Source organism: Vicugna pacos, chromosome 32 (genome assembly GCF_048564905.1).
Source record: "Vicugna pacos chromosome 32, VicPac4, whole genome shotgun sequence".
In the NCBI taxonomy this organism is placed as follows: domain Eukaryota; kingdom Metazoa; phylum Chordata; class Mammalia; order Artiodactyla; family Camelidae; genus Vicugna; species Vicugna pacos.
Genome location: NC_133018.1, coordinates 19,876,342 through 20,447,546, shown reverse-complemented (window position 1 = coordinate 20,447,546; position 571,205 = coordinate 19,876,342). Strand labels below are relative to the sequence as shown.

At 46.6% G+C, this 571,205-nt stretch overlaps 14 protein-coding genes, 6 long non-coding RNA genes, 2 other non-coding genes and 2 pseudogenes across 58 annotated transcripts; 11 read left to right on the top strand and 13 right to left on the bottom strand.

The window, feature by feature from the left end:
* Positions 1–101,904: 101,904 nt before the first annotated feature.
* On the bottom strand, positions 101,905–140,946 carry ZNF664 (zinc finger protein 664). Of its 7 annotated transcripts, none has more exons than XM_072953398.1 (4): positions 140,807–140,946; positions 139,511–139,647; positions 104,351–104,414; positions 101,905–104,244 (listed from the first exon to the last, which is right to left on the bottom strand). In XM_072953398.1, exon 4 carries the CDS (start codon positions 103,648–103,650, stop codon positions 102,865–102,867), a length of 786 nt encoding a protein of 261 aa, XP_072809499.1. In that variant the 5' UTR covers positions 103,651–104,244; positions 104,351–104,414; positions 139,511–139,647; positions 140,807–140,946; the 3' UTR covers positions 101,905–102,864. The 7 variants fall into 7 exon arrangements, with proteins under 7 accessions (XP_072809499.1, XP_072809501.1, XP_072809498.1 ...); XM_072953400.1 differs by lacking the exon at positions 140,807–140,946 and adding an exon at positions 140,304–140,425; XM_072953397.1 differs by lacking the exon at positions 140,807–140,946 and adding an exon at positions 140,255–140,413.
* On the top strand, positions 140,624–170,238 carry CCDC92 (coiled-coil domain containing 92). Of its 7 annotated transcripts, none has more exons than XM_072953394.1 (5): positions 140,800–141,101; positions 150,324–150,438; positions 166,025–166,171; positions 166,826–166,867; positions 168,824–170,238. In XM_072953394.1, the coding sequence occupies exons 3-5, from the start codon at positions 166,042–166,044 to the stop codon at positions 169,597–169,599; spliced, it is 948 nt and encodes a 315-aa protein (XP_072809495.1). In that variant the 5' UTR covers positions 140,800–141,101; positions 150,324–150,438; positions 166,025–166,041; the 3' UTR covers positions 169,600–170,238. The 7 variants fall into 7 exon arrangements, with proteins under 7 accessions (XP_072809493.1, XP_072809495.1, XP_072809494.1 ...); XM_072953393.1 differs by lacking the exon at positions 150,324–150,438 and adding an exon at positions 141,541–141,704; XM_072953390.1 differs by lacking the exons at positions 140,800–141,101; positions 150,324–150,438 and adding an exon at positions 155,622–155,818 and having other exon boundaries at positions 168,824–169,545; positions 169,719–170,238.
* On the bottom strand, positions 145,913–155,528 carry LOC140690979 (uncharacterized). Its single transcript, XR_012066400.1, has 2 exons — positions 155,335–155,528; positions 145,913–148,033 (listed from the first exon to the last, which is right to left on the bottom strand). It is a non-coding gene; the product is annotated as an uncharacterized lncRNA (long non-coding RNA).
* An 809-nt stretch (positions 170,239–171,047) lies between the features above and the next one.
* On the bottom strand, positions 171,048–294,976 carry DNAH10 (dynein axonemal heavy chain 10). Of its 4 annotated transcripts, none has more exons than XM_072953384.1 (79): positions 294,558–294,976; positions 290,884–290,970; positions 287,525–287,625; positions 286,365–286,473; positions 284,182–284,297; positions 281,424–281,640; positions 280,235–280,392; positions 279,281–279,511; positions 275,697–275,887; positions 274,288–274,486; positions 272,089–272,283; positions 269,844–270,014; positions 268,144–268,320; positions 267,211–267,336; positions 265,961–266,133; positions 265,378–265,529; positions 264,669–264,833; positions 263,864–264,071; positions 261,670–261,826; positions 258,458–258,934; positions 258,186–258,344; positions 256,435–256,551; positions 256,190–256,292; positions 255,529–255,707; positions 252,184–252,395; positions 248,932–249,085; positions 247,546–247,779; positions 244,994–245,116; positions 243,104–243,337; positions 240,911–241,134; positions 235,741–236,010; positions 235,429–235,612; positions 233,887–234,021; positions 233,088–233,240; positions 230,892–231,080; positions 229,206–229,352; positions 228,444–228,635; positions 226,648–226,766; positions 225,083–225,241; positions 221,834–221,969; positions 220,148–220,270; positions 218,752–218,886; positions 218,225–218,441; positions 217,563–217,682; positions 216,246–216,391; positions 214,183–214,335; positions 212,924–213,184; positions 211,308–211,480; positions 210,152–210,245; positions 209,644–209,811; positions 208,894–209,082; positions 206,507–206,678; positions 201,675–201,878; positions 200,939–201,019; positions 198,427–198,624; positions 197,744–197,905; positions 195,546–195,720; positions 190,966–191,147; positions 189,706–189,842; positions 188,592–188,809; positions 187,324–187,545; positions 186,967–187,114; positions 185,074–185,353; positions 184,144–184,373; positions 183,103–183,376; positions 181,271–181,375; positions 180,743–180,897; positions 180,097–180,251; positions 178,603–178,786; positions 177,814–178,014; positions 176,875–177,084; positions 176,663–176,758; positions 175,752–175,923; positions 175,167–175,298; positions 174,781–174,992; positions 174,520–174,687; positions 173,170–173,350; positions 171,940–172,085; positions 171,048–171,455 (listed from the first exon to the last, which is right to left on the bottom strand). In XM_072953384.1, exons 1-79 carry the CDS (start codon positions 294,769–294,771, stop codon positions 171,309–171,311), a joined length of 13,773 nt encoding a protein of 4,590 aa, XP_072809485.1. In that variant the 5' UTR covers positions 294,772–294,976; the 3' UTR covers positions 171,048–171,308. The 4 variants fall into 4 exon arrangements, with proteins under 4 accessions (XP_072809485.1, XP_072809486.1, XP_072809487.1 ...); XM_072953385.1 differs by having other exon boundaries at positions 281,424–281,610; XM_072953386.1 differs by lacking the exon at positions 177,814–178,014.
* On the top strand, positions 275,307–275,378 carry TRNAA-GGC (transfer RNA alanine (anticodon GGC)). Its single transcript has one exon. It is a non-coding gene; the product is annotated as a tRNA-Ala (tRNA).
* Positions 294,977–295,062: 86 nt separating the features above from the next.
* LOC140690978 (uncharacterized) lies at positions 295,063–312,995 on the top strand. 2 transcript variants are annotated; one of them, XR_012066397.1, is made up of 4 exons: positions 295,063–295,163; positions 300,526–300,846; positions 312,120–312,194; positions 312,561–312,995. It is a non-coding gene; the product is annotated as an uncharacterized lncRNA (long non-coding RNA). The 2 variants fall into 2 exon arrangements; XR_012066398.1 differs by lacking the exon at positions 312,120–312,194.
* ATP6V0A2 (ATPase H+ transporting V0 subunit a2) lies at positions 296,286–325,495 on the bottom strand. 2 transcript variants are annotated; one of them, XM_015243773.3, is made up of 20 exons: positions 325,136–325,495; positions 321,518–321,596; positions 319,411–319,508; positions 317,597–317,734; positions 316,816–316,904; positions 315,479–315,605; positions 313,199–313,281; positions 311,578–311,671; positions 310,544–310,756; positions 306,223–306,373; positions 305,817–305,953; positions 305,359–305,546; positions 305,169–305,259; positions 304,761–304,879; positions 303,887–304,097; positions 303,184–303,303; positions 301,716–301,835; positions 300,326–300,443; positions 299,260–299,431; positions 296,286–298,604 (listed from the first exon to the last, which is right to left on the bottom strand). In XM_015243773.3, the coding sequence occupies exons 1-20, from the start codon at positions 325,250–325,252 to the stop codon at positions 298,505–298,507; spliced, it is 2,565 nt and encodes an 854-aa protein (XP_015099259.2). In that variant the 5' UTR covers positions 325,253–325,495; the 3' UTR covers positions 296,286–298,504. The 2 variants fall into 2 exon arrangements, with proteins under 2 accessions (XP_015099259.2, XP_072809489.1); XM_072953388.1 differs by having other exon boundaries at positions 296,286–298,541; positions 325,136–325,471.
* Positions 325,496–325,617: 122 nt separating this feature from the next.
* Positions 325,618–327,186, top strand: LOC140690951 (uncharacterized). The gene is made up of 2 exons (XR_012066364.1): positions 325,618–326,269; positions 327,045–327,186. It is a non-coding gene; the product is annotated as an uncharacterized lncRNA (long non-coding RNA).
* A 2,419-nt stretch (positions 327,187–329,605) lies between these two features.
* On the bottom strand, positions 329,606–353,224 carry TCTN2 (tectonic family member 2). Of its 4 annotated transcripts, none has more exons than XM_072953036.1 (19): positions 353,037–353,224; positions 352,738–352,845; positions 352,335–352,423; positions 351,333–351,528; positions 349,549–349,617; positions 348,130–348,230; positions 345,175–345,365; positions 344,351–344,477; positions 343,386–343,527; positions 342,272–342,337; positions 341,477–341,611; positions 341,154–341,231; positions 338,544–338,624; positions 337,558–337,669; positions 335,175–335,281; positions 332,152–332,308; positions 330,319–330,444; positions 330,080–330,168; positions 329,606–329,833 (listed from the first exon to the last, which is right to left on the bottom strand). In XM_072953036.1, the coding sequence occupies exons 1-19, from the start codon at positions 353,116–353,118 to the stop codon at positions 329,712–329,714; spliced, it is 2,178 nt and encodes a 725-aa protein (XP_072809137.1). In that variant the 5' UTR covers positions 353,119–353,224; the 3' UTR covers positions 329,606–329,711. The 4 variants fall into 4 exon arrangements, with proteins under 4 accessions (XP_072809137.1, XP_072809138.1, XP_015099261.2 ...); XM_072953037.1 differs by having other exon boundaries at positions 352,347–352,423; XM_015243775.3 differs by lacking the exon at positions 349,549–349,617.
* LOC102542145 (large ribosomal subunit protein eL33 pseudogene) lies at positions 336,044–336,559 on the top strand (annotated as a pseudogene).
* Positions 353,225–355,883: 2,659 nt separating the features above from the next.
* On the bottom strand, positions 355,884–374,030 carry GTF2H3 (general transcription factor IIH subunit 3). 2 transcript variants are annotated; one of them, XM_006209477.4, is made up of 13 exons: positions 373,942–374,030; positions 371,196–371,275; positions 368,662–368,768; positions 366,922–367,088; positions 364,648–364,710; positions 363,728–363,757; positions 363,552–363,580; positions 360,991–361,065; positions 360,152–360,205; positions 358,061–358,129; positions 357,681–357,816; positions 357,528–357,564; positions 355,884–357,446 (listed from the first exon to the last, which is right to left on the bottom strand). In XM_006209477.4, exons 1-13 carry the CDS (start codon positions 373,952–373,954, stop codon positions 357,377–357,379), a joined length of 930 nt encoding a protein of 309 aa, XP_006209539.2. In that variant the 5' UTR covers positions 373,955–374,030; the 3' UTR covers positions 355,884–357,376. The 2 variants fall into 2 exon arrangements, with proteins under 2 accessions (XP_006209539.2, XP_072809550.1); XM_072953449.1 differs by lacking the exon at positions 373,942–374,030 and adding an exon at positions 373,661–373,932.
* Positions 374,025–383,281, top strand: EIF2B1 (eukaryotic translation initiation factor 2B subunit alpha). The gene is made up of 9 exons (XM_006209478.4): positions 374,025–374,244; positions 375,115–375,216; positions 376,308–376,444; positions 376,553–376,669; positions 378,377–378,489; positions 379,044–379,112; positions 380,229–380,304; positions 381,533–381,658; positions 382,363–383,281. Exons 1-9 carry the CDS (start codon positions 374,040–374,042, stop codon positions 382,525–382,527), a joined length of 1,110 nt encoding a protein of 369 aa, XP_006209540.4. The 5' UTR covers positions 374,025–374,039; the 3' UTR covers positions 382,528–383,281.
* Positions 382,654–396,635, bottom strand: DDX55 (DEAD-box helicase 55). Of its 3 annotated transcripts, none has more exons than XM_072953446.1 (14): positions 396,480–396,635; positions 394,846–394,896; positions 394,667–394,753; positions 393,410–393,501; positions 393,268–393,330; positions 392,735–392,884; positions 391,957–392,146; positions 389,384–389,466; positions 387,376–387,507; positions 386,423–386,515; positions 385,650–385,764; positions 385,027–385,195; positions 384,403–384,695; positions 382,654–384,147 (listed from the first exon to the last, which is right to left on the bottom strand). In XM_072953446.1, exons 1-14 carry the CDS (start codon positions 396,585–396,587, stop codon positions 383,971–383,973), a joined length of 1,803 nt encoding a protein of 600 aa, XP_072809547.1. In that variant the 5' UTR covers positions 396,588–396,635; the 3' UTR covers positions 382,654–383,970. The 3 variants fall into 3 exon arrangements, with proteins under 3 accessions (XP_072809547.1, XP_072809548.1, XP_072809549.1); XM_072953447.1 differs by having other exon boundaries at positions 396,430–396,559; XM_072953448.1 differs by lacking the exon at positions 382,654–384,147 and having other exon boundaries at positions 384,515–384,679.
* Positions 396,636–398,294: 1,659 nt separating this feature from the next.
* Positions 398,295–407,313, bottom strand: TMED2 (transmembrane p24 trafficking protein 2). The gene is made up of 4 exons (XM_006209480.4): positions 407,017–407,313; positions 405,360–405,552; positions 402,704–402,811; positions 398,295–399,820 (listed from the first exon to the last, which is right to left on the bottom strand). Exons 1-4 carry the CDS (start codon positions 407,194–407,196, stop codon positions 399,696–399,698), a joined length of 606 nt encoding a protein of 201 aa, XP_006209542.1. The 5' UTR covers positions 407,197–407,313; the 3' UTR covers positions 398,295–399,695.
* Positions 407,314–407,351: 38 nt separating this feature from the next.
* LOC140690983 (uncharacterized) lies at positions 407,352–418,449 on the top strand. Of its 2 annotated transcripts, XR_012066407.1 has the most exons (3): positions 407,352–407,699; positions 415,689–415,889; positions 417,692–418,449. It is a non-coding gene; the product is annotated as an uncharacterized lncRNA (long non-coding RNA). The 2 variants fall into 2 exon arrangements; XR_012066406.1 differs by lacking the exon at positions 417,692–418,449 and having other exon boundaries at positions 415,689–415,994.
* On the bottom strand, positions 415,623–421,278 carry LOC140690982 (uncharacterized). 2 transcript variants are annotated; one of them, XR_012066405.1, is made up of 5 exons: positions 420,904–421,278; positions 419,985–420,146; positions 419,214–419,325; positions 417,203–417,360; positions 415,623–416,295 (listed from the first exon to the last, which is right to left on the bottom strand). It is a non-coding gene; the product is annotated as an uncharacterized lncRNA (long non-coding RNA). The 2 variants fall into 2 exon arrangements; XR_012066404.1 differs by having other exon boundaries at positions 419,214–419,300.
* A 236-nt stretch (positions 421,279–421,514) lies between these two features.
* RILPL1 (Rab interacting lysosomal protein like 1) lies at positions 421,515–458,345 on the top strand. 2 transcript variants are annotated; one of them, XM_072953404.1, is made up of 7 exons: positions 421,515–422,476; positions 428,447–428,597; positions 439,792–439,910; positions 440,519–440,740; positions 447,921–448,093; positions 450,168–450,260; positions 455,871–456,361. In XM_072953404.1, the coding sequence occupies exons 1-7, from the start codon at positions 422,168–422,170 to the stop codon at positions 456,178–456,180; spliced, it is 1,377 nt and encodes a 458-aa protein (XP_072809505.1). In that variant the 5' UTR covers positions 421,515–422,167; the 3' UTR covers positions 456,181–456,361. The 2 variants fall into 2 exon arrangements, with proteins under 2 accessions (XP_072809505.1, XP_006209544.1); XM_006209482.4 differs by lacking the exon at positions 455,871–456,361 and adding an exon at positions 457,924–458,345 and having other exon boundaries at positions 421,529–422,476.
* A 2,097-nt stretch (positions 458,346–460,442) lies between these two features.
* Positions 460,443–465,652, bottom strand: SNRNP35 (small nuclear ribonucleoprotein U11/U12 subunit 35). 2 transcript variants are annotated; one of them, XM_006209544.4, is made up of 2 exons: positions 465,547–465,652; positions 460,443–462,202 (listed from the first exon to the last, which is right to left on the bottom strand). In XM_006209544.4, the coding sequence occupies exon 2, from the start codon at positions 462,197–462,199 to the stop codon at positions 461,459–461,461; it is 741 nt and encodes a 246-aa protein (XP_006209606.2). In that variant the 5' UTR covers positions 462,200–462,202; positions 465,547–465,652; the 3' UTR covers positions 460,443–461,458. The 2 variants fall into 2 exon arrangements, with proteins under 2 accessions (XP_006209606.2, XP_072809506.1); XM_072953405.1 differs by having other exon boundaries at positions 465,440–465,575.
* Positions 465,653–471,562: 5,910 nt separating this feature from the next.
* On the top strand, positions 471,563–487,818 carry RILPL2 (Rab interacting lysosomal protein like 2). The gene is made up of 4 exons (XM_006209484.4): positions 471,563–472,224; positions 478,210–478,361; positions 481,899–482,012; positions 487,305–487,818. The coding sequence occupies exons 1-4, from the start codon at positions 471,880–471,882 to the stop codon at positions 487,333–487,335; spliced, it is 642 nt and encodes a 213-aa protein (XP_006209546.2). The 5' UTR covers positions 471,563–471,879; the 3' UTR covers positions 487,336–487,818.
* A 2,228-nt stretch (positions 487,819–490,046) lies between these two features.
* TRNAD-AUC (transfer RNA aspartic acid (anticodon AUC)) lies at positions 490,047–490,120 on the top strand. Its single transcript has one exon. It is a non-coding gene; the product is annotated as a tRNA-Asp (tRNA).
* A 324-nt stretch (positions 490,121–490,444) lies between these two features.
* On the bottom strand, positions 490,445–508,612 carry KMT5A (lysine methyltransferase 5A). 5 transcript variants are annotated; one of them, XR_012066368.1, is made up of 9 exons: positions 508,370–508,500; positions 506,773–507,395; positions 503,704–504,494; positions 502,063–502,219; positions 498,786–499,005; positions 498,304–498,391; positions 494,485–494,544; positions 493,035–493,225; positions 492,094–492,303 (listed from the first exon to the last, which is right to left on the bottom strand). XR_012066368.1 is itself a non-coding variant. In XM_072953269.1 (8 exons), exons 1-8 carry the CDS (start codon positions 508,377–508,379, stop codon positions 492,093–492,095), a joined length of 1,059 nt encoding a protein of 352 aa, XP_072809370.1. In that variant the 5' UTR covers positions 508,380–508,500; the 3' UTR covers positions 490,445–492,092. The 5 variants fall into 5 exon arrangements, 4 of the variants coding, with proteins under 4 accessions (XP_072809370.1, XP_072809367.1, XP_072809371.1 ...); XM_072953269.1 differs by lacking the exons at positions 503,704–504,494; positions 506,773–507,395 and adding an exon at positions 503,314–503,435 and having other exon boundaries at positions 490,445–492,303; XM_072953266.1 differs by lacking the exons at positions 506,773–507,395; positions 508,370–508,500 and adding an exon at positions 503,314–503,435 and having other exon boundaries at positions 490,445–492,303; positions 503,704–504,394.
* A 1,275-nt stretch (positions 508,613–509,887) lies between these two features.
* Positions 509,888–510,355, bottom strand: LOC116276616 (large ribosomal subunit protein eL21-like; annotated as a pseudogene).
* A 7,870-nt stretch (positions 510,356–518,225) lies between these two features.
* LOC140690957 (uncharacterized) lies at positions 518,226–519,059 on the bottom strand. Of its 2 annotated transcripts, none has more exons than XR_012066375.1 (2): positions 518,905–519,059; positions 518,226–518,514 (listed from the first exon to the last, which is right to left on the bottom strand). It is a non-coding gene; the product is annotated as an uncharacterized lncRNA (long non-coding RNA). The 2 variants fall into 2 exon arrangements; XR_012066376.1 differs by having other exon boundaries at positions 518,926–519,057.
* A 150-nt stretch (positions 519,060–519,209) lies between these two features.
* On the top strand, positions 519,210–563,242 carry SBNO1 (strawberry notch homolog 1). Of its 5 annotated transcripts, none has more exons than XM_072953264.1 (32): positions 519,212–519,350; positions 526,380–526,511; positions 527,009–527,113; positions 528,397–528,706; positions 532,392–532,492; positions 535,877–535,970; positions 537,068–537,228; positions 539,467–539,600; positions 539,797–539,887; positions 541,026–541,187; positions 541,986–542,121; positions 542,207–542,312; positions 542,435–542,588; positions 543,254–543,436; positions 543,982–544,079; positions 545,113–545,264; positions 546,669–546,866; positions 547,194–547,361; positions 547,461–547,636; positions 548,111–548,242; positions 549,630–549,765; positions 550,490–550,602; positions 550,692–550,763; positions 551,225–551,324; positions 553,270–553,344; positions 553,981–554,127; positions 554,213–554,307; positions 554,406–554,498; positions 558,584–558,721; positions 559,382–559,458; positions 560,773–560,966; positions 561,716–563,242. In XM_072953264.1, exons 2-32 carry the CDS (start codon positions 526,380–526,382, stop codon positions 561,856–561,858), a joined length of 4,176 nt encoding a protein of 1,391 aa, XP_072809365.1. In that variant the 5' UTR covers positions 519,212–519,350; the 3' UTR covers positions 561,859–563,242. The 5 variants fall into 5 exon arrangements, with proteins under 5 accessions (XP_072809366.1, XP_072809365.1, XP_072809363.1 ...); XM_072953262.1 differs by having other exon boundaries at positions 535,874–535,970; XM_072953263.1 differs by having other exon boundaries at positions 528,394–528,706.
* Positions 563,243–571,205: the final 7,963 nt, after the last annotated feature.

The window sequence follows — 571,205 nt, the reverse complement described above, 5'->3', positions numbered from 1 at the left end:
AACCGTCTCTCCGGCTTCACTCAGCCCGAGAAAACCCAGTCTGCCTCTGGTGTTTATTCTGGAGCAAATGCTGAAGGGACTGTTGTCTGAAACTCTGCAAACATGGGCATTTATCAAACATCTCCTGCGACTCCCTGAATGAGGCTGGGCTGGGAGCAGGGCATGCTGTGCGTTTATGTGGGTAAAGCAATTCGAAGAGAAAACCCCATGAATGTGCCTGGACCGTGGGGACAGGACATTGGGCCCCCTGGACCCTGTTGGGTGGGTGGGAGTGAAGGTAGGTGTGTGGGTGCGGGAGGGGTGGAGAGATCACGTCTCTACTCTTGATCTCTGACATGCCTTCCAGTGAAGGAGCTCGGCTCACGTCCACATATGGCAAATGGTGGTGAGCAGAGCTGACCAGATGGCCCTTTGAGGTTCTGGCGGAGAGAGGCCACAGCGGATACTGGCTGGAGGGGGAGCTGAGGATTCTTGCCTAGATTACAAAGGAGTGAGTGCCATGCAGGGAGCACGGCCGGCTCCTATGTGCAGAGAGGCGCCAAGCACCGGGCAGTAAATCGTTCCATGGCCGTGGATTCTTCCCCTCCCAGCACGCGAGCCCCTCGGCGATGCCTGCGATGTGACTCTGTCCCTGCTCCCTCCCGGGGGCAGTCTGTCTCTCCACGCCCTTGACTCTGGGCTGGGTATGTGACCTGCCTTGCCCAGCGGGATCTGGTGGAGGGGACTCCGTCATACTGGAGCCCAGGCCTTACGAGTCTTGGCAGTTTCCTGTCTTCTTGGAATGCCACCTTAAGAGTGCCATGCAAGGAAGCCAGTTTGGCCAATTGGAAGAGAGGAGGCCACACGGAGGAGACCCGAGGCCAGCACCGGCGACCTGTGAGACCCCAGGAGTGAGGCCGTCTTGGACTTCCTGCCCCAGAAAACTGTTCCACTGACGGCACTTGAAGGAACCCAAGCGAAACCAGCCGGGAACCACTTTGAGGGCCAGCCCCTCAAAGCATGAGAAATTCGTTATTTTGAGCCACTAAGTTTGGGGAGTGGCTTATTACACAGGTATGGCTAACCCACAGAGACGCACAGACCTTCAGCGTGACCCACTTCAGACCAGCACTGTCCAAGAGATACGCAGGGCAAGCCACATTCCTCATTCTCATTTCCTAGTCATCACGTTAAAAAAAAAAGGTAAAAAGAATCAGGTGAAATTCACTGAAATATCTCTTATTTACCCCAATGTATCCAAAATATCATCGCTTCCAATATATGATCAATATAGAAAATACTATTGGGTGTTTTATGTTCTTTTTTTTTCATACAAAATCCAATGTGTGCTTTACACTTACAGCACAACTCAGTTCCAACTAGACCCATTCCAAGTGCTCAGTCGTCACATGTGGCTGGTGGCTGCCACCCTGGAGACACAGCTTCCAATCTGGAAGATGGCTTGGAAGGGAAGAGACCAGAGGCAGGGGGACAAAGCCGGGAGCCCTGAGAGGCTCAGACAGAGACGAGTAGGTCTGGACTGGTGTCCACCGGGGTGGAGAGAAGGTAGCAGGTTCCAGTGACTTTCCAAAGATGGAAGTTGATGGCTGTAGGGGGTTGCATGGTGGCTCCCCCAAAAGATGTGTTCATCAAGAAGCTGTGAGTGTGACCTCATTTGGAAGAAGGGTCTTTGCAGTTGTGATGAAGTTAAGGATCTAGAGATGTGAGGATCCTGAATTACCCGAGTGGGCCCTAAATCCAAAGACATGTGTCCTTTTAAGAAGAGGAAAGAAGGGAGACAGAGGGGGAAGGCCCTGTGCAGACGGAGGCAGAGGTGGGAGTGATGCAGCCACAGCCAGGGAACACCTGGATCCACCAGCCACTGAAGAGGCAACGGAGGATTCTCCCTTGGTGCCTCCCGAGGGAGCACCGCACCGTGGACACCTTGACTTTGGACCTCTGGCCTCCAGAGCTGGGCGAGAAGACATTCCCACTGTTCTAAGCCACCAAGTCTATGGCACACACAGCTAACGTTCAGCAAATCCGGAGTGTGCCAGGCACCATTTTAAAGGCCTTCCTTTTATGAGCTCCACTCCTCCCCTCAACAGCCCTGGAAGGCAGACTCTGCTCTAACTGCCATCCTACAGATGACAAAACTGAGGCCCAGGAAGAGTCCCTGGCACCAGGTCACCCATATTGCAACTGGAGGAGCCTGGATTTGAACCCCAGCTGGGTGACCTCATTTCTGCGGGGGCCCGTGGAGAGGGAGGAGGGAGTGAGGCAGAAACCAGCAGATCCCGGCTCCTCGCCGGGCTGCCCGCGGTCAAGGCCGATTTCATCGACATCCAGGTTCGGATCTTTCAGGTGGATGAACTGTCCGACAATCACGGAATGCCCGAAGTGTCGTGGCGCGCGGCAAGCGTCCCCGGCTCCCGGCAGAAATCGAGCCGGTCAGCCCCAGACTGCGAGCAGGGCTGCATTTTCCATTTCCAAAACACAGCCTGCTCCCCGGCCTGGCTCCCTCCAGGAAATCCTGTTTGTACTATTTTGGGAAAATTGATGGCTTCTTTTTTTTTCTGGGCCTTCCAGAAGCCCGACAGATGGTCCCAGAGTTTTGCACTGTCTCCAGGGTGGTGTGTGAGACACCGTTCTTGATCAGTCTTTCCACTGTCAGGCATTTCAACCCGTCCTTGTTGCTTCAACAAATATTTTTTGAAAGCCCGTGGGATGCAAAGCACTGAGCTAGGTCCTGGGAGATGAATCTAAATGTGGTTATCGCACATGGATTATGTTCTGGGGCATGTGAGGGCCTGCAAGGTTGTCAGGGAGAGCCCGTGCCATTCTGAGGAGGGTGGGGGCCCCCAAACGAAGCACAATTATGTGCTCCAGGCCTGTTACCCCATCATTCACTCACACCTGCAGAACATTTTTCTGTGAGCAAGAGCAGATCAGAAGGAACAAGCATGGAAGCCTTAAAACAGAGAAAAAGTCACAAAGGAGCAAGGAGACCATTTGCCTTTGAGAGAAGGAAGTGTGTTTTCTTTCTAAAGAGGAGTTTCTCAAACTTGCTGGAGACTCAACTCCTTCTCCTGTTCCGGGAGGGGGGTGGGGAGGGGGGAGCGGGGAGCAGGGGGAGGGAGGGGCACCAAACAGGGCAGGCAGGAGCCCGGGCGCGTGGACTGCTTTGTGAAGAAGATTGCTGCTCTGCTCTCAGGGAAACTGTATTGTAAGAAAGTCCACTGAGAGTCCAGTGGAAGCCCAGTGAGCCATAGTCACCCCTCCCCGCCCACCGTGGATTCTGCCATGAAAGCCGAAATGTATTTTTGGCAGGAAGAGGGCTGGTTCGAATCCCACAGGCCAGCTCGCTCAGGTGACTGCCAGCTCCACCTGCGCGGGTGACTTCGCAAACATAAATGCTCTCTCTGGGCTTCAGTTTTCCCATCTGTGAAATGGAGGTGATGATGGCGCCAACCTCACAGGTCGGGGTGGGGCTGAATGCGCTGATGCCGACTCCCTGGCCCGCAGCAAGGTCTTTGTCTGCGTTGAGCCTGAGCTCAGGCAGGTGGAGGCTGGTAAAAGGCAGCCTCCTCCTTCCAGTGAATTCCACCTGGAATCTGACTTCCTGGGGAAGGCCAAACTTCCAAAGCAGAGTGACACTGTAGTCTAAGGAGAGACTTATGGGTACGGAACGGCACATGGAACGGACCACAGCCTGTGTCGAATTTCAACATCCACCAGCATCCTCGCTCACGGCAACCCCGACATTTGGGACGTGTTTATGGGGGTGGGATTGGGAAGCCAGGCCGTGTCCGCAGCCCACTGGCCCCCACGCCCGCTCCGGGTCCCAGCGGTGCCTCCCATCCTCCCTGCCTCAATGCCAGTCTGGAGCCAGGAGCCACTGGAAGGTTCTCTGATCTTGAGGCTCTGCGTTAGAAAACCCCAAAGGATTTTTTTTTATGCAACATGTTAGATTTATTTTTTAACTGTTTTCCCCTCAAAGCATTATTTTTTTTTTTTACTGTGAACCTTTTCAAGCATAGAGAAAACTAGAAATACATCTACTACCCAGAGGCAACAATTGTTAACATTCTCACTGTCTATTCCTTCTCTCTCTCTGGCTAAACCATTTTAAAGTAAGTTACAGATAAATTACATGGCATGTCAACGCAATACTGTGGCGTGTATCGCAGAGAAGAAATAAGGTTTGCCCACATATCTGCGGTTCCTTTATTCTACATAACAATAATTTCCTGGAATCATCTAATATCCAGTCCATATTCAAATTTCCCCAGTCTCTCACAAATTATCTTCCCAAAGGATTCTTAAGTGATGTCCAGGCAAACAGACATGGCAAAAAGGCTTATCAGCCATCGAGGCTGATTCTGGGTCCCGTGTTAGCCTGAGTGGCCAGGAATGGTCCACCGGGGTAGACTCTGCACACCAGTGATGGCCCACGCCACTCCCCGGCGCCTGGAGACTTGGGACAGAAAGGAGAGAATCATTCTGTTTCTCTATGACTTTAGTCCTGGGAAAACCGCATCCCGAGTGGGCCCTGGCTCAGCCCACTGGCTACGAAACTGGACCCGCTGGTTTCTGTTTTGTATTAGGAACATAGCATCGTCCACAGTAAGGGGTGATTTCTTTCCCTGCCCCGTAAGAATCCAAACAAAATTCCTGGGTTATCGACTTTCTTTTCTGTGGCCGAGCTCCCTGGGTCCACCACACCCCTCCTCCTCCACCCCTCCACATGGCCACTCCCCAAGCCAGCGCTACCCAAGCAGCACACTCAGCACACTCAGCACACAGACACACACACACACACACACACGCATGTGTATATACACGGGCACATGCACGCACACAGGAGCGCACTGCATACATGCTCATGCAGTGAGTGCACACACCGAACTCACACGAGTGTGTGTGCACACCTATGCACACACGAGCATACATTCATGCACACACAGGAGTGCACACGAGAGTGCATACACTCGCACCCACAGGCACAATACACTTGAGCAGTGCACACACTGAGCACACACACATACTCGCACACTGAACGCACAGGTCCTTCTGTCCAAGGATGAATGGAAGCTCCAGCTCCCAGAGTGAGCCCTCCCCACCTCCTCCCCCCTTGTCCTCCCCCAACTCCACCACCTCCGTGTCCCCACCCCTCCCCAGCCTTTGATAAGTCCCTTGGCTCCCTCCCACCATAAGGGAGGCTGCAGCCGGCCAACCTGTGCTTGTAAGCGAGCTGACCTGGCACTCCCAGCTGGGCCGGTGGGGGAAGCCAAGGCCAAGAAACAGGAGGGACTTGCCGATTTCCTGGCCCTGGTGGGTTCCCTCCGACCCCCGGGCAGCCCGCTGAAAACGAGAGAGAGGATGTAAGCCTTCAGGTGCAACGAAGGTCCCGTAAAAGAGGACTCACGAGGGCCAACTGCCATGTGGCCCGAGGCAGGCTGCGGGGGGCGGGGGAGGGGGTTAAGAGAGGCCCGGCCGGGCAGGGAGAAACGAAGGGAAAGAAACTTGAGTCTACGCTTTTTAACGGGAATTTGATTCAAAACAGTAAGGATGTTTTTCCAAATCGGCCTGCAGCAAACATTGCGAAGAGTAATTCAGGCGTGAGAGGGCTCTGGCTGCGTAATCACTTCCCTCGTAGGAGGGAAGAGCTCGGGAGCCCCACGGGAAGGAGGGCCGCTCACAGACAGGGAAGGTTCCAGGACATTCCAGAAACCGAGGCACACGCAGGCTTCAATTCTCAACTCCGAGAGGTTTGCCCGGAGAGCATGGGCACCCGTGGGGCCCAAAGGTCCACCCCACAGTCAGTCCCGGGGCCTGCTGAGCACTCGAACTGGGCCCTGGGCTGGGGCACTTGGAAGCAGGAGAAACTGTGCTGCAGGCTTACAGAGAACCTGCAATTCGATTGAGGGCATAAAAGAAACACAGTTGATTCTCCTTATTCCTGGAAGTTCTGTTCTAGAAAGTTGCTGTGAACACTGAATTAGCAAGTACCAAGCCACAGCTCCTAGGGGAAGATACGCGGTTGGGTTCCTGCGAGCCTCTGGTCACGTTTTCATCAGCCGGTCGACGTGTAACATTGTTTTTATGTGTGTTTCTATGTAAAGCTGATTTAATTACTGTACACTGTTGAACCGGTAACCCTGGACTCACAGCCAGCAGCACTGTCCCTCACGCCTGGACAAAGCTTATGCACGGCAGGTGTTCCCACGCCCAGGGTCACAAGACAGAGCTTCAGTGAGTTGCCTGGGGCCACTTTAAACAGCACTGCCGCCAATTTAAAAAAAGCACAAAAATGCAAAAAAAATGTGGCACTATACAGACTGCAGAAAGGACGGTTGTTTACAGCATGGGGACACAAGAAGACAGAATGGCCTGTGTGACCGCTGCTGGAACACACATGTGTCGGGCAACTCTGGGGCGTGTCTGCAAATGACTGAGAAATGGCCACAAATACGGACTTTGGGGTGGGGAATAGATGTTAGCGAGTAGGAGAATTTGCAAATACAGAAACAACAGATGAGGACGGACTGTATTTTAAAAACCGGGACGGAAGATCGACACACTTGGAAGTCCACCACCGCGTGCACGCAGCTTTGCAGGGCTAACAAGAAAAACAGGAGGCGCTGGCCCTGAGCAGAGAGGGCCAGGGCACTTTTGCAAAATGCAGCTCAGGCCATGGGATTCAGGAGCCTGGGGAACAAACACATTTTCTCCAGGTCAGCTCACATGGGCCACTTTCTCTGCTGTTTTGATGAAATCTAAGCTGTGGCCATGAGGACCAGTTTAAGCCGCAGGCCAGTGAGAATCTGCACAATTCTTGACCGTCTGTGGAGCCTCTGTTTCCCCATCTTGTAAATGGGTATAAAGAACATCCCCCAGATCAGTTGTTCCGATTGGCACGGTGCTCGCTAAACGATTGTTGCTTCCAGGCATCTTATCGTGATTACCGCCCGGGCTGCTATTATTATTTTGTGATGATTATTGCGTTCATCATATTTACTGCCCAGCTGGGCATCTGGCCTGTCATCTGTTACTGTCTTTGATGGTAAAAGCAGATCCAGGTTTGGGGGAGTCTGAAATTTATACAACTTCAGAGGACTTCTTTAAAAGGAAAAAAAATACAAAATTAAAAATTAGACCCAGGGTCTTGCCAGGGGCAGGGGTCGGGAGGATGTCTGCGCGAGGAGCCTGACTTCAAGCCCCATTGCCTTCAAAGTAAACCCACCTGTTGGGATCTTAAACTGATACATATACTAAGTTCCTGTTCATGTATTTCTTTCTTAATCAGTTACAATAATTAAATATGTGTTTTTATTTCCTACTCTGTGCCAAGTATAGCAGTGATCAAGACAAAGGCCCTGCAGAGGCCGTCTGGAGGTGGGGGGAGGGGACAGGAAATCAATACACAAACCAATAAATGATATAGGAGAGGGAGAGGTTGGCTGTTGGTAGAGAGCTCAGAGCAGGTTCAGGGCTGAGATTTTTCAGATGAGAGAGATCAAGCCCTATAGAGCTCCAGGGCAAGAACTTCCAGTCCAAGGGAACAGGAAGTGAAGGGACAAGCATTATGTATTCATGGAACATCAAGGCTAGTGGCCTGGAGTGAGTGATGTGAGATAAATTTGAAGAGGTAGGCAGGGACTGATCAGGGAGGGCTTTGGGAACCACAGAAAGGAGTCTGGACTTGGTGCTAAGAGCACAGAAAAGCCAGTGGGAAGTTTTTAACAGGAGGTGATGCAATTTATGTTTCTGAAAGATCATCCTGGCTGCTGTGAGGGGAATGGGTCATGGGGGAACTTGACTGCAGCTTGGGAGGCGGATCGGGTAGGGCTGGGATGCAGGAGTGGAGAAATTCTAAGAGACATCCACCCTCTCCCAGCAGCACATGGGAGTCAGTAGCTGGAACACAGCCCTTGGGTTACTGCTTTGTTCTACCAGGAGCAAAGGAAAGAAAGCATGAGGACGGCTTGGCCGCCTGGGCCCGTGGGAAGGAAGGACGCGGCAGCCGTGCGGAGCGGCGTCAGCACCTATTCCTGGGCCAGGGCTTCCCTGGCGAGGACTCTTTATTACACCGCCTGTTCAGGGGCTTTTGGCAGTGGGAGGCCACTGTCAGGAGCGCTCTAGTCCCACTTAATGGAGTGAGGTGGAGGGAAGAGTTTGCCTCGGTGCGTTTTGCTTTCATTTGGCCAGGCGGCCTTGCGAGGGGCCCAAGGTTGTGGAATTAATTACAGCCAATTACCTTGCATGTAATACTCAGGTTCCGGCTTGTCGAAAGCCTCCAGAGGTGGGAGAAATTCACAGGCTCACAGTCAAGAAAAGGCTGGACCCACCTCCCGGCCCAGCCTCCCGCGTGTGCGCCCTTTAACTCTCACATTCTTTAAATAAACTTGGCCTCTTAGATCACTGTCTGAAATTCCCCCAAAGAAGGGTTATTGCAGTTAAGACATAAAAATAAGAATCAGAGCTGCTTAAGTTTAAACGTTGCTTATATTGACCTGTATGTGCACTTAATTATGAATGACAATTTAAAATCCCCTTAAATATTGACCCAAATCACAAAGATGCATTGCAGCCATCGAATAGCAGAGTAATAATAATAATAAACACTGTCACCTGCAAATAATGACAAATGCGTCTTCCTTTCCATCACTTGATCCCCTTTCTAATATTCATGTCTTATTGCATTGGCTTCCTTGGCTTGTCCAGAACGTTAAATAAGATTTTTCATGGAATGCCTTGCTCCTGATTTTTAATGGGAATGCCTCCATGGCCTCCCCATGTAATACGATGTTGGCTGTTAAGCTTATGATGAATCACTTTTTATCATATTAATAAAAATTTATTTTATTCCAAGTGGATTTTTTTACCCAGTAATTTATTTACTTTTAATTTTTTTAATATGAAAGGGAGCATAGAAGGATATACAGTGAGAAATGACTCCTCTTTCCCTAGTCCCCAGGAACCCGGTCCCCCTCCTCCCAGGGAACCTCTGTTACTGGTTTCTTTTCTCTCTTCCTAGAGATGTTTCATGCAAGTGTACAAGTCTGCTGGGCCACCAAAATAAAACGTCACAGAATGGGTGGCTTAAACAACAGAAAGGTATGCTCTCACACTTCTGGAGGCTGAAGTCTGGGGCCGAGGTGTGGGCAGGCTGGTTCCTCCTGAGGCCTCTCTCCTTGGCTTAAAGACAGCCGTCTTCTCCCCGAGTCCTCACGTGGCCTTCCTCTGCGCTTGTGCCTCTCTGCTGTCTTGCTTTTCTTTTTTTTTTTTTTTGTCTAGTTTTTTTTTCTTCTTTTTAAATAATATCACTTTATTTTAGTTTTATTTTAGTTATTTTTTGGTTGGGGGGAGGTAATTAGGTTTATTTTTTAATGGAGGTACCGGGGGTTGAACCCAGGACCTTGTGCATGCTAGGCACGCAGCCTACCACTGAGCTATGCCCTCCCCCGCCCCCCGTCTTGCTCTTCTTATAAGGACACTAGTCACATTGGATTGGGTCCTATACTCACGATCTGCTTTAACTTTACCGCCTCAAAGGCCCTTTCTCCACCTACAGTCACATTGGGGGGTTAAGGCTTGAACATATGAATTTGGGGTGGGGGGGCACAGTTCAGTCCATAATGACACACATGAATACGTGTGCGTGTTTGGGTTCCTTTTTTCCCCACCTTTTTCACAAATGGCAGTACGCTATTCACATCTTGCTTTTTAAATTTAATACTTTATCCAGGAGACCGATCCACACCAGTATCCAGAAAGTTTTCTAGTTTTTAATGGAGCGTAATTTATGGAACCAGCCCTGTACGAATGGACTTGAAGTTGTTGCCAGTATCCTGCTGTTAGGGATAAACTGCCCTTGTGAAGTCTTGTCTGTCATCATTTCCCGCCGGCGCGTGTCTCTGTGGGATGAAGTCCTAGGAGGGAGGTGTGCGTTTGTCACACCGATGGAGGTTAACAAACCATACCCCTTCCCGCATGTGCTTGCAGCCCCTGACTTTCCTGCCAGCAACGCGGGAGCCTCTCCGCCACCCACCCCGCCAACAGGATGCTCGCTCCCTTCCGATCTCTACCAAACTCACGGTGCGGAAATGGTATCGCAGTCTGCTTCCAGCTTGCCTTCCTCTTCCTCTGAGGGAAGTCCCCGGGCCATTGGAATGGCATTTTTCTGTGGCTTCTGTCTGCGTCCTTTGTCCTTTCCCCAGTGTGTCACTGTCTTCTGTGTAACGGTCTGTCTGAGGCAGGATGTCAGCTTCGGTTTGCAGACTGGGGCCTTTTCTCCGCTTCTATTGCGTCTCTCTGGGGTTTGCTCTGGCTCCTCCCCGAGGACCATCCGTCCCTCATCACGTGACTCACTTTTCTGTCACTCCTGTCCTATCACCTTCTCTGCGTGTGTTCTTCCTTCTGTGCCTTGAACTTATCCTAGATGGTTTTAGTGACAGGGAGTAGGAAATCCGCCGGCAAGTGACTTAAACAATCAGAACATTTTTGGTCGCCTGACCAGACGGTCAGAGGCAGGTGGTTCCAAGATTGGCTAATTCAGTGACACAACAGCTGGAACCAGGTTCTTCCTTTCTTCTTCGGCGGACAGGGGGAGGGTGGAGTTCCAGGCATCACCTGTGGACAACATAAGGTCCAGCAGAAGAGTGGCCTCCTTCCCTCCTCCTCCTACTGCAGAGACCCCTCCCCATCAGCTCCCCGCAGACACCACCCCATGAGACACTGCAGCTGGGTTTCCATGACCAGGCTTAAGACAGTCATTGACTAAAGGCGGAGGGGGAATGACAGCCTTGCAGTTGGCTAGGATCAACCAAGATTCCCTTCCTGGGTCTTGGAGGGGCCAGCACCTGCCCCCTGCCCCCCAGAAGCACCCAGGGCTCCAGGAAGATGAAGTAACAAAGGCTCCGTCTGCGGGGAAGAGGCGGGGACTTCAGTCCTTGGCCGACAACCACCAGACTCCCCCGTGTTCCCGAACATCACAGGTTCAGTTTTCCACCATTTCCATTCTGTCTTCTGCTGCTTCCAGCATCAATGTCCATTCTCTGGGTATATTTTTAGTTCCCTCGTGATCTCTCTAGACACACCCAGCTCCTTTGCCGTTTCTGCCTTCCGCTCCCTTTCATTACAGCCCGGGGCCACATCAGCTCACGTGGAGCTCTTTTTAAGATCATGTTTCCTTGAGTTAGACTGTGAACCCAAGGCAGGTGCCATCTACAGTTCACTTCCGTTTCCCACAGGAAATTTTTTTCCAAAGTCTGTTTTCCTTGGTGGAGGGCAAAGTGCCCCAGCTTACCTATCGCAGGAGGGTTTCAGCAAATATTAGGGTTTCTTTTCTGGAGCTTTCCTTGGCTCAGATGTCTGTTCAGGTCTGGCTTTTGGTGGGCGCTGGTTTTTTGGTCCCCCTCCCAGTCCACCTGGTTGCTATTAGAACCGTCATTTCAGATCCTAAAGACCGAGCCTTGGCTGTTAAGACCCATCCTGGAGCCAAGTTCCCCGCGTCTGGCAGTGATTCCCCTGGAGGGGCTCTGCTGGTTGAGGAGGCATCTCCCATCTCTGCAGCCCGGCTGCCTGACGACCCAAAGGGAAATTTATTCGTAGATAATTTGAAAGAGTCTGAAGTCCTTCCAGTGCCAGAGAGAGTGCATAAAAATCTACGCGCCCCCAAGGGGAGCATTTCCACCACTGTCCTGCCTTCACTCTTCCTTTCTTCAAACTTGACATCCCAGAAATCCATGACCACCTCCCGTCCACGGCTGCCTCGGGCCAGGCTCACTGCTGGGAATTCCAGGGCCGGATCGGGCAGGAAAGGGAGTTACCACTGGAGGAATGAGGTGCAAACTGTCCGCAGTAGTCCCCAGAACACAGCCTCCGTGCAGCTGGGGTGGCTACCCTCTCTGTGGTCAGAAATCGCCCTGAGTCACTGAGATGAGCCTCTGCGATGGGCCGCGCGTCCTGCCTTCCTGCTTGGCCTCACCATCCTGCCTGACAGACGGAGCCATTTACGCCTTTTCCCTTGGGTGTGACGGACAGGAGCCAAATATTCCTCGGGGTCACGACTGCTGAAATTCTTTCTAATTCAGGAGTGAAGGAGGGCGGAGCTGGTCCCTTTACCCTACGTGCATTTTAGTGTTTGTTTCTCAGTAGTGCGCGGAAGCATTTTTTTCCCCTTCTGTTTGTTTGTTTTGCTAACATGCTAGGAGAGAAAACATAGATCACTGGGACCTTTGTTTTTCTCCGAATGACTCTCCAGCTGGTTCCTATTCTGGGATCCCTTTCCTGTCAGCAGAACCAAGTTCTGACAGTTCCACAGGCAAAACTAGTGGGGGTTTTTTTTTTCCATTAAAAGAAAAACGCGAACAGAAGCCCCCACACGGCCGCCCCGCCCGCCGCGCCCGCGCCCCGCCACCCGCAGTCCGCGGGCACGCGGTGCCGGCGTGGCCCTCGGGGGCTCTCAGCGCCCCCCGGAGGACGGCGCGCGCGCACCCACTGCAGCCTGGTGGCAGCTGCGCGCCTCTCGTCTGTTACCGATGCTTCTTGGTGGCGCCCTCCCCGGCCAGCACCATCCTGGGCTCAGCCGGGGCCGGGTTTGTGCCCTCTTCCCCCTTCCTGTTCTCCGCTGGAGGGTTCCCCGGGGCCGCGTGGTCAGGGCGGGCCCACCCCCACCCAGTGACCCCCAGGAGTAGAACTTCCCATTGGAGCTGCTCGCTCCTTTGCACGCTCCTCTGGAACCAGCTGAGGTGAGTAACCACCTCTGGGCCAGCCGACCGGCCGTCTTTTCTCCTTCCTAGCCTCCCGGCCCGGGATCCCCCGGTGAACGTGTGTCTCCGCAGAAGGGAGCGGCTGCTTTTGGGCCAAGGGAGCCCGGCCGCAGAGGCTGAGGCTGGGGGCGTACACGGTGGGGTCTTCATGCTCCCTGAGTGGCTGGTGCCCACGCCAGGCTGCTTCGTGGCTTGTGCACCACCAGCAGACGGATGATGGATGTTTTGGTGGACAGTTAAAAGCAACATGCTTCATTTCCATTCCAGCAAAGATGAATGCTTTTAGAGAATTTATAACGTGTGGGCATCCAGACAGCTTTAGGAACCTGATACTTTCCTTTGCCTTCAATAATGGGCTTTCTATTCTACTTTATTATCCAAAAGTCATTGCCTTATTTTCTTGTAGCCCCTGATGAGTATTATGGGCTGAATGTTTGTGTCCCCCCCCCAGATTCGTATGTGAAAGTCCTAACCGCCCCCACGTGATGGCACTTGGAGGTGGGAGGTGATTAGCGCTGGATGAGGTGGGGCCCTCGTGATGGGATGAGTGGCCTTATAAAAAGAGAAAGATAGAGCAATCCATCTCCCTCTCTGTCTCTTCCCTGGCCCCAAGTGCAGGCCATGTGAGCCTATAGCGAGCAAGCAGCTGTCTGCAAGTCAAGAAACAGGTCCTCACCAGACATGGAATCTGCCAGCACCTTGATCTTGGACTTCCAGCCTCCGGAACTATGAGAGACAAATGTGTGTGGTTCAGTCACCCCATCTGTGGCATTTGTTAGAGCAGCCTGAGCTGAACAAGACAGTCAGGATGACAGTTTGTTCTCATTTTACAGACGGGAAAACTGAGTCCCAGAGAGGTTGATGGCTCATCCAAGAATATGTAGCTGTTTTGCACTAAAGCCAGGATGGAAACATACATTCCCAGTATTTCTAGCAGGACTCACTCTCTCAGGACATCATGACTCAACTCTGGAGACACTCTTCAGAGTAAGGGAAATAGTTCCCCACAGGAGGGAAGGAAGCCAGTACCCACTGGTCACCTTCCATGTCCTAGGAGCATCGATAAGCACTTTCCCAACTGTTTTCATTTTCTACAAATTAGAAGTCACAAGATCAGAGAGGGTAAGTACCTAGTCCAGCGTCACACAGCAAGTAAGCAACAGGGGTGGGACTGAACCCAGGGGTGCCTGGACCAGGTGATGCTTTCTCCCTGAGCCACCTGGGCTCACCAAGGTAGATGGATTTTTGGAGAAAGGAGATGAAAGAAGTGAGTAGAAAAGAAGGCAGTTGAAATAAAGCAGTCACTGAGGTTCAGCTCTTCGCCTGGAGCCGAAACATCATGGCTGCCACTGAGCCAAGTGGAAATTCCCCTCCCAACTTTCCACACCAGTTTTCAAACTGACCCCACACATGCTGAAAATCCATCCTATGCAAGCGCAGTTGTGCAAAGGCAGTCAACGCCACCAGGGGCTAAAAGAAGTCGAGAATTCTTGGGGTTTTCCTTCCAGGGCGGCTCATTCTCAAGGAGGTTTGCTTGTTTCTGTTCTTCTAACTAGAATCTAAAAGGTTGATTATGTCCACGTTTCATCATGAAGCGTGTAACGTAGACCAGTTTTTCCATATCTCCGTGATAATCATTCCTGCTGGTGACATCATGATTGTTACCCACGTGAGGGGCTTTATTATGGTCACACTTCCCACCGTTAATTCACACAAGCACCCGAGAGCGAGCGAGCTTTTCACCCGTGTCTTGGAGCAGCTGAAGTTCAAAGCCATTCTGGTGAATCCACTAAGCGGGGATTCATCCCTTGGTCTCTTAACCTCAGAAGATCCCCGGGGCCTCCTTCTCCAGAAAATGCTACAGGATCTGGGCATAGTCTGCTTTCTCTCTTTGCTCCAGATGCTTTGAAAATGTCCTCAGTTAACAATTCTGTCCCAACAGACAGCTCTCACACTCCCCCAAGAGATGAGGCTGTGGATTGGAACTCGGGACAGGGAAAGGCCCATGTCCCGATGCTGACTGCACTCACCGGCATGTCGCAGCCCCGGGAGGTGGCAAGCATGGTGTGGAAGGCTGAACGACGCCCTTCAAAGATGTCTGCGTCCTAATCCGCAGAACCCGAGACTATGTGACCTGACGCGGCAGAGGGGACTTTGCAGATGTGATTTAGTCAAGGACGCTGAGATGGGCAGATCTCCTGGATTATCGGGGCAGGCCCGAGGTAATCACGGAGGTCCTTACAAGGGGAAAGGACGGGGCCAGAGTCACAGAAGGAGATGTGATGACAGAGCAGAAGCTGGAGTGATGTGGCCACGAGCCAGGGAGTGCAGGCAGCTTCTAGAAGCTGAAGAGTCAAGTCAACCTTAGGGGGTTCCAGAAGGAACAGAAACCCTGCTGACACCTTGGCTCTAGCCCCATAAGGCCCATGTTGGACTTCTCACCTCCAGGACTGAAAGATGATAAATCCATGTTGTTTTAAGCCACTAAGTCTGCGGTAGTTTGTTACAGAAGTGATAGGGAACATGCCCGCCCACGGCATTACAGGTGGAACTCAGCCACATTCTCCCACGCCCCCTGGTTGGGTCTCCACCGCCCAGGCCACTGACCCACGAAAGGGATCGCCAGGGTCGGCTGCATCAGACCACATGACAAGTCCCACTTTGGGGTCTGAATGTTTCCAATTCCCCAGTGGCTTGCTGGTGGAGGTGCGGTGCCCTGCCTTGCAGGCCCAGCCTGGAGGCCAGAAATCAGTCATTTCCCCTCAAGCAGCCATTTCAATCCACTTCACATTCATTCTTACGAGAAAATACTCCCCCCTCAGTTTTTCCACAAATGCGGCAAGGCTTCGGTCCAGGAAACAAAAAATAAAAGTATCACACGATTTCAGAATGCAGGAGAAATTAATTAAAGCCAAATTTTCACAGAACGTTAAAAGCTGAATGCAACTCAAAGCAGATTTGCGATTCAGAGTGGATTTCAAATGCTTTCTGAGGGGGAACAACAATCCCAAAACTCCATTAAAAAAACAAAACAAAACAAAAAAACACCCCAACGACTTTTCTTTAGAAGTTTCCCCCTAAGTGCACGGAAGGGAGCCAGCACTGAACGGACCGCAGAAGCACGTGGGAAGGCGGTGGGGTTTGCAAGGGACGGTAAAACAAAAAAATGTCAAAGTTGCCTCCTGATTCTCAGCAATTCTGGGACGAGGCAGACACCTTTGGGGGAAATGAGTCTCAGGAGACACTGCTTGGGATGGGGAGCCCAGGCAACTTGAAACAGGGGCTGAATTAGGTGGAGGGAAGAGGTAACTGTCATTTGCAAAGTAAAGAAAGACAAGCCGCTTTCACAGCGGGCGCTGGCTGGGAAGAGGCGTCGAAGGCCAGGAGCTGGGGCTTCTCTCTCTGGAAAGGACATCACCAGAGGTTCGTTTTACTTGTAAAGACAAAATGATCATCTCAGAGTGTCTGCTGGGCGTGAAAAGTCTCTCCGGAGAACATTTAACCTCATAAAAAGGATGCCAATAGTAGCCAGCGTTCAGTGGCCATTATATAGCATAAACACTATTGAGCTTGTACTGAGACCGCACCCCGGGTATTACAGCCGCACGCAGTGGTGTGAGGTTCTCAAAGCCGCGGGCTGCTCCGGCTTCCAAACCCACCTGAAGCCCTGGTGGTGAGGAGTGGGACAGGGGCAGTTCTCTGCCTTCATAGGTCCGTGTGACTGAGGTGTCCCATACTGCTTGGAAAGGAAGACTCTGGGAATGCCAGCTGGGACACATGCTAGCTGTGTGTTTCGGGCAAGTTACGCAACCTCTCTGTACCTCTGTTTCCTCGTCTGTGTCATGGGACTGTGCCCTTAACTACATCCTGGGGTTGTCCTGAGGGTTGGATGAACTAAAGCAGGTGAGAGACTGCTCTCACGCCCTGAGGGCTCCAACGTGTCAGCTGTTATTGTCATTAGCCCCCCACCCCCACCTCCGGAGTGGACCCAAACCGACCATCACCAGCAGGGAGCGGCCTCGGTTGGACAGCAGTAACGCACGGGGTCCCTCAGTTCTTGGCTCTATTCTACAAACGTTATGGAGAGCCCATGGCACACCAGGCTGAGGATCCCAGGGAAAGGTGCCTCCCACCGGGGGATAAGGTGCCAAGAGTTAATAGGACAGTGTAGCAAGGGTGACCTGCTGGGGAGGGGGCACGGGGCAGCCCAGGGGTGGTCGGGGAAGGCCAACACCCCCTGCCCCGCCTGCCTCCCTCCTGTCCTCTTCTTCCTCCCTGCCCTCCTTTTTTCTCTTATTTACCACCTACTTACCACATGCCTGGCTGAAGGATGTGGGAAGAAGAAAATTAATGATAAAAAAAGATAATAATACCCCAAATGTACAAGACACCTAGCAATCCCAGGCAATGTTCTACATCCTTTGCAGGTATTAATGCACTTAATCCTGACAAACCCCCTCAAAGGCATTCCTGCTAACACCATCCTTTTACAGACTGAGGCACAGAGAGGTTGAGTAACCTGCCCCGGGTCACACAGCCACAGATGATGGATCCACAGAGGGCTGGGTTCATTCCGGGACACTCCTCTCGACGACAGTGAGACCAAAGCTCGCACGCAGCACAGAGCCAGCACAGGGTTACCCTCCTGGGAAGGCTCTGGAGAGGTGAGAGCCGGGGCAGCGTCCAGAAGGGGTAGTGCATGCTCAGGAGGAGAGGAGGGGGTGTTCTCAGGAGGAGAAGACCCTTGAGCGCAGGGCAGGGGGCATCTGAACACCTGACACCCTGGAGCAAACTCAAGTCCTGCCCTGCAGGGTCGCACCAGGTCCTTTCATGGCTGGGCATCCGCGTGGGCAGAGCGCGGTCTGGGGCCATGTGGTCTCCCCTGTGGGGGACTCACTGCTGCCAGGTTCTGCTCCAGGAACGCATGTGGGTTGGCTTCCTGCAGGGGACGTGCATGACAGGAGGTCTGTTCATAGAAAGATGGGTGAGGGTGTGGCTGCCTGTGGAGGACGGACTAAAGGAGGTAGAAGTGGGGAGCAGGGGCGTGGGGGTGCCACTGCCAGGGCAGAAGCCGGTGGCTGCACCAAGGATGGTGGAGTGGAAACTGGAGTGGTTGGATGTGCGGGGCCAGGGGTGCTGGAAAAGGATCAAGTCTGATGAAAAGATGGATCTTGGAGTCCCTGGGCTTCCCTGGAGCAGAGCAGGGGAGGCTGGTGGGCGGAGGACGGGCAGTCTGGATTTTATCCTGTTGGAGGTGAGCTGAGAGCATCGTGGAAGGAAAATGGCATGAACCGCTCTCTATATTAAAAACATCTCTCTGGAGGAATAAACAGTACCAAAACTGCAGATTTTATATGTACTAGGATCTAGCTCATATAAAAGTTTAATATCCTATAAATATAGCATTACAAATCAACACAGAAAGAAGGAATTAGTCTCTGGTGCTGGGGCAATTGCTTCGTTATTTGGGGAAAAAAATAATGTTGACTCCTCAACACCATAAACTGAAATAAAATCCAGATGGATGAAAGAAGTAAATGCAGAAGAAGAATAATAATGAAGTTCCAAAACAAGCAGGAAAAAAACAGAGGTAAATACTTGTTTGATTTCTGGATGGGACAGAGCTTTTTAGGCACCAAACAATGAAAGAAATCTGAGACTGATAGATTTGACTACATTAAAGCAAAGCAAAACCCCTGAACATCAGATCATGTCACAAATAACATTAAAAAGCAAATGCACTGGGGAGGAATATTTCCAACACTGATGATGGATCAATGATCAACACCCTTCATATATAAAAAGTTCTTAAAAACAAACAAGAAAACAGGCAATCACTCTAATAGAGAATAAGACATTTGTAGAAGGGAAGCACACGTTTAATAAATGTATGAAAAATGTTCACCTGTGTAATTAAAGATAAGCGAAGACATTCAAGTAAAACATTTTTTTGAAGCTTACCAAACTACAAAAATTTTTCTAAATAATAATTTTCAAGAAAACAGTGTAAGTGAGGATGCAGAAAAATAGATAGTCACACTGGTGGAGCTTCTCCACTAGAAAAAAAATCTCATAACAGCAGAAGCCCTAAAAATATTCTCACCCTTTGGTCCAGTAATTCCACCTCTAGAAATCTAGCCTCAGGAAATACTCAGAGACGTAAGCAAAGGTTCCAAAAGGTGAATTATACTGCAACATCGTAATGTTAAAAAAGGAGAAATAAATCAATACCCCCAAGTAAGGCATGGTATGTGCAGGTGTTTGTATATTATACAGCAATTAAAATCAAGAGTCCAGAGAATATTTAAGGACATGAATAAGCCTTAATAAAATAACACTATGTGGAAAAAACTGAATATAATTAAAATTCTCTATGATTCAGCAATTACATATTCTATGGTTATTATATATTACATATAGTATACATAAAATTATATATTTATATAGTATATGTACTATATATAATTATACAGTACATTATGCTAAATATTATATACTATATAAGTTGAACAACACCGGATGGGGCACCAGACTGTCCACGCAGTCCAAAATTTGCATATAACTTGTATTCGGGCCTTCTACCTGCCACTTGGCATCCATGGATTCAACCCACCATGGACCGTGTAGAACCGTGGTATTTACCACTGAAAGAAATCCATGAGGTTCAAACCCACATTGTTCAAGGGTCAACTCTACTATATAATACATACGTTACATGATATGTCATGTGCGTTGTGTGTATTAGTGCTTTAGTCTGTTTGGGCTGCTGTCACGAAATACTGCAGACTGAGTGGCTTGAACAACAGACATATTTCTCACAGTTTTGGGTGCTGGAAAGTCCAAGATCAGGGCACTGGCCAATTCAGTATCTGGGGAGGGTCCACTTCCTGATCTGTCTTCTCGCTGTGTTGTTATTATTATTTTTATCATCGTCATCATTATGATTAAAGCCTCTGAAAGTAGAAGCTCCACAAGCCAGAGAAGCCAACTCTGGGGAAACTGAGCGTGGAGACTCCCTCCTCAAAGATAACCCAACCCAATCCTCACCCAAGAGCCACGCAGGAGAGCGATGGCCCCAGGAGGAAGCCAAGCCCTCCAGGGCTCCACCTGGTGGTGACAGAGGTTATGCCCGAGCACATGCCTAAATGTGCCTCTGATTTGTAATTCAAACTCAGGCACCTCCTTTTCAATCAGCCTCCCTGGCTCTAAAGAACACCCCAAGCACCTGCTGAGGGTGAGTGTTGTGCTGGGCAGATTGCAGGATTTCAGCATTTGCTTAGTAAAAGGAAATTTTGTTCTTAATTTTCTTCTGTAAGAGGCAGCCATGCTACCATAGCATCAAGACATTAAAAAAAAAATACAGGTATTATAGTTCCTGTATTTGGGGTTTTCAGAGGACTTTCCTTTCACAATATTTCCAGTGGACAGGTTTCAGGACCTATGGTACCTGTGGCCACCCTGTAGCCCATTAATGTTTCCTTTGTTAATCCAAACACCCCTTGAGGGAAGGGATGGTGTATATATATTTCTAGAGCCTCAAATTCAATGCGAGGCACATAATGGAAACTCAGTAATCAGGTGGTATGATCATTCATTTATTATATAAACACAGATGCACGATACCTTGTGCCAGGGTGTATTAGCTACCTGTTGCTGTATAACAAATTACCCTGTGACTTAGTAGCTTATAAAACAACAACCAATACTTATTATCTCACAGTTTGGGAGGGTCAGGAATTTAAGAGTGGCTTAGCTCGATGGATCTAGCTCAGGGTTTCTCATGTGACTTCAGTCAAGATGTTGGCCAGGGCTGCGTTCACCTGAAGGCTTGACCAGAGCCAGAGGGCCCCTTTTCAAGCTGTACGCTCATGGGACTGGCACCATACTGCCGGCCATTGGCAGGAGGACTCCGCACCTCACGTTGTGGACTGCCCGGAGGGCTGCGTGAGCGTCCTCCTGACAGAGCAGCTGGGTTTCCCGGAGAAAACGACCCAAGAGAGAACAAGGTGGAAGCTTTATGACCTAGCTGGGGAAGTCACATGCCCACTTTTCTGCACTGAGTACATAGCCCAGTCCTGTTCAGTGTGAGGGGGACACCAGGAGACCAGGATTGCTGGGGCCATACTGGAGGCTGGCTGCCACACAGGACCGTACTGGACACTGTTTCTAATCCTCACAGCCCTGCTACAAGTTGCTTTACTGTCCTCATTGCATAGATGAGAAAACACCCCCCAAATAGTTGTGTCTTGCCCAAGAGCAGAAAGTCCCAAATGATAAATTCTGCCTTTATAGGAGGGACTCCAAAGTCACATCACAAGGGCATGGATTTGGAATGTGAGGAGTGAAGGGGTTCAGATTCCAGCTGGATCGCTCAGTGGTAAAACACTGCTTTTCTCCGGCCAAACCGTTTCCTCCTCCACTGAAAAAAAAAATGCACCAGCTATGTATTAAAACACCCCGAAATCATTATTTTAAACATGCCCCTAGTTAAGAATTTTTTTTATATCCACATCGTAAGTAAAAAAATGCATCTTGACAAAGACATGAACATCCCTAAGCTAGAGGTTGTGCTCTTTGAGAAGTTAAACTTTTATAAAAGTGGATTATTATTCGATTTAGGTATAAATGTTCTGCTGGGTTGGTAAATGTTTTCCAAACTTTAGACAATTGCGTAAATGTATCAAAATAAATTTAACTTAGACGAGTCACTTTAGAAGAAGAACTTCTGGAAGTTAGGATGAAGATGCGGGATACCAAGTTCTGAGGCCCTCTCCCCAGCCAGCCCCACCTCCCCGTCTCTGAAACTGGAGTCAACAACAGTGATGATGGTGATAATGATGATAATAGCGAATTTATCTCATTTCAGTTTCCCCATCACCTCAGACGCCGGAATAATTACATGCCCTTAATTGTACAGTTGAAGGAACTGAGACTCCTGAAAAGCGTCAGCGATTTCTCCGAAGTCACACAGCTCATCTTCGAAGCAGAGTTGCGTTAGGACCTGAGTGTTCTATCTCCCAATCCTGTGATCATGTTTCACTGCTCCCCAAATTTGAAAGCCAGCAAAACAATGAACCAGGGAGTGGGGAGAGTGAAATGAATTCTCAGGGTGTTTTGTGGGTTTCTTGATAGAAAAGCTCAGTTTCTTTCTATTGCTTTTCCATTGTGGGGTTTTTGTGTTTTGTTTATTTCCTGAACTGAACGTGAACCACCTCATTTGGATACACCCACACCTAGCTTCCTGGAACCATGCAGAAAAGCTGCCCCGAAACCCACCGCACTCCCTCCCATCTTTTCTCTCCTTTCTTTCCCAGCTGCAGCCTACAGCCCCCAGAGGCTGCTCTCCAGTGGCTGGAAGCCTCGTCAGAGGGTGCATTTTTGGGAATCCAGCTGGCCAAGGCGCTGCATTATTCTGTCGTCAGCAGGCGTCTTCCCTAAAAGTCCCGCCAAACCTTTGTAGGGCACCCTGACCGTCTAGCGCTGGGCTGGAAGAAACAACTGAACAAGATTAAGACTAACAAAACAGATTCCATCTTAAAAAAAAAAAATTGGCCAAATGCTCCTGAAATGGCAGAGATTGGGAGCACAGAGATTTTGACAGTTGCCTCTTGAAAGAACATAGCACATCATCACTGGAGGACAAGAACTTTCCTGGTACTATCATTGGAAAAGTGGAAACAGTTGTCAAGCCGCAAGCTGGAGGTTAGAAAGAGCAGAACCAGAGGAAGCCAGGAACCCAGGGCCAGCTGCTCGGGGCCACCCAGCCTCCTGCTCCCAAGACGGCGTGCATTCCCAGCACTGCACAGGGCTGCCTGGTTCTGGACTCATCCGTCGGGGGACTGAGCTAGGCGTGCTTGTGGGGACGTCGGCTAACCGCTCTCACAGTCTCTTTCAATAAATAACACCCTCATTCACTTCCTCCGAGCCTCTGTCCGCTGGGCTACCCTGTCCCCTCTGTGCCTCCATGGCATCCTGGGACCCTGCTGGGGGAGGCTGTCAGTTTCCCAGTGCAGGAGGCTAAAGGCATTTGTTAACTGCATCAGTCCCCCGACCGAGTTCAACGGTTATGAGCGAACTCTCCGTTTGGGGGGCTCATGCGGAGGTTAAAAAGGGCTGGCTATTGTTTATTTTCTATGATTTATTTAACCAATATTTGTTGAGCACCTTCTGATTCAGGATCAGGAGGTGTGGTGGACATACAATGTCCCCAGCGATGTCCACAGCCCAGTCCGGAAACCTGTAAACACCAAAGCGAATGGACCTCGTGTGGCAGCAGGGACTTTGCAGGTGTGACGCAGGGAAGGCCCTTGAGATGGGAGGATTATCCGGGTCACCGGGGTGAGCACGGCGTACTGACAAGGGTACCGCGTGTTGATCGGATACACTTGCATATTGCAAAACGATACCACCTCCAGCACGTCACGTAACTGCCATTTATCTTTCATGGGGAGGACATTTGAGATCTACGGTCTTAGCACCATTCAAGTACATAATACAGTCTTTCTGGCTATAATCACCATGCTGTACATTCGATTCCTAGAGCTTATCTGTCTTATGACTGGGAATTTGTACCCTTTGACCAACATCTCTCCAATCCCCCCACCCCTCCAGCCCCTGGTAACCACCATTTGACCCTCTGTTTCATGAACTCAAATAGAGTTCAGCTCTTTAGAGTCTCCGTATAGGGGAGAGCACACAGGGTTTGTCTCTCTCTCTCTCTGACTTCTCACACTTAGCGTAACACCCTCAAGGTCCATTCATGCTGTTGCAAATGACAGGGCTTCCTTTTTCTCATGTGAGTAATATTCCACTGTATGTGGCCACCACACCTTCTCTGTCCACTCATCCCTGGATGGATACTTAGACTGTTCCCATATCCTGGCGATTCTGAACGATGTATCTCCTGTGTTTCCAACGCAGCACCAGACACAGGTTATTACTCTATGTAAAGGAAACAAGCAGCTTCCGGTGGCTTCCCCACCTCCATGATGTTCCAGAAGTTAGTAGAAATAACTGTCCTGCCCCAAAATATCAGGACTGCTGTCACGGTGCCTGAAATTCCACTATTTGACATTAGCTCCTTTAGATACAATCCCCTATGCATTCATTCATTCAACGCCTGCCCTGTTTATTGAATGGCAGTCATGTGCCGGGCACTATTCAGCGTGCTGAGGATTTAGCAATCAACCAAACAGTTGTGTCTGGGGAAGACGATGAGGCTGAGAAGTTGTAACTAGTGCAGCAGAAGGAAAACCCAGAGATTGGAGGCCCAGAAGGCAAGGAAAGAAAGCATTTTAAGGAGGTGTGACAGACAAAAGCCACTTGCTGCTAATCCAGGTAAGGTGAGGACTGAGAATTTACCTTCAGATTTGGTAAGATGGATGTCAGTGGGGTCCTTGACAAGGGCAAGTGCCTGATTAGATTAGGTTCAAAAGAGCCTGGTAGTTAAGGAAGTGGAAGCAGTGAGAATAAACGAGGCCTCCCACATGCAGATAAACAGGTTGTGCACTGCACAACTCAGAGGTGCCCTTAATATAGGCCATGATATGAATGCTGCTTTTTGGAGTTATCCAGCTAGAGTGCCCTGGTACAAATGAATCTTTCCAGAATTTTTGCTATGAAGGGGAGCAGGAAAATGGGACAATAGCTGTAGAAGGATGCGGAATCAAGGTAGAGTCTTTTTTTCTTTAATGATACGAGCTATAATGGTGAGTTTGTCACTAGGCGGAGTGACGTAGCAGGGAATGACAAATTGATTGAAACCAAATATCCCATAAGATGTAACAACTTATCGGCTGGGGGAAAATTACTTGACAGCAAAGTAAAAGCAAACTAAAACTGGGGGAAAGAGACCAAAGCCTGGAAGAAGAGAGCCAAATTCAAAAGTTTCAAAGATGAACTTCATCACTCCCTCTGCTTCTACTTTAACAAGAGTCAATGTGCCCAGAAAGGGCAAGCTTAACACAAACGGATGTGTCCCTAGTTGGTCAATTCCATGCACAGTAGCCTCTGGATAAGGGAGAGAAGATTTGACAGGTAAGTCAACTAGAATACCTTGGGCTACAAATAAGAGAAAACCTGAACTATCAGTGGACTGAACAGGATACAAGTTTATTTCTTCCTCACTTAAAAGAGGTCTGCAAATAGGCAGCCAAAAGCTGGCATTGGTGGCTCCATGATGCCATCAGGGACTCAGGCTCCTTCGATATTTCTGTGTCATTCTCCTAGCACGTAGCTTCCATCCTCCAGGTCATCTCATGGTTCAAGATGGCTGCTGGAGTTCCAGCCATCAAGCCTATCTTCCAGGCAATGGAAAGAAAGAAAGAACACAAGGGGCTCGCCTCTCAGCTGAGTCAGCTCTCTTCAAGAAGACTTCTTGGAAGTGCCATGCCACTGGTCGGAACTCAGGCACATGAACACACTTAGCCACGAGGGAAGCCAAGTAAATCAGTCTGTGGCTGGGCACATTATCCAGGACTCTTTCTGAGGAACAAGGAAAGAATGGCTATTTAGGTAGGCAACTAGATGTCACTGACTCAGAGAGTTTTCCCAGAGTAATTCAAATGATGCCTCATCACCAACACTGTGGTTAACCTCAGACCATCCACTGGTGGAGCAGAACGGGGAGGGATTTGATCTTAAGCTTAGAAAGGACAGAGTATTCACATTTGAGTGTGACAGCTCCGTGTGGGTGGAGACACAGCCACCGCTGAGAATTTGATGACCCTCACAGAGCAGCTGCAAGCTCCCCAGGGCATCCCAGAGCCACATGCTGGACCTGGGTTTTGCAGCATTAACCCTGGGACATCCATGGGGTCCTAGATTTTCAGGGGATGTATTTCCAAGATACAAGCAGAAAATCCAAGCCTCTGGGCCGGCTCTCCTGTCCTGGCTGGTGCGTTTCACCTCACGGCAGCCTCTGGGCTTTGGCAGAGAATGTGAATTCCTTCCTGTTCCCTTTCCTTTCCGGCTCAGGAAATGGTGGAGAGATGTTGGGGTCCCAGAACACGCCTCTTGTGGCCCAGTATTCCTCGTGGCTGCTGACCTGACATCAATTCACAGAATTTTTTTACCACCGGCTTCTCCCTTCCTGTTGCGAAGTTCCCCAGATACAACAACAGAAAGAGACCTACGGGGGTTCAGCCAGGAAGAAAGGGCTGTGGGTAAGGCAGACCTCATGGCTCCTTCGAACACTCAGAGGCAACATTAACCTGGACACTTGGATGAAAGGCCCAGCTCCCCTCGCCAGGCCAGACGCGGCCAGAAAGTACCTCTGGGCGCGCAGACCTACCGTTCCCCTTTGCGGGCAGCGAGCACAGTGCTGGAAGCTTCACGCTGGCCTCGGCAGTCTCGCTGTCTTTCTTTCAGCTACAAATTTAGAAGCAGCGTTTAATAAGAAAGACAGAAGCCACAGGAAGAAGGAGGCCCTGGAAACAATGTATGTTGCAAAAGCCTTTGCATCTCAGCTGCTCCCAATTAGAGGACAACCCGATTGTCTGCAGGGCAGGAACCCAGCGTGGGGCAGGGGACCAGGGATTAAAGATCACTGGCGACCACATCTGAACCCAGCCCCCTTCCCCGCTCCCCGGAATGTTCTCTGCAAAGCAGGGCACGGATGGCCCGTGCACCCGCGGCCTCCTTCCCCCTGACGTCGGCTGCTGTTTCTTCCTCCCCTCCTTTCCTTTTCTTCTCTCCACCTCTTCTCACCCCTGCTCCCTGTCCCATCATCTCTCTCTTCCCCTGTTCAAGTTCATTAGTCCTCACGGAGGACATCCCTCAAGCACTGCAGGCTGACTGTGCAGCACATCAGGCTAAATGCGTCCCTGCTTAAGACCTCGCCTGTCAGGGAAAGGAGAATTGATTTTAACAACAGCCATGCTTCCTGGTGGCTTGTTACGCGCCGGGCGCTCTTTGGTGCACTTAACGATCATTAGCTCGTCTGTTCCCCAGAACCATCTCAGGTAGCAGGCGTTCATGTTACCCCTGCTGAATACAGGAGGCAGGGGGACGAAAGCAGGTGGCATCCAGATGACAAGGTCTGAAAAGAGACGGAGTGACTGCTTCCTGTTTTACTGTTTCTCTGGGGAGCGCCTCTTGAAACTGCCCCCCCAAGGGGTCCTTGTGAAGAAGCTCGTCCCTTCGAGGAGTTGGGTGAAGGTGTGTGCTTGTGACCTGGACGTAAGAAAGGCAGCAGACCTCACGTGACTGGCAGGCAGCAGTGGGGCCGCTAGTAGGGGATCCTACCAGATGCAACTGACCAACCAGTGGGCCCACCTGTTACTCCTTTCCCACAGGATTTGAAGTCACCGCATCAGTTGGAATGCGCTTCTTTGGAAGTAACAGGAAGCCCAAACAAAAGTGTTTCAATGATGAAGACATTGATCATCTCTCCCCACAAGACATCCAGGAGCAGAGCGGGTCCAGGGTTGGTGAGTTCAACAGCTCACCCGTGGCATCGAGCACTCAGGTTCTTTATTTTTCTTACTGTCATCCTCCATTGTCACCCCTCATGGTCTCAAGATGGCTGCCACAGCTCCAGCCAAACATCCACACACAACATCCAGAGGTGGAAAGGGGGTTGTCTCCTCCCTGTGTCCCTCTATAGGAGCTAAGAATCCTTTCCCAGAAGCCCCCAGGAGACTCCTCACACCTCACTGGCCAGGACTGGTCAAATGTCCCTGTCTAAGCCAGAAACGGGCAAAAGGGATGGAGTCACGTGTTTGCTTCAATAGATCGGGATTTACCCACATCTGGGGGTGGAGAGGGGTGGGCACAGCAGAGGCACACAGCTGTTAGGCTGAAAACCACTATGTTTGAGCATCGTCCTAGTGACGTGCTCCCATCTAAACCACCCCCCCCTTACAAAGTTGCCATGTCCGTGACTTCAACATCCAGCTTCTCTGCAGGCTGTGGAAACCACCTGTTCTAAATGCGAAACACGTGAAACTCATCTTTTTCCAATTCTTCTGGTCTTTTGCCTTGACAAGCAGCTTTGCCTTCCCAGTCTGTGACTGATCAAACACCAATAATGACACAGTTAAAACAAAAATGGGCCCACATTGCTGGCTCGACTGGATTCAGAGATAACCACGTACAAACCTGGGTGTTTCTGTAATGGATTTTGAGCCTTGCCTGTGTTTAGAAAAGATTGGTGTCACATATAAGCAACATGGGGTCAGGCAGAGTTCAGGCTGATTCAGCAGTGGGTCTGAAAGAGAGAGGGGGCCTGAGTGAGTCCACGGGAGAGACTGAGATGGACAGATGGACGGCACAGAGAGAAAGATACGGACAGACAGGGTGAGAGCTCGTACTGGTCTTCTGTCTCCTTCCCGTGCAGTGATATGAAAAGACTCCTCCTGAGAAAGGGACAGCTGAACTCTTCAGGCACAGGGCATCTCGTGGAATCCCTAAGTGTGTTCCACAGCATCCCACCATCGGCCCTAAATCCTAGACCACAGAACCACCCGCTCAAAACCTCGCAGCTAGCCACAGAGAGAGCTCAGCATGCTTGGATCCCACCAGCAAACCTGGCACTGTTACAAAATTAAAATAATACAAATAGCCCTGGGGTGATGAGCTTTCGCCACGTGCTGGGCGCTGTCCTCAGTAGCCGGTACCCCGACCTGGTCCGCCCTCCCCAAGAATGCTGGAGATGGGTGTCATCTTCAACGCTCAGTTTTCAGATGCCCACACGGCTTGCCGAGGCTTGAACGTGGCCCCCCGAGGCTCCCCAGCTCGGAAGGGGCACAGCCCGGAGTTTAACCTACATCTGTCCAACGGCAATTGTGCGCTTGTGTTTATACCACGGGCACCACCATAACCATTCCGAGCATCCTACTAGCACTGAACTGCTTTGTTAACGTGGACGGTGGCGGCAAGGTTTATTCTAGAGGCTTGTTGACGGCGTTATTATTATTATTTAGAAAACTTTAATAATCCAGTAAATGGCCATGCGAGGAAGTCACACAGAAGACCGCGTGAAGCCACCAGGGAAAGAGAGCAGCGTGGGAACAGTTCCTCGGGGGGAGAGTGCACTTGCTGGTCCTCTGTCTCAAGAACCACTCACTCCTCAAACAGTGCCATGTACACAAAGGTTCAGAGCAGCTTCATTCAAGTGGCCGGAAAGTGGGAAAAAAACCTCAAATGTCTATCAGTGGATGAACAGATAAATCATGGTCTCTGCATACAGTGGACTATTACTCAGCCATAAAAATGGATGAAATTCTGATACATGCTGCCATGTGGAGGAACCTCAAAAGCATGACGCTGAGGGGAAGAAGCCAGACACAAAAGGTCACATGCTGTACGGCCCCATTTGTATGAAATATCTGAATACAGGCAAATTCAAAGAGCTAGATTGGGGGTGACCAGGGGAGGGGGGCGATGCAGAGTATAAGGTCTTCTTCTGCGGTGACAAAATTGCACCAGAACTAGGTAAAGGTGATGGTTAGACAACATTATGAATGTCCTCAATGTCCCTGAATTATTTGGTTTAAAATGCTTAATTTTACGTTATGGGAATTTCACCTCAATGAAAAAAAACAAGAAGACTCAGGCATCCTGCCCTTGTAATCATGACACTGTCGTCGGAACATCTGGAAAGAACTCAGCCACTCTCCTTCCGACCGGCGGGGCGAGAGCTGACATGCCTAGAGTCGCTGGTGCTGCTGCAACTCGGGCAGCCGGCTGTCCTGATAAAGTCAGACTGCTACGTGCAGAGGAGTCCCGCTGAATCACATAGCTTTTTAAGAAACCAGGATGTGTTGCTGATGGCTGAAGGTCCGCAGGACCAGATCATCCAAGCAGCAAAGCACCACCCCGAGAGGTCTGACCGCACATCTGACTCTGTATCCGCCCCGGGAAACATCTCTGAAATTCGTACATTAGAGAAAATGCAATCTTTAGGTCCGAAATTAAGCTTCATCCTCCAGGAGGAACGAAGATCACTGAGTTGGCAGTGTGCTCGCTCTGACATCGGTTGCCTTTTAGACAAAGCCTCATATGTTCCTGATTTGAAATTTCATTGTGTGGGTAGCTGGGGGGCTGTGGTGCGGGATCTGGTTTCTGTCTGCTTGGGACGGGAGGGGTGGGGGGCAGGTGGAGAAGACAGGGGATCAGGCCGTGGTCACGGAGCTGGCATCGGGAGTTCCCAGCCACAAACATCCACGGCACGTCTTTCCTTGAGACAGAAAAAATTGCAGTGACCCTGAACTTTTCATTTTCAAAAGCTGGGTGACTGTTGAGTGCAGGAAGACGCTGACGTTGCAGTGACAAAGCCGTCCTGGGATACAGGCTCCAGATCTCCTCGGGGGCGGGGTAGACGGCCCTCCTCTCATGGAGGAGGACGGGGAATCCGAGCCCTCCACAAAAGACAAAGAATTTCTGGAAGATATCTGGACCCATCTCTTCTGTAGGACCTACCCTCACCCGGCAGGAGTAGCGGGCGCCTGCGCTGTCCAAGAGGACGGCCAACGGGCTGGCATCACCCCCTCGGAGGTGGTACACAGTGATGTGACAGAAGACAGAGGCCTCCCGACTCCCAGAGATTCCTGCTTCTGTTTGCCCCTTGAGCCAAGATGTCGCTGCCTTACCTTCTACGTCTGGATCAAGCTGGGCTCTCACCCGGTCCTTCCCAAGGTCTTCCACCTGATCCCCCTGCGTCCCACCACTCACAGTAATCTCTCCTCATCTGCGCTAATGTCGCAGGTATGGCCCGATCATTCTTAAAGTCACTTATCGACTTGCTGGCGGTTTCCCCACTCAGTTCCGCTGGCCTCTGCGGACTCACTCTCCCCTCCTTGGAGGCGTCTTCTACCGTCTAGAGCTTCCCCATGTACTGGGACACCCCCTCCTCCAGCTTTAACTCTCACCCACCGTAAACACGTGAGTGTCTTTCCGGTTCGGCACACACACTGAGAATCACTCTTACCCAGGTTATCGAGTGGAGAGCTCTCACATTTGCAGGAGACCGCTGGCCGACTTGGATGAACCAAGTTTCGTCGACACTCTGGAATATCAGGCGGCTGTTTAAAAGAATGGACGAGGGCCGTATGTCGACCTGAAGCGGTAGTTGGTAGATTAAGTTAAAAATGATGGAGGCTAACCTCATCCACACTAGGCTGACCGCAGGTACCGCTGACACGAGATGAGAATTTGCTTCTGTGTTCTTCCTCCCCCAGACCTACCACACCGCCTAAGCAAGAGAAGTGCATCCGACAAAAGCATGTCGAGGGGTGTTCTACCAAATAACTGACCAGTGTTCTTCAAAATGGCCAAGGTCATGAACAACACAGAAAGACTAAGGAACCATCTCAGACTGGGGGAGGCCAAGCAGACCTGAAGACTGAGTGCACTGGGGTGTCCTGGGCGGGGACGTTGTGGGGGAGCCAGTGATGCATGAACGAAGGGCAGAGTTTAGTTAACCGTAATGTATTGGAGTTGGTTTCTTGTCCTTCACAAATGGACGGCAGGGGAAACGGGGTGAGGGCTGCGTGGGAACGCTCTGCAACTCTTCCGTAAATCTAAAACTACTCCAGAATTTAAAGGTTTTAAAAACAACAGGAGTGTGAATGGTATGCTCTCATTTGTTTTTCAAAGTAAAAACCAAAAAGGGATGGATCCAGAGATGATCATACTAAGTGAAGTAAATCAGCTAGAGAAACACAAATACTATATGATGTCACCCATGTGGAATCTAAAAAACATAGCACAAATGAACTTATTTATAAAACAGAAACAGACTCACAGACATAGAGAACAAATTTATTGTTACCAAAGGGGAAGGGGGAGGGATAAATTGGGAGTATGGGACTAACAGATGCACACTACTATATATAAAAATGGGTAAACAACAAGGATCTACTGTAGAGCACGGGGAGCTATATTCTCTATCTTATAATCAACTATAACAGGAAAAAAATTGAAAATAAGAAAATATATACATATACATGTATAACTGAATCACTTTGCTCTACACCTGAAACTAACTCATTCCTGTAAATCAACTATACTTCAATAAAAATTAAAAAATAAAAATCACTAAACACGCCCATATGTATAAACAAGGCACAGAAGGACACACATTAAACTGTTACTGCTTGTTACCAGGGAAGGTGGGGAGCTGATGGGTAAAGGTTAGGGGAGTATCAACATCTTTATATTGCTATGTTACTTAAACAACTGCAGTGAACAACCCGGTTTTATGCTATCTGACCTGTTTCAGAGGGTAAAATGTGCAATTTTTTAAAAATCTAATAAAGTTTGGGGGAAAATGCTTGCTTCCCTATCTCTGAGCACATTGGCAGGAAAGTATTTACTGGAGCTTTAACAAGGAGAGCCAAGTTACACCCTCCCCCAGCCCCTGAAAGAGGTTCTCTCTCTCTCCAGACACACAGTGGTATTTCCACTGGCCCCATTAGGCAGTTAAACTGGATGCCAAGTATGAGAACAATTATTACCCGAAGTTTGGCAGCTTGTAAATAATAGCCCTCAGTCGTATCCCACAAAGAATTTTATATATTAAGAGACGTTTAGGGGGAAACGTCCACTTCATACTACACTAAACCTGAAGATGTTGAATGTGTTTCTCACGCATGGAATGGAGGGGTTCTGGCAGGGGGTGGACAGTCCAGCATGAAGGAGGGGAAGCGAAGAGGGACAAGCTCCAAGAAGAGGTGGAGGGACCTGAAGAGGAGGAACCCACTTACGACTCCTGACAGGAGGGACTGAGCCAAACTGGGAGAGAAAGAGGGGAAGTTTCTTTGGCAGAGAGCCAGCTGAAAAAGTGTTATTAACTAAGACAGTTTGGTAGGGTGGCCAGATACAAGGTGAATATACAAACGCCAGTAACCTTCCTTACATCAGCCTCAATCAAGCACACAATGTCAGGGGCCAAAGGATCTACCCACGTCAACAACGAAAAACAGACAATACCGAGGCATAAAGTTTCAAGAAATGCTCAAGATCTACGTGGTAACACTTATAAACCTCTGCTGGAGAACATGAGTGGACCTCAATAAATGGAAAGACTTATCTTGTTCTTTGGGTAAAAAAGGCTCAACACTGTAAAGATGTTGATTGCACCCCCACTTTAATCCATAACTTCGATGCAATTCCAAGTAAACTCTGAAGGGGGCTATAATATAACTTGAAAGGCTGATTCTAAAATTCACCTAAAATGAAAAGCCATGAAATTGTGTTAAAGAACAGTGATGAGATGATGAAATATACCACAAAGTTGTAATCATCAAAAAGGTGTGGCCTCGGCACATGGAGGTGCAGTTGTTGACTCCTTGCCATCTCAAGCATCAGCCTCCTCTCCCCGCTCCCAAAGAGCACCCTGAATGGCCAGGGCTTAGGTGGGACTGACCTCATCCCCATTTCCACTGTGGGGTCTGATTGGCAGAAGCCAGTCTGTATGTCCCATTCTTCTGCCCCAGTGCTGGGTTCAAATCCGATCAAAGTAGGACAACTTAATCTGATTCTGGAATGTTTGTTCATGGAGATGCTCTCTTGTTCCTGTTGGACATGACCAAGGAAGCATGTAATCTTGGATGTTCCTGGATTCGGACCAAGGTGGCTCCAAGACTAAGAAGGCAGAGCCAACAAATGCAGAGAAAGTAGGTCCTTACTATGTCATCTGGGCTGTGAGATCCTGCCTTACCTGAAGCCCTGGACTTCCCAATTCTGTCAAGAAATTCACTGCATTGGTTTAAACAGTTTCATCTGAGTTTTCACCTAAAAATATCTTCCTTACTTCAATACAGATTGGACACATAGATAAATGGAGAAGCACAGGGTATCCAGAAAAGGAAAGGGGGGGGGTGTGTTTCACACCCCTGGGTGGACATGTGTTTCTGCAAGAGTGCTTCTTAAACCACCCCTTCAGCATCCTTTTGGGGACTCTGGGGGCTTTGGAAATGCAAGCTGCAGGCTAGCAGAATCAGAACAGGGAACCTGCATTTCTAACAAGCTTCCCAGCTACTTCTTAGGTGTGGGGAAGTTTGAGAGCTACTAGAATAGAAAAGTGTTTCAAACTACGGGGTCATGGCCAATTAGTGGGTTGTGAAATCAACTAAGAAGTTCTGGGTCAGCATTTTTTTAATGAAAGAATGGCTTGGAGTGGGATGGAATGGAACAAAACCAAATAAAACACAACACGTCTGAGAGCGTCACAGCAGAAAAGGTAAGTACTGTTTCCGGGAACTTTTGTTTCACTTATACACACGCAAAGCTGAGAGCCAGCTGGCATTCAGCGTTACAAACCTACCTGCTATTAAAGTATCAAAACGCATTTCTACTGGTTGGTAGACAGCAGTTGCCTGCCTGCCCACATACCCTCCTGCTGCCTTGGGACACGCTCTGCCCACAACCTCACTCCGATTCAGCAACAGAAGGGTTAACTTCTGGCACAGCAGGGTGCTTCCAAGACCTGGCTCCACTTTAAGACCAAATTCTGATGGGTCAGCCTCCCGGCCTCACCAGATGTTAAATATTCTGACTCTCACCTCTGTACATGTGTGTAAGTGCAATGGATTGGGATATTAAAACAAACTGCAATTATTGAGAAATTCTGAAAAGCATGTTAAGGGCCAAGGGCGCTGGGAGGCTGGAGAGGGGGCACCGGGTGCATTCGGGTGCCTGCGCCCATCCCAGTCACCTGGCCAGGCTTCCCCAGGCAAAGCAAATGAGGAATGGCCTTTGCTTCCTTCTCACGTATTTGATCAGAAAACAAACAGTGGGAGGTGTGTAAATACACACACTGAACCCAGCACTGGGAGAGCAGGTGGCGAGAACACCAGGTCGAAGGGGACGATGATGACGTCCAGCTCCTGGCCAAGGTCCAGCGGGGATACAGAGAGGCCTGGGTTTGGGAGGAAACGGAGATAAGGTGGAAAAGAAACTCTGCTGCCCCGGTCCACTAGGCCAGCATGATCAAATTCCAGCACCAATGAAAAAATTTAAATATGTCAGCTCCTCGGGCGCTCAATAATAAACAAGCCCTGTGATTTGCAATATGATTCAGCAAAAGCCAGTCACTCCACGAAGTCAGTGTGGCCGGTATCACTCAAGTGTGGGCAAAAGGGAACCTCTGCGAACTGCTGGTGGGCGTGTAAACTGGACGACCCCGAATAAAACCCATTTCCTAAAACGCTGCCCATCTTGTGACTCTCCGTCTTCCTAGTCCACTTGCTCACTTACGTGTGATCCGCCTCTTTATTTAAACGCTGTTCACATATAAGTCCACTCTCGATGAGCCTGGAAATAAGTACACACCCTTGAGACCATCACCACTATCCGTACCATAAACATACCCATTGCCTCCAGAAGGGTCCTCCGGCTCTCATACTGCGGTGTGCGCTAAGAACATTTATAAAATTTACCCTCTCGGCAAAATTGTAAGCATGCAAAATACGGTGCCGTTAACTTACAGGCACTATGGTGTACAGGAGACCTCCAGGACTTACTATGCATCTTGCGTAACCGAAACGTGGTGCCCTTTATTTAATTCCTTCCTGTCCTCCCGTTTCCTCCTCCCTCCAGCCCCCGGCCACCACCGTTCTACTGTCTGCTTCTGAGTCTGATTCTTTTAGATGCATCGTGTAAGTGGCATCACGTAGCATCTGTCCTTCAGCATCTGGCTTATTGCTCTTAGTGTGATGTCCTCCGGGTCCATCCACGTTTTTGAAAATGGCAGGATTTCCTTCTTTCTCATGTGGTATCTTAGGGCCACGCCACATTTTCTTTATCCACTCGTCTGTCAGTGGACGTTTAGGCTGCCTCCGTATCTTGGCTATTGTGAATATCGCTGCATTGAACATACAATGAGAACAATGCGGCATCTCCGAGATCCTGATTACGATTCCTTCGGATGCATACTCAGGAGCGGGTGGGACTGCTGGATTGTACGGTTGTTCGATTTTTAAAATTTTTGAGGAACCGACATACTGTTTTCCATAGTGGCTACACCAATTTATATTCCCACCAGCAGCGCACAAAGGTTCCCTTTTATCCACATCCTCACCAACATTTGTTTTTGGTTTTGTTTTAAGTAATAGACACCCTAACAGGCGTGATGTGGGTTTTCCATTTCAGTTTTAATTTGCCTTTCCTTGATGGTTGGCGATGTTGAGCGTCCCATCATGTACCTGTTGGCCGTTTGTGTATCTTCTTTGGAAAAATGTCAAGTCTTTTGCCTGTTTTTAAATCAGGATATTTGTTTTTTCGCTAATGACCTGCAGGAGTTTGTTAGAGAGTTCAGATAGTAACCCTTTATCAGATGGATGGTTGGCAAATCCCTTCTCCTGTTTTGTAGGCTGTCTTTTCAGTTTGTTGATTGTTCCCTTTGTTGCAAGAATCCAGCTATTGCCAGCACGTTCAAACATGCTCCCCGAGAATGAAGCTCACGGCAGTGCTCAGTTTCCTCCGGTAAATTCCTCCGACCCAGTCTACACTCAGCTAGAGTCTTCTGCCCCTCACTCCTACAGCTAGGGATTTACCCACCAACGTGCTTGAAGTGGTTGGGACCTTTGAGGAGTCTAGGCCAGGACAGGAAAGGACTGCCAGACACAACATGAGATGCCCAGTTAAAACTGCATTGCAGGTCAACAATTTTTTTTTTTAGTATAAGTAAGTCCCATGCAAAATGTGGGACATACTTATGCTAAAAAATATTCATTACTGATCTAAAATTTAACTGGGCATCCTGTACCTTAATTTACTAAATCAGGCAGCCCGAGGGAGGCAGGTCTGCAGGGAGGAGCGGAGGCGTCATTCATTCTCGATGCTGCACTTTTCTGTGCTGTTTGAATTTTCAAGTGTCACAAAATTTAGGTTTTTTTTTTCTTTAATCTCAGCAGGAATTATATGAGACCTGGATCTTTTCTGTGGATTTGCATTCCTCTTAATTCTTTGTAATTTTTACACATTCCTTAATGGTTAAAGACATCTTTTAAGATGAAAAAATTCAGCTCAGTGTAAGTCGAAAAGAACAATAAAGATGCACTTTGCAGATTAACAGGATGGGCGGGGGTGGCGGGGAGAAAGGGTTAAATTTAGTTAAATATGGAAAGTGACCCGAAAATCGAGGGCTGTCTGAACAGTAAATGAACTGAAAGAAAATGACCAGAAATGGAAGCTGAGACCAAACATGGCAAAAAGGTAGCCGTGGAAACAGCGGCGGAGTCAGGGTCAGGTGGCTGCGCAGCAGAATCCTGCTTCTCCTCTTAACCAGGCCTGGACATCCCTGGTGTCGACTTCAGCATTACCCTTACGTGATAAACTGCATGTCTCCCATTCCTGTCCTTCTGGTTTCAACACTCACATTGCACAACCCGTCCGCAGAATGCAGACAATCCTGAATAATTTACACTTCGCTTTCAGGGCTCTGGAATTCACACATTTATGAGTTTAAGATGTTTGCCCCAGGCGGAAAATAAATATTTCTTCTGTCCTTCTTGATAGCATTTCAGTTCCTGTCGGGCAACCGGAAACTTTCCCCTGCAGGTTGGACAACGGTCCTTCCAGTCCCGATGGGGCCTCCAGAGGCAACTGGGAAGGTCGGCTGAAGAGTCTCCGTTCAGTCCTCCTGGAGTATCGTTTATCTTTCTCTGATCTTCCCTGGAAAAATTTCCTCGCAAAAACCGAAGGAAAAAAAAGTCATTTTGTAAACTGTGAAATGTGGCACACACCACACTGCTCAGGAGGAGGCTGGTCTCGCAAGCTAGGAATTCTGGAAAGTTCTGTCGGCCTCTGGCAGGTCGGTTCTGTACACTGGCTCTTGTAGTTGGGAATTCACAGCTGCACAAAAGGAGCTTTCTGGGAGCGAAGAGAAATACCCCAAAGGCTAACAGGTGACACTGATGAAGCCGGAGGCCAAAGTGGCAGGAGGTGCCTGTAACGCGCATGTCGTGAAGGTAGCGCTCAGGGCCCCGTCCCTGGGAGCCCCGGGGTGGGGCGGCCCAGGGAGCTTCCCGGTGAGGTCTGCGTATATCCGGGCCCAGCTTGTCTGCAGCTCTGAGGATGAGGGGCCGGTGGGACGCAGCATGGGCTCCTCACATCCCTTCCAGCTCTGGTTTTCCTTCTTGGTTCAGAAAACGCATCCACTCCATGTCCTGGAACTCAGAGGCTGGCACAGACTAGGATGCTCGTGCCCAGAGGCCTCCAGGGCCCAGAGCCCAGACCCGCCAGGGAGGGGCCGGGGAGGCAGCAGATGGGCCCTGGCTCACCGGCCACGCCGCCTGCAGCCCAGCTCACCTCTGGCCAACTGGCCCTCCGCTTCCATCAGCAAGTGACAGGCACTTGAAAAAGGAAAGAAAATGACCTCGGGGTTGACATTCAAGACATGGAGGGGAAGGTTGCACAGGGTGAACGGCCCAGAACTGGAAGCCAGGCGGCCCGGGTTCAAATCCTGCCCCACCACCCCTGGCCGTGACCCTGAGGAGGGGCTGAGATGTTCAGTGTCTCCATCTGGGAACTGGAGGTGGAGCTAACAGTCCCTGCCTCGGAGGGTGACAGGTTCACTTATGGGAGCGCTCGGAACAACCGCACGCTCCTGGTGGCAGACAAGGACGAGCCGTGGCTACTCTAAAAGTCAAGCAGGGCAACTTCTTTGGCGAACTTTCCCAGAAAAAGTCGGAGGAGAGCCGGATTCGTTTCCACACGGGGCTCAGCAGACCAGCACCTCGGGGCTAGCCAACGCTGCAGCGCGAGGAAACAGGTTACAGCTTACTTCCTTTGACCTGATTATTCACGGCTCCCTGCCTCCCTCTCCTTGGAAGCCGCCCCCGACCCTTGGGAGGTTAATGAGAGAGTGGGGAAAAGACGGTGCTGCCCGTTTTGTGACACGCAGTCAATGGGGAAACAGAACGGCCTCAATGACCTGCATTTGGTTTCCGCTTTTGGCTTCAGCTGGTGCAAGCACTCAAGCACTGAACGGAAGCGTGGGAGAAGCTTGTGAACCAGAAACTGCGTGTTCTCAGGAAGGGGTGTAGGGCAGTTGTACCCACGTATGCTGCATTGCAACACCCCCCCCCCCCCGCCCCAGACACGGTTACAGAAGCAGACCCTGGGTGGCACGGCACGGTGGTTCCCAGCCAAAAGCACCGGGTTCAAACTCCGACTCTCCTGCTTTCTGTGTGACGCTTGGAAAGACATTTATCCTCTCCAACAGCGCTGCCCGGTAGAACTTTCTGGGGGGATGGAAACGGTCTGTCTCCGTGCTGTCCAATGTGGGAGCCACTTGCCACTGGGTGTGGAGCACCTGAGACGCTGGCTAGCCCACACTTTAATTAATTAATGCTCCTTGTAATTTCTTAACTTATTTTCATTCATAGAGCTGTGCTGTTCATTACGGCAGCCTCTAGCCACACGTGACCATTAAAACCAAATTGGCTAATTCTTTTCGATTTCATAAGCCTCTGTTTTCCTTCCTCCATAACACGGGCATAATAAAAATATCCGCCTCAGAATTAAATGAGATAAAGAATGTAATGGGGGCCAAGTTCACGGTAAGCATTTAATAAACGTTAGCTACTGTTTTGGTGAACTTTACTGGGTGAGTCGCAGTCTCTCTCCGCCTGCCCACAGCTGTGTGACTTACTCTGTCTCTGGGAGGCAGAATGATGACCCCCTCCCCAAAGATGATTTCATCCCCCGACTGGTCAATGTGTCAAGTTATGTGGCAAAGAGGAATTAAGGTTACACGTGGAATTAAGGTTGCTAGTCAGCTGACCTTAAAAGAAGGACATTTTAGGGAGGATTATCCGGCAGGGCCCAGCGTAATCACAACAGCCCTTAAAAGATGGAAAAGAGAGGAAGAAGAGACGGTCACAGGGATACAGTGTGAGAAAAACTCGAATGCCCCCACCTTGAAGCGGGGAGGGAGCCATAAGCCAACAAGTGAGGCAGCCTCTCGAAGCTGGAGAAGGCAAGAGACGGAGTCTCCTCTAGAGCTTCCAGCAAGAACCAGCCCTGCAGACACCCCTATTTGAGCTCAGTGAGACCCATTTCTGCTTTCGGACTCGCAGAACCATGAGATAATAAATGTATGCTATTTTAAGCTACAAAGTTCGTGGCAATTTTGTTGCAACAGAAGCAGGAAACAATACAAGCACTGACTTGCTGATTCCGTGAAAACATTGCATCCGCTCTGGATTGAACTGGTCAAGGTCATGGTTAATCACAAACCTATAAATCAACGGGCTGGAACGGGGTGGGGGGATCTGAAAGACCTCTTATTTAAAATATCTTTTCTGCAAGAGAAGAATCTGTGTTCCATTGTAGTTTCAAGGCCCCACGTGTATGTTTCAACTCAGTTCTTCTCTAAATGGCACACATTTTAGTCTCCCCAGTGCACACCCCTTAGAGGACTGTGGGGTTAAAATGAAAATAAATCGCCAATGGGTGTATATTTTTCCTTGCAGTGAAGTAGCTCTTTCTTTGCCAAACCGCTTCTCCATTTCCAATGCACCCTCCAAAGAAACAGGGCCATTTGGGGTACCTTGGATGCTGCAGATGTGGAGGGAAGACAGGGCGGGGGTGGGGGCGGTTTGCAGCCAGCTCCGGGAAATCTGGCCGGACCCTGGGGAGGAGGGAGGGCAAACCCGAGACAACTTACGACTTTTGGATACGGCCCCCTCCAGCTCCCCAACGTCCCCGACCACAAAAGCCTCATGTGGTCATCCACGTTCCTGCTTCTCTCCCCAGAAGCACAACTTGGCTTCCAGGAAACAGGGAAGCAATGTTTTGTACCAGATTCTGCCCTGTCCAACCAGAGATGTTGATGCAAACTTTTCCAGCAAAGGAGGAATCATACTGCCAGCTTCTCGGGGTGAGCCTCCCTTCTAACGTCAGGCCAGAAAGGAGATACAGGCCCACAAACTTGAAATCCACACAGGTCTGAACCCCAAATTTTTCTCCCAACCCATCGGGCAGCAAACCCTGAGTGACTCGCCAAGAGGTGACATGGTCTTTCTGTATCCAGCTTCGTGTGAATATTCCTACAACTTTCTGCAGAAAATAATGTGTAATTGCAGAGTTCTTCCCCAAACCCTGCCATCGGGAGGGGGACAGGCAAGGAAGTCCATTATATGTGGTATGTGTAACGGATTATTTTTCCAAATTCCAAACAAATTCCGATTCCCTAAACACACTTGACTGGGGGTACCAGCGAGGTTTTGGATAATGGATCATGAATGTGCACCGGTTTTGCATGTCTCATTGCAGCATCATTTTCCCACTCTTATTTCTCCTAGGAAACGAAAAAATTTAAAGTATCTTTTCCCTCGATGATACTTCTAGTTTAAAATGAGGTGCAAATTTCAACCTTGAGGAAAGGCGCCAGAGGAGTCTGGGTCAGCTGTTGTTTTTTATCGACGTCCCTGACCCTTTGTAATGAGGTGTTTGACTTAAGTTCTCACCAACTGCCCATGACCTTGCTGGGTTTGGAGGGGGGCGGGGTGCAGCTCTCTGGTCAACCTAACCTGTGTTGATGCACCAAGTTCAACAACACTACGGCGCTTAGCACATTTACTCCCCTCACCAGCCAGGCTTCCTGGAAACCAAAGGTGAAGATGCAGAGGTCTCTGAACATCAGAAACTAGGACTGATTCCAAAATCTCTTACATCCAGGGAGCCTCCAGCCAGGTGCCGAGGTCTTACCACCTCCATTAGCTCCAAAGCCTTCTGTTTTTCAACCACCTAACTGCCTAGCCCCTCTGGTACCCACAACTCCCCATCGGTCTCTGCTGGACAGTCTTAGTTCCTCCAGGAAACAGCCTTAAGCATCCAGCCATGTGGGACCCAGGGCTAGCCGTGGGCAGCCGAACCCGTGCTGCCATCTACCTGTGCAAAACATAGCCCTGTTTCTTTGGAACATTCAGTTGGGTGTCTTCCAAAGGGTCTAAAATATAATCTGTTGTGTTGCATTCATTGGTCACACCAGGAGGGAAGGCTGAGTTAGCTAACCAGGTTACCCAGAGAGGAGAGTGGGCGACTGGGGACTAAGTGGAGCCCAGGGTTGCACGCAGATTCCATCATTCTACCCCAATCGATTTCACCATGCAGCTGCTCAACCAGCCGCAGAGATCCCTGGGGTCACCTCCGTCCCTGCCCCGTCTATTCGGCGGAGAGAAAATGTTTCTTACTGGGAGAGAAGCTTGTCTTCCTTTGGGCTGTCCCAGAAGCCGACCCCGAGTCAGGGTTTGAGAGCAGGGATGCTGTTCGGAAGGTGCAGAATGTGGCACTAGGGAGTGGGAAGTGAAGAAGAGGGGAAAAGAAAGCCAACGAAGGGGCTGCCATTTCAAGCTGCCGCTCTGGGCAACAGAGCTCAACCCCACGAGGAAACCTCCGGGCAGTGGTGCAAAGCACAACCCCAGCTGGAAAGGAACAGCTCTTCCTGAAAGTCACACTCCAGTGAATACCTGTCATACGTTGCATAAAAAGTAGTTACATGAAGAAAATTGAACAATAAATCCACAAATTCCAAGCAATGGATGCTAAAATCACTGGGCCAGAGTTTGAGGAGAAATGGGATATTTGTAAGATCTCCCAGTGTCTCCCCCAGGAGCATCTCTCATTGCAAAGGAAAAACGGGACTATTACAAAGGACCTGAAGCAAGTGATCGAGGTTAACAGCACTGGCAGGAAGGCTCGTGCACAGCACTCGCCCCTGCTCTGATGCCGTCAGCAGAGACCCAGCACCACCCCTGCCGCATGCTCCCGAAAACGTATCATTTCAAAATGTATCTCCTTTTAAAATCTCTAAACTTAAATGGAGATACCTTTTAAATATATTCACATTTAAATGTATCTCCTGTTTAAAACATGGGAAAACATCAGACAAACCCAACTTGAGGGCCATTCTCAGAAACCACTGATCAGAGAGCTCTTCAAAAGTGTCAAGGTCAGGACAGACAAGGAGAGACAGAGGGGCTGTCACAGGTTGGAGGACATCCAAGAGACACAGTAGCTCACGGCACCATGGGATCCCAGAAGGGATCTTGGAACACAAAAAAAGGACATGCGTGGAAAAACTTGTGAAAATCGAATAAGGTTTGCTGTTTAGTTCATCATTTCATACCAACACCAGTTCCCGAGTCCTGATCTTTGTATTATAAATGCGCAAGTTCGCAGCATCAGGGGGAGCTGGATGAAGAGCATGCAGGAACTCTGTGCTATCTGGCAACTTTTCTGGGAGTCTAAAGTTATTCCAAAATAGAAAAGGTTTTTTCTGAAAGAAGAGTTAGGCCACCTGGGGCTTTGTACATCGGCTGCCCAGAGCTGGCGGTGGAGGGCTTCCGGGGTCGGTGGCGATCCCCCAGCACCTCCAGCCCCTGGGTGAGCCGAGGGACCTTGTGGTCCAGGGACGAGGCTCCCGGCAGCAGTGGTTGGAAGCTGAGCAGGGCTAATGAGCATCCGAGAGACATGGGTGGGGCTCCGGTAACAGCAGCTATACGTGTCCACTCTGAGAGGGACGTTTCAGGGGCTTTGAGATTCGATTCCATCTCCTCCTTCCCTGCGGGCAGAGCCTTTCCAAATACATTTCCATAAAACCCGAACAACCACTCAACACCGACCCCTTCCCTTGCTGGAGGGGACCTGGTGATCTACCCTCCACTCAAGTGACACGGTCTTTGTCACCTTTGGGATGTCTAAGTCGATGAGCAGAGAATGGAGTCTTCTTGGTATTTTAGAACAAAACTCAATATGAAGTTCAGTAGATAATGACTGGTAGATTAAAACAAAATGAAGAAACCCACAAAACACAGCCATGTATTCATAACTCCTTCTAAGCATGTAAGTCCGACCTAAATTCAAATGAAATGATCCGTGACAAGGAATCCGTCTTTCTTTCCACTGTGAATCAACGACTGCGTCGTTCACTCCCTTCCAGAATCCACAGAAGGTAAGCACAGTGCGTGGTCAGCGTACCTCAGATACAGCTACAGGCCCCTGGGTCCAAAGTTACAGTCTTTTCTTAGGAAAAGTCACCTCTTCTGTGGATCTGATGGTACATTTACTTTGGAAAAGAGGGGGAGTTCCTTACACACACTCCCAACCTCTGTTTTAAATTACTGCTTCAGGGCTTCCGGCCAAACCTGTCATGTTTAAAGGGACTCACGGCTAAGTGTGTAAATAATTTTTAAAATTCCACTGGTAGTGATTTGGAAATAAGGGGGATTTTTTTTTTCTCTTTTCTTTTTTCTTTCTTTTTTTTTCCCCCCTCCTAGGGTTACTAAGGAATTTAACATTGTTTTAATTTGGAACACAAGTCAAGTCTATTAAAACCTCTTGTGCCCTATATATAAGACTTGCGCTTTATATCACCATAAAGTTTTAGGGTATTAAGTAATTGATTTAATTAAACAAGCAATTTTTTTCTTTTTCTTTTTTTCTTTTTTTAACCTGGAGCCCCACCCTGGATGTGAAAAGGTTTTAGAAATGTCAAAAAAAAAATGTGGAGATATGGGCTAGACCTTATGGACCTAGGAAACCAAGGTCACCACTTGTACAGATGTATCGATGGACAAAGGCCTGGATGTCCCCAGGTTTAGGCAAATCTGAGAGTCCTTAAATATCCTGATTTTATCGTAATAGGATTTGATCCAGCAGGCATCAGCTGTTTTTGCTGCCCAGCGTTCATTCATCTTCTTTTCGGAGGGCTCTCAGATTCCCTCTAGAGAGTCAGTCCCTGACTAACTCAGATAATAATGGGCTCAGCCAAGGTTCCACGCAGGGATCCAGGGCACGAGAACCACAGTGCCTGGCTCAGGAGGGTAGGTGGTCATGTGACTCAGTAGGAACCAATGAGAAACCACTGGGATGCTGATGGGAATTTGGGGACCAAAGAGCTTGCTGTCTTTTCTTTCAAGCCCTAGATCTGGGGCCACCAGCGCGTGCCGGCCAGTGGGGAGCGTGCGGGTGGCCGCCAGGAAGAGCTCAAGAATGGACTCGACAAGGAAAAGATGGAGCCAAGAATCAGAGAGAGAGAGAGCCGGAACCACACCTGATGACATTGTTTAGACCCCTACTTCCAACTGCGCCCAAAGTCAGCAACTGCAGACACAGTAGACAAGAAATAATTGTTAGCGCTTAACCCGGTTGGGGTTTCTGTCACTTGCAACCAAAAGAGACATAAGCCAATCTGTCTGGGAAATGAACAAAGCAGAGCCCTGGCAAGTTTCAAAATCACTCCTGAGAGGTGCTATGCCAGCGAAGGATGGCTGGGGGGCGGGGGCCCCGGGGGCTGCTGCAGGAATGACTTTGGACAGTTACCTCCTCGCTCTGGAACTCAGTTCCTAAGTGAGGAAGTGGACAAGGTGGTCTTTAAAACACCACCTCCAGAATGATCTAGTCTGTGATTTTAGGGACGATGAAGAGAGCTCACAGACCTCATGGTGCCTACACATGTGCACACACACACACACACACACGCATGCATACACACGCAGACACAAACAAAAACACATCGAAGTCTCTTCCCTGATGCACCCCTTGTCCCACAGACTACTCAGTCTTCCTTCGTAGGACTCACTGCTCCCTGGATGCGACAACGGAGCAGGGCAAGTGGGGCACAAAAGCTGAGACACCGCTGGCTTATCGGACCCGCACAAAATCCTTCAACCCCATTTACGGCTCCCCAGTGTGGATACACAGCACGTTCCATACCTGAATTCCTGGGCTGCCGCTGTGCAAAGTTAAAGAAACTTCAAGAAAAAGAGTCCTCCTGCATGAGCAAGGGGATCATCGTAGCAACAGCAGCACGTCACATCCGGGTGATACGCAGCACCTCCCAAAGGGCTGTCTGGTTTTTCTACCTCTGGTCATGTGTGTCGATGCGACTCTAATCCTAATAACTGCTCAGTTTAAAAATCATTGTTACGCATACAATGATCTCAAAAGACGTCAACAGGGCATTAGCCATTAGCAAAACCCAACTCCTGATTCAAATGATTTTTAACCGAGGAAAAGGGAATAGAAGGGCCCTTTCTGAACTACATACACACCCAGCTCACACCCGTACCAGACGTCAGGTGTGCATCGCAGATTCTGCACCGCAAGGGGCCCTCTGCAGGCTCAGACTGAACCCAGCCTGCACATCCAGCCCCACTCACAGTCCCCAGGGGCTGCCTGTTGGCCACCCCTCGGGTCTGGGACCCACACACCAGCAAGGTGGTCTGTCCCAGGCTCAGGCCGTTTGGCGGGGGGATTCTGGGATCCTGGGGCCCAGGGGTTGTCTGGGGCCAGGGCTGGGATGAGGCTGAGGCAGGAGAGGGGCTCCAGAAAGTAAGGCCCAGAGCAGCCCCTGCCTTGGCCAAGCTTTGGGGCATCGGGGACCCCAAGCACCGCCATCCTCCAGCCTAGGACCCTCATAAAACATAGTTTGGAAACCACAGCCGTGAAGAATACTTGTCGACACTTGCCGCCAGAGCACCCCCCGCCCAAACCCCCCGTCCAGGAGCCCTGTTTTTGGTCCCTGAGCAGAAGCAGCCCTCCCTTCCCTCTGCTCCCCCAAACACAGCACCTTCCAGAACTGGGCACTCAGGGCACAGCGGCTTCCTGCTACCTGGAAAAACAGAACCTCAGCTTCCTCGGTCACCGCCAGCTCCAAAGGCACGGGGACAAGTGGCTTTTTCCAGTGTTTCGTGAATCGTCTCAGAGAAGCACTCTAATCTCTTCCATCCTCTTCTGTTTTCAAAGATCTGTTTCTCTAGGCACCTGTGACCACTTTCAGGGGGCGGGGGAGGAGCCCTCCACGCTCTGCTCCCACCTTAGTGCAACTAACAATGGTGTCTCGGGTTTGTGAAATTCTCCCCTTCCCAGGAACATGACACTCACCCTTCTGGTAACCTTATCTCCCTGCACAACAGTCAGCTGAGGGGGCAGGCATTTTTAATAGCCAGACTGGGAGCAGACCCCGAATCTCAGGTCCCATGGGTCTGGCCTGCATCATCACATCCCAAGGGGCAGGACGGCACTGTGTGGGGGTCACAGCAGACACCCCATCCTCCTCTGGCACTTCTTCATGGGTTGTCCTGGGGAAGGCTCAAATTGAGTGAAAGAAGCCATTTTTCTAAGCCGGATATCAAAGTCACTTTTCATGGGACTTAAAGTTGTCCTGTGACAGTGCAGAAGCGGGGAGCAGTGCTTGGGTTGAAAAGGGCTGGGATGAGCAGACACAGGAGGAGACAGAAGCGAAATAATCGGGCACAAAACATTCCAGAGCTTTGGTTCACCATTTTTAAGGGTGCAGACAATTATTTCCACTGGAACCTGGGGAGGACTGAGATTCCCAACTTTCCTATAAGGCAGGAAGGAAACAGACTTTCAGTTCTGGTTCATTCATTTCAGCTCAGAATCACTCCCTGGTCGGAAAACTCCAGTGGCCTTTTCTGGTTGAATTTTTATGCCTCCATTCCTGCCAACTCCCCAGGCATTTAGCTCCAGATCTTTTCTTTTCTTTTCTTTTCTTTTCTTTTCTTTTCTTTTCTTTTCTTTTCTTTTTCTTTTCTTTTCTTTTTTTCTTTTCTTTTCCCTTCCTTCCTTCCTTCCTTCCTTCCTTTCCTTCCTTCCTTCCTTTTACCTTCCGGCTCCGAACTATTGTTGCAAAATTATCCTTCTGTTGGGAATTTAGACCTCTCCACCTTTCAGTGGTCTTCCATCAGATACTTCAGCTGTGAAAAAAGGATTCGTTGTTCCTGGACCTTTGTTACAATTCCTTTGCCACAATTTGTGGACCTAAGAGGTATATGTTCTTACTGAGATGTCCAGGGTACCAGGGACTGGATCCACATTTGTCCCTCAGACTTACGTCAAGGGTGCTGTGTTTTAGGGGAGGAATAAGAAAGGTGATGGCCCTGCAGTGGATCATTACATTTGCCTCAGATCAGCATATATTCCAAACCCTGAGACCACAGACCATCCTCATCCTCCACAAACCTCCAGATACATCCCCTTATGGAAGCTCACAGACCACCAACCACTGGCCCTCGTGGCCCCCGTCACTCACCCACCCAGGGCATCTCAACAAGGAAACGTCTGTGTGACGCATCCTGGCCCCTGCCCAGCAGAGGACAAGTGTATGACGGGAAAGACAGGATTCATCTCATCTTTTCATTTCCTTGTTAAAAATATAAAATAGGAAAGGAGTCGTTTTGGAGGGAGGGGAGGAGGTGGGGATGGGGCAGGTCGGGGTAGAGCCTAGACGTACTGCCAACAATTGCTATTTCCTGGAGCAGAAGTTTGGCCCCGTCACACTGTTCCATATATTTGTCAGACTCAGCCTTCTCCACATCGCACTTCCCTGGCAGCCGCCACCAAGAATACAGTCCTGTCCAGTCTTTGGAAATTTTACTTTAAAACACTCTTGGTGTTCTGCTTAAATGTTACAAAGTCACAGGTTCCCTGGCCTGGAAAGAGAGAGCTATTTTAAAAGATTTGTATTAACCCCCTCCCCAGACACTCAATGCTCCCCACCAGCTATAAAACAAAGCACCTTTGTAGTTTGTTCAGCGACAAAACAATGCACGAAGGAGGTCCCCGCTGCATTTGTTGAAGCGGTTTAACCTGTGTTAATTTCCTCATCTGGAACAATGTGCGTGAATGTGTTGGCCCTGCCAACCCGCAACTGCACTGGGGAGCCAGAGGCCATTTCAGTGACTTCCCTTAAACGACCAGCCTTAACGAGATACTTCTTTGTTACCAGCTGTCACCGTGTTTGCCAGTGAGCTATTGCTGCGTAATGAGTGGGTCCAAAACGGAGTGACTTAAAATAAGAACCATTTTATTATATCTCACAATTCGGCGGGCAGGAATTCAGGCAGGGCATGGTTGGTGGTGCTTCTGCTCTGCGTGGTGTTGACAGAGATCGCTCAGTGGTCCTCAGCCCGCTGAGAGGCTGGCCGAGGGAGTCCCAGGTGGCTTCACGCACACGTCCAGCACCGGAAGGCTAGGCTCAGCTGGACTGTCAGCTGGACAGTCCCGTGAGGTCTCCCCAGCATGGCAGGCACAGCATGATCAGCTCCTCCCGCAGCAGCTCCAGGCTCCCAGCACGAGGGTTCCAGGCAACAAACAAGATGCTTCCTGGCCTTATCTGACCTCGCCTTGGAAGTCATATGGAGCCCATTCCACCCCAGGCTAGGGATCAAAGCAGTCGCGAGGCACCCAGCTTTAAGGGAGGAGAACCTAGACTCATCCATCAATGGGAGGAGTGTCAGAACACGTGCGGGTATGTTTTAAAACTGCCCCCACAGCAGCGTTAACCATCTTCTGTTGCCCATAGTAGGTCAGAAGTTCCGCAGACTAAGAGCTGGTCTTTCTGGAAGATGAGAGAGCTTTACCTAGTACACCATGGCCCAATCTGAATTTTTTTTTTTAACACTTTTCCAGATGGAAGGAGGACATTGTGAGCTGAATTCCTGAAAAACGTGCGTGATGGGTGAGTCAGTTCCTGAGAACAGGCCCAGCCAAGATGGGTAGCAGTCATCCCACACTCAATCTGGGAGCCAACTGCTGGTGTTTAATCCCATCTCTGCGATCGGTCTATCCTATTGACGGCTTTGTATGAAGCTCAAAAAAGAAGCCTGAAACACTGAATGAGGGTTCACGAAAACACAGCATGACTGCTTCACTGGGAAGATCAGGATTTCTGGCATCACAGATAATCATAGTGATGCAACCCTTGTTCCTTTTCCCCTTTCTTTCTTCCCCTCATTCTCTTCTTAAAACTTCTCTATTTCCTTCTCTATTCATTTTCCTCCTTTCACTCAACAATATTTATTAAATAACTGCCAAGTTCTGAGCCCATAGTCTAGAAGAGGTAACAGATAATCACATAATCACTGCAAACCAGGATCAGTGCTCTGAAGCAGGGGTTGGCAAACTTCTGTAAGAAGGGCCAGACAGTAAGTATTTTGGGCAGTGTGGGCCACACAGCCTCTGTTGAGACTACTCGACTCTGCCACGGGAAAACAGCCACAAGCCACGTAGCCAAGACACGGAAACAGCCAAATATGCCTCGATGGAGGAATGGATAAAGATGTGAATATACATAAATGTAAACACGATGGAATATTACTCGGCCTTAAAAAAGAAGGAAATCCTGCTATATGCAACAACACAGACAGACCTGGAGGACACTATGCTAAATGAGATAAGCCAGATGCAGAAAGACAGGTACTGCACGATCTCATGTATATGTGCAATCTTAAAAAAAAAAAAAAAGTCTTAAGTCATAGAGAGCATGGTGGTGTGCACATAAAACTTTATTTACAAAAACAGATGGAGGGCCAGGCTTGGCCCAAAGGCTGTCGTTATTTACCTCTACTCTGGAAGAAAAGAACACTGTTCTCTAAAGATGCACAGGAAGGCAGCTTGATCTACTGTGGGACGGGGACAAGAGAGGAGGGTCCTTCCCTGAAGAAGTGACTTATTAAAGCAGGTGTTAACTGGCTGAAGGGATGCACAGAGGGACGGTGGAGACAAGTCAGAGGAGGGCATCACACACTGGAAGAACTTTAGAAAGGCCCATTGGGACAGAGGGGGAAAGGGGCGAGTGAAATTAGCAAGAACTGAGACTGGGGAGAAGCTGACTGTCGCTAACTCGGGCAGGCTTTCGGCAGTCATGATAAATTGGGGCAGTTCTGATCCCAAAGCAATGGAAAACCAATGAAGGATTTTAAGAGTTAAAAAAAAAAGATTTATACTTCACTTTCCTTTCTGTCAACTAGTCACGCGTTGGCCTACCAGAATGCGTTGAGCTTGCATTTTCTCGCAAAGACTTAATTTGTTAAAGAAGAGAACATGCTGGTAAGGCTAGAGAGCAGGGGTGTCACACTGTGGTGGTCTTTACAACCTTGGAGTAAGGTCTCAAGAATAAAGTCACACATTCCAAGGGATCAAAGTGGATAACGTATGGAAAAGTACTTTCTCAACGAATTAAAATGCTGTTCAAACCTAAGATCTTACTATTCGTCAAGGTTGGTACTCCGGAGGGATTTCTTGAATAATTAACTAATTGGTCTCACATTTCTCACTATGGATTTTAAATTTTCTTTTAAGTGTTTGGCTCCAGCGGGTTTTAAACTGTTCTGTTTCATGGTGTTAATTTTTCCATTGTCTAGACAGCTGGAGAGTCAGACAGGATTATCAGGAGGAAAGAGGCGATTTATGACCAAAAGTCACCCTTCTCAGCCAGTGGAATTTACATATTAATGACCATGGTGGCAGCTGTCATAAGAAACCTTTAAAAACCAAACCTTTTCATGTTTGTGCATTTCTGGAATTTGGCATTGGATAGATATATTTTGCATTTTTAATACACACAAAAGACCTTTTAATAAAACCACAGAAGAAAGAGATTGATGACTGTGTTCTTTCTTGGGGGTGGGGATCTGGGGTAATTTTAAAGGATACACGAAATTTCTGGAGCCTTATAAGGAGTAAGATGAATTCTAACGTCCTTATTAAGATGAAGGGGAGTCATATGGCCCCTTTGCTTTGACAGAAACAAAAGGCAGAAAATGTACCCATCAGAGCTGGGACATAAAACCAAATTCAGGGTAGGAGGAATGTCAGAGGTTACACTATTTTATGCCTGTATCCTGTTGCACATTCCCCCCAAATGAGCGTTCCCTCCCTGTTTGAAGACCTCTGTGGATAGGGAATTCACTGACTTCCTAATTGCAATGACTTCTTTCTACAAACTTCGCATCCTCTTAATGGACGTTTCTATTTGTCGGTGCCAGATCTGGTTCCCGAAGCCCGTGGAAGATGCCCAGCCGCTCAGACAGACCCGTCTTCTGCTTCCCATCGTCACCGGGGAACATCCCTTCAAGGCCACGAAGTGCCTGCTCCACCTCCAGCCTCAAGTCCGCAGTTGCAGCAAAATGAAAAAAAAAAATGAGGAGGAGGAGTGGTACTTATATAAGGAAGACGCAACAATCCTGGAAGTCTCCACTGGATTTCCACTTGGTGCTCATCAGCCAGAGTGAGTCACGGGATCACCCGACATACAGGTCCTCTTTCTCCACGTGGGGTGTTGAGACAGAAATGTGATGGTGTGTGTCAAGAGCTTTTAAAATGTTCTTAACTGTTCTTGGCCGTTTGCTTCCAAGCATCTATCCTGGACAAAACTTTGCGTATAAGGACGTTTGTCCCAACAGAAGAACCTAAATGCCCGTGAAGAATAAAGCTGCTCAGTAAACTGTTAGAACCGACCAATGACACGAGGCAGTGAAAGCTGCTTGTGATTTATCCATTTTATATCTAGCGCTTTGTATCTGCAAATCCCAGACTCCTAATATATCCCTCTCCACCCCCCACCTTCCCCTTTGGTAACCATAAGTTTGTTATCTATGTCTGTGAGTCTGTTTCTGTTTTGTAAGTTCATTTGTGTCATTTTTTTTAGATTCCCCATATAAGTGATATCATATGGTATTTGTCTTTCTCTGTCTGACTGACTTCCCTTAGCATGATAAATCAACTATACTTCCATAGAAAGAGAAAGAAAATTGCCCGTGAGGTTGTTAAAAACAAGAAGTTCTGTAACTAACATCCATCAATAGGAGAACAAATGAATAAACTGTCAACTCACAAAATTTTATATTCATGCTGCTTATTTATTTACTCATAAGCTGAATTGTACTCAGCAATAATAAAGGAAAACTTTGCTGACTCATAGAGCAGCACAGATAAATCTCAAAAAAATGGTGCTGAGGGAAAGATGACAGATAAAAACGAAATCACACTGAATGATTCCATTTATTTGAAGGCCTAGGACTTTAGAACTAACAGAAGTGGAAATCAGAACACTAGGTGCCTACAATGGAAAAAGGGGGAGACTGACTGAAAAAGGGTTCAAGGGACCTTTCTCAAGGGCTGGAAACAGTCAAGATCTTGTCTGGGGTACCAGTTACACAGGCGTGTCCATCTGTAACAGACACAGGTGTATACATCCGTTAAAACCCACCACTCTATACATTTTAAATGGACACATTTTATTATACGTAAATTATAGTACAATAATGTTGATATAAAATAATTTTAAAAAAAACTATGTTACAAAATCAGGGTGCAATATTGGAAACACAGTATAAACTATTAAAATAGGCGGGGGGGTGGGGTGGGGAAAGGCCAGAAGGGACAATATCAAAGAGCTCACAGTGGGGGGTTTTAATTTGGGATGATGAGAATGTTTCGGAGCTCGGTAGAGGTGCTGATCACAAAACACTGAATGCACTAAATGCTGCCGAACTGCTCACTTTACAAGGGTTAATTTTATGCCGTGTAAATTTCATTTCAACTTAAAAAACGGTCATTGTGGTATGTCTATGGGGAGGGTGACAGAGTGATGACTTCTATCTACCCTTTCTATCATCCTTCCCTTCCATCAACCCCTCAGAACTTCCTGCAATGCGCACTCATTAACGTTGTAACCATGAGATGACGGGGCAGTTGCTCATTTAGCGGGGACCTGGGGGAGTTTCAGGCGGTGGAAGCAGGGCCAGCTTTCCTACAGGACCCAGCTCCCGAGGGAGCTCTGGGCACAAAGGAGACAGATTTAGGATTTTCTGCTCTCCTGCAACTTAGAGCCGAGCCCTCTGCCACCCACCCCAGCACTGGAGGGAGGCACGCCTCCTCCTCCCCAGCCCCTAGGCACCTTCTGCCTCACAAAGGCCACCAGAGAATTTTCTGATGGTGCATAAGGTGACATGTACATTTCAGACATTTGCTGTGGAAAACGGAGACGCAATGGCCCAACTCGCTTCCAGGTTAGTGATGACCAGGCTACTTAATGGGGATTGTCCAAGCTGTGTGTGTCATTGGAGGTTTGGGCAGACTTGAGGCCAATGGGGGTGGGGACTCCCAGCTGCAAATTTGGAGATTGGGGACCGTGCCTTGGATGGCCTTCCTGGGGAGAGTCCTTTGTCAGGGGTCTGAGAGCCCCAGCTCAAGGCTCCCCTCTGGACTCAGTCCAGGCAGCTTTCAGTGGCAACTGGCTCAGCGCCGAAACCCCACAGGGACACAGGCACCACCAGCAGCTCCAAATTTGTGATGCTTGAAAGCTCTGGGGTGAGGGGGGCTCTGGCCTCAGTAAGGAACAGCTCAATCTAATAAGCCATTGCCCCGTGGTAAAGTATGAACCCCTACAAAAGGGGCATTGTGTGAGCTACAGGAAGCCTTTCAGGAGGCATCAATCTTGTGTCACCCAGAGATGTTTATCCTGAAGGCAATGCCATGTGGCAAAGAGTGGGGGAGTCTCGGGCAGACAGATTCATCCTGGAGGTGGCGGGGGAGGGGTCAGGAGCACCAGCAGAGGGCCAGCACCCCAAAGAAGCAGGGAGACAAGAACATGAGACAACCTCCTTCGGCCTCATCAGCAAGGACAACACCTGAATCAAGAATCCAGAGGGCGGTGGCAGGAGAAGGGCCTCGGTCTGGCAGAAAATGAGGACTTGGAGCAGAGGGTCAGAGCGCTGAGTGTAACCACATCCATTTCTTCCAGAGAAGCATGGGGTGAAAACTCACACATTATGGGGCGTTCCTGGGACACTCCGAGGGCTTTATTCCTAAGCAAGGTCCTGGCAGATCAGAAAGAACACAGCCTTATCCCTCCTCTAGAGACAAAGACACCAGATTTATCCTCACTTCAGAGAGCCAGGGCCAGGATCTGAAACGCAGAGCCTCGCCACACACAGAGCCAGCAACAGAGGCAGACAAAGCAAACACCAGAAAGGCCACTCGGTAAGTTCTGCCTGTGGACGCCTCTGGGCTAACACCGGAGGACAGCAGTACCGAAATGTAAGTGCAACCACGCGGGGGATCCAGGCCGGAGCATCCGGACCACATTCCACGAGCCAGAGCTTTGGGATGCTCTATCTTCTTCCTCCCTCTCCCATCGGGGAGAGTCCAGGCAGCGCCGGGCTGGTGTGCCCAGGCGCCAGAAGCCCTGAGTTCTAGTGCCACCACTGCCACATACTGTCACGTGGCGCTGGGCGTTAACCCTCTGCTGTCCAGTTTCCTCTGTGTTGGAATTCAACGAACAACAGGGGTCAGAGCCTTTCACAGTCCATCAAGGATCCAAAAGTAGGGGCCCCGCTGTTATGATGTGGCCTTGGCCTTCAGCATCCAGTTGAGGACAAAATCAACCTCCCAGAGAACCATTGGTCTTTGCAAAACGCGTTTCTGCTACTAACGCAAACGCAGCACCTTTCAGCCAGAGAGCAGCCAACAGGCTCGTGTTTTGAGAGCTGGATTTTTCCATTTGGGGGCACCGAGGTTTATTTGGAAAGAGAAGCGTCCTCATTTTACACGCCTGGCTCCAAGTAATATATTGTTTCAGTTTGACGGCTGGTCTTTTCAGCCAAGGCAGACTGAGCCACACCAGCGAGGAGAAAGAACAGTGGGAGAGAGAGAGGGACAGGACGGGTGAGGTATTTCCTGAAACGAAATCCCATCTGATTGAACTTAAAAATAGCAGGAAAATCAACACTTCAGAGACTGCCTTTTTGAAAAAGTCAGGGTGCGGGGGTGGAGGAAGGAAACTTCTCATGTTTGGCCCCCGAAATGCCGAGGTCTTATTTGCCAGAGTGATGGGCCAGAAGCCAGCAAAAGGAACACAGACTGTCTGTCCCGAATTTGGTGGCAACAGGAGAAAGATGGGGTTTGGATTTTGAAGAGCAGAGAGGAAGTAGGGCTGGGGCTTTCCTGTCTTTCTTGGAGAAGAACGAAAAAGGCTCCCAGCTGGGAAGGATTGTTATGTGATGTTAACGGCTGGAAGGCTGGTTCCTCCAATTAAGGAAATGTAAGGGGACTCCACATGGAGCCCGGAGACTGGAAGAGACGTCCCGGGAGGTTTGCACAGTCTCTGATTTATCCCATCAGATAAACCGAGGGACGGAGTAACCCAACCACGCCCCCCCACTCCTTCCAGGTGAGACAGAGATGAAACGCTTTCACAAGGGGCGGACAGGAACGGGTAACAGGGTCAAAAATAAGAATGCAATGGTGGCGACTTTACTAAGCCTCCTGAAACAGTAGGAGAAAAATGGTGATTTCTCACAGCGCGCTGGAAAGATGAGGCAGGAAGTCAGATTTCCAACAGGAGACATGAGTCTTTCTCTGCGTATTTGCTGGAGATGGGACTCTGGTGGTATCGCTCAACCCTGATGTGGGAATTGACAATTTGCAATGGAGGCTCCAGCCCCAAAAGATTTGGGAGGGGGAGAATTAGGAGAATACAAGGCCTTTCTGGCTCGGTAGGAGCAAACGCTGGAAAAATAGGTGGAAGAGGATCGGGGAGCAAAACATGCCTGATTTTGTCCTTGGTTTTGCATTTCTTTGGAATCTGGGTTGCAGTTACCTTATCTCCTTATTTGGGGCCTTTCAAAGTGCAGCCCCAGGTGGCCTGTGCTCTGTCTGCACTCCGCTCCTTGGTCTGCGGTCTGCAAGACTGCATTCATTGGCTCTAATTTTCCCTCCACAGCGGTACTTTCTCCTCTTCCTGACTTCCAACGGGACCTGTTGGCTGTTTCATCCCGTGGCGCACCCAATTCTCTTTCATTTGCACTGTGGAGCACAGTTTGGATAAGTGCATGAATTGTTTATTTCTCACCTGTTCGCCCTCTCCTGGCCACGCCAACGTTCCCTCCTTTCCAGCTCTTGGATCTTCCCCCCTCCCTGGGTGAGCGCTCCATCAGCTCACCCTCTCTCCCGTCCGTCTGATCTCTCCCTCTACGTTTGTTCCTGCTCCTTGGATTGTAAATTACCAGGTCTCTGGGAGAGCACGGACGATGACCCTGAGCCCTCCCCTGGCTTGTACTGTCAACCTTTGCAGGAACAGTTTTGACCTTGGTTTCCTTACGCCTCTTCTGGGCCCTCGCCCCTTGCAATGTACCGTCTGCTAAAATGGTCAGTCCCAGCTCTGCTTTCCAGTGACCTGCTGGCTGCAAGACCCCAGGATGCCCAAAACAGACCTTGGAGGTCACCTGGTTGTACAAACAAGGAGACAGAAACCCACAGGGGCCGAAAGCCTTGCCCAAGGCCACACTCATATTTGGTGGCACCGTCCGGCATGGCGTTAGTGCAAGCCAGAGATGCAGTTTTTAATTGTCTAGCAGCTACATTAAAAAGCGAAAAGAGACAGATGAGATTAATTTAACAAACAGGTGTCATTTTCAATATATCGAGAATCTTTCCATCTCAACACGGAATCAACATGCATACGAATGAGGTTGTCTGCACTCTTTTTGGGTCCTGAGTGTCTGAAACCCAGCATGAGCGCGGTTTGGGTTTGCAGCCCATCCAGATTGGGACCGTCCCATCCCCCGTGCTCCAGGGCCACGGGTGGCTGGTGGCTGCCAGGTGGGACCACCCAGCTCGAGAGCCCCGGTGCCAGGCTCCCAGTCCAGGGCTCTCTCCCCAGCACCCAGCTGGGCGAGGCCACTGGGATCTCCGCTGCCACGCCTCCCACACCGCGTGACTCTAGGCATCACCACCATCTGCTCTCACCTGCGGTGCTCCTGAGCCTGCATCCTTTGGGTTTTCACGTGCGTCCCTCTGCCCGCTCTGGCTCTCCCTTCCTCCTCACACTCCAAACGTGGGCATTCCCTTGAGATAAGTCTGTTGAGGTCGATAACAGCAGTGACGGCCTCCTCCATGGTCATCTCCTCAACCTGAGTGTCATCCCCAGTGTTCTGCTGAACCGTGCTCTGCTCTAAGCGTTTTCCACGTCAGAATTCATCCAATACTCACAGCCGCCCCAAGAGGCAGGTTCTATGATTGTCCCCCATGTATTTAGTTTTCCTTTTGCTGCTGTAACAAATGATCACAAACTCAGCGGCTTAAAACAGCAGGATGTGTTATCTTGTAGTCCTGGAGTCAGGTCCGGGCTGAAATCACGGTGTCAGCGGGGTGCCTTCCCTCCCAGAACCTCTGGGAGAGAATTCATAGCCTTGCTTTTCCAGCTTCTAGAGGCCACCTGCCTTCTCCGGCTCAGGGCCCCGGGTCTTGTCTTCACAGCCAGCAGCAGCGGCTGGCTTCCTTTCCCCATCGGATCGCTTCAGCCTCCTCTCCTGCATCCCTCTTCTTTGGCTCCACCCCGTCTTCAAACCAGCTGCAGTCTTAGTTCCCCTTTGCCATGTAACCTAACACAGTCACAGCTCCCAGGGATTAGGACGTGGGCATCTTTATCCTGCCTCCAACACCCCTCTTTGTGGATGAGGAAAGAGAGGGCTTAAGTAGCTCACACAAGGTCACCCAGCTGTAGCTCCTGCTGACTCTGGTGCTTTGCCATCTTTCAGACCCAGCCTTTCCCCGGCTCGCCCACTGCTGACATCCTGTTGTGGGACCTCTGACCTCACACTCAAGGGGGTGCCGATGCACCTGCCAAAGCCTTTCCTTCCGCAGCCCAGGCACGTTACAGCTGTCATTTCCTGGGTGCCTTCGGCAGTGTTACTTAAAACTGATGGCTTAATTCAGAAAGTGTAAAGAAGGATGGATTCTCTGAAGAGTCATCCCACTGAATAGAGTCCTTTGCAAAAATTCAGATGCGCGGTCACGCTCTCCCCGGGCGCCGCACACAGGGGGCTGAGGCGGTTGTCATAATGCAGGCAGGGGGCTGGGGCCCATCTCCTCACCTTCCCCTCCACCGCCCCCGGACAAGGGCAGCCTTAATTGAAATGTGCCTCAGAGAGGCCAGTTCCAATCAAGGTGGCCATTCTCACCCAGCCAAGAAAAACATGGGTGCTTGTTTTCAGATCATTAAGCACTGTCTCCCCAGTAGCCTGGTCTCCTCCGTTTTTATACACGGACTGTTCAGGAGGAGAGCGAAAACCTCAAATCCATTCACCCACTGCAGCCGAATGTTCCAGAAAGGTCGATTTGGGACAAATCAGCTGCAGGCTTCTCCAGTCCCTGTGGCTCCTCCCTCGGTTCAGAAGCTCCCCGCCCCCCCACCCCCAGCCCCATGGAGATGGGGAATGATGCGTCCCTCCCCCAGCTCGCCGCCTCCCCCCAACTCTGGCTGACTCCCAGGAAGGACGCACGGAAGGAGCGGAAAGCGAGCCCCGAGCAGCCGCAGCACCTTCCCCAAACCCACCTGACTGGTCAGGTCTGCTCCTCAGTCTCCTTACAGACACCCCACGCCTTACCCAAAGATGAAGGTCACTGTTAGAGGCTGAAGGAGCCAGGAGCTGCACTGGCTCAAATTCCTCAGAACTCACAGACCCACCTTCCACTCACCAGAGCGTATAAAAAAGTAGGTTCGATCTCGTGATAGTGTGACTTCTACGGAGAAATATGTTTTTGATCTTTGTCCCTGTTCCTAGGACAAAACTCCTAAAATCCTTGGAATTTCCTAAGTGATAAGGGAGAGAAAGGCGTGTTTTGCTATCCTTAACAAGCCCCTTTCGACCACTGTTTATGTTAATGAGGTGACTTCTGGAGATCCCCGAAGGATGGGGACTGGTTGTCAGGGGAACCAACCAAGTACTTAGAGGGCTGGACCGTTCACTCCCACCTCCTGACCTCCGACCTCCGACCTCCAAGAAGGTGAAACGGGCTGAAGGTTGCACTGATCGCCAGTGGCCAGTGATTTCATCAATCGTGCCTGTGTAATGGAGCCTCCAGAAAAACCCCAAAAGGACGGGGTTCAGGGAGCTTCCGGGTTTGGTGAGCACGTGGAGGCGCCAGGAGGGTGGTGCGTCTGGGAGGGCGTGGGCGCTCCGAGTCCCCTCCCACATACCTGCCCTCGGTGTCCCCTCCATCTGGCTGTTCCTGAGTTATATCCTTTTATAATAACCAGCAGCCTAGTAAGTAAACTGTCTTCCTGAAGTTCTGTGAACCAGTCTAGCAATAATCGACCTTGAGGAGGGGTTTGTGGAAACCTTCGATTTACGGCCAGTCGGTCAGAAGCACAGGTGACAACCTGGACTTGTGATGAGCATCTGAAGCTGGAGGAGGGGGCGGTTTCATGGGACTGAGCCCTGAACCTGCGGGATCAGACACTGTCTCTGGGTAGACAGGGTGAGGATTTGCGTTCAGCTGTAGGACACCCAGCCGGTGTCAGAGAGCTGGAGAACTGCCTGGTGGGGGGGGGACCCCCACCCACACCTGGTTTGATAAGTGTGAGTGCTGGCAGTCCGCATCTGGGTCCCGGTGCCCCAGCACAGTCCCAGGGCCAGGCTGAGTGTCCCCTCAGCACCTGCAGGCCCTCGCCTGCAACTACCCATGTCACGGGAGGCTGCTCATCTGACAGACGCGTGCAGGTGGCCCACGAAATTCATCTCAGGCCACGGTCTGCACGGCTTTCTCGTCAAATCTGCTATCAGAGCCCCTCACCAGGAGCGACGTGGGCCTGTTTCAATCTCATCTCCTCTCACTTATTAAATGAAAATAAATGGAGACCGAAGGAGACAAGTTACGTGACAGCACTTCCAAAGGCGCCCAGCAGGATCAGGAACTCAGGCTCCGAATTCTCGCCTGCTCTGGGCACGCCCTGCAGGAGGGCCCAGGCCCTGTGGGACGCCCAGAAAGTGAGCCAATGAGAAAGGACAGCGCCCCCTCTCCGGAAGAACATCAATGTTAGATGCGTGCTCTGCGAGCAAAAGTCCTGAAAATGGAATCAACGGACACGAAAAAGTGAGCGTTAAAAGACAAAGGGGCTCAGCGACACGGAAATGGACACAGACGTGGTACCCAAGTGGAGGTCCTGGTTTGGATACTGTGCTATTGTTACAGAAGATACAACTATTGGGGGAGGCAGAGCAGAGGGGACAGGGGATGGTCTGTACCATTTTTGCAACTTTCTGCAGAGTCTGTCATTATGGCAACACAAAAAGTTGTGGGGTTTTTTTTTTTTTTTTGAAAGGAAAGGGCTTGTAGCTGAAAAAGAGGGGAAGGTGGGAGGGAGGGAGGGAGGGAGATAGGAGGGCTGGAGAGAGGGGGAGAGGCAGAGCTGGAAGACAGAGAGAGAGCCCTGTACACTGTCGCTGGGTGACAGAGGTGGAGCTCAGGGAGGGTGTCCGGGGACGCTTACGGGGGCAACTCCACTGCCGTCGGTTTGGACAGGCCCGGCTCCACTCTGCTTCCAACTGGTCCGAATTAAAAGCTATCTCAAGAAGTGCTTGGAGGGGCAGATTTCTCCTTATTATTTATCCTGGACCCATACCCAGTGGAAAAAAACGCCTTCGAAGGCATTCGCTTAGCTCTGGGGCCTGTTTTATTTGGAGAACAATTGGAAATGATGAGCAGCATTAAATGCAAATTCTACTTGGCAGCTCCCTCCGGAGGCAGGACAGGATGCGTTTCCCATATGTGGGCCCACATGCGGGTGGAATCTTAAGTGCAGGCCCGGGCTCCCGGCACCAGCAAGGCCACCAGGCTACTGGGCTTCTCTGTTATTTCCCTCCGAGGAACCAGCGTTTTTTCCAACCGCGAGGTGGGCTATTCCGATGGCTCCCGGCCTGACTTCCAGCAATGCTGATCCTGGAAGATTAGTTCCAAATTCTGCAGCCTAAGGTGAAATATTCGAATGTTCTCAGCAGAAACTAGTTTTATTTGACTTAAAAGGACACAGACCGTGGTGACGGGGGCTGGGAGGTGGGGGGCGCTTGTCATGAGCGGTGGAAAATTTATTCCAAATCTCCACTTCGCATTTTTAAAAAAATTTTTTTAGCCAGAGATACATATTTTCCTGACAACATGGAACAGAAACAGGCAGCAGTTCCCCAGCGTTAACTTTCAGATCATATCCACAAGGTAAATAAAGCATAAATTAACCAATTACAATAAAATACCGGATAAATGCCTTTGACAACTCTGAATTTCCCAGGAAAACACTTCCAGCTGTGACCCCTGACTTGCGATGCCGGGGCTGAACGAGGCCTGAGTTCATTTATAAAGGATGGAGCTGTGTCTCCGTCTTCACGCTCCAAGGGCCTTCTGCCTTTCACCTGAACTGAACCAAAGAGAAGCAAAGGGTTTTAAAAGTCACTGGCAAGCAGAGATAAGCCTAGACACTTGCAGGGCATCCTACCACGACACATCCATCAGAAATCCGCTTTTCATAGATTAGAAATAGACGCCTAAGGATGGAGCAGAAAGAATGCCAAAGTTAGCAGCCTTGATCTGGTGAAAGTAATGGTTATCAGACAGAGGATGGGGGGCAAAATGAGGTCTAGAGGGCTGGAGGGCCCTCAGCTTGTTTTTGTAAATAAAGTTTTATTGGCACATGCCCATGCTCCTTCATTTACTGATTGCCTATGCCTGGTCTCTTGTTATAAAGGCAGAGTTCAGCTGTGACAGAGAACACATGGCCCGCAAGGCTGAAGATGTCTGCAGTTCACAGAATGGGGAGCTGAGATGACACTGTGGTGGCTGGAATAAGAAAAGAACATGGCAGAGTGGCCAGCAGAGGGACCAAGGCAGCAAGAGGCTGGCTGGCAAAAGGCACAGGGCTGATGAGGGTGGTGAGACAGTGCTCAGTCCTCACACCGCCTGCCACTAGCTGTATTAGCCATCCGTGCTGAGTAACAGACCTGTCACAAGCTCAGTGGCTCCAAACAGCGCTTATAAGCTCCCAGCTCTGCAGGTCGGCAGCCTGGTGCGGTGGGCTGGGTTCTCTGCTCAGCGTCCTCACCTGGCTCAGATCAGAACTGCACTGTTGTCAGAAGCTTGAGGTCCTCTCCCAAGGTCGCGTGGCTGCATCAGAATTCAGTTCCCGGGCTTGTAGGACTGAGGTCCTCATGTCCCTAGTGGCTGGCTCGCAGCTCCCTGAGGCCACCCCAAGCTCCTTGCCACACGGCCCCCTTGGAGAGCACCAAATCCCTCTCGTCCCTCGAATCTTTGACTTCCTCTGTCACTGACCTCTAGACCCAGGTGTAAGAGGCCCCTGTGATTAGGCCAGGCCCACCTGGCCAGCTCCCTGTCATAAAGTCAATTGATTTGGGACCTTAATTACATCAGTTGCACCCAGAATAGTTTTTGAATAACTGAGAGAACACCAGGAGCTGGAATCCTGGGGCCATGCGTTATAATTCTGCCTGCTCCATCACCTCACACCACCCTGCACAGCAGGAGGGCAGTAGGTAATGCCTGAAGTCAGTAAACCCAAAATAAACCACAAGAGCCTGTCACTCACAGGCGCGGGAGCACCCAGAGAGCTAAAGCCCGAAACGGCTCGGCAGAGGTATGTTCTGGGGCTGGGAGCTGTCACTCACCACTAGCACACCATTCTAGACCATTTGATTTGAAAATTTTGTGCATATATTACTTTGATAGTGATTGTTTTTAACAGAGGGTAAAGAAAAGAAATCAACCCCACTGGATTTCTTCCCCTGGAAGTTCTCACCTCCGCTTTCTCGTCTTCAAGTTACCGGCACCTGCAACCATCTTACTTGCTCTTCTCCAACCCCGAGGGTCCGTTCTCCTCAAGGGCAACTCGCCCACCTGTGCCCTTGACCCCAAGCCTTTCTCGGCCTCTCCTGCGACCTCGCTCCATCCGATGAGCCTCATCCACCCACCGTCTGCAAACCCTCCTTCTCATTTGGGCTCCCCTAGAAGCAGACTCTGAGGCCAGCAGGTGAATGCAAGTTTTTCATTTGGGAGGTGACCCCCTGGAAGCACCAGATGGGGGGCAGCCCATTAAGGGTTTCCAAGCGGGTCACTGCTGGGGAATCCCAGGAGGCCACATAGAGCACACCTCAGTGACCCCAACCAAGGCGCGAGGAAGCCAGCACATTTATCCACCAAACCCCATCTGTTCTAGTTGAGGCTGTGGCCGGGGCACCAGCCAGGAATGCCACGTGCACCATGGTGGCTCACGTTCCCAAAGGTGGAAGAGGAAGCTCTCGAGCAGAGCGTCACAGCTGCCCTTGGTCAAGTGCCTTCTGTGCGTGGATGCGAGGGCCCAAGGGATACAGGCAGCACCTGCGACACCCATCGCCTCTCCCTCTTCCCTCCAACAATGGTGGCTTAATCTTCATGCAGCACTGCATGGCTTCCTAGGGCTGCTGTTAACAAATGACCACAAACTAGGAGGCTTAACACAACAGACACGTGTTCTCTCACGGTTCTGGAGGCTAGAGGTCCGAAATCAAGGTGTCCGCAGGGCTGGGCTCCCTCTGAAGGCTCTAGCATCAGTCTGTCCCGTGCCTCTCGCCCAGCTTCTGGTGGTTGCCAGTGGTCCTCGCTGTTCCTGGACTTGCAAACACATCGCTTCAATCTCTGCCTCCGTCTTCCCGTGGCCTCCTCCCTTGCGTGTCTGTGTCCACATTTCCTGCTTCTCATCAGGACACCAGGCACTGGATTAGAGCCCACCTTCATCCAGCAGGACCTCATCTTAACTCCATCACATCTACAAAGACCCTATTTCCAAGTGGGGTCACATTCACAGGTCCCAGGGGTTAGGACATGGACGTACCTTCAGGGGACAGTTCACACCCTACAGCAAACATTCACGACGGGCCAAGCTCTGTGTTAAGCATTTTACACGTTGAGGTCTCACATGACACTTCTGAGGTCGGCACTATGCTGATCCCCGTTTTACAAGGGAAGCCCAGAGGGGTTAAGTAATTTGCCCAGGCTCACACAGCTAGTCAGTGGCTGAGCCAAAAATTCAAAGCCCACTGTCAGACCCCCGTTCTAGCCAGTGTGCAGACTGCCTCCGGTTTCTCCCACCAGCCCCTTTCCGTGACTTTAAGTCCTCTGTTAACTGTGCTTTCATCTTCCTCCTTTTCTCATCCAAACTTTTCAGTCCATCAGCATGCACTGTTGATCGTCTTCTAGGTGCCAGGTCCTGGACAAGATGCTGGGGACACACTGAGCAAAAACAGGCACCTGCATGTCTATCCAGCTGTGTTGTATGTCTCCCTCGAAACTGCCTCACACCGCTCTGGGGAACGGCGCACACTGTCTGGGGGCAGAAGAGATGCTAACCAGATCCTCGCCCAGGCAAGTGGAAAATTGAGAGGGTGACAAGGCTGTGAGGCCAAGAGGAAGCTGGCCCAGTCAGGGCGGTCAGAGACGCCAGCAGGTGAGGACTGGGTTTGGGAGGGGAAGGGGGAGGGCCCTCCAGGCAGAGGGAACAGCAGGTGCGAACAGGACAGGACCTTAACCTGCTCCTGTCCCAGAAAGAGAGGCCACCGGGCTAGTAAGAGAGATCCTCGGGGAAAGACCTGGTCCAGGGCCGCGGTCAGCAAACGTTTTCTGTAAAGGGGCCAGATCACAAAAAGGCCTCGTAAACCAGGCAATCGGTTTCAAAAAGACTCGTCTCTGCTGCCACTTAGGGCAAAGCAGACGATACGTAAATGAGGGACGTGGGTGGTGCTGATAAAACTTAATTCACGGACACAGATTTGAATTTCATGTAATTTTCATGTGTTATAAAAACATTATGTTACTTTCGACCCCCCCCCATCATTTTTAGTTGGCAGACTCGTTCGAAAACAGGTTGGGGGCCAGACTCGCCCCACGGGCCTTAGTCAGCCAAGGGCTCCTGAGAGGGTTCCCAAGCTGGGGTGTCTGTTGTGCGCTGCAGCTCCTGTCTGTCACCCCCAGAGCTGCAGTTAAGTCGTGTTACAAATTACCACCTGGTCCTGGCAATGCTCTGGGGCATTTAGAGATGGGTCTGCTGGTCCGACTGGCCACAAGACGGCAGAAGCAACCTGTTAAAGAACAGAGCCCCAGTTTGGAGAGAACCACCAAGTCTGCAGCATTCCTTGAGAAACCCCAGAAAGAGGAAGAATGAGAAGCTTAGTAAAAGACCAGATTTCCTGGGTGAAGCGAATGGGAACTCAAACTGGAGGCATGCAAGAGAAACACGCCAGGGGCGTCCTCCCTCTCTGCTCCCCTCCCTTCTCTTGTTTTCTTTCCTGCCTTGTTCTGAAAGGGATCTGAGGCAGCTTACGGGGCAAAGTACAATTCACCGCAGTGGATTGTGAGGTAAGAAATAAAAGAAGCCGGGTCCAAGAATGAGGCTCCTTCAAGACCGTCGCCCACGTTGCCCTGCACACTTGAACTAGCAGGTGCACGGAACTTGACGGGGAGTTTTCTAGAAGCCGCAGTAGGAACAAAAATCTGGTCATACAGCCAAACTCAGTGTCCCTAACAAAGGATGGGGTGACTGCTCAGTGCTGTCAGGTGTTCTCAAAGAGAACAGCCCAAAACGTCAGGGTGGACATCCCCCAAACCCTGTAAGTTTGGACACAAGGGTGACTCTGGTAAGACAGCTTCTCCAACAACCCCACCACCGTCCAGTGCGTGCCGCTCCCTGCAATTCAGTCAAGGCACTAATTACAGGTGAACACATAGTAATCCCACACCAGGTCACGTGAGTCGGTTAATTCTCCAGCGGCTGGCACACCGCAGTCTCCGGACATCACTGGGCTGGTTGCCTTCACCCATCCACTGTTAGATTTTAGACTGTCTAGAACAGAGGCCTGCAAACTACAGTCACAGGGCCAAACCCAGCTCACAGCCCGTTTCTGTAAATAAAGCTTTACTGGCACACAGCCACGCCCACTCCTTACTGGACTGTCTGTGGCCGCCTCTGAGCTACGACGGCAGAGCTGGGTGTTGCAACAGAGTATCTGGCTCGAATATCATAAAATTAGCACCAGGCCCTTAAGAGCAAAAGCGTGCAACCCCTGGTCTGGAGGAACGGAAGGACCACACACCCTTCAGGTCAGCCCTCCATGAAGACTGTTCCAGCCAAGCTCCTGACAGGTGTGAAGCAGCAGTGAGTTCAACGTTACACCTCCTGGCAAGTACCTGGCGGGGACTTCTCAACGCTGACAGTTATAAATGGGGCCGCACACCTGAGCCAACACTGTGGGTTGACCTTCAGAATCCTGACAAGGACAGGTGCCTGCATAGGAACCTGTCGACTCCTGCTCAGCAGGGAGAGAAGAGAATGTCCATGCGCCAAGTTTACCTTTAGAAGCAACTTTGCATCTCCACCCATGCACAGATCAAGGAGCTCTCCAAAGTCCCATTACTGTTTCACCGAGTACAGAAAAGCTAATTTTAGGCCAGAAATTTCTTAGGGCCACACACCCAATCCAAAGCTCAGGTGGGCAGCTTAGCACTAAGGTAGGTTTTTCCCTGTGAAGGGTCTCAGCCCCCTTGAGACTCTGCCTGCAGCCCCTCAGCCCACCTGAGTTTACCTGCAGATGCGGTGAGCATTTCCGGTGCAGGCAGACAGCCCCTCTCTCCGAATGCCTGCCTCTCCCCTCCCCCCCCCCCCCGCCCCATGGCTTACTCTGGGGGACGCTCAGTCTGTCCCCACTGAAGCCTGGAAGAGCTAAGGATTTAACGCCTCCAGGGCAAACCCAACTAATAAGGAATGAGAGTCAGTGGATAAACAGCCCAGGCGACCTGCCCTCGGTGGCTTCTAAGGCTGGTCCATGCAGTTCTAAAGGGGACCCTGATGGGACTGAGCCTCAGTCACCACAGTGGTAACCAGCTCCTTAACGCATCCATTTTTGGAGTTTTCTCCCTTCCCAGTTCCCTCTTCTGTGCTTCCCAGAATCACTTACTGGATAAGCTACCTGCCCCCAAGTGCTGTCTCAGCACCTGTGTTTGGGGTACCCAAACGAGAGCCACGGAACCTCCAAAGACAGAGTGTGTGCAAAGCATACAATGAATTCGTTCACTCGCATGACCCACTCCGGAGGATTGCTATTCATTAGCCTGTTAAAAGTTGGAAAACATCCACCAAAGTTAATAACATGGGCTTAAAAACAAAAAAGTTGAAATGCTACCCTCGTTTGTTCTGGAAAGAATTAGAGAGAGGGGCCAACTGCCTGTTAAGACTCAAAGATGGTAAAGATACCATAACCTGTATACTAAAAGAAAAAAAATCTTCTACGTGCGATCCCTGTGATGGCCCACGTTGACCGTGTGACAGTTTTCTGAACATGTGTCTGTCTCCCCTGCCGTGTTGTGAGTTGTAGGAGGAGACTCAGGAGGCACACCTCTATTACAGGATTAACAGGCATCCAACAGATTCACCTTCTAAAATGTTTGCTCTTGTTTTGCATGTTTGGTGGGGGGAAGCTTCATAAACAAAAAAGGGAAACCAGGCTAAGATAGCTCTGTGAGCTCCCTCAGAGTGTTGGACACCAGTGAGGCTGGAGTTCAAGGTCCACACTGAGCCTCTGGGCTCAGCCATGTGACTTGCTTTGGCCAAAGAGACATTAGCAGACTCAATACACTTAGAAGCTTGGAAAAGCCCTTGGTATTTCCCCTTGCCTCTTACACCTCCTCCAAGCCCACGCCTGGGCTAGCCAGATGAAGGACAAAAAAAAAAAAAAGAAAAGAAAAAGAAAGCCAAGCAGTGTCCGAAGCATCCCAGCCAGTGCCCTCCTAGATGGGCCAATAGTTAGCCAATCCTCAGGCAACTGTGTGAGCCCAGCCGAGACCAGAAGAACCACCTCACTGACCTGTAGACCCATGAGCTAGATAAGTGCTCTTGTCTTAAGCCACCGGGGGTTTCGGGCTGTTTGTTACACAGCATTATGGTGGCAATAAATAACTGATACATCTTTCTTGTCTGAAAATCACACTTAGAGACAGGTTTCCTGTGCCACTGCCACAGACAGTGGCACATTGGGGCATGACAAAGTGAAGACAGAACACCTCTTCTGTGAAAGCTAAACCTCCGTGGAGGTACTTCCTAAATAGTTCTAACAACATCAGAAAGAAACGCAATTTTGGAGCCCCTGAGGCATCAGAAAAGGTTGCTGTCAACATGCTCCCTGCCAGAGGCCAGTCCCCTTCGATGGCTGGTTTCATCTGCTTAATCCATTTTGCTACAAGCATTTACAGCGTCTTCTGACAAAACCCAGGTGAGTAGGACTAAGCTGGGAGAAGCGTAGACAGTGAGTGCGTGTCAGAATCCAATGCAATATGGCCAGGACATAAAACAGGGATGAAGGGGGAATGGGAGGAGGGGAGGGATAAATTAGGAGTTTAGGATTTGCAGATACACACTAGTACATATAAAATAGATAAACATGTTTCTATTGTAGAGCACAGGGAACTATATTTAATATCTCGTAACAGCCTATAATGAGAGAGAATGTGAAAAGGAATACATATATATATAGAGAGAGAATTGAATCATGATGCTGTGCACCAGAAATGAACATAACATTGTGAGCAGACTATACTTCGATTAAAAAAAAGAAAAAGAAACAAGCCAGCAAAAAACAGGGGTGAAAAAAGACCAAGGGCCACAAAGGAAGGAGTCTCCAAGTGGGAGGCAACTCAGGACAGTTCTCAGAACGGGTGACAGTGGAGCTGGGACTTAAACAGCTACTTTCAACGATTAGAGAGTAGGTTTCAAGGAGAGATTCTGCTGGTGGGTTGGGGGGTGGGGTGGAGCAGAGTGAGAGGCCAAAAACACTGAATGCCCAATACAGTGCGAAGGCGGTGAGGGGACACTGGGGCACCACAGCCATCTGCTTCCACGTGAGCACACCTCTTTACTGCAGAGTCCCGCAGGCAGGGGTATATTGGAGGAGGAGGACACTTGGTTATCCTGAACGCTTTCCAGATTCAGTCTAGAAGAAGAATAAGGAAAATGATGGCGGGAGGGAGGGGTGGTGTAGAGGTTGGAAACGTCTCCTGGCTTTTCTGACTTGCTGGGATACTTCTCCCAAGAGTGGCCCTGGGGGACCGTGCAGTGAGCTGTCAACCAGAAAGCCAAATGCTCAACACACAAAAGACCTTTGCAGGGGACGTGACCCACGCACTCTCCCAGGGCCATGTTTTCAGCAAGATCTACACCTTCTCCACCTCTTTGGATGTCAACCTAGTTTGAAATATCCATAAATCCATTTTCCTCCATCCTCCAAGGTTTAACGTAATTCTTTCTTTCTGCTTCCCCCAAACTGTCTCCCCCCGCAATCCTTGTTTCTCTTGATTTTAAATCATTTTTTAAAGGATGAAAGTCATGGTGTTGGTGAAAGAAAACAGAGACTTGTCGAAAAGTGCACGGAAGAAATGAAAACTGCCCGTTTAGTCCAATCACCATTACCAGGTTGGTGGAATTCCTTGCAGTCTCCTGGCGGTGTATCTTGGAGGCTGTGGGGGATTCCTTTATCTTATGTGATCATGCTACGGGGATCTAGCTCCTGGCCCTTATTATTACCTCTTTTAGATTAAGTTTTATGGTCAGGGTGACTAGCGTGCAGTCTGAAGTCACAGAAGGCACAAGTCTGCACTTCTTACCCCATCAAATTTCATCAAAACTTTTTTTGTGGTACTTAATATCTAGCCAGCAAAAACACCTTTTTAAATGACAACAAAATAATCCATGGAATAGAAACCTTGATAAATGATGCTTCTACGAACATACGTGTGCATGGTCATCTTTATTTAGAAATACTTCCTTGAGCTAGACGCCCAGAAGTGAAATTTGGAGGCCCAGGGCATAAACATTCTTCTAGGTAGCTCATGACGTACAGGCTTTGCATCTCTGCCTGGATTCAAATCCCACCTCCGATGCTAACGGGGTGACCTTGCAACAAAGTTACTCTGTGTCTCAGCTACAAAATGGGAGTGATGATAACAGGTCCACCCATGGGATTGTTCCGTTGTGGGGATTAAATGAGATAACATTTATAAAATGCTACAAAGAGTAGAACAGGCGCTCAGCAACTGTGAACTCTTCTGATGAGGATTGCTACCGTCACTACTACTGCGGTTGTCCCCGGCACTGCTCTGATACCTACTGCTAGACTGTTTCCAAAGTTTAGACCAAAAACACACTCCCACCGGAAGCCCGTTCACTGCAACAGCACGGCAGGATGTTTTATTTTCTACTCTACTGAGTGGATCAGAGGAAATGTGACTTTAACCTGCATTTCTGACTCCAGTTTAGCTTGACTTTTTTTTTTTTTTAATTGACCCGTGCAGTCAGTTTACAATGTTGCATCAATTTCTGGCATACAGCACGATGCTTCAGTCATACACGAATATACATATATTCACCGTAAGCTATTACAGTCATACACGAATATACATATTTCACCATAAGCTATTACAAGATATCAAATATAGTTCCCTGTGCTGCACAGTATAAACTTGTTTATGTATTTCAGTATCTGCAAATCTCAAACTCCCAATTTATCCTTTCCCACCCCCTTCCCCCTGGTAACCATAAGTTTGTTTTCTGTCTGTGAGTCTGTTTCTGTTTTATATATAAGTTCATTTGTCTTTTTTTTTTTTTTTAGATTCCACATATGAGTGATATTATATGGTATTTTTCTTCCTCCTTTTGGCTTACTTCACTTAGAATGACATTCTCCAGGGCCATCCATGTTGCTGCAAATGGCATTATTTTATTATTTTTTATGGCTGAGCAGTATTCCATTGTATAAATATACCTAATTAAACTTACAAGCTTTTGCACAGCAAAGGAAATCATAGGTTGACATTTTTAAAAGGTGTTGTCCATGATTTATATCTGTTTGTCAGTTGTCTGTCCATATCCTCGGCTCGCTTACACAGAGAGAGTTTGGTGCATTTCTTCCTCCTCCCTCATTTGCACGTTCACTAAAACATGCCTGATGTGAACACACCTGATCTTTGCCTGGTGGAGGGGGCCCCAGGGATAGATGAAGACAAGGGAGGCAGCGGGGTGTCTGCACCCCCCAGAGCTTCCAGATGGGAGAGAGAAACCGCTGTTCAATGGTAACCTGCCAGGGGTGGTGGGGGGCCTCAAGAGCAGCCATCAGGGAGACGCCCTAGTCTAGCGGATGGCGCAAGGCTGCCTTGGAAAGCGGATGCTGACCTGAGAGATGTGAAGGAGGGGAGATGGAGCGAGAGGCGTGAGAGGGGACAGCCCAAGCCAGAAAATCGGGGCTATTTTTTTAATAAAGAGTAAAATCTTGTTACTAATCACAGAAATGTAGGTTCTGATATGAAATATGTAGGAGTGCTTCAGATTCCTGGACGGCTGGGCACGCTACAGAAATACCACCACCACCACTGTCATCGTCACCGCGGTCTGGCTCTCTCTGAGCCACGCACGACCTCACATGAAGACAAGTGCTCCCGGAGAGATGTGGCCATAGGCAGCACCCTCACCCACACTCTGCTCCGCTTTCTCTCCATTCCTCTTTCAGTCAACAGAGATTCCTTGTGCTCCCAACATTCCCAGAAGCACAGGTTTTCACTTCCACGTGACACCCAACAATCTACTTTAAGCTCGCCCCCATGGCTGGAGACCAGCTCACTCTGGGACTCCTAGGAAAGCTTTACTAGTGGCCGTGAGGAAACACAAGGGCTGTCAGCTCCGCACCCCAAGCCAGAAGCTCCTGTGCTCCTCCGTTCCTCCGTGCTCAGAGCACCGGGCAGAAATCTGACTATAAGGCTAAAGGCTTTCTTGCAAATCCGCAATGGTAACTCTGTGTGTTATAATGTTCCAAACAAACGACGTCGGATGTGCCCCTCTGTGCACCAGCCCCCCAGACGTGCAAGGTTCCCTCCTGAGACCATTTCCACGTCTCCTGGGATGTCCCAAATAACACAGGAGGAGAATCCAAAGTTTCTTCCAGCCGAGTAAACGCAATGACCGAAGGCGGACAGGGTGATAGCAAAGAGGTGGGCGCTGGGGCAGGAAGTCCCAAACTCTCCTGTCCTGGCGGCTTCTCTTTCCAAACAGACCCAAGTTCATTACCTCTGCAAAATCCCTCCAAAAGGGAGGAGGGAGGTAGAAGCCCTCGTCCTAAAAACGGTGTTGAATTTCCAATTCAGAATACTGAGTGACTCCAAGGAACACGGATGAGAGAGGGTCCAGAGCAGAGGGAGGGTGTTTCCCTGGGTCAGTGTGCATGTGTGCGTGTCCACACACATGTCCACGGACAGCAGACTCACACGTATGTATATATGTGTGTATACATATACATATCTGTCGATATGTGTGTGTTTATATATTGACAGTTTTCCTGGCTAGAAACAGAATTTTATAAGCACATATGTAGATAGATAGATAGATAGATAGATCGATAGATAGATAGATAGATAAATTTGTATATAAGCATACATAGCTATGCATGCATCTACCCCTGTGTTTGTGGCTACACACTTGTACACACGTATATACCTACATGTCTACATAGACAGATAATGTGTGCACTTGTAAAATTCTGTCTCCAGCAAGGAAAACTATTAATAACATCTCGTACGAGGCCCCCATCAGGGGTCGTGTTATACAGGTTCTTGCAAAGTCTATGTGCTCAGGCTGACCGTGTGTGAGACGTCAGCCCAGTCAATTTTTTTTCCTCAGGGAAAGAGAAGGTCTGTTGCTAAGGATGCATGGCAACAAGAACTTCAACCCAGGCCTGGGTATTTTTAAGCATCTTCACATACATACATTATTTCATGTAGGTCGGGGGTTGGCAAACTTTCTGTGAAGGGACAGGTGGTAGGTGGCTCTGTGAGCCGGACAGTCTCCGTCACAATGGTTCAGTCCTGTCCTAGACGCTGGTGAATGGATGCACCTGGCTGTGTGTCAGTTACCCTGCCTTCACACAGCGGGGGGCAGGCTGGACCTGGCCCTGGGGACCGTGGTTGGTCAGCCCCTGAGTCAGATGCTCTCAGTGATGGGCAGAGAGTGCTCTATCCCCATTTTACAGATGAGGACAGCAAAGCTTGGTGAGGTTGATACTGTTCACCCGGTTAAGTCAGCATCAAACCCAGATGCTCAGGCCCCAAAGTGCATGTTCTGTTTCTACTGTATCATGTTTCAACATCTGTGTCTTAAAATTAACAGATGAAAGATGAAGGGAGGAGGGGGCCTGTGTTTCAGGAGGAGACAAGAGGCTCTCAGCATAATCACATTTGTTCTGAGCTACCAGTCTTTCCTGAGGATGGCTGCGGCTCCTAGTATGGCTGCCAATGGAAGGAAATCATAGATACGCTTCTCTCATGGGCCACAGCTATTAAAGGATGAGAAATCCGGTCCTTTGAAAACTGTCCGGAGTCAGGAGAGGTGAGAAAGCCCCGGGGTGAAAAGTAAATAAATTAATGAATTAACAGGCTTCCAACTTCAAAACTAGCATAAGAACTGGCATGCATTTTGACTTTTAAATGTTTTCATTCAACATTTAGATTTTTGAGACCACGAAGAAGAAATAATGCATAGTGCCCCCTTTCCGGGTGTTCCCCCAGGGTAATTGCCTGCAAACTGTAGTACAACATCACAACCACGAGTTGAGATACAGAGTCTGTCCCCCACACGAGGCCCCTCCCGGTGCCCTTTCATAACCACCATCTCTTCCCTTCCACCCTGAGCCCTCCTTAACACCTGGCCACCACTGATCCCTTCCCCATTTGTATATGCTTCTGCCATTTCCCTCACATCACACGAAGGGGATCACAGGGCAAGTAAACTTTGGGGACTGGCTTTTTCCACACAACACAGTCCTCTGGAGGTTCCCCCAGGTTGTTTCAAGCGTCAGTGTTTGCTCCTTTTTTTATTACAGTTTCTCCAATTGCTCACACGTTGAAACGCAAGGTTGCCTCCTGTCGGCTTCCTTCCGCACAACTCTCTTTACAACGTCAGCACCGCTCTGTCCGTTGGGGACCACACTGAGTCCCTCCCTTTTCCCTTCGACTTCTCCTGACCTGCCGGTTTCTTTCCTCAGCCTGAGAACACCCTCAGATCCTCCCCATCCGGAAGGCACATCTCGGGACCCGTGTCCTTTCTGGCGAGCGGCCCAGCACAGGGCTCCCCTGCAGGGCCTGGAAGTACGTCCTGGGGGAAGTGACTCCCTTTTGAACTGCGGACAAGCTGTACCAGTCCACGCCCCCTGCCCTTCACAAGCAACCCCCAGGGAGCTGTTTTCTTCAAAAATATCATTTTCCATGTGCCATCTACTGTTCTATTCTTGGCTGGACCCCAGTTTATATAACCAAATCCCAGACATTAGACGTTTTATCTGTTTCCCAATTTTTTGACACTACGAGGAACGTCATAACAACACCCTTTGTGCTCAAATCTTTGACCACATCTCTAGTTCCTAAGAATAAACAGCTGGAAGCCAGTGACCCCCCAGATGGGCTCCGAAAAGTGGATTCTTGGATCAAAGACGCCTCTCCTCTCTGGTGTGAAACTCTCCCTGTGGCAGGTATACACGTAGACACCCGTGCAGCCTCCCAGCTCTGCATCTTCTTAACCTTCGTTCATTTAGTAAGTTAAAACGTGTGGTCTCACGCCGTTCACCTGCATTTCTTTTGTTATTGCTGAGGTTGGCCATTTGTTCGGTTTTTCATTTGCAGTTACAGGTGGCCCTCTGTATCTGCGATTCCACATCTATGGACTCAACCGACTGCACAGATGGAAAATAGTTTTTAAAACTCCAGAAAGCCAAACTTGAATTAGGCATATGCGAGCAACTATCTCCATAGCATTTACACTGTGTGAGGTATTGTAAGCAATCCAGCGATGACTTCAAGTATACGGGAGAATGTGTGCAGGTTCTGTGCAAATTCTAGGGCATTTTATATAAGGGACTTGAGCATCCATGGATCTGGGTAGTCACGGGAGGTCCTCGAACCAATCCCCCTGTGGACACCAAGGGGGTATTTATCATCCAGTTACATTTCCTCTTCCATGAACTGTCCACTCATAGTCTTTGCTCCTGTTTCTTTTAGGATCCTAGTCTTCTCATTAGTTTGAGAACTTTGTGCATTTAAGGATATGACTCTAATATATTTGAACAAACATATTTTCACAGTTCATCTTTGGCTTTTCATTTTCTATAGGAAAAGGTATGTGTATGTATATATAAATTTTTTTAAATTAAAGTGGTCAATCATTAATTTCTTTTCTTAGGGATTTCTTTGTTTTTATACTTGGGAAGAAAAAACTTTCTTACTCAGAGGGCATCTAAACTTCATCACCCATATTTTCTTCCAGTGTAAACTTGATTTTATTTATATATGTATTTCCTTGATGCAATTAAAATTGATTTGGGATATAAGTTTAGGTGAGACTCAACTGATTTTTTTTCCCAAAGAGACCATTCTCCCCAAAACTGCCTATTAACTGTTTATTAACCAAGCTATCTCCCCCACCCCATTGTTTTCTGTAATGCAATGAAACATATCAAGTATTCTGTTTTTGAGTTCTCTATTCTGTCCCTTGATCTGTGTGTTTATTCTTGGTTTAATACCATTCTCTTTCACTCCTGTAGCTTTATAATAGGTTTACTGTTTGGTAGGGTAGATCTCCCCTCCACTACTTTCATCAAAAATTCCCAGTTCCCTCGCCTTTATTCTTCCCAGGAAGCCCCAAAAACATTGTGTCAAGTTACTAAAGCTCTAATAGGTTAATTTGTTCAACTGATCCTGTTACTGAACCAAACCTGGGGCTGCTCACTCAACGAGCAGCGAAGTCAGTCTGCTGACACTGGGCTGTGGCGAAGGAAAGTACAGCATTTCTCGCAGGCGCCCGCCAAGGAGAGCAGGCTTCATGCTCAGAAGACCCCACTCCCTGACGCCCTTCGGGGAAGGGTTTTAAAGGCCACATCAGTGGTGAGCGCTGTAGGGTGCCTGATCAGCTCGTGCACAACTCTCTGGTTGGTGGGGAGGTATCAGGGTGACATGTGGGGAATCCCAGTCATCAACCTTCTGGTTTCAGCCAGTCTGGGGTCTCTCCGTGCTGGAGGCCAGCGTGCAGTTAACTTCCTCCACCTGGTGGGGGGGGGGGTTCAGTCTCTGCAGAACAGCTCCTGGATATGACTCAGGGTATTACCTACAGCCCTTGAGGAGGAGCTAAAGGTCCTTGACTTTGTTTTATGGCTAAACTATTATTATTCTGTCTTGCTTGACTGCTTTCCTTTATTCCTTCATTCGCTCACTTCTCTGAGTAAATTTACTCTTTGGAACTCAGGGAGGGCCTAGGAGGCTAAAGCTTTCCTACAAACAAGAGGCAGGGAACACGGGGCAAGGGGGGGGGGGGCGGGGTTGTCCCTGGGAAGGCCTCTCAAGGTCCTGCGAAGTTTCAATTCCACCTCCCCGACATCTTTTCTATCCATTCATTTATGTTTGTTTCCACTGTTATTCTCTTCGTCTGGCTGTTGCTTTCCTGGTAAATAATTGCTTTTTCTCCTCGTGGACTTGTCAGTTGGTTTACTTAGGACATCTGGAGGCCCCTGTTAAGGAAATCAGCTGGCAGTCACAACAGCAGGTTACCCTCCACAATCTACACAATCAGGGCCCCCGATGCACCAACGGCGCAAGCTATGCTCTTGTTCCAAGGTGTGTGTGGTCCCTCCCTCCCCGAGGGAGGGCTGTGCTTTCTTCCCTTGGTCACACAAGTTGCTTTGGCCAATGAAATATATGTGAAAGCGACACGTGTCATTTCTGAACTAACTTGACGAGGCATCTCCTGACCTCCTACAGAACGTCTTAACACTTGGCGTGCACTTTCCTGGTGACTGGGACGTGCTTAACTTTCCGTTACAGCTGCGTGTGAGCTCTTGGCTCCTCCCCAATCGGATGGAAACCTCCTGACAGCACAGACTGTGTCTGAGTCACCCTGTGGCATCTGCCACACTCATCCCCGGCAGATGACTGACATATGTCACTGTCGAATTGAGGACGGCAAAATACCTCTAGTCTGAACTGTAAAGTAAACGTTGGGATGGTCTTTTTTCCATTCCTCCTCCCTGGCCACCCTGAGACCCATCCGAATTCTAAAACTAATCACGATGGTTTGTAAGGGGAGATTTCCACGTGCCTATAAAACACCGCCATCGACATTTATACCCATGTCCCACTTCTTTCCACAATTCATTCTATTTTTCCACTCGTTACTCCCAGCCAATGGAAAATGGGTTTAAAAATAGGCCAGTGTATTACAGGAAGCTTCTTGATCCGAGAGAAAAAAACAGAGAGGGATGCTTCAAAGGAAGTGGACGGCGGGGCTCGCCTGCCTGCTCAAGGATGAAGGCTCCTGTGTCGTGTGTGTGTGTGTGTGTGTGTGTGTGTGTGTGTGTGTGTGTGTGTTGTGCTTGGCTGCCCCCTTGCTGACGCTCTCCGTGGCAATGTCACCAGGCTCGTCCCAGTCTAGCTGAGGGGGAGGGCAGGAGGATGGCTTTGAAGAAAGAACCTTCCCAGGAAATGTCTCCTGCAGCTGTCTGCACAGGAAATGTGCACAAAGGGAGGAGGCGGAGAAAGCACCGTGGAACGGGTCTAGTTTATTCTCAGCCGATGTGTCACGGGGAACACTTTCTATCGTATTTCCTTGTCCAGAGGAGGAGGGGGGTGTTTCCCCTTCCCTCCTTCTTCTGTGACCTGCCTTTATTTTTCTGAGAGAAGGCTTTATTGCTCACTTCCACTCTCTCACCATTCAGCGCTCCCTCCCTCCTGGAAGCCAAAGGCTAGTTTCCATGCTGCCTCCTAGAGTTACACGGAGACATTGACTTCTAGAGCCAGGAAGGGGCGAGCCCAGAGTTTATAGGGCTTCCTCGTTTTCTGGAGGGCGGGCGTCCCAGCAACTCCCCTCCTTTTATATTTCAGATCTTCCATGAAGGATTGTCCATCAAGAAGCAGGACTGCAGAATCTAATTCACGAAAAGGCCTCCAACCAGAGCCCTGAGAGAGGGGTTTCTGGGCTGGGAGTGTGCTTTCTAAGCTTGAGGCAGAATCTACCTGATCAAGGACGCCTCAGAAACAGCGGGGTGTCTCTAGGGCCCAGGACATTGGGACATGATGCTTGGGGGCCCCTCACATGCATTTCATGATGCCCTTTACGTTTCACGCTGCACATCTCACTCCTCCCACACCATCAATAAGGGAGGGCGAATATTTTTTCACTTAAAAAAAATAGCTGAATCCATGGGAGGTGAAATAATTTGCCAAAGGCTGTCCATCACTTCAGTGCAGGGCTGGGATTCAGCTCTCCACATGTGCATTCGGGGTCTCCGCCCTTGCTCCTGGCACACAGCTCCTAAAACCTTTGGAATTTCCTAAGTGTTGAGAGCCTTAAAGGTGTCTTTTGTTATGTTAATGAGGTGACTTATGGAAAGCACCTGAGGGTGGGGGCTGGTTGCCAGGGGAACGAATCACGTGATTGGGGGTTGGAAATTTCAGCCCCACTCCATCCCACGTCCAGCCAGGGAAGGGAAGTAGGGGCTAGAGGTTGAATCAACCCACCAGTGGCCAGTAATTTAATCAATCACACCTACGTAATGAAGCCTCCATACAAAGCCAAAAGGACAGGGTTCAGGGTTCTGGGAGCTCCCAGGTTGGGGAACACGGGGAGATGCCGGGAGAGGGGGCATGCTCAGAGAACACGGAAGATCCCCCACCCCACCCCGCTCCTTCCCCAGACCTTGTCGTGTGCATTTCTTCAACCTGGTTGGTCCTGAGTTATACCCTTTGTGATGCACTGCTAATTAGGTAAGTGAAATGTTCCTTGAGTTCTTCGAGCTGCTCCAGCAGATTAAACCCCAAGCCAAGGAGGGGGTCATCGGAATCTCCAGTCCATAGCCAGTGGGTCAGAAGCACAGGTGACAGCCTGGATTGTGACTAGCTGTGTGTGCTGGGGGTGAGGCGGGGTGGGGAGCAGTCTTGTGGGGCTGAACCCTTAACCTGATGCTCTCTCCAGGTAGACAGTGCCAAAACTCAGTTGAATTGTTGGACACCCACCTGGTGTTGGAGAGTTGCTTGGTGGTACGAGGAACCCCACCCCCACCCCCCAACACACAAACACATTGGATTTGGTGTCAGAATTGATAGGCAGTGTCATTGAACTCTACTCTGAACAGTGAGAAAATTAACTTAAAATTTCTCCCATTTTCCTTCCTCCAGCCTCTAACTGATAGTTGTATATTTTTTAGCTTTGTCAAGATTTATAAATATTTTCAAAATAATCATTATGCACCCCCTCCCCCAAATCTCTTATTCAAGTGGATGGGTCCATGCTCACCACTATTTGTATATTTTCTCCAGTCCTGAGTTCTTTAACTTATTTCTTCGTTGGTTTGATTTCAGTAAGAATATCCCCTGCTTGAGAACACTGTTGTTGCCTTTATAACCTAAGGACAGTGTGGCTGGGTATAAAATGATGCAGTCACAGTTCCTCTCTTCCGAGTTTTGTAAACATTGCTCCACTGTGTTCCTGCACTGATGTTTTATTCATCTTTTTGCTACAATGTTTCCATTTTGCATTGGTTGGGTTTTATCTTCAAATAACTTCTTCCAAAAGCAAAACAAACAAGCAAACAAAACCTCATGAACCCTGGATTTCTCTAATATTTGAAAAAGAAGGCTACTGCCTTTCCATACCAACGCAGGGAGAATTCACAGCCAGAAGTCATCACATAGACAAAGCATGTTAGGTGGTGATAAACGCGATGGAGAATAAAGCGGGCAGGATGGTGAGGGGAAACTTCATAGGTGAGATGATCTTTAACCAGAGAGTTAAGTGAAATGAGGGATCAAACCATGCAGATACCTAGGAGAAAGAGCCCTCTGGGCAGGAGGTGTAGCAAGTTCAAATCACTGAGGCAGGAACATGCTAAGAATGTTCCAGGACAAGGGTACCAGTGTGGCTGGAGCAGAATGAGAAGGGGAGGGTGGTGATGAGACAAAATCAGAAGACAGCAGGTGGCTGGATCAGGGAGGGCTTTATACACCTCGGGTTTCACTCTGAGTTATACAGGAAGCCACTGTCCATCCACATGCCAGCCAGAATGATCCTCTCAAAACCTAAACACCTGAGTCACATCATGATGCTTACGTGACATCTTGGCTGGGTATAAAAGCCCTGGGTCATACATCCTTTTCCTCGGAATTTTACAGGCATGCCTCCTCTGTTTTCGAGCCCTGGATTTTAATGTGGAGGAGGCTAAGGTCCTATTCTCCCTCCTAGCTAGTACTTGCCTTTCCTGCCCAAATACCTGGAAAATTCATTCCCCTCAATGCTCATTTTACTAAGCTTCAAGCTCATTAATTGAACCCAAGAAGTTCTAGTATCAATCCAACTATCTAAATGATTCCAGGAACACAATGTACTCTCCTGAGCTGAAATTCACTACTTCCTTCATCTGCAGGAAAGGGTCTTCCAACTCTGAATACTTCTTGGTTCCATGTATTGATTTCTAGACTCGTCCTTATGTTGGCTCGTCTTTGCCCTCCACATTCTCTTTAATTGCTTTACACTCTTTATTCTATTTCCTCTGGACCAGAGATGAATTAGGATGGACTGCCAATTCTTTGCAGGTCAAGAACAGTCAAAAATCAGCAACTCACATGGTTCAACCTAGTCTGGGATCCATTTGTGCTTCAAAGGAAAATCACCCCCGTAAACTCCCATCAGAAATTTCCTTATGTCTCATTGGCTAAGACTGGGTCACACACCCACCCCAGCGACCAATCACTGTCAAGGGAACAGCATGGACTTACGGAAGTAACTCAGTCATGGTTCAGCCTATCTTTGGGCTGGACGCTGGTCACCAAAACAAAATCAGGATTTGGGGTGAGCCAGGATGAAGGGAGAATGGCCGTTAGGGAAGCGACTTGGACAGAGGAGTGGGTGTAGGTGACAGTATAGTGTTAGGGGTCAGTTTTCTGGGAGACTCAGACCAACATCCCAGGGTGAGGGGATGATGCTTAAGTAAACGTCTGGCTCTTCGGAGGAGGCTGATCAATGTCACGGATGAAAGTGATGAGGTCAAGGGCTCACAAGGCACAGAAGGTTCAGAAGTAACACAAAGGGGCTGCATCCTTGCATTCTCGGGAGAATGCTAAGAGGAAGGGCCTGGAAGTCTGGCTCTACTGACCTTTTAACTGGCCTTATATGAACTTCTTAAACAACAGATGAAGAGCAGAGAATTTTTCTTTAAGGAAAAGAAATTCAGGGGCCGAGTTAGGAAGGACACTTATTTCAAAAATCTTTTTCCAGGGCAGCTGGCACCTTGCACAAGTTTGCAAACGCACAGAGCAGACTGAGGCTCTGCCGTAGAGGCGGGCAAGCTGCTGCCGGTGGGAAATGGAAAGACAAACAGGCGCTTTCTCCTCTGCCTCCTGACATCCTTCTGGGGACCCTGGCCTACAAAAAAAAAAAAAAAAAAAAAAAAAGATAATTTACTTTGGAAACAGGCCAGCCTACTCTTGTGTTCACTAAACTCCCCGAGCCTGCATCCCGAGGCAATCTCCCTGTCTCCTGGTCTGTAAAATGCCAAGTTAGCAAAATCTCCAAGCTGTAGGGTTTTGTATCTGGAAAGCGGGGGTGAATGCATCCCCTCCCACCCTACCTGGTATGTGATAGAGAACAAATGAGGTCACATCTGAGCCAGGAGCTGCTCTCGATGCCCTCCCTCCCCTCAAAACTTTCCACAGCGCCCTCTCCAATGGGAGCCCCACATTTTTTTTAATCGCGTGTCCCTAGAAGGAAACCATGTGAGCATTGTGTCTGTCGATCGATTGGGTCCTTTGGGAAGTGGATGCTGAGATGGACTTACTGGGGGTGATGCCTGTGAAAGACCAAGGGGAGAGGAAGCAGGAGGCTGGCGCACAGCCCCCCCTAAGCAGATCTGAGGGTCTCAGCCAACCCCTCCGGGGCTTGGAGCAAAGCCTGTCCATTAGAGGGGTCCCGCGTGGGGCAGAAATTCTTCCCTGCCCCACTCGCTTGCGCATTGCCTGAGGGCTGCCACTGCTTAAAAGCAGAGATGGGGCCTAAATGCATATGGAACAGCTGGAGGCTGTCAGGTAACTGTGGTCCTGCAGCAGGACAAGATCCTTTGCGAAGGGCGATCTGAGCGGGCACCTCCACAGCTGCCGAGCACTGCCGAGCACGTGTGTGTGTGTGTGTGTGTGTGTGTGTGTGTGCACGACACTGGGCTGCGCAGGGAAACAGACGCCCGTGCACACAGCTCTGGTGAGCAGCAGCTGATCCTTCCTCAGACCCCTGAGCTGCGGGGCCAGGAGGAGGGACCCAGAAGGGGAGGGGCGCTTATCTTTGCCTTCCCTTGTTGAAGACTGGAGATGCAGCGTTAAAACCCCATTGCTTCAGTTTTTATGACATAAATTCCCAACGGTCCATGCCAAACTTAACCACATGCAGACCCTGCCCTTCTCTTAGTCCTAGAGTGAAGGAGACAAGACCCCTCAGGTCCTAAAAGGGGGGGGGGGAATCGATACTTTGCACAACTGTCTCCAATCTGGTTCCACAATTACTTCCTTCGCCCACATGCTGGGAATCCCCAGCGTGCAATCCGTTCCGGGGGGGCGTGCCAAGGGTCGCTCACTCAGCCTCCGAGGGAAGCTCACACACAACTTCCGGACCTGGTGGCCGCAGAGGGACACACAGCAGCTCCAGCTCCTCAGGTGCGGGTGCTCCCGGGACCAAAGGACCCGCAGGTGCTCGCCCGGCTCAGCGCTGGGCTTGGCTCCTCTCTGCAAACTTAGGATGTGAAGCCAAGGAGAGGAGAGAGGAGGGAGCGTGGGTGCAAAAGCCCGGAAGAAGAGCCCAACAGTCTGATAGCAGCGGCCCAGTAACTTTGTAACATTATACACAGCACCACGCTCATCACGGCTGGAGGACAAGGCCCCCGAGAGCAGATCTCTGTCTCTTTTGTTCTTTTCAGAGAAAATGCAGCAGAGGCCTGACTTCAAATGGTGCTTGAATTAATTCTGCTCTTCTCCTAATATTTTAGTTTCACAGAGGAGCTGAGGCAGCTACAAAAAAATATGTGAATTAAGGAACATGGGGAGCTGTTCTTTTTCCTTCTCTTGTGCTTTAGGGAGCCTGGGTCCTTTGTTTCTAGGGCAGGGCTGTCATCCACAGCGACCTGGTAATGTATTTGATCGGCCTCTCCTGTCCCTTGGTAAAGAGTGGGCAGCGAAGGCGGAGAGAAATCAGGACTTGTGCTGACGAGCAGAGAAGTTCTTCCAGATGCCTGATGCACACAGACACCCGGTCCCTCTCCAGGATTTAGGACTGAATCCTAATCATGGCTCAAGCAGTGGTTCTCAACCAGCGGCATTCTGCCCTGCCCCTCACCTCCACCCCCTCAGGGCCATGCCTGGAGACCTTGCTGGTCACAACTGGGAGAGGATGCTTCTGGCATCTCATGGGGGGAGGCCAAGGATGCTGCTCACCCTCCTACAGTGCCCAGGACCGCCCAGAGCAAGGACGTGAGCACCCCAAAGGTCAGTAGCACTGAGGCTGAGAAACCCTGGCCTAAAGTAACCCAGTACACTGGCAGCTTCTTATGTTTTTGTATGGTTGCCTTCTCTGACTTAAGGATGCAAAAAACCAAAAACCAAAACATGCACACCGAAAGGGAAAGCCTCTCGGTTGGCCCACAGGCCTGTGGCATTTCAGGACGCCCGTGCCCAGTGATGGGAAAAGCAAGGTTGGGGCTGACCTTTCCGTGAGGCACCTGGGCTGCTTCCTGGATCACCTGGGAGGCTGGCTACAAGCTCACACAGAGGTGACTGAAATGCTGATTTTTCAGGAGCCAAGGTCCTTTTATCCCACACGCGGCGGCTCTGTAGGGCAGGAAAGTGTGTTTGCAGGCAGCCGGCTGCCCGCCTCCCTGGAAAATGACCGCGTGGTTCCTGCTCCCCGCACAGTGGGAACAGGCACTGCTCTTCTGATCGATCGGCCGCACAGGGCGCCGGGCGCCGGGCGGAGGGCCGGGAGGGAGGCTGGAGGGCAGTCCCTGACTTGTCCCTGGCTCTGTGGCTTCTGCCAGCTTAGGATGCACGGGGAAGCGGGGCTGGTACCACAGTCAGACTTAGGGATGCGGGAACCCCCCCTGCACAGCTGCGGGCCCGGGAAGAAGACGTGCCCGAGAGAAAACAAACACTAAGTGTCAGCGTTTCCGTCAAAAGAGCTCCGATGAGGCCAGGACGGGTGGTTCTGGAACACCCACCAGGAAAGACAGCCTTGTCTGGGTTGCCTTGAGAGTCCTCGCTGGGGAAAGACCCAGTCCAATCTGAATCCTTCAATTCTCTGTTCACCCTGCGCTCACTGATGAGTGAGAAGACAGTAAGAGACGCAGAAGACAGCTGAGATGAACGGTGTTCCATCACCATGGCTAACTTTTAGTTTTACACCAACGGAGCCGCGGTGACCTCCCCACGGCGATGAGGCCGTACGTTAGGGAAAAGCCCTTTTTGACTGTCAAGCATCCAAGCGCCCCTCCTACTGGGGGGGCCCCATTTCGTGGGTCTTGCCTCAAGGTGGGGCCCACCTGTGTTAACCAAGGTGGAGGCGCACTCTTCCTGCTCCCCGGCAGGCAAGGTGCTGGCACGTGTGACCACCTGGATGCCATGCTGGGGTGACAGTGTCCCCCCCAAACTCATGTCCACTGTGAACCTGTGAATGGGACCTTATGTGAATTGTGGGAGCCACCAGACACTGATACAGACGCTCCTGCCTGGGACCCTGGCCCCTGAGGGTGTGACACGGAGCCCAGGTCAGAGGACCGGCTGCTCAGGTAAAAAGATGTGAACTTTTGGTTCTTACATCCTTTTCCTGCCCTACCAGGTGCAAACAAGGTCGGGCTGGTCTCCTCCATTTCCTTTTTCCATTCTTTCCGAGTTCTGATCCCTCCGATAAACCATTCCACGGGTGAGAATGTTTTCCAAACAGAGGATCAGGCGTTTGACCCTGCTGTGAACTCACCCAGGGCCCAGTCACAGGGCCGCTGACCTGGTAACGCGGAGAAACGAACCGGAGCTGATCGCTGCTGACCGCGGCCTCCGGGGCCAGGTTCCCGGCCGCTTCAGAGTTAATTCTCTCTCCTCAAGCCTCGTGTTGAAGGCGGATCTTATGTCCTCGTTTTAGACACCCTGGATCTGTGTTTAACATCTGTGGGGTGTTTCTCCCTTAAAGGGAGAAATGGATTTTTAAAGTTAGGCGATCCCACGGAAAAGTGAGCGCTGATAACTCGTGCTTAACCGCATAACACGAGAAGTTGAGAGGCACACCAAACTTCATGGGCAAGGTGGAAAAATGATTTCCCATCTGATCCACAGAGCAGAGTAATTGGCTGGACTTCCAGCTTACACCAAACTTGAGTCAAAGACCATCTCAACCCGAAACTGAGCTGTGCCTGAGCGGATGCGAGGAACTGTGCTGGCCCTGCCTCGCTCCTGAGAGGCTGCACTATTATTACCCCATTTTACAGTCAGGCAAACTAAAGCCATGTGGCCCGTGTGAGATGGTGCTGGAGTCCAGTCCAGAACCCACACGCCTGGCTGCCCCTTAGTGACGAAAAGGGGAGTTTAAGGGAGAATGGGGACAAGAAAAAAAAGAAAAATATAAATTTTCATGGAACCGTTTATATTTTATAAACATCGCAAGGTGTGTGAGGGAGAGGATTGATAGCCATGTAAATCAGCGTGCGTGTCTACAAATCAGCCTGGTAACTGGGGATCTAGTCATGACCAAAGACACCGCCTTATTTCAATGGACCAAAAGCAGTTTATATTTTTGTTTTATTTTATACATCTATTTTAACTCACTAATACCATCTCTTCCAGCAAAAGTGTAAACAAAAGATCACTTCAATCCTTTATCTGCTGCTTCATTTGTTTTTGTAAATCAAACTGACTTCTCCCACTGACGTATAGCATCAAGAAAGCTTTATAGTTGTACAAAAATGATTTAGGGTTACATCTTGATTAAAATAGATGTATTTATCCATTTCACCACTATCACGCTTCTATTTAAGTAAGACAAATACCTTCCACTTAAAAACATATAGACTTTGCAGATACTAACTACTATATACAAAGTAGATACACAAGTTTATACTGTGGAGCAGAGGGAACTCTATTTAGTACCTTGTAGTTACCAATAATGGAAAAGAATATGGAAACAAATGTATGTATGTATATGTACGACTGAACTATTATGCTGTGCACCAGAAATTGACACAACGTTGTGAACTGACTACACTTCAATCAAATGTGTATACACAGACTCCCCACTTTAGAAATACTTCCCACCTCACATATTGAAACCTGCCTTTGTGAAGGATGCGGTCATTGCCAGGGGCCGGACACAGAGTCCCTCCTTCTCCAAACCTCAGTCGGGCTGCTCTGAGCCCTGCTTTCCCCAGGCCTCATCCCTGGGCCCTGTCCTCACCCGCTGGTCCGGAAGAGGCAAGAGTCCCGCTGAGTCCGTGTAGAAAGGCTCCCCGACCCTTGCCGTCTGATCCCCTCGCCCTGTGCAGCGAGAATGCTGCTGGGGCGGTTTAGCAAGGACCCCTACCCTTGACTTCCCTCTTGGGGGTTTCCCGGCCGCTGCCCCGCCCCGCGGTTGACTGTAAGTCCCCAGTGTCTCTGCCTCTTCAGCGCTGAGCCCCCCGCTCACCGGCAGTGAGGTAGTTTGGTCCCAAATAAAGTCTTCCATACCATTTCAACAAGTGTCAGGATTACCTTTTTTTTTTTTAAACAGGTGGACCATCTCACCACTGTCCCTCCGTGAAAGCAGTGGAGGAGTATTAATACAACGCGAGGAATTTGACTTCAACACACCAACGCCCGAAGTAAGAGCGTTCCGAGGGCACTCCTGAACACGCCTTCTTCCTCTGCCCTCCCAGGTGGCCTCGGCGGCTGCCGCGGAGTTCAGAGGCGCCCCCCAGCCCCTGTCCCCACGTGCTCCCAGTGCAGGTCCCATCAGCCCAGCCACGCCAGTCCAGCCAGTTCCCGGGCCCAGTCACGCCGCCCACCCCTCTCCAACCCACCGCCTCCCAGCCGGCCCGGGAAGACACCCGCAGGGCACTCGGAGCAGTGGACGCGCTCCAAACGTCCCCGCTCCGGCCGCCGCATCTCTCCCAGCCTCTGCGAACGCGCCCCAGTTCCGGAACCTCGCGGCCGCTCCGCCCCGCCTCCCCGGCGCCCCTCGGCCTGGGGCGCGCGCGCCTTCCCCGCCCGGGTGGGGGCGACACCAGCCGGGAGAATGTCTCGTTTCTTTGCTGCCCACAGTGGCAAATGGATCAGACGTGGTGGGTATTCGGTAAGTGCTCATTGAGCAATTGAGCAAATGTCACCGTTGGACTTAACGGAATGGAAAACACCGAGGGAACGATCTTAAAAAGATTGCTCACCGCTGCCTGGCCTGGAATTCAAACCATTCACAGCGAGCGAGCGCCCTCTTGCGGCCGCAGGCTGGCAGTGCGTCATCCCCCAGGAAAGCGGCCACTTGGCAGGGGGCGGGGTGCGCGCAGATTTCCTGCCTGGAGGGTGTCCCCCTCCGGGCCAGAGGCCGGGGCGCAACCAAACCGTTCCAGCCGTGAACTTAAAATCCACGCAAGGGGCTCAGGAGCTGTCACCTGGGGAACTGAGCTCCTCCTCATGCCAACCAGGTAACAGGGCTGTGGGCACATCACGGAATCTGATCCCTCCCACGTGAGATTGAAAAGAGACCTAAAAGCTCAGCAACTAATTGCAACGTGGGGACCTTGACTGGGTCAAGGTTAAAACGAACCGGCAGTAAGAGACATTTGGGAGAATCAACAGCAAGAACACAAAAATAACCCTGCACACAAACGTTCTCTGCAGCGTTGGTCAAAAAAAAAAAAAAGAAACAGCGCGAGGGTCCACCAATGAGTAAGGGTCGGATACCCACGGGACGGGGTTCCGTCCAGCAATAAAACGGAGGGAACCAGCGAGACGCACCCAACACGATGAGCATCAGACGCTGCGCTGTGTCAGGGCGGCCTCGCGCAGAGCACACCGCCTGTGAGTCTGTTCACGGGAAGTTCCGGAAGACGCAGTGGTAGGAAAACTCAGAGCAGGGGCTGCCTGTGGGTGGGGAGCTGGGGGTGGGGAAGGGACCTGCGGGAACTGTTGGGGTGAGGATAATGCTCCGCAGCTTGACAGGGCTTTGGGTTACACGGGTGTCTGCATTTGTCTTGACTCCTCCAATAGGACACTGAAAACTGTGTCATATGTACATTTCACCCCAAAGGGGAAGAAAAACAGTAACAACAACTATTGAACTCTTGATAACGATGCCTGTGCTGATGTGTCTGGGAGAGGAACGCTGAGCGTCTGCATCGTGCTTTGAAGAGCACTGAAAAACGAAGATGGATAGATGGACGAACAGGAGGACGGACAGATGGATAGTACATGATAGAGCAAACAGCAAAATGTTGACCACAGAACTAAGCGGTGGGTATGTATACAGATGTTCACCATAAAATTCTTTCAATTGATCTGACGTTTCGAAAAAAATTATAAAATCTTGGTGGGGGACATTGGGGGGCATTTGAATATAGACTGAATATTAGATTTGTTCACCTTTTATGTATGACGGTGCTGCTGCGATTGACAGGAAAATGTATTTCCAGAGATACATACACAACTATTTAGAAGTGAAGTATCATAATGTCTGAAATACACTTTAAAACATCTTAAAATACACTTTAAAATACTTGGCAAGGAGATGAAGCTAAAACTGCAAAATGTTAATAATTGTCACATGGACATATGGGTGTCAAGTATTCCATTTTCTCTCCAAAATTTTTCAGAATAAAAAGAGGACACGCTGTCTCAAGGAGCTTGGATTCCAACAGTGACTTCAAGTTCTGCCCTTTTCCCTTGTCTGCCTGCATCATTATATTTTTCTTTTTAAGAACTAAGCCCATGATGAGGATGAAGAAAATCTTGTTAAGAATTTGTAACCTGGTGGTGAACATCACATCAGAAGGGAAATGTAAAGGAGTGAGGGAATGAGAAAGCAAGAGACAAAGTGAACCAGGAAGCAAGTCATGAACGGGGAGAGGGCAGAGGACAGGCACCTGTGGGATGGAGGGAGTTTATCTGCCCAAAATTCTGGACAGAATATTTGCAGACATGTCCCACCCCCTGCACTTCCTGTCTTGGTCGCTGGTATCGCCTGGTATCAATCTCCAAAGTCAAAGACCTTAATGCTGTTCGCCCAACTCTGCTCAGCCACCAGGTCAGAGGCTCTCTGCCTCCTACCCCTCTCTCTCCAATCAGCTAACCTCGTGCTCCATGATGACCTCGTCTGTCAAGCAGGCAAGATGACACCCACCTCCTGAGTTGTTGGCAGGACGGTTGCAGCAGAGGGGGCCTCTGTGGCTGCAGTACACAACTGTGTGTTTCTTTATTTCCCGTGCCCGCACCTCCCCGGCACTTATGGCCTCTCCCGAGCTCTTTCAACATAGCGTTCAGACACTTCGAATTCCAGCCATGCCAGGCTTACTTACAGTTCCCCGAACACATGCTCTAACTTCATGCTCCAGTTCTTCGTGTAAGTCGGCAGCTCTCAAAGGGTGGTCCCTGGGGCAACCGCATCGGCACCAGCATCCCCTGGGAACTTGACAGAGACAAAAATTCTCAGGCACCACCCACACCCAGTGAATCAGAGAGTCAGGGTGAGGCTCAGTGATTTGTTTCCATGAGCCCTCCAGGTAATTCTGAAGCACGCTGAGTTTTGAGAACAACTGGTGTCTACCATCTCTGCTTGGAGGGTACTTTCTCATTCTGCCTGTCAAGCAAACTCCTCTACATCCCTTAAAACCCTCCCATAGGTAACCCTCTGCTGGCTCCATGGCCCTAGATGGGGTCATTCACGCCCACCTCTGCACTAACACTGTACCTTGAACATACTTCTGCAGGTAATCTACAACTCTGTACTGTAATTATTTGTTTGGAAGTTTTTCTCTCCTACTAGGCTAAACACGTGTAGTAAGGAGCACATCTGATACCATCCTCTGTATTTTCAGCCGTTAACAAGGTGCCTTTCACTTAGGCAGACGCTCAGTGGAAGTTCACCTGCTTGAGCTCACGGGCGGCTCAGCTGCTGGTCCAGAGGAAGGAGGTAACTCCCTAACTGTCAGAGCACCGGTTTGAGGTTCAGGATACGCGGTGGCCGTGTTTTCTTTAAGTGCACTTTTATTTTATTTTATTTGAAAATCACATGTATCTTTCCTTTAATTTCACTTATAAGAAGAGTATCGACAATGTTGTGACACCTTTAAGTTCCTTAAATGCATTTTCTGATCATCTTTAAACTGCAATGATTTCCTTCCAAAGGCAGGAGCACTTTGCTTTCAGTTCAATCCAACAAATGATGTGCGCCGTGCACACCCTGATGGGGACTGGCCCTGGAGCCAGACAGACACGCCTTTCGCATGAGGCGCTGTTACTGACTAGAAGCGAGTCCTTGGCCAGGAGAGTAATGGCGGCCAGTCTCGGCTGCAGCTCCCTCTGGGCAAGGTCTTGTGTTCTTCTTTCAGCTTTACAAGAGCCACAGGCAGCAGGTACAATCTTATTCCCATTTTACAGATGAAGAGTTGGAGGCACAGGGAGGTCAAGCACCTGGCTCAAAACTCACAGCTAAGAAACAGGGGACCAGGATCAAAGCCAGGACATGTGCCTTCAGAATACACGCCCAGTGCGATTTTTTTTTTTGGACTCTACATCCTAAATATTCCTCCAAGAAGCCTCTTTCCTTCTTCTTGTCACTTTTTTCACCGTGGTGAAATGGACATGTTTACCATTTTAGCCTTTTTTTTAAGTGTACAGTTCAGTGGCATGAGGTATATTCACATGGTTGTGCAGCCAGCCCCACCATCCATCCCCTGGACTTTTTCATCATCCCCCAAACAAACCTTGTCCCCATTCAACACGAACTCCCCAGCCCCGGCAACCACGCTCCCACTTCCTGTCCCTGAAGCAGACCACTTCAGGGGCCTCATATAGGTGGACTCCTATAGCGCGTGTATGACACTCAGCGTGGTGTCCTCCAAGTTCAAGCACGTGGTAGCGTGTGCCAGGACCTCCTCCCTTTCTAAGGCTGACTAATACCCCATAGTGCGGACAGACCCCATTTCGCCTACTGGTTCACCTGTCAGTGGATAAGGGTCGGTTCCACCTTCCGGCTATCGCGAGCAGTGCCGCCGTGGACATGAGCGTATGAACGTTTGCTGGGGTCCCTACTTTCAAATCTTCCGGGTGTGTACCCAGAAGTGGGATTGCTGGATCATACGGTAATTCCAGGATACCTGGTGTTTTGGTTAGCTTTGCCCCCTCATTTTTGCAAGTCACAGAACGCTCTTTCCAGTGTCTCGTGCATAAAATGGAAATGGAATATCTTTTTCCCTTTGAATCACTGTGACCATTACAATGATCAGCATGTTAGGATAGAAGGGCCAACGTCTAAACTATAAAGGTGCTTTGTAAGCTCCACACATCATTGCCCGGAGGGGAGGAAAAGGAGGCAGAGGACAAGGGGTATTTTTTAACCCCCCATGAGCTCATAAGCTTTTCTGGTCTCTAAAATCTGCTCTCCTGTGCTGCTGGGCCATCTCCCCATCTTTTCAGCATTCTTAACATTTTCAGCAGAACTTTCTTTGGTCAGATAGTGGTCACTGCTGAGCCTCACCAGAAAGGAGAAGTGGAGATAACATTAATCTACTGACACACGTGCTGGAGATTTTTAGAGCCAAAAGAATTGCTTTCTCAATAGGCTGTCTGATCGGAGACAATTCTTGGCACGCTTCACTAAGCAGTTTTTAAAACAACAACAACAACAAACCATTGTCATTTGTTGTATGATTTACATGCAATGGTCTGAGTCCTTGAAAGGAAATCTATTTTTTCAATCCACAGCACAAATGAAGTAGTGGTTTGTAACTTAATGATGGATACGCTAGACCATCAATTTTTCACTTGATCCTATTCCAGAGGAATTGCCTGATGAAAGCACATCATGCTTCCGTTTTTTTATACAATACTATCTCTTGCACAAACGAAAACACCGAGTCTCAGCATTACTAATTTTTTGTTTTAAGTGATTGAACGACCAGCCTAGTTATAGTTAATAGTTCTTAGAAAGAATTAACAAAGAACTTAAATACATGAAACAAAGTAAACGGAGTGAAGGCATGAGGCTCACCGTTTAAATCAGATAAGAACAGCATAGATGGGAGCAAGAACCGGTTAAACTGAAGTTTTACAACATTTCATAGTGGCTGCTTTCACAGCATTTGGGGTGCGCCAGAAAGATGTTTTATGGACAAAAAAAAATATCTTTTAAAAGTAATTCAGAGAACAAGTAGAGAATGGCAGTTTTGCGTCCCCTCCATCCAACGTGGGAAAAAATGTTCAGAAAATTGTATGGAAATTGGGGACCCAGATGGATAATTACAAAGAACCCAGATTATAGCCCCTGACCTGCCCCCTTTGACCACTAGAGGGGGCTATCCGCGCATTTCAAGCCACATCACTGCTTCATTTCCCCAAGCGAAATGACTCCGTTTTAACTTGCTGGACCCAAAGTAACCAAGGACTTAATTTTCAGCCTCTCTAGTCACGCAACACAGAACTGTCAGGTTTTTAATTCTCAGCAGCTCTTACTTCCTTGTGTAAAATAACTTCAGCATTTGGCTCGGCAATGCCAATAAAATGTGTGTAGGTGGTTTTGTTTTATTTAGTTTTGTTCCAAAATGTGTCAACTCTAGAAACAAGGGAGGGAGATTCAGAGGTACAAACTTTGAGTTTACAAAATAAATGAGCCAAGGGGGGTGAAATGTCCATCGTGAGGGAACCTATTCAATAATATTGCAAGAACTTTGTACGCAGGCTGCCAAAAGGTAGCTAGATTTATCCTGGTGATCACTTCGTAACTAACAGCGCTGAAGGGCAGTGATACCTCAGAGACAGCCAGCGAGACAGGTGTGTTAACGCTAATAAAAAATGAAGCCCAGGCCTGCCTTTTTCCACCAAACGGTTGGCTCTTTCCCAAACACCTGCCTAGCTCGCGTTTGCGCAAGGAATGTCAGCTCATTTGATTGTATTATTCAAAACTAAATCATGAAGGCAAATGAAATATAATTAATTCCAAAGCAACACATCTCTCTGATTATTCCATACGCGCGGGGATTTTCCGAGCGGTTAATCAGTCTGCACGTTAAACCTGTGTCAGTGCTCAGAGGTGAGGTGTCAGAGGGGCCGGAGGGCTCTGGGCGCTTGGACGTTATCCTGTGCGTGTTCTCTGCGAGGGTGAGGGAGAGAAGACAGGAGAGACGCCGGCTGAGGCTTGGGCTGACGAGGACCGCGAGCCGTTTCGCTGTGGGCCCCTGACGACAGGGGCCTCGCCCGCCTCCCGGGATGTCCGGCGCTGGGCACATGAGGCTGGCGACTGTCTGCACTCCCCGCATCCCGCGGCCCAGGACCTCTTGAGGGTCTAGGTTAGCACTTCCGTCGAGATGGAAAGGCTTCCCACTGGCAAGAATGATCCACACGTCTTCCTGCCGCTTGGTCTGAGGAGGGCAAACGGCTTGGCCAAAGTGAGGTCAGGGCACAGGGGAAATCACAGGCGGCTGACTAGCGGGTGCCCTGGACTTGTGGTGGAAGACGGAGGTCACGGGCTCTTCTTTCTGTTTCTTTCCTTTGAACGATGATTCTATCAACTTTAGTTTTGTTTGTTCACATGGGGCAGAAATTTCACTGGGCCAGGCCTTGCCTCATACTGGCCCTAACTAGATCTCTGAAGGCGCGTGGTTGGTCTGGATTGCCCTGGGATCTGGTCAGGAGGTCCACGCTTTAGAGGGCCCCTCTCAGACCCTCTGAGGGGCCACGGGGATGTGCTGACCTGGATCTCCGCCTCTACACCCTGCCCCAAACCGCCGTTCCTCCCCAAACGGCACAGTGTGACCCTTTCTCCCCGTGCACCACCCCCAACGAGCAGGGGGGCAGCTGGTGATGACCCGGCCCAAGGACCCACAAAGGGCAGCTGCGGGGTGGGGCGGTGGCAGGACTTGGACTGGGGTGTCCACCCTCCTGGACCACCGTGACCAGCATGGAACTCTCAAGAGTCACTCTCAAGCCAAGCGGCCTTCCTGTAGGAGACTAGAACATGTTTTACTGGACACTTTGTTAGCTTGATTCATAACTTTCAAAGGTGCAAACACATGGGATGTGGGTCTCCATTTGTATCCCGGCCCCAAGCCCCAAACATATTGAGGGCTGCAACCGTGAAGGCTCTCCAGAGAACCAGAACCAACGGATTAGAGACATGCAGAGAAAGAGACTCACTGCAGGGAGGAGAGGCTCCGGTCATCACGGAGGCCAAGCAGTCCCACGACCTGCTGTCTGCAACCTGGGGGCCCAGGAGAGCTGGTGCAGTTCCAGTCTGAGTCCACAAGCCCCAGGACCAGGCGGGCTGGAGCTCCCTTCGCTGGGTGCCTCTGGTTTCTGCCAAACCGCACAGCCACCACCCTCGCTTCCAGGCCCAACTGAGGGCGCCATGCCCTGCACTGTCTGGGCCAGTCCTTTCTGCAAGATCCGAACAGCACTGGGGACCGCTGCCCCTTCCTAGGGCGGGGCGGGACTGGAGGGGCTATCTGGCAGTCGCTGCCCCTTCCTAGGGCGGGGCGGGACTGGAGGGGCTATCTGGCAGTCACAACATCTAAGACATGGGGACACCCATGCTGTGCTGGGTGCCGAGCGGAGCACTGCACACATTAAAGCTCGTTTCAGCCTGGCGACCATCCTGTGAGGTCCCTACGCTCATTCCTTTGTTGTTTTACAGATGAAGAGACTGAGGCTCGGAGAGGGATAAACCTGCTCAAGGTCACAGCTGGACACGGTGGAAGGACTCTGCGTCCAGAAGCCTGGGTCCCCATCACCACACGTCCACCTCTGCAGTGTTCGGGTACCACCAGCCTCAGGCCCCACTGACTCTTCTCACTTACGCAGCCTGAGCACATCCGAGACGGTCAGTGTTTTGTGGTAAATGACCAAACCCTAAGGTGTGAGCTGTATCAACTGAGCATCCATGGGCAGATAAAGTCTAGTATCTCCCTCTTAGGATTTCCATCTCTTTCAGCTTCCAATTATTCCAGAACGCTACAACTTAGAGACTCCTGAAGACCCCAGAACGTGCTGGGAGCCTGCCACCCTCATTGCGTCCCATCACCTCCGGGCAGCCCCTGGACAAGAGCCGACCTTGGCGTGGATGCCTGGCCAAGAGTCGGCCCAGGTCTGTGTGTTGACCCTGGGGAAGGAGGACTGCCTGGCCCAAGGTGGCCCTAACTTCAGTTCCCAGGCCCCACGGAGCCTTCCCCCAAGATCCAGGTGTCCAGATGCCGAGGTGCCCAGGAGTCCTGGATCTGATTTGTCCTCGTGAACCCGGAGCATGCACTAGGGGCGTGCAGCCTCTCTTGACTGTAGAAATCAGAAAGGTCTCCCCACCCCACGACAGCTGCCCAGGGTCTCCTGCACTCTCCTACGACACCCCTTTCCTGAACACGGGAGCCCCTCCCCAGCCTTCCCTCAGCCACGGGTGCCAGGTTTGGTGAATGAAAATGCAGGGCAGCTGGTCAGGTGTGAACTTCGGATTAGCAGTGGGTAAACAATGAATCATTTTTTGTGTCAGTAGGTCAAATACGTGAGATTCAAATGTATCTGGACATTCTGCATTTCATCTGGCAAACCTAAGGGTGGCCCCTCAGGACCCCGGTGGTCCCTCCTCTGCCTGCACTGACTGCCTGAGCTGGGTTGGTGGCGGCGGGGGGGGGGGTGCGGCGCATTATATGTTGTCCTTATTTTTCAAAATGACTCAGCACAGTGACAGCTGAGAGGAACAGAACGCCTGAGCTCAATGAAGGCCCTCAGCTTGTAAATTCAACGGCTTGGTTCAGCTTTAATATTTACCTAATACATCAATTTAAGGCTATAAAGCCTTTTACGCACTTTGGTTCCATCCAGCGAGGTATGTCATGTGATGCCATCCCTGCCATTCACTCGTCTGTGAACTGTCTGTGCTTGTCTTCATTTCCTCTTTAAAGTCAACTTGGAGGGGAAGGAGATATTCTATTTTGCTTGGTTGTTTTTTTTTTTTTTGAGGTTTTTTTGGTTTTTTAATTTTCAAGTCGATAGGATCTTTGGCTCCTTCTCAGCAACTTTGATTTTTATTGTTACAGGCAGAGAACGTGTGGCCTGTGAGATTCCTACGTTTTGGAATCTGGTGAGAGTTTCTTTCTGGCATAAAATGCGGTCAGTTCTTATAAACGTTCCAAGAGGGGTTTTTGGCACAAAGTTCACGGGCGGCTGATAGATCAGGTTTGTTAAGGTTGCTGGCTGAACAGTTCCATCTTTCTCTGCATCGTTGATTTGCAGATTCTAAGACAGGAGGATTCACACATCCTGCTGCAGTCGGGAATGAATTACTCATTGTACTTCTAGCAACATAAACTGTATCATTCAGAGCTGTGTTTTGAGCCGAATAAAGGTACAGAACTATTTGTCTTGACAAACTGCTCCTTCCATAAACGGACGCTTTTCACCGTGCATCCTATCAGGACTGGCTTCCTTTCTGCAGGCATTTTCCTGGGGTGTCTTTCCACTCCCTTAGTTTCAACCTTTGGTCACCTCTTTGTCTTAGGTGGCCTCCTGTAATCAACACATTGGTGGTGAACTTGACCGTTCAACTTGAAATGTACACACAGCAGAATTTAACCCGTTCACATTTAGTATGGTGAATGCTATGTTTAAAGGTACTCCTGCCATCTTATTTTGCATTTCCTTGTTGTTCATTTCTTCTCCTGATGGTCACTGGATTGAGTGAGCTGTCTTGGTGTGCAACACGCAGAGAATTCAGGCCTCTCCAACACTACGTGTTGTCAACAGTGACACGGGAAACATGGCCTGCTGGGATACCAGCCAAAACCTCCTGCTCCTTCTCCACGGGGTGTTAGAGGCAGGACTTGCCTTCTCGACTAAGCCCCTGCGGGGCCTGAGCTTTCCCCAGAGAGGGAGGAGCGGGGCGTGCAGGGGGAGAGGAGCGCCGGGGTGAACAGGGCATTTGGGGGGACAGACAGGGTGAAGGCTCAAGGTGATTGATTTAATTGTTAAAAAGGCACTATTTCCTCAATTTTGTACTCCAGGCAGGAGAAGTGGGACACAGAAAAACACCACACCAGGCCATACGAACAGGTTTATTTGAGAATCTAAATACAACCCACACCAGCGCTGGGGGCCTCGCTGCAATGTTACAGCAGGAATTGCCTCCCCTGCAACCAAGAGGCAGACCGGGTTGCGGCTCCAGGGTCTTCCCCTCAGGAGCCAGCTCTTCCCACTTCCGGCCGGGCCCTCCGGACGGCCCAGCTGTTCTCACCTACACAAACGCTCACATGTTGTTCACAGGACTCTTCTCTTGAGCACATGATGTTACACCGCAACGCAGCTTTGCGTTAACACCGCGTGCGTACAGAGCTTTCGTTTTATGCCAACGTCCTTTTCTTTCCTCACAACACAGCACGGTGTTACTTTTCTTCCTCATTACACCATCGCTTTCTGTTCGTTCCCAGGACCCACCCCGGTTCTGACCTCGCAGGTGCCCCAGGGCCCAAGGTCCTGGCACAATGAAGAACTGTGTGGCTCAATCAGATGGTTCCCCCCCCACCGTCAGCGCTCCTTATCTGTTACAGTCACAAGTGAAGCCCGCCTTCCTAGAAGAATGCATATACACACATCCACAAAACTCTGCATGCAATTTAAGAAGGTTTTGGACCTCTTTGAAGCCCGCCTACAGATCCCAGGTTTAAAAACTCTCCAAACACGACACTCCCACCTTAATTCGTGACGCAGAGAAGACCTGGGCCAGGCCAGCCTTACAGAGGAGAAGGGGAAAGTCTCTGAGTGAGCCTATCTTCAGAAGCAGGACTGAGGAAGTTACCGGCAAGGTACACACAAAACAGTCTATAAAATGTATAAATTCACCTGCAACCCACCCATGCTATTATTTTACTCTAAAAATGTATTTTATTTGCATATGGGTGCATCCCAACTTTAAAAGCGCTTTGGTTTAACAGTCACCTTCCACTGAGATCTGAGTTCCCGCTGACGCGTGGCACACACACAAGGCCTTGGAATCTCCGCATTTGCTTGTGTGCCTAAATATAACATGATGATGATAAAAATGTTCCCGGGTCCCTCTCTGTGACCTCAGAGTCACCCCACCTTACGCACACCAGCAGTGGGAACGGAGGGGGCCTCCCTGCCCCGCAGGGTTTGGGTGGCCGAGGCCCACAGAGGCTGCAAGCTCTCCCAAAGATCTCTGTGCCTTCTTCGCAGCGTGTGTCTTGCGGCCACCCTCTTCTGGCCCCAGCGTTTGTTTACGTGTGACACTCAGGTTCTGCCCCACTTCAGCTTGGACCCAGTACCTGGCCCTTCCACCGGTTTCCATAAGAAGCCCACTCAGACCAGCATCTCCAGACTTCAGGGAGGGCCGCTGTGGTCACCAGGGTTCATAAGGGAAAGCAGGCAACCCTACACCACCCCACTCCGCTGGGTCCTTCTCTTTGACCCCCTTTCCAATTCGACTCTGTATTTTCTGTCTTAGACTATCCTGGAAGACTCAAGCTCTTTGCTTTCTTATCATGGGGAGCAATCCAGCCCTCTCCAGGCCCCACCCCACATGACTCATCTGAATAGGCAACTGGGAGCAGCGACAATTTTTCTGCTGCATCACTAAGGTTACTGAAGGCTAGGCACTTAATACGTGTTTAGTTCTCTCAAATACCACATGAGTTGGGTATTTTCAAAACCATTCCACAGATGAGAAACCTGAGGCTTAGAGAAGTTAAGAAACTGCGTAAGGTCGCAGAGGAAGGGCCGAGTCACCTTCACATTTCCCCCTCCTTACCCCAGTCCACGTGTCCTGACTCGGCAGTGCGACTTACACTCATGTCTCCCCCCCATCCCAGTCCACGTGTCCTGACTCGGCAGTGCGACTTGCACTCACATCTCCCCCTCCCCCTTTATCCCAGTCCACGTGTCCTGACTCAGCAGTGCGACTTACACTTGGCATCGGCCTTTCTCATCTCTTCTTAGGGGTTTGATTTTATATTGTGTGCTTTTTCCATCTGCTTCTGATATTTGCTTTCACCTATTTTTTCCCCCAAATTCCTGAGGATAACAGCAGGTTGTACAGAAAAAAACTGCTTAATAATTTTTTAAAAATTTAGGATAACAGAACCAAGAATTGGAAGGCCCCTTGGAAGGCATCCTGACCAAGCTCGCACACCACCAGACTCCCCTACGGCCTCCCCCAGGTGGCCCGCAACGGGCCTGGGCGTCACGTCTCTACAGCAGCCGCCGCGTGCTACTGGGCTGATGTGAAAGAGCGCCTCCTTCAGGTAAGAGACCTGGAAGACACAGTTCGCCATCTGCTCAGGCTCCCCTTAGAAACTGTGACGCCAGTCTTGACCTCTCTCACACCCTAAAATCTTAGCAGGCACAGGCGTGACCCAGGGGTGACCTTGGGCCCACATGTGACCTCTCTTCCCACCCCACTCACATCAACAGGGCCGTTTGGACGGCTTCTGCGTCAGTGGTGGAATGCAGACCGGGCACTAGAAGCAGGCGGACACCTGGCCCACAGTCAGGACCGCTGCGGGGGCCGCGGGCAACCCCTGCTTCAGCTACGGGTGCCGGGCCTCCCCACTTTGGGTCCGTTGGCCTCATTTATAAGCATTAACAGCTCCCCACCCCCCAAACTCTATTATATGGTTGCCCCAGACATGTTAAAGTGCAAGCCAACCCCCCACACACACAATGACCACCAAATGCACACAACTGTATGTCAAGCACAGAACCCTGTTATAAAGTGATTTTATTAAATTGATTTGGACATACTGTAGGTCAAATAATATTTTCTGAAGATAACAATTATGGACTTTAAAGCTCGACATAAAATTAGTAGCTTCAAAAGTGTTAGTCATATTCCCCAGCAACAGCATGATAAAATAATTCAACTATGTAGAAATATAGAACTCTAGGACTAGCTGGAAACTCGGAAATCATTTAGCCTAATGTCCTCATTGTGTACGTGAGAAAACTAGACTCAGAGATCAAGCGATTTGCCCAAGCTCACATACCTAATAGTAACAAAGCTAGAAATCAAACCAACTTTTCCTAAAACTAAAAGTCTATCAGTGATATTTCAGCTGGCTCTCTATCAACTAAAAGTCTAGGCTTTTCTCTAAAGCTCCACGCTGCTGTGACATGAAAGAGTGTTAAGACACCACAGTACATCATAGTCGAGGATTCAGGCCTGGAAGGGGCTTTATCCAATAACTAAGCCAGCCCTCTCTTTGCAAAAAGGAGGAGCCGCATGAGCAGTGACTCCCCAAAGGTGTGCTGAGACGTCTGGGTTAAACCTCAGACAGTAACAAACGCACCCCCAGACCCCATCTCTAGTTCGCGGCTCACCCACTAAGTTACGTGCTCCTTTTAACCCCCTTTATGCGTTGAGGTTTTAGTTATAGAAAAACCCCTTCCAGTCCAACAGAAAAAATCAATTCAAATATGAAGAGAAAAATCACACTTCGTTTTAGTACTTCGATGACTATTTTGGGTAGTTCATTTTCCAACCTCTCAGACAGTGGACAGACACTGCTAACGTGATCACCCACTTTAGAGCCTCAAAGAGCCTTAATTTTCCCCAAAGACTTCCTGAGCAGAAGGACTACATGTGGGAAATCAATGAAAACAGGAATGAGAAGAGAAACAAAGTTAAAAATTAGTTGCTTTTTGTTCTTGTCATTGGGGACTTTTGGTCTTCTAAACATTCCTTGAGTTCCTCCACATGAGCTTTTAACATCAATCTAGCCGGAAAAAAAAAGGCCTAAAAATGTCAGGATACTGAGCCGCTCAGTACCTCGCCCCCTCCCCACTGCTCACTACGCTCGGCTGGCCGCCGGAACTCCCGCTCCGCGCCCGCGGGCAGGGCCGCCCCCGCCCGGCCCCGCAGCGCCCGCGCCCGCCGCCCCCGGAAGGCCTCCCGGACCGCTACTAACGCCCCCCGCCCCCACCCCCCACCGCGCTAAGTCGTCACCCTAGTTTATGTTCCTCATAGCACTTAATCACTATCTCAGACTACGTTATTGTTCGCTCATCATCCGTCTCCTCCAGCAGAAGCAGCTCCACGAGAGGAGGGCCCTTGTCTGTCTTCCTCCGCGCTGCTCCCAGCACCCAGCGCAGCGCCCGGCACGCAGGCGGCGTTCCGTCACTACGTGTTGAATGGATGAAGAAAAGGAGAGACTAACAGAAACACTCACGCCTGAACGGGAACTGGTACACCCTCCTCAGTGAAGGGGTGTCGAGGACTCCGACACCTCATCGCCCAAAATTACAGAAACAGAGACTAGTTAGCGACGCCTCCTGCCTCCCACGGCCTCCCCGAGCTGGGGAGGAGCCCCGCGCGTCGCCAGAGGAGCCCAGGAGGGCGATTCTGGATGGAGAAAAGTTCTAACTTTGCTTGCTTCTTCCTCCCTATTTACATTCAGCTATTTCCAAAAAAAAAAAAAAAAAAAAATTCAAGTTAAAAATATGTGATGTAGCCACTAGAAAATTAAGTCTGACTAAACAGAGACACAGTGATTAGCAGAATTCACAAAATTAAGAAAAGAGTTCAAGGAAGGTTCAAGGGCATGTATGTCTGCCAATTTCTCTGACAGGCAAAGTGAATGGAAATTATGAGTCGCCTGAAATCTAAAATGGAATTTAATGCCATCTAGGAAGGGGTGGGTATCTATGGGTGTTTTGAGAACACACAGGTAATGTGAGTTCAGAAATAATGGGATATATGGACAGACATGTAGAGGCTGGATCAAGTGTTAACCTCAGAAATACCAGGACACTACTCAGTGGGAGCTGGCCGTTCCCAAACGCGTTCACCAGTATGCTCGAGGCAAGAGAAGGAAGGTCTTGAGCTCCCGAAACGGGGGTGGGGGGTGTACCTGGGGCAACTGTTAGGGAAAGCGTAGGTGACCCAGGAGGCTGGGCAGTGATCACAGGTTCCCGGGTAGTATTTCAGCTACTGGAGCATCGTGCCAGAACCCCAGGAAACGCACGTCCACACCTGGGGCCTCACAGCCTGTCCTGGGCAGGTGCTCGGAGGGACCCCAGCTTCAAAGTCAAGCTGCGGAACACACTTGGCCTGAATCCCCAAAATCAAGCTCACACATGCCTCCTCGAAAACAGTGTTCTGCTGGGGCTTGCTGTAAAGATTTCTTGGGTCAATGTAGGTATTTACAGGGTTTCCTTCCTAGTGGCACTTATGGGTTTTAAGATTTTTAACTCTTAGCGAAACACTTTATATAACTGATATTTTGAGATGGTTTCTCTCCTTTGTGTGCACTCTCTGGTGGATGCAGAGGCTGGTGCTCTGACTGAAGGCCTTCCCACACTCATCACATTTAAAAGGCTTCTCGCCGGTATGCACCCTCTGGTGGATGCAGAGGCTGGAGCTCTGGCTGAAGGCCTTCCCACACCCACAGCACCTGTAGGGCTTCTCGCCGGTGTGCACCCTCTGGTGGATGCAGAGGCTCGAGCTCTGGCTGAAGGCCTTCCCACACTCGTAACACTTGTAGGGCTTCTCTCCTGTGTGCACCCTTTGATGCATGCAGAGGCTGGAAGTGTGCCTGAAGGCCTTCCCACACTCTTCACATTTAAAGGGCTTCTCTCCGGTGTGGACTCTCTGATGCATGCAAAGGTTTGAACTATTGCTAAAGCCTCTTCCGCACTCACTACAGACATAGGGTTTCTCACCTGTATGAACTCTCATGTGAATTTGAAGATGTGAGCTCCAATTGAAGGCTTTGCCACACTCGTAACATTTATAGGGCTTCTCCACCGTGTGGATTTTCTTATGTCTGTTAAGTTTCGTTGTAGTACTAAAATCCTTACCGCAGTCGTCACACTTATAGACCTTCTCTCCTGTGTGGTCCCTCCAGTGAATGTGGAGCTCTGATATGTGAAAGAAGCCCTTATCACACTTGTCGCATTTGTGGGGCTTCTCAGCAGTGTGGACTTTCTGATGCATAAAAAGATCTGCTCTCTCAGAGAAGAATTCCCTACACATGGGGCACTTGTAGATCATTTTTCCTATTTGGTATCGTGATTTAGAGGGGAAAACTTCCTTACAACTGCTCTAGCTACAGGACTGCTACTGTGCAGAGTCTCTCACTCGGCCATGTTGGCGCTTATCCCAGGCTCGCTCTGCTCGGTAGGTTTAAGGTCAGCCTCAGCTTCACCCTGCCTGCCTTCCTACGGAAGGTTTCTTCCTGCATAGTGTTCCTCACTCAGTACTGTTATTGGTTATAAAGTGACATTTACGTCCACATGAACTCTGTAACTCATTGACACAGCACTTTCTTTTAGATCCTGAGTTGTCAACATTCCAAGGGGCTCCCAAGGTGCAAGCCTCTGCGTTTCTAAGCCCCCGGACTCTTCCTCTTGGAGAACAGCCTGGTACTTCTCACTTGTAGGAAAAGGACTGCACAGCGCCCCTCGTGGCAGAGGGTGAGACACTGCGTGCTGCTCTCGGTCCCCTGGGGCCTCCCCTCGCAGAGTCACTGTGACATTCTGCCTCCTGCGCATCAGACAGGAGCCCTCGCAGGAAGCCAGCTCCTCGGGTCCAGGTACGCCAGTCCTTCCTTGTGAAGGCTCCCCACACAGGTATCACTCCAGCCGCCTGTAACAGAAATGTAAACACAAATATTGAAAAGGGATTTTTTTGTCCAGAAAGTTGCAACTGATTCCATAATTGATTTCATATAAACATGACAGCAGTAACAGACCTTTTCTGGTCTTGAGGAAGGAGCTCTTATCTTCCAGACAGATGTGTCTCTTGGAGTTGCAGGTCTGAAGAAGAGAATTTGTAGACATCACGCTCCGTTCACAGCCCAAGTACATAATCCAACTACAACCACTCACTGTAATTATCCGAGCAACATCAATGGAATATCATTGAAAAAGAAAAGAAGTCCTCAGAAGACCTGCGTGTGAGCATGAGAAGCAGCCGCCCTGCGTCACGGAGCAGGCAGGAAAACTCACCGCACTTGGAGCTTCAGAAGGGGTGATGTTGCTGCTTCTGGAGCTAAAGCATAACACTGAGCGGCCTTCCGATCCAGTGGAGAATAAGCGTGCGATGTATCAGCATCAGACGCCACTCCCTTACTTAACTGTCCTCAATTAAGGTTTCCTGATGTACTTAAAATCCAAATCCTTAACCTAAAACCCAAGGTCCTGCGTGGCCGGCCCCCACCTTCCCCCACCTCATACGTGGCTGGCGGTGTCAGCTGCCTCTCCCCTACATACAGAAGCCCTGGCTGAGATTCTATCTCAATCTCTTATTCGATTCCTTCAAAGCATAGATAACTCGTAATTTTCTTGCTGTTCCTTGCTTTCTGATCTGTCTCCTGTACTAGAATATAAATGCCAGGAGGGAGGAACTCTGTGTGCTGCTCACTGTTACATTCTGGCAGAGCGGAGGTGTTCAATTACCATCTGTTGAAGGCACCTACAGAGGACTTTATGACGTCCCTGCGCCCCGCAGACACATCCTGCTTCACTCTGCTACAGCAGGTCCAGGTGCATTTCCCAGGGCCTTAACACCCAACTTTCGATGACCAACATGGGACAAAATATACATCAAATAGAAGATCCCAAAATATTCAATTTAAAATCTTCTGAGGTTTAGGACGCCTTAGCCACCTTTTCTTGTCCTGTATTCTATACTCAGTAAGTGATACTTCAATTAATTAATTAATGAAAGTAATAGATCATAACACTTTCAATAACATGCTCCATACAAAGGCAGGGTACATGAGGGACTGAGCCGATTTCTTTAACATTAAAATTGCAAAATAAATTTTCTAGGTGAAAGTGTTAGGATAATGAAATTCAACTGCATAACCAAAATTTCAGCAAAAAAAACCCCGTCAGTATCTGAAAAGTTATATACACATCTACCCTTTGATCTAGAGATCCATCCCGAGATTCACTGGCAAAAACAGGAGACGACCAACATCCCAGTTTACTCATTGAGGCAGCATCTGTTACGGCAAAGCTGCAGGGAACCCAAGGCCCATTCACACGGCAGAGGCTGCACCGACTGCGGCATTTCCTCATGATGAGAGCCTGCTCAGCCAGCGGGAAGGGGATGAGCAGAGCAGTGTGCACCGACACAAAGCACATGCTTGGGCGGTGACTCAGAAAACGACACTCTCTCCTGTGCAAAAAGGAGGGGCATGTGCGTCTATTTAGGTATTTCCTTAAATGATGCACAGAAGTAAACATGGAGAAGGATGATACAGAACGAACTTAAATGGTCACCTAGGGGGGAGGAAGGAGAAAAGGATGAGGTAAAACTTCTCTGAATGTAACATGGTACGTAGCTTTGACTTTGGAAACATCTCAGTGTTTATATACTTGGAAAACTAAATAAATGAGAAAAGCAATCTCTAAATTTTCAAAACAAAATGAAGAAAATGAACCTTAATTTTCAAGTTGGTTACATATCCACAAGTGACTTCTGAGTACAGTAGACTGACTGTACATATTTAGAGGGACATTCTATTGACAAACAAAGCTGCAGAGAAATCAAACTTCTTTCAATAGTTTGTCAGGTATAATAGCATTGGTGTTTTTATAAGTTAAGATAATCAAGTAAGTCATTATGTTAATATTGTTAGGGACCAAGATTCAAGGTAAAAGAAATGAGACACAAATATAAAGTCTAAGTTGAGGGAAAAAATCGCATAACATAAAATTTGATTTACAAAAAAAATTTTTTGATTTAGAAATATCAGTGTAAATTCATGTCCTTTTTTTTTTTTTTAAACTCTGTCACCAAAAAGGCCAGGAAGCAATGACAGCTGACAGCAGTGGTCCCTTTCCGTATGCACCCTGTTCCACCAAATGGCACAGGAATCCTTGCAGAACGGCTGGTTTCAAGGCCAGAGCAGCACTTTACAAAATGAGCCTGGGGACATCTCGTTATGCCAGAACGCAAGAGAGTCGTGCCAAAGGAACACAGATGCCAGTTTATGAAGAGACTCCCATTGGCCAAAAATGGGACAACTGAGCATCAGAAAGAATAATGAGTGCAATCCTTTGAAATGCACTAAATATACCAAACCCCGTGAGTTCACAATGATTACAAGGGGTGGGGAGGAGTGGAGAAAGAAAGAGAGGAACATACAGGCAGAGAAACAGACTCCAACTTTTACCTTTGAAACTCAGAATTAAAAGGAAAGACTGATGCATCCATCCTACCCTTCTCTATGGACTATCTTCCATGAAAAGCAACAATCCAGCGAGTAAGTGTGCAACCCTAATGAAACGCCTGATTCAGACCACAGTAAGAAATGGGTGAAGACAGCAAGCGAAAGGCTGATCACGAACTTCTAACGTCTCCGGGATCAGGCTGATCAGGCTGTCAACCCCTGAACCTGCAGGTCAACATGAGCGTAACTCCAAGGAGGAACCACCAGACCTGCACCTCCTGGCATGATGCCACCTGAAACATCCTCGCCAAACACGCCTCACGGACTCATTTTTACTGGAAGGAACTGGGGGGGGGATGGAGGAACAACCTGGTTATAAGCAGAGAAACATCCAAATGTGAGCCAGCCCACAGGACAACTGCCTGTTTCTGCAGCCAGTAAATGGCAAGGGAAAAGGCTGGGGGGCGGGGCTGCCCCAGGTTAGACAGACCTGAGAGGTAACAATCAACGGGGCAGTTAGGGAAACCGGACTAGGGACCGGGTTTCAGATTACGCGAGGAGCACTGCTAACCCTGCCGGGTGTGATAATAATGCCTCTGCAGTTGTGTAAACAAATGTCTGTATTTTTAGAGGACAATGGAGTTTGTAAGAATGAAACGACACGATGTCTGAGATGTGTCTTAAAATGCTTTGGCCAAAATAAAAAGGAAGGAAAAAGCCAACGTGGGAGAACTGTTGTAACTGCGGCACCAGGTGACGGGTAAACGGCAGCTTCAACATTCTCCCTTCCCGTGTGTATGTCTGCGATCTTCCATGATGACAGAATTGGTTAATGCTGGGAAGGCATTCCTCTTCTGCTCCTCTTGCAATGACAAACTGATCCCAGAGCCAAGCAAAATGCACAGAGTGAAACTGAACTAAACAGATACAATCCCCCCAATGGCTGTGAATTCCCCGGTCAACCCTGAGCACGTGGGAACGTGTGCAGCACAGACGTCACTGAGAGCAGAGGGAGGGCGGCGGTGACAGGCACAGACGTGGGAAGACCACTACTCCTCTGGCCCTCGTGCGCTAAGCAGGGTGCGCGGGGCCCTCCCAGCGCCCCTTCTCGGGAAGGAAGCAGGCAGCGTCAGGGTGTCCGTCGGACTGGCTGAGGGAGAGGCTGACGACGCCAGACTCAGCGACGTGCAGTTCCTGCAGTCGTCTGTCATCAACTCCAGCCAGAGTTCCTCTGGAGGGGGAATCGGGGGCTGCCCTTCCTTCCAGGTAAACGCCTGGACACATCGGTGAGTCTTACTACACGAGGGTAAGTAAGCTACACTCTGCAGAAAACAGATAAAGCAAAAGGACCTCCAGCAAATCCATCATATGACCAACCAAAGAACAAAGGAAGGACAACCACCACCAAGGATCCCCAGCGCAGCCTTTCCTAGAACAGCAGCGGCCTCGCCGCTCCGGACACGTAAAGGAGACTGCAAACGCAGCAGCAGACGGGAGCTACGAAACTGTGCAGATCCCAAAGGCTCGATGTTTGCATGATTCTCTCACTCAAGACATGTCTCATGCCCAGTGTCCCATCAAGGCTTTCCAGGGGACACCTGTGTGACTACAAGACCACCTGTGAGACCCGAGGAGGGCAGAGCCCCGCACGGGGCCACCTGACACTGCCAAGGGCAAGGGGCAGCCTCTCAGGGGCATCCCTCCACAGTCTACGGATTCAACCTGTATTTGAGGAGAACTTCTCAAACAGGAACCTTAGGCTTCTGTTGAGAAGTGAGAGGAAAAAAGCTTAAATTAGCCCATCTGCCTCAAATCCTCATCTTTCATGAAAAGAAAACAAACAAACAAAAGCCCTGCTGCTCTTCCTGTAGCTAGTCCATTGGAATTTTGCCTCATCTAAACTTTGTGATACCAAAGAATGCCTGAATCAGTGCTGATCTCCCAGCACAGTTAGAAGTGAGGGATCACAGCAATCCCACTCTTGGAAATCCAGAGAAAAACTCTAATTCAAAACTCAAATCCAGAGAAAACTTTAATTCAAAAAGACACACGCACCCCAATGTTCACAGCAGCACTATTTACAATAGCCAAGACATGGAAGCAACCAGCACGTCCACTGACAGACGACTGGATCAATAAGATGCAGTATATGTACACAATGGAATACTACTCAGCCATAAAAAAGAATGAAATAATGCCATTTATAGCAACACAGATGGACCTAGAGATTATCATACTATGTGAAGTAATAAATCAGAGATAGACAAGTATCAATATGGTATCACTTAAACGTGAATGCTAAAAAAACTGATACAAATGAACTTATTTACAGACCCAAAATAGACTCACACAGGAAACAAATTTACAGTTACCAAAGGAGAAAGGGAGGGGAGGGATAAATTTAGAATTTGGGATTAACAGATACACACTACTATATACAAAATAGATAAACGAGGACCTACTATATAGCAGGGAGCTATATTCAGTATCTTGCAATAACCTATAGTAAAAAAGAATCTGAAAAAGAATAAATACGCATGTATGTGTAACTGAATCATTTCACTGTACACCTGAAATGCTATAAATCAGCTCTACTTCAATATAAAAGTCAAAAACTAAAAACAAAAGTGAAAGATCAATAAACAACTGAGGCTTAAATATGAGGAAGTTAAAAAAATGAGCCCTAAGTACAGGGAGACCACGTCCTGATAGAATGAAAGCTCCGGGCCCTGGCACTGGAAAGGGTTGTCTGGAGACAGAGATGCAGGATTAGCGGGCTGGCAGAATGCAGCTGTAGCCCTTTGAGGGCTGATTGGGCCACATGCTCCCAGTTCTAGACACAGATTCGACCACCTTTGTAACCAGGAGGTGACACCAGCACGGAACTGCGGTCTGCGGCCCCGTGTCTGCTGCAGGGGCCATGATTTTCCTTGCAGGCAGTTATGCTTGTGGGGAGAGAAGCCCACGCCGGTCAGACCTGCAGGGGGACAAAAGTCAAGAGGAAGGTACAAGAGTGGGGACACAGATTTCCTCTCCAAACTTCAGCCTGAATCTGCTGCAGAAGAACTTGAAGGTAACAGTGCCTCTGCCCCGGGAAGAAGCTCACGACGCTGTGCTCGGGAGGGAGGACGGTGGGTTCTGAAATGGGATTACAAAACATACTTCGGTAGACGCCTTTACACATGACTCTTTCACACAGCTGTCCCCAAAGTACGATTCTGCATAGGAAAAAAAAGGTCAACTAGCTTTTCATGGATTTTATTATTAAAATGACCCAATGGTTGCAAACCAGTAACTCAAAATGGAAGGACCCAATCTCCACAGGGCAGCGGCTGGGGAAGAGAGGAGTAGGTGAGCAGGTCACACGGAGTCACTGTCCCACAAGGACACCGGACAACAGGCCTGGGGTGGGGGCTGGGAAGGGAAGGCCTGATGTGGGCACAGGACAGTGATGCCTTGGGAAAGGCCAGGGAATGGAAGACGGAGGGCAGGTGTGGCAGGAGCAAAGTTGAACCAACAACAGAGCGGGAATGGAAGGGAGTTAAACACATAGTCCCACTTAGGGGCGATCACTCAGGACCTCAGGGAGTTCCCACTCAGGGAGCAACAGGCAAGCACGTCACCCGACACGATTCCGCATCCGTTTCCCTTGTCTGCAATCGAGGTGACGCCACCAGTCAGTCACCATGCGAGGGAGCGTGCTTTGGAAACTCAAGGATAGACGTTTGTGTTGTGGAATTATTTCCTTTCTGAAATGCTGTGCTCACATTACTGCAAGACTGCTAACAACCACAGGACCTGGAATCATCCACAAAACCTAACACCAGTAATAAACTGGCGTCTCACGCGAACCAGAAACTTTCACAAGGTGGGGGCACATTTTTGTTTCTTCCTTTGAGTTAATCTGAAATTCTCCATAACAAAAGGAAAGAGAACCAGTAAGTCTTTGCTCACAAGAGCCCTGTAACGAAGATCCTGAGCTGAAAGAACGCTACACAGCAGCACTCCAAGTCACAGGGCCAAACGAGGCCCAGCTCCACCGGCACCACTGCACCGCGCACGCCCGGCCCGTCACCAGCCGCACCGCAAGGAGCTGGTCAGCAATTCATGTATCTTCAGTGAAACTACCCTTTGACCAAAACGTCCTGTTCTTCCAGCTTTCTGACTCCATTAATCCAGCTGAACCCTCTCTCTGCTCCCACAGGACCTCCAGCCTCCTTCTGACCTTCTTTTGCTGCACTAGTGAGACGCGGTCGGTCCTTGCCTCCTTGCCTGGCTCAGACTCCTCGGCCTGCCCTTCACTCTTCTCCGGGCCACTCTCCTGGCCCACCACCACTCGCATGGTCACACCTGGGCTTGGTCATGACCAACAACTGTGCCACCATCTCCGAAGTCTGGTCAAGCAAGCCATTTTTGGACCACCTCACGCCTCCTCCCCTTGCAGCTAAGCTGATTGGCTGCAGCCTCCCAGCCACTGACCTTACCACCTGCCCCGTCGTCCCGCGCCCCTCGTCCGTCCATCGTGACAACTTCTCTCTTGTTTTGCTGTTACACTCTCGTCTCTTTCTTGGTCAAGCTATTCTAGCAACACACGAACTTATTTAAACCCAGGTGTGCACTGTCCACGCAGGCACCCAAGCAGCTGAGTGAGCCAGGCTTGACTGAATTCAGGATCACACAGCTCAGGTGGGCACCAGGCCCACCACGAATTCTCCTCAAAGTCTTCAGCACACACACTCTCCCAGTATTCTCGGTTACTACTTCATCCCCCTCCTTCCTCCCCACATCTCCTATATTCCCTCCACCTCCCTCACTTGTGGCCCCAAACCTGCCAAGACAATTTATTCAGAAAAGACGAGCAGCCCGATGGCGACCTCCTCACTCTCCCCGGCCATCGTGGCCCGTGGGCACTGCCCTCGTTTGTGTGACCCTGCGGCGCACTTTCTCCACGTGGCTTGCCTGGTGCCCCCTCGCCAGCTGTCCTCCCACCTTGACAGCCACTCAGTTCTTCTACTGGAGGCTCCTCCTCCTCAGCTCCATTTCTAAATGTTGGGGTGCTCCAGGGCTCCGGTTGGGGACCCCCTTCTTTTCCAAGTCTATACCCCTCTCCAAGTAACCTCACCCCCTTGCATGGCCTAAAATACCACCCTGATGTTGGCTCCCAAGTTTCACCTCCGGCCCCAGACGGCTGCAGTTTCTGCTACAGGTGCCATAAACATTTCCAAACCCACATCCCAGCTCCAGCTGCTCTGTCCTCATTCTTCCCCATCTCACTAAACAGCACCAACACCCTCCAGATGAGCTGGCCTTACTTCCTACCCCCTCCACCCGCACTTATCCAAACCATCAGCAAATGCTGCCTCCTCTCCGCCAGATACCCCCACCTGGCCCGCATCTGTCTATCTGCTGCCACGGCAACCACCCTGGTCATGGCCATCTCTCTGCTTCATTCCTGCTCCTCCACAACCCAACCCCACAAGCAGTCAACTCAACTTCCTGAAAACAAAAATAAAAGAACGCCACTCCCCTGCTTAAACTTCCCTTCGCTCTTTAAAACGCACACTCCTTTCACCTGGGCCCAGGCTGGACATGCACTGGCCGCGGGCTCCACCCAATTCCCCCCACTACACTCTCTTGCACACCCCCCACTCCTCTCCTCTCTAGTCTGCAAACTCGCCAGGCGTGTTTCCCCTCAACACCCCCAGCGACCCCCCGGCCGCACTGCACACGATGCACCGCCGACGGCCAGAATCATTCTGCATGTTTATGTTCATGCTTCCTTGCGTGTTGTTGCCTCTCCCTGCTTCCTGAGTGTAAGCTCCTCCACCAGCAGGAACTGCAGAGAACGACTGAACTCGGTGAGTACCTAAAACTCCTTCATCTCGTCTTCTGCAGGTTATCCAAGCAACAAGGGTTTATCGAGTGTCTGCGTCAGCCTCGGTGCCCTCAGCCGTGGGGAGACATGTATCTCGTCCCTTCCCCATGGAAGTTACAGTCTAGCGGGGACGCAGACATTCAAAGTGGTCCACAAAGGAACGCAGAACCAGACTACGGGAAGTGCTACGAGGCCGCCCTGGGTGATGGTCTGGGGGCCTACGGCTGGCATGGAAGTGGGGGCTGACTGAGTCGGGGGCCAGGGAGGACCGCTGTGAAAAGCGAGAGGCAGGCCCATGTTGTGGAGGAGGGTGAAAGGAGACGTGCGACCTGTGGAGAGAGGCAGCCAGGTGGGTACGCGGAGCGAAAAGGGCCAGGGAGGCTGGAGAATAGGGAGCCCCGAGGAGCCCTGAGAAGGATGAGGGTGGAGAGGTCAGCACAGGAGTGAAGGTTCTTTGTCCTAAGAGCAACGGAAGCCACTGAAGCGGCTAGTTTTTGTTTTTGAGTGGGAAGGGCAGGCTCGCATTTTTAGTAGAAGAATGGAGCTGAAGCACAGGTAACACGTGGGCAGAGAGCAGGAGTCCTGGGTAAGCAGGTCAGGGGTTGCCTTAGCGGGCTGGGTCAGGAAGGACGGCAACCTAGACTAGAGCGGTGGTGGTGGCGAGAAGAAAGGAACGGTTTGAAGGCAGCTTTAGGAGAGAACAATCTCGGACTTGCTGCTGGGCTAAATACAACGGGAGAGAGAAGGACATGCCGAGGACGGCACCGAGGTTTTCTGTTTGAATAACTGGATGGACATGGAGTCGTTCAGGCAGGAAACTCTGGGAAACACCAAGGTTTGGGGATTAAGACCGTGATTTCCATTTCAGACGTCTGTGACATCCAAAAGCAGATGCCAAGGACACCAGCTGACAAGAGGAACTGGTGCTCAGAGGAGACGTCAGGCCTTTCTGAGGTACAGATCTGAGCCAGGCACACTGAGATGGCAGCTGAAGGGCGAGGGCACGAGGTCACCCCGGGAGAGAAGCAAAGAGAACGCGGGACTAGGCCTGTGGAAATCCAGCACTTAACGAACTGAGTCTGAAAGATGCCAACACAAGGGAACATGCTGTATGGTTCCATTTATATGACGTCAAAAAAAAGGCAAAACTAATTTACACTCTTACAGACAGAGGCGCCAAGACTGGAAGGGGCATGAAGGAGGGTTTTGGGGGTCCTGGTCACGTGGTTTCTGAAGCTGGGCACTGGTCCACACAGGTGTGTCTCTTTCACAGCTATTAACATTCATCAAGCTGTACCCCTGTGATGTGTCAATCTGCCTGTATGTTATTCTTCAAGGAAAAATTCAGGAAAGAAAAATGGGTGAGGGTGACCCCAGTTTTGTCCCCAGCTGCAGCGTGGGGAAGGCAGACGGCTGTGCTCCTGCAGGACTGAGGTTCTGCCAAATGGGAATGCTCAAAGGACAAGGGGCCATCCACCTGGAAGAAGTCATTACTCTAACCCAAGTGTCAGCCTTTGCCTGCTGACAGAGAAAACCGTAAAACGGCCAAGGTTTTCGTGGTCCCCACTTCAACCTGAACTTCCAGGCCGCCAGGAAAGCCTGAGTGCCTCCTTCCTCCCTTCCCCACCTCCACTCTGCCTGACCCCGTGCCTCCCCCTCACCCCCAGTAGGAGGTCACTAGAGAAAGTCCTCAGGAGTGAGCAGAGCTGCACAGAACCCCGCGGTACCCACCACACCCCAGACACTGCCACGCCCACCCCTGCTTCCCTCCTCCCACAACGGACGACATGTCCGTGATCCTGCACCATCGTCTCCAGATGTCTCAGCTGAGGTTGTCTTTTTATCTTAATATATTATCTGAATTTTGGACTGCTGGCTCAGAAAACCTAGTCATTTGAAAAGAACTACACAATTACTTGTCATAAAAGTCAACTGAAAATGACCGCTTTTCTTATTTTTGAGAAAATAACAACTGCTCTTAATGTAAGAAACATAAAACATTGCAGGCCTTCCCACAGTGTTACGGTTCTGGGGCTTCCTGTAAAGCATTAAGTACAGATAATCCCGCTCTAAGTAACAGACTCTTTAATATGTCAGTTAAATCTAAGTCAACAGAGATCAAACTAACTTTCCATCCAGAACCAGGTCTGTCAGAACACGTGGTTTATAGTTTTGTCACTCAAAGGGATGTGGGCACACTTTCTGGAAAAGATGAAAGTGAAAAAGAATAGGGAAGAAGACAGGTCTATGCTTCCAGCCTCGACCAAAAACCCCCACCCCCAAGTGCAATGCGTTGAATGGCCACGTGATTTGTCTTCCCCACCTATGCAGAGCGGGCAACTGTGTCACGGGGCCTGGAGAAGGTTCTCAGAGACAATCAAAGTGCCTTGGCTCAGACGGTGATGCACTAGACTGTCACTACGAAATATAAAGACTCCAAACCTAGGTCCCTTAATTACTGGGAAGTGTCTTATAGGAAGATCCGTGTTCCAAGCTGCCCTGACACATGTTGGTTCACTCACACTGCTTAGCGTGTGATACATAAGTGATCCCTAGAGAATCCAGCCCGCCCAGAAGCAGGCCAGAAGAACGGTGTTACTGATGCCACAGGCCTGGAAACTGACCGAAGACGCAGGGTCAGCACGCGCACGCGCACAGGCATACGTTCCACGGACACCCAGCACCCCGTGCTGTCAGGCGGCGGGCTAAGCTCTAGAGGACCCTATGATGAACCAAACAGACGGGGCTTCTGTATTCACTAGGTCGACAGTCTAGGAGGTGGGGAGACAGGTCCAGCATCACGTGAGTGGTGCTGCGGTAGAGCAGGCATCTGGGGACACGGCTGCATGAGCGGGAGGCACCCTAACCAGGCATGGCAAGGAACACTCCTGGCAGACTCCACTTTTAAACTGGAACCAAGAGGATAAACCAAGTTGCTGTGACAGGTAGGAGGGCAGACGGTCTGGGCCTCGGGAACGGCAGTGCCAAGAGATAACCAGGATGACAAACCCTGGGAGGTGAACGTTCAGCCCGCAGACAGAATTAGGCGGGGCTCTGCACCTCTCTTAGCCCCACCAAATATGGTTTTGTGTATGACAGGAAAGGACACTTCCTGAGAAGAAAACTCTAAGGTTTGAAATCAAAGGGGAGTGGGCAGCAATGGCAAAGAAAGTTCCATCTGGAAATGACATAAAGTTTAGTCGGGGAGGCTTTCTTTCTGATGCGTGGCTTCTGCTGTAGCCACGGGCCTCAGGAATCTCCGGTCAGAGCCTGGCCGGTGAGGGGATGTGGCTCGTCCCTGCAGGACCAAGACAAAGCCTGCCTGTCATCACAGCCTGGAACCGGCTGGGTGCCACATCGTATGCACATGGAACTCCATTCACTCATCCCTGCCACTTCCCTTTCCATAGCAGCCGTGATTCCAGCATCTCCCTAAACATCATAAACTCCGTCAAAGAACCACCTGCTAGAGAAGTCTTAAGACTACATCCCCTCCAGTCGGAGAGTATGAAAAAGCTCCAGCCTCACACAGAAGTCCCCACTGCCAGAAAGTATCCCAAAAAGAAAAGATTCCATTGTTCCCCTACACACACCAGAGCTTGTGGAAACCTACCATCACTCCAACAGCCTGTTCCTGAGAGCGTGCTATCTCCAAAAGCCTGAATCTCCACGGCCCCAGCTCTGTGTCCACGTCCTCCCCAGCTCCCCCTCCTCCCAGCGCTCGGCCGACTCCCAGCCGCCTCTCATGAGCAGCAGCAGCTCCCATCTACCCTGTCATCCTGTGAAACACACACTGTGCCTCGCTGCTGCTTACTAACAGTGTGACTTTAAGCAGGTCGTGGAAGCCTGAGATCAATCTCCTCAAATGCAAAAGGAAAATGACACTTACACCTCTGCCTCTCAGGGCTGTTATGAAAGTGAAACGAGGCCACGTACAAAGCCCAGGCTCCATAAACACTCCCTCCGTTCCTTCCCTGACCTGCCTGCCGCCGCGTGTCAGGACACACCTGTCCACGGGAGGGTGGCCGCGGAGCCTGCGGGGCACGGCGGCCGTCCCACCGCCTCCCAGCTTCCGTTCCCTTTCCTCTACACGCTCAAGTCCTGTTTGGGGGTCACCTCTCCCTCCCTACGCATCACTGATGGGCCAGTAAACCAGGGTGCCCTATGCTCCCCAGTGAAGTCCCCACATCTCTGCTCACTCCCCAGCAGTCAGGGGTAAGGAGCAGACCTACGCTCAGCCCATCAGACTCTCCTGGTGCCCTGAAGAGTGAGAAGAGAGACCCCCTCAATGACACAGGAGTTGAGTGCCTCCACTCGCTCAGCGACAGCCCCCAGAGCAGACGTCCAAGCAGCTCCCACCACGCCGACCCCCTCGGGCTCCTCCTCCTTCCCTCCGGTCCTGTGACTCCTTCTGACCTTCCGCTGGCCACAGCCCTTCTCTGCTGCTGGTTACCAAGCAACCCTAACTGACAGGGATTTTAAACAGCCCCCGCCAATGCTCACCCACACCAGCTCTCCCTCTCCAAGGCTTGAAGGAACTGGGATTAGCATTCACCCCACGTGTTAAGGGCGTGTGGAAAAGGAAAGCTGGCTCTGAAACCTTGATTTCAAAAAGTGATCCACATGACTACACTCCAATGAAAGAGAAAGAAAAGGAAAAAGAAAAAGTGATCCACAGGCCAGTATTTATCTCCCTCACCTGGGAGCTGGTCAGGCATGCAAAACCTCAGGCCCCACCAGACCTACTCAATCAGAAACTGCATTTTACCCAGATCCCCAGGGGATTCTAACCTGAGCTCGACCACACAGCAAAGTCTGTGTGGGTAAGTGTGTTTCTTGGCAAGAGCCTGATTGTGTCTCATACCTCATGTGAAAATTTCTTTGTTTGTAAACTATAAAAATAAGTAAACAAAAACACCCTGCATGTAACTCCCTCAGCAGAGGACAGGGCTCGGCAGTGTAACGCACTGTTTAAACCCTCAGCGGGCCCACAGATCGCTGCTCAAACCCCACGCCTACCTGAACGCCAGCTGCCCGTCTGTAAAATGGCCTGTACTACCTACCCCCTCGGGTCCCTACGCAAGTAGTGCACTTCCGCCTGCGCCGTCGCCACAACAGACATTCCTCATCACTCCAGTTACACTCCCAGGTGAAGCAATTCCTGAATCAATGAGGTGAGGACCCTCTGATCTAGATCCTTCCTCTCAACATGCTTCTCACCATTTGTGGTAATAACCTCTGCTGACCGATGTCCACGTAGACACATGCTCCATGAAGGCAGGAAGTGGGCCCTTTTTGCTCACCACCGAGTCACTCACACATAATGTGGTGCTGGTCTCACAGGCTGCACACAGTGTTTTTGAGATAATGAACAACCCAGGTAGGTGGCCTATTAAATGGTTTCAGGTTTTATTTACACCTTTTTTTGAGTTGGGGAAAATGCAAAGAATAAATATTGGCTACAGAATGGAAAAGAAATTCTTTTCCCTAAGAAACTGCTCTTTTAGCCAGCTTCCTGGCTCAGAAGAAGCTGGGTTTGAAGTGGTATCATCTCTCTCCTTCTTCCTTTGCCTCTGTCCCTGCCATCCTTTCTCCCATGCACAGAACCTGTAAAGGTGTGCTCTGAAACCTGTTTACCCACCACGTCCTCCCCACTTCTCCCTCGCTCCAGGCTTAAGGCTCCTCATACAACACGCTAAGCCAAGAGCCTGACACTCGGCCTGCTTCATCTTAAAACCATGCTCCAGCACGGGGTGTGAAGTGAGACGCCTTCAGGAGTCGGGCAGGGAATAACAGCGTGTGCACTTGTCTGGTTTAAGACATCAGGGACTAGTGGACCCTTAAAGGCATTCATTCCTACAAATAAAAGACCAGCAGGCTGAAATCAGCCCAACAGCCACAAGCTGAGTCTCCTGCAAAAACAAAAAGCAAAGAGCCTAACTTGTGAGCATGGGATACTGAACTCCTTGTCCAACCTCTAGAATAAATAAGCTTAGTTCTTTCCAGGTACTCTCCCAGACCAGCGGTTCTCAAAACCTAATCTGAAGATTCATGGGGATTCCAAAACCCTTATAAAACAAGATCAAAATGATTTTCAAAATAAACTAAGGTGGTGTTTGCTTTCTGCACCATGCTGACACTTGCATGGAGGAGCAGAGGTGCTGGCTGGTAAGGCTGCCGACTCCTTAGGCTCCTCCCACAAAACCCCGACTGGGGCACCAAATGATACCAGGAGTCAACGTCTTTGCCTCCATGCACTCACAGTTACAAAAAAGTTTCACTGAAGAATATCCTTGAAGAAACAATAAAAAATCACTTATTTTATTAAATCTAGAGCCTTTTATTATGTTGTCATATTTATATTTATTACATTTATGCTAAATATATTGTTTCTTATGTATTACATTGATATCAAATACACAGAAATCTATTTTTATGTGTATTTATCAGACTCTGTGTTAAAATGGGAAGCATAGCAGGTCACCCCCCCCCCAAATGCAACAGCTGCCTCAAGGACGAGCACTTGTGTAAATAAGCTGCAAGCTCAACTAGCCTCTTCTTTTTGACAGAACATCATTTTTACTTGAGTGACTGACACTCAAGTTACGCAGGCTTGGGTACCTGGCAGACATCTCAGATGACAGGAAACTGATGGTATTTGCTGCCAACAGTCAAGCCTGTGCTTTCAAGTGACAACTGGGATTCTGGAAGACTCTGTCTGCCATCATGAGCTCTACAGCCTCCCGACACTTGGAGACTTTTCTGACGAGACGGACAGTGATACTGACATCCACGAATTGTTTTGATGTTACATATAATGAAACGTGTGAAAATCTGCAGGATCTGCAAACTCAGTGAACCAACGTTGTCCAAGCAACCGATGGGTGAGGTGATAAATCACTGCGGGTAGAAGACCTAACCAAAGTGCAACAGAGACCGGTGGCTTTAACATGCCCCAGCACTGCAAGTACAAGAAGTTCACCGACAGGATTTCAGATGGCACGATTCAACTAACCCGTAGGAGCCTACCACTCGGCGAATTCTGGGGTCGTGGCACAAGTGAACTCACGGGTATCTGAAAAGGCGACTACAACCCCCTTCCAGCTCCGTTTTCTGGGAGGCCAGATGTCTTCATCTACTTCAACCAAAACAACGCACTGCAAGACTCTGAACACAGAAGCAGACGTCTTTTACTTAAGCCTCGTGTATTTAAAGACATTTGCCAAAATGTAAATATTGCCAGTCTTCCCACTAAATGTCTTTTGTTTTAGAAAATAGCTGTTTTTCATTATGATTTGTGTTCATGTGTAATGGGTTCACCATTATTTTTAAATAAATTAGTAAGTATTTCTACTTTAGTCCTCATTTCTATCATAAGGATTGATGCCCGTAACCCATATAAACAGAAAGCTCTTTGAGGTCCTAACTTACACTTTTTAAAGAGTAAAAGTATCTAAAGACCATAAAGGGACTGTGATTCCATCTTAAACCAACTTTTTTTAAAAGCTGAAAGTATGGGAACAAACTGTAGGATGAACTTACTTATAGTTGGTCATTTCCATCACCAGCCATCATTATTCTGGATGTAAGAAAAATGCCCCCCCAATCCTCCAAAATAATTCCAAAGTCGAGTTTTGTATGTTAGATGAACACCATAAGAAATAACTCTCTACCCAGAGACATTTCACAAAGGATTCAGAAATTATCCCATTAGGCAGCAGTCCACTAACACATTCTTGCAAGACCCTGATTTCTGGTCCACAGCCATGCAAGTCTGCCTCACACTGTCCCGCTGGACGCAGCGGATGCCCCTGTGCACAGGGAGGGAACATGAACTTGTTCCCAGCCCGGCTAAGAGCTCCTCCTCCTGACAGACCATCAAGAAGCCCCAGAAATCAACTCAATCAGATGCTCATTTGGCAGCAGGACCACTCACTCCAAGGTCCCCTTTTCTACAGGCCTTGGCAACAAAAAATAAATGGAAAGGCTGTTTAGGTCCCTGGTGTCTGCATGTTGCCAAGGAACAGGGCCAGAAAGTTCAAGGCCAGCACTCCCACGTGCCTCAGGGACCTGGGCACACAGCAAGGCAGTGTCTGCCTCCCTCACTAATCTGACTACACCTTCAGAAAACTCTAATCGAAGCTTCACACAACAAGGTACAGGAAGACCAAGGTGCCCAAGCTCCGTAGGCCTGGCCCACTTCATCTCTGCTCAGCTGTCTGTCTCAGAATAACTTAATTACAGCAGTCGCTTGTAACTCATTGATCCTGACTGTGGAGTGTCAAAGCCATTCTAATTTGCTTCTAACCATCACCATTGGTCCTGGAACAGAAGATACGAGCGGCCTGGAAGACACCCATTCTGGCCGCCCAGGGCAGGCTCATGTCCCAGCCAGGCCCTTCCTATTTCCCACACTTTTCCAGGACCTCACTCTTCAAGACACCAGGGCGGCTTTTCCTCATTACAGTCCCTCTGCATGTGCCCGGGGCGGCCTCGATGGTAACAGGTCACAGGGAAGCCCCACCTTGTAAGGTCCCAGAGCGCTCACCTTGGTGGCTGACTGTCAGAAGCCTCTGAGGGACCCACGTGGCTCCCCCCACCACGCTAAAGCAGCCACGACGGCCTCCAGCTTGTCCACATCCCCACTTCTTCACCTGCCCTCGCCGACAACCCCCAAAGGCCCATCCACCATTCCTGTGATTCTCACTCAGAGAGGTGAACGCAGGCTTCCTCTTCTTCCCGGGCCAACTTCGGTAACGGAAGCCGGACGCTGTCAAACCTGACAAGGGACTTGCACTTACAGTGCCTCAAGCGTGCATCTCTCTCTCCTGGGTCCAAACCTCTGTGGCCAAACCCCTCTGCACTAGAACGCCAGCCTCAGAACACAGCCCAGGCTTCCATCCACCCAGGGGCCCGTCCAGGCCCTCAGGCACGGCTGTACCTGGCCACTGGAGCACCAAGTGCTTCTGGAAGCCAGAACGACCTCGAAGCAGGACTCCTGAGAGTCCATCAGTCACTGGCCACTGGGGGCCACTGGTGCAGCCTCTTGGCAACGTGCCGAACCCGTATCCCAGTGCTCCCCGACCTGGCGCTCAAGCAGCGGGCAGCACTTCCTGAATGTACTACTGATAATCATTTGCCCCAGTAATTTGCAGGGACAATTTCCCTGAGGGTACTGAGATCAGCTTTTTAGGTTGGTCAAAGGGAGTTCTGACTGTGAGCAGGATTCTCCAGCTAACTCAGGACGTCAGCCCGGGACTGCTCTTCCCCTTTCCGGAGTGAGGTCTTATGTCATTAAGGAAAACGTCAATGACAAGAGTGGATTTCATGCCACTTTTGACACCTTCCTCTCTGCTCCCCTGCCGCCAGCTGGCTAGAAAACACTCCAGTGCAGTGCGACTCCCAAGAGCTAGAAGAGAGCCCCTGGCGACGGCGCCTTCAGCCACTCACCCAGCGTCTTCCAGGGAGGCCACCTGGTCCCTCCTCTCGTCCACTAGGTTGCCTGACCTCTCCCCTAACAAAGTTCAGTGGCTAAGGATCTGGGCTGTGGGTTTTAACAAGCTGTAGGGGAGAGAGCTGCTGAGCTGCTTTCATTTTGTCTCCGGGTAACTGCTCTTTGTGTGACTTGGCCTAATGACTCCTAATGGAGAAGAGATAAAAGACCAAAAAAGCCATGCCTGATTTTTCTTTAACTAGAAATTACCTTAAAGGCTATGAAATTAGGTCCAGAGGAGAGCAGCAAAAAGCATGGAGGGAGTAATGCCAAGTTCTCTTCTGAGTCTGAGAAGGACAAGTGCATGTTACTCAAGTAACAAAGGATGACGCAGGTGTACACCCAGCCTCCCTCCAGCCAGTCCTCCCACGGAAATGGCCTATGGGATGACACAGCAGGGCAGGGGCCTCGGCTCTGCGACTTGTTGTGTGACCCTGGCTGACCTCAGACCAATCTGTAAAAATATGGATAATAATGTCTACAATGCTTTGCTGTGATAATTAAAGAAGATAATAAATGTGAAAGGACTTATCAGACAGCCCACAGCATAGCTGAAGCCAAAAAAATGTGTTTCCTGATTTTCCTTATTTTAATTAGTGCATGACACATTCATTCACTTGCCAAGAACATCATCTCACAGGCAGAGGCTTCCCGAGACCCGAGGAGTTGCGTCCCTGTAATCAGGGCTCTGCGTCTGCTCAAACGCTGCCCTCACACCCTGGTGTCTGCCTCCTGCGCCCCCGCTCCACCCAGCAGTCTTCCCCTCTTGACCCCTAGTCACAGGACTGTTCACACTCTGGACGCCACAGCTACCCTTCTCCTGCTCTTGGACACTGTACACGGAAACGCCCGAGTAATGGGATGGAATGTGACTTGCATCAGCGATGGTCCTACGTGAGTGCCGTGAATGAGGCCCAAGTTTATCTTATCCATCTAGTAAATATTCTAGTAACATTCACCTACATTAAGAATCATAATAATCTGGTGGGTAGAACACTGGGCTTGCAATAAGAAGTCCTAAGTTCAAGTCCTTGACCGGACACCACACAGCTGTGCGGCCACAGGTCGTTCCCTCTCAGCCTCAGTTCACTCAGCCACGAGACGGATGGTAAGACGTCCTGTCAGTCACGCAGATGCCCGCCCAGACTCGCAGCACGGGGCTCAAAGGCCTCAGGCTCATTCTGTCCCCAGGAAGGAGGAGCACTGATGAGGGGGCTGAAAACAGAATCTTTTCAGGACATAATCAGGACACTCAGAGAGCCAGTGCACTTTAAGTACAACAGAACATGAGACACTGCACCCTTCCCTGCATAACCTGCCTTTCCCCGCCCCCTCCCTTTGGCTGATTCCACTGGCTCTGTCTTCCTCAAGGGACCAGGCTCTCACAAGTGGGCCAGGCAAGCGAGAGCGGGGCAGGGGCAGGCGTGGGAGCCTGAGCACAGCAGGCTTAGGTCAGATGAGCTCTGACGCGCAGTGGGAATGACTCTTGTCTACTGAACTTGCTTCCTCCTCGCACTGTTGGAGTAGTAAGTCCTAAAGGGACAAAATCCACATTCAGGCCTGGGAGACAAAGGACTGCAAAGGAAACCCTCAGGGAGAAGCAGAAGAAATGCCTGAAGGTCGCCCGGGGCCAGCCTGGCTAGCTAAAGGAAGGGAAAGGGGGCCCCGGGCGGAAGGCTACGGCACCAGCGACGCTGGGGTGGGGAGTATCACAGCAGCTGGCAGGGCCAAAAGTTAGAGATGTGGGGATTGTTTTTTAATGCTTTTTCAATTGTGGTCAGAAACATAAAATGCACCATCATAACCATTTTTCAGTGTATAGCTCAGCAGTGCTCTGTTCACATTATTATGAAACATCTCCAGAATGTTTTCACCTTGCAGAACTCAAACTTTGTACCCACTGAGCAATCCCCCCTTACATTCTATGAATTTGATCACTTTAAACATCTCAGATTCTGGCTATTTTTATACCTAGGTCACAACTCATAACCTGTTTGGCACTTAAAATAAGCATGCATGAGAGAGACAGACTTGTGGAGCAAGCTCACTCAGGAAGCACAAAGTACAAGAGCAGCTGACTTCTTACAGCCAAAGAATCATACAGAGAGAACCATAATTCTAAAACTGGGTAAGATCTGGCGGTCATAATTCAGGATTAGCGTGGACAGAAATGCATCACCACCCCAGTCTCAAAAAGGGCCAGGGAATGGTTACAACAGACAGTGCAGAACTTCACCGTCAGGCTTTTGACCTGGTAGCACCAGTACTGGAGGGTGAGCAGAGTTATTCTGGGCAACGTATGCTATTCAGGACTACTATCAAATCCGGCCAGCGGCCTCAGCAGACACTCCTCACTTCCAGGTACTCTAGGTGAAACTGCGCACAGCACTGAGCTGGAAACACACACATATGAACACTTCATCGTTAGCTAGGCTAGTGAATCAATCCCATTCCTGACAGAGCATCCCACAAGCCGGGCTAGATCACACAGAGAACTCCTTTTCTCTCTCCTGCTGGTAACCTTGAGCCTGAGACCACAGTACCATGGGCAGAATTCATAAAATACAAGACCTATATCTTAGACCCATAATAAAGAAGGCTGGCTGAGGGGACACAATCAGCACCGGACAGAATGGAGCCAGAAACAGACAGAGAAGACAGAAAGATGATTCATTTGCAGCCATGCCAAGGCAAATACTTGCCCCGGGTTTCCAAAGAGGACAGTCACCTGGAAATCACTCCAGCACACGGAAAAGAGGGAAAAGAGAGAACTAACCAGGAGCAGCCCCAGGTTCACCACTCTGGCCACACAGGGTCAGGAAGAGGAAAGAGACCACACCTCCCCATGGGCTGCACCTTCTAACTGGGCACAGGAACTAGACCCCCAGGACAGAGGCCACCGAAACGTCCTTTATCTCACCGCATCAGTTCTCGTGCGATGGGGAAATGAACTCAGGGGAGGGAGAGGCCTAGAGCTGAGAACTCAACCTCTGGCAGTGAGGGGGAAAGACAAGAAGCCACTTGCCCCCAGGCCAACAGCTACTGAGACAGGGCCCTTCTCCTGCTTCCCAGCTACGTGTGGAAAGAACGTCAATTTTTATCATGAGTGTCAAAGACAGCGATCTAGACTGCATGTTCAACTGGAATATCCTGGATTTCAGCAATGACCAGATAAAGGGAAATAAATAGCTGTCCTACAGAAGATATATGTTGCCTTTTTGAATTGAGCTGAAGAAGGGAAAAAATATATTTCAAAATGATCCCAAATCCAAAGGCTCAAAAAAAAAAAAAAAAAAGAGAAGAAAAAAAATGCTTGTGCCAGAAACATGGCAGCTCTCAGGATCAAGTTTGCACAGAGACTGATAGTAACACCACAGTCCTCAGGTAAGGAGACTTTCAGGAACTCACATTTAACAAGGAAGCTGTTGTTGGGGGGAAAAAACATCAGAAACGTACAGAGTAACAAACTCAGTTTAAAAACAGGTTTTGATATCTCAGTGAAGATAGGAACAACGGGAAAGAAAAAGGAGGGCGTAAGTCCAAGAAGCCGGGTTCTGGTCCAGAAGGCCTTCCAGGTAGCAGAGGAAAATGGGACAGGCAGGGAGAAGCTTCAATGGCCACTGGCTTACAAGACAGTAAGAAACTCCTACCGCAGAGGTACAAAGAGGCGCTCCAAATGGGACTGAGGCGCCTCTGCTGTCTTCAGAGCTAAGGTTCTCTAAGGCCTAGAGAGCGCAAAGCCACATACAGGTCAGAGTTTAAAAAGAACCATGAGGTAGAGAGATTTTCTTCCTGAGCCCCAAAGGGAACATGCTTAGGAAAAAAAAAAACAACCCAGAGACAGTTTCGGCTTAGAAATAGTTGAGGGGGATTCTCCATCTAGGAAACATGGTGAAACACGGGGAACACTTACCAAGTGACAGAAGCCAAAACCCCCAAGACATTGCAGAAGAAGAGGCAGAGGCAGGGCCCACAGTGGCTGAAGGGCAACAAAAGCCTTAGGATCCTGCTGGGTTAGATACATGCAGAGAGAGAAGGAGAAGGTTTGTATTATGGAGAATTGAGGATCACAAAGTCTTCCAAGGACTGACTATTACAAATTTGGGGTCCCAGCTAGGAGACAGGTAGACCCACTTATATTTAGGATTTATATAAAAATATGGAATTCAAGGCACGTAGGGCCAGACGATGCGAAACCCTGACAAGTCTCACAACTTCACCCCAAGATACAGGAATCTTAGTATCACAACGATCCCCTTGATGGGAACTGAGCTCCAGGTTCACAGGCACTGGATACCAGATAACTGACTAGGACTGGCTGGAATCCTAGAGAGTCTACAATCAGTACTGTTTTGGGCCCTTATTTGCCAGCTGAGAGGGTGCAGAGACTAGAGGCAGGTTGAACGGGTTCACATCCTGGTCTTACTACACACTAGCTGTGCAACCTCCACCTACGAGGTTAAGAATGAGGTTAATAGAGACAATAAAGGCACCTGACCTTGTAAGGCGGCCTTATAAGGTAGTTTAAGGATTAAATAAGGTAATGCATGACAAGTATTTAAAACAGTGCCCAGAAAATGTTAAGGGCTCAACAAAGATTAGCTATCATTATTATTTTATTTATTCCACCTACCTCTTCTCCCTCTGCTATATTCTAGAACTGCTAAGAGCAGTTTCGGTATAGATTTCAAGATCTACTTTTACACTTGAGGAATACCACTTTTCTTTGCGAACTCTGATGACATATTAAGGGAGTTAGGTATCAAACTGCCGCGGTGTTCATGTTTACATGGGATGTTCAGTTGTTCTAAATCTGGGGAATCTGGAGATGGTGCTGAGTTACTATACGTAGAGCCCCCCAGAACGTTGAGGGAGAGGAGATGTGCGGATTACAAGAGGCTGGAACCGCCCAGCTCCGCTGCAGCTATCTGGAGGAGATCCACCATCTCAGCCGGAGTCACCACCAGAAGAAATGGGGCCCTACAGATGGCCTTGAGTGACCTGCAATGTCTGGGACAGAATGAAACAGGGAGAACAGGGAAAAGTGAAAATGCTTTCAATATATTTGAGGATTTTAGTTTCTCTGTGAGAACAAAGGGTTGACTTAGAATGATGGCTGTTAATAGGATATACTTTAAAGGGTAGGAATTTCAAGTGGTTTTGACAGTGAGCCAGGTTTTTTCTTCCTGACTGAACTACACATCCTGCTAGCCTGCAAATCCTACCAACAGGAGCCGCCTCAGCTTTCAGGGTGGGCCCAGCTGCTGAGGGCCACGTGACTGCTCCATCTCACCTCACCGCAGTGTCTTAGGCCGAGTGTAGACACCTGAGCCCAGAGCTTAACAGTGATCTCTGCTCTGGGCCTGGAACAATAGTAAAAGCTGCAACAAAGTCATGTTCCAAATCTCCCTCTCTCAGGGATCTAAACACCACTGAGAATGAGGTGATTAGCCATGAGGCATGAAGCTGAAAGCTTACGATGTGCAAGAACTGGAGAGGTCATGAGCAGTCACAGCAGACGACAATCATGAGGAAGTGGAAACCTCTAAGTAAGGTAGCTAAAGGAAAGACGGGGCAGGGAAAAACAGTAAACCAGGTGTCAGCAAGAGGAACAAGGCAAAGACAGAAGAGCTGCCTGGAGTCCTCACTGTCGGTGTGAAAGACTGGCCTGTCTCTGAGCTGCCTTAGTTAACAACGGCTTTCTGGTCCAGGCGCATCCTTACACCATATCCCATTTCCTAAAATGGAATGGATTTCTGCTCCTTGCAACAAAAAGTGCTAACTAAAACAGTTACTTCAGCTCCCGGAGGATGAAGTTTTCCCAGAGGGCAGCTCAGTGCCTCCAACAGATATAGATTCCTGGCAAGTTCGCCTCAGACAGACGTGCCCAGACGTCCCAGGGAACAGGGGCGTCTCGCCCCCAGGCGCCCTCGGCGCAGGCCTTAGGGCTTATAGGCATCTCAAGGGCCTATGAAAATGTTTGAAATATGAAAAAAATGTTTACTGGGTGTAAAATACAAAAGGAAAATCATAAAATCAAGTTAATAAGTGTTTAATTTCTAAAACTAGTCAACTGAAGCTTAACTCAGTTTGTATAAGCTAATCTCCTATGGGATATGGGTGTGCTTTTTAATATGCCTGATGTGTGAGACCATAAAGGCCGCCAGAGATAAGAATGCCGAGGCCTTCTAAGGCCTCCACTCCAGGCTCGCGGGAGCGGACACGCCTGGGCGCAAGCTGAAGCTCGCCTGCCCCACCGTCTGCCATATTAAAGTTCACACTTTAAAGATTCTGCCTTACCACTCAAGCTAACCAGTATGAAGGCAGAGATCAAGCCCACCTCCCAAATTTAAACATAGTATTTTAGCACTCCTGATATCAGGAGTCTATTCTCTTTTCTTAATGAAAATTATTTTACAAAAATTACGCCACACAACATCTATTAGCCATCCTATTAGTTTTACCAGAAAGAAAAAAATGTTATTCATGACTGCAAGTGGTCCTGTAGATTTAAAGGACATCTGTTAGAACAATAAATCAAAAATTGGCCACTTCTCCCCTCTCTTTCCTTGTGCAAGAGCCCCCTTGAATGTCGTGAATAGACCTATACATTCTTTTCCATTTGGCCAGATTTCCAATCTCAGAAAAATAGAGAACGTAGCACAGAAGTTATAAGGAATTTAAATCTTATACCTATAAAAGCAAAAGACCAAATACAATTCTTTTCTGTGGTCGCTGCTGTTGAGGACTCTGACTCGGTAAGCACGGACAAACTCTCCGTCGGTTCCAGCCACAGCCAACGCGTCTGACCCACTTTCATTGCCGGGCAGTCCCGCGAACCCCTACACCTGCTGTTTCTACCACTAACACGCCCAGCCCTCTCCCACGCTCCCACCCACTGCGACGCCACTTCTGCAAAACTGCTCTCCAAGTCATGATTCCTTCCTCCTCATCAAATCTCAAGGCCATTGCCCATGTTTCACTCCGACTCTAGTTCATACAAGTCTGCTCGGTCCCCAGTTCCCTGAATTTTCTCACCTCCCCTCAGGCTGTGCCGAGGGCACTGGCCATTTCTTTTACTCCTACTTCCCAAACACAAGTGTCCGCTAAAGGTATGTTCTGACTCCCTTTTTTTTTTTTTAAAGCTCAACTACCTATCTGCTTGGCTTGAATGAGGACCATTTCCATGATGACAATTCCATACTCTCTCGTAACAGGAATATTTCCTTATCATCCTAAAATAAACTGAAAATCATTAATTTGCCATATTCTAAGTCCCTATAAAAGGCCAGGAACTTAAAAGCCAGCTCTCTCCCCCTCCCCACCCTACACATCTTTCCACTTCTTTTCCTCTCTGCTCGTTTCCTCCTCTCAGCATTTAAACCTACGCGAAGTCTCTTCTATCCTAAGGAAACCAGCATTTAATCCTATGCCTTCTCTAGCTGCCACATATTCTCTCTCTCCGTTTCCCCGTCCAGGCTTCTTAAGACTTATTTTTCTACTTTCCATCGCCTCATTTCCCAATCATTCCTCAAACCACCGCTGCAATACTGAAGTTCCTCTTGGCCAAGCCCAAAGGCCCTTATCATCCTTTACCCTGCATGACACTCCCTCTTGTGACTCCACGGCCTCCGTGTTCTACTCTGGCTGCATGAACCCTTATTCTCAGCCTGCGTGGAGACGCCTGCTCTTCCCTGGATACTAGCATTCCCAAGGGTTCCATCCTGGCTCTTCTCTGCTCCCCATTTACATCCCCACCAGCTCAACTATCTAGTCCACTGGTTCTCAACTCTGGCTGTTAAATAAAACTTCTTAAGGAATTTGTTTTAGCTGTTTATAATGCCTCCAGAGGGCACTCAAGCACTTGCTCAGGAAACTTTATAGATACTTACACTAAGGCATTGTAACTTGAGCCGCACTTCACAGTGGGTCACTACCGCTAACTAGCTGCTAAGAACCATGACGATTTGTACAACCTGCTTTTTTCAGGTTCTCTGATTCTAGTTGTGAGTTTTGGGGGCTTATTACAAAGTCCTAATCTTACAATAATATACAGATACGGTAGTAAGTTACTGAACACTAGTTAACTGAAAATCTGACTGATGTTTGCTGGCTGATGCCAAATACTTTGAATCAGTGAAACAGTCTTAAATCCTACACGTTTGAAATGCACGTCTAAAAACAACTCTGAAAGCCAGACAGACGTAATGGGCTTTACTCCGAAGAAAAGGGGTTAGATTATTCTTATGACCTGTTTTACCATTTACCTAAGGGGCGGGATATATCATCTTTGGGACAGAGGTTTGCTCTGGCTGTAAGAAGGGCTTCCTCACAAGATCTGTCACGATGCCATGGAAGGCGCAGCAAAATAAGATGTGGAAATAAGCAATGATTATTTCATGAATTTGCAGGGTATGAAACATAAATGAGCTCTAGAACAGCTTTACTGAATTTCTTGTATCAGGTGGCACAAGACACCACATATTCTAGAGTTAGAATAAAGGCGGAGACATGCTTTACTGTTAGAAAACAATACAAATTACTGCTTTTTAAAAATTAAATTCTGAATTTTTCTGATGCAACTCCAAAGGTAAATTTCATTTTTTTAAAAATGTCTCTTCTCCCAACTTCTGTACAAATGAGTATCTACCACAGCCACTGGTTACCCATCCTGCAATTCTTCTAATTTGGGTTAGCTGTGCAAATGACTTCAACTTGCCAAATCTAGTTTCACTCCTTATTCCTTCATCGCAGCTCTGAACCGTGTAAAACTACTGCCCCTCCCAGTCCTTGGACCGCCCTCCTCTGCTGCCAGGGTACGGCCCTCTCCTGTGTACCCTCCTCCGCACCCACGGCCTGGCCCGGCCGCCAGGCTAGGCACACACTAGCTGAATCTGCTCCTGCGGGCCCTGCAACAGTGAGCCCAATCAGCTGAGCTGGACCAACCAGATTCTCCTCCCTGAGAGCCGAGAATGGGAAGTGGGAAGTCTGGGTCTGTAAAGTAAACGGGCAGGGACAGTGACTCAGGACAAAGGCAGAGAGAGCAGCTCCACTGACTCCTGCCGACTCTGCGGACACAAGTGGGCCTCAGCCTAGAACCACCTCGGACGCCGTGGCAGCCTCCTCAGAAACCCCCTCTTCACTTAAGCCATTTCAAGTGCATTTTCTTTCTTTCGACCAAAAGCTCTCTGATTAAGACTTCTCTGCAGTGAGTTCTTTTGCAGGCACGGTCTCCCCAGCCTGTCCTGTGACGCACCACGCCCCCTGCCCCGCTCGGAGCTTGGTCCACTCTCCACACCCTCACCCATCCGTGGCCACGGCTTCCACACCAGCTGCAGATGATTCGTAAACTCCGTGCATGCTTCTGCTACAGACTGAATGTCTGTGTCCCCTCCAAATTCACATATTGAAACCTAAACCCCAGTGTGATGGTGTGAGGAAGTCGGGCTCTTAGGAGGTGATTAGGTCATGAGGGTGGAGCCCTTACCAGCGGATTAGTGTCCTTACAGAAGAGGCCCCGGGGGCTCCCTCCCCCTCTGGCATGTGAGAACACAACAGGAAGAGGGCATCTGTGGGCCAGGAAGCAGGCCCTCACCAGACACTGACCCTGCCGGCACCGTGACCTCAGACTTCCAGCCCCCAGAACTGTGAGGAACAAGTGTCTGTCGTTTTAGCTCCTCGGTCTGTCATATCTTTTTGCAGCAGCTGGATGGATGGGGGCGACTGCTAGCGGCCAAGCAGGCACCTGCAGGTGCATGCGGACCCAGGATGCCACTCTGCCTGCATCCTGGCCTGCCTCTGTATGGAATGGACCAGTTTGGAAACAACAGAAATCCCTCCAAGTCAGCAGTAGGGACAACAGGATGGCTGACTGTAGGACCTCCACCTGCTCAGAGAGGCAGGGACTAGCCCAAAAGACAACCACAGCATTACCCAAAGTCATGGTCACGCAGTCTTAAATAACTCCTTATGAAAGATGTCAACAGTCCAGTCTAAGCTAGACAGAAATGCCCCCACACTTAAGTCACAGACATGTAATTATATTCTAAGAAAAATTTACACACAGAAACTCTGATTTTAATAATGGATTTATGCACAGCACCCAGTCAATCATATAGCAAAGCATATATCTGCAGCATAAAATCACTCTGCAAATTCTCGCAGGAAGAACGTACATGTCCTACAAGCCCTGCCCATTCAGCATGTCCCAAACTCAATCCGTCACCTCCTCCCCAAAGCCAACTCGACTCACAAAGTTAGTCCCTCAGCTGCCTAAGCCAGAAGCGGGGTTGTCATTCACCCTCCTCCCTCTCACAAAGGCCTGTCCTCTCTATCTCCTAAATGTCTCCTGAACTTACCCACCCACACCACCTACACCAGCTGTCACTCAGGCCACCACCATCTTCTCCCCAAACACTACAAAGCCTCCAGTCTTGCCTTCCTCTAATCCACTATCCACTGTAATGCAATCTAAAATGCAAAATGGGTTATTACCCTGCTTAAAAGTTTTCAGTGGGTTCCATTAACTCTCAGTGTAATTTCCAATTTATTCATATGGCTTTCAAACTCTCATCCGTGTTAGCTACAGTTTCCCTCTCCCGGTTCATCTCTCACCACCGCCTACTCTTGATTCTAGCTCCAGCCAAACCAAACTTCCTAGGCCTCAGCCACCCCCACTACCCCTGCCCGTGCTCCTTTCACCTCCTGGCCCTCCGTTTACCTTCGGGTCTCACCTTAGACATCACTTTCTGCAGAAAGCCTTCCCTGACTTGCACCCCTACCCTCAAATTTCGTCTATGTATGATGTCTTCTTACCTCCCAGAGCCCTCACAAGTCCGCAACATTTTCTCCACCGTCACACTTACTTGGCTTTGTCCTTTGCTAAACTGCACGCCACCACAGGTCCAGTGTAACACTTGGCAAGGGAACAAATCCACATGCCTTCATGAGAACTCCTTCAGCCTCACCTACACTGCATGCCCCGAGGCACCCTGAGCTCCACTCTGCCCCCTCGCTGGCAGGCCCTGCATAGTAACCACACTCTCGTGCTTCTGCCCTTGGCCCAGCTGGCCAAGCCCTACTCATTCTGACTCAAGCAAACGCAACTTGCTCTATGACTGGATCCGTGTGTTGGAAACACAGAGAGTTAACAAAAGTCAAACTAGGAAATCCCATGGCCCATGTTTAAGTTTCTGCACTCATTCTACAGTTATAAATGAGAAATGAGAACTATTATTGTTTTGTATATTGCTAAGAAGTAATTTTCCTTCAAATACTGGAAGCAACAAAATTCACTGAAACTTAATCCAAATGCATCACTCAAAAAATGTTTAGATACTAGCTTTTAGAGTACATTTTAGAGGATACTTTAAAATGAAAAGGCAAATCTGTTTTTAAAAGTATCTACCAACCATGCAGCTAATACATGTCCTAGATAAACTTTTTAAAAATTAATGTATCATTATAAAGGAAAGAACATAAATTATAGATGTAGTAACATATAATCCTGGAAAGTAAGAAGAGCAAAAATTTTTTAATCATCCAACATCCTTCTACCCGAAGTCCACAGTTTTTAAGATTTTTACCTAATTTCTTCTAGACATTTGTCCATTATACGTTTTTGTGGAGGATTGTTGGGATTTTTGTTTAAGAGTTTTAATCATATAATGCATGCAATTTTGTATCCTGATTTTCCTCCCCTTAATATTGTCATAAGCATTTTAACACATTTTCTTCATAAACATTTTAATGGCCAATAATATATTATCCAGTGGATGGACCATAACTTAACCTAACCATTCTGTAAATGCACCCTTAAAAATAATTTTACAATACACATCTGTTGTAGGTATTTAAAAATACTTACTCCTATGATGGCTGCTAGGTGGTTGCCATATCAAGGAACATAATACTTTTAAGGCTCCTGATACATATGGGCCAGTATAACATAAGAGTGTGACATTTTTGCTACATCCTTGTAAATAACAGATATTAAAATTTTTTAGTCTAAATTTAGACCTTCATTAAGTGAGAAACAGTAACATCTTCATTACAAAAGTAAATGTTCATTGTTAAAAAAACACAGTGAAACAGTCAAAAACATGTGAAATAAATATAAAATCAGTCCCAGAAATAAAAATTCAGTCTCCCCCATTCTTTTCTCCTCAGAAGTCACAATTAAATGTTTTCTCTGTTTTTATTCAGAACACACAGAGACAACCACATATATAATTATTTTGTTTTGTATCTTACAAAAAAATGGAATTAAACTTGCTCAATAATATTTTATAGACATCTATCCAGGCCATGTCAATACATACAAATCTTTTTTAAAAGCTTCATAGCATTCCATAGTGTAGACGTATCAAAAGTTATTCAGCTTCTCCTCATTATAAATGATGCTGCAGCAGACTTTATTCATACTAACTTCTACCCTCTCATTAGCGTATCAGTGATTCCCTGAAGCATACCTGCTAGATCAAAGCACATTGAGTGTTTTTAAAATTTTGATAGGTTCAACCAAATCGCCATCTGAACAGGTCGTACCAATTCTATGTTCCCAACAATGGATGAGGTACCTTTTTCTCTATATCCATGGATAGCTTTTTAACTTTGGCCTACTAGCCATCCCCACCAAAAAAAAAACAAAAAACAAAATACAAAAAAAACAAAAACAAAAACCACCTCACTGTTTTAATTTCCATTTCCCTAATCACAAGTGAGGTTGAACTATGTCATCGCTTTGGCACGTTCATTTCTCTTTCTGAGAACTATTCATGTCCTCCATTCATTTAATTGTGTCAATCCTAGTATCCTTTATCTGTTTATACATGTTACAGAAACTTTTTCTCCAGTCTGTTACCTTGTAATGCTTGTTTTTTGTCACACAGAAATAGTATCAACTTGGATAACAGTTGAAACCTGTCTATCTTTTCTTCGTGATTTTGGGCCTTGGTCTTACCTAAATAGTATACCAAAAAACTTGTTTTCCAATGTAATCTATCCTCCAACATAACAAATTCTATTTCTTCTAATACTTTTACAGGCATTTTTATATTTGAGTTAGTTCTTTAATCCAAATAAAGGTCATTTTGAACATGGGGAAGTAGAATCTTTCTTTTCAAATAAAGAGTCATTTATCCCTAGTGTATCAAACAATCATTTCAACTGTTTCAAAATGCCAACTTAATTATACAATGAGTTCCCATATATAAGTGGGTCTGTTACTGGACACTACTTCGCTCCATGTACCAATTTGTCTATTCCTGTGTTCGCCACTTATATTACTGCACTGTTACAGCATGTTTTGATATCTGGCATAGCAAATCCTCCGTCACTATTTTTCCATTTGAAAAATCTCTTGGCCAGTGTAGCATGTTTAGTCCCCTAGATGAATTTTTAAGGCAATTTATCACGTGTCCAAAAATAAGTCTCACTGGGATTTCAACTGGAGTTATGCAGAAATTAGTTTAATTTGCAGAGTATTACAATTTTTACAAAGATGCCCTCGCTTCCAGAAACACGTAATGTCTGCCCATTTATTTAGGTTGGCTTTTAAATTCTTCAGGTAAAGGTGTTTACTTTTTTCATAAAGCTTTTGTACATTTGTGTTTTATTTTTAAATGTCTTCTGGTTTTGTCCCTATTGAGAATACTTTTCTACAGGAGTAACTACGAAGTAATTATTCATGAGGCGACACATCTTTCCACATGTTGAGCAAACTACATCTCTGCCCAGTAAACTGTCTATCCACATCCTGCAACCACGCATAGACATTTCCATTGTTCTCCTCACTGATTTGTGGGAGGTCTTTCCACGTCAAAGATACTAACTCTTCACTTACGTTTGTCACAAGTATTTTCCTACTTTGTGGTTTGGCTTTTGATCCCAGGGTTTTCCCTTTCTTCTTAAAGAAGCTTTTAAATGTTTACGTAGTCTAATACAATGATTTTAACTAACAGATTTGAGTGCCCCATAGGTGCCAGGACCTGTGTCTCTTTTTCTCATGACATCTGCACAGCAGATACTGTTTTCCACACTAAAGATATTCCAGTTCAAGAATGTCTGACTGCAAAGCCTGCATCTGTTCTCCTCAGCATGCACAACTCCCTTGTCCCGATGTTTAATATTTACTTCCATATCTTCTTTCTGACTTCGGGGGCATTCATGATGGTCTGTCATACGTATTTCCCATATACAGTTTATTTTAGGGGTGCTGAACAGGTGCCAGTGACTTGTACAGTTACTCCAAAGCCTGTTTAAATCAATGTGGCTCTACAATATGTTTAAACAATCAGACAGGGTTTGTCCCAACCTCATTACTCATTATTCTGTCCAGCTCACCAAAAGAGGAGTATCTATTATGTTTAAACATCACATCCAGGAACATGGCCTGTCCTTCCACTTAGGACATTCTTTCGTATCTTTCAGGATATTTTCTGGTCTCCTCCAGGCAGATCAAACTTGTCTCCATGAGGCTGTGCTTAAATCTGTTTCATGTTTTTTGTTGAACTGTGATCAGAGCCTGCTTTTTTGTTTGTTTTTCCATTTTAGTTTCTGCTAGGTTATTCTTAGTATTCAGAGAGCCATGAATTTTATATATGCATTGTGTACACAGTCACTTCCTCAATTTGTCTAATAGTTTTTCTGTTAGTCTCATTTTTTTAGTCAAAAGCATCTAAAAATATATCCTTTCTTTTCATTTGAAAGCCTCACTCTTATTTCATGTATTCCTGCTTCGACAAAACTTACAAAAGACATGCTGAATATACCAATTTTTAATTTGACTCTGATACTCTTCTGTTAAGCCCAGTATGAATAATTGGTTTAACATATGTGTACTTTTTGCATTAAAAAGTGCTCTTTTGCCTATTTTTTAAAACTAAGGTATGATTTTTAAAAATCAAATATATTTGCACCTTAGTTTAGTTGGTAGTTCAATGTCAGTGTGAACTCGAAGGGGAAGAACACCTTTCTCAGGCCTCTGGAATGGTCCACCTGGTCCTCTCCCCAACTTTGACGCCCCACTTCCACCACACCCCCACATTCTGCGTGTAGCAGCTGGAGTGACTGTTCAAAAATGCAAATCTGATTATGTCATTCCCCTGCTTAAAACCCTACGCTTCTAATGGTTTCTTGTTTCACTCACAATAAAATAAAACATCCTTAACCTGCCCTACAAGACCCTACACGATCTGGCCCCCTGCCTAGCCACACTTCCCCCTCACCCACCATAATCTGTCCACAAGTCATTCTTTCAGTTCCTGGAATGGGCAAAGTTTTTCCCCCTTCTGGGCCTTCCCACATGCCGTTCCCCTGCCTGGAAAATTATCCCCCACTTCACTCTACACTGACGCCTACTCATCCTTCAGATCTCAGCTCAAATCTAATTTTTGCAAAAAGGTCTTTCCTGGGCCCTCTCTATGTAGTCTAAAATTTGGTCTCCTTTTTATACTCTCTCACAGCCAATGCTACTTAACTTTCATAGCAGACACCCATTTGTGATTACACATGCAGCTGTGAGATTGTGTTTAATTACTTATCCCCTCTGCCCCCACAGATAAACTCCAAGAAAACAGAGGCAAGTTGATTTTGCTGGCCACACTACAAGCATTCATATATATCTGAAGGAAAGAAAAATATCTACAAAGCCCCCAATTGTACCTTACATCTTAAAATGATACCCATCACATTATTCAGTCAATACTTAAACTGCTAAAACTGATACTGCCTGCAAATTCAGTAAGAATCCATTTTACCCAAAGAACATAAAAGCTAACCTGAATCTGCTACTGCTACAGAAAAACACACATACAAACGTACTTCACTAGGAAGTAAGTTTTGTTTAAATATTATGAGTTTTATTGTATGTAGTGCTCCATTTGCTGATCCTTTACTCACAGCTGACCAATTTATATGCTTTATTTTTTAAGGCAGGAAAAACACTATGAAAAGTGTGCCTGGTAAAATACTCTTTAAGAAGTCTAATGTATTAACAGTACTTGATTAAAATAAAGCAAAATCAGAAAACTGAACAGGACTCAAAGTGGGCTGTCTGTAGTATTCTGTACTATGCACATCTGGTCAAAAAAGAAAATATAAATTATGTTGCAAATAATTTGAAAAAGCCTTTTGGATCACAAAGGCTAATAAATTCAACATTTACATGCCGCTTCACACTCTACAAAGCACTTTAACATACATCATATCACTGAACTTGGTGGAGTAGATACAGCACGTTATTACCATCATTTATAGAAAAGAAAACTAAGGCTTAGAGTGATTAAGTGTCCTCCCCAAGGTCACAGGACTTTAAAGTGGTAGAGTCATAATTACAAGAGGGGAGGGGTGGAGGCTCCCACACATAAATTTCTTAACCAAAGAGACCTTCCATCATAAACGCTTAGTCTCTATAATTAGCGTAGATTTGAGCTCCCTTCACTAAAATTTCATTTCACCAGAGGACAAAAACCCCAAAAAGCTGTTTTAAATGTAAAGTTAAAACTTAAACTGCCACCCAACCAGGAAACAGCTAAATAAACTCTCGTAATATTCAAACTACGGAACATGATGCAGCAGTTCTGCAAAGTGAGTGAACGCACGATGCGCTAAGATTGAAAGAGTACACAAGCACTCATTGAAACAAAGATAATATGAGTACACACTCATGTAAAAACATTTTTAAAGATCTAGAAGGATATACGCCAGACATACAATAGCTGTTATCTCTGGAGACAGAGGGTGGTAGTCAAAGACTTTAGCCGTCTCTGTGATGTTTTAATTTTCACAAAGAAAATATTTTCCTTTGCTAACTGAAAACTAATTTTTAAAATTGAAATGAACCTGTGAGTTCAACACGAAAGTCATTTTTCCGTTCAAAAAAGCTGTGTTATCTATAAAGGAAGGAAGGGCCCCCTCTTTAAAAAAAAAAAAAGACAAAATACATAAACAAAAAACAGTTCGATCCTATTAAAACAATAAACTATCACAAAACGTTCCTTTCAAAAAGCAGTAGCTTAGAATTTTTAAAAATATCTAGTCTCCTTTGTGGGAATAAGACAACCAATAAACTATCAACCAGAAGAGAGCAGAACAGGCTGGCCCTAGAGAGAATGAGTTGTTAGAGCTCGGCAAGGAAGGTTTCACAAAGGAGCTGAGTTTTGAGGAAAATGAGAGGTGACTTGGCAGAGAGATGCGAGAGAAGATTAAGCCAGATGGGGAAATGTCTGGGAGGTGGATATACTGAGTTAATCAGAAGCAGGGCCCAGGAAGAAAACTAGAGTAAAGTCCTGAAAGAGGAGAGGAGGATTCCTTTGGATGTGGGAGGTGAGAGGGAGCTGGACTGCGCGGCCATCCAGTTTACCTGGGTGAGAATCCGGCCCTTGTTGTGGTCAAACAATGGAGGCGTCCAGCGGCAGCAGCGCTGTGCGCTGGGTGCGCGAAGGGTTCCTCATCACCTGAGTGGGATGCTCGTCTGGCTCTTCTGGGACGCGAGGCGCTCTAAAAAAAACACACAACATCACACCATGCAGGGAGGCTTCTCCGCCGCACAACCCGGCTCCCTGATCCCACGGCGCGGCCATTACCGCCTCTCCGGGGACCCGCCTGGAAAGGCTCCAAGGCGCGGCTTCACGGGTTGCTAAAGCTGTTTTGCTCCCCCTTCCCTCGGCTCCAACAACAATGGAGCCCGGCTCGGGAGTCCGGCTCCCGCGGGGCCTCCGCCCGGCCTCGCCCCTACCGCTGCCCATCCGTCGCCGCGCACCCGGCCGCCATCTGTGACCCCCGCTCCCCGCTCCCCGCTCCCCGCTCCCCGGCACCGCGGGCCCACGCCGGCTCGCCGAGGCCCGAGGCCGGGCTGTCCTTCCCGGGGTCGGCCCGGGGCCGCCAGGCCGCCCGGCTGCGCGGGGCCGCTCTGACCTTTCCCACCAAAGCCCACGGGCCGGCCCCGGCCCGAGGCCCATCCGAAGTGATGGGTTGTTCTTCTTTTCTTTAATCCACTCATCCTCCTTCCGACCCCGAGCCCGCTCCCCGGCGCCCCCCCCCACCGCCCCCTCTTTGATCCAGAATTGCAATAAAGAGACTGCAGCCTGGCCGCCCGAGAACTCACTCCAAGTGAGGGGTTGAAGCGCCCCAGGCCGCGGACTCCGCGCACCCACCCTCCCTGTCCTCAAGGGACACCTCACAGGTGCGTCTCCGAGCCGCGCGCGCGCGCTCCGCACACCCAGACGCCTCCGGGGGACAGCGCGCGTGCGCACGCACGAGGCCGGCGAACCCCCGGGGGAGCGGGGGCCGCACGCATGCGCGCCGCCCGGCCCTCGCCCCTTCCCCCCGCCTCTGCTCCCGCCCCCGTCGGCCGCCGCGCGTGCCCTACCCCCAATCCCAGGCTGGTGCCGGGTACCCCCCTACCCCCACCGCCCAGCGCGCGCGCGCTCCCGCTCGCCCGCCTCGCTCCTCCTTCCCCCGCCCCGCCCGGGCCCGCGTTACCCTAGGCAACCGCAGTGCGGCCGCACCTGAGCTGTGCGCCTGCGTCCCACCGGCCAGACCCTCCCTTCCCCCGGTGCGTCCCCTAGACCCGCACAGCTGCGGGAGGGGGGCGTCGCCCCCTCCCCGCGACGTGAGTATCGATCGGCCCCTGCCGCCCCTCCCCGCAGATACAGACCCGCCGCCGCGCCGGCGCCTCGGCCGCCCGTCTGGTCAGCGCCGCCAGGCCTCGCCGCCCCGGCCCCCGCTCCCAGCGTGCACCGCGGCGAGCGCTCGGGTGGGAGCCGGCGAGATGCGCTCGGCGGGCGGTGCCCACTGACCTCCCTTGGCGGCCCGGCCGGGGCAGGGCCGGAGCCGGGAGCCAGCCCCGCCCGCCGCCCCGCCCATGGGCCGCGGGCCCCGGCTGCCGCCCGTCCGGAGGACCGCGCCGAGGGGGGGAGCAGCTTGAAGGACCACGACGGCCGCGCCCGTAGGTGAGGCGGGGCCCGAGGTGTGACCGAGTCCAGCCCCGCTCACCTGGCGGTACCTGCGGGGAGGCTCTGCGGGCGCCGGCGAGGGGCGGGGGCGCTCGTCGGGGCAGGAACTCATTTAGATAATTTTTAAAGCCCTCACTGCAAGGGGAGGGGGTCCTCCCATCCCACCCCCATGGTTCAGGGATGAGGAAAGGTGTCCGCTTGCGGAGACAGCTGGGGGGGGGTACGAAGAGATGGAAAGGAGGGCAAAAGTGAGGCGCAGCGACCCCCGCGCCGGCTGCCTCGGGGTCTTCCAGCCCGTTATGGGGAGGGGGATGCCAGGCTGCGGTCCGTCCGCACCGCGCACCCAAGCCAATCCGAAGTGGGAGGAGAGGCCAGCCCAGGGGCCCCTCTGGCCAGCCCCGGGGTGGGATTGTAGGGTGAGAGATCCGCATTGCAGGTGCACAAGGAGCGCCCGAGGGCCTGGCCCTGCTTTGTCTGGGATGCTGTAGGGAGGAGGCCGTCTGAATCCACATCGCCTTTTTAAATACGTTTTACCACCCCGTGGATATTAGAGACCCTCCCAGATAAGTTGCATTGTCTTCTGTCCTGATAACCTTTTACGTAAGTATTCTACCTTTACAGCCCTTCTCCGAAGCTTTGACGTGGGCTTTAGTTTGCCCTAAATAACGATTCAGGAAGCTGAGCCTAATGCAAATATGCAGCAGAGCTCTAGGCTCGGCTACAGAGCCGCCGTCTGCTAACGGCGAGTTACTCTAGTTGAGCTAACTTGCGTTTTCATGCTGACCTGTATTTTAATTTCAAGCTTTGATGTTAAGTAGTATGATCTATTCCAATAATGAAAATGAGGTGGCCTAGGAGGAAGTATGATCGTGGTCTAGTAATTTAGGTTGTAGTCATCGGTCTTGTTACAAGCTGCCAGGCAGAATACTTTAATACATTACGCATTTCCAGAAACCTACCTGTAAGAGTGTTAATGCTAGAATTGCCATTTTAAGACTTTTAAGTTAGAAAATTACTAAAAGAGCATTGTTATTGTTTTATTAAATGATTCTTTTATTTGTTTTGTACAGCCAAGAATTCCCCTGCATTTTCTTGCCATTGAATTGTAAGGGGAAAATGCTAACATTTAAAGTGACTTTTACCTCCAAAGATGTTTTTGAATGTATGTATTTTTTTGGCTAAATATTCATCATATGTGAAATATTTTTGGAAGAAGGTTTTAAGGCTCATAATATATGTATATATGTATGTCTTTATATATACATATACACTACTGGAAAACCTTAAAATAGTTTTTATTATTCCTCTGCATCATGTTATAATTACTCAGTAAATTTAGTTTAGCTATATTTAAAATCTTAAATACTGACAATAATTTGTGAGTATCAGATTTTTACTGTGTAGCACGTGTAAATATATCAGTCTAACAAACTGGTTCCTTGGAAATTAGATATTTTTATTGTTAGTTCTTTTTTTAAAAAAAAGAATCGGGGGGAGGGCATAGCTCAACTGGGAGAGCGCATGCTTAGCATGCTTGAGGTCCTGGGTTCGATTCCTAGTACCTCCATTAGAAGAATAAATAAACCTAATTACCTTCCCCCTTGAAAAAAGTAAATAAAATAAAAATAAATAAATATATTTTAAAAAAAGAATCATAAAAATATTAATCCTTTCACTTATGACAGGGAATCATTCATGTGGGTCCTTAACTCTTTCATCTGTCGTTCGTTGGATAAAATCATTTTAACGTCATTACTTAATTGGCAGAGTGCATTTGCAGCAATACTGATGTTAATAACAGCGTTGAGATTCTTAAGGAATACTTATTTTTAGTTTATATACATTTCCTTATATTTCTGTAAGGAAAGACATCTGCCTTCTTTTAGCTCGAACAAGGTCAACCATAAAAAGTTCTTAAGACATAGTGGGCACACTCTGTTTATTAACTAAGGCTAATTATATCTACTGAATTGGGTATCCGTAGAGGGCAGAGACTGGGCGCCTTTATATGCTTCACATGCCATGGATGCAATAACTGTCTGAGTCAGATTGACATTCCGGACCAGTTGGGTAGGTGCTAGCGTAATGACACCAATTTTCACATCTCCAGCTTTGATGTTTAAGTCTGCAGGAAGGTTGGGCAGGAAAGTGAATGTGTCCTAATTGTCTTCAAACATTCAAGATCTGTCATGCTGCAAAGGGGTTTTATGTATTTAGAGTATTTTTCGAGCTCCAAAGAGGACAAGCAGTGCTTACAGGTAGACAGATTTCACTTTGACTGCTTATGAGTAGACCCTCCCGTGGAAAAGAAGGGGCTGCTCTTTCCGTGTGGAGTTTCGTGATGAGCTGGTGCCCACTGGGCAGGGGTGGCTACCAGGAGGTACCACAGCGGGAGTGGGAGAGGCCTTCTGAGGGCACCATGGGGCTCTAGTGGCAACTGGATTGGAGGACATTGTGGTTCTTTTTTATTTCTTACCGTGGCTTTGGCAGTTTGTAGGCATAACGACATCTCAGACACCTACTTCGATCCTTGGGAGATGTTTACTGGGGCAGAGGCCAGCCGGGTATCAGAGGTGATTCTAATCCTACTTTGCATTGGTGTGGGGCTGTACAGGTAATAAAGCACTCTGACATTCAATGATTTATTTTAAAAAGACTCTTCTTAATTATATGTGCTTTGTATTTCTTCTTTTGGCTTTTATTTTCTATAATAAACATTTAATTGAGAGGAAAATTACCTTTTTCTATGAAGGCAAGCAGAGGAGTCTTTTTTTTTAAGCTCTTAAAATAGAATGATGTCAGTCATTCTTTTGAGAGTCAGCAGGTTGTGAAGGTGAATAGATTTTTTTTCTTAGCTGAAATTATTTTTTAAAGATACTGATTAAAAGGGCTGATTCTTGTGCTTGCTCTGCATTTCAGTTTCTGTTTATTTCATTACTCAAACATGACTCAAATTTCACAGCAAAAAGTCCAGTCATAGCCACCTACAGTAAGTTGCATTGGACTTTTTTTCAGTATGTCTGCCTTGTTTTTAAATATATGTTGGCAGATAAAACACAGCCAAGAAGAAGCAGAATTACAGTGGACTGAAAAGATTAGGTGAATTGGACCTTTGTGTTTGAAGAAGAAAAAGACGTGTCCTATCTGTACTAAGCCAAACCTGGGAATGGTAATTTGTCAGCAATAGGAATGGCGATCTATCTGTTATAACAAGAATTAGGCTGTTGACTGTCAACCACAATACATGTATTAAGTGGGTCAGTGGGGTTAGGGTTCTGTCTGTGGCCAAGGAGCAGAGCAGAGCTTCCTGTTAACAGCAGAGGACCCAATAAACGCTGTCTGCACAAGAATTTAAGTGGAGCACGTTGGTAATGAGGCCAGTTGAGTTAAACCAGATTCTGACCTCTCCCATTTAGGAATAAGTTAGAGGAAAGAGTTCTGAATTAATATATACATGGACTTAATTTTTAAAAACTTGAAAAAAAACAGTTGCCCTCTTTTGTTCTTTAGCAGATAAGTTTGTCCCATGCTTTTGGGCCTTTTACCCACCAGCTGAATTTGGACGGGATCATTTAAATAAGACAAAGATTTTAAAAGGTGCATCATTTATACTTCATGCATGAAAGGAAAAGGGAAGACAATCAAGTTCTTCTGGTCAACCCAAAAATGAAATAAGAAAACCTAACAAGTATTTATTCCTTCAGGGAAAAAAAAACCACAGATGCTGCTTTAAATATTATGACCAGGACAATAAATTATCAAGTAAGGCGACCAGTTAGAAAGCAGCCTTTCTAGAGGTGAAAGGTTACATTTTATAGCTCCTCACCATACTCTCTGAAGGCATCTCACAGATGTCTTAAAAGACTTCTTTGTTAATCAGGAAATAGGAGGTTATGTTTTTCTGTGAGTTTCCACACTGGGGAGCAGACAGAAATGGATATTTTTGTGATTACCCCGGTTTACCACTTTATCCGAAATTACTGTATGAAACAAGAAGAAGGCTCTACGCCTCTGGAGCCATAAGGGAAGAGGAAATAGGTGTTCTCTTTTCGAGATTCTTCCTGCCAGCCAGATCCTCAGGGCTGAGCAGTAAAATTCCATCGGTTAGCACAAAAGAGCAAGCCAGAGATGCTTAAAGCTTACAATAAAAGAGAGAAAAAAGGACATGTTGAATAAATGGAATTTGAGGCACAGAATACTCTGCTGCTACAGTTTTTCTCTGTTACCTCTTTGACAACACATAAGAGGTTAAATTGAGATCCGAGTAGGATGCATAATCTTTTACTTTTCTGATTTCCTTCCCACCCCATTTCTAAATGTACCTTGGACCCTGGTTGTTTACTACGTAGGTAAGAGGGTTTTTGAGGCATTTCTTATGTGACATTGCTCACACATTGCTACCACATACAAATTCTAATTCCCAGTATTATTACAATGCTGTTTTTCTTAAAAGTTGCACATTCCACCTAGAAATGAGTGGCATCATTCTCTGAAAGGGCCATGTTTGCTGTAACGTCAATGCACAAACACTGGCTCCCCGAGATGCAGTTCCATCACTGTCATAGCTTAATAATCCAGGGATCGCCATACTTTTCTAGTGGTTTCTAAGCTCATTTTTCTAATCATGAATGAGTGTAGGAGGTTAGCTTCCTGCCAGACCCCAAACCCTGAAGGAGGCTTTTTTTATCCCCTCTCTCTCCAACTGTCACACGTCCCAGCCCGGGTGAAGGGCACTGGTGGCTGCGGCATGGGGGAGCAGAGCCAGATTTTAGAAATGCTTGTCTTGCACATTGATGAGCGAGATGAGGAAGGGTTGTTGTTTTGTTTTTTAATTTTATGTTCCCACAGATAAGAACGTAGCAGGGTTGTTGGGTACGGCCTATCCTTTTCAAGGCGGGGTCAGTCTTAGACTGTGACAGTGACTCATCTTTCTCTCTTGGTTGAGTCCGGTGACTGGACCAGAAAATCCTGGCGGGACACAGCAGCCGCTGAGGTGCCTGCTCACCGACCGGCCCTGTCGCGGTGGGTCAGGGGAGGGGGGAACGCAGTCTTTTATGACAGAGAGGATATGTAACCCTCCCCGGCCACTGCATGGTGAGATGGGTTTCAAGTGAGGAAGTAGTTCCCATCAAGGAAGTGCTGGAGTCAGTTTTTGACTGAAAGAGGTTTATGAGTCTAGTGAGGCTGCGGTGCTAGGACCTGGTTCAGAGACGAGCGAAGCGCAGCCTTATTGTTTGAGGGCAAAGGCAGGTTTTTTGAGGGGAGAAGACACAGTAAACATCTAAGTTGAAAATAATAAGGCCAGCGGTGACACCTTCCCGGAGACGGTCACGTCGAGTGCTGTCTGTTTGGGGGTGTTCTCGGGTCTCATCCATAGTTGTGGGATGGAGCTCAGAGCAGTTTTGGACGATCATTGACTTAAGTCTAGATGCTGCATTAAATGCTGCCCACCAGCAGGCCATGGCTGCAGAAGACTGCCTTTCCAGGTAGGCTCAGAGCGCCACCAGGACTTCCCAGTATCACCACGAGTCTGAAACTCACACGGGAAGCAGATTATCCACCCCTGAGCCTCAGAGGAAAACCAAGTGAAGTTAGAGATTGTTAAGCAGTTGGGGCCAGCGTCTTCCTAGCAGAGAGCTGTGAGTTTCAGAGCATTGGTATCAGAGGTCCGCAGAACTGTAAATCCCGGCAGGAGGGTGGAAGTGACAGTGTAGACGGTCAAACCCTAACGGGCACCTCGTCACCCGCGCTCCTTGCACCTGTGGATGGAACGCACGATGCTGCCTGTGGTGTAACACAGCTTCATCCAGCACAGATTTCGTCTTTGGGGAGCAACCAGAAATCTCTTAAGTCTACTCTGTTTTTTAGATGAAGGTCCCAGTTTTTTGTTTGTTAAGAACTCTCCTGTTCACAGTCTACAGGTGGGGCATCTGGCTGCTTCCTTCCAGTTTCTGCAAAATCCTGCCAGGTTATTTTTTTACAATTTCATCTTCACATTTAACCACCTCTTCTGATTCTGGATGATACAGTGACTGTGTAGGGCCTTACAGCTTTATTTCCAATCTGACCTGTAAATTCGTGGGCTCCAGTTCTAAACAGACACATTTAATGTGCCAAATCCAGAAATAAAATATTTCAGAAGTCTTTCTGATGGTCATTGTGTCGGCCGATGAACATGAGTGTCTTCTACATCTGGTGAAGTTACCAAACAGTCACATGAAAATCACTTTCCTTGTTTGAACAAAACATTTGAATATATTTACAAATGCCGTCCCCCGAAGGGAAGAGCTGAGCTGCTCTCTGTCTGCATGCCCCCCGGCGAGTAACGCAGCTCATTGGTACTGTTGAGCCGCGCCAGGGAGAGGGGGGCACACCAGTCGGGTCGAAGCCTCCCTAGCACCGCTTCCCGTGCGCGGGCACAGGGCCGCGGGCGAGGGAGCCAGGCGAGGAAGCTCAGTCCCTCGGAGCCGCCGAGCGGCTGTCTGGGGAACGCTGACTGTGGTCCGGTTACAAGGAACCCCTACCAGCCTCCAGAGGCCCTTGTAGCGTGGCAGGGGGCAGGGGGCTGATCTGGGACAGGCACGTCTTGGGGATGAGCTGCCAGAGGGGCCTGGTCCGTCTGACAGGGATGCCTGGCCACGGACAGCCTTGACCATGGTTTTCTCCAAAGGGAGAGTGTTTCTAAAATGGCCCCCACATCAGGTGACATGAGGACCATGAGAAACATGAGTTCCTCCACGAGTGAGGCACCCTCACTGTTTTCACAATTGACCATAGTCAGAATAAGAGTCAGAAAAAAAGAGTAAGAGGATCACATGTTGCAGGGAGGGCGACGCGTCTTGTCTTCCGGGCAGGCTGTGCGGAGGCGAGACGAATAAAAATCCTTCTTTGTTGAGAACAGTTCGCATCCCAGAGGCTGATTTTCTTTTCTGTGGTGTATAATCGAGTCTGTTTTTAGTGATTTCCTTTTAATATACCTTAATTCACACATACACACACACACATATGTGCTTCCAAATAGTATATTTTAATACCAATATATTATTTAGAGATTTTAAACTATGGTTGTAAAACGTTATCAGATATATCAGATGCCTGTAAAATATCCATTGATTTCACCGTCTGAATTTGAGCTTTAAGGAGAAGTGTTCAGAAGTACTTAGCAGATGAACTGCAGGGATCGTGAGGTGGTAAGGTGTGTTTTTCCTTGTTTAAATTTTCATTTCTTCACGAGTCTTTAGGTAAATATAGATTATTAACTTACCACCTCACTAGCAGTCCAAAGAGAATTGGGGGGTTTTAAATAATACATAAAATTATATTAAAGGATAATGCAATTGTTGCTACTAAGAATTTGTCAGAGAAATACAGCATCTTAGAGCATTACTCAGCTGGCAGGAGTAAAGTAGCTTTATAGGTTAATGTAATGTAATGTTGTCTGAGATTTTTAAAAAGTAAATTGTAAAGTTACTCGTTTCTTAAGCTATAGCTCATTTTAGTTGTCTGCTCAGGTTTACCTACTCTTAAATAATGATCTATGAGGAATCTAGGGAGAGCAATTCAGTTTAGTCTTTTTGCAGAAAGCCCGCTTCTTTGTACGGATTACTGTGTGCGGGGTTGCCTGTCCCTCCCCGGTAGGAACATAAGCTCCACGGCGGTGGGTTCTCCCCTGTCCTGTTTGTCGCCGTATCCCAGCTGTCCTCCGTGCAGCCTTGCTCGGAGGTGCTCAGAGAAAGGTGTTTTCTTTATTGAGAGAGTGAGCTCTGACACTCTGTATGCCCCCACAGAGGGAAACAGAACCTCGCTTTACAGAGTCACCAAGCAACGTACAAATGAAAGGATTTGCCTCAAGAATATTTTAATAATTTCTTCATGCAGTCTTCCATGTTCTATTGGAGATCCTTCTTTCTTGTTCTTAACACAGAAGCTTTCTTTAGAAAAAGATAAATAGCTTTTCAGCTTGCACCTGCATCTTTACATTTTGTTTCTAAACTGGGATTTTATAACCTGAGTAATTGTTTTTACTTTGGAAGAGACCTCTTCCAAGTAGAAAGCCATTTCTTAAATTACCAGCGTGACACTCACTTCTTTAGCTTCTCCAGTATGTTTGTGCCAATTACAAAGTTAAATTATGGCTCTTTTTTGACAAACAGGGCTTCCTGGTGGCCATGGAGCCTGTACTTTCATTTCTCCCAGCTTGGAAACCTTTTCTTAAAGTGCCAGTACATGTAAAATATTCAGAGTTTTGGCATTAGTTCATAAATTTCTTGGGAGTCTTCAGAATCCTAAGATTTATGTAAGCGTTTAGTGGTCTCCTTAAAAACAGGAATTTCTTTGCATTCAAGACGTGTTAAAGAGCCTTTAACCATGAGCATTTCCTAGAGATCCCCCAGTGTAGATTGGAGTGCTCCTGTTCAAAGCGTACATTAGGTTGACTTCGATATATCCACTTAATGTCTGCAGAAAATGGCTTTATAACCATAATACTGTGGCCCTATTTGGGGCGCTTGCATTCACCCTCTCCAGTCCTCAGTTCCCTTAAGCATTTCATACAGGAAAAACAAAATCTCATACTGTCCAAAAAACGGGAGGAAAATTATTATATCCTTAGGCAAATTAGAGTTTATGTGCAGCCCCTTCCTTCGGAGCGAAAGAAAGGAGACGCGTGTATCCTGACCCAGCAATGAAGCGGGCAAGGCGGTGCCTCCCCGCGCGCCTGCGTCCCCGGAGCTGGAGAAGTGGGGAAGAGCCTCCCTCAGACAGGACCCCTGGTCGCCTCTCACTGGCCGTTGCCTGTCCTCCAAGGTCAGTTAGAGGAAGGAGGCTGCAGGTGGCTGGGACTTGTCCCCCCTGAGAGCCCCATCACTCACAGTTTGCTAGCCATCCAGGAAACCCAAGGAGCACAGAGTGAACCTTGAGTCAAAAGGGGGAAAATGCCCGCCTCAGATTAGACGGGCTAACCCACCATCTCAACCGCAACACTGTGGCATTCGGGGCCGGGTTGTCCAGCGCTGTGGGGGCTGCCCCGCAGATGGCGGGCTGTTGAGCAGCCCCCCCTGCCCCACCCACCCAATGCCAGAAGTGCTCCTTCCCCGATGTGACAACCACAGCGTCCCCAGGCCCTGCCTGTCTCCCCTGGGCACCGCCACCTGGCTCGATCTGACTCATAGACGGGGCTCAGCTCTCTCCTCCTGACCGCCTGCACTTGTCTCCACTCAGGACATTTACACATCAATTCCATGTCGTCTTTGGATCAAAACAACCAACTGTCCCTTGCATCAGCTGTAAAACAATGACTGTGCAGATAACCTTACCTGGAGGACGTTCCGAGCAGGTTAGTCAGGCCAGCCCCTCACCAGGACCGGGGGCATTACTATTACCACTCTCTACCGGGTCATCTTCCTCCCTTCCATCCTCCCCTCGCTCCTCCCCACGCTGGCGAGCCATCCCAGTCACCCCCGTCGATTTGAGGACAGAAGGCATGAGTGTCTGTGTTGAATTCAACGTTCTGTACGAAGAGAGTACCACATCCCTCCTTTAACTAACCAGGAAGCCTGAAAGCATCTGTATCTTCAAAAAAGAGTTACCTCTTTTGCATTACTCAGATGATACATCGTCAAGTAAGGCAACCAATTAGAAAAGCAAACTTTTGGAAGTTAAAAGTTACATTTTGAAACGAGTCAGCAACAATCTCTAAAGTGCAGATGTCTTAAAATCCTTGTTTCTTAACAGAACAGGGGTGTACACTTTTACACGTGTTTCCACACTGAATAGCACAGTAAGCGTGTGGCTCTTTAACAGAACTAGCTTGTTAGCCCAGAATAGTGCCTGCTTTTCTGCAGCTTTAGCAGTGAAGAAACATGTTCTCTTATTCTGAGAGGCCTTTTCACAAGCAGCATCCTCAAGAATAAGCACCGAAATTCTTCTGGTTTAGCACGGAGCCCAAGAGAGTAGGCTGGAGAAGCTTAAAACTTAAAATATGGGAAAAGGAAAGAGTGGAAGAAGGGTTTTAACAAGTGGATTATGGGGCAGACGATGCTCTGTGTCTGTGGGGCACGCCAGCCTTTCATCTTCTTCTGGGGAGAAGAGTCGCGTTCATGGCGTGGCCTTGGAGTCAGCCTGGTTTGGGATGAAGCCCTGCCGGTCGCTTGCTAGCTGTGACTTTAAGGAAGTCATTTGGCCCCTTCAGCCTGTGTGTTACTGTGTGGGATGGGATCAGAGTATCTAGTCCTCGGAGCGTTTACACCGCGTCGCTTGGTGCTCGGCACGTGAGCACTGAGTCAGGACCAGGCGGTCCTTTTCACGCCGATCCCCTCCGAGCTCCCTGGTCTGTTGCTGCCGCCCTTCCCTTCCTTCCATCCCGCATCATCCCCACCAGACTCAGTTCCCTTTGGGAGAACTTTTGCCTCTACTGAGTAAAAGCTCAGCTTTTCCCCATTTCCTGTCTCTTCCACCTTAACTTTTCTGAGCAACCTTTAATAAGCAACTCAAACCCAGCCCAAGCTTTTCTATGTAACTTTCTTTTCCACCACTCCCCAGAATGTTCTCTCTGTGGTCTCACTGACTTCTAAAGCTCCATTCACACTTAACCTCCTCCTGTGTAAACCAGCCCCCGACCCCCCATCTCAAAGGATCAGCTCCAGTCCCAGCCTCCTCAGGACAGGACCGTCCGGGTCACTGCAGCCCTTAGCTACTCAACATTTATTATCCCTCCACGTGCCTGGCAACGTGGGTGGCAGGGGAACGCTAAAGTGGTTGGGATGCAGTCCCCGCCTGCCAGGGACCTGTGGCCTCACGCGGGAGGCGAGCAGGTACATGAGACAGAGCTTCAGGTGCAGCAGTGGGTTACCCTTCCCCTGGCCCCTGTGCTTGGCGTGTGCCTCATGAGGGCTGAATTATACTTTTTCTTTGTACTTCGGTGGCTGAGTCTCATATCCCCAGTGAACTGAAGGCACAGGGCCGAGGACGCAGTGAGCACTTTTGAACCTATGCTGGCTTGATCTTTAACCTCAAGGTGCACATTTAGGAGGAGGACTGGTTGCTTCGCCTGTTCTAATGGGCCTTGTCAACTTGAGAAGATAAATTAGAAAACAAAATCGCTGAGGTCACCATAACCTGCTGGTGCCTCGAGTGGTTTCCAGGCCTGTAGAGCTCGTGGAGCAGTGTATTTTTTAATTGGGAAGTTCTAAAATGGAAATAAAGACTGATCCTTTGAACTGAATAAAGTTAGCTTGATGAAAAACTCGCTGCATCGTCCTCTTTTTTTTTTTGTTCCGTCACGGACCAGGAAAAGCATCATCGAAGCTCAGCATGTGCGTTTCCTGAGTGTCTGAGTTCCTGCCCCCACTGGAAAGTGGAGGACTGAGCCCGGTTCACACAGGCCGAGCCACCCCTCTGGCGTGGTGCTGTGTGAGCCCCGGGAATCCACACAGCCAGCCCCTGACAGTAGTCACCGTCCAGGTGTAAGTAAGGGGCACCTGACGAGATCCTGTATGTCACACACTCTGCATTTCCCTCTGAAATGAAACTTTATTTCATTTTTATGTGGCTTGATGGTTTTTTGGCCTTTTTGTTTGCAAGCTTCCCCAAAAGCATGCAGGAGCCAGCTGTCCTTCCTCCTCTGCCTTATTTGCATGCCAGTTGGAAAAGGGTTTCAAGTCCTCTCATGTCACCAGTACAAAAAAAACTACCTTGAGTATGGGGGTGGGTGGATGTCAGACCAGAGACTAGCTGAGATTACCACTAATTCTCAATCAGAGAGAATGCTTTCTAAAAAGGGTCAGCTCGGATTACTGGAGGGAGGCACTCCCTGCTCTGGGCACTGGTGTTACAGCAGGGAACAGGCAGAAAGCCCTTGTTCTCGTGGACCTGACATTCCGGTTCATAAAGATCAATAAATGACCTAATTTTAGGTAGTGATAAATGCTGTGAAGACCTGAGATGGGATGGGATGATAATGGAAGTTAGAATAAAACTGTTAAATTGCTCTTTCAGTGCAAGGTGAGAACAGGCCACGACAGACTCCACACAGTGTATCTGGGAGCCAAGGAAAGCCACTTGGATGGCCCTCTGTGGGGAGCAATGACAGTAGCCATCACACAGTTCTAGGCACAGTCGTAATTGCTTTAAATCTGCGCTATCCAATATGGTCAGCCGTAGCCACATGGGATGATTTCAATTTGAGTTGATTCAAATCAAAATAAATAAAATGAAAAATTCCATGTCTCAGACACACCAGCTACGTGTCATGGGCTCAATGTGGCAGGTGCTCATGTGGCTGGTGGCTGCGCTAGTGGACAGCGGAGAAGAGAGTATTTCCAGCACCGCCGGAAGTTCTATTGGATAGTGGCCTCTTTAGATCAACTCATTTGATCTTCACAACAATCCTAATAAAGTATGTGCCATTTGCCCATTTTGCAGATAAGGAAAGTAAGGCACGGAGAGTTATACATAACTCACCTAAAGGCACAGAGTGAATAAGCGGCAGGGCTAGGATTCAGACAGCGGCAATCCGGCACTGGCTCCAGAGCCTGGGGGTTAACTCCTGCCCTGCCACGCTGCTGTGGCTCACACCGGAGCACGGCCCATCTCTGCAGCCCAGTGTCAAGCGGACTGCAGCTGGCAGGGGAGGCCACACCTCAGTAAAATCTTGTCACTGGATGCGTTAAGATTCAGCTAAAAGAAATTTTGAGCCAAGGGTTAGCTCTCTCTTGATTAAAAATGTAGACCTATGTTAAATTAAGCACAATTTCTCCATCCTTGAAAAGAAAAGGGAAGAGGAGCCACAGAGCACCAGGAAAGTACCGAGTCTGTGTGTGATTTCAATCAGGCAGATAAATAAGCTGAGAGCCGTCTGCCTCAGCTCCCAGTACGCAGGGCTGGGAAGACAGCAAGCACCTCTCCCAGAGCCCTTGGGAGGGTCTGAGGAGATAAGGCACGGAAAGCACCCAGCCCAGCACCCAGCACACAGTACGCTAGGGCAGGTGGCAGCTTCCCTGTCACTGTCAGCATCGTCACCGCCGCTCCATCCTGTGCTGGCCGTTCCACAGGGAGCAACCAGGACTGGCAGCTCCTCCCAGAGCTGCCATGAGACCTTCTGGTTCCAAACTCCACACTTTTGGAGGCAGAGAAGGTGCCAGCCTTTGAAAACAGATTTGCATTTAGCTCACATGCTTTGTGTTTGTAAACTTAGGCAAGGGTCTCACTCCTCTGAGCCTTAGTTCCTTAAAAAATGCGTATCATACCTACGTTGTGTGATTGTTTCAAGAATTAAGTGATTATCTTATCTGTGAACCTGGCACATTGACACTTGGTAAATAACAGCCATAGTCATTATTTTTATGGACGATTTTCACCTTTTGGTGACTGAAAAATAACCTTTGAGTATTTTCTTCCCCGGGGCCTTAGACTGACCCCGAGGCTGGGTTAGGGCAGAGCTGGGAGAGATGGGAGAGATGGAAGGGACCATCACCCAACACTGGGACCATTAGCAAGCTCACTTTAAATTGCAGAGGTCACACCCTAGAAAAGCAGGGCAAAGCCAGCTGGAAAGCGTCACAGGCCGCGCACGTAGCAGCTGTTTCGCTGAGATGGAAGCTGCTTCACGCCCTCCCACAACCAGCAAGAAAAGTGCCCCCTGTGATCTGAGGTGACTGTCCTGCCCATTATGAAAAATGGGAGGAAAAACAAGTTCCCCGGGCTCCCAACTGACCCGCAGACTCCAGCAGAATTGGATCAACCAGAAGAAGCCGAAACACCCAACCTAAGAATGTTGGACTTGAAATGGAGAATTTGGGCACCCTAGACCAAAATGGCCAAGTTCCAAAACTATGGCTGCATTCATTGTATGCTTATTATTAAAAGCATCTTTATAAAAGTGGGCCCTGAAGGAGTCTCACGAACCAAGGATTATAATTAATCCCACTGTGGGAGCACGAGGTCAAATACAAGAGGAAAGCAAGACAAAGGCCACCGTACAAATGGAAAAAGTGACAAAAGTACAAAAGAAAAAGTATCAAGGTCAAGGACAGTACGAATGAGAAACAACTGAATTGCATCCCCTTCCCTGAAAAATGGAAATGAGTTTGAGATGCAGTGATTGTTTTCTTTCCCCCAAGTTGCTCTCCTCCCACAGTTGACAGTCTCTGCCGTACAGCTGCCCGGCCTCGTTTCCTTCCTTTACTTCTTTTCAGTTATTTCTCCTGGGGTCGTGCACTAATGGCTCATTTACCTAATAGGATCCAAATTTGGTTGCAGTGACAAATCCTAAACTGCATGCACGGCACCTGCGCACCTCGCCTCTTTCTCACGCTCATCAGCTCCATCTGGATCTCAGCATCGTGGCTTGCTTGTTTCAGATGCCAGACCTTCTTAGGGGACCGGTGTTTTGTGGGGCTTTCCCCTCCTCCCCCGGAACTTACTGCACGACTTAGTAAAGCACTGGAATCTGGGAGTCTGGGAATTCTCCGGTTCTCTGACACAATAAAGAATCATTGTGAGTAGAAAGAACTTTCTGGGAGTCAGCCTGCAATGTCATCAGCAAATGTGCCTCATTTCTTCTGCACAGCCCAGGAAGCTCACAGAAAGGAAACTTTTAAAGAAGCAAATATCCTGTGTCGGGTCTGTCAGATCAGTAGATGGGAAATCAAGAGGTCCAACAGCCTTAGGTGGACACGCTGAAGCTGTCAAAAATGTTACGGCAGATGAAGATCTAGGTAAAAGCCTTTTTAAAACGATGTTTATCTTCTTTTTAAAATACTTGTAACTCAAGCTGTTATTCCATAGAAAAAATTCCCATAGAAATACTTTATCGGTGATCCCCAGAGGAAATGTAATTACTAAAATCAAATGCTTGGTCTTGGTGACTTTCATCACTGACTGTTGTCGGACTGTTGTTAGTAATCCAAAGATCTCCACTAACCTCCCTGTTTAAACTCTTCTGAAACAACTCGTGTGGACCCGTTTTGTAGAGGGTCAAGTCAGAGGAGGCGCCTTGTCTTTGCTCGATTGCCTCGCTAACTGGTAACGCTGTCCACGAGGCCACGGCTGAGACTGGGCAGAGCCTTCTTGGTACCTCACAAGGATGAAGTCTCTTTTCTGTATAAGGGATCATCTTCCTAGTTGCCCAGGCAGGGTTTAGCTAATAAATATGTTCTCTTAGTGCTAATGAAACAATTGACTACTCTACTTTATTGTAAGTAATAAAGGAAAAGGACGGCTAAGTTAAAGTGTATAGAGCTTCAGTTAATAATACCTTTTCTTTCCTAAAAACCTGTACTGTAATCAGGCAGGCCCACAAACCACCTAAAAGAAGGCCTATCAGTTAAATCAGTTGAAATGGTTCATCTGTTTGGCAAACCACACGGAGATTTTTAACTTAAGTCTTCTCAGTCTCGGAAGTGCGACTTAGAACAGTGATCATCAGGCACTAAGAGGTAAGACGCCTCTCCTGCTTCATCCGTGTGAAGACACTGTGGCACTTGGGTCACCATACTTTTTAGTTACCAACCAGCAGACAATTAAAATCTGCAGTAATCGCAATCAGATAAGGAAACGGAAACACTGATCAGATATGGCCTGCCTGCTAATTTTCCTTTCCATCTAGAGGGAAGTGTCACTGGGTAGAGCTATTTGTGGGGTAAGTTGTGAGATTTCTATGTCCCCAGATTGTTGGCTCAGGATCATCCCAGTAAGTGACAAGCTTGTTAGAAACTCACAAATGGCATCCCCGTTTAGCTGCAAATGTTTTCTGCTCTGGCTTATGAGGTGCGGCCATCCGGGTGATCCCAGAGGGCAGTCATCTGGAGGCTGCCCAGGGAGGAGAGACGGAGGATGCAGGGAGAGCAGGAAGGGCCAGGCAGAGCCACCACAGCCCCACCAGCCACTTGGCCACCTCCTTCCCTCGAAGCAACTCCCTGACACAGGAAGTGCTGAGCCGACCATGTACTGGCGTTACACCAGGACGGCAACCCCTCGCAGCCGAGAGATGGGGTGCTGGTGCTCCTGCCTCCTGGGGTGGGGCCTGCCACAGGGTGTGGGCATTCTGGCCATGAAGTCACTGCATTTTCCGGGAGGCCCTGGGCACTCCCAGAAGGTACCGTGTGATTGCAGACTGTGGGAGCTCCTGCATTTGTCCACCTCGGCCTGCACAGCCCACAGAGCCTGAAACTGACTCACTTTCTCCCTGAAACGTTTTCACACGTAGGGACCGAGCCCCTGCCAGTGTGCAGACGCCTGACATGGTCTTTAAATAGAAGCCAAATAGAATCTCTTGAAGTATGAGATGATCAGACTGCAGAGAAACGCGGTTAATAAATCCACCACGTAGGTCCCCAGTGGCTGCAGGCTTCCCAGACAAGCTCGTATCGTATTTCCACGTCTGACTGCCGATCCTTCTAATCACATCCATTACGACTTTCACGTTGGGCCGTCCGTTCTTTCCGAAGGAAATGGCTGTCAGCGTCTAAAGAATTGTTGATGAGCCTTACATTTTATGATGGATAATGTCAGAGAATTACAGGAATGTGCAGCGCGCAGGGGTGGGGACGTCCTCAAGTGCTCATCATGGTCGTGTTCTGCATATCTCAGGGACACTGAATTGTTGCTTTTATAAAAACTGCCTCCCTGTTAATTCTTCTTGGTTCTGGTAAAGCAACCCACGCCTACCCTGGAACAACGTAACCAAAACACGTGCTACCACTTCACTAGCGGGTAGTTAGTGGTTATCTTTTCTAAGAGAAATTGCTTTATAGTTTTTTTTCTGACTATAAAGTAATGTATGTTCCATATTAAAGAAGCTTTAGGCAGTACAAAAATAGAATTCTTTAGAAGTAAAAATCAGCCACAAACTACTATATATAAAATAAGCAAGGTTGTACTGCACAGCTCAGGGAACTATATTCAACAGCTTGTAATAACCTATAATGAAGAAGAATTTGTATAACCACTGTGCTGTGCACCAGAAACTAACACACATCGTAAATCAACTGTGCTTCAGTTAAAAAAAAGTAAAAATCACCCACAGTCCACCATCTAGGGATAAATGCTTTTAATGCTTCGTTGTATGTCTAGATTTTTATCTCTTATATCTACAAATGTATGATACGTACAGCTTTTAATATGCTTTTTTGACTTAACCTATTATAGGCATATTTCCTTGTCAATAAGCATAGATCTACACTGTCATTGGTAATGACTGCATAGTTTACATGTGCCGTGCTTGACCCCTGATCGGCAGACATTCAGATTACTTTGTGAGGTGATTATCTTGAAAAAGATGCTTTTCTTCTTTTGGTTTCTACTGGAGTTCCCCGCTTTTAGCTTTTATAGACAGTCTTTTAAGACCCAATGTGCACTGCCTACCCAGACAGAGAACAGGACCCCAGAAAAACATTTCCATCCAAAGTTTGTATATTTGGATGAGTGCAAAAGTGGTAAAATTACCACCTTATCACAGTAGACCAGACATATGCTTAATGTTTTATTGGAGACACCTGATTTTATCCCCCCAATCACTAGGTACTATTATTGTTCCTCACGTTATGGAGGGAAAGGTAAGGGCACAGAGAGGCTGCGGCTTGAACTTGGCCACGACCGAATCGAAGCCCAAGATTCTCGCCCCTGCACCCAGCTCTTGACCCATCTGTTAATCTTTAAAAAAAAATCCTGGTTCTTTAAGAATGATTCATAAACAAGATTTTTTTGTCACTAAAAAAAAACAATTGCACCTTTTGCTTTCAAAAACTTTTTTTTGCTTCCACTTTTTAGTGGTGTTCATTCTTTTTACCGAAACATTCTGGAGTGTTGAGTGCTTACGCATCCTTGAAGTGATGTCATTTTTCTTGGTGCCCTCGCCCTTAGGGATTCTCCAGTAACTTACCCATTGAGTTTCATAAACACATGTGCAAGTAGAAATGGCAGGGTCCTACAACCGAAAACAGTTTCTTTATCCAGGACTGCTATGAATTCAGAATGTCAGGATTCATTTTTTGGAGTCGGTTAAGGTTCCTTTTTTCATTAAAGCAGGTATTTTGAATTGAGAGTTGATGGCCTAATTAGCCTTCGACCTTTTCTTAGCTTCTTGTCGAGTACTGCAGGTGGTTTCAAAGCAGGAAGTAGGTTTGACTGTCCCTCAGGGTGCCTGGCTCTGCCTGACTCTCTTTATTCCCTTCCCCGCACGGCCCCTCTCCAGTGAGAATGGAAGATAAAGACCAGCAGAAAATGCTTCTGTTTGTTTTTATGTTTCCCTCTTTGGAAGTAACTGGAATCCTTTGCTGGCTTGTTTCCACACTTAGATGATATTCAGGAAATACCCTAGCGTGGGACTAAGCAAACAGCATGGAGGTGTATATATATATATTGACCAATATTTACATAAAAGTAATACAGCTAACATTTGTTGAGCACTTAACCATACGCCAGGCACCGTGAGTGAGCGCGCTTAGCACCGAAGGACAGGAACAAGATACTACACTGGCTTAGGTGACAAGATAGCGTTCCAGTTTAACCCCAGACACCGTCCAGCCCCGCAAGACCTTGTCCCTTCTGCTCTCTCTCGTCCCACTGTGCTAAGCAAGTCTCCTTTGGGCCGCAAGTGCTTAATCTTGAAGTAACGAGGTGTTGGAATAGTTGACTTCGGAGGTCTCCCACCCTCAGCATTTCCCGAGTCTGTGAATCTATTCAGGACCCCGCCTCCCAGCTAGAATCATCTGTTCTCCCACACTTAACCACGATACTTGCTGCCTTTGTCCTCTGGCCAGCCCTTGCCTTCTCTGTGACAGTGCTCCAGCCGCAGGACGCCAGAGCAGCACAGAAAGTGCCCACGAACAGGCCACAGAGGTGCTTGAGCGCAGAACACCTAGGCGCCAGGCGGCGCCCACCGCGTCCCCCGGGGTCCCGGGCCCTGCAGAGCACCGGCCGAGGGGGCAGCGGGGCTCCCGCTGCCCGATCCTCATGGCATGAGACCCAGATGTGAATGGGTCATAACTTATTCATGGCGAGAATCTAAGATAGCTTGTTATAACTAATTCACCACAACCGCGTGAGCGCTGGTGCGCTATTTTTTCCCCCAGATTCTAAAATTATTACCCTATTTCCACCAGCTTTGTGTTGAGCAAAAAGCTAAGCCTACTTCTGATTTCCCAGGAACAAAGGAATTTCCTGTTTTCACATGGTGAGACCTTTTCCTATCAAAGATACACCATTTCTTCTTCATCTCAGAAATGTGGTCCAGGGACACTGTAAAATATTGCTCCCGGCGCCGGAGCAGATTACGGGGCGAGGCCGTGTTCAGTCAGTGCTGCTGCTGCGCCTTCTGGTTAATGCCGTGTGGTTCTTGTCGAGACCTCCACTCGGCCCCAGCAGGAAGCCAGATAAAAGTATCTGAAGCCCACACGTAGTGTGTGAGTTCAGACGCGAGGGGAGACTGGGAGTTGATGGTGTGCAGAGGCCCCGTGCTGGGAGGGGTGCGAGGCAGCAGTGTAGACCATCGGGGGCAAGGCAGGGCCTCTGGGAACCTGGGGCTTGACCCCCAGGAGCACCCGAGGGCTGCGACATGATGGGGGCTGTGTGTGGAGGCAGAATGTAGGCAAGGTCTGTGTGAGCTTGGGAGAGGTGTCAGGAAAAGAGAAAGATGTGTGTCTCAAGGGGGAAGAGATGAGTCTGGCTTCGGTTCCTCTCCACTGTAACAGCAGAGCTGCTTCTGGCCGCTGGTGGCCGAGCTGAGGCGCTGCTCTTGGCCCGAGCAAAGCCTTCGCACTGACTCAGCCCCCCGAGGGCTCAGGTCAGCCTGGCCTTGGAGAGGAAGAGCGCGCATGTGGCCCTGGTTCTCTGGCTGGGCACCCACCGGGGGTCCCGAGGATCAAGATACACATGCAGTGCGGCGGTACCTCGTCCTTTCTTCCTGAGCTGGCCCTGGCTAGGCCCAGGATGCCCTCAGCCAGCCTCCTGGAAGACTTTGCCGGTAGTGAAAGCCAGGCTCGTTGGGGAGTCTCTCTGCCGTTCAGGCTGGGCAGCAGGGCCTTCTCGGCTGCTGACTCTCCGAGCTGGCGCGTGCGAGCCATGGGTCCTGCCTCTGAGCGGGCCTGTTCCAGGCTCTACTGGGGAAGCGTCATGCCTCCCCGGGCCAGCAGGCTCCCACCCTGGACTGCGCTGACGTCCCCCTCGGGTTCAGAGCGTTAGAGATGCGATGTGTACTTTTGGGAAAGCATCTGAACTTCGGCATTTGAGATTCTGAATTTCAAACCCACCCCTGCCTTCAAGATTCTCACCCACAGGACCCAAGGGCCAGGAGACGCCGCCAGGCCGAGATGCAGCATTTCCTGATTTATGTGTTCGCTTCTGGGCAGGATGTGTTCCTGTTCTCCCTTGGAGGGCTGTCGTGAGAACAAACGACATGAGTGATGGGAAAGCGCTCTGCTTGGGAAAGCGCTCTGCTTGTGCAAGCGGAGATGTCCATAAATAAAATCTCCATGTCGTCATTTATACGTTAATGCCCTGAAAGAGAGGGAAGGGCGCTCCTTTTGAATTGGGGTGAGAACTGGACGTGAGCTCCTGACAGCCATCGTCCTCACGCCGATGCAGAGCAGACCCAGTGAGGTCGGGGTCCAGCCCGTCATGTTGGCACGTCACCACTCCGGGAGGACGTTAGTCTCTCTCCCCGCTCCAGGACGTCGTCTTGGCCAGGTGCCCGTCTCTGTAGAATCTGGCCCTTTCCAAGGGCTAACTCTCTTGACAGTACAGAGTGAGCAGTAGATTCACAGAGAGTTAATTCCTGGTGAACTTGCCACAGGAGAAACGTTTGCATGGCCTAACCTGGGAGAGACGCTCCAGGGAGCCTCTCCTGCAGGCGGTCTCGCTCTGTGACGCCGTGCCCTTGGCTTCTGCTGGGGTTCTGTGGGGAGAGCACAGGCAGAGCGGGCAGCTTCGCTGGGGAGGGGCCTGCCCCTGGCTGCCACTGTGGCCGGGCCCTGGAAACAGCGGCCACTTGGAACCCCGTCCTCCACGTGAGGCTGCGTCTCCGAGGGCAGAAGAGGGCCCACGTCCAGGCCATGCTGCCTTTGACCGATGGCTCGTCGTAACGCTTAGAACAAAATTGGATTGCCTCTAGACAGAAAGCTGCAGTACAGAGCCCACCACGTGTAGCAGGTGCCCTTCTGACACGGAAAGGGCAGTGTTTTGCCAGCCATGCTTTGTGAACATCGCCCTCCATTACCAGTTGACACGCAGCTGAGATGGGCCAAGTGCCTTTGCCCAAGCAGGATGCATTATTCATCCGTAGCAGACGGTCGCATTTCACCTTCATCACACTGATCCTTTTAGGGTCGGGTCCTCAGTGCTGCTCCATGTCCCTGACCCCCAGAGTATCTTAGAGATTCTGAATTAAGCCTCCCAGGCCCAATTCCATCCCCTCCTCCAGATTATCTTCATCTCTCAGCTACATCTCCTTGGCCTGGATGCTCCTGCAGCTTCCTTCAGGTCAACATCTGGGAAGGATTAAGTCTTAACAGTGATTCCAGGTCACCAGTAGCTAAGGCTAAGAAATTAAAGCATCACCTTCTTTTAAATAGCAGCAACTCTGTCCTCAGGACATCCGGGCTACTGTTTATCCTTCTGAGCTGATGAGAAAATAATTTAATAACCTGGATGCCACTTGGAGATGCGACTTGTTTCCTCGGACCTGAGCGGACGTGTCTTGTTCATGTACATCCAGCAACCGGAGACTGCCCCGCACAGATGGCCTCCCCTCGCCCGGGCCTCTCAGGTCAGCACAGAGTATGGGAGAGGGGAGGCCACCATCCAAATGGAACATCTCACGCTGTAAAATCCTCGTCCCGTGACTGTCAGAGCTCCAGACGGAGCCGTCGGAGCTCCCTCGCTGGCTTCGCACGTAATAATAATCAGACTCATCCGTTCACCTTGTGTTCCTTCTTCCCGAGACTGCCTGCCCGTGGTGATGAGAAGCTCCAAGGGCACACTTTGATCTCTGTAGTTAGGACGGTGAATTTATGAATTACAGATTTAGTACAGTTCAAGTCGCTGACTCACCAAGGCAGAGAGAATGCAAACACTTACTTAAGTCATATTACATTTGTTATAAACAAAATTTCATGCCACACTGTGATGGGAAGGGAGTACCCGCTGAGGCCACATTTCCACTCCTCTCCCTGCCCCCTGGGTAGATCACAGAAGCAAATATTTATTTCCAGGTTTGGGCACACTTCATTTTGTACTGTCAGTGCTGAACAAAACTGTTTTGCAATTTTAGTATATCATGCTTTCTTTGAGCAAGGCATGCCTGGAAATTAAGTCAGAAGCTCTTAGAAACAAAGGCTCTTCAGCCCTGAAGGCCTGGAGCTCCCCTGGTGCCCCAGCCACACTCCACAGCCTGGCACTGTGGCCCACTGGCTTAGCTAGTGCTGACCGCAGGCCCCCTGGGTGCCAGGCACCGTGCAAGGACTTGGGATCCAGCCATGAACAAGCCTGCAGTCTGTGCGCAGAGGTGGGAGACAGACAACTAGAATTCTGGGCAGGCCATGACGTGCGGCAGTGCGTGACCCTGCCCAGTCTGGGGGCCAGGGCTTCCAGGAGGAAGTGGACTTATGCCAGGAAGTGAAGGACACACAGATGGGAAAGGTGGGCCGAAGGGAGGAGCGTTCTGCGCAGAGGAGCCATGGCAAGGCCCCCAGTGGGAAGAACGAGGCCCCGCAGAGGACCTGGAGGCAGGCTGAGCCCCCGGGACACTAAGACCCCGAGGGCCAGTCACAGGGTCGCATGGACAGCCCGACTCAGCCCGGTGGGAACCGTCGAAGGTTCTGTGGAAGTTGTGCTCTGCTACCACGTGGAGATGGACGGAATCGAGGAGGCAAGAGAGGATGAGGGAGGGCTCTGCAGTGATTTGGGTGAGGGGTGATATGGCTTAGGTGTGGAGGCCGAGAAAAGCAAGTGGACTTGAGGATCACCAAGGCGAGACGGCGGATGCTCAAGGCAGCCCCGCGGCTGGGCAGTGAGTGCGCCTGCTGGGAGGGGCAACGCTCTGCCCAGGTCCGTTCTTCACCCTCCTAAACCCACCGAGCCCCGGATCAAATGTAAATAGTTCTTTCTCGTCGACGGCAAGCCCCTAAGAGGAGCGCAGATTTCGGTCTATGCTTTTAAAGTAAATGGCAAGGCGTCTCCTCTAGAGCTGCCCCTTGCAAACCCCGTCGTAGGCCCCAGGGATCCATGTTCCCGGTGAGACGACAGAACCGATGCCGGAGTGACCAACTCACGGTTGCTGAGCGGAAGTAACGTGGGCATCTCCACCCAAAGCCCCAGAAGCCGTCCCAGGTTCCCCTCCCTCTGATGTCGAGGCTGCTCGGCTTGCAGCCCTTCGCGGCTCACCGGCCGGACTGGCCTTGCTCGGAGCTGGCTCCGTTGTTAGGCCAGTGTCCTTCTCCCCAGGCCGCGTGCTGACCACACAGCATCAGGGTCTCAGGACCGCGGGGTTCCAGCCAGCATTAGTGTCTGGTCCAGCGGCCTCGTACAAGGAGCTGGTGGCTGCAGCAGAGACGCTTCCAGGGGCGGGAACCTTCCTTGTTCCCGAGGAAAGGCCATTTTCAGCTCCCTCCAGGGAAGCTCCGGTTGATGGAAACTCAACTCTGGCATCGTCTGCAGCCAGGCTTTAGGTAGAGTTCAAGGCCTGGGGAAATCCAATCTTCCTTCCATAGAAATGAGCCTGTATTGATTCAACCAATTGCTTCTTACTGGGTTTCGAGTTTGTTTCCAGTCTTTTCCGACTGTAAACTGCACTTACAGTGCAGCTACATCTTCTCACACAGAGGCAGTTAATTCCCTCCAGTGGATTCCCAGAAATGGAATTGCCGAGTCAGAGGGAAGAGACATTCTCAGGCTCCAGACGCACGTTGCCAGCCTGCTTCCCGCCGTAAGGAACAGCGCGCATCCCTACCGAGCACCGCACGTCCTGTTTCCTCTCGTCGGCTTCTCTCCCAGCGGGAGCGTCCTTCCCAGGACAAGTCGGCGTGCACCCTTCTTGGGCTCTGACTGTCGCATCCTGCGTCCTCCTCTGCATTTCTTCACTTTCCTTTGGAAGAGCTTTCTCTTGGGAATGAAATCCTGTGTACTGGGTTCCAGGGACGCACCGTTCTCAGCTCCAGGGCTGGGGCAGACTTACAAAGAGGGAGTGGGGTCCCAGCGCGGTGACCGTGCCTGGCTGTCACCTCCGAGGGTCCCTCATGCCATCCTGGCACATACCCACCAGAAGCCCTCTGAGAAGTGGTGTTTCCTCGGGGGCGCTCTTTGGCCTTTTTAAAGGATTATTTAGGCAGTTAGGGAAAAGGCATGCGGAAGCTCTATAGTCACAAGAGTAATTTATAGGCAAATAATCCACATTTCATTCGTAGCAGTTTTCAGTGCCGTGTAAGGCATCTGGAATTACTCCGGTAGCTTTTCCAGAAAGGCTGATTGACTTCACATGTCTCGGGTTTCAGTCAAGGCAGGGAATCGGGTGCCCTGAGCGAGCGGCTGAGGACCCATGAGGGACTGATGGGGTGGGGGCGGGGCCCCAGGCTCCTGCAGCCACCACATGGCCCCGTGAGACAGTCCTCAGGAAACTCCCAAGGAAAGGATTTGGGGGCTTCCCTCTGAAATCCCACCCACATCCTCCTGCTGCTCCCGGCCTGGCCAGCTCTAGAGGCCACTTCCCAGGAGCCAGGTCTTCCTGAGAGGAGGCAGCCGGCGCTTTACCTCCTCAGGGAGCTCCTTCGAGAGAGCTCCTGGGCTCAGTCTGTTGAAGCCGGGTAGCCTGTGGAGAGGCTGGGATTTGGAATCAGGGAGCCCTGGACTTGATGTCTTCCCTCTGCGTTCAGGGCCAGGCCATCTTGGGACCCTCCCTGTCCCAGACAGCCACCAGGGTCTGTCTCCCGCAGGTCATCTGGATGTCAGCATGGCAGCCACAAACCTGGAGAACCAGCTGCAGAGTGCTCAGAAGAACCTCCTGTTCCTCCAGCGGGAGCACGCCAGCACACTCAAGGGGCTGCACGCCGAGATCCGGCGCCTGCAGCAGCACTGCACAGGTACCCGGCCGGCACTCGGGGTGGGGGGGCGGGGGCAGCCGACGGCTGCGGAGCAGAATGGAACCTGTCCTCACAACGGCTTCAGGCTGGCTGGCTCAGAAGCCGCGCCAGGCTCGCTCACCAGTGAGTGGGAAGGGGCTTTACTCTTCTCGCTTCTCTCTGGTTAACCGCATCATCGCTGGAGCCCCTCTGAGCGCTTTGCCTCATCCACACGCCCCAAGCATAACGCTGTGAAGCCAGTTCTCGGTTCTTACCAAAGACTTGAAAGATCAAAATGCAGTGGTTAGAATTGCAGTACATTTTGGAACCAATGACCAAAGTGCAATACACAGAGCAGGCTGCTTGCCAATTGTGGATGTTGGGGTGTATACTAGGGAAAAGAGGGGTCGCCGCTGAACTCGAGTGAGGACAGTGGCTGCTGAGTTTCTATTGTTCTCACACTTGCCTCTAATGCTGCCAACTCGGCTCTGTCTGGGCAGGACTCACGGGCTGATTGTGGGAATTGGTTCTGCGTTTTCAGAGCTGATGAAGCTTTTGAAATAGACTGCAGTCTTACAAAATTAATGTATATGGCCTCCTTTTAATTTTTTTATTTGCTTTTAAATTTTTTTAATTTTTTAAATAGCTTTTAATTATTTATGGTCTCCTTTTCAGATTTAACGTATGAGCTGACAGTCAAAAGTTCGGATCAGACAGGTAAGAACTCCCTCCCCGAAAGCTGATGATACCGTTTCCTGCTGGGGCGCGTGTTGGTGCCAGCTATTTTCACTAGGTACACACGTGGAAGAAAACACATTTGCTGTGAAGAGTTGCACCTGTGAGCTCTCCAAGTAAAGGCGGGAGGGCAGTCCTGGGGACTAGGGGACCAAGCATATATTTGGAATGCCCAGTATATGCTTTTCTGGGTTCTTCTGATTTTTTACGGTGAATGTGTGTTCCTTCTGTAATCAAGAAATAGATACGATTTAAACCAGAATGAAAGAGGAGCGGGAGCAGGGTCCTGCCTCCTCTGTGTCCATCGAGCTCAGCACAGGACCTGGCACAAAGTGTGTGCTCCCTACGTGCATGGCTGAGTGGGGGGTCCAGTTCCTGGACAGCCCCCAAAGGATCGCTGAACATCCTTCTCCAGACTCTAGTCCCACAAATGCTCCTCTGACACCAGAATCGTCAGGGACCCCCAGAGATCTCAGCCTGGTGGCAGCCGGGGCTGGGGAGACAGAAATGGGGCCTCTGTGGCCTGTCCCAAATAGCTCACTCCCCAGAACAGGGTGGGGATTTTAAAAGTGCAGAAACCACATTTGAGTCAAGATGACTCTTTCTACAGGCTTCGCACTGGCAGTTACTATTCGTGAGTGTGTCTAGTTCCTTGTGAAACACGCCGCCCGTTTCCCTGAGTCTGAGTGTGTTAGCCAGCACTGGTTTCCCTCTGGTGTTACTCACATCACAGTCTCCTGAGTGCGCCTTCAGGAGCCAGGACACCTTCCCCTGTGTGTGGTAGAGGAGGGGCCTGGGGGCAGGGGGCGGATGCCAGGCGCACCCTCCGCAGCGCCTGGGCCACTGGGCATTCAGGAGGACAGGGTGTCCACCTCCAGCTGGGGACCCCAGCCAGCATCCCTGCCATCCATGTCACCGAAATCAGGCTGTCCTCACTTCCTGTCCCCTCTGGGCCCAGGCTAATCTGAAGAGCCACAGTTCTTGCTCCATACCCTCGCCACACGTGGTTCTCAGCCCTCTGTCCCACGGCCACCCACCCACCAAGCCGACCCCCCGTCAGCCGGGGCGCTGACAGCGCCTCGTGCGGAGACACTGCAAACCTCCCAGGTGGGCCTGGTGGGCCCCTCCCGCCCCAGCAGCGGAAGCCCCTGCTTTACAGCAGCACACGCAGCCCGGTCTCAGAGGAGTTGTCTGGCCAGTCCTCGAACATCTCTGAACCTGCATCCTCGTCTGAGAGGTACCCACAAATGCCAGTTCTGGCCTGACCACCAGGGTCTGTCTTCATGGGCCACCTGCCCCATTCAGCTGCCCTGCGTCGGCACTAACACGGCCCAGGGAGGGTCTTGCTTGTGACCGCCACGTGGGGCCCGCAGAACCTGGCACGGCCTGTGTGATGTTAGGGGCGGGGCCGGGTGGAGCCTGCGCACAGGCCCAGGATGCCACTCTGAGAGGGGACCCACGTCGGGCAAAGGGGGCAGCCTGTCAGCCTGTCTCCTCTGCAGCTTCAGAGCTTCTGTGCTTTAGACGTGGAGAAAGTCTACATTTGTCTTTCCAAACTGTGCTTTGCATGGAACAGACAGATGGCTCTGCTAACAGTTTAACCCTAAGCCTTTGGAGAGATTTAGTTCTCTGAAACTGCCCGCTTTAACTAAAGCAGTTTTAAAATTTGGAGACATTCTTTTATGTGGTAGGTGGGGGAAGTAAGAGCTGAGTGGGGCCTCGAAGACCACCTGAACTCCCAGCCTTTCCTGAGGGGGGAGGGCAGGGAGGAGGCGTGGTGGGGCCGGGTGGGCCCAAGCCGCTGGCCGCACTGAGGGAGCAGGACCCCAGTCCGTGGCCCTGCCTGGCAACATGGTGGGGGGATGCGGGCAGAGACAGACCCCCTCCGCTGTCCCCTGGGGCCTGTCCTTACTCCGCTCCCCTCGCTGGCCCTTCTAGGAGACAGCGCCTCGAGAAGCAGCGAGCTAAAGAAACGGTGCGAAGACCTGGAGGCCCAGCTGAAAGTGAAGGAGGCTGAGAACAACGAGCTGCGGAGGGAGCTGGAGCAGAAGAACGCGCTGATCGCCGTGCTGGAGAACACCATCAAGGAGCGCGAGAAGAAGTACCTGGAGGAGCTGAAGGTCAAGAGCCACAAGCTGGGCATGCTGTCCAGTGAGCTGGAGCAGCGCGCCAGCACCATCGCCTACCTGACCTCCCAGCTGCACGCCACCAAGAGGAAGCTCCTGAGCTCCAGCGGGACCTCGGACGGCAGCGCGGCCGGCAGCCCCGGGCTGGCCAGCTACAAGCCGGCCCCGCCCAAGGACAAGCTGCCGGAGACGCCGCGCCGCCGCATGAAGAAGAGCCTCTCGGCCCCGCTGCACCCGGAGTTCGAGGAGGTCTACAGATTCGGGGCCGAGAGCCGGAAACTCCTCTTGCGGGAACCGGTGGACGCCATGCCCGACCCCACCCCGTTCCTGCTGGCCAGGGAGTCGGCCGAGGTCCACCTCATCAAGGAGCGGCCCCTGGTCATCCCCCCCATCGCCTCGGACCGCAGCGCCGGCGAGCATCCCAGCCCCGCCCGCGAGAAGCCGCACAAGGCGCACGTGGGGGTGGCGCACCGCATCCACCACGCGGCCCCGCCGCAGGCCCAGCCCGAGGTGGAGACGCTGGCGGTGGACCAGGTGAACGGAGGCAAGGTGGTGAGGAAGCACTCAGGGACGGACAGAACTGTGTGACGGCCCCGCCACCCTCACCCGCTGTCGAGGCACTGTGATCACTACTAGGAAAAACTCATCCACCCCTTTTCTTTCTCTTTTTTGTTTTAATTCCCATGCATGCCGATTTTTTTTTCCAGACTTGTCAACAGATTCTTCTCCTCCTGCTCCTCTTGCCCCCTTAACTGACACCAAAGTAGCACCGTGTCCCGCCGCAGAACCCGTATTTACTCATCGCTGTGGCCAAACACCTGTGGGCCGCCTGGCTTGCTTGCAGCCCCACGCCGTGTAATCTCAGTGCGCGCGCCCGCCCGCGGACGAAGCACAGGCCCCGGCTGCGTTACTGCTCGACGTTCACGAAATCAGATAGTCACACGCCTAATTATAAAGTCAGAGCAACACGTATCGACCTTGACCTCATGCCTCCGGTTTCCAGGGCGGCCGGTCCGGAGCAGCCCTGCGCCCTCCTGGAGACCCCGTAACCACCCGACACACCCTTCCTGGGGCGGCACCGGTAACCGAGCAGCTGTATGTTGTATCACAGGAACTAAATGAGATGACGTTACTCCTCATGTCACCACGACCTGAATGTGTTCATATTTTTTGTTAGTTTTATCCAAAATGTTCAAGATCCCAACAAACTTTATTTTCTAAACCTGCCTTCTTTCTGCTTCGTGTCTTTTATTAAAACACCCGAGGGCGGGTCCTGGGGGGAGTCAGTGGGAAGGAGAGAAATAGTCGCTTGCCGTCCCCCCGCCCCCGCCACTGCTGGCCAGACAGTGGACTCACCCAGGGGTACCTCCTGGGGTGGGGTTCGCTTCCAGAAGGAGGCACCCCATCATCTCACTGCTCAGTTATCCCTTACAGTGTTCTGCCTTTCTGAGGTTCTGACAAAAGCCACTTTTCCAGTGACTGGCCCCTGCCCTGTGTCCTCCTCAGCTCAGCCCTGTCCCTCCCTCCCAGGGTAAAGCTGCTCCTTACCTCCAGCCTGGCCTGGCCAGGGCTTCAGACTAGACCCACATGCACAGAAGGGACGCCCAGTAGCCGCTGGCCCTGGAGGTTCTGAGGCTGCACCCAACCTCACACAGACCCAGGCAGGTCGGGGGTAGGAGTTCATGCCGCAATTAGACACCAGGCTCCAGGTCTTCAGCCACACCTGGCAGGCCAGCGCCAGGGGGTTCTGGAAGGGGGAGGCTGTGGGAGACTCTGGCCACCTCCCCTAGCACCCCACATCAGCAGCCCAGGGAAGGGGGGCCCTGCCTGACGCCCTCAGCAGCGTCGGCCTTCCACCCCACACCTCGGCCCGCAGCCCTACCCGAAAGAGGCATCTCCTGAAGCAAACCCGTTATCATCAATAAACCACCTGTGCCAATTTAAGTTATAATTCTCACGTGTGCCCGTGACATTCCAGGCAATTTTGCTTAAGTGTTTCCTCTGAGAAGGAAAAGAAAATTCGACACATCTTAAAATACTGTTTTAACTTACTTTTTTAATGCACAGAATCCTTTTAAAAAAATAGTTTAAAAGGACAAAACCATTCAGGTTAACTTAATATGGAAAGAGATTAAAATGGCTGATTTCAGATGAAGGGAAAAAAGAATGTGAATCCCCCTCCTGCCTCGAGAGGCCCCAGGAAGTGACGGCAGATGGTTAGTCTTCACGAATTCCCAGCACATCCATCGCCCACCGCACACTTAGAATCCGTCGGGCCTTTTCCTTCACCCAGAGGGTTAATCAGAGTTCAGGGTGAGGCACACCCCTTGCAGGACCCAGTGAGAAATGTGCTTCGTGGTAAAGAGATCGGCTTCAAAAACCAAGCCGACCCCCATGGCGTTCCTTCTGGTGGAGGTGGTGTAGACAGGCGTCCGGAAGGTGTTCTGCACAGGAAAGGGGTGTGAGTGCCCGCGCGGGCAGAGGGGAGCGCGCGGCCCGGGCGGGCGCAGGCTCCATCTAAGCGCTAAGGGTGCGGAGGGGCCCCTGCGAGGCGCGGCCGCTGCGCCGCGAGGGCACCCCCTCCGCCTTCCGCAGACGCTCACGAGAAGTGGGTCAGCCGGAGCAGGAGGCGCCTGCCGTCCACACCGGATGTAACTCCAGTCTTATTCAAGCAATGCCCGCAGACCTTCCCCCCAGGAAGGGAGGAGCCACTCCTGAAGCTGGTCTGGACCACAGCCGCCAACGGGGAACCCGCGCGGACGCTGAAGGCTGTGCATCCACGCATGCGCGCGCGTGCATTTCCCCGGGAAGTGGCTCCAAGACTTCCCCCACCCCGGAAAGGTTAAGGGCACCTGTGCTGAAAGGTCAAGGCTATTTGAAACCCCCTGGTGTATATCTCCAGTGAGAGGGGAAGATGGGAAATTTCACCTGCAGTTTGAGGCGATGGGCTTCGATGGGGATGATCTTCAGGATCGGCAGGTCAACAACCAGCACCTTGGGTTTGCTCTTGATAAGACATCCTCTTTCTATATCCCAGTCAGCGCCTTCTAGATACAGTCCTGAGACAAAGCATCCTAGAGGCACCAGGAAGAGAGCGGAATTTACGCGGAAGCATCGGTAATCCTGCTGTAACGCGGCTCTCTCTTCTGTGCATATCGGGCAAATAAAGAGGCAGCTGATTCGCCTTCCCCAGACACAGCCCATGCCTTTTCCCCAAAGAGGTGGCCATCAAATCTGTCCTGTCCACCTTCCCTCTGTAGAGGAACAGCCCATATGGGACATCCTGCAGAATCCATGGCCCTCCCTATGGCCACAGCAATGTGAATGAGGGGTAGTCACCTCTGCCCTACAATTTGGCATCAAGGCCCACAGACTTAATGGCCTTGGGCCCCCAGGCTACAAAGATGAAAACATCAGAGTCAGCTGGCACCATGGCAACCCCAAGTCCCCTAGAGCCAAAGTAACCGGGGAGCAGGGAGTCGGAAGCCTCGCAGAGAAAGTCCGGGGGTTGGGTGGTGGGGGAGGAGGACAGCACAGACCTGCCCGGGAGCAGAGGGGAGCACCGCCATTCCCCTGGGGCTGAGTGTTCCTGAATGGTCACCAGAAGTCCCCACTCCCTAAGCTAGCTCGAGAGGGCTTCTGGAGCTTGCAGTTAAATGTCCTCTGGCTGAGACAACATAACCCCGGGGAAACAGCGGTTTCCAACCACAGTCTGCACACATAGTAACGAATCTCTAAGGGACTTGAAGTTAGTGTACAATTGAATGGTTCCTCCCTAGTCCCTCCTGCTCTCTGGCTCCCATGCCGCTAGGCCCTCACGGTTTCCCGGGAAGCCACCTGGTGATCCGGGTGTTTAAAAGATCTAATTCTAACCGAGGAGCCCATTTCTCACAGACGAGCAGGGTGAACATGGTTCAGCCCTCCTATGACATCAACCTGCATCTCAGTGGAGAAACTGGACGAGAAACATCTGTCCTCACCCTCAGAGACTCCAAGACGTGGAAGGCGCACAAACACAGCCAATATTTGCAGCAGTCTGCCTTTCAACCATGGCCTGGCCCGTTTGGGCCCACACCGTGCTCACCCCTTCAGATGGGGGATGGCTCAGGAGGGAGACCCCACATGAGAGGCTGTGAATCCACAGGAAGCTGGACGTACCTTGTCCTGCCCGCTCATTCACTTCGTCTGCATCTTGGAACTTGGTCACCTGGGTGAACAAGGTGGAGCGGTCCAGCGGCCAGCTGTTCTTCCGGCAGGTGGCCTGCACCAGGGCCGTGAGGTAGGATTCCGGGATGTGCAGCCCCGAGAGCCACATCACGCTGGGCTCGCTCTCAGTGACCTGGAGAGAGGGGAGGGCAGCTGGTAGGAGCCTGGGGCCACCATCCAATGCCAGGGTCAAAGCTGACCGGAAGTTGAACTCAGGGCGAACGATACAGTTCGCCTTAGTGGCGGAAAGAGGGTGTTGGGACAACTGGCAGCCCACTGGGAAAAATAAGCCGAACAGCCAAGTTCAAGATGGAGCCGAGATTTTTTTATATAAAATAAAACCACAAAAGGACCAAACCAAGCCTCCAAAGCATGTTTTCAGAAGCTGTAAAAGAAAAGTCTGATCTATTTGACTACATTAAAATATTAAACTTTCCTTTGGAAAAAATACCACAAAAATCAAAAAAACTCTTGACAAGCTGGGGAAATGTCTGCAACACCAGCAGACAAAGGGGTTAATCTCCTTGATGTACAAGGAGTTCTTAAAAATCCATTTTAAAAGATGGAGAACTTGATAAAAATGAAATCAAGATGCAAAAAGACAATTCACAGAAAACCACGAAACACCTATAAATTTGTAAGATGCACTCAGCCTCACCATAATTAAAGAAATGTACATCAGAAATATTTGGTGTTATTTTTTTACCTACCAAGGAGACAAAGGTTCAAACTATTAAGAACACACCATGTTGCAGAGAGGTGAGGGAATAATCATGCTCATATACCGTGGTCTCAACTTCTCTAAAAAAATCATCCGACAAGAGCTGTCAGAATTTAACACGCTCTGATTCAGCTTTTCCATTGCAGGCACTTACTGATGGAGTAGACTCTTATGAGTCTCCAAAGGCACGTGCCCCAGAATGTTGTTTGTACAAGCAAAACAAAAAACAAAAAGCAAACAAAAAACCTCCAGTGGTAACCGCCTGAATGTCCATCAGGAGAAAGGATATGGGAAGTCTGTGAGATGGACCAGCCTAGAAAGGATGAGTTCTAGGTGTACTTCAATGAAACCACTGCCAAGAGAGACTCTTAGATGAATAAATCATGCTGTGCACAGTACACTTCAAAGTCTTAAAAAGAAAAGAAAAGGAAAAAAACAAATACAAGTCTGCTTGTAGAGTCACAGCCCATCTCCAGAGCACCTGACAGAGGTACCACTGGGGACGGGAGGAGTCGGGAGGTGGGGTGAGGGGGCCCAGGCCGAGCCCTGAGCCGGCGAGCAGCCTGCCGCCTCTCACTTACCCACGTTGTGTACTGGCTGAACCTCCGCAGGAAGTAGAGCATCCAGTTCCCCAGGGACTTTAGGGTGTCAGGGGCAAGCTTTCTCCAGATGTTTGGGATTTGCCCGAGAAAGAGAGACCTGGCTACATCGTCTAATTCGTTGCTCATCCCGACTTCTCCAGCCAAGGCCTGTTTACAGAATCAAGAGCAGTTGGGCAAGACAATGAGAAGACCAGGGGTTACACCGGGAGGCAGGAATGCACACTTTGGGAACAGGCTTACCCGCTGGAGTTCAGCCAGAGACCTGGACATCCGCATGACAAGCTTGTTGAAGCGCTCCAGCTCCTGCAGGAGCACCACCGAAGTCGGGGAGATGCTTATCCCGAGGTGCTTCCTGACCTGGTCCAAGTCAAAGACTTTGGGCATCTTGTTTTCGATGTCCTTGGCCACATGGCCAATGTAATCGTCTCGGCTGATGCCACTGCTGGATTCCCCTGAAACCAGGACACTTTTTAGAGAGAGCCAGGCATCCAAGTGTGGGACCGGGGTGTCCTGCGCCTCCAGAAAGGCAGCAGCCACGTGGAAACTCTCAGAACCCAAAGCAGCACGTTGCTTCAGTGCCCTTTGTCCCCAGTCAAATTAACACCATCCTCTGCAGTGGACTTTACCCGTCTGAGGCTGCAGCTCCAGCAGGTGAGCCCACATGTCTCGAGCTGCCTGAGTATAATAGCCAATCTCAGCGTTGGAGTGAAGACCAAACACTTCGGGCGTGTTGGCCAGCGGGAGGGCCTCAATGGCTTCTGTGGTCGTACAGAACAAACAGGTTACACCTCCCACGCCACCGCCGATTTCTGAGGGCCCGCAGCCCCCTCAACATCCACAGGCACGTTAGACTTCTTCCCATTTCTTAGAGGGTGACAAGGTTTTGATAAGAATTCCACACCACCTCTCGGTTTAACTTTTACGAAAATGGCTCAGTGAGCCTCCCTGGGCCACTCTGTCCTTCGAGGGAGAATCTGACATGTGTACCATCATTCCAGGACAGGAAGTCTGACCTGACTCCATCAGCTCTGGGGCCAGGAAGAGCCCACTGGGCCCCCCACCAAAGGCATAAGCAAACACCCCCGACCAGCCAAGGGCCCCCACCCGGAGAGGGGTCAGAAGGGCAACCACAGAACACAGAACGGCTGGAATGTACGGGACCCCTTAGAAAAAAGCTTTTAAAATACTTTCCGATGTCTGAGAAATCTCACCAACAAATCTTTCCTTGACATCACCCGAGGGGATTTTGTAGTCCACCTCCCTGTTCCGGAAGAAGTGGAATGGCTGGAAAGTATCGAAAAGGAAGTCCCCCAAGTATTCGTCCATGTAGATGGTCAGGATGCGCCGGTCGAAGCTGTCAATGACCCGTCCTCCATACATGACCTGCAGTTACAGGGAGTGAGGGCAGGCCGGGACCCAGAACCTACCAGGTGGACCCTGAGGCCCTGGGCCCGGCGGACGGCCCAGGGTCAAAACCAGATGCACCCTCAGTGAGACCTCTGCCGCCTGGCCACCATGTAGCTCAAACAGTGATGATTTGCACAGGCCACTTTCCCCAAAAGGTTTGTGTGCAAGCTTAGAGAGCCCGCAGCGATAAGCAGCTCTTGTGAAATGCTGGGAGCCAGGGTGCAATTGGCAAACACCCCAAAACATAGTGAACAAACAAATGAAACAAAACAACCCATGAAGCCAGCAGCCACTTGTGTCTTTGGAATGGTGATGTCGCTCTTTGAGCCATGCACAGGCCACTGGGGTAAGCTGTCCTGTGAGCTCTGTATAAGGTCATGGTCTCCACAGTAGACCTCCGGGCCTGCTGCACAGGAGCACAGCTCCAGCCACATGCCTAAGGCATCCTAGGCGGGGAACTGCCAGCTCCTGGAGAAGGCGAGTCCCCAGGGCGATGAGTCCAGAGCCCCCAGGTGAAGGTCACTCACTTAGGACAAAGAATAACAGGGTGATGAGCTGGGGGTACTTCACAGAGACCCAGGCGTCTTTGGCTGAGGGGCAGCAGGAGCAGAAGAGGGGGGTCGCAGAGTGCTCAGGGGCCATGTACAGGGGGCACCAGGCTACAGCCCAGCTGGCCCCGGGAGGCGGCCGCACAGGGTCCCTGGGACACTCCTACCTCCCCAATTAGGTACTTGAGGCTGCCCCACGGGATCCGAGGGTCATGCTGCTGGAAGGCTTTTGTTAGGTACGTGTTCAGTATTTCCATGCAGACCTTAAAAGAGGAGGAACAAACCCGTAAAAGCATTTGCGCTCTGACTTTTCTGAAAACGTGGGCAGGAGCGACGAAGGAAGAAGTCCGGGCCGGGAGAGGAGCCGCCGCGTGCTCACCTGGAAGTCAGACTCGTTGAAGTCGTAGTACACGTTCCACCCGATCTTCCCGAACTTCCTCCTCTCCTGCACCACAGCGTGGAGGAACGCCAGCACGTAGACCAGGGACTTGAAAGCAGGGTGTGGGCACTGGTCCAGCATTTCGTGCGAGATCTTGAAGTATGTTGCTCTCATGTTGAGTTTCAGCCCGTTGGGCGGCTCGGTGACAACCTATCGAAAAAGGAGGCAGCAGATGGTGACGGAAACCCCAGGCCCACCGGCAGGGCTCCGAAGTGGGTGCAAAGTGCAGACGCCTTGGCCTTCCCTCCATCCCTACAGAGCCATCTCCCCAAACAGCAGAGGTCAAGGGCCCAGGCAAATGAGTCCAAAAACTAGATGTTCCAGCTCTGTCCTTCCTCAGCAAACGACCCCAGGAAGGCTCTTGAACCTCTCTCTGAGCCACGGGACCCTCACATGTAAAACAAAAGGAGCTAAGTACTCCCTCTTCCTGTAACCGAGACAGAGAGATGACAGAACGCTTCCAAAACTGGATCTGGAGGCTGAATTAAACAGGGCTTGTAATCCCCTCCCAACTTCCGCACACGAGCACCCGAGTCCTGCAGGCTGTGGGTGGGCCGGTCATTAGAGATAAAAAGGAGTTTTCATAGACGTGAAGTCCATGAAAACTAAACTAACCCAGAAATTGTTTTGGGTGCACGCAGAGGTGATAAAGACAGGCCTGGGAGGCATCCCTGTCACCCGAAAATTGTCACCCTATTCATGACAGTGCTAATCTCTGAAGGGAGATGAAGAGATGGGGAAGGGGGCGTCCACGGGGTTCCAGCGGTATCCTAGGGTTATTTCTAAACACACACACAGACGCACACCCACACACAGCAAAATGGCAGTGAGCTGAGGAACTGGGCTGTGGGTCTGTCGGTGTCTGTCTGGCAGCCAGACCTTCAAGGACTTCTGTAGAATCCCAATGGGGAAGCCCTGGGTGGGGTCCGTGGTGAGCCACAGGCGGAAGTCGGGGTGGGGCTTGGAGATCCTCTCCAGGGACTTCTCCAGATCCTTCAGCCACTTAACCAGGAGATGACAGTTCTGCAGCATCAGCCACTGCCCGCGAGCCACCGCCGTCTCCAGCAGCTGCAGGGCCAGCTGCACCGGTGGGAAGAGATGGGCAGAGTCGGTGTCCCGAAGCCACAGCACCCACGTGCTCTCCCACAGACCCACTCCACGTCCCCAGAAAACTAACAGCGCTGCGGTGGTCCAGGAGCCACAGAGGGAGCCTTGGAAGAAACAATCCTTTGGAATTCCTCCAGGGCCACCCAGGGCTGCCGGGCTGCAGTCGCTGGCCTCCCTCGGCCCCCAGTGCACCAGCTTCTCGGACACAGTGGCACCTGCACCCTGACCGGCCCCTTGGCCTCGCCATGGGGGCAATGACAGCCCAGATCCACTGGGGCTGTTGCAGGGACTGAGGGAGGTGACGACTGTATGTGAAAGAGCTTTGAAAAGAGCAGAACACAATGACTGCACTGGGTTGGGCAATCGCAGAAGGGCAGCCCTAGAGCGACACCACCGTGGACACTGTCGTCACTGCACGTGAGACACTGCTCCGCAGAATGGGTGCGCGCTGAGCTCGCGTGTAGGGCAGTGCTCATGGCTGAACTCCAGGCATTAACTTGTGCCTAAGAGGGACGGGACCTCACCCACATTTAGAGCTTGTTCCTTCCAACAACAACATACCTTCTCTTGACCTTGACCCATGGCAAGGAATTTGAGGCGGTTCCCTCCAAAACCACTGCGCTCGGCCAGCTTCATTAGGTCACTGGCAGGGTCAGAGCCGGGACTCAGGATAAACACGATGGGTGAGTTCGGAGTGCTCTGCTCAAAGATGGCTTCAAAGCTGATCATCGGGGGCTGCACGTACCTGGCGAAAGAAACTCACCTGGAAAACTCTCCCCAGAGAACAGCGCCAGGCAGGGGCCGGCCAGTCCAACCAGTGCTGTGCCTCCCAGTACCCAGAACCTTCTGACTGCTCCTCTGGCATCTCTGCGCAGTCTTCCTTGTTTCAGAATCCAGCTTTTATGCACATCGTGCACGCTGGTCGGGAAGCTTCTGAGTGATGGGGACCTCTCTGCACAGCCCAGTGCATCCGAGTTGGGTTCAGTAGGTCTGCGCTGAGCTGGGTGCCTCCTGATGGGGGCCCCTCGGCCGGCCTTCCAGGTGGACGTGCCCTCAGCACTGAGCCCAGAGATCCCACACCGGCAGCTCCAGAGGTGTGTCCCGATTGGTCCACATCCCAAGATTTTTATAAATTAGTTGCCAATCCATGCGGATTAGCAGTTTTTGTATAGAAACCCAAATTTCTAGCTTCCTTTGAAAAGTCAGAGGATCTGGGTCCCCACTGCCACCTGGAGGTATCAGCAAAGAGTTAAGGGGCTGCTGACCAGGTCTTGACAAACCTCCTGTTTGCCACAGGCCCCGCCCGGCCTCATTCACTCATTTGCATCACCTGCCAGCCAAGGAGATGAATCTGAGCTTCTAACCCCAAGTTATCCACCTGGCTTTGCGTTCAATTCTAGAGCTACCAATATGGTAGCCCCCAGACACACGTGGCTACTGAGCACTTGAAGTGTGGCTAGTCCAAATCGAGATGCGCCGTGTGAATTCAACAGCATTAGTATTATTATTTGGGGGGGAGGAATTAGGTTTATTTATTAATTTATTTATTTTAATTAATTTATTTTAATGGAGGTACTGGGGATTGAACCCAGGACCTTGTATCTGCTAAGTATGTGCTCTACCACTGAGCTATATCCTCTCCCCTCCCATAGCATTATTATTAAAGCCTTAACAAAAAAAATATGCAAAATATCCCAATTATTTACATGCCAAAATAATATTTTAATATACTGAGTTAAATACAATCATTTATTGTTAGTTATTAATGTGTTATATGTTGTTATATATGAATATATTTTATGTACTGATAATCACTGTTATTAAAATTAATTCCACCTGTTTCTTTTTGAACGTGGCTACTAGAAAACTTGAAATTACGTACATCGCTCATACTGCGTTTCTCTTGAATAGCGTTACTCTACTGCGGCTACCAAATCCTGCTCAGACAGTCCTCTCCGGAGCTGGCCAACCACTTCCATCTGTGAGTCCAGGAGCAGGTGACATGAGACATTCTATCCGCAAAAAGGGCCAGGCAGACACGAGCCACACACTTACTTCTCTCCCATCGTTACAGTCACGTAGTCAGTCACCGCGCGGTACACCCGATCCACGCGGAAACAGCGCAAGATGAGCAACTTCTGGAAAGGGGTGACGTTGTTATCATAGTCCAGGGGCAATGGAAACTGCTCAGGTGAGTCCAGGTCACACCACTGGGAAAAGCAGAGAACATGCACGGCAGCGTCAACTTGGAAATGACGTGGGCCCCCATTTTTACGGGACGGTCCCCAAAGCCACCGTAAAAGGATGAAATCTATAGGCCACTTCTGCTCGGATCTGTCATTTTCTACCCCCAGAAAACTACGAACTCCAGGAGCGGAGGGACTGAGCGTTATTCACTGTTGTGCCCCTAGTGCCCATCAAGGGACATGGTCCATCCCCAGATGCTCAACAAATTTCCTGGATGGGTGGTGGACAGATGGATAGACAGATGGACAGAGAGATGGATGGTTCTCCCATAAAACTAGCTGAGCTAGATAAAGGAGAATTCCAAACAGGGAGCTAGAGGGTGTTCACTCTACTCTGAATGGTCCCTCGGAGGAGTGTCTTCTCACGTGTAAGGAGTCAGGCTGTAGCTGTAGTTAAGTGTGGCAACTACTGACATGCGGGGAAGGGAAGGAGGCCGCAGGGAACGTGAGCTCACCTCCTGCCAGACAGCCAGGTGCTTCTCAATGTCATCAGGAAGGTTCCCAAAGCTGTCTGGAAACATTTCTGATAGAAGAATAATGTCTTCCCATCCCTGGTCGGACAACCAAGCGCAGGGCTTTTTTCGTTCGCTCTTCTCCAGGGAAATGTTTCCTGGTCACAACAGAGGAAGAGAGGTCAAACAGTCAACACCAGCACGTCGGGAAGGGCCAGCAGCTCCGGCTGTGGGCTTCTGTCACCTTGGGAGGAAATCCACTCCCACCCCCCCCCCCGTCACTGCCCACGACTGCAGCCAGGCAGCTCTGTGTGGCTTCCGGCCGCGGAGCAGTCTTAGGGCAGAGACTGGTTGCTCTAAGTCAACAAGAACCATCTCGGAGGCTGGAACCATCAGTTGAAATATGTCATAAAGCAGTGTTATTGCAAGTCATATTTTAAGGAGAATTTTTGTTGTTGTTTGTTTTCAGCAAACAAACATGCAGCGTGAGTCCAGGGAGCTGGGGAGAAGGAAACGAGGCAAAGTCATTACCTTTCAAGAAGAAATCTAATTCTTCCTGGGGCACCCTCCCTTCTGCTTGTTCAATCTTGATTGTCATGTTGAAAGAAAAGAGTAACTTGTGCCTCTCAAACAACCCTGAAGAGAAGCAACAGAAGGGTCTGGATAAAATAAGTGCATTTAAACAGGGGGGTTTCTCAATTTGCAGAGAAATAAAATGAAGCGCCTAGGCTGCGTGGTTGCCACGAGGGCCCTTTGCATTTGGTGTCTGTGAATATCTGAGCGCAAAACACCTGAGCTCAGTTTACATGGCCTGCCCCAAAGTGCCCCTCGCTCGCACGCATCTGAAATGGCCACTTCTCCGGGAAGAGGACAAGCAGGTGCGGACAGTATGACAGAGGTACAAAGCCACCTTCCTGACCAAGTGCTGGTCCGCTCGCTGCCTGACTCAAAGCCAAAGTTGGTACGGTCTAGAAGGGATATTTGCAAACTTTCTATAAAGAGCCAGAGAGTAAATAGTTTCGGCTTTGCAGACCAGAGAGTCTTGGTCCTAACTACTCAGCTCTGCCGCGGTGCCGTGAAAGACAGTGTGTGTAGCACCGGGCGTGGCTGTGTGCCAACAAAGCATGATTCACAAAAGCGGGCAGCGGGCCAGATCTTGCCAATCTTGATTGTACAGTAAGCATATTCAACCAACAGACTCTATTGCTAGGAAGATGCAAAATACTAGAGTCCTTTTTTTTTTTTTAACAGAAGAAACATGTTCTTGGGAAAAAAAAGTGCAAAGTCAAAATTTGTGATTTGAATTCGACTTTATATGTGTTAGAAGGGTTGGCTCCATGAACGATAAATGCTGGAGAGGGTGTGGAGAAAAGGGAACCTCCTACACTGCTGGTGGGAATGTAGTTTGGTGCAGCCACTATGGAAAACAGGATGGAGATTCTTCAAAGGACTAAAAATAGACCTACCATATGATCCAGCAATCCCATTTCTGGGTATATACCTGGAGGGAACTCTAATTTGAAAAGATACATGCACCCAGTGTTCATAGCAGACATGGAAGCAACCTGAATGTCATCAACAGATGACTGGATAAAGAAGCTGTGGTATATTTATACAATGGAATACTACTCAGCCATAAAAAGGAATAAAATAATGCCATTTGCAGCAACAACAATCTCCAACCTGGAGATTGTCATTCTAAGTGAAGTAAGCCAGAAAGAGAAAAAAAAATACCATATGATATCACTTATATTTGGAATCTTAAAAAAAAAAAAACAAGACACTATGAACTCATCTGCAAAACAGAAACAGAATCTGTGGTTACTGGGGAAAGGGAGGGAGGGATAAATTTGGAAGTTTGAGATTTGCAAATGTTAGCCACTATACATAAAAATAGATTTTTTTCTAGTTTCTTCTGTACAGCACAGGGAGCTATGTTCAATATCTTGTAATAACCTTTAATGAAAAAATATGAAAACAAATAGATGTATGTATATGCATGACTGGGACACTGTGCTGCACACAAGAAATTGACACATTGTAATTGACTGTATACTTCAATTAAATAAATAAATAAATAAAGACGGGTTGGCTAGTTAAGTGAGCCTAGTCCTTGACCTTTCTCCTGCTCAGCTGGTATGGGAGACTTGTGTCCCCCTGACCCCAAATCCGTATGTTGAAGCCCTAATCCCAACTGGAGACTGGCCTCCAGGAGGTGCTGAAGGCAAAATGAGGCTCTTAGGGTGGGCCCTCATCCAATCAGACTGGCATCCTTATAAGAGGAGGAAATCTGGACACACAGACAGACAGCAGGGTGCACATACGGAGTGCACTGGCCCTGATCCGTGCAAAGAGGTGCTCACCTGTGCAGCCATAATTATAGATGTTGAAGGTCAGCGTGTCCATAATGTTCCTCAGTCGCTTCATGAGGATGGAATCAGGCAGCGACTTCTTGAGCGACAAGCCAAAGACTTCCAGGAAGGCGGTCAGCGAGTACTGGTACATGGAGTTCACCAGGGCCATCTCCGACAGCACGAAGAACAGGATGGCTCCCCTCCGGGCAGCTGGCCGGTAGCCATCCCGCAGCCTGTCAATGTCCAAGGCTGTCTTCTCCGCCAGCTTGAGCTTCTCGGACACCTAAAGCAAAGGTGCACGTTGCCACTGACAGCCATAACCAGGAAGACTTACGAAAGGGGCAAGAAAGTAAAAAGGCAGAAGGTGCAGGGAGGGGCGGGTGGCAAAGAAATCCATGCAGTTCTCACAGGGGCTGGAAGGGCATCCACCCTCTTGCAAGATGTGGTAGGTATTTGTGGCCTGAATGCCCTGCACTCGGGCCCCCTTCTTCTAACAACAGTCCCTGAGCTTTATTTGGACACTTACAATTTCCTCCCTTTGTTCATATGTGGGGCTCTACCCCAGTTCCAGGAGAGGAGCGGGTGACTCAGCCAAACTAATCCACATGTGGCATCCCCAGGCCGTGGGAGTGGTTGGGGGTGGACACGGGATGTAAGTGACTCTCAGGACCTTCATGATAGGGGCAGAAAAAGATTCTTCCTCTTCCCTTTGGACTTGAACCTCAGGGGACACGAGGTCAGACCCACCTTGTGACCATGAGGCAGAGAATAAAGCCAACACAGCAGCAGGTCTAGTCCAGAAATGGAAAGAAACTGAGTCCTAATGATATTTTTGGAGTCCTGGATCCAGCCCTACCTGAAGCCAACCTTGGCCTTTTCTGTTTTCTAAGCCAATAAATCCCTTTTGGACTTATAACCCCAAGTAGGGCTGAGTTTTCTCTTGCTCTCAACAGAAAGAGACCTGATGCACAGGGTCCCTGGGAAGGCCTCTGGGACCCCATGGCTAAGATCCCCACTCCTGACTTGATGCATTTGCCCTGCAGTTCATACCTCTGTGGCTTTGGATTTGGTCTCCTCCAGGGTCTGCACCAGCTCCACGTTGTCCAGCATGTTCCCCGTGGAGGTGGCCAGTTCCCGGAGGAGGGAGTCCTCCAGATCCTTCAGCAGGTTCTTATTCTCGCTCGTCTCCTGGATGAGGTGCTCCCTCTGCTCCTCCAGCTCCCGCCTCTCGTAGGCCACCAGCACGCTCAGCAGCTGGTCCTCCAGGCCTTTCAGGGTAACTGTGGGGGACAAGGGAGACCCTCACTGCCGTGCTCCCCATCAGGCTGGTCGCCGTGTCTTCTCCATAGCCAGCGGTGCCTGGGGAGTGGAGGGCGGGCCCAGCATTTCGGGAACATGGGAACTCACTCTCCCACCAAAACCACTCCAAAGCCCCAGGTGAAAAATGCCTGGCAGAAGGCAACAGGTGCTGCTACCCAGAGAAGAGGACATGAGAGTGAGGATGCCCCAAAATCAAATCCAGGGCCCCCACATCTCGGGGCACCCTCGCTGAAAACATCCCCAAACTCAATTAACCCATTTAGGGACCTGGATAACCACTCCGGAAAACGTGAGAAGTGGCATTTAATTCTTCACAGGATTCAGTTGAGAGGAAGGGGCTAAAATCCAAAATCCCAAAATCATGCCACGTATTTAAATACACAAATACAGAATAACCCCCTGGCCTAGCAGAAAGGGGTCTCACCTTGCTGAGTGTGAACGCCTGAGCCCCATGGTCCAGGCTCAGCACGCCTCAAGACACATAACTCATGGCCTTCTAAAGGGCCCCCAGACCTTCCAGGTGTTGCTCCATCACTAAGAACTGATCAGTTAAGATGTGATCATGAGAATGATTCACTGAATGAAATGGTGTCCCATGAGAGCCGTGAGCTCAGATTGTGAGCGCACCTAAATTGGCCACTGAGGTCTGCATGCTCTTACCAGTGTAATTGATCACCATGGCTTTCCCGAACACGGAGGGGCTATATCTGGGGTTGGACAGCTTGGTGTTCAGATACAGCCTGAAATTCGAGTCGTAGTCTACTTCCTTGTCTCCCAGGATGATAAACTGCCGTCCCTGGGAGACCTTTATGTTTTTTTCTAAGACGTTATCAATCACAGGATCGATGTACTCATCCACATCATGGAACAGGAAGGGGGTCCCGTACTTTATGGACATCTCCAGCTGCTTGAGGAAGTCGGGGTCATTAAAGGAAGCCACCTGGAAGGGAGGGGAGGCGGATGCTGAAGATCAGCTCCCTCGTCAAAGACAAAGAGAGAAAGCCTTGCAGGGGGGAGTGGATGTGTCAGCACCTTGAAGGGAGGCAGCGGGGGGTAAAGAACAGGGAGAGAAGCGGGACATGTAACCCGTATAAACCCAGAAATCCACGAGGTCTAGGCTCCGAGCAGCCTCCATGCACACAGCACAGTTCAGCAGCTAAGGTCACCAGGAGGGAATGTCATTGCATCTCTCAGAGGACCTCGCTTTTACTCACTTCCCTCCAAACCTCACCATTGCTTTCATTATCTCTTTCCTCCAAACATCTGTACAAACTCTTCCTGTCCTTCCAGCCCCTGGGGCCCCCTCTTCCCTTCCTCTCCACCGTCCTTTGTTACATTGATGTACTTAGCCTCTCACCCCATAAGCTGAACCCTCCGTCTTTAAGCGATAGGATGGCAGTAGCAGTAGGATTGGGGCCAGGAGAGGGCTGGCAATGTGAGAACTCTCTGGCAGGTGAGAACTCTGGCAGGCTCAGGGAAGAGGGACACCAGGGACATGCCTACATTCATGGCATTTGTCCCACCACGGCTATATGTGAATTTTAGGGGCGGATGTTCCCCTGACCTTGGGGCGCTTCCCCCAACAGCACGTACATAACCGGGAAGCAAGGACCAGAAAACATAAGGAAAAAGTGAAAACGGATAAGCATGAATTTGCTAATTATTTCAGCAAAAAGTAATCGAGCCCCAGCAATCTTACCCAAGAAAACTGAAAACACATGCCCACCAAAAACTCGCACATGAATGTTCACAGCAACGCCATTCACAAGAGCTAAAAAAGTAGAAACAACTCAAATGTCCATCAACTGAGGACCGACTAAGACTGTGGTCCATCCATGCAATGGACTCTTATTCAGCCATCAAAAAGATGAAGTACAGACTACACTATGGATGAATTTTGAAAACATTTTGCGAAGTGAAAGCAGCCAGTCGCAACTTGCTTCCTATGATCCCACTCATATGAAATGTCCAGAATAGGCGCATCTATAGAGACAGAAAATATATTAGTGGTTGCCAGAGGCTGGTGGTGAGGGGATGGCAGGGGAAATGGAAGTTTTGGGGGTGGTGATAGCGAAAGGATAAAGCATTTGGCTGGGGGGTGGTGATAAAAATTGACCCTGGTGATTGTTACGCAGCTCCGTGTGTAATCTACTAAAAACCACTGAACTGTATGCTCAAATGGGTGAATTGTATGGCATGTGAATTGTATTTCACTCAAGCCCCTTCCCCTCCCCCTAAAAGGAAATGCTTGAACATCCAAGGCCGCCTGGCCCTGCTCTACGTACGGGGGACGCAGGGAGGAATAAAGCACCGTCTTCGCCTTTAAGATGCTCACAGCCTAAGAGGCAACGCACGGCCAAAGAGCAGAGTCAAATCTGAGGTGGTTCCAGCTGCCCTTTGAAGACTCATGGAGGTGGGGGAGCAGGGAAGGAGAGGGCTGGGCATGGGGGCCCAGGGTGGTGGTTTGGTGGCATTTCAGCCTCGTGCTGCCAGGGAGGGGAGGTGGGAGAGCCGGGGTGGACCCCGAGGACATGGAGAGGGAGCCGGCCGTACCCGTAGGTTGTTTTTTTCCTCTTTTCTCTTTATCCAGTTGAGGGCCTGCTGCTGGGGGTCGATGCAGAGGGGGAAGCGGCTGGCCCGGGTGGTGAGAATGCCGTTCTGAACCGAGAGCTCGTCGGGGGGCAGTCCCTGGGAGCCCCACCTGGAGGGGACAGTGGCAGGGGAAATGGGCACTTTTCCAGCCAAGTTGTGAACCAGCGGGGAGCCTCAGAGTCTGAGGAGCTGGGTGTGCAGCCTCCCTGCCACCTCCCTGCTGGCAGGTCGGCCACAGCCCTGGTTGTGCGCCCCATCTCAAGACTCCCCAGCCCCCTGATCCCCTGACCCCGTCCTCCCGGCTCAGGGCCCCCTCACCTGCTGATCTCAACGTCATCCGTAAGCAGGCTTTCCAGTCGGAAGGGCTGGCTCAGGGGGATGTCCCGCCCCAGGATGTCACTCTGCCAGACCTGACTGACCATCTCATCCCGGAACTCCCACGTGAAGGCGCCCTCGTAGCTCAGGAAAGCTGCACAGAGCAGGCAATCGCCCAATAACTTCATGCGCCGGTGCCTCAGCTCGTCCAAGTCGTTCAGCCACCTGCGGTGGGAATGGGGAAAGGCTGCTGCCGTAAGCCATCACCTTGCGGCACACTCCAAAGGAACATTCTAGAAGGCCCAGCCTGACACATGGCTGGGGAGGGAGGCTAGGCAGAAGGAAACATTTTCTGAAATATTCTTTTCTGGAAGAGAACAGAGATCACCAGCAACGTGTGAATGCCATTTCCCTGCCCAGCAAACCCAGCGTTTTCAAAGACTTTGTCCAACACACGCCAGGGCTCAGCAGACCAGCATCTAACGGGGCCTTGATAAAGGTTTGTGGGACGCATTCTGTCTCAGAGGTACGTATAAGGCAGTGACCATGTTGTCTCCAAAGGCCTAACCACTAGCTTACAAACACGCCCAGCAGAGCATGAGCCCTGGTCCTGCTTGGGGACAAAAATTCTACCCAAGAGAAAAGAAAGCTGATGTTTCATTTGGCCTCTTCTGGTTAATGGCCAAGGTCTCCTAGGTTTTAGAAATATTGAAAATGGTTTGTTTCCCACAAGAAAATAGTATTTTCCAGTGTTTTCCGCACCATTTTTTGCAGGTGTCGGGTTAGAAACTGCTGTGACATCCAGCGGACCAGCTATGGCCAGACAGTCCTCCTGCCCATAACCGTCCAACAGCCCCACCTACTCAACACCAAAGCTCAGGACGGAACCAGCCACAAGGATTCAGCGACAGAGGTGGGCTCCTCCTCCGGACCCGTCCAGAAGGGGCTTGGGATCGAAGGTCACCAAGAAGCGAACAACCCAGGACCTGGGGCACCTTGCCAGAGGCCCCTGGCTCCTCCCAGTCCCCACAGCTGCATTGCTTCCCGTTAAATAGCACTCCACACCTAATTTTAAAAATCTATCAAATGGCCATTAACCACCTTAAACAGGATCACAGGAAAGCCAGAACATTTCCACATGGTTTTCAGATCAAAACACAGTGTGGAATGAAGACACCACTCGGAGAGAAATTCTGCCGATGGTGCTCACTCCCAAGCGCCAGAGTCTGGCTCAGAGCCGCCCATCAGGAGGGCTGGTCAACCCGGCTGACCTGACGTTCTCGGACCCCAGCCCGGAGATGAGCTTGTCGGCCGCGATCAGCCGTCTCTCCATGATCTCGGCCTCCTCCTGCAGCTTCTGCTTCTCCAGGATGGCCGCCTCGTATTTGGCCCCTAGAGCCTCCAGCTCCCTCTGGATCGCTGCCAGCTCATTCTGGATCTTCTCCAGCTCCCGTTGGGTGAGGTGAAAATTCCGCTCCAGCCTGGCCACCTAGGTGAAGACAGTTGGCAGCAGGGTGAGGCGGGGAGAAGGTCGTCACACACCCGGGCTCGTGTCCACCTGCATTTCTGATGCTGTCCCTGCCCTCTGGGGCCCCATACATCATAGCAAGGCACACGGCTTCTTTTCTTAGTTACGTCTTCAACGGCTTGATGCAAAAGCCCTACATCCCACTAGGAAAAGATGTCCTGCATCCGAGTTAGCAGATGACTTAACTTCCATTGTGTACTAAGGTCCCATTGAGATGACGCTGTGGTTCTAAGTCAAAAATTCAAAAGGATGCATGGAAGGTAATATCGATCCTACTATTGGGTTCTACGTTTTCTGATGGATACAATTCTGAGTTGTAAAGCAATGTCAAAATACGTCTCAAAACGGTGGAATCAACCTTATAATTCTCTTTGTACATGTTACTTTGCCCCAGTGATTCTCAACAGGGAAGATTTTGGCCCCCAAGGGACATATTGATGACAACGTCTGGAGACATTTCTAGTTGCTGAAACATGGGGGTAGGGACAACGGCATTTAGTGGGTAGAGGCCTAGATGCTGTGAAACATCCTACCACACCCAGGACAGCCGCCTGAAATAAAGAACAAGTCAACCCAAAATGTCAATAGCACCCAGGTCGAGAAACCCTGCTTTAGCCCCCGAGAATGATTTCCACCCTCTTTCATTTGAAAATCTTTCAGACTCTGGTTCTGTAAGGTCACATGACATTTACATAAGAGTTGTAACTCGGGGTTATCATTCATTGGGGGGAAAATGTTTAGAGGGTTTAAAATCTCAACCCTGCCAAAATTTTTCCAGCAAGGGTTAGACGTGAATCCTGACTCCAAAATGATCTCTCGGCAGAAGCGTGAAGGTCTCCCAGGTGCGCGGTAAATACCTTGTCTCTTTTGGGCTTGATTTCTCTGAAAACATCGCAGTAGCCCATCACAGCCTCAACAAACTTCAGCATCCCCAAGCCAGCTTTGCTCACAGCTTCCATTTCCTCCGTTGTGGTGTTGAGAGTCTTCAAGAGACCTAAAAAGGTCAAAGATGTCATGATTTTGATGAGCAGCGAGCTTCGTCTTGGGAAACTAAAATGGGAAATAAACTGCCAACTGACAAAATAAGCATAATTGGGTCCTCACTCCAGGATCCGGACAGCCCTCCCACCAACCAGAGGTGAGTCCAACCCCGAATGAGTTTTGGGTAAGTGGATGTTCAAGATGTGAGTGAGGGGCACAGGTTCCCGCCACTCAGGACGTCCTAAGATCCAGGCACCTCTGTTTGACACCCAGCAGCCCCCCGGGGGACCCAGTGGGAACCCCCAACTGGGCACCAAGGTGGATCAGAGCTGGCTGCTAACTGGAATTCATAGGTCATTATGGGGCACCAACTCTTCCACCCACACCCCCACCCTGGGAGTAACTTCACATAAGTGGAAAGCCATCCCACCCATATTCGGGTAAAGAAAGTCCTTTGGGTTTTTCTGTAGTTGTTGTTATCCTTTGTGTTTCATTTTGCTTTGTTTTTAAGTGGCTGAGAAAAAGCACTAGTGATAAAGTTTGGAGTAAACCATCAAGATAAACAGCGACACAAGGAACTTGTATTGCGCTTGGCAAAGACTAGCACCATTCCCACGGCTAAGCTCCGGGCCAGGTCAGGAACCAGGCTCAGAGGGCACGCAGGCATCTGTTACTGGAGCTGGGGGGTGGCCATGGGTGGTGCTGGCTCCTCCTCCTCCCTCATCCCCCAGGGACCTCGTACTGGCAAGAGGAACAAGGGGAGAAGGCAAGTTAGACCAATTCTTGGCTCCACTGTGCCCATCAGACTGAATGCACAGAAGACAAGGCGGGGCTGGGATTCAGAAGACGGTCGTGTTTCCCACTAGGAAGAACCACAGCCGCTGTTGAATCAGACATTCCTGGGGCACCACTGCCACCGCCCACCCAGCAACCACCCTCCCTGTTTCACAAGACTGTGCTGCCATCTTCCCCTGGGAACAATCATTTCGCCTCTTCCATCGGCAGAGCCTTGGCGACACCTCCAATGGGAGGGCCTGCCTGCAACAAGCCCCCTCCTCGCTCTCCATCTCTGCCCCAGACACTGAGGCACCAGGTTGAGAACCAGCCTGGCTATTCCCACACTTGTCTCTGCTCACCTCTGATATGCTTAACTTGGCTCTGGGTAATCGAGTCGAAATCGATCTCCATCAGAGACCTCAGGAAGTTGGGGTCGGACATCATGCCCTTGGCAGTTTTCCAGTTGAGTTCCTTGTACCCCTTCATGATGAGGATGCATTCACAGACCGTCTGCACCTGCTTCGGGGGCTTGGCAAAGGACCTGGAGGGGAAATGGAAACACGCGTGGATTGGATGTGGCCAGGGTCTGGACTGAATGAGGGTTCTGGGGAAAAAGCTCAACCCGGAGCTGTTTCCTGGAGGTGATACTGCATGGGACCAAAGGAAGCCACAGCCCAAGCCCGATGTGGGCCCCTGCAGGTGGGCTTCTCCGAGGACAGGGACTGGGTCTCCTCTGTCAGGGGCCAGACCAGGCTCCTGGAGCCTGATGGGGCAGCAGGAACACAGCAGGGTGTCATTAAACACAAGCCCAGGCCACCGCTGTACGTCTGAATCAGTAGGTCAGGGTGGAGCCTCAGACTCTGAGTTTTTAATTACATCCCGCAGTGATTCTCAGCCTCTAAGTGGCAGCCGCCGTCATTATTGTCATTATCACCATCATCGTCATCCTGTTTTCTGTTTACGGGATGATGAAACAGGGCTCAAGTTCTTGGATGGCCTGCCCGTGTGCGCACAGCGTGTGGGGTCTGGGGTCCCCGCACCCTGGGCTCCTTCAGGCAATGGAAATCAATTTCTCTGTCTTTGGTGAAGCTAGACCATCACTCTGCTGCGCCAATACTCCAGCATCCTCGACCCTCCACGGAACTGGGGACCCAAAAGGAACAGGAGAAGGGACAGCCGCATTGGCACAAAGACCCAAGAAGGGATGGGTCTCACGGAGACTGTGCCCAGTGGGACCACTAGGCTGCCCGGCTGCTCGGCAATGCCTGTAAGAGCCACACGAGTCAGACACCAAAGCTGTGCGGAGAGACAGAAGCAGAGGGAAAGCGATGAAGAAAAGGCAACAAAAGGAAAGGAGGAGAGAAGAGCAGGGGTGACAGAGCCCCCCAAGGGCACGGAGCAGCCTGGGGAGAGGCCAGGGTGCCCCCGAGGAGGGGGAGGGAGGGAGGGAGACAGAGATGCGGAGGGAACAACCTGACCCGCCCAGCAGCGGGAGTCTCTCTGAACCCAGCAAACCCCCGCCCCTCCTGGCCCCAGACCCCCACCCCCGCGCCTGCAGACAGGGAGCCACTCAGAGTAAGGACAAGCCAGGGCGGTGACTCCAGCACAAAGCCCAACAATTAATGTAATGGCCCTGAGTCACCAGGGAAAGGTTCAATTACAACGGCGTGGGCGCTTAGGAAAGCGGGCAAGGCTGTCAACTGTTTTTAAAAGGTTTCCTTCGGGGTTGATAAAGGCCAGGCCCAGGCCACTGCTCTCTGAATAATCAGAGGAGGGGAGAAGCAGTGAGATGTTTTCAGACACAAGACAGAAAGAGCCTGGGGGCAGGGTCCCCAGCCCACGGGCAAGTTAGGAATGGTCCCGGGGGTCCTCAGCTTTCCCGGCTACAAAATGGGGGCGCGGAACCGGAGCCTGCCAGGGACTCCCACGTCCTTTCAGTCCATGAAAGTGAAGTTCTCTGTTCCCAGTTTACAAGCCTTTCCCAGGAACCACGTTTCTCCAGAACACGGCATTGTAGTGCCAGATAACTGAGCTGTTCAAAACACTAAGGCTACAAGTCTGAGAAGTGAAAGTGTTTCTGTTTCATTTGAATCCTTTCTCCTAACCCTAAAGAAACTCAGGGGAGAGACAGACAGACAGACAGAGAGACAGATGATGACATGCTGCTTTCGTGGAGGAGAAAAACCAGGACAAGCCCCACTCTGCACTCCCCGTCCCTCCGCCCCAACCCCCGGGCTGTCTCTGCTTTTCCCTTGAGCCGAGCTCCTTCCAGCCCTGCTCCAGCCTCTACCCCACATCTCAGTTTAAATGCCACTCCCTGGGGGACACCCACCCCCAAGACTAGGTCAGGTCCCTTGCTGCCTGCAGTCATAGCAACAAAGACCCTCCCCTCCTAACCTTGCCCTGGGTAATTTTACTGCACCCGTGGGACTCCCCCGTGAACACCTGTTCCTCCCCCAGACGGTTGGCTCCACGCGGCAAAGACCTGCCCCCCAGCCCCAGTGCCAGTGCTGGGGGGCGGGTGGGAGGCACTGGACCACCACTGTATGAAGGAAGGAAGAAAAACAAGCTCGAAGGCCAGTGACAAACCGAGTCTTTTCTCTTTGGAGAAACATCCAGCAGTAATCTGCACTACACTTAATCTTCCTGCCTTGACACTTAATGATTTCTGCAAAGGGGACGGAGCATTATGGCAAGGAGGTGCTATTTAAGGAATTAAAGGATCATGAAATTGTCAAGATGTAAGTGCTGGCTCATCGCCCTTAACACCCAAATAGCCTCAGCAAAGCCAGGCTGCTGTCATCTGGATCCGAACTCGCATTGGGCCCAAGGGGTGATCCCAAAGAGGCCAAAGGTTTAAGTGTGAACAATCAAACCGTAAAAGTATCGGGAGAAACCATGGGGAAATTATTCTACAGTCTTCCAGCTGCAAAGCCTTTCAAGTATGAGGTCATATCCAAAAGCCACAAAATAGAAAATATTGCTAAAAATCTGCCACAGGAAAAATAAAATCTCACACACGACAAACACAGACACACACACAAACCTCCTCAACAAAGTCAAGTGGCTGATGACAAGCCGGGAGAGATATCGGCAGCTTGCAGCACAGATAGAGGCTAGTCTCCCTGTTACATGAAAAGCCTCTGGACACGGGTAAGAGAGACAACAGAAAGCAGCAGTAACGGCAGTCCAACACATAAATGGGCAAAGCGCAGAAACGGTTCCCAGGAAATTACACGCATTTTCACGTAAGACAAAACGGCCAGCCTCACTCATCATAAGGGAATAAATGCACATGGAAATGATACAAATGCCATTTTTCAGCTATAAAATAAGCAAACATCCAAGTGTTTAGTAGTGCCCTCTGTTGGTGAGGCTACAAAAAAACAGGCACTCCGTAGGGGTGCACATGCCACAGACATTCCAAACGCACACACCCTCGGACCCAGCAATCCCGCTTCTGGAAACGCATCCTTCCACTGGCCTTGCCCAGGCGTGCAGTGACCTATCCTCAGGGTTACTCTTTTCCACAGTTTGTAAAGGCAGAAAGATTGGAAATAAGCCAAGGATTCATAAACTGGGGCTGATTAAACACATGATGGCACAGCCACCCAATGGAGTGTGATGGGCTATTTTTAAATATTGGGGCAGTTCATCATATATCAGCATGCAAAAGAGCTGCGCAAGGTACCCTGAAGTGGAAAAACCAAGTCGCAGAAAAAAATGGATAGTGTGTGTTACCAATTACATGAAAAGAAAGAAAGGAAAAAAGAATACACAGGTATCCTTTGTTCTGCAAACCCTTAGAATCCAGCATCGGAAGCTGAAGAGACGCTGGAGTTTCTGGTTGCCTTGAACATGCACAAACATTCTCTGCATGGATATATGAGAAATACATAAAAGATACATGGTAACCGCACAACGGTTATCTGTGGTGTAGGGGGAGGGGAACTAAGCTGATGGCGGACAGGTAGGACGGCGCTTTTCGTGGCATGTCATTTTGATGTTGGAACCGTGACCCTAGCTAATGTTTACATGGCACTGATCCAGTGGCTCAACCCAGTTCTGAGAGCTCCTTACGTAAAAGCTCATTTGATCCTCAGAACAACCCTCATGAGGACAGTTATCCACATTTTACAAATGAGTGCACTGCGGCACAGAGAGGTTAGGTGACTTGCTGAAGGTCACACAGCCAGGAAGAAGCAAAGCCGTGCACGAACAATGGGGAGTGAGGAGAGAGCTGAGGTTCCTAAATCAGGGACACGGATGTGGGGCCAGGCAGCACGAGGACAGGGGGCTGGCAGACAGGACACTGTTTCTTCCTGGCTTCACTCGTGGTGCTGAATTTACCAGCGAGACCTCTTAATGGTGCCCTAGGGCGACCACGTCACATGGGGGGAGAAAGTTCGCCAGTGCACCCCACACCAGGCCCCCCTTCCTTAGAGCGAACGAGCCCTCTGGCTGTGCAGGATGGAGTCATTTTATGGATTGGTTTGCAATAAAGACCCACCCTCTCCACCTGTCAAAGGCCCATCTGGCTGGAAATGGCATAGAGCATCTCCCACCCGCACTCGGCCTGTGCACACCTCACCTGCATCAAGGGCCCTGCCTCTTTCAGGATGGACACTTGTGTCAAGTGCCCGTGGAGAGGCTTCACTTGCCAGGCCCCCCTGCCCCGAGCAGCCCGTCCTGGGACCCAGTCTCCTCCTGTGAGTCGACCTGGCGTCAAGGCCAGTCGGCCATGCTGCCTGCTGGCTGGGACCTCACCTCCCTGGGCCCTACGTCCCTCCCCTGCAAACAAAGATAATAACAAATCCCCACCATGGAGAGGGCCCGGCACTCGGGGTGGCTGCGTAAATGCCGCGCCGCCACGGTTCCCATGATTACTGTCAGGAGATAGGCCGGGGGCCGAGCGCGCTTGGAGACGGCCACCCGTTACCTAATCTCGGTCACATCTGATTTGTCCAGCTTCTGCAGCTCCAGCTTGGCGGCCTCCAGGATGGGCATGACCTCGGCCAGGGCCGTCTCGGCCTCAGTCTTCTCCACCGCGATGATCTTGTTCTGCTCCTCGATCTCCATGGCTTTCTCTTCCGCCAGCTTCTTCTTTTCCTCCGCTGTGGAGGAGGAGGCAGTCAGTGAAGCTACCGGGTGGGGAGCGTGGGGACCACTGCTCCAAGCCGGAGCAGCACACGGCCCTCAGCGGTGGTGCTGGGCCGAGGGGGCCCAGTGGCCCATACGGCAGTCTTGGGGTTCCCACTGGCACAGACGTCCTGACAGCACGTGGGGTCTCCCACACCAGGACGGCTGCTGTGACCCTGACCCTCCTTGACTGGCCCCCCTGTGTCCCACCCACTCGACCCAAGGGGCCAATGCTAGCTGAGGACACCAGGGCCACCCTCCCTGTTCCTCTGTTTCACTGAAATCTCGCTGTCTCTTCACTACATTTTTCCGTGTTCATTTAGGTCCAGCTCAAAAGCCACCCTCCCCCAGGGTGGCGTGCCCCCTTCCCGACACGAATCGCAATCCGAAATTTCGTCTGATTATTGGCTCACTGATTGGCCCCACTCACTAGAATGCAAGCATCTCCCCGAGGGCTGTAACCCCCGCGTTTAGAACACAGCATGCCTCATAGCAGGTGTTCTGGGTTGAATGGTGCTCCCCACCCCAAATTCACGGCCACCCAGAACCTCAGAATGTCACTTTATTTGGAAAGTGAGTCTTTGTAGATGTCATTAGTTAACACGAGGTCATACTGGGTTAGGGTAGGTCCTGAATCCAATGACTGTGTCCTTATAAGAAGGCCGTGTGAAGACAACAAGACAGAGGGAACACGGCCATGCAATGGTGGAGGCATGCATCTACCAGCCAAAGAACGGCCAGGACGCGGGCTGCCAGCAGCCGGAAAGGCAAGGAAGGCGTCTCCCCTAGAGCCTTCGGAGGGAGCGCGGCCCAGCTAAGACCTCACTTCAGACCTCTAACCTCCAGAACTGGGAGAGAATAAATAGCTGTCTGTTGTTTTACGGCACCCGGTGTGCGGTGCTTTGCTACGGTGGCCCCAGGAAATGAACACAGTAGGAATTTAATAAATGTACATTGAATTCACCAGTATCCCCCTGGTGGGGCTTTCTCTTGGGGCTCACCCTCACGGCCAACAAGCAAGCCTTCAGGTCGGCCGGTTCAAAGTGGGAACCCCAGGAGAAGGTCTAACTGATCCAGCCAGGGCTGGAACGACCCCACCCCGATGGCACGGGCTGGGAGCTGGGGAGAGGCGGGTGCCAAAGCCGAGCTGGGGTGCCGTAATCAGAGTAATGAAAAATGGGTCCTGTGGGTCGGGCCTGGTGTGATGAGGCTGGAACTGAACTGAACCAAGACCATACGTGGAAGCAACACACACACGGACTAGAACGAGGATAAAGAGGCGGGAAGGTTGAGCAGCCTCTGCAGATACCTGAGAATGAGCTGAGAAAGACGCGCATCAGAACACAGGGTCCTGGGGGGGAGGGTAGAGCTCAGTGGCAGAGCATGTGCTTAGCATGCAGGAGTCCTGGGTTCGACTCCCAGTACCTCCATTAAAAGAAAAAAACCACAGGATTCTAAGAGATGACAGAAACAGGAGATCTAGACAGAAGGGTGAGAGGTCAGGGGCAGAGATGCAGCTTAGGAGCTGTCCCGTGTGAGAGGTGTGTAAAGAAAGCCAATTCCTCAGACAGTTCTTGTCAGGAACCAGGACGAGAGCCGCTGCCCGGCCGGGAAGATCAGGCGGGCCCAAGAAGGAACCTGGAAACAGGTTCAAGAACAAACCAAGAAAGCGCCAAGTAAATGATGCTCAGGCTGGGGTCACTGAAACCGACCCAGTTCACTAGCTCACTGAGGGTAAAGGGCTGACCTCTCCATACCCTGTCAAGTCCCCAGGCACCCAGCTGTGGGAGCTGCTCGCACACGGTAGGGTCTCAGCGCCTATGATGGGGGCTTGATGCTATCAGTTTAAAATAGCAACGGAAGGGTCAGAAGATGTCAGTTCCTACAAGGGGCTTCTCAGGGATGTCCCGCAGTGGAGCCCTGTCCTGTCAGGGTTTTTTTCCCCCAGAGGGTGAGTAGGGAGGGTGTCCCTGTCCCTAGAGCGGGTCGTGCACCCACCAATCGCTGTGTTGGTGGCGATCTCCTCCAGCAGGGCCTCGCAGGCAGCCGACTTCTCTGCCAGCACGATCTTCTGCTCAGCCAGCTTCTGGTTCAGCTCGTCCAGCTGGATGGTGGCCTCCTTCAGCTTGTCCAGACCCCCCTCCAGACGCTTGCACTGAGCTGAGGGCGGGAACACCGGTTCTCACCATCAGGGGGCGCTGTTCCCAACACGCCCGGACAAGCGTTCCAGGGCAATTCCTCCAACTCGGGCTCACAGGGAAAGAAAATCATTTTCCTGAGATCTTTAGTCAAGCATCTTTTAGTACGTACGCTGACGGGTTGTGATGGCATCTTCCAAAATGAATATATTTCTGAAAACAGCCCTTCGTTTGGCCAACAGCCAGAGCCAGAGTATTTTTAAAAAGGATTTTCCAATACGGCACGTTGCTCTATGCACTGAAAATTTAGAGCTAAGAAAGTGCACGGCCCAAGCCAGAAAAATAAAAATAAAAGCACGCCAGGGCCCTGCCCACACAGGCAAATCACAGTGCAATGGGAAATGCAAAATGTGCTTTGCTTTGCCGCAATGCTGAGTACGCCTGACCTTGCCGAGAAACGTCTGCTTAGGGAACGTTGGGCACTTGGGTCCTGACTGATAAGTAATGACGATTTCTGTTCACCATCCCACTCCCAAGTCTTACCTATGTTATACTGAGTTTTCTCGTCCAGTAATTTTGAATACGTGTTAATAAAATCAAGGTAGTTCTTGGGAGTTACGTAGTTGCTGCGTCTCAGTTTCTGTAGAAACTGTTTGCTGAATTCACCCACCGATTCGTGGACCAAAACAACATGTTCCACCAGGTCTTCTATATTTTCTGCTGGGATCATCAGATTGGCCCCTGAAGAGGAAGGGACGGAAAAGGTGGCTCTTAAAGGGAAGAAAAGAGCGGCTCCTCCAGAAATTAAATGTGGAATCCCTGTGTGACCCAACAGTGCCCCTCCTGGGTATGTACCCAAAAGAACCAAAAAACAAAAACGAAAACAAAACACGGACTCAAGTAGATTCTCGGGCGCCAGTGTTCATAGCAGCACTATTCACAGTAGCCAAAAGTGGAAACAACAGTGAGATGGATGGGTAAACACAATGTGGTCTATCCAAAATGAAATATTATTCCACCTTAAAGAAGGAATTTCTGACACATGCCATAATATAAGTGAATCTGGAAAACATGCTGAATTAAAGAAGCCAGACACGGAAGAGCAAATGTTGTATGATTTGACTTACATGAAATATCTAAAAATTGGCAAATTCATGGAGACAAAGTATATTAGAGGTTACCAGGGGCTGGGGATGGGCATGGAGGAATAAGGAGTTAATGTTTAATGGGGACGGTCCTTCAGTTTTAAAGATGAAAGAGGTACTAGAGATGGACTGTGGTGGGGGGTACACAACGCTGTGAATGTAATTAATGTTCTGCTAACTGCACACTGAAAGTGGTTAAAAATGCTTCAAATGGCAATTTTTATATTATATATATTTTACCACAATAAAAACTGTATAGAAATGTTTTAACAAAAAAGAAAGGAAAAGATCAGCTGTCACTTGTCAGTGGCTTTCCCGGACCACAGTGCAGACCCGTCTGCTCTGGCAATTTCTCTGAGCGTACAGAAAGCCAGTTCTCTTTCCCTCCTGGTAGGAAGGTCTGTCTCCTTAAAGGCGCAAACACTGAGGTGGGGAGGGCTTGAGATTCCAGGAGAGAAATTCTCTCAGTGCCCCTGCCATAGCCCCCTGTATGCAACACATACTGGGCACAAGGTAGGTATTCCTGTGAGTCTGCTGGAAGAATTAATAATTGCTCCCAGTGCTAAAATCACATTACTTGAATTATCTCAGACTGCAAAATACTTTCACCTCAAAGGAGAAAAATGAAGGAAGGAAAGATGGACCGAAAGTATGCATTGATCCAGATTCTGCATATTTGATCCTGAATTACACCAAAAGTCAGCAAACCACAGCCCACAAGCCAATTTTCCGGCATGCATGAAAAGCTTTGCTGCACAAAGATCCATGCTTATGGGCACACGTATCCCAATTCCAGGAATATATCCTAAGGGAAAAAATTCTAAGCAAATCCTATGCAACATTATTTATGATCTGAGTCACTGAACACTGAAAGCAAACCTAGGTGCTAATGCACAGAGATGCCTATGACAGCCAAGGCACCCCTACGTCAGGGTTGGCCACCTACAGCCCGCAGGACAAATCCGGCCCACCGCCTGTTTGTGTAAATAAAGTTTTATTGTCACATGGCCTCGCCCATTCATTTACATGTTGTCTATGACTGCTGTCATGATGCAGTGGTAGAACTGAATAGTTCCAACAGAGACCACATGACCCGCAAGCTGAAAGTATTAATCACCTGCTACAGAAACAGTTTGCTGATCCCTGAGGGACACCATCAGGAAAGATTCATTCTCTTAGCCCCCCGCCCCCCCAAAACTGTAACCTGCCTGTAAAGCAGGAGTAATTATTTATTTATTGAACATGTATTTATAAGATTGACACTATTTACAAGGTCACCCAGCGTCATAAATCTGCTCGTTAGGTCCAGATAAAAAGTTTCTCCCTGAGGGTAAACTGTTGCTTTCTTATTTTGAAGATTGAAATGAATATGGAAGGCCTTAGGGGGTTTGAAACTTTAGAGCAAAATTCAGCACTGATGGATAGTCAGTCTCCTGGAAGGTCCTTCAGGCATCCTTTGGGTCAATGGATCAGCAGACTTTTTCTATAAAGAGCCAAACAGTAAATATTTAGGCTGTGTGGGTCTCTGTGGCAACTGCTCAACCTTGGAACTGTAGCATAAAAGCGTCCCTAGACAGTATGTATGTTTATTAACTGTCTCCCAATAAAACTTCATTTACCAAAGCAAGTAGTGGGTTGAATTTGACTCACAGGCCATGGTTTGCTGATCCCCACCTTGGATGGTACCTAAGCAATTTTTAATCCTGCATTGTCCTTGTAAATTCCCTGAAATCTCTTTAGACTAAAACAGAATATTAACCCCAACCATGCTGACAAACTAAAACACCATTCATGGCCGTGGTGGGTGAAGGGTGAAGGAATCTACTGGACCCAAATTCAAAGTCAGAAAAAAGGATAACAAATTGCTTTGGTCTGTCATTCACATGGTCCCCATGTCAGCTGCCACTTACCTAAAAATGACTTAGCGACCGCATGCAGGGCTTGGGAAGGCCAGGGCATGAACCAGTCAATACCAGTGTTATTCACTAGACCTTGAAAAGAGAGATGAAAAAGACGCTCACTCTGCGAACCCAGGATGCTCAAGAACTTGCACACTGTCTTCGGTACGCAGCAAACTGGAGAGCAAGCTGGACGTGTCCAAACATAATTTTCAAAAACAGGAATTATCTCACCCTCAGCACTGCTGACACTTGGCCAGGTAATCCTTTGCGATGGGGCTGCCGGTGCCTTGTAGGATGTTTAGCAGCAACCCCCTCCCCGGTGTCTATCAACTAGATGCCAGCTGTATACTCCCAACCCCCGAGTTGTGACAACCAAAAATGTCTCCAGGCATTGACAAACATCCCCTGGAGGAGCAAAACTGCCCCCCAACTGAGACCCCCTGTTCTAGGGGTGGGTACTGCACCTTGCATGAGGCCAGCAGAATTTTCCCAAATGGAAGGGAGCAGAGAGCTGCCCTGCACTCACTATGGGCCTTGTACCTGGGACCATGAGCATTTCCTCGTGCCCGAAGGACACCAGCCATCCTGGGGGCTCATCCTGCACGGCCTACAACCAAATTTCAACCTAATGCCCATGTCGTGTTGGCCTTTGCCGGTGGAACCTCAGAACATGCGTCTCTCCCTCCCCAAGGCACACGCCCGGCTGAAGGGGGAATGCAGATTTGCAGGGTCCACTCAGGGGCACCTGGGAAATTTCTGCAGCGGGTCCTCAGGGTGTCCCCCACCGGCGACATGCCCAGGACGATGTGCAGGTTGTTTGCACTCTTGTTGATGAAGTACTGCCACACGGACTCCTTGGCGGGGCCCGTCCCTTGCTTCAGAGCTTCCTGTTCAATCTGACTGAAGATAGACTCCTTTTCCTCTTCTGGGAAGAGAGCGGGGACGATTCCTAGAAAACAAAGACACATTAGGGTTTTTTTTACGTCTCAGGGTTACTATGTCTCGAGGCAATGACCGGCAGAAGCAGAGCACCACAGAGCAGTAGATGCAGAGTCCAAAGGGCGGGGCTTGGGTCTGGACTCCGGGACCCAAGACTCACTCACCGTGTGTAAATCCCTTTGAGCCTCAATCTCCTCATCTGTGAAATGGGAATAACAAATGCCTCCTGCTTACCTAGGAGGGCTATCATGAGCATCAAAGCAGGAGTCCTCAACTGGGGACAATGTTGCCCTCCAAAGAGACATTTGGCAATGTCTGGACACATTCCTGGTTGTTCCAACCTGTGTGTGTGGGGTGGGTGCCAATGGATGCTGCTAAACATCCACAGTGTGCAGAACAGCCTGCACAACAGAGAATGACCCCGCCCCTAATGTCATTAGGGCCGAGGATGAGACGCAATGGCTTTATGCTGCACCAAAGCACAAGGGCTTCAGAGGTAAGCGACTGCAATCATTTGGGGCACTAGTAAATGGGCCCACCAGCGCCCTCTGAGTCTTCACAGAAAATGCACCCGAGCCCTGCAGTGGGGTTTACAGACAGAGAAGGGGGCTGTTTACATCCCCACTTACAAGTTTGTGGCTCATGTCTGAAAACTCCACTGCCAACCCAAGGCCACGTGTGCTAAATGCCACATAAGTAGCCTGGATTGTAGGGTGGCCCAGGCATTCAGGACACAGGAGACTGCCACGGTTGAGGAGGCTTTTGGAGAAAGGAGACCCTACATGGCACTGGAGCTAAAATTGGGGGGAAGGTTCCTTGGCACCCGACTAGAAAGTGGAGTTTAGTTGTTCATGCCCCTGGCCCTCTTCCATCCCCCACTTCCTTGTCTTAGGTCCCTCTTTTCCTCTGGAGAATCACTTTTCATTCATCCTAAGTCTGGATGTAGTTTTGGGTGGCCCTGACATGCCCCCCAGGCCTGACCAATCAGAACCCTGCATCTCCCTGGCCAGTGTGATTGGCTCAGGGATGGGTATGTGATCTGAGCCAGCCAATGAGAGCCCTATCGGGCACTTTGGCCACACCTCCTGGGAAGGATGAACCCTCATTCATGGACCTAAGCAAGAAGAATGCAAGTCTGCAGCTACTAATGCCATTAAAAAAAAATTGTTTTGGGAGAACCCAAAAATGCAGGAAAAGGAGAAAACCAGTAAAGCCAAGAGCAAGAGAGAGACCAGTTCGTGATGATACCATTTGAGCACCTGAATCCAACCTAGAGTTTTTCAGTTTCATGAATCAATACCATCTCCTTGATTTCTCCTAAATTTCACATAAGCCAGTATGAGCTGAGTTTCTGCCACTTGCAACTGTGGAGGCTGATAGAGGGAGAAGGAGAGCGTGCCAGGCCTGGACGAGACACAGAGGCAGGATGCAAAGATTGCACCTGGGAAATAAGATGAGAAAGGCATCCAGGCTGCAGAGCCAGGGGAGGTCAGTCTGCAGAGAATGGAGCAAAGAAGGCTTCGGAGGAGAAAAAAAACAAGTGATCTGTGCAGAGAGCGCTATCTTAGGAAGCAGGAAGAGATGTCTGCAAAAGTCAAGTTCAGACACCAAGAGGGTCTGGCTTAGAAGGTAAAGGGAACACGAGAGAAGGGACAGGCTTCAGAGACAAAAAAGCATTTGCAAATGTGGGAGAGGTTAGGAGTCAACACACTCCCAGGTTTAGGCCTGATGAGAGTTACGGAATAAATAAATAAATGGCGATGTGAAAGGGACAGCCCCCCAAGACAAGAAAGAGCCGGATGCTGGCTAGTCGCGCTTTCTGTTTTGTTGTTGTTTTAAATTAGTACAAAATATTTGTATTAACTATCAGATGGGTTCCCTGCAGAAAGAGTTAACCCAGCCAGGTCTGAGACTGCTCTCCCTACAAAAGCCTGCTGACGGTGCTGGCCCTTGGCTGGCATCTGGGAACTGAGACTCCAGGAGGGTTCCTACCACCATGCGTCAATCACAGGGGCTCACCATGCTTCAACTCTCTGTACAAACTGTGGTTCATGCCGACCACCTGCTTTCCCTCTGGAAATCTAAAATTTGCCATGTGCCAGGCAGAAGGTGCCTGCAGGACCTGCCCGCAGTAAACGCCCTGGGCGCCGAGTCTCTACGGGGCGTCCCTGGTTGAGGACGCCTCCACGGGTTGTCACAACTCGTCATTAGCAGAACGAAGTGTGTCCTGTGTGACTCTCCTGGGAGAGGGCTCTGGAAGCCTGCGCCTGGTTCTCCCAGACGTCAGCCGGCTCACTTTTCCCTTTGCCGACTGTGCTGTGTGTCCTGCTGCTGTAATAACACAGCCGAGCAGCGTGCAAGAGAGAGAGGAGCTCGCTCCTGGCTCTCCTACGCCTTCCCTCGCTCTGGCTCATTCCTCCTCTTCTCCCTGAATCCAGTCCTGGACTCGCTTTGCTTCTTACACCCTCCCCCAGGATGATGCCATCCACTCCCAAGGTTTTACCAATCACACGTCAGTGACTCTGAAATTGACATCTCCACCTTAAGCCCTTCTTCTGAGACCAGACTCCTATATACAACAGCCTGTCTGTTATGGGTTAAATTGTGTTCCCCTAAAAAAGACATGTTGACGTCCCCCAGGACCTAAGAATGTCGTCTTTGAGGGCGCTTGAAAATGCAGTCTTTACAGAAGTACTCAACTTAAAATGAAGTCATCAATGTAGGTCCTAATCCAATATGCCTGGTGTCTTTATAAAAAGGGGACATTTGCCCCTCTGTCCATTTAGGTATCCTCCCTCCCTCCTGCGCAGTGTGAATCTGCATTTCACATGACCCACAGCAATCCCACTCCTGGGCATGTATTTAAAGGGAACTCTAATTTGAAAAGATACATGTACCCCAATGTGCATAGCAGCACTATATACAATAGCCAAGACACGGAAGCAGCCTAAATGTCTGTGGACAGATGACTGGATAAAAAGTTGCAGTATATTTATACAATGGAATACTACTCAGCCATAAAAAGGAGAAAATAATGCCGTTTGCAGCTACATTGATGGAACTAGAGATTGTCATTCTAAGTGAAGTAAGCCAGAAAGAGAAAAATACCATGATATCACTTATATGTGGAATCTTAAAAAAAAAAAAAGGACACTATGAACTCATCTACAAAACAGAAACAGACCTGCAGACATAGTAAACAATCTTATGGTTACCAGGGACAGGGGGTGGGAAGGGATAAATTTGGGAGTTTGAGATTTGCAAATGTTAGCCACTATATATAAAAATAGATTTAAAGAACAAATTTCTTCTCCATAGCACAGGGAATTATATTCAACATCTTGTAATAACCTTTAGTGAAAAAGAATATGAAAACAAATATATGTGTGTATATGCATGACTGGGACACTGTGCTGTGCACTAGGAAAGGATACTGTATAACTGACTGTATTTCAATAAAAACAAACAAACCAAAGGCACATTTGGACAATGAGACAGATACACACAGAGAACAACGCGAGAACATGAAGGCAGAGATGGGGGTGACACACCCACAAGGTAAGGAATGTCAAAGGTTGGCAGCAAGCTACCAGAAGTCAGGAGAGATTCTCCCCCAAAGACCTCAGAAGGAACCACCCCTGATCTCAGACTCCTGGCCTCCAGAACTGTGAGCCAATACATTTCTGCTGTCTCAGCCGCCCATTCTGTGGTACCGCTACAGCAGCCTCGAAAACTAGTAACTCTAACAGCCTGTAAGTGTAGCAGGCTCCACGTGCCCCACACGGCACGGGCCCGATCTGGTCTTTCCTTCCTGGTAAATGGTACCGCTCATCACTCACTCAAGCCAGGACCCTGGGAACCATGCTCAACACTCTCTTCCTTACCTCATCAGGAGCATCCAAGTCCCACTGGCTCTACCTCCAAAATATCTCAAGGCTCTTATCTACTCACTTCTGTTCCCACTGTGCCCCACCCAAGGCACCATCATCTCCCACCTGCACCTGGGTGGTAGCTCCAAGCCAGTCACCCTCTCTGTCTCTAACCTAGTCCCCACAGGGCAGCCAGAGGGCTCTTCTAAAAATGTAAATCTGGTTGGGAGGGGTGGGGAGTAGCTCAGTGGTAGAGCACATGCTTAGCATGCACGAGGTCCTGGGTTCAATCCCCAGCATCTCCATTAAAATAAATAAATAAAATTAAAATGTAAGCCTGGACCGTATCATTGTACGGAAAATAAAATCTAATCTCCTTTAAATGACCCACAAGGCCCTATGTGGTGTGGCCCCTCCACCTGGTTTGCATCCCTTCCACCAGCTCACCACACCCCACCACACACACCGGACTCTTGGCCTGCGATGCTCCGGCCAGCACAGTTCACCTGCCGGTTCCTACCCATCTGTGGTAGCCTGAGAAATGCCCCCTCTGTAGGTAGTAAGTGCTTTAAAAAGGTAACGCTTAGCGGGGAGGGTATAGCTCAGTAGTAGAGTGTGTGTCTAGTTCAAGCCCCAGTATCTCCATTAAATAAATAAATAAACCTAATTACGCACCCTCCCCTCCAAAAAAACCAAAGGTAATGCTTATCGGATGAACCCGGCGGAAAGATGAGCAGCCAGCCCGGCGTGTGCGCCGCCCCCTGGGTACCTGAAGTCAGCATGTTGTTAATGAGCTCCAGGAAGCCCTCCTCGGCCACGTGGGCGTCCGTGAACAGGAAGATCATCATCTTGTTCTCAACGCCGAGCTTCAGGTAGAGGTTCTTCAGGTCTTCCCGGAAATTGTTCTCAGAGTAGCCTCGGCTCAGAAGGATCTCAAACACCTGCCGGTGCGGAGCACAGCACTCCCGTGAGCCCAGGGCCCGAGGTCGGGGGTGGGGGTGGGGTCCCTGCAGAGGGACAGACGGCTCCGAGCGGCACAGGTCGGAGCTTGTGAACACCGTCGGGCTGTGCAACTGTAAAGAGGGACCAGCGACAGCAGGTGACCTGGGCTGTTTTCACAGACTATGGTGGAGTGAGGAACACAGGATGCAGAGAAGGACCATGACATCGCTTTTCATCAAACCCTGATGGGACACTCTGGGGGTCGGAAAGAAAATGATTCTACGGGAAAAGCTGACCATTGTGCAAAGACACACGAAAAAGAGCGTGCATCACTGCGCTGCGTGTAACAGTGAAGCAAGAGAAAGGCGAACCGTCCACCAACAGAGAGGGCTGGTGGGCGGCAGGTCCAGGTAAGGGGACGCCGCGCCGTGTTTCAAAGGAAAATGCAAATATCTAAAGTTACTGACTGGAAAAGATGTCAGTGATACAGAGTTAAGTAGACTCAAAAACAGATTATAAAAGCTACATATAGCATTAACCCATTGCTGGTAATAAGTTAATATATTTGTATAGTCACAGGAAACTTCTTGAAGGAAGTACACCAAAATGTTACAAGGAACTAACAGTGGTAATCATCAGGTGATGAGATTGCGGATGAACTTCATTTTCTTTAGATGTTTCTGCGTTTTTCCAAACTGTTGCAATGAGGACATATTATGTTTATACAGAGACCAGTGGTTCCAGGAACAAGAGTGATCACTCTGGGATGATGGTAATGATGTGGCATTCAGTCTGATTCCAGAAGACAGTTTGTGCAGAAGAACACCTTTTACTTGCTGGTGGAAAGATTCTCGAAACCCAGCGGGAAATGTCCCCTCCCAGGGGACAGGTCAAAGGGACGCAAGGCAGGCACCTGGATTTCACGTTAGAAAGGTTGGACCAGAAGTGCCTGGAAACGAATGACTAAGGCTGAAAAAAGACCTCGTTCTGCACCGCGGGCCAGTTTTCAGTAAAAACAGAGACATCGAGGATAATGGAAGACCCTAATGATGAACGAAATCAGATACTAGAGAACTAAGGAGGGTGTGGGGAAGGTGAGTTTTGGGGACAGATCCTCTTCGAAATTTAGTCTCATTGCACAGTGCACGTCTCCAGCCTGAGAGGGGCCTGCTGGAGAGTTACCCGTGGGCACTGCGGGAGCTATCTGTGACAGTCTAAGGAGGGTGTAGGGAAACAGGGCCCCTCCCACGGTGCTGACGGAAACGTAAAATGGTACGGCTCCTTTGGAAAACAACGTGACAGTTTCTCAAATGATTACACGGAGAATTGCCACATGACTCCAGAGAAATAAAAACATATGTCAACACAGACTCTTGTACAAGAATGCTTATAGCAGCATTACTCACAATAGCCAAACACAACATGGTCCAGCCAAACAGCGGCACAGGATTCAGCCACAAAAAGGAATGAAGTTCTGACGCATGGATGAAGCTTGAACACATGATGTGAGGTGAAAGAAGCCGTCACAAGAGACCACATACTCTGTGATTCTATTCACAGGGAAATCCAGAATCGGAAAGTCAATAGAGACATAAAGTAGATTAGTGGTTTCTTAGGGCTGGGAGGGTTGGAAGGACAGGAAGACAGAGGGTGATCGCTCAAGGGGCAGGGGGTTCCTTTTTGGGATGAAGAAAACGTTCTACAATTGAACACCGTGCTGATGTCACGCCTTTTCAACATATTAAAAAACCATTGAATTGTACACCTCAAATGGATGAATTGTATCATCTGTGAGTTGTATCTCAATAAAGCTGTTTATTTTTTTAAGATTCTAATAACAGCCCAGGACTATGCGTGCTGGTTGTGCAGGTGCAGCAGCCAGCAGATCGCTGACCCTGAACACGATTCACGGAGATTTGGGCCAAGCCTCCTCTACATGAGCACACGTCACGGGTCACAGGACTCGCTCATATTTGACTTTCCAACTGGATTCAACATATTTGCCATTCCAAAAGCAATACAATATTCAGTTAATTCAGCTTCAAATATTCAGTTAAAATAATGTCAAACCCCGCCCCCCCAAAAAAAACCCATTTTATACTCTATAAAAACATGGCGCTATGATCGGTTATAGATTGTTCCAATATTTGCAGGAAATGCCAACTGCAGAAATTGGCACATGAAACCCATTTCTGGGAGGGGAGGTCAGCTCACCTCATAGCCGGCAGTGAAGGCAGCCAGCCTGGCCAGAGACTGCTTCCCCGAGCCCCCGACGCCGACCAGCAGGGCGTGGCCGCGGTCCATTCGAATGATGCGGTGCACGCGGGTCAGGTGCTCCAGAGCATCGTCAAACAGAACCAAGTTCATTTTGGTGTTACTTTCATTATATTCTTCAAGAATTTCCTGAATTAAAATTTAAAAAAAAATTTTTTTTTTAAGGATCGCTGGCTTTTAAGAGACAGACTCTCTCCTTTTGTGCAGGAGAGACTGAGAACAGAGGAGAGAGTTTTCTGAACGTCTATACTGGTTGAAACAATTAAATCCTTTGAGTTTATGAGACAAGCTTTCACCCTCAAGATTTCCAGCTGCTGGTCTGTGATTGGCCAGCTGCGAGCCAAAGCTGGTTACAGGGCTCAACTCATGAACGAAGATGAAAATGAATATTAGCAGGTTGTCTGAGTGTTTCCCAAAGCTGGCTGTGCATCAGAACCCGGGACCCTCCACGGACTTGATGAAGAGAATCGCATGAGGATGGGTCCCAGGGGTCTGTGTGCTTAAACAAATTCCCTGGGTCACTCCCATGCGCCACTGGACGACGAAATCACCGAATCAGATACAAGCCCACATTTCGAACCCAGAGATGGCGGTGTGGGTGTTCTTCCCATCTCCACCTCCTGGCCACCCCTGCAGTGAACGTGCTGCTGGGAGAGGTAAGCCCACGGAGAAGGGGAGCCCCGTCCGCACCTGGAACAGAGCTTTGGCTGCCTCATAATCCTGGATGTCCTCATAGATGCGCGTCTCCTCTTCATGCAGAGCCGTCCGGAAGTCTCCAAACAGGATGGGATCCCTCATCACCACCTCCACGTCATCGTTAAAATGTTCCGCGACCAAGCTTCCTATGTGGCCTTGGACCTTACAATATAAGACGACTTCAGGACCCAAACTCAGTACCATAAATGTGCTAAGACTTGTCAGAGAAAGAGCACACGCCACGATTATCTGAAGTCACTTCTGTTCGATTTTCTTTTTTCCCATTTGCTGCCAGGCACTTAACAACCCTCCCGCCTTTATCTGTTGACTTTCATTGTTAGTCTCTCTTTTTCTGCAGGGTTCTATATAAAAAATACATCGGTTTTTTGGGTTTTTTTATACATTTCTTTTTCACCCAAAGAAGAATTTTGTGGTTAGCTTTTGGGGTTTTTTGGGTTTTTTTTTTTTTTTGCATTTGCTGGTACATTTTCAATGTACTGACCAGCTGCTTGTCTGTTTCATTGATTAACCGGTCGTGGAAGACTCTCAGACACTCGTTCCTCCAGACTCTCACCATCTGGGTCACGGTCTGGAACCTATGTGGTGGAAAGGGCAGAATCAGCCACAAAACCATACAGAGAAAAGCAGGCTGAATAGTATTCTCAGATGGTTAAACAGGGTGCAAAAAAATGACATTTTTATGGTCTTCCCCCACTCCCTGGTCTCACATTAATGAAATTTAAAGGAAGCTAACAGTTTAAGTGCAAAGACTGTAAAGTTGCCATTCATAACTAATCCTACTACAGGGAAGAAAAAGGACATTATCTATAAGGGACATGAGAACCTGACACAACTCTCATTTGCTGGAACATACAAGCTTAAAATCAGCATCACGAACACTGGCAGCTCCTTTTTCTAAGAACCAGCTCCGTGTGGCCCCAGTGCTGGATCTTTCTCTGGCTTCTGGCAAAGAGCCCTCACTCCCCCCGAAGTAGCTAGGGCTGCCCTCTCCTGAGCTGCCTTCCAGGGCACCCGGGAGTCACTTTGGGTACGTGGAAAGTTCCTAATTCATTTCCCAACATTTAGTGGATTCATAATGTGAATCCACAAAACTGGACTATCCCTGCACATCTACGTAGGTTAAAGTATATATGTATATGTATATATAATATTATATATATTATATATGTATAATGTAAATACACAAATAAGTCTGGTTTTAATGAGTAAATTTCTACACCCAGACTTAAATCCCTTTGTCCTCTGTGCTTCCTTCTCCCAAAGACACATCTATAATAACCAATTGGCAACTGGAAACCATTCATTCGTATGAATGAAAGGCTCCACATGGGCAGATTCCAACGTTAGAACCGAGAATCACTGGCCAGCACAGCCATCCCACTGAGGGGTTGGAGACACCTGTCCACACGTCCACACACCTGCCTCTCTTTTTCCCACCTGGCTCCAACTCAAGGGCTTACAAGGCATCAGACTGGAATCAAGCATTTAAATCTGTTCTCCATTTAACAGAAACAAAAGACACTGGGTAATTAATTGACACACTGACTCATCACATTCACTGATAGGTCCTCTGTCTTAAAAGGATAAGAGAAACCACCATAAACGGGGCGCATTTTAGTGAGACAAAACAAACTCACCGCTCCGGGTTAGTCAGGACAAGACCATTGAAAATCCGTGAGAGATCGCGAAGGTTGAAGATGTAGTGGAACTTGGATGGGGTGGGGGGCAGATCCTGAATGATGTCCTTGTAAAGTGCCAACGTGCAGAATGTCAGCTTGTCACTCACGGCCATGATGCTCTCATGAAACACCTGAAAAATGAAGACACCCCACATACACTCACAAAAGCATCTATCAGTGGATGAACGGATAAGCCAAATGTGGTCCAACTGTACAATGGAATATGATTTGGCCTCAAAGAAGCTAAGCACAGATACAGGCTACCACACGGATGGACCGTGAAAGCATGATAATCAGTGAAAGAAGCCAGACACGGAAGACCACACAGCACATGATTCCATTTCGATGAAATATCCAGATTAGGAAAATCTAGAAACAGGACGCAGACTGGTGGTTGCCGGGGGCTGAAGGATGGTTGGAGCAACTGCTTTGGGGGTGATAAAAATATTCTGGTACTAGACAGTGGTGGTGGTTACACAACATTGTGAATGTACTAAAATGCCACTGAGCTGTATATTTTAAATGGTTTTTAATAATTAATCTTATGTTACATGAATTTTACTATAGTTTTTTAAGAGGAGATAAATCCAAAAAAAATGAAAAGACCAGAGAAACTCATCATTGGGTCTGCTTCTGTTTCCCTAGATTTTTTTTAATTGCATATTATTTATTTTATCCCTAGATTTTCACATTAACTGGCAAGTCAACGTGATATAAAACCAAAGCCCCAAACCAGCCCTCAGTCTGAGATTTATTTGCCTGGCACAGACCTCACAGATTTTTGGAAGCGACTGGCTTCAGGTAGGGCATGAACACTCCGCCAGGCACAGCCGGCCATCTCACGCCTTCACCTCTCCTGCCTGGCCCTTCCGGCCTGCTTTAGAAGGGAAGGGCCAGGACCAGAAGGTCGTTATTTAAATGAGCGGCTTCCATTTGTGGGGGCCAAGTAAATCACCACAAGGACAGCGGGGACGGGTGGCTAACGAGTGCCTGCTGTGTGCTGGGCACCGAGCCACGCATTTTCGTGCGTTTTTCTCCTTTCGTTCTCCCCAAAGCCTCAGTGAGGTGGGTACCAGCATTACCTCCCTCTTCCAGATGAGGAGGGGGCCTGGGAGAGCGCCTGGCACTCGCCCCAGTTGCAGAGCGGGGATGGACTCCAGAGCCCAAGTCCCCTTGTTGGTTCAGTGCTGTCACTCAAGGTGGCCCATGGAACTCAGGGCCCCATTACAACCTCTGTGGGCCCAAGGCACGTACGCCTTCAGGGGCCCCTTCTCCCGTAAAAAATGTATTATTTACATATTATTTGAATATATAAATTAAAATCTGTTTCGATATTATTTCATTATTTCCTTATAATTAAATATTTTATATATATTATGAGTGCATTGGTATAAAGAGGAATGTAATTCAGGCTGAATTATATTGATTTCTCCCTCTGGTCTCGCAAGAAATTAAAGCCTGTTGGCGGGTCCCTGAAAGCACTGTGGGCTGCAGGCACTGGGTCCTGCGCCGAAAGCCTGTGTCTCCACCACATTTCCTTGCAACACAAAGACTTCTAGTTAAAATCAAGTTACCGAGGTATGGCCCTTGAGGATGGAGGAATAAATTAAATGCAAGGACTCCTCTGAAGGAAACGGAATATTGAAGACACTGAAGAGTGAAATGAATCTCGGGTCGACTTCGTTGCGGCCTCCTCCAGCTTTGCCCATCGCAGCAATAAAGCCAAGGTCCCGGATGCTTTTACAGTTCAGCTCCTTCCCCCGGTCGTACAAGTAGCCTTTTTCCAACAGCAGTTTCAGCAAGGCGATTGGCTGCTGCGTCCCGTATTCGTCCACCTTGTTTTTTGTTTTTTTTTTTTAAGAAAAGGAAGAAGAACAGTATCAGAAAGCAGAACTTGGCGATGCCTCTGCTGACCGGCTAAACGAAGTCTTATCTCTCCGCTTTTAGTCTCACAGAGCTTCCTCAAAGTTGGCAATTCTGTATATTCATTCAAAAATTCATGTAATTTTTAAAAAATCTGTGTCCCTCTTTAGATTATAAGCTCCAGGAGGGCAGGAACTGCACACATTTTGCTCATCACTTCACAGCACAGTCCCGTAAGAGGTGCCCAGTTAATATTAATTGGATGGATGGACAGAGGTGGATGGATGGACAGATAAACAGGTGTGTGCATGGCTGGCTGGATACATGGATGGATGGATGGATGAGTGGATGCATGGATGGATGGATACATGCATGGATGGTAGGTGCGTGCATTGGATGGATAGATGGATATATGCATGGATAACAGAAGTGTGGATGGATGGATTCTGGCTTTGCAAACAGTCCATCTGGAAGATAGATTTTAGGGGAAAAAAACGGTTCTGCAGAAATGATACAAATTTAAATCCTAGTACTAAGAAAACCCCACAGCTCTCAGGCCCTGGCCCCAGAAACACACTCATCATGCAGACTCAAGTTCCCTTTCCTTGTAACTCCAGAGGAATTCTTAGGACGTGCCTGCCCTTCTGCTTCCCATGCACATGGGGCTGAGAACAGTACTACTGTCTAAAGCACAGCTCATTTGGAAACCACTTAAATGTACTCTGAATATAGCTGAGGCCATCTGCTGCCTGCTTCACTCCCTGAAGAAACTAAGGAACACAGTCAGTAAGGAAAGAGTCCCTCTCTTTAAGAAGACCATTCCAGGCACATTGTCCCCTAAGCTGGCTCCCCGTAACCCGGGCCCTGGTGACACTGTGCAGTGTGAAGACACACGTTCTCACATTTACTCACTCCACGCACACAGACGCAGCACGCTGCCCCGCCCCTCCGCGGCCCGACCTCACCCTACCTTTGGCATGTTCATGTCATCCATGAACACCAGGAGGCGTTTCCCCATGGGTGGGCCGTGAGTGTCTTTGGTTCGTTTTTCCACATTAGCTTCTAAGTTCCTTTGGATATCCATGGACGTGGTGCGGGAGGAGAAATTGATGACTAACACAATCTGGAACAGAACGAGATTATTCCAAAAGGTGGTCTTTTTTCACGGTACCAGCAGCGCACGTGTTTGAGCATAAGCTAGCATCTATTTTGCAGATTGGTTGGTATCAGAACTCACTCTTTTGCAGCCCACTGTGAGCCTGTACTTCATTATTTTTTTGGTGCTAAAGCAAGAATTTCTCCTTCCTTTGGGCAGGGCGTATGAGGCATTAACTAGTTGCCAAGTGGGACAATGTGGCCTGGGGAACAGTGCGGGGAGCTCTGCACAGTTCTAGCCGCGTGAGCTCGGAACAATCGCTTAACCTTTCAAGCCTCATCTTTCTCATCTGGAAGGTGATTTCGATGCCATCCACTTGGACTACTTCAAAGAGTGATTTTATCAAGTGAGATAAAATACACCAAGGTGTTTTCAAGATGACAAAGCCGCATCCAAACATAAGCTCCTCTCACGCCTGCTACGTCTTAATAAATAGGTCAAAGAGAGCACAAATGATCCCTGGTTAATCCTTGGAAGCAACTGCTGAGAAAGAGATGAGGGAGGGCCCCCGATTCCTGTGCAGCGGGGTGCACAGCCTCACGCACACACACTTGGGGCTTCTCCCCGCCCTTCTCAGGGCGGCTGGTGAGAGTTCACCGACCAGCGGCTCCCACACTTAATTATGCCTCAGAATCACTGGGAGGGCTGAGTTTCCCATTTAGTGGGTCCTGGTAGTTTAAGCACATTTTCAGGTAATGCTCATGCTTCTGGTGCAGAGGCCATGCTTTAAGAACCGCTGCCTTAGATGCCACCCTTCTCCTGAGGTGCCAGTGTGTGCAGGTGCACCTGAGCTGAGCATCTCAAGATGAATGTGCATCTCTTTGCAGTGAACGTGTTTGGATGGGTCTTGTTGGGCTGATAAGCACCAGCCGCCAAGTCCCGCTGGCGAAGAGCCTGGGAGGGTGGGGCTTCTGAACTCAGTTTCTCTTTTCTGACTCCATAAACTTGTAGGTCCCTCCGGCTATAAACATCCCTGTGCGCCCTCCACAGTGGCATCCTGAAAGCTAAATAAACCACGTTTGCAGGTGCTGGTACGTGAGGGAGCCTCACCCTTCATCCACGGGCAGTCCAGCCATTCCTGCCCACATCCCTTACAGTGCCCGTCGCAAAGCTGGGCCACCACTCCCCGCCTCAGAGAGCCACGTGGCTTCCTGGAGCCCCTGTGCTCCCGGAGGCGCAAGCCTAAGGAAGAGTTAGAGAGGAAAGCAGTGGGAAACTTTCTTCCCTCTCAGGTTCCAGAAGGCCAAAACAGGAATGTGGAACTTAGACGATGGACGACACTAACAGAGAACTGAGTCAGTGTGGGGACTAGGGGGCAAGTCTACAACAGCGGGACAGCCTGAAAATCATGGACGGTTTCTTGTAGGAGATATGAGTCTTCACTGGGTTATAAAACATGAAATAAACATTGTTTAAAGCCAGGAGAGTTGACATGGTGAGCAGGTGGGCTGTGTAGGACAACTCTGAGTATAGATAGGAGAAATGCCAGAAGTGGTGGTGTGGAGTTTCCTGGGTCATACAAGGCACTGTAGCATCTGCTTTGCTATCTTGGACATTCATTCTGCAGGAAGCCAGCTGCCATGACAAGAGGACCCTCGACAACATTTGGAGAGGTCCACGTGGTGGGGAACTGAGGCTGATCAGCTTAGAAGAAGGTTCTCCAGCCCATGGTCAAGCCCTCAGATGACTACAGCTCTGGTGACCACGTGACTGCCATCTCCTGAGACACCCTGTGCTAAAACTACCCAGTGAAACCACTCCCAGACCCGTGACCTGCAGAAACTGTGAGGTAGTGTTCGCTGCCCTGCATATGAGCTGCTTTGTTTTGGGACAATTTGTTACACAGCAACAGATAACAAATACAAATAATGACTTACATTAGTTTCTTCGTTCAGACTCTTGAGGAAGTTCTGGGTAGTGGCTGTTTTGGAGGTGCCAGACTCACCAACCAAAAGAACTGGCTGCCTAATCTTAACCATCTGTTCCAGCGTCCAGGTAGTACGGGTTGTATCCACTGTATGAACTAAAGAATATGTGAAGAATGGGAGCATCACAGAAATACCAACAAGGTGAGCATTTGGCAACTCAGCGTTTCACAGGATCCCATAAATCCTATAAGAAGCATCAGCGAAAACCCAAGACATGATCTTGAAAATGCATCTATGGGGGAAATCTTCTTAGGAGAACCTCATTACCTGAGTCATTGTTTTTATTTTATTCTATATTTTGGGTTTTTTTCCTTTTTCTAACTTTTTATTTATTTATTTATTTATTTTCTCTTCTTTATTTTTTTCTCTCTTTTTCTTCCCCCAATCATTGTTTTTAATAGTTTTATGGAGGTGTAACTTACACATCATAAAAGTCACTCCAATTTTAAGTGTATAATTTGATACATTTCTATATGTGTCATCATCACCACAGTCTAGGTGTAGAATTCTCAGACTGTTTTAATATCTAATTCTTATTTATATCTGCATATCCAATTTTGATTCCAGGTTCTCCTTCCCTTATGTCACTCACTTATTTGCAGGATTTGGTTTCCTGACCAGCAACTTCCTCTGAAGACCTCAAAGTCAGGTCTGTCTCACTCCCACACTGGCAGTTTTTAATCCTGATTGGTTTATGAGAAAGTAAGTACACCTCACTCTATCAGAATGCTGTAAGAGCCAAAATCGGATGTTCGTTTTGTGAAATTCTTCAGCCTCTCTGTTATCCAAATAGCCAGAGGTGTGCGTTTTAAATATGGCCCAATACACAACGTCCACAGTACACAACTTCTCAAGGCAGCATCTTTTACAAAACGCCGTCTTGTTGATTCCTCCTTCACTCCTTTCTTCATTCCTCCCCACGCCTAGCCAGCCCTACGGGCAGAAAGGAGCCTGTGCAAAGTGAGGGGAAGCAGACCAGCACCCCTCCGACCCCACCTCCCGCCCCCACCTGTCAGGATCGGCCTGCCTAGGGAGAGAGCTCAGAGGCATCTGAGAGAGCGTCTGAAGATGCTCACAGCCAGCAGCACATAGAAGGAATCAAAAGTGCCACCTTCTTGGCAAAGCCCATGGCTCATGTTTCTCAGCTTCTCTCAACCAGCACTCCAAGTGGGACTCAGAGCACGACAAGGGGATCTTTCTCCCTTCCTCACGGAACAAGAACCACCCGTTCGTAAGCCGAGGAACAGGGGTTTGGTTCTCACTTACCCAGGATGTCAATAAATTTCCTCTCATGGGAATGAACATACTCTGGCACTAATTTATTCCATGGTATCCATTTCTTCTGTGTGGGATCGAAATGAAAGTCATACAAGGTTGGAAGTTGACCTGTAATACACAGGGGTCTGTTTCACTTCGACCTTGGACATGGAAATACAGCATCAGCTCTGGCACATGCTTGCAATGAACTAATGCTATTTGTTCCCTATGAATGATCTATAGGTCCGCACGTGATTGTCTACTGTGCAAATACTCAGGCAGATCGCAGATGAATTAAGTTGGGGGACTTCAGAGAGGGGGTTCAAAAAACAGATAGAGAATCCCAAAGGAGAAGAAATTCAAAGACAGATAAAATGTGAAAATTTTAAAGAGCTTAAACAGAGTGAAGGAAGCCAGTGCCTAAGCCAGGGCAGGAAATGTTTCGACTCATCAAGAAAGGCCATCCGGAGGAGATGGGCTTCTGCTGTAGCAGTCCGTGCATTTGAACTTGTCCTGAGGGTACCGCCGGGTGCACTGACCATTGCATGTTTCTCTACAGAAACAAGGTGGGAAACCCATACAGGCACACATATGGAAAGTCAAGGTCACATCCTCTAAAAACCTAACCAAAAGCATTCTGAGAAGGAAAACAGGTTACATTTGGTTCCTACCTGGCAGTTCCCCGGGTCTGGCCCAAACTCCTTCCATATCAGCAGTAGGCAAAGAAGCAATGCGTTTAATACAGTCATCAAATTTAGCCCTTCCATCCTCGAGCAGGGAAGCGCCCAGGGAGCAGTACAGAGCCTCTAAGAAGTAGCACTCCAGAAGATCGGGGTCCTCGATTTCTCCTTCTAGTAACGCATCCAACATCTTGGTTAACTGAGTTACCTGGTTCACAGGAAAATGCCTGGGTCAGCCCATATACTCCACACACCCCAACCAGGGTCAGTTCTGGTCATAAATTCTGGGGTCCCAGATCCCAGAGCGATGGGAACTACATGATCCACCATATTGGTTCAGACATGTGGGGCCCAGTATCTTGCCTTGCACAGGGTCACAAAAGGACGTGTTATGTCTTCCTTGTCAGTAGCTGGTGATTTAGAGCTTACCCATCTGGCATCTTTGCTTCCCTTGAAAGCCCACCATGAGTCCATCTTTAGGGAAAAATTTCTTTTTGCTAACAAAGATGGTTTCTTACCATATTTAGATCTGTCTGAGGAATTATTGTCTTCAGCTTCTCTCCTTGTCTTCCATCCACTATTCCTTCCACTATCACATCCATGAGATAGGGCACATATTTCCCAAACAGATTCTGTAAATCACCTTGCTCCACCTATAAAAGAGCAGAATTCTAAAGCCTTTCCCAGGGTTCCTTTATCTAAATGGAAGTTAGTGGGAGGCTTTTCTTGCAAAGAGAGGAGGTGAGAAATGAAACATTTTCTGATGCATGAGAAATTCGGCAGGTGAGTACACACTGATAAGCGTGCCTTACATTTGTAGAGAAATCTGCCCTTTGTAATACACTTTCATTTCATCGTGTAGCATTTAATTTCATGGCCATAGAGTCTACCCCACCACCTGGCAGGGAAGTGAGATAAACAGTCCCATTTGACAGAAAAAGGGCTGACTATCTTAGCGTTCAAGTGACATGGCCACCGTCATCGAGCAAAGACTGCAAATCAGTGGGAAGTCCCTCTCCCCACCAAGGCACTGATGACCACCAGGAACTGCAGGGGTGTCATTCACCATATGACAGTGGGCCTCAAATGGTCCTACCATGTTTCCCTAGGTCTTCTTTTCTCTAGGGTAATTACGTCCTGGTTTCCAATTCAACCATCAGCCTAGTGGTCCTTCTAGAGACACATGCTATATCCCTTGTCATGGTGTCCTGGGTGTGGTCAAGCCACAACCTTCACATGACTGTTACATCTATCTATGCCCCTTTCAATGCAGCCTGTCACTAAGGCAACACACATTTCTGAGCAGCCATGTGACACATCACATGGTTCGAGGTCAACTGAAACCATCAGATCTCAATTCCATGACAAACTAGGTCCTGCATACATTGCATTCATCTAACTGAGCAAAAGGGGAGGAGTTGGGTACCTCCTAGAGACAAGTCTCTCTACATCTGCACTTGGTTGGACAAGGGGTTGTCAACTATGACCCATAAGCCAAATCTGGCCCGCCACCTGTTTTTGTAAATAAAGTTTTATTGGTACATAGCTATGTCCATTCATGTACTGAGGCTGCTTTCATTCCACAAAGGCAGGGTTGAGGAGTAATAAAAGAAACCATATGGCTCACAAAGCCTAAAATATTTACTCTCTACCCTTTCACAGAAAAGATTTGTCAACTCCTAGTCTAGACTATCAAAGTCATTACCTATCCCACCAGTGGTGAATTATCTGGAAATCTAATAAGAGTGCCTTCCATGTTTTCATTCAACTTATCAATAACATTAGGTGCTCAAGATCATGGGAAGGTCAAGGTCAAGGTTATAGTCTTCAACTATAAACATCCCTCTGAGTGATGTTTACCCAACTAGCCACCAATACTCATAACTTTAAGTTCATTTTGGAAATCATTTTCACCTTGTTTTGTATTTGATTAACCCATTTTTTCCAGTATGGTTGATATTTCAAGTTTTTAGGATCCACATAGACCATTCCACATCGAGACACAGTCGCAGGGGAGGCAGACTGTAAATCTCCAACCTGGAGAAATAAACAAAGTCAGTGTTTTCTACAGCTATAAACAACTAGAATGCATGTTTAAAAGTCTTTGCTTATACAAAGTTTTTACAACTGCATAAAACCCAAGTCATACTCAGATTAACATAGCTTTTATGAGGCTTCTAATTAAACACTTGGAACAAAAACAAAGCATAAATACAGGACAGAAATAGACTCAGACAGAGAATACAGACTTGTGGTTGCCAGGGGGGTGGAGGGTGGGAAGGGATAGACTGGGATTTCAAAATTATAGAATAGATAAACAAGATTACACTGTATAGCACAGGGAAATATACACAAAATGTTATGATAACTCACAGAGAAAAAAAGTGACAATGAGTGTGTATATGTCCATGAATGACTGAAAAATTGTGCTGAACACTGGAATTTGACACAACATTGTAAAATTATAAATCAATAAAAAATGTTTAAAAAAATAAATAAAACTGCTATATAATTAAAAAAATAAATAAACACTTGGGTTTATCATGGGAAGATTATGCGTCTCTGATGTAGCACTTCTTAAGTTTATTTTTTACTAAAAAATTAATGGGAAAAATTAACATGCTATAAAACATCTGACAAAAATCAAAAAGTATAAAGAAAATAAGTTATCCAAATCCCACCACCAAGAAACATTGTTTTGAATTGTTTCCCTTTCAGTTTTTTTCTTTAATTTTTTAACATAACTGAGATCAGATAATATGAAACTTAATAAGTATGCCTCTAATAGCAATAGTAACACACCCATATCTCTTTCTTTGAAAAAATAAAAGGCACAGTTCAGCCAATAAGATAATGATATGCATAAATACACATACATCAGCAAATTTTGCAGGCCAAGTTACAAATGGCATTAACATTAAGCTAGAGTGAAAGCAAGTCTCAGGGCCACAGCTATGAAACAGGTCCAGAGGATATGATAGAAAGTTTGGAAAAACAAATGAAGATAAAGGCAAATAATGTGAAAGAAAAAGAAAAGCAACTACAAACACCCGGTCAAAAACAAAATGTCTCTAAAAGAAAGTAAACATATCACAGTTCCTGGATTTCTCGTTTCTCCAGCAAGTATATCACAGAATACTAGTTGGCTCTATAGTAAAAATTTCTTTATTCATAATGATGTAAATATGTTTACTAGTTTAACTGATTTAGCAATATAGTCTAAGGAGGAGAGGTGGACTGATGGTATAAAAGATGAACCCTCACTTTTCACTTTCACTGATGGTATAAAAGATGAACCCTCACTTTCAGTCAACAGATAATGTGTAAACTTGATAAGGGAAGAAATAGCATGTTAAGCGTGTCACTTTTAGATACTGTGGTAACCATCAGAAGAAGCAACTCAAGAGTGAAAAGTAGTTATCTCTGGGATACAGTAAGAAGAGATGAGGGCAGTAGGTAGGGAACAAAGAGTTGTACTCATCCATAAATGCTTCTGCATTGCTTGGGTTTTCTTTAGCCATCTCTAACTACTATAATAAACTTTTATAAATGTTAATTAAAAGAAGGACATGTTCCAAGTTACTTTTCATCACGACTTACCTCAAAGAGCAGAGCACAGTGTGCTTGAAGCCGAATACGCTCCCCGTTGGCCAACGTCAACAGCCTGTTGTCATCCATCACAGAATTCATGTTTTCCACCCACAGAGCATCCACATCACCATCAAATAAAATATACCTGCAGCAACCAGAGAAAAGTGAGCCCTGGATCCTAGATGGCTTCCAATGACGGAACTTGGTGTGACCTTCCAATTTATGTTAAACATCTTTCCCAGGGATTTATAACCAGGACCCTACTTGGTCCGGAGGTTTGACCCAATAAAATAATAATAATAGTAATAATTATATATAATATACACACACATATATATATATATATGCATGTTAGTCACTAACATTTAAGAATCAGGACATTTCACAACAATCTGGATTTCTCGCTTCTCTGGCATCCCAGAAGGTCTGACAGTACAGACCTGCGTTCCTACATGGGAACAGTCTGCTGTTGCTGGAAGTAGCTGCCCATGAAGACAGAAAGTGTCACAGGCCACCTCACTCTTTTCTTAAATGTGAGACTGAGCATCAGCTGCTATTCACCACTGGTTTTGACACCTAGCTCTCTTATGGTAAAGTTAAGAGAAAAGGGAAGTGTTTCACATACCCATGTGTACTGGATCGAAGGGCAGACCCCCCAAAAGGTATGCCCATCCAGAATCTGTGAGTGTGAACTTATTTGGGGAAAAAAGGTCTTTGAAGATGTAATTAAGTTAAAGATCTTGAGATGAGGTCATCCTGGACCATCGGGGAAGACTAAGCCAACAGCAAGTACCCTTACATGGGGGAAGGCCACGTGGAGATGGAGGTAGAGATCGGAGTGACACAGACACAAGCCAAGGAACACCTGGAGTCACTAGAAGCTGTCAAAGGCAAGGGAGGACTTTCCCCTAGAGCCTCCAGAGGCAGTGCGGTCCCATCTTTACTTTAGACTTCTGGCTTCCAGAGCTGGTCAAGGATAACTTTCTGTTGTTTTTGCCACCCAGTTTATGGTCATGTTACGGCAGCCCTGAAGAAGCTAGTACACCATGTAACTTGGCCCATTTCACTCCTTTATGCTACCTGCTGGGCCCCTGGGTGCCCCTGCATTTGCAAACCCTGGTTTACACATCATATGTCCTGGCAGCAAAGAAGACTGGTGTGCAAGCCACGTTCAAGACACTTCAATTCTGTGGCTACAATGGTTTATGTCACAACAAAGCCCATCTCCAAAGGAGACCGTGTTGCACTGTGATCTGATATTGCTTCCACTGAATTCACTGATATGAGTAGCTGGATTTCTTGCAGCTTTCACCTCTCAGTTTCTTTTCTTCCAGTGTTTTTAAAAACTTTTTATTTTAAATAATTTCAAACTTACAGACTTACAAGAGTGGAATAGTACAAAGAACTCCCATAGGCCCTTCGACCAGATTCTCCACCTGTTAATTTTTTGCCACATTTGTGCTCTTTTGCTCTCCCTCTGTTTTCCCGAATCATTTGAGAGTAAGTTGCAGACATGACGCCCTTTGTTCCTACACGCTTAAGCATGTGCTTTCAAAGAACAAACACTTTCTTTTACATGACCACATTACAATGATCAAAATCAGGAAATTTAGCATCAGTAGAATACTGTTATCTAATATACAATCCATATTCAAACTTCACCAACTGTCCCAATAGAAAGTCTCCATTCTACTGTCATCATAAGAAGGCTAGATTCAGGCCACCATCAATAGAGCTGAAACCATCAGGTGAAGGTTTGATGAGAAAGAGGGTATTTACACAGTCTCCCCACAGCTTGCATATCAATTACAGGAGGGAAAATGGCAGATGCCACCTTAACCTGATGATCAAAGTAAAAATCACTAAGGAAGCAAACCAGCATCAAATGCTTCCCAAGACTCGCTGAGAAGGACACAACGTTGCTCCTGCAAGATTCCTGCAAAGATGCACATCCGGCATCCAGTTACAAGGAAGCAATGGACGAAGCCACAATGAGGGCATTCAGTACAGCAGCCGGCCTAGAACCTTCCAGAACATCAAGGCCATAAAAGATAAAGAAGAGTGGAATATTACTCAGCCATAAAAAAGCATAAAATAATGCCATTTGCAGTAACATGGATGGACCTAGAGATCATCATTCTAAGTGAAGTAACCAGAAAGAAAAAGAAAAATACCATATGATATCACTCATATGTGGAATCTAAAAAAAAAAAAAGGACACTATGAACTCATCTACAAAACAGGAACAGACTTGCAGACATAGTAAACAATTTTATGGTTACCAGGGAAAGGGGGTGGGAAGGCATAAATTTGGGAGTTTGAGATTTATAAATGTTAGCCACTATATATAAGAATAGTTTTTTTTAAGTTTCTTCTGTATAGTACAGGGAACTATATTCACTATCTTGTAATAACCTTTAATAAAAAAGAATATGAAGATGAATATATGCATGTATATGCATGACGGGGACATTGTGCTGCATACCAGAAAGTGATACATTGTAACTTATGGTACTTCAATTGAAAAAAAAAGAAAAAAGAAAGCCTGAGGAACTGCTCGGAGTTAGAAGATGTCAGAGAGACAGGACGACTGTGCACGGTGTGAAATCCTGGGTTGGTCCAGAGTCGGGAGGGGTACTGCTAAGAAGAGGCTGTTTCAAAAGTCATCAGTTGAGACTTCAGACGAATGATTTAGTTATTTAAAGGTTACTTTAATTACTGGGATTGGGCTAGGAGATACAATCAGGACTGTCCCTGCGTTCACCTGAGAGGTGTCAGGAGAATAGCCAACACTGGGGGAAGCTTTTCACCCAATGTTCCCACGGGGCGCCTGCCTTCCGGCCTCACTAGACCATCACCACAGTGTGCGCGACTCGCGCAGGGCAGGCGTCCTCAACCAAGCCTGCCGGTGAGAAAGCGCAGCTCTGACGGGTGTTCCAGCACCTCCCACGAGGCTTTGCTGTCTTTCCTTGATTCACCTTGCTTCAAATCCCTGGCCTTGGGGCAAGCTCTTCCCTTCCCTGGACCTCAGCCTCCTCCACGGTTCAGGGGACAATCACAGCTGAGGAGAGTGGTTAAGAAACACATCAACAGCCCTGAGCAGGTACCTGGCCCTTCCCGGGCAGAGCCTCCAGCGTCTGACTCTGTTTGCCTCCAGACGTGAAACTATGATACCGTACGTCGTTTGTTTATTTGTGCCGTTTTGGCTAATTCACTACGAACCAACCCAGGCTCTCCCCTCCTTACAAAGACACTCACTTTCGCTCCTTCTTATCCGTCGGCTTGTTGATCTCCCTGAAGATGCTGGACAGCACCCCGTCTGTCCAGTCTCGGGTGGTGGGGTCCAGGATGCCGTAAAGCTCGATGACGCTCATAGCTTTGGGGTTTAGGACGTACAACTTCGTCACCAGCCCAAGCCTAAATCAAAGGAGAGGCTTCAGCCATGGCTCTGGCAGACTAAAAGCATTAGGAAAACCCATGTGGGGATTCAGTGTGCTGGATCCAATCAAAAATTTAAAACGCAATCCATCCAAACTCTGCACTGGGCTTCCCGCTCCCCATTCATGGCTTATACTAAATGCAAGGGAGCCACCTTTCACCAGAAACATGGCGCCAACACAAGCAAGGTCTGAGCTGATAACACAGCTTTGACCTTTGAGGGCAACAGACGCTAACCTCCACGTATATTGCACATTCACATAGTTACATATTCATGCACACGGCATATTTATGTAAATATTTCACAACTAGTGTATAGGAGATGAGAGTTATCAGAATGTAAAAGCTCTGAACTCCTGACGTTCAAACCCTCGGATTTACAGAACAGCATCTGCTCTGCGTTGCTGACTTTATAAATAAATCGCGGGGACAGGGCAGTTCCCACTGTCATGCCTGCGAATTCCCGCAACGCTACGGGATCAATTCATCCACAGAAAACAAACGTTCACACAAACCATAGTTCATAATTAACAAAACAAACAAGCCAAGGTAATAGCGGCAAACATAAACTCACATATCTGTATGTGCTGGTTCTATAAAATATCTCACAGCGAATTAAAAAATGAAATACAGCAGGACTATGGAATAACCATATTAAAATCAGTAAGCCGCTGTCCACTGATTTTTCCCATGAGAACCATAAGAAATAAGAAGAAATGACAGTCACTCAATTAGATTTTATAGACTATCTAGAAATGGTAAAGTCTCAAAGATTACAAGGCTTGACTTAGATTTTTTGCTGGAATGTCAGCATGCATTGAAACCTGTCTGGAATGTAGTTATTGCTTAAGAGAAAGCGCAGAAGTCAGAAAACCCATTTTCAGCATAAGCGTATCAACTCACTACAGGTCTTGAATGATATTCTATTTTAGGAGCGTGAGATCACAGTTCTCCTTCACGCTGCATTGCTCCTGCAGGGCTGCTGATGATACAGCATTTGTAGGGGTGACACTCTCTTTCTGGCCACTCTGATACCATAACATAACGATGGGGGCTCAGACTGACTTTAAAGGAGCAGTCTGAATACCAAGAAAATACAGCTTGAGTTAATTTTCAAAACACCCTTGTAAGATACTTTGTGAGACACTCCTTGCACGAATAAACCTATTTGCAGTCTGATGCACAAAAGGCTCACTGCTTTTACCTTCTAAAACATGTCAACTAAATCAGCAATGAAAAGTTAAGATGCTCTAGGTTTAAAGGGGTGTCCAGGACACATTTAACCTCCCAGGAAATCAGAGAGCAAAGTGGGACCAGGTAATACCGCCAACCTAACCGTGAAGCCACCCTGGGAACCAAGCCCCACCCTCAGAGGGCATACTCACTTGGTCTGGGCCTGGCACAGAGCGTTAATGACCACGGACTTGCCCCCTCCCGTGGGCCCCACCACCATCGTCGTGTGGCGGGTTAACATGGTCTCGAACATCTGCACCACTTTATCCACCTGTGGGACGAACATTAGCAGCTGGGTTAAAACACACCTTTTTTAAAAAATAGCTATATTGAGCTAGAATTCACAGGCATACGATTCACCCATTTAAAGTATTTCATTTCAATAATTCAGTGGTTTGCAGTATATCCAAAAGGTCGTGAAACCACTACCATATTCAATTTTAAAATATTTTCGTCATCCCTCCCCAGCTTCAAAACCCCCACACTGTGCTCATTAGTTGTGTCTCCCAAGCCCACCCCAGCCCCCAGCCCCTGGCATCCACGAATCTACTTTCTGTCTCCGTGGATTTGCCCATTCTCAACAGATAAATGGAATTGTGTGATACATCGTCCTATGTGTCTGGCTTCTTTCACTTAGCATGATGGTTTCAAGGACCATCCATAAATGTAGTAGGTGCCAGCACCTTATTCTTTTCTATGGCCGAGTAATATTCCACCAGATGGATAGACCACATTTTGTTTATCTATTCATCCATTGATGGACACTTGTATTACTTCCACTTGTTGGCACTTATGAACCTTGCTGCTATGAACATTCATGTACAAGTTTTCATTTCATTTGTGCTCAAATTTTCAAGATTCCTTCATGTACAAGTTTTCATATGTTCTCATTTCTCTCAGGCATACGCCTAGGAATGGAATTTCTGGGTCCGATGGTATCCAGATGGTACTTTTTGAGAAACTGCCAGACTGTTTTCCAAAGCGGCTACACCATTTTTACACTTCCACCCAAAAACACATCTTTCTACCACCACCTCCAGAGGAAGCCATCAGGACCAGGAAAGATGCAGAGAGCTCTCTCACCTGTGGCCAGTACCTGCTGCCCCAGCCTAAGGCCTCACTCAGGGTAGCCTGATGCTCCAAGGTTTGCCCATCCAGAGGCAGCCACCCTAAGCCTGCAGCTTTAGGCATTCACACCCTCAGCAGAACATTCTGGCAATAATCTATGGCTTACTGACAACACACACAACCTCACAGGCTTCAGATGATCAAATTTCTACCTGCAATATCTCATTTAAATTTTCTTTTGTAAGTCTGACTCTGGTGGGAGAAAAAGGTGGGTTGGGAAGAGAACATTAGATGTTTGGGCCCCAAAACAAAATACTTAATTTATCTGATCACACTGTGCCAAAAAACAATTGGAAGGTAGTATATACATACTATGGAATATTACTCAGCCTTAAAAAGGAAGAGAATTCTGACACAGGATACAACATGGGTGAACCCTGAGGACATGATGCCAAGTGAAATAAGCCAGACACAAAAGGACAAGCACTGTGTGATGCCACTCGTATGAGGCACCTGGAGGAGTCAAATTCATACAGACAGAAAGCAGAGCTCAAGGTTACTGAGAGCTGAGGGAGGGAAGTTGAGAGAAGTTATTGTTTAATGGGGTCAGAGTTCCAGGTTTGCAAGATGAAAGAGTTCTGGATCTATTTCACAACAGTGTGACTATACTTAACATGACTCAACTGTACTAAAAAATGGGTAAGACAGTAAATTTTATGTGATATGTACTTTACCACAATAAAAAAAAATGGAGGGGAGAGGTGGGGAGTGGTTAAGATGCTAAATGTTATGTGTATTTTACCACAATCTTTTTAATGAAAAAAAAAATAGGAAGGACCCAGAAAAAGTCAGCAAACTCTCGTCTTCAGCACCGTTTCACCTGGACAGGTAAGACGACGTAGCCATTTTCCTGGAGCACCTGTTCCACGGCATCGTTGAAATCGGGGTAGCGAACCCGCGGGCAGTCCAGCCCAGGAAACAGATCGGAAATCAAACCCAGGAAAAGAGGAACGTCTTCAAACACGAACTTGGGCAGATTCATGTCTCGAAGGGCTCTCATCAGCACCACGTCCTGGACGGGACGAAACACAGACGTCTTCAAAGATGTTTCCAGAAGCCCCCGGGCCTAGTCTAGAACCCTCTTATGAAATAGAAAATGCAATTGTATGTGAAACGTAAAACATAAAGCATTTCAAGGACAGTCTCCAGGGAAACACGCGAGCCTGTTGCCCACAGAGTGGCACTCTGTCTTGGAGGAAGTCCCACCTGAAAGAAACGTGCTCACCCCTCTGGCTTTCATTGTAAAGAGGGAAAAACTCATGCTTGTGCTTTCTCGAGAATTTTGTTTATCCCACCCCCTCCCCACCCCACCATCCTGCCATCACAGACTGATTATTATCATCGAAGCATCGCAAACAGCACCGTGACGACACACCTTGACCTTAGGGTAGTAAGTCAAATCGGAAGGAAACAGCACGATGGGTAAGACCAAACGGAAGCCAGACAACCAAATGAGGTGACAGCTAAGAATAAAACTTTCCCTTGAGAACGGTACTCCCCGCCCGTCACCTCCACCCTAGCGTTTCCCAGATACACGTGAACCGAATGGAAACCCAGAGGACTTAGTGTGCGTGGCCCCTACCTCCCTCAGGTCAGAAGAACCTCTCTTCAGCTCACCAGCCATCACCAGCACCGACTTCAGGGCTCGGAGTCCAAAATCATAATGATGCTGCTTGGAGAGCTGTTCCCGGGCCAGCTTGTACAGAACGGTCATCTTTTTGGCCAGAGTCTTTTGTGATAAAGGACAATACAAAATAAGTGAAGAAAATGACCTGAAAGCACCAGAGCATCCTTACGCAAAGCGAACTGACATAAAGATGTTCAGCTGAAGCCACTGGACAAACAAGCAAATCTTGCCTCTAACAAACACCAGGATGGGTCCTCTGTTGTTAACACTGACAAATTAGGGACTAATTTGAAAGAACGCCAGCCCTTACCAAAATTGGATGACAGTCCTTGAAAGTTGAGGAAAATCTTAAGCACCTTAAATAACAGAATTCATCCAACTTTTTAAAATCATAGCGATCACAGCCCAGAAATTTGCGTCTTGTTTATTTTGACCTCATCATGTTATTAAAGTTCTCCTGTAACCGTTTTTGAGGACAAGTCAGCCACCTGGTCTACAAAAAGGATTCAAGATCTTCTGGTTCCTACGGATGGCATGGGAATTTTGCTCATGAAAACTAAGAACCAGAGGTCTCTCCACTCTGGCTCAAAATCTACATAGGAGGATTGGCCTTTACCAAAAAATTTCAGAGAAGCAACATAACAACATTATGTTAAAAGTATTCACTATTTCATACTTTTTCCAGAACGTTCTGGGAAAGCATATGTGCATAATCTTTGTATACATATTTTAAGAGATAATAAAGGAGTTATGTGGGCATTTTTTTATTTTTATGAAGTCCAATTTATCTATTCTTTTCTTTTGTTGTCTTTTGATATCATATTAAAGAAATCTTTGCCAAGTCCTATGTCATGAAAAATTTCCTCTGTGTTTACTTCTCAGCGTTTTATAGTTTTAGGTCTTACATTTAGGTCTTTGATCCATTTTGAGTTATTTTTGTATGTGGCATTAAGTAAGGTCCAACTTCTTTCTTTTTTTTCTCAATGGAAGTGGTACTGGGGATTGACTCGGGACCTTGTGCATGCAAAGCACATGCTCTACCACTGAGCTATCCTCTCCCCCCAGATACATTTTTAAAGCCACATATTCTCAAGGGCACTGAGTGAAAGAAGCCCATCTCAAAGGGTTACACATTATAGGATTCCGTGAATAGAACATTCTAGAAGTGACATAATTATAGTGATAGAGAATGATTGGTGGCTGTGAGGAGTTAGAGTCGGAGGCAGGCTGTGACTGTTAAAGGGTGACACGAGGGAGTTTCTCTGTGTTGATGGGACAGTCTTGTATCTGGATTGTGGCACCAGTTACACCACAGGTGTGATAAAATGCCACAGAAAGATACACACACACCAGAGAGAGAGAAGGTGAAACCTGGTGGAATTCAGATACAGTCTGTGAGCGGCACTGCGGCCACATCAGTTTCCTGGTTGTGATGTTATCACTGGGGGAAGCCAGGAGAGGGGCACCTGTTGAGTCATGTGATGCCAAAATAAAAGCTGTAATTTTAAAAAGCGAGAAAGGGAGGGAGAGAGACAAAGCGAAACAATTTGAAAAGCCGCCCAGAAGGAAGCTCCCAGAGCCCCGGCCTGCAAGCAGACCCAGCGGGGAGCTCTGGGGCGCCCGGCGCTGGCGCGGCCTCACCTTGGCCCCGAGGAAGCCCTCGGAGAAGAGCATGATCTCGCAGATCTGCTGCAGGTCCGGCACGATCACCACCACGGGCCGGAAGAGGGCCTTCACCGACTCGGGCAGCTCCGTGCGGCCCGCGTAGCCGGGGTTCATGGTGATGAAGATGCCCATTCTCGAGTCCAGGGAGATCTCCTGCCCTTCAAACTGGAGAACGAGGGGAAGGAAGGAGGGGTACACTGCCGGCCAGCCCGCCAAGGGGAAAGGAGGACTGCATACGAGGCCAACACCACCATGTGTCTCCTGCCCTTTCCTGGTGACAAATGCAGAGTCCTTGTGTTTGTGACCCAGGTGTTCTGGGGGCACAAGCCTCAGTTGACCCCCAAACTCAGATCTGAATCAAGGGTCTGTCCACTTGAGAAGTCGCTGATGTTGGCAAAGGGTGCAGCCTGGGGTTGATCTGAGGTGCTGTGTGACCCCCGACAGGTCACTTACCCTCTCTGAGTCTAAGTTTCCTTTTCTGCGAGCTCGTGGCAATTAAACGAGACAACATATTCAGGAGCACCCAGCCCGCTGCTTCACACAAAGTGGATTTTCATTCATGTCAGCTGTCATTTCTCTCCGCATTCCCACCCTCACCTCCGTCTCAGTGCCTGGACGTCACGTGGACCCTTCCTACAGAATCCCTCCTCAGCATCCCTCAAGAAACCAGTCTTTGTCCTCCAGGTGCCCGTGTACCAACCAAATGCAGAAATCTCTAAGTTTTGAGTCTCATTAGCCTACAGTTGAATTTCAAGTATCTTAACATTCCTCCTTACTAAGATTTTACCATTTCATTTCTTCTAATGGTCCACCAGAGAGAAGACAGAATGCTCTATCTTTATGAGGCACAGGCTGTTTCAGTGACAAGAGGGCCACCCAGCAGATAGCTGATGTTCCCCAAAAACGGAGGCCACTGTCTTATCTTACTGGTCTGCACTGAGATCACCCTCACCCAGTCCTCAGTGTCCCACGTGAGTCCCAGATCACCCTCTGGAGCAACAGACAGGGCTGCTCTTGAAAACACAGCTTTGAGAAACCCAAATGCATTAGGTTAAATTTGCTTCCCATGGGAGCAGTAAGCTCAGCCCTAAAATATTTCAGAAGAGCTAATTAATAGAAATCCACCCAGAAGCTTTACTGGACTCCTCAAATGTTTAACAGTGTCTCTTGACAATGAGCCTTGACATTGCGGGAAAAAGCAGGTTGGGTGCCAGGGCCACAGAGGTGCCCAGAATGGAATCCTCACCAACCCAGGCTGAATCTGGGTCCTGAACCTCCCGGTGAGGTTCTGGGGAGGCCCAGAGGATGTAGCAGAATTTTCAGGTAAAGGAGAAGAAAGGACAATTTCGGACAGACAGGGTTGCATATGGCGTCCCAGGGCCTGGGATGTCTGCGGAGCAAGGGACATGAGGTGATGAGAGTGCAGGGCTCGCAGAGTCAAGAACTTTGGCCAGAGGAGCAGCAGAGCCACCTGGGACCACAGAGGACCCCAGCTCGGGGAAATGGCCTGGCCACTCTGGTCCTTACTGTCAGAGAACCCACACTGGGCTACCTAAATTCCATAAGATCATGTGTCTCCACCTTCCGATCCAGCTTAATCTGACGTAGTTTAACACAGACTTCCCAAACTCGAGTCTGCAAATGTATTCTCAGATGGGGAGAGATTGGTGAATTCTCAAAAAAAAAAAATTTAATTTGCCTCCTCACTTGGATAACAACCTTTAAAATCCCATTCATTACAATGTTCTAACTTTACCAGGTAGGAAGGCAAAATTTCTTCTTCATGGTGATAATTTCAAAATGAAGACATTTTGACTGGTTTTTTTAAGTCATTTTTTTCTTAGACTTGGGAAGTCACTAACAATATATTTTGTCCTTAAAACGGTGCTTTACAACATCACTTATTTAAGAATACTGCCCTCCCTACAGCCATTCGTCACAGGTCTGGAATTACTTTGAAGTTCTTAGAATATTACACCCCATAATTGTCAAAGATGCTGGTAATCTGGGGAAACCCAACGGTCTCAATTTGAAAACAAAAGTCCGGCAAATCTTCATCTACGGGGAGCCTGATCTGGACAGACAACTGCCCACCACCTCACGTTTCAGAGCTAACACAGCACGTGTCCACCTTGGGGACGTGATCCAGGTGGGCTTCGCACTTATCCTCACCTGGAACGTGGTTAACTGATGAATCAGAGCATTTCGGATCGTCTGAATCTGAGACGAGATGACCGAGAGCACGGAGGCGTCGATGCGGTTAAACTCATCAAAGCAGCCCCAAGCCCCACACTGAGCCAGGCCCGAGAAAATCTTCCCAACGGCCTAGGACGAAAGGAATGGCAGGACCAGGGCAACTTTCACCTTTAAAACTGCATGCAACCCGTTCACGGATATAGTTTTCTAAATTCAAGGCAAACAACAAGCACCACGCTGGCCGAGAAGCAGTCAGCCTGCCACGCCACTGATGGCTCTTTCAGGCAAGACTTCCAAGGCCTCTCGTGGGCCAGCTCCCACTCAAAGGATGTCACAAATTAAGGATTTTAATGTAAAAACCCAGATTTCTGGCTTCTCTAGAGATGCTGGAAAATCTAGCAACACGAGGTCCACTTTTCCGAGGGGCAACCATTAACCTAAGCTGAACAGTGGCTCCTCCTTTAGCTGGAGCATTGCTCTCCAGTTGGCCACAGTCCCCACCACTCTCTATTGCCTCTGTCTGCTGCTTTACGTATTTACATTACCTATCTGACTCTGGTGGGCATTTAGTTTGGAACTCTTGCTCTACATGCTGCCAGCAAAGCAGACACATCTAAGTTCTGAGACTATGAAGGTGAAAGTTTTCTACTCAATTCCTGCAGCTTTCACCATGTCATTTCACAGAAGCATAGGAGACGAAATGCCTTTCCATCTGTGTCCCATTTTTAGCTCTCTGCTTAATAAGACACTACCAGAGGAGGCACCAGGGCCTTACTTTGTAATCCATGCCTTCGCCGCAGTTGGTTACAACACAGAGTAAACCCAAGGCTTTGGCCAGGTCCTTGGTGGTCTCGGTTTTGCCAGTACCTGCTGGGCCAGCAGGGGCCCCGCCCAGATACATGGACAGCGCCTGTTAGAAGCCAAATGCAAAACACATGTTGTCTGATTCGCATAAGGAAACAGGTGTCAATTCCCAGTGGGGAATATATAAATGGCAATGAGCAAGTTCGCACCTTTCCGGACAATCACCATCTTTAACATTTCTGTGTTTCTCCACTGACTTCCATGGACCACCCGCTTCCCCACATTACACAGGGACCCACGCACCAGGAACCGAGCACCGTGCTGGAATCTGTACCCACCCTGAGGACAATGCCCAGCAGTTCCCACAGTCGGGGCTCATGGACACGTGTACATCTTACCCAAAGAAAGGGCCAGATCCTAGGAGCTGGAACGTCCTGCCTGAGAAGAGGGTCCTTGTTTATCTGGGGACTTTGAGCCCCGCTGGACAATCTAACAATGTGATTATGGTGGGAGCCTTGGGCCACGTGGTATCAGGTCGACTTTTGGAGGGTCTGGAGACTAAGGTCAACCATTTGTGTGGTCAGTCGTGTCTGCAGAACCAGCCCCCAGTTAAAACCCTGGCCACCGAGGCTCAGGCGAGCGTCCCTGGGTGGCATACTTCACGCACGTGGTCACACAGAGTTGCTGGAAGAAATAATGCTGTCCTCATGCTGTCTGCACAGCGGCACTGGGGAGCAAAGTATAGCTTCAAGCCTGGTCTCTCCTGGACCCTGTCCTATGCCTTCTCCCATTGCTGATTTTGATCTGTATTCACTGGCTGTAAAAACTATAACCATGACTCTAATGGCTTTACTGAATTCTGTAACTCCCTTTAGCAAACTACTGAATCTGAGGGTGGTGTTAGAGGCCGCCTGAACTTGCAACAGCCCGATCCCAAAAGGTGGCAACTAGGCCATATTCCAAACTTAGACTCTTTTACAGAATTTTTTAAGAATGACATCCCTTACCAAGAGCACTCGTTTCCTGGGGCCGCCATAACAAAGTACCACAAACGGGGTGGCTTAAAACAACAGAAGTGTGTTCTTGCACAGTTCTGGAAGCTACGAGTCTGAAGTCAAGATGCAGGCAGGGCCATGCTCCCTCCAAAAGCTCTAGGGAGGGTCCTTCCTGGCGGCTCCCGGCGGTCCCTGCTTGTGGCCTCACCCCTCCCATCTCTGCCTCCATCCTCACATCACCTCCCCTGTGTCTCTGTGTTCTCTCCTCTTTTACGAGGACACCAGTCGTTGGCATTAGGGCCCTAATCCAGGATGTCCTCACCCCCAGTCCTTAACTAAATCCCTCAAGACCCTATTTCTCAATAAGAGCATATTCCGAGGTTCTGAGCAGACATGAATTTGGGGCAGGGTACACAGGTCAACCCAGCACACATACATCACAATGAGCACAGTCACCCCGCGAGAGAAACACATAACCCCGGGTGAGCGATAACGGCGAGAGCCAGGGCGCCGCGCACCTGAGTGAGAGTCAGGTAAATCCGGTCCGTGAGGGGCGTGATGACCAGCCTCCCGTTCAAGCCCATGTACTCGTATCCGTAGCCGAAGGTCCCCGTGCACTGACGGATGTTCAGCTCATCCGGTTCTCGGTCCCAGTAAAACCGCAGCTGACTCTCCCATTCAAACTCCCGGGCCTCGAGAATGCTGGAAGATGGGCGACGGGGGACAAGGTTAGAGGGAGACAGATGCAGTGGAAGAGATGGTGGCCGAGGAGGAGGAAGGAGAGCGGCTGAGAGAGGCCGGAGACGCCAGTGCCCCGGGAAGGTCCCCACCTGCACCGGATGAAAGAGTCGACTATGTCGCGGGCGTGCACGTCGATGATCAGGACGGTGTTGTATTTCTTCCTGTCGTTTCTGCTTAGGGACGTGGTGATCCGCGTGACCAGCTGGTTGATCTGCCAGTGCATCTTCTGGCCGTAGTTCTTCATGGCCTGCTTCTCCCCTTGCTGCACTTTGCGGAAGACATCTTCCACCTCCCAGGTCCACCACACCTGGCTGGCGGCCAGCACCACCATCCCTTGGTACAGGAGCATCCAGTCGACCCTAAAGGAAAAGCACATCTTTATGAGATTTTTTTCCCAGGGATTGGTACCGAAAACGGTGCCATTAAGAATCTATTTCTTTCATACAAAGGGCCAAGAGGCATGTGAAAAGATGCTCAACTTCACTAATTATTAGAGAAATGCAAATCAAAGCCATAATGAGGTATCACCTCACACGGGTCAGAATGGCCATCACCAGAAAGTCTACAAATAATAAATGCTGGAGAGGGTGTGGAGAAAAGGGAACCCTCTTACACTGTTGGTGGGTTGAATGCAAATTGGTGCAGCCACTACGAGAACAGTATGGAGATTCCTTAAAAAACTAAAAATATATTTACCATATAATCCAGCAATCCCACTCCCAGGTATATATCTGGAGAAAATTATTTTGAAAAGATACATGCACCCCAATGTTCATAGCAGCACTATTTACAATAGCCAGGACAGGGACGTAACTTAATATAATGGAATATTACTCAACCATAAAAAGGAATGAAATATTGTCATTCATGGCAACATGGATAGACCTAGAGATCATCATACTGAGTTTAGTCAAAGATAAACATCATAAGATATCATTTATATGTGGAATCTAAACAAATGACACAAATGAACTTATTTACAAAACAGAAACAGACTCACAGACATAGAAAACAAACTTACGGTGACCAAAGGGGAAAGCAGGGGAGGGATAAATCAGGAGTTTGGGATTAGCATATAAGATAGATAAACAATAAGGATAGGGGAACCCTCCTACACTGCTGGTGGGAATGCAGTTTGGTGCAGCCACTATGGAAAACAGTGTGGCGATTCCTCAAAAGACTAGGAATAGACTTACCATATGACCCAGGAATCCCACTCCTGGGCTTGTACCCAGAAGGAAATCTACTTCAGGATGACACCTGCACCCCAATGTTCATAGCAGCACTATTTACAATAGCCAAAACATGGAAACAACCTAAATGTCCATCAACAGGTGACTGGATAAAGAAGATGTGGTATATTTATACGATGGAATACTACTCAGCCATAAAAACCGACAACATAATGCCATTTGCAGCAACATGGATGCTCCTAGAGAATGTCATTCTAAGTGAAGTAAGCCAGAAAGAGAAAGAAAAATACCATATGAGATCGCTCATATGTGGAATCTAAAAAACAAAAACAAACAAACAAACAAAAACAAAGCATAAATACAGGACAGAAATGGACTCATGGACAGAGAATACAGACTTGTGGTTACCGGGGGGGGGGCGGGGTAGAGGGTGGGAAGGGATAGACTGGGATTTCAAAATTGTAGAACAGATAAACAAGATTACACTGTATAGCACAGGGAAATATACACAAAATGTTATGATAAATCACAGAGAAAAAAATGTGACAATGAGTGTGTATATGTCCATGTATGACTGAAAAATTGTACTGAACACTGGAATTTGACACAACACTGTAAAATGATTATGAATCAATAAAAATGTAAAAAAAAAAAAAAACAATAAGGATTTACTGTATAGTGGGACCGATACCACTGTCTTGTATAACTTATAATGGAAAAGAATCTTAAATATATATATATTTAAATATATGTATATATGTTTTATATATGCACAACTGGGAAAAAAAGCAATGAATGAGGAAACTTTGGATTAAAAGAGATTGAAGAGGCATATCAGACAAAAAAAAAAGAATTTCTTTCTCTGGAACAGGGAAGGCAAAGTAAGAGGGGCAGGGAGACAGGAGTGTAAGACCCTTCTGGCTGGATAGCAAAACCCCAGGCCCACAGACATACGCACATGAAAAAGTTACAGGTGCAGGACAGTGTAGAAAGATGCCAGATCACTTTAAAGATGTGGCTTTATAGATTTTTTTAAAACTTACTTACTATTATGGGCATATTGTAAGAACTTAAAATTTTTTAACAATTCCAACCAAAAAATTCATTGTCTTTGACCACACTCCCCGTGTTTTTTGCTTCTTGAGTGTCACTTGACACTTTTCCATTCTCATACCAACCTGCTCAAAGTTAAAGACACACTTACGGGGAGGAGGGGCTGGGAGGGCTGTTTCTCCAAAGTCAGCGTTGCGGTTTTTTTCGCTTACTGGTCCTAACGCGCATGCGCCCAGGTCGCCGGCCCCGGGTCTCACCCAGTCCTTGCAGGAGCGGCGCGGTATTTCAGAGCATGAAAGTTACCGCGATTTACTCAAGACGTTTCCCTACTGCTGTCTATTCAGGTTGCTTCCAGTCCTTTTGCCAATGCAAGCAATGCTGTGTTAAACATCCTTCCACATCGCGGCACCGTCTGGAGACAGCTCTGGCTGTCACAACTGGGGGAAGGGGTATTACTGGCACCTACTGGGTGCTAGAGACCAGGGATGATGCTAAACACCCTAAAATGGACGGGACAGTCTCCCACAGCAAAGAATTATCCAGCCCCAGATGTCAGAAGAGCTGAGGGCGAGAAACCCGGCTTTACACACACGCTGGTGAGTCAGAGCGGCTTCAGGGTTACAGACCAGAATCCCAAACGCAGGGTGACCAGGACAAAGTACAAAAGCACTTTTCTGGTAGTTTATTTTTATAGAAATGGCCAAAGTACCTCAGAAGGTTGTAGCAATCCGTGCCCCCCACCAGCCACGCACAGTGCTGCCCTCACCACACCCTTTCCAGCACTATGATATTCTTTTGTGTTTTTTGCCAATCTGAAAGGTTAAAAAAAAAATCAATTATGTCATTCTGCCTTAATTTGCAGATTGCTGATGACTAGCGAAGTCTCTCCTCTTTCTGTACATTTATTGGACACTTGGATTTCCTCTGCTGAGATACCTATTTCCAAAGCTGGTAAGCACCTTGAAAAACATGTAGGGAAAACTTATTTGCTAAATCGTACTTTAAAAAAAATAATGGACACAGAGCTATAAGTTCCAATCCAGTAAAAGTGACTGTGAATTACTAGTCATTCTTTTCATGAGGTACAATCAAGAGCAAAATACATTTAAAATAATATTTAAAACAACAAAAAGTTTAAAAAGCTAAAGCGCTAATCTGTTCTTAGAAACAATGATCAGTACATATATGTGAACCGAAAACAATGTGCAGTCTACTGTATGTATGTGTTTACATGCAATATAATGTCTATGTGCCGTCAAACTGTAATAATTCTACCCAATAAAACTGAAAAAGGAAAAAAAAGCAAAAAAATAAAATAAAACAATAAAAAGCATTTGGCATTACTGTCTTGTTTTAAAATGATGCAGTGCCTCTAAAACCTAATAGACGTCCAGGCATGATCCCTACACCCAAGAGAGATGTAACGAAGGAGCTGGGGGTCCAGAGAATGGCCCGGAAGTGGTGAACAAACGTGAACCTTACCAAAGACAGCAAGCCTCAGGAAGTCGGAAATCGGGAGAGGTGTGATCAGAGAAAACAGTGACTCGGGGCAGAGCGAAGATGAACAGGACAGTATCTGTACGTACGCCTGGGCCTGTCTTCTCAGTGACACTGAAATACGTCCGCTCAAATGAATCAACGTTATCATTTCAACTGCTCACCTCCTTCTTTAGAAGCAACAAGTTCACCTTAGAGGGGTATTTGGGGGAGGAAAGGGGTGGCTCGGACATTTCTTTCCCAGTTAATCAGGCTGCAGTCACTTACTCTCGCTTCCACCAACCACTCGCTGTCACGCAGAGCAATGCCCCCGGCAAAGCAGAGGTTATGATGCAGAGAAAACAAACACGTGCAGACACAAAATGCATGTGATTCGGGAGCACCGAAGAGATTTAAAAATACTCGGCGATCTCCACTTCTGGAGGACACTGGTTTCTGTCTAGTTCGGTTTTGAAATAGCATTAAGCACAGTGATCAGCCCACAGCAGGAAGCCAATAAGTGTAGTTAAATGAGTGGATGCAGCCTGTGATGTGCCCAGGCCACCTCCACGAGAGCTACGTGTCAAATATCTAGAAATGTTGCAAGCGGGGTGTTAACCGTCTTACCATTATTCCATTTAGCTTTCAAATCAGCCATCTGGGAATATTTACACCATGGGAATCGGCAAACGCTCTAAATCAAAGCTTTTTTGTTCTGTTTTGCAGAGAGCTAGGAGTTTTACCAGGACACCACTGAAGGTGTCTGTCTACACCTGATCACATAAAGATGCAAACCAGTTTTCTACAAGGGACATTGTCTAAGGAAAAGCAAGACCCTACTCATACAGAAACTATGCTCTGTTCTGGTCATTTACTTAAACAGACATCTTCAGTTTGCAAAGTCAAGAGGGTCGTGCTCTCATAATAATACAGAATTTAAGTCTGCGTGAAGGCCCCACCCAATACGCCACAACGACAACTCTCCTGGGAAGCTATCCAAAGACGCTTTACGTGCTTTGACTTCAGCTGCACGTTAAAGTCAGCCCTCTTAGCAACTGGATCAGGTGTGGTGCAGCTCAGTGCCTGGAAGTTTCTCAGGCCACAAAAATCAGAGTGATTGAAATTCATCAACAATTTCAGAAACGACTTTACACATTAACCTACATACAGAATCCATCTTAGTGAACACCTGGTTTCATCAGGTCACTAGGTTATCACACTTGAGCTCAGAATCCCCTGCAATCCTGTGAAAATCCAGATCCCCAGAGTGTCTGGTGGGGGAGGTTTGGGGTGGGGCCCAGGAATACGCATTTTAATAGGTTCCCAGGGGCCCTAACACTGCCAGTCCAGGGTTGACGGTTTGAGAAGGGCAGTACCAGCTGATCCTTTAAGGACAGATGTGTGTCAGCTAATTTAGCTACAGCAGGAAAAGAAACCCTCATTTGAAATGTCAGTTGATCTACTCCAAACCCTAAAAATTGATCCATTATGACCAATAATATGATAAGGTAACACATAGTCACATTTATAATCCTACCTGGTTCTGTCTTCACAGTATTTGAAAATAGCCTCTTTGGTAATTAGCCGGTTAGTTCTTCGCATTTCATTCAAAACTGCCGTCATCCAGTCCTCCACACGCCCCTCAGCCCTGATGATCTTCCGGAACTCCATGACCTCTCCTTCTGCTGAAATCATGGCAGACACCAGTTTTTCTCCACTGTCCCCGTCGTTAAACCTCAGCAGTGCTATGTTGTCGTACATCTGCAATACAGTGGTAGAAGCCACCCTGGAATACCTTCATTAGCAAAGAACAGCCCAGGGTGCCACATCACACACCAGAGCTGCCAGGGTGCCAGCAACAGCAACAGAGACCACATGCTAAATAGATGTCCATTTACCCAATGACAAACGTTCATTGGGCACATTCGTTTATTCTGGGTTAAACAAAAAGAAAGAGAAGACAGACTCCCTCCCCACACTTGAGATTCTAGGGCATATGCTGGGATGGAGAGGTACCTGGACGTGGGGACCAGCTGAACACAGGAGAAGAGGAATAACCTGATGATTAAATACCCTAGGGCTGTGAAATTAGAGACCAGTCATTGAATTCCCCCACTGCCCAAATGGGTGACGCTGAGAAAGTTGCTTCTCCTCTCTCAGCCTAGAATAAACCTAATTATGACACCAAGATGAGGTCAAAGGATCAAATCAAGAAACGTGCATGAAATGCCAGCTCATTATATACTTGGCATTCACTGGCTATTGTCATTGTTATCCATCAGAACTATATTCAGGAAAATGAGTCTTTGAGGGCCCGATAGCTAAGTCAAGGCACTCTGCAGATCAGAGAGGAAGAGAGAAAGGCTACAGGTTTTAAAGAATAAAATCAGAGGTGTGCAGAAGGGGCTACCAGTAAATGAAGTACTTCTAACAACACAGTTGTCTACAACAGTAAAATATTGGCTTATGAAAGTAGAAACAGAATATAAGCCTCCCCTTTGAGAAAGGAAAACATGCAATCAGGACTATGACTCTTCCTTGAAGAAGGAAATCAGCATTAATTAAAGGAAAAGTATGGCAGTAAGTACTTGATCCTCAGTGCTTTGTTTATTTGGAGTAAAGGAATTGCTCTACAATGCTGGTTCTCCTCCACGGAGGACTTTGCCCCCAGGGGACACTGAGCATTGTCTGGAGACTTTCTGGTTGTCATGGCTGGAGAGGGATGTTCCTGGCATCCAGTGGGTAGAAGCCAGAGACGGTGCTGAACATCCTACAGTACACAGGACAGTCCCCTGCTCCCACCCCGACACACATATACAAACGCACAGAAAAGAATTATCTGGCCCACGATGTTGACAGTGCCAAGGCTGAGAAACCTCGCTCTGGACTGATGCTAAATAGAGAGCTTTGATTACTGAACAAAGATTACTTCTGGCCATGCTCTCGTTCTCTATCACCAGAGACATTCTGTCTGCTGCATTTCCGGAAATTCCATATTGCTCACGGAGACACATCCGTTTATATTAATGCATGAAAACACGGGCTGGAAGGAATTAACAACAGAGCCATGATAGTGGCTGCCTCTTGAGAGCAGAGGAAGAAGTGTGGACAGGAACGAGGGACAAACAGTGTGTCAATTTTATCTCTAAAACTTTATTTTAAAAAAGAGAAAGACAAAGCAAAAGTTGACTAAATGGTAACAACTGTCAATTCTGGGTAGGAGATAAGGTGATTTAGTGAACATTGTAAGGCAGGCACTATTCTAAGTCCTTTAAAAATATTTACTCATTTAATCTTTATAACAACCCCACTGAAGCAGATAACTACTAGAGTTATCTGCATCTACAGATAAGGAAATGGTTGCCCAGAGAGGTTAAGTCACTTGCCAAAGGTCACACAGCAAATCCACGCAGAGCCAGGATTTGAATCCAGAAAGCTCGCGCCACAGTCCGTGTGCTAAACCACTCTCCTGTATTACCTCTCTGCTTCCTATATTAGTCTGTGTACTTCTGTATTGTTTTAATTTCTCTAAAAACATGTTGCTCGGAGGACCATGGAAACAGAGCAACAAATAGCAGCTGAGTGCTGGTGTAACTTCAGACTACGGTGGATTTGGTCAGACTTATGCTTCTAGCGAAAACCCCAGTGGCATTTCACACTCTTAAGCCTGTGGGTTGAACAGAACCGTGTAGAGAGCCCGGAGGAGCTGAGTGACAGAGCTTACGCAGACCTTGATGATGTGCTCCTGGACGCAGAGGGGGTCGCTGTTCCCCAGGATGCTCAGCAGCTCGTCGTCAGAAATGAAGAAGAACCTGGGGAAGGCGTTCCTCTTGGAGTCCAGGTAGTCGTTCAGGCTCTTCTGGCACTTCTCCAGGCCCTCACTGACGTTCTGCAGGTCGCTGAGGCGGTTCGGGGCCTCGCAGCATCTCTTGATCACGGGGTCTTTCAAGGTCTCGCTCATGATCTGGACAAGGTCGAGAGGACAGCCGTCAAGCTGCGGAAGCAGGAAGCCTGCTCTTGCCCCAGGCGGGCATCTCCTGGGGCCCCGACGGGGCAGAGTAAGACTGACGACCCACAACTGTGGCCCTCGGGGAGGCCAAGTGGGCAAGGGCCATTCGTTAAGTGTTTAAATAAGCACCTTCTCACGTAGAAATAAGCAAACTACATGTAGTTTGCTTATTTCTGATTTTTTTTCCTTCTTCCTGCTAGAAGGTCAGCTGGCCTGGGTAGGGATTTTTCTGTCTTTTGCTCACTGTGTCCCAAGGTGCCTACAACAGTGTCTGCACACAGCAGGCCCCCCACCAACATTTGCTGGATGACAGAAGCCAGCAGTTCCACTCTGAGCAATTTATTCACCAGAACATTCTCTGCAGTGCTCTTTATAATGGCAAAAAAAAAAAAGAAAAGCAAATAGCTTAAATGTTTAACAAGAGGGAGTTAGGGCAATAATTCACTGTGACGATTTAGATGTTTATTTATTAAAATATATGACAAGGATGTTAAATTTTTAAGAGATCATATTGGTAAGAATGATCCAATTTCAAAGAATAATTATATATTTATAGATATGTTTACATAGGAATAAACAAATTCTAGAAAGATACATGCTGAACTATTAAATGTTATCTTGGGCAATGGGAGTATGGGCATTTTTTTCTTTTCTTTTTTCTGCCTTTTTTTTTTTTTTTGCTTTTTTATAATATCTAAATCCTATACTGAATAGGTATCTGTTCTGTAATTTTTTACATTTAAAAAAAAGCTTCTGTGGATGGGTAAGAAAAAAAAACATGAACTCTAGTGGATAAAGGGGACCGAAACATGAACTGGCTGCCTGTGACTGAAAAACACAACAGCATCACTGAGCAGCAGCAGAGCCCCCGGGTTTTGAGGTCAGGTGGGCTGGGTTAAAATCCCGCCCCCCTCAATCATTAGCAGCCGCGACCACTGGTACAACCCTTTCTGGAAAGGACTTTAAAATGAGCATAGTCTTTCATGGGTAATTCACTTTCTAACAATCTATCGTAAGATATTCATCCTAAATACAGAAAAAGCTTTAGGCACAAACCTGCAAATTAATTATGAAAGCAAAGAACTTCCCTTCAAACAAGATGTCCAGTTACTAGACAATAATCCACTAAACTATGTCAAGCCGCTCACTGGAACATTACATAAAGACACTAAAATATTTCATCAGATGGTTTCATAATGCGAACTATGTTTCTCCCAATATTAAGAGAAAATTATAAGATGAAATTATGCAAAATAGCATTACAATTGTTTTTAAACCCATATCATAGAAAAAAACATAAAAGAAATGAATGACATATTAAAGGTGATGGAACTATGGTAGATACATTTTTTTCCTGCTTTTCTACCTTTTGCCAAGCTTTATAAACAAGTACTATTTTTATAATATAAAATAAAGATTAAAAAGTTTCAGTGCCATATGCCAGTGGCTTAAGATCAAAGGGAAATTTTTACTGAACAGATTCAGGTCGTATATAATGACAGACAAATTCAGAAGCTATCATCAGGTGAAACACTACACACAAATACGCAAGTAAAAGTGTGTCAAATCAGCACCCTTCTTCCAGGACTAAAGTAGAAGCCAGTCACTTGCCCTTTTAAATACTCTGTCGATGTTGTCAAACTTCTTTGCCTCATCTGGAAGTTGCGATCTGATGTCTCCACCGATAAAGATACTCTCCAGATACATCCATTTTCTCTGAACCAGCATCCAAATCTGTCAACGCACAGTGTTATGGTCAACACAGTTATCTCAAGGTGAGTGTGGCAAAACCCCACCCTAACATGGGACAGATTTAAATCAATTCAGGTCAAAAGACTTTCCAGGCAAGACAGAGCACATACGCTCCTTTCCAAATATACAGGAATGGTGGAGGAGGCCTAGGGAAACACTCCAAAACACACCGCCACACTTAAAAGCAAAAGAAAACGCTCCACACCAGCCCAGGACAGGAAGGAAGCTTCTAGATATAAGCAGGGGTGGGAGCCCTGTGACCCAGAGGAACCAAGGTCAGACTGCGCAGAAACCCACGCAAAAACAGATCCAAATACCATGTGACCCACAATTCCACTCCTAGACATAGACCCAAAAGAACTGAAAACAGGGACCCAAAAATCAGTTGTGCACAAGTGCTCAGAGCAGCACTGCTCACAGTCACCAAAAGGTGGAAACAACCCGACTGTCCATCAACAGGTGACTGGATGCACAAAACGGGTGGTCCATCCATATGATAGAACATGATTCAGCCCTAAAAAGGAGGGAAGCCCTGATACAGGCTACAACGTGGATGAACCTTGAAAACAAGATGCTGAGTGAAAGATGCCAGACACAAAAGGCCACACGTTGGGAATGTAATTTGGTGCAGCCACTATGGAAAACAGTATGGAAACTCCTTAAAAAACTAAATAGAGTTACCATGTGGATCCAGCAATCCCTCTCCTGAGCATATATCCAGAGAAAACTCCAATTTGAAAAGATACATGCACCTCGATGTTCACTGCAGCACTATTTACAAAAGCCAAGACATTGAAGTAATCTAAATATCCATCAACAGAGGAATGGAAAAAGAAAATGTAGTGTATACATACAATGGAAAGTTACTCAGCTATAAAAAAAAAAAAGAATGAAATAATGCCAACTGCAGCAACATGGATGGACCCAGAGATTTTCATACTAAGTGAAGTCAGTCAAAGACAAATATCATGCTATCACTTATACGTGGAATGTTAAAAAATGACACAAATGAACTTATTTACAAAACAGGAACAGACTCACAGACATAGAAAACTAACTTATGATGACCAAAGCGGAAAGGGGGGGAGGGATAAATTGGGAGTTTGGGATCAGCAGATACAAACTACTATACACAGAACAGATAAATAAGAAGGTCCTGCTGGATACCACAGGGAACTATATTCAATAGGTTGTAATAACCTAACACGAAAAAAAGAATATATAAATGTATAACTGAATCACTGTGCTGTACACAAGAAACTAATACAACATTGTAAACCAACTATACGTCAATAAAAATGCCACATATGACATGATCCCATTTATATGAACTATCCAAAATAGGAAAACTCATAGAGACAGAAAATAGACTAGTGGTTGCCAGAGGCTGGAGGGAGGGGAAGTAGGAAGTAACTGGCTTTTAATGGGTACGGGAATTTCTTTTGAGATGCTGAAAAGGTTGTGGAACTAGATAGAGGTGGTGGTTGCACAACACTGTGAGTGTGCTAAATGCCACTGAACTGTGCACTTTTAAACGGGTAATTTCATGTTATGCAAATTTCACATCAATTTTTTTAAATGGTTGTTAACAAAGAAAACAAGCAGTACTATATCCTAGCTAATGGCTTCCACTAATAAAAAAATAAGAAACAAAAAACAAACTTAAAAAAGCAAGTGAAGGAAGACCATGCACGATGGAGGTGCAGGCCTGGACCACTCTCCTGGCCAGTGAACCAGGCCTGGCATCATCCCACCCCATGCTCAGGGTGTGGCCAGGAACAAGGCACTTGCCTGGGGTCTAGGGAGGGACACAAGACAGCCACACAAAACTGGTAGAATGAGCCTGGGTTGCTCACAGAGGTCTGGACACAAAGGAAGAAAGCCCCAAACTACCTAATGTAAGACATGCTGCCCAACGTGACAGCCAGGTTGGAGAAACAGTGAAGCAAGCACAGACAAAAAAAAAAATTTATGTTAAAATGAACTTTAAAAAAACCAAAATCACACAGACAAAAACTCACTACCATGACAGTCACACAAAAAAGGGTGGGGAGTGGAATTCTGGCCTCAGAAAATAAAAAGTAGAGTGAAATCATAAAAAGGCCTTAAATATGTTTAGATTCTTCCATGAGATACAGGAGGTGAGAGTATTCTTGCAACAAGAACAGAACAGTATTAAACAAGAATATGGACATATGAAAAAGCACCAATTAGAAATCTTGGAAGTTAAACATGAATTCATTGAAATAAAAACTCAGATTGGCTCCTCTAATCATGCACCCATCCTCCCCACCAAATAAATCAAAGACAGAAAAAGTATAAAAGACTTTCTGAGCACAAAATATTCTCAGAGGAAGGTTCTTTCCCACTGAGAACCAGTTCTTCTCCATCTTTTGTGTGTTTTTCCTCACCTCAATGACCTCCCCTATTAGAGAAAGTGTTTTTTCCCATTTGTGAACAGTCTGCAGAAAAGGCCCCACAAATCTGCTTCCTGAGATGCTCTGCAGGTTGACAGTGTTGTCATCCAGGCACTGGATAATGTCGTCAACAGACCCCAAGATGTAGCCTCGCTCCTGGGTGCCTTTGTAATACTTGACTACGGTAAATTTCATATTTTCCCACGTGTCCAGGATTTCCTTCACAGCCTGATCGGGAACATGAAAAGAATGGTTCGGGCACGCGAACTGAAAAAACAGAACACCAACCCAACAACCCAACAAACGTCCTGAGTTTGCCACGGATCATCTCTTCAACCCGGAGTCCTGGGTCAGTGTTCCGAATAAGCAGATTCTGTCCTGGTAAAACTAGTCATCATTTGCCAAGCACTGCTACGTGCCAGGCAAGGACCCGCCGGCCATGATCTCCCTTAGTCCTCAAAGCACCCCAGTGAGGGAGGGGTTATCATTACCCACAACTTACAGAGGCGGGAAGGGGGGGTCAAAGAGGGGCTCAGCTTGCCAAGTGCACTCAGCTGCTGAGCGCCAGAACCAGGGTCTAAATTCTGTGATCTGCCTCCAATGTGCATATTCATGAGATCCTAGCCCTGTGTTTACTGTTAAGCAAGAAAATCAAATTTTACAAGTTAATATGCCTGTTTTGATTACATTTTCGAAAAACACCCTGTCACTATTAATGTGTATGTGTGTATATATGTGTCTATGTGTGCATATCTGCATGTGTATATGTGTGCATGTGCACATATGCGTGTGTGATATATGTATGTGGGTACATTATGTGTGTGCATGTATGTGTATATGTGTGGGCATGTATGTGGGCATAATATTCATGAATGGGTGTGTCCATGTGTGTATTTTATACGTTTGTGTGTTATGTATACATGTGTGGATATATGTGTATGTGCGTACAGATGTGTATACACGTGTGCGTGCATTTTAAAGTGTTAAAAGACATACACTAAAATGTTAATAACTTATCTTCCAGGGGTGGAATTACGAACGATTTGTTTATTTTCTCACTTCTCAACCACGAACACCCCTTATTTCTTTAACAACTAAGTCAAAAGTGAAACTATAATTAAGAACAACCAAAACATTTAACTGAGGCAGAAAGTCTATTTCTAGAACAACCAATTCTTTATTGCTCAACCATCGCAGGTACCGGAGCAAACAGGCTTTCTCTTTGAATAAAAAAAGAAAATTCTCGGGGTGGGGGGCTCACGGGTAGAGCGCGGGTCTGGTGTGCACAAGGTCCTGGGTTCAGTCCTAAGTGCCTGTGTTAAGGAGGAACAAAATTCTTTTATTTTTTTCACACTGGTTCATAACTGAAAACAGCCCTACCTTCTCGATGGCTATCTCCTTGATGGCCGATGTGACGATCTCACTGAGAACATCCGTGTGTTTATGCAGCTCCATAGCAAACATGTTTTCCAAGGTGAACGTCTCGGTCATTTCAAAAACCACGCCTGTTTTCTCCATGAGCTCTTTCCAATGCCTGAAGGTGCGTCCACATTAAAATCTTTATATCTACAGAGTTTAGTGATGGATTTAACAATTCTCCCTACCACCCCCAGGACAAATCCCATTATAAACACTCCTCATAATGGGATACTAAAATACGAGGAAATATTATTTCCAAAGTTTTCCAAAATCCCATTGGCTGGAGCATTAAGCCCAGAAAACATCCGGCAAGATATTTTCTTAGATGGCTGGTCCCTGCTACCATCTGAGAAGATGCACAGCTCTTCATTCTTCAGTCACTGCTTCTGTCACCGTCTCCACTGGCTCGCTCAGCCTGCTTGGGACCCTGGTGTAAATTATGAGTGCCGGTGTGTCAGATAAATATTCAGCAAGTGCTAACTCTGTGCAGGCAGGGGGCTGGCTGCTGGGGGTTCAGGGTGACTCAAAGGCAAGGCCCCTGGTTCCTGCCCTCGGGAACACTACCAACTACTTGGGGAGACAGTCAGTGACTGATACAGCAAACCTATAAATTAAATAACCGCAAATTGTCCCGAGTCCTATGGGAAAAAACCACAGAGGGATAAAGTAAGAAGGGGGCTCCTGTAGGCAGGAGGATCAGGACAGACGCAGCATCACGCAGCTCTGCTCTCGGCCCAGTCTAGCCTCCCCTGAAGGCTCACAATAAGGAATGAATATCATAAGGCAGCTAAACGTGGCGCCGGACCAGCAGAAGGCCAGGTGCCCAGCATACAAGCAGTCAGCGCAAAAGCTCTGGGTTTTGTTGGGCACACGCAGAAACGGCCAGAAAGGAGAATCTACTGTTTTCTTCTCTCTCTAGTCCCAAGTCTAGCCCAGGAGCCGAGATGAAGTACAGGAATCATGACCCCCGTGGGGGGTTCAGGGCCCACAGGTGACACAGCGTCCAGGGACAGAGTCGCCAGGGAGACAGATTCCTCTGCAGCCCCCGCCCACCCCTCCGGATGACACCAGCGAGAGTCTGAGCCCGGCGCTGCGGGGCCTTTAGCACCTCCGCCTCGCCATTCCCCTGCCTCCCAGCACAGGCCCCTCCCTGGCTCCAGCAATAGTTTTAAGCTAAAAAAAAAGTTTTTATAATGATTTTTCATGTATAGCAAGAGCTTTTTGGGTTTCCATTTATGCTGTTGGTTTAAGCTTCTTTTTATAGTACATTCACTTAAGAAAGAAAGAAAGGAGCCAACAGGAAAATATATATAAAGTAATGACAGCATAGGTGATGCTGGGGGACAGCACAGAAATGGTAAGAAATGACCCAAGTTTGGGATCCTAAAACAGGGACTTCTACCATCAACAGATGGGCAGATAAAGAAGATGCAGTGTGCTCCTATGCGCGCGTGCGCATGCGCACACAAACACACACACACACACACACACACACACACACACACACACACACACACACAAATGGAGTACTACTCAGCCATAAAAAAGAATGAATTCTTGCCATTTGCAGCAACACAGAGGGACTTGGAGGGCATTTTGCTAAGTGAAACAAGTCAGACAGAGAAAGACAAATACTGTTAAAATATCACTTGCATGTGGAATCTAAAAAATACAACAAACTAGTGAATATAACAGAAAAGAAGCAGACTCACAGACATAGAGGACAAACTAGTGGTTACAGGGTGGGGAGCACTGTAGAGGAGGAGGAGTGGGAGGTATGAACTACTGGGTGTAATTTTTTATAGGTTACAAGGATGTATCGTACAATATGGAGAAGACAGCTGATATTTCATAAAAACTATGAGTGAAAAATAACCTTTAGAAATTATATTTTAAAAATTTGGTGGGGGGGAGGTAATTTGTTTTACTTATCTATTTATTTATTTTTAGAGGAAGTGCTGGGGATTGAACCCAGGACTATCGTGCATGCTAAGCACATGCTCTACCACTTGAGCTATACCCTCCCCCTATATAAAAAAATTTTCAAGAGAAAAATAAATACTAAAAAAATAAAAATAAAGATGACTAAGGGGGACTAAAAAATAAAGTAAATAAAAAATAAATACAACAGGGACCTTTAGCTGGAAGATGCTTCCTTCTAGCCAGCTGACCTTCGAGCTAGCTGAAGAATGGAGGGGTAAAGCGGGGTGTCCCAGGTACCCGGTCCCACAGAGACAAGATGGGCTCAGAACCCAGGTCACCGGGGCCCCAGGGCTGCCGGCACTTTGTTGAAAGATTACAGGTGTAGAAAGGTGCCAAGGATAGACCAGCACCTGAGAGAGGCTTTCTCGCTGATGTCATCAGAATTGGAAGGGAACTGAAACGGGGGTGGCTTTCTCACTAAGTGGAATGAAGCCGTGATGCCACCATACGGATCTGCCCTCCCTTTGGGAATTGTGATGGAGGAACAGGGAAACAGGTCAGGGAGACTATAAGTCACAATCCCTGTCCGTGTGGCAAAGGATCACAGGCAAACGGGAGGCAAATGTCCTCCACGCCACCTCCCAGGACTGGCTATTCCATTAAAAACGAGCGAGACCTGCTCTGTCCAGGACGGCAGCTGCAGGTCCCGTGTGGCTACCGGGCATCTGAAACGTGGCGAGTCCAATCTGAAATGTGCCGTAAGCGTAAAACACACGCCAGACTGCAACAGTTTGGGGTTTTGAGGGGTTTGAGTGTGTGTGTGATGTATTTTTTTAAGAAGAATGTAAAGTACCTTGTGAATAATGTTTTATATTGATTAATGTTGAAATGATAATGTTTCGTAGATAATGGGTTGATTGAAATATACTCTCACCATGCATTCCACCTGTTTTCTTTTCCTTTTCCAATGCAGCCGCTAGAAATGTTTAAACTACATAGATGGGTTGCATATTTCTGCTGGATGGCGCAGATCTAGACCCCTTGCTGTTTTTGTTTTGTTTTTTTAACCTTCAAATAAAGCAACTGCAAATGCCGCTTTACACCTGGCAGGTTTTTTTGTTTTTTTTTAAATAGAAGAACCCTTGTGGCTGGTAATTTTATGGAAACTTTACATAGAAGCGATATTATAGAAACGTTCCCTGCATATTCCCAGCCCTGTATTGCTACTGAAACCTTTCATTGCATCGTCAGAGCTAAGCAAAGATGCATATGAAAGCGCCTCCCACAGACCTGTCTCTCAGAGCCTCGTGCTTCAGGTCAAGAAGTAAAGGAATCGAGTCTTTGAAGGCCTTCATTTTGGCTTCCAAATGGTAGGCCACTGATAAGTTTCGGACCTGCCGGGGCAGCTTTCTGAGCGCCTTGAGAAAACCTTCAATTCCTTCCTGGAGAAACTGAACATTCAGGTTGATCCAGAGAGTCTGAGACCACTCCTCCTTTGCAACCTGGAAATGGGTGAGAAAGAACCCTTTCAGCAAGGTGCCCGTGGGAACTTGGAGGTGGCTTGACCAGGAGAGCAAGTCCTTAACCCCTGGTCACGCTCACTTCTTTCCAAACACCATCACCCATCTCCTCACAACCACCTCTGATTCACAAAGGATCGATTCCAAGGCTCTGAAACACAAGCAAAAGCATTCCAACTTTTTTAAGCCCTCGCAAAAACAGTGCTGTCTCCGAGGATGTGTGGGATCCAAAAACATGTCTTCCTTTCCTTCAGGGAAAAGGGAGACGTAAGAAACCAGAAACAGAAGTTTTCATTTATTTTTTATACATTTTCTAATTTCTTATACAATTTCTAAAGGTTACGTTCCATTCACAGTTATCACAAAATATTGGCTATGTTCCCCATGCTGTACAACACATCCCTGAGTTTACCTGATAGCCAGTAATACCCAGCAGTCTGGACCCCTCCCCCACCTCTGTGCCCCTCCCCCCTGCCCTCTCCCCACTGGTCACCACTAGTTCATTCTCTGTACCTGCGAGTCTGCTTCTTTTGTTATATTCACTAGTTTGTTGAATTTTCTGAGATTCCATATATAAATTTTGATAGCATATGATATTTGTCTTTCTCTGTCTGAATTACTTCACTTAATATGATAATTTCTAGGTCCATCCATGTTACTGCAAATGTCATTATTTCATTCTTTTTTATGGCTGAGTAGTATTCCACTGTGTGTGTGTGTGTGTGTGTGTGTGTGTGTGTATACACACACCACAACTTGTGATCCCAGCCTTTCCCACCTTCTCAAGCTCAGACATCACTCAAGCAAGTCTCCCCTCTCTCTCCTACCACCAGCGTCTCCTCCTTACTGGGCCATTCCTATCAGTATCCAAACCCATGTTGTAATTTCTCCCATTTTAAAAAAAGAATCATCCTGACCCTGTGTCCCCTGCACCTACGACTCCCCATTTCTCTGCTTCCCTTTATAACATCAGAAAAGTCGTCTATACTTGGTGTCTCTAATTTCTCTCTCCCCATTCTGTTTTCCTGGAACTTTACGGAGGATTAACTGGTATACAACAAACCGTTCACAGTTCAAGTGCGCAGTTTGGTTAAGTTTTGGCATATGTGCACGCCTGTGAAACCACACCGCAATCGATGTGTCGCCGTCACCCTCGATGGTCTCCTCCTCCTCTCTTGTCATCACCCTCTCCCATCCCTCTCCTTCCATCAGCTGACCACTATAAATTCGTCTGCGTGTTCTGGAATTTTATGTAAGTGGAATAATACAGCAAGCACAATTTTGTATCTCAGCACAACAAGTTGTTTTTCTCTGGTTGCTGGGTGGGTGGACCAAGAGTTGATCCTTTTCATTGCCGAGTCCACAGTGTCATTTACCTACCCACTCACTTGCTGACGGACATCTGGGTTGTTTGCAGTCTTGGGTGATCACAAATAAAGTTGCTATGAATATTCAGGTGGAAGTCTTTGCAGGGAGCTACGCTTTCTTTTCTCTTGGGTAATGCCTAGAACCCACTCCAATCAGGCGTCCACGGCCATCAGAACGCTCTTTCCAAGGTGGTGGATGGCCTCTGTGATGTGAAATCTCCGGTCCCTCCTCACTCCTCTGCTTACTCCATCTCTCAGCAGCATTTGATGCACCTGACAGTCCCAACCCCTCAAAATGCCTTCCTTACTTGGCGTCCGAGACATCGTCCCTTTGTCCTCCTGCTGCCTGGGCCGCTGCTCATTCTCCCTTCCTTTTGGGGTCTTTCTCTCACGGTATTTGATGTTGGAGCACCCCAGGCTCCGTCCTCATTCTCCTGCTCTGTGCTCCCCAGTCCCGGGCCCAGTTGTGTCCCCCGTAATTCACGTCCACCCAGAACCTCAGGATGTGACCACATTTGGAGATAAGGTCTTTGCAGGTGGAATTAGTTAAGATGAGATCAGGCTCATGAGCTGGGTGGGTCCTAAACCCCATGACTGCACCAGGGAAAAAAAACCTGCTCCTGATTCAGAGCCTTGCTCAAACGCCACCTCCCTGGGCCACCTCCTGCCTGCTCTGGGCTCTGTCCACCTTATTTCTATCACATATCAGAGCAGTATGGTGATTTGCCCGTGTGCCAGCGTGATGGTTAGATTTATGCGTCGACTGGGCAACGGGCTGCCCAGCTGCCTGGTTCAGCGTTACCCTGGGTGTGTCTGCGAGGACGTTCGGGATGAGATTTCCGCTTGCATCCATAGCCTGAGTAAAGCAGGGGGCCCTCCCCGCTGTGCAGGGCCCCGCCCAACCCGCTGAAGGCCTGGAGAGAACAAAGCTGAGTAAGAGAGGATTCACTCTCTCTGCCAGACCGCCGCGGGGCTGGGACGGGGCTTCGCCTGCCTCCTAGCTCAGACTTGGACTGGAACAGCCCCATCCCTTCTCCCGGGTCTCCAGCTTGCCTGCTGCCCTGCTTGGGACTTCTCAGCCTCCCAGACTGCACGAGCCGGTTCCTTCTCGTAAATCTGCCCGGTTCCTATTGGTTCCGTTGCTCTGGAGAAAACACACTAACACAGTCCATCTCTCCTGAGGGTTCCAGGGACCGAACGGGAGATGCGTGTCCTCTCTGGACCTTGCTTTCCAACCAGCACAGCGCTGGGCTTGAAAGAACTAACTGAACAGGTGGAGGAATGAATGAATGAGTGAGTGAGTGAATGAATGAATTTGCACGGGGCACCCAAGTGACATAATATTTGCCACTTTTCATTGCAACTTCCAACTAAACTGTTCCCCTCACACCTTAACCAAGCCCGGACCTCCAAAGGGAGAGTCTTCTTTCTCGCTATTGTGGTAAAATACACAAAACATAGCATTTATCACTTTCACCATTTAAAAATGTACAATTTAGTGGCGTCCAGTACATTCACAACGAACATTAGGCAACCGTCATCCCTGTCGAGTTCCCGAACTTTCTCAACACCCCAAAGGAAACCCCGGACCCATTAACGAGCACTCACGCCCCATTACCTCGTCCCAAGAGCCAGACTTTCCAGGAACTCCGCCCCCAGGCTCTCTGCCATTGTGGCCCCAAAGGCCGCGGGCTTAAGCGGCTCTTGCCCGCCCTTCAGTGAGACCCAGCCTGCGGGGGGACACTGACCTTGAGTCCTGCATACAGCTCGTAAATCGTCTTCAGGCCGCTCATTTCCTTCTGCACTTTAAGCAGCTCTGGGTACATTGTAATTGGAAGGTCGAAGAGCTTCTCCGCGTTAGCCAGCTCCTGACGGTTCTTCTCGTGTTTCATCATCTCTTTTTCGAATGTGGCTAAGAGTTCCACACCTGGGAAGCACGTAAACGCGTAGACAAATGAATGCGTGCCATTTTAAGGGATACGAAACTGAATACGAAATCCTGAACGATGTGCAAAACCTATCATTTCATCCACAGAAGCCAAGCCAGCTGGGAAGACAAGAGCAGAATTAACAGACTCGTGTCTCGCTGTCATTCTAACTACAACCAGTTCCACCTGTGAGCTCCTCCCACTAGAAAATTCTGTCTCTTGCGTGTTCTTCCTCTAAGTGGTCTCAACCTGGGCTGCGTGTTAGAATCCCCACGGGGGCTTTTTAAAACTCTTCATGTGCAGGCCGGTGGAGTCAGAGCATTTGGATCTGGCCCCCAGGTAGCCGTGGTTTCTGGAGATCCCCACGGTGAACACAGGGTACAGGCAAGGTTAAGGACCACAGCTCCGCTCTTTCTTCCCATAAAATTCTTAAGCAGAACATATTCAGATACCTCAGTAAGACCCACAGGTATCGTCTTACCTGTATCAAGGTCTTCACCAACCGAACCAGGGCCTTGACGATAAAAACGTTTTGCGAAATCCTCTATCTGTTGCCTGTAGTTTAATATTTCGCCTCGAGTGATCTGAGAAAAGCAGAGTTGCGTTCATTTAGCCCAGTGAAACCGACACATTGTAACTGACTGAACTTTAATTAAAAAAAAAAAATTTTAGCCCAGTGGATGTCTTTCAATACCCTTACTCAGAAAGTGAGACATTTAAAGGTACCTCCGTGAAAGTTCTCTTTATGCCCCCCAGAGCATGCTCCACATTCACCGAATCATTAAACAGATTCAACCATATGCTCTCAATCTTGTCAACCAGTTCTTTCTCGGCATCGGGAGGCTAATAAAAGAAAAAAAAAACAGAACAAATAATAAAGGATCAACAATTTGGAACTGAAATTTCTGGTCAAAGATACTGCCCCGGGGACTTCTTGCTTCTGTTAACCAAATGCTAGGCCATTTGAACCCACAGAGGGAAATACAAAAAAAAAAAGCTGGTTGAATTATACAAATTGGATTTTCATAATTAAAATAAAATCAGGAGAAAATAAGTTTTAAAAATAGGTAACATAGAGAAAGAAATGACCTAGAGAGACAAGCCGTTCATAAAGTAGAGCCCAGCTTCAAATCAACTTAACCTCTGATGAAAATAAAGTTATCTTGACTTGCTAACACACCCAGTTGTGCTGTCAGAAGCAAAAGTAAATTTCCTCTGATGAAATGTAACATCATCTGAAGCCTCCGATTCTCTCTACAATTTGTCCTACACGATGTCCAGAACTCAATCAGAAATAACAGGAAGATAAGGATACAAATTACTTGAAGGAAACCAAGAGATACAGACAAGATAAGCAGACAGCAATGGAGTTCTAAGACACAGAAGTTTAAGTAATTTTACTGAACAGAATAAAGAAAACCAAAGACGAAACTGAAATTTTTGACTTTAATTATAAAAATATAAATTTTGCATACTGTGCATTTTTCTCTTTCTTTTCTTTTTTTTTTTTCCACCTTTGGAGGATGCTAGGAAACCAGTTTATTATTCTGAAAACATGTAAATACAAGCAAGAATCCAAGATTGAACCTGCCCTTGTTCTATAAACTGTATCACAGGGTAAACACATAGTTTTTAAGGAAAGGAACAGTTTCTCTTCTTTTTTGTTTTTTCCTTGCTGTAAGTATGACTGACCTACGATACTATATTAGTTCCAAGTGCACAACCTCGTGACTTGCTATTTCTATACATTACAAAATGATCGCCATGGCTGTGCCCTTCTCTGAAGAGACGATCTCTAGCGTTCAGCCAAGGCTCCTGCTCAGTGAAGGTGTGGGAGCCCTCAAGCAATGTAAGTGCTGAAATGCACATTTTATGCAATACACATTTATGGCTTGTAACAGCTGCGTGTTTCTCCCTTCTAGCTTGTTTCTCCGGTTGATTCTTTTTGTGAGTTATGTGATGCACAGCACACAAAATTTTGCATACACTTTCAGGGAGATCCCAGATGCCCTCAAACTCACCCCCGGACTTCTAGAGGTCCTTAAAACCCACATTTAACTGCCCTAAATAAAGGTAATTGATGTATTATCTGCTACCAGTTTCTTTTATGTCTTATTCCTCTCCCCGACCCATCTCTCCCTTTATCATTTTGCAATAGCCTTCTATTTATTAAAGAAAACTAGCATCAAAAAAAGAAAGGAAGAAAGAAAAGAGGCAAAATCAAACCAAAATGAGGTGCAGATACAGACCAGTCTACAAAAAAAAAAAATTTAAAAAAATACTATTTGAGCCGTGCAAGATCAAGCAATAATCCCTAAGTTTTTAGGATTTTAAATAACCGTAGGGTTGCTTTACTTCCACATTTTTTTACTCAAAATCATAAACAAATCCATGGCAGTCCACTTCAGAAGGATTTCTGAAAAGGGTCTTAGAATTCAACCCAACCGTAAAATGCTCAAGAAAAAGGGCTGGCTTACAAAGCAGTTGTACATCATCATGGTGCGGTACCGCTCCTGCACATCCCGATACCTTAGCTCCATGACTAAGGATTTACTTCTAATTTCTGCGATGGTTGCAAGGACAGACTTGAGATCTTCAAGGGTACTGGGGCTCTTCTTCAGGTTTTTGGCCAAGAACTGTAAAAAGAAAAGTTCTGCTAAATAAACCCAGGGGGGAACAAAACCCAGCACCAAATGAAGCCCCTGACAATCATGGAAAGGGGTTTTAACGAAGCCCAGCGGCCCACTACCTCCATCTCTTCATGCAGGTTATGCAGCTCCTCTTTGGCCGACTCGTTGAGGAGTCTCCCCAGGGAAAACACCCAGGACCTGGCGCTTTCCTGGACTGTGTGCGCCAGGGGGCCCAGCTGCAGCCGGACGCAGTGCTCATCCTTGATCAGAGGGTGGCGCAGCACTTCGGAGGCGATCCTGGTATAGAACTGCAGCTTCTCATCATAAGCCACGCAGGGAGGTTTCTTGGCGGCAAATCTCTCCATCACGATGGCTTTGTCCAATTTCCAGAGCGGTCGATACCGCTTCCATTTTTGCAGGTACTTCATAAGGTTGACCAGAATCCTGTGGACATTTTGGGGGATCATAACGGCTTGCTCAATTATCTGAGGGTCCTGCGAAATGTCACTGTAAAAGCTGATGATGACAAGTTCTTCTTCCTCGCCCTTCTGAGGGGGGCATTCTATGCAGCTGCCGTTCATCCAGCGCACAAAATTCTGGCAAAATAAGAATCGGGGGAAAGACAGTCCTTTGTTACTGATTTTTGCTTCCTATGTTTATATCATATTCAGTAATAAGTCTTGCTAGTAAAGGATATCACTTAATTATTAATAAATGGTGCTACATGGCAAAAAATTACCACTGTCCTTTGTTCCTCCCATTAAGAGACTTTTGCCCACTGATAAACTTGTCTATTGTGGGGACCTATTTCCCTGCCCTGGGCTAGCTGGGACTTAACGAACAGATGGGTGAAGTGGCATTGTGAAGGTCCAAGCCCAGGGCTCAAGCAGCCCAGTAGCTTCCACTCTCATGTTCTTGAAACCTTGCAACCACCAGATGAACGAGCCCGAGCCAGCCAACCAGATGAGGAAAAGCCGTGCCCAGGAGAGCCAAGGCGCCCAGCCAACAGCCAGCCAATCGTCTGACATGGGATTGAGCACAGCTAAGTCTGGATGCATAAAACAACATTAGTTTCCGTATTTGCAGATGAAAAAACATACAGTCAAGCAAAGTGACTCCCCAGGGTCCCAGAGCAAATCTGTTCATTGGACACCTCCCTGCCGCATGGTCAAGAGCCTCTGATCTTTTAAGTGTGCTTCATAAGCAATCGATGGGTGGTTACACGTAATATCTCCGGGTGGTTACACGTAACATCCCTGAACTGCAATGTGGCCATCTGAAGAGTGGGAATAACACCAGCTACTAATCCTATACTCACTGTAGTACTAACACCAATGTCAATAACATTTATTTAGAGCTACTGAGTGCCAAGCACTGTGTGATGCTCTCTACACGTTACCTCATTTAATCCTCCCAACAGCTCTAGAACACAGATTGTATTACCATGTCCACCTAATGATGAGATCATTAGATCCTGGTTAAAAACATGTTCTTTGTTTCCAGTCATGAAAGATGGACCCTGAAGCTCAAATAGTGTCATTAAGCATCTTAAGTCACTGAGACATAATTTTTTTCTTGCAGAAAGTTTGGTTAATGAGCTACATTTCCAACATCTTCTAAGAAGATAGGTGAGTATTTTTTTCGCTTCAAAGAAAGCATTTATGAAGATAAAATAACAGTCTTCACCAAAAAGCCTCAAACCCACCTACGAAGGGGTGGGGGGGGGCAATGACTCGGCATGAAATATTACGGTTAACATCCATAATGCTTCACAGAGAATCTTTCCTATATATTTACCCCTTGGAAATTATTTTGTTGTCCAGTTACAAGGCTCGGTAATGTAACACCTACAAGTGAAGAGAATTTATATGACAGACGCTTACTACATAACTTATTTGCACAAATTACTAAATACGAGCAAACTATTGATTAATTTCCAAGTACAGTGAAATGAAATTCCCTACTTGTAACATATACACTTAGTTTTATGCTAAAAAAAAATGCCTGAAACATATTTGACTTCCTGAACCAAGTAAAGAGAAAGACATTAGTGTCCTGAGGGGTTGTGACATCTCTTATCCACAATGATGGCCCTGCTTTCCCAGTGTTGGTCAGACATAAACTTTGGGTTATTTGCCAACAGACATTCACTCGACAAGCATTGGCTGAGAGACAAATACGGGCTAAATGCTGCTCGAGGTGCTGGGGATTCAAAAGTGAGCAGACGCTCCAAGTCTGCAGCCTGCATTCTAGTGGCATGAGATGGTCAAAAGATAAATGAGCCAGTATACATATAAGAAAAGGTCAGGTAGTGCAACGGACCAGGAGCAAGAGGGAGCAGGGTTAGATGGTAGAGAAGGACCAGAAGGAGCCAGCACGTAAAGGTCTGGAGGCGGAAGGTTCCAGGCAGGGGGAAGAGTTGGCGTCACCACTCCGGGGAGGAGCTGCTGTTCCCTGCTGGAGGGGCGTTCGGCTGGAGCACAGCAGGGCGGGTAGAGGCCGGAACCGATCAGAAAGGGAGGCAGGTGCCAGATTATGGTGGGGGCCTCCCAGCCCAGAGGAGGAGTTTGGCTTGTGTTCTAAGTGCCATGTGAGGTCCCCAGGGGCTTTTACACAAGGGATGAGACGAAATGATTCAAATTTTTCACGGATAATCCTGAACACCTGTGGCGGGGAATGGCTTGGAGAAACATCACTGCAACGTCCAGGTGAGGGATGAGGACCTCGGGATGGTCTGGTACCGTGGAAAAGGAGAGAAGAGCACTGACCGGAGGCATGGTTGGGAAGCGAGTCAACCAGACTTACCGATGGGCTGGATGCGGGTGGACGGGAGGAAAGCGGAATCGGGGATGGCTCCCAGGTTTTAGGCGCAAGCACCTCGGTTGAAGCTGGTGCCGTTGCCTGAAGCAGGGAAACCGGAGCAGGACCAGGTTGCAAGGCAGGAAACCAAGAAATCCCATCTTGGGCACGCCAAGTCTAAGGTCCAAGGGAAGACAGCCAGAAGGCAACTGACTAGAAAAGCGTGCTGTGTAGGAGAGGGGTCTGCGCTGGAGACGGAAATGGGGCGATCGTCTCCAGAGGGGTGCTATTAACAGCCCTGGGACTGGCCACGAGTATGCAGGAAGCAGAAGAGAGGAGAAAGGGGAGCCAGCATCAAGCCTTGGGGCCCTCCAAATTTTCGAGATTCACAGAAGAGGAGCCAGGAAGAGACTAAGACCATCCGGACGAAGGACAGAGTGGGTCCCGTGCTCTTGACCTCCTGGGTGGCTCGCCGTCCACGGCCAGCGGGCCCAGCCCTCCGGGACGCGAGCACACACATCTCAGCCCTTACCTTGGTGATCTCCACACAGTTTCGGACGCAGTGGACGCACATTTTGTCGATCTCATTTGCGTTGGGATGCAGAATGATCTCGGGCGCCGTCAAAATGGTTTCCGTTTGGAACAAAGGGACGTTTCCAAGGATTAAAGAATTAAAAGACTGAAGGTTCCTAGGAGGGGTTAATAAAACCAGACTCAGTCCTCACCAGAGTGAAATATACCAGACAATGGATGAAAATGGCTAGAATCGCGGATGTTATGTGTAAAAAGCCTACGACGTGGACTACACATCCTAGGGTTGTGATGGACAGTCTGGGGTGAGTTTCACCACAGATCCTTTTGTTTTGGCCAACATTTTACAAAGAGTTCACTTCTACTTTGGGGAAGTGAATACACATTAGTTGGAAGATACCAAAGCTGCTGGACTCTGGTGCAGGAAAAATGAACACGCACATCCCCGCTCTGTCCTTTCCAACATCAAGTCAGGGGTGACGCTCTGGGATGGAACACTTCGTTAGCCCGCAAGCCGGCCTCCCTGATCCCCCATCCCCACCCCGATTCAGTACTCCCTGCACAAGAGAGAGTGTTTACAACATGTAACTCCTCTCTGTCTCTCCCTCTCCCTCCCTCTCTCTCTCTCTCTCCCTCTCTCAATGCCTCCCATGGCTCTCAGAATAAAGTGCAAGCTCCTTCCAGGCTCCTTGTCTGGCCCCGTCTGCTTCCTCAGCTTCCTCTCCTGCCCTCTCCCTCCACCCTCCTTGCTCCCTTCTTCTGTTCCTCCCACGGGGCCTCTGAGGCTTCACACCGGCCTTTGTCTGCCCCAGAAAGCGCCTCCCCTTCTAGCCTGCGCCTTATCTCCAGAGCTCAGTTAAAACGTGGCCTCTCTGGGGCCTTTCTTGACCCCTCCAGTTACAACAGCCCCGCCATTCTCTCCCCGGAACATTATTCTGCTTTATTTCTGTAAGACAGAAAACATCTTGGTTATGTGTGTTTCCTTGAGTCTTGCCACTCTCTCTCCCCTACGAGGATGGAGAAACTCCAGAAAAACAGGCGTTTTGTCTGGTCCAGTGCCTGGCACGTGGCAGGCTCTAACGAACCTCTGAATGAATGAACAAGTGGATGGATGAATGGATAAATGGATGGATGGATGGATGGATGGATGGATAGATAATGGATGGAGGGATAAATGGATGGATGGATGGATCCAGGGCAAACATAGCATATTAGAAAGGGAAACACTTGGGAGGAGCTGCTTTAAGAGTCTAAGTTATAGGAAACATTAAAAAAAATTAATGAAATACGTAGAGAACAGATTTGTTTAAAGGATCAACTCAGCGAAGTTTGTAAAACTGCATCTGGGGAACAAGAAGACCAAGGATTTTATTTTTAGGTATTATTTATTTATTAATGCATTATTACAAAGTGGATTCTAGCAGGTCACAAGGACACTCTAACTGCAGTAAGAAACCCTAAAATCACTGTGGGATAAAATAAGAAAAGAAGAAAACACTAATCAGAAGCAGTTTGGCAGTGATACTGGCCCACGTTCACATCTTCTTCTTCCTACTAGATGTGTGGCCTTAGTAGGCAAGTTACTTAACCTCCCGATAGTCTGTGTCTTCATCTATAAAACGAGGATGAGAACTATTAAAGAGCGTAATATGAGCCTGGTGCAGGGTAAGCTTTCATACGAGTAAACTTTAAAAATAGAGAATCAAGAATGAGACTGAAAATATAAATCATAAATGCCTATGTACTTGCTGCTTTAGGCTACAAACTTGGTTCTAAGCTTCCTAGTGGCCACAGAGAAAAGGGAAAGTGATGGAGTCAATAATTCATAGCGTCCGTACCATTTCGAAGCAAAACAACAAAAAAAATGAAAGAGAAAAAAGAAAAAGAAAAATATTTCCTCAGGAGGCTAAGATCAGGAGAGAAATCAGAGAAATTTCCTCCAGAATTCTTCAGAAAGATGTGTGATGAAATGAACACCGCCCTCAACAATGGCAACAGTGATGGATTTCAAAGGCTGGTTTCTTAGGATGACCCTAAGCATATGTGATGTGGCACCCTTTGGCCAGAAAGCAGACCTACTGTCTAGCTGACTTTTTATTCTGTACCTCGTGGCCCCTCTTTAACTATTCATGTGTGTAAAATATTTTAATCTACGCATGCTGTCTTTAAAACATACCACATGAAGATGAACTTACTTCAGGATGAGCTTTGTCAAGACCTCATAAATTCTGTTTTCCCAGTACTCGTAGTAGGAGGCCAGCTTGCGGGCCTTGCCCGTGTTGGTGTGGACGATCAGCCCCTCGACTCTGGTCAGTAGAGGCCCGACGGCAAGATACCATCTGACCATGTGGTCCACATCTTTGGCCCTTTCTCGTTCAATGTACTCAAAGAATTCCTTCACACCTGTAGTGAGAGACATGTGTCACAGTCCTTCATAGGAAAAGACATTACTCAAAAAGCAACCCAAACAGTAGCTGTATATTTTGGAAATACAAAAGCAGCCTCTAACCTTGACCGAAAGCAGAAAACAAGTCAACATCACCCATAGCAAGACGCATCCTAAAGCAAACACTACGTGACAACATGGAAACTAATGTCAAGTGGGCACGTTATGTCTTTGGGCAATCTGGCTGGTCTTGTGTTGCTTGCTGCCAAGTCCCGAATTCCTCGCTGACTAGTCAAAGACCGCTGAAAACATCCTGCTTGAACAAGTAAATGTGAGCCCACAGAAGCACAGCTCACCTGACTGTTACAAAGCTATGGACAAAAATCCTACTGACTTTTGCAGACTCAGGAATCTGTAAATCCAAGCAACACATAAAACACGACAAAAAATACAAATCACCCATGATCTCTTCAAATAAAGGCCTGAGATTGTTAGGCATGGTTTTGCTCCATTCCAGGAATGTGTGAGTGTGTGTGTGTGTGTGTATACACAATCATGACCAAAAGGCTTTTTTCACTCCTTCCATAAGCAAAGATACAAGAAGTGAGATCTACCTGGGAGTTCCTCCTCACTTTTAGGTGCTGGGTATTTAAAGAGATTTATGGACTCTATTAAGGTAAGTCTGGAAGAAATGTCATCTGCGTTCTTATGAATCTGGTGGACAAGAGACTCGAATTTCCCAATGGCCCGTTTGCACCGAGTGATGTAGTCAGCAATACCTTCAGAAAAAAAAAAAAAGAAAGATACTTAGCTTTCAACTCTTCCTTTCCATTCCCCTCCCACCAACATCTGCAATGCTAGTGCTGGCTTCCTTCCACAGCAAGGACCTGCTCATTGCATCCCCTTGGGTCTTTGAGGTGACAAAGATACACCTGGTCCCCAAGGACTGGAACAAGCAGCCCTGTGCTCAGAACCAACCAGGCGATATATTTCTTCTGTCAGATTCCAGCATAATCACATCTGAAGCACCATGGGGCGAAAAAGGAGGTCCCACTCTCTTGTCTTCTCATTGCCATGGCAACCTGAACCCTCCACTCTATGCCACCCTGTCTACCGTCTCCTTTGTCCTGCTGCTGAGAAAAGTAAACTGGAGCCTTGAGATGAATTCCAAGTTCCCACACAGCGTACTTGACTGATGACCAAAGTGTATTTGCTAACCATGGCTATGTACATACAAAAAATGATAATTCAATGAAAACAATTCAAAAGAATGATTTTTGCATCCTGAAGTCTAAAACGTAACAGATAGATGAATTATATTACCTAGCGAGTTCCAGTTTAACCTCTTATATCCAGACCTAAACACTCTCACTAATTCCTGGGAGTGGTCGTCAAGGAGAAGAGACTCTGCCTCATTTAACGTTCCCATGAGCCTGTGATAATGGTCCAACATACGCTGTATCCCATCCGTGTACCTGCACGTGATGGGAAAGCAATCGACGTGAGAGAAGTACCATAGAGCTCATAAAAAGCTTGACGATCTTATGTAAAGTTTACAAAAGACCATGACCCAGCCTGAAAATGTAAAACAATGCCACTCTTCCTACTAACTTCCTTTTTTCTTTGGAAAATATTGGTTACTTTTTACTTTAAAAAATGTTATGTAGGCTACCATGTAATACATTTGGCATTGCTATTTTTAGATGAATGAATAAGTACATATTTTAAACATTTCTTAGTTTTCGTTTCTAATGTGGCAAATATGAGGAGTTATAAAATCCCCCAAAATGAAAGCTTCGGCGTGCGTAGGGGGGCGGTGGGGGGAGGGTCTCCATAATTTGAAAGTGTGTAAATAGACCCCAAGACCAAAAAGGTTACCACTGATTTCAGAGAAAAATCTTTTTACCTAAGAAATTTGTCCTCCTGGAGGGCGACGTTCCTTGCTAATTCGGGGACAGGGAATCCCAGCTGTTCCAAGTACTTTGCTTCGTTGATAATCTCCCTGAGAACCGGTGAAAAGTTGATTACAAAAACAGCCCCCTTGTCAGAGTTCAGGGCATCCTCGGCACCGGAAGAAGTCTGGGGAAGAAACGGTATTTCATAAGCATGGGAGGGGCGTCCGAGAAGCAATCAGATCAACACAACTCAAGTTAAATGTGTATTTGAAAAAGACCAGCGGGGTGGGGGGTTGGGTTACAGCTCAGTGGTGGAACCCATGCCTAGCATGCACAAGGTCCTGGGTTCAATCCCCAGCACCTCCATCAGAAAGTAAACAAACCAACCTAATTACCTACCCCCCCAAAAAAACAAACAAAAAAAATTAGTTTAAAAAATAACAACTTTAAAAATTTCTTTGAAAAAGGAAAAAAAAGACCATCGGAGGGTCCCTGATGCCCTGACAGACTGGGGAGCTGGCCAGAACTAGCTAGCATCCGCATTTTGTCTGGTGAGCAGAATTTTTAAAGAATTTGATTTAGTCACCCAAGTTTTTGAAAACGGGGCGAACTGCACATAAAAATCCAGAATTCTGGTTTCCCTCGAAAAGTTGGCAAAGCTGACAATAAATGGCAAGACAAGACTGGAGCTGGGGAGCGGCTTTCCCTCTCCACAGGGCTGAGCCGTCCGGTTCCCCGTGGGCCCCACTGGGCCACTTCACTCACTTTGGTACCTACTTTGCCACTTCAGAGACGGAAGACCCAGAACCACAAGGCCCGGGTCCTGCCTCCCCCACAGCTGGTATGTATTTACTGAGCACTTGCTCTGTACCAGGAAGAAGCACGTGAAATGGCATTTCTCTGTAGGTTAAAAACGGTCCACGGTCAGCTGTTTCACATGTGCTTCACCTAATATTTTGCCTGTTTATGTCAACTGATCTCACTCAATTTACAAACACGGTCACTGAGGCTGAGAGTTAAGCCACTCGCCCGAGGAGTCAGAAGGACGGCCTGATGCCAGTCTGTTTCTGGATCATGACACCCTCCATCTCTTCCCTCTCTGCCTCTCTCCTCTCCCTGGTCAACCTCTGCCCTTCTTGGTCTTTAATCGTGGAAACCTCTCTCAAGTGCTCAAGTGTCAACGCATCAAACCTCAAGGGAACAGCAGACACCATCGTCTTACGTGGCCGCCGTCGCGTGGGACAAGATCTGGGAGACGCACCTTAGTAAGCAGACTCTTCTTCATCAGAGTCGGCAGGACCTGCTCTGTGGTCTCTCTCCACTGCTCATACTTTTTATTTTCGTAGTCTTTCATCGTCCGACCCACTTCCAAATATTTTTGTTTTACCTATCAAAGAATTCAGGCAACTGTCATTTTGTCCTTGGAAATAACATTTTATCCTCTCTCTTTTAAAAAAAAAAAACTATCTGTTAACACAGTTTGCAAAAGGAAAGAGGCAAACATGCACAAATGTTGGAGGGTTTGTCTGCTGCGGATGCGGCTTGAAATTTAAGCTGATTATCATTTGGTGCCGCCCAGGAGCTGCGAACGAAGGAACTCAGAAAGAAAGATGATGCTTCGTGACATGTGAAAAACACAAGAAATTCCCATTTCAGCTTCCATAAAGAGAGCTTTGTCCTGGAACACAGCCACGCCTGTTCATTTACATGTTACCTGTGGCCACTTTCTTGCTACAATGGCAGAGTTAAGTAGTTGCAGTGGAGATCGTGTGACTCACAAATGCATCAAATATTTACTCTCTGGACCTTTAAAGAAAAGGTTTGCCCTCCCTTGTGATATAACAGCCAGAAATCCATGGGTGGGGAAGGGTCTGCGTTATCAGAAAGCTGGTGGCCACCCTCTGGAGAGGCTGAAGACCAAGGTCAGGGGGAAGATAGCACAGGTATGGAAACGCCAAAGAGAAAGGACACAAAAAGTAGTCTTGAATCACGGAGCCCTGAATCAGGGACCACAGGAAAGACCTTCTAAGTTGCAGACGTGGGTTTGAAATCGAGCTGCTTCTCTACATAACCCGCTCCATGCCGGCAGCCACCTGGACGTCAGGACCCTCCCGGGACACTGTCAGTGAGCCCTGCCCACCTAGAATCAAACCGCAAAATACAAAAGGGGACATTTCCAGCGGAAGCAACACACTTCTCTTCCTCGATCGCTGTCCAGTATCTCCTCTACTTCTTGAAATCTGAGGATGGTGTGCTTGATCCGGAAGAACAGGGACCGTTCCCAGTAGATTGCACCTGCTACCGGCGGGTGGTTCTTGTACAGCGGTGGGTTGTCAAGGTTCTGAACAAAGATCTTGTTAATGATGTCAATCTGCAAAGCAACCAAACGTATTCCGTAAGCCGTAAGCGCCAGCGTGCGAGCCAAGAAAGGCTGGACCTGAGATTTGTATCTTTAAAGAAATGGACATGGACTGTCAAGAGATATTCTCAGGGACAGAACAGTGCTTTTCTGACTGACTATTTACTACTTTTTCTTACACTCTGCAGTAATTATTTGTTTGGTTTTAACATATGCAATGATCCAAACTGCCTTATAATTACAGACTATGTACAATCATTTGACTGACTTACTGAAAATTCGGAAATGTTCCAGACATGACTGATGGTCAGGCCTGCATTGTGTGTGTGTGTTGCGTGCGCGTACATGGGCCACTGAGATTTTATAATTATTTGTTAAAATATTTCTTAAATTGTGGTAAAATCTGCATGGCATAAAATCTACCATCTTAACCACTTTTCAGGTGGTACATTTCAGTGGCATTAAGTACATTCACACTGTTGTGCAACCATCACCACCATCCAGCTCCAGAACTCTTTTTTCATCTTGTAAAGTTGAAACCCTGTCCCTATTAGACACAATAACTCCCCATTTCTCCCCTCCCCCAGCCCCTAGGAACCACCATTCTACTTTTCTGTCTCCATGACTTTGACTGCTCTAAGCACCTCACATAAGTAGACGCACAGAGTATTAGTCTTTTTATGACTGGCTTATTTCAATTAACATAAAGCCCTCAAAGTTCATCCATGCTGTAGCACATGTCAGAGCTTCCTTCCTCCTTAAAGCAGAATAATATTCCGTTTTATGGATTGACCACATTTTGTTTATCCATCTGTCTATCAGCAGACACTTGGGTTATTTCCAGCTTTAGACTGTTGTTAATGGTGCTGCTATGAACACTGATGTTTAGATAGCTCTTCGAAATTCTGTTTTCAGTTCTTTTAGGTATATACCCAGACTGGAACTGCTGGATCATGTTGCCTGGGCCTGCATTTTAAAATAAGCATTTCACACTCTCATGTGTGTTAGGTGTCAGGGGCAAAATAATGCCTCCCCAGTAACGGTCCTGATCCCCAGAACCTATGACTGGGTTATGTTACATGACAAAGAGGAATTAGGCAGCAGAGGGAGTGAAGGTCACCAATCAGCTGACCTTAAAGTAAGGAGATTATCCTGAATCATCTGGGTGGGTCCAATCTATAACAAAGGTCCTTACAAACGGATGGGACACAGACACACACATAACCTTTGCACACGGTTAGCGATGACTCCTGTTACAGTGTTACCAGGGTTATCGCCACCACTAACTCACACAGGGCCCATCACAACGTGAGGCATGTCATACTGTACTTGATCAATTCTTACGGAACTTCTCTGCTAAACAAACAAAGCCACTTCCTTCTGGTTTTCTGTCTTGGTTACGTGACATGCTTACTTGGGAACAATTCCAGTTTCTCTGAATTTAGATGAGAAAGACAGATAGCAGTGTGACCCATTTGTTAACAAGTTGCCAAGTGTGTTTTCACTGCTACAGTGGCCATAGATCTTTCAGTTACCTCTTTACAATACTGTGCAAGGATATCGTTAAATTTCATCATCATTTGTCGGTTAATAGCCTCCCGTGAACGAATATGCTTAAACTTTAAAAGCATGTCAAATGCTGCTTCAGCGGATCGAAGCGTCTTAAAAGATTCATCAATAAAATTTTTTGCTTCTTTCTCAATAACCTGCACAAAAAAAAAGGCAAGAACAAAAAGCTCTTAGGACCCTGTAATTTTCCTGCAAGAAACAAAATAGTAAGAAATAAGCAAAAAAATAAAATCAGTGCCTTAAGAAGGGTCTCCCCTTTGCTGTAGTGGAAGCTAGCGTCCAGTTAAAAAGGGCCGGCCACACTGGTTTTCTGCTCTTTCCTCCACCAGTTCAAAATGATAGGAAAGGAATTTTTTTTAAGTATTAACTCATGTTGACAAGCAAACGGGAGAGGAAAAAACGGCAGAGGAGACAGTTCAGGAATTTTTAGAAGGAGGGTAACTAACTTTATAGAAGGCAGGGAATTACAACTAACCCTTGCAAGAGGTGGGGGCGCCTGTCTGTTCCCATGGAAACCTCTGGGAGGCTGAGCATTTGGGGGCACCAGGAAGGAGAGGGGCAAACAGAGGACCCCTTTGGGACCCTGCACAGCCAGGCTACCCACTGTGCATCTTCTATATCTCCATCCCCACCCCACTCCATATAGAGTGCAAGGTTAGTTCTAGAAAAATTAAATCAGAATGGCATCAGACATCTTATAACACTAGAAGCTAGAAAGCAATGAAGAACATCTTCAAATGTCTGATGAAAAGGAATTTTCAATTTTGAATTCTATACCTATTATTTCAGAATTCACACATACAAGACTCAAAAAAATGTATGTCCTATGAAACCTTTCTCAGGAAAGCAACTAGAAAATGTGCGTCAGCCAAACAAAGGAGCAAACAAGGAAAGAGGAAGCTGTGAACTCTAGAAGACAGGATCCAACACAGATGAGACAAGATAGGAAAGTCCTAGGGCAACTGCTTCGCAACAGGTCTGAGGAGCAAACAAGCTAAACTTGAGCAGAAAAACAGTGAGCTCTAGGAGAAAGACCTCCAGGAAAATAATAGCGCTGAAACGTCCAAGCGGATGGGATCCACTGTTGATTGATGTGTGGAAGAGATGTTAGAGCAGCTGGAAAAATTAACAATGCATATGTAACCAACCAGGCAAATGAAAATGAAAGCAATGACTAACTCCAGGAAAAACGAAGGGCTGGATAAGAAAGGTGGCATGGTTATGATAGGCTTCTTGACTCAGCAGTGAAAATATCTGCATAGTGATTACATCTGATAAATCAATAAATAACCATATTGGCATGTTCTTTAGGACATATGGAGGTAAACAACAAAAGAAACTTCTAGAATTGTGAAAAATGACCCCAAGAGTGGGGATGGAGAGAGGTCAAGCATGGAGATACTTTTTCTTATCATGAGCCTTTTACTAGTACTTGATTAAGTGACTTCAATGAAAAGCTCAATTTAAAAACAAACAACATAAAATAAAGTAGAAGCTGAGAATAAACTGAATACAATCAAAATGGGGATGTTTATATAACCCAAGTAGAACTGTCTAAGGTTGTCCATATAAAAGATGCTCTGGGGTCATCAAAAAACTTACTGAAAACATAAAATGGGGACTCTATTGAGAGTGCTTCCCACAAAAGGCTAAAAAGGTGAGTGTGGTGGATTACCCCATTCACGCTCATATTCTCAGCTATACCTTATCTGTGACTGGCCCTGCCTCCCTCACATCTTAGGCCACAACCTCATAGATCATCTCCCCACCTCCTGCCATTCCCTAGCCCAGATCAGCCTACCCTGTGGCCAGAAAAACCTTCCTTGGGTATAACTCTGATTATGTCACTCCCTTGGTCAACAACCTTCAGTGGCTCCCTACTGTTTACTAAATTAAGCCCCATTCTTCACCCTGGCCCTCCTACATCCTCTCCAATTATACACCCAATCCACCTTTGCAGACATGCTACTGTGTCTAGCTTGATTTAAACTTATCCCGCCTGGGGAACAGGAGAGGGGACAAAGGAAAACAGGAATGTTCACTTAGACCACATGCTCTTCTGTATTGTTTGCATTTTTTCACTAAAAAGTAGGTATCCTTTTTTATGATTAAAAGAAAAAAACCTAAGCATAACTAAATAACCCAGCAGATTTAACATGGGGGAAACATGGTGTCCACTTCCAAGCTCAAATTGAAGGATGTGTTACTTGCCAGGACTTCAATCTTGAAATCATCCATCACGTACTTCCAGTACTTGGAGGACTTGATGCTGAAGGGGTCAAAGGTCAGGTTTTCCATGGGAGTGACCAGACCGTCCACCCTGCACAGGACATCGTCGATGCGCTTGGGGTCCCCCGTCACTGCTTTTAGCTCTGGACCGAATATGTTGTAAAATTCCTCCATAACCTGTGCAGTCAAACAACACAATGAGGAGGTGACCACTGGGTTTTCTCCTGATGCTCCTCATGACAGGTGGGTTGCATATCTAGGTTTGCCGGAGGGCGAGAATCACGTCACACAGGTAACCTTCTCCCAGTCTGAGCCCTTTGGTACTATGCCCACTGTGCAAAGGACAAGTCGCCCATGCCCTGACACAGCTGATGAAGTTTGCATGTTCAGGCCCCTCCCTGCCCCTCTCATCTCTTCCCATACAGCTCCCCACCTCTGCCACCTTGCAGCCACTCAGGCCTCTTCCAGTTCCTTTCTGTCTCAGGGCCTTTGCACTTACAGTCTGCAGTGCCTAGGCAGCTACCACTCACCATGAAATACCAGTTCATTGTGTCTGGCCCTTTAGGACAGGTCAGGCCCCAACACACACCTGCAGAGCTCCTTGGACTGTTCTCTCCTAACACTCGTCTCAGCTATGGCTACAGCTTTGTGTGATCAGTATGTCTACCATCTTTCCCTTCTACCAGACTGTAAAGCTCCATGAGCCACAGAGGGTGTGGGACTTCCTGGGTGTGGGACTCAGGCAGGTGCACAGGGTGCCAGACAGCGAAGGGCCCCAGGCTGGGTTTCAGGCTGTGCTATTACCATCTTGAAATTCTTCACCATTTTATCTATGAACTTGCGTTTTGTAAATGAAGTCTCAGGGAACAGTCACGCGTGCGTGTGAGCAGAGGAGATGAGTGAAATCTGCATGTGTGCTGTCCCACGACATCACCGTGTGAGGCCCCATGAGCAGAGAACTCCGGTGGACCCACGATGCTCGGGAGTCTGGAGAGACTCAGAGCCAGGACAGGTAAGCGTGTCACCTCTATGGCATGTAAACAAGGACACTGAAAGCTCAGAGAGGCCGCATCCTCCCTTCAAAACAGAGCTTGCTTCCAATGAGAAAGACTAAGACACACCTGACCAGGCACCTGACCTATGTATTGCTTCTCGCCGCTGTTGCTTCCCTGCACTAGCCAACTACTCCGGCTGAAAATGATGACACAGACGGAACGCGGGGACAGGAAAACGTCGCTCTTTTCCCTCCCAGCCCTTCCTTCCTCACCAGCAAGTCAACACAGAGAACGCTGCTCGAATGCGCATGAAAAGTGAACCGAGAGGGAGGGTGTGGCTCAGTGGTGGAGCGCGTGCTTAGCCTTTAAAAAGAATGAGATTTTGCCACCTGCAACAACATGGGTGGACGTGGAGGGCATTATACTAAAGGACATAGGTCAGACAGAGAGAGACAAATACTGTATAATGCCATTTATATGTGGAATTTTAAAAGTATAAAAAACTAGTGAATATAACAAAAGAGAAACAGACTCACAGATTAGAGCACAAATTACTGGCTCCCAGTGGGGAGCGGGAGGGGGCAGGCACAGAAGAGGGGCCGGGGACGAAGAGACACAAACTATTCTGCATAAAATAAGCTACAAGGATATACTGTACAACGTGGGGAATGTGGCCAGCGTTTACTAGTTACTATAAATGGAGTATAACCTTTAAAAATTGTGAATCACCAAACTGTACACCTGTTAACTTATACAGTATTGTCCATCAACGATACTTCAATTTAAAAAATTTTTTTTTTTAAAAACCAGAGCAGGGAGGGTATAGCTCGGTGGCAGAGCGCATGCTTAGCGTGCACGAGGTCCTGGGTTCAATCCTCGGTGCCTCCACTAAAACAAATAAAAAAGCAAACAAACCTGCTTACCTCCCCACACCAAAAAGAAAGACAGAAAACCAGAAGTAGGGGGAGACGGAGGGGTGTCACAAAGCTCCAGGGAAGCCGCGAGGCCCCGGTGTGCTCTGGTGCACCCTGGCACGTGTCGTTTGCTCCTTCAGGTGTTTCTCGCGCCCGACTCCCTCTGTCTCCCGGCTCCTGCCGGCCACACGAGGCCCCGTCAAAGGGCCGGACGGCCTCCCGCGGCCAAAGCCGCCTCCGCGCGCCCCGGGAAGCGCGCCCCGCCCGCCCACCTGCAGGATGTCGCAGAGGTCCTGGCAGATGGCGGCCATGTAATCCGTTCTCTCGAACAGCCGCTTCCGATCGAACTCCCACCGAGCTTCCCTCCCCGAAGCCTCGATCTTGGCCCTGGTGTCAAAATAAGCCTTCTTCCACGTGTGCAGGGTGTTGCGGGCCTCCAAGGTCTTGTGCTGGGCGCTCGCTCGATTTTCTCTGCGAAGCAAAGGGAGGCTGTGATGGGCGAGGGGGCGGAGCTGCCGGGGGTCCGAGCCACGTCCCCCGGTGGGGTTGGGGGGCCGGGTTCCTGAGGGGAGAAGTCTAACCAAGGAGCAGGGCCTCTCTGGTGTCACGGCCTCGTCGCAGAAAGCTTCCGCAGGGGTGCGATCTGCAAGGGTGCGGGCAGGAATTCTAAGCCGAGGCCCACTCTGACCCTCCCTGCAGCCGCGCACACCGTGTGCAGAGCTGTGGTCCACCCGGTAAGCTTTCTGGTTGAGCTGGGAGGGGAGCGAGTGGCCTTGGGTCCACTGTGGGGCTGCACCACGGGAGCAAAGCCATACGACCGAGATTTGGGTACCCATTTCACTTATAGAGATTGTTTTTTAAGAAAGTGAAGAAAGTTGGGGAGGGGATAGCTCAGTGGTAGAGCACATGCTTAGCATGCACAAGGTCCTGGGTTCAATCCCCAGGACCTTCACAAAATAAATCAATAAATTAATAAATCAATAAACTTAATTACCTCCCCACCCTCCAAAAAAATTTAAAAAGAAAATGAAGAAAGATCTGTGTGTCCTTCTATATCAGATGCTCAGAGGCTGTTCTACCTGTGGGGTCTGGGGTCCAGGGCTGATGTTCCCTCGGACCATCTGCCTTGGTCTAAGACCGCAAAGAAGATGGTCCCAATTAATCCACATCATTGAGTATAATTTGGCCATAAAAAGGAAGGAAGCTCTGACACAAGCTACAACCTGGACGAACCTTGAAAACAGGATGCTGAGTGAGAGGAGCCAGTCATAAAAGACCACATGTGGTGGCGGGGAGTGTAGCTCAGTGGCAGAGTGCGTGCTTGGCATGCACGAGGTCCTGGGTTCAATCCCCAGAACCTCCATCAAAAATAAATAAACAAACCTAATTATCTCCCTTCCCCCTCAAAAAGACCACGTGTTATATGAGTCCATTCCATGATCAGTGGTTGCCCAGGGCTGGCGGGTACTTGGGAGGGGGACTGGGGAGGGTGGGAGTGCAGAGTTTCTTTCAGGGAGGAAGAAAATATTCTAAAATCGATGATGGCCATGGATGTCTGAGTCTGTGATTATGCTAAAAGCATTAAACTGGACATTTCAAATGGGTGACTTGGATGGTGTGTGAATTACATTTCGAAAAAGCTGTTTAAGATCGTAAGGGAAACAGTGCCGCGATGCCTTACTTGAACAGAGTCCGCAGATTCACCACCCTGCAGACCCGCTCGGCGATCTCCCAGGCGATGCGCTCCAGGAGCGGAATCATCCTCTCGTCTTTGTTGTAGTGTCGGGAGATGATCCACACCATCCTCAGGGCGCTCATCATGGAGGGGATCGTTTCCAAGACGACGTGGAAGCTGGACCCGTGCGTTATGTTCTGATCCGACAGACACGTGTGAAAGAGAGAGCAAGGCAAGCAACTTAGCTTCGGGGTCAAATACTGTAGTAAAGCAGTAAGCATGCAGAAGCTTTCACTCTTCTTAATTTACACACAAAAGAAGTCCTTAGTATGGGAGACAGTGTTTAACAAACAGAAGAGGTTTGAAATAGGTCTGTGTGCGCTGACATGGAAAGAGAGAGAAAATTGAAGTAAATAAAGTTAGCCAAGACATGGAAGCAACCTGAATGTCCATCAAAGGCTGACTGGATAAAGAAGTTGTGGTATGTATATACAATGGAATACTACTCAGCCATCAAAAAGAATGAAATAATGCCATTTGCAGCAACATGGATGGACCTAGAGATGATCACACTAAATGAAGTCAGTCAGAGAGAGAAAGACAAATATCATACAATATCATTTACATGTGGAGTCTAAAAAAATGACACAAATGAACTTCTTTACAAAACAGGAACAGACTCACAGACATAGAGAACAAACTTATGGTTACCAAAGGGGAAAGGACGGGGTGGATAAATTGGGACTTTGGGATCAGCAGATACAAACTACTATGTATAAAATAAACAACAAGGTCCTACTGTATAGCAGTAAAAACCTATAATGAAAAAATATATATATGTATAACTGAATCACTACACTGTACACCAGAAACTAACACAACATTGTAAATCAACTATACTTCAATAAAAGCAATAAATAATAAAGCAAATAAAGCAATTTGCAGACAAGTATATGAAGCAGGTGTGTGTGTACATATTATACACATATAAAATTATATTATATTTAGTGGCAAGAGTGCCACTAAATGAATAGAAGCTGGCACTCTAGAGGTGACCGTAGCCAGCGCAGTGTTTTCCAGGGTATGCATCCCCCGGCAGGAAGTGAGATGATTCTGACAGTGTTCAAGACTTTTTAAAAATATGTTTACTTCAACGCATATTAGAAAAACATACATAACTGGTATATCAAACCCATGACTGCACAGGTATTATTATTTAAGATGAGGCTAAATCACACACACACACACACACACACACACACACACACACACACACATCTATGAATGAATTTAAAGTCATTTAAAGAAAAGTAAGTTTCAGGTGCACAAAGGGGAGGCAAAAATCACAGAAGCAGTACTTTTGTACTGCTTTTGAGCGATGGAAGCTTGGCTCTCTCTGATCTTTGCAAACTCTCATTTTGCAGAGGCGATAAAGAAACCCCAGAAAAGGAAAGGATGTTGACACTAACATCAGCAACTCAGTGGCGGATTCCACTTGGCCCTCAAGCCCCCAGACTTGATCAGTCATTGTATCACTTATACAGAACCGTATGTAACCTTATCTGTGTACCACACATACAGTTGTTGTATCGTTGTTGTACATGTACAGCTGTTGTACTTCTACAGTTGTTGGGCCACTTGTACAGTTGTCCAACGTGTACAGTTGTCCATGTACAGTTACACTTGCACAGTTGTTGGACACGCACAGTTGTTGCACCCCTTGTACAGCTGTCATGTGGGTACAGTTCTACATGTACAGTTAATTGCACAGTTGTTGGACATGTACAGCTACTGTACTTATACAGTTGCACCTGTACCATTTGTATGGTTGTTGGACATGTATAATTGTACTTCTATAGCTGTTGGACCACTTGTACAGTTGTCATTTGTGTACAGTTGTCCATGTACAGTTACACTTGCAGTTGTTGGACATATACAATTGTTGGACCACTTGTACAGCTGTCATATATGTACAGTTGTACATGAACAGTTACAGTTGCACAGTTGTGGGACACGTACAGTTGTACTTCTACAGTTGTTGGACCACTTGTACAGCTGTCATATGTGTACAGTTGTCCATATACAGTTACAGTTGCACAGTTGTGGGACACATACAGTTGTACTTCTACAGTTGTTGGACCACTCATACAGCTGTCATACGGGTACAGTTGTACATGTACAGTTATACTTGCACCGCTGTTGGATATGTACAGTTACTGTACTTATACAGTTGCACCTGTACCACGTGTATGGTTGTTGGACACGTACAGTTGTACTTCTACAGTTGTTGGACCACTCGTACAGCGGTCATATGTGTACAGTTGTCCATGTGCAGTTACACTTGCACAGTTGCCACACTTGTCCCACATGCACACCTGTACTCATACAATTGTTGAACATGTACAGTTGTACCAGTTGCTTCCCTGATGCTACTGGGTTTTTTTAATATCAGAATTTTTTATTTTTAAAATAAAAATGAATTTATTATCATATTACTTTTATTTTTAATGGTCAAAGTAATACATAGTAATACTGGACACCTGATGCTACTTTTGATCTGCTAAGTGCTTTGCATGCATAAATTCATTTGAATCTTCCAGCAACTATATGAGGTAGGTTCTCTCATTATCCTAGTTTTCCAGAGACAGAAACAGGCTCAGAGAGGTCGCATACGCAGAGCTAGGGTATCGGGACCTGGGCCCGCACCTCGACAGTGCTTTTCCACACACACATATGCCCTCAGCCACACAAACAGGACTTTCACTGACCCCATTATTTTATTGAGACAAGAATAATGACTCCTGGCCTTGTAATACTGTACTGCACATGCTAAATCAGAGGGGAGAGGAATCTCAAACAAGGAAATTGCATTTGTGTACTGCTTGTAGGAATGTAAAATGGTGCATCACTGTGGAAAACAGTCTGGTGGTACCGCAGACAGGTAAACACAGAATTATCTATCATATCATAGCATTTCTCCTCCTGGATGTGCACTCAAACAAATTGAAAGCAGGGATTCAGTCAGATACCTGCACAGCCATATTGATAGCAGCCTTAGTCACAATAGCCAAAAGGTGGAGACAACCAATATCCAGCAACAGACGAAGGGACAAACAAAATGTAGCTTATACGTACAATGGGATATCATTGAACCTTAAAAAGGAAAGAGATTCTGACATATACTACAACACTGATGAATGTTGAAAACATTATGTTGAGTGAAGTAAAACAGACGCAGAGGACAAATACTGTATGATTCCATTTATATGAAATGCCTAGAATAGGCAAATTCATAGAGACACAAATTAGAATAGAGGTTGCCAGGGGCTGGAGGAAGTCCAAGTTGTTGCTGAAGGGACAGAGTTTATGCTGGGGTTGGTGGAAAAGGTTTGCACGTTGACAGTGATGAAGGATGGCCAGCACTGGGTATGTATTTAATGCTACCGAATTCTTACAAGTGGTTAAAATAATATCATGTTACATCTATTTTACTATGATTTTTAAAATGCTGAATAAACGAAAGGAAGTTAAATCCACATGAGATCTAGTTTACAGAGCTGGCTTTTCAAAGTGCAGCGCACCCAGCGTACCTTGAAATGACGTTCCACCGTGGAAAGAAACCGCACGTTGTCCGAGGCCTCCATGTGGAGCTTGAATAATTCAGTTAAGACAGGCTGCAGGTTGGCCACAAGCATAGAATCCGATTCCTTGATGACATCCAAGACTTTTCTGACTACTGGAAGCTTTGTTTGTTCATGGAGTGCACTTAAGGTTGCATTTCTTTCCCGCCAGAATTCAATTTCAGCCAGAGGACCATTCCCCTGAGAGGTGACATGATCACACAAACAGCGTCATCATTAGTGGGGAGTGAGCGCTTGTGGGTGTTCCTCCGGCATCCACGCTTCTCTTCCCAAATGCTCCATTTAGGGGCCAACCCATACAAGGACTTCAGGGGTGGGGCCTTGACCTAGGATGGTCCAATAAGAGTGAATCTCAGGACTCCAGCCAGGAATGCTAGTCAAAGACACTCATCTTTCTCTGGACAATGTGGTATGGGGATGTGGGGCCAGAAACTGCTACAGGTTACCTCCATGGAAGAAACCCACCCGAGGAGGAAGCCCCCTCAGAGAGGAGATTGGAACCAAGAGAGTCACAGAGAAACACAGCTAGAGTCCAGAGTCTTGATCAAACCATACCTGAAACCAGCACTGCCTCTGGACTTTTTAGTTATGTGAGCCAACAAATCCTCTTTCTTATTTACACCAGCTGAGTTGGGTTTCCTGGTTTGTGTGCTTATTTTTCAGCCCAGGCATCCTGACCGATACACAGTATCATCTTTATGAGTCCAGGGAGTAACCTGGTAGTACACTAACATCAGAAAGCCCAAGAAAGATATCCCGGGTATGTTTACTTTGATTTTTTAAGGAGGTCACAAAACAGTAAGAAGAGAGGCCAGATCACACAGATCCCTAGGCTCCTGGCTCTTTCTCAGGACGGCAAGCAGGAACTGGATTGGGGATCTTCAAAAGCACTGCACAAGTTACCTGAGGCGTCTTTTTCATCTGGCCCTCAAGAGCTGCAGAAATCTGATTCAACCAGTTTATCACACATTGCTCCAAAATTTCAACGGCGTCCGGGTCAGCTGCCAGGTCGGACACCTCTCTGTCTACACTGATGCTTGGCGTTTCTAACTTGATCTCACCTAGCAGAAGAAAAATGGTCGGTCATCCACTAGTTTTGGGAAAATGATTGCAGACAATGATGTTCAAGTTAATCAGCTGGCTCTTCATTCCAGACATCAGCGTACAGTCTGGTATATCCCCTGTCCTCGTCTGTCTACATCCCAGTCTCTCCCATTAGAATGTCACTGAAACATTTCAGATGATTAATCATTGTTCCAGTGTTAAGCTCTATCAAAATGGTTGTTATTTAAGATGTTCCTTAGCAGCACTGTTTACAACTAAGACGTGGAAACAACCTAAATGTCCATCAACAGACGGCTGGATAAAGAAGGTATGGTATATTCATACAATGGAATACTCCTCAGCCATAAGAAAAAAAAAAGAGTGAAATAATGCCATTTGCAGCAACATGGATGGACCTGGAGATTGTCATTCTAAGTGAAATAAGCCAAAAAGATAAAGACAAATACCATATTATATCGCCTATATGTGGAATCTAAAAAAAAAAAAGACAAATGAACTTGTCTACAAAACAGAAACAGACTCACAGGCATAGAAGACAAACTTTTGGTTACCAGGAGGGGGAAAGGGATGGGAAGGGATAAACTGGGAGTTCGAGATTTGCAGATACTAACTACTATTTATAAAATAGATGAACAACAAGTTCATACTGTACAGCACAGGGAACTATATTCAGTATCTTGTAGTAACTCATGGTTAAAGAGAATATGAAAATAAATATATGTATTTATATGTATGACTGAACTATTATGCTATACACCATAAACTGACTATACTTCAATAAAAAATTATTTAGTCATTTAAGATGTTCCTGAATCGACAACTTAGTGACTTCAATTTAAAAACTGAACAGGGGGAGAGTACATGCTTAGCATGCACGAGGTTCTGGATTTAATCTCCAGTACCTCCATTAAAATAAGTAAATTAAATAAACCTAATTACCTCCCCACACCAAAACAAATGAACAAAAAGTTGCCCAGTAAATTTTTAAAATATTGTAAATGAAAACATGAAAAAAATGAAGCCTTACCTTCAAGTTGCTGCATTGTTCTTTGAATGCTACTTGCAAATTTCTGCATGTTCATTAAGAACTCATCCCGTATTAGCTGAATGCTGTGATATTCTACGGCTTCCCCAGGCATGGTTGGTAGGTCTATGTCATACTCAAAAGAGTCAACGACTTCTCCAGACGTGTGTCCCAGGCTTGCGTCCTTGTGCTGATTGAAGGACAAGGCCGGCATGAACACCTGAAACGCCAGGTTGAAGAAGCTAATCACACAGTGTCAGGTCCAATAACTCATGCAATCAAGTTGCCTCTGGCTTTGAGTATGTTACAGCAGGAAGTACAACTATAATGACCAAGTGAACTGCTCCAGCCCAGAGCACAGATCTAAAGAAAGAGAAATCATGTTTGACTTAAAATGGCCCGAGGGTAACAAATCTGCTCCAAGCCTGAGGTGACCACCCAGGGGATAATACTGTGTTTCCTTGGCTGCCGCCAGCCACAGGGCAAGCTGAGTTAGAAACTACGGCGCAGGGAAGTGAGAATTGTGTATCAACCCATCAGCTCAGCTCCAAGTTTGTGCCAAGGTTAAAATAACAGAGACACTGAGGACAAGGTCTTTGGGAAACGGAGTTGAGGACAGAAGCATGCATTTATGAATTCACTTGAAGACAATTACAAAACTTACCCCCTGCTCGGAAAGTGACGTGCAAATGCCCGTGGGTTGATTGGATGGTTGGTTGGGTTGGTTAGTTGGGTTTTGATTTTTAGTTTTGCCCATTTTTGTTAAAATCGGATACATCTGTAAGACTATTTTAATCTACATGTCCTTCTACTTTATTATAGAAGCCAGAATATCTGAGGTTCCCAGCCTGGGTTTTGCTGACTGCACACCCACATGGAATTCAACACGCTCCTCTTGTATTTCCTGCAAATTGGCAGCTGGATCCAGAGACTGGATCAGAATTCCCTTTGCCAAGATTACTGGTGTTTCTTCTATCATGAGACAAGTAATGCTTGGTATTCTCTCTTTTTTTTTGCCGTTAGCATCCACTGATGTTCAACGCCTAGATCCCCAAATCCACTGGGAGGTGCACAGTTGAAATATTCTCGCTCTAAAATTCCTTTTTTAAATACCTGAAATGCTTCTATGAAGAGACACTTCTCTCATCTAGTATTTGATTAACTGGTGAATTTCGTTAGAGAAGGCAGGAACCAAACGTTTGGGTCCTTCCCTTTATTTGATCACTTTTCAAAATATTAAGTTGGTTCCCTATCATTCTGCCCCCAGCTTTCCTCTCATCTCCACCTCCTCCTTCTATGTTCTGTCCCTTGGTTGTTTCATCCAGTCCCTTGGCTTGACGCCATCCCCATGCCAGGGCTCCCATTTTTTAAAGTGTCTCTCTGGCTGGCATGTGGAGACTAGTACGGGGTTAAGAGGGGAGGCTGGGGGGCCGATCAGGAGCCAACTGCAACAGTCCCAGCAAAAGACAATCCGAGGTCTTCCCGGTCACCCCAGCCCTACCCTGACCACCTGCCAACACCTCTAACCCCCTGCCTGGCTTCACCTTTCTCCTTCACTCCTGTCATTGCCTGTATATTTTCTCACGGATGTTCTTTCATGTAGAGGCAGAGAACTTAACTATGGTCGTCACCGCTATGGCATACAGTAGGAGCTCAATGAATAGTTGCTGGAGGAACCCCTTGAGTTCTCCCCTGAGCTCCAGGCTTATGCATCCTGCTTCACACTTCAACTTGGATGTCTAGGACGCGCGCCAAGCTCAACATGTGCAGAATAGAGTTCTGGGATTTTTCTCCAGGTCCCTCCAGCCCCCCATCTCAGTAATGACCCCAGCATCCTCCCAGCTGCCCAAACCCAAACCCCAGGAGGCATTCCTGATGCTCTCTCTTCCTAAACCTCCATATCCAAGTCCTCAGCAAGTCCTGTTGGTTCCATCCTCCACGTATTCTTGACACTGTCTGCTTCCCACTCCCTCCCCAATTGAACTCTGGAGCCTAAATAACCATCCGCCACCTGGATGCTTCCATAGCCCGCTATTAGGTCTACTTGTCCCGCAAGCCCCTGCAATATGTTTTTCACACAACAGCCAGAAGGAAAATGCAGACCAGGTCATCTGATTCCCCTGTTTCAAAAACCTACCTTCCTTTCTAACCTTCCCTCACTACCGTCCAGTTGCACTGGTCCGCCTTCTGTTTCTGGACCAAGATAAGTGAGTTCCTGCCTCAGGACTTTGCATGTGCTGCTTTCTCTGCCCAGGGTGCTCTTGCTCCAAATCTTCACAGGTCTGAGGCCTTCAGCTCATTCACCTCTCAACTCAATGCCACTTCCTCAGAGGGGAACTTCCTGGCCACCTCTGTCCCTCCCTATTACATATCCCTAACAACTTAGCAGTAGTGAATTAGCCAGTTTATGAGCTTTTTTTTAACTGGTTGTCTCTAAAGAAAGCTCAGATATCACCTGCTCAGTAAGGTCATTTCTTACCACCACCACCTACACACACACAAACCACTTCTGTCACATGGCTAGGGTTTATTTTCTTCATGTCACTTGTCACCACCTGACATTTTCTTGTTTATGTGTTGATGTTTCATGTCTTTCCCCCAGTTCATGCTCAGGATGTCACCTGTCCTGATCACTGCTCTGCCCCAGGACCCCCAGCAGCACCCGAACCGAGGAGCTGCCCACCCCCTCTTTGTCGAAACAGCGAACCAGGTGGCCCTACTCATGGAAAGTGCTGAGATTCCTTCTTCTGTCCACATTCACCTGACAGACGATGTCCTTGAGGAAACCGAGCACGTTCGCGTTTATAATTCCGTACTCCAGCGTCTCGGGCATAACTTCCATGGCTTCCTTCATGTCGGTGGCCTCGGAGATGGTCTCTAAACAGGAGCAGACGTGGGGTGTAAGGTGAGTGGAGAAATGACAGCTAACGTTTCCAAGTGCCCAGGGACCAGCTCCTTCTTCCCCAGCAGGGGATGCGCCAGGCACAGACTCGGAGCACGCGCTCATTTCTACCATCTCGGTGCCGATGAGAAAGTGACGTAAACACTGACTGTCACGCTGGGGCTCATGGGGTCGCACAGGCAGCGCCCACGGGCCGCACAGATGAGCCGATCTGGCTGCTGTGTCTCCAGGTGGACAAGTATACGAACAACTGGGTTTTCTAGAAATGTTCGCTGGGCTCCTTGCTTGGTCTGTCTCCCACTCCCAGCAACACCCCCCAACGCACCACCGGCGCAGCCTTCGAGTCCTGGGGGTTTGAAAGCCATATTTGGGAAGAGTCTACCCCTCGGCCAGGTTTTACTGCACATACATCACATCCCCCTGACCAAAAGTCAACCAGCACCAATGCCATTCTAAGTGAAGTCAGCCAGCAAGAGAAAGAAAAATACCATAGGAGAGTGCTCATATATGGAATCTAAAAAAACCCCAAAATGAACATAAATACAAAACAGAAACAGACTCACAGACATAGAATACGAATCTGTGGTTGCCAAGGGGGTGGGGGGTGGGAAGGGACAGACTGCGATTTCCAAATGTGTAGATACTGACAGGCATACGCAGAACAGATAAGCAAGACTGTACTGTGTAGCACAGGGAAGTATATACAACATCTTGTGGTGGCTCACAGCGAAAAAGAATGTGACAAAGAATATATATATGTTCGTGTATAACTGATAAATTGTGCTCTACACCGGAATTGGACACCACATTGCAAAATGACTATAACTCAATAAAAAAATGTAAAAGAAAAACAAAAAAGTCAACCAGCACCAATCAGCGCGGTAGACACTTTAAAGGTCCCTTGGGCGCCTCCCTCAATCCAATTGGGAAGCAAAAACAGAAGCACCGCAGACATGTCAACTGAGGCAGCTCCGCCCGTCCACCCGTCCCCGCGCCGGTGCCCGCGTGCACTGTTCTCTGCCTAATACGTTCCTTTCCACCAAATGCTTCTTTCCTGAAATAAATCTATTTCAAAGGGAAACTAGGTGAAAAATCCAATGTGAAAAAGAAGGACGGGGGGAGGGTACACAGCTCAGGGGCAAAGCACACGCGTGCTGAGCAGGCACGAGGTCCTGGGCTCCATCCCCAGTGCCCCCATTTAAAAACCAATTTTTTTCTAAAGAGATACAATTTTTTCTAAAAGAAAAAATATTTTGTAATGAGGAAAACTTGATATCAGTGAAAAATAACTGTTAAAAAATATTAAAAAGCTATTTTTAAAAAATTTTATCTGAAAATGTCTTGTTTTTATTTAAGGATGAAACTTGAGATGTAATGTATATATTTGTACATGGAGGAAAAAATACCAGGAAGGAGTTTACAGAAACTTGGTCATCGCTATTATCATAATTCAGCGGCCCCAGGGCTGTGTGGCCCGGAGGCCTGAGGGCCGCCTCTGGGAAGGTCCCAGGCCCCAGAGGCCTGAGGTTGGCCAGCTTTTTGAGAAGTCCCTCAGCCCACACATCCACTCCTGTCCCCTCTAGAGGACAGGATACAGAGTTTAACTGCACCTGCTTCGTCTATTTAATAGTTTGTCCTTTTCTATTTGAGAACTACTCCATGGTACGGATGTACCAGAATTGGTTTATCCACGCATCAGCTGATGCACACCTGGATTGCTTCAACTTTTTGATTATTATGAATAAAGTCTCTAGCAACATTCATGTACAAAAAAATAAATCAATAAAAATTTAAAAGGTGGTGAGAGTAAACAGTAACAACATTGGGGTAGATGCCATTGCTACCTGGTATATGTCCTGACATGACCAGGAAGCATCAAAAGTGTGGACTGGGGGTTGCAAACATTTCAGGTGAGTGGGTGACTCTGCAAACATGGAATCCATGAATAATGAGGATTGACTGACTAATAAAAAAGCGATACTCGCAAGAGTGTGTGAAAATGAAGATACTCAGTCATGTACACACACACACAGGAGAGGTACCTTTTGTATTTCTGAGGAAAAACACCACATTCTGGTCCAGAAATTCCTCGGGAACAGGAGTACAAAGCACGTGGAGATACGTCTTTTCCACAATGTGCTTAACAGTTTTCTGAAACACCGGGGACAAGAATGTCACACTGAGATGCCCCCGTTCCCCTGAACAGCCTGCTCTTCAGAGACACCTGAGCCGGCCCCTGAATGCAGCAGCAGGGCTCGGCCCCAGCGGCACTAGCGGACCGCACACGGGAGCAGCCAGGCTCTGAACTCTAAGCCCGACTCCTCCATTAATCGGCCAACACAGCTACTCTTGAATCAACTGACCTGAGAAATGCCCAGATAGAGCTTTTCTGGGCTACAAATTGCAACAAACCAGTCCTGAATTTGTTTTTTTGGGGGGGGGAGGTATATTCATGGAGCAGTTAAATGTAATTTCACTGAGCACAGGTCAGGCCAAACACTAACCTCTTAGCTTTATGCTTCATCCCTGGGGCTTATGCAGAAAAGGCTTAACTCAGCAGGCCTGGGTTGTCCAAACCCCGCACATTCCGAAGGTGCTCAAGATTGGCCCTGAACCAGCTCCTGGGTGACAGCCTCTAAGCTTTTGGAACATCCTGGCTGACGTGGGTGTCTTTGTATACACAGGGCCTGGGTCATGCTGGACACTTTACACTAACAAGGTGATTGATGGTGAACGCCTGCTTTTGTTCGCCTGGGGCCCTGGGTCACGCTGTGTCAGACTCACTGCAGACACCTCATGCCTACATGACTGAGCCCCCATAAAAACCGTGGACATCAAGGCATGCTTGAGCTTCCCTGGTTGGTGCAACGGCCTGCGTTGTCACGCATGGCTGCCGGGGAATTAGAGCTGTCCTCGCAACCCACCGGAAGAGGGCAGGTGGCAGCTAGGACCTGCTTCCCCTGGGCCGGGCCCTCTGTGCCTTTTCCTCTGTTGATGCTAATCTGCATCTCTTCACAATAACCGTGAGAATAAAAGCTTTTCTGGGACCAGTGAGTGGTCTTGGGGCCCCCCCTATGCAGGATTCTGTCGTCTCCTTTCCCACCCAACACATTCCCTGTATGAACGGTGTCAGTTACCCAGGCTCACCCGAGAGCGTGGGACCCCCATCACCCCACCCAAGAGGACAGAGAGCCCTGCGCACCTTGGCGGGGACGTTTTCTACCCTCTCTTGGTCCGTTTCTTCACCCTCCAAGCTGATGGAAGGCTGATTTGTGGAACTCGTCCTCAGCTGAGAAGACCTCGCTGCAAAACACATTCAACGTGCAAGATGAAATACTTGGAAACATAGGTTTCCGACCGTCAAGACCAGACGTCCATCTTGTATGAGAGCGTATTTCATTCAACAGGCATGTTATTGAAAAACCGTATGCTTGTTTTTCACAAATAAATCCTACTGTGGCCTGGACGTGCATTATAATTGGGAGAGTTGTGCTGCAGTTTTGATGGGTCCTCAGTTGGAAATTTAACATCTGTGCTCATTTGTGTATGTATGTACACGTGCTCCAGCTACAGCGTCCAATGCGGGACTCCTCTGAGATTTTTGCCTAAAAAGGGGTTTTAGCCTTCGGACTAGAATTATAGCTAACATGTTAGCATTTGCTCCTTTTTCACTATAAAATGTGAAACTTGTAGGGAATGAAAAGTCATCTTAATAAAATGAACGTATACCTCTTAAGTCTAGCTGTTACTGGTGGGGATCTGGAAACCTCGTGGCCCGCCAGTCACAGCCCTGAGAGCTTCCGACGAGTCCACTGACTGAAGAGAAGGGAGCACTTTCCCCCCAAGGTTCTGCTCTTCCTTTGAAAGGCGATGGACAAAGTCAGTGCGGCTCTGGGGTCTGAGTCCTCTCTGCTGTGGGGTTTCTCAACCATAAAATGGGACAGTAACATCCACTGGTCACACTGGGGAGAACTCAATTAGAGCTGGCTCTCAGAGGAAACAGCCCACAGCCGCCAGAACCAGCTTCATCAGAGCGCAAGCAACAGCCTGCAGCCAAACAGGCACTGAGGCCACCGAGCTGTACACTTGACCACTGTAAGTGGTTAAAATGGTAAGTTTTACAGTATGGAGGGTCCTTTAAAAATCAAAAATAGAGTAGTTCCCATATGACCCAGCGATCGCATTCCTGGGCATATATCTGGAGAGAACTCCAATTCAAAAAAGACACCTGCTCCCCAATGTTTAGAGCAGCACTGTTTACAACAGCCAAGACATGGAAACAGCCTAAATGTCCATGGACAGAAGCAGTGGTATACATACACAGTGGAAAACTACTCAGCCACAAAAATGAATGAAATAATGCCACTTGCAGGAGGGACCTAGAGATTATCACACTAAGTGAAGTAAGTCAGACACAAAAAGACATATCACGTGATATCACTGATAGGTGGAATCTGAAAAAACGACACAAATGAGCTTATTTACAAGCCAGAAACAGACTCACAGACATAGAAAACAAACTTTTGGTCACCACAGGAGGAAGAGGGGGAGGTAAATTGTGAGTTTGGGATTAGCAGATACAAATCACTATATACAGAATAAACAACAAGGTCCTACTGTACAGCACAGGGAACAATATTCAATAGCTTGCAATAGCCTATAATGAAAAAGAGTATGTGTGTGTATGTATATAGAACTGAATCACTATGCTGTGCACCAAAAACTAACATAACATTGTAAATCAACTATAGTTCAACTAAAAAAAAAAAAGCTAGTATGCAGTTTTTTAAAATAGGTTAACTTTTATGTATGTTTTAGCACGATAAAAAGAAAAGAAAAAAATACACTTAAATACCAACTTGGAAGGAATGTTAATTTGCTTTGTTGAAGACTTTCCTGACCTTCTTCTCCAAGGTCTCAACCCTAACCCTCCTAAGACATCCCTGATCACGATTTACTGGCGTCAAAGTAGAAGTGAATATAGCTGCAGACCTCATGATCACCATTTTGTCAAAATCCCACCTAGACAAGTCTTACCAAGAACAGACAGTCTGGATTTCTAAACTAGCATTCCTCCCGGCCCTCCAGTCTTTACTAGGGAAGGGATTATGTTTTGGTTAAAAATAAATTTTTCTAGTGGGGGAGGATATAGCTCAAGTGGTAGAGCGCATGCTTAGCATGCACGAGGTCCTGGGTTCCATCCCCAGTACTTCCTTTAAAAATAAAAATAAGAAAAAACTTAATTACTCACCCCCTGCCAAAAATAAAAATTAAATAGATAAGTAAATAAATGAATAAATTCTCCTGAAAAAAATTAAGATGACTAGAGGAAACCTTGCCCATCACCCAAATCCTTCATCACCTCTGATTTTCAAATCCTCCGTATCTTGGTAAAGTGTTGTGTGTAACCTACAGCTTCTGCAGGTGTAAGGGAAGGGGAGTTACGGGAATAATGGGGGAACAGGGGGCCTGCTTAGCTCTGCTGGCGACCTGGATGGTCTGAAGCAGCGTATCAAGCTCGGCGCTCCTGGTGCTTAGGTTCCATCATTCTTTGCTGTGGGGCCAGACCTGCGCATTGCAGATCAGCAGCGTCCCGGCCCTCAAAACCACTGGATGCCAAGCGCCCCCGCCCTCCAGCTGTGACAACCAAAAATGACTCCAGACATCACCAAATGCCCCCTGGGGGCCAAGATCGCCCCCCCTGCCCCGGTTGAGAACCACTACATAGAGAACTGGGTCAGAACGAGTAATTACGGCCACTTCATCAAGACAGAACAGCAACTCAAAGCCGGCAAAGGACCGGAGTGTCACAGCAACCTCTCTGGTTTAGACAATTCGATTCATTAACAGCAAAAGCCTTGACTCAGGCCTCAGATCCGCCAAAAGACATGGCATCGGTCGTTTGCACAACGGAAGCCTTCCCTACACACTGTTCTCGGTTGAGCTGTCTGAGACACTGCCTGTACCAGACTGGCTGTCTTGCTGTCACGGCTGTACCGGGTGGAGTACTGCTCCCCCTCCCCAGGTCATGCCCACCCAGAACCTCAGAATGTGACCGTATTTGGAAGTAGTTAGCTAGGACGAGGTCATGCTGGAGAGGGTGGTCCCTGAATCCAATGTCTTTATAACAGAAAGGAGGAGGTTCAGACACACACACACAAAGACAGCCACGTGCCGACAGAGGCAGAGACTGGAGGGATGTGTCTACAAGTGAAAGAACGTCAAGGACTGCTGGCAAACACCTGAAGCTGGGAGAGGCCTGGAAGGATCCCCCCACCAGGGCTTTCGGAGGGGACACAGCCCTGCTGACACCTTGATTTTGGGTGTCACCCTCCAGAACTGTGGGAGAAGACACCGCTGTGGTTCTAAGCTACTCAGCCTGTGGTCTTTGGTGATGGGAGCTCCAGGTAACTCACAACAAGCCTATTCACACCCAGCACCTTCTCCTTGTCCTTCTTAAAAGGAAAAAGGAGAAACTGACTGTCGTCGGGGCAAGCGGACCCCGCCTCCGGGGGAACGCCCCCAGCTCCGCTCGCCCCCAGCGCCGCGCCCAGGCCCCACCTGATGCTCTATCCGCCCTCTCTGTTCTTCGAGGTTCAGTCTCTTCTTCCTCCTCTTCCTCCTCTGACCAGGCAGGAATCTCGCCGTCTGCAGAGCCACATAAAAAGAAAGAAAAAAATAGAGCATAATTGTTTCCTGGCCTGACACGCGGGACATCCCTGCTCACCTTGGCGCTGGGGGTCGGGACGTGGCCCGGGAGAGTCGCGCATATTTCGGGCTGTTGGAGGAGGTCATGGAGAGGACGTGCCCGCTGGCTGCCCCTCGAGGTGCTCCCCTCGCCCCTGCCCTGTCCTTGGGAAGTCTCCCTGCCCTCCTGCCCACTGTGGGAGCCATCGCACGGACACACCTGGAGAGAGCAGGTGTGGTTGAGCCCTCCGACGGTGTGGGTGCCTGCACCCCACGAAGGCTGCTTTGCAAACGAAGATGGCGGTGGGCGGGCGGGTGGGGACCGCGCCCCACGGCGCCCAAGACAGGCCTTGATGCAAATTCCCTGCCTGTTAAAAGCGCCACCTACCGATCTGGAGTGGCCGCCCCTGTGCTCTGTCCCTCCTCGCCCTTCGTGTACTGGGGCGGCTTGCGAACCAACACGCAGTCACACAGGTGTCACCGGAGACATCCTTGCACACACCCACTCAACCCGCTGTTCCACTTTTATAAATCTATTCCACAGAAATACAGAAAGTGTACAAAGGTAGATGCACATTGTTACGTTGTTTGTAAAATAAAATTCTGTGGAAGGATAAATGTCCATTCATTAGAAAGTGGATAAATAAAACATGGTACATCTATAGACTTAAAATCTACAAAGTTATGTAGATCTGTATGATGATGATGATAGACACATAGACAGACCGACAGATAGAAGACAGATAGACAGATAGATAGATAGATAGGTAGGTAGATAGACAGATAGATAAACAGATCAATTGATTTTGAAAAAGACTTGGCAGGATATACACCAAACCACCAACAGCGGCTACAAGTAGGAGCAGGGCTTAGGGGAGAGTGAAGAATTGCTTTCTCACTTTTTACTGAATTCTATATTATGTGAACTTTTAAGAGAACATCTCCCAATAATACTTCCTGGAAATATTGATGTCTTAATATTGTGTAATTTTTTAACTACTGTGTGATTTTGCAATTTTTAAAAAAATCACTGTGTAAAAATGTAAGCAAGTTATTAAGTGATATATACAGTGTGATTCCATTTTGTTATTTCAAGAAACAACACGTGCTTACATTCCAGAACAGCACCTGTTCTGGCTACAGCTAGTCTGGACACCGCTCTTTCCTCGCAACCATCCTCCCTATTTGTCTCCATCTGTGTCATTTTTAACCGGAGCAGAGAGAAGTCTTTACCAGCAGAGGGGCAGAAATAGGAAAGAGGGATAAAGGAACATGCATTGGCCCCACTCCAGGTCCCTTGGACACACCAGAGACCCCAACAAGGATCCAGTAAAACTGTCCAAGTGTCCTCGTGAGCCTTACTGAGCAGACGGTAAGTGACAATGTGACACACGGAGCTGGGGAGGAGGTCCCCTCTCCCCACCTCTGTTCAGAACCCAACACCCAACCTCATTCTGGTGCCTCCAGGATCGGCAGCTTTGAGTTTCCAGGGACAGCATCCTTAGCAAGGAATACGTTGGCATCCTCCTGGTGCGGTGACAGTGAGAAGAGCCAGAAAAGGAGGGAAGAATCGGGGGAGGAGGGTGTAGGGACAGACCTGAACCAGACACAGCCCTCGGGGGATTTCCAAGCTCGCTTTGGAGGAATTAAGTGAAACTATTGGGCTACACACGTGTTAGTATACACAGCACAGAAAACAGCCACCGAACTGCTAAGGGAAGCCTTCAGAGGTCGCAAGAAGTCCAAGCCACATCCATTCTTAGGGCCTTGGTATATATATATATATATTTTTTTTTTAAGTATACAAAACCAGGGTTACTGAAGTTTGGTACGTGTAAAATAGTCAATCCTGTTAGTGTCTTTGTACCCACAATTTCACTTGGCAATAATGAAAGAGTCTAAATTCAAGGTCCTATTGTTAGGGGGAGGGTATAGCTCAAGTGGTAGAGCCAATGCTTAGCATGCATGAGGTCCTGAGTTCAATCCCCAGTACCTCCTCTAAGAATAAATAACTATTAAATAATCCTAATTACCTCCCACCACCAAAAAATTAATTAATTAAATAAATAAACTTTTAAAAAAATTCAAGATCCTATTGTAATGTAACTTCTGAGTCCAAAGGTCTGTCAGAGGGGAAACCATAAGAAAACTAGAGGGGGTTGGAGGGTATAACTCAGTGGAAGAGCACGTGCTTGGCATGTAGGAGGTCTGGGTTCAATCCCCAATACCTCTGTATTTTGTTTTTCTTTTAATTTATTTATTTGGGGGGGGGAAGATAATCAGGTTTATTTATTAATGGAGTTAGTGGGGATTGAACCCAGGACCTCCTGCATGCTAGAAATATACTCTACCACTGAGCTATACCCTTCCCCGCCTAGTGCATCCGTTAAGGGAAAAAAGCGGGGGGGGGGGGGAGAAAAAACTAGAATGCTAGAGTTCAAGATGATATGAGGGTCATCTCTCTGGGTGTCATTTGCAATTTGTTATTGTTATTTGTGGGTTTGTATTGTTTTACAATGAACATGTGTATTATTTTGTGCCAAGGATGTGTATTTAAAATAAATGAATGTGCCTACTACTTGTTAAGGAAAACAAGAAGTTCTGCCTGGCACCACCATCCCACCCCGTGAAAGGCCCTAGGGGATCCGGAAGCCTCATGAAGATGCCGCGAGACTAGCACCGGGGGCTGATACTGACGGCTCACACCACACAAACGCCTTCCCAGACAACTGTGCTGACCCAGTGCTCCTGCTGGGAGAGAACTGGCCTGTTTCCCGGACTCCTTCCCCAACAGGCACCTTTCTGAGTGTCCCTGCACCCTGTCCTGTCTTCCCACCTGCACCCCAGGCCCTCTCTGTATCCCTGGGCTGGACTAGCCACCTCCACTGAGGGTCCTGAGCATCCAGTCACTGTCATTTTTATCTGAAATGCTAAAATGTTCAACGTAAACATTTAAAATCCACTGTGATATTTTAAACCTTTGTTTTGGCGTTACTTGACAATACCATGTCGTCAGGGGCCTGGAAAGTCAGGAAGAGGTGCTCTTCTCCACCCGGAGAGACCCTGCCACCATCAGGGAGAGTGAGGATGAAGTGTCCCTCTCAGACCCGGAGCCATTTCTCTGTCCGTCTCTTGCACTTCATTGGACAGTGACGCAGACTCTTCCGAGTCTTTACTGACTATGTGACCCTTGCGGGTGAGCCATTTAACCCTCTCTGTGTCAGTTTGCTCATCTGTAAAATGGGGGTAACAATAGATCCACTTCATGGGATTAACAAGTTGATGTAAGCGTTTGGAACTGTACCTGGTACAGAGTAAGAGCTAATTGTTTGCTGTGATTATTTATTCAAGGTCGGACTTTCCAAGTGGGCTGTGAGCGCCTGCCCAGTTCACCCAGTGCCTGGACAGTGCCTGCACGCGGTGGGCGACGATAAACACTTCCGGACTGCACCGGAGGCCAAGGTTGGCGGGTGGGCTGGGGTCTGCGTTCCCCGCGCGGAGGGAACAGGACAGGAGGGGCGCGGCGGAAGGGCGGCCGCGGAGCTCACCGATCTCCACCTCCACCTCCTCGGGCACCACCTTGCGGTAGAAGAAGAGAGTCGAGGCGCCCTCCTCGTCGCTGCTCTGGTTGAGGAAGTGCAGGATGAGTTCCTCGACCTCGCCGTCGTTGCGGTTCAGCAGCTCCTCGAAGAGCTGAGGGTCCCTGAGGCCGAAGGCGTTGTAGACGCGGTCGCGCATCCACAGGACCCGCAGGTCGTCCATGGCGCGGCAGGGCGGGCAGCGCCGGGCTCAGGGGGCCGAGCGCCGGGCGGGCGTCCGTGGCGACGGCGCCCCTAGCAACGGGCGCCCCGGCAACGGCCGCCGCAGGCGCGGGGCGCATCGTCCCCTGCGCGCCTGCCCCCGGGCCCCGCGCCCGCAGCCGCGCGAACCCGCGGGTGGCGCGGAGCCCCTGGGGAGGGCCCGGGGCGCCCCAGCCTGCGCGCCGAGTGGGGCCGGGGCTCTTTTCCCCCGAGGGCGCCCCCTTCCTCCTGGGAGGACCAAGGTAATCAGGGCGACCTCACGCAAGCCCCCAGGACGGGGACAAAGGCGTGCGGGTCTCAGATGCCTTGACCCAGGGCGGCCTACAGCTGACCTCATGGTGCGCCAGGAGCCCTGTAAGTGCTGGGTGCGCAAGACCTCCTGTGATTCCCACCACCACCCTATCTGGGAGCGTCCTGCCCGTTTTGTCGATAAGGAAAGTGGCAAAGAGGGGTGACAAGGTCACGGTATCTGGGAGGTGGTAGAGGCAAGTTGAACGCGAGGAAGGGCTATAGTCTGAGCCCTCGGTCACTATGGATCAAGGGGCGTCAGAAAAGGCATTGGAAGATTTCCAAGTAGGGGCAAGTTCCTTCTGGTGTACCAGAATCGGGGCGGGGGGAGCCCCAAGAAGGGACACTGGTGTGCAGGATCAGAGAAGGAGCCCAGCGCTTCGGCTTTCTGGCCACGCCAAGGTATAATAAAACAAAACGCCCACGTTTCAAAAATAGAGATGTATTTATTTCTCATTAGTAAAAGGAAGTTCAATACTGATAGGAAGATGCAGGTTTGTCCTTTCATGCATTTGTGGATCTTTAACTTGTTCACTGTTGTTTCCCTCAGTTGAGCCCCTGGATTACTAGGCTGATCCTAAGAACCCAGCCTTCTTATTGGATTTCCCCAACAAGGAACAAGTGGAATGTTCTACATGTTTCTCAAAATTCTAAACCAAATTTCAGCATCAATGGCCTGGCTCTTGCAAATTATTACTCCAAAATGTCTTGATTTTCATCAGCTTGAATTAGGATTTCTTAGTAACTTTGCTGGAGATACACCAGATGGCATGCAAGCAAACCTGGCTTTATATTTTTAATAAAGAAAGTTGCTTTTAAAAGCAGACTGTAGAAGAGTTGTAGAAGTTATTTTTTGTTTCTGTTTTCTAAAATGAATCAGGCCCTAAAATATCTGAATATTTAATTCTTTAATTTGAAAACATAAGAGTTACCTATGCTGTATTTGGTCTACGCCTTATTAAACTACTGCAGAAGGAAAACTGAGACCATAATGTTGTTATAAAACACACACTCCAGAAATGAGGACAGAGTGACATTCAGTGAAAGGTGAGTCTCCTCCAAGTTCATGAGAGGCCAGTCCTCTGGCTCCGTGCGAGCCTATGAAACACCCTCTGCACTCCTTAACTGAGCACCGTCACATCACCAGAAGGACCTTCATCGCCCTTGTGGGGTGAAATCAAACTCTACTTTACTGAAGAAATTCCTTGGATTTTTATTTGAGGCTGAACACGTGAATGAAAACTGGGAAACGTGACAATTGTGACATTTTGAGTTAGGAAAATAAAGATATTTAGCATTATCCAGACAACTGACCATTAATTTTCCCTCTGGATATTTGCTATCAAGGGAATGAGGTTATATCTTAAAAGCTGAATGTACAACAGTTCTACCAAACAGCTTACAAACAAAACAGAGCAACTGCTCTGGTAACATGACCTCGGAACCAGGAGCTTTATAGAGAAATAAAATTCACCCTGGTGCCTAAAAGATACCATCAAACTATAATTCTAGAGAATTCTTTCACTAAAGTCAAGGCTAATAATTCGTTTTTTATGTCATTACATCCTACATAACCACTACATAGTTTTCAATTGAAAAATGACCCTTCACTCTGTTCTATACCCTGATGGAGGCATTCACTGGAATTAAAAAGTGTCCCCCGTGACAATTTCCAGCAGGGGCAGTAAAAAATTCTAGCAGATACTGTATGCCTCTTGTTTACTAGCCAGTTAGCAGTGAGATTATGGGTTTCCTAGGGATAAATTAGTTACCATTTTATTACAACAGACCCTTGGAGTAAAGTAATAAAAATAGGAAATTATGAGGGACAAGTTTGCCCGGAAGGCATTATTCACCCAACAAAAGCATCCAACATTACACCTTTCTGGGGAAACTTAACTCTGAGGGCAGAATCGTTTTCAAGAGTTTCACCAGCATTGTTTTATGCTTGAAATTTTAACACAAAGGACAAAACCCAGTAATCCCAAACGGGCTTTGGGTTCACATCTCATGGAGAAGTAGCATGGAGTCTTTACTACAATTAAAAAGGTTTAATGTCAGAGTCACAGTTATGTCATGATGTTGAGTTCACGCCTCTCAGCAAATAGGCCTTGAAATTACCTGAAAAGACAAGCTTAAATTCAGGGCCACATGATCTTAGCCTGTAATGAAAACCCTAACCCCCTACCACCAGCCAGGGTGAAGCAGTAGGGGGACAAGCGGCCTTTTCATGTGTGTTACTCAAAATTGTCAGGAAAGTAAAAATAATTTCTTTTTAAAAATAATTATCTAAAACCAATTATAGTAAAATATGAAAAATGAACATAATTTATCAGAACAGAGAATAGGTCAAAATGTTCAGTAAGATTGACTCAAGTGAAAAGATGAATTTAAACTAAAGGTTATAAATTAATGGCTTAGTAAGAATTGGTTTTCAACTGAACTAAAGTTTTTAAAAGTTCAAATGCCTTTATGAGACTTTTATTTAGAATTAGTCTGAAAGGGAAATCATATAATTATACTGTTCTCAAGGACAGGTGCAATCTCTTCATGGTAAAATATCTTAATTTACATTTTATTATAAAAATATACAAAATACTACTTTTTTTTAACCTCTCCTTCACTCAGTATAAACCCCTTTTGGTTCAGTAACACTAGCCAAGCTGGTCACTAAGTTCAAATCATATCCATATTATATGTTGTACAGTAACACTGGGTTTTAAGGCTCAGTACACAGTTTATCTTCCCAAACATACAATTATAATTGGTTTTATGTCAGTATAACAGGGTAAGGGTCTTTAAAAAAATATGCAAGTGGGATAACCATTTGTTCTATGTTATTTTATCCCATTTTCTCCAATTATTAAAACAAGACAAAACTGTAGAAACAATTCTACTTGTAATTCTAGATAGCATACAATGTAAAAAGTCTGCATACTTTTAGTCAGGCAAAATAGATGTGAATCTTTTTGATTATCCACCATCAAATTTTTTAAAAAAACTACTTAATTTCAGCTATTGGAAAATATTTCTCTGACAACTTCAGGTGACAGACTAACTGTTTTTTTTTTAATAATGTGAAAAGGAATCAAGTATCTAAGACCATCTTCAATTAGCCATTCCAAATTGGCTTCTCTCCCCGAAGCCTGTATTTTTAAAAATAACTTTTAACGTAACTTTTGGCATTAACTTACATTTGCTCATCATAAAAACTGAAAGAAATTTATGTATCTGAAACTGACAAACTTCACAAAATCTCTCACGTAAGAGGAAGAGGTATATCTCACAGAATTGTCTGGCTAGCTCATAAGGCAATCAATGAAGATGGAGTTCTTCCTACTGTCAATTTAACAGAAGTGAAATTCTGCAACATGACATCTGAAAGCTTGCTGGATACAGAAATCTGATTATGCCACGTCGTCACTGAACTTCAAAGACAGTAATCTGAATGAGAAAGGAACAAATTTGGTGCCTGCACCAACGTAGAACTTGTTCTGAAATTCTACCCTAAAAAAAAAGGAGAAAAAAAATCCCATGTATTAATAACAGGTTATGAATAACATGTCCCATATTTCTTAAAACAACATTTAGAAGTTTAAAAAAAAGTTCTTGTGCTTCTGAATTTCCTTCATTCCGTATGTGCTCTTGGCACAAATACTTTTACATAGATAAAATCCACACCCATGCCCGGCCCTGTGGTGGCTTCCTCATGAGGGAAACAGCGACACCCCACCCCACCTCCCAGGCTGCGGACATACACACAAGCGTCAGGAGCCTCTCCCCGTCTCAGTAACTGGATACACAGACAAGTAATCTGATGGATACTGTGAAACACTAAGAAATATGAAGGAAGGATTCTACAATAAGGGAAAACAATGTCAGAACCAAAGTGAGTCGAAAGTATGACATACACAAAATTACCCGGCGAGCATAAACTTGCTTTTACATGTCAGTGACAACAGTTCAGAACCAAATTCAATTTTAACTCAGGGGATCTGCATACAGACTCCAATACTGGGAAGGGAAGAACTAGCCTAAATTATATATGTATCATTATTATACATACACATATAAAGCTTTTGGAACTATTCTATGTATATATACATGGGGAAGGGTTGGATTTTTTTTAAATAGCAGTTCCAAAGCTGAACTCCGAACTCACCAGTGGAGGCGTACGGCGTGAAGAAATGCAGAAAGTCCTTCCATCAGCAAAAGGATGAAAATTGTCAAAACTGCAAAGAGGGCCACCATCGGGAGCAGCAGCAAGACCCCGTAAGTTGTGTCTACTCGGAGGCCGACACGCATCAGCATGGTCCACAGGACATCAGATAACTCTGCAAGGGAATCACTCTGCAGAGGTGACTCCTGCTTACATTCAATGAGTCAGCTCAACCAGCTAGTGAGGGGGTTTCCTTCTGACAATTCTGAATTGTTCTCCCTAAAATAAATACACACCCACATAATATAGATGTAATCTGCTTCTCGTGTGAAAGTTACTATCAATGACTTGATGGCTTCAAACACTGAGGAAGACCTGACATTTCAGAGGAATCAGAGGCCTGGCTTGCCGAGAGAGAGCCGGACCCCAGTGGGGGTCCAGGTGGTTCTGCCCCAGGGCAGCACCGGGCCAGGCAGCAGGAAGCTGGGCGGCAGTCCCGACTCTGCCACTGACTGCCTGAGTGGGTGACCCCGCGTCAGCACCGACCCTCACTGGGCTTTGTACCCCGACGCACAGTTGTGTACTGTCATAGCTGAAATGCCAACTGCGTGCTGGGGGACTGGTGCTACTTAACTAAACCATGGTGACTGAAATTCGTGCAACATCAGAACCATGCAAAAGGAAGAATGCCTGCCATCAAAATTAAGAATCAGTATTGTTTTAGGACTTGCCGAACATAATTAGACAGTCATACTTCGTAAGGCAGGGTGGGACAAAATAACAGTGACGGTCAGAGCAGAGGGTGTGAAATGCCCACGCCAGGTGCTCCCAAGCCTCCTCAGTCCCAGTGAGATTTCTCATAGCACCCCAGAGCCAAGAGAAATGCCCAGATCAGTGCATTAGGTAGTTAAGTCCAAACAACTTAATAGTCCCAGTTCACACAGTATCTGAAAGACAGCGCTATCTCCCTCCTAAATTTAAGATGCCCCATGGTGCCCCCATGGTTGACCAAGGTGCTATGGGGCATCTCGGCAGAGTTGGGGAAATGCAGGTCGAAGCAAACACTTACGTGCGTGAGCCAGACTGAGAGCCCAGAGCCTCAGGTACGAAGCGGTGTTGGAGATGCAGCCCAGACAGTACTCGATGGAATGAATGACTTGGGTCATTAATATTTCTCCAAAGTTAAACTGAGAGAGATCACATGACATGCGTTAGAACCCGCAGGTGACACACATACATCCACAAGTTAAAAGTCTGCTCCACTTTCAGGATTAGAGAAAGAACTGGCTTCTGGTATCCCAGTGAGAATGTGCTGGAGTGTGAGGAAAAGGGAATCACAAGATCCGAGTTCTCCCCACAGCTCTGCCACTGACCAGCCCCACAGCCGACAGAGCTCCTGCCCTTCGTCCCCAGGCCGCGGTGTCTCACATGCAAACCAAGGGCGCTGGATCGCAGCTGTGACACCACGACCCTCAGACAGATCGACAAGGTTCCTGAGCTGCTCTCCGCAATCACAAAGCATCTGTGAAGAAACAGACATCCACCAAGCCCGAGAGGAGGAGGCCGTGAGTGTGTGTGAGCGTCTAACAGGTAAGAGCATTCCTAACACACGTCTGCCGGGGAAGCTGGGGTCCCTGCCGGGGGAGAGGCTGCGGGACATGGGGCAAGATGCTCATGCTCTTCCCAGCTCTGCTTTTTGTCTTCCTATGATCTTAAAAGTTAATTATTAACTGTCCCAAACTAAAACACTAAAGTACCTAATAATTACAGAAGGTTGACTCTAAGAAATTTTGTTTAGTCCTCATTGAAGAGGCAAAAAAGTTTCCAAGAAGATAAAGCAGACCAGACAGGCAGAGCTGCTCTGCTCCGTCTGCCCAGGACTGTGCTTCCTTCAGCGGGGGGACCGCTGCTTCTCCCATCTGACCCTGAATCCCTGGCCACGGCCCTGAGGGCTGACCTGTGCACCCCCAAAATCCATACACTGAAGCCCTAACCCTTGGTGTGACCGTGTTTAGAGACAAAGCCTTTAAGGAGGTCATTAAAGTGAAATGAGGTCATAAGGACGGGGCCTGTCCCAATATGACCGGTGTCCTTGGAAGAGGAGGAAGAGACACCAGACACGCAAACACAGCGAACAGGCCACATGAGGACACGGCAAGGAGGCGGCCGTCCACAAGGCAAGGAGAGAGGCCCCGGGAGAAACCAACCCTCCAGCACGGGGACCCTGGGCCTCCAGCCTCCAGAGCTGTGAGAAACACTGAGAGCAACCAAGTGTTGCCCCCAAATCCTTCATTATGATGACACCGTATGACCAGAATGGCACCTGAAAAGCTTAAGAGTAATAGTTTTGTAGCTTTGGGTCTTTTTCTTAAGACTATTATCATCACTCCCATCATGACGATTACCTCGATGAGAGCCTGGCTCCTTGTCCTACGTCATCGACAGTAACGGAAACTTACCTCTTCGCACGTCACTTCTCTATACCCATCTTCCATCTGGTTGCTTCCCCCTTCTATGTCTTGGCTTCCCAACAGAGAAACTTCTTCCTCGCTGTCTTTCCTTACAAGCGTGTAACCACTCTAAAAACAGCCAACAGGACACAGAGTCGGTGCCTGCACAGTCACAGGCCGTGACAAAGTCACAGTCAGAGCCCCTTCATTTCTCTTAATGATTCAGCCCTTTAGGAATAAAAAAGTTCTTTACAAGAAAATGAGCATATCATACCCATGAGGATGGCTACACACACACACACACACACACACACACACACACACACAAAGTAAGTGTGGCTTAGGGTGTGAAGAAACTGGAATTCTTGTGCATTGCTGACGGGAGTATTAAAATGGTGCAGCCACTGAGGAATGATGCAATTTGGTGCTTCCCCAAAAAATTAAACGTAGAGTTACCATTGGATCCAGCAATTCCATTTCTGGGATACACCCAAAAGAAAGGAAAACAAAGACTTCAACAGATATCTATACACCCATGTTCACAGCAGCATTATTCACAACAGCCAAAAGGCAGAAACAACCCAAGTGCCCATTCATGGATGAACTGATAAGCAAAATGTGGTCTATCCATACAATGGAATATTACTCAGCCTTGAAAAGGAAGGAAATTCTGACACATGCTACAACATGGATGAACCCTGAAGACATTATGCTAAGTCAAATAAGCCAGTTACAAAAGGACAGATATGATTCCACTTATATATATGAGGTACCTAGAGTCAAATTCATAGAGACAGGAAGTAGAAGGGTGGGTGCCAAGGCTGAGTGGGGAGGAAATGGGGAGTTCGTGTTTAACAGGTGAAGAGTCTCAGTTTGAGGAGATGAAGAAGTTCTGGAGATGGATGGTGGGGATGGTTTCAACAATGTGAATGTACTTAATGCCAGTAAACTGTGCACTGAAAAATGGTTAAAATGGAAAGTTTATGTTATGTATATTTTATAATTTTTTTAAATAAAAGAGATAAAATAAACTAGATACACAGGAAAACAGTCTGGAAAGAAACATAACAAATAGTTAACACTGGTTATAACTGGGTAGGAGAACTTAAGGGCACTTTATTCTATATTTTCCATGTTTCCCATAATTTAGTTATATTATTTAAATTTAAAAAAAAAACACTTTTAAAAAATCAAGAAGCAAGAAGAAGGAACAAAAACGCTTTAATTATGACCAGCCGTACTGAAGGACTCACTAGTTCAGTGTTCCCAGGGCACCTGCTGCCGGGGCCCACACACGGCAGGCGCCTTGCATCAAGCTTCCGCAGAACAGGCGACACCAAAGGCTTCAATAAAGGAGGCTTTGGCTTTTAGAGCAGAGCCCAGGATCGTCTGGAAGGCGTTTTCTTTACAAAACCTTTCATCGCTACCAACAGATTCTGCTCACCATCTACAAACATGCCTCCAAACTCGCACTCACCCTGCTGACCCCAAAGCAACTGCACCCGTTGTGAAGCCACAGCAAGAAGAGTGGTTTTCCCAAGAAAAGCACGGGGACGGACAGAGCGGTGACGACCAGCAGCAGCCTCTGGACGTGCTCCTGTCGGGGCGGGAGGGGAGGGAGTCGGTCAACGTGCAAAGGCGTGCTGACGGCGTCACGGGCGCACTTACACTAGTGAAAATCCAGCATCATGTCTCTTTGTTTATTAGCAAGGAACATAAAGTAAAGGCAAGCTAACTTGTATTTGCCCAGGGAGGGGGGCTCTTTTCATTTCCTAAACCCACAGCCGACGTAGGTGGCATCACACAAACGTGCGACTGCAGAGAAGCCATTTTCGGAGAGGGCTGGTGCCGGGGGCCAGTTCTCCGATGACCTGCCTTGGTCAGACTGATTTTAGAGAAACGGGAACAATGCGGGGATGGACCGCCCTCGGGAACCCTCCAGGAACATTCTCTTCCCACCATTTTGACGGCTACTCAGTGGCAGTGTGTTGGGACTGTTCAGCCTGCCCAGAGCCCCTAGAGCAGCATTCTGCCCCGCGGTAACTAACACACAGAGAAACAGAAAGCCCTGTGGGTGCGGAGGCCTGAGGCAGGCACCTTTCATCAGCCCACAGATCAAAACAAAGGGCCACCAGGAGAAGGCCTTCTTCATTCCTAGGAGCGCAAAAACACTTACTCACCTGCCCTGGGTAAAGACCATCTGTTTCACTGGCCGGGAATAAAAACATGTTAATAAATTCAATCAGAATGCTAGGAGCAACTCTGGAGGTTTCTGCTGAAAAAACCAGCCATTTATAGACAATCATAAATATAAGGTATCCAAAGATGCAGAGCATGAAGAGAAGTTCTGGGATGGAAACCAAGTAAATACTGAACTTCTTCCTGAAATGCCTAGGGGGAAACAAAAGAAGAAGAATCAACCAACCCATGAACAAGACTAGACTCAGACACAAAGTAGAGTAAATTAATCTTAAATTCTTTGTGACAAAGCGTATCTCAGTAGAAGATCATCTGTCTCAGTATATAACTCATACTAGTGATTCAGACAGACCCACGAAGAAGAGAGATGTAAGGACAAAAAAAATGACTCGTGTTTCACGATCAGATCCAGTTAGACAAAAAACATACAGTTTCTTCCCCTTAATATGCTAGCTCTAAGAAGCAAACAAAAAGTCCTCTGATTTATAAAATGAAAAAGAATACGACAAAAATCACCCTTGGAAATAAAGATAAATTTATGTGTTGCACATCTCCCTCACTTGAATGTAAACTCCACGTGGGCAAAACTCTTTTCTGTTCTCCTCACAGCTCAATCCCTAGTGCCTAGAATAGTGCCAGGCACATACTATGTGCTCAACAAGTACTTCTGAATAAATGATTCAAGGTACCTGCCAAAAAACTTATTACCAAAACAGAATCACATAATATAATACACCACCATACTAGCTGCCTTTAAGACCTATATAGTCTACCATCAAGAAGCGAAAAAAAAAAAGAAAAAACACCAAACTTGGCATACAATTATAGGTTTAAATAAAAAAAATCTATACTTACAAGTGGTTAAATATTCCCAGAATTACGCCAAAAGTCATGTGAATAATTCCTAAAATCACAGACATTTTCATTTTGAAAGAGTTTAGAAAAGTGAGACGATTTGTGGCCAAGTTCCAAACCTACAGATAAAATGAGACAGAAAAGAGAAATCTTTTCGCTAGCGTGCAACAGGTCAGGAAATAGGATAGAGTGGAACCCCGACTCTCTGCAGAACACCAGCACTAGATTCCCAAATGGACAGCTCAGCCTGACTCGGAATGACAGGGAGCCACTGGCATCCAGGCAGAAACGCCCAGAGCAACAGCCCCCTCGTGGACGACCACCTGAACAAATGTGAGACGCCGCTGTGACAGTTAAACCTAGGTGGCATCACAGAGGAACCTGAGATGATGTGGGGGGGACACTCACAGGATCGATGCCAAGAGGATACGGGCCTTGGAACACTCCAGGAATACTTGGATCCAGCTGCAAAACCCTGTTGTGCCTGATGACGCTGTCACTGTAACAGAAGGCAGAGTGAGAGGACTTCCGGGGCGGGAGGGAGCTTCGGAGAAACGCTTTTCCCACCTAAACCACCGCGTGGCTGGAGGACACTCACTTCCAAAGCACCATCTTCCTCCGCTCCTCCGGGCTGTGGCTGGAGCTGTACATGGCGGACACGTTCCACCTGGAGCCGAAGAGGTTGACACACTTGGAAAAGCAGTCGTTGTAAATGAGGCCCGTGTACACTGAGAACAGCCCCATCAGAAGCAGGATGTAGCGGCCGTTGAAAAACATCCGCATGATCTGTGAGGAGCAAAGCGCAGTGAGCGAAGCAGGGCCACCGGGAAAGGCGCTCCTCCCAGGGCCCTGACAGCTGGCTCACGGAGCGGACGTCCCCAACTCACAGATGACAGACCCACCCCCACCCGGCCACGTCTCAGTCAGGTGGGTTAACGGCTATTGCCAAAAACTAAACGTTTTAAAATGTCTCTTCTTTTAGTCAAACAGAAGATAATCACTGCTGATGCTGCCAAGCCAGATGCGCTGTTTGCATTGGAGGGTTTCTGTTTTTACCTCTTGTGACTGATTTAGTCTGGGATGATTTTCATTTAACACCAACAAGAGGGCAAATAAGAACATCACAAAGCCATGTCCAAGGTCTCCAAACATCACGGCAAATAAGAAGGGGAAAGTGATGATGGTGAAGAGAGCTGCAAGAAAAGCAAGAGATTTCTGATTTGCAGCCAAGGCAGAAAATTCTAGTTAATTCAAACACAACCATGTACAAGGATCTTGACTTTCTCCCAAATCCTCAGGAGAGAATTGGCAGGTTAAAACTAACACGCTATACTAAATAACAAAACAGTAACAGTGAGCCCATTTTTCCAAACATCTATCGTATTCTTTCTTACACGGAAAAAAAAAAAAAAAGCAGCAGTGAGGTATAAAATACAAAGGTGCGCAAATTCAGGCTTCCAACCTGGGTTCACTTCTCGGTAGCTCCCAACTCCGTAGGCATCCACGATGTTCTGAAACCCCTCGGTGAATTTGTTGGTGCGGATCAGGGTCGGGGGTGTTTCTTTTGTGGGGATGGTGTTCATGAACGAGGGGAGAGCAGCACCGCTCTCTCTCTTCCACATGAAAAGAAAAGAGAGAGAGAAAGAGAGAAAAAGGAAAACAAAAAATTACTACTCAAGAGCTCTTTCAGCAAATCCTGGCTGCTGCTCCGGCAAGGCTCTGCACAGGACCATGAGGGGACGTACCCCTCACCCTCCGAGAGGTCCAAGTACAGCAGGAGGGTCAGGAGGAAACAGGGCCCCAGGCGGGAAGAGCGCCGCACGGCTGATGGGCGGGAACCTGACAGAGGGGCTGGAGTGACAGGTGTGAGTCTACAAAAGTCGTCCCAGGATCACCAACATACAACTGGCATTTAGCAGTTTATCTCTTTAAATTTTCCAAAAGGAATTTAGAGATAGCTACAATATTACCTGATAAAACCAAAAAACAGACATAATAAACCATGACATCGACATTAGCCATTAGCGTGGCAAAATCATGTACATAACTTCTTCAGTTTACAATTCTTCTGAAACACAGTATACTGACTTACAGCGGGGGAAAACAAAATAAAACACAACAGGTTATTACCAGAAAAAGAGATTATCCAATCAAATTATATTTCTGAAAGCACACAAAGGTAAGGGGGTTCTGGGGCATGGTTCTGAATCTCCTCAAACCCCACCAAAGGAGACAGGGCAGCTAGATAGAGAAACCAAAACCCCCCGGACAACATTTGTAACAAAACTCTGTCCCCACAGATCACAAATACAAACAGGTGGGGACAAACCCTGAACACTACAAGACCTGCCTGATAACAGCCTCCAGACCCGAGGAAGCAGAGGAAGCAAGATGGCCTTTGAGAGGCCTGAGGACAAGAGACCCCAAAGCAGCCAGGAAGCACTCCCTGGAAGTGCGCGGGGCCGACCCCGAAGAGCAGCCAAAGCTGGGAGGGGCTTTCTCCAGTCCAAGGGTGGGTGAGCCCAAGGGGTCCGTGGAGGTGAGGTCTGAAAGGGCCACAGCCATCCAGCCCCCTGAACCCACACGACAGACCAGCCAGGGTCCCCATATGGAGCCCCACACTGAGGAGAGACCATGAAGAAAATAATCAAAACTGAGCAGGACAGAAACAAAGAAAAAAAGGGAGAGAGGAGGTCTCGATGAAAGAGGCAGAGAAAGTCACAGGCCCAGGAGCTAACATATTTTTGATCGGTGCTCAGAAATATTAAAAGAAAAAAACTCTGAAGTTAGGAAAGCAATGCTGAACCTGCTTCGTTCTAAAAGTTTCTTGAATATCTTAGAAATGTTCTATAAAACTAATTTCATATAAATATATGATGTACTTACATTATATGTGATATAGAATTTCCTTGAGATTTTAAATATATATTCATATATGTGAAAATACATTATGTATGAAACAGAATTGCCTTGAATAGGTAGAATATGTTTTAGAAAACTAATTTCATTTAAAAGTGATCAAAAGAAGGATGGAGGTCAAATCTCACATAAAGATACAATAAGAAAAAAAGACTCAGTAGAATAATATCCCTGCGGAAAATGAGGTGAGAAAATGTGAGAAAGACATGCCCACAAAAATTGAAGAAACTTTACCTTGCTATTTCAAGGCGAGCTACAAGAATTAGGAAATTTTTACATGATATGAAAAAGCACCACAAATTGGAATTAGAGTGAGGAATGAGATAAAAGAGCCAGGAAGGAGAAAAGAAAAAAATTATCTCAGAAATGAGGCAAAACCAGAAGGAAATCAAAAGTGAAAAAACTTTCCAAATAATGCACTAAGAGAAATAGAAGGTGAAAAGAAAGGAAATTTTTACAAATCAAAAAGAAGTGAAGAAAGACAAAAAGGATTCAAGGAAAAGTTGCAAACACTGAAGACAAGCAAAGAAAGTTCAGTTTAAAGATAACAGGAGATCCTCAAGGAGAAAATCAGAACAAGAAACAGAACAAGTACTAAAAACTAGAATTCAGGAGAACTTTCCAGAAATTTAAAAAAAAAACCTATATATTGAAAGAACATACTATGTATCTGATAATACCTTCCCAGAACGGCCACATCAAGACATATTCTAGTAAAATTATTGATCTTTAAAGAAAAAATTCTTTGAGGACCTAGGCAAAAAATTTTAATTTCTTTTTAAAAACATGATTTATAAAGAAAATTCAATTAATGTCAGGCTTTTTGTCAGACACTATGCCAAAACAAAATGGAATAAAATGTTCAAGATACCCATGGAAAACAAAAGCAAAAGTTAAAAAAAAAAAGAGCCAAGGATTTTACTTTCAGAAAAACTACCTTTCAATTACAAAGGCAGGAGACACATACTATTATCAACGCAGAACTCAGGGCCCACTGTTCCCATGAGCCCCAGTGAGGACTCCAGAGAATGGCCAAAATGACCAGAGATGCTGGCGTCAGTCTGGTGGTCTGCAGGCGGGCAGCTCCCACGTGCTCGCCCACTGGGAGCCCCAATCAAGTTCAACCTCACAGCATCGTCCAGACTTCAGCCAACCTGCAGGTAACTCGTGATGCAGGGGGACTAGCTGGTTTCCACCAACCCCAGAAAATGTTTCAATTGGCTGCTTATGTCTACGAAAGTCAGCCCTTTTTCAAGAAAACTAAAAATCCAGGGAGAAATGGAAGGCCACAGGAGAGACAAGAAAGAAGAAAGACAGAAGAACGTGGGCGACAGCACACAGTGAACTGAGCAGCAGGGGCGCAGCTCCCTCAACAAGGGAGAAGCTGCCAGAAGCTGAGACGGGGCAGAGGCCAGCCGTGCGGAGGACAAACGCCACTGACGCCTCGAGTACGCTGGGGGAGGGCGCCCAGGGCGCACGTGGGCACAGGGGAGCAGCAGCAACTAGGACCACAGCTGAACTGAACGCAGAGAACTCAAAGGTTAAAAACCACACACGCGCGCACACATACACACAAGAGAATTCCTCAGTCCCTCAAAACTGATGTTACCTCAATAATGAACCGTCTAGATCTTTAACACGGATGTTCTGCGCTCCAAAATACCTAATCATGTTTCCGTATTTCCGTTTTTCTCAGCAGCACTGGGTAGTTTACGTTTGCACTATGACAGAATTACGTAATGAGGCAAAGTGATTAACAAAAAACAGCCATGTGAAAACTGTCACTGGAAGGATGTAAACCTGTTATTTCCAGTAAAATGTTAATAAGTTTTGATACAGAAAAAAAAAAAACCCTCACTGGAATGTGGGAACCTGACCCCAAGCCCTGGAGTGGGAAGAACCTATTATTCCAAGTTCAGAAGCTGTAGAGCAGATGGGTTCAACTATGTTTAACAAAAACTTCTGCATGACCAAAGCAAACAAACACCAAGAGACAAATTGGGGAAATACTTTTTTCTCACATCACAGACAAAGAGCCAATGGAAATTAGGAAGAAAAAGACCAACAGCCCAGGAGAAAACGGGCAAAGTACAGGAACAGAGTTTAATTTACCCCCAAAACAATGAAAATTCAAAGGCTCTTAAATACACAAAAAGACAGTCAACCTCACTCAAAATAAGAGAAACGCAATCCCTAGCAATATCTGTCAAAACTGGTCCCGCAAGTCCAGGTCCGGGAATTTACCCAGAGACAGACCTGTGCACGTGTGAGCCGTCCCGGATCAAGGGTTAGTCACTGCACGGCACTCATAAAAGTGGAAACCACCTAAATGACCAGGGAACCGGCTCAATAACCCCTGGTACATCCATTCAGGGGGCTATTAAATAGTTATTTAAAAAAAACAGGGAAGTTTTAGGTGAAAAGAACACTATGACTAGCATGCAATCTTTTGTGAAAAAAAGGAAAGAGAAGTATCTACTTCTGTCTGCTTATATAAGAAACTCAAAGACATAAAAAAAAAACTAAAACAAGGGTGAGCTTTGAGCAGGGAACTGGACAAATGAGGTCACGGGGTAGGAGGGGGTCACTTCACTGTGTCTTTTATATTTTTTAGGGTTTTTTTCTTTTTTACTTTTAAACCACATGACTGAATGACTCAAAAGAGCAAATTAAAAACACACGTGCACACGCACAGCCTCGAGGGACTGACTCTCCGTAATTTCAGTCAAAGAGAAGAATCTGTGCGGTGCCCTCTGAGCCTCTATTTTACTTCCACAGAGGGGCCGGGTCTCAGGCTGGGGTCTCAGACAGGAGGGAGGGGGCGGGGCGGTGACGGGAAGGGGACGGAGGGCCGCCTGCCTCACCGAGCCCTCCTCCAGCGCCCGGCGCAGCTGGTGCAGCTCGGCCTCGGGACACCAGACCTCCGCGATGAGGCACTTGTTGGTCACGTCGAAGCTGCACATGTTCAGCATGTGGTAAATGGCTTTCATCTTCTTCACCTGGATGACGCGGCTGTAGACCGACTCGGCGGCTTTACACAGTACTTGCCTTAAATAGTCCTCGGTTTTGTGAAGCACCTGGGAAAGGACAAACCGGCTCTCAGCCTAGGGGCCGCTCGTCATTCTCTGTCTGCCAGGCATCTGCCCTCCTTTAGCGGAACTTCTCCTCAGTGATGGAGGGTGCTTGTAGGGAGGGACCGGTAAGGCCCGGGAGCTGCCTCTCCAGGACAGGACGCCAGGGCCCAGGAAATGGTTACAAGTCACGGGTCACCGTGCAGCATGACGGCCTGGAGCAGTACAGAGAGTTCCCAGCTCTCCCCTCGCCCAGCCTTCGCCCAGTTCCCTGTCAACCCTGTGAGCCACCAACTCCCATCCCATCCCATCCCATCCTATCCTGCCAAGAAATTCCCTTCTGCTTAAGTGGGTCAGAGTCTGCTTTTTGCCCCCAGGAGCCCTAACTGACCCACAGAAACCGGAATTAAAATAGTGCAGAGGGGGAGGGTATAGCTCAGTAGAGCACATGCTTAGCATGCATGCGGTCATGGGTTCGATCCCCAGTACCTCTGTTGGATAAAAAAATAATAATAAGTAAAGTAGTGCAGGTAAAATTATAGCCACCACTTTCAACAGGGCTTGCCTGTCCTCTCTGATGAAGAATTACAGTCCGACATATCAAAGACAACCAGAAAGTTGTTTTTAAAGTCTCATCATTTAGAAACCACCTAGGTTTCTGACAAGCTGCTAAAATAAAACTCCCATGAAGGCGAGAGAGGTGACACTCCAGTCTCCCGAAAACATCTTGATTTGTTCTAACCAAAATTTTCCGTATTAAAAAAGCACATGGATTAGTAAGTACATTACAGCCCTCAGCTAAGGAGGCGGGCTCCTGGCTTACTCACAGTGTAGAGATCTTGAATCCGGGTGCTGAGCCCCTCCTGGATCTCCCTCCGCTCCTCAGCAGTATTTGGATAGGGGTACACGTGGCAGTGGTAACTGCAAGACAGAAGCCAACACGGGGCCACATCTGTGAGAACTGGAAGACGCTGTATCAAAAACCAGAACTAAATTCAGTCCACCACCTGGGCGTACTTCCTTCCAAAACAGCATACAAGCAGCCCTGGGCAGATGGTGCAGACACGGGACCCGGCCACTCAACAATGTCTACTGAATTCCACAAATTTAGCAAACTCTCTGTTGGCTGCAAATTCCACTCCTGCCCTGGATGATTCCCCAAAGCTCATGCCCACTTCTAACTTTCTGAAATTCATCACCAGCCTTGGGCTGGGAACCATTAAGCAAATGTAAATCACAGATCAAAGGCCAAGAACACACAACAGTAATTACTTACAAGAAAGGAGAAAATAAAGGGAGAAAAAAAAGCTCTGGATTCTGAGCAGGTGCCTTTGACATGTGCTGCAGTGAACCTCTCCTTCACTTCCAGGGGCCGACGTCCCCTGTGGGGCCGGGTGACACCCAGGACACACTGCACAGGCAGAGCCAAGCCTCCTGAACTCAGGTACTGCCACGCTGCCTTCATGTTTTAACGCCATCCTTTACATTTCTCTTTAGGTTCTGACTATTAAAATTAAATTCTTAATCTCGCCTCATCCTAAGCAACGGTACCTGTGAAGTCATGGGTTTGCGTGCTAATTACAGTTTTTCTAATCTACACTTTTTCTGTATCTATTAAAGCAACAACAGGTTTGGCCATGTAACTGCTAAAATTACTTCCTGTAACCCCAGTAATTGAGTATCAAACTCTGGTGAACATTAATCCAAAGGAAATACCCAAACGCCACCCTTACCCCAGGGGTATAAAAAAACAAAAGGGCATTCTTTTGAGTTTTTGCGTGGCTTTGCTTATTTTCCCATCGGTGACAAGACTAATCACAGACCCACTCTTGCCGTGATGCGCTCCACGTTTACCAAAGGCTCACGTGGCACCGGAGCCCTGCACTCGCACCGTCTCGAGCGGTGCTGACGGCCGAACACGAGAAAGGAGCTGCCGCCCTGTGTACAGATGAGGACTCTCAGACTTGCCGACTTGCCCGTGCTCCCCCCGTGAGAGCCAAAGCCAGGCTCGGAACGCAGGCTGGCCACGCAGAGACCACCCTGGCCCCCCCTCGCCACGCCCCCTTCCCCAGGGCACAAAGAAGGTCAGTCAGTGAGCCGCGTGCTCAACCACGCCAGATAAGCCCACGTGGAGCTAAGAGCCACAGAAAGCCTCCAGATATTAAAACTGGATTCCTTCTCCAATTGATCTTGAGCCATAACTCCCCAGGGGGGAAAAATAAACCAAATCTGGGAATGTTATTAACATGGTGTCTACTTTTAAATTATTTTAAGTATTACGCTAGCAAGACAAATTAAATGTCTAAAAGCGGTATTACAGCAAAGAAATCATGTAGCAAAACCCAGCAGCCTTTGCACCCACTCTACTTCTCTTCCAACAGAGATGTTTAAGGAAAATTAGAGGTTACAGCGGATAAAGAAATGAAATGAAATGTTTCTTTTTCTTACCAATCACATATCTTCTTAACCTTGTGACCAATCTGCTCTCCCCAAAAGGATATTAAAAACACGTACCATTTTATGACTTCTCCCTACAAAGAATGAAGATAATTGTTAGTTTTGTGTCTAGAATTTTGAAAACTCTGGCTGCTCACACTGTCAGTCAGTTCATTCATTCAACAAATACCGTCCATCCACGTTAGCTGCAGATTCCATAACTGCAAATTCACCCCAGAAATCATTCATAACCCCAAAATCAATACTCGCAGCACTTTTTTCTGTCATTTGCAGACATGCAGAGCGACAGAAATTTTGAGTCATCCAACGTGCATGTTCCCAGCTGGCATCAAACAAGGTGACCCTCTGCCGCCTTGTTTCAGCTCGTACTGTAAACAAGCGGCCTTTTTGTGGTCACATTTTCCCACTTGTGTGCTTTCTGTTGGCCATTTCACTGTCTGACATGGTCCTGGGGGTGGTGCTGGAGCGCTGCCCAGTGCTCCTGAGCGCAAGGAGGCTGTGACGCGCCTCATGAGCATCGCAGAAGCTTTGCTCAGACGTGAGTGACAGCGCTGCTGGCCGTGAGTTCCACGTTAATGAATCAACTGTATATGTTAAATAAGGTGTCTTTCAATAGAAACACATATAATACAAGGTTACGTACTGACCGTCTGACAAAAATGCTGTGACCGACGGCTCGCAGGAACCTGACCCTGTGTCTCCCCTGGGAGCAGTGGTTCAGTGCTCATGGAGACTACACAGCGTAGTCACTATGAGGCAGGGGAACTGGCTGTACTTAGGAAAATTCTACAAATAAGACTGAGTAGGTTTTGGCCTTTTTTTCCCAGGTGTTGGGGTATAACGGACAGTGATCCCTGGCCCAGGAGGGAGGGAAGCTTATATTCAACTTGGCCGTGAGAGACACAAAGTACCCAGTATGCTGACTGGAGAGAAGGGCTATAAAGAAAGCAAAGCTGGAAGCGGCGACAGGGAGAAAGGGCCAGCGGTTGCAATTTTAAAGAGGACAATCAGGAAGGCCTCCCTGAGAAGGGGACGTCTGAGCCTGCAGGAGTGAGGGGGTGAGGGAAGAAGCCTGTGGACACTGGGAAAAGCCTTCGGAGCCAACCACACGGAGGCAGGATGAGGAAGGGCGAGGCCGGCACGGCTGAGGAGAGATGGCCCGACCGAAGGTCAGAGATGGGGCCAGATGTGACCCTGTAAGGCTCTGAGCTTTTCGCCTCAAGAGATGTGAAGCCACAGGAGGGTTTTAAGTGGAGGAGTAGAAAGCTCTGACTAGTTTTATAGGGATCATCCTGGATGCTGGGAGGAAAGAGAGCCAAACGGAGCAGAGGCAAGAGCAGGAGCTCAGGTCGGAGGTTCCTGCAAAAGGGAGATGCTTCAGGAGTGGATGCTCATCTCCTGGCGGGGCTGGGTTGTGAGAAGCCGGATTCTCTTCCTATTTAGGAAACAGGGCCACCCGCTGATGAACTAGATTGGAGGCATGAGGAAAAAGAGGCAAATCAAGAATGACCGTGAGGTTTTTCGGCCTGAGCAGTCAGAAGGATGGAAGTGCCACTTACTGAGATGGGAGAGCCTGGAAGGACAAGTTTGAGGGGGAAGATCAGGAGGTCAGTTTTAGGCATCAGATGGAAATATCTTCCAGAAACTTCAAAGATATGGACTAGCCAGTTAAACAGAAGTCTGGTATTCGGGGGAGAGGTTGAAGCTAGATATATACATTTGGGGGATGGCATTTAAAGCCATGAAATTACATGGGATCCCTAAGGGCAAAGAGGAGAGAAGCAGTCCAAGAACTGAGCCCTGGGGCAGAGGGGACCGGAAAACAGGGTGGGGAGCCTCGGGCCAAGTCCTGAAGGGAAGGACACAAGGTGGCAGGGAGCAGGGGAGACCACGAGGCGGCAGGCAGAGGAGACGGCTGATGTGGTTGGGAGGCTGGTTACATTGACTAAATAAAGTAAATTAACTCAGCAATTCATGCACTGCTTGACATCAGCACGACCAGGTGGACACGACGTGCCTCCTGGGGGGAGGTGCTGAGAGGACCAGAGCATCGTGCCCACGGTGTTCCTACCGAGAATGTGTGATCCGAGTCTGGTCATGAGGAAGCACTGAATGACCCAGAGGGAGGGTCATCCCACAGAATGGGATGCCTATCCCGAATGCAACCCACAGTCCCAGGTAGGGCACTGGACCAGAAAGGAAACAAGGCAAACTGTTGGGAGTTTGGGCCAAGTCTGTCATTGTTAAAAGGTGAGGGTGACATTTACTCACTGTTTCAGGGTCTTCGAGGGGTTCCTCCAGCTCTGCATAGGTCACAATGGTGTACCCTTTACAGACCCTCCACAACATTTTTTCGAATGCTTCAACTTTTCCTTGGTTAATTAGGCCAGATACAAATCTATAAGACAATAAAGGCTGCAGTCAAGCAAAAGCAACGAATATTACCAAACTGCATGAAAAGGATGATGACGACTTTCGTTTCTGGCAAACTGGTGAAGATCTCCCGAAAGTCCTCCAGCTGAAAAACATCTATAATGCTAGACAAAACGTTTTTGAAACATCCTCTTCAACGTATAGCTGAGCCCATAATTTAGACAAATTCTTAGAATCAAAAAAAAAAGAAAAGAAAAGAAAAGAAAAATAGGACCTCGCAGCTAAATCCTGACATATTCTACTGATCCAGGATCTCAAGGCCGTGAGTTTCGTTGCCAGCACGGGAGACAGGGGATGGGCACTGGGTCTACATCAGGCGAGGAGATGAACTGAATCCCCTAAGCCACCCAAAGCTGGGACTCTCAGCCCCAACAAAGGGCCACACCTGAAGTGAACGAGTGGACTGGGGAAAAAAAACCCACCTTCAAAGGAGCCTACAAGCAAACTTGTTTCTTTCAGTTTTGGTTCTGGAGAGAAGGGGCAGTGTGTTCCTTGAGAATTTAAGGCCACAGGTTAGAATTTACTCAGAAGTGTGGATGAAATTCACATTACGTGCATATGTGACAGCAAACAGGAAAAAAAAAAGCTCAAGCTGAGAAATTAACATAAAATGACTCCAGGTTAGTAGAGTGCTCCCAGGTACCTGACATATGTGAAAGTAAGTTCTCTCTGAAGGAATACATGCTCAAACTAAACATCACTGAACTCCTACGGATAAGGAACAGAGGCTCATAATAAAGAAATCACAAATCACATGAGGAAAAAAGCCACCATTTGTTCAAGTAAATAGAAAGCATAAACAGCAGAAAGAGACCCTTAAAATACAATTAATAAATTAACCAATTCAGTTTAGCGCCTCTGTTTCCACCAAACAGAAGAGGACTTGACACTCTAGTGACCAATTATTTCAGGCTTATGGAGAACCAATGAATGGTACAAATGTTCCTTCTTTCCAGCTTATTATACCAAAGAAACGCCTATCATATTTAGCGAAAAAGTCAATACAGCTGAGTGTTCAACTCAACAAATACAGGAGAACAGTGTTTCCTTAAACAAACATTCATTTTCTTTCATTCCATCTCAGGCTTTCAAATGGTGCCCGTTCACCCTCTCTCTAGAGCTCATCTCCCACTGACAAGGACAGGATGAAACTCGACACACCAGCTGTCACCTACCCCAGTTTTGCTCCCAGCCTCTGCATACAGCTGTAGTCCAACAAAGAATCATTCTCCAAGGGAGGGAATTCTTCATAAGTGGGTTCAAACTACAAAGAGATATGAAACCAAGTGTGTCTCATTCAAAGTGACACTTTAGTTCTCAAGTCACGTTTCCAGACAAGTTTGCAGGACATCAGAGCTACTCAGATCTGGGTGGCAAGGCCCCAAGACAACTTAGACGTGTAACTCAGCTCTGATAGATAAAGAGGTTAACTTCCCCTTCCCATAGTTATGTATGTCTTCACTTTAATCCAAGACAGTGTAACGCTACCACAGGACGCCGCTACAGGCAGTGAAACTGAGTCCGGAAGGGATGTGCTTCTCCCCGCTCTGGTACTCAGCTGAGCACAGCACTCCTGCATGGACTGTTCTGTATTGTTATTATTATTTTTTTTACTTCCTCTATTCTTAGCAATTTGGAAAAAAAAAAACCACTAAATTTTAGAGTCAGAGTCCACTGTTCACTTTTTTCTCATGATCATACAAGGATTTTTTTCAACTGCAAATGAAGGCATTTTACAAACAGAAAGCAGTTATTGCTAAAACCAACCAACACAGGAAAATACTTCAGGCTTCTTCTAAATGTCTTATAGTCCAACTGAAAAATAAAGCTAAGATCAAACTGTATCTCTTTTTTAAAAAAGCAACGCGTCTACAGGAATTGATAACGAAACCCGAAGCCTTACGGGAATGAGATTTTTACAAAAGAAATGCGCTTCCTCCCGGGTGCCGCCAGTACCTCCACGGTGCGTCTGACGAAGGTTTTGGTCACTCTCAGCATGTGGGTGTACTCGATCAGCTCAAGCAGGTTCTTCCTCAGTTTCTCTTTGTTCTTAGTGACTTCTCGCAATTCAACCTCCAGCTTTTGCAACTGCTCCTAAAACAAAACCGCAGTTGGACTAGTTCCAAATCTGGTTCTAATACTCTTCTCACGGTAGAAGCAGAGGCACTGCCAGGACCTGGGGAGGCTTTAAACAGCCACAGTGTGCGGCTGCGTGGTGGAGGCACGACAACGTGCGCGGATTTCGAAAGCCCATCACTCGCTGCTGCATGTTAACTCAGGAGACCCACGAGGCTCGTGCCGCGCAGGACGGACAGCTTTCCCGATGCGATGAGGGCTCAGAGTGCCCTGCAGCTGGACTTCGGCTCTATTCTCAGGTCCTACCATTTCTTTCCGTTTTCCTTCATCTCTTACCCATTATCACACACCAAAGGGTCTTCCTCTTTCAAGACGACATTTCCTTTTATTTGCAACACAGAAAAATTTTAGATACTATCTTTCCCAAACATATCTGTTCCTAATCTCTAGGCTTGTGAGTTTCTATGGGGTTACACTTACACGATTAGTTAGGCGTAAAAAATCCTTGATACTACATATAAAATAGATAAACAATGAGTTTCTACTGTATAGGACAGGGAACTATATTCAGTATCTTGTAATAATCTATAATGAAAAAGAATATGAAAACAAATACACGTATGTACATGTATGAACTGTTATGCCCTACACCAGAAACTGACACATTGCAAACTGACTATACTTCAATTAAAAAAAACAGAAATCCTTAAGAACAAATCCTGTCTATTAGTTACATATCAAGCCTCTTTAACAATGCTTAAGTATCGAAACAACAGAAGCAGAAATCCGTGCTGCAGCTCATCGACTCGGTGAAAACTTGTACTTGAACCGAACACTTGACACACTACATGTATTACCTGTGCTCTGCTTTATAAAAACTATAAATAGTCCGTAATCACTACATTTGTAATTACATCATAACCAACACACCAAACAGGCCAAACCAGATGACTGCTCTCACCAGATTGTATAATTCTCTCTAGAGTCCATTCTTATACCAACTGCTGAATGACTTCCGCCCAGAAAAACAGAGCAGCCAGCCTGCAGTGGAATGGCCCTAGTTATATAGAACTGATTGTTTTAGAAGAGCTGGAAAGAGCTCTAGTCTATTTCCCGGTGTGATGAGCTATCAGATGATTAGACCAAAACCCCAACAGAAAATTGGTGGCAGGTGGCAGGGAGGCTAAGGAACGAGACAAGCCAGTGCTCTCACAGGGGGACAGGGCATCCCCAACACCCGAGACACTGAACTCAGAGGGGAGAAATCCTGACTGCTGTCCACGGGGAAGAACCTACGGCCTTCACGCTAGCCTGAGTGAGGGCAGGTCAGAGTGACTTTGGGAACGGTATAAACAGCACCGGACCGGAGCCTCGTGGCTTGCACGAGAGACACGCCAAGGCCTGGGTAAGCCCAGACGACCTTCCAAAAACACTGCGTGACTAAGAAACAGATTTCACGACCTAATTCTCTGAAGCCTCTGTTCAATACCACCTGTCTTCATTTCAAAAGAAAACGGAATTACAGTTAGAACTTCTCACAGATAACCTATTACTGAGAGTTAGCCATAATAGGGTTCTTTAATTTTCATTCTATGGTTTTGAGAAGAAAGGCTGAAAAGCACTAGACAACAGTTAAGTAAATACGCGGGATCTGAGATCAGTGACCGAAAGCCGCTTCTTCGGAAACAAGTTACCTGCATTTCGAGAACTTGTTTAAGAGGCGGTGCAGGAGGACTGGTCTCTCCCTCAGGAAGGGGAATATGCGCTCTATTGATTTCCTGCACCAAATATGCTGTAGAAATAAAAGTTAAACAAATTAGACTCAAAAACTTAACCACGGGACATTTCGGTCACACCACTTTACATCCCAACCTTTCCCAGGTCTTCTAAAAGTTAACCTCTACATGCACAAAAATCTTGCTTGTCCCAATTGACCAACAAGATGCTTTTTGCAACCTTGTTTCCAAAGATGTGCAAAATAATTCTGCCAGAGAGATCAGCATGCAGCAACAAAAAAAAACAGTAACCCGGATAAACACTTTCTGAAACTCCCCACGTCCTTCATTTCTAAAACTTTAGCTAAAGATCTGTGGAGCCACGGCTGCCTCTACACCTGTAGATGAAGACCAGGTTAAGGACACACTTGGAAGTGCAGGAATAACCCCATGATGGACCTGTAATCGTCCCCACCAGAGACATCAGTGCAACTTCCCTGCCGACGCCTTCAGGAGGAAATACGCATCCATCAACAAAATCACCATCTCTAACAGCACAAGGAGCCTAAGCGACACGGGGCAGAGAGCCAGGTGCTCCTGAGAGTCCCCAGTTAGCTGTGATGTTTTCACTTAGGACAACCCGTACTGCCTTCCCTACTTAGGTTAAAAACTAGATCCATGGAACTGAGAGAACCAGCCAAAGTTAACTTAATTTCTTTAGTTTACATTTTCAATTCCATGAGGCATCCTTTTCCTTAGGATAAAAATCACAACAGCAGATAAAGTCATTACCAGATACGGTATTTTGGAGAAGTGTCACTAGTTATTCTATTAGAAGGAAAGAAAGGGGGGAGGGAGGAAGGGAGAGGGACAGAGAGGACAGAAGGAGGGAAGGGGAAAGGGAGGGAGGAAGAAAAGAGAGGATGTTTCACCAACAGGATAGCAAAGGAGGCACTGGGCTTAAGAAGTTTCTGGAAATGCGTGTAAATTTTTTTAACCTAATTATACCTGAATTTACTTGAGAATTCATTTTCTTTGAGTCTGCATTCTTTTTGCAATAGTTTAAGTTACAGGAAGTCCTGGACATGTCTCACACGTGTCACTCCTGCCCTGCCTTGGAAAACTCACCCTGAATATCCAACCTGTCAAATGACTCATGTATGTTGCAAAGATGGGACTATGATGTCAGTCTGCCCTACATGACCCACACAGCCAGGACCTCAAACAATATGTGAAGGACTAGATTTCAGACGACTAAAAGGGTTTTGAGCTTAAAAATCCCCAATTAAAAAATACAAAAGCCACAATAATTACCCACAATTAGAAATCTTTCCAAAAGCCATCTTCTCTCCCCTCCTCAACTCTCTCATCCCCAGGTTTTTCTGTTCATCCTTCAAAAACCAAATTTGGTACTTCAGACAATTACTGGGATCATTCCCCTCTCTCTACGTCAGTCAGAACTTCAAGATTTGAATTAATAAAGACTATTTCATTTTACGCTGAGATGTCAAAGGTTTTACAGATAAAGGAGGTAGCCTTGAGCTACTGAGTTTTTTAATGTTTAACCGTCAGAGAACAGTGATCCAACACCTTTGAAAGGAAGCCCTGAGAAAAAGGAGATGATCAGCCACCTGTCTGCCATTTCCTACCTCCCGTGTCCCCTGATAGCATTTTAAGTAATATATTAATAGGTATACAATGCTTTTATGTTACAATAAACTATAAGAGGTTAGTTAAATAAACTACACCACATTAAACACCAACAAAATACTATGCAGCCATTAAAAACAATGATGGATCAACCTGTTTACTGACATGAAAAGATGTTACAATAAGTATCATTAAGTCAGAAACAAAGCTAATACAACAACCTGACCATTTTGTATGTAAACCCTTACTTTTACAGACGAATAGTAAAATGTGTTGGAAGAACAACATAAACCCACACAGCAGTGATCACCTGAATGGGGAGAACGTGGATGGCTCCTTTTTTCCTTTCTGCGTGTTTAGGTTTTCTAATTTTACTGAAGTGAACAATGTTTGTTTATACAAAAGTAGCTATTTAAGTTATTAAAAATAAACTTACCCAATATTCGCTCTAGTTCTTCACACCTCTTCACCTCACCAACAAATTTTCTTTGGAAAGAACTCACATTCTGGTTGAGCTGAGAAAAAGATGAAAATTTTGCTTTGAATTTTCTAAAATTTAAAAGTCGGTTCTATTTTTAAAGTGAAATATTACTGTCAAGGGTTTCGGCGGAAAACACATCCTCATACACTAAGTACTGAATGGGAGTGTGAACTGACAACACAGCTTTTCTGGAAAGCGATTTGGCAACTGTTATAAAAAAAAAAAAACTGAAAAACATCCTCTGGCCCAGAAACAGCTCGTGAAGAAACTTAACCTAAGGAAAAGCTAACGGATATGGACAAAAATGTATCTAGAAGAGCGTCATCCTCAGGGATAGGGAAAAAATGATTAACAATAGAAAGCTGGTTAAAGAAACCATGGAACACTATGCAGCAGCAAAAAGGAACTACGGACACCCAACACCACAGAGGACACTCAGAATTATACAGAAATACACATGTATGCACATTTTGAAATATAATTAGAAAAATAATATTTGATTGGTCAATATGAACCAGCAAGGCCAAGTGTTTGTTTCTAGGTAACAGGATCAAGGAAGTTCTTATCTTTTGTTTTCCAAATTTTCCACAATGGACAAGAATTTTATCCTGACTCCATCCAGAAAACAGAACTAGAAACAGCTGAGCACAAAACTGCTTGGGCAGCCTAAGGATGTCTACCCTGAAGGCCCAGTGCTCGTTCAGTTTTCCAAATTTTTGTAAAGAATTAACCAGAAGATAAAAATTTGAATTTCGCTTCTGTTTGTGGCACTTGGATTCATTTCTGGAAGTCCTAAGCAGTAACCACTTTCAAGTTCCTAATGATTCAGACACAGTCTCTCTATAGACTAAGAATGTGATGAGGAAGCCACACACCAAAAGCCATCTATAAATGACACAACTTCTCGGTTTCAATTTTTTTTTTCAACATCAAACACTAGTTAACTCAATTTGGACACCATGGTTCCACAAAGAGTAGAATCTTCATGAAGAGGCAAATTTCTGTGGCAATGACCCAAACATGATTGGATCTGACATACCATCACCATCTTACAGTTTATTGTCTTTCTCTGTTGCGTGGTTTCTTTTATAAAGTTTTGTTTCTGTTTTCTTTTTAGGGGGGCAACATTGCCCTAATTTCAGGCTAATGAAGTGTATTTTATTTTATTTCATTTTTAATTTTTTTTTAGTGAAGGTAATGGGGATTGAATCCAGGACCTCGCACATGCTAAGCATGCAATCTACCACTGAGCTATACCCTGCCCTCTGAAGCACATTTTAATGTAGATTCATTTTAAGACTAACATTTAGCCTGGAAAAACCGGCAGAGGATGCCTGGTGCCGTGGTACCCACACCAGTGATCTTCCCACTCCAGCAGCTAATAGACTAAATGTGAAACACCGTTCTTAGACTGCAGACCCTTACAACAGTTTCCCTTCAGTGAGTCCTACAGTGAGCTGAATAACCTTTCTTTTCCAGGTCTTCTCTTTGGCTATCACTACAGGAAACCCTTGCCCTACCTCCTTTCCCTTACAAGAATTACTAAAAGGGAAGGGGGAAACTGTCCAGCCCGTGCAGGCCAGAAAAGACTGACGTCAGTGATCCTATCTGGTGAGCGCCAAGTCAGGAAGGAGCTCCAGAAAAGAGCAGAAAAAGTCCAGTGTGATGCAGCCTTCTGCACTAGAACGCATGCTGCTTGACAGTCACCCCAAAGACAGAAACAGAAACAGAGAAGACAGACAGACAGACACACACACACACACACAAACACACACACAAGCTCTGAAAACCTAACACCACAAAGGAAGAGTTCATTTAGCATTTTAGTTCTATCTTTCTTCTGGAAAAAAAAGATGAACTGCATCTTCTTTTTCTTTCCTCGATTTGAGGTTCAAAAGAATCCCAAGTACCCTCTACCACCTAATGTCATGTCTCTCGGTGAAACTTGAATCTTTGCAGTAATTAAGTAATTTGCTCAAACCTTTAAAATGTAAGCTGGATTTAGGTCTCTCGGCCTGAGTAGTAACAGGATGGGAGAAATCCACCTGTTATCAAGAAGGGAGCCTGTTTTTCTCTCAGCCGTTTACTGAATCTTTCGAGGACGACTCACAGCTCAACACAGCACCAGCCAGGAAAGTGGGCACTACGTGCTAAAGCCCAAGTGGCTCCAGGAACCAGGAAGAGCTGGGCCTTCCCTGCAGCCTCGCCTGTCACGCAGGAGTTCCTCTCTGACCTTGCAATTGCCTTGTGGAGCCAACCCAAGGATCAATAATATCAGATCTTGGGTAAGGATGTTCCCTCTTAAAATTATGGGGCCCTCAGAAAGAGGAAGGGAAACCACCAAGGGTGTAAAGTTGTGGCCCAGGAAATAAAATGTTCACTCAAGTGACTTCCAGTTCAAATAGCGAGTATTAGGTATTAGGTCCCACTTTAAAATCTCTCTTTCACACCGTTCATTCCCTTCAGGGCACTTATCACAGTTCATAATCAGAGTTTGTTTCCGTCTCCTCCCAGACTGTCAGCAACAAGAACACAAGGACCTTGTCCACTCTGCTCACCCGAGTCCCCAGCACCAAAAACAGGGTCTGCAACAGAGCAAGCAATAAAAGCTTGTTCACTCATTCAACAAACGCCAATTAATGCCCACAAAGAGAGGGACTGTGCCAAGGAATCAGGAGCGAAGGAGGCAGGAAAGGCCTTTACCCCAGGGGGTTGACAGTTCATGGTGGAGACAAACAGTAAACAAGTAACCAGATACATAAACAAGTGTTTACTACTACGCGCTGGGGAGACAGCTCCCACTCATCGAATTCTGACCGGGCTCCTCCTTCTCACTAGGCAGTGGTATGTACATCACCGGGTATCAGTGAACAAAAACAACAGAAATCTCGCCCCTCAAGAGCTTCTACCAAGTTCATTCCCACTTCAGGCTCCCCGCTCTTCCTGTTTCCTCCACCTGGGATCCTGTTCCCCCAGACCTTCCCAGGGTCAGCTCCTTCCCTTTCAGATCTCAGTCCAAAAGACACCTCCTCAGAGAGGCCTCCCTGACCACCCCGACCTAAGTCACCATTTCACACCCCATTATATTTTCTCTTTATTTTCTATTTTCTTTTTTTTCTATTTTCTATTTTTTATTTTCTATTTATTTTTATTTTCTCTTTAGCAAACATACTCCTGTTGTATTCAGTTGCTTAAGATTTCTCTTCTGCCACCCCCGTAAGTTCCAGAAGGGCTCCAAAAGGCCTTATCAGATTTGTTCTCCCGCTTAGCCCGGTGCCTGGCAGAGGGTCGGTGCCCCGAAGCACCAGGCGGCACCACCCGAGCTGATGAGGACGCGGAGCGTTCCTAACTAACCCGTCCGAGGCAGCCGCGGACCAGTTATCCGGCGACCCTGGGCTCGGGCCCCGCTCTGCGGAAGCTCTGGCCGGAAAGTGGGCCTCAGCTTCCCCGTCTGGGAAATGGGGGTGGCGGCGCGCCCCTGCCCAGGAGCCCGCGGAAAAGCGGCCCAAGCGAAAGGCGCGATGCGGCCGCTTCGCGGGCAGCTGCGGCCCGCGTCTCCCGGGCGACACTCACGTCTCGGAACTGGACCAGGCCCTTCTCGCCCAGCGCGCTGAGGCACTCGTAGGCCGTGCCCGACTGCAGGAAGAGCTGCGCCAGGCACATGGTCTCGCTCCGGAACAGGGACCCCATGGCGGGCCGACCCGCGCCCCCGCGGGGCCCGAGGGGCGGCGGCGGCGGCTCCGGGACGCGCGGACCCGCGCTCAGCCGGGGCGGGCCGCGGCTCGGGTTCCTCCTGCGGCCTGGCCGCGGCCCCGCACCATGGGGCTCCGGACTGCACCAGTCACCCCGGGTCCTGCCACCGCGGCCGCTGCTCCTACCGCCACCACAGCCGCCCGCGAGGCCCCGCCCCCCAGCTACACCGGTTCCGGTTCCGCCCCCCGCGCGCTCCCGCCCCCCCTCCGCCGGCCAACCAATGGCGCCCGGAGTTGCTGCCGGCGGCGGCGGTGACGGGGCCAACCAGTGCGAACCCGGCGAGAAGGCCGAGGCGCGTGGCGTTCAGTGGGACCCCGACGGATAGCAGCCCCTCGCTCGGCTGTTCAGAGCTTTTTAAAAGGAGTTAATTTGAGTTTGCGTGCCATAAAGTTCACCCGACTAGAGTATACAATTTTGTGATTTTTAGTAAAGTTACAGAGTTGTGCAGCCATCGTCACGATCAATTTCAGAACATTTCCATCAACCCCAGGATTCCTGCTCAGCTGCAGTCGATGCCCTTCCCAGCCCCAGGCTCCCGGCTACCACTGAACAACTTTGTCGCTACAGATCTGCCTGCTAGGACGTTTCGTCTATCAACGGAATCACACCCGGTGTGGTGCCTGCGGCTGGCTCCTGCCGCTGACTTTTCTCTCGGGTCCTGGCCCCTGTGCGCCCAGAAAGCACGGTCGGATGCCCGGCGCTGGAATCCAGCCGGCTGCGCTTGCCTTCTGCGGCCCTGCACACAGCAGCCACAGTGATCTCTGAGAGGCCGAAAATCGACGTGAGCCTACTTTAAATCCTCTGGCTTCTCCCACTGCGTTCCCAATAAAATCCAGACTTCTTACCACGGCCAGCAAGACCCCACGGGGTCTGGCCTCTACCTTCCCCAAGCCCTCGTCTGCGCCCACCTGTCCTGCGTTTGCTTCCCCGCACCTGCCTTCTTTCTCTTTCCAGGTCGGTGCACTCGAACTTGCTGAACCTTCCCGGCCCTCTGCCTAAAACAACCTTCTCCTAGATCTTCTCACAATTAACTCAAAAGTCCCTGCCTCTGAGGGACATCTGACCCCTAGCGAAAGTAGCCTTACCACCCCAACCCACCCGACTCCTATTTTATTATCTTCATAGCGCCTCCCACTGTCTGAAATTGTCTTGTCTGTGTTTACTGCCAGTTTCCCTCCACTAGAATGAAAGCTCTGTGGACCCACCAAAAAAAAAAAAAAGTTGCCTGTCATTTGGGCAAACAAAGGATGTTGCAGCCATCAAGCCCCAACAGTTCGCCCTGAGGGGAATTCAGGATGAAGAAAAAACAGAATTTTTTCTAGATAGTTAAGATGCATATCAAAGGAATAACTTCCATCTTCCCACACACAGGAAAGCACTAGCACCATTAACTTGTGATGCCTGTTTTTTGTGATTAGGAGTAATCCATCAAGCCATCACCACTATCCCCCACCCCGCCCCAAAGGGTGAGCTGGAGGGAACTCAGAATGGAGACCTGCAGGCTGCCCGCTGGCCATCAGCCACTGCAGCTGCCCCCAGCAGTGCCCCCTGAGGGTACTCAAGATGGGAAAGCACAGGACACTGGCCCTGGAGAGCCAAGGTGCAGATCACAGGGATGATTTCAATGGGCCCAGACTCTTGCATCTTCCCCATACATACCAAAGTGCTAAATTTATTAACTTGAGATATGTGGTTTTCTTTAATTAACAGTAATCTTTTCATGTTCCAGCTATCCGATCTTTGTTGCAAAAACTCCTGTATATCCTGGCTCCTCCCCTACCTCTTCCGAGCAGTCCCTCAGAGTGATCTGAGAGGCTGCCTCCGGGACTTAAAGTCCTCAGAAAGTCCACCGAATAAAACATAGATCTCAACTTTTAGGTTGTGCGTTTTTTTCAGTACACAGTTGTGTGTGCTGTTTTCAGTTAACAGCTCCACCGGACAAGGGACATTGTCTTGGTGTCTCCAAGGCCCAGTGCATAGTAGCCACTCAATAAACATTTGTCAAATGCATATACTGTTATGGAAATGACAGGCCAGCCAAGACACAAGCACCACTCGGAGGGTTGGAGTACTCAGATTTATTACGCCGGCGGGCTCAGAGGGGCTTCTGCTCCGAAGCTCTGAGCACCTCCAAGACATGCGCATGGGGTTTTATAGGGTTAATTACAAGCTTGGGGCTATTAGCCAATAAGGCTCAAACAGCAAAACCAAGAAATCAGTACACTGGAGCTTATCTATTAGGAACAGATCACGTTACTGACACTTGTTGAGCTTGGATTTACGAGTTAGCTTGTTAGCCCAGAAAGCTGACACTAAACTTCAGATTTATGAGTGAGCCCAGCAGAACTTCGATTCGGTAAACCATCACTTACTACACTTAGATTTATGAGTTATCTTGTTAGCCCAGCCCTGCTTTTTCTTCACAATACAAGTGCATAAACTCAGAAAAGTTCAAACCATATCGTGTGCCCCTCCCATCCCATTCTACTGCCAAAGTGAGTTTTCCCTTCTTAAGTACAGAAATCATCCTAACGAAGCCCTCAGAATCAGGCTGAATTCCCTGTCATTTGGAAATTTCAAATTAACTTTCCAGAGCTAGTTATACTAACTGCTCTAAAAAGACTTTCTGAATCTACTACAATTAATCAGTCAGTCGGGTATTTCCTTCCTTTGACAAAAGAAAATTTTCGACTCCTGTAGGGTGTAATCACTTCAACCTTTGAGACCCAAAGAAGAAGAAAGGCCGAGGGGGAAGAAATTCAGTGTAATACGAACAGTGGTGCTTGAGGGGGAAGTTTCCTCTGTCATTCGTTACATGTTTAATACGAATTAGGAGAAATTAGGACTAGATCTATAGATTTAGAGTGCAAGAAAGATCTGAAACTCCCCTGGCGGGAACACAACACATTGTACGTAGCACCAGGACTTCAGGAGGCACTAGGAAGTCAAACAAAAAGTGTGAGAAGGAACCCTTTTAAAATTCACCTTATCCACAGTGCACAAAGCCTATCTGATACAATGACTAAATCTGTCTGGTGCACAGAGAAGCCTCCCTGGAGTGGCTACGTGGCCGCTCCAGGGCTATGGTTGAAGACGTCCGTTCTCCCCCAATATCCTCCAATGCACCATGCACCGTGCTGTCTGTCCCCTTATAAGGGGCCCCAGGAGGAATTTCTCTCAAGCCTTAAGTAGGAAAACCTGTCCTTTATTGAAAGCCAACCTATTTTTTAACCCGCGGACCCCATGATTCCTGTAGCTAATCATATTTGTTTGTTTTGTTTTGTTTTGTTCCTGAACTGAAAGCTAAATGAGGGGCCAGCCTTTGCTAAGTGCAAGGTTTCGGGCATGCTTTCCTGGGCTTGCATTCACTCCTGGTTTTATTTTACTTACCTCCTCTATTATTTCCTTCCCCCAGACCCCCCCTCTTTCCTCACACTTTTTTTTGGTAATTTTGTACTATATACACTATCTTATACACTGTACTAAAAAATGCACAACCTAAAAGCTGAGAGCTTTAATCGGCGGACTTTCTGACGCCTTGAGCTGGGTGGTGGCCTCTCAGATCGCTCTAAGAGGCTGCTCTAAAGGGGCAGAGGAGGAGCCAGGATACACGAGTTTTGTAGCAAAGAACAGGGAGTCACACATCAAAAGATTACTGTTAACTAAAGAAAACCGGATATCCCAAGTTTGGAAATTTAGCACTTCTCTGTGTATGGGAAGATGCAAAGTTCTGGGCCCACGGAAATCACTCCTCTGATCTGCACCTTGGCAGTCAGGGCCAGTGTCCTGTGCTTTTCCATCCTGAGTCTCCTCAGGGGGCACTGCTGGGGGCGGTGGCAGAGGGCTTGGCGGCGGCAGGCAGCCTGCGGGTCTCCATCCTGAGTTCCCCCTGGTTCACTGTCGCGGGTAGTGGTAGTGGCTGATGACTGATGCCCACAGCATCCTATGTTTACTGACAAGGCAGGCAATACCTTTCATTCACTACACTTTTTAAGGCTTTCATGCATTTTTAATCCTTTCTTTGGAACAGTGGAAATTCATTAATTCAACAGAAATATATTTTTTTAAAAAATCAAAAGAGTGACTACCTATCATGTGAATCCCATGCGGACCAAAACTCCTATGGCTTTAATAATTTCTGATAAATTGAAGTTCCTAATAACACTTATTCACTCGGTTGACCCTTTCAGGCATTTTGCTGAGGCTGGTGAGGGGGTGAGGAGGCCTATTCTGCGATGCTTTGAATGTCTGGACAGCTACACACGTGGACTAACTTTGCAGAGCACTTAGTGAAATTTTCTATAAAAATAAAACATTTCATTTATTAAGATTTTACAGAGAGGCACACGGGAGGACAACAAATCCCTGAAGTAAAAGGTGATGATCTCTTAAGAAGTCAGATGGGAGCTGAATTCCGAGCTTTGCGTGTTCTGGTGCAGGGGTCACTGAGGACCACGGCTAACACGAAGAAGGTCAGCAACAGGAAGCCCTTGGCCACGCACTGAGGGTAAGGCTCCCCTGCAAGACAATGTCGAATTAAGCAACGTTCTTATTTCTTAACTTTTTGGGTAATTATTTAGGTAGAAGAAATAAACCAAAACATAAATAGTGATCATTTCTAAGTGGCAACCTGATCAATAAATCTTTGTTTTTTTAAAACTTTTCTGTATGTTTTAAGTTTTCTGTGACATTTACGCTTTTGAAAAAAGTTTTTTAGTTGCCGTAATACAACGGTAACCACTCCAGGAACGTGCTTTACTCTACCTTGATAATCCTGGGTCAGTGGATACAGAAGTTGCGGCCAGCACACCTCATTTCTGTTACAGTCGTACTCTGTAAAATTGATCTGGAATCTACAAAACATTTTAGAAGATTACAATTTCTACAGCAAAGCATGCTTTTGATGAGAAGCATCAACCCCTGGTTAAAGAAATACACTTCTTATTTTTTGACTGTATTTTTTTGCTTCCTAATTATGTCAGTTAGGCCAGCAACTGGGTTACCTTGTACGTGGACGGGGTAACTGTGCAGGAATCTTAATAAACTGGACCGATGCACTGAGCGGGAAAAAGCCGGCCCCATCCTCACACGTCAGCCCACACTGGAACAGCCAGTTCACGGAGGAGAACCTGGGAGGGAAAGGTCATGCAGGCAACACACATCCACCGCTCACTTCCAGTCTGTTAAGAACGTCAGATGACAGCCACAGCGACAGTACGAGCTGGGGTTCTCTTAGAGAGGTTTCTCATTCTGCTGGTGCTTTCCCCCCGCCCTGCCTTTGTGTTGCGCCAATTTTCAAATGCACACACAGAGAAAGCTGTGTAATGGTCCCTCGTGGACCTATACCACGGGCTACAGCAATTACCAGCATTTTGCCAATTCTGTTTCGTCTCTTCTGCCCCATCATCTCATTTTATATAGGTGTTTCTAAAGCTCATTTGTTTTATCACTTGTTTATCTCAAACAATATAATAATAATAAAAAGCAACAGCATGCGGGAGGGGGTAGCTCAATGGTAGAGTGCATGCTTAGCATGCCTGAGGTTATGAGTTTAATCCTCAGTAACTCCATTAAATAAAAAATAGTAAATAAATAAACCTACCCCCCCACACAAAAAATAACAACAACAGCAGGTAATGATTTTTGAGGGCTTTCCATGTTATTTCTGCCCACCCAGCATCCCTTTGCCTTTCTTCTAGTAACTGCAATCACCCAATTTCCCCTGGGGGAACTACCCCTCCCCACTCTCAGTTGGACCAAAGGGACCCACCCGAACCTAGGGGGTGGGCCCATCACCTGTGCCCAGGCAATCAGAGCTGTCTACTGCCCTGGCCACAGTGATTGGCTCAGAAGGGAGCACGTGATGGGAACTGAGCCAATAGAAGTCTTCCCATATCATTTTTGAGAAAGGTGGGGACTCCACTGGACTTGCTAAACGGACGTAAGTCTGGAATTGCTGGAGTTCACCTTTACCACCTCTTGAGGTAATTGAGGAAAACCTCCCTAGGAATGAAGCCCACCTAAAGGAAAGAGGAGTCAAGAGATAACAGGGAAAGTGAGAGGGGAAAAATAAAGAAAGAAAACACACACACACACACACACACACACACACACACACACACACACAGAGATAAACAGGGAAAGACCCTTGGCCACGTGGGAGCCATGAACCATGACCTTGCTGTGCGTGGACTTTCCATAACTTGAACCAACAGTATAAAGTGGAAACCCTGTCACTTCAGACTGATAGAGGTCTGACACATAAAAGGTATTGTCACCATTTCACAGATGAGGAAACCGCAGTTGAGAAGGGAGTAAGGAACTGCCCAGGGTCACACAGCTCACAGCACAAGAGCCATGATTTGAACCCTCCTCTCTGCTGCCAGAATCTCCAACCACTGCGCAATATTCCCTGAGAGGTATGCCAATTATATCCATGAATTTCATAGTATGTTCTGCACTACGCAGCCCCCTACTCTTCTTTGTGCCCCTAAAATACCTTGTACATAGCTTTATAAATACTTGGGAGTGAAAATGAGCTTCCATTGCATAGTTTACATGTAATCCATTTAGACATCTAATCACTGCAATTTGGAAATAAACCATTCAGATTCTAAATTAGCATTTCCCTATTCTATGGAGGGCCCTCAACTTTACTGATTCTCTTTATTTTTAAGTTTCTTTTTTTTTTTTTTTTTTTTACTTTTTTAATGGAGGTACTGGGGATTGAAGCCACGACCTCGTACATACTAAGCACGCACTGTACCTCTGAGCTATTGCCTCCCCCTCCTTTACTGACTGTCTTTAAACTATGCTCATCCAAGATGTGATCATACCTTGTCTCTACGCCAAGTATCTCCTGCTGAGTAATCCCCTCCACGGTGCCAGCATCCGAGAAGAGGATGCGGACGCTCAGCTGAGCAGGGACATCCAGGCAGACACCATTCGTGCTGCTGTTGGGTGAGTCTGCACCTGTATCAGGGGCATCTGCACCTGGGGAAATGTTAAGTTGTGCATTTTGGAAAGAATAATTTAGTAATAGTTTTCCTACAATGCCATGACGCCCCCTAAAGTGGGAAATATGATTAGACAGGAAGAACCTTCACCAGGCTTTCGTCTCTAACAGGCTCTACTGCCCGTCACTCCAGAACAGCATCATCCCTGGTGTTCAAAACGTCTCCTTGCAAGTGAAGGCAATCACTGGAACTTTAAAAATCCCCAATCCACATAATAAAACCATAAATTATGATTCAGTTCCCAAGTTCCTCATTGAAATCCACCCAGGTTTTTAACAGAAGCACCGTTTAACAGCAGTACAATGCCATGAGACTTATCCATGCGGCCACTTCTAGTAAGAGCTGTGTAAGGCATTTAAAATCCATACTAGCAACGTGAGTTAATATGGATTAAATCATTCAAAAGCAATTTCCTGATGTGTTGTCACAGCAGGAATACAAATGGCAGAGAATAAAACTGAATAAGAGACTAATTTTCATTCATCTTGAAAATTGGCACTTAAGAGGAAGAAACAGGAAGGTCGATTACAGGACACGGATGGCAAGTTCTGTGGTGAACTCTGGAGGCGATTTCTTTGTTCCTTTGGGGATTTTTTTTTTCTTTAAGCTTTTTTTAAAGGAGGGGGCAATAATTAGGTTTGTTTGTTTGTTTGTTTATTTAAATGGAGGTACTGGGGATTGAACCAGAACCCTGTGGATGTCAAGCATGTGCTCTACCCCTGAGCTATACCCTCCCTCCCCAGGGATTTTTTTTTTTTAAATTGAAGCATAGTCGATTTACAATGTTGCGTTAGTTTCTGGTGTACAGCACAGTGATTCAGTTACACACATACATATATATTCCTTTTCATATTCTTTTTCAATATAGGCTGTTACATGGTATTGAATATAGTTCCCTGTGCTGTATGGTAGGACCTTGCTGTTTATCTGTTTTATATACAGTGGTGTGTATCTGCAAACCCTGAACTTCGGGGGGTTTGAAGGTCAGCAACACTGCTTCTTCATGATGTCCAGTTTCTTCCTCCTTGATACATGTGTTAAACATCACTTCTCTTCTGTTTATTAACCAGGATGGAGGTCGACTTTCAGCTTAGACATGAAGTAGAAGCTAACAGCTTCCACCTCAAAGGCAACAAAATGCCATCACCTCTGACTTTTCACCAAAGCAACTCAGGTTCTCTACCTTGAAATTCCGCAGACTTTTCACTTCTCAGGTGCTTTACTGACCCCTCCCCTCCACCCCGCAGGCACTTCCACAGCCCACCTAGCTGGCCTGGGTGGCAAAGCCCAGGGGTTGACAAACCCCGACCTCTGGGTTCTGTTTCCAAATGGGGATCTAACTCTGGGCCTAGTGACCTGAGCAGAGGCTGGACTGGCACACCGTGGCCAGCAGGACCCCCTGCCCGAGTCAGAGAGTGGTCAGGGGCACCTGAGCACACAGACATATAAAGCGATCCCAGGCCACCCAGGGGGCAGGGGAGAGGGGGTCGTAATGAGCCAGACCCCAATCAAGTGCAGGCACGTGTCTGGATGGTCCGTTGTGCAAACTCCTGCCTAATGAGCTGAGGTGACCTCGGAGGGCGTGGAAAGGGTGAGGACAGGATGTAGGGAGCTGCTCCCCCACCAGCCAGGCAGAGGCGAGGGCCGCAGTAGCGGCTGCAGGGACAGGAGGGGACTTGGCAAAGCAGACACTGCAGAGTCACTCAGTTCTTTCAGGCCCCAAAAGGCAAGGCCAGTAATGAGAGCAATAGGAGAAGCTTTCCTTCTGTTCAGTGATTTACACACTCAAGACTCCCCAAGAAATCGGAAAGATGTCACCTGACTTCCTAGCTGGGAAGAGAGGAAGGAGACGGGAACCCTGGGTCAGTTAGCTCTGCCGCAACTAACTGTGACTTCAGACAACCCGAGCGAGCTGGAGCTCAGTGACCGGACGGACATTTTAGATTCGGAGGTGAGATCGGGGCTGTCGTGGCTAAGTCCGGTTCCCGTCTGCTCCACGTGCCACATGTGGTCTATCTCCTCCTCCTCCCACACCATCCCCCTGGGAACCCAAGGCTGACAGCAAACACCGGTCGCCTGTGCCCAAAGGCACTGGACTGTCAAGTCTTTCTGTCTGGCCTTGGTGACCCTGCTTCATTAGATCTGCTGCACCTTAATTTCCTTCTTTCCTTTTTAACAGCTTTACTGAGATATACCATATAATTCGTCTATTTAAGTATACAATTCAACCGTCTTTAGTTATTTTCACAGAGTTGTGCTACCAGCAGCAGGTTCACTTTTAGAACACTTTTCATCACCCCAAAAAGAGACCCTCATTTCCTTCCAGCCGCCCCAGCCAGGTGGCCGTTTCACACACACGGAGTCGTACCGCGTGCGGTCCCCTGGGCCCAGCTCCTTTCCCCTAGCAGAGAGCTTTCTATCACCTTATTTCCCTCCCCGTTAACAAGACTGCTTTTGTAAATTACAAAGCCAGTTCTCAGTTGCCCATATTCCTGGCCATCAAAAACATCCACGCAAACTGACATGCACTGAAAATCCTCAAACCTCGTCTAGACGTCCTTTGCCAGAGACCATTAGCTTGTAAAACAACCAGGCAATTTGAAATTCCTGTAGATTTCCTCTTAAAAAACAAACAAACAAACAAACAAAAAGATGTCATGAATAAGAGGTAAAAGATGTGAAGAGCCTGCTGCCTGGAGAGCTAACCACTAAACAAATGTCAGTTGGGCCGCAGCAGGGAAACCTGTCGGGTTGGGTGGGACTCTAACGCCTAACCCGCAGCTGACACTGTGTAGTCATAGCAACCGAAGTAAACATTTCACACACGTGCAGCTTTGACTTACGTATTATTTCAAGCCAGCCGTCGCTGAGATCATTGTAATCGGAGTTGCCTCTCATTGCAACGTGAGTTGCTGGTATTAATGAATCAAGGAGTTCAATAGCATTCTCCCTGCAAGAGAGTAAGACATTTCTCAGTTTGTGGCCAGCAAGTCTCGTCCTGAAGTCCTTTCAGAGAGTGTCCAGGTTGTGCGTGCTGGATTCCTACACAAAAATCTGCCAGGGGAACTGGCTGGGAGTCTCGGATAGCACTCCTTGGATGGATCTTTGCAGCTAGAGGAGGACAGACAGAAGCAATCTTTCACTTCAGACATAAAACGTTAGTAACTTACGTTGGTACCATGTGGTTTACAGGCTCCTTTGAGTGTCACAAAACTTGGGAGGTGGGCGGATCACACATCAGGTTACCGGGATTAATTCAGGGGCCAGAGGGATCCAACAACAAAAGGAACCTAAATATTTAGCCAGAATGTTGAGCTATAAAATTGAGTGGATATTAAGAATTGGAACTTAGCATCTCTCCTTTCCAGTAACGTCACTGGAGGGTACAAATCTTATGAGCCATAAGGGAGAGACTCTGACTGTGGACTCGGGCGTTGCACCCTGCGATCAGGAGCTGCTGTGGGTAACCTGTACCCAAAGTTTTTCTTCCCTTCTCAAGTCTCCCCTATCTTTTCCCTGCTCCCCAAAGAACTAAGCCACTTAGATATGTTACAGATGAAATGGGTGTACAAATACATGGGATCAAAACCACAAGGAGACACCACTTCACACCTACTAGGATGGCTATTATCCAAAAAAATGGAAAACAACAAGTGTTGGTGAGGATGTGGAGAAATTGGACCCCTTTTTACGTTGTTGGTGGGAATGTAAGATGGCGCAGCCACTGTGGGGAAACAATATGGCGGTTCCTCAAAAAATTAAAAAAGGAAATACCACATAACCCAACAATTCTATTCCTGTATTTTTGCCCCAAAGAGAAATCAGGTGTTCACTCTTCCAGCTGCCTGGGAGACTGTGGAGGCCTGATGGGAACAGGGCTTCTAAAACAATAAGTACTTCTGGAAGGCTGTGGTCCATGGCCATTTTTGCCGGCTATAGGAGGGGCCTCCGCAACCAGAGGGGGCACACAGCTCTTCTTAAAATTGAAGGTGTTTATGCTCGAGATGAGACTGAATTCTATCTAGGCAAGAGATGTGTTTATGTGTACAAAGCAAAGAACAACACAGTGACTCCTGGTGGAAAACTGACCAAAACCGCAGTAATCTGGGGAAAGGTAATTCGTGCTCATGGAAACAGTGGCAAAGTTTGTGCCAAATTCCAAAGCAAGCTTCCTGCTAAGGCTATTGGACACAGAATCTGGGTAATGCTGTACCCCTCAAGGATTTAAACTTATTAAAATAAATAAAAGTGTGGATTTGTTCTCTTGTTAAAAACAAAAAACAAAAAACAGGTGTTCAAACAAAAACCGATACCCAAATGTTCATAGCACTATCCACAATAGCCAAAAGGTGGAAGCACCCCAAATGTCCATAACTAATGAACGGTGAAACAAAATGTAGTCTAACCATACAATGGAATACGATTTAGCCATGAAAAAGAGTCAAGTATTGACACAGGCTACGGAAGTGGAGGAACCACAGAAATAGGATGTTGAGACTTAAAAAGTCAGACTTAAAAAGATAGATTTTATGCCATACATAAAAAGTCACAATGTGTATGATTCCATTTATATGAAATATTCAGAAAAGGTAAGTCCATAGAGACAGAGGCAGACTGATTGCTGCCAGAGCTGAGGGGAGGAAGGACTAGGGAGTGACTGCTAAAAGGTACAGGTTTCATTTTGCAGAGATGAAAATGTTTTGGAACTAGATAGAGGTGTGGTTGCACAGCATTATGAATGTAGTAAATGCCACCGAACCGTTCACTTTAAAATGATTATGTTGTATGAATTTCACCTCCATTAAAAAAAAAGAATGCATATCCATAAATTTTCCAAACGTCACCCAGACAATAAAGTGGAAAATTCTTTATACATCATGTAACAGGGCTTGAGAATTCTTTAAATGTTAATCACCAATTATACTTTGCTCCAGCCTTTTTCTAATTCTAGGAGCATGGGGTTTCAACGATGTGAACAAACTTCACAGAGAAATCTTTCGCAAAAATATGGATGAAAACAGTTTTAGTCCCTAGAAAGTCTGTTATCACTTACACTGATGTTTGAATCAATTCTAAATTATATTGGAAGTTTGTATTCATTACTATGACTTTTACATTAAGTTTTTATTCAGAATGTAATTTTTCACATCCATGTTCTCTTTTAGTATTCATGGATGAATTAAATTTAAGCAAGCCACTCAAAATGCAGATAAATGAGACACTCACCTGAGCTGAGCACAGTTTTCATTCATTGCAACTTCTAAAAGGCACCCAGATAGTGCATTTTCTCCAAATAAAACGGGTTTGAAAGTTGCTGATGTACACAGACCCCTTCCAGCTATAAAATAAAGAGATTATCCTCTTACTATTTTTGCAAAATAAAAGATTTGCTTCAAAGTTTTTTCTTGAAAAACAGAGAGAAAATAATGAACAGAAATAAAGTGTCCAGCTTTTGAGAACGGAGGTCATCGTTACTCTAATCCTTTGAAAGCTGAACAAAGGCATCCTTCTGTGTCAAAATACCTGGACGGGGATCAATGGTTTACTCTAAATAGGAAAGTTAATGCCTTCTGGCAGATGTGAGTAATTACCAATGAGCCAGAGATTTTTTTCCATAGTTTGGAATGAAACTATTCTGTCTCTGATTAGCACCACCTTAGGCTAATCCATGACCACAGTGACAGTGGGCTCTCGAGCCAATTTCACACTTAAGTCTCTCTTACCTAATAACCAGCACTACAAGTGCAAGCAATGTTAATATTTTTTACCAAAAAAGAAAGAAAGGAAGGAAGGAAAAGACAGAAAGAGAAAGAGAGAGGGAGAGGAAAGGAAGGAAAGAAGAAAAGAAAGGAAAGAAGGAAAGAAGGAAAGAAGGAAGGAAGGAAGGAAGGAAAGAAGGAAAGAAAGAAAGAAAGAAAGAAAGAAAGAAAGAAAGAAAGAAAGAAAGAAAGAAAGAAAGAAAGAAAGAAAGAAAGAAAGAAAGGAAGGAAGGAAGGAAGGAAGGAAGGAAGGAAAGAAAGAAAGAAAGAAAGAAAGAAAGAAAGAAGGAAGGAAGGAGGAAGAAAGCTGTAGAGGCATGGAAAACCACCACCCCGAGGCTAAATAAACAAATTGGGCTTTAAAATAATCAATGACTTTGTCAGATTCAAAATACAGTAATAGTTACAATTATAGTTCACTGGAGAGTTAATCATACCACTAAACCAGCTTACCTGATTGCCAAAGGTGTAAAGTCGTGGCGTTACTCATCTGGTTGGTACTCAGAGCGCGAACGGGCTTGCCAAGCTGGTAACCTAGACAAACGTGACCCGGGAGAGTGAGCGTCTTTCCTTCAGAAGTTGTTCTAACGCAGCCGCAGGTCCTGTCCTAGCTCATCAATTACTACACAGGAGGAACCCACAATGAAAGGAAGTGCACAGCAAGGCTTTTGCAGAATACCCTTGACAGAAGGACATCACCTTCATTCGTTTCATTTTGTTTTGTTTTTAAAACAAAGATGTCCGTGTGATTTTCTTTTTTTAGTACGCTTTTTAAGTGAAATCTGAAAAGTGACGAGCAGGCAGGAGTCGGTCTTGGACCTCTCTCCCGGAGAACATAAGCTGCCAGGCAGGCCGGTTCATGAAGACCTGCTGAGTGATTCACACCGCTTATCACAGGGGCTCGAAAGGGAAGCTGAAACCGAAGTAGCCTCCCAGTGGAACCCTTCTCCAGTAACGCGGTTCAACCCCAAGGTCTGCTTTATGTCCTGTTCCCATCCATCTATTCATCCAGCTTATTGTTTCCTCCTTTTTAATATGAAAAAGTTCCCAAGTACAGAGAAGTTTAAAGTAATACCGTGAACCTCAGTACAGCCACCACCTAAAATCAGCAACTGTAACAGTCAGCCGTACTTGTCTTATCTGTATGGTATAAGCATATATATTTCGGGGGAGGGGCAGGGCGGTTTGAACATAAGCTGTAGACGTCAGGACACTTTACTCCGAAAAGCTCCATCATACATCTCCCAATATTAAAGCTATTCCCCTACATAACCAGGATGCCAATGTTTCTCCTAAGAAAATTAACAGTAATCCTTTATAGTCATATCATATCCTGGTCACACTCCTGTTTCCTCCTACACTCCCCGTCAAAAATGGGTTTTGGAGCTGTTTTTACACACCGGGGTACAATCGAGGTTTGCACATGGTGTCTGTGTTTCCAGCGTTAGGTCCCACCATTCCTGACCAGGTCGGGGGGCTCCCCTGTGGGGGCTGGTCCCACCCTGCCCGGGTCTGCTTCCTGCTCATGCCTGCCTCCCACCAGGTTAGTCCTGCTCCGTCCCTCTCCCAGGGCCCTTTCTAGTCCTCGCTCTTGAAAGCGCAGTCTCCTCCACACCGTCCTGAGTGGAGACTCCCGCCAAGGGCAGGGCTCCAAACAGACACGTACATGTATAACTGAGTCACTGTGCCGTACACGGGAAACTAACACAACATTGTAAATTAACTGTACTTCAGTTTTAAAAAATGGTAAAAAGATGATAATAAAAATAAAATATATAAAAAATGAATCATGTATGATTAAGTCAGTATATATAAATATTGAAGATCACACAAAATAAAAAGTTATTTAAAAGTAAAAAGGTTGTTCCTTCATGATTAATTACTGCCTGATGAAGAATAGTAAAAGGAAACAAGGACCTACTGTACAGCACAGGGAACTATATTCAATTTCTTGTAATGAAATAAAGTGGAAAAGAATCTGAAAATATGTGTGTATATGTATATCTGAATTGCTTTGCTGTACACCTGAAACTAACATTGCAAATCAACTACATCTCAAGAAAAAAAAAAAAGGATAGTAAAAGGAGGGGGAAATTTTTTAAGAAACAGTGAGCTAGGTTTAGCCAACAAATATTTACTGAACGCCTCCTATGGTCTAAGCCAGTGCTGACCAACAGAAATATAATGCAAACCTCATATTTGATTTTAGAATAATACATATTTTTAGAATGTTTTTAAATTAAAAAAATTTTTTTCTAGTAGCCTCATTAAAAAAAGAGAAAAAGAAATAACTGAAATAAATTTGAGTGACATATTTTATTCGACTCAATATATCTAAACTATCATTTTCCACATAAGACACTGGCCGCATTTCAAGCGCCCAGCAGCTGCAGGGGGCTGGTGGCCAGCACAGTGGACGCTGCGGTCCGTGGACCGCTCTAGGCCCTGCGGAGGCAGCGGTGAAGGGAAGAAACAAGCAAGGACACGGCAAACTGGGTGGAGATGTATTTGCACATAAATACAAAATGCACAACATGATTGGGCGCTCACAGTCCTCGGGGAGTCTCTCCACGGATTCTGGGTTAGGAATCCATCATCTGGAGTTTATTTCTTATTTATCTCTTTATTTTTCAGTTGAAGGATAGTCAGTTTACAATGTTATGTCGATTTCTGGTGTACAGCACAATACATCAGTCACATAGGAACATACGTGTATTCGTTTTCATATTCTTTTTCACTGTAGGTTACTACAAGATACTGAATATGGTTCCCTGTGCTTGGTGTTCTTCAAAAGCTAACTTTACTGACACTTGAAATGCCTTCTCTCTTCAAAAGAGAGCTAAAGAATGTTTCCAGTTTACAACAACTTCTTACAATATACAACACTGTATGTAAAAAAAAAAAACTAAGTTGTTATCAGAAAAAGAACACAGTATCACAAAAGGAAAGGACAGCGTCACAAACTAAAATTGGAGAGTTACTTAGACAATCACCATTACAGCATGGGGTTGTTGAACTAAAATATGTTTGTAAGGCCGGTGACTGATGCATGTGCTACCTCACCTGGATTTCCAGATGATTCCTTTTCATTACCACTGTTATAGCTTAAAAATTTCACTGTAAATTTCTGTGTCATGATTCCTAGAAATAAAATAAAAATATGTCAGCATTTCACTGGGAAAAGTAATTATCCCCCAGAGTTATTTTCTTTACCTTATTAATTGCATTTTGACGTGCAAAAAAAAAAAAGGTTTTGATTAGATCATAAATACAAGTAAGGAAAAAAACGGTCTGAATTAGTTTACATGTTATAATTATGAGAATCATGAAAAGAGGAAAAAAATACTTAAAAACTGAAAGCATTCTCGCTGCCTCTACAAAGCTACCTTTCTGCTGGGCATTAACTTCTGCCCTAATAATTCTGACGTTTATTTCACTGATTGTATTATTATTCCATCTGAAAATATAATGTTCTTCCACATTCACGTTCCTGGGGGCTGGTCCGCGGCTCAAAAGTGTTTCTGCAAATAAAAGGATACTTTTGTAAATTAGAGACCCTCTTTGGACTCCAGGCTGTTACTGGTGGTTCTCTCCGCCTGGGTGGCCCTCCCCCCAGGCCCCACCCCCCGCCCTGCCTACCCAGCTCCTAACACAGCAGGGTCGTGACTTCCTCAGGAGGCCTTCCCCAGTTGTCATTAGCTGCCTCCTCTGTTCCACCCCAATACCCTGGGTGAGGTCTGGTGTTTTATTTCTGCACACCTGGTGCCCGACTCATAGCCCGATGCGGAGCACGTGCTTGGAAGATTGGCCGAACTCTGTGTACTTTGGCCACATTACAATCACAAAGTTTAATGATCAAAAAAAGAAAAGAAAAGGAAAGCAAGTACGAAATGAAAATGCAGGGTCCCAAAGAATTCTTTAACTATCTGAAAAACATGTCAGAAAAGGTCCGTAGACCCTGGGGATGAGAATCCAGGAGGGTCTGGCTCGAGGTCACAGGTGTTACTCCAAAGTAAGGCAAGACGGAACGGGGAACAAAATGCCAGTGGGATATCCTCTGAACAGTTGTGAACTTCGTAAAATTCTTAATAAAAATGAATTTTACTCTGGGACTATGTATTACTTGTAAGAAATGACATATATCCTCATAGAGATGATATAAAAGTGTAACATTATAATACCTGTGTTGGTGATGAACTTGTCCAGGTCGGTTGCTTCCTCATAGATAACTTTTGGTGTAAGTATGCCTGAAAAGATACGTAAGTGACCTTCATTGGACGAGCGTGATCATGTTTACCCACACACATGAAAGCTTACCAAGCAAATATGGTAACTGTGCCTGCCCCGTATGCCGAGTACTGAACTCTCCCTGTCTCCCCAGCACCATCAAATGGGAACTGAACAACTCTTGGCATCTAAGTAGAGCTGGGGAGAAGACTCTCAAAAGTCAGTGATAATCCAGAGAGTCATTTTCACGTAAGAACCAACATGCAGCATGCAGCTGGTGGGGATGTAAAATGGTGCAGTTGCTTTGGAAAACAGCTTGGCCGTTCCTCCAAAAGTTAAATTACTGTATGACTTGGCAATTCCACTGCCAGGCATCCACCCAAGAGAGATTACATGTGTCCACACAGACACCTGTACACGAGCGTTCACAGCAGCGCTGTTCACAAGACCCCCAAAGCTGGAGGAAACCCAAATGTCTACCAACTAATGAACAGACAACAAAGTGCGGTGTATTTATACGGTAGAATACGATCTGGATGTAAAAATGAATGAGGCTCTGATCCACGCTATAGTGTGGATGAACCTCAAAAACATGATGCTGAGTGAAAGAAGCCAGTCACAAAAGACCATGCATCGTATGATCCCATTTATGTGACGGTCCAGAGCTGGCCAGTCCATAGAGTGGCTGCCAGGGGTCAGGGTGAAGGGAGCAAGGGGAGAGGTTTAACGGGTGCAGGGTCTCCCTTTGGGGGTGATGAGAATGCTTTGGAAGTAGACAGAGCTGACGGCTGTACAACACTGTGCGTGTACCAAATGCCACTGGGCTGTACCTTTTAAGATGGCTAATTTTATGTTACGTGAATGTGACCCTAAATTTTTTTTAAAAAGCAGAGATATGCAACGTGCTGTCTCGTAGAAGTGAACTTCTTCCAAAGAAAACACCTTCCTCAATCGGCAGCTGAAATACTGTTCTGTGCTGACCCAGGAGAAGTGCTTTCTACTCTCATGAGATCAGAGCTTATCTCAACACACAGGTCTGTGTTCTTTTTTCAAATGAATGGAACGTACCTCCTACCACACCATTCTTTATCTTCACGTTGGCAGCACCGTCTTGTTCCTGGTACGTGTCCAGCTCAGTGACGCACTGAACGTCAAAATTCTGCAGGAAAGCCACGGGGGCGTTCCGCAGGCACCGCCCAGCCAGGGACACCTGAGGGTCGGGGGAAATTCCGACATAGATTTATGACCAGCTTTCTAATCACAAAAAAGAGATCACTGTCTTGTAAGTGCTCAGCCTGCACCTGCTGCTGCTGCCGGGTTAGCTCCCACGATGGCCAGGCCAGCGCATTGACTAGCAGAGCAACTTGAGTAAAATGCCTCGTTGACTTGCTAATCAAAGTCTGGAAGCCACTGGCTGAGGAGTCACAGTTCAGTACAGTCGCTAAAGAATGGTCCCTGCCCAGCATCATTTACTTTGCAGAAACATAACTATATTTAACTTCATTTTTCTCTCCCTCATTACAGCCAGGTCTTTGTAAAAGCATAAAAATGGATTCATGTGGGTAGTAAAGAGAAATGGTTTAGCCTCCCATTTTTCCTTCCCATAAATATTTTTTCCTCATAATTTTGAACTTAAAAAAAAATAAAGATTTCACATAAAACTCTAGAGTCCAAATATTTTTCAAAATTCTGCAGTATTACATTAAATATTTATAGCTTATTAGAAATTGGCTATTCAACTAACAGAAGTGAAGAAAGATCAGTCATATCCATGGAAACTGCTAGAAAGTCTTTTAGTTTTATTTAGTAAGTTCACTCTGAGAGCTAGCAAGGACAGATTAATTTAAGAGTGACCATGAAAAAGAGAAAGAAAAAAAAATACAGAAACCATAAACAGTTGAGTGCCTGGAAAGTCCAGAGGAGAAAAATAATAACTTAGGAAGAGATTTTTTTTTTGAGCAATATGAGTTAAATTAACAAGAAGACAAGAAAAAAGAGGAAAGGCTCTAGCATACCAAAACTGAAATTATTACCTGCGGGATGGTAAAATACTCCTTCTCTGCAGTCATAACTGGATCTCCCTGTTTGTAACCAAAGTCTGAAAAGTCTTTTAGGTCAGCATGCAAATACACTTCAGGGGAAGCGCTTTGCCCAGAGGAACTGCAAATCCAGGAGAAAAACCATCACTAATCCTTTCAGCTATTGTGTGCTAAAAATAATTCTTCTTTTCATTTTTTTACTTTGTTTGTTGGGGGGGAGGTAATTAGGTTTATTTATTTATTTTTAGAGGAGGTACTGGGGATTGAACCCAGGACTTCACTCATGTTAAGCATGCGCTCTACAACTTGAGCTACACATACCCTCCGCCCTTACTTTTTTAATTATTACAAAAAAAAATTTGTACTAAATGCCATTGAACTATACACTTGAACATGGTTAATGGTTAATGTTATAGTATATGAATTTTACAATAATAATAATAATAATAATAATAATAATAATAATAATAATAATAATAAAAAAACTGTTGTAAAATTTCAACAATACAGAAACATAAAAGACAGAAAGAAGCTGAAGTTCCCTCATGAGCCCATTACTCACCCCCTCACTACCCAGATCGTCACTATTAACTATTTGTGGTATCAATCAGTTTCTTTTCAGTGAGGCCCCACTCTTTCAAATACTTAACACAAAATAAACTTACTAACTGAAATCTAGCACTGAATCTAGCACAGAGGAATTGAGGCATGGAGCCTCTGGGGAGGTTCTGAGAAAAACGGGCCCCCATGCTAGGGCCCCGCGCCTAGATGACACTGGAGGCCGGGCTGTCGCCAGGGCAGGGCAGTGGCTGACTCACACGGATCCGAGGTAGAAGAGTCCCAGGAAGGGCGAGTTGTCCAGCTGCACGCACAGGAACGGAAACCAGTCGGGGACTCCGTGCGCCGTCTGAACGGAGCAGAGCTGATCAAAGGGAGGATTGACGTCTCCTCCAAAAACGCCGGGGAAACAGGAGTCCCTGAACAGTGCTGTTAAATTTGATGAACACTCCTGGAAAGAAAATGTAAAGCTGCAGTGGCAAGACTCAAGCTCCCTGTGCCCGCCGTCAGGATGTCCTGGCCTGTGTGACGAACACGCTCTTTAAGGCCGGCAGGTCACCACCCAGGCAGTGAGGGACAAGCACGACCTCCACCCAGGCTAAGAGAGCTCTATGCTCACAGAAGGTAAAATTGGCTAGAATGTCGTCAGCTCCCTTATGAGCCTCCAAGTCAGGAACTTCAAACCTTCAAGGGAATCACAACTTGACTGGTGGACATAAGACACACCCACAAAAAAGCAACGTGAAGAGAAGAAAAGATAATATGGAAGGGACTCCAGATGGAGAATAAAACTGAGAAACTTCCCTTTTAATTGTCATCATCATTCAAATCCCTAGGCCAGAGAAACCTAAGGGCATTTAGAGTGAGGGCAAAACAGTCCATATTCCACAAGAATCCTCGAAGCCCTGTTATTATAACACAACCCAACTAATACCATCGAGAAGTCACTTTATTCACGCTTTCATTTATTCATCTGTATTCATCCTTGATTCACAAAGGACCAAGAGAGCTAAACGTTAAGTATGTCTTAAATCCCTTGTTTACTGAAGATAGAAGAGCAAATGATCTATTATTATAAACAAGGACAATTCAAATTAAGAATTGCTCCTGTCTAAAGTGGTAAGTTGCAGCTATCTGAAGATGTCACCAATTCAGGATCCTAAACATGCCAGTAGTTGGTGCCTATACATATATATGAATATATACACCATATATAACAGACACTAAGGAAGTTAGAAACAGGGCACAGTGATGCAGCCTGCAAGAAAGAAGGAGAGAACACCACTTGACATTTCTGTTGATACCTGAACAGACTTATGATCGGCTGTACTTTTGAAATGAAATATAAGGAGGAGGGTACAGCTCAGTGGTAGAGCACATGCTTAGCATGCATGAGGTCTTGGGTTCAATCCCCAGCACCTGCATTTAAAAGTATTTGAAACTAAATATAGTTTTTATTATAAATATAACTGTTAGTGTGGGAATCACAGTATAAATGAAGACCCTACGCTTTCCTTTTCTGTTTTGTAAAACCGTGACTTAACGGCACTCATCCAAACGTGGGAGTGATTGGGGTCCTGGGACATGTGTCTCTTTTGCATCTTATTCCCATTTGACCTAAAACAGGGATTAAAAATGTGTTTTGGACCTGGCATTGCACAACGATTTATTTGATTTGACACCAGGAGCGCAAGCAACAAAAGAAAAAAAAATGGATCAACTGGACTTCATCAGATTAAAAACCTTTGAGGCTTCAAAGGACACCAACAGGAAAAATGGACAAACTATACAATGGGAGAAGGTTTTTGCAAATCATATCTCAGATAAGAAACTAGCATCCAGAGAATATTATGAGCTCTTATCACTTAACAACAAAAAGAAAACCCAACTGAAAAGGGGCAAAAGGCCTAAACAGACATTTCTTCCAAGAAGATATTCAAACAGCCAATGAGCCCATGGGGAGATGTTCAACGTCATTTGCCACTAGAGAAATACAAATCAAAATCGGAATGAAGTACCACCTCACACCCACCTGGATGGCTAGAATCAAGATTACTGTAACGCTCTTTGGTGAGGATACAGAAAGCTGCGACCCTTATACACCGCTGATGGGAATGCGAAATGGCGCTGCCGCTCTGGGAAAAGTCCCTCAAAAGGTCACACACGCAGTTATCGTATGACAGAGCGATTCCACGCCTCGGTAACACATCCAAGAGAAATGGAAACACACATCCAGACAAAAACCTGCATACAGATGTTCACAGAAGCATTATTCATCATAGCCCCAAAGTGAACAACCCAAATGTCCATCAACTGATACACGGATAAGCGTGAGGTGAGACATCCGTCCGAGGGAATGTGGTTCAGCCACACAAAGGAATGGAGATTGACACGTGCCACCTCACAGACGACCCTTGAAAGCATGATGCTAAGTTAAAGAAGTCAGACAACGGGTGGGAAAGGATAAATTCGGGAGTTTGAGATTTGCAAATGATAACCACTATATATATATATAAACAATAATACATAAAAACAAATTTATTTTGTACAGTACAGGAAACTATATTCAATATCTTGTAATGATCTTTAATGAAAAAGAATATGAAAACAAATAGATGTATGTATATGCATGACCGGGACACTGTGCTATACGCCAGAAATTGACACGTTGTAACTGACTATACTTCAAAGAAAGAAAGAAAGAAGCCAGACAGAAAAGGCCACATAGTGTAGGATTCCACCAACACGCAATATCCAGACTAGACAAATCCTTAGGGACATGAAGTAGATTAAAAGTGGCCCCGAGGATGAGGGGCAGGAATGGCAGTGATTGCAAATGTACACAAGAGCCTTTTGGGGGGGATGATGGAAATGTTCTAAAATTAGAAGGTTGTGGTGGCTGTATAACTCCATCAAGTTACTACAAATCATTGAAAAATGTATTTTTTTGCCTTTTTATATTTTTAAAGGCTTCTATGTGAGACACCAAAACCTTCCTCCCAGGATAATCATCCCAATCAGGATTTTATCCAAAGAGATACATTTCTTTCATCCATAAACTCTTAAGAAAATACTCAATGTGAAAACAATTTGTGACACGAAATACAATCTCAGTTCTGAAAGAGCATCCATGCAAAAGCTGTTGGTGGGAAACTGCTGGCGCTCCTCACACTGGGTACCGCGGCTTCTGTGCCCCGCTGTTGGGAAGAGCATACCTGGTCGCAGCAGCAGCGAACGTCACAGGCCCCGGCTGTTAAGTTGCAAGGACAGGGACCGAGCGGCTGATACACCTGGTTGGGAATAACAGTCACGTTCTCTGCAAAGTACAGACAACAGAGAAGTTCAGCTGCAGAACAGGCTGGCAAAGCACTGCCACACTTCTGACCTTCAAAGAAAGCAGAATCACTACCTTATGGATCCCCATGACCAATATTCCACAGCAAGGAATCCCTGAAATGAGTTGCGCATAAAACATATCTGAGAATTTGACACAACATTGTAAAATGATTATAACTCAATAAAAAATGTTAAAAAAAACCATTTCTGAGGTCTGAATCAACTCCTCCAACAAACACCCAAATATAAGAAAATACATTAGTTTTACAAACCAAAGAAGTCACAGAGCCTTGGATATAAATAAGCCACTCAGATTTACAAGTTAGGGTAAATGCAATGCATTGATTTTACTTTCCCATACACTGGACAATCCTTTTCATAACACAGACTGAGATGTAGCATTTACTCCTTCAAGTTCATTTCCTTTTTCAGCAGATAAAACTGAAGCCTTGGTGACTCTCAGGTATGGAGAGCAAGCTTGTGGTTACCAGGGGGAGAAGGGAGTGGGAAGGAATAAATTGGGAGTTCGAGATTTGCAGATACTAACTACTATATATAAAACAGATAAACAACAAGTTCATGCTGTATAGCACAGGGAACTCTATTCAATATCTTACAGTAACTTATGGAGAAAAAGAATATGAAAACGAATATATATACACGCATGTATGACTGAAGCATTGTGCTGTGCACCAGAAATTGACAACATTGTAAACCAACTATACTTCAATAAAAATATATATATTAAAAAAAAAAAACCTGAAGCCACAGTGACACTTCAGACCGCTTGTCTGGAACTCATCTGACCACAAGGTCACATTTAATTTTGTTACACACTCAACCTCAAATCCAAATCTTCACATCCTGATTCTGGCTCAAGGGTGGGAGAAATAAGTCATTTTTTGCATTGACTGGAAAAGGACTGTTATATTACATTTCAGCCTCCTAACTCAGGATGCAGAGACTAATAGTTCGAAGACTATATAGCAATGATTTGTTTAAACTCTATGTAACGGTTAACGTCAAAGACAGCAGAAGCATCTAAAGAACAACTAGTATACATTCCATGTTACAATATAGTAGAACCCTAGTTCGTCGGGGGATCAGGAGTAAGAGGGTGAAGCATCAGACCACGTTCCAAAGGTAAGAGTCCAACTCTCCGTATAATCAAACCCGTGCGACATAAGCAAGGCATGTGGAGTAGGGTTTTACTATGTGCTATAGATAGACGTTTGTGTGTCTATCTATATGTCGCCTACGTCATTTGCTAGCTTGTTGTCACTAGGCATGCCACATACCTCCTGTCTGTCCTTCCATCCTTTTTCTTGTCCTGATCTCTGTCTGACTGGGTGCAACATTTTTCATACCTTCACGGGGTCAGAGTGGACATCCCATAATTACTGATATACAAAGACTGATTTTCCTGAGTTTGGATAATTGTACAAAGACATTCTGAAATATTATCTAAACATAGTCAAGCAAATTAGAAAAAAAAAAGTCACTGCTTTGAACAGTATAGTTACCATTAGTCCCTCCATTTGTTTAATCATCCACTGAATGTTTTTTTTTGGTTTGTTTTGAATTTTAAGCATTTGAAAATGCTTTTTCTTCTAAGAACAAAACTTCAAGGAGGGAGGGTGCAGCTCGGTGGTAGAGTGCAGTGTTTAGCATGCACGAGGTCCTGGGTTCAATCTGCAGCACCTCCATTAAAAAATAAAATAGATTCACCTAATTACCTCCCCACCTCAACAAGATGTTAATAAAATTAAAATAAATTTAAAAACTTCAAACCTTTCGATACGTAAGAGAGTCACATGGTTCAAAAAAATCAAAAGGATACAAAAACAGGTACACAATGAATGCCCTCACTCTTGGCCCTTTCCTGTTCCCACATCACCCCCAAACCTGTAGCACATCGCTAGCTTCTCGGAGAGCCCTCCTGAATTTCTTTATGCAAATATAAATATATATTCTTATCTCATGCTATATGCACCTATCTGCACCAGCCTTTTGCACTTAGCAATGTATCTTGGAGATCTTTCCACACAAATATACTAAGGGCAGAGTAGCCCACTGAATGGTATTATCATAACTTATCCTCCAAAACTTCTAAAGCCAAAAGCGTGGAGGACCACAGTTAGGGGATGTGATGTGGGAAGAGGCACCATGGGAGTCTCAAAATGCCAGACTTCCGCTACTGAAGAGGGACACTTCTCCCTACATCTTAGGTGACTGTAAAGGCGAGAGATGTTAGAGGTTGTTGCAGGGGACAGGGAACATGCTGGTGGCACGTATCGAAGTGGATCCCTCAACATTAGCACGTCTTCTGTTCCTAGGACACTGCCACAATGTGAAAGGGAGAATACTACAAAACCACTTTCTCACGTCCAAAGATGCGTGTGCACACTACTGTTTGTTGTAGCACTGGTTTCAGTGTATCAAAAGTTGGAAGACTAAGAGACTAGTTAAATAACAGTATATCCACACAATGGACTACTATGTAGCTATTAAAAAGAATATAAGAATTATATTAAAAAGAATACGAAAAGAAAGAGGTGACCCTATGTGTAATTGTATGAAACAATTTCTAAGTTATACAATTTTTTGAAAGGTAAAGAACAGCAAATTGTGTGTTATTATTCATGTGTTCTTAAGGGAATACGTGCTTCCATAAGCATAATTTAGCAATTCCTCTGGGAGAGGAAGCTGGCAGTTAAAAGCGTTCACTTAAAATCTGTTTTTCTATAAACTCATTCAATAGTCTTTGCTTTGTTTTAAGATGGAGTCATAGGAATCAACACAAAGAAATAATCTTTACTTTCTCCCAAACTGGATTTAAGGCGGCTTACAGAGAGAGACAACCAGATGGATACAATAAATCTTAAGTAAAATAGAACAAAGTGGAAACTTTCAAATGAAAGTTTTCCTACACAAAAGGAAAATCAGTGGAAAGCAAGACGGACTCACCAGTGGAGTACACAAGTTGCATGGCCTACACTTAAAATCAAACAGATAATGTTTATTTTCTTTTTTTCAGCTAATATTTAAAGAAAACCTCTTGATAGTCAAAGACTTTACTTGCCTGATGCATTATGGGCCAGGGAAGAGTTGGCGTAAATTTCCACTTGAATGAGAAGGTGTGCTAAACAGGACGAATTGCGAGCCGCTGAAACCACAAGAGTTTGGACAACACACGGGGACTCAGAGAAGTAATCTGTCTCATTAGAGAAACAGGACTGCAGACTCCTCTTCAACCTCACTGTCACTTCCAACGAATTCTGCAAGGAAAATATTGCTATACTTTTTCTAGTGACTCAAAACAGTGTCTATAATTATAAGAACACAGAATGGCAAGTGCAATCAGCCTCCGTTCATTTCACTAAAGGAGATATGTTCACAAGGATGACATCATTCTTTTCAGTTCTACCCTGTAAACCTATGGCAAGACGCAAGCCCTGATTCCTAATCCTCACTTTAACATAAAAGCAAGCAACCTGTGGATACTTAGAGAAAGCTGAACATAGGTCTGATAAGTTTACTCAGTTTGTTTAGCATCTTTATCATCCTACCAGCAGAAGATTAAATACACACCAAAAAGTCCATGAAAACAGTTCCCAGTTTCTAGGATGCAGGCAAGATCTGTCTTTCTCATCCTTTATCTGCAGAGTTGATGCTCTGCACATACTGGGCACTCAATAAAACACTTATTAAGTGGAAAATATTTAATCTCTCCAGACTTCAGTGTTCTTACACATAAGCTCAGAGCTGTGGGGCAATCAGTGGTTTACAAAGCTTTTTTTGAGTCACAGATCTATTTGGTAATCTGATGGAGCTGGCAACCCTCTCATCAGAAAAAAAATGCGTGCACACACACAGTTTTACACACAATTTCAGAGAGTTCACAGACTACTTGAAACTCACCTGAGGACCCCTAAGAACCTCTGGGCTGGATGAGTGTCTATGAGATCTGACAGCCCACAGTTTTATGATCTAAGCATTGAGAAAGCTCTGTCTTGTCCAATCAAGAGAGCCCTGCAGGAACACTAGCCTGGGCCTCTGCAGATGCTCCCGAAGAGGTTTTTACCTCTGGCCTTACCACATTGGGGGTGACAGTCAAACTCCAGTCTCCTGTCTCATTGTCCTGCACTCCACAATATGGAACTGGCGATAATCCTACGGCAGAGAAGATAAGAATGCAAGGCGGTATTGCCCAGCAGCCAAGGGGGTGCACTCTTGAGTCAGGCTTTCTAGGATGGAATCCCTTTCCAAGCCTACGATTGGACCCTTTGCAAACTGTGACGTTGGACAAGTGTACGGTTTCAAGCTTTCTTTTACTGAACCTGTCCGTCGGTCCTCTGGGCCCCGGCACCCTGACTTTGCAGGAGGCATTGGTAAGGGACCCAGGGGATGCCACCTGGCCAGGCTTCCTGGGCGGCCCAGGCCTAGCCGACCCTCCTCCCTCCCCACAGGAAGGCTGGACTCTTTACCCATCTCGTCCTGCAGCAGGGCCAGGGAAACGGTCACATTCTCCGTGCCTCCGACCAGGGACGCGCTGACCGCAGGGCCGGACATGCGGATGACAGGAGGGATGAACACTAGGCGGGGAGAGGCACAGGGGGGAGTTAACAGCTGCAGAGTCCCTGCCACGCGGGGTGGTGGCTTTCTTTGGCGGTGCCTTCCGGAGCTCCCGGAGGAGGCCCCAGTCCCCAGTCTGGCCTCAAAATCCTCGTCCCCTCCCCGCCTCAGCCCAGGTCCCGCAGGCCCCTGCCCCGCCGCGCACACACACCCAGGTCCCCCCGCAGCGGCCTCCAGACGCCCTGCAGAAGGAGGAGCCCCCCCAGCAGAGGGAGCGGCGGCGGCAAGCGCATGCCTGCGGTCTCGCCGGGTGGCACGACAGGACCGGGCCCGTCTTAGCAGCCTGGAAGCAGGGGGACGACAAAACGCGGCCACCGCGTCCCGGCCGCCATCGACTTGTCAAGCGAACCCCCGGAGCTATGGCAACCGCCAATCCGCCGCCGACCTGGCTGCGCGGCGCACCGTGATTGGACCAGCTGCAGAGAGAGCCCGCCCCCAAACCCGGCCGCAGCATCGCGGCCCCGCCCACAGGCCGTCAGGCCGCCCTGCTCCTTCACGGCACAAAAAAGTAAGAGTCCGCGTCCAGTTTAAAAACTGGAATATGAAAACGGATACATGTACATTCATGTATGTAAATTCATCAAGCATTGTGCTGTACACCAGAAATCGACACAACATTGTGAACTGACTATACTTTAATAAAAAACAAAAATTTTTTTTTAAGTAAAAGCTGGAGTTCCCTCACCGAGTCAATTCAATCACACTACAAGAGCGAGCCTGCAGGCACTGGCTTCCAAACAGGCGCCTTAATAAACTTGATTTTTATGGGGATTTGCGGGGAGGGACAAAAAGAGGGTGAGGCTTCAGTGCTGTAATTGTGTTGATTTGTTTCATTTTTCTCCCAGTTTCTGGAAGGTTTTGTTTGTTTATTTGTACCAGAGAGCTCTCAGCACTCCGAAAGCAGGTCTTACCAAAGAACACACGAAAGATTTCGCGTAGCATTACGACAGATGCAAAAGTATCAATTCTACCTGGAAAAAAAAAATTCGTTTTTCTTATGTCAACAGCCACAAAGCATCTCAGGCGTTGTTACAATTCGGTGACTAAGTGCAGGCTCTGAGGTCCCACTGCCTGGTTTGGGTTTCACCTTCCTTCCATGCTAAATGACCTGGGAAAGTCACTTCACCTCTCTAAGATTGGGTTTCCTCATCTGTAAGAGGTTAACAGTCTCTTCCAAATAGGATTGAGTGAGAATTAAGTGAGGTAATGTATTTAATGAGCTTCACCAGTTTACCAATGCCTGGCACGTAGCAATCACTCCAAAAAGTGGAGGGAGCATGCTTTACGTCTCTGCTTTTAGTGGCATTAAGCTATTCAGCCAAAAGGGAAATGTACTATGGAATTCTAGGGCATTACAGTCAAAAGGAAGTTTCAAAAGTGAAAAACAATAGTCTTGAAGTCAATGATATTATTAAAACTCAATTACCATTGAGAATTTAATCTTAAAATTCTTTGTGATAATTTCTATTTATAAAATCAAAACTACAATGAGGTATCACCTCACACCAGTCAGAATGGCCGTCATTCAAAAATCCAAAAATGACAAATGCTGGAGAGGCTGTGGAGAAAGGGGAACCCTCCTACACTGCTGGTGGGAATGCAGTTTGGTGCAGCCACTATGGAAAACAGTGTGGAGATTCCTCAAAAGACTAGGAATAGACTTACCATATGACCCAGGAATCCCACTCCTGGGCTTGTATCCAGAAGGAAATCTACTTCAGGATGACACCTGCACCCCAATGTTCATAGCAGCACTATTTACAATAGCCAAAACATGGAAACAACCTAAATGTCCATCAACAGGTGACTGGATAAAGAAGATGTGGTATATTTATACAATGGAATACTACTCAGCCATAAAAACCGACAACATAATGCCATTTGCAGCAACATGGATGATCCTAGAGAATGTCATTCTAAGTGAAGTAAGCCAGAAAGAGAAAGAAAAATACCATATGTGATCGCTCATATGTGGAATCTAAAAAACAAAAACAAACAAAAACAAAGCATAAATACAGGACAGAAATAGACTCATGGACAGAGAATACAGACTTGTGGTTACTGGAGGCGGGGGTGGGTAGAGGGTGGGAAGGGATAGACTGGGATTTCAAAATTGTAGAATAGATAAACAAGATTACACTGTATAGCACGGGGAAATATACACAAAATGTTATGATAAATCACAGAGAAAAAAATGTGACAATGAGTGTGTATATGTCCATGAATGACTGAAAAATTGTGCTGAACACTGGAATTTGACACAACACTGTAAAATGATTATGAATCAATAAAAAATGTAAAAAAATTTTCTATTTATATAAAATGTAGGCATAAAGTTTCAATTCAGCCATCAGTGCAAAGCCCTGATTTTTGAATACTGTACGTCTCAGTCATTGGTCCATCTACTCTCCTCTTCATTACCGCTGGAAGCATCCCATGCTCTTTCAGGAATTCACAAATCATGTTTGGATTACTTGAAATACACAAAATAAGCTTAAAAACAAGCAACAAAGCAGTAATCCTTTTGTAGGTGAAGCCCAAGGGACTGCCTTTAGCGTAGCAGAGTGGATAGGTACAACTCTTCCACTGTAACAGAAATAATTTCATATTTTTAAAAGGAACTATTATAAGGTAATAAAGTGTCCTACTTTCCTGACATCAAAACACACTTAAAACCAGCCTGCCTTATCCAATGAAAATACCAAATAATTGAAATTTTGCTAATCTTGCTCCCAAAATAAAATCACAAGCAAACATCAGATCTCTAATACTTTCATACGTAGAAAGCTTGTATTGAAAACGTCTTGTCAGTCTACAATCGAAGTGTTGCTAACAATATTTTCATGTATGGTTTTGACAAGATTTGAAATTAAAGTTCTTCAGAGTTGAATAAAAAATTGTCTGACATTTGATCAAATCTAGTTTAAAAAGTACACACTTGAAGATGAACTGAATGAGCATGAAATAAATGAGAAAGAGGAAATAACTCAAGCAAATATGAAAATTTAAATTATTTTATTATAAAAACTTATACAAATGAACCATAAACACAAAGGTAAAAATAAAATTTAAACAGAATTAAGCCAGTACATAAAACATTTCAAATGCAAAAGTAATAATAAAAACCTTATCAGCTTGTTTGAAATTATTCATCTTTTAGATACATGATGCTTTATTCCTTAGACTTAAAATAGTGATCTCCATTACACTCAGGCTATGAAATACTGAATACCATTTAAAAAGACAAATAGATTCCCAAATTCAACGATTAACAAATTACTTGCAAACTGATCACCAAAATCTTTGTACATTTGTTCACCAAAATCGTAAATCCAAACTACAAAATCTACCTTAAATAATCTAACCAAACACCAAATTACTTAAATGAGACTCAGTTTCTGAGATGGTATCAAGAGAAAATTAAAATCCTACTTATATACAAGGTTGTGCACACAAATGGATTTTTGTCAATATACTTTTAAAAACAAACCAAACCAGCGACCATTCCTGAAAACCCTTCCTATACCGGGATGGAATTTTAAAGGGCTTTTAATAACTTCAAGATTACATAGAAAAATGTTTATTGTTGAAATTACAAGTAATTTTTCTTTGGAACTTACAGACGGGTTCAGTATTATGTCCAAAGCGTCTAGAGAACAGTTCTTTAATATTAATGCTTTTTCCCTCCCCTCATTAAAAAGGGGATGAATTCCACCTGGGGGGCAACACTTAACTGTAAAGAATCCATTCTCCGCAAGAAATTTCCCCTCAGAACCCAGATAGCAGCTTTCACAAGTAAGTTCTCCATACAACTGTTTTTAAAGAAAAAGTTGCTACCAGCCTACTGCACTCACTTCCCTACTCACTTAAAATCAGATTTTAGAGTTATTCAGTGACAAACTATCACTTGGATAACTTTGTCCAAACTTGTGCCGACATCAGACAAAAGAATAAATACCCGTTCATATCTGGAGCTACATCTCAATCAAGACAAAAGGATTTTATTTACACAATTATTGTCTAAGTCAACTGCTGACTCGAGTAAGACGGTCTACCTGGGTCAGTGCCATTACTCCATAAATAGTCACTTTTTCCAAAACTGTGCTCAGATTTCACGTTGTACATTTCACAGAGAACCTAGACTTGGGTGACAGGTTCTGACGCCCATAATCAGTCAGGGCAGACTGACTTTGACAAATGATCATCTCATTTGAAAAAAAAAATAGTCGCAAATTTGTGCTTTCTTCCTCCTCTCTGGACAAAAACCCATCAGAAAAGATTTTAGGGTATACTGCACGGAATGACTCCCTGCAGTAAATCGGCCCCCCAGAAGCACAGGATGAGGGTGACGCTTGACAAATATTTCCTGTAAGGAAGTTCATTAAAAATTATCTTCCACGTATCTCTATTTTCTTCAGAGCCTTCCTAACAAAGATTCTGCCATGCAATTTCTGTTAACAGCTCTAAATGATGGGGAAAAAATTTTTACTATCATGCAGACATTTTCAGTTTCTTTTTCTTGGCCTTCAGTACAGGAGGTAGCGAAATCTTAAAGGCTGTCCTGAAATGATAGAAGAAAATACTTTTTAATGCTCTAAGTCTCTAAAGGACGAGCCAGCCATACAATCTCAAAGGTACTTACTCGCAGGTAGTGCAGATAGGACTGAAATTGCAGAATACTGTAAATTAAAAAAAAAAAATCAAACTGAGTGGTTTGAAAACTACACAGTTCAGATATTCTCTGCACACTCCCTCCAAAATAGAAAAAAAAGAAAAACTCAGCACATAAACTTACTTGACAAGCACACAGAACAGACGTAGCCAATTTCAATGAGATTTCGGTGACAGAAGCAAGCAGCCCGGTAGTCAACGTGAACCGGGGGTGGGAGGATTAACTGAGATCGCTGATCTTGATCAGGAAGAAAAACCCACTGTATTAAAAAAAAAAAAAAAAGCAAGGAAATTGTGTGAAGTCACACAACAAACACTCTGCATACAGCTTACAGGCTCCAAAGATGCCCTGAAACCCACCCTTCTCAGCTCAAATCCCCTGGGTCACCCATCTATTCCTGTCTTCCAGTTACTGGCGTCAGCTGTCTTGCTCCTATTCATTCCCCAGGAAACAGGGGTCTCACTCGACTCAAGGTGCTGGGTTCACCGCTGCTGTTTCCTTACCAGTAAATACTGCAGGAGGGAGGGCATCTGAGGCACCTTCAAGTACAGTCCCCCCGTGATGTCACAAGCCTGCAAGACACACAAAGGGCTCTCTGCCAAACAAGCACTTGCTTAGCTTTTCCAGAGGAAGATCTAACACAGCAAATTGAAAGGGTACGTTTTCCCAGAGTGAGTGAGGACCAGAAGCTTGTAGCTACCTCTCAAGATGTTCAAGTATCTTGTTTTTCCCCCTTGGCTCAAACCCTTTCAACCCTTTGAAGACTACAGTATAAGACAGTATATGACTTTTTTCCTGTTTGTTTGCTACTGATAAAATTTTTATTCTTGCCATTACATTTTTAAATAACAACTCTTGAGATATAATTCACATGCTGTAAAATTCACTCTTTTAAAGTATACAAACTCCTAGCTTTTAGGATATTCACAGAGTTGGGCAACTGTCAGCACTCTCTAGTTGCAGAATGTCTTCATAAACCCCAAACAGAAATCCCTGCTCATCAATGTCACTCTCCATCCCCTGCTTCCCCAGACCCTGGCAACCACTAATCTGACTTCTGTCTCTACAGACTTGCCTGTTCTGGGCATTTCATATCAATGGAATCAGACAACATGACTGGCTTCTTTCACTTTGGATAATGTTCTCAAGGCACATCTAAACTGTAGCATGAATTAATACTTCATTCCTTTTTATGGGCAAGTAATATTCCACTGTATGGACAGACCACAGTTTGTTTAACCATTCATCTGCTGATGCGCATTCTGAGTTGTTTTCACCTCTGGGCTATTAGGAATAGCACAGCTATGAATATTCATGTTTAACTTTTTTTTCGTGGACACATATTTTCATTTTTCTTGAATATATATCTAAGAATAGAATTGTTGACTCACCTGGTAATTCTAGGTTTAACTTTCTGAGGAAGTTTCAGACTGTTTTCCAAAATGGCTGTACCATTTCACATTCCCAACAGACACCACACGCCTACCATCAAGCTTAAGAAATAAGACCATCCCAGAGCCTTTGCGGTTGGTGTACTTTCTGATTCTGTCTCCCCTTCCCCAATCCTCATCTCCAGCAGTAACCTGAAGTTTTCTACAATTTCATGCTTTTAACTGATCTTTTAGTAAATATTTCTTATGGTCAAAAACATTTGTCAAGAGTTTGGTAATTTCTTCAGTATAATTTCTGGGTTTTTTCCCTTTTTGGTTAAAGTAAAATTCAGTTTCATTCATACTTTTGATTAAAAGCAATGTCTAGATGTTATCCAACAGAAATATGACACCAGCAACATATATAATTTTTAATTTTCTAGCCACATGAAAAAGGAAAAATAGGCGGAGATTATAACTCAGTGGTAGAGTACCTGCTTAGCATGCACGAGGTCCTGGGTTCAATTTCCAGTACCTCCACCAAGAAATAAATAGAATAAATAAACCTAGTTACTGCCCCCCCATCCAAAAAAAGGAACTATTAAGAGATAAAATCAATTTTAACAGCATATTTTATTTAACTCAATATATCCAAAATAATATCATTTTAACATGTAACCAGTATAAGAATCATTAATGAGATTTTTTACATTGTTTTTCATATTATGTCTTTGAAATTCAGTGCGTATACATACACACATCTCAATTCAGACCACACTGATTTCAAGAGCTCAACAGCCATACGGTACCAAAAAGGACAGTACAGATCTAGAGTATGATCCTATTTTTATAAAACTCTTTGCTTAGTGATCTATTCTTCCAACTATACACACAGAGAGATCTGTCATGCTGTTCACCTGATATTAACAACAGAGACATTTGGATGACAGGATTTGAAGATTTTTTTTTTACCCTTTTTAAAAATACTTTTCTGTGTCGCTTGAATTCATTTTAATGCATGAATTACTTTTGCAAAGTCAATCAAGTTTGAAATTTTGAAAAAATTTCAAAGGGAGCAGAGAGATGCTGGGGCTCTAATCTGAAAGCATCACCCAGGCTAGCCCCTAGAAATGTGTGAAGACTGGTGAAAGGCATTTAACAACAGGTAACAGCACACACCACGCATTCAATACCGCCAACACCGAGCACTCATTTAAAATGTACCTGTTGGAGGAGTCCTGAATCAGAGTCTAAGACGCAGGCATCAATCAAAATATTCTGAAATGAACATTTCAAAAAATGTTATAGGAATAATAATGACAACCTTATAGTGAAAACCTACTATGTGCCAGACTCTATTCTTAAAACAGCTTATTTAACACACACAGTAACCCTACAAGGTAGATATCTGACTTGCATTTTACAGCTGCAGCGGCCAGGCCTTGGCTGGGCAGTGGTCATAGAGCTGGGGGGGGGTGCGCAGTGCTGCCACCCCCAGTCTACCTGTCCCCAGAGTTCATGGTCTTTTCACTCTATCATGCTGCCACCCCAAGATGGAGAACATTATACAGGCTACAGCAGCATTTTTACTTTAAAACTGAAGTTTTAAGAAAGCTTTTTTTTAAACATATCAGAGAAGAAAACGTGTTAATGATAATTTATCTGAACACTTCAGTTATCTGCAAAGTGAAAACATCAGATCTTTATCAGCTCTCCCTAAAGCAAAGAGACAGAGCCATTGAGTCAAGGTATGCAGCAAATTGTAAAACCCAGGATTCTTAGCCTGGGGTCCAAGGATGGACTAAACAGGGCTCTAGCCACACAAACCAGGAAACTACACGCAAAACTGCGTTTGAGTGCATGTTTTTCTGGGGACCCAGCAGATTCTCAAGGGTCCAGGACCCAAAATAGAGAAATGACTAGGACAAAACATAGATTCCAGATTCCCAATCCATCATTCAGTCAGACTACCTCTCTAAATTGGTGATTCAAACAATAAAATTAATTCCTTCACTATGAAACTAATATTCTTTAAAAAAAAAAAAAGGCGGCGCTCGATTCACCTGCTTCTGTGCTGCGAAGATGACATTCATGAAGTTCATATATTGCAATGCACTGTCTTCCGCAGCCTTAATCACCTAAAAATCACATCCACGTTAATATCTTCCAGCCACATCCTGGCACTCTCACTCAGGTGTCACCACAGTATACTATGCACTACAACCAATATCATTTTTCTAATTTGCCTTGGTAGTTATTATTAAATAACATCTAAAAGTGTAAAGATGGCTGTAAAAATCTCCCCTAAATCCTACCACTCAAGAGACAATACTTGCTAATGGTTTCAAAAGAGCATCTATGTGGCCATGTCTATACACTCACACCCAAAACACACACCAGGATGATACTCTATCTAGTGTTTTAGAACCTGCTTTTTCAGTCTACAGTATCGGGGCGTGGGGGGAGGAATCTTATGTCAAAAAGCAGATTTAGATGGATCCCATCCTTCATGCTGAGCTCCAAGATTTCCACTGTTTAACCAACTGACTTTAAAGATATTCAAGCCATTTCCAAGCCTCGGTTTCCGATAGCACTCTGATGAACACCCTCATCTACCCTTTGCACAACTCTGATTACGCCTGCAGTAGTCGATGAGACGGGTGAAGTGTCTGCACATTTCATTTCGATACAGATGACCAAACTGCCTCCCAGAAAACCTGTGCCAGTGCATCCTCCCATAACTAACCCCAACTGCTGCCAACCCCAGATTTTTCCATTTGCGCTGAGCAAGAAGCCAATGGTGAAAACCCACTATCTGATTTGACACTGACGTTTCTTTGCTCACCAGTAGGGCTGACCGTATTTCTAGATGCTAACTGCTTCTTCTGCAAACTGCTCACGTTTCCGACCTGTTTCTTAGAGTGAACTTTGACATTTTTCTTTTCAATTGAAGTATAGTTGATTTACAATGTTGTGTTAAACCCTGACTTTTAAAAATTAATTTATGAGAGCGCTTTTTTATTTTAGAAATATTACGTTAATCTTGTCAGGCAGCCATGCTAAAAATACTTTTCCCTAACAGTTTTTTCTTTTTTTTTGTCCTTGTTTTGGGGACATTTTTTCAAGATCTTAAGCTTCTTTTCATAGTTCCACATAATGCTTAGCAAGATACTCACCAACCCAAGAGTATGAACAGATATTTTCTTCTAGTGTTTTTATGACTTGAATATTTACACTGAAATGTTTGATCTTTACTAGAATGTGTTTAGGTATAAGCAAGTGAGATCTAGCTTTGTTTTCTTCCAACTGGCCAACCAGCTGGCCCAGCACTTTTTACTGCATAATCCACTTCCTCCCAACTAATTTGAAGTGCTTCGTTTATCACATGTGAAACTCCCCTGTGTAACTGGTTTCTGGACTCCACAGACTTTTCCATTACCTGTTTGCTTACCACTGCACCAGAACCACACTGTCACTGTAGCTTTATAAAGTGTTTTAATGCCTAAAGGAGCACGAACAAAGGATAACAAAGAGCACTGCTCGCCACCCAGTTCTATAAGGATTAAGTGGGGACCGAGTGCAGTCGCCCACCGAGTAGCACCCTGAAAGGAACTCAGGATGAAAAGCAGGACGGAGCCCTCTGTGCTCTGGATAAACAGGCCCTAGACAGATGTGCGCCTCAGGAAGAACTTCGGTGACCCCAGATTCTTGCCTCTCCCCATACACAGAAAAGCACTAAAACCACTAGCTCCAGACATCTAGTCTCTGTGATTAGCGATAGTCGTTTACCAAGATGTACGCCTGACTGCACGAATTTCCTAGCCAAAAAAAATCATAATAAACTGGCTCCTCCCCTACCTCTCTGGGGCAGCTTCCTCACAGCTGAGTGGCTGTCTCCTGGGCTTTAATCCTCAGTAAGACCCTGAGTAGAACTGAAACTCACAACTCACGTTGTGTGTCTTTAAGTTGACAGGAGCAAGTTCCTACCTATTATTCTCTGTTAGAAAGCTCCCGGCTTTCTCATTGATTTACCCGTTCAGACAAACTGTTGACTTTCTTAAATCCCCACTCTGCCAGGGGGGAAAAAATCTGATTAAGATTCTGAGATTGCATTGAATTTACAGTTTAATGTTGGAAAACTTAAACATCCAAGAATAAAATAATGGCTTTCCACAAACTAGTGGGGCGAGGGAAGGGGGAGAGGAGTAAGAGGCACAGACCGTTAGGTATAAAGTAGGCTACAAGGATATATTGCACAACACGGGGAATATAGCCAACATTTTATAATAATTACAAATAGAGTATAGCCTAAAGTATAACCTAAATTTAAAAAAAAATTGTGAAGCCTTGCACTGTACATCTGTAACATATAATACTGTATATCAACTATACTTCAATTAAGAAAAATAATAAAAATTAAAAAATATAGCTCTCCATTTATGCAATTCTTTTATGTCTCTCAGAATTTGTTTTTTCTCATAATCAATTTTACACATTGCTTGTTAATTAATTCTGGACACTTAATATTTATTGCTTCTATTATAAATGAGTCTTATTTCCCATCATGTTTTCTAATTGGCTATAGTTGGTATATAAACATAGCATTGATTTCTTTCAATCTTACCAATATTCTTGATTTCATTTCCTGATTATCTGTAAAGAAATAAAAACAGATTACAATTTAACTGAATCTTACTAAACATACTACATACAAGATTTTCTACCAATTTTTAAACAGTCCCTCCGAGTTACAGTAGGGAAACAAGTATCACAGTCTCATAGAAGAGCACAGGCTCCTACCTTTAACCTCCTTGTTTATTCTATGAATGTCTTATTTTCTTAGCATTAAGGAATTAAAAATTTTATTTTATAAATACTCATAGCAAACAGAAAAATAACCTCAAATCTTAGTTAAGTAAGTCGAGCATCCACCGGTCGGGAGAAAGGGAACGCTCCCTTGCCCACGACACACACACAACGGGAGTGACTGGGAGCTTCCAGTTACCACCTCTGCAGTCCAGCGGGCTTTGTAACTTGACCAAAACATGATCTTTGTCCCAGAAAATTTAAAGTATCAAAGGTTTGGCTGTTCTGTGATTACCCACCAGGTCCTAGATGTGAATACTGGGACCACAGGTAAATCAACAAGCCAATCCAATGAGACAATGAACCTGAAAACCACACACAGAGGATGAGACAACCCCAAACAAAGTCTGGGAGAGAAGCATCGCTCAATTCTGTACAAAACAAACGCAGCAAATTACACAAGACTGAGAAAACATCCCACAAACAGAGGTGATCAAAATGCGTACGAAGGTGGGCAGAGTAACCCAGCCACCTGGAGAAGCAGCCACTCAGCTAATAAGCCCCAGAGTCAATAAACTGCTTTTAAAAGCAAAACACTGCTTCCAACATAAGAGAGACGAAAATAATTTTTTTTAATTTGTCTAGATAAGAAACAAAGAAGCATCCTGAAGAGTAACTCGTCGTGAGCAAGACATACTGGAGAATCTAGACTTTTCTTTCTTCCCATTTCAAGTTTTCACAGCTTGTCTTAAAAACATTTCAAAGCCAAGCCAAACTATTGTTTGATTATCTACCACTTTAGAATACTCACACCTTCCATTAACATAGGCAGCCAAGGTTCTAAGAAATATCACAAGTGAAAATATCTTTATTACAAAAATACACCCTCTGAATGATTAAAACACCAAGGATACAGCAAAGAGCTTTGGCGAGGGATCCTGCCAACAGAGTTTCTGTATGTTGACCCTTTATGTCACCTGTAAATAACAAAAAAAAACATAAAAAGGAAATTTTAGGTATTTTCTTCAATTAAAATCATTTTCAAGCCAAAGCATTCTTCTTCATGAATGAAACCAGATATTTTCAAACTGGGTTTAAGAAACATAGATAAGTAATTTTAAAGCATTTCCTCAATTTAAAATATCCTGGTGGTCAGGGGCTGAAGGGGGGAAATGAGTTGTTTAATGTAAAGCTTCCATTTGGGAGATGAAACAGCTCTGGAATGGACAGGGGTGATATCTGCACAACAATGGGAACGTACTTAATGCCACTGAACTGTACGCTTAGAAATAGTTAAAATGGTGAGTTTTACAGTATGTGTATTTTACCACAGCAAAAAACAAGTAATAAAAAACATCCTGGTGTTATTTGGAACGGTTCTGGCTTCTCAATGATCTGAGTGGTACACAAGGTCATGGGTAACTGTAAGCAGCTGGACAGTGGCTCCTGGCCAGCTTCTGAGCCCTTCCCCCTGCTTCCTCCTCCCTGTCAGCCCCCGCAAAAGCAGGCCCCGTGAGAAGAGGACTGGAGAAACTGCCCAGGCTGTGGCAAGCAGGGACGAAGTTTATAACTTGTTCAGAGACTTGGGTGCAAAAGAGTCACTCTTATAAAAATCAAAATTCTAAACCTTCAGCTCAAGAAGGTGGGGAGCCCAGGCTGACACCCCGTGTGAGCAGGGCCTGCAACTGGTCCAGGAGCACTGACACCCCACGGGGAGGTCAGACCAGGAGCAGTGGGGAGTCAGGACTTTATTCTGGAGGCCGGTGGTTTTCAAAATGTGTTTCTACAACGGGCTGTAGGAACACCACAAGGGAACCCAGCAGAAATACAAATTCTTGGGGCCTCCCGAGACCCACTGAATCAGGAACTATGGAGTGGGGCTCAGTGTTTTGTCTTAATAAAGCCTCCAGGTGACTGTTAACAGTTTTTATTGGGGTATAACTTACAGATCACAAAGTTCACTCTCTTTAAGCACACAAGTCAATGATTTTTAGTAAATTTATGAAGTTGTAAATCTTCGCCCCAATCCAATTTTAGAACATTTCCATCACCCCAAAAGATCACTTAGGCTCGTTCCTGGGCACTTCCCTGCTCCTCCCCAGCCCCAGGAAACCACTAACCGACTTCCTGTCTCTAGAGTTGCCTTTCCCTACAGGTTATTTGGACACAACCACCACCCACGAGCAACAGGGAACCAGTGAAGTCCTCCAAGCTAGGGAACAGCAGCTCTGACTTTTAGGATGACAGCTCTAGAGGCTGAGTGGAAAGACCTGAACCGGGAGAGACAGGAGTCAGTTAAGAAGTTGCTACAATGATCTAGAGCAAAGGCTCTCAGCCTGGGCAACCGCGCCCCACGGGGGACATGTGGTTGTCACGACCGGGGGATATTATGGCATCCAGCGGGCTAAGGCCAGGGATGCTGATCGGTACCCTCCAAAGCACAGGAAACCACCTCAACAAAGAACTGTCCAGCCCAAAGTGCCAGCAGTGCCAAGGCTGAGCTGGATGTCAGGTAATAAAGGTCAGACTCTGGAGGCATTTCCGAGGCCAAGCTAACAGGATTTCACAGCTGATTAGATGTTGGATGAGAGAAGGAAGGAGTCAAAAATGAAAGCTTTTGGAAAAGCAAGTGGATGGGGTTGAAGAAATAGGAATTGGAAATGGTGGTGTAACTGAGGGAAAAGATAATGAAACTGGTCTGAGGTGTGTTAATGAGACTGTGGACACCAAAGCAGAGACACCTGCAGCCTGAAAGAAAGGTGGATTAGAAGTGAAGACTGGGAAGTATTCAGACATAGATGATAATTAATGACAAGGGCGGATGAGAACACACAGAGGAAGAAAATAATCCTACAGAATAAAAAATAAGTATTTTTTTAAGAAACAAGATGAAGGAAAAGTCAGAAATGGAAGAAAGGATAGTCCAAAAAAGAAACACAGGTTAACAGGACATCTTTAGAAACCAGAGTGTGTGAGGAAGTTGAGGATGTGACCAGTGTCAAATGATGTGGACACAGGAGAATAAGGCACAGGCTCTGATGAAGGTAATGCTTCAAAAGAGAAGAGAGAATGAAGCAGGTAACGTCAAGAACCTCAAATTTGTGGACTCAAAGCCTCAAGGACCTCCACAGTCCACTCCACTTGCAAATAGCAATGACGGAAGTAAAAAAGAAGCTGAAAGCGGTTACTCTTGGTCATTAGATCTTTGATCTCTTCAACAATAACTTCATTTGCTGCTGTTAGCAACTCATATTTTCCATCTTTACTTCCTGAGGGATTAAATTCAGAAGAAGGGTTGCCAGGGTCTCCAAAGAAGTCTCCAAGTCTGCCATTCTTTCCAGGATATAAGAATCGACTGAAACAACAGGGGGAAGGAAAAAAAAAACCCTAGTTACACCAGGACTCAATGCTCTCAGTAAACATCGGAATGAAACTCAGCAGAGACAACAAAACCACACCAATTCCAGACTCTCAAGATTCCATAGTAAATTTCAGTTTTTAAAAATTTATAAAATTGGCAGACATGAGTCTACCACCACAGAAGGTTCGATGATTACACTGTCTTCTAATAAAAAAAAAAAAAGGTACTGGCTTATAGTCTCTTGAAATGCTTTAGGGTGGCTCTCACTCTGCCTTATCAGATGACCAGTGAAAGAGACTCATTCCAAATTCTTATTCACTACTCGTTTATCATTTGAGATCCATTGATCTACTCCAGTAATATCTGGCCCAGGGGTCCCTGAAAAGCTCCGCCTCGGGCTCCATGACTTTGACAGTTATCATATAAAACATTCCTGATTTTTTGAAAAAATGAAAACTCTGCCTGTCACAGCTTCTACTAATATCGTAACCAAATTAGCATTGTCTTTTTCACTCAGTTCTGAGAAAAATGTACAATCATGACGGGAGCAGGAGCGCTCACCTGTCGGCCCGTGGGCTCTTTTAACACAGAGTGGGAAAAGCTGAGAAGTAGACACTAGCCTCAGCTGAAATCTGTTGGTAAACAAGAGTCACTCCTACCGTGATGCGACATTTAACTGAGACACAGTGGAGCTGTATCTTCCATGAGGATTAGATTCTACAGCGTATAACATGACAAGTAAATATGGTTATTCTTCATGAAAATCTTTACTGCATGCGTGGCCATATTTGCAAATCAGCTGCAGTCTGATGCACCATCTTGCAGTGACTCCAGCACAGCCAGCTTTTACACCGGTGTTAGAAAAGGTCACTGTTTCTTCAGCCAAGCAGCAGATGGAGTAGTTGGCTTGGGTTTAGGAGCCAATGTTATGAGCAAAATCCTTATTTATAAACCCTAAGTCCCACACAGAGCAGTGAAATATTCATAACAAGAGAGGTACGCAGAAGCCAAGAACTGGCTGCAGGGAAAGGAATCGCGTCTCATCTCACCCGCTCCCTGGGGCAGACCCAGGAGCAAAGCAGGATGGGAGCTGCCCACCCCATTTGATAATTCTCTTTTTTGCCTGGAGAACACAGGTGAATCCGCTTGAGTTAAACGTGTACATGATGCAACTCTACCATACATCAGCTGATGAGTTTTCAATATTTGCACCTATGAAAATACACATGTACTGAATCTTTTTTTTTTTTGAAGTTTAGCTCACTTTTTTTTTATTGTTTTTATTTTCTTTTGTTTTGGTGGGGGGAGGTAATTAGGTTTATTTATTTATTTATTAACAGCAGTATGGGGGACTGAACCCAGGAGCTCAGGCATGCTAAGCACATGCTCTACCACTGAGCTATACTCCTCTCCCCACCATGTACTGATTCTTGATGCTGTAAGTATTGTTGGCTAGTACAGAAAAAAATCTTTTTGCAATACAGAGTAGGAATATTACATGCCAGCTGGCATAAAAATCTCACGGATGTTAAGCACTCAACAGGAAGAATGGTCATAGTTGTCATACCTTTCTTGAATGTGACTCGCTATCACAGCAAGTTTGTTGGAACGATTCATGAATAAATGAGAATTTCCTAGCACCATCACCGCATCTATGCATTTTGATAAAGTAAACTGTTGAAAAACAGAAGGCAAAAGGAAGATAAATTAGCTACCCAAATGACTATGTCCGTTCTTGACATAATTAAGATTTCATTAAAATTTTACAGTTATTCACTGCTAAAAGTCTGCTCTGGAGCTCCCTCCTCCGAAGCCGTAAGAAAAAGCACTTGAAAACTACAGTTGTCTAATTTCACTTGTATGAGAGCATTTCTGCATCTGTACAATACTCCACAAATGTTTTCTGCATAACATTCAGGGAATAGCAAACATGTCACATCTTCAGTGATAAAATTACCAGCAAATTATTGCTACACATGGAATGGATAATGAATACATACTGATTAACCTGGTGATTTGTAAAATTTTTCAATTCATTCATTCACTAAGTATGCTGAGCACTTATTATGTGCCAGGGGAAGATTCCTTCCTTCATAGAATTTACATCCTCACAATTACTAATATTACTAAAATACATAGGTGGATATTTTTATAATCGTGGAATAAAGCATGTTTCTGTTAAAGAAATACTTCAAGCAGAAAATAAAACTCTCATAAATTTCACTCACTGTTTTTTAAAAATATAAAACAAACCTAGTAACATTTCTGTAGAGCAAAAAACTAACTAAACAAAAGTAAGAGGCAAATTACAAACTGGAAAAAGTAACTGCAACATGTGACAGTGAGTTAAACTTTTAATATAAAGTGTCCACAAATCGTAAGAAAAAAAAAAAGGAACACTCAAAAAGAAAAATGGGCAATGCCCCAAAGGAGAAATACAAAGGGCCATTAAATACTTGGCAGCAAACTGAGATAACTTTTTTTGGTATATCATATCAGCAAAAGATAAAATAAGGAAACAAAGAATCTTGTGTTGGTACAAAAAAAAGAAAAAGGAATGCTCATATACCGCTTATGAGAGCTCAAAATAAGACAGTCTTTCTCCAGAGTGACAGGGTAACATGCTGGTCTAGCCACACAACAGAATCCTGTTCAGCAATAAGAAGGAATGAACTACTGATGCATGTAACAAGGACAAATCTCAAAATAATTATGCTGAGTAAAGTATCCAGACCAAACAAACAAAAAAACACAAAATCCCACTATATATACTATTTCAGTCCATATATACAAATATCTGAAAAATGCAAACTAAGCTATAGTGACAGAAAGCAGATCAGTGGTTGCCTCGGGGTGGGCACAGGCAGAGAGGTGGGTGGGATAAATTACAAAGGGATATGAAGAAACTTTTGAGAGTAATGGATCTATATGTTCATTATTTTGATTGTGGTGATATTTTCATCAATGTATCCATACCATATGTGAAATGTAACATAACAAATTAAGCACTTTAAATATGTGAAGTCTGGGGGAGGGAATAGCTCAGTGGTCGAGTGTGTGCCCAGCATGCACAAGGTCCTGGGTTCAATCCCCAGTACTTCCACTAAAAATAAATACATAAAAATCTAATTACCTCCCCTCCCCCCCAAAAAAACCTAAAGCAAACAAGAAAGAATAAAGCAAATGCAGTACTTCAAAAAAACAAAAACTTAAAAAAAATGTTAAGTTCACTGTACGCCACCTATAGCTTGATAAAGCTATTTTTAAAAAAGACATCACTAAGAACATGAAAAGAAGGGAGGGGAGTGGGAGGGGATGAGGACAATAGGTGAAAGGGATTAAGAGGTACAAACAACCAATTATAAAATAATTAAGTCACAGGGATGTAAAGAACAACACAAGGAATACAGTGATACTGTAGTAACTGTGTACTGTGTGTAATGTATAAAAATACAGAATCACCATGGTGTTCACCTAAAACTGTCAACTATACTTCAGTAGGAAAAAAAATGCAAAGACAAGCCACAAAGCTGTAGACAAGGAGGAAACATTTGAAAATCATATATCTGACAAAAGATTTGTATCTAGAATATATAAATAACTCTTACAATTCAATAACAAGAAAATAAACAATTCAATTTAAAAATTGGACATAACATCTGAATACAAATTTCACCAAAGAAATACATGAATGGCTAATAAGCCCAAGAAAAAAGGACTCAGCATCATCAGCCATTAGGGAAATGCAAATTAAAACCATAATGAGATATTACTACCTACAACAGAATGCCTAGAATCAAAAAGACAAACGAGTGTTGGCAAGGATGTGAAGAAAAAACTGGAGCCCTCATACACTGCTGATGGGAATGGAAACGGTGCACCCACTTTTGAAAAGTTTGGCAATGTCTTAAAAAGTTCAATCTAAACTTACCATATGATCCAGCCATTCAACTCATAGGTATCTACTCAAGAGGAATGCAAATACATGCTTATACACACACTTGCTTTTATAGTATGTAAACTATACCTTAATTAAAAAGCAACGTAAACATATACTTGGTCAAACCAGAATTATCCAAAAGCCCTCTCAAGCACTCTTACCTGAGATTCCTTTAACGCTTGCTTTCCCCACCAGATTGGGTTGGTATCAACTATGATAACCAGAAGATTCAGTTCATCTTCTGAAAATATGACAAAAAACTTAAAAACATTAGCCTCATAAAAGTGTGACAAAACTTAACATTTTCAATCTGTAAATTAAATCCAGAGCAAGCACCACTACGTCTTTACATGGCTACCATCCTCCAATCATGAGATTAACATAAGGCCAAGTTCCTTTACAGATTTAGAGCCCTGGAGGCCCTCAGCAAGCTCTTGCTGGCCTTCTGCACATCTACACCTTTCATGCACTAGAATGTAAGCTCTGTGAGGGGGGATCCTGTCAGTTTTGTCACTGCTCATCCTCTGCTCCTAGCACATTGCCTAGCACGTGGTGGATGCTCAAAAAATATCTATTATATGAACCCAAAGATATTTGCATTTTAAATGGCTAGTGAAGGACAGAAGAAACTGATTAATCAGTAGTAAGAAACACTAGCAGTAGAATTGCGGGCATGGGGTAGGGTTTTTAAATGGAGACACAAATCAGTCTGGCTCCAAGTCACCTAGCAGCAAGGCCAATTAAAGGTGCAAATCAAAGTGAAAAGCAATTGCTATGTACAGATTTTACTGTGAAAAGAATTAGGCTACTCTCTCCAAAATGACAGACATGACTAAACAGGCTAACTTAACACAGTAATTCATTCAACAAACGTTAACACTAAGTACCAGTGTTAGGTGTTGGCGATACTGAGTCCAAGCCCTCAAAGAGCCTACATTCTAACTGTGACAGACATATGGACCCGTAAGCACACACTGTTATGAAAAACCCAGGATGCTCATTTAATAGCAAAAAGCAACAATGCCTATCTTGACCCCATACCTTTCTTCCTCCACTTCCCATCTCCTGTATCAAGATACTCCCACCTCATCTTTGATTTCTGCTTACCTACCCAAATCCTATATACTCTCCAGGGCCCCAAATCAATGCTACCTCTTTCTTCAAAAGCCCTCGCCAGGTTTTCCAACAGGTCCTGGCTCCCCCATCTCAGGAGGGTGGAAATATCAGCCCCTGTGCATCAGGCCCTGGCACACGTGATCCTACAGTCCCATCCCATGCTGACAATAACACAGCAAGAGACTTCTTTTGCTATCTTTCACCAATTGTAAGATGTACTCCCTCTTTTTTTTTTTTAACATTGGACAGTTGCTGAAATCAGGATGGTATCTTAACATTATGACTGACTGACAGTATTATATTTTCTCTTAGCGGTACTAAATAAAAGCACATTTCATAATCAATATTGTCTTAGATTAGATGAAATAAGCTGTTCCTACTTTGCAAAAGAAAATAACCTGCTCTAAGTCACATGGCCTGTAGCAAGTAGCAAAGCCAATACCCAGCTTTGAAGACAGATCTGCTTGACTCTAAAGACTGGCTTTTTAGTGCCCCAGTGCCTCCTTCTGACCACACACAGCATTGCCCCTCTCCTAATGACAGTACTCACTACCTCATTTGACGGTTAGCTATGTTTCTGATCTCTCTTCCCATCTCTGCCCATTAAACCATGGACTCCTTAAAGAATGAGAAATGAGTAATGTAGTATCAAGCACAAAAGCAGCACTTAATAACTGTGTCTCCCACAGGCCCTCACTCCTCTACCCATAGCCTTTAGCCTTATTCTCCAACAGGCCCCACCCCATAATTCTCAAGGCCATAAAGTTCTTCCTACTACCAAGCTCGAGAAAAATGCAGTGTTGCCTGTCAGGAGAGGAGTGTATCCATACACATGGAACATCCCTGTGAATTTTCTTCTTTGTGTCTCTAACTCTTCATTTGTTGCCAGGGGCCATACCAGATCTGCCTCCCTCACAGGGTTGTGATAATTATTAAAACAAATAAAGGATGTCCGGACACTTGTTACTGCCTCCAAAAAAATCTGTATCTATTCCTGCCCTCCATAATCCATTTCCCACACAGCAGCCAAAGCAATCTTTTAAAATCATAAAACAGACAGTAACACTTCTTTGATTAAAACCCTAAAATGGCTTTGTATTACGCTTAAAAAATAAATCTCAAGCTCTTTATCATGGCCCACAAGGGCCCTGCACCTGGCTGGCTCACTCGTCCCTCTAGCTCACCTTGCTCCTGCCACCCTGACCTCTTTTTTCTCCTTTTACAATATCAGGCCGTGTAACTAGCAGTTTAATGTATGAAAGAAAGGCTCTCCACCTTCCTCTACCCCTATATGCCCCCTATCCGCCTTCCCATTGTAACAGACTGACTCAACTTGCCACGGGGCCTTCACAAAGTCATTCGAGTCTGAGTTTCAATACCACCGGTCTTCCCTGGACCCCTATCTAAAATAGCTCCTCGTCCTCATCTCCTAATCACAATCGACAACATCATCACATCATGTTATCTTCACAGCTCTTGTCACGCTTCGAAATTATTTTTATTTACTTGCCTATTGTCTGCCTCGCTCACCAGACTGTAACCTCCACGAGTGTGTCACGTTCTCTACTGTATTTCCCAGGGCATAAAATAACGCCTGGCACACTAGGCGCGATCCAAAAATATCTACTGAATGAATGAATACATCAGCCACTCCTCCAAGCACCAAACAGTTTCCACCCAGTCCCTAAAATATACTCCATCCGGCCGGCGCTGGCCGGACAAAGTCTGCCGAGCCCCGGGGTCCGAGTCCTCGGGCCCTCACCGCCTAAGACCCGCGGGAGCGGCCCTCACCGTCTGAGACCATGGCGGCCCGGATCTCTCAGCGCACAGCCAGCTGCGGTCAGGCAGGCCTCCCGGAAACTGTTAATCCTGACTTCCGGCGCTGCCAAATGACGTGTGAGGCGGCTTTGCTCAGGCCGCGCGCCGTACCCACGGCCCAGCCTCCAAAGCGCCGGAAGTGGAATGCAGAGTGGCGCCGCGCGCTGTCAGTCTCTGTGGCTCGGAGCCCGCGCGGTTGCGGGACCCATCCTGGCAACGAGGGCAGCTCTGGACCCCTTGGGCTCCACGGTCCGGAGGGCACGATGGACTCCAAGGGTAAGGCGGGATGTGACGGGCCTGCTGGGCCTAAAGCGGAGCCGCGCAGGGTTCCCTCCACCTCGCAAAAACGCCCCGACTGGGCTCCGGGAGAGGTCCCTTTCCGAGCTCAGGCTGTTTGGCTGGATGTGGTTCCTCGAGTCACGACTAAAACTCTTTCGCTGCTCCTGTAGCCAGGGAATGGGTCCTGGGGGTATCCCCATACAACCCCTCTCCCCACGCTTTCCAGTGTCTTCTTCCAAAAAGTGAGACTTAGGACGAAGTGTGCAGGTCTTCGCAGTCTTGATTTCCTCGTATGTGAAGTATGAGTAAGACTCTGCCCTGTTGGATTTGGTACTTAAAAGAAAGGGCGTATTTGATGTGCTCATCTAGTGTGCTTATCAAGGTGTTTTATTAACTGAAGGACAAGGGCAAACTAATATATATTGTACCTTTCGTGTAAAACATAATAGCGGGGTGGACCTCTACATACACATACGTGTATATGTTTATGTCGGTGAATAGGCTTAACTTGGCATAGACTGTCTGGAGGGGTGCAGGAGAAGTCGGTAAGGTGGATGACTCTGGGATTCTTTCAGGACTTGGGGTTAAGGATAAAGAGGAGAATGACCTTTCACTGTCATTTGATAGAGCTTAAATTTTATGCCATTGTACATGGATAGCTTTTTCAAAATGGGAAAGAGCTTGCAAATAGTGATGTGATGTCATCCCTGTTCCCATAAACATTTATGGTACCCCTGAAGCCAAACACCCTGCAAAGTTAATATTTTAAAAATTTGTCTGCTTCTTAAGGTCTGCAGTCATTGATAAGCTCTCTGATCGTCCATCCTGCTAAATGAATTTGATGAATCACTTTTTTTCCCTTTCCAGAGTTAATTGAATATTTTAAGTCTCAGATGAAAGAAGATCCTGACATGGCCTCAGCAGTAGCTGCCATCCGGACTTTGCTGGAGTATTTGAGGAGAGACAAAGGTAAAGAGGGTCCCCCCCAAGCACTCGGGGTGTTAGGAAAGCCAGCTCATAACTCAGAAGTGTAGAAAGTGAGAGACACCCGTGTGCCTGCAGAAGGTAATGCAGCCCCAAGCTCTGCTTCTCCCTGCATTTCAGTCCTCCTTTTGACTTCAAGAGAGCCCTCAAGTCATCATCAAAAGGGTCCCCCTTCACAAATGAAATATACTCTGAATCAAGAATGACCATTTTTATATCAGGTTAACTATGAAGCTTAAATTATAGCCATAGTTCGGCTTCACAAGTGTTTATTGAGCTTCTGTCCTGTGGAAGATTCTTTATAGTTGCTATAGAGACTATTCCACTATAAACTCTGGTATTAATGTCATCATTGTGATCACTACTAATTCAGACATCCTAAATGTAAGCATCTGGGTATAAGCGTAATAATAGTAACAACAACAAAGCCTTCTTTAACTTAAAGGGCTGGCCTAGAGGTGCGTGGCTCTGAGACAGCCTCCAGTGTCTTCCCATTGTACTTACAATAACATCCGAACACCTGAGCCTTATGCTCAACACACCGCAGACCTCTTCTGTGTCTGCTACTTAACTTCCTTCCCTGCTGTCCCTCACTGAACTGTGCTTCACTCTGGCCTCTCTTTGTTTCTCTTACCAACTTTGTTTCCATCTCGAGGCCTTTGTGCTGTTACAGTCTGCATCTGGAACTTTTCCCACTGGATCTTTATGCGGCCGGATCCTTTCTTACTCACATCTCTGTTTAAATGGCCCTCACTCTGAGAGGCCGTCCTTGTTAATTCTCTTCAAGGAGCTCTACCTTTTTCATCATTCTTTTTTCTGTCTTCATGTCATTCTGTGATTACCTTGATTGTTCCTTTGTGTGCTTGTTTACTGTCTGCCTCTCCAACTGGAAGGGGGTTCCATCAGAGCAGGGATCCTGTCTGTCATGTTCATTGATGTATCTCTGCCATCTTCAGTAGTGCCTGGCATACAGCCTACACCCAGTAAGCATTGCTTGAATGAATGAATGAATCACAGACGCATCCAGGGGATGTGATACTAAAATGAACATCACCTTCCTCGTGTGCTTATCCCAGGGGAGACAATCCAGGGCCTGAGAGCGAACCTCACCAGCGCCATCGAAACCCTGTGCGGCGTGGACTCCTCTGTGGCCGTGTCCTCAGGCGGGGAGCTCTTCCTGCGCTTCATCAGCCTCACCTCCCTGGAATACTCCGTGAGCCCCTGCCCGCCCTCCTTTACCCTCTGCTTCTCTGTTTGGCCACAAATATTCTCAGCTTACCTGGATCCTTTCTTTCCCTTCATTTTGCTGTCTTCTTCCTAGGATTACTCCAAATGTAAAAAGATCATGATTGAGCGGGGAGAGATTTTTCTGCAGAGAATATCACTGTCGAGAAATAAAATCGCAGATCTGTGCCATACTTTCATCAAAGATGGGGCAGTGAGTAGATCTTGGTCATGTGCGGTAATCGGGAACAAGGACTTCGGAGCTGGACTCCTGGGATAAAATCCTGCCTCTGCCACTTACTTGCTGTGTTACCTTGGACAAGTTACTTAGCCTCTCTGGGTTGCAGTTTTCTCATCTGTTAAATAAGGGTGATAATAGTAGCTAGCTCATAGGGCTGTTGTGAGGATTAACGGGATGGCATGTGTGAGGACTCTGCACTGTGCCCAGCACAGAGTAGGCCCTGTGTAAATGCAGCCATTACTGTCGTGGACGGTTGTCATCTTAAACAGGCAGAGAAAGCCCCTGGGACAGCAGGGATGATTCTTGATTTAATAAGGTGTCTTACTAAAGCGGTATTTGTTATTATTGCATATGTACTAAATTAATCTGAATTAGATCAACACAGAACAGCTTTTGTCACGAGTTAATACCATCTTCCTGCTGAACGTTAGCACTAGATTAAGATTTTCATCTTCACTCCAGATGTGGTTACAGAGGTGCAAAGCTGCCCAGTGTTTATAAGCTAAGACAGGAGCTGCAGGTTAAGTCAGGCTCCCAGCCAAGGGGTAATTACACTTGTGTGACGTCTCTCCCACCAGCTAAGCCTCCACCGGCCATAAAAGTATTTACTTGCATCTGGACTCTGAAATCATGTCCTGTTTTATTACCCTCTTCCCAACTTTGAAATGTGTTATTAAGTATATGGCGCGTAGGGGGATCTTGTACAAAAGCCAGTGGCAAACAGCTGTTCTGGGGCCAAGCGGAGGCAAGGTTGTGACCACTTGTTGCCGAGGCCTTCTCCTGCAGACGCACTGCGCCGTCAGCGTCCTGCAGGGTTCATTAGTTCTACCGTAGTTGAATGTGTAGGAACCACCTGCATCAGTGCTATTTTGGCTAAATTTCGAGCAGAGCTGCTCCAGTTTGAACATGCGGATGAACCACATGGGGATCTTATAAATGCAGGTTCTGATTCAGTCAGTCTGGGGGTCCTGAGAACCTGCATTTATAACAAGCTCTCGGGTGAGGTTCAGAAAGGAGCTCGGGAGCCGCGTCCACCCGTCTTACGTGACACAGTCCTCTGCGCTGCTCCTTAGAACGGAGATTACATCTACGTGTCTGCAGAGTGTACCCAGTCTACAGATGGATTGTGTGTTTACTCCCAAACAGTATTTGTAAATTTTTAAAAATTAGTTAGCCAACATTGAAATATTAGATTTTTAGCTCCTCTGGAAAAATCTGATGATCTGGCAACAGTGGGCCCACGTGACAACAGCTGGAGCTCAGCCTTGTTGCTTTGCTGCTGGCCCCAGTGGCCCGCTGCACTTCTTTATGCTGCCTGCCTGGTGCCTGTCGGCCCAAGGGTGCAAACCATGTCTCAGAATTAGGGAAACCAACCCAAAGGAACCTAATGGAGCCTCCAAATAGAAGAGCTTGCATATCTGGGAATAACACCACGTGGAGATCCTACTTCTGCACTTGCTATGGGTAGAGGAGACTCATATTCCTCCAGCAGAAAACATTTTCAGCTTGCCTATGGGCCTCAAACTCAGTGTACTCTCAGGGAGTGCCTTTCTGGTCACAGGTGATTTGTAGGAGAGCACACGGAGAAGCTTCAGGGTACCAGGAACATGCACTAGGCAGCAGAGAGGATTGGGGAGCACCAGAAGTTTGCCCTTTTGACAGAGCGTTCTCTGTCCACAGAGAATATTAACTCACGCCTACTCCAGAGTGGTCCTGAGGGTCTTGGAAGCAGCCGTGGTGGCCAAGAAGCGTTTCAGTGTGTACATTACGGAGTCGCAGCCTGATCTATCGGGGCAAGTATCTTTCCATTTGGTTATGTGCCCAGCTATCCTTTTCAAGAGCAAACTGAGGATTAGAATCCATTGTAAGAGGAGCCAGAGCGTGCCCCCTCCCTTACCCCATTTGCCAGCCAGTCAGCATTGCCCTCGGCAGTGCCCGTTCCTGCCCCTGGAAGAAAAATCACCGTGAACTTGAAGTAGGTCACAGTACAGGGGTCTTATTTAGTACTGAAATCAGAGGGACAGCAATTGATAGATTTTTATCAAAGAATAAATAATGCTTACCTCTTATCCACAACATAAAAGAAAACTCCCTTTTTTCCCCCTGAATTTGCATCTCTTACCTGGAGTCCCCAAGTGTATAGTTTTCCGGAAACACATACTTCCTTCTAAAGACCCCAAATTCTTGTTTCCTTAGTCCAAAGTCTTGGGATCCACCCCTTAACCCATTAATATTAACTGAGCTTCAAGCTAATGTGCTTTATCATCATCCAACGTAAGTGACTCACCATACACCACTGTGGGACTCTCTTGGAGTTTTTCTAATGTTCTCAAAATGTTATTTTCAGTAAGAAAATGGCCAAAGCACTCTGCCACCTCAACGTCCCTGTCACTGTGGTCCTGGATGCTGCTGTGGGGTAAGCACCTAGCTTCCCCTGCCCCAGGTTTCCTCACTTCCTCCCAGGGTTGGCTTGGAGCAGGGTTTCAGATGGAAGGTTTGAGTCCCATTCATAAAACTGGACTGGGTAGCATCCCACCTCTTAATTGACAGCTGTGTTAAACCAGCAAGCTCATTATAAGGTCTTGGTAGCGTACACCGAAGACGGGGCTGTAGAATGCTGGGGAGACTGAGAGTCACTTACGTAGTATCATGGTGCATTTTAAGAGCAAGATGCAAAGGTCAGCTTAGGGTCAGCACACATGATCCATGATCCCGCTTCATCTGAAGACACAGGCTGTCTTTGGTGTCACTCCGGGATTCTGTGTCACCTGTGGAACTTTGCTTCTAAAACCGAAGCGGCACGCTCCATGGATCGTCAGCGTGCCTTGCAAGAGAAAACAGGAGTAATAACCCCCTGGAAGGAAAAGACATAAGGAGATGATTAAGGAAATTAGGAAGGTGTTCAACCAGTTTAGGGAGAGGGGATAGCGCAGTGGTAGAGGGCATGCCTAACATACACGAGGTCCTAGCTCCACTCCCCAGTACCTAAGACAAACAAACAAACAAGTAAACCTAATTACCCACCCCCACAACAAAAAAAAATTTTTAAGTAAGCATTTTTTAGAATCCTACTAATTGCTCATATTAAAAGGTAAATTGGCCTTCCCTTACCTGCAAGATTCTTGAATTATATAACACATTTTTCCAACTTCAGATCATTTCAGGTTTTTTAAGTTTTGTTTTGTTTGTATTGAAGCAGAACCAAAAAATAGAGTGTGCCACATGTAGTAAGGACAGATACCGGCTCATGCAGTTCCTACTTCAGTTACACACATACGTGTGCACGTACTGGGTGGCAGCGTGAGTTATACGTCTTTTTACGGTGTCGTGATCAAAACGGGTGTTAGTGGTCCTGGAGCAGAGCTGGTAATGGTGCCGGGGGCTGTCTCAGGAGCTCGGTGCTCTTTGGGAGAAAGGTAGTTAGGAGAGGAACTTACCCTGCTGAAAATGGGAGTATTCATCTTGGAAGTGATGATGCTACTAGTAAGAGCAGAGCAAAGAGAGCATAAAAACTTGTTCTTAATTTCCTCAGCTACATCATGGAGAAGGTGGATCTTGTTATAGTTGGTGCCGAAGGCGTTGTTGAAAACGGAGGAATTATTAACAAGGTAGGAGCACCCGTGCTCCAAGGGCGTGGGGGCGCGCGCCCGGCGCTGTGTGGGAGCGCTGCTCCTCTGACCTGCCTGGCTTGCGGGTCCCAGTTCCCGTGAGCCACTGCAGTGGTCAGATTGTGGTCAGATTTCTGTCCGCTTTTGAGATTGATCTGTGTAAGTTGGAATATAATTTGTATTTTCACAAAGTATGCTCTGATGGAATTGGGCTTTTTGGTTGGGTTTTCTTTTTAATGGAGTGATGACATCAATATAATGTCTTAAAATTTCTCTATTGCTTAACATGGGAAGATTTCAGGATAGTTTGTGTGTGTTTGGTAAAATAAATATAACATAAAATTTGCCATTTTAATCATTTTTAAGTGTATGATTGAGTGGCATTCATTGCACTCATATTGTTGTTCAACCATTACCATTGTCTGTTTTCAAAACTTTTCTATCACCCCAAACAGAAACTGTCACCACTAAGCAAAACTCCATTTTTCTCTCTCCCATCCCCCAATCCTTCTGCCTCCGTGATTTTTGCCTATTCGAGGCACCTTATTTAAGTGGAATCATACAGTATCTGTCCTTTTGAGTTGGGTTTATTTCACTTAGCATGAGGTTTTCAAAGCTCGTCTGTATTGGAGCCTGTGTCAGGACCTCATGCTTTGATGCCTGCATAATGTCCCACTGCATGGAAACACCTTTGCTTATCCATTCATCGGGTTGATGGATACTTGAATTGTTTCTGCCTTTTGACTGTTGTGATTAATGCTGCTGTGAATTTGAGTGTACAATTATCTGAGTTCCTGTTTTCAGTTCTTCGGGAGTACACACCTAAACACGGGATTGCTGGGTCATATGGTATTTCTGAGTTTAGCTTTTTGAGGATCTGCCAAACTGTTTTCCATCTTACATTCCCACCAGCAACCTACGAGAATTCCAATTTCTCTACACCCTTGCCAACACTTGTGTTTTTAATTATAGCCCTCCCAGTAGGTATGAAGTAGTATCTGTTGTGGTTTTGACTTGTGTTTTTCTAATGACTAAGAATCTTGAGCATCTCTTTGTGTGTTTATTGGCCATTTGTATATTCTTGGAGCAACGTCTATTGTTTTCTTTTTTAAAAGGTCCTCTTTAATTCCAGAGCCAGAGTTACACATGTTACGTCCATCATACACTTTGTTGCCTCCCCTGCAGCTGTGCTAGAAGATCTCATCCTTCTCCATTTCTGACTTCCCAGATTGGAACCAACCAGATGGCCGTGTGCGCCAAAGCACAGAACAAGCCTTTTTATGTTGTTGCAGAAAGTTTCAAGTTCGTACGGCTCTTCCCACTAAACCAGCAAGATGTCCCGGATAAGTTTAAGGCAAGTTTTACATATTTGAAGGGGCATTTGAGTCTAAACTGAAGCCTTTGAAAAAACGCAGTGCTAAGGATGTTCTAGGAACTTACTCACTTCCCATTGCTATTTTTTCCAGTACTCAGGATACAAAGATAAATTGGTGGTTGTTAAACTTAGTCTAATTTGTCCCCAGAATTTCAGTCTTTCCCTCATTCACTGACACGCTAGGTATGGGTCAAGGAGGCAGGGACAGCTGGTGGGTAATGGTCGAAGTTTGGGGGTCAAGTGTCTGGGCCCTCCTGCCATCCCCGCCACTTACTAACCACGTGACCTTGGGCAAGTCCTTCATTTTAAGCTCTGTGAACTTTGGTCACGTGCGCAGTGGGGTGATAGCACTATCAGAGTTGTGATGATTGACATAACCACGGGAAGAGCTCAGCGTGGTGCCCGGCACATAGTAAGCGCTCCACAGATGCTCCAGTGGTCTCGAGAGGCCTTGAGGAGTTAACCCAGCACACCAATGGAACACGTGAGGCTTTTCTTTAACCAGCTGGCTCACCCACGCCATGCCCGGCCCTCCACACCAGTGCGCTGCACAGCCAGCTGCTCCCCGTTTCCCGGGGTGCCTTCAGGCAGCAGCACACTGATTGCCCAGGCCCAGGTCTCCCCAGCTCAGAGCCCTCAACACGCTGGGCAAGCAGACTAACGAGTGCTTCCTGTCTCCTCAGTACAAGGCAGATACTCTGAAGTCTGCACAGACTGGACAGGATCTCAGAGAGGAACACCCGTGGGTCGACTACACCTCCCCTTCCCTAATCACCCTGCTGTTCACAGACCTGGGGGTGCTGACACCCTCGGCAGTCAGCGACGAACTCATCAAGCTGTACCTGTAACCGCCGGGTCCTCTCCTGCGGGCTTGCGGCTGAGGAATTGGGAAGCCTCTTGACCCCTCGGTGAGCCAGGCCAAAACTGAGTTGTTTTTTATGACATTTTATAGACTAAGGACTTGGAATCATAAGTCATGGAGAATTTTTTAATTCATTTCAGTTCCATCTAAAATATGTTCACGGTTCCCATAAAACCCAACCTAGATTGTGCTTGTAGTTTCCAGACACTTTCATCCATTTCCAGTTTCCAGAAATACAAGTTGGATTGTTGGCTACTTGACCAACTAAAGAAGATGTGCCTGCCCCCCTCCCTCCAGCTCCCCGCATTCCAGACTGATTTGCCAAGAGCATCAATGAGACACGAAGGCCTAAGAGAGCCAGGTGCCCCTCAGCAGCTGAGCAGCGGCCACCCCGGATGCAGGCTGCATGCAGTGTGGGATGAGAAGGACAGGAAGCGCTCAGGAATGTGTGTCAGGCTTCCAGCGGTGAACTCGAGCTTTGGGCTGCCACCTCTGCAACAGGATCCGGATCCACAGAGGAAACCACCACGAGAGCCCAAGGCAGGCGGGGGCGGCGTCTCTGGCAGCAGCATCCTGCACGGCTCACCATTTACAAAGACGCCTTCCAGAACATTTGTAAACTTAAATTCTCTATCTGTGAAAGATGTGAATTTAAACATGTTTGGATCCTGAACAGCTTTTTACAATTGTTCTTGGGAACAAATTCAGCATCTTTTCAAATAAATTATATGAAAGATTTTGCTATGGCGTTGCATCAGTGCTGCAAGCTGACCCCAGACCCAAACGCTCCGTCCATCTTGGTGGAGACACTGGGCAGCCCCCTGCACACGCTAAAGGCACAGTCAGTTAGAAGGAAATAGAGTTTATTCAACAGAAGGCATTGTAATTTCCTTTCCCAGAATGACTTGCTTTCTCTGTTTTTTAGATCCCCGCCAATAAAACGGAGCTGGGGCTGTGGGGGGGTTCTGTGCGGTACATCAGAGAGATTAAAGCTAAAGCCTGGGGCTAAGGACGCCAGGGAGGCCAGGCGTCTGGAAACACTGAGGAACTTCAAGAGATCTAAAATCAAGCCTACTTCAGTATCTTTATGTTAAAAAAAGGTATAAAAAAGTCACCCAAAAAATGAGCTCTTTAATTCTAAGTGACCCATCAAAATAAATACTGACATCTATTATTTACACCCAAAGAATCCCACTTTCTCTTCTGCCAGGCTTCTTCAAAGCCAGTGCATTTTTAGTAAAACACGAGTGTGCAGCCCTCATACCTCCCCAGTCTGAAGCGACAGCTTTCGGAGAGGCGATTCTTCTCGGGAGTCTCCTGAAGTTTTGATTTTCAGAGACAGCAAACGCCGGCCGGCCGCGACGGTGGGGCCCGCTCTCTGTCCCCCTCGTGTCCCCCGCCCCCCAGCCTGTCACCTGAGGGGCGGGAGTCAGCCGTCATCCTCCGCATCTGACGTCCCCAAATCTGCTGTCTTGACTGATCTTTTGCCACTTGTCAACAGCCCCTTCTCAAATTCTTCTTCAGTAATTTTGCCTTTTTTAAACTTTTTCAAGAGCCTTGTGTCATTAAGCAGTTCCTCCATGTCCTCATCTTCAATGTCAGAACCCTAAGGGCAGAAGAGACCGACAAACTGCTGCATTCCTCAGCCACAGCGTGCTAGCTGAGACCACCCATTTCTAACCAGGAACCACATGTGCTCAAATCAGCTTCCACAAACGGCCCGTTCCCTGCCCGAGCCACCCGTGGAACAGAAATCTGAGAGTCCTATGTGACTCCTATTAGAAGACAACATCACCTGCTACAGTGAATTTTATTCAGAATTCTATGTTGAGTATTTAAATAATAAAACTGCAAACTTTACCTCTTCCTTTTTCCTTTTTTCATTCATTTTCTTCTTCTTTTCCTTTTTGGCCTTCTGCTTTGACCAAGCTTTATTTTTTATGAACTTTTTCCTCCCTTCATTTTCTGTTTTCTCTTTTCTTTGTTGCTCCAGTAGCTTCTGCCTCTGCTTTTCTCTGATTTTATCTTTAAATGGAATGGTGTCTGTATTGACATCCACGGGCACGAAATCTGGAAACTGCTTTCCTCTCAGCTCTGGCATCTTGGGCATCCTCAGCAGGGCAAAACCTCGAGCAAGACTAGCAAAATCAAGATCTGATTAAACCAAAACACCGGCGTTAGCGCACCCAGAGTAGGATTACAAGCATCAACCCTTGGAGTACTCCCGGCAATGTAATTTTTTCTAACCAAACGATCTAACGTTCTTTTTACTTGGAATTATTTCATTTCAACTAAAAAGGAATACTCAACTGCCAGTGTATTCTCTGTCTACTCAAACCAAGGAAGGCTTTCTTCTAAATGTTTTACAAAACATGAACCCTGACTCAGGACTCACATTTTTATAAGACAAAATGGCTTCATACTTGTAATACTTATAAAACCATCAGGTGTTTCAGATGGAGACACAATTAAGAGAACAACGCACCCTTTAATCTGAAGATGAGGCTACATTCGTGCTTCACATAAGCCTGGACGTATGACACAAAAGCTTTCATGCCCTTTTCAAACACAGCTCTGTCAGCCAGGGCCATGGACTTGAGCTTTGGAAGGAGGTCCGCTGTGTTTTTCTGGAGTTTCATCTCCTGCAGGGGGCACTGCACAGGGACCACATTGTCACCCTCTGGCTGTAATCACTTCATCCCCAAGGCTACCCCATCAGAGCCAGAGCCAATAAAACTAAAGGCAAAACAATCCATTTTATTCTTAAAGCCCAAATCCAACCCAAGTATTTAACTTGATCCAGAAAGTATTTTAAATTTTTTAAAGAAAAGTATGTAACAACAATTATGTAACAATCGTGATTTCTAGTTGGAAAATATGGCAACACTACGTCCGTGTCCCCAGGTAGTGACACTCAGCTGGGGCCGGGCAGTGGCTGCCACCCTGGAGCCTCTCCACAGACATAAAGCCAGCAGGTTCCCCACTGACATCACCTGCCTGGCCCCTGTGAGTTTGCAACCTCTAATCTAAGTTCTGGACCACCCGCTGGAAAAGAAGTCCAACCACCCCGGCACTGGGCGTTCTGTATGGAAAAGGAAGACGGCTTACTTTCTGGTTAATGGCAAGGAAGCTGACGTACGACTCTTCCATGGGCAGGAGGAACACTAGCGCACTGCCGCCGTGGCCGATGCGGGCTGTGCGGCCACAGCGATGCACAAAGGCGCTGCGAACAACATGGGACGGGGCCATGGTTACACGCGATGGTGGCTGAGCAGAGCCCAGGCAGGTCTGCAGCCGCGCAGAGGATGCATCTAAAGTGACACAAGGAGCTGCCAGAATCCACGGCTCAACCCCAGCCCTGCCACTTACTGGTGTTAGAAGAGCTGCTGATTAAAATACACACTGCAAGCCAGGTAAGAGTGTCACACATCTACTGTGAACTATAAAACTTAAATTTCTGCCGCTCTGATGATACAGGTGGGAGGACATGGTCCCAGCAGAAAACTTGGGAAACAATGAAACATATAAAAAAGAAAACGCAAGTGACCTGTGAGCCCCCACCAGGAAGTAACAGCTGTCTGCGTAGGAGTCTGTGTTTACAGGCCCTCTCTCCTGTTTTGCGGCTTCCATTAGGAGCGCAGGCTTGCCTTCGGAGAATGACTGGAATTTTCACATACGGTGTACATACTGTCTTCCTTTAAACGTTCTATTGTGCATTTCTGCAAGAACTTTAAAAAGTATTTGAAAATACCTCACTCATCGGTTCGCCTATTTTTGCTATTTCAGAGAATGTTTTAACAACCGTCACTAAGTGTATCTGACTCAGGGTTCACTTCGTTAGGCGGGACTCCTGGACAGAGGGGACATCTGTCACGCGGTACCTTGCACTGCTGGGAGGGTCGTACTGCAGCACCCAGTTGACTTCGGGAATGTCTATTCCCCGGGCCATCACGTCAGTGCACACCAAGATCCCACTGGAAAACAGGAAAAAAGCACTCGAATGAGGAGGCTTGCCACTTCCACCACCAGCCAGAGCAGCCTGTTCTGATCTTGGTGATGACAACAGCGATACTCAGGCTGCAGAACCTCTCACAGAAGCAAATTTTTAGTAATAGTAACATTCTGATTTTTCTTCCTCCTAAGCATCTCCAGGACTTGAGAAATTCCCCGTGAAAACAGGAGGTGGGGAGGAGACACGGAGAGTTTTTAAAACAGCGTATTTCCATTTGGTGGGGAAGGAAACTGCGTTTAATCTAATCACTGGCAGCCATTGAAAAACATAAAATTTTCCCTCCCAGCCTGAGGTGATTAGCGGTCAGGTCTTTGCCTAAAAGATTGCTTATAACAGCCAGAATGCTCAATGATTAAGAAAAACAGAAAGGTATCTCTGTGCACAAACAGAATCAAGTTACGGTCAGTAGAAACACCAGTTCCCTACAGTGTAGCCTTCAACGGACTTTCTATCCGCTCTGTCCACCCACTGAACACACAGCTGTCCAAACCCCCACTGGCTGGCCCCAAGCCAGACACTGGGGGAGCCAGGAGCGAGCACAACACACAGGTTCCTGATCTTACGGAGCCTGAAGTCTAGCAGGAAAGCTGACAGGCAAGTAAGGAAGTCAGTGTAGCCAAGTGTCATGGGGTCAGGGCGGAGGGAGGGGGTCAGGGCGGAGGGAGGGGATCTGGGCAGCTTCACAGAGAAGATGCGATAACCAGCTTCGAGGAGGAAGAAGGCTCCAGGCAGGACCACAACACATGCAGGTTTCGAGGCACAGCGACCCGGCGAAAGAGCAGAGTGGCTGGAGATCTCCACCTCCAAGGGAGGCGGACCCACCTCTGCAGTTTGCGGAACTCCATGAAGATCTTGTTGCGCTTGTATTTCATCTTTCCGTGAATGCACATTATCTTCACGCCCTTCACCAGGGCCTCCAGGGCCTTTCCATAGTACTCCACACAGGCGCACGTGCTGCAAGAGGGGCGAGAGGGCTTAGAGCCATTGGCTGTCTTGGTCCTTCTGCGACTGAGGGGAGGGGGGCCGCGAGCACCGGATGCAGTGGAATGACCCAGTCCTCTTGAGGAGGAGGGCCGTAGAGATCACCCACAGCTGAGCTCTCGGCCAGCGAGAGGCTCATCTTTTGACAAAACCCCCTGAGCAGGAGTTAAAACCCCAATGATGTACTCCCATCCCGGGCCCCCCGAGAAACTAACTACAGTGACGTCGTCCTTCACAACGAAAACCATGACATCTGAGTACAAACATTTCGCTCCTTTTCCTTTGGGGAACTGCTGCTTCCCCAGTCAGTGACTCCCAAGGGCGCAGATAACCCAAGTTAGACCAATCAGATCCTTCCCCTACATATTTGGACCTTAGTCGAGGACAAAAAGGGGCTGGAGCAGCATCATCCCAGTGAGGCCGTGCCCTAGAGAAAGCCACAGAGCTCTCTGGGCCCCCAGATCCTGTCCTCCCTAGGGGCTGGGCACCCAACTTCTCCTGAGGGAGTCTGTGAGCTCCCTGCGCACCACCCTTCTAATACAGTTCACCCCAAGCCCCTCATCCCTCTTTTTATTTGAGAGATTCCAAAGTGACGTCACATCCTTTTGCAGATGAGGAAACTGAAGCTACAGAGGAAATACGGGTGAGTGGCAGACCCAGGACCAGAAGGAAGGTTTGATTCCATCTCCAGCGTTCTTCCCACTATCCCAGGCTCAGGAGTCCAATTTGGGCCAACTCTTGTCTAGGTACTTCTGTCTTAAATACTGTTCTCAGTGACTGCTACCAGACTGCTAGCTGTTTCCACCACAAGTCACATCAGTGCGTGATAAAGCAGTTTTACATACTGACGGTCACAGTCCACAGGTCCTGAAAGCAATCTGGTGGGTCCTGAAATTAATTTAGTGAGTCTGGACCAGCATTTTTTCTTTTTTAATTAGAACAAAATAAAAAGCATCAGAATGTGTCCCACCCAGGCAAGTGCAGCTTTGTGAAATCTGTTTGTTTTGTGTGTGTGTGTGTGTACACACCAGGCTGTATTTCTAACTGTGGGTCAGTACAGCTAATGCACTTTATTGGTAAAATGATGGATGGAAAAAATAAAGTTCTTTTGGTATAGGGAAGGGGAGGGGAGAAAGGAAGAAAGACCACAGGTATATTTAGAGGAGAAAAAGCAGTCCAAAGCATGCACACATCTGTTCCTCTCTTGCATTCTGACAACAGGACAAAACCTCCTGTGTGGCAGACCCCAGACTGGCTGATTAAACGCCATCCCAACCACTTCCTCCTTTCATCTCCCTCTCCTCCAGAGGCTGGGACAGCTTCCCACTCATTTTCCCCACCTCTTGGAGTGAGAGGCGCCCGGGTGACCCACCTTTGGCCCATATAATGAAAGCAAAGTCAGCTGGGGAGGGGTTGGTTCTGAGAAAGCCTTCTGCATTTCTGATGAAAAGGGTCGGATATAGCCAACACTGCCCTTCCTCCCCCCTTGGCCTTTCCTCCTTAATCTGCTTTCAGTGCAGAGGTGACAGTGGGTGTTACAGTGGTCATCTTAAAACTAGGAGGTGGCCAACAAGAAGGAATGGCCAAGACAGTGGCAGAAACACTGGCCTTGATGTTGCTGGGACAGAAACCAATGTTAGGACCTGCCTACCTCCAGACTCTTTAAAGAGGAGAAAAATGAACCCCTCCGCTTGAGCTGCAGAAGTCAGGTTTTCAGTTAGTAGCAGCCAAACGCATTCCTAACAGAGAAGCAACTTAAAGGGAATCCCAGAGCTGAAGGGCACACACACACGCACACTCTGACTGTGGCTGAAGCCCGGACTCTGCTACCACAGTCCAGAAGGGTTACCTGAAGAAGACCAGGTGTTTTTCCCGCTTGTGATTTCGAAGAAAGTGTACCAGCTGATTAAATTTCTCATCTGCCTTGCACACCTGCAAAACAAAAAGGAAAGCCAGTAAAATAAAAACAAATTTGCTGACAACAATAACCCCATAGCTACTTTCAGTTTCAACCTTAAATTCTAAGGAATCTAATTTCCTCCAGGAAAAGGACAGACGTTGGTCAGAATGTTACTCCATCTGCCGGGCAGTCTACAGGTGAAGGTCAGCCGTGCAGCTGACACACCTAAGTTACAAAATCATGTAACTGCGGCCTGGGGGTCACCTGTGCAGTGAGCAGTTCCCAAATCCCAGCATGCAGACAGTACCACGCACCACAGCGCCGTCTCCAGGGTAGGTCTTTACAAGGCAAATTCTCGGACGCAGCATACAGATCAAGACAAGGTGGGTCTGGAACTGGACCTGTGTCATTTACAAGCTCCCAGGAAGTTCTGAGGCACAGCCAGGTTCAGAAATCACTGCTCTAAGGTGAACACAGGTTTCCACAGAAGAATGTACAGAACCGTTGCACAGACCTCCATGGAAGCAGACTCCAGACAACCAAGCGCTCCACTCAGGCCCCTAAACTGGGGGCCTCTATATCCCCCTGAATGCCTTCCCCCATTTTCACCAAAACCAAATCCTCAGTTTGGAATTTCTGTCTCACACACTCAGACATCTCTAAACATAGTCACTTAAATGAATGCAGAAGAGCAGGATCAACACCAGCCACAGTGGGCTCCGAAGCTAATTTATTAGTGCTTACCGCGGACCAAGCACCGGCCTGCAAGCCTTCATCTGCATTAGCAAACCAGTCCTCACAGCAAGGCTGTAAAGACGGTGCAACTCGAGCCCCCACATCCCAGGTGAGGAACTGGGAAGCTCCCCTAGTTCAGTTAGGAAGGGCCAGATCCCGGATGTGCACCTGGGCGCCCTCATTCACCCCTGCACTCCCACCACGCCCTCCCTCCCCAGGGAAGAGCCAGCCTCCTGGCTTTAGCAGACCTGGCCTCGGGCAGAAACAACGTGGACTGATTGCGAAAATACCCTCCAGGCAGCGGCACCAGATGTAGTTTCCTGACTTGCAAACTGTTCTACCTGCAATTCCCGCACGAACTGGCACAAAGGCCAGCAGCCTTCTCCCTTACCCCTCACAGTCCACAGCAACAGGGACACTGGTGTGGAAAGAGCCCACTGCTTTGTGAACATGTCACCGTGTTCAGGAGCTGAGGGGCCCCTCTCAGCCAAAAGTAAAGCCGGGTCCCCTGGCCGGGGATGCACGATTTAGATGTGCCTTGTCCAGCAGTGACACTGGCCTGTGGTTCTCCCAGTTCCCAAATGGCGCTGCCACCCTGGCTGACCATCCTCTCTAGATGCTTCTTGGCCCGACCCAGTGATGGGAGAGAATTGAAGACGGGCGGCCTCGTTGCTAACAATCACTTTTCCAAAAGCCCTCCCACTGCCTTGTGAGGAAACTACAAGTAAGGATTTACTGCTGCAAATTCAGCAATTCCCAGTTGCAAATCCAAAATATCTAACATTTAGGTTACAGAGCAGAACACTGTCGCCCAACAAAGCCTCCTTCAGATAGTCTAGCGTTTGATTTTGTGTTTCACCTGCATGTCTGGCGGTGCCGTCCACCAACTCAGGCTCATACTAACGGGCTGGGAGCCCAGGTTCCCCGCGCCTGCACCCAGCACGCCCACGCACGTGTAGAGATCGAAAACGTATGATCACTTGCGGGTAGAAGGCCCATACACACCGTCCTTGGAGACTGTGCTTAAAACACAGTCACGCCGACGTTAACTTATTCACTTACTTGCTCAATGACAAGTATCATCACACACACCAGGTGTCCGAGCTCTGACCCCAAATGCATTTTAATATATGCCACAGGGTATCATTTTATAGATTTAGTTTCCTAGCAAATTGAAAGCCAATCCCTAGGGCACTCATTATTATTTGCTTGTTTATTTGTTTTAGTTGCTAAGAGTTAACATACATTAGTGGGAACATGAATGTATACATATTGATAAAACATACAGGCAGTAAAAGTTTAAAAAAATTAAATCATTTTTCAAGTAAATAGAAACACAAAAATCTAGTAAGTTGTTAAAACATTACAGTTGATCATTTAAAAAGAAAAACCAGAACTAAGCTTACTGAAAGCAGTTCAAGTAAAAGAAAATTAGTAATTCTGTCAGTAAATCGCTTTAGCTTATAATACTTTTTCCTCAGCTTTACCAAGATATAATTGGCAAAAAAAAATTATATATACTTAGGCATGTATATATTGAAGGTGCACAATGTGGTGGCTTCATGTACGTGTACACTGTGAGATGATTATGGACTCGAGTTAATTAACAGCTCCACTGCTTCAGCTAGTTTCCTTTTCTGTTTTCTGGTGAGAACCCTTAAGACCTGCTCTTACTGAATTTCAAGTACACAGTACGGTCCTGTACCCACAGTCACCACGCTGAACCTCAGAGCCCAGTCCGCGTCACCACTGAACTGCAGGAACCAGCGAGAACGCCCCATGCTCACCATGTAGTAGTTCTCTAGGCGGGAAGGGGTTTTCTGGGTGCTGCTGGCCGCGGCGCCCTTCTCCTTCACCGAGATGCGCACGGGGTTCCGCAGGCCTGCTCTCACCAGGTTCTCCACCTCCTGCGTCTGAGTGGCCGAGAAAAGGCCCGTTCTCCTCTGCTTTGGCAAAAACTCCAGGATGGTGTTTATACTTTAAAAAAAAAAAAAAAAAAAAAAGAGGGCTCCTCTTAACCACTCCTTTATCAGCATAATCAACAAATGGTGCTTTATGATACTAAACAGGTGTTTTAAAAGACTGGAAACCATCACAATATTTATAGTAGCTACTACTGGGAGGAGCGATTATGGGCAATCTTTATGTCTTCTTCATACTCTGGTTTTCCCAAGGTTTCTCCTATATTAAGGATATAATTATGCTTTTATAATAGAGTGCAATTAAAAGAGTGAAATTAAGAATTAACTTTTTGAGACTAAAAACTACTGAACTGTATAGTTTATATGGGTGAACTATGTAATAGGAATCATATCCCAATAAAGCTATTTATTTGTTAAAAAACACAAAAACTGTTAAAGAAACCATGAAGGAAAACGCATCTTAAGAACATCAAAGATAAAAGAACTGGAATTCAGTGTGGTAGAATCTGAAGGATCAAGCCACCTGATGATTTGAAATGCAAATGTGGCTGAGAGAGGTAGTCATGGAGTGACAGAAGAACTCCATTCTGGTCTCCTTTTCGTCCTCTGCCACCCAAAGCCCATGAAGTCCAAAATCCAGTACCTGGCCTCAAACCCCATGTCCAGAAGTCTGTCCGCTTCATCCAACACCAGGACGTCCAGGGACCTGACGCAGCTGGCCAGGTCCAGGCCCTCGGCCTTCCTTCGGAACATGTCCTCCAGGCGGCCGGGGGTCGCCACAATGATGTTTCCACTGTGCAAACAAAGTTCACACTGACCAAACTCCCTGGATCTGGGGATCTTTGGGATTCCAGACACCAAGCTTTGTATCCCTCCGCCCAGAGTGAGAAGAGCAAGGGCCCGAAGCCCCATACGCTCTGTCAGGGAAGAGCGGGACCCACACTCCAACCCCCTTCTCCCCTGCAGAGGTGAGACTCCGGAGGGGGGATGTTCATCAGGACCACGTGGGAAGGAACCCACAAGCAAAATGGGAGGCTGGCCTGAAGAAAATCCTTTTTTTGTGGGGAGAGGGTTGCTGAAGGTGAGAGGTTCCGATTAGGCCCCGATTCTGCATCAATTCCTCTTGGGTTCAGTGCAAGAGCAAACAAAGAAATGAGTAAGAGAAAGCAATCTTACCCGTGCTCCTTAAACCTCGCAACATCCTCTCCAGGATTCCTGCCTCCAATCCAGAGGATCTGGCTAAACAAGAAACGGGTCTTTGAGCAGGTCAGGAAAAAATCACAGCCCGCGGCTAACAGGGACCCTGCGTCCACTTTACCTGAACTGTGGGAAAGCCTTCGTGAAGTGGGACAGGACCTCGTCTATCTGAATAGCCAGCTCCCGCGTGGGTGTGATGATTATGGCGCCGACCTGCCCATGTCGGGGGAAAGGACAGGATCAGCAGTGCTCGGGGCTCAGAGCCAAACTCACACGAGGTCACCCGCGCCCTCCAGCTCAAGGAGCAAAGTTCCCAGAGAAGCAGCACTTCCGGGGCTTTTTCAGCAGCATCTGGTCACAGTGCGTATCAGACAGTTGACCCTCGAATGATGCGGGGGTTAGCGGCGCCAAGCCTCTGCAGTCGTTAATCTGCCTATTATTTATAGTCGGCCCTCCGTATAACCAGTCTGGTTCCTCCGTATCCCCATTCCGCATCTGAGGATCACACCAACCTCGGATTGTGTAGACCTGCGTTCACTACTGGAAAACTCCACGTGCAAGTGGACCTGCCCAGTCCAACAACCTGCGTTGTTCAAGGGTCAACTGTAGTTTGAATTACTCCGTTCTCACTACTCAAAGCAGTCCTGTTCAACAGAGTGGCGACAAACGCTAACTGGCAATGGTCCAGCAGATACTGGGCCATTGCTCCTGGGGAAACAGGGTTAGGTTCCTGTGAGCCTCTGGTCACATTTCTGTCACCCTGTCAATACATAAGCTGATTTTGAGTATACTTCTGTTTAAAGACACCTTATTTTGTAAGTCAACTATACTTCAATCAAATAAGCAGACACCTTATTTACTATATACTGTTGATTCATCAACGCTGAACTCATGGCCAACAGCACTGTTACCACGCCTGGACGAAGCTTAGCAACACGTGGATTTTCTCCCTGAGGCACATCACAGCCTCCTCGCGTTCAGGAACACTTGACAGTGCTTCACCACTGTGTCTGCGAGTCATTTTATACAGTGAAATCATGCCCCCCACCAAATAAAAAAAAACAAGCAGTAAGTAGACTGCGAAAAAGACATTTGTATGCAGCCTGAGGGCTGGAAGGAGAGGGCAGAGGTTCACCCTGTTCAGACTCAGATGGGAACATGCCAACAGGTGACTTCAATTTGTCACTGCCCCACACAAGTCCACACAGGAGCACGAAAGCACAGCGAGCGCTGCTTCTGGGAGCTACAAATAAGTTTTAAGGAGGAGGCAAATTCATAAATACAGACTCCGCAAGTAATGGGGACAGGCTGTATTTTATTTTCTTATTTTTTTCAAGCTTTTGACCAGTGAACTCTCCGATGACTCAGCTCTCCTCACCTGACTCTTTTTTAACTTCTCTTCCCTCCTCAGGAGAATTTCCAGGATGGGGATGACGAAAGCGAGTGTTTTGCCACTACCTGTGACCTGAAAAGGGGGGAAGTTTTGGTTTGCTTTTCCTCACAGGTCATTCTGGAGGGAAAACAGGAGGATGGGCTGCATTTACACAAGGTACTCACCGCTTCCGCGGCAACGTCTTTGTTTTTCATGAACAAAGGGATGGTTGCAGACTGAAGAGAGAGATGGCAAAGCCCTGGTTAGAGGATGCCGTGACTCCAGAGATGAAGCCCCAAGCCTGAGGAATGCAGTGCTGACCTTGGTCACACTGGACCCCACCATAAAGTGGACTCTCAGCAGAGTCTGCAGAGGCACCCTTTGAGAGGGGCTGGCTCACAGGTAACACAGCAGTGGTGTCTACACAGCCGGCGTGGAGCGGAAGTGAGCTGGGCTGGCATCTGGGACTCTTGATTTTCCCTTTGAAACCTGTCCCTTCTGCCCCACCCCCACCCCAGCCTTCCTCATCTTGTTAAATGATGCCACCACCCACTCAGTCGCTAAGGACAAAAACCTCAGGATCCTTCTACATTCCTCTTGCGTGCCCCCATGCCTGGCCCCTCAGCAACCCTCAAGCTATCTCGGAATTGACTTCTCAGTATCCACTGCTTCTTCTCTACTCCAAGCCACCATCACCTCTAACTTGACAATGGCCTAACTGACCTTGCTTCTTCTCTTGACTCCTCGCAAGTCCATCCTCTACACAGCGGTCACATCCCTTCCCTTCCTGCAGCTTCCCCTGGAAGCTGGCTTCCCACTGCATTTGGAAGAAAGTACAAACTCCTACAAGACAGACCCTGTGCAGTCGAGCATCCAGGTTGCTTGTCTTTTACACTTCTCATGATGCTCCAGCTACAAAGGCCTTCTTGCTGTCCCTCCGAGATCACTTCCAGCCCCAGAGTATTTGCACTGGTATTTCTCTCTGCTGGAACATCCTGTCCCCAGTAACCCCACAGTGGCTCCTTCTCAGTCATTCAGGTATCAGTTTAATGCCACCGCCTCAGAGGGGCCTTCCCTGACGCCCCGTCTTACTCCCTATCCTGTATCTTCTCGTCACTGTCTCCTCCATAACGCTCAGCAGCAGCAGCCGAAATTACCTCATTCCTTTACACCCTTCTCTCTCTGCTGCTTCAGAAAACAAGGCCCAGGAGTGGGAACCAACACTGCAAAATCCCCAGAGCCTAGGAAAGAGTACCTGATACACTTCTGTCCAGAATAAATTACTTGGATAAATGAACAGATCAGGGCAGGACGCTTCACTTAGCCCCCAAAATAATGATGACAACAGATAATGTTTATCGAGCGCCCATAACGTGTCCAACATTGTTTTATGTAACCTCACAACAACCCTCTGAGTCGGGTAACACTACTGTCGTCATTTCACAGAGAAAGGAAATGAACACAGAGAGGTTAAATCATTTGCCCGAGGTCTCACAGCTAGAGTGGGCAGGGCCAGGATATGTACCGGGCACTTATGCCCGAGCACCCAAGGGCGGGGGGTGGGCAGTGTTGTGACGACCCTGGCACAGGCGCGCCGCCGCCTGCCGCCTCTGCCTGCCGATCACTAATCATCCCTCGAGCCTGGGCAGCAGGAAGACGTGGCGAAAGTCCTAGCCTGGGCGAAAACTCCAGGATGCGAGTCCTAATTCTAACACCTACCGGCCGTGTTAAGCGGCTGCCTGGCCCACCCTGAGCCTCCGTTTCCTCACCTGCCCCCTGCGCACGGAGGGCCCGCCTCCCCCCGGCCCGCGCCGGGTACCTGCACCGGCGTCATGTACGGGAAACCCAGCTCCCGCAGCGCACCCAGCACCCGCGGGTGCAGCGGCACAGGCAGCGACTCCCAGGAACCCTCCGTCACGTGCTCCATGGCGCGCTCCGCCGCCGCTGCAGCCACCACCCGGGCGCCGCCAGCAAGCACTTCCGCTTCCGGTCGCCAACAGGGCCGACGGGGAACAGCACGCTCCAGCTGCGAAGTTCCGGAGGGCGGGGAAAGGCGCCCTCGCGGCGGGAGAGTGGGAAGCCGAGAGCTGGCTGATGAAAGCGGCCGGCGGGAGCCAGGCCGGAGCAGCACCATCGGTCCCGCGCAGCCGCCTCGGCTCGGGGCGTCCTTCCACACCGAGCAGGCATTTGGGCGGGAGAGATTTTGCCCAGACTCTCTCACGTTCCCCGCCAGTTGGAGGCAGGTGGCAGCACAACACCGCGTCCCGGCTAAAGGACAGTGGGACTGGAGAGTGGAGAGAAAGGCACCGCAGCCCGGGAGCCCCAGGTTAACAGTCGTGCAAAACAGGCCGACGACGGGGAGCCACTGCCTGGTACAGTCACCCTTGGCTTTCTTCCGAGGACGCTGGGTCAGAACCTAAGCACGAACACTGTATCTTCTCACTCCTGTGCTCACCACTGGATTGATTTGTCCACGTGCACATTCACTCAGCAAACTTTTACTGACCAGCTATTACGTGCTGGGACCGTATTTTCAGCTTGAGTTGCTCGCTGACATCCGTCAGGACTTTTCAAATGTCGTTTCAGATGACACCTTCTGTTCGTAATCACTATAACCGCTCATCCTGCTTTATTTTTCCTCCATAGCACTTACTATTAGTAAGCCATATAATTTATGTATTTATTAGGTTGATCTCCCCCACTAAAAAGTAAATCCCACGACCCTGGGGATTTTTCTCTATTTTCCTTACCTCAGGGGCCACAACTGGTAGCATACAGCAGTCACCCAAACATTTTGGGGGTGAGTAAAACGGAAATGGCCCTCATGCAAACTCCTGCCATGTCAAACTAGACGAAATGGAAAGGAAAAGCCTGAGACATTTTTACTTTAATGTTACCATCACAACCTCGAAACGGCTTTGACAACTGTTTTGTAAAATAGGACTTCCAGGCAGGTCTAAAAGCAAAGACCGAGAGAAAGCATAGCTGCATTTGCATCTGGTGGTCCTTCTTCTCTGGAAACCGTTTCTAAGCCTGTCTCTTATTTCCAAAATAAGGATTATATAATGTGTGTTTGGCAGTTCTGAGGAGTAAATGACACAGACCATTAAGGCACTTAGCAACGTGCCAGGACATTACACATTACATTGGATAGATCCTTTTATTACCAGCTAGATTCTTTTATTCTTTTATTACTAGGTAGTTTCTTTTATTATTAGCAGGTCCTTAGTGTAATAGAGGAAGAGGAACCGTTTCTAAAGGCAGAGATCTAGATTCTGGTCCCATCAATCACTCGTCATCTGGGAGCCTTGGGCAAGTCATTTCATCCTTTTTAAACTTATTTCTCACATCCATAAACCAGGTGGTTGAGTGAAAATAACTCAAACTTTTTTTTTTCCAAATAAAAAAGTATTTAAGATGTTAACACTGACCCATCAGAGAAATAACACAGGACAACCTAAAAATTGGTTCCTATTCACTATCCTCTAGTTTACAGACATAAAATCTAACAGGTATTTATAACAGGCATCATTACTGAGAAAACTGAACACATCTCATTTCAAATATGATTAGAAAGGTGATATTTAACAAATGTGAATTAAACATTAATATATAAAACACAGACTACCAAGACTGTTTTTAAAAAGAATTGTTTATTTACTGAACCTGGGGCAGATTAGATACACAACCAATTTTAAATTTACATCTTTTAATTCAATTTTGAAGTGTTTTCACACACACATACACAAATTGGCGTGCCAACAGTTGTCCTAAGGTAAAACAGTCACCTTAAACTGTTGCAAGTATTTTCACCCAAGGTTGAAAAATTGTTTATCCTGAACATGAAAACCTGTAACAAATTTAAATTAATTATATAAAACTCGTTACTTGTAGTTTTCCCCTTGCAAAGATCCAAAAAAAATGTACAAGTAACTAATATACATCAGTCACAACATAATCCTGGATCAACCCCACACCAAAACCAGATGCTCCTTTAATTTCAAACCCATCATCAGAGACCAAGAGAAAGTCATTTTGTTTTATACAAAACAAAATTCACATGTGCCAAAAAAGAAAGACCCAAGAAAAACAAAAACAAAACCCTAGTACTGACAGTGATGTTCAGTACCCTAATTACAGTGGCCAAAATGCCACTGATCAAAAATAAAATAGTGGCTGTATATCACTGCAAATAAACCCAAGAGGCTTCAACCCTTTGGCATCAGAAATCCAGATTTTTCCAATTACGTGAACGCATACCTCCCACATGCCAAGAGTGGAGAAAGCAGATGTGCCAGCATAGAAAGAAAAAGCTACCATTCACTGAAACACTCAGAGAATTGGCTTTAATAGAGCTTCTTCTTACAAGGTTAGGCAGAAACCAAAAAATGGTTATTAGCTGTTTGTGTCAATAATTTTAAGTGGAGGTGATTGAGTTCTAAGGTTCTAAAACTTTAGGGGGGAAAAGGTTGTTGGATTAAAGTCTTATCTTTAAAGCAAAAACAAGATAGACAAAGTATAAAAGTACCAACCTGGTAGCAAACTCTCAAGTCACAGAGCTGTGCCATAGGGCTGGATAAAAAAATGTCAAGATTCAGGCTGTTGTTTCTCATAAGGACGCAACAAAATGAATCTTTAATGACTTGAACTGCAGGATAAGGGATCCAAAAAATGCAATCAGTTTAGTAAAGTACTATCAGTAAGTACTATCCTGAACAAACTGCATTTTATTATGAAAACAAAAGGAAGGTATAGTAAGAACTATACACCTATATCTCACTTACAGTGTTTGAGTTCTGGAAGGACCTGTATACCGGAGGTGGAACTCGAATATGAAATTATGCCAATCAAATGTCAAATTCTCACTGTAACTTCCCTAAAAAGGTGTTTTCCCCCAATATCTATTAATCGTAAAGAAACATAAGCTGTGAATGTACAGTTCAGAAAATAAAAACATAGAAACTAATGACATTATTATGACCAAGATGTTTGGTAAACAGTGAATCATGTGCTCGGGATCATCAGGAAAAGGCTTTTAAACAACCCTCCGGACTTCAAAAAATCTCTTCAGGTAGTAGATCTGTCCCAATGTCATGGCAACTAGAACAAGAGCTTCAAAGAAGGACCAAAGGACCACTCTGCTGTTTGTGTTGTCATTGACTGTTGAGGACAAACAAACAAAATTTAACAACCCAAAAACCAAACAAACAAAAAACAGGCATCATAAATTACCCTCTAGTCTGTGTACAGGAACATTCTGCACAACATTCATAGTACTCTGAATACCTTTGTCTTTTGTCCCCAAGCAACTCAACATACTTAGGAGCAGAAAATTTTAGATTTAAATGAGAAAGACCTTAAAGACTCATGGAGTATGGTGAAGCCCACTCTGCTCATGTACAGGAATAGAGAGGAAAAGTGAATTGCCCAAGGTCACATTCTAGGGTTAAAACCCAACCCACCCTTCTCCCTCACACTGAAATGTCCCTGCGTAACAATCCTTTTTGCTGAATCAGAAAACTGAGTTTAAAAACCAAGAGATTATTTTGAGATCACAGTTACCCACAAAGCACCACCTACCAAGTCAAAACGTGTCAGTCTAAGCGACTTCTTTAACATTTGTTCAATAAACATTTACTGAGCACCCACCATGTACCTGGCATTTGTTCTAGATGGGGACGTTTCTCAGTTTTATGGACCAACACTGGCAGCTACCACCAGACAAACTGGGAACAGTCTCATGATTAACCCCGTTTTTAAGTTAAGAATTTGATCATCAAAGAAAACAGTTACAGCTATATTAATTTATTCTGCTCAATTTATGTCACATTCTCTCAAGTTTCTGATCAAATTCCCTAACTTTTAAAAATGACTGAGTAGTTTCTCATTCTTCTACAAAGGGCCAATATTAAAAAGTCATAACTAGCAATGCAGTCGTACAGCTGAATAAGTGACTGCCACATTTTTAGATGTATGGTTACCATTTATAAAAAAATTTACTAGAACTGCAACAACTATTGGACTGATGATCACTCAAAAAGTGGTAAAAAGCAGTTAAATGTTTCCAAAAAGGTAACCTCTAGTTTCTCAAGAAAAAAAAGTGGTGTTTTTTTCCCAGAGTAAGAATAAACACATGTTCAAGAACATTAACTAGAACTCTGAAAACTATCAACACTGAAATTTTAGTGCTAATTCCATGGCATGAAATTTACTTCTACTGTAAACTTAGTAACCAATTCTAGCATAAATGAATGACTAGCATCTTAAAACTTTGTCTAAAAGAGAAATGGCTGAGTGAATACTTCAAAATATTAAGCGACCACGTAGAAAGAAGTATTTATTTCTCCCTTCACTTATTGAAAATGCACCTTTAAGTTTAAATAGAACACACTGAAGCAAAATAACAGAGGAAAGTATCCATCTAGGAAAATATGTGTCTATTAAGATACTGTTCTCATGCCAGTCACATATTACTCTGATCCAGAAGCAACACAGTATTATTGCGACACTGTAGTTTAAAAAAAAAAGCCTCATTATATCCATCTCTGAGGAGTGACTGCTATCGGAAGATGAACAAAAAACAAACAACCCTGTGGGAACTATTTGATTTGCAAAAGTAAACTGAATGCCTGTTATTCTATGTTGTTTTGTGAATCAAATACAGGATAATCTCTACTTAAGGGTGGGCGAATAAGGTCAAATGACCCCAGAGACTGGGACAGGTGCCTCCTCTGGCTGCTGTGTTCCCAAGAAGCAACCATGCCCTTAAAGCCATCTGGGCTGAACTAGTTACACTGCAAAGCCGCGCAAGCTCCGAGCCCTCACACTTTGTTCACTGCCCCTGTCATCCTAGAGAGGGCCAGCCCCCACCTGGGAGCAAAGTAACAAACAAATAGGTCCCTGTCAGGTGAGGCGCAGAAGGTGGGGATCCCAGGGGGGAGGAGATTAAGACTGCAGGCGAGAAGGAGTCATGGAAGAGGCAAGAGTGTATGTGTACGAGCTATGGTCCATCTTATGCCCCACTCGGTGCCCTCAAAATGAGAACAGAGGCACTTCTCCAGGTTGTCATATTTACTCACTATTCTCTCAAGAAAAGGTGAAGTCTATGCTCCAGGTCCTTTCCATCAGCGGCAAGAATAGATGTAAGAGGGTGGGAAGAACAGAAACCACATCTTGAAGAAATTCAACCTGTTGTCATCCGTTTGAGTCACTCCTCTCTCACTCCCCACCCCGATTTTAGAACAAAGACTGCAGACATAAGTCACTTTGCATGTACAGACAAGCTTGCTCCCAGGGAGGTCTACCCCTGAGAACGACCTGGAGGATGAAGACACTGAATGGGTGTGGACCTGGATCTAAAATACAGTTACCTGGTCTGTGTGTCAATATAGTACTTCTCATTTTTAACTGCAAATGCATCACACTTAGTGCTACATTATGGGCTAAAGAAATAGGCTTTTGCAACCTAAGATGGGATTCCAATCATCAATGTTTCCGAAAACAAACACATTCTCAGTTCCCAGCTTATAAACTTGGGAACCCAAACTGATCCTCAGCTGGTGAGTATCTCTATTTATGTTTTAGTGCTTTCTACTTTAAGTCTGCTAAACCTTAGGCTTTAGAAAAACAGCCCAGCCTCAGCATGTAATATTAATCACACTAGCACAAAAGTGTCAGACATGTGATTTAAAATCAACACAATACCCACTTTACAAAGTTGTTCCTTTCTACTTTATGAAAACTATTAGCTTACTCCCTAGCCGACCATACATTTTTTGAGACTCTTAAAAGATTGTGCTGAATCTTAACAGCATTTCCGGGTTTAGAATGAAAGTCCCTATATTAAGCTGGTCTAGTACAAAGCTCTACAAACACATACACTCAAAAAATATCTTTGCAGGAGTGCTTTTCTAAGTCAATACTTCAGTATGTTTATGTTTGTAAAATTTCCAAATGAGCAACGTACAAGGAAGCTTTTGAGTAATACACCTTCACCAGCTCATGGCCCCCAGGCCCTGCTGCAAAGTCAAAGCATCAACTTACTGGCTCTGTGTATTCTCTCCCGGACTTCCATGTATTCCTGTTCATGCTTCACAGCTGTCATCGCCACTGCTAGCTCATTAATCATTTCTTCTAGTTTGTTCTGGTGAGCTACAGAAGGATGTAAAAACATATTAGCACATATTTGCTGATCTCTGTTTGAAAAATACTTATAAAGCAGTAAAAAGAAAAAAAAAATCCTCAGAGAAGGCATACAAAAGAAGATATTTTTAAGAAATGGCTCAGACATCATTTTGGACCACTGATGACAATGTAATTCCTAAAGCATTTTTTAAACCATTCCCAGTAGAGAAATTTCTTTTATGACAGGAAACAAACTATACAATGTTTACTAACTAAAGGAAAACAAATTAACCCTAAGAAATGTCTTCTAATGAATTGCTAAGTGAAGTTCATTACACTCACTGCTAACCATAGTAGAGGGAAAAAAGACTGAGGTGGGGAAGAGAGAGAGAGAACACACAAAATAAATCTAAAGCAAACAAAACTCTAATAATAACACTTATAATAATGCTATTATAGTAACAATCTTTAAACTAAAATCAAAGTCTACTCTTAAAAATGATGTAACTCTAACATTAATTTAGGAGCAGTAGCAAAGATGACTTTTAACATTTATGACACTGAGCAGAGGAAAACAAGAAGACATCTGAGGAAAATCCACACCAACTCAACATTCTTCTAGTCAAAGCAGTAATTTCATTAGAGTGGGAAATAGCAGGCATTGGAAGCAAAGAAACAAGCTCTCAGGTGCTTATCGTTTAAAACCAGGTATTCTCTATAGCAAAAAATGAACACAAGGTAAACTAACAGTTCTGAAGAGTAAGTATACACTTCTAGGGAGTGCTGTATTATGACACTGAACAAACGGGCCAGAAAAAATACACCACAAGGGAAGACTGCCATCAGAGGGGTCTCCTAGTGACTGCCCAAGATTGGCCCTCATCTGGAATTTCAAATTGCCACAGATTATCCTAAATTTCTTAAAAAAAGCCAAGAGCCTCCATCATTTTAAGGCAGTTGGGCTGGAATCACAAATGATCCCTCACCAGCTTCACTTCAGCAGCCCATGCGCTGGGTGGAACCTTCAGAGCAGGGTTTCTCAGGAGAAGCCCTGTGGACGTTTTGGATCACTATTCTTTGTTGTGGAAAGCTGTCCACTAACGCTATAGGACCACCAACCCAGCCAAGAGAATCAAAAATGTCTCCAGGCATTGCTGAGTGTCCCCTGAGGGCAAAAATCATCCTAACCTGAGAACCACTGCTTTAGAGGAAAGCTTGATTGACAGCTACCATTCACTGATAGAAACAAGCACAAGCGAGAATATCATGTTAAAAGATTATTTAAGAATTATATTCACATTCATCAGCCAACGTTTTCTAACCATTTAGAAAGAACTAACTTTCAGAAAATGAACAACAAAGCCCTCTGAAACCCCTAACTGTCCTTGAGAATAAGCCAAGTCCTGAACTGCAAATGGCCCTAAAAAGCAAGCACAGAAATTTCTTAGGAGTATGAATTCTACAGATTTCAAAACCTATGAACACTTCATGTGAATACTCTACTAATTGCTCAATTAATACTATGAAGTGTGTTGAACTTAGTTTCCAAAAATCCTGAAATGCACTATGGGAAAAAACAAAAATCCATATTTGCTGGCTCCTGGTAAGGAATTTACCCAGCAGAATCAACTTGGGGTTCACTGCTGATCAGTTGGGGAATAAAAATTAATCTCATTGCAACATACGGCTGACAGAGCTTTTGCCACCTATCCAGACATGGCTCCTAGAAAATGCTAATGACAGTAAAAACAAGCCTTCAAAATACTTTCTACAAAATCAACAGCAACATTTGCTATTAGCTATGTTTAACTAAGACTTTTACTTGTTCAGTGATGGTTCAATCTTTTCACTTATCAATATTCATCTAACAGAAAGTACGATGCTACTACTTACTCAACTACTGTGTTCCCAGTGCTAGTAATTTAAAATGATCTAACCTTTACCTCCTGGAGCCAAATGAAAAAGCACCAAAAAACAATCTCTCCAAAACTTTAATTAGTTGTAGGATTTTTTTTTAATTAAGAAAAAAAAAACACTCTCATGCTAGCAAACTGAGGTTAGAAAGAAGGAAAGCAGAAATTAGACAGTAGCAAACAAAAATATGCAGAAAGACAGGATGCTGTCAAAGAGCAATCCACATACCATCCCAGGTATCTCCACCACCTAGAGTAGAGTGTAGGACATAAACATACACACACAAAAACAAAAAGTTTAGCCAAACTAATCATGTATAACAGATGAGCAAATAAAGATGTGTATACCAGAATCAGCAAATTAACAGAACAAACCAAAGACACATGTAACCTACATGCTTACAAGAGCACAAGGTGATGAAGAAAACCTTCCAGAAAGGGCAACTGTACAGAACTAAAATATAAACATGAACTTCCAGTAACTTCTTTTTGTAAAACAGATTTGGATAAATAAAAAGTGTACTTCACAAAACGTTTTGGTTGTAAAGATAGTGAATGAGTCTAGAGTAAGAAATCAAAATAAATATTCAGGTGGATAAAATGCACAGCACTAATTAAGAAGTCTTGGAATGTGATATAAATCTTCTGAATGTTCATCTCACCTTCTGTTTCCATGTCTTGTCCTTTTGGAGCCTCCCCAATATCAATGGTGAACACCACTACCTTTGGAGTCATGGTGGACATCCTATTGCTAAAACAAAACTTGTATGTTCCATCCATGTGAGCAGCAAATGTGTATTTCCCACTGGACTCCCGGTCTCCTTTATAAATTCCTTTATTGTCAGGCCCTGTAATCTGGAGGCAGGAGAGGAATGCATGAGACAACATGAAGACTTAGAATAATAAACTTCGTTAAGTGACATCTGTTGGCACTATGATATTCGCTCAAAAAATGTAATCTGCGCTTGGCTCCACTTCAGTTAGTGACAGTAACCTCTTCAGGCTGCAGTTCTCCCACTTAAGGAACAAGGCTCGCGAAACACCTTTCAACTCTGACTACATCTGTCTGTCCAACTTAAATGTAAACCTGCACCCCGCAGAAAGAGAAACCACACCTTGTCTTCAAGTGGCCCAACACCATCAACAAACATGCAAACATGTAGCAGTTAGTATCAAAACAAAACAAACCTCTTTAAAACTAAAAACTTTGAGCAAGCTACATTTCTAGGTTTTCCTGATTGATTACTGCCAACCAGTAAAGGAATCTGTTTTATCAGACATGCTTGAAGGCTTAAAGGAAAGGACTAGACCGGAAATTTGGAGACCCAAGTTCTCATCCCAGTCTGCGATAAATCAGCTGTTAAGCCTTGCTCTAGTCAGTTCCTCTTATAAAGTCCATACCATCTGTAAATCCTGCAGACTGCAATAGCTGATGTCTTAAGATCTGACTTAATTTTAACAGTCACTCCTTCCATTATCTCATCATTTCTGGACTTCACTTGTTTTGTGTAATGTATGCCCAACTCTGCGGATGGTCACTGTCAAATGGAAAATCCTTCAGCCCAACTAATCATGCTAACATGATTATGAATTTATGTATTAGTTACAACTGGTTTCCTAAAATAAAGTTGGAAGCGAATCATTCTTCTGGCTTAAAAAAAAAACACAGGTAGGAAATTTAACAAATGCTGGTTTCTTAAAATAACTTTCCGTTTTCTCCAGATACTTCACTGCAATCATGACTTCTAACATGCGTGACCCAACTTCATTCTCTGAGTCAGGGATGGCTAAACGAGGTATCTGGAGATTTGGGTAAAACGGGTAAGTCGGATCGTTTCTATGAAAAATAAAGGAAAACACAACGTGAACTTCTGCCCAGCATTCCTAAACAGCTTTCGATTTACTTTTTCAAAAGTTTCCATGCCACGTTTCAACTTCAATTCGGACTAAGGAGGAAAGCAGCTGCTGACCGGACCGAGACGTGCTACGAGCTAAACAAGACTGAAGCGCCTCCTGGGCCTGGAGCTGACACGCGGCGCCTGGTCAAAGCTCGGCGAGAGATTCCAAGGGGAACCTGCCGTTCAAGCTGAGAATTCAAAGCAACCAAGTAACGGCTCCTTATCCCGAGAGGAGCCCGGAATCCGGGCGGGTGCGGGGAAATGGGCCGTTAGGGGGTCGCCGGGTGGCGGCCCGGGCCCCTCCCAGGATTCGGACAGCGGCCTCCGTGTCCCGCTCCCCCGCGAGCCCAGCACGGGCCCGGGGCGCCAACCCCCGAGCGGCCGCGCGACCCCGCCTCGGCCGCGGGCAGAGTGCCCGCACCTCCACGTCGATGTCCAGGAAGCCGCCCTCGGCCACCTCGAAGATGAGGCCCATCTTGGTCCCCGAGGTGACCCGCTCGAAGAAGCACTCCTCGGCATGCGCGTCGATGCTGACGAAGTAGCCCGAGGCCGTGGCCAGGAGGGCGGCCAGGAGCACGAGCAGCTCAGCGAGCGTCACCATGGTGGGGCTGGGGCCGAAGCCAGGACCGAGACTGCGGCCTCCAGAGCCGCCGTCGTCGCCGCCACCGCTGGCTTTCCAGCCGCCGCCGCCTCAGCTCCGCCCCTTCCGGCTGCGCCGCCCGAGGGGGCTGATGCGGGCGCCGTGGATTGGCGGGCGCCGGGAGCTGCCACGTAACGGACGCACGGCGGCCGCCGAGGGACAAGGCGAATCCGCGCGGACTGAGCCTGGACGGTGGCTCCGAAGGACCAGAAACCATCGTCTCCATCCCTCTCCCCGTTCGCGTACAACCTGAATTTCACGTGGACCACACTAGGAAGTGATGGTATCAAGAAACCTCCTCCGCCCTGTGCAGTACCCTCTTAGGATTGTCCATAAAGATGGCGAAAGATTTGGAAGCAGCAACAGGAGTGGAAGAAGGAGATGGGGCTGAAGCCAAGGGCTTTGCGATTTTTTGTTAGCCTCCCCTCACCTCACAAAAACCGACAGGAGGACGATGGAGACAGGTACAGACTGGGAAGGGACAGGAGGGAACCTCCTAAGATGTTGGGGGGAAAATTTTTTTTTGGAAACGTTTTATATCGTCATCTAAATGATGGGTACACGAGTGTTTGTATATTTTTTTTAAACTCTAGAAGCTGTATACTTAAGACTAATACACCTTATTTGTATGTATATAATACAATAACATAACACAAAACTTTACATTGTCTACATCCTCCAAAATTAGGATTCTCTCACCTCCCCAAAGTCTTCCTGACAACCCACACTCCTTTAGCTCTTGCCAGCTAATGGGACAATTTTCTCCAACCCTTTGTGTCCTATGCATCCCTCAAAACCCAACTCAAATGTCACCTCTTCTCTTCTTGAAATGTTCCTAGATGTTCTTCTGCCAAATACTAGCCCCTTCCTTTGCGCTTACAAGGCAGGTTTGTGCTTACTGAATTATAGTTATTTACCAGTCTGTGTCACTCATAAGGCACTAGTCTTGGCATATGTATGCTACCGTAGGTCCACAAAAGACTTCACTCATGATGTGTTTGTTGACATGTCAAGCTCTCTAAACTGGCCTGGGGATGAGGAGACCTGCGTTGTTACTCCATATGTGCAATTAAGCTGTGTGACCTTAACTATGTTCCACCACCTCTCTGAACTTCAACTTCCTTATCTGTGAAAAGGGGAGTGACACCACATTCTTCACTTATCTGTTAAAGTTATCATGAGGACCAGATGACACGATGTGTGTGAATGTGCTGTGCAAGTTTGAGGGATTATTTCTTCAAAGCCTATCAAGCAACAGGGGGCAGTAGTGACCCAATATCCAGTTTCACGCTCAGGTGTCAAGAAACAGGTGCGGCTACAGTGATGGAAAGTTCCTGGGTATGACAATGTGTTACTGAACTCAGAGTTCTAGTAATGGCCCCCTGATTCCCCACCTTGCAAACTGAGGCAAAGGCCCTGCTTCTCCTGGCAAGTCAGTTCTGTAGTGTTATCCTGGGAGCCATCACTGGAGGGAGGCTCAGCTGAAAGCCTGCTCCTCTGGTCTCACCAACTCATTTATGAGCTTCTATTTCCCAGTAGTAAACATCTTTCTGCTTGTAATACCTTCAGAGGTTTCCTATTAAACTGAAGTAAACTGATGAATACAGCCTTTTAAACTCCCTAAGCAACTTAACTCTCTAGGAAAGTGTCAAGAACCATTCTATTATTTAGGCATTAAATGTTGATTTTCATTTTCAGACTGATTAAATAACATTATAACTCCATTTGTCAGGGATTTAAAATGTGGACATTTAGCATCTCAATAGACCACAGTGAGTTCTATGTTGTGGGAGTTTATATTATGTAAGTGATAGGATCCTAATTCAAATGTCTTCAAGGATCAGGCAGTTTATAAGAATGAGAAATGGCACAAGCTTAAGACAATAGGGAGTAGGGAGGACTGTGGCAAACTGGAGCATAGATGCTGTATCTAAACACATTCAGCTCTAATTTTTGAAGACATGGTGGTGGCCAAAGCAAAGATGCAGCCAGTGTCATCTGTAAATTTATATTTTGTATCATAAAAGCAACTGTGCTATGTAAAAACTGGAAAAGAGACAAAAGTAGCCCTAATCACAATACTATAAAATAATCTATCAACTACTTGCTATATTTTCTTCTTTGCACAGATCTTTGTTTCATCATGCTTGTCATAATTATTCATCAGGTGTCTTTCGACAATGTTTCAGGATCTAAAGACAAATTAATTCAAAGAGCAACGAGCTCTCAGGACTTGCCAGGTCACCCACAGAGTTGTTCAGCTGTCACCACTGTCTGACTCCAAAACATCTCATCACCCCAGACAGAAGCCCTGACCCATTAGCAGTCACTCCCCATTCCCACTGCCCCCTGCTCCAGGCAACCACTAAGCTACTTTCCGTCTCTAGGGATTTGGAATGGACTCAACCAACACGTGACCTTTTGTGACCAGCTGCTTTCACCTAGCATAATGTTTTCAAGGTTCATCCATGTTGTAGCATGTGGCAGTAGTCCATTCTTTTTTATGGCAGAATAATACTGTATTATGTGAATACACCACATTTTGTTTATCCATTCACCCATTGATGGATACTGAGTTGCTTCCACTTTTTGCCTATTTTTAGGAATGCTGCTATGAACATTCCTGTACATATTCTTGTATTGGGTATATACCTAGAGTGGGCATGATAAATTATTTCTTCTTGAAATCAGAAGCTGGTTGTGGCAGGGACTAGGAAATCAGGCTAGAAATTGATGTGGGATTTGTATTAGTTGCATGGTCAGTTCTCAAATGCTGACAAGTTTTAAAGAGAGTAACAAAAGGCTGTGTCCACAGAAAGGCCAGATCAGCTTTCTGCTGTCTGGGTGTTAATGTTCCCCTCCCCTTCTCGTCTCATAGAGGTCTTTTTTAAAATTTGGAAAGAGTAAAGGAGACTGGGGGATTTTCTTTTTCTTTTTCTTTTTTCATTTTTAGTTTTAAAATGTTGCTTCCTAGTCGCAAACTAAATACTGATTTTTTTCCTTTGTCTGTTCAACATCCATTCTCCCCTCTGTAAGAGCACCTTGCTTGTCCGGTGAGGAGTCCCCTCCCTCCTATCTTATCCCATGCCACTCTGGCGGACTGCCCCCACCCTCTAGCTCTAAGCCTGAACAACCAGCAACACCCATGTGCCTAAGTTCATTGACTGGTTCAGGGGTGGGCATGTGTCCCAAGCTGAGCCAGTGATACACAATGAAAACCCATGGAATATTTCTGAAGTTATTGAATGGGTAGGATGCAACTCCAGAGGTCCTGGATGCCATCTTGGCCACCATGTGTGGAGAGCCTGCATGAGAGTGACATCAACATCTTGCAAACCTGAAGCTGAGGGGTGAAGAACAACAGAGGTCAGATATCATTGCTGATCCTCTGGATCCAGCTGTGCCTGAAGTCCACATCCTGGATTTTTTATTTATGTAACTTTTTTGCTTAAGCCATTTTGAGCTGTGGAAGAGTTTTGACAAACTGGAAATCCCAAACAAGAGGCATTACAGCTACAGAGACTTCCCCCATGTCTGTCTGGAGATGCTTGTGATAAGCAGGTTTGATGCTATAAAGGGTTTTAAATAACGTAGGTCAATTAATTGGTGGCTTAGACATTTTGACAGAGCATAAGGAGAGACTATGTCTTCAAAAACTAGGTCTTGGGGTCGAAAGTACTAGTCATTGTAATTTTCAATCCTGCCATTCATTTAAATACTCATACTCAATTCCTTTCTTGGAGGGTCTTTAGTTCCTCACCTATGAAGTGGAGTATTATCTCCTCAGGAAGGCTGCTTGCCTTCCCCCCTCCACTGACTGAGTGAGCTGCTCTTATTTTGGGTTTCAATCAAATCCTGTATTTGGTTCTGCTGTAGTCTTTTATCTTGTTATTGTTTTATCTTGTTATTTTACTTTTTTATTACTCAGGTGTAATTTACATACCACACAATGCACCCATTTTAACGTGTACAATTCAGTGGTTTTTGCTGTGTTCACAGAGTTGTGCAACTGTTGCCACAGTTGATTTTTTAAAATTCTTAAAGATTATCAGTTCATGCAGCTGAAAATCCTGAAGGTAGGAAACACTCAGGCACAGCTTGATCCAGCTGCTCAAATGACATCCTGAGACGTGGTTTGTTCCCCCATCCCTTGGCCCTGCTTTCCTACCTGTTGTCAGGTGGGCTCTCCCCAGGATTTCAGCCTATTTTCTCAGCAACCCAGTAGGAAAAAAACAACCAACCAGAGCAAAAATTTGCTTTTTTAAGAAGTCCAGTAACCGTGTCAGGGAATCTCCTTAGACTGTCTGAGGTCAGTGCCCATCCAAGTGAACTGCTGTCCCCACAGGTCAGATGATGCTGATGGGTCAGGATCTTGTTTCTCCTTCCCAGGAATCAAAGAGCAAGGGCAGAGTGGTTCCCCTGAGGAAAGTCAGAAAAATAGGGTGGATCCTAGCAGGCAAAACAACAGATGTCCCCTTTCCACTCACTGGACTGTGAGCTCCTTGGGGCAGGGACTTGCACTTCGGAGCCCCACCTGGCACCCGAAAGGGACTCAGTCAGTGCCGATGAGCTTCCCTGGTGGATCAAGCTCTTTCCTCTTTTACTTTCCCACTCTCTTCTGGAGCCTGCTTCATTTCCCAGAAACAAGGAGTTCTTTGAGGAGGTAAATTTTCCTACAGAATAACTCGAGCTTCCAGAAGGAAAGTGTTATTTTTACCAAGGCAAACAACAGGGAAAGTCCATTGAACACAAAAATCTGTTCATGGATGAAATGGATAAAACAAAATGTGGTCCATCCCTGCGATGGAATATTATCCAGCCATAAAAAGGAAATACGTACTGATTCATGTTAATAGCATAGGTGGGCCTTGAAGACACTCAGCTCAGTGAAAGAAGCCAGTCACAAAAGGCTACATATTGTATGATTCTATTTACATGAAATGTCCAAAAGAGACAAACCCATCGAGACAGAGAGCAGAATCATGGTTTCCTCGGGCTGTGGTGGGAGTTAGGAGGAAATGGGAGTGGCTGCTGCTGGGGTTTTTATGCAGATATTCTGGGACTAGACAGTAGTGATGGTTGCATGTATCTGAACATACAAAGAGCCACTGAATTGTATCCCTTAAATGTGTGGATTTTACAGCCTATGAACTATATCTCAATGAAGCTGTTTAAAACAAACCAACAAGGAAGAGTTTTCAGCCATCCAAGGTGTGGTCTGGAAAGGAGAGCCAGGAGGGGCTGTGCCTTTGAGATGTGATCACATTCCAAAGCTGGTCAGGGTTGAGTTTTGTTCTTTCCTAGACCCTATTTCCACCTTGCCGATCAAACAACCTTCCTGGCTTTAAGGAAGAGGAGAGCAGGGCCTGCTGTCCGCTTGCTGGCCTGGCACGGTCAGCTGGCCCCACTGTTCTCCCGTAGAGATAATGTCACAGAACTGCAACGTCAGACAAGGTCACCCTGTGATGGCGATGGAACGAGGCAAAACATGAACATGGTCCAGGCCACAAAATGCCAGACATTGCCCTCTCTTGGCTGCTTCTGGACTGGTTGCAGCCTTAGTCTCACCCTAGGTTGTCCTCCTTATAAATAAGATTTATTCAGAGACCCAATCTTAGAATCATCCCTGCTTTTTTTTTTTCCTGCGTGGTGGGTAGGTAATCAAGTGTATTTATTTAATTATTTTTTATATGGAGGTGCTGGGAATTGAACCCAGGACCTTGTGCATGCTAAGCACGTGCTCTACCACTTAATTATATCCTCCTCACCATCCCTGCTTTCTGACGGCACTCACTCTAGAGCAAACTCCCAGACCTTTAAACTCTCCCCAGAACCACTCAACCAAAGCCCAAATCCTGTAGTAGTTTCTTCCTAACACCCTAACTTTCTTACCAAGACGCCCTGCAGCTCCCCAGGCTGCGCGTTCTCCCTGGCTGCGACGAGTTAGAAGCAACTGGCTTAACTACCAGTGGGTTCTTGATGGTCTGTGGCTGGAGGACAGTGACAGCTTCCAAACACCCACTTTTTATTTATTTATTTGACGCCAAAGCCAGCTCAAAGAGAGCACAGAGGTCAACAACACACTCTCCAGCCTTGGACAGACCTGGGTTGAATGTCAGCTCAGTCACTTACTGTGTGACCTGGGGCAAGTTAACTCACCTCTCTGAGCCTCCATTTCCTCGGTGATGAAATCACGTCATGCTTCTGCTCAGAACCCCAGTAGTGGCTCCCAAGCTCATTCAGAGTCAAGTTCGTATTGCTGACCCTTCCCTGGGGGCCATACACGACCTGGTCTCACTCTCCTCTCTGCCTCTTCTCACACTTCCCTTCTCAGCTCCGCTCAAGCCCCAAGGACCCCCTGGCTGGGCCTCCGCCACACCAGGCACAGACCTGATGCAAGGCTCTGCATTTCCTGTTCCCTCTGCCTGTGACCGTCTCCCCGCAAGCTTCCTCATCCCTCACTCTCTCACTTTACCCAGGCCTCTGCTCCTACGTCACTTCCTAAAGGAAAGGCCCACCAATTCCACCACCCTCTAAGTCAGTGGTTCTCAAACGTGGGTGAGCAACAGAATCACTGAGGGACATTGGTAAAACGGCAAATGCCCAGGTCCTTCTTCATCACTGCTGGTGGGAACATAAAATGGCCCAAAAGGAAAGCATGTATCCATGCAAAGACTTGTACATAAATGTAAACGTATTTGAATTAGGCAAAAACTGGACATGACCCAAATGTGCATCCACGGATGAGTGGGTAAATACATTGTGGTATAGCCATACAGTGGAATATTACTCAGCAATGAAAAGGAATGAGCTATCTAGACACATAATAATTTAAAGAATCTTAAAATCATTATACGGACTGAGAAAAGCCAGAACCAAAAAAAGGACATTCAGCTTTTTTTCTGTTTTGGATGATTTTGAGAAAAGCTGCTATAGACGTTCTTTTCTCATTACTGTGGTTATAAAGCTAGGCGTGGAATTGCTGGGCCATGGGATAGGTGTATGTTTAGATTTAGTGGATGCTACCTGTTTCCCAAAATGATTTTATGAGTTATACTCCTAACAGCACTGTAGGATGGTTCTGACCTTGGCAAGCTGGCAAAGTGAAAAAAAAGCTCATGTGGTTGAAATGTGCAAAATAAAAAAGGGTTAGATCCAGCCCCACCCCAGCCCCACAAGAGCAATGAAAATTACAGAAAGGATTTAAGTCAGAAAATGGCAGAAAGATGCAGGGCTGCAGGCTGGAGGTGCCCCCACCCCACACAGCCCCTTCCCCTCCCCACACAGCCTGGGCTGCCATCTGCAGTGATGCGCTGTGGTCTGCACCCTTGTCCTTAGTGCTTCGTCTGTAGGCAGGAATGGAGGCGCTGGGCAGAGGAGGATGTAACAATCTTGTTTAAAATAGCCCAAACCAGCAAATAGCGTGATTGTCTATCAGGGGAGAAATAATCAGGTAAATTACAGTGCATACACAAAACAGAAAACTATACAATCATTTAAAAGAATGAGTCAGGGATTATCTATTAAAAAAGAGAAAGGACAAGGTAGATATGTATATGCTGAGCTGGAGAGATGATTATAGGGTAACATCAAGTGAGAAAAGCAGATTGCGTACTAATGTGTATGTCATGCTTCCATTTGAGACATAAATGTGTATTTATATATATATATGTATATTCTCAGGAAAAAAGTCAGGAAGAGCGTGGATTAAACTGTGAACAGTAGTTACCCAGGAGTGTAAATGGGATGGGAGGAATTCTACTAAATACATAATCTTGTAAATGGTCAGATTATGGGACGGCAGACCCAGATCTGCTGGTCCCACCTGTACCCTCCCCACCCCCCGCCACCTGGGATGCTTGCCTTCTTCCTGGCATGAACACCACCAGCCACAGCTTATGCTGTCCCCATGGCTGCAGAGCCCTGTGCGGTGCCCCGGCCAACTCAGCTCCTAGCAGTTCTGATGGTCTCAAAGGACCACAGGGGCAAAGGCTGCAGCCGCCTCAGCACCCAGGATCACCCCAACTGGAGGGGATCTGCCTGGAGATGGGGGGAGGTTAATGTCCTATGGGGAGGACGAATGAGAGACATAAAGGAGCGGGCGGGTGAATTGCTCATCTTCCACCAGCTCCCCTCACCCCCCTCCATACCCTGGTCCATGCTGTCGGTCCGTTCTGAGGTTCAGGGGTTTCACATATTCTCCCTGGAGACATCCCATTAGATTAAGCTGTTCTTGCACAGCTGGGCCAACTTCAGTAACATTCCACCTTGAATTTGCTCTCTTTCCTTTCCGGCCTCACTTCCTTTCTTCCCTGACTCTTGCTTCCCTGATATAATACCTGCCAATAAAGCGTTAGCTCCTAAGCTTTTTAAGGAATCCATACAAAGACAATGGGTGATTTTTTATTTTATGTTTTAAATATTTTTCTTTATAAATATTCTTTTTAATTAAGAGCCCAACCATTTGAGTGGATGAGACCCTCAAAGCAGGGAAGCACTACCAAATGGATGTAGCTGTGATGGAAAATCTACACAGACCCAGCGTTTACAAGTGACCTCTCTTCAGGTGGAAACAGACATTGACATTCAGAGAGCGTGCCCCATGCACTTAGAAGAATCTAGTTGCTAAGGTTTGATCTTCCTGTTTTTCCAAGGTGGGTTTTGGAAGCCTGTTCATATCTTCCACACAATGTCCTTGAGTCGGCAGGGTGGGGCGTGGGGGTGACTATCAAGCAGAATCAATGCGGAACAGACTGTGAGTCTTGTGTGACATTTCTGGTGCTTAAAGATGCAATGACATCAAAATTGTTCATGACCATCTCCAGTCTATCAAATTAAAAAAAGAGGAGGAGAAAGGGGATAAGGACAGGAAACAAGAATCCAGAACAGCAACCATGGGAATCAGGAGTGTCATCAGTGGAAGAGTGGGTGCGAGGCTATTTCTGGTTGTGAGCCCTTGGGATCAAGCCCAAAGGACAGGACAAGTAAAGCAGAAGGCTCCTCAGACTCCTGAAGAGTGGGGGTCCTCACAAAACAGCCAGTCTTAGTCATCTGGGGCTGCTGTAACAACAACAACAAAAACAGACATGCAGGTGTTAGCTAATGCTGTGGTGGTAATCATATGGCAACACACAAATGTATCAAGTCAACACATTGTATACCTTAAACTTATACAGTGTTATGTAACAATGTGTGTTGACTCTATCTCAAATTTTTTTTAAAAGGCAAAAAAATGTACCATAGACTGGGTGGTTCATAAACAACAGAAATTTATTCCTCACAGTTCTGGAGGCTGGAAGCCCAAGATTACCAGCAGATTTGCTGTCTGGTGAGCACGCTTCCTGGTTCATAGACCTCTGTCTTTTCATATGGTGGGAGGAGCAGAGAGTTTCTGCCATTTCTTTTATAAGAGCACTAATCCCATGATGAGGGCTCCATCCTCATAATCTCATCACCTCCCAGAGGCCCTTTCACCTAACAGCATCGCATTGCAGGGTTAGGATTTCAACACGTGAATTTGAGGGGCACAGACATTCAGTCCATTAGACAGTCTTTGGCAACAGTAGTGGGGAGCAAACAAGTTCATACTGTCTAGCACAGGGAACTCTGTTCAATATCTTGTAGTAACTAATGGTGAAAAAGAATATGAAAACAAATATATGTAAGTTCCTATATGACTGAAGCATTGTGTTATACGCCAGAAATTGACACAACATTGTAAACTGACTATACTTCAATGAAAATATATTTTTAAAAAAACAGTACAGGGGAGCTACACTTCAGTGCCCCGAAGTTCCCTCTCAAGTCCTAGTGTGGTTTCTCAGGCCACAGTGGCCTGACTTTCCAGGAAGCAGTAACTTCTCCTTGCATACAATCACTGCTTCTCTCTGCCACGTGCCCAGCCCAACTGGCTTATGGAGTGAGGAACCATCTGTCCCCTGCCCACAGCTCTTCCTCCTCCTCCTACCTATGGGAGCTCCCGGCACCCACTCATCCTTTCTCCCCACTTCAGATCTCCTGTTCCTGTTGGTGGCATCAAATCTCTCTTCTTTTACTCATGGCTGAAGCAAGATTCAGGGTCATCCGAGGAAAGCTAACATTTTGCCACTCCTCCAAGCTCATAGTCTGCATTAATTTTAAAAAAAAAGTTTTTGATTAAAAATTTTCTACCGTTACAGAAGAAGGGAAGATGGTATAATGAAGTTCCATGTACCATCACCCAGCTTCAACAATTACTAGCAAAAAGGCCAGTCTTCACTTCATCCATATTCCCAACCATCCCACCCTCCCAGTGGGTTATTTTAAAGCAATTCACAGACACTGTATCATTTCATTTGTAAATATTTCAGCAAGCCCATAGTCTTTAAATATTTGTTCCGTGTTATTGAGAGAGATTGAGTGTTGTGTGCAGAGTGGATGGAGAAAGACCTTTAACCCCCTTTCTATTGTTTCCCAGCAATTCAGCTCTGGCCTAAATTTGCATGCCTTCCTCAAGAAGTTATGTGTTGTGTCCTGCTCAGCATCTGAACTCCCTTTCTAAGTTTGGGCTGTCCATCGTATGTGATTCTTGATGAAAGCAGAGTTTTAGTTCTTCTATGGAAGCTGAAAAAGTTAAACTTTGCTTCCTCTGATCCCAGGGCACAAGCTATAACCCAAGCTCAGCTATTTGGACGTTCTCGCCGGGGATCTGAGTGTGGAATAGATAAACCATGGCACCTAGACGGCCTAAAGGAATGGCAGGGTGGGTGGTGCTTGGAGAGTGAGGTGCTTTGGTGTAAGATGGAGACGGAGGGGTAAACCAGATGAGGCTCTGAAAGTCACAGCAGCCACAGTAAGGACTTCGGGTTTATTGTAACTTGGCATTGACACCTGGCACGATAAAATGTGTGTATCAAGATTACCCACTGCTGTGTAGAAGATGGATTAGAAGGAAGAAGAGATGAAGCAGCCATCTCAGCCTGCTGTAACCTTCCAAGAGGAGAAATAATATTAAGTGGGGTCAGGGTGGTAGCAGGGATGTGATGAAAAGGGAAAGAATTCGAGAGAGATTTTGGAGGTAACAATTGACGGGACCTGGTTGCCCTAATCGCTAATTCCTCTAATAGCGCCTCACACCACAGTCACACAAGAGTTGTTGATTCTATGATGTCCCTGTTTTGAATAAAGTGTGTGTGGGGGGGTTATAGCTCAGTGGTAGTTTCAACATGTGTTAGAAACACGTATTAAAATATTTATAAGTGAAAAAATACCGTGTCTGGGACTTTTTTTGCAACTGAATTGTGCTAGCACACCTGGTGACTGTGACGCACTAATTTCTTGACTTCCCTTTCTCAACCCTCTCTTGTTCTGTATGAAATTAGTTTTTTGGTTTTACATGTTAACTGTCTGTTTCCCACAAGTGCAGTAATCCTGTCTCTTGTACATTGCCACAGCCCACAGGCTTAGCAGAGAACCTGGCAATATATTAAGAGCTAAATATTTATTGAATGAGTGAACATCATTATACATCTTATCGCATCTACTTCTCTAGTTCTGAGTTCCACATCCACGTTTTTGCCTGTCAACTGGACATATGTCCACACCCGAACCGGATATCTCTTCCAGGTTTCTTTGCTAAGAAGGAGGAGGAGGAGCAGTAGATAACTCTTCTATAGCACTTTGTATGGCCCAACACAAATGTTGATTTGTTCAATAATCACAGTTACCCTCTGTGACCCCATTTTACAGAGCAGGAAGCTGAGGCCCCAAGGGGTCATGTGACTTGCCCAAGGTCACACACCTGGTCAGTGACTGCCCCACTGTTAGAACGCAGCGAGGTCTGAAAGCTAAACCACCAGGATCAACTGCCTCTCCCTACTTTTCTTAAGTTTGTAAACATTCTCTAGGCTCATCCTTTGGAGGTCATCTTGGACTCCTGTCTCCTCTTTCCCTCCCTAAAGTCATTTCCATCCCCCCGACTCTCCCATCCCTTTCCTGACCTGGCCTGGAGATTCAGGCTGCAGGCTGGTGCTGTGGCTTCTCCATCCTTGTCCCTTCCCAGCAGACTCTCAGTCCTTCTTTGCTACCTTGAGGACAAAATCGCATCCCAATCTGGGCATTCATTATTTAGTCCTTAGTTCACCACGGGCACCCACCCGGTTCAGCTCCACCTCTCCCAGCTATGGGACCTTAGACAAGTTACCTAATCTCCTGTAGTGGGTTGAATGATGGCACCCCTCCTGAGCCCCCTGCCAAAAAAAAGTATGTTCATGTCCTAATCCCCAGAACCTGTGAATATGACCATATTTGAAGAAGGTGTCAGTGCAGACATGAGATAGGATCTTGAGAGGAGATCATTCTGGATTGTGCAGGTGGGCCCTAAATCTAATGACAATCGAATGTCCTTACAAGATACACAGAGAAGACAGAGATCCAGAGGACAAGGTCATGTGAGAAAAAAAGCAGAGATCAGAGTCACACTGCCATGAGCCACGGAAGCCAGTAGCTGGAAGAGGCAGGAAGGATCCTCCCCTAAAACAATCAGAGGGACACGGCTCTGCCAACACCTTGATTTCCGATTTCTGGTCTTCAGAACTGTTAGAGAATAAGTTTCTATTGTTTTAAGTCACCGAGTTTGTGGCAATTTGTTACAGTAGCTACAGGAAGCTGGTGCCCCTCCCTCTTCCTCGCTGTCCTTAATTCAGGATGAAGATTATCCTATGGTCTACTTTATTGCTGTGCACGGATCTAACCCCGGTCTCAGCACTTACTGGCCTGGCCTTGGGCAAGTTGTTTGACTTCTTTGTACCTCAATTTCCTCTTGTGTAAATAGAGTTAATAATGCTTCTTAGGATGTTGTAAGGCAGCAGTTCTTGAACTTTTTGCTCTCAGGGACCTTTTTCTGAGGGCACACTTAAAAACCATGGAAGACCCTAAAGAGATTTTGTTAGATACATAATATCTATTGATATCTACTGTAACTAGAAATTTAAACTGATGGTTCTTGAAACTACCGACTAACTTTAAAAACAGACACATGACGTGTTAATATGAATATTTTTAAATAAAAAATAGCTATGCTCCAAAACAAACAAACACAAAAGTACTAAGGACAGTGGCATTGTTTCATATTTTGGCAAATCTCTTTAATGTGTAGCTCATTATCAGGGAGAGCTGGAGCCTCAAATCTGCATCTGCATATTCAGTCTATCATGATGAGCTATTGTGTGTTATGTATGTGAAGAACATCTAGCCTCTCATTGATACATGGCCAGCAAAAGGGACCTTATAGAGACTGACTGCATATTGGGGAATCCCAGGGGACCTCAGGCCACACTTTGGGAAGTGTGAAGTAAATGAGGAAATATTTGTAAAGCACCTAGAATAATGCATGGCACATGATAAACGCTATATATGCTTAAAGCAAATACAAAGCAAAAGAAAAGAACAAATGTCCAATAGATTTTAAACTTTAAAAAGTTTTCGTTTTAATCAATACGTGCTTGGTTGGGGTAGGCTTTATAGCTACAAGGGCGTTCGGGTTTGTTTGTTTGTTTTTCAGCCTTCAAGGCCCTCACAGTGATGGGGGAGGCCTTTCAGTGTAACCACGGCGGAAACTCACTATGCTAAGAGCAGTTTTATGGGAGTAGGTGGCCGGCTGTGGGGATGCAGAGGAGGGTCCCTACTTACCCACGCGTGGGGGCGGGAAGGGTGGGGCTGTAGGTTCAGGAAAGGCTCTCCTGGGCGGGGAGGGGTGGTCTGATGGACTAGATGATTTAGCCAGGTCAAAGGACAGAGGTTTGAGACAAGAAAACTGAGATCCAAATCCCGGCCTCACCTCCTCTGTGAAGTGGTGTTTATGTCACAAGGAGCCGCTAATGGACGTGGCTCTGCGGGCGGGGCAGCCTGGCGGCTTAGGAAGCAGAGAACCCCTCGACCCTTCTGCCCCTCTCCGGGGCGCCTCTCCTGGAGCGCAGGGCCCGGCGCCGCCAGGTCCCCCTGGTGACCGGATCGGCCGGGAGGGTCTGAGAGCCGGGGGGTCTTTGACTCCTCCCCAGGATGGGCCCCATTTCGGAGTCCACCTCCTGAGCCCTCCACTCCTCCCCAACGCAGGGCCGCCCCCCACCCCGACGCTGTGAATCGTCCAGAGAGACCAGCGACCGCCACCACCATCGCCCCCTCTCCTCGGGGCTAGTCTCGGCCCCTCCGGGGCGGGAGCGGGAGAGGAGGAGCCAGGACCGGGCGGGAGGAGGGGGCTGCGCGTCCGGACGCGCTGGGGGCGCCGGCTGGAGCGGGGAAGGAGGGTCTGGCGAGTGAAGCAGGGGGCGGGGGCCTGCGGAGTCGGCGGGTGGGGGTGCCGCGGCCGCGGGGACCCCAGGGCGCCCTCGGGCGGCGGAAGCCGGGCGCGCCCCTCTCCAGGCCGGGATCGGGGCGGGGCGCGCGGCATCCCCGCGGGGGGAGTCGATCACCCGGCCTCGCCGCCGCCGCCAAAGTTTCCCGGAGGAGCCGCGGCCGCCCTTCCTTCCCAGGCCCCGGGCGTGGGGGCGAGCCTGCGGCGAGGACCGTTTCCGAGGGCAACGGGGTCCCCTCTCCAGCCAGACCCCGCGCCTCCATTGCGCCCAACTCGGATTCCCAACTTGGGAGGCGCCGCGGGCCTGCGCACGCGCGCGCCTTCCTCGCCTCCTCCTCCTCCTCCTCCTCCCGCTGGGGAGCAGGCTCCGGGCCGAGCCGGCACCTAGACCCGCACCCCGCGCGCTGACCCCCGGCTCCCGGCCCGCCGCCTCCGCCCATGCCGACGCCCGCCTCCCGCCCGGTGCGCCCTCGCCCGAGGGCCAGCTAAGTGCGGGCCGGCGGCGGCGGCGCGAGGTGGGCCCGGCCCGGCGCTGCCCTCGACAGCGGCAAGTTTGGGAGTTGCACTAGTTTGCGGGGTGGGGGAGAGGACGGACGGGGGGCCATGGAGGAGGACCGGGGGTCGTCGCTGGCGGCCGAGTCGGCGCTGGAGAAGAACGTGGCGGAGCTGACCGTCATGGACGTGTACGACATCGCGTCGCTCGTGGGCCACGAGTTCGAGCGGGTCATCGACCAGCACGGCTGCGAGGCCATCGCGCGCCTCATGCCCAAGGTCGTGCGCGTCCTGGAGATCCTGGAGGTGCTGGTCAGCCGCCACCACGTCGCTCCCGAGCTGGACGAGCTGCGCCTCGAGCTGGACCGTCTGCGCCTGGAGAGGATGGATCGCATCGAGAAGGAGCGCAAGCATCAGAAGGTGGGCGGTAGCCTCAGTCTGCCCATCCGGGCTATGGGGCCGCCGGGACCTGAGGGCCCTTGAGCATTGAGCATGCGTAGGTGCACGCGTGTGTGTGTGTGTGTGTGTGTGTGTGTGTGTGTACACTGAGTAGACTAGAGGAGACCCGATTAGATGAGGGAGAGAGGGGTGCCCTTGGCCCTCTTCTGCCCAGCCAAGGGCCACTGGCATATACGACCCCAGAGATAAGGGGTAGTTCCTTGGAGTCAGACCTGAGTTCCATTCCCACCTTTACTATCGAATAGCTGTGTGACCTTGAGTAAGTTACTTAAACCCTCTGTGCTTTATTTCCTCACATATCAAACGGTGATACTAACAGGACCCATCTTATAAGAATTAAATAGGATAGTATCTAAAGTGCTTAAATAATACCATTCTTTTCCAGAAATAAAATAAGCCCCCCTGCCCGGCAGTGTTACAGTGAGAGGATGTGACACCAGCCCCGTATCTTCATCCCCGTCCAGAACCCCCAGAGCCAAGGGGATGTGACCTCCAGCCACTGAGCTCATTGACCCTCAGTCTCTGGGTTCTAATTTGCAAACGACTTTCTAGGGTTCCTTCTGTTTATTAACCGGAGGTGGTTGCCCTTCCTTTATTTTCTCTTTAATCCTCGCAGAACTCTGTGAGGTAGGGGTTATTATCTTCATTTTACAGAAGAAGAAACTGACGATCTCATCCCAAGTTAGTGCTGAGAGAGTCCCAGCCCCGGTGGGGATAATTCTAGTGCCTCTTCCCCACCCTCTTTGAATTGGGGGAAGGTGATTTGGGGCAGCTTTAAGGCTAAGCCTCTGCCTCGTGAACACAGATCCCCCTGCGCTTGTGAATCAGGGACTCCTCACTGGGCTGGGTCAGGGGAGTCCAGACAAGGTGCCTGGGGAAAAGGAAGTGGCAGACGTGTGGTTTCCTGCCCCAGCCTCAGCCCCGGGAAACTCTTGTCAGACCCTTCAGACTGAGAATGGGAGGAAACATTTTTCCTTGGGGAATTTGGGTGTCTGAGGGGACTCTGACTTGCTGTGTGGCCTTAGGACATAGTCTTTGGCCTCTCTGAACCTCTCTGACTAGCTGTGACCTGTTGTGTACTTTGAGATCTGTGTCTTTTCAAGGGAAACATCCCAGGCTATTTGTCGACAGTCTTAACCTGAGGGCAGATCCTTTGGGACAGAGCACTAGTGCTTTGGAGGTTTGATTGTGTTTGTCCTCAAAGGTCCCTACACCCTGGGGTCAGGTAAGAGATCCAAGCTCCCAAGCCTTAGGCAGCATTTCCAAGATCACACTGGGAGCTTGAAAATGCCCCAGCCTGTAATTAATGTCAAGATTCCGAGGAGCAGGAGCTTTGGAGCTAGATAGCCTGGTTTCAAAGCCTGTCACTCCCGGGCTGTGTGATCGTGGGCAAGTCACCTCACCTCTCTGTGCCTCAGTTTCCTCAGCTGTAAAATGGGAAGAATAATAGTGCCCATCTCATCAGGTTGTGGTGAGAATTAAAGAGTTCAGGACAAAACCCGGCCCACTTGGAGGGCCTTAACGTGTGTTAACTATTGTTCCTAGGCCGGGAGAGGCTTTCACTGGGTGTTCTTAGGCTGATACTGGAGGCTCCACCCCCACTCCGGGTACCCCTGCTCCTCCCCTGGGTCCCTCCTCTCCCAGAGAGTCAGGGAAGGAAGGGACCTTGAGATCCCCTCATGCAACTGCCTCTTATTGACAGGGACTAAGGGACTTAGCCCAGGTCACACAATAAGGCCTGGCACCTTTGTCCCCACCCCTAGCATTTTAGTTCTGCTGCAGCCGGACTGGGAGCCACCCCTGGGAGCCATCAGAGGCCACTAGGCCTGGAGTCCCAGCCAGCTGCACTTGTCACCTCTGGAACGCTCGCTCTCAGCCAGGAAGTAAACACCAGTGTGTTCACCGCCAGGGCTCGTTTGTAAACACCGAAGATGGTCTTTTCCAATTTGGAGGACAGAATCCCTTGTTTTCCCATCCCAACTCCAGTCCCCATCGTATTCTTGGGATCAAGAGACTTGTCTGATTTTTTTTCCTCCTCATAAACCTCAAAGGCTCTTCAGGGTATCATTTCCACAAAAATCTTCTTAGTATGTCCTTGATCTTACCTGTCTGTTCTTCTCTCCCTCATTCGCTTTGCTCCCTTCCTTCCTTCTATTTCTGTTTCAACAAATCTGGCTCTAGTAAGGCTTGAACCCTGTCTTACTCAGTTCTGTTCATCACTCAGACCTAGGCCACAGTCTTGTCATATTTTACCTGGTGGCTCAGTGTGCAAACCAGTCAACTGACCACAGCTTGCAAAGTGCCCCCCTAGGTGACGTGATGGATGCAGAGGAAAGGAAAACCAGTTCCTCATGTCAGGCAGCGAGTGGGTAACAGGGAAGACAGGAAGAACACACAAATAGACTTTAGAAAGCAGTGGCTTTGCAGATACAGTTGCATATAATGTAAACAGTATACATTGTTCATTTAATCAGTCAACAAATACATTAATTGAGTACCTACTATGCACCAGGCACTGTTTTGGGAGACATTGGTGAGCACAACTGATAAAGTCTTTGCTTTCAAGGACCTGACATTCCAGTGCAGTGCTGTCCCATAGAAATACAATGTGGTGTGTCACATTAATAAAAAAGACACAGATGAAGTTAATTTTAATAACATTTTGTTAAACCTAGTCTATCTGAAATATTATTCCAACATGCAGTCAATGTAAAAAAATATTTTTGTTGAGGTATAATTGACATACAACATTGTATTAGTTTTAGATTTACAACATTATTTACATTATATTTACAACATGATGCACGTATATATTATAAAACTAAACACAGTACATTTAGTTAACATCTATCACCACACATAGTTACAAGAAAGTTATTAGTGAGATATTTTGCATTCTTTTTTTCCTGTGTCTTTGAAATTCAGTGCATGTTTAACCCTTACTGCATGTTTCAGTTTAGACCAGTCAAATTTCAGGTGCTCAGCAGAGACATGTGGCTTGTGGCTACTCTGTGGAAGGATGTGATTCTAGAGTAAAGAGAAAGATTTTTTTTTAAGTTTTTAAAAATTTCAACTTATGATAAGTGCCATGAAGAAGATAAAACAGGAAAAGAGATTGGCCAGGGCTGGGGTCTGGTAGATGGGACAGTCAGGAAGGCTTCCCTGAGGAGGTGACATCTGAGCTGAGATCTGAATGAAGTGTAGGTGCCACCCATAGAGAGATCTGGCATTTTAGGCAACAGGCACAGCAAGTGCAAAGGCCCTGAGGTAGGAATGAGCTTGGTGTGTTCGAGAAACACAAAGAAGGCTAGTGTGTCTGGAGCAGAGCAAGTGAGGAAGAAGGAGAGGAGCTGAAGTGAGGGAGGTACTGGGGCCCTCTGTGTGTTCAGCCTGTGCCAGGTGGGAGCAGAGGGGACCAGGGCAGGAAGAGCCTGACTCTGCTTCCAGCCTGCCCTGCATGTGGGAATGTCCCATGCCCACTCCATCATTCCACCATCACTTCCGCCCTCCGGCCCCACCCGTCACCTCCCCTGGTGACCTTGAATCAGCTGTGCGAATACTTACTACCTCTCATTTCCCCAGTGCAGCAGGCTTCCTGACAAAGGAGATGGGATTTAGGAACTTATTTAAGAGATGAATGGAGGCGATGCTGGACATCCGGCCATCTGGGCCGGCTTGTGATGGGCTGTAGGAGGACCAGGAATCAGCAAACATCTTTAGCACTTTCTGGGTGCTGGGCACTACTCCAGGCATTTACATATATTAACCATTTAATCCTCATGACAACCCGCAGGGGTAGATACTACACTATTTTTCTCATTTCAGGCACCTGAAGGTTGAATAACTTATCCAAGATCAGCTAATAAGTGGCAGAAACAGAATTCAGACTCAGGCCATCGGGCCTCAGTATCCATGCTTTAAACCAGCATTCTATACAGGCAACAGTGATGAAACTTTGTTTAGTTTATGGTTTTACAAAATACCTTTTTTTAAATACCTTTGGTTTTTTGGGGGGGAGGGGAAACAGTTTTAATGAATATAATTCACAAAGCTTACAATTCACCCATTTCAAGCATACAATGCAATAGTTTTTAGTTTATTCACAGAGTTGTGCAGCCATTACTGCAGTCAATTTTAGAACATTTTCATTACGCCTAAAAGAAAACCCAGACCCATCAGTATAGTCATTCCTCATTCCCCACCAATCCTTCTGCCGCCAGGTAGCTGCCAGCCTGCTTTCTGTCTCTATGGATTTACCTGTTGTGGACATTTCTCATGAATGAATCGTACACTGTGTGACCTTTGGTGACTGGCTACTTGCCCTGAGCATCGTGTTTTCAAGGTCCATCCAAGTTGTAGCACATGTCCTTGCTTCATTTCTTTTTGTCTGAATAATATCCCATTGTGTGGAAACACCACATTTTATTTACTCATTCATCAACTGATGGGCATTTGGGTTGTGTCTACCTTTTGGCTGTTAAGAATAGTGCTGCTATGAACATTTATGTACATATTTTCATTTCTCTTGAGCAGATCCTACAAGTGGAATTGATGGGTCACATGGTAACTATGCTTAACTTACCAAGGAACTGCCAGGCTGTTTCCCACAGCGGCTGCACCCTTTTGCATTCTCACCAGAAATGCAAGAGGGTTCCGATTTCTTCATATCGTTGTCAACACTTGTTATCGTCTGTTTCTCTGATTACAGCCATCGTTAAAATAATTTTAATAGACTGATCTTTTTTATTCTCACAACAATCCTGTGAGCCTTTTTTTTTAATTGAAATGTAGTTAACACACAATATTGTATTAGTCTCAGGTGTGCTACACAGTGATTTGACACTCACATTATAATATAATCATCATAAGTCTAGTAACCTTCTGACCCCATACAGATTTACTGCAATAATACTGACTATATTTTTTGTTATATATTACACCCTGTGGCTTGTTTATTTTATAACTGGAGGTTTGTACCTCTTAATCTCCTTTGCCTATTTTACCCCTCAAGCCCGTCTGGCAACCACCTATTTGTTCTCTGCATCCTTGAGTCTGTTTTCATTATTTTGTGTTTGTTTTGTTTTTTAGATTCCACAAATAAGTGAGATTATATGGTATTTGTCTTTTTCTGTCTGACTGATTTCACTTAGTATAATGTTCTCTAGATCCATCCATGTTGTCACAAATGGCAAAGTTTCATACTTTTATGGCTGAGTAATATTCCACTGGGTATGTATACCTCATCTTCTTTATGCATTCAGCTATCAGTGGACACTCAGATTGCTTCCATAGCTTGGCTGTTGTAAATAATGCTGCTGTGAACATTAGGGTGCATATATCTTTTTAAATTAATGTCCTGGTTTTCTTTGCTGTGAGCTCTTATATTAGGGCTCCCTGACTAAGGGAAACTGAGGCTCAGAGTTGTAAAGGGAGTTGCCCTAGGCCACTTGGAAAGATGCCTGTTTCAGGTACACAAGGAACTCGGGGGCCAGGTGGCATCCCCAGGGTCTTTGCAGCCTCTTGCTCCCTTGGAGAGAAGCTTGTCCTGATGGAGGGTCTGTCTGAAGATCAGGGACATGACCTCCCCAGAGCGGTTAGGAATGTTCTGGTCCCCATAGCCTGGGGCGGCCCCTCCTCGCTCTCCTGTCTAGATAGTTAAAAGGTCCAGTTCCAGTTCCGTGGTTGTCCTCGGGGCAGTTCTAGCCTGGCCAGGTCCTAACAGTATAAATGCAGGCCTCGCCCAGAGGAAGGTGTTTTTCACAAAGTTGCCCTGTGGGCTAGTGATGGCTTTGTCGGCTTACCTGGCGGCTGGCTTTCGTGACGAATGGGACAGCCCAGAGCCCCGGCATCCCGGAGCGGCTCCCGAGGGTCCGGGGGGTGAGGCCGCTGCCCCGAGCAGGCGGTGACCCGCGCTGGCCCCTCCCCCGGCAGGAGCTGGAGCTGGTGGAGGACGTGTGGCGCGGGGAAGCACAAGACCTCCTTTCCCAGATCGCGCAGCTGCAGGAGGAGAACAAGCAGCTCATGACCAACCTCTCCCACAAGGACGTCAGCTTCTCTGAGGAGGAATTCCAGAAGCATGAAGGTAAGAGGAGGGGCCTGCAGGGGAGGTGGGGGGAGGTTCCCACTGCCAGCCCCGGCATCGTCGGTCACAGTCATGAGCGTGGTCCCGGAGCAGCCGTGACTCGTGTCACGTGGACTCACACCATCACTCTGTCTGAGAAATAGTTTGGCCTGCTTTACAGATGATGAAACTGAGAGGTTCATCTGACAAATTGTTGGATTCCTCACTTTTCCAGACTTCCCTAGGCACTGGGGATGCACGTGGGATAAGATAAAGCCCCTACGCTCGTGAAGCTTATGTTCTAGTGCAGAGGAGATAGGTGATAAGTATGTAAACAACTAGATGTCACAGTTCTGAACAGATGCTGACCAGAGTTGTGGAAGAGCTAAAACGAGGGGGATATGATAGAGGCAACTTGGTAGGGAGCTTCTTTAGATATGGGGATCAAGGAGGACCTCTCTGATGAGGTGACATTTGAGCCCTAATGAAGTCATGGAGTGAGCCATGTGAATATGTTGGGGAGGGGCAGGTGCAAAGGCCCTGGGGCACGACTGTATGGAAAACCAAGAAGGCTAGTGTCACTAGTGCTGCAGAAGATGATTGAAGCCAAGGGCATTAACGATGAGGTCAGAGGGGTCAGCAGGGGTCAGCTCACAGCCCATTAGAGGCCAAGGTTTGGGTTTTATTCTGAGTGTTTGGGAAGAAATTTGAGGTGCTTGTCACTGGCACAGGTTTAATAATGAGCAACCCAGGATGGCCACCCAGATCTGAATGCTGCTGGATGCATCAGCTCGGCTCCCGGGCAGCCTCCTTCCTATTCAGAGGCTGCCTCTGATCCTGAGGAATCTCAGACCCATCTCTTTGGTTAAACTCCTCAGGTCCCTACACAAGCCCCCTCCTCATGTTTGTTGGGAAGGGGGATGGACTTTCGTGGAGGGCCTCAAGTTCAGAACTCGTGGTTACAACTCTAGGAGTAAAGTAAGGTGCTGTATGAGGACTGTAGGGACCAGGGAAAAAGGAAGTGTTTGAGCCAGGAGCCGGCATTCTCTCTTCCTTAGGCTTCCCTTGTGCAGGTGTGAGTACTGCAGTGCAAGCAAGCCTGAGTGGTGTTGAGCGTTGGCTGTAGAGCCAGACCGCCCAGTGTGAATCCTAACCAGATACTTACCTGTTAAGTGACCTTGACCTTCGTGTGCTTAAGCGCCCCATGTAAAAATGGGGGAAATAACCATATCTCCCTCAAGATTGTTGTGAGGCTTAAGTGAATTAATACATGGAAACTGCTTAGAATCGTACCTGGTGCCTACACTGAGCGAGTGTTCACTCTTGTTACTGTGAGCTGTTGTTATCCTGTCCAACCTCTTTTTTTTTAATTGAGGTATATTTGGCTTACAATGTGGTGTTAGTTTCTGGTGTACAGCATAGTGATCCAGTTATACATAGATACTCTTTTTCATTATAATTTATTACAAGGTACTGAATACAGTTCCCTGTGCACTACAGTAAGACCTTGTTGTTTATCTATTTTATATGTAGTGCTTTGTATCTGCTGATCCCAGACTCCTAGTTTATCCCTCCTCGCCGCTTTCCTCTTTCGTCACCATAAGTTTATTTTCTATGTCTGTCAGTCTGTTTCTCTTTTGTAAATAAGTTCATTTGTATCATTTTTTAAGATTCCACATAAAAGTGGTATCACATGGTGTTTGTCTTTCTCCTTCTGACTTATTTCACTTGGTGTGATAACCAACCTCCTTTTTGAACAGATGAGGAGAACAGGCTGAGAGGGTCCATGCCTTTCTCTGGCTTAGTAATATTCCATGGTATGTTTAGACTTGGTCTTGTTTATCCATTTATCCACTGATGGACGTTGGGTTGTTTCCCACTTTTGGCTAATGAGAATAGTACCACTATGAACATTCCAGTACACGTTTTTGTGTGGACCTATGTTTTCAGTGCTTTGAGGTTTACACCCAGGAGTGGAGTTGCTGGGTTACCCGGTAGCTGTGTGAGCTTAGTGATGCACCCAGAGCCATCTTTTTGTCTGTGACATTGCTGCGGGGCATCCGGAGGCCTCCAGGTCTGATCTGAGGACCTTCCACCAGCCCCAGGGACCTCCTGGAGATCTCAGGGCCCCCAGGGCCCCCAGGCATGGGCCTGAACACCCTGAGCCGCTTCCCTGGCGCTCTGCTGCATCTGCGTGCCCACGGTACCCTCCGTGTGGGAGAGCATCACCGCGGCTTCTCAAATCCCTGCCGGGCTTGCCGTGCAACAGCCCACACGGGTGCCATTGGAGACGCATTTAGTTGGCATCTTGCGTGGGTCCAGCTCCTGGGCGGTGAGCTCGGGGAGGCTCGGCTGTTCTGCGCGGCAGCAGCCCCCACCCGAGTGCAGAGACTGGGCAGCCGCCAGGCGTGCCTCTCGCGGTTATTTTTATTTTGCATGGGAAACCATGGGAACACAGCAGGGACAAGAGCATTGCTCCCACCTGTGACAGGAGCAGACCTCGGGCGGAGGGCCCCTGGGAGGAGGTGCCGCCCGTGAAGTTAGACCGTGGATCCCGCGCTGCTTTGAGCAGTGGGGCAAGGCTTGGGGGCCGACTGTGGATTTAGGGGTGCCATTGCCTAAGCTGGTGTCGGGGTGAAAGGGGACGGAGAGCCTGCACGGAGCAGCGCTGCTTTCTCAGCCACTCACACTGGCCCTGCGCTCAGAGCACCCGGGCAGCCTCCCGTCTCCCCCTCCCTGGAAGTCTCCAGACTAACGAGCACTTTCCTGCCTCTTGTATTTGGAAATCCTCATGTCAGCACTCGGAAACTACTGGTTTGCCTGTGCGGAAATGAATTACAGATTATCGAAGCCGTTGGACTTGGGAGATGGGGTTGCAAAAATAGGCTCAAGGGTCTGGAAAAAAAATCTTAGGCTCTGGACAAACAACTCCGTCACCAGGAGAGGAAGAAAACTGATCACATAGCCATTTTCTGAAGGGCAGCTGAGAAAAGCACTGTCCAAAAAAATGTCAGACAATGCTGTGGTTTCTCTTCAGATGGTATAAATCTTTGGCCTTTTACGAAAAAATGTAAGGCAAGCCACACATGTGATTACAATTTTTCCAGTTGGGCATTAAAAAAAGTAAAAAGGGCAGGTGAAAGTAATTTCAACATATTCTTATTTAACCCAGTAGATCCAAGATTACCAATCCTCTCAACATGTAATCAGTTTAAAAATTAGCGTAGGGTATTTTGCATTCTATTTTTTTTCATATTAAGCCTTTGAAATCTGGTGGGTTATATATTTATATATAATATAACATATTATATGTGTGTTTTATTGGGGTTAATACACATCAAATTTACCATGTTAATCGTTTCTAAGTGTACAGTTCAGTAGTGTTAAGTACATCCACATCGTTGGGAAGCCCATCTCCAGAACGCTTTTAGTCTTGCAGATGAAACTCTAAAACTCTGTCCCCGTTAAACAGCAATCCCTCATTCCCCCGCCCCCAGCCCCTGGCATCTGACATTCTACTTCCTGTCTCTAGCAGTTTGACTACTCTGGGTACCTCGCATACGTGGAATCATACAATATTTGTCCGTTTGTGACTGGCTTATTTCACTTAATCTCCTCAACTTTCATCCCTGTTGGAGCTTGGGTCAGAATTTCCTTCCTTTTTAAGGCGGAGTAATATTCCATTGTATGAATCCACCAAATTTTGTTTATCCATCCGTTGATGATAAGTGTGTACTTTACATTAATGCAGCACATGACCATTTGGACGTGCCCTATTCCAGGTGCTCCGTTGTCACTAGCGGCGGCTGAGCTGGACACACGGAGCTAGAATGTGTTCGCGGAGGCTGCTGGGTGAAGTCCATTGTGAAAAGAATGGGCTACAGAGGCAGGTGGACCTGAGTTCAAAGCCCAGCCCCACCCTTACCAATGGGTCACGCTGGGAAGAGTCCTTCCTGTTCCCATCCTCAGGGGCCTCACCTGTAAGATGGGCATGGCAACTCCTGACCCCCGGGATTGTTGAGAAAAAGTATGTGCAGCATCGAGCATAGAGTGGTCCCGGAAAAGACGACCCCGAGAGCCGTTATGCCGATTTTTGTCCTTCTAGCTGAAGCTTGTGTGGGAACCAAGAGTGTCTGGTATGAGTTTCAGCTCAATAAAAATAGTCCATGCACCGTCTCTGGGACTTTCTCCGTGTGCTTGCTCTTCCGTTTCCTGGGGCCACTGTAACAAATGACCACAAACCGGGAGGTGTGAAACAGCGAAAATGCACTCTCATAGATCTGGGGGCTGGGGGTCCAAAGGCAAGGTGTCAGCACGGCTGTGCTCCCTCCGAAGGCTCTATCAGAAGAGCCTCCTGCCTCTTCCAGCTTCTGGTGGTGGCCGGCCATCCTTGGCTTGTGGCTGTGTCCCTCCAAGCTCTGCCTCTGTTGTCACGTGGCCGTCTCTGTGTTTTGTGTGTGTGTGTGTCTGAATCTCCCCTCTCCTTTCTCTTATAAGGACACCAGTCATCGGATTTAGGGCCCACCCTCATTCAGCATGACCTCATCTTAACTACTTACATCTGCAAAGACATATTTTCAAGTAAAGTCACATCCTGAGCTTCCAGGCGGAGGTGACGTTTGGGAGGGACGCTATTCTCTCCACTCCGCTTGCTGACAACGTAAGGAGCTTGGGCTGTGAGACTTAGAGAGGGAGTATAGTGGTTGCAGGAGTGTGGACTCTGGAGCCGGACTGCCTGAGTTTGAATCCTGGCAGTGCCACTAACGAGCTGTGTGGCCTTGTGTGAGTTAACTAGCTACTGTGCACCTGAGTTTCCTCGGCTAGCCAACAGGGGCAACAGGAGTCTTGCTTCATAAACTATTCTAAGGATAAAATGAGTTAAGGACTGTTTATATCCGTTTCTTCTGGAAGGAGACCCCGAGACGATTTTCTTGTGCAGGTAGTTTATTAAGGAAGCACCCCCAGGAGGTGGGGTTGTGGCGGGAGCAGGGCAGCCAGCGCTGGAGTGGGAGTTACCTGCCAGAGTGTGGGCGCGGGGGCTGCACTTCCTTACGGAGCCTGCCAGCCTACTTGGTGCCCAAGGTGCCCGGTTAGTAGCAAAAGCACATTGAAGGGGTGCGGGGGGTGAACACAGGGTCTCCGAGGGGCTCTGAGCACCGCCTCATCCGTGGTAAGCGCTGAGCCCAGTGGCTGGTGACGGCAGGTGCTCGGTAAATGTGTGTGATCACCACCGTCCTGTATCAAAGGCGCCTTTCTGGCTCTGGGGAGTGACAAATGTCTTGGTCTGGTATTGGGAGACCCGGATTACAGTCCAGAATGGCCGCCAACTAGCAGAGTTGGGGCAAGCATCTCAACCTTCTCAGGGCATTTTCTTTTCATACGGATTGAGGGGGGCGGACCGTAGGGGTTTGTGAATGGTAGCGGTTGTTTGGGTCTTTAAAAAAAAAAGATCTATTACCTGTGTTCTTCCATATGTAAAAGACTAAAGCAAAACAAAAAAAAAAAGCACGAGAATTCTCTTGCCTTCTCACTGCACTGTAAAACCATTCCTTTCCATGCATTGACACACATGTTCCACGTGTGTGGTTTTTAAATAAGCAAAAGCTCCTATAGTGCTAACATTGATGTTGCAGGGAACAATGTATTTCATTTTTTAAAGAAAAGAAATGGTGCTGTATAGATTGGCACTTGCCTTTTAAAAAAAATCATGTATTTACTGTTTGGATTGCCTTTTTTAAAAAAAGTGACATGAAATTCATATATCATAAAATTAACAGTTGAAAAGTGTAAAATTCAGTAGCATATGGTGCATAATTTATTTATAATGTTGTGTGACCATCACCTCTATTTAGCTCCAAAATATTTTTTCTTCCGGGTAGGGGAAGGGAATTAGGTTTATTTATTGAATTATTATTTTTTTAGAAGAGGTACTGGGAATCGAACCGAGGACCTTTTGCATGCTAAGTATGCGCTCTACCTCTTGAGCTCTACCCTCCCCAACAAAATATTTTCACCATCCCCAAAGGGGACCCCGCACCCATTAGCAGTCACTTCCCAAACCCCCCTGCCCTCAGCCTTGGGCAACTGCTAATCTCTCTGTCTCTATGGATTCACCTATTCTGGACATTTTGTGCAAATGGAATCAGAATATATAGCCCTTTATGTCTGGCTTCTTTGGCCCAGCATCGGGTTTTGAAGGTTCATCACACTGTAGCACGTGTGAGAGCATGATTCCATTTTAAGCCAAGTGATATTCCATCATATGGACTTTCTTTAATCCATTAGCCTGCTGACAGGCATTTGGACTGCTCCCTCCGTTCAGCCGTTGTGAATAGTGCTGCTATGATTTTATCACTTGCCTTTTTCTTGTGACCAGCCACATAGTGTCACACCGTGTGGAAGGTACTTGTTTAACCGTCTCCTTGCCGGTGGGTGTTTAGCTCATTTCCAGTTTTCACTCCTACAAACTTGGCTCCTGGGACTGACCTTGGACTTGCTTCTCCATGCACTTGCCCGAATGTCTCTTCAGTCTAGATCCCAGGATCCTGAATTGCTGAGTGACTAAACAATTGCTCAGAACTCCTCCAACTTTTACCTGTCTGTGAGTCTGTTAAAAACGCTTAACCTTTTAGTTTTCCGAAGCACTGGTGTGACCACTATTGGACTTTATCGTAGCAGCAGCCTTTGGAGCAAGGAGGATTGGTATTTCTATTTTGTGGATAAAATGCCAGCTGACACTTAGAGACTCTTACTCGTGCCGGGCCTCTTGTGAGCACTTCAGGTAGATTAACACATGCAACCTCACAAGAGCCCCGAGGTGGAGCCTCCCCATGATCCCCACTTGCAAGTGAGAAAACAGGCATGAGGTGCACTGCAGGGACAGCCGAAGAGCCGGGAAGGAGCCCCAGAAATCTAGCTCCAGGCTCCAAGCCCTTAATCGATTTGTTCCCTGGCCTCTTGGTCCTGCAGCCACTGATACCCATAAAAGGTGACGGATGTAGCTGGGTCCCAGCTCCAGGCTTCCTTTCTCTGGACTCATGCTCCCCCTTCACCCACTTAGCTGTCCTGCTCACCTGATGTCTCCAGGAGTGGAATCTTCCCCCAACAAGGGTTAAATTAAATGAACTAGGCCCTTAATGCCCAGCCCAGAGCCCTGGTGAGAGAGGTGCTCAGAGAGGCAATAATGACCGCTTTTGTGGCTTTTTCACAGACTCTGCCTACACCTGACTTCAGCCCCCTTCCCCACTCAGATGCACATACACACACACTCGCTCACACTGTCTGAGAAGCTCTTTTTCAGGAGACATGAGGAGTATCCACTTGTCCCACTAGCCAAGGCCCTGGCCCCACCTTGCAGCAGTGGCCTAGAAGTTTTGGGAGGGGATACCTGGTACCCAAGACCCTCAGATGGCCCTGTGATTGCCCATTGGAAGTCTGGAGGCCCTCCAGCTCAGAACTTTGGTTGGAGAGCATCTTTTGAGAAGTCAGGAGGTGGCCAGGAAGGCACCAGGGCTGCACCTGAGGGAGGAGGAAAGCTGGAGTGTCTAGAGAAATAACTGACTTTATAAACTCCCAAGTGGAGAGCAGAATTGTTCTTTTTCACTGCTGTGTAATATTCCATTGCCTGTTAATATCCAAGTTTATCCATTCATTCTACTATTGATGGGCTTTTTGTCTATTTCCAGTTTGGGGGCTATTACAAATAAAACTTCTGTGAACATGTTTGCACCTCTTGTACTGTACAGATTGTCACTTACTGTTTCACTCTCTAGTATGTCTCAGTCTTTTAAATAGCCACATAGTATCTGATTGTACTACAGATTATTGAACCCTCCACCTACTGATGAACATGTGCACACATGCCTGTTGGGGATATACCAGGATGCAGCTGCTGGTTCACAGAGGATGTACGTCAGCTGTAGTAGGTAATGCCAAGTGGGTTTCCAAAGTAGCACCCCCAGCAGCTCTGCTGAGCACTCTTGTTGCTCCACCTTCTCTCCAGCACTTGGTATTGACGGTCCTGTTCATGTTCGTCACCTGTTAAGGATGCTCGCCCCTTCCATCCATGCCTGCCTTCCCACTCCAGCGAGGGCTGGCATCTCTCAGGGGCTTTGCAGCTTCTCAGTCTCTCTCAGCCTCATAGTTTGGTGTACGGCCCAAGGGGGCCCAAGCTGAGTGGTCTCAGGGGCTGAACTGATGCCCCCAGGCCCACCAGTAGGAAAGGATCCTATTTCATGACCTTGTCTGATTTCCTACTGTACAATGTTGTCAGAGAGGTGGAGTCAAGGGGTACCCATTTTGCAGGGGAGGAAGTGGAAGCTCAGAGAGGTTATGTCACTTCACAAGTCAAAAGCCATAGGCTGTGATAGAGCCTGCACGTTCAAGCTCATCTTTCTCTCTTGCCCTCCCAGTCCCTCGAGCCATCAGCATTTCTCATTACAGTTCCTTCCCTCCAGCTCGTCTCACTTGCAGACACAGACACCCCTGCCCTCCTGTGCATCTTTCCTCTCTGGCTGTCCCTTCCTGGCCTCCTTGGCCTCCCCCTCCAGCTCTGGGCAGGCTCTGCATGTTGAGAATCTGAGGTTCTTGTTGCCCCTTTAGAGAAAAATCCAGCCTCCTTACTTGGCCTCTGAGGCCCCCACGTGGTCCAGCCTCACTCCCAGCTCAAGCCCGTATCACCCCTTGGCCACTGGGCTTCAGCCGCTAGCGCTGCCCTCCAGCTTCTCAGATACAAGGTCTTCCCCCTCCAGGGCCCCTGCCTGGGGACGCTGGTCCTGGTCACCAGGCTGCCCTTCCCTGCTTCTGGTCTCAGCATAAATGACCCTTGTTCAAGGGGCCTTTCTTCACCCATAGTCTACCTGGGTCTCACTCATTATTTCTCAGCTCCCATTGCATCTGTCATGGCATGTGTCATGGTCTGTAATGACACACCTGTCTGTCTGCCATCTATAAGTCTGTGAGAGCAGAATTATGTCATGACTCTAGTGACTAGTTCTGTGTAAGGTATACAGCAGGCACTTGATAAATACTTGACAGATGAATGTTGTGCATGTGTGCACACGTGCATGTCTGCACACAAAAATACGTGAGAGTACTCCCAGCAGGTGGCCCTGTCTGGAAGAAGGTGTGGGCTGGGCTCTGCCCCAGTGTGATACCTTCTGGTGACCTTAAGGGAACTTCTGAGTCTTGTCCCCCTGGGGGGAGGTGGCATGGCATCAAGGAGAGGACATGAGACTTTGGGTCAGAAAACCTGGGTTTGAGCCCCAACGCTGCCAGTGCCCGGCTGTGTGACTTCGAACAAGTCTCTGGGCCTCAGTTTTCTCTATCTGTAAAATGGGACTCATGTTAAAACCAACAACAAGAACAATAATACCCATTTCCAGCAGTTGGGAATGAGAATGAAATAGGGTCGAGGATGTAAAGTGGTTTATCTTTACTGGGTTCAGCAGGGCCATGGAAGGGACTCAGTCCCTATTCCATCAGCCCACCTGGAGCGGCTCCCAATGTGAAGCCCTAGACTTTTGAGATGGTTGAGGCAGGACGGCTGCCTTCTGGGACCGTCCTGCCTTTGTGCCTAGAACATTGTCTCCAGCTCATCAAGGGCAGTATCCAGGTCTTACCTGGATTTGTGGCCCCCGTGGTATCACACACCGTTCTAGACACGGACCATGAATGCTTGTTTGTGGTGGTGACTGCCTGCTTGGTACCATCCTGGATGGGAGGAGGGAGGCCGGCAGGAAAGCTTCAGTGTGGGATGCAGCAACCTGGAGAAGGGAGTCACAGAGAGAAAGTAGTCCTGAGTCCTGGGGGAGGGAAATGGGGGAGAGAAAAATGGTTTCTCCCCTTTTAATCTGTGGTTGAGTCTGACTGCCAGTACCCCAGCCCAGGTGTCCTGGTGAGCAGGGGTTAGCTGTCAGCCCAGTGCCTGTACGAGGCTGAATAACAGACCCCCAAATGTCCAGCCCTAATCCTTGGAACCTGTGGATGTTACCTTCTAGGGTAAAATCCTTACAAATGTGATTTAGTCAGAATCTTGAGATGGGAGGTTATCCTGGATTATTTGGGTACACTCCAAATGCCATCACAAGTGTCCTTACAAAAAGGAGGCAGAGAGAGATCTGACATGGACAGAAGGGGAGAAGGCCATGTGACCACAGAGGCAGCAACTGTAGTGATGTGGCCACAAGCCAAGGAACGCTGGCAGCCACCAGAAGCTGGAAGAGGCAAGGAACACATTCTCCCCTAGAGTCTCCAGAGGGAGCCAGCCACGGTGACATCTTGGTATTGGGCTGATTTTAAACTTCTGCCTCCTGGAACTATGAGAAAATACATTTCTAATGTCCTAAACTATCCAATTTTGTTGGTTATTTGTTACAGCAGCTGCCTGAAACTCATACAGCATCCATCCTCACATTCCTTAATTCATCACATCCCTGAGCAAATACCTGCTGTGTGCCAAGCATTGTACCAGTGCAGGGAATACACGGGATGGATCAGGCAAGGTCTTGCTCCTGCTGACAGTATCCTTGGGGGGCGCAGGGCAGGGGGAACAGACATTGAACAAGCAAGTAACAGACAGCACCCCTTGAGCATCTGCTGTGTACCAGGCATCTTCTTCAGTGTTTCGTGTGTATTAACTAGATCAGTCCTCACAACAGCCCTATGGGGTAGGTCCTGCTATTATTCCCATTTTAGAGATGTGGAAACTGAGGCACAGAGTGGAGGGAACCCAAAGCCACCCAGCTAATACACGGGAGAGCCAGTGTCTGAGCTCCAGAGCCCACTCTTCAAATCACGTTGCAGTGTCATCTTTCATTGTTAGATGAAAGGATGTACCAGATACTGAGCAGTTGTACAAAGCACTGTGAAGGGATGAGTGGATGGGAGATGGGGCTGCGTTACAGGGCTCAGGGAAGGAGAGGCCTCTGTGAGGAGGTGACCTTGAGCTGAGGCCTGAGAAACGAGGGGAGCCAGCCAGGGGGAGGTTGGAAGGCAGGCACTTGCAGGCACTGGGAGTGGCAGCGGCAAATGCCTGCAGTGGGGATGAGCTGGGAGGATAGAGGGGCAGGAAGCAGGTGCTGGGGAGTGGAGGAGATGAGGCCAGGAGGAGGCCGGGGGAGGGGACCAGGTTGATCTCAGTGGGGAGCTGCTGGATGGTTTAAGCAGGGGAGGGAGGTGGACTCACCTCCTGGTCCCGCCCCTCCACCTCCCCCAGGCATGTCGGAGCGGGAGCGGCAGGTGATGAAGAAGCTGAAGGAGGTGGTGGACAAACAGCGAGACGAGATCCGTGCCAAGGACCGGGAGCTCGGGCTGAAGAATGAGGATGTTGAGGCTGTAAGTGATGCATCCCGCCCCACCAAGAGGCTTCCCCCTCCCCCTCGGTCTCACTCTCTGAGCTCCATGGGGTGGGGAGCCTGCCCACGGCTCTGTGGACCCAGCTTTGAAACAGTAGCCATGGGGAGGACCTTCGGCAGAGTCTTCACTGGAGCTGTAGGCAGGAACGTGGCATGGCCAGCGACCTGACTCCACACACTGAAGAGGTCCCGTGGCCTGGGCAGCCTTTGCTATGACCCTGAGGCTTCCTCTAGCCCACCCCCTTCATGCCCCAGCATGGTCCAGGCTGCTCTAGGAACCTATCCGGTGTCTCTACCTAAATTAGAAAAAGACGCCCCTTTCTCAAGGCATGTTACTTCCATCTGTTGGGAAATTGTCATAAGATACTAATAAGACACTTATCTTCCATCTGTCATAAAGTTATAGTAAATCTACAAATTGCCCATCTCTGGCATCAACAGAGTTAGGAGAATATGAACACATTCCAAACAAATCAAGACATCTACACAGTATAAATGGCACGCCTGTAGATGGTTTGCCCTTGTACAGTGCACAACATGAACTACTGTATGCGGCAGCCCCATACCATGGCCTTTGTCTCTCTACAGCTGCAGCAGCAGCAGACCCGGCTGATGAAGATCAACCACGACCTCCGGCACCGGGTCACGGTGGTGGAGGCCCAGGGGAAGGCCCTGATCGAACAGAAGGTAGAACTGGAGGCAGATCTGCAAACCAAGGAGCAGGAGATGGGCAGCCTGCGGGCGGAGCTCGGGAAGCTGCGAGAGAGGCTGCAGGGCGGGCTCAGCCAGAATGGAGAGGAGGAGCCTGAGGTGAGCGGGAAGCCGGCTGGCGAGGCGATGTGGAAAGGACAGTCTGTGGGCTGGCTCGGGGTGGGCAGGGCGGCCTGGCTTTCCCCATTACACCTGAGGGGAATGGGGGCCCCGGGGAGAGCCAGCTGCCGACCAGAAGACACACAGGTGGGCAGGGGCAACGCTGGGCCCGGAACCCAGGACTCCCAGCATTCCAGCCCAGGGTATCCAGCTCGGTGGTGGTTACTGGGCACCCGCCATTCATTCATTCATTCATTCATTCAAATGATTATTAACTATGTTGCAGGCATGGGGGAGAAAATGCAGACCTGGCACCTGTCTACATGGAGCTTACAGTCAGTATAGGAGACAGACATTAGTCAAATAATCACGTAACTCCCTGTGACCCAGCAATCCCACTTCTAGGCATGTGTCCAAGAAAACTGAAACTATATGTCCACATAAAAACCTGTATGCAGATGCTCACAGCAGCCCTCTTCCCAACAGCCAAAAGGTGGAAACATCCTCCGTGTCCATCAGCTGATGAGTAGATAAAAAACTTCTCAGAGTGGACTCTGAGAACACATTCTAGCTGTGTCTGTCCAGCTCAGCAGCCACTAGTGACAATGGAGCACCTGGAATAGGTCATGTCCAAATGGACACGTGCTGTAAATATAAAATACACACTCACCATCAATGAATGGATGGATGGATAAACAAAATATGGTAGGCCCAGGATGTGACCCATGGCACCAGAGGTGTGAGCCACATAGATGTGCCCCGGAGTGTGCCAGGAACACAGAGATAGGGCAGTCAGTCCGGATAGGGGGGGCATGGGGCTTCATGGACCATCTGTGACTTCAGCTGGATGTCCGTGATAATAATGCTAAGCTTTTGATGGTAGCTGTAGGAGATGGCTATGCCGTTTCAGAAGAGCATAAGGAACTGTTAAGAGAAAAGCTCAGGGCTGGCTCTTTCTTCCAGCAAATACTTATTGACTGTTTCGGGTTTGCAGGCACCGTGCTGGTCTCCTGGGTTACAGGTGGGGGAGGTAAGACGGCTGAGCTTACCATCAGGTTGGCTCAAGTCCCAGCACAGTCATTCAGTATCTTGGGAATTTTGACCATACACTTCTAGGATCTTTAAAGGACAAGAACCTCTGGGATACAGATAGGGAGGTAAAAAGAGAGAAGTCTTAAAAGGGAGAGGTTAGAGTCTGCTTTGGGCTAAAGGTGACAGAAGCCTAAGTTAAAATTGTTTAAGGATTTTTTTTTTTTAAAAAGGAATTTTTGGCTGTGTAACGAAAAGCTTTGAGTTAATGATGGCTTCAGGTATAGCTGGTTCCAGGTGCCCACGTGACAGTGTCAGGAATTTGTTTCAGACCTCCTCTCAGCTTTGCTTTCCTCTCTGTTGATGTCATTTATAAGCAGCCACTTGCCATATAGTGGCCCTAGCACTTAAGCAGCTTTGCAACCCCAGTGGAAAGAAATTGCCTCTTTCCCAAATTCTCAGCAAAAGTCTCAGGGAACCCTCTCTTTAGCCCATCACTGACAGTCATCGTGGTCTGAGGTCTAGAATATGCATGTTGTCCATTCCTGAGCACATGGCTACCTCAGAGGTGCCCATCAGAGCTGCATACACAGAAAGTGGGGAAGGGGAGTTTCTCCAGAGGCAAATTGCAGTGACTCGGCCCGGAGACATGTGGGAATGGAGGCAGGCCAGGCAGAGACAACAGCTGTTGTCATCAGTGCCGGAGAGTCAAGGTTGAGAATGCCACACACAACACGCTGAGCAGTGAAGGATGTGGATTCTTTCACAGGCTTTTGTCAGGGAGGTGATGGGATCAGCTCTGAGTTTATGGAGGACAATTTGAACAGTTTGAACAAGGAGCTGATGGCAGTCTTGGCTGTTTGCAATAATCCAGACAAGAAGGGTGAGGGCTGGACCAAATCTATAGCATTGGGATGCAGGAGAGGAGCCAGTAGGCGAAGTGTGGGGCGGTCACCCCGCACCTCCCTAGGTGTACCGCTTCCAACCTCCTAAGCCCCATGAGAGCTCAGGCCTGTCTCTGCCTGGACAGGGGGGACCTGGTCCAAACCTGGGTCCTGAGCTCATCACCCCAGCTGCAAAACTCCAAGCCCTGCTCCATGTCTCTTTAAGACAGGAACATTGAACACCTCCTTGGCCTGGCTGCCTGTCGGTTTCAGTTTCCTTTCTGGCATCACCGGGGTGGGACAGAAACGGGAGTAAAATCAGGTGACAGTTATGACTAACCCACTGAGCAGCGTCTGTTCCCAAACTCAGGGCGTCTCTGCTGCGTTTGACTCCATCCCTTGGAGCTGAGTAGAGCTCACAATGCTTGTCACTCAAACGGAAGCCACAGGTTGTGGTGGCTTCATCACCTGCTGCCATGTGACTTGGGGCCTGTCCATCCCTTCGGTGGTCAGTTTCCGAACTGACAAATGAAGGGGATGAACTTGACTTGATCCAGTAGATCTAATAGTGCGGCTGGGATAAAGGGCGGTGGGATCAAAGGATGGCACAGTGAATTCTGAGTCGAGAGAAGAGGGCAGTGCAGGCCTCCAGAGCATTGAGATGAGTCTTGTGGGATGGGTAGGCTGTCCAGGGTTAGAATGTGGGGCAGGTCATTCCAGGCAGGAGGAACAGCCTGAGCCAGACTCAAGAAGTGCAGGATATGGCTGGGGAGTGGGGGGGTGGTTAGTCCTGCTACAGGATTGGTGCGGGAAGATGGGAGCCATGGAAGGATCCAGAGCTGGGGAGGAATCCATTCTCATCGTTGCCTCTTGATTTACATGGTTCTTTCTGAAGTGCATCACTGTCCTTTCAGGGTGATCTGCAGTACACGAGGCCCCTTGTATATTCTTATAACCTATTTATTGAGATATAAGTCACGTACTGTACAATCCAACCATTTAAAGTGTACAAGACAAGGGATTTTAGTGTATTCACTATATTGTGTACTCATTGCCACTGTCTAGAACGTTTCCATCACCCCCAAAAGGAACCCCATACTCACTGGCAGTCACTTCCTATCTCTGCCTCCCCCAGCCCCTGGCAACCACTGGTCTACCTGCTCTCCCTATGGGTGTGCCTGCTCTGGATATTTCACTGACATGGACTCATACACCATGCGGTCCTGACCGCCTTCTCACGCAGCGTATCTTCTAGTTCATCCAGTTCCTCGTGTTCTAACTGCCAGTTCTACCTTCGGTAGTTAGACACGTAAACCCTTAAGAAAATGAGGTGGCTTCCCTTCTAAAGGACTTCATATAAAATCAATAAGAAAACTGTAAAGTTAATAGTTACCTCCTTGACGTCACTGCCTCTGTTTTGCAAGTTCTGATTTCTTGGTAAGTTGAGTTTTTTTTTAAGTACCCAGAGAAAGCAGACAGGGGCCCAATGGCTGGCCTGTGAAATGGGGGCCGAATTCATCCCTGTGGAAGCCTGGAGATTCCGAGGGTGACCAGAGCACAGTCCTGGCCCATTGCTGGGCCAGGGGCTTCGGGAGCACAGAAAGAGGCCTCGAGGTGCCCGGGCAGTGGGGGGCCTGCCCCGGAGGCCAGGTCTCAGGCTGGAGGGCCCCGGTGCAGGCGTTGCCTCCCTAAGGCCTCCGGACAGGCCCCGGTGCTTGTCGGCCAGTCTCTTGAGCCTCCCTGGGGAGCACCTGGGACCTCAGGCGTCTCCCTCAAGCTGTGCCCAGACAGCCTCGCGGGACCAGCGGACAGCCCACGATAACCCAGGCCACCTCCGTGGTCCCCCGTGGAGTAAGCGTAGAAGGCCGGCTGCCGACCAGCCCGATTGCCGGCTTGTCTCCCTCAAGGCCAGGGCTGCCCGAGGCTCGCGTCAGTGCTTGGTGGCGCCCTGGAGAAGCTAGAGTCCCAGGCTCACTCTCTCCTGCAACAGTCCCAGAAGTCAGGGCTTCCTTGCGCTCCCATCCCGGAAACCCCCAAGCCCTAAGGGAATCAGGTTGCTCCACGGATAGAAGAGCCATCCTTTCTCCAGCGAAAGAAGTTAGGTTCTGAGGCAGCCCTTCGGTGTCTTGGGTGATGACGGCCCGTGGCAGGGGGAGCAGGGAACTGCTGCGGCTTGAAAGCGTGTGTTCGTAGGAGTCCCCAGGTGTCTGGGTGAGAAAGGCCCTTAGAAATATTACTGGGTTTTCGAGCACTGGTTGGGGTAATGAGGGCCTGGAGAGGAGCAGGCAGCTTGCCCAAAGGCCTTTTGGAAAGTGAGGGGCTGGGAACCCTCTTGAGGGGCTTTATGCTTCCCCAGGGCGCATGGACCCCTGTCAGCTTGCCCTTCCCAGAGACACAGAGAGGCCTGGGACTTGCCAAGTTGTCTGGGGGAGGGAGGGGCTGGAGGAAGCGTGCAGGCCTGTGATTTGGGTCTACGGCTGCCAACACCTCCAGGATCCAGGCAGGGAAGGAAAAAGGGGAGGGGGGTGGGCAACCATGGAAATAGCATGTAAGAGGGAGCAGCTGCTATGCAGCACCAGCCCAGTGTTGCCATGTGGGCCCAGTGTGGCCTAGTCTTCCAATGTTTTTTCCCAAAAGGAAGCCCCAAACCCAAACTTTAGGGTGAAATCCCCTGACCTAAAGCTGCTGGCAACCAATTCAAAAGAGTTTTAGAACACAGTGAGGGCCAGATAAAATGAGGGGATGAGGTCACTGGAGTGGACCCAGAGTTCTTGGCAAACTCCTACACATTCGTCAAGACCCCAAGCACAGAAACCACATCTGCAGTGACATCTTCCATGTTCTTCCTCAGAGTTTGATGCCCTTGCACCACTTATTATATTACCTTGTAAATTTTTGTGTATATCTTCCTTCCACCTCCACCTGTCTGATTCATCTCATTTGCTCAGTGACCAGCAGATGCAAAGTTGATACTCAATAATGTTAAATAAATATGAGACATCCAAGCATGTTCTGTGGTTAACCTAGGCAGTAGAAGAGAAGGGAACTGGCATTAGTGAGTGCCTGCTGTATACTAGGCATTTGCTATACATGATCTTGGACAGGGGTTACGGTCCCAATGTGTGGCTATCAGGTGGTCCAAGGAGCAGCCCTGGAGGCTCTGCAGAGGGAGTTGGACACTGAAGATGTTCCCTGAAGACACAGCCCCCCTGAAGGTGTGGCACCAGCAGATGCCTGGAGTACCTTCTTGGGAAGCTGAGTCCTCCAACATTTCCTCCCCTAGTCCTTGGATGGGAAGAGGTCCCTCTCTGCTGCCCAGCCGGCTTGGGGGGTAGCATGTGTCAGGTTTCCTGCTGCAGCGGGCCGCCTCCCCTGCTGCCTGCTGCTCGGTGCTGACTCCTGGTCAGAACCACTTCCCAGCCCGCGCCTGCCAGGTGGCTCTTCTGTCACCTGATCTGCCCTGGTGGGTGGTGTCTCCTTACAAGTGTCCTTTCCCAGAACAGCCCGTCCCCAGCTCTCCCAGGATGGGAGGCATCTCAACTCTGCCTTCTGGAGTCCTTCAACATCCTGGCCTGTCTCAGCTGGAGTCCATTTCTCCTTGTGATTCTGTGGGGTTTTTTTTTTTTGGTTTTTTTGGGGGGGGCAGGGGAAGGGGGTTAGTTTTGTATTTCAATCCCTCTTTCCCCTGTTCCAGAGCTCGCCCACTGTTGTCCTAAGCTTCTGTCTACTCCTTCTAAACAATCATGGGATGCTGGCGGCTCGGGGGTGTCAGGAATAGTGCACCCTGGAGAGTCTGGGCCACCTGCAGATTTGCCCAGCTGACTTGGAAAGCTTGCAAAAACTTCCTTGCTATCAAAAAAAAAAGAAAGAAAGAAAGAAAGAAAAGAAAAAGAAATGTTGGCAAGGAGGTGGAGAATGTCGAATCCCTCCTACACTGCTAGCAGGAATGTAAGATGGGGCAGCTGCTGTGGAAAACAGTTTGGCAGTTCCTCCAAAAGTTAAACATAGTCACCATATGACCCAGCAATTCCCCTCCTAGGTAGCTACCCAAAGAACAGAAAACAGGTGTTCAAACAAATCTTTGCACACTGATGTTCATGTCAGCATTATTCACAATAGCCAAAAGGTCGAAATAACCCAAATGCCCATCAGGGGATAAAAAGGATAGGCAAAATGTGGTGTCTTTACACAGTGGAATATTATTCAGCCATGAAAAGGGAAAAGCACTGACACAGGGTACCATGTGGATGAACCTTAAAAATGTGATGCTGAGTGAAAGAAGGCAGTCACAGTCACATATTGTATGATACCATTTCTAGGAAATGTCCAGAAAAGGCAGATCCACAGAGATGGAAAGCAGGTGGTCGTTGCCAGGGGCTGGAACTGGGGGATGGAGTGGGGAGGAACTGCTAAGGGTGTGGTGTTTCCTCTGGAAAATGTTTTGGAACTAGATAGAAGTGGTAATTGCACAAGATTGTGAGTATGCTGAACACTGCTGAAGTGCGTATTTTAAAATGGTAAATTTTATGTTAGGTGAATTTTATCACAATTTCTTTTAAAAAGCTCTTGCTGAGGAAGAGGGCAGAAGGATGGGGTTGGGGTCTGGAGGAGGTGGCTCAGCAGGTTAGGCTCCATCTGTGTGACCTGCATGGAGGAGAAGTGCCCTGCGTGTGCACGTCGGCTGTGATGTCACCCCCTCACCTCCCATCAGGGCTCCCACTGAACTTCAGCGAAAAGATGCCCACAGCCACTGGGGAGGAGAGGGATTAACCAGAGGGCCAGGCACAAATGGGGAAGTGTCTACGACTTAATGTCAAATGAAAAAGGAATAGAGAATTGTGCGTAGGCTCTGATTCCAACAACTTTGGCCAGATTAGCAATGGCCTTGGTAAGAAAATGAGGCAAGAACACGGGAAAGGGAAAGCAAGCAGATTTAAGAGGGTGGCGGCACTGGGGGTGCACTGGTTCTTCTCCTCGGGTGCCTTTTAATGTCATTTGTAATAAAACCCTGAGTCAGATGGGGAGGCACCAGGACCACGGGTCTGGCTATTGAGAAGGCAAACAATGGTGGCCACTGGCTTTCGTCTCCAGAGGGACGCTGACTGCACAGAACGTGAGCAGAGGCCGCCTGCAAGTTCTTAAAATAGCGCCCTCGGCTAGCTGCCCGGGCCCCGGGAGGATGGGAAATTCGGGCTCCGGCAGGATGCGGAGTGGGTGCTGGTGGTGGCAGGCCAGGAATTCATTTGCAGCATCTCTGCCTCCTCCAGACGGAGCCGGGCGGAGACGAGTGTGTCTCAGAGGTGGAGAAGGTGGCCATGGACCTCAAGGACCCCAACCGCCCCCGGTTCACACTGCAGGAACTGCGGGACGTGCTGCACGAGAGGAACGAGCTCAAGTCCAAGGTGTTCTTGTTGCAGGAGGAGCTGGCGTACTATAAGAGGTGAGTATCCCTGGGAGCTCCCAGGCTGGCTCCTTGCTGAGATTGTGCGGAGTTTGGGGACAGTTAGCACCTGGAAAATAAGGATGGCATCTGTATCCATTGTGGGGACCATCCCTGGCCTGAAGCACTTACATACCCGCTCATAATTCCTTCCTGAAACTCAAGGGTTCAGGTGCATTTTTTAATTCAGAATTTCCAGCTGTGGCGGGAGGGTATAGCTCAATGGTTGAGCGCTTGCCTAGCATGCACAAGGTCCTGGGCTCAATCCCCATACTTCCATCAAATAAATAGACAGATAGATAGATAGATAAACCAACCTAAGTACCCCCCCCAAATTTTTTTAATTAAAAAAAACCTTTCCAGCTGTTAGGAAAGAATAATCCACCTACTGTGTATTCTCTTACACCACAAGCGAGGTCTGGGGCAGCTCCCCAGAATCAAACTTGTGAATATTTTTGCAGCAAAAGATACGAACATTCATACTAAATGGGATAAATAAAGATTATAAACAGCCTCATGAGATTTTATTTCAGGTTTTACCACCAAATGAATGACAAAAAAAAAAACCTCACAAATGAATTTTGGGTGTTAGAGCTTTTTGGATTTTGGAATTACAGATAAGAGATGGTGGAGCTATGCAGCCGAATTATTTGTTCATCTGGTCCATTTGTGGCCTGTGAACTTCTTGTACATGGTAGAGCTGCACCATCTGATGTGGTAGCCATTAGCCACATGTGGCTATTTAAATTTGAATGAGTTAAACTTAGGTAAAATGTAAAATTCAGTTCCTCAGTTGCACTTGCCACATTTCAAGTGTTCAGTCGTCACTTGTGGCTAATGGCCACCATATTGGATGGCAAAGATATAGACTGTTCCCATCCTCGTGGGAAGTTCTGCGGATAGCACTGCTCCTGACTTAGCCCACCATCTCGTGCCATGCAACCTCATACTCATTCAGCTTTGCACACACTGCCCTTCTATTGGGTCCCCAAAACACACCATGCTTGTTTCTACCTCAGGCCCTTTGCACATGCTGCTCTTGACTCCTGGTCATTCAGGGTCAGGTCAGGTGTCACCTCCTCAGAGAGGCCTGCCTTCCTCATCACCCCCCCTCCAGATGAGCGCCCTGTCCTGGTCCCTGTTTATCGCTTTACCCAGTTTTACTTTCTGCATATCTCTTTTCACCATCTCACATTATCCTGTTTATCAACATGCTTGTTTTATTGTCTGTTTCCATACCAGACTGCAACAGCATGAGACCAGAAACCTTATTTGTCTTTTCGTGACTAAGTTCCCAGAACTCAGCATGCAGCTTAGCACAGCGTAGGTGCACCAGCACAGCGTAGGCGCACAACATCTATCTGTTGAACAGAAAGCTGGAAGGAAGGATGCACCAGATGTGGTACCTGCCCCAGGAGGGAAGATAAGACATCAGAGAAAATACAATGCCACACATTTTTACTGAAAACCCACTGTGAGTCCACCACCTAAGACAGTTTTATGACAGTGTGTGCACTGGCTGTTCAAAGAAGAGAGAAGTCACTTCTGGCTTGGGGATGGGGTGGAAATCAGGAAGGCTTCATGGAGGTGGTAGCATCAGAACTGAGCCTTCCCTAAAGGATAGGGTACTTTTCAGGTATGGGATATGTTGTGGGTGGCATATTCCAGGCAGAATAAATCACAAAGGTGTGGAGACAAGGAAGCATTTGGCAAGAACAGGAAACAGGGAATCATTCTTTGTGGCTAGAATCTCCAAAGTAAACTTAGAATAGCGATGTGGTGACTCCTAAAATTTTTCACATTTAACCAACTGGGCCAAAGGGCCTGCAGGCACCTGTGTCCACGGCCTCCAGGACTAACCCTCGTCACTGGCCACTCCTCTCGCTCCGAGGCCAGGCCTTGAGGCAGAGAGCCTGTGGGGCAGAGGCAACTGTTGCTGTCCTCCTGGGTCCCCTTACTTCCACTCCCCTGAAAAAGGACACGCCCTCCCAGACCATCGGACGATACCCTTGGAATAGTCTAGCTCTCGTGGAATGTTTGACTCTTTTACCTCACGCCTCTCAATTCCTTCCAGTGAAGAAATAGAAGAGGAAAATCGAATACCCCAACCTCCGCCCGTCACCCACCCAAGAACATCCCCCCAGCCGGAGTCTGGGATCAAGCGACTGTAAGTGCTCCGCTCGCTGGCGGGTGGCCGACCTGGTGGGTCCCACGGCCGCTCACTTCTCCCGGGCACCAGGCTTGTCACTAACCAACCCCCTCCCGCTGAGATGGGCCTAACCCCGGGGCACGTCGGGTCTGGCCCTTGACAGTTCACCTCTGTACCTTAAAGGCTGAGCTCTTCCCGGGGGGTTCCAGGGCAGAGAGGTTTGGGGAAGGCTGAGCGGGCGGGAAAGGGGTGGGGCCTGTGGCTGACGCTCAGGGCTTGCTTGAGAGTGTCAAGTGGGGCATGTCTTTGAGGACAGCAAATACGGCGTGGTAGGGGAGGTTCATGCATTTTAAGGGCTTGAAACCCCAGCAGTCCGGAATGGCCACAGGTCCCCCCATGCTTTTCTGTGAGGACTTCACCTGTCCCTCTGTCTCTGCATTAAGGACTGATTGGTGCATAACGCATGCAGAGTCAGGCCCTGGTTGCTGTGGGGGACATGCAAGAAAAGAGCGACCTAGTCCTTGCCCTCAGCTAGACTTAAAGCTACTTCAGCGGTCCCTGCATCACAAGAGATACGGATGAGAGTGTGCAGACCCTTTCCCTGGGGTAGGGGGGTGGGACATAGAGATTTGTAAACAATTTCGGGTTCACTGACCCCTACAGCCCTTCAGATAAAAGGTTAAAGCTCTGGTCTAGTTAGTTAATATCTACTAAGAACCTACTATGTGCCAGTTACTGTTCCTGCAGATAACAGCCCTGTGCGGTGGGGGCACTGCCATTCCCAGTTAAGGAGACTGAAGCATTGAGGTCAATCACCTGCCTGGGTCATACAGCCAATACAAGGCAGAGCCAGGGCTCGAACCCAGGCAGCCCGGCCCCAGAGCCCAGGTTTTACACTCTGCAAGAGCGCCTCCTCCTCCCAGATGTCTTGTGGCCTCGTTGTCCCCCCTGAGAGGGTCCTCCTGGCTCTCGGCCTTCCGGCTTATTACAGAAGAGGCATTGGTTCTTCCCCGCAAGCCCCGAGAGGCTTTGTGAAAGCGAGTGCTGTGGGTGGGAAAGCAGACCGGAGTGTGTGGGGAGAGAGACTGGGGTACTACTCGGATGCCTCAACCTTTGAAGTCCAGTTAATGTTTGGAAATTCTTGGCTAGTTCTTATCCTGGGAACTGAATTCATCCTCAGCGTTGGGGAATGGGAAGGGAACACAAAATGTGTGCAGCCTTGTAACTGCTGGACCCTCTGCTTAGAAAGGGGTGCCTTGTTCAAATGCTGGGCCCTGGTGGCTGTGGGAAAGGCTGGCTATCCTCTGGAGTGTGTGGGTTAACCCGCGGCTCCTTTCCAAGCCTCCTCTGCCACTTTCACGTTGCCCATTTGTCTGGCCCTCCATCTGCTGGATTTCGGAGGGGCTGTGCTCCCAGTTCTGGTAGGGATAAATATTTTCTGGGGTGAAGCTTGGAACCAGAAAGGCTTCCTCTGGATCCCAACACCATCTTGGCCACATATAAGTTCATAATCGTCCGTCAGCACTTGAAACTCAACTCAAAGTAACTTAAAGAAAAACTGTTGGCCAAGCAACTAAAAATTTTCTGGTCATTCTGGCTTCAGGCTCAGCTGCACCCAGGGCTTGTCACCAGGGCTCTGCTTCGTTCCCTCTATTTCTGACTTGGTTTTCCTCTCTGGGGGCTGTATTCTTGACTGTGCTGTCCCCTTAGGGTGGAAATACTGCAGCCATCAGCTCAGGCTTCTGTTTTCTGGTCTGAAACTCCAGTGGGAAGAGAGACTCTCCCATGGGAGTCAGAGTCGAGTCTCATTGGCTCTGACTGGGTCACATGGCCACCCCTGAGCCAATCACAGGGCAGCGCATCCACAGGCCTGGCCTGGGTCTCATTCTCACACCTGAAGCTGAGAGTAGCTTTAACTCCATCCAGTTCCCGTGAGCTGAAATGAGGGGAAGGACAGGCCCCAAGCAAGGTCAGTTTGCTAATTAACTCGCAGACGTGACAGGTGTCCACCGCAGCCTCATCTTGGGGGAGAGGGAACCCTCTGGTCCCGATTATATGATGTAATCAGCACCCTTGGTTAGGGTTTTCCATCCAGTGCTCGGTAAGAAATGGGACTGACTGCTCTTAGACCCTGATCCGTCCGCCAGCCCTACTTGCATGTAAGGGTGAGCAGAATGGCTTTTATATGCTTTGGGTTAAAACCTGGGGAAGTTGAGAAAAAGTTGATGAGCCACACAGGCCTTTCCTGGGCTGAGGGAGGGATGAGACCAGGAGACCAGTGTCTTCTTCCAAGAGTAGTTCCTTGCCTGTAACAGTCGTACAGTGCTAGCATCTCTGCTCCAGGTGAGGCGCATTTACAGCGTCGCCGGCACTGTCATTCCAAGTCACGTGTAATTCTGAGACTTCCTTCTGAAGCTGGGCTGTTCTGACTTTCTAGTTTTCCACTCCAGTCCCCTTTCTTTAAAACAAGTAATTAAGAGGTGGCTTTTGCAAATCTCATACTAGGTAGAATCCAGAGGGAGGTTACCAGAACTAGCCAACAATCTTCCCATTAGTTCTTCTACGCACATCTGTGGTGCAGGTGGTGGTGTCTGGTCCTCTCTTCCAGATTGCTCCAGAAAGGACCCCGGGGCCCTGTTCTCAAAGCCCATCTCCTCTTTAGCTTGACCTCTGGTTACTCAGCAAGACCTGGGGCTCTGAGCCTGGCAGGAGAAGCAGCTGGAATCAGGGAACCAGGGAGGGAGGGAGAAATCAGGATCTCCTGTCCACAGGGTGCAGGTGGCCAGTCCCACAGCTGTCCCGGCCTTCTAGGGGATAAGTGGACGGTCACACAAGCAGCCCAGACAGGGCGCTGGTCGCCTTTGTCCACCTCAGCCGCCGACCAGGCGCTGCATCAGTGCAGCCACGAGCTCAGGGCCCGGGGCAGGGACGGGTCTTCTCTGGGGACCTGGGCAAGGGAATGGTGGTTCTTAAGACAGCTCCACGCCTGTCTCCCTCTCCATCCTTCACTCTCCGGCAGCCATCTGGGTCTAGCTGGTCCCTTCGTCCTTGCTTTTGTGGAGTATTAATCACACAGCCTCTTGAGTGCCTCTCACGGCCGTTCTCCAGCTCAGCTCCCTGCCTTTGACCGCTTTTCCCACCGCCCGGGAAGTAAGCAGTAACTGCCGTGGAGGTTCGAGAGGGCTTCACCGTCTTGGAGCACTTGAATTAGTGTATCTTCACCCTGATGGAGATTCAGAGCTGGGACAGTTAGCCCCATTTCTCAGATGAGGAACCTGGGGCTCAGAGAAATCCATTGCCTTCATTGAGCTCATGCTGCCGAGAAGGATCAGAGTCAGACTGGAAGCCCTGCCTTTTGTCTGCCGCCCGCCCCACCCCGTGCTTGCCCCAGCTGTCTCGTTCGGCCTTCCCGCCCCCTTTCGCTCACCCCACTTCCCGAGTCATCAGCTCTGGGCTGACTGCCCAGTTCCCTTATCTCTCAAATGCACCACCAGCCAGAGACACCAGAGTCTACATTTCTGGGCTGAACTGGTCCAGGGAACCAGAAACTCTTGCCACTGTCAAAGCAGCGTGCCCAGACGTTCCAAGAATAGCTTGTGATTGAGCAGCTGCTGGCCGGGGAGTCTGGGTTGGCACTGCCCGGGAGGGTCACGAGGGAGCGCCTGAGTGACTCCATCCTCGTCCCCAGTGGACACCAGGCACCAGCGCCCCCTTTGTGTGGCCTCCGGCTCTCAGTCTTGGTCGCAGGCACGCACACACAGCTGCTCGCTGCTGAGCAGGGGCGGGGGCCGCCCAGGGGGGCAGGAAGCTGGCAGTGGGCGCAGAGGCACAGCCAGGGAAGCTGCGATCAGAACAGCTGGCCTTACACACAAGAAAAGGTTGGCCTTGAAGCAGGCGGCCACCCAGGTATCCAACAGTAGTGACAATGGTGCGTCCTGTCCCTGTCCTCCTACCCACCGCCCTCCTTGCTGCAGCCCAGAAATAGCTTCCTCACAGCCGCCCATTACACTGCCTGAAATGTCACTGTCAGAACCTCATTCGGTTTGAGTCTTACAGAAAGAATTGTCGCAGGGAGGGGTGGGGGAGGGGGGAGTTTAAAGCTACATCGTATCCAGGACATAACTTTTGGCCAAAACAAGGTAGTCTTTTTGTCATGGAAGTGGCAGTCCCTCTGAAGGAGGCGGCTTCTACAGTGAGGCACCTGGGATAGGGAGAGAAGGGGGCAGGCTGTTCAGTGAGAGACAAAGAAAAACTCGGCCGGAACCCCCTAGGTGCCCCAGGGCCCCTGTGCGTCAGTCTCGCCCCTGATCAGGCCCCAAATGAGGACCAGCATTTCCTAGTGGGCAAACATCCGTCCAGGCAAAATACCCACCCCACATGTGGGACCACCCCAACCAGTGACTCTGTCTTTGGGGGCTCCCTGTTACGTATGCTGAGAGAGGAGTCCTGGTGAAGGTGGGTGCAGAACTGTGTGGTTTAGAGCCCCTCGAAAGCTACTGGTACCAACTAGCCTGGCCCCTGGGGATTGGGCCCATTTACTACAAGGTAGCCCCCTTTTTTCATTGTCCCCGTGAGAAGCCAGCCAGGTGTTTCTGCCAGGATGCCAACTTCCAGCTACTCTGTGAAGTTGCATCAAGGGTGATCCAAACAGAGAATCTTCAAACCTCATTTGAGATAATGATACTTTCCCCACCAACCTCTTAAAAAAAAAAAAATCAGAGCCGTTCAAAATAAGGTCTCAAGGCTTGGTTGGCGTTTCTTCTTCACCTTCCTTGCCCAGACAAGGAACCGGTGAGCACTGACTGTCAGCTCTGACCTACCCAGGCAGGTGATTACGCAGGCTCTCTCCTGCCCCACCCACCCAGCTGCCTCACCTTCTCTCCTGGGTCTCCCCTGGCCGCCTTCAGGGCGCAGAGCCTGCAGCTCAGGGCAGCTGGGGGAGACTTGCTGGAAGACACCCAAGCTCGTCACCACCAACCCCCACCACTTTCCCTTTCCCGCACCCAGGCCTGTGTTTCCAGCCCTCGAGGTCCCCTGTCTAACCTAGGTGGTCATCACATGCTGTATACATCTGCTAGGGCTGCGGGACCACAAATGGAGTTTGCTTAAACAATGGAAAAGCATTGTCTCACAGTTCTGGGAGCTAAAAGTCCAAGATCAAGGCGTCAGCAGGGTCGATTCTTTTTGAGAGCCGTGAGGGGGAATCTGTTCCCTGCCTCTCTCTCAGCGTCTCGTGGTTTGCTGGCCATCTTTGGCCTTTGCTCACGTATGGAAGCATCACCCAGTCTTTGCCTCCATCTTCACTTGGCCTTCTTCCTATACGCATGTCTGTGTCCAAATTTCCCCTTTTATAAGGACACCAGTCGCACTGGATGAGGACCATCGTACTCCAGTATGATCTCACCAAACCTAGTCACATCTACGAGGATTCTATTTCTAAATAAGGTCACTTTCTGAGGTACTGGGGGTTAGGACTTCAAAATATGAACGGGAAAGGGTTGCAGTGGTATAGTTCCACCCATAGCATAAACCATAAGCAAACCCTTCAGCTGATCTGTGGAGTGTGTTTCTTTTTCATGCCTCCCCTGTTTTTATCTTCTCTGTGTCTATCTGTACTTTTCTAACCAGGATCTTTACAGCCATAATGCCCATGGTAGCTGCTGGACTGATAATAGATGACCCCACACTGCAGCCTGTCCGACGACTTGTGTCCCTCGTAGGCACTATGATTTTCTGGTTTTCTTTTGAGCTGTGCCTTTGGAATGTCTGCTGCGGCTACTGCTGGGGCTGGCCTGTCTCCTCTGGCCACGTTAGCTGCATGGCCATCACCTGCGTGTCCCCATTTGAAGTGGGTGTTGCGTGTGATTTCAGACGTGCCACTCATGACGCTCGATCGGCACGAGTGAAGCCTCGGAATTCTCGGCTCTGTCACCGATAATTCTTTTTGTCTTTTCTGTTTCCATTCTAAAACCACCTTGTCCATGATCCAGTAAAGAAGGTCCTTTAAGTGACGGGTCAGTAATCAACGCCCACCACGACCCACCCCTTGAGTGACACTAACGCTGTGTTTTCGATCTTCACGCCCTGGCTTTCTAAACCGCTTTGTTTTGCCGAGCCATCATCAGTGAGCCATTTGATCTTGTTTTTAAAAAAAAAAAAAAAATGAAAAACAGAGGAGGGGACCTTCATCTTGATTCTCTCAGTGTCCCCTTGGACAGGGAGTGGCAAGTGGCTTTCCTGCTTGAATCAGGTAGACGTGAAATGTAACAGTGATGGGTGCCGCTGTATTTTTGGCCAGCTGATTGCTTTGATTACACTATTAAAAGTGCTCACAAATAACCCAGGATGAAGAAATCATGCCTTCACTTGCTAGTACACATACTGGCTGTAGGGAGAATTTCCAGGCCAATTTGGTGTGCCCCACCTTTACAACGAAAGACCACTTTATTCCTGGTGGGAACCTACTGTAGGATCCAGTAACCACAGAACAGGAAAATCATTTTCACCTAGATGTGACTGAAACCACAGGCTATAGCACTAAGGGGAAAAAATAGAAAAAGCTAATAGGTGAACAGACAGAGGGAACTAAAAATAGTTGATCTGAAGCTTTGATTTCTTAGTGGTTCATTCCTATCCCTGCCCCTGGAGAACATAACAGAGCGACGGTATCTCTTACCAAGTTCAAAAACCAAAATTCAAGAGTAAGGGAACTTGGTGAGAATAGAAGGAACCTTTAGGGGCTGGGAGCATGGAAGGACATTTGGCAGCTCAGAAAGGGTTTCGAGGGGAAATACTCAAAATGGGCCAGCTCAGGTGTACTGGCTGGGGTCCTAGTCTCTGTTCAGGTAGAGTTAAAGCCGACCTCGTTTTAAATGGACCACTTTGTAAGCTTTTTGCCTCTGATTTCTGCCTTTATCTTTTAGGCATCAGATGGTTCACTCTGACTGATCAGTGATCAAGTCACATCTGTCTTAAAAAGACCCGTTGGTCCATTTTAACTGTTGCTATGTAGTTACTGTGGTAACTTCTCCAGGCTTTCACTATTAAATCAGTTTTTGTCATCAATTTTGATGTTTCTCAAAATTCATTCACATACTACACTCACAGTGTTCATCTAATCAGAGAACCATGTGTACCCTTAATACATATCTTAACTGTCCTATTTTTTAACTGTCCACTTCTCACCTCATTCTTAGCAGCAGTAATCTCCATGAAGTTTGGGCTTTGATATGTACTTAGCTGGTTTCCCGATTCATATTAAATAAATACATAATTACTTAAATTTAAAACATTCGTCTCTTTACATCAGAATCATCTTACGCTCCATGTGGCTTTCGAGTATTACTTTTTCTGCATCACTAGGGTAAAGTGACTCATGATTTATGTTTCCCAGTAGCTTTTTATTTCCACTCATAATGAGAAGAAATCCCCAGCAGTGCTTAATGCGGGAGATGGATGCATCACACATCACATACGTGTGCACCCTGACCGCACCGTGCCACCTCCAAGGTCCCATGGCAGTGACGTGCAGAATCCCCTGCTGCTTTCTGGAATAACTTCCATTCACACCTTGAGTTGATTTGCTCCCTTCACGTTTGCCGCTGTATGTCCCTGGCATTGCAAAAACCGTGAAGCGCACGGCCAAGGGCAGGCTCTCATTTCTTTCCTTCTCTTCCAAAAGGTTTAGCTTCTTCTCCCGAGATAAGAAGCGTCTGGTCAGCACACAGAGAAACGTGCATATCCACGAGTCCTTTGGCCAGTGGGCCAACTCCCACCGAGACGACGGTTACACGGAGCAAGGACAGGAGGCCCTGCAGCACCTGTGACCGTGGCCCACCTCTGTCCTCGGACCTGAAGTGCCCACTGCCAGCGCCTGCAATGGAACCTGGCCGCCCCAGGTGTCACAACCTGGTACACCTCTTGGTTCAGATGTACCCTCAAAACTGATCCCTCAAACAAACTGTCTGCTTTGAGGAAGCACGTTGAAAAACTGATGCCAAACTCTAAAGAAACGTTTATTTATACCCAGGGCTATCACTGTTTCTAATAGACGACTCTGATCCCTTAGGATATATATTTAATAATACCACGAGTGGAGGTCGACTTTTGCATTAACTTCAGTAACACAAGCTTCGCCAGATACATCACTTGCCACTATAATTGCTGTTTGACTTGCTTTGTATGAAATTCTGTGTGTAGAGGTTTTATGATCACGTTTGTCACACTTAGGTGGGAGGCAGGGAAGTGGTAGGTTTTCATTAGTTACGTTCATAAAATTGTCATGGTGGTAGCATTATGTACAGGACGTGTCAACTACACAAGCAGGGCCTCGGAAGTCACAGGACGAGGTGGCCCAGCTCAGACACAAAGCAACGGAAAATGGGGGTGACAGTCCTCCCACCCAGAAACTGGAGACAGCTTTGCAAGAGCCCGTGGTTTTCCATTGCACCTTGTTACTGACAATGCCTAGAGCATGTAGCAATGTTTAAGGCGAGTGCCTTGGAATCTGCTGTGAGTTATGCAGTACTAACCAAACAAAGTTGCTAAGGACGAGATCGTGCAACGTTTCTTGTGTGGATTTTTTCCCCCTGGCATATTTCTTTCTAGCATTCGCTACGTCCAATACTTAGTCCCCTGCAAAGAAGACAGATGTCCCAAGGCAGGTGGGGAATGGGGTGCGGAACCCCAGGGGATACCGGATGGTGGGTGGGGTAGACTTGCCAAAAGCGAGGGCGGTGGGTGAAAAGACGGCTTGGGGACCGCGTGTCTGGCTGAGTCGTGGGGCTGCGGGAGCAGGCGGAGAGCCAGGTGCCCCGTCTGCAACTGGCAAGTTGGGAGTTTGCCCAAGTATTGCTTTCTGTCCGCCCACGGGGCACCCACGGTGCAAGGCCGAGCGCTCACAGATTGAGAGAGGTATCCGTTCCTAACAGAGCGCTCAAGTACGTCTGACAGGGCTGCTGTCTACACATCCTGCTGTGGTTTGCTAAGAAACCATCAGGTGGACTGTTCCCAGATCACTGAGAAAAAACAATCAGAAGGGATAACGTTGGTTTAGAGCAGGGGTTCTCCAACCTGACTGCCCGTTAGAATTATCAGAGCTTATTCTCAGAGAACATAGAAGCATGTATACTGAGGAATCCCCCTGCCCCAGTCACTTTTCCCTGCCCTTCCCAGGGGTGACCAGTGTTGGTAGCTTCTTGGGTGTCTTTCCTGAAATAGTTTATAAATATACATGCAAATTATGTTAAAAAAAACACATATATTTCCATTCCCTTTTTACATAATTGGCAGTATATTATACACTTGCTATCTGTACCTTTCTTTCCTTAGAACACCCTGGACATGCCCCCACATCAGTATAAAAGACCGTGGGGCTCACGATTGGCCCCCAGGGACACCTGGCACTCTCTGGAGACATTTTTGGTTGTCACCTCTGGTGGGGAGGGTACCACTGCCATCCAGGGGGCAGACCCCAGGGATGCTGCCACATTCCCTACAGTGCACAGGACAACCCCCAGTGACAGAGAATTACCCAGCCCCAGATGCCAACAGCGCCAAGACTGGGGAATCCTGGTCGACTATACAGAGGATAATTTGTTCCCGTCTGTCCAGGCCCCACCAGTGGACAAGTAGCTTCCTTCTGATCTAAAACAGCACCGCACACTTTCACACATTGTGTCGGTCTGCAGAATAAACCTGAAGCAGAATTGCTGGGTCGGAGGGTGTCCGCCTTTGCCGTGTTGAAGGCTTCCGTTGCAGCCCCTGCCAAGGGGGTTCTACTGGGTTTTTTTAGTTACTAGGGCAGATTCAAGACTAAGCCCAAATGTCCACGGGTGGGGTCTGAGTGTGGCACTCAGGGTTGACAACCGCCGGCTTAGACTATGTAAACACTGCCCTCGATGCGTCTCTTCTGAAGCTCTCTCAACACAGGCTTCCCTGATGTGGAGCACTCTTGTGTAGCTCACACACCTACCAACGCCAGCCCACGTCACACTCCGTAAGTGAAATGTGGGTGAGACCAGAAAGCTGTTCCTGCAAGACTTGGGAGGTAATAAAATTCTGCCCTGGAAATTTACAAAGGGAAGAGCATATTTTTCTAAAAACCATTCTAATGGCAATTTTAATACTAATAGTTAGGTTCCCTACGTTCAATAGGAGCCATACTGCTAATGCAAAAACCTAGTAATGAATGTGCGAGTCTTGACACTAAATCAGACATTTATTTTGCATGAGACATCATGAATTTTAAGAACATGAACTTTCAAAGAGACAGCCGTGGATAAAATAAAAATGTTAAATGTCACTTTTCTGAAGATCATGTGAACAGTATGGTACTTACTCAAAGCCCTCAGAAGCTAAGGTCGATATTTCCAGCTCTCAGAGGCCACCAGGTGATCAAGCGGGAAAAAAGGAAATCAACCCATCAGAACTAGGTAAGAACCTTTCACTGATTTCATCTTCATTCCACTCTCGTTTCTTTTGAGCGTTCCCTCTTCCAAGGGCTGGAAGACTGTCACAAACCACAGTAGCCCCAAAGCCCTGTAGCTCTGGTTTTTCATTTTAAATGTCAGCCATTCCGCCAAAATAGGAAAAGGGGAAGAAAAAGCAGTCAGCATTTGGCTGGAGAATGGAGTTACATATTTGTTCAAGAGAAGCTCGTGGCTGACCCAGATCACTGCTAAGAAGCCTCTGGACATTCTCCCTGGATTCACTTTTCTACCCCATTTTTATTTCAATGCAGCAAACCCTTGCATCATGGATGTAAAGATGGAAAAGACACAACTTAGATTCGGACCAGATTCGGGTTCCAGGAGTCACAGGACCAACACAAATGATTTTCAGTCATCACCTCTTTTTGCCAAGCCCTCATAATGGTCATTTCCAATAGATGGCAGAAAATCAAAACAAATTCTCTAGTGCCAAATTAACTGGTGGCTCCTTCCACAGGCCCTTCTGCACAGATGCCGGTGACTACAAAATGCCTATCAAATAACATGTCCTTAAAACTATAACATGAAGGAGAGAAATTCAAAATGTCTGCGTGCTCGCCTTGAACCTGGGTTCCAGAGTCGAAAGGAAACGTATCCCAGCCCCACTGTCATCAGTAAGTTTCATTCGTCCACTGGACTTGGACTTCGTCCGCCAGCCCTGCAGACCCCCCTGCACCGTTACTGAGGCCGTGGCTCTGCTGGGGTTCCTGTGGGGGAGGGGAGCCTCTACTTACTTCTGTCCCTTTTCTCCCTCCCCTTGACCCTGTCATCTCTGAAGTCCCTCTCTCTCTCCCAGTCACCTTCAGGCCACACCCTGCTTGGTTCTCTTTCCTGCCATCTCTTCTCCCGGCCCCGGTCATGGTCTCGATCCCTCATCCTGGAGTCCCAGTGTCTTTCCCGGGATCGGGAGCGCTCCCTCCTCTCCCTCTTTCCCTCTCTGTACTGGTCGTTCTTCACAACGGGCAAATTAATGGGTTTTCGGAAAGGCCGATCCCGCCCCCCAAATCTCAGTTGCCCAGATTCCTTTTTTCCCCCCAGGCCTCCTCCAAGTCGCCGAGGAATCCACCCTTTGAGAGTTCTTTCCAGTTCGTAGTCCACAAATATCTCGTGCTGGTCGATGACCAGGCCGTCCGCGTCCCGGTAAGCTTTGAGCAGAGAACGCTCCTCTTTGTATTCAATGAAGGCGTAGCCCTTTGAAAAGCCCGTGACCAAGTCCCTCACCAGCCGAAGCCGCCGGATGTCCCCATAGCGGGAAAACACTTCCTTTAACTTCTCCTCTTTGGTCTGCAGGTTCAGTCTGGCCACAAACAGGGTGAGGAGGGGGTCTCCGGTGACGCCTCTGTTGGGGGCGTAGCGTGCCAGCATGGCCCTCCAGACCGCGCGGTCGTGTGGGTCTTCGTCGGTGCCATCGATGCTGCCAGCTTTAAGCGGGTCATACTCCTTGGCGATGGGCACCCAGTCATTCATGTTCTAAGGAGGATCACAGCGAACATTTATGTAGCACCTACTACGAGCTATGGCTTTAATCCCTGCAACAACCCTGGGAGGTAGATAGATCATTCACCTCTTCCTCCATAGGGAGGGAAGCAAATTCTCAGAGGCTGGGGCCCCCCAGCTAGAAAGCCAGGGAGACAGTATCCAAGCCGGGCAGCGGGGATGCTCTTTCCCACTCCCCCACCCTCCCTCCTGGGAGGAAGCAGAGGGCAACATGCCCGAGTTCGGCGCATCCGTGTTACCCAGCTTAGGCACGGGAGGGCACGGGGCACGTACCAACTACATTATAATGGGGCAACAGGGACCGAAATCCAGACTAAAAACAGGCTCGCCTTTCAGACTTTAAAATGGTCATAGGAAAACCAGCCTGGGAACTGCCATGGAAATGGTGTTTTTTAAAATCTCTTTACTCCCAAGAATTTCAGACATATACCAATGCAGACAGTGGCATAACCCTCCCTGAATCTCCCAGCCAGTTCCAACTACGACTGACACCTGGCCAGTCTGGTTTCATCTGTGCCCCGACTCATGTCCCTGCTCCCGGATTATCCTCAAGCAAATTCTAGATATTATATTTCAGTGTGGATCACTAAAGGAAAAGAACTTTTTTAAAAATGAAACTACAAGGGAAAATGGTGTTTTGAATGCAGCATTTTGCACCTGTCAGTAAGCAGGTAGCAAAGCTAAAATGACAGTGACCCAGCCGCAGGCTTTCAGTTCACTGCAGTTGTCATTCATTCTGATATGAGAGTATTTTTTTCTGAAAGAGGGTGAGTAAATTTAAGTCTGACATGTGATAACTGATTCATGTGAATCTGCTGGAAGATCAGGTACTTGCCAACATTTCAGACACTGCTAAAAATCACGTGACCACTTCTGTAACGCTTTAGAGCCAGGGCTGAAATATTACTTAAAAACCAGGGCTCTGTTGAATAGATAGCCTCATTCTTAACAGCATCTTTCCATGACATTTATTAAAACGATATCTATACCTTCCCTCCTCTTTTTAAAATTTTCCTCAAGGGTTTTTTTGCTTTTGTTCTTCAGTTTATGGGTTATATAAGGGGAGTGATTGTTTATGGGGCACACAGTGGAATTTTTTCCTAGTAAAAAGTCAAACACCTACAGAATAAAACTGAAAATCAATGGACTCAAGACCTCTGACTTCCACTTAGCCTCTCACTATATTCCACTGCAAATCCTATTCCACCCAGAACTGCTCCTCATTCCTTGAATGGGCCCTAATTCCCCAGCTCCATGTCTTTCCTGGTGCAGCTGCGTCTGCTGAGAATATTCTCTTCCTTTCTGCCTCTTACATCTCCACTCATGGAAATTCTACTGGTCCTTCAAAGTCCAGCTTCCAGCCTCTTCCCCATGAAGCAAATCTGTTTCTCCCACAGCTCATGGTACCTCTTCTGACATACAGATCATGTTTTGCCCCATGCACAATAAACACTCTTCAATCCTGGGACAGATCCTGGGACACTTCATGATAAACGCCGGGGAGCTGAACCGACTCCAATCAAAATTCACTGAACCTTTTTTGGTCCAAAGACAAAAAGGACCACTTCATGAGAACTGAGAAACAGAACAGCATTACTCCGTCTGCTGCCAAATTGTTAAAAGGAGAGCTTATGTCTGTCATCATTAACAGGCAACTTTAGAGAAGACACCTCTCTTGTATTCTTATCAGCAAAAGGATGATAAACAGCTAGAGCAAGGGAAGGAGCCGGAGACGAGAGTGAGACAATTTTGGTCCAGTCTCAGCTCTGCCTCTCACTCACTTTGTCTTTTCTGTATCATGGGTATAATTTCTCCATGTGGGAAAAAGAGAGAGAGACCACTATGTGGTTTGGGTCTCTGCTCTGGTATCCTCTACATGGCCCTAAAATTCTTAAGATTCTAATCTTACTTCCTACCTTCACCACAAGGTTGCAGGGAAAACAAAACAAAACAAAACCCAAAGACCGTAATAATTACGGTAACTTGTATGGAACACTGAGGTGGTGTCAGGCACTGTGCTAAGCACTCAACTCCCCTCACCTCTCAACAGTACCAGGACACACATACTTCTATTACTCCCATTTCAGATGCGAGGGGTGAGCTGCAGAATGGTGGGTTTTTTTAATCCCAAATCACAGAAGTAGCCCAGACAGAGAGTTGGAACCAACAGCCTTTTTGACTCCAGAGCCTGAGCTTTTAACTATTTCCTTAGATGGCTGTCATGAAATATAAAGCGTTGGAGATGGGGTAGGAAAAAGCTGGCTAGGTCTGGGTGTTTGAGGCTGAGAGCCCCAACCAAGTGGGAAAGAAACCCTTCCCTATTCCACAGGAAAGTCACAAAGATCCACCAAATAAAACTGACATTATTGTACACAGTCGGAACTCCTCTTCAAAGCTGTAAGGGTTCTTCAAATTAAAATCTGGAAAGAACTACAAAGGGATGAAAAAAATGAATTTTGTTTTCTCCCTGATTTGAATGCTCGGATCATTACTAAATACCAAGAGAAGAGCGGGCTTCACAACTCTTCATTGATCTTTCTAGGCGTATGTCCTCCGTGGCTATGTTGAGATTTTGTACAACAATCTCTTTGGATTTTTAGATTCTCGTCATTACTTCATAAACGAGTACGAGACGTTAAAGACGAATCTCACCGGGGGGTGGGGTGGAGGGAGGTGGGGCAATTAGCGATTAGGGACAAAAGTATGGATAGTACAAAAGCACTGGATTGGGAGTCAGAACACCCAGGTTTAAGACCCAGTGATATCCTGGGCAAAATTTAAATTATCTGTAAAATGTTGCTAAATGCCACTTCGCTGCGTCTTAGGTAAGATGAGATAAGGTAGTGTCTATAATTAAAATTATGCCCCCGAAAGCTATTATTAGACAAGCAAGCAAACAAAGCACGCCTCTCCCGCGTGAGCCTGCGGAACAAGCCCGCGCTTCCCACCAGGTGGGAAACCAACTGAAGGCGGGAACACGGGGCCGCCCACGCATGCGCAGCGACGCCGCGGACGCTAAGGCGGAAGTCTCGGTGGAAAGTCTATACTCCCAGGGCGCCCACAGCACCTGCGTCTAGGCCGCCGGCCCTTGAGGCTACCTCCCCCAACCCCTCACCTTCTGGGTGGGCGCAGGATGGAAGAGGCCGTTCTACCAACCCAGCTATCGCCCCCGCTCCCCGCAACACAACCCCAAAAGGTCTCCGCCCTTGCCTGGCTTCAACATGGCGGCCCACACGAGCCGTCACACAGTCCAGGCCGAATTCCCTCGTCCTTCTCGCCAGGGTGGGCCCTGCTCCGACTAAACCGCTCTCGCTCACCTCAGCAAGGCTCGGACCTCCTTTCTCACGGGGACTGGTGCCGAGCTCCAAGCGACGGAAGACTCTTCCTGCCTACCTGGCCGGACCTTTACATTGGAAGCAGCAGATTCGTCACGGCCCTCTTTCCGTTTTTGCTTTTAAGAAATTCAGTCACATGCGTTGAGCGTCGAAGTCGTATCGTCTCCGAAGAGAATGAAATTTCTGTTTTTCTGAAAATTTTCACGAAGACAATAACTGCTAAATTGAACAATTAAGAGAGTTGAGAGACTATCGAAAGTGCAGCTGGTTGGCTGGGAGCCGCAGAATCTCTCTCGGTCGCGAAGGGATCTTTCAGCGCAGTGAGAGTTTTGGTTCTCAGACTCACTTTGAGATTCTGATTCTTTTATGTTTTTTTCCCTCCGAAAGTGCGTGTGCCGGTTCAGTGAAACTCTTTACGTATGTTATCCCAGAGTTTTTCTAACCCCTAAATTTAACAAATTCGCTTTCCACACAAGCAAAATAGTTCTTAAAAGTGAGCTTGGAAGCGCGTGGAAGGTTGTTAAAATGCCGTTTCCTGGGACCCGCAGGGATCTATGAATTCAGAATCTCCTCAAATGATTCTTTAAGGACCCCTGTCTTAGAGTCACGGTTAGGAAGCCCAAATTTAAAACGGGCTTGGGAGGAAGAGGGCAGAACCGTGTGGTCAATAAGTATTTGTAGAATGGATAGATGGATGCATTCAGATTATACTATTTCTTTTTTGTTAGGTCAGTATATTCGGTTGGATTACGACTTGTGTGACAACTTGAAATTATCGATACTGTATTGTGCTTTCTAAAATTTGGTGAATATGTATAGCTTTCTTTATAGTACATCTTCTTAAAATAATAAAATGTATTGATTCTTAAAAATGAGCAATATCTATAGTTTAAAATTTTTTGTTTAAAAACGTATGTGTGGTATGTACATGCAATGGAATACTATTAAGCCTTAAAAAGGAAGGAAATTCAGATAATTGCAACTTGCATGAACCTGGAAGACGTTATGCTAAGAAAAATAAGCCAGTCAGGAAAGGACAAATATTTTATGATTCCATTTGTATGAGGGACCTGGAATAGTCAAATTCATAGAGGTAGAAAGTAAGATGGTCAATTATATAACAAAATACAAACCAAGCAGCTCTGGAGGGAAACATGAACTACACTACTAGAGATTTCTATAGAAGTTACACACTAATAGTTTTTTTCTTCTTCCAGGTTTATTGAGATATAATTGATATACAGCTCTATATACATTTAAGGTGTACAGCATAATGATTTTTTAAATTTTTATTTTATTTATAGTCAGTTTACAGCATAATGATTTGACTTACGTCATAAAATGATTTCCATAGTAAGTTTAGTGAACTTCTGTCATTTCATATAGATACAAAATTTTAAAAATAGGAAAAAAATGTTTTTTCCTTGTGATAAGAACTCATAGGACTTACTCTCGTAACAACCTTCATATATAACACAGAGCAGTGTTAAAAATATTTGCTGGGGGTGGGGTATAGCTCAAGTGGTAGAGCACATGCTTAGCATGTACAAGGTCCTGGGTTCAATTCCCAGTACCTCCTCTAAAAAAAAAGGAAATAATAATAAGCAAATCTAATTACCCCCCCCAAATTTGTCCTTTTGTACAATACATCCCTAATACTAATTTATCTTATAACCTGAAATATGTGCCTTTTGACTGCCTCCATCCAATTCCTCTCTCCTCCACCCTCTACCTCTGGTAACCACAGATCTGATCTCTTTTTCTATGAGTTTCTTTGCTTTTGAAGTATAGCTGATCCACAACACTATATTAGTTCCTGGTGCACAGGATAGTGATTTGATATTTCTACATTTCAAAATGATCACCACCACACTAATGCCATCTCAAAGCAAACGTTTAGCACCACCTGCAAGGCACTGGGCTAAGCTCCTGTAATTCTCTCAACAGCTCTTGGAAGAGCGTATTGTTACATTCCAGGGTGGAGCAAGAGCTGGCTTGGAGAGTAGGGTGGAGGGCTTTAGTCTCACTGCTTACCTGTGGTCTCCTTTAATGCTTTCCAACCCTCCCACTCACCACCCTGAATAAACATTTCACCCAAGTTTAAAAAAAAAGTGCTCTTATGCAAACACTGACTGAAAATAAGTGCCCTGGGCATCACCCTTCCTGCAACCAAATTCTTTTCTAAAGACCTTCAACTCCTAGAGATGAAGTCACTGATCCAGGATTGCAGGCATTTAAGCCCAACTTGGAAATCCCAAAATCCTTGCTGCTTCCATGCAGGACTGAAGGGTAGCAAGACCTGAAAATAATTTAGAGAACAGGAAGAAAGGTGCTGAGTGTGCCACTCCTGAAATTAAGGTGCCACAGATGCTCAGAAGAGCATGGTACTTACTCTGCTTGATGTAGCAAAATAGGACCAGCAGATATTTGCTAATGGAACATTCCTATGTGTGGAATTAACCCCCAGACATTTATGGTTCCATTTTCATTAAGTGTGACCCACCCACTACTTTTGTTTCCCCTGTCACCTTTGCCTTGATTTAACCATGAATAGGGCGTGACCTTACTTTCTGCTCCTTTTTGCAGTCAGTTTGGTTTCTGCTTAAAGGTGGGGGAGAAGAAGCGCAGCTGCATACTGCCACACGCCCATCTTAAAGCTCAGGGGAGGAGTGTTTTTGAAATTATTTTTAAAACTTCATATAATGACATGTCATTGGGACTTTTAAAAAGCTTTGTTGTTGACATAGTCTATATACATTACTGATCCAGCTTCTCATATCTTGTTTCCAAATAATCATCTGAACTTGGGGAGTTTCTTATACTTCATATTTTGGAGATAAAAGTAGTGTATAATAGTAATAGTAATAATACTAATATTAGCCAGCATCTGTTGAGCACTCACCATGTGCCAGACACTGTTCTAAAGCCCTTCACGGCAATCTTACGAAGTGAATTCTAACCTTCTCCCCATTTTATAGCTGGGACAACTGAGCCCCAGAGAGGGGTCATTTACTTGCCTAGCATCGCAAAGTTTGCAAGCGATAGAGCCAAACAATCTGAACACAAGGTCTAGAACCCACCTTGAACCCTGTGCTAGCACTCAGTTTTTCAAATTTGAGGGTGCATGTGCATGAGAATTACCTAGAGGGCTCATTAATACACAGACTACTGGGGCACAGCCCCGAAGTTTCTGAGTCAGTGGGCCAGGAATTTGCATTTCTAAAAAGTTTCCAGGTGAGACTGATGCCACAGTTCAAGAACCCTTGCTGTGTTAAAAAAGTAACAGGCCCAAAATGGAATCACTTGTGCTAAGTCCCACGGCAGCAAAATAGAACTTAACATCTAATTTCAGTTTCAGCCTCTCCTAGGGGTGGAATTTTAATTCCAATCAGTCAGGAATTTCCCAATCAGCCCTAGTGAAGTAATCGGCTTGATAGGACCACCCTCCTAATCTTTCCCAGAAAGGAAGGTGACCTTACCGGAAGTAATCCTTTCTTTTTCTGACTTCCTTGTCTTATCCCTCCTTTCTGCCTTTAAAAACCTTTCATTTTGTACAGCTCCTCAGAGCTCCTTTCTACTTGCTAGATGCAAGGCTGCCGGATTCATGAATCGTTAAACAAAGCCAGTTAGTTCTTCAAATTCTCTCAGTTGAATTTTGTTTCTTAACAACTATAGCTCATCATTGTTTCTATAATTTCCCAATGCAGAGAGGAGGGCCATGGTTACCTACCAGCAGATTGTCCAGCTCTATGAGAAGTCTAAGAGTCAAGATCATTAACACTTTATAATAATAGCCAGTGTCCACTGGTGCTTGTGATGTGCTAGACACTGGACGAGACACATTTCAGGCATTATCTAATCCTCACACCAGTGTTCAGGAGTATTTTATTTCCCCCAGTTGACTGTAGGGAAATGGGGATTTGGGGAGTTTAGGGAACTTGCTTAAATTTATGTACCAGCAAGTAGCAGTTGTGAGGTTCTACTTAACTACTTAACATGTGGACTACTTAACTGCACAGCCCTGCTGACCTCCACACGACAGACAGTCTTTGCACATAGTAGATGCCCAGTAAATAAACTGTTAAATGAATGAACAAAAGAATCTTTGGGTTGTTTTTTTTTTTTATATCAAAAGCCTAGTTACTCAGTGGAAGGACATTTTGACATTTTAAAAGTGTGGTTTACTAGGTTTCACTGTGTAACAAAGGGGTATAAAGCACGGAGGAAGGAAGGAAGATATGGTGCCTTAGAGGGTGAATTTCTAGAGAAATTTCAAAGCAGAAGGAACTTTTAAAAAGAACCATGGTGCAGAAGAAATTTATACCAGCAGTGGAGGCTGGGGATCCTGAAGAAGGTAGGAAGAAAGAAGGGAGAGGGAGGGAGGAAGGAAGAAAGAGAAAGAAGGAAGGAAAGCAAGAAAAAGAAAAAGAAAGAGAAAAGAAAGAAAAAGAAAGAAAAGAAAAAAGAAAAGAAAGAGAAATGCAGCAATATTAAATTCTTCCGGATATCATTGTCCCGTGAAGTCTACATTCCAACAATGATGTCTCAACAGCACTGAGATATCATCTGCTTATCATAAAATTAACCCATTTAAATTGTACAATTCGGTGGTTTTCAGTATATTCACAGAATTGTGCAACTATCACCACAGTCTAATTTTGGAACATTTTCACTACCCCAAAAAGAAGCCCAGTTGGCATTAACAGTCACTCCCCATCCGCCCTCCCCCAGCTCTAGACAACCGCGAATCTACTTTCTGTCTCTAGGATTTGCTGTTCTGCACATTTCATGTAAATGGAATCAGACAATAGGTGGCCTTTGTGGCTGGCTTCTTTCACTGGGTAAAACGTTTTCAAGATTGATCCACATTGTTAGCACATGTCAGCGCTTCATTCCTCCCCTCCCCACCAGCACTTTGTTGAGGTATAATTTACCTAAAGGAAATGCACACGTTTAGCATACAGCTCCACAACATCTCAGCAATGTATACACTCGTGTTACCTCCACCAAGGTCAAGATACAGTATTTTCATCACCCCAGAGAGTCTCCTCATGCATTAAAGAAATGTATTTTACCATCTTAATCATTTTTTAGTGTACAGTTAAATAATGTTAAGTATATTCACATTGTTTCTCAACCAATCTCCAGAGCTTTTTAACTTGCAGAACTGAAACTTCATACCTTCCTTCCCCCAGCCCCTAGCAACCACCATTCCACTTTCTGTTTGTATGAGTTTATGTGCTAGATATTTCATAAGTGAAATATATCGTTTATCGTTTTGTGACTTTTTTTCACTTAGCATAATGTTCTCAACGTTCTGTTGTAGCGCGTGTCAGATTTTCCTTCCTTTTTAAGGCTGATTCATATTCCATTATATGTTCATCTGCAGAATGCCTTCTCATTTTCAAAGCAGTGATTTTTGTCTTGTTACTCCTCTCATAGACAAGCTCAGTGTTTGTTGGAGATGAGAACGAGGAATACCCGCTAAGGTTTTTGGAGCCGTGCCTACGTGCTTTTTATCAAACGCAGTATCTCACGATCTCATATATCCCTCACAGCGACCCTGCCTCGTACTGTTATTTACAGAGGGGTAGACTGAGGCTGGGAAGTTATGTAACTTGCCAAGGCCACACACTGGCCAGGTGGAGGCGCCGGCCGGGAGGACAGCGCAGGGGTGGTCAGCTCTGCGCAACCCAGGCCTCCGCCGCGCTGCCACCGACTGCTGTTTTCTGCTTTGCGGCAAGATTCAGAAAATACCCTCAGAGACCGGATCTGCCTCCATGTAGCATGCAAATTCTATGGCTGGAAGGCTTGAGCGTGAAAGGGAAAAGTTATGTTCTTTAGCCTCTTTCCCAGACTCGCGGTGGAAACTCCGCCCCCGTCTCCGCGGAAACCCGGCGTCTGTCGCTGCTGTCACCGCGCGCGGAGCGCGGGGCCGTGCCCCTCCCCGGGTTTGCAGCAGCTGCCAGGCCGGGAGCGATCGCCATCACCCCTGAACCTCTCCGTTCCTCTTCTCGGCCCCCTCCCTCTCTGTTGTCCTTTCGTGCCCCAGACCACATCCTGGAGTCCGCGCTCCCGCACGGGCCTCAGCTGGGACCGTGCACTCGGCGTCCAGCCCTGAAAGCCGCCGTGTGTGGCCTCCTTGTCCCCCCGGGCCCACCCCTGGGCTGCGCCGATTGGCCGCTCCTGGGCCGTCCCCCCGCCCTGGGCAGGCAGCGTCCTCTGCCCAGCGGAAAGTTTTCCGTGCCGGGAGGAAGTTGGTTGTTTGGAGAGTCCGAGAAAGCAGCTCCAGGGGCTGCAGGGGTCTGGGCGGCCATGGAGGAGCCCCCTTTGCGAGAGGAGGAGGAGGAGGAGGAGGGGGACGAGGAGGAGGAGGAGGGGGAAGAGGCTGGGCCCGAGGGAGCTCTGGGCAAGAGCCCCTTCCAGCTGACCGCCGAGGACGTGTATGACATCTCCTATGTGATGGGCCGCGAGCTGATGGCCCTGGGCAGCGACCCGCGGGTGACACAGCTGCAGTTCAAGATCGTCCGCGTCCTGGAGATGCTGGAGACGCTGGTGAACGAGGGCAACCTGACGGTGGAGGAGCTGAGAATGGAGCGGGACAGCCTCAGGAAGGAGGTGGAGGGGCTGCGGAGAGAGGGCCCGGCGGCCGGCCGGGAGGTGAGTGTGGGAGACAGGGGATCGGCCCAGAGCAGCCCTGAGATGCTGGGGGAGAGCGCCCACTGGCAGGGAGGCCGCGTTCCTCTCTTGAATATCCAAGCCCCTCAAAGCAAACGGCTGTGAGTATCCAGGGCTCAGATTAGAAGCGTTATGATGGTTAACATTAACTGAGCACTTACTAGGTACTGGGCCCTGTGCCGAGTGTTGTTTTAATCAGCAGCTTCCAGCACTTTTGACCCGGACCTTGAGCAGTGGGTCCCAAGCTTTAGCATGCGTCAAAATCATCTTGATGTTCCTTAAAACACGGATTGCCCAGCCCCAACCCTAGAGCTTCTGATTCAGTGGGTCTGGAATGGGACCTGAGACCGCATTTCTCACAGGTTCCCAGGTGCTGCTGATATTATTGGTCCGGGTATTTCATACTTTGATCATCTTTGACCTAGAGTAGGAAATACATATTAATTAAAGAGAAATTAGTGCTTATGACCACATAAAGACACATACAAGAATATTCAGAGCAGCTTTATTCATAATGGTGCTGAACTGGAAATAATCCAAGTGGAACAGCAGAACGGACATTTTTTATTGTAGTATATTCATACAATGGAATACTACACAGCAATGAAAGAGATTAGAGTACTGATACACACAACTGCTGTATGGATGAATCACACAGATGTTACACTGAGAGACAGAAGCCAGGTACAAAAGAGAGCCTACTGAATGTGAAATCCAAGAACAGGCAAAATAATCTTTCCCTATAGAAGACAGGTTGATGGTAACCCCCAGGAGGGGGAGGGTGGTGGAGAGCAGGAGGGAAATTTATCGGGAGCTAATCTGGTTGTGGTTACATGGGTAAAAAATCATCAAGCTCTAAACTCAAGATTAGTGCATGTTTCTGTATGTTATACCTCCATTTTACAAAAGTACATTTTACGTTTCTGTCCAGTATTAATAAAAGTTTCAAGAAGCAGTTTACCCTAACCCACCGTTGCTAAACGTGATGTACAGTCATACTTTCCATTCTATTTTTTAAATTATTTTGCCAGTCACTAAATTAATATCATGACTCACTAGTGGGTCTCCAGCTACAGTTTATTAAAAAAAAATTGCTGTAGGTGGATTATCTCATTTAATCCTCACACTTATTATACCCATTTTACAGAAATGGAGGCATGGAACAGTTAAGTAATTTGCCTAAGGACTTATAGCAAGTCAAAGGTGGAAGTAGAATGTGAGCTCAGAGATGCTAGTTTCAACCACACTGAACTAGAACACAGAACTATGACCTTGCTTGTGGTAACATTTGCTTACAAACTGAGAAATATGCCGTGAAAGGACAACAGGAACAGGGTGGCTGAAATTCGCAGGAAGAGTGAAGGTTTCCGGTAGCTTCCTTGTTACACTTATTTCATGTACTCATTAGTCACGGTGAGAATTATATTTGTAGATGAGGTTGTGCTTAAGTGTCCATCATGTGAGGTAGTCAAGTATCATGATTAGTAGCCTGGCTTTTGAGATGCAAGAGCAGTTAAATGACTTGCCCAAGATCCGTGAGCTCACTTTCTGTGCTCTCTTCCTGTCCCCTCCTACTTTGGGCACAAGGATACAGGAGGAAGCCCCATCATGGACCATGCACAGTGTGGTCTGCACGGGGGCCACGTCATTTCCTGTTTGGGGCACAGTGGCCAAGCTTCATCAGCCAGCAGATGAGATGGCACATTTTTCTCCCAAACTGTGTCTTAAGAACCGGAGTGGGGAAAAAGGCAGAGAGAATGAATGTTTACTGCTACTCGACAGTTCATAAAAATATGCCCTGTTCTTTTTTCTTTTCTTTTTAGTTTTTTAACTATTATTTTTAGTTGTGCTAAAGTAGAGATAAAATTTACTATCTTAACCATTTTAATTTATTTATTGTTATTGTTTGTTTTGGGGGGGAGGTAATTAGGTTTATTTAGTTCTTTTAATGGAGGTGCTGGGGATTGAACCCAGGACATCATGCATGCTAAGCATGCACTCTACCACTGAACTATACCCTCCCTCTCCCCCTTAACCATTTTTAAGTGCACAATTCAGTGGCATTAAGTACATTCACACTATTAGGCAACCATCACCACCATCCTCTCCCGAACTCTTTTTATCTTGCACAAATGAGACTCTGTGACCCACTAAACACTAACTCCCCGCTCCCCCAAGCCTCTGGTAACTACTGTTCTTTCTGTCTGTGTGAATTTATCTGTTCCAGGGACTTCATATAAGTAGAATCACATAATCTTTGCCCTTTTGCCCCTGGCTTATTTCACTTAATGTCCTCAAGGTTCACCCGTGTTGTGGCTTGTGTCAGAATCTCCTTCCTTTTTAAGGCTGAATAATATTCCATTGTTTGGATTGCCTCACGGTTTGTTCACACTTGCGTTGCTTCCTCCCCTTCACTAGTGTGAATAATGCTGCTAAGAACATGGATCTATAAATATCTCTTCAAGTTCCTGCTTTCAGTGCTTTTGGTTACATACCCCGAAGTGGAATTGCTGCATCATATGATGATTCTATTTTTAATTTTTAAAGGATCTGCTGTACAGTTTTTCATAGTAACTATACCATTTCACATTCCTACCAACAGTGCACAAGAATTCCAGTTTTTCCACATCCTCACCAACACTTATTATTTTCTGTTCTGTTTGTTGGATTACAGTAGCCATCCTCGTGGGTATAAGGTAGTTTTTTTTCCTTTCTTTTTTAAAAATTTAAGTTCAAAATTCAAAAGTTACAGAAGTGTTTGCTTTGGAAAATCTCCCTCCCCATCTCTCTCCACCCCCAGCCACCCACTTCCCCTCCCTGGAAAAAAATTTAAATGATCAGTTTCTTAAAGTATCCAGAGATGCTGTATGCAAACACAGCAGATATGAATATATTTCTCCACTGTTCAGATAAATGGTATTATAATATATACCCTGTTCTGCCTCTTGCTAATCTTCACTTAACATAGCATGAAAATTGTACTAAGTCAGCATATAAAGCACTTCCTCATCTTTTAATGGCTTTTGAAAACTTCTGTTGTACAGTGTTATCAACTGTTCAGACAGAGTGTTCTTAACTTGGAATTTCTGGAAGCTCCTCAGGGGGGTCATGATTCTAGCCTAAGAGGTTCATGAACTTGCATGGGGAAAAGGTATATATTTTTCTCACCAACCTCCAACTAAAATGTATTACTTTCTTCAGTTATGAGTGTAGACAACAAACCACTGATGACCTGTGACAGTCATCAGTGTCACAATCAACAATGTCACAGTGGAAATCACAGATATTTTCACATCCCATTACAATGTAGTACAGATCCCAGTACGTTGTTTTTGTTCAGTATTTTATTAGACCTGTGGCTACATTGTGTTATTTAATAAAGGAGCAGGTATATTCATCATCATTTTGTTTTTAGAAGATTTTGATGAATGTGTGTTATCTTAGTTGGTTTCCTTGTAATCCTATGCCTTTCATTTTATACATTTAAAATCGTTGTTCTGAGATGGAATCTTCATGGGCATTACCGGGCTGCCGAAAGGATCCATGGCACATGCGTGCGCGCACACACAAGGTTAAGAATCTCTGCTTTAACCAGTTTCCTATCAAAATGCCTTTATTTTCCAATTATTTGCACTTAATCCATGCAACAACGAATTACTCTGACATATATCAGTTGACCCCTGAGGAAGAGCGTCTTGAGGAAACAGATTCACTGGGGTGAAGGAAAGCCGCATTTGAAATTTTAATGAGTCTTGCCAAATTGTACACGAAGGAGATTAAAGAGATTGGCTCCCTGTGCCATTGGTGAAGGTGCCCGTTTCCCCGCAGCGTTTACAACACGCTGATGTCTGTCAGTTCCATAGGAAGCATGTGGTCACTATTGCATCTGTCTTTCTGGTGTGCCTTATTCTGTCACCTGTGGAATATTCCAGAGTCTGGTGGTGCCTTAGTTTGTTTAACTAGGCTTCTGTTAATGGATATTTAGATTGTTTTTTAAATATTTGCTTTTATTTTAATTTTAGCTTGAAAAAAACGTTAAACCTCTGGAAGAGTTGAAAGATAAGTACAATGAACATCTGTAAACCTTTCACCTTGATTAAGGTGTTGGGTTCAGGTGTGTGTGTATATGTGCGTGTGTGTGTGCAGTATGTCTTAAGAGATACACACTCAAGTATTTATACACACATATATAACAGATGTTTATGTATATATATTATTTATTCACTTAAAATTTGCTCACCTCTTTGAGCAGACGTTATTTTTGCTGCAGGATTAATAAAAGATTAGGATCCTTCCCCCTAAATACGAAGTACTTCATTGTGTGTCTCCTAAGACATCCTGTTACATAAGCACAATAAGCGATCAAATTTGGGAGAAAATGTTGGCAGCACACTAAGCTCTAATACGCCATTCCTATTCAAATTGGAAATAATGTCCTTTATAAAGTTGTCTTTTCCTGATGCGGGATCCAGTCCAGGGTTATACGGTACCTTTAGGACACATGTCTTCAGTCACCTTTAGTCTGGAACAGTTTCCCTGCTTTTCCTTGTCTTTCATGTCCTTGGCGTTTCTGAAGATTGTATATTACCTGGTCTGTAGAATGTCCTTCAATTTGGGATTGTCCTGATATTTCCCCATGGTTAAATTCAGGTTATACATGTTGACAGGGATACCTTAACTGATGCTGTGTCCTCAGTGCCTTGTCCCAGGAGGCACCTGATTCAGTCTGTCATTATTGGCGACGGTAACTTCCATCACCTGGTTAAGCTGGTGTCTGCACGATTTCTATGCCATGAGGGTTCCTTTGTTCCCTGTCTGATGCATCAGCAGCCTGTGAGGAAATACACTGAAACTGTGTAAACTGTCCTGTTCCCCAACAAACCTTCACCCAAAGGTTTTAAATCCATTCATTAGTCTCGCCTGAATCAATTATTACTAAGCTGGTTGCAAAATGATGATTTTTTAACTCTGTCATCTTCTACACTTGTTAAATGGCATTCCGATGTAAAGTTCCGATTCCCCTCCTCCCCGCGCTCCCATATTAGAGTTCTCCAGAGAAACAGAATAATAGGAGATACATAGATGAGAATATTTACTATAGGCATTGGCTCATGCGGGTACAAAAGCTGAGAAGTCCCACAATCTGCTGTTTGCAGGCTGAAGAATCAGAAAGCCGGTGGTGTAATCCAGTGCAAATTGGAAGGCTTGCAAACTGGGGAGCTGTTGATGTAAGTCCTGGTTTGGGTCCAAAATCCCAATAACCAGGAGTGTCAGTGTCCAATGTCCAAGGGCAGGAGAAGAAGGATGTCCTGGCTCAGAGAGTGAATTCACCCTCTCCCCACCTCTGTGTTCTATTCAGGCCCTCAATGGCTTGGGCGATGCCCATACACACTGGGGAGGGCCCTCTGCTGAACTCAGTTCACCAATTCAAATGTTAATCTCTTCCAGAAACACCTTCACAGACAACCCAGAAAAGACATTTAACCAACTATCTGGGCATCCCTTAGCCCAGTCAAGGGGACACATAAAATTAGCCGTTACATCCCCCTTAATTAGTTAATTAATTTAAATACAAACATTTTAATTATGGATTCCCAAATTCTCCTTTTATTTGATGGGTTATTATCCAGTCATGTTATTATTCATTTTGATTCTCAGATTGTTCAGTTTGGCCAGCAGGGACGCCTTCAGACTGATCTGTCTTCATCTTTTACACAATGAAATGTTCCAGGCTCCTCTTGGACTTTCCCCGTTCCAGCCCTGGACTCAGCCATTCTCCAAGGAGTGCCGGTTTCTTTCTTGGAGAATGGTGCTTAGAGCTCTTCTTACTACCAGCCAAACCCTTCCAGCAGGCAACATCTCATCTCCCAGCGTCTCTGGGAGTGACAGAACAAGAGAAATTTCCTTCCTGGGATGGACAGTCCGTCCAAACAAGGGACGTTGTCTAAGCGACGTCTTTTCTCACAGGTCAACCTGGGACCAGACAAAATGGTGGTGGACCTGACAGACCCCAACCGACCACGCTTCACCCTGCAGGAGCTGAGGGACGTGCTACAGGAGCGCAACAAACTCAAGTCGCAGCTGCTGGTGGCACAAGAAGAGCTGCAGTGCTACAAGAGGTGGGGCTGCCTGCCTTGGGGGCCCCTGCACCACAGAGCCAGACCCTGCCTGCAGCCCCTTGATACGTGACATATTTGTTCTTATGTTCATTCAGCCAGTTTGTTGGAGATCCACTATATGCCAGGCACTCTTCCTGGCACTAAGGGTAGAGCAGTGAACAAAACAGAAAAGTCCATGTTAGTCGAGGGGATGACAGACAATCAGCCAGAAAATGAAGTGAACACTCACGATGATGGTGGTAGGGGCTGTCGAGAATGTGAAACCAGGTGACCTGACTGCGGAGGGCTCGCGGGGGGTGGGGAGGGGCCTGCTTTAGATCGATGGTCAGGGAACACCCCTCTGAGGTGGTCTCAGCCAGCCGCGCAATGATTTGGTTGGGCAAGAAGTGTGAAGACCCTCAGGAACGGGTTTGGGCAATTTAAAAGACCCGCCATGGTGGAATTTGGAATGCGAAGCAGAAAACGGTGCAGACACTGAGGCGGTAGGCCCTGTTGGCCACAGGAAGCCGCTCTTATTTTATTGTCGGTATAATGAGGACTCCTTTGGGAAAACCGTTTCCCCAAGTGTTTTCCTTAATGTGGTTATTTCTCGAAAAGGGAGCTCTATGGTTGAATAATTCTGGGAAACACTGAGTTAAACAAAGCAGGGTTCCTTAGAGGCAGGAGAAGGAAAGACCAGGAGAATAAAAACATATTGCCAACTAATATTTATCAGTGCTTACCATGCACCAGGCACTCTGCTAAGTGTGTCTGTAGCATCCCTTCCATTAGTGTCCACAGCAAGCCTGTTAGGGTAATGTTATCCCCAAGATGATGGAAGGTTCAGATGTCAAGTACCTGCTTGAGGTCCCAGGGCTGGTGGTGGCAACCTTGAGACATGACCTCGGGCAGCCTGACATCAGAGCTTGAGCTTTTAATTATCATGTCAGGTTTGGACGTCGAAAGTTTAGAAGTAAGGACATACTCCGATTCACAACAGAACAAAACAAAGCCTCAATGATACTATTCTTTAAATCCGTTGAATGTGGCATCATTTAGAGAGCAGCAAAGTAAAAATGTTCTAGGGAGCCAAGTCCAAAAGGTCTGAGTTCTTCCAACAAGAATTTAATTGTCTTCCTTCTGCTGAGGTTGGAACCACGTTAATGGAGAAACCTGTTTTCATCTCATTTAATAAGTGCTCCAGACACAGGTAGTTAAAAGAGGGAACTGCTAGACTGCCAATGTGAGCAGCTTGTTACTGACTAAAGCAGCACGCTTCAGTTTTGAATTCCCAGGGAACAGCAGATGTGCACTTCCCATCTGGTACAGGCGAATACGCAGACAGCAGGCTTCTGTTTAGTCTCTTGTGTTATATGTTCTGGAGAAACCAGCATGTCAGCCGAGGTGTTCTCTTAGCAACTGCGTCAGTTTGGAGGCGCAAGCTCATACTCATGATAGTTTTTAACTGAGGGCAGACGTGGTAGGCTGTCTGCAAAAATGGCCACGACAGCTTTTCCCATCCTGCTTTCCCTTTGCAACGAGACTTCTCCACTCCTCTCATCAAGAGCTAGCATCCGTTTTCCCTCTCCTTGAATCTGGAAGGACCTGTGACTTGCCTTGACCGATCGAATATGGTGGAAGTGATGCTGTTTGGCTTCCTGGGTAAAGGCTCTAAAAGGTCTTGCAGCTTCCATTTTTGTGCTCTCAGATTGCTGCCTTGAGACCACCGTGCTGTGAGGAAGCTCGAGGGAGTCACATGGACGGGTCATGTGAAGGAGAACCCAGGAGCCCCATCTGACAGCCCTGGCTGTGCCCAGCCTCCAGCTGATCCACCAGCTTAATGCTGCCCCATTTGAGAACCCCAAACTAGACAGTCAGGAGAACCACCAAGCCAACCACAAGAAATAGAGCCATCATGAGAAATCATAAATCATCACTGTTTTTAATCACTAAGTTTTGGGGTGTTACGTAAGAGTAGATAGTGGCGAAAGGAAACTTTTAGGTGACGCCTCTTATTCAGTCATATGAATATTATTATAATAAAAATAGAAATAACAATACTAAGTAATAAGAGCCCACTCTTCGCAAAGAGGGAGAGAGAAGGGTAAATTCTGCTCTGTGATGCTCGTACCCAAAGGGGTGTCTCAGTCAGCCTGGGCTGCCGTCACAGGACACCAGACACTGGGGAACAATAGAAACTTCTTTTCTCACAGTTCTAGAGGCTAGAAGTCCAAGATCAAGTTGCCAATATGGTTGGGCTGGCTCTTCCTGGCTTGTAGGCAGCTGTCTTCTCTCTGTGTCCTCATGTGGTGAGAAGAAAGACACAGAGCAAGCCGGCTGAGGTGTATCCTTGCAGGGGCATTAATCCCATCCAGAGGGCCCTGACCTCACGACCTTATGTAAACCCGGCTGTCTCTCCAAAGCCCGGTCTCCAAATACCGTACTATTTAACTATACGCATTCTGGGGGGACACAATTCAGTCTGTAGCAAGGGGGAAACACCACAGGCGTAAATTTACCAGTAAGCACCACATCAAAATACCTAAGTGGAGCTAATAAGCTTACTGGGTCATTTATTGAAATGTTTCATTGTGGTCAGGCTTCTTTGGGTTGCAAGTGAGAGAGATCCAGTTCAAACGAGCTTAAGCACAAACGGGAATTTTATTGACCGACATAGCTGGGAAGGATCCTGGAACTGCTCTCAGAAAGAAAAAACTGCAACTAAGGCCTCAGGGTTGGCACCAGGGACAGGGTGCCTCTTTCTTTCCCCTTTGGTTCTCCTTGTTTTTTGGCCTCGTTATCTTGTATTAAAGACAATCCTTCTCTGAATCTTAGGAAACATGGCTGCTGGCAATCTCAGCTGAGCAAGTGAGAACAGCTTTGTTCCAATTCCATACATCAAGTCCAAGAAAATACTCTGGCCTTCTTTGGGTCACCTGACCTCAGTATCTTATTGATCAATATCAGTCTGGCTCTTATCACCATCTGACTAACTACATATTTTTTAATTTTACTGATTTATTTGTTTGTTAACTACTTCCTTCCCCAGTGGAATATAAATTGCAAGGGAGAAGATACTTTATTCATTGCTGTATCTGTATACCTTGGCACAGTAGGTAGCCTGATAAAGATTTGTTGAATGAATGAATAAACTCCATGTATTCCAACCCTAGGAGGTAGGTACTTTTTTTTCAATTGTACATGTTTTATTAATTAACCTACTTTTCTTTGATCATAAAGGTTGTTACTTTTATTATCCATATTTCACCAATTAGGAAATGGGGGCTTAAGTTAGAGAATTTATATATGGTCATAGTCCTAGAAATTGGAGAAGCTTGAAATACAGGCCAATGCAACTGGACAAGAGAAAGAAAGAAGAGGTTTTAACACTGCAAAGGTGGAAGAAAGAGTCTAATTATCTGAGTCAGAATGTCTAACTCTAGAGCTTTCAATGATACTATTCATATAATAATAATGATTAAGAACCTTCTCTTACAGAGCTACACAGATAAGAGATCTGCAGTTAAATAACCCATTTGTTTGTCTCCTTTTTCCCAGTGGCCTGATTCCACCAAGAGAAGGCCCACGAGGAAGAAGAGAAAAAGATGCTCTGGTTGCCAGGGCCCGCAATGCCAGCAAAAACAAAGAGGAGAAGACAATCATAAGGAAGCTGTAAGTCACCTTGCTGCCCCCTTGTTGCCACTAAGTAATTGCTGAAGAAAGTAGCGGGGGCAAGGGGGGAGGTCCTGTTCTCCTGGCGGTGGTGCTGCAGCTAATATGAAAACTCAGTGCTGGTGTATTGTATCTGCCAAGCAGTAGTATGAGCACTTGACATATATTAACTCACCGACTCATCACAGCAGCCCTGTGAGGTAAACGATTGTTATCCTCAGTTTGTAGATGGGGATACAGTTACCGAGAGGTGAAGTAACATACCCAAGGTTCACCAAGATAGTGAAGTCAGGATTTGAACCCAAGGAAGTCCAGATTCCATACTCTACTGCCCTCCTATGATAAAACAATAACCAAATAATAATAATACTACAACAACAAGAAAAACACAATAACAAGAATTATTGGAGTTTAAGGGGTCTAATTCATCACCTCTCTTAACCTGCAACTTTGGAGGGCCCTGTGTCTCCCCCCGTTAGGACACATAATGCAGTTTCCTTTAAACACTCCCCTCTGGTTCGTGCACCATTTTTTTTTCCCTCTTTTTTTTTTTTCTTTTTTCTTTCTTTTTTTTCTCTTCTTTTTTTTTTCTTTTTCTCGCACCATTGTTAATCCCTTGTCTCTGGTTGCTGCGACCCAGACCATAGTGTGTGGGACACTTGTTTAAAATTCAGATTCTCAGAAATCAAGTCACTGGCTCTAGCATGAGGCCCAGAAGACTGGGTTTTTAATAAATTCCCAGACAGTTCTGATGTGGGGAGCTCTTGGACCACACCTTGAGATGCGCCTTTTCTGGCACCAGGTGTCAATACAGTTAGGCACACCTTTCCTCCACCCCATGCTGAAGCAAGCAGCTCTTTTGCCTTGGTTGCTTTGAGAATGTCTGGCCTGGTGACAGTTTATCAGCCCCTGGTCTTGTGGATTAAAAGTGAGAAACCACCTCGGTCAGGGATCTCAAACTCAAAAGCCTACAGGGTCCAAGCACTTAATGTGGATAAGTGACGGGGGTGTGGGTTGGACAGGGGACATCTGCCCCTTGGTTCTGTCTGGCTGAGGGATAACATGTTATCAGAGCTTGTGCTTCTTAAGAGAAGCTAAGACACCAGGTGTGTTCATGGAAACTGATTTCCAAATGCTGGTAAATAATTTAAGCTAAAAAATAAAGACCATGCGATCCAAATGATCCACCGCTACAGGCTGCACTGGGTCCTTGGCTGCCATCAGGCTCTCACTCCATTAGTCCTGCCTCTGAGGGAGGGCTGCTTGGGGGAGGGCCACGGAGACCTCGCTTTCTTCCATTCATTCAGCCGTTAGTCAGTCAACAAACCCTAGCTGAGTCTGTATTGTGCACCAGGCGTGATACTCGTGCTGGGGATACAGCAGTGACCTGTTCTGCAAGGACTCTGTCGACTCCCATTTCACAGAGAAATCATTTTGAGGAGTTAGAGATTCTGGGTTACCTTCCAGGGCAGGTTTAATGGAGATGCTTTTGTTTCGAGAGAGGGGAGAAATTTTTTTTTTTCTTTTTCTCTTTTTGATCTCAGGAACAGAGGGTTGCGTTAGTGATTCTCAGCTCACGGCACAATGAGCTTCATTGTCAGCACAAGACCCCTTTCTTCTTGGTTTTTATTTATTCCCTCTTCATCCCCATCCCCCGTTCCCATTCTTCTTCCCAGTTCCCCTCCGCCTCGGCCAATCTCACATGGTATTTAACGTGTTCTAAAAAGTGTACGTGGTCTTGTGTGGGTGAATTTTTAATAGTAACTATTACTGTGTTTAACACTTCATTCTGTTTCCTAGTGTTTTTTTCCCATAAGCACTGTGGTGGTTGTCTTTTTTATTAGGAACTCATTTTTAAAAAATTTATTATATTTTACTAATCCAACACATTTAAAATATTAATCATTTCAACATGTGATCAGTATAAAACATTATTAATGAGATATTTTACATTCTTTTTTTTAATAGTAAGCCCTCATAATCTGACATATATTTTACACTGACAGCACATTTCAGTTGAGACTTGCTGTGTTTCGAGGGCTGAAAACCATGTGTAGCCAGTGGCCACCATATCGGATGGCACAGCTTTAGCTGATACGTGGTTGGATCCTTTGGGCTTTGAGAGCTAAGTTCAAATGAGCTCTTTTTTTAAGTTTTTTTTTTTAAGTTATACGTAACATAAAATTTACCATTTTCATCATTTTTAAGTGCATAGTTCAGTCACATTACGTACATTTACAATATTGTGCAACCATCACCACTATCCATTTCCAGAACTTTTTCATCATCCTATCCCGAAGCTCTGTCCCCATTAAACACTAACTCCCCAGTCCCTCTCCTCCAGCCCCACCAACTCTGCTTTCTGTCTGTGCGAATCTAACTACTCTAGGGACCTCATGTACGTGATGAGACACGCAGTACTTGACTTTTCACGACTGGCTCATATCATTGGCATAATATCCTCAGGTTCATCTGTGTTGCGCCTTGTGTCAGAATTTCTTTCACTTTTCAGGCGCAGTGATATTCCATGGAATGAACAGACCACATTCTGTTTGTCCATTCATCTGTTGATGGACGTCAAGCAGTTTTTAAGATCTATCCATTTAGCAGTGCAGACATCCCAGGGGCGGGATCCCAGGTTGCCTTCCCCCGCAGCAGGCAGTGCTGCAGTGAATCTGTCCGTGCTTATCCGTGTCGTCTCATGCACCTGCGTGTGACTTTGCCAGGGATATGTACCCAGGAGTGAAAATTGCTGGATCACGGGCTCTGTCAACCAGGGTTCTTGTTTGTCAGGAAACAGAGGCTCACTCAAAGGAGCCACTGGAAAGATTTAAAGAAGGGACTTCTTGAAAGATAAGAGATGGAGAAACACCCTGGGGCTGGCAACAGAGGGGCGAAGGGAGGGAGCTGGGAGGGGGAGGGGGGGAGTCAGGAGTGTGGCCTTCAGCTGAGGAACACAGAGTAACTGGTAAAGCAAGGCCAGTGGGGACAGAGCTGGGGAGTGAACACCCCCACCGTTCCTCCCACCCACCCAACCCCTGCGGGTGCATCCCATTGGCTGAGCCCAGCCGGAAGCTCGAGGACAAGGGAGCTTGTTGAGATCACCCACAGAAGTCAGCCTCCTGGAGCAGAGAGCAGGTTTGAGAAGAGAAGAGAGAGTTCCTTGGGGGCAAACAGCTCCTGGAGTATGCGTCGACTTAGTTCAGTTAGGCACTACCAGACTTTCTAGAATGGCTGCATGAAAACTGCTCTATCAGACGAGACCACCTGAAACCATTTATTCTTTTGACAAATATTTACTGAGGGCCTCCCGTGTGCCAGGCGCTGGTCTAGGTGCTGGGGATGCAGTGACCGAGACACGAGTTCCTGCCCTCGTGGTGCTTCCATTCTAGCAGGGGAGTCAGAGAGTGAACCGGTAAGAAAATGTACTAACAGGACAATTTCAGATCGCCCTATGTGCTAGGAAGACCATTAAATAGGGTGCTGAGAAAGAGGTTGATAGGGAGCTACTTTTAGATTTGGGGAATCCTGAAAGGCTTCTATGAGAAGGCAGCATTTAAGCTGAGCCCTGAAAGATCATAAAGGGAAAAAGCATTCCTGGCAAAGGGAACAGCAGGTGTTAAGGCCAGAGGCTGGGGAGAGCTTGTGGAACAAAGATCATGGTGGCTGGAGCAGCAAAGAGAAGGGAGGTGAGGTGGGAGAGGGGGAGGGATCGGGTCACTCAGCGCCATGTGGATCCCGGTGAGGACTTTGAGTTTCTTTCTTCCCCAAGAAAGAGTCTCCTGAGGTGAGATAATGAATATAAGAGCCTCTCCACCCCATAGATCTGAAGGTGTCAGATCTGAAGGTGTTTATTTGAGATGTTCATTGACTGGCTATCCCATTGCAAACAAGGCTTCCAGAAGCATTAGCTACTGATTTCTTTCTGCCTCTTCTAGGGGAATTCTTTGGGTCACTTAATTGGAGTTTGGACCTGATATGGCAAAAATAAAATGTTTGTTCTGTGTACAAGCAGCCTGAGGATGCATGTTTAAAGAGGCCACAATTTCATGATCAGACAAGCTCATTGAGCTAGTGGAATGAATGAATGAATGAATGAATGAATGACTTTCTGAAGAAGTAGGCCATGCGAAGGATTTTTGTCCTTGTCCTGAGGACAGTGTGGAGCCATGGCAGGGTTTAAGCTGAGGAATGACAGTCGGCTTTGCACAGTGACACAACCGTTCTGGCTGCTGCATGAGTAGATTGTAGGGGGTGACGGGGAGGCTGTTGGTGCTCCTCATGGTGGCTTGGACTGGGGGTGGCAGTGAGGGAGACAGGAAGTGGTAGGGTCAGGAACATATTTGGGGCATGATGACTAAAATCCAGCAGATGGGGTGAGGGGAGAGGAGCTTAGAACAACTCCCAGGTTCCCGCTTGAATGACTGGGTGGGGGATGATGTCATTTCCTGAGACAGGGAAGTGGGGTTTGAGGGGCCTACGTGCAGGTTCGGGAGGAGCTCTGACGCCTGCATCCACCCGCGGGTCAGGGGCTCGACCCTGCCGTTGCTAGCAGAGCTGCCAGCGCTGCTGGTCGGGGGGAGGCCTGTTTGCCTTCAACTAGAAGCAAGAGCCTGTATCCCCATCGCTGACTTTTCAGCCCACCGGCCATCTCTGCGTCTTTCCTGTAACTGGAAATAACACTGACATTGTGCGTTGTGACCAACCCCAGGTATCATTTTTCCTTTTCAAAACTGCATGAGGAGGACTGAAAGTTTCGGCGTTTGGTATTCATATGCCTTGAGGGATGTCTTTATGTTTTATCGGTTTTATCTAAGAATTTACATGTTAATCTTTATTCGTGGCAAAGATCTATTTTAAAATTGTAGGTAGCATTGAGAAGTTATCATTTCCTCTATGATAAGACCACTTAAAATTAAAAAAAAAAAAGGTGTCAGACTCCAGACTCCATCTGTCAGTCTAGCACAGAGTTGAGTGGGTTCTGGGTCTGACTTGCAGTTCCAGGGTATACCGTGTGACCTTGGGCCTGTCACTTAACCTCCCAGAACCTCAGTTTACTCATCTATAAAATGGGAATTTTTGATTGTACTCACCTCCTCATGTTGTTATGACTGTGAAATGAGCTAATAGGTGGAAGGCCCTGGAACAGTACCGGCCCCATAATGAGCCCTGAGGACATTTTTGAGTGAATGGCCTGAAGGAGCTGCTTACAGATTTTACAGGGGGTTCTTTACTCCCTGCTTTGTTTTCTCTGTTCCCTCTGACCCCCCTCCCCTTTCTCTCTCCACCCAGGTTCTTTTTCCGATCAGGGAAGCAGACATAGATCTGAGGCCACGACTAAGGAAGGCAGCAGTTCTGAGCCAAGATGACATCTCACGAAGACTACTTCCTCACTCATCTCTGTGTCACGCACACCCACTGCACTTGCTCGCTTGTTTCCCCTCAAAGCCGTCTGAGCAAGAAGGGGTGAGTTCCCCGTGAAGGATGATGGTTTTCTTCTGGCTGCAGAACTGGGCCCCCCACCACCGACGGCTGGGCCAGGGCGGGTGAAGCAGCAGGAAGAAATCAAGAACGCGGAAGGAAAGTGCAATGGGCCACTCGCAGCCCCACTTCAACCACCAGCGTGCAGGTGGTTGTAACTCGCAGCAGCGACAGACATCAGCCCAAAGCAGGAGGGAAGAAGAGGATGCTGGGAAATACAGTATTGACATTCCAGGGATGACTTCACTGATATTTAGTGACTCTTTGATCTTGCTCACATGACTTTCTTTACCTGATTTTGTATTAAAGTGAAATGACTTTTGTACATCTGTAAGTGTTTTGGAGTGGACTCTTACAGTTACATGACCTCCTAGAAGGTGCTTTAACTTCTCAGAGTCTCGGTTTCCAAGTCTGTAAACTGTATACAGTTGACCCTTGAACAACACGGTTCAAACAGCGCTTGTCCACTCACACACCGATTTTTTTTCCACAGTAAATTCTGTAGTACTTCACAATCTGCAGGTGGTTGAATCTGCATGTATGGCGGAACCTCAAATACAGAGAGGGCTGCTGTAAGTTATACAGGAATTTTTCAGCTGTGGGGAGGGTGGGCACCCATAACCTCCACATTGTTCAAGGGTCAGGTACATACACACCCACACATCGACATATATGTGTACATACACATGGTGGTGTATATATGGTGCACATACTCTTCATTGAAGCTGAGTGATTCATCATTACTTTGTTGCTATGACAGAAAAAATGCTGCAAATTACAACATTAAGATACTATTGATTTTAAGGCTCATCCTAGTTTCAGAGATGTTAAAATGTAAAAAAAATAAAAATAAACAGTGCGTTTAGGGATCAATGAAATCCAGTATATGGATAGCAGGTAACTGCACTTTGCAAAGAACCTAGCGAGCCGGATGAAGACACCCCATGAGCCTGTGTTCTTGGTGAATTACACCGGCTTACTGAACACATTTCACCTGCTGCCCAGATTGTCTCATTTATTCTTATAAAAAATAATCGTGATGAGATGGGGACTAATATTAATCCTCCAGTTTACAGATTTGAAAACTGAGACTCCGAGAGGTGAAAGCACCTCACACAAGGTCAGGTAGCTGGGAAGTCACTGCCCAGGATGCAAACGCAGGCCCGGTTCTAAGGCCTGTGAAGCTACATATATCCTGGTTCTCCAGAAACCACTAGTGTTAATAACAAACGCAACTTACCGAGTGCCTTGCCCACGCTTACACTAGCTGCCTCACCCCATCCCTGTGGGATAGGAACGTGGTACCCAAGCAGGTGCCAGCACGGCGGGGCTTGTCCAAGGCCCCAGCTTGAAAGTGGTGGAACCAGGACATGAACCCAGGTGCAAAGGCCACAGCCACCCTCCCTCCCGGGAAAAGTCGGCAACCTTTACGTGTCTGGCCATCTCAGCAGCAACTTAGAACAGGGGCTCCTGATTCCTGTAACCCTGTATACTGCTGCAGCCCTGACTGGGTGCTCCCCTCTTAACAGCAGGAAGCGAGGAGGAAGGTTTCTGCACCTTGGAGGTGAGAGCTGACTTGGGAAACGGATTCGAGCATCCTGGCTTCACCACAGTTGCTGGGGTGTGGGCATTTGAGTTCAGGAAGATAAGTCTGGGAGCATCTTTCTTGGAGCCAGGACTGGTGTGACTACAGACAGGAGATACAGCTGCTCCGTGATGCGGGCTTTCCTCTCCACACCCAGCACAGGGAGAGACAGGCTGAGAAGCGGGTTTTGAGCCAGGTTTCAGAAGGTGTCAGGAGTGGTCGCTGCAGTAATCGTCTTTTAAAAGTGAAGAAATAAATTCAGCAACTAAGTGTCAGAGCCTGAAGGTGCTCATCAGTCCTGGGCCCTTAGAAACAGTGCATGATAGGAAACACTGAAATTTTTCATCCTAACAATAGCTGAACATTGATTACCAAGGATTCTCTCTGTGCAAGCACTTTGCTGTCTTAAATTCATTCAGTCCTCACAGTCACCCTGATACAAGCACCAGTATTTTCTCCACGTCACAGAGGAGGAAAGGGCACACCGGGAGGTGAGATAACCTGCCTGATGTTACGCAGCTGCTGAGTGGCTGGAAACACAGGTTCCGTTCCAGGGCTGAGCACTTGGCCACACTGTCCCCTCCAAGGTGAGGATGTAGTAATGTATGACTGAATCCTCAGGAAACCCTGGTAAGGCAGGTGGACAGAGGCTGTTCCCATTTGATGGATAAACTTCAGATGGTAAATGATTTGTTCAGGGTGACAGCTAACAAATGCTTTAAGCTGACGCTGAGAATGGACCTTCTGCCTGTAAACCAAGGCCCCTACTCACAGTCCAACCTCCCTCAAGTGCCTGGGGCTGAGGGAACTAACAGCCTATCAAGGGCAGACGGTGTGCGGCGGGGACCAAGGTCTGGGCTGCACTGGGGGTCTTCCAGTACCAGACAGGCGCAGGTGATGACTCTGAGACCCCTCCCTGAGAATCAAGTCTGCTATATTAGACACAATAAAAATGACAACTATAGGGGGGAGGGTATAGCTCAAGTGGTAGAGCACATGCCTATCATGCCTGAGGTCCTGGGTTCAATCCCCAGTACCGCCACTGAAAAATCAAATAAGTAAACCTAATTACCTCCCCCCTGCAAAAAAACTAAAAAAAAAAAGGAAAGAAAAATGACAATTACAGCAGCTAAAATTTACGCTATGTGCCAGGCATTGTTCTAGCGGGGGGAACGTGCCTAACTTTTAATCCCCACAAGCAACCTCTGACCCCCATTATACAAATGAAGAAACTGTCCCCTAGGAAGACATTCAGCAAAACTCACACTGGTGTGTGGCCCTTTTGTAAAATAAAGAAAACAGAAAATCCAACCTTACTTTTTTCTACCTCTGCCCTGTTAAAAAAAACAGAATGACACAGGTAGCCTCGCCTGGCAATAAATATTTTAATTTGTTTCATTTTTATGATGACAAATAATTTTCAAGTTTATTTCCTTTTTTTTTTCTTTTAAATACAAAGCTAAACCACAAACAGGTACAACCAAGACATTTTTATCTCACATTTACACACTCCCATCGGATCCTCCTCCAATTCGCTGACCGCTGACCAGGCAAGTGCGGGTTGGGGGAAGACTTTCTTAGGTAGCACCGTCGTGAGGCCGGGGTTGAGGGCATCAAAGTTGAGGACAGGCTCTCATACCTGTCTCCATTCACATTTACCTGGGAGCAGGGGGGCCGGGAGACCCCAGGTCACAGCTCCAGAGCCCCGGCCCCTAAACTACAGGTTAACAGAAAGCGGGAATCGGTCCCCCTTGGGGAGGAAGCTACCTGCTCTTCCTGTCACAGTCAAGGTGAAAACTTTACCCTCAGCCATGATCCCTGGGCCACTGGCCTGCCCGCTCCCCTGCACCCCAGCAGCTGGGGTGGGGGGCCCTGCATTTCAGGGCATGTAGCTCACCCTTCAGTTCATGGCGGCATTTTCACAGGAAGGACACCAGGTGGTCTGACAAACAAAAGCCTTGACAGCAGGTCTGGAACTTTCAACCCGGCAGAATCAGGGTTGAGGTTGGGGGGGGGATTGGGTAAGTAATTTCTGGTCCCACTACAAAACTTTATTTTTGATTAGAATAGTGTACCATCTCAAATCTCTTCTACAGAAACAAAACCAAGGAAAAAAGAAAAAAAAACTTAAAAAAAAAACCCAAACAAAAACGCAGCCACTTCACTCACTTCAAGACCTATATACACGTTAAGTTGTCTTCTGTGGTTTTTTTTTTTTGTCTTTTTGCTTTTTGCTTTTTATTACTTTTTAAAATAAAACTCAGTGTTCACATTTCTATAAAGAAATCAACCAGTTTCGGGAAACCCTGCGCCGGCAGGGCCAGGTAAGCGATGCTTTGCCCTGCCCACATCTGCTTTGATTCCCCGCCCTGATGCTGCGAGGTGCCCAGAAAAGCGGCAGCCCGTGGAAGAGTGTTCTAGGCCCGGCCCGTGAGCCGCCGGGTCAGTGAGCTTTCGAGAAAGCAGAGGGGAAGACTATCTTACTGTGAAACCTTTTTTTAAAAAATATTCATACACTTCAATGTGCGCCTGTCGAGATGTCAGGAAACAAGAGCTTGGGAACATCCCAGCCAGGCCATGGCGAGGCGGCGTCTTCCTCATGCCCGCCTGCACTGGGACGTCGGAGGTGCGCGGGGGTGGGGGACAGTCCTGGCTCTTGGGTTGGAGGCAGGAGCATTGCCCGGCTTCCTAGTTCATGTTCGACTCTTTCCTCTAAAACCTGTGCCGAGTCTTTGACTGCACGGGAAGCACAAACGCTCGACTTGTATGCAAAAAAGGTACAAAAACAACTAGAATATAAAAGTTTTGGTAATATAAGGCCATCTGTTCAAGTCCACCTTGGAAACCTGTAACAGATATTTAAATACTACAGTGAAAAGGCATCTTAATATACTTTTTAAAAACATCTGAAGTAATTTGCTAAGATTAAGTGTGTAAAAAAAAAAAATCAATTCCCTTTGAGGGCACTTTGTCCATTGAAGAAGGGAGGCGGGGAGGGGAACGGGGCCGCTGGGCTAATGCTTCAGCCAGGGGTAGGCTTCGATGGAAGCCCTGCTGCGGTCCCCGTAGTCGTACAGGAGCTCCTCCCCGGCCTCGATGTCGCGGGAGGCGATGAGGATGAGGTGAGGCACGCCGCCGATGTCGTGCAGCTTGGTCTGGCAGTTCCCGCATTTACTGTGATTGATCAGCCTCCCCAGGCGGTTTGTCTCTCTAGTCGCATCCACGCTGGCGGGGAGGGAGGGAGGGAGGGAGACGGAGGGTTAAATTGATAAAAAAGCTTTTGAACCTAGCCAGAGTCACGCTTGCTCTCAGCTCTGGGGTGATGGTGATTTACAGCCCCGTCTCTGGGAGAGCAATTCGACTCGAAAAAATATCTTTAGGAGTCCGGGGAGGCGCTGACTAGGGTGACTGAGGCGGGGGAGGCCGCAGAGGGGAACGCAAAAGGCTCTTTGTGGCGGCACCGGAGGCAACTGTGGCATTGTGCGTAATAAACAAATGAACAAAAATCAGCCGTGCTGATACTGGGGGAGGTGTGCGGGGATAGGTGGGAACTCTCTGTACTTTCCACTCAGTTTTGCTGGGAACCTAAAACTGCTCTGAAAAATATAGTCTATTAAAAAAAACAATCAATGACACTGCCACATGGAGAACAGAAGAGTCAGCGATTCCGAGCTGCTGTGGCCAAGTGCCCGGAGAGGGAGCGGCCAGGTGAGCCCCCCAAGCAGGCTTTTACATGACTGGTCCACCTCTTGTCCGACGAGGTGGCATCCTGGACCGCTCCAATCCCCCAAAATAAAAATAGGAAGCGGGGAGAGCTACATCACAGCTTTGAAAACTGGTTAGGTAGCAAGAACTACACAGAAGCGGGAGTGGCAGAGCCAGGATGCCCTCGGGGGCTCTTTGGCTGGACCTATGCCAAGCTGGGGAAACACAGCTAAGAGCACTAGCAGACTTACCAGTAGGTTTTGCTCAGATACTGAAAATAGTACATGTAGCAGCCCGTGGAGGGGTCTTGTGCGTACAGAGCCTCCCGCTTCTTGGCATCGGTGATCTCAATGAGGTCCCCATGGTATTCCACCACAAACTCGCCCCGGGAGAACTGCTTGGTGGCAATCACACCCCTGCCTTTGCCATCGATGAGGTCAATCTGTTGGGAGGCACCGAGACAGAGCGTTGGTTCATAATAGCAACAAATGCCGCCGAACATGGCCAGCTGCCAGGGTGCCAGAGGTCTGCACTGTGTTCCTTAAACAGCTTTAGTGAGGTAGGTCATAAAATTCACTCATTTTACACGTACAGTTTGATGGGGATGATTAAATGCACCCAGCCGTGCGGCTATTGCCACATACCATCACCCCAAGGGGTTCCCTTGTGCCCATCTGCAGAGCACTGTTACCCTGGGTCCTCATGCGATCTGCTACCTGGGTGCCGTCCCCCCCATTTTGCAGATGAGAAAACGGGCTTAGAGAGCTTCCACGCAGGTAGGGAGTGATGCAGCACAAACTCTGACCCCATCTCAGCCCCTCTGGGGGGGCAGCAGGACCCAGTGTTCTGAGTCTCTCCATTACTCCATCACTGACCTCCCGGGTTTCTCCTCACTCCATTATAAACAGAGATTGGTGGGGGATGATTGCTTGAGAGAGCCAGACTTAAACTCAGATCCCTCTAGATGGTGGGTGGAAGCTGAGCTTTCCAACCCCAGGCCCCAAGCCAGATCGACCTGGCCACTGCTGCGCAGTGACTCCCCCTCATCCACCCAATGTGTCCGAAATATACCAAGAGGAAAGCAAATCTCCTGGGCAGGGCCATTTCCCAGCAAAGCAGTTTAGAAAAAAATTATCTTTATCCTTTTAAAAGTTTCCCCAGGCCTCATGCTAAATGAAAGAAGCCAGATACAACAGGCTTCATATTCTCTGATGCCATTTGTATGAAATGCCCAGAACAGGCAAATCCAGAGACAGAAGGGAGACGGGTGGCTGTCAGGCGCTGGGGGATGGGAATGAGAGTGACTGTGCTCTCACCAGGCTTCTGCTTGGGAGGACGAAGAAGTTCTGAAACTAGACAGAGATGATGCTTGTACCACACTGTGAATGTAGAGTGTACTTAATGCCGCTGAACTGAATACTTAACAAATGGTTACAGTGGTCAATTTTATGTCATACATATTTCATCATTTTTTAGAAGCTTCCTCAGGATAACATCTGACATACAAAGCCCGCTCTGTTTCCTTCGTGAGGCATTCCCTTAACGATAGTTTGAGTGTCTGGCCTCTCGACAACCTGAAGCAGCCTGCCTAGTCACAGTGACCATCAGAGGATTAAAGCAGCATGTTGGCCTCCGGACCAGGGAAGGTGCGACTTCACGGCCTGCGCCTCCCTGCAGCCAGCCCTGCTGCCCCATAATTACCTTCATTCCTTCTTCCTTCCCGCTTTCAATCAGTTCATCTATTCTTTTCCTTTCTTCAGACTGGGTGGGGAAGAAAGAAGAAACAAGAGCATCAGCATCCTCCGCTGGCCTGTTCCTGTAGCCCTGGCTCTCCGGGCTGCCCAGTTGTCCTCTGTGGCATCAGTCCCCAAAGATGCCTAGGCTCCCCAGATCCCATCCTCCCCTCATTGCCCATCTAGGGGACAACTCATCGCCTGGGGCTCAACTGGACCAGGAGGGAGACAGAGGTGGCCCAAGGGCAGAAGCAGGCTTGTTGCTGTGTTCTGTGTGGCCCATGCAGTGTTTCAAAAAAACATCTGAATCGCTGACATCTAAAAACCAGAAATCTGACTTCATATAAAATCAGCTAGGGCTGCTCAGAGGCTGTGTGCTTTAGACGGGGCATGTGTGTGCGCCATGTCCCTCCCATCTGATGGCCCCGGCAGACATCTCTGTTTAGGATCTAAGCTACGTCTCCACGGAAGCCGCTGCCATGGATGAGGAGAGGGCCTCCCACCCCAGAGTCAACAATGCCAGGAACAGAGAAGCTGTAAAGGAGTGGACACTAGTCTGGGGCCACTCCCCCCTGTTACCATGCCCACCCCTGCCTTGGGACACCAGGGAACCAACAAGAGCTAAACAAAAACAGACAGGAAGCGCCAACCTGGCATGACTCACCAGCGCGGACCCTCACCAAGTAGGACGGCACATATGGGAGTGGCTGGAACAGCAGAGCCCCCTCCCCCACATACACACACACAGAGGTCCACCAGACAGTCTCAAATCCCAGTCCACTCCTCTCCATTTCTATCACGGCCCCCTAGCCAAGCCACGCCTGTGCTTGCCTGGACACCTGCAACAGCTGCCTTGCTGGTATTCTGGCTTTTGACCATCAACCCCCTCCACTCCTGCCCCATTCTCCGCAGAGCAGCCAGAGGGGTCTTTTAAAAATGTAAATGAGATTGTATCTTTTTGCTTGGCCCACACTGGCTGGCTTTTACAGAGGCCAGGCTTGTAGGAACCTCCGGGCCTTTGCACTTGCCATTCCATTGCCTGGTATATCCTCTCCCTAATCCTTTTGCCTGGCTTGCTCCCTCCCTTCCTTCCAAGCTCTGCTCAAAAGGTACCTCCTTGGAGAAACTTCCCTACTGTGGCTAAACTACCTACCTACTGATTTATTAACGAGTGTCAGAGTGCTAGCGAAAATTATCTTGCTTTTCCATTGTTGTTGTTGTTGTTAATTGCTCCCCAATTAAATATACGCTCCATGAGTTCAAGGGCCTGATCTTGCTCACGGTGGAGTCTCCTGGCCTAGAACGGTACCTGGCGATCATAAGCCCTCAAAGCAATGACACAGAGCGCACTGTCACCTTGTTGAACAGTTAATTAGTTACAAGTGTGCCAAGACCAGTGAGCAGAATAAATGTGAGTAATCATGGGAAAGTGGGATAGGCGACGGGGGATTTTCCTGCTCTGACGGAACAGGGCAGAGGAGATGAGCTGAGGAGAATAGGAGCCAGGCCAGATGCCCTGAATATGAAGCCCTAGTCTGGGTTTCGCTCTGGAGTCTCAGGGGTTTGGGGCACGCAAACAACCAGCTCTGAGCTTCCTAAAGAGTTCCGGCAGCAGCCCACAGCAGGGGTGTGGGCAGGGATGTGGGCAGGGACTGTCTAGGGCCTGACTGGGAAGGGAGCAAGGCCTGCATGAGGGGGAGGGCCTGCCAACAGGAAAGAGGGAGGGATGCAGGAACTCCCGAGCTGGAATCAGCAGGCTGCCCGGCACATCAGGCCAGGGTTGGGCTGGGGATGACGAGGCCAGAGCACTGCCAACAATGCAGTCCCTGCCCCTGTGTGGGCTGTCACTCCACCCACAGCCAAGCCAACCAGCGAAGGGGCCCCCATGGCTAAGAAATGAGGGGTACAGGGCATCTCTCCAAGGCCCAGTTTCCACCCTCCTGTCCTGGCCCTGGATGCTGCCCTGGGCCTGGCCCCGCCCACTCTGTCTTTGGCCATGGCAAGGTGTCTGTAGGGCTCTTTATTTGTTCCACCTCAGCTACCCACATCCTCCTCTTACGTCCCGCCTGCCTGGGCCTCGGTTTTGGCCAGCCCAGGAGGGCGGTCAGGTCAGGCCTGACCTCCCCCTCAGATGAGGCCCAGCTGCCCCACCCCCGGGCTTCACCTCCGCCACCAAGAGAAGGCACCACCCTGCCAGCCACAGCCCCACCACCCCAGCCAACAGCCGCCTGGCTATCCTGGCCTGCAACCACCTGGCCATGGTGCTCTGAGCAGAGCCAACACAAACTGTGAAAGGCAAGCATGGTGCTCCCCGGCCTCTGGCTCGGCGTCCAGCGACAGGGCGAGCTTTATTGTGCCTGCAGACCCAGCTCTGGGGACCAAGTGCCTGCTCCCTTCCACCCATCTGCTGCAAGATTCAGTAGACCCGTGTCATGTCCCACGGTAGCCTTCACTCCTCCGAACAGAAAGGCCCTTGGTTTTTTTTTTTTTTTTAATTAAAAAGGCAAACTCAGCTGCCCCCACCCTGCAGCCCACGGCGGCCCTGGGTGGACCCCAGGCTCCCTGTGTGGGCAGCGGCCAGGCGGTGTCCCGGCTTCGGGGCTGGCACCGCCTCGCCCTCTGCAGTGCTGTCTAAGTGACCGAGCACAGCCTCCACTGCAGACGAACATTCTGTAACAGCTTGTTCTTGGCTGAAAGACACTGCCTTTCTAAGGAAATAAAGCCAAAGCTCCTCTCTAGGGGGAAATGGACCCCCTTTTACAGTTTTTTTAAATGAAGCCCTGGCAAGTCAAAGAAAAAGTGAGAAAGAGAGCGATCACCACATGTACAGCCACAGAGCTGATATCACAATGCTGAAGGAGTCTGTGTGGGTTGAAATGCTAACTAACACCCACAAGGCCGGGTCCCCGCGTCTCTGCAGGGGTGGCAACCCTGAGCACGACTCCCAGGCTTCGAGGCTGCTCTGCCAGCCCAGATGCCCGGGTGGGAGGGCGAGCAGAGCAGCCGGTGGGCTGCAGGGCCGGGCCACACCCGGGGTTCCTGCACAGGGAGGCAGCAGCCACACCTCACTGCATCAAATATTGACTGACTGCCGCAGAGCTCAGCACTTGGCAAACACAGTGGGCGGGGCCTCGCAGCCCAGCTGGCCTTCCTGCCTGGTTCTCACATGTTCCCAGGGCCAGGGCCGGGGGAAAAAGAGCAGAGAGGAGCCTCGGAAGGGACAATACCCTGGGAGACAAAGGTGATGACAAGAGTTAACTGGTGCCCACTGGCTCAGTTCTAGTGTTCCACGTGCATTAACAGATTTAATCCTCTGGACAAGCCCATATGTTTATTATCCCATCTTACAGACAGGACAGCAAGGCACAGAATGGTTATGTAACTGGCCCAAGGTCATCTAACCAGTGAGTAGTTCCCAAGTCACTGCTCTTCACCTCAAGACACAGAAACTTCTGGACAAAAAAGCCTCTGGCAGAACACGCAGCCTGGCACACCACGCTCCAATGGCCCTGCAACAAGTCCTGGAAAAGCCCCCTTTGTGGTGACCCCTGACTTCCCACCCCATGTCCCACAAGCGACAAGCCTCCTTCAGAGAAGCATCTCAACCAAGCCTCAAGGTGACCTAGCGCGTGATGATGACCCCACGAGACGGAGGAGAACACCAAGGCCACAGAGGCCAAGAGACCTGTCCCAAGATGATACAAAGAGCTCCGGCCGTGCGCACCACGCGCTGCCCACTGGGCCGCCCTGCCCTCCAGGAGCTGGAAGCAGAACCACGTGACTCTACCTGCAGCTCAGCTTTGCTCTTCCTGGAGCTCCTTCGCACTGGATAGAAATCTGTGAGTTTGCGATTCTGTTGCGTTTTTCCTTGAGCTCTGGGGTGGGAAAGGAAGAGGAGGAAGCAAGTCTTAGCACTGAGACCACATTCACATCCAGGAAGCACACGACCCCTTAGGAAGGGGACTCCTTGGAAACAATGTCACTTAAACACCTTTGTCCACTGGGGCCTGGGGTCACTTAGGCTCACCTGCCCACGGGGGCCTCCGAGTGTCAAAGACAGGCTGCCTACTCTCGGCAGGGACGGGGCTCTTGAGCTCTGGACCCCGCCAGACCAAGATGCTGACAGACAGCGGTGCCCCTGGTGGGAACTCAGATGTCTGAGCCTTACTGCGAGAGGGGCTGAGACAGTGGACGACTTCCCCCCGGCTGGCACTGGCATCAGGACCAGGCTGCCTGCGTGAGCGCGGGGGAGCCCCAGGGAGCACTTACTTTTTCCTGGGTGTCTGTTTGCCCCTGACAGGCTTTTTCAGGGCTTGCTTGGCAGCGGCTGCATTGGGAGAATCACAAGACGAGGTTGGGGTTTTGGGAGGTTCTGCAGCTTCAGATTTTTGGTTTGGAAAAGGTGCCAGGGGACCCCTCCTGGCGTCTTTGATCTTGTGTTCATCGGCCTTCATGGTGCTTCGCATGGCATTCCCAGAGTTTCTTTTCTCTGTGGGCAGAGGATGGAGAGAGACAGGCTTATTCCAGACTCTCTGTCTCCCGCTTCCTAGCCCTCGGCTGTGTTCTATCTAAGAAGGCCACCAGTGTGTGGGGCAGCAGTGCCCTTGGGCTGTTAAGCCTGGTGTCCACTGACAGGTGTCTTGGGAAAAGCATATGGCTTTACTTTTTGACCCAGACACCAGGCAGAGCTCTTGGTCTTCCACATTTTTTTTCCCCTTCAGCTTTGTTGAAGTATAACTGATATATAAAATTATAAGATACTCGAAACGTTACACCATGGTGAGTTGACATACACATTGTGAAAGGATTCCTCCCACCATATTAATCAACTCATGAGGTTTTCTGCATCTTGAGGGGACGAGCCCTTCAAGCAGAAGCACCACGGCCCACAACACTGGCAAGAGGGCTCCCTCAGTGGCTTCTCGGGAAGTGGGCTGCAGACCCCAGAATAAAAGGCTAGATTCCTAAAGAGCTGGGCCAGCGTTGGTGGACAGGAGTAAGGCAATAAAACAGAACCCCTCTCCCAGTAGAGACCGCTTCCCCAAGAGCTGCCTGGCGTGATTCATTTCACTCTTTTTAAAAAAATTCCCTTTTGTAACGGTTGAAGCCCGGCATTCATCGGGGTCCTCAGCACGGTGCCCCGACAGCCGTCAGTATGTTGCGAGGGATGTCGCAAGTGACTTGTTACTAAAAATAGCTGTGGAGCACTAGTGTTGAACTATTTTTTTCCAGAAAATAATTTACTTTTTAAAAATAAGTAAATAAGGAGAGGGTATAACTTAGTGGTAGAATGCGTGCTTAGCATGCACGAGGTCCTGGCTTCAATTTCCAGTACCTCCATTAAAAAAATAATAAATAAATCCAATTACTTTCCCCCACCCAAAAAAATAAATAAATAATAAAAAGAAGTAAATAATACATTGCTGGTGGGAATGTAAAATGGTGCACGTTGGAAAAGAGTTTGGCAGTTCTTTAAAATGTTAAACACAGAGTTACCATGTGACCCAGCAATTCTAATCCTAAGCTTCTATTAAGAGAATTAAGAACACACGTCTACACAAAATACCTGTATACGGACATCTGTAGCAGCTTATTCATAACAGCCAAAAAAATGGCAACCCAAACATCCATCAGCTGATGAATGGGTAAATGAAATGTGGTCTATCCACATGATGGAATATTACTCAGCCACAGAAAGGAACGAAGTACTAATACATGCTACAACATGGATGAACCCTGAAAACATTATAATGCCAACACATTATAAGGCCAGACACAAAGGTCACATACAGTATGATTCTGTTTATATGCAATGTCCGGAATAGGCAAATCCATAGAGATAGAAAATAGATTAGCGGTTGCCTGGGGCTGGAGGGAAAAGGAGGAATGGGGAATGACTGTGAATAGATAAAGGGTTTCTTTTTGGGGTGATGAAAATGTACTAGAACTTGACATGACAGAGGTGATGGTTGCACATATCTGTGAATATGCATTGAACTGTACCCTTTAAAATGGTGACTTTCAGGGTATCAGAATCATATCTCAATAGACAGAAGAGGAAAATAAACATGTCAGCACCCATCCAGAGCACTCTCAGTCCCTTACATGCCTTCCTGAGTGGAACGAGAGAGAGTTAAGGCCGAGACGTCGGCATGACCCTAGGAGTGGGTGGGGTTCGGTGCTCGTGGACGTCAGCTGTCACGTCAGTCTGCGTCAAGGCAGGAAAAAGGTAGAGAGTCACGGACAAGAGCCTGGCCCCTGGGGTCTCCTCCAACGTACATCCAGCCTCCAATTCTAATTTTTGCCATTTAGTGAAACCACGAGTCAAACAACCTAGTTTGTGTACTATGTTATGATTTAGGACAATCTATGTTCTGCCCAGTTCTAGAAGGGATGGGAGACTGGCTAACCACCATCAGGAGAGAGCTCCTCCCCCAGTCCCAGTGTGGTGAGTGCTACCCTGCGTAGAGATGCGGGGAGGAGCAGGCGTGATGCTTGCAGTCCAGTGGGGGAAAGGGCTGAGTATGCAGCCTTCACAAAGTCTTTCTGCACTCATGCTTTACCTGGTCTTCAGAACAGCCCTGTAACATAAGACTCCCTTCTCTCCCACTGCACAGATGAGAGAACTGAGGCTCAAAAAGAGCAGCAAACTACCCTCGCCCCTTCCTTTTATCAGTGGCAGAACCAGGATTAGAACCTAAGTCATCTGAAATAACATCACCCCATGCACCAGGGGAATCAAGCCCAGGGCTGGCTCCTGCCCCGGGTTCTCCGTTCTGGCCCCAGAGGCTGAGCTACACCATCCCTTGTGGCACTTTGTTAATGAATACAAAGCTTCCTTGTATGGAGCTGCTGGTAGCCAGAGTTCTGCTTCTTTAAGGCAAGTGTTAATTAGAAAGGAGCACAGTGAATTGGGGAAAGCTCATGCACCCCCACTGCCCCTTTAAAATGGAATATTTGGATTAGAGCAAGATTTCTAAGAGGTTTCAGCATGTTTTACAGGGCCAGACAGAATTTTCAGTAACCGTTTATTTTCTTGCTCCATAGTTTAACTCCAAATCTCATTCCAGAGGATGCTGCTTCAGAGAGTAGCACGAACACTTGAGTGGAAAGAAAATTTAGGACTGAAGTCAAGGCCATCTCGTAAATGGGAAGGAAGTCAGTTCTTTGGGTTCACACGACTCTGCCGGAGTGCAAGAGCCTGGTCTGGACAACCCAGACTCATAACTTCTGCACTTTTAGCACCTATGAATCCCTTTAACTGCAGGTCAGGTGCTGCATTTTTGCAGCCTGGCAACTAATCAAGCCTGAAGGACATGCTACCACTTGTGAAAGCAGGGAGAACCAGTTAGACCAATAGGGCACATGCCCTGGAAAAGGCCACCCTTTCCGTGTGTCTGTGTTTCTCAACAGCAAGACAGAACATGGTTCAAACCTTTCAAACTCTGGCGTGAGAGGGCTGGATAAAAATTTAACATACATGCATCATTATGCAGGATGCAACCCAATCAGCCATGGTCAGAACAAGGCCGCATCACAGGCTTACCGTCGCGTTTCCTGTAGATGCCGGATAATGGCTTCCCCTGGCATTTGACCTCGTGATGTGCAACTGAGTTCTCTTCCTGAAGGGGGGAACGCATTCCAGAGCATTTGTTCGGGCTCATGTAGGTATAGATCTTTGATTGCCCGGTAAACACGTTCTCCTAAAACGACAAACGCATATTCTGAAAGAGGCTTCAAAAAGAAGAAGATCTCACAGCATTTAAGCAAAGAAGGGGCAATCAGGATACAATCCACAAAAAAACAGACAACGTCGCTCAAAAACTGGGCTACCAGGGGAAGCCAGGCCCAGTAGAGCAGTGGAGGGTCTAGAATTCCCCCCCCCAACCCCGTCCAAGTCGGTCTCTAATTCCAGTCGCTGAGGCGGGGCGTCTGGCCAGGGGGAGAACCAGTTGTCCACAAAGGTCTATATGAGAAGGAGGTAACCCACCAGTCTCCGGGAGGTCAGAACAAGCAGGGTAAACAAGGCTGGGATCTGAAGGGCCGGCCTCTGCGCAGGAGCTGACTGCCCTGGCAGGAGTTTCTAGCACAGAGACAGGTCTCAGAGAACCTGACTGACCACTTCTCGGTGGTGAGGTCAGCCGGTAGGACTTGCCATTACTGTCCCAGCCTTCTGTGTGCCCAAGCCAGGCCCCCCTTAAATCCTCCCAGGGCTGCGGACTGGACTGTGGTTTTGATAATTCTCGTCGGCTAACTGGGGACTGCAGAGCTAGTGAAAGCAACGCCTAGGGCCAGCGCGTTTAGGGCGGTCGCTATTGCGGTGGGCAGGCAGGTGGGGCGGTACAGGTCACTGCCGGTGTCTCTGGGTGTGGGGCCTCTCCTCTGAGTAAGTGCAGACCGGAGGAGGGCTTTCCCAGAAACACTGCTGGGCCTTTCTGCCTGGTGAGCCATTGAACACCAAGTCAGCGAGACCCGTGACCTCCTTGAGGGCCCCGGGCAGGCCCCGCACACTCTGGGAAGGCAGCCACCGGGGTGGCTGGGTCTCGGGGCATGGAAATGCCATAAAGACACAAACTTTTCCGAGGTCGAACATTGCCAGGGTCATGGCGGAGCGAGTGTGGACGCCACTCCCAGGCAGGCAGCAGAAAAGGAAGCTGCCCGGCCGGGCGCCCCGCCCGCACCCCCGCCCCAGGGCTGCGGGCGCGCCCACGTGCTCTCGGAGCCGGGCCGGCGGGGGCGCCCGGCCGCAAGGCCCCTCGGGGCGCGCCGAGCGAGTGCGGGGAGGGTGCCTGCTTACCCCGTTGGTGCGGGGCCTCCCCGGGCCCCTCCGCTCCACCATCTCCGGGCCCGGGGCCGTCGCTGCCACCGCCGCCGCCGCCGCCGCCGCCTCCACCGCGCGGGGCTTGGACATCTTCCTGCCTGGAGAGGGGGACCCGGGGGAAGCGGGGGAGGGGGCGCTCAGGGCGCGGCGGGGCGGGGAGCGGGGCCGCCCGGGCCGGGCGCCGCGGTGGCGCCTCCCGCCGCAGCCATGTTCCGAGGGCCCGGCGGCGGTGGGCCGCCCGCACCGCCGGGAGGCCGGGGCCGGCCGGCCGGGCCGGGCCGGGGCCCGCGTCGCCCTCCCGCCGCCCGGCCCGGCCGGGCCCCGCGCGCCGCCCGCCCCCCGCGCGGCCGGGCCCGACACACCCACCTGCAGCCCGGCCAGGCCCATGGCGGCGCGCCCCGCGCCCTCGCCGTCGCGGCCCGGCCACCACCGCTGCCGCTGCCGCTGCTGCTGCTGCTGCCGCCGCCACCAGCGCCGCCGCGGCGCCCCGGGGAAGGGCCGGCGGCGCCCCACGGCGCCCCCTTCCCCCATGGCCTGCGAGGCTGGGCCCGGCACCGCGCGCCGCGGCAGCCCCGGCCGGCCCGGGACCGAGGACGCAGGGAAGGAGGCGCTGGCGGCGCGTCCTCCGCGGCCCGCCCGCTCGCCACCGCCGCCGCCGCCCACCGTCCGCTCCCGGCCGGGGAGGGGGGCTGGCAGGGGCGGTGCTGCGAGGCTCCTCCGGAGGGAGGGAGGGAAGGAGGGAGGGAGTGAGCGAGGGAGGGCGGGCCCCGCGGGCGCGACGAATCCCGACTCGGGCGCGCCCCCTCGCGCGCGTCCTCAGCCACTCGGGGAGGAAGGGGTGGGAAACATGATAATAGCCCGGCTCCTTCCCTTGCAGCTCAACGGATATTTCGGGAGACCTGTCGGTGCCAGGCGCAGTCAGCTGCGGTGAGCGCGACAGGCGAGAGCCCTTCTGTGCGCCGGTGCGCACGGAGCGTCTTCCTGGGCATTTAATCCTCCCCGCAAGCCCCTGGCAGCCAGGTTCTGGGGCAAACCCGTTCACGATGAGGATGCTGAGGCTCCAGGGAGGTGCAGGGGGCTTGCCCAAGGCCACAGAACTAGAAAGTGATCGGGTCAGGTGTGAAACCGAGGCGGTCTGCACTTGACCGGTACAGACCCTGGGGAGATAGAGCCAGGAATTATAATGGTATGTTTACTGGGTGCTTCTCTTGCATACGTTATCTCATTCAGACCTCACAACAGCCCTGTGAAGGTAGACACCATTATTATCTCTTCCACAGACAAAGAAAACAAGGCTGAGAGAAGTGAGGAGCTTGGCCAAGTTCTCAGAACTAGAAATAGATTTCCAGGCCAACAGACCCCAGAGCCTACACTCCCAGCCACTACCTTCCGGTTTACAGATGAGGAAATGAATAGGGAGGAGCCAATGGTATCGCAGAAGGGTTTAGCAAGTCACCCAGGTCTCCTTTACCCCAATGAGAAAATGTCCTAGGCAGGCAGGGGTTCCAGGCTCTGTAGTGTCTCCACATAGCTTACTGCCCTACACCAATGTGCTGTAGCCATTAGGGTTTGAGGGCCAACGGCCAGAGAGTCCCTGTATCTGTGCAAAGTCATAGATGCAAACAAGACACCTCGGGGCATCTAGCTCTTGCTGCTTGGATTATGGCCTGGGAGGCAAAGATTGGGTATCTCTCCCTGCATCTGCCCCAGAAGTGCTTTGTGACCACAGCCAAGTCCCTTCCCCAGTCTAGGCCTCAGCATCCTCACGGATAACAACCAAGAACTATGAATGCCATACCCCACCCAGGGCACCTTCCAACATCCACAGATAAACAAATGGCTGTCACTTTAAGTAGCTGCCTCCCCTTAGAAGGGATAAGACAGTGGATTAAATGGCAAGGCACTGCTCAGGACAATGCATCCCAAATCAGCTCGTGCTTTAGCATCCTTCAGAGGAGGGCTAGGGAAATTGCCCTCCCCCATCCCTACCCAACCACTAACTCCAGTGGGGTAGGGCACTCTGCCTGTTTAAATACCCAAGGGGCTATGCAGAGAGTTACAGAGGATTCTAAAGTGACATTGTGACACCCAGGTTGAGCCATTTGAAACAGTGTCTGTTACCTCTGCAGGGTAGAGAAGGTTTGTAGTTTGTTGCCAAACTATCATGGGAATCATGGTTTGGGAGTAGGAAGCAGCTTCTTAGATAGTTATGTCCAATTCTCTACTATTTTAACTCCCCCCACCTCCACTATACACACATACTTTAGAGCTTTCTCTATTTTAGCCCATAAATGCAGGGGATACATTAAAATACAAGTCTAGCACTCATCCCTCTCAATTCTGCAGCTCTAGTACCTAGAAAATGTAGCACAAATCATTCAGTATAAGTTTCAAAACACTTTCTTGTCTCTGTACATGAGGTGTTCATATATATACAACAAATACATATAGCCATCAGCAGACATAAAAACCCTTAATGCTGTCAGGGATCTCACAGAAATAGAATTCAATCGCAAGGATACTAATAGCTAACACTTTTGAATGTTTACTGTGTTAGGCCCGATAATAATGCATTATTTACTTTAATCTTCCCAACCATTTATGAGAAGGTACTATTCCTATTTCACAGATGTATAAATTAAGGCTTGGCAAAGATAAATCACTTGCCTAAGGGTTACGAGACTGAAATAGTGAAGAAGCTGGGATCTGAACCCAGTTCTGCTGTATGAGGGTACTTTACCAGAAAAAATGTATACTGCTTTCCTCCAACTCAGACACCAAAATACCAATTCAATCATTCAACAAGCATTTACTGACTACCTACAGTGTTCCCAGCCCCATGCTAAAGACACAACAGTGAACTTAGAGAAAGATGGAGCACGGTGAGGCCAGAGAGGTCAGTAGACCCCTGAAGGCCATGATGAGGGCTGTGGATTTGATCCTAAGAGCAAAGGGGAGGTTCAGGGTGGGGGGAGTACTGAAGGCCACATGATAAACATCTGTGTTCTTGGGGACCACTCCAGCTGCTGAGGCATAATAAACTGGAGATGGTAACAATGGAAAGAGGCAGACCAAGTAGGAGGCCATCTGATAGTGGGTGCAGAGATGGAGAAAAGTAGAGACTGACCTTGCTCAAACCAATACCCTCAAGGCTGTAAATACGTACCAGATTGTAAAACTTCAAAACCAGAGAGGAGTTGCCTGGTATCTGAACATTTTCTTCGTGTGACTCAGCAAGGCTCTCAAAGTGTACTACAAGTTAGGAACAAAGACTGCTTTTCTAGAAGAAAAGACTGACCCTTCATTTGAAGTACTGTAAATGATTCAATATCTACCACGCTAAACGCCCAATTTAATGGTTTGCAAGAATAATGGAGCCTAAGAAATAAATGACTACTCATTTGTGGGTCAAGTGAGTCACAGAGAATCTCTAACCAGTATGTTTTAAAGGTGATTTGTAAGCCTGTCATGGCAGAAGCTGGGAACACTCATCTTCACTTTGAATAAGTTAAGGGAAGTAGAGTGGAACGAATAAAGACACAGAATGGCCAGAGTCTGGACAGTGACTTTGGACTTCAGCTTCCACCTCTGAAAAATGGAAAAAAACAGTTTGTAAAGGTTAACTGAGTTAATAAAGTACCTGGCCCTCAATGGTAATTATTATTTGCCCATATTAAGTATTTAAGTGGTTCAGTGACAAAGTGGTTCATTTTTTCCCCCATAGATTAATTAGAGCAAGCTATTTTTTTTTAAATTGACTACTGTTGAAACAGGTAGGTTAAATGATTTTGCTGTGATGGGAAAAATGAGTCAGGGAAGCATAGCTTTATTCAGATTTGTCACAGAAATTACTCAGATATTAGTAAATATACTTTGAGATGCTTAACAACTTTCCTGAAGGAAAATATTCACCTTAATTTTCTCTGTCGATTGAGTTATGAAGCTCTTTAACTTGAAGTTCATGATGCCTCATTTCTTAATTATAATCTGGGTAAATCTTGTCCCAAAAGACCCTAAAGGGATGCTGGGAGAGTAAATGATGCAACTGGGTGCAGGGGCTGAAAACAAAGAGGTCCAGTAAATACTTGCTGAATGAATCCTTATTCATTATGATCTCTATAGGGAGAATACTGCATTAAGGCAGATCCCTCCGAACATGTAATACCTTGGAATTTTGAGGGAAAGTTAAAACCTCAACTTATTTTTTTTAAGTAATAATTCTACTCAACCATAACGCTCAGATTTTTGCATGAAGGAGACACAGCGGCTGGAACTGACCAGCGATTGGAGATCACTTTGCCGCATAACGTGGATCTTACTGTTCTGAAGCAAACTAAGTGTGCAAAGAACTTCAGGCAGGGACACCGCCTCCCTCGCTGCTGCACAATCCCACCCAAGCCATTTCCCGTGGGCAGGAGTCCTGATAGGTGCGGGGCGAAGGATCGCCCTGGGAGGTGCCAGGGGACTCGCCTCACCCCAAAGTGGGCCATGGGGGCCCGTCCCCGCCCCAGCGGCGCAGAGCTGACTCAGGGCGTGGGGAAGGAAAGGAAGGCGCCTGCCGCGGTGTAGACTCCGACGCGCTCCTCACCATGTAGGTTACCGATCTGTGCCCTCGCCTTGGGGTCACCTACTTTCTCGACCAGAGAGAGCTCTAGGCAGGCGAAACCTCGCCCTCTCCCCTATTTGTATCAGTAACAACCATTCCCCGGAGGTGCCCAGCGTTTCAGTTTCCAAACAGCTTTGACATATGGCCCCATTACCTCCGGAGAGGCAGGCCAGCGGGTGCCCACACATGACAGAGGGGAAACCGAGGCAGGGGGGTGTGGGGGCTTCCGGGGGCTTCGGAAGCATGGGGGTGGCCAGGTACGGAAGGTTCCGCAGCCCCCCCTCCCCACTTCCCCCCTTATACCCGCGCTCAGTCTGAGCAGCCCGCGGGACAGCGCCTCCTCGCCGCCGCTCGCGCCACCTCTGTCCCACCTCCAGCGCGACCCCAGACCCCAGCTGCCCCGGCGCTGGCCACCTGGGCCAATACCTCTAGCCATGGCCCTGCTCTGTCACCGCCTGGGATCTCCCGGGAAACGCAGCTTTCGAAAAAAGTTGCAACAACTGTAGCCAACTGCTCCGCCGGGCCCCGGCTGCTACCCTGATTGGTGCCGCCGCCCGTCTCTCCCCGGGGAGCCCGCCGTGATAGGCGCACTCTGGAGGGAAAGCCCGCCCTTCTCCCCGCCTCCCCGGCGCGGGCGGGGCAAGCGGCCGCACTTTCTACAAACGCTTTCAGGACAGGTCCCAGCGGAGGAGATGGGAGGGGGTTTAAATTTTACCGTCTCTCTGCGTTGATTGGCTGAGCTGGAAGGACACCTTTGCTGCCATTGGGAGGCCCCAAACTCCGCCCTCCCGGTGCTGAAGCTCCGCCTCAGGAGGGTCAGTCACGTGGCTGGAGGCCAGGGCTCAGAGTAGACCTGCTCAGGACTTCCGGTTTTTCTCGGGTTTGCCTGGAAGACGACCTTTGACCCCTCGACCTCCCCTTATGGCCTGGGAAGCCCCGCTCTGAGCAGTTTAATATCTGCACCACCTTGACCTTTCCAGGAGTTTAATCCATTCACTCCTAGGTTTGAAAGGTTTATCCAGTCTATTCTTCCAGTATTCGAAACCCGCTGGCACAGCTCCTACCAACTAACTGAGTCAGCCTCCCAGAACTACAGGGATCCTAGCCCAACACACCCACCCATTTTACAGATGGGGAAGCCGAGGACCAGCGGGAACAGGTAACTTACTTGCCGCCCAATGTCACCCAGCAGTTTAATTGCAGGTCCTGGGTCAGTCTTTTGACTGTTAGTCCACTAGAGGGCTACCTTAACCCCAGGGAAACCACTCTGCACCTTTTCCCACCCAGGAGAGCCTCAGTCAGTATGATCCCAGAGAAGCACAGGTGTCATGGGTATTCTTTGCTTTGAACACTGGTAAGCTCTTCCCTTGGGACACCTCCTGGATATAGGGGCAGAAGTCACTCATCCATTCTCTCTCTTTGGGCCCCAGGAAGATTTTGGAATCCCCACCATTACACCAGCAAAGTACGAGAGCAAAACAAGGTGATAATATGTGAAAGCCCCGAAAAAATAGGAAGTGACACTTTTGTCACTCACTGTGTGCCCTTTGGTATATCATGTCAGCTCTCTGGCCCTCAACGTACCCAGATGTCAAATGATGGAGTCTGGTTATCATCTCCAAGATTCCTTCCAGCTTCCATAAATACATAAAGGTTTTTACTTTCTCTAAAATGCATTAATTCAACATTTATTAAGCTGTTTACCTGGCACTGTCTGGTCCCCCAAGAATACAGTGGCAAATAAGACAGGTCCCCATACCTTTTAGGGAAGAAAAAAGATAATGTTAAATAGTGATTAATACTTGAGTAAAATGAATTTTACGGAGTGTGAGTGGGGAGATCATTGCTTCTATAGATTGGTGAAGTCAGAGAAATCCTCTTTGTTCTTTTTTTTTTCCTTTCTTTCTTTTTTTTTTTTTTTACAGTCCATGTCTTTTATTTTCCTTACACCATCAGTTCAGTCTCCTTTCCATTGGCTCTCACCAAGTACGCTTCTCTGCGTGGAGCAGGCTGGCGCTTCAGCTGAACCCAAGTACCTTTCTCTTTAGCTTCCTTCTTTTTCTGATCATTTTCCTTCACTCGTTTCAGGAAGCTATCTCAGCTCTTAGAGTGCTTAATATGCTCAACACGCACATTAATTTTCTTGGCAAGAATCTTGCCCTTAACTTGTTTGTTTACAGTAATGCCAACAGTGTGCTGGGTAACACTGTAGACTCCTCCAGGTTTGCCGTGGTAACAGTTGTGAGGCATTCCTTTTTGAACAGTACCCGTTCCTTTGATGTCTACAGTATCACTTTTCTTACAGATCTGCATGTATGAGGCCAAAGGAACAGCTCCATGTTTTCTAAAAGGTCTAGAGCACATACAGCGGGTACCTCTCCTCTTTCCCTTTGTGTTGGTTATTTTGGCGAGTTACTGGAAGACGGTGGATCCGGCTGGGAAGGTAGGCGGGGGCTAGACCACGGAGGCCGTGCAAGGCTGTGCTGCCCTCTGCTCCAAATTCACTTTTCTCTGCCCTGAGATAGCAAGGCTGCAAAGCGGATTGCACCTTTGTCACCTAGTGTTAGGGCCTGTCACTGGGGGACTGTCTCCGACAGGAAGATTGGAAGACAGGGAGAGGGACCAGGGACTTACGCCTGTTCGCTTGTATTCCTGTCATGGTCACCTGAGTAACGACATTTTACTTCTGACAGGGCATTTGGTTCATTCTCCAGGTTCTTGCCCGGAAAGTCTCATCACACTACCTCGGAAGTCCCAGCAGCAGCCCCACTTTTGAGTTCCCAGCCCCAGCTTCGCAGGGCCCACCCCGAGGCTCCTGAAGGGCCAGCACCACCTTCGTGGTGCCCCTTTCTCAGAAGCATGAGGACCAGCCCTCAGGAATCCTCCTCTGATTCTTCTTGCTCTGCTAACCCCACCTGTTCTCTCTGTTCTCCAGCTGTAGAAGTGGGAGCTGCTTCCTGCCGTGGTTACGAAATTACCTCGATGGTTGCTTTTTGCTTTTTCAGTCCTGTGCCACCTGTTGAATGAATTTCCTATTTTCCTAAATTCTGTTTTCCTGACCGGACCCTGACTGACACAGAAGCTGTTAGTAGAGACTTAGACTTTTATTCCAGGTCTGATAGGAAGCCATTACATAGTGCTATGCCAAGTGTAGGTAGATAGATTGGTGAATCTGAACAGTGATTTTGCAATAATTACTGTTACATGAGTTGCAATAATTTCTATTAAGATTTGGAATCTTGAAATAATGTGACAAGTTTCTGGAAGGTCTGTTTAATGATCTCCATTTTCCTAAAATGGCCACATCACGTAGGTGAACTCACACCAGTCCTGAGATGGCTTTCCTTGCTCTAGTGTTATCTTTGCATTAATATTTGCTCCAGGCTTTTGCTATTGTTAAATACTTTATGTTAGCATCAGTTCTTATAAGATTCTACCGAATGGGATATGTGAATCCTTAAGTTTCACAGGTGGTGGCCACTGTGATGTATGAACTCCATTCCATTCTTCTGTGAATACACACACATACACACACATATATATACACCCATATATATCTCACGTACATATATACATTTTCCTATTATATGTACGTGTGTGTATATATAAATATGTGTGCATGTATGTCTAGCTAGATATTCACAGGTATATAAATATATTAAATTCCCCCATATGTAGATATACCCATATATGTTAATATGTGCAATACATATATAATATTTGTAATATGATTAAAACTCAAACAAGTGAGAGTAAAACAATACTCTCTACCTCATAGGCTTATTGTGAGAATTAAATGAGAGAATGCATATAAAGCATTTGGGGATTTATAAGGGTGAAATGGTAGCCATTTAGCATGAACTTTTTTTTTCTAAGTGGAGGTACTGGGGATTGAACCCAGGACCTCCCTCATGTATGCTGAACATGTGCTCTGCCACTGAGCTCTACCCACCCCCAGCAGTGAACTTTTGAATAAAGTTACAAGATTCCATCTTAATGAATTGCTGTCCTTTGGAGTTATTTAACACTTTCTTCCTCTTTTTTTTAGTGTCCTAGAAGGGAGGCCAAAACTTGACCAAAACTCAAATGAACACAAGAACTTGGCATCAGATGATACACAGTCATAGTTTCTATGCTTGATGAGCCTTTTTTCTCATCTGTTATAAATGAGTGTATCTTTTCTCCCCACATCTCTCTTTAAGAAAAAGTACTACAAACTAGGAATTAGGAATACTTTAGGATTAAGAATAACTTCACGTTTTAAAAATTGTAATTTTACTGCAAAAGCAAATGGAAAAATGTATGTATTAACGAGCAACGGTAGTATTTTGTTTGTTTTGAAAGATGATTTAGAGATGGTTTGGCAGCACAGCTGAAGCTGTTCAAATTAGAATGTGATTTTTCGTCCTTTTTTTCTGTGCAGGCTTCTTTTGGCTGGACCTTTAATTTGTGAGTTGGAAGAGATGAATGAACACCATCATTTTGTTTCTGAGAGATGTTGTGTTCCTTTGCTTGGGCTGCTGAAGCGAAGCACCACCAACTAGGCAGTTTAAATAACAAAAACGTATTCCCTCAGGGCTCTAGAAGCTGGAAGTCCAAAACCAAGGTCTTGGCTGGATTGGTTCCTTCTGAGGACCAAGAGGAATGTTCTGTTCTGCACCTCCCTCCTAACTCCTGGTGGTATGCTGGCTTTCTTTGGCGATCCTTGACTTGTAGAAGCATCACCCTGACCTCTGCCTGCCTTTTCACATCATGTTTCTCCCTGTCTGTCTCCAAATTTCTCTTCATAAGGACACCTTCTTGTTGGATTAGGGCCCACCCTAATAATCTCATTTTAACTTAACTAGATCTGTAAAGATCCTTTCTCCAAGTAAGGTCAGGAGGGGAGGGTATAGCTCAAGTGGTAGAGCACATGCTTAGTAGGCAAGGGGCCCTAGGTTCAATCCCCAGGACTTCTGTCAAAAAAATAAGTAAAACCTAACCACGTCCAACCCCTGACTAAGAAAAAAATAAACTAACAAATAAGGTCACCCCTGAGATTCATATTAGGTCTCCACGGTATTAATTCACCAGGGACACAATTCAATCCATAAAAATAGTGGGGTTTTTTTAACTAATAATTTAGAGATCTTAAATGTGGTGCTTTTATGGGAAAGTTTATAAAAATGAATAGCAGGGCATCCATTATAAATACATTACAAAGTATTTCTTTAAAAATACATACATAGGATGAAAACTTCAAGCAGAAACTTTCCTCCCAGCTAATGTGAATCCCTCAACTCCAGAACTATTCCATGCATATGCTACCATAGTACTTTAGAGGAGGCAGAGATGAGGTTATGAGTAATGATCAAAGAGATGATGACTACGAACACTTTTGGGTAGCTGAGGAGTTGTCAGAACATTCTAGAAATCCATATTAAGAAACAGGATACTTGACATGTTTGAAGTTCAAAAACTTAATCCTCATTACTTGTGGTGACTGAGAGTCTGTGTTTTAAGTCTTTGCCTTTATTTTTCTGTCCATTCTTCTTCTGCCTTTTCCTTTACTAAATATATATATACATATTCTGTGGATTAAAAATGTCCTGACTTTCTTGGGACAGTTTGAGTCTTTATCAGTTCATACTCAAAAACATTTGATAATTAAGTGAGTAAAAACCCTTAAAAATTAGCTTAAATTTTTGTTTGAACCTTTCTTTTATTTAGATTTTTTTTGTTGTTGGGGGAGGTATTTGGGTTGATTTCTTTCTTTATTTTTAGAGGAGGTACTGGTGATTGAACCCAGGACCTCATGCATGCTAAGCATGTGCTCTACCACTTGAACTGTACCCTCCCTGCCTTGAACCTTTCAACATTGCACTTTAATTAGTATCTGTATTGGTCAAGATTGTTTTGGATTGCAAATGAGGGAAACAAAGCTCAACCTGGTTTGAGAAAATAAGGGAGTTCGTTATTTCTCATAACAGAAAAGTAAGAGTAGCTTCAGGCATGACAGGATCCAGAGACTCCAAGGATGCCACTGGGATTTAGTCTTTCGCTCCCTCTCCCCATCCAGGTCTTTGCCCCACTGATTTCTAGGTTGGTCTCCAGCTCCACTTTGTGGCCTCTGCTCCCACTTTCCAATGTTATTTTGGCGAAGGAGTGTCTTTTTGTATTATTTTCAATACAGAGTTTTGGCATTGAATCTCACTGGCTGGCACTAAACCAATTCATGTGGCCTGGCAGTAGATCCAGTAGTCCAATTGCCCAGACCCAGATTACATGCTCTACACTGGAGTGATGTTTGTGGGAGATGGGTACTGCTTTCCAAACCACATGGAGTTTGAGAGGGATTGATACAATTAAGGTGCTACTATCTGAAGAAAGAGATCGATTCTGGGCAGTCAAAACAACTGCTGTTCCAAAACACACGATTTTTAGGGCAGTGGAAATACTGAATGATACTGTAATGATGAACACATGTTGTTATACATTTGTCAAAACTCATACAATGTACAGCACCAGGAGTGAGCCCTAAAGTAAACTGTGGACTTTGAGTGATAATGATGTGTCAATGTAGGTTCATCAATTGAAACTAAGGTTCCATCTGGTGGGGCTATTAGTAATAGGGGAGGCTATGCACGTGTGGGGGAAGGGGGTAGATGGGAAATCTCCACCTTCGTCTCAATTTTCCTGAGAATCTAAAACTGTCTTAAAAAACATAAAGCCTTAAACAATAACAACAACAAAAACACCTCTGTCCACAATGATGTCTGCCATCTTGAAAAAGCCAATACATCCTTCAGCTGTATTCCGGTGCTCTCTACTGCATTAGATATTGTTTGACCACTCATTCTTTAAAACTCTACTGCCTTGGCATCCATGATGTAATCTCTCCTTGGTTCTGCTTTGACCTCTCTGACTGACCTTTCTAAGGCTCATTGAGTATTCACTTTTTAGGTATAGAACTTCATGGTTCTGCCCTTGGTCCCCTGCATCCTCTCTAAGTACAGTTCTGTCCTGTCTCATGTTTTAATGCCTATCTGGCTCCTCAAGCTGTAGGATCCAAACTGCTTGCTAGAGCTGTCTACTTGGATGTCCCATAGGCCCCTCAAAATTCCTCATGATAGACTTACTTTGATAGCCTACAATGAACAACACCTCCCACTATTCATACCCTGGTGATGACTTTCCTTGAGTCCTATTTGGCCTTGTTAACCAACAGAATATGGTGGAAACATCACTGTGTCATTTGCAAGCCTAAAATTTAAGAATAGCTAGAAGTTTCTGCTTTCATGTTCTTGGGATCCCCGAGCCACTATAAAAGAACCACCAAGAGGCTGGTGGAGAGACCACATGGAGAGAGAGAGAAACACAGATGTCTCAGCATCCCAGCTGAGCCCAGCCCACACTTGATCCATTAGTTGGTTATAGTCACACAAATGATTATTAGCAAAAGCAGTAGAAGAACTGTCCAGCTGAGCCCAGCCCAATTTGCAGAATCATGAGAAATGAAAAAGTAGTTGTTGTGTTAAGTCATTTCATTTGGGGGTCGTTTGTTACATAGCAATAGATAAGCAAAACACTCCTCATGTCTAAAGCCAAACTCATCACCTTCCTCTTCGGACTTTGTCTTCCTGAGATCATAGTTTCAGCTACGGCTCCACTGTCTACCTAAGTACCCAGGTCAGAAACTGAGGCATCGTGCTAGGCTCTTCCCTCCCCATCACCCCTTTCCAACCAACCACTATGTCTTGCTGGCTTTACTGCCTAAATACTTCTTGAACTTAGCCTTCTTCTATTGCTCAACAGTTTTGCTCCAGTTCAGGTTCTGTTCTTATCTTCTTTGGCCTGTCTGGTCTTTGTACCAGCAGTCCAGTTCTTAGATCCATTGCTACCCTGCTTCCAGAGTGTTTCTTCTAAAATGCAAATCTAACCATGGCAGTTCTCCACATAACAGGCTTCTGAGTTCTTTGTAGCCTACAGAATAAAGTCCAAACTCAGCTATAGGAGAATGGCCTTGATCTACTTTTTGCAATATTACTGGTAACTCCTTTTTATTTGCTGTATCAATCAAGGTTCAGACAGGAGACAGAAACTACACCAGTTATTTAATGAAGATAATTTAAAAGAAGAAATTGCTAACTAGGTATAAAACGGGGTAACTAGGCAACAAAAAGGGTAAAAAGGGAACTTTAAGGCACCAGAGAGGTTACAACTGCAGGAAGCAGTTCTCACTACTCAGGCTAAGGGGACAAAGGTGTAATTTAAATTTAGAAACATAGAAGTGGAGCCCCATGTTACTGAACCCCAAGCTCCAAGGAGGGGTTCTGCTTAGCTGGTGCTAGTGTCTCTGAGCTTAGAGGGCGACCCTCTGGAGGCTCTCGCTGGTCCTCGTGTCTTGGAGGAGAGTTTTGTGTGATGAGGCCAGTTCTGCAAGTGTGGGAAACACTGCAGACAGATCTAGCTGCTGCTATGGGAAGGAAACGCATCTGCCAGGGTGGAGATGTGTTGCTGGGATGATGTTCACAGGAAATTTTTTCCTCCTCCGGCCTAGCAGTCTCCCTTTTGCAGAGTCTAACACTGAAACAGCTGGCAAAGCAATGTAGTTTTGCAGCAAATCACAAAGCGGAGCATAGAAGCTTGGGTTTGGAGCTAAGAAACAAGAATCTTAATAAATGATGCACTTGCTTTGTTACTGTCCCTTCTTCTTGCTTTGCTCCTGTCTGTTTCGGGATGTTTGCAGGTGCTGATTCCTCTTCTTGAAGTGCAGTTCCCTCTTCTCTTTGCCTAGTTAACACCTACTTTTCAAATCTCTTTCAGTTGTCGCTCCCTCAAGGGAGCCTTCTTTGACTTCCCAAATGAAGTCAAACTCCTAACAGGCTCTGTTAGCTTCTGTGTAGCACTGCCACAGTTACTAGTTTACATTTTGTGTAACTTGGGGATTAATGCCCACTAGACTGTAAAGGCATTCATCTCAAGGGCAACAACCACCCCCTACCTCTCCCTCCATCTGTTTTTTCTTAAACTTCGGTCCCTAACACCTAACATGATTATCTGGCTCAATAAATATTTGTTGAAGGAAGTGAGAAGTATAGTATAAATAACCCCAGGTGGGGTGGTGGTGGCAGGGGAAATCAACACCATGCCTATTAGGGATTTTTCTGAACCACCTGCTTCCAGTATTATCTCTGTTCTGGGTGCACCCAATATGCCTTCCCCCGCCTCTGACCCTCGTATCTCAGTTCCCATCCCGATACAACTGCTACTTGTGTTGTCACTCTGATACGCCCCAAGTGTGCATGCAAGCAAAATATTATATATTCTCATAGATAGAGGTGCTTCACTCTTTTGAACAACTGTTTCACTGTAGAAAAGTACCACAATTTAGTTAGTCTTTCCGTCAAAGACATTGCGGTTTGTCCCATCTTTTCCTTCTATAAATGCTGCCACAATGAATAACCTTGTGTTTAACATTTGTGTGCACATGTGCAGTCACGTTTATAAACATCCTCTGAAACACCATCTTTTACTTTGCTTCAAGGTAGAGATTATGCAGAGATGGCAGCAAAGATCAGGCTTAGATGCTCAGAAAGTACCTCAATGAGTGGGGGTTCCTAGGTTAGCTCTCCGTTTTCAGAATCTAGGACTCATCTAGTACTAGTGGGCAACTAGAGTTCCGGGGACCACTTGGAAACTGAATAGTTCCAACCAAGCTCCTAAGACACTGAGGCGTTAACTACAATGTCTTAGATTTCCTTGCTGCATCCTTTCGTATTTCTCTACGTGACAGATTTGTCATCTCGTTTACTGTCATCGACTCTATACCATAAACTAGGCAAGTGGAAAGCAGTGAGTAAGACAGATGAGGACCTTGTTCTTACGGAACTATTTTTATTATTTTTACCTTTATAGGTTTTGTGTGTGTGTGTGTGTGTGTGTGTGTGTGCGTATGGATTGAACGAAATAATAGAAGTAAAGTGATAAGCCAAGTGATTAGTCAGCAATTTTAAAACGTTTGTTTATATGTACACATATTTAATACGCATTTATGTATATAAGCACTAATTGAAGACTCACAATTATTCTTATCATGGCTACTTTTTTCTCCTCTCCCTGAGCCCCATACTATTTCTCCAAGAGCTCACATCTTAACCTCCACGTGTTCCGAACGACTTGGTTTGCTTTGAGCACAAGGCAAGAGCGAAGTGCCGCCGGTAGGGGGCAAGAATCACCCAGGCGTGCCCATTACCTAAGCAACGGAGTCAAACAGCATTCTCAGAATGACTCTACAAAAGGGTTACCAAGAAGTTAATTTGTTTATTCTGTGTTGGCTCACTTAATAGTAGTAGTAATAATAATCATAATGGATAATATGAAAATAAGGAAATGAGAGGTGGTAGCGACGGATCTGCAGTAAACGTTCATTGAGAGCAATAGTTTGTTCAGGTTCCCTGGTGTGTGTGTGTGAGGAAAAAAGAAGGGGGGCTGACTGCGCTCTCACTCCTTAGGATATGATAATGGCAGTGGACCAGCCGAGGGGCTCCAAGTTATTAGCGGTTTCACATTGAAAAGTGTTCTGAACGAACCTAAAAAGCAATGATGAATATGCGAGTATTTTTTTCTAGAATTAATTAAGGTATTGAAGCTTTTCAAAGTGACAGAGACGCCACTAGGTAACTTTCTAGGCCAAAGCCATATACCGAAAAGATTTTGAAAACAGCTTCGGGCCCCTCCTAGCCTGACTAGGAAAGCAGGTGTGGGATGCATGCGCCCCGCCCACCGGCTGACCTCCCCGTGGCAACCCCGAGCGCCGACCTTCTTCCCGACAGCCCACGGGGGAGAAAGGGAGGGGGAACGGAACTCTCGCGAGGTCTTTCGAGCACCGGCGGAAGCAGCCGACACGTGACTCTCCTAGGCGGCCTTCGCCTTCCCCCCTCCCCCTTCTCGGAAACCCGGCCCCCTCACCCCTCGCCCACCCCGGATCCGCGGTAATGGACCGTTTGGGTTCCGGAATTCCCTTGGATCCAACCACTGGTACCAGGTCGGCGGGAGCCGACGGAGTCCGTGCTCGGCGGCGAAGGCAGGGGGCGGTCAAGATGGGGGGGGAAGTCATCTTCCTTCACCTAAGAGGGAGGCGGGGCGGGGCGAGGCGCTGCGGAGCTGGGTGGGGGAGGGAGGAAGTCACGTGGGGCGCGCGGCGCGCACGCAGTGCGCGCGGCGCCTCAGCCGTCGCCCCACCTCCTCCCCTCCCGGCGGGGCGGGGGGGCTGGGGGGGAGGGGCGTTAAGATGGCGGCGGGGAGGTAGGCAGAGCCGGACGCCGCTGCTGCCGCCGCCACCGCCGCCTCCGCTCCAGTCGCCTCTGGTTCTTCAAGCTCTCGCCGCCCGGGAGAAGCTGTTCCGGCGTCGGATCCCGCGGGGAAAGTAAGTCTTCCCTTATCCCTTTTCTGCTTCCACACTCCCTCTCCCGGACAACCTCCCACTCCCACCCTCCTCAGGGGGCCGTGTGGGGCCGGGTTGGGGGGGGCCGCCACCTCACTCCGGCTTGGGGCCTCCCTCGCCCCTCGTCGCCCCCTCAGCTGCACGCCCCAGGGCCCACGGGGGCACGGTCCCCGGCGGCGGCCCCGCCGTGCTAGCTTCCTTCGCCCGTCAGCGCCGGGCCCTGTGGTCGCCGCGCGTGGGGCTCTCGGGGCCCGGGGGCCCCGCTGTCCCGGGCCGGAGGCACCCTGTTTGGGCGAGGAGGCAGGGTCTGCGGCCGCTGGCTCCGGCTCCGCTTGGGTCGCCCCCCTTGATTCCCCCACTCGACTCGGGGGCTGAGGTCCCGGACCCGCAGGAAAGTGAGCTCCGCAATCCTTCTGAAGTCCTCTTGCAGGAGGATTGCTCCGGTTTGGGGCGAGTGCGGGAGGCGACAGGGTCTCCCCAGATCTGGACCCCGCACCTGCAGTTTGCTGATTACCTCGCTCTCGGGGCGATGGGGACAGTACGTGGGACACGTGGGGACACCTTCACGCTTCACCCGATGATTAGGTTAAATTTGCCTCAAGCTCGCTTGCTCGCCTCCTGGACCTTAAGTAAGCATCTATGTGGAGGGGAAAGGCGGTTGGGGATTTGCTTACTTTGAGGGTGCTTGGCGTAACGAGCATCTAAAGTTCCCCAAACCAGTGTATGCTGGTGGTTTCCCAGAAGTGGTTTGGGGGTCGGTTTAACCCCTGAGGAGATTTGGATGTTCCTGAACCCTTGTGATTGTTTCTTTCCTGACCCTAGCATCCAGCTCCTCCCCTTTCCACCCCGGCTTTGTGTTTCTGTTTGGTTAATGTTTGCGGACCACTAACTTGATCCTCGCACAGAGAAGCTCTTTTTATGTGCGTGCTCCGTTTACTGTGGGAGGCTTTTGTTTTGGGGAGTCGCTGGTTGAGAAACGTGGGAAAAGAACGGGCGAGAAGATGAGAGTCAAATGAAGCAACGTTTTTATCCATTGAATTGCGCAGCCAATTGTAACCGCACCCGGAAGTTTGTGCTGAACACGTGTTGGTGAGAGAAGGTTAAAACCTGGGTCCCCTTTGACCTTTGAAAGTTGATTATTAGCAGTTTATGTTGAGTTAAATGTTTCGTATTCTCCTGGAAACCGGAATTAGAGACGGAATAGGGCTCCCAAAGAGTCGGCCAGGAGGGTCCAGAAAGCTGTCAAACGCCGAGTTGCTCTAGCGATTAGTCTCAAGTTGCAGACACTTAAACCAGCTAACAGTGCAGAAGAACTCCATTTTTTCCCAGTTATTTACGGCAATCAAAACTGATTTTCGTAAGCAGTGGGAAAGCCTTCTTCACTACACAAAAGAGAGTTTGTGCAGAGTTTCTAGGGTACAACGCAGAATTTGCTGCTGATGCCTTGAGTGGGACATTAATTTTGCAAGCCAGGAAACATTTTATTTTCATGTTTAAAGAAGTTGTTTCCAAAGTTTACCTTACGAGAGAAGATATCTTTACTTTTTTCTCTGGCTTCTGCTTTTTATCTTCCAGTCTAACTTTATTCCTAATCTAATTTTATTCCATGCAATGAATTTCAGGATTTTAAGTAAATTTTACTTTGGTTGCTGGGTGAGTGTTCAGAAGGGAGGCTTCGGGAGTGGTTTATAGTTTGTTCATAATTTATCTTTTCATTCATACATTCATTCATTCATTCGTTGAATGCTCCTGTGGATTGGACAGTTGCATATGTTTTAAGGGCTTTGCTGAGATTACTATTTAAATACGTGCAGTATGGAGATGATTTCCATGCTTTTAAAAGTCTTTTTTCGCCTCAAAGACTTTAGGTACAGATACATTTTGGCGTTCCTTAGTCTTTAAAATTGAGCTTTCATTTGAGACTTGCTGCTTGGGAAGGAAGACAACTCGGGTTTGAAGTCTTGTCTTACCCTGTTCCCTGACTTTTCATTGGCTCTGTGGGTGCCTGCACTTTGCCTGCCTAAAATTGATGTAAAGATACATTTTGAGAGGAATTGTTTTCCATTAAGTAGCCAGTTAATAGCCAAAATGATGCAATCCTTAACTGTTTTCCAGTTATATTTGCTTGCCTATACTAACTGACAGATCCACTTTGAAGTGGTTGAACTTACTAAGTATTAAGGACAACTGTGGGATACCACTGACATTTTCTGCAGATGGAGAGGATAGGCTCTTGAAGAGCAGGAACTGTTTTTTATAAAGGTATTGTACAACATCTGTCAAATTAACTGCTTATTTACTTCTTGAGAGACAGTATATAGCACAGAACAATGGTTTTTCAAGCCTTTTCCCCTCCTTGCATTCCACAGTAAGAAATATGTTTTATATTGTGACCTAGTACATAAGCACACACAGAACTGAGTTTCTTGAAATGTTTATCCTCTCTACATGTGCTGCACTAAAGCTATTCTTATTTAAAATATTAGAATAGTCTATATTTGAAATATTTAAAAATACTGGTCATGATGCCCTTAAATTATTTAACAACCCACTGTGTTGTGACCTGCAGTTTGAAAAATACTGGTATGGGTTTTAAGAATAGAGTCTTGGATGGGTGTGATGTCAGACTTCCTGGGTTTGTAGTTCTGTTCGAAGCCTGCTTTGTTATCTCATTACATTCATCTCTCTAAACCTCAGTTTCTTATCTATGACAAGGGAATAACAGGTAACTTTTACTCATGGGTTGTCTTAAGAGTTAAAAAAGAAAAAATCCAACCATGTAGTAAATGTCAAGAAGACTGGCCCTCTGACTAGCCATCTGAATTTGATGTGATCAGGGAGGTAGTTTCATTCCCCCCATTCTTTCTTGTGCTTCTTTTTCAAAGCATTTTTGAAACTTGCGTATAATTTGCACATTTCTTTGTGAATTCATTCTTTCTGTAGGTTTTGCAGTGAGAGGGAGGGGAATAGTACTTTACTGAGCAATTGCTCCTTCGAGAAGCAAGTGTTTAAAAATGCAGGTTATATATCCTTTTAAGAAAATCTTTAGCGAACTTCTTTATACCTGTCTTCTCTTCCTCCGGATGTTTTTAAGGAACAAGTGCACACAGTAGACAGTAAATACTTGTTGATGGATTTATCAGCCAAATTCTAAGTGGATCATTATCGTTCAAATTTTTAAACTGAATGTTTACATTGAGTCATCATATCCAGACTAAATAAAAGCAAAGTTGAAGCTGGGTCAGAAATTAGACATGCTTAACACTGTTAAGTAACGAGGAAAACTCCTTTTCACGCAGATACTTCTTACATATTATTTATGTACGCATTTAAAGATGTCTACGAGTTTCCTCAAGACACGCTAACTGATTAACTGGACAAACTGGATATATGACACTTTTGGGTAAAAGGGAGCTAGTATTTTACAGAACTAATATGGATGTTATTTATTGTATAAATTGCCAACAAGTAAAGTTTATGCTCTGGAAAATAAAGTTTTGCATCAGCAGTTTGAAAGAAAACATTTTTTGGATGTGATACTAATACTGATCAAAATGATAGTTAATAGCTAGTAGCTAATATTTATTCCAAATAGTATAAAATTTACTCAGTCCAACAAGCCTATAAGGTAGGTTCTATTTTTATTCCCACGTGAAGATGAGGAAAGTGACTGGCAGTAGTTATTCCCTGACTGTATCATACTACTAGTGGGCGATGTAGCCAATACTTGAAATCACGCATCCTGCTTGACTTCGTAGTCTCCTCAGCCTCAGTGTTGTGCCGCCATCACCGCGGGCACACCCCTTGTATCTGCCCGGAGCTGTAAGGATCTGCTCTGTGCTCAACAAGGGGAACCTTGTCCTTGTTGATAGGTTTCAGTGTTGGTGTTCTCAGCGGGAAATGTATCCTTCCATTCTTCTGGTTGGCTATTGTTTCTCAGGGTTCTCTTGCCAAAGATGGCTCTAAGTTTCTACTACTTGTCCTTGTTTCTTATTTGTCATTGATGCTTTCATAGGTGTATTTTTTTGGAATAGGTGATTTTTTTCCCAAATGTATTTAAGATAAAAATGGAACATTTTTGTTGTCCATTGTTTGAGATAGAATCACTCTGTGGTTAGTAACTTTTGTTAGATTGCTACATGTTGAATGTCACCTGAGGTCTGTGAAATCTTTGTCGACACACTGTAGAACAGTTCTTTTTGCACCTAATGGTATTAGTGTTTACATTGTATTTAGTGGGTTCAAAATGAAATTTGTAAAAAAAAAAAAGAAGAAAGAAAAAAAGTTGTTTTCCCTCTCAGGAATAAATCTTAATTATTTGTAAAATGAGAAGATTGGATTATATAACCTTTTAAGGGCTCTCAGCTTGAGCACTGATATTCTGTGAGTCTGTAATAGTTTCAGAATAGGAATATGATTAAATATTAAGAGTTTTGCTTAATGGAGTTAGAGGATGGCATTGATGTTCCCTCTCTAGCCCCATTCCTCCTTCTCGTTGCAAAAAAGTGCAGGTAGAGAATTTGTGCCCAATTGGCTTGAGAGAAAGGATCCCTAGATTTTGTTTGTATATGAGAAATATATAAAATTAAAAGCCCTTTTATTAATAGTGTGTCAAAAGACAGTGTCTTTTATAGACATTGACATTGCTAGGTGACTTCTCAGATCAGAGGGTCTCAAATTGTGATTCCTACAAATGACTTTTGAGTTGGTCACTGATAATGTTATTTATAACTATTGTCATTTGTATGAACACCAACAAGTTTTTCCCTCAAATTCCTTCTCTGATGATGTTTTTGTACTTTAAATGCTAATTATTTAGAAAATGTATTTCAGAAAGCTCTCATGAATTCAGTAACACTTTTCAGTGTTTGTGTTGTTGTTGTTAATTAATGATGTCTCTGTACTTTTGAGTCTAATTAGACAAGGCTTGGTGTGCATCTGATGGATTAATGGATTCTTTGGCCTCCAAGGTTTCTGTGGCCTATAGTTTAGGATTGGTTTAAAACAATGTACTTTTTTCCCAAATATAAACAGACCGTTATTTCCAGTATTTATTAAAGAAAGATGATATTTTGATAGTCTAAGGAATTGTTAATCTAGATCAAAATTAGCAATAACAAGTGGCCCAAGACCCCATAAACCCACAGATCATTGGTCCTAATGAATTATTTTAAAGATTGAAAATGTTTTAAAAGTGCTGCTTTAGCTCTCATGGTACGTATTTGAGCTTTGTCCTAAGATAGTAATTTATAAAGTGTGGTCGACTATGTCTGTAGTAGAAAAATGGATCAACTTTATATTAAATCCATGTTGGGACAATGCTCCCATTTATCTCCTCTGCTGTCTGGTTCCTTCATACTGTCTCCATCTTGCTCTTTAATACTAATACTCCCTCTTCCAATTTTAATCTCAGACTGGCATTTATTCCAAGGTTAAATATTGAAACTCTGTAGATTACCAACATTGACTTCTTAATATGCTCATTGAAAAGAGAATGGGTGGGCTTTGGGAGTTTGAACAGTCTAGATCTGGGTGTGACCTTGGGCAGTAATATAAGCTTTTTAAGCCTGAGTTTCATCTCTAGAATTATAGTACCTATCTTGCTCAGGGTTGCTGTGGACTAGTGATGTACATAAAGAACGTAAACACTGTGCCAGGCTTGTGAACGATACGTAGTCATTGTCAGTTTCCTTCCCTTCCTCCTGCCTGCTCAGAATGTTTTCTTCCTTAGACTTATTTTAATTTCTCTGAAAATTTTTTGGGAAATCTCCTTTGGACTATCTGTCCTTCCTCCCTTCCTTTAAACAGCAGGTCTGCCCTTAGTTTCATTTTAGGATGTCTGTGGTTTCCACCTTAAACTCATTGATGTTTCCATTAGAACATCTTTCTAAATGATGCACAAGCTAATGTGACATAGACCTATCTGGTTGAGGATTTCTCTATTAAATATCTTGCTTTCAGCTAAAATAGTAGTTCTTAATGTATTGGAAGTTGTGGTCACAGTATTCTTGGCTAACACCTTTCTTTTTGTATGACATAATTTAACAGTGACACTTAATTCTATTACACAATGTGAGAACAAATGGACTAGCTGAAAATTAATGTATTATTTATGTAAAATGAAATTCTCTGAGGAAAAAAGTGGTCAAATTTCGTATGTTTGTATATATAAATTGGTTATTGTAGATAATGAGAAAAGTTAAAATTGAGAAAGCTATGTTATTTTGAGCTTTTATTTAAACTTAGTCTTATGAATTCTCCTTGGAATCCATTCCCCCTTATTCTCTCTATAGACATCTTGCTATTAAAGCACATCATCTTTTTCCTGGTCTGCTGTAGCAGTTTCCTGAGATGTCTCCCTGCTTTGATCTTATGCTACCCATTCTCAGTTTCCTTCCACACTGCTGTAGAGTAACTTTTCTAAGTCACAAATCTGACTACGTCATGAAATCCTCTATCTGAAAACCCTTAAGTGACCCCTGTTATTTACAGGATTAAATGTACTCTCTAGCATGGTGTTCAGGGCTTTGGGCAATGACTTCCTCATCTCTTGCCATCACCGACTTGAACCTCGTACTTCTGTTCTGGGCTTCCATATACATGTTGAATTACTCTAGACATCTTTCTTAGCGTGCCAGTATCATTCATGCCCCCATGAGTTTGAACGCACTGTCTAGAAGATCCTTGTCCACCTGATTTCTTCCTGGAGACTAAGTTCCATTGTCATCTTTGTAACCTTTCTCCCCTAACAAATTCAGCATTTCCTTCTCTGTTCTCACAGCATTTCGTAGACATACATTCCTGCTGTGACTTATATACTCCTTTGTCCATCTTAATATGAAGTTTTGGGGATTAGAGATTATTTCTCTTTCATTCTTTTTCTCCTGATACGTAGATTCTTCATAAATATTGAATGAGTGAATCTGGTCGAAAATGTTGATTTATATTTAGAAGAGAGTTAATTGTCATTTTTAAGTTTTTTCTGTTGATATTTAATATTTTGTTCTAAAGATGGTGGAGCCAGGGCAAGATTTACTGCTTGCTGCTTTGAGTGAGAGTGGAATTAGTCCGAATGACCTCTTTGATATTGATGGTGGAGATGCGGGGCTTGCAACTGCAACACCTACCCCTCCAGTACAGCAGGTAAGAGTTCTCCAAAGTCTCTGTAAAAAGTGAGCTTCTTCTTAATTTTAATCTCTAAAAAAAAATACTGTATGATTAAGCCTTAATTTTAAATATGCACATGAATGTTATTTTTAGGTTGTTAGTCCTCATTCATAATGTGGAAAATATGTGCAATGAAAGTCAAGACATTTTCTGCCTTGACATATGAAATAAAAGTAAAAAGTGAATTGTTTAGGTTATTGTGGGAAGATCACTAATCTCAGTAGTTGTCTTTGTAAAAATGTTTTTCTGAAGTTTCACTGTACACATTCTCTGAAAACAACAGTAAGATTCTGGTGCTAATGTAGTTTAGTGAAGATGTTATGCTTGCACAGGTTGCTGCTTTATACTTGGAATCAGTGATTTTACATTCCATTTGAATGTAAAGCTTGAAATTTTAAAAAATGTTAATAAATACGTCTCTTGTTCGCTGCCGTCATTTTTTATTTCTTTCTCTGATGTTGTTTTCTCTCCAGTCAGTGCCACTTAGTGCATTAGAACTAGGTTTGGAGACTGAAGCAGCAGTTCCTGTTAAACAAGAACCAGAGACGGTACCTACTCCAGCACTATTAAATGTTAGGGTAAGAATTGCTTAGATTTGGCATCACTACGAAACTAGTTTAGGATTGTAGTAAGACTCTACCCTTTAACATGAAATAGTTCTATCTCACTAGTTCTGCTTTTTGCTACTTCTTTCCCAATATTCTACTCACCTCCTACTTTGTAAAACATTTCTTTCATTCTTCTGGTAGTTACGCTGATCAAAAGATTAGGACAGAACAACATTTTTTGAGTTTATTTATTGCAGAGAATACAAAATTGATGAAGTGAAGAGGAACTACACATTATCCTACTACACTTTTCATTTTTACTTGTTTATTTTGGGTTTCATCCATTGATGTATATAATTTTTATGTAATTGTAATTGTGCTTTAAAAGTAGCATTCCTCTGGCCTTTCTTTAACAATTATTAATTTAAGCCTACTGGTATAAAATTATTGGATAAACTGTTTAAAATTTAATGACTTAGGATAAATTGTTGAGAGCCGTACTTAAAAGTGATAAGTAGTAATCTAGAAGATTCTTATGGGTCGGAGTCATGGAAAAATAACATAATTTGAAGGGTAAAGAAAGTAGAAATAGACTTAAATTTATGAAAAACTCTTAGTTGTACTTTATTTGCCGTAGTCACAGACATATTGTTATCCTCAAATCTTGACTTGTTTTTCATTCTTGTCCAGCTCCTAACCACACCTCTCTCCCAACTATAAAAAATAAAATGCTTTGTAGCTTTGCCTTAGGCTCAGAGAAAGCATTCACATTATCACCAACATTTGTAATTTACCTGGCTGGATCATTCATGTGACATAGGAGTTTTAAATTCTGCTTGGTAATTTTATCTTAATAAGTTAAACATTAGTATAGTCTGTATGTTAGCAGATGGAGTATTAGACAGGAATCACAGAGTGTTAGAAATGGAAGATGGTCTTCAGAGAGCCCAGGCCTCCAGAGGTGAAGTGACTTGCCTAAGTTTATCTTGTTAGTTGGGACAGTGCTGGGATTATAAATTATGCTCCTAGTCCTTGTGTTCTCTGGGGTTACTATACATTACAGCTTGCTTAGGATAGTCTCATTTTACGCTTACTGTCCCCAAACTCCTCCTGTGCCTTCTTTTCCTCAAAGTAATGTGTTTTAACTTGATAGTTTATAGCCAGTCATTTTCTATTAAAAATGAAATCCCAATGGTTAGGTAAGATTAAGTCAGTTTTAGATTTTTTAATGTCCTACTGAGTTTATGGATATGGGCTGCATTAAAGAAGGAATTTTTCATGAGTATGATGTGTATGGTTTTCTCTTCTAGCAGCAGCCTCCATCTACGACAACATTTGTGCTGAATCAGATAAATCAGCTTCCGACCTTAGGATCTACAATTGTGATGACTAAAACACCACCTGTAACAACGAACAGGCAAACCATTACTTTAACAAAGTTTATTCAGACTACTGCAAACACACGCCCTTCAGTCTCAGCACCAGCAGTACGAAATGCCATGACCTCGGCGCCGGCGAAAGACCAAGTTCAACTGAAGGACCTACTAAAAAATAATAGTCTGAACGAACTCATGAAACTGAAGCCACCAGCTAATATTGCTCAACCAGTTGCAACAGCAGCTAGTGAGTCTTTTTGTTTTTCAATAGTGTCAGCTGTCTGCCTTTGCTGAGATATGTCAGTATGTTTTTAAAGGATTGCTTAGGTCTTAAAAGAACTGGGCATTAAAGAGGTAATATCTACATGACTCTACATCTACAGTATTTATACAGTTTAAGGGAAGCAAAAATTTAGAGGTCTTAGCTTTTTTTTTTTTTAAACACCTTTATTGTGGTATGGTTCCTGTACATTAGCATTAAGCCTTGAGATGAAGGGTGGAGTTACCCAGGGGCTACATTAACATCATGAGATCTCAGTTTTATACTGCCAATAACCCGTTAACATTTTTCTCAGTCCTTTAAATCAGTGCTTCTCACACTTTATGCCTATGTTCAAAGATCTGGAGATCTTGTTCAAAATCAGAATCATATTTCATAGGTCTGGGGTAGAGCCCAAGATTCTGTTTTCTAATGTGCTTTTTAGAGGTGCTGTTGCTGGTGGTCCTTGGACCACGCTTAAGATAACAGCTTTAAACTGATACTTCGCTACTTTAACTATGACTTTCACAGTTTTACGATTTAGGCTGTCATTTACTTCATTGCTTGTGGGTAGCGTTTTTAGAAACTTTCCTTTTAAAATATATTAACTTTCATTGTAAAATAAATCACTGTATTTTCTTTGAAGAGTGAGCATTCAGTAGTACTTCTTTTTGTAATAGTCTTCCTTAGATATAATTCAGATACCATAAAATTTACCCTTTTAAAAGGTACAGTTCAGTGAATTTTAGTATATTCACAGAGTTGTGCAACCATTACCACTAGTTAAACCATAATGCTTTAAGTACAGGTTTAGATCTAAAGGGAAAAACTCAACAGTGGATTGATCACTCTTTTTTAGAAATTCATTTATTCATAAAAGATGTAAATTTTACAGTTTTTTTCATCTGGAGTGGCTTTCTTATTGCTCATTTGTTTAACAAATACTTATTGAGTGTCTGTTGTATGCCAAACACTGTTCTAAGATTTTGAAACTATGGCCAGGAAGAAAGCTGTTGAAATCTTTGCCCTCATGGAGAATGCATTCTAGTGGAGGAAAATAGACAATAAACAAAACAAATAAGTAAAGTATAGTGTGTTAGATGGGGGTAGGCAGGTGGAAGAAAATGGAGAATGGGACAGGAAGAGGTTACATTTTAAGTGGAATGCTTAGAGGAAGCTTTGTATTTAGTGTAGTAAGTTAATTTTTTAGGGTAAAATACAATTTTTTTTTTAACTTTAGCTGTATCAGATTTCAGTAGTGTGGTTTTAGAAACTGAAAATGTGAACTCTTGAGAGATTCTTTACTGTCTTTTTCTATTGAGCTAAATAATATTTGAGTCCTTGTTACATACCAGTACCAAGTTGGCTGCATTTAAAGGCGCTAACTATGAAGTCATACATGCTGAGCTGACCACTGTATTACAGTTTTAGCAAGGGGAATGGATGTGCATCCCCCATCTTTTTTTTTTTTTTTTTTTAATGTCTTTGGGATTGTTGTATTTTTAGACCAAGGGGATAGAAGGGAGGTTCCTGGTGATTTATACTAGTACATACATAGCATCCCATCAGGCTCTTGGAATGAGGTGATGGGTATTGAATAGAGAGTTTCTCCTTCTAGACAGCTGCTACATTTTTCTAATTTTGGAAGATAAGTTTTAACATCTGGTATAGATCAGTGTACAATTTTGTAACAGAATTGATTGCTTGAAAGTTCTAACGTGTTTGTATACAGTAGAGGGCATCTCACAGAATGGGCAAGAAGTGTTTGTAGGATGATGCAGAACTTTGTCTCCAGTGACAAATGTAATTAAAAATAGCAAATAACCTAACAGTCTTTCTGTTTGATTCCATATTGTTACATTGTCCTGAACTAACTAGAGCCTGGCAGTCAGATTCCCATTGAGAAATCATTGTAGCTGCCTTAGGACTGATTTCCATTCTTTGCCATGGAGAGCGGGACAACAGCCCTGACCTAGCTGAGGTGCAGGGCAGCATCTGGAATGTGTCCTGGGAGACTTGGAGGTGATCAGCAGTTAGTAGAAGCTGCTTTTCATTAAAGTCTTTGGATTTAATGAGGAGAAAGACTGCTGCTTTTATGTGAGTGGCTTTCTGCACATTCCATCCTCAAATCAACACATGCCCTCATAATTTAAGGAGAGAACTGTGCCATTGTGAGGAAAGAGTTTAGAGAACAAAACAACTCAGGATAGATTTGCAGCTAACCGAGTGATATCTAGTACAGTAACATTTCCACATTCAATATAGTAATTTTTAAAAGTCTGCAAGTCAAGGCCATCCTTGTGTGGAAGCTTGAAAAATTGTCAGACTAGACCAGGGCTGAAAAAGAAACATAGTCAGTGAATGCAAAAGATAAGCCAACGTTTGTGTTGTAAGAGAGGGTCACCTTTTTACTGAAAGGGAAGAACATTGCGAAGAGCAAGGTTTGGCATGTTTTCTGCCTCTCATCTGCGTGGGTTTTGCCCCTTTTGGACCCTTAGCCCTTTGAGTTTCTCTCAGTTGAGCTCCAGTCCTGTAACTATGAACTGTTCACTGGCTCTCCCACAGTTATGTTAAACAAATTCAGACCCCCAAATAAATGTACTATCTCTGTACTGGCGTACTTTGCTAACACTTTAATCCTAGCCATTTTGTGTTCCCAATGACATACCTCCCAAATAATGTCCTTTCTTTTGGTAGAATAGATAAGGTGCTAATCAGTCTTCCTGGTGTGATTTTCACACTGTGATCTCAAGAACAGCGTGTACGGAGAGTGCTTCAGGGGCGCTTGGAGGACGGAGGCTAGTTTCAGGGGCTCTGGGCTCCTCAGTCAAGCAGTTCTCCTTTGTGAGAGAGAGGTTTTATTACTCTATCTAAAAAGAGTCTGCAAACTACTGGCATAGAAAAAAGAAAAGCTCTATTGTTTGGAAGTTTATTTTGGGAGAAGGAAGAAAATAGATTTCCCAAATTGTTGTTGTTGTTTTTCTTTCCTTTCTGGAAATAACTCACTTTCCCTTGGAAATTAGTAAGTACCTTAATTTTTTTTCTTCTTTGTTTAATGGAGGTACTGGGGATTGAACCCAGGACCCTAGTAAGTACCTTCAAATCAGGTGGGATTGATTCTGGTCTTGGTGATAACACCAGATTTTGGGTTTTTTACTGAGCCAAGTGAAGTGTCTCAAAGTAATGCTGGCTCTTGGTAATGGTTTTGATATAAAACTACCAAATAATGTTCCGGTTAAGGTGTCTTTTTGATAATAGTTTTCAAACTTCTTGTGCACACATTTCCTTTTGTTTTCTAATGTTAATTCTTACCTCTATAATGACATACAGCTTTGGATTTTTTTAAACTTTTTTTTTAAATTGAGTAATAGTCATTTTACAATGTTGTGTCAAATTCCAGTGTAGAGCACAATTTTTCAGTTATACATGAATATACATATATTCATTGTCACTTTTTTTTCGCTGTGAGCTACCGTAAGATCTTGTGTATATTTCCCTGTGCTATACAGTATAATCTTGTTTATCTCAGCTTTGGATATTTTTATCTTTATGCTTAATTTAAGTTGGAGATAAGCAGATGGTATTCTTTGATTTGTGAAGTGATAAACTTTACTCAATTTTTTTTGAAATTTAGGAAAAAGTTCTAAAATGTATATTGTCTCTTCCTCATCAGCTGATGTAAGCAATGGCACAGTAAAGAAAGAGTCTTCTAATAAAGAAGTAGCAAGAATATGGATAAATGACATGAAAATGAGGAGTTTTTCCCCCACCATGGTGAGTTTCAAAAGCTGTATCTGTATTTTTGGTATGAAAATACACTTGGCTAACTGTAACCCTTAGGAAACTTTTTGTGTGAAGAGTACTCAGCTACATAAACTGGTGAATAAGCATTTAATCTCACTGGAATAAACTAATACATACTGAACATGGTCATTTTGACTTGGATATTTGATAGGATGTGGTATTACACGTAGTACTGACATCTTTTTGTTGTGACTCTCACCTGAGAAGTAAAAAGGACAATGTGGAGTTAACCAAAAGTATTTGATAATTATTTTCATTTTAGGATTGAATCTTACTATGTATTTAGTTATGAACTGTCAGATCATATAGTGGTTTAGTTACGAGTAATTACATGATAACTTTTTTTCTTACATTTTGGAAATGCTATATGCTTCATGTAAATTGATTCTATACATGTGTTGAATAATTATGCAGTATATAACCCTGTGTGTGTGTGGCAGGTATCTGGCTTCCTCCTTTAATAAACATATAATTTGACAACCACGTGGTTTAAGTAGTAATATTTAAGGTACAGCAAGAGGTACGTTGTGATGCTCACAGTAGGGATTGTGGGTTTGGAGGAAGATAAAACTCAGATGGGGTGAGAAGACTTCACTTTATGGAGGAGGTGTCGTGGAGCTTGGGAGGAGTCTGGAGAGACTTTGAGAGGGCATTTTAGGAAGGGAGCTACAGCATTAGTAGATACAGAGGAGGTGGTAGCCATGTGCTCTTAGGATACTTGGCTTGCAGGAAGAAATTGAAATGGGTCTTTGGGGGTTCTGTGGAGGGTCCCGAGTTGAGTTTGATGTGTTTGGGACTTGGTGCAGCAGCAGTGAGGGAGGGCCTCTGGCAGGAGAGGGAGCTGCTACTTGTGTTAGTGACTCACGATGTGTTGCGCGGTGGGAAAGAAGAAACAGGTTGGGAGGTTGGTTAAGTAATCCAGAAGGGAGGTGATAAGGGATAAACTGGAGAGATTGCAAAGGTGATTGGAAAGGGTGAGGGGAAAGAAAAAAAAAGGAAGAGAATACGAGGTGACTGAGTATATTGGTACTGGAGAGTTGATTGGGTTGGAGAGACAGTAGAGCAACCTGTGCCTGAGGCTTTGAATGGGGACCAGGGGAATAAGCACTGTCGTTGTCAGTTTACTTAGTGGTTGCATGCCAGTGGCTTACTTGGAAATTGAGTTTTGGAAAATAAGATTGCATTTTTTCTTTAAGATTAGTTGGTGCTCAAGTTCCTAGTCTAGCCCATGTTGCCTGTAATATGGCAAAAGTTCTATATTGTCTTTTTTTAATTATTATTATCAAGTTATTTTTTATTTTTTGTGAGGGATGTAATTAGGTTGGTTGGTTGGTTTGTTTTAGAGGAAGTACTGGGGATTGAACCCAGGACCTTGTGGATGCTAAGCAAAGACTACCACTTGAGCTATACCTTACCTCAAAAGTTCTATATTGTCTTAGCAGTGAGGAAACATCTAACAGATTGCAAACTGGTAGCCTCTGGACCAAAACCAGTTGACAGATGTGTTTTGTTTGGCTTCCACATAATTTTGGGAAAAAAATTTTTTTCAAGAGGCCTCATTTGTTTTCTGTTGTTTTTTGAGGGGGCAAGAGGTTTACTTATTTATTTTAACAGAGATACTGGGGCTTGAACCCAGGACCTCATGCATGCTAAGCACGCACTCTACCACTGAGCTACACCCTCCCCCTGAAAAAGTTTTGAGTATGTTTCTAACATATAAAAATTCTGATTTCTAGATTCTCTTGAAAAATAGGAGTACCTGACAATCTAGGCCCACATTCCCCACCTAGTATTAATATCTCTAAGGTTGAGTAGTGAAATATCTACTTTGTGTGTTGGGCAGGCATTCTCCAGGTACCACAGTCTTCCTCCCCTTCATTTATCTCCTTGACCCTAAGCTTGGTGTCCGTTGCCATTTTATATCCAGCTGTCTTAGAAATACTACTTGCCTGGTCCCCACCTCATCCTCCAAATATACTGGTGGTAAAAAAGGAAAAAATGTTGGAGAGAGAGAAAGAAGGAGACTGGTCTTTTAGCATAGTATGCATTCCTATTTTATAGGTGGGGGAAAAGGTGCAAAGGGAGGGAAGGGAAGGAATCAAAATTTAAATAATTTGCCCAGGGCTACACAAATAACAGCAGAATTGGGATTTGTATCTGTTTATTTGGCCAGCCCCATTTTGTCTCTTATTCCTGAAACTGGGTTTCATTTTGGCATACTTTCTGAGAATATTTGGAGTTTTGTGTTTTGTTGGTTTTTTGTTTCTAAGGACCCCACGGGTTGATGTTGACTGAATGTTTATCTCCCACCTCCCTTTTTCTTCCCACGTTTATTGAGCATCTATATGTCACCGTATGCTGCTCTAGACTAAATAAAAATAAGTAAAACTGAAAGAAGAGCCTGACCTTACTTTTTAATGCCGTGCTATCCTTGGCATTACCTGTAGGTCCTGACTGGGTTTTCTCTGTCCTTCTTCTACCGTTTCCTGGGTCTCACAGCTGCTTGTCTACATTCTCCTTGATCAAGCACGCATTAATAAAGAGCTTTCCTAGTGGTTTACTGATGGGAAGCCCTTGAAAAAGCCTCTTTTCACTATTTTCCTATCCCTTTCTGCCTCTATCCTGTGAGATTCTGTGGAGAAACACTGGGTATGGTGACCATTCACTCAGTTTGCTTGGGACAGTCTGGGTTTACTCCTGTTTTCCTGGTACAGTTACTAATAGCTCCTCATTTTACTTTCAGACGTGCTAGGGTTTGGAGAGAAGTGATACAGGATCCTGTATCCGATTGTTGTGTCTGCGGAGACACGGGTGTCAGAATAAATTTCTCTGTCCTTCAGAAGAATTTTAAAATTCCAGGTCTTCTGGGGTTCTGCAGTTTTAGGATATGAGGGAAAGAAAACAGATGGAGGAGAACTGAAAAGAGGGCAGGATGTGAGGCTTCTGCCCAGGAGACTGTAGGATGTGCTCTTGGAGCTTAATCCACCTTTTCTCTTCCGACCCCTTGCTCTCTGTTTCTGGAACTGGAATGAAGAGTGAGGACTGAGGTTAGAGAGTTCTGAGCATCAGGGAGGGTAGTAAGCAATATTGAAGGGGAAGTAGTCTGAGATGATGGTGGAGCTGTGTGGTGACCCATTTGATAGGGATCAGAATAGGTCATGCATTGTCTGTGTCTATCATTGGAGAAGCAGGGAAGTCACAACATATGACCCAGATTGTAGGGACTATAGAAGTGATACTTCATGTTTCCAGGACTGAAGATAGCAGGTTTTCCTGCAGAAGCATTTTTCTGTGTGTTGGCTGGGCCTCCAGTCTCTGGACTAAGTTGATTTTGCTCTCTCTGTGTTATAGAAGGTCCCTGTTGTGAAAGAGGAAGATGAACCAGAGGAAGAAGATGAAGAGGAAATGGGTCATGCGGAAACCTATGCAGAGTATATGCCAATTAAATGTATGTCTCTGGGACTTGTCAAAATAATGAAAGACTTCTGGGTTCCTTCTGAACTTAAAAACTTCCCCACACATACTGTATTATCTGTTAGGATATATTTATGTTCGGTACCTCAGGATTTCACAAATATGAGCTTTTGTAATATATTTTAAACTATAATATGTTTTAAAATAACCACATGAAAATTTTACTATGAATTTTTTATTTTTCTTCACAACATTTAGGGGAGGGGCATGTAATTAGGTTTGTTTGTTTATTTATTTGACGGAGGTCCTGGAGATTGAACCCAGGACCTCATACATGCTAAGCATGCACTCTACCTCCGACCCCACAAACTTAGAACTTTGTTTTAGAATGAAATCTTTTAAAACTAAGAGTAAAAAAGCTTTTTTCTTTCAAGTTAATTTTGCTCTTATCAGCAGTGATTATAAAATCATAGTAAATTACAGAGATATAAACACATAGCTTAATAGTTTATACAGCTTACTTAAAACAGATGATGAAAACATGGGAATCTCTAAAGTAAAATGTGCTATTTGAATTCAGTGGTTTATATTAATGCCATGTCTATCTTTTTTCAGTTTTCTTAGTGGCCAGTATATTAAGTTGAAAATTAAGAATTTTTAGCTTTTGTATAAAATTTTTCACTTTTTAATTTTATGAGGGTAACAAGATGGAGAAAAAAAATCCATGACCAGAATTTGTCTCTTAAATATTTTGATAATATAATAAGACCACTTAAACTAAAAATCTCTGTTTACCAACTATGTATAGATTCCAAGATCCCATACTTTTCTGGTCATTTAAAATGATGCCTTAGTCTAGGATTATGTTCTGTTACTACTGGAGAACCTGGTGATATGAGCTAAGATGGTATTTTTCTAGATCATTTTAATCAGTAAGTCTATATTTAAGCCATAGGTAGTTGATAAATAGGTCACTGTAGTCAAATTTAAACAATACTTCACCATCCATCAATGCTTTGTATAAGATCTCAGAGTGTATAGTTACTTATTTTCTTATATATATTATATGGTAAGCCTGGAACTGTTATTACTTAGAATGATTAAAATGAATATTTTAAAATTTTTGTTTAGTAAAAATTGGCCTGCGTCACCCAGATGCTGTAGTGGAAACTAGTTCTTTATCCAGTGTTACTCCTCCTGATGTTTGGTACAAAACGTCTATTTCTGAAGAAACCATTGATAATGGCTGGTTGTCAGCATTACAGCTTGAGGCTATAACATATGCAGCCCAGGTAAGCCATCTTTTATAACCACATGCAGTTTTTATCTTTTGATCTTAGTTCATGTGATACAGTTGTTTCAATTTAGAGGTAAGTTTTCCTTGAATGAAAAACTTGTGGGTGTAATTTTTATAGGAATTTTATGTGTTAGAAAATTAAAGAGTAGGGTTGATGTGGGGGGTTCCATGTTTAGTGGAAATGATAACATATCATGACCTTTTTGGGAATTCCTCACTGGGAATATGTATTAAAATTAAAAATACCTATATCCTTTGACCTAACAATTCCATTACTGGGAGTCTATCTCATAGAGCTATTAAATAAGAACGTAACATATAAGGCTATTTGTTGCAGCTTCCCCCCCCCCAGTAGCTGAAAGCTAGGAAAGATTTGAAAGCCCCCACCCATAGGGAGTAATTCCATCTCAGGAGTCTACTTCTTCCACTGAAGTCTTTAACCCCTCAAAGTCATCCATGAGGGTTGGAATCAGTTTCTTCCAAACTCCTGTTATGTTGCTATTTTGACCTTTTGCTGTGAATCACAGATATTCTTAGTGGCATCTGGAGTAGTGATTCCTCTCCAGAAGGTTTTCAGTTTACTTTGCTCGGACCTATCAGAGGAATCACTATGGCAGCTATAGCCTTACGAAATGTGTTACTTAAAGAATAAGACTTGGGGAAGAAAAAAGAATTAAAGCTTGAAAGTCGAAATCACTCCTAGTTCCATGGGCTATGGAAGGGATGTTATGTTACAGAGCAGACACGAGAACGACCTTAATCTGGTTGTACATCTCCATCAGAGCTCATTGTCAATGCGCAGTACTATTTTGAAAGGAACCTTTTATTCTGAGCACTAGGTCTCAACAGTGGGTTTCACATGTTCAGTAAACCATGTTATAAACAGATGTGCTACTTTTTTATAGCATTTGTAGAGCCACAGGCAGAGTAGATTTAGCATAATTCTTAAAGGGGCTAGGATTTTTGGAATGGGAGATGAGCATTGGCTTCAACTTGAAGTTGTCAGCTGCATTAACCCCTAGTAAGAAAACCGCCTGTCTTTTGAAGCTTTGAAGCCACACACTGACTGCTTCTCTTTAGCTGTGAAAGTCCTGGATGGCATCTTCTTCCAACAGAAGGCAGTTTCGTGTACATTGGAAATCTGTTGTTTAGTGTAGCTGCCTTCACTGATACTTTAGTTAAATCTTCTAGCTTCCACATCAGCACTTGTTGCTTCACCTGCACTTGTATGTTACAGAGATGACTCCTTTCCTTAAACCTCACGAAACAACCTCTGCCAGCTTCAGACGTTCCTTCTGTAGCTTCTTTACCTCTCTCAGTCTTTGTAGAATTAAAGAGAGTTAGGGCCTTGCTCTGGGTTAGGCTTTGGCTTAAGGGAATGCATGGCTGGTTTGATCTTCTGTCCAAACCACTAAAGCTTTCTTCACTTTAGCAATAAGGCTGTTTTGCTTTCTTATCATTTGTTTACTGAAGTAGTGTTTTTAATTTCCTTTAAGAACTTTTCCTCTGCGTTCAGAACTGGGTTGTTTGGAGCAAGAGGCCTAGTGTTCAGCCTGTATCAGCTTTCAACATGCCTTCCTCTCAAGTTAATTATTTCTAGCTTTTGATTTAAATTGAGAGACATGCAGCTCTTCCTTTCACTTGTATGCTTAAGAGTCCATTGTAAGAGTTATTAATTGGTCTAATTTCAATACTGTGTGTCTTAGGGAACAGGAAGGCCCAAGGAGAGGGAGAGAGTTGGGGAAAATGGCCAGTCAGTGGTGCAGTCAGAACACACACAACATTTATCAATTTAATTCACAATTTAGTTCATCTTCTTACATGGGCAGGGTGCGAGGCACCCCAAAACAGTTAAAATAGTAACCTCAAAGACCAATGATTGCGGATCACAATAACAAATGTAATAATAATGAAAAAGTTTGGAATTACCAAAATGTGACACAGAGACACAAACTGAGCAAATGCCATTGGAAGAATGGCACTGATAGCATTGCTTGACCCAGGATTGTCACAGACCTTCAGTTTGTGAGAAGTGGAATATCCCCTGAAGTGCAGTAAAGCGAAGCACAATAAAACGAGGTATGCCTGCATGGTCAGTGTAAGTGTCCACACTAAGCCAAACTCTGTGCTGTTCATATGAAAATGCATAATGTTATGTTTCTAAAACAGTGTGTGAAAGACTGATGACCAACGTCTAACGGAGTAGATTAATTGCCAGCTTTTCCTTTTTCAGCAACATGAAACATTCCTGCCTAATGGAGACCGTGCTGGCTTCTTGATAGGTGACGGTGCTGGGGTGGGAAAAGGAAGGACAATAGCAGGAATCATCTATGAGAATTATCTGTTGAGCAGGAAGAGAGCTCTGTGGTAAGTGCTGAAGGCCGGCCATGGAAGCTTGTGTTTGTGAATAATCCAGTGTATGAGGATGGGCTTTAATGAGGAGGTGTAAGTTTTTGAAGTGTCAAGACCTGGTTTTATTGACTCTTGAATACTGCTAGAATGATGGAATTTGCCTTTAATTTATGTATTTTTCTTTTCTCTCTTTCTCTTTTTTTGGTGGCAGGTTCAGTGTTTCAAATGATTTAAAGTATGATGCTGAAAGAGATTTGAGGGATATTGGAGCAAAAAACATTTTGGTGCATTCATTAAATAAGGTATGAAAATTTTGTATTCAGCCACTACTGTTGGTGTATGGATTACTGTGTGTTAAATACTATGCCAGGTAGGGTTCTTAGTGGCAAACAAATAGGCATTGTCTCTTTTTATAGAGTTTGTTCTTTCAGTTTTCAGGGTGGTTTGTTTTTGTTTGTTTGTTTGTTTTGTCTGTTTCTGAAGTAACTTTCTGTGGGCAAAACTCGTAACTGAGTGTGGGGTGCAGTGTCATACAGCTGTCTGGACTGGCAGTGCGCCCTCATAGCACATAGAGAACTGTGGTTTGGAGCCTGGTTTAAATGTTCGTACTTTCAGTGAACTTGTATTAAACCTGTACCTGTGTCTTGTTAAAACAGTGCTGTCAAGTGGTAGAAAATGTTTTCATTGTCTAGAAGCACAGTTTAATGTGATTAGAATCTTAATGTTCATTTAGCAAATCTTTATTGACCTCCTACTATGCACCAGTTCCTGGAGTCACAAGGGTGAAAGAGACAGACCTGGTTTCTGCAGGTGTTTCCTTGTAGCCCTTTGAAACTAAGTAAACGTGAATCTACTTTCCACGTGAATCCTGAGTTGCTTCAGTGTTGCCCTGCCCATCAGTGGCTTTTTTGGGTGAATATTACTGAGTGGGTTAGTAGGTAAAGTACTGTGTACTTCAGTGACTGCTGAAGTTCAAAACTTTAAACAGGTAACTGGCATCTAGAAATGGTTTTCTGTTTCTGAGTCAGTGTAATTGAAGAAGGGCACAATTATTAATCATAATTTTTATATATCACTCAGAACTTAGTTACAGTGCTTTGAAGGTAGTAAGTGCACAATATTTGTAGAATGAATACTGTGACTTTTTCTTGTAGAGGAGTTTGGTTTGTAATCTTTCTTTTGGTGGTAGACTTTTTAGAGACTTTGAAAACTGGGTCCTTGCACCATAAAGTTAAACACACACACACATACACACACATAAATGTGAGGGCATGGGCATGTCTGTATGCGTATACACATATGTGTGAAAAATTTTGTGGATGATCTTAGGTGGTCCTTTGATTTTAAAGTCCATCATGGTCTAGTTAACTGCTATAGAAATTTGGGTGGGATAAATATTGAGACAGATAAGCGTATTTATTAAGTTCTTTTCTTTTTTAGTTTAAATATGGAAAAATTTCTTCCAAGCATAATGGGAGTGTGAAGAAGGGTGTTATTTTTGCTACCTATTCTTCCCTCATTGGTGAAAGTCAGTCTGGCGGTAAATACAAAACGAGGTTAAAACAGCTCCTGCATTGGTGTGGTGATGACTTCGATGGAGTGGTATCCTTTGCAAAAAATGTTTTTATATTTTTTAATGACACAAAAGTTAATCTAAGGATAAACATTTGGAAAACAGGAATTCTGAGGTTAAACAGACTACTGGAATTCTAGGAAGTCAGAAAATTGATTCTGTTTTGTAGTTGTCATTTAGAAGGCCAGTATTTAAGTTCCTCCTTTAGGAAAATGTTAATAGGTGTGGAACATGCTGAATGCTATATTCCCTCATTAAGTTAGTGATTTCCAGACTTCCTTGCTCGGAGCATGCATTTTACTGTCCTGCATGAAGAACACCAGTTTTGAAATGCTGATAAAATTGGTTTTCATTCGTGCTTGTACTTAATAGAACTTGCCAAAATCCTCTGTGTGCTGGACATTTCTAGCAGTAGTGGATCCTTTCCTTCATTCTAATTAAGAAATAAATATCCAGTTAAGGTTAATGCCAAATACAGTGAATGCCTCTCTGGCTAGAGAGAGGCGGGGTGGTGGAATCAGGGAGAGGCAAATAGAGGGCTTCATTTATAATCGTAAAGAAAAAACAGTCTGAAGCAGTGGCCAAATGTCAAGGTTTGACAAAAGCAGATAATAGGTATGTGGATGTTAGTTGATGCTCAGAGGCTTGTTACCAGTAGCACCCCTCCTGCTGATAATCCTGTTTTGTTTTGTTTTGTTTAACTCCAGCTACTGTCTTAGAAATTTTGGCTATTTCCCAAGGCCTCTGGGAAATGAAAGTTAACTCTTCCTAAAAGGTTAGAGACACTTGCTACTAATATGACATGTTCCTTAACGTATTCCTTACAGATAGTGTTTGATGAATGTCATAAAGCAAAAAACTTATGTCCTGTTGGTTCTTCAAAGCCAACCAAGACAGGCTTAGCAGTTTTAGAACTTCAGAACAAATTGCCAAAAGCCAGAGTTGTTTATGCTAGTGCCACTGGTGAGTAATTATTTATTTAAAAGTTACATGTGTAGATTATTTTTTTCAACTATATAATGTGTTTCATTTTGGGTTTTTTTTTCAGGTGCTTCTGAACCACGAAACATGGCCTATATGAACCGTCTTGGAATATGGGGTGAGGGAACTCCATTTAGAGAATTCAGTGATTTTATTCAGGCAGTAGAACGGAGGTAATGCAATTTACAGTATACACTAGCAGTATAAAAGAGGTGTTATTGCTAAAACCTCTTCTACATATGTTAAAGCCCTACTATATTTAATGATAGTTACTGTGTGCTTTAATTTTATTCAGAGGTGTTGGTGCCATGGAAATAGTTGCTATGGATATGAAGCTTAGAGGAATGTATATTGCTCGACAGCTGAGCTTTACTGGAGTGACCTTCAAAATTGAGGAAGTTCTTCTTTCTCAGAGCTATGTTAAAATGTATAATAAAGCAGTCAAACTGGTGAGCATTTTTTTCTTAACTCCTAGTACTTTTTTTTAATTGAAGTATAATTGATTTACAATGTGCTAATTTCTGGGGTACAGCAGAGTGATTCAGTTATACATATTTATATTCTTTTTCACTATAGATGATTATAAGATACTGAATGTAGTTCCCTGTACTATACATTAGAACCTTGTTGTTTTATCTGTTTTATATATAGTAGTTTGTATCTGCTAAACCCAATTTCTAGTACTTTTAATGTACCTGATAATATTTCTGTTAGCCAGTCTTGTCCAGTGTAATCTCTGTCAGCCCACAGGAGTATATTTCTGCAGTAAAACAACAGATAAGTCACCAGATCCTCATTTTCCCAATTTTCCAAGCTTTCTCTTTGTTAAAGTAATTTATGAAAAATAGCCATTTATTTCAGTTGTAATAGTTTCAAAAATCACAATGTAACTATTTCCTAAAATGACTATATTAGGTAATAAGAATTTGGGGACAACTCTCTGTGAGTGTCCTAAAAACATATGTTCAGAGATTTCCCGAGTTACTGAAGGTGTTTCATTGAATTACTGTTAAATGGTGTCTTGCACTGAACATTATTTTGATCGACTGAGTCACTTTTAAATAATTCACACTCAGAGATTGAAGTATCTAAAATGCTGGTTGTGCATTTTCAGTGGGTCATTGCCAGAGAGCGATTTCAGCAAGCTGCAGATCTGATTGACGCTGAGCAGAGAATGAAGAAATCCATGTGGGGTCAGTTCTGGTCTGCTCACCAGAGATTTTTCAAATACTTATGCATAGCATCCAAAGTTAAAAGGGTTGTGCAACTAGCTCGAGAAGAAATCAAGAATGGAAAAGTAAGTTGGAGAATGTCTGAAGAGATTCATCTTTGGTTATGTTTTTTAGTCTACTGGGTGTTGAGGTTTTCTACTTTATTATAAACCTTTTCTTTGTAAAGGACAGTTGTAAAAGTATTAACCGTAAGACTTTAAAAAATAAATTTTTCAAGATAGTAAAAGCAATGCCTGTTTATAAAGAATTTAGATAGCTCAGAAAAGTATAAACATCACTGTAATTTGGCTATCCATACATATAACCACTGATAGTATGTAGGTGTATTACCTTAAGGCTTTTTCCCTTTTGGTGAATATATATCTACTTAAAGCGCAAAGACTGGGGCAAGGGCATCAGTTGGGTCCACCACTGTAATACCATTTCCTAGCTAAGTGTTTTACACGTAGCATGTTTCAGATGTGTGTAGGATAAATAAATGGGTACACATGTACAATAATGGGTAATTCTCGCTGGAAATCTTTTTTTAAAACTAAATATTTAAAGTACATCTTGAGAAGCCACATACATATTTTTACTTATAATTATTAATATTCTTTTCTTCCTCCAGTGTGTTGTAATTGGTCTGCAGTCTACGGGAGAAGCTAGAACATTAGAAGCCTTGGAAGAAGGCGGGGGAGAATTGAATGATTTTGTTTCAACTGCCAAGTAATGTTTTTGGTTTTGAGTTTTTACTTTGATTAGTGTAAATGTTGGCATTTCCTGGAGACAAGAATTTTTGCCTTTTAAAGTTTTCCTGATCTTAGTTTTTGCAGTCCTGTGCGTATTCGTAATAGTCTGTCTACTGGAAAACATTAACCTAGAAATGCTGAAATGTCAAGTACTTTGACAATATTATGCCCAGTATTTGGACTAATGGAAGGGTTTGATCTTTATTCGTTTTGTACATCTTGAAAATCTGTAACAGCTTAGTTTAGTTTCAGTTTTAGTTTTGGCTTTGTGTATTTGAAATTACCATTATTCAGAAGAGCAGTAAGTATAGTTTGCCCCAGTTTAGTAAGTGCCAGTATAATAATTGCAGATAGTCCTGAGGTAGAAGAGTTTTTAAGAAATATTTTTGACATTGTTTTTCAGTTTATTTACAGAACCTGACAATTCTAACTCGTAGTAAAATTAACAAAAAAAACTTATGCCACCAGATTATCTTTTGCCTTAGGGAATACATTCAAGCGGCTCCTTTTAAGATACACATATTTAAAAACTACTTTTTAAAGCAAGTCATGCACCTGAGAATCTGTATTTTTTCTGTTTGCGTACCTAGTACTGCCTCTGATGTGATGAGCACTAGTCACGTGGCTGCTGAGCAGTTGAAATGGCTAGTCCAAATTGAGATGAGCTCTAAGTGAAATACACAAGTTTGAAAGACTTAAGGAAAAATATGTAAAATATCTCACTGATTACATGTTAAAGTGATACATTGAGTTAAAATATTAAAATTAGTTTCACCAGCTTTATTTTACTTTTTAATGTAGCTACTGGAAAAATGTAAAAATTTTGCTTGACTAACACTATATTTCTATTGGACACCCTTGGCCCAGAATATTAAAATTTATTTGAGCTAGATTGTGAATATTTTGTAAGATTGAATAAAATATATTTACTTTTTAAAAAATATGTTTGGTAAAACTATAATAATTTTGCAAACTGAACCACTAACTGTCACTTTTTCTCTCTTCTGCAGAGGAGTGTTACAGTCACTCATTGAAAAACACTTCCCTGCTCCAGATAGGAAAAAGCTTTATAGTTTGCTAGGAATCGATTTGACAGCTCCAAGTAACAACAGTTCTCCAAGAGATAGTCCTTGTAAAGAAAATAAAATAAAGAAGCGGAAAGGTGGGCACTTTCCTGTAAATGGGGTTGAAAGTAGAATAAATTTGAGCCTTTTGCTGCAGCTGTGTTTGGGGAATGTACTGCCTGCCTTGAATTGGCAGATGGTTGCTTATTTTCACTGTCACTTGTGTAGTTTTGAATGCTCGAGTAACCTGTTATTAATGAGTGACCAGTGCTAGGCACTGGTAAGCATCAGTCACACATGATCTCATTCAACCCATGAGGCATTCACATGAAAGTAGGTTTTATTTTTTCGGTTTTATAGACAGAGGACACTAAGGCACAGAAAGGCTAAGAGATTGAGGAATATTCCCAGGTTCACACAGCTACTGTGTGGTAAATGGGGAACCAAAATCCAGGTCTTTTTGTTGTCAGTGGTGTGTGTGTGTGTGTGTGTGTGTTTGTTGTCAGTGGTGTGTGTGTGTGTGTGTGTGTTTATAGTCTTCTTTAAAGAGACTTCTGTTTATATTATTAGTAACAGACTCACCTGTGTTTGACATTTTCTAGTAATGCAAACTTAGGTTTGGATTTAGGTGCTTACGAAGCTGTTTGACTTTCAGAAGTTACCTTCTCAGTCTTTCTTTATCTAAAATGGGGAGAATAACTCATTGTATTGTGAAGACTCTGATGCTGTGTCTTCTAAATGCCCGACACTTCACCCTTATATTTCATCCATTCCAAGTAATACTTTTTTTTAAAAACATTTTTAATATGCCTGAAAGTAGGTTGACTATTGTAGTATAATTAACAGGTTTTTTAAAATTACTATTATTTTTTAGTAGTACAAAAAGTAATGCTGTCTCAGAATCAGTGATATCTTAGAATGGTCAGATAGATGGACATGTTTCCCTTTTCTGAATTGTTCTTACTATCTTGTTAATATGTGAGCTTCTTAATGTTTTCTTAGTTTTGATTGGCTTATTCCAGATATCTTTTATGAATATTCAGTAAGGTAGTTCAGATTAGCACCTTTTTTGACTTTTTAAAATGCAGTTTTATAGTTATTTTAGTATTCCATAAGGTGTTTAAAAAACATTTTATCAACCTATAATTATTAGGCCTCTTATCTCAACCTGAGATGCAATTAAATTGTGACAGTGCCAGAGATTCTGTTTCATCTCTGTTGTTCTGAATTTATTTTGAAACTTGTGCACCTGAAGGCGGGCTTGAGTTTGTACTTACATACCTATTATTTTCTTAAACATAATTGCACATAACCTTTCTTGTAAGAGTCCACAAGGTTACCACTTGTCTGTGAATTTTCTTTGCTCTTATTTATGTGCGTAAATGCTTTTCTCCACTGTTCTTGTTTGAACTAAGTGTATTAACTCATGAACTAAATGTAATTTCCCGGATCTTTAGAACAGTGTGTTTTGGCTGACCTTCTTGTTTGGGGCTTGAGGGTAGGTGAAGAAATAACTCGAGAAGCCAAAAAAGCACGAAAAGTAGGTGGCCTTACTGGTAGCAGTTCTGACGACAGTGGAAGTGAATCTGATGCCTCTGATAATGAAGAAAGTGACTACGAGAGCTCTAAAAACATGAGTTCTGGAGATGATGATGATTTCAACCCATTCAGAGACGAGTCTAGTGAGGATGATGAAGATGGTAAGTTCATCACTATGTTAAAGGACAGTTATTTCTGGGTATTTGAAATGGGGTGTTGTACTAAAACTTTTTTCCCTGTACAGAATCATCACGTAGATTCTAGTCTTTCCTTAGTGGGAGCTCCAGGCTTGTCTGTCTGCTGGCGGTTGAGCTCATTATGCGAGACCATGGCCTCCATTCTGTACAGTCACGTTGAACCTCAGGCTGTGGAGCCGCACCCCGTGGTGTGAGCATGTACCGAGCCAGTGTCACTGGTGATGCTTTCCTCTGGGAATGTTTTGTTTGTTTTGACAGATGATTAGATACATGTCTTTCCTTGACTTTCAGATCCCTGGTTAATCAGAAAAGACCACAAGAAAAACAAAGATAAAAAAAAAAAGAAAAGTATAGACCCAGATTCTATTCAAAGTGCCTTATTAGCGTCAGGTCTTGGATCAAAACGACCGAGTTTTTCATCTACACCAGTTATCTCACCTGCTCCTAACAGTGCACCAGGTATCCACGTTGAAGCTTGCTTTTGTCTGTGAAACATACTTTTAAACAAAGCAAAAATTTAAATTTTGTACTGATTTTTAACAAATGTGTTTTACTTAGCTAACAGTAACACCAACAGTAACAATAGCCTTATAACAAGTCAGGACGCTGTGGAAAGGGCCCAGCAGATGAAGAAAGACCTGCTTGATAAACTAGAAAAATTAGCAGAAGACCTCCCTCCTAATACCCTGGATGAACTTATTGATGAACTTGGTGGCCCTGAGAATGTTGCTGAGGTAAGTATGACTTGATCGGGGCTGCGTCTCTTTTAGGTAATTTTTTGCCACTTTTAAACCCTTTGGAATGAGTGATACATTTGGCATCATTGTATAATTATCTAATATCCTCTCTTAGATCTTAATACAAGCCTTGCTCTACTCTGTTGTTATGCTAGAGCCTGTGAATTCCTGTCCCTCGTATCTTTGAGTGTCTATCCCAAGACACTGATCTCGGTTCCTGCACCTGTCACTTACCCTTTGTTATTATTGCCACACGTCTGTTTTCTCCACTGGAATTTGAACTTTTTAAATCCAGAAACTGTGTTGCAATGTTCTCTCCCCAAGGGTGCCTGCTGCAGCCCAGGCTGCACAATACGTGTTGGTTTCATTATCCCCTTCATCTCCCACCAAGTTTCTCTGATGGAATAGTCCTGAGCTTCATGCGCCATAGTCAGATACCTTAATTGTAAGTGACACTGTTTGGCTTTGCAGATGACTGGCCGCAAGGGGAGGGTTGTAAGCAATGATGATGGAAGTATATCTTATGAGTCAAGATCTGAACTTGATGTCCCTGTGGAAATTCTGAATATCACAGAAAAACAAAGATTCATGGATGGAGATAAGGTATACTTTTCTCGGATGCTTTTGGATGAAAAGAATAATGCCCATACGTTTAATCTCAAAAGGGTTTTCTCTTTTAATATAAATCTTGTCCATTGAATGTTCTTATTCTATACTTTTTTAGTATTTGCACATAATCACTGAACATTTTACGTATTTTCATTATTTCCTTATAAATTGAATGTGATAAGTGTTTTGTGCACAGAATTAGTTGTAACTCTTGATAACTTTGGAGGCTTTTGAGGTCTCTAATCAGAATATTAAAATACTGTGTTCTCTTAGGTCATCTTAATGGCACGACAAATGCTATCCTAGCTTCTTTTTTTTTTCCGCTTCATTGTAATTTTGAGTCTAGAAATACATTTAAACATGCCCAGATACGTTATCCTTTGGCTTTGCTGTTTCTTGTCTTGCTGTGCCATGTTCTATGAGGACAGTTCACTCTGAATGGCTACAGATTGCCTGTGCGTATCAGACCACTGCAGAGGTCAGAGTTGCTTCCAGAGGCCCTTTCTGTAGACTCTTAGTGTTAAGTATTAAAACTTTGTCAGCGTTAAGATTCTCAGATCAGTTCTTCGTCCATCTCGTTGGAGTTGCTATAAGCACTTGCTGATGAGATTGCTAAAAAATAGCAGTACCACTTCAGTCTCGTTCCTTACTCTAAGAGAAGTGGAATAAAATATCTCTTTATTCACTTTGTTTTTTATTTCACAATTTTTTTCTGCCTCTGCAACTAAAACTAGATGATAGTTATTATCATCATCAAAGTTTTAAAAATATATTTAAAAGCTCACATGTATTTTAAAGATTGTAGGTAGAGATATTATTATATTTTATGTACTTGTTTCTTTGGTAATTTAGGGCCATATGCATTAGGAATTATATTAGTTAGCATTAGTTTTGGCTGTTAAGTAACAGAAAATCCAAAATCATATTGACCTAAAGAAATTTATTTCTCCCTCATACAAGTAGGTAGACCAGGACCAGTGTGGCCCCCTGAAGGGTCTCTTCTGTCTTGTTCCTTTAGTATGTGGGTCTCCATTCCCAAGTTACCTCTATATTGCAAGACAGCTGTTTCAGATTCAATCATTACACCTCTACATTTCAGCCAGCAGAGAGGAGAAAAGATGAGAAGGGCATGTCCTTGACTAGGAATGTTTCCTGGATGTTCGTGTCACCTACAGCCTACTGGCTGGAGTGTGCCCACACTTAGCTGTAAGGCAGACTGGGAAATGTGACCTCAATCCTGGGCGTTCGTGTAACTACGCATAGCTAAAGCTGAGGGTTCCATAACTTAGGAAGTAAAGGAGGACACGTGTTGGTTCATGTTTCCCAGCTTGTCTTTGTGCAGGGGTGATCTTCTGTTTTTTCTTTCTTACTTTCGATACAGAATATTGCTATCATCTCAGAAGCTGCCAGCTCGGGTATTTCATTACAAGCAGACAGGAGGGCTAAAAATCAAAGACGGAGAGTTCACATGACTCTGGAATTGCCATGGAGTGCCGATAGAGCAATTCAGCAATTTGGTAAGTTCCTGCACTAAGTTTCGCTTAATAGCTGGGAGTCACTGGGGAAATATTTTAATGTCAGACATATTAAAACTTGACATATATGTAGGTTTTGAAGTTGTCTGTATTGCATATACCTTAAAATAGAGAGTTCATCATGAATTTATTTCTTAGCTGTTTTAAAAGGTATAAAAGGCCTGCAGTAGGATTTCATGGGGTTTCTGGCATTGTATCCAAGAACAGGGTTCCTCAGGAGTATCTCCATTGTAGACCTTCAGGATGCGCTTAACCATGTCAGAGCAGCTGCCACTTGTGTCCTTTCACCCCCAGTGGCTTCACTGAGGGCACATGGCTCCTCCCTTCTCTGCCGTCTTCGTATTCCTATGACTTGGTGATTGAAAAAAAACAATAATTTTGGGAGAATCCAGGACAGCTGTGCATCAGCAGCATTGTGGTCAGCCAGTATGGAGTTGTAATAATATATTTATTGTATAATAGTTTCACGGCCATTTGTTTTCCCTTGTAAGGGGGAATATTGTTCTGAATATAGATGTTAAGTCAATGTTTTTAATTTTGTACCTTCTGGGGAGTTATGGTAATTGTTACATTCCCCCCCTCCACCCCGGTTTAAGGGTTTCTGAATACCAACTTAGTGTTAAGTGCTAGGAATAGATCTCAGAATACTAGTATCTAGTGAACACAATCAGTGATGATTATTATTTTTTTTTTAATATCATTACAGGACGAACTCACAGATCAAACCAAGTTACTGCTCCCGAGTATGTCTTTCTGATTTCTGAATTGGCAGGAGAACAAAGGTTTGCATCTATTGTTGCTAAAAGACTTGAGAGTTTGGTAAGTTTTTGAGTTACATAGATGTGTATAAAAGATGGTGGATGTTACCTGTCTTCTGTGTCTTAACTGGAAATTTTATGTTTGGATAGGGCGCGCTTACACATGGGGACAGAAGAGCAACAGAATCTAGAGATCTGAGCAGATTCAACTTTGATAATAAGGTACATTTCAGCTTCTAGTATCTGAAAAATTGTGGCAGTAAATGGAAAAGGGAAAGTGGTTACTGTTGAAAAGTTAAAGTTGCCTCCTGTTACGGTTTTGCTGTAAATTCATGGCTTCCCGTAACACACATAGCAGTCAGATCTTTGGTGATCAACTCTGCAATATAGTCATCTTCCCATTCCTGTTGGAAAATAGGACTGTATTAAATATTTGCATTGGAATCACGTGTGGGTTCCCAGAAGTATAGGAATCTATTTATTTACTGATTGCCTGCTGTGTGCAAAGGTGTGAATTAAGGACTTAGGCAGTCTGAGATACAGATAGGTAGGTAGGTAGATAATTGAGTCCTGCTATTTTTGTCTGTTTGTACAGTAATAGTTTTTATAGTATTCACTTGGTCATGTGATTGACGGGTATCCAAATGCTGCAGCTGTTTAAATGTATTTGGTTTTTATTGCAGTATGGAAGAAATGCTTTAGAAATTGTCATGAAATCCATTGTAAACCTAGATTCTCCTATGGTATCGCCACCTCCCGACTATCCTGGAGAATTCTTTAAAGGTAACTTTTAAAAATAGTCATAATAAAGGAAAATGAGTACTGACAAGAAGGTTCTATAACCTGTTCTAACATGTGCTGTTGTTTTTTGTTTTCTTAGGACATAAATTACATAAAAATTTAGAAATTGATGGTTACCAGATAACCTAAATTGACCTCTTATAAGCAGTAGATATATTAAATTTCATTCAGGTGAAGTGATTTTGCTCTTGACGTAGTTTATTGCATGTTGTTTAATACTAGGTTAATAGAGGGAAAACGCTTTTGTTAGATTAATTTGAAATGACTATGCTGAATAGCTTTTAAAAATTTAATTTTTAAGTATCCTGGTAAATAATCTGTGGAGGTTGGTGAGGGGTGTAGATAAAATATATTAACAGTTGTTATAACTGGGTGGTGGGTACATGTGGTTCTTAGAATATTCTCTTTACATTTATATGTGTTTGGACGTTTTTATATTAAAAATAATCTTAAGTAGTGCTATAAAAATTCTTAGATGTATTTTGCAAATCTATAGAATAGATTTTACCCCATAAATACAAGTATTTTAAGTGATTTTAGTAGTTCTGGAAACAATGAAAATATCTTGTAAAATAAATAGATGTTAAAATATTTGAAACATTATCATTATAGAGTTAGCATTTTTCACTAGGAAGTCCTTTCCAGTTGGATCAGTGTTTAGTGTTACTAACAGTCCATATTGTCATCTCTGGCAGGGGTGCTTATCATCACCGATGGCATTTAACTAAACAAAGACCCAGTAAAGCCTTGATCCTCTTGTTCTTTTTCTCCCTCTCCTTTTCCTTCTCTTTCTCTTTTTGTTTGGTCATTGGAGAGAATGTCAAAAAAACTCTTCAGTTTATTTCTAATTTTTAAAAAATTGTATGTTACTGTTCATTATACGTAATGAAAAACTAAAAGTGAATAATGAGTCAGTACTCTCCCCTTAAACACCACCTTCCATTCTCATCTGCTCGGGTCATTCTGGACAGAGGCAGCCTCACACCCCTTTCTCCATGTTTGTCTAAACACAGAGCTTTTTTTTCTTCTCCTTTTTTTTTTTATTACAGTTCGACTCTACATACCAGAGCTTTTCTTTTAAATGTTAATATTACTTGCAGCATACTTTTCTCATTTAATAGATCGTAGACATTTTTTACAGTCAGTGGCTGTAGCACTCACACAGGCTTTAACGGCTGCGTAGTGTTCCACAGCTGGTTTCTGTAACAGTTTCTTTAGTTATTCCCTTACTGATATTGAGGTAATTTCCTCCCATGGGATGGGTTCCCAGAATGAGGACTTTTCTGCAGTGGAGCTCTTTGGCGACACAGTTGTCACCCTCAGAATTAAACATTTTGAGCACATAGCAGAGTCTAGCTGATTAAATAAATGTGTAAGTAGGATATAATCATGCTTCCTGTTGACCTTTTTCTTTCTTTGACCCCTTATTCTGTAATTCTGGATTGGAACCTGGACACTCGTATTTTTTAAAAGCTCCACAAACTCTCCTCTTAGTCGTGGAATTCAGAACATGTTGACTGTTAAGCGTGTTGCTTATCTTCTGCATCACCTTGTCATTGCTGATAGGTAACGTTTGGGAAGGAAGCAGGATTACTTCCTTTACACGATTATTTAATCAGTTTCCTGCTAGGCATTCAAAACTGTTTAGATTCTGTGGGTTGTAACCGTGTAGCTGGGAATCTCCACAGCCAGAGATTGTTGTTGGGAAGACAGGACATCTTAGTAAAATAATAAAACATAATGCGAGTTGATGTTGCATTGCCTAGAGATCTGCAGGGGTCGTGGGTTCCATCTGATTCAGCTAATAGGAACTATGGGAGGTACATAGACTCTTACCTGCTAGAATTTGATCTACTTTGATTAGTCAGGTAATAGCTCATTGACTCATTTGGGTTATACGCTTTTTTACAAACTTATTTTATTATAGATGTTCGACAAGGACTGATAGGAGTTGGCCTGATAAATGTAGAAGATCGCTCGGGAATTCTTACTCTAGATAAAGGTAGTAGTATGAATTTCATATGTTCATATAGCTGTTGCTGTTTCATTAAGCCCATTTTGTTGTTTATGCTTTTGTTAACTTGAAGAGGAGGCTTCAAGTCCGTAAGTCTCAGTTCCTTGTTACTGAATGCTCACAAGCACTCTGGCTGGCTTTTGCTACTGTGGTTATTCAGGAGATTAAACCAGGTTGTGTGTGTGATCAGCTGTCGTGCTTTTATAAAGTGCTGAAGCCGAGGGCAGGAGCTCAGACGTTGGTAATTTTCCAGAACTCTTGGGCATTCTACTTGTGCAGCCGAAGCTGAGCTTCACTGACCTATAGCACTTACAACTTTAACGAGTTAAGACTTACTGTTGGAAAACAAACATTCTCTTGTGCTAAGTTGTGTTCATACTTTCAGTAAGTGAAGTTGAAGATGGAGAAATTCAATTTGGCAACCGTCTTCTGAGCCTGTGCTGTAGTCGTGCTAATGGCTAGAGATATAAGTGGTCAAATTATAGCCCTGTTCTGGCAGCAGTATGAGGGTTGTGAGGGAAGACTTAAGAGGAGAAGGTGAGACTTGAACTAGGTTTAGATGAATGAATTTTTTAAATTGTCATTTGAATGCATTAAATCTTTCATATAATCTTGTCATTGCAGATTATAACAACATAGGAAAATTCTTAAATAGAATTTTGGGCATGGAAGTTCATCAGCAGAATGCATTATTTCAGTATTTTGCAGACACACTTACTGCAGTTGTTCAAAATGCCAAAAAAAATGGAAGATATGATATGGGAATCTTAGGTACGTTGGGAAAATTTTAAAACATCATGTGTATTCCTGATGAAATAATCTTTTTACATTTATATGTTGCTTTTTCTTGTTCAAGATCTTGGTTCTGGAGATGAAAAAGTGAGGAAAAGTGATGTTAAGAAGTTTCTGACTCCAGGGTATTCAACCTCTGGCCATGTAGAATTATACACAGTAAGTTTGGAAAACTTGGGCGTTCACGTGTAAGGTCCTTCTGTGATAGGTATTGACATAAGCGAGTTTAATTTTAAAGTTTATTATTTCTTTTACAGATAAGTGTAGAGAGGGGAATGTCCTGGGAAGAAGCTACCAAGATTTGGGCTGAGCTGACAGGACCAGATGATGGCTTTTATTTGTCATTGCAAGTAAGACTATTTCCTTCAGATATTAACTGTTACAATGTATGACATATTTTCATTGCCAGCACTGTAGTTACCTACTTGCTTTGTATTGATTTTCCAGTTGTATTTAGCTTTCTCTGTTTTGTTAATTTATCATTGCTATGTGGGCCTGTCCCATTTATATGCATTTTTACTACATTTTGAGGGATGTCATTAAGTGCAAGTTTTTAATTAGTACACATTCTTAGTAAATTGAACTGTTTTTTAATAATATAGTGACCTTCTTTAATCATAATAATGCTTTATGTCCTTAAGATTCAGTTATTAATGTAACTGTATTCTTTGGTTTAGTATTTGCCCGTGGACAGAGCTAAGGAGAGAGGAAGTGTGTGTATGTGTGTATACATACGTATGCATTTACATATACACACACAAATGAATGCATGCGTACATACACTCATACATGGTACAGAGTCTTGAGTTCGTATTTATTTGTTCTGGTCAAAACTACAGAATTTTAATCACGCCTCTTCTCTGATATTTATCTTTGTCTTCTTTCTTCCACACTAATAACCCATATTCTTCAGAGCACACAGGATGATAAAATATGGATACTACTCCCTAATATCCCTGAAAATAAATTTTTTAAATAATAACTTTTTTGCACATGCTTTCCCCATTCTATTTAAAAAATTAGTTAAACTATTTCTGCATGTCAGCATATGGCAATTAGATAGTATACTCTTCTTTTAACCCTTAATCTGGGGGGGAGGGTACAGCTCAGTAGTAGAGTGCATGCCTAGCATGCATGAGGTCCTAGGTTCAGTCCCCAGTACCTCCGTTAAAAATAAATAAACTTAATTATCTCCCCCCAAAACAAACAAAAAACATGAAGAATTGTTATATTAAAAAAATTAATCTTAGTTCTGTAGGTAATGAATTTATATTTAAAGCTCACCACTCACTCACTAGTCCTTAGGTTGATATTTCTCTAGTTGTCTTGTCTAAAGCCCATTCTGTAGTAGACTCCTCAGAAAAGGGCTTATGGAAGCATTACTCTCTGAGTTCTTGCATGCTGATAAGTGTGTGCCTTTGTACTTGAAAGACAGTTTTTTCTGACATGAAGTCTTTAGTTCACATCTTCTTTCCTTGAATATTTTAAATATACTACCATTATTCTTCTGAGAGAGTTTCTCTCAAAATTTGATGGTGCTCCAATTTTCTTTCCTTTTTTAATTTAGTTCTTTTTTGACTACATGTGCAAAGGATTCTTTAAAGTTTAGTCATTTTATTATAGTATATCCTGGTATTAGTCATTCTTAGTCACTGTTCTCAGATAACGTGATAAACTCTTTCAATATGTAGTTTCAAATCTTTATTTTTGAAAGTTTTGAATTATTTTTATTTGCAAAGTTTTTAATATCCTATTGCTTGAATTTTTCCTTACCCAGGTCTCCTCTTATCCATGTGTTAGATCTTAGCTTGTCTTTAATATTTATTTTCTCTTGAATTCTTTTCATTAACTTTCTCTTTTAATAGCTTTTATTAAGCTATAATTCATATACCATACAATTCACCCACATAAGTGTATAATTTAGTGATTCTTGGTATATCACATTGTTAATTTTTTTAAATTGTGGTAACATATAACAGAATTTGCCATTTTAACTGTTTTAAAGTGTATTTTTAAGTGGTATTAATTATATTCACAATGTTGTACAACTATCACTGTTAAGCAGTATCTCCCCCTTCTCCTTTCCTTAGCGCCTGGTAACCTCTGATCTAATTTCTGTTTCAGAATTTGCGTATCTTGGTACCTTATATAAGTGGGATCATGCAGTATGTGACATTTTGTGCCTGGTTTTGTTCACTTAGTATGTTGTCAAGGTTCATCCATGTAGCATCTGCCAGAACTTCATTCCTTATTGTGACTAATACTCCATTTTATGTATGTAGCACATTTTCCTTACTTTTAAAAAATTTTTATGGAGTGACCAACTGTAAATGATAACCTGGTTCACAATGTAACTGTGTAAAGAGATCAAATATGATCCGCAGGCAGGATGAAACCATAATCTCTCTAGAGCAGAACTCCCTGAACTTTTTCTGTCAAGGGTCAGGTAGTAAATATTTTAGGTTTTTGCAGTGTATACGTGGCCTCTGCTGTCTGTCTGTGGGGTTTTTTCCCCTTCCTTTCTTCCTCAAACTGTTCTTAAGCTTAGGAGCCTCAGGCCAGATTTGGTCTATAGGCCTGATTTACAAGTCTCTGACTCAAGAGGCAAAGCTCTCAAACTGGATTTGGCTCCTAGTTTTTGTTTGTTTTGTTTGTTTGAAAATCTTACCGAGATTATTGTAGATTCTCGTGAGGTTATAATAGATAATACGGAGAAATTCCTTGTACACCAGTGCCTCCAATGGTAACATTTTACAAAATTGTACTATAGTGTAATATCACAACCAGATGGGGGAGGGTATAGCTCAGTGGTAGAGCACATGCTTAGCAAGCACAGGGTCCTGGGTTCAATCCCCAGTGCCGCCTCCAAAAATAAATAAATAAATAAATAAATAAATAAATAAATAAATAAATAAATAAACTTAATCCCCTCACCCCGACAAGCACAACTGGGATACAATTCACCATATTCTATTCAGATTTCTCTAAGGTCTTGGGTGGGATACTGATCGGTCCATATAGGGTATTGGTTATTGTTTTTCACTTGAAATTATTGCCAGAATTTAAATACTTATAGATTTTGATGAAAGTGCTGATCCCCACCAGTTTCTCTTGAGTGAAAGGATGTGGTAACACTGTCCTTTGTTACTCTCTGCACGGCAGCAGGCAGCTGGACGTGAGGAGTGAGGGCCTTAGAAGAAACATCATTCCAGGAAGGTGCAGCCTGTTCTCTGAACTTCCTCAGCAGCAAGCAGATGTGCTTTACAATGTGTTTAACAAGTGTTAACATGAGGAAACCATGTCAGAGTCATGTTTTAATTCCACTGTAGTGAGGTGATTTATTTTGTAATTATAATATAGAAATAACCTGACACCATCTGAATAGATCACAGTGACCTAAACTGTAAGTTTGAGTGTTTCACATTAGCTAATAAAAATTTTTAAATGTAGTTTTCATGTTAACTATTACTTTATAGACTTTGCAGTAATTATATAAACTGTTTCAAATCATCACAAGTAAAAGACTGAGATCTTTAATATCCATGAAAAGAAACGTAAAAGGCCAAGTCCTTTGATCAGTGTAAGAAATGCCTTACTAAGTAGCCTAAGTAGCTTAACAGATGATTTATTTTGTAGAGGAGCTGAAAAAACCTTTACTTTGAAACTTTTCTTTTTCTTCAGTTTTGCTCCAGAGATTATTGCTTAGAAATTGTTCATCATTCTTTACAAGAGATACTAATTTTCCAGTCTTATTTTTCCTTGAGTTAAATACAGCTTTTTACAACTCTTTCCTCTTAGAATTTTTTTTAAGTAAAACAAGTTCCATTGTTTGTCTAATGCATCCTTTTCTTCCATTTTTGCATCATATTTATGTATCATTTTTCAACATTGGCCTTCTCCTGTTACAGCGTTACTGTTTAGAGACTGATTTGTCATGTGGTGTTGCCCCCTCACGGGGCCACAGGAACAGGGAGTGGTGCTGCTGGGTGAGGTGGGTTCAGAGGTCTGGGTGATCAGAATCCTTATCTTGGAGGTTATATTTCATTGTAACTTAAAGTATATATATATATATATTCTTACCTCGTATCTCTTAGGGGCTGTGAGTCCAGTTTCATGGACTAGAAGAAGAAAAATTATCTTCACAGAACATTTGTGCTTTAAAGCTTATTCAGCACAATTTTCTAAAGAAAATCTTGGCCCTTAATGTATTCAGCCTACCTCAGAGCTAAGGTCCATCAGCCTTCACTTTGGTGAGACCTTGTTTAACTCAGTTACACAGCAGGTGTCATCCTTTCTTCAGAGTTACGCATTTACGTACTCATTTGGTGTTACAATCTTTCAGAGGATTATATTTGCTGATGTGATGGTGCAGAAAACAAGCTTGTCTTAAAATGTGCATATTGAATCTTTATGTTTTCTCACTTTTTTTTAATAGATAAGAAATAACAAGAAAACTGCCATTTTAGTTAAAGAAGTGAACCCTAAAAAGAAGCTTTTCTTAGTTTATAGACCAAATACTGGAAAACAGCTAAAATTAGAAATTTATGCTGATCTAAAAAAGAAATATAAGAAGGTACTTTTTTCATTTGTACATTATGCTATGTATGAGTACTTGTTTTATAATAATACATTGAAACTATGTGTTTATGTGTAATTATTTTGTCAGTTTTTCCTGTTTAATGACTGAAATATTTTCAGAAAAGTTTTAAGTCTTGTTACATTAATAGCCCAGTCTTAATGTTACCAACCATTAGGAAACTTAAATTATTTGAAATAGCTTATGTGGTCAGAAAAGGAGACTTCTAGTGCTAAGTACAAAAATCAGAATTTTTTAATTAAGGGAAGGTGTGCAAGACTGAAATTTCTTCTGCCAACTCTTGGCTTTATTGTGAACTACGTGTTTCTATTTTGCAATGATTTCTAGAAAAACTGAATGTTAAGAATGAAAAATTCCTAACAATAATTACTATATTGTTATTACCTTTTATAATTATTATTATTATTATTTCTAGCCATTTCACTTGAAAACAAATGTAATTAACCTGGCTATTTGAAAATTTCATTACATAAGAAGAACCTCATGGCAGAACTTTATCAATAGCATTCAAATACAAGCAGTGGCTGGGGCCAGTTTCTCTGTAGAGTCAATTTTAAGTTTGCTTTAGAGACCAAATTAGGCAACCAGTTTGCTTAAAACAATACTGTTCAGTGAGCTTTTGTCTTATTTTCACAGGTGGTCTCAGATGATGCCCTGGTCCACTGGTTAGATCAGTATAATTCATCTGCAGATACTTGTACTCATGCTTATTGGTTAGTATTTTCATTTTTCTCACCATATATTCCAAAGTGTAATCAAGATTTCATTTAAACACCCCTTCACTTTTGAGCTGTCTGTCCCTTCAGATAAGCACATGAGCAGATTATCAATTGCTAGGTATTGTTCCTTCAAGCCGAGGTACTTGTTGGAAGTCTGGAGAACACACACTGTTTTAGGTTTCCCCTCTGCTCTTCACTGGTGCTGTGTTACTTCCAGCCAGCTGTTGTCCACCAGCAAGGACTTAACTATCATTCTTAGGGTTGAGACTTTTTCCTTCTCCTCTCCTTTCCTCCCTTTATTTTTCGTTCCTTTTTTTTTTTTTTAAGCTTTTTTATTGATGTCCCAAATCAGTTTTATTTTTAAGAGTAGGGAACTTCTAGGAAACCATGGAGATGCCTCAGGTAGCTAACAGCACTAGCACACCGTGTTGCTGGGCTCTGGAGCTGATCCTTCTGTGCTACTAGGCTGGCCAGAGGTGTTCTCACGTCATTATGTTTATGTCAGGGCATTTAAAAATGCAGTATCTGGCCCGCTTTCTGAAAAGTGATACAGGATACAGATGACTTTTAGCTAGGTTTTTGTGTAGACACATGTAGGAAGATAAATTTGCTTTGATATTAGCAAGGTTTTGGTGGTGTTTAATTTTAGGAATAAGTGCTGTTGGAAATTAAAGAAGAGCCTTTAAGGTAACATATGTAAAAAGCTAACACACAAAGGTCCTCTCTGGAACATTTGCTTTGGGTTTTAGCAAAGCCCCTAATACTATGTATTAAATTCATCTTGAATTAATAGTGGAAAGACATTTTTTATTGATGAATTATGAAAATTATTTGAATTATAAAATTGTAATGTCTCCTCCTTTTTCACAATTTTAAGAAATTTTAAGTATGATTTTATTTGTTTGCTGAGGCCTTTCCCACTTAACTGATTTAGAACAATATATTGGTGGTTTAACACTACAGAAATAATTGGCAGGATTACTTTATAAGCTGGCACTAATACAGTCAACTAACTGATATTAGAATGACAAATGTTTAAATGGATATCAAAACCAGTAAGTCAGCCCTTCTAGAGGGAGTCAGACCCCAGAAATAACTGTAATTTTAAAATCAGCAGTGACACCTTAAATTGGAAAGGGTAATCCAGTCCATCAAAAGGGTTACCGTGTCAGAAACTGTCCGTAAAGGCAGATGACCGTAGGGCGTTTTCTATTTGGAATTTGGGTAGACCTTGCAGGCTTTTTATGTGTGTGTGTGTGTGTGTGTGTGTGTGTATATGCATGTATTTTTTCCTATTGTCCATTCTAGGCGTGGCAATTGCAAGAAAGCAAGCTTGGGATTAGTTTGTGAAATAGGTCTTCGTTGCCGCACTTACTATGTACTATGTGGCTCAGTACTGAGCGTCTGGACAAAGGTTGAGGGTGTTCTAGCATCTGTCAGCGGCACTAATGTGAAAATGCAGATAGTTCGGCTAAGGACAGACGACGGACAGCGGGTTGTAGGTGAGTCTTTTTTTTTTTTTTTTTTTTTTGAGTGGGGGTTGTTGAGCTGTGAGAAAAAAAATCAGATCCTGTTTTTTTATTTTGCTTCTTACATCTTAGAATCTTAGCATCTATTCCAGTGGTGGGATGGAGCGAAACCTATTGCTTACTTCCATTGAGCCCCACTGACACTATGGCACTCAAAGCCACTGTGCACAGAGGATGGGCTGGCGTCCTGTGGGGAGCGAGGGCAGGAAGAGAAAAACACACCGAGCAGCTTGGAACATTGATCCCCTGTCCCCACATGAGAGGAGTTAAAGTTTCCTTACCCAGGCCATGTACTCTCCGATTTGCTAACATTCGCACTTTGCCACTTAGAAGTTACTGCTTCAGTAAGCATTTGAATTTGCAACTACTATTCTGTAGTCTCTTCGGTACATTAGTACATGCCAGAGAAGGTGGTATTAGCATACATTTGCAGAGCTGCAGACAGTAGATGGGAAGGCACTGTGCTTGCCCTTCTGTGTCTCCAGCAAGAAGGTGGTGTTCGCTAGACACAAGCCTGCGCTCAGGCGTCTGTGGGTGATGCTGCTGAGTCGGTTAACTTCTGAAGGGGCTAGTTCAGGTGTTAGGTGCTCGTTTAGTTTTTGTATGGAATCTTGTTCATTAAACTTAATATTATGCCTCATTTGGAATTTGCTGTGAAGCTGTAAAATGCAGTATGGTTTTTCCTGTTTGCAGCCTTTATAGATTCTTACTTCTAATTACAGGTTTGATCATTCCTGCAAATTGCGTGTCTCCTCTTATAAATCTCCTGTCAACTTCGGACCAGTCGCAACAGCTTGCAGTCCAACAGAAGCAGCTCTGGCAGCAGCGTCACCCCCAGAGCATCGCCAACTTGAGCAACGCATAAGAACAGACAGGTTTCAACATGGATGTGTCTGAAGTGCTGTTGAAGCATATCATTTGCATAAAAATCAGGGACAGTTTCCAAAGAATTATAATTTTTTTTTCAGTTGTGCTCTCTCTAGTTAATTTTTTTGGGAATGAGGACAAACCTGGAATAGCTAGCAAAACTGCAGATCAGCAGTGCCGACGGTGGTACACGTGTCTTTCCTTTTGCTTTTCCCGTGGTACTTCCCGGATGCGTCTACTTTGGGTGAGCAGAGGGCTATGTGCGCGTGTGTGTCAGTCTGTCTGTCTGTCTGTGAGTTTGCTAAAGGCTGCGAGCCACAGTTGGTTTAAAAATGCTTGGAACTTCCCAGACTGGCTTTACCTTTGTGTTAAACAGTGCTCAGGGTTAATGCAGTTCACCCACGGCATGGCTGTGGGCCTTTCCCCCGGATGCATGTGTTTTGAGTCTATAATAGAGAAAATATACATCGGTTTCCTTTTCCAACTTATGAAAACAATAGGTTTATTAAAGCATGCAATGAAAGGTTGCATATCATGCATTCAGGTTCTTTTCTAGTTTTTGTTCTGGCAGTGCATGTCTTTGAAAGCATGCGTAAACAAGATTAACACAGAAGTCAAGTAAGGAGAGAGACATTTGTAGATGTACAGCATTGGTTATTGCATTTTTATAGTGTTTATACCTGGGTATTGCTTCAAACCCTGCTAAATCCCCTGCCCCCATTCTCCCTGCCCCAGGTTTCTTGTCAAGGTAATGAGTACATACATTTTCTGTGATATAATGCTTAAAAGTTAATTTTAATGTATTAATAGTATTCCTAATGTGTGCTGCAAAAATGGCTACAAGCCTGCTTTTCTTAAAATTACATTTTTTCTTAACTTAAAGATAATTTTAGAAAGAAGTACAAATTGGCTTCCATCTTGCAAACAGTCTTTTTTTTTTTTTACTTCATTATCTTAATTTGCTTTGTCACTCGTAAAAATGGAAAACGTACTTGAGTTGTAAACTAGACAATGAGGAAACACTTGAGGCTTCTGCTGTATGTTTATTTCTTGTGTTATTGTTGTTACCCAGTAACTTGAATACCGTTTAATGTGTTGTAAGACATTGTAGAGTTTATCTCAAGCTGTTAAAAATGGTAATGTACAAATGTGAATAGACACTTATCTATAACATGGGTAAGTTTTGTTTCGCCTATAATAGATGTTTATAAAAACAAGTGAGGGGACAATTGGTCTTTTTGTTTCCTTGTTTTCTCCCTTTCTTTCTTTTTTTTTTTGCTTGCACAGGTTGCACTATTGAAAAATTGAGATTGTATAAATCTGGTCAAAAGCTGCAAGACACCACACTCTTGTAGATGTCAAATAAAAAGTTGTTATACTAACCAGAAGTGGACTCTTGTTTAGGCCTTACCACCTTCAGCAGTAGTCTGTGACGGGGATGCTGCCGGACTTGCGTGTTGCTCAACATTCCAGGTAGCCTTGTATTTTGGCTTAAAACCTACCCCTCAGAATTAAAATGGTGTTGAGGAGTGGGTAAGATGATAGTACTTTTGAATGTTTTTCAAGTTGACCTGTTCTCCTTTGTTACTTTTTAACTTATGGCAGAATCAGGTGAGATACAAAGTGATGGGAAAGCTAGGGCTCTTAACCTCTTGTGTTTCTTCAAGCCTGCGTTTGGTTGTTTCAGGCTTACCATACATTTTCTTTCTTTGGATTTATTTATTCTTGATGCCTAAAAGAACAAATTGAGAATAATTTCTGTTCTTTGGCATATTTTGCCCAGTGGATGCAACTTTTATCCTCAATCTAGTCCTTATATCTCAGGCAGTAATCCTTAGGAGCATCAACCAATGTCCCTTTTTAGGGCCACTAGACCCAGCTGACAGCCCAGAGCAGAACTGTCCATCTGAACAAAACTTCCCAGTTAGTTCTATTTTTAAATCGGGAGGCAAAGCAGCTCCCATCACCGCCCTGAGGTGAAATAGAGCTGTGGAGGGGAGGCCTGACGAAGTAGCAGCTCCCTCCCGTGAGACAAATGGCAGGGTTGGAGAAGGTAGACTTGGCCCAACTTCCCTTTTTTTATGTTGAGGAATACCTTTTTTTATCAGGTTATGTTTTTTCCCAAACAGCATCAATATGAGGATTGTTTGACATGCAAATTAGTTGACCTGCACGATTCGTGATGTAATGTTTGCTCTTGGAATAGCCGTCTTGATACAAAGGGGCATGTGTATGTTCTGTCCTTTGTAGAACAGCTTTGTTTTACTTTTTTAAAAAAGGTCCAGAAATAAGGCCTCTGGAAACTCTGAGAGTAGACCTCAGAAACGCCACCAGTGTGACAGATGGGGAGCTGAGGAGCTTCGCACCCATGCTCGTCATGGGGCGGTGTGCGTGTGAGCACTGGGAGCCTCTGTCCATCCCCCTCTCAGGAGGTGAACATAATGACCTTTACACTGTGCCCTCATCTAAGTCAGCAAGTTTAGGTTGGCCAAAAATGGGAAAACCCAGCATTCAAGGTCCTCCCCTGTCAAAAAAATCGAGTCTCAACAACAGCTAACTTCTGTCAACCAGATCCTGTATTTCAGGATCTGAATGCCACATCTGAACCCAGGGGCCTTGTCGAACCTGACTTGAGTCCACTTGGCCCCTGCAATGCCTTTTCTCCCTTTTTAGCAATATGACTCTGAGCACAAAGATTTGATTGTAAATCGTGGTAGTGCTTTCAGCATTTACAGAGCTGATTGTACTGAAACCACTTTCCCAGTTCATAGCTGCTCAGATGGCGTCCCGGGCGGTGGGCAGGGGACTAGTGCTCCCCTGATTGAGCATCCTCCATGCCACAAGGTCTCTGTCTGCAGTTCAGTGGGATTGTCCAAATATTTATCAATGATGTGAACTCCAAAAAGTATTTATAAGGTATTTTTTAATACAACTTGATCAAAAAGTAAATATCTTAAGCAGTTTTCCCTTTTTGCTGCTAAATTGCAGATACGTGCTTCAGTATCTTTTCTTTACATTTGTACGTAAGTTGGCAGGAACCTGCATCCAAAGCAATGTAGTTTGTGTGTATGTATATATATATATTTATTCCAGTCGAATTAGCACTTCAGAAACCTTTTTTTTTTGAGTTGCAACAGTAAACCTTTTATTTTGCTTCATCTGTAAAGGCAAAAGTTCTACCTTACTAAGCCCTGGGGGAGTATATTTTAGATGCAAATTTTTCTGGCTGTAGCCCTGGGGGCATTCATTTGCTAATCTCCATGTGATGCTATCAGAACAACTTCTAACAGGCATGACGAGAAAGGGCACCCGGACAGCGTTTACAGTTGTATAATGGGAGTCTTCCCCCAGCCTCCTCCACTTTGCAGTTTAGCAGGAGGGAAAAAAGCAATAGGTCAGAAATGATTGATGCCTCTCAATGTATGAAAGTAGGAGCAGAGGGAAAATATTTCCCCCTTGGGTCCTTTTCTTGATTAGCTGTTAAGGGGAAGGTCCCTATCCAGATACTCTCATTCTGCAAGTGTACCTGAATGCTCTTTGATAGTTTCTAAGAATGGTGCTACACAGGAGTCACTGCTGAGCTGGGATCCAGGTGACAGATGTTTGCTTAGCACAGGCATCCCGATGACAAAGGCAGCCGTTGGATAGTGGTCATTTGTTAGCTGCCCTTCCTCTGTCTGGGGTCTCCTTGGCTAACACCACGTCCATGCACGCGCACTGTGCACGCTTTGCTGCTGGAATGTGCAGCAAGCAGTCCATGTCGTGGCTGCAGCTGGGAGCAAAAACCGTTCGTAAAGGTTTCACACTGGTGCCAATTGTCTAATGCAAAGGCAGTGTCTTTTAAGGGCATGTAAGTGAAGGAAACACATCTACATACCTGCACCTCGAGCTAGCTAGTGATTTTTTTCTGAGTATTTGAGGTGAAATCCAAAACCCACCTTCTGATTTTATGCTGTACTTAAATATATGTACATAATGTGTATATACAGGAATGTTGAGTTCTTTGGAATTCTGAATGTAAATATTTCTTGTAAATTGGGATCCCGTCCACTTGTCTCTCTGCCCTCCTCCCTTCAGTCAGTCCTATTTATTCTTTTCTTGACTTCCCATAGGGTCTTCTTATAATTTTTTTTTAATGTAGAAACATATGAGAAACTTCTTAGTTGAATTTGTTCACATGTATTTTAGAGTTCAGTTTTGCATCTTTACTATAAAATTCCTGTGTCTCTTGTGTTAATATTTTTCAACATGCCTAATTGTGTTTTGCATTTTTATTGCAGATTTTTACTGTGTGCAATGCATTGTACTGGGGGGGTACTTGAGTGCAATTTCTGATACTGTCATTATATGACTAGTTACGCTCATTTATGTTGCTCTTTGGAAGCTATAGTGAGCCTGATGTTTTCACCTAAAAATATTTGTTCCTAAGACTTCCTTTAAGCTCCTCTAACTTCTTCAGTGCATTTGGGATCAAACTTAGCTCTTCAGTAAACCCAGCTTGTTCCTACCCTTGCAAATTTTTGAGGCCTGCACCAAATCCTTCATACTTGTGGCTCTCCAGCTGAGAGGAAGGTCTTGCAGATCTGAACAGTGACTTATGGCCTGCTGCTGCTGCAAATTTTGCCTTCTTAACAAGTTGGGCCTGTACTTTTAACCTGCAAAATAATACTCAGAAACTTACTTTGCAGTGAGCACAGGTAATCTGCTTCTGTTTGCACCAGTTAAGGACATTTATAGCAGGTACAGAGATAGGCCTGGTACATGCTGGTGTCTATACTGACAGGTGACATTAGAGAATGTCCTTTAAGGACAGTTGTCCTCCAAAACAGAGCAACACAACTGTCGTGGAGGCTTCCATGAGCCTTCAGCCCAGGGGCTGATTCTGCTGAGGGCAGACCAGGCAGTTACCTGCGGAGGGACTGGCCAGCAGGCTCCTCTGACCTGCTCTGGCCCCCAGTGTACGCAGAATTGATCTTGACTAGAGCAGCCGTGAAGCTGGGAGCTGAGCTGGGTTAGGCATTCTTCACCAGTTGATTAGTGTGGCCAGTGGGGCAGACCCAGGCGTGGCTCACAGAAGTGGTGATGATCGTCACCTGGGGGGCAAACACTGCATTTTTAATTACAGATTTTGCACTTCTAGGAAAATGTTCTTCCAGGACTTTCAGGAAAGATAGCTGAGAGTGCCTCTTAGGCCTTTCATTCATGTACACGTTTCATTACTATTCAACTTGGTAGACTTGTTAAAATTTAAAAGTTGTCTGCCTTTAGTAAGCCTCGGGGACCTAATTTGTCATGGAGTCGGGCCTGTCAGGGATGAGCTCCGGTGGGAAGCCGTGTCCCAGCCCGCCCGGCTCCGCGGTCCTCCTCGGAGGGCCCGTGGAGCCGTTGGCCTGAGCGTTTGCAGCAGCAGCTGTCAGGGCACCGTCAGGCTGGTGCAGGGCCCAGCGAGGGACGCCGCCTGGAAGAAGGCACATCAGGCCTTCCAGGGGCCGAGGGTCAGTCTGCCCGCCCCTGAGGGCGAACTCCCCGGCTTTTCCGCCCACCCTGCCATGAGGGCCTTTCTTGCCGTGACAGTATTTGTGGCACTGAAGAGGATAAAGAAGCTTGAGCCTTCTTTCTGACTTCTGCTTTATGGGGCAGAGAGCTTTTTTTCTACGTAGCACATTGCAGTCTCACCGCCATCAGAAAAGAAATCATCCTGTTCATGGTTTATACTGAATTTGCAAACTACTGATGTTATTTTTCAATAACCACTTGTATCTACCATCAACCATGAGAGGTGGGAAGAGGTACGCTGTATCTCTGCAATAAAACTTTTGCCAGGTTCTACCTCTGCTGAGCAAAGGATACTTTTATACGTAGGCATAGATCTTCCTCCTTTAGTAATCTGACATGGTGCATCTTGAGACAACATGATGGAATCCAAAGACAATTTGAAACAAAGGTGGATGTAAACTTTTGGTTGTTTTTGTTTTCATTCTCTTTTTTAAAATCTCTTTTTATATTGCTACTCTGTTTTGAATGTCCGTCAGTGTATGAAGGGTACGCACTGTTCTGATGATACTGCACTGCTTCGTCCAGCCTTCCGTGGTAGCACAGTACCAAGTGTCCAGGAACGACTGTTCTGACCATTTTGATATGTAACTTTAAAGATTGGGTCTCATGCAATAAAACTGTATTGGCTGCATTTAGCGAGGTTTACCCTTGCGAGTAAAAATGCTCTACCATGAAGCGTTAACAAATTCTGTGTTTAGTTTGTTGTTGTTGTTTTTTGATTTTTGTTTTTCTGTTTTCTTTTTTTGTAAAAACTCTTAAATAAATTAAACTGGCTAATCTGCTGCTTCTCTCTGTGTGTTTTCTTTGTCCGGGTTCTGAGCACCCATTTGAGCTGTGTCAGGGTCACACCGTGCTCACCTGAAAAGCTTCTGAACACTGTGGGTCGGGCTTTTTTATGCCGGCAGTGTATTTAGAGTGAATTCTAGAAGACTTCTCACCACGGGGATAAAATGGAACCGGGCATGTGTTAGAGCAAAAAATGTGTGCACAGCTGCGTAGCTCCAGTTGGCTGTGGGCCGCGCGGAGGGCCACCCCCCTGCGCCCCTGGCGCGCGCCGTGGGGTGTCCCCCCGAAGGGCGCTGCGAAGCGGGTAGCCTCGGGTATGGGGGCCCTGGGGTATACGGCTCCCTATTTCATTCATTCCGGGTGTTAAGCAGCCATCCATCCTGTGCATCCAAGATGAGAGTTCTGCTTAGGAAGAAACAAACTGCTGCAGACAGCTTACAAGCCAGTCACTGCTGAGTGCTGTCCGTGGTCCTCAATCCTCTAGTTTTCAGATGAACTTACCTGGCTCATAAGCTATGAAAAAAGCCTTTTGGATTCTAGTTTTTGCAGAATTGGTCCTTGTTTTTAATATTTATTCAACAACTGTTTAATAAGCAACTGCTGTGTGTCTAGCATGGGGCCACATGCTGTCCCCAGTGGTGTCCCTCATAGGCAGTGATTCTGAAATCGGGCAGCAAACAAGTGAGCAAGTTAGGGTTCCAGGGGTGGTGAGGGTTGGGAAGAGAGCGTCAGGAGTGCCGGCGGGCCTGAGGGTGGGGCCCTGGCAGTGACTGGCCAGTGCACGGGCACCAGCCTGCCTTGAGCACGGAGCTCGGGCTCACCCCTAGAGAAGCGACAGCTGGCCAAGAGGTCTAGTCAGCTCCTTGCGCCGGACTTGGGGAGCCAGAGAATTTGGCAATAAACGGGAGAGAAGACACCGCGGAACACCCATGACAGTGACTAGCTAGATCCCTTAGCCCCGTGAGTGCGAGGGAGCGGTTAAATCTCCCGCCCCCGTGCCCTGTGGCCCCGTCTCACTCGACAGATGTGGAGACAGGCCCGGAAGTCAGGGCACCCGCAAGGGGCGGTCTGTCCCCCGGACCCGGACAGGCATTTCAGATGTTCGGAGCGTGGCTTGCTTGTGAGTCTTCTCTGTGTGGAGTTGGAGATGCTTGAGAGAATCATATTCAATTTGTAGCTTGAAATGCTTATGGGAATTTTATCAAATTTGCAAATGGTGTTAACATTTAGGGGAATTTAGTCTGCCAAATACACGAGATAATTGAGCATTAATTGAAGAACAAGTGAAAGAGAAGTGTTTTACATTTTAACTAAAATTTTACAAAAATGTTTGCAAGTTGAGCATTAACTGAAAGGAAGCTTGTTTTTAAATATATGACCTTAATAAACTGAGTATTAATTTGAATAAGAAGTGAGAGACCAGACTTCATATGGAGCCGCCACCATCCCCACTGAGTTTCTTATTGTGGTTCCAGTTTGTTTTGACCTGGTCCCTTCAGTGTTTCATCTCCACTCAAGTCTGCTTTCAGCCTCGCGGTGTGTTCCCCTGGGTCTCCGCACATTGGGGCCTCACTGTTCTTTGCAGAGGAGTGGGGTGGGGTGTTCAGCAGCCTCCCTGCATCCACCCACTAGACACCAGTAGTACACTGAGGGCCCCTCACCCTCCCAGTTGTGAAAACCCGAAGTGCCTCTCTCCAGCCATGGCCAAGTGTCCTCTGAGGGGCAAAATCGCCTCTCAGCAAATTAGTCCTAAAGAGACAAAAAGCTGGTTGTGAACTGTGTGTGTGCAGGCACAACCTTGTGTGTGTTTCACGGAGGACAAGGCCCATGAACGAGGGGCCACCACCCTTGAGATCCGGAAAATGCAAGTGTCAGTTGGCTGGGGGTTTGGAGTACGTACAATACGATTTCCATAAGTATGAATATTTATCAGCTAGTCATTTGAGAGCATGATGTAAAGAAGCCATCTGTGGAGGCCTTTATGGAGAGAAAGGAGGCTAAAAGAAATGTGCAAAATGTTTATTTTTAGAGTCCAACTCTCGGCAAGTTGGCTTCGTCCTCTGAAAGCTGCCCACTCCGGGCGTCAAGTGCATCATTGGGTTAGGAGAGGCGAGCCCCACGCTGCTGGTTCCAAGTCATCCTTGTTCAATTAAAAATTACTACCAGGTATCATGCAAAGGTAAGATGGCCAGGTGGACACTAATTAGTCTGGAATACTTAATTTTTATGTTTTTGATTGGTTGTTGCAGGAATAAGTAACAGCGGCACATGACAGAAGTCAACAGGCAGATGAGAACATACAGCGAACATTTTCTCTCTGCCCCTCCCACTTGGCCCCGGCTCTTTCCAAGGCAGTCATTCTTGCCAGTTTCTTCAGTATCCTTTCTTGGGGAACTTTAGAGGGTAAATTTTTGAGTATCAGAAAAAATGCTCTAGCTTCTGTTGTTTACCTTTGGTTCCAGGCAGGATTCGTTCCTGCAAAGATTGATGCCCACACCCTTTAGTTACTGGAGAAATCCAAACTGGGATAAATTATTAATTGTAGGAAATGGAGAAATTCGTGAGCCTTCAATAGAAAGCTTAGCGTTTTGTGAAGATGCCCACTGTTTAGAGCAATGAGGGGTCCCTGAAAATTCCCTTTTCAAACTCTAGTCCTAGATCAAGAGAAATTACACAATGCTCTCAATTCCTGCAGTAATACTGGGTTTCTTTTTGGCTTTCTGTTGCCACAGTTTATGTTTTTGCATGTGTGTGTTCCCTGTTCAGAGGTATTGATATGAAAATGTTTATTGTGTCCTCAAATGTTTGCATGCTCCAGTTTTGGGTGTTCTATCCATAGCGAATCAGACTTAAACAAATTTCTGAGGTCTAAAACGGATTGCCAAACCATGGTCCATGGGTCAGTCTAGTCCACCATCCATTTTTGAATGACCCTGGAAGCTAAGAATAGTTTTTACTTTCATAAATGGTTGGAAAAAAGGAAAAGAAGAATATTTGGTGACG

Coding starts and splice junctions, on each gene's coding strand:
- ZNF664 (XM_072953398.1), bottom strand. CDS start 103,650: ATGATCTACAAGTGCCCCATGTGTAGGGAATTCTTCTCTGAGAGAGCA.
- CCDC92 (XM_072953389.1), top strand. CDS start 155,647: ATGTGCCTCATTTCTTCTGCACAGCCCAGGAAGCTCACAGAAAGGAAA. Junction 155,819..166,024: donor TACGGCAGATGAAGATCTAG/GTAAAAGCCTTT, acceptor TGTCTCCCGCAG/GTCATCTGGATGTCAGCATG. Junction 166,172..166,825: donor CCTGCAGCAGCACTGCACAG/GTACCCGGCCGG, acceptor TCTCCTTTTCAG/ATTTAACGTATGAGCTGACA.
- DNAH10 (XM_072953384.1), bottom strand. CDS start 294,771: ATGGACGACCTGCGGGTCCTGTGGATGCGCGACCGCGTCTACAACGCC. Junction 287,626..290,883: donor GAGGGCGGATAGAGCATCAG/GTGGGGCCTGGG, acceptor TGTGTTTTGCAG/CGAGGTCTTCTCAGCTGAGG. Junction 280,393..281,423: donor AACAATGCAGCAACTTGAAG/GTAAGGCTTCAT, acceptor TTCTTCTGCTAG/GTGAGATCAAGTTAGAAACG.
- ATP6V0A2 (XM_015243773.3), bottom strand. CDS start 325,252: ATGGGGTCCCTGTTCCGGAGCGAGACCATGTGCCTGGCGCAGCTCTTC. Junction 304,880..305,168: donor ATCCTCTTGGCATCGATCCT/GTGAGTGTCCCC, acceptor TTTTATCTGTAG/GTTTGGAACTTGGCCACAAA. Junction 300,444..301,715: donor GAGAAGTGACGTGCGAAGAG/GTAAGTTTCCGT, acceptor GATCTCTCTCAG/TTTAACTTTGGAGAAATATT.
- TCTN2 (XM_072953036.1), bottom strand. CDS start 353,118: ATGCGCTTGCCGCCGCCGCTCCCTCTGCTGGGGGGGCTCCTCCTTCTG. Junction 341,612..342,271: donor CAAGTTCATCACCAACACAG/GTATTATAATGT, acceptor TTTTATTTGCAG/AAACACTTTTGAGCCGCGGA. Junction 341,232..341,476: donor AGTTAATGCCCAGCAGAAAG/GTAGCTTTGTAG, acceptor TTTTATTTCTAG/GAATCATGACACAGAAATTT.
- GTF2H3 (XM_006209477.4), bottom strand. Junction 363,758..364,647: donor CCTCGCCAAAGCTCTTTGCT/GTATCCTTGGTG, acceptor TAAGAAAATAAG/ACATTCATAGAATAAACAAG. Junction 357,447..357,527: donor CCTATCTGCACTACCTGCGA/GTAAGTACCTTT, acceptor CTATCATTTCAG/GACAGCCTTTAAGATTTCGC.
- EIF2B1 (XM_006209478.4), top strand. CDS start 374,040: ATGACGTGTGAGGCGGCTTTGCTCAGGCCGCGCGCCGTACCCACGGCC. Junction 374,245..375,114: donor GGGCACGATGGACTCCAAGG/GTAAGGCGGGAT, acceptor TTCCCTTTCCAG/AGTTAATTGAATATTTTAAG. Junction 376,670..378,376: donor CTTTCATCAAAGATGGGGCA/GTGAGTAGATCT, acceptor CTCTGTCCACAG/AGAATATTAACTCACGCCTA.
- DDX55 (XM_072953446.1), bottom strand. CDS start 396,587: ATGGAGCACGTGACGGAGGGTTCCTGGGAGTCGCTGCCTGTGCCGCTG. Junction 393,331..393,409: donor AAGGCTTTCCCACAGTTCAG/GTAAAGTGGACG, acceptor TTTCTTGTTTAG/CCAGATCCTCTGGATTGGAG. Junction 386,516..387,375: donor GAGTTCCGCAAACTGCAGAG/GTGGGTCCGCCT, acceptor CCTGTTTTCCAG/TGGGATCTTGGTGTGCACTG.
- TMED2 (XM_006209480.4), bottom strand. CDS start 407,196: ATGGTGACGCTCGCTGAGCTGCTCGTGCTCCTGGCCGCCCTCCTGGCC. Junction 405,553..407,016: donor TCCTGGACATCGACGTGGAG/GTGCGGGCACTC, acceptor TCCTGCCTCCAG/ATTACAGGGCCTGACAATAA. Junction 402,812..405,359: donor ACAAGACATGGAAACAGAAG/GTGAGATGAACA, acceptor ATCCTTCTGTAG/CTCACCAGAACAAACTAGAA.
- RILPL1 (XM_072953404.1), top strand. CDS start 422,168: ATGGAGGAGGACCGGGGGTCGTCGCTGGCGGCCGAGTCGGCGCTGGAG. Junction 422,477..428,446: donor AGGAGCGCAAGCATCAGAAG/GTGGGCGGTAGC, acceptor CTCCCCCGGCAG/GAGCTGGAGCTGGTGGAGGA. Junction 439,911..440,518: donor AGAATGAGGATGTTGAGGCT/GTAAGTGATGCA, acceptor GTCTCTCTACAG/CTGCAGCAGCAGCAGACCCG.
- SNRNP35 (XM_006209544.4), bottom strand. CDS start 462,199: ATGAATGACTGGGTGCCCATCGCCAAGGAGTATGACCCGCTTAAAGCT.
- RILPL2 (XM_006209484.4), top strand. CDS start 471,880: ATGGAGGAGCCCCCTTTGCGAGAGGAGGAGGAGGAGGAGGAGGGGGAC. Junction 478,362..481,898: donor GAGCTGCAGTGCTACAAGAG/GTGGGGCTGCCT, acceptor CCTTTTTCCCAG/TGGCCTGATTCCACCAAGAG. Junction 482,013..487,304: donor AAGACAATCATAAGGAAGCT/GTAAGTCACCTT, acceptor CTCTCCACCCAG/GTTCTTTTTCCGATCAGGGA.
- KMT5A (XM_072953268.1), bottom strand. CDS start 503,868: ATGGGGGAAGGGGGCGCCGTGGGGCGCCGCCGGCCCTTCCCCGGGGCG. Junction 498,392..498,785: donor AAACAGACACCCAGGAAAAA/GTAAGTGCTCCC, acceptor TTCCCACCCCAG/AGCTCAAGGAAAAACGCAAC. Junction 494,545..498,303: donor AGAGCAAAGCTGAGCTGCAG/GTAGAGTCACGT, acceptor TTCCCCACCCAG/TCTGAAGAAAGGAAAAGAAT.
- SBNO1 (XM_072953261.1), top strand. CDS start 526,380: ATGGTGGAGCCAGGGCAAGATTTACTGCTTGCTGCTTTGAGTGAGAGT. Junction 535,971..537,067: donor AGAGTATATGCCAATTAAAT/GTATGTCTCTGG, acceptor ATTTTTGTTTAG/TAAAAATTGGCCTGCGTCAC. Junction 542,589..543,253: donor ATAATAAAGCAGTCAAACTG/GTGAGCATTTTT, acceptor GTGCATTTTCAG/TGGGTCATTGCCAGAGAGCG.